Source organism: Aquila chrysaetos, chromosome 3, assembly GCF_900496995.4.
Source record: "Aquila chrysaetos chrysaetos chromosome 3, bAquChr1.4, whole genome shotgun sequence".
Taxonomy (NCBI): Eukaryota; Metazoa; Chordata; class Aves; order Accipitriformes; family Accipitridae; genus Aquila; species Aquila chrysaetos.
The window spans coordinates 9,579,026-10,054,479 of NC_044006.1; the positions used below are offsets into that span (position 1 = coordinate 9,579,026).

At 44.2% G+C, this 475,454-nt stretch overlaps 9 protein-coding genes, 3 long non-coding RNA genes and 3 other non-coding genes across 32 annotated transcripts; 4 read left to right on the forward strand and 11 right to left on the reverse strand.

Annotated features, from left to right (window-relative positions):
* Positions 1–1,404: 1,404 nt before the first annotated feature.
* Positions 1,405–33,979, reverse strand: SLC9A8 (solute carrier family 9 member A8). 4 transcript variants are annotated; one of them, XM_030009777.1, is made up of 16 exons: positions 33,848–33,979; positions 32,911–33,089; positions 28,352–28,432; positions 23,265–23,323; positions 19,671–19,754; positions 18,614–18,715; positions 17,882–17,916; positions 16,685–16,828; positions 14,649–14,787; positions 12,673–12,778; positions 9,656–9,772; positions 8,031–8,113; positions 6,150–6,261; positions 5,508–5,728; positions 4,270–4,416; positions 1,405–2,987 (listed from the first exon to the last, which is right to left on the reverse strand). In XM_030009777.1, the coding sequence occupies exons 1-16, from the start codon at positions 33,853–33,855 to the stop codon at positions 2,880–2,882; spliced, it is 1,725 nt and encodes a 574-aa protein (XP_029865637.1). In that variant the 5' UTR covers positions 33,856–33,979; the 3' UTR covers positions 1,405–2,879. The 4 variants fall into 4 exon arrangements, with proteins under 4 accessions (XP_029865637.1, XP_029865636.1, XP_040978095.1 ...); XM_030009776.1 differs by having other exon boundaries at positions 12,673–12,784; XM_041122161.1 differs by lacking the exons at positions 23,265–23,323; positions 33,848–33,979 and having other exon boundaries at positions 12,673–12,784; positions 32,911–32,977.
* A 20,693-nt stretch (positions 33,980–54,672) lies between these two features.
* B4GALT5 (beta-1,4-galactosyltransferase 5) lies at positions 54,673–94,380 on the forward strand. Of its 2 annotated transcripts, none has more exons than XM_030010108.2 (9): positions 54,673–54,835; positions 80,359–80,493; positions 84,936–85,049; positions 85,859–85,983; positions 86,688–86,804; positions 87,627–87,814; positions 88,043–88,165; positions 88,681–88,782; positions 91,362–94,380. In XM_030010108.2, exons 1-9 carry the CDS (start codon positions 54,709–54,711, stop codon positions 91,507–91,509), a joined length of 1,179 nt encoding a protein of 392 aa, XP_029865968.1. In that variant the 5' UTR covers positions 54,673–54,708; the 3' UTR covers positions 91,510–94,380. The 2 variants fall into 2 exon arrangements, with proteins under 2 accessions (XP_029865968.1, XP_029865970.1); XM_030010110.2 differs by lacking the exon at positions 54,673–54,835 and adding an exon at positions 65,871–65,895.
* Positions 94,381–120,811: 26,431 nt separating this feature from the next.
* On the reverse strand, positions 120,812–124,954 carry LOC115339339. Its single transcript, XR_003922688.1, has 2 exons — positions 124,869–124,954; positions 120,812–122,120 (listed from the first exon to the last, which is right to left on the reverse strand). It is a non-coding gene; the product is annotated as an uncharacterized LOC115339339 (long non-coding RNA).
* Positions 123,863–261,328, forward strand: KCNB1 (potassium voltage-gated channel subfamily B member 1). Of its 2 annotated transcripts, none has more exons than XM_030009180.2 (3): positions 123,863–124,731; positions 125,932–126,597; positions 250,682–261,328. In XM_030009180.2, exons 2-3 carry the CDS (start codon positions 126,031–126,033, stop codon positions 252,701–252,703), a joined length of 2,589 nt encoding a protein of 862 aa, XP_029865040.1. In that variant the 5' UTR covers positions 123,863–124,731; positions 125,932–126,030; the 3' UTR covers positions 252,704–261,328. The 2 variants fall into 2 exon arrangements, with proteins under 2 accessions (XP_029865040.1, XP_029865041.1); XM_030009181.2 differs by lacking the exon at positions 123,863–124,731 and adding an exon at positions 124,769–124,969.
* Positions 261,329–283,258: 21,930 nt separating this feature from the next.
* LOC115339888 (somatomedin-B and thrombospondin type-1 domain-containing protein-like) lies at positions 283,259–322,775 on the reverse strand. Of its 4 annotated transcripts, none has more exons than XM_041122796.1 (6): positions 322,765–322,775; positions 320,513–320,650; positions 292,016–292,210; positions 290,990–291,068; positions 288,996–289,172; positions 283,259–284,221 (listed from the first exon to the last, which is right to left on the reverse strand). In XM_041122796.1, exons 2-6 carry the CDS (start codon positions 320,580–320,582, stop codon positions 284,104–284,106), a joined length of 639 nt encoding a protein of 212 aa, XP_040978730.1. In that variant the 5' UTR covers positions 320,583–320,650; positions 322,765–322,775; the 3' UTR covers positions 283,259–284,103. The 4 variants fall into 4 exon arrangements, with proteins under 4 accessions (XP_040978730.1, XP_040978729.1, XP_040978731.1 ...); XM_041122795.1 differs by lacking the exon at positions 322,765–322,775 and adding an exon at positions 321,721–321,757; XM_041122797.1 differs by lacking the exon at positions 322,765–322,775 and adding an exon at positions 321,719–321,751 and having other exon boundaries at positions 320,513–320,647.
* LOC115340013 lies at positions 320,122–320,215 on the reverse strand. The gene has a single exon (XR_003922894.1). It is a non-coding gene; the product is annotated as a small nucleolar SNORD12/SNORD106 (small nucleolar RNA).
* LOC115340012 lies at positions 320,722–320,813 on the reverse strand. Its single transcript, XR_003922893.1, has one exon. It is a non-coding gene; the product is annotated as a small nucleolar SNORD12/SNORD106 (small nucleolar RNA).
* Positions 322,770–325,487, reverse strand: LOC115338901. Its single transcript, XM_041122798.1, has 2 exons — positions 324,778–325,487; positions 322,770–323,814 (listed from the first exon to the last, which is right to left on the reverse strand). The coding sequence occupies exons 1-2, from the start codon at positions 325,208–325,210 to the stop codon at positions 323,639–323,641; spliced, it is 609 nt and encodes a 202-aa protein (XP_040978732.1). The 5' UTR covers positions 325,211–325,487; the 3' UTR covers positions 322,770–323,638.
* A 3,760-nt stretch (positions 325,488–329,247) lies between these two features.
* LOC121233219 lies at positions 329,248–331,108 on the reverse strand. The gene is made up of 2 exons (XR_005932142.1): positions 330,992–331,108; positions 329,248–330,467 (listed from the first exon to the last, which is right to left on the reverse strand). It is a non-coding gene; the product is annotated as an uncharacterized LOC121233219 (long non-coding RNA).
* LOC115340011 lies at positions 330,539–330,627 on the reverse strand. Its single transcript, XR_003922892.1, has one exon. It is a non-coding gene; the product is annotated as a small nucleolar SNORD12/SNORD106 (small nucleolar RNA).
* Positions 331,109–331,342: 234 nt separating the features above from the next.
* On the forward strand, positions 331,343–337,229 carry LOC115338903. Its single transcript, XR_003922562.1, has 3 exons — positions 331,343–331,458; positions 334,841–334,939; positions 337,002–337,229. It is a non-coding gene; the product is annotated as an uncharacterized LOC115338903 (long non-coding RNA).
* A 3,743-nt stretch (positions 337,230–340,972) lies between these two features.
* On the reverse strand, positions 340,973–375,530 carry STAU1 (staufen double-stranded RNA binding protein 1). 5 transcript variants are annotated; one of them, XR_003922560.2, is made up of 16 exons: positions 375,353–375,530; positions 369,372–369,438; positions 364,400–364,676; positions 363,437–363,561; positions 361,258–361,414; positions 359,474–359,612; positions 358,577–358,742; positions 352,869–352,967; positions 351,301–351,531; positions 350,587–350,730; positions 349,601–349,747; positions 348,713–348,785; positions 346,280–346,599; positions 345,409–345,531; positions 343,638–343,870; positions 340,973–341,968 (listed from the first exon to the last, which is right to left on the reverse strand). XR_003922560.2 is itself a non-coding variant. In XM_030007943.2 (16 exons), exons 3-16 carry the CDS (start codon positions 364,590–364,592, stop codon positions 341,881–341,883), a joined length of 2,091 nt encoding a protein of 696 aa, XP_029863803.1. In that variant the 5' UTR covers positions 364,593–364,676; positions 369,372–369,438; positions 375,353–375,530; the 3' UTR covers positions 340,973–341,880. The 5 variants fall into 5 exon arrangements, 4 of the variants coding, with proteins under 4 accessions (XP_029863803.1, XP_029863805.1, XP_029863804.1 ...); XM_030007943.2 differs by having other exon boundaries at positions 343,785–343,870; XM_030007945.2 differs by having other exon boundaries at positions 343,785–343,870; positions 351,301–351,513; positions 375,353–375,529.
* Positions 369,011–378,174, forward strand: LOC115338832 (translation initiation factor IF-2-like). Its single transcript, XM_041122145.1, has 3 exons — positions 369,011–369,073; positions 375,623–376,373; positions 378,086–378,174. The coding sequence occupies exons 1-3, from the start codon at positions 369,011–369,013 to the stop codon at positions 378,172–378,174; spliced, it is 903 nt and encodes a 300-aa protein (XP_040978079.1).
* Positions 377,384–408,519, reverse strand: CSE1L (chromosome segregation 1 like). Of its 5 annotated transcripts, none has more exons than XM_030009184.2 (25): positions 408,371–408,519; positions 405,353–405,448; positions 404,688–404,830; positions 401,032–401,133; positions 400,441–400,586; positions 400,039–400,129; positions 399,652–399,759; positions 398,637–398,729; positions 397,119–397,286; positions 396,893–397,022; positions 396,128–396,193; positions 393,993–394,195; positions 392,534–392,618; positions 391,710–391,771; positions 390,802–390,938; positions 390,535–390,638; positions 389,846–389,943; positions 388,797–388,947; positions 388,081–388,289; positions 387,237–387,334; positions 386,942–387,027; positions 385,736–385,817; positions 385,120–385,266; positions 384,046–384,277; positions 377,384–383,353 (listed from the first exon to the last, which is right to left on the reverse strand). In XM_030009184.2, exons 2-25 carry the CDS (start codon positions 405,435–405,437, stop codon positions 383,264–383,266), a joined length of 2,916 nt encoding a protein of 971 aa, XP_029865044.1. In that variant the 5' UTR covers positions 405,438–405,448; positions 408,371–408,519; the 3' UTR covers positions 377,384–383,263. The 5 variants fall into 5 exon arrangements, with proteins under 5 accessions (XP_029865044.1, XP_040978391.1, XP_029865047.1 ...); XM_041122457.1 differs by lacking the exon at positions 408,371–408,519 and adding an exon at positions 407,919–408,057; XM_030009187.2 differs by lacking the exon at positions 408,371–408,519 and adding an exon at positions 407,818–407,839.
* Positions 408,520–411,870: 3,351 nt separating this feature from the next.
* Positions 411,871–447,762, reverse strand: ARFGEF2 (ADP ribosylation factor guanine nucleotide exchange factor 2). 2 transcript variants are annotated; one of them, XM_030008877.2, is made up of 39 exons: positions 447,434–447,760; positions 441,241–441,271; positions 440,332–440,455; positions 439,477–439,623; positions 438,449–438,628; positions 437,793–438,012; positions 437,040–437,111; positions 436,603–436,751; positions 436,063–436,193; positions 435,294–435,528; positions 434,934–435,033; positions 434,568–434,707; positions 433,362–433,470; positions 432,647–432,848; positions 431,777–431,888; positions 430,978–431,183; positions 429,967–430,051; positions 429,707–429,878; positions 428,419–428,570; positions 428,106–428,234; positions 427,572–427,730; positions 426,222–426,369; positions 425,176–425,275; positions 423,790–423,830; positions 423,536–423,705; positions 422,736–422,887; positions 422,403–422,575; positions 421,127–421,287; positions 420,162–420,292; positions 419,936–420,065; positions 419,310–419,445; positions 418,390–418,528; positions 418,240–418,294; positions 417,865–417,979; positions 417,460–417,590; positions 416,191–416,359; positions 415,663–415,801; positions 414,405–414,522; positions 411,871–412,800 (listed from the first exon to the last, which is right to left on the reverse strand). In XM_030008877.2, the coding sequence occupies exons 1-39, from the start codon at positions 447,570–447,572 to the stop codon at positions 412,624–412,626; spliced, it is 5,379 nt and encodes a 1,792-aa protein (XP_029864737.1). In that variant the 5' UTR covers positions 447,573–447,760; the 3' UTR covers positions 411,871–412,623. The 2 variants fall into 2 exon arrangements, with proteins under 2 accessions (XP_029864737.1, XP_040978364.1); XM_041122430.1 differs by lacking the exons at positions 411,871–412,800; positions 414,405–414,522; positions 415,663–415,801; positions 416,191–416,359 and adding an exon at positions 416,366–416,743 and having other exon boundaries at positions 447,434–447,762.
* Positions 447,763–475,454: the final 27,692 nt, after the last annotated feature.

The window sequence follows — 475,454 nt, forward strand, 5'->3', positions numbered from 1 at the left end:
TCTGGGTGCCGTTGTTGTCTCCCCACTGTGGATGATGCGTTTTGCCATCAGCAGCCAAGGCACCTTGTCATGAGCTAACACAGGGCTGCGGGACGGGCTGGAAGAGGGAAAAATGACTTCTGGGAGTCTCTGAGTTGCCAAAAGCTGTGCTCTGGGTTCCCCCTGCCTCTCCTTTGCGTGGCTCCTTAGTCATCAAGAGAAACAGCCACTGGGATTGCAGCCTGGCAGAACTTCGGGGCCTCTGCAATTAGTAACATTTGCATTGTACTTCCCGGCGGTTCCGAATTTAAGAGAGCAGAAAAAAATCAACTTTACACTTGCACAAATTCGCAGATGACACCAAGTTAGGATGGGGTTGCTAGTACTTGTGGAAAGAGAATTAGTTTAATATTGGCCTGATAAAATAGGAAATGACCTAAAGTAACTGCAAGGCAAGTCAATAAGGAGACAGATAAAGTAATATGCTTAGAAAAGAAAAATTAAGTGAAGAAATCCAAACTGTGAAATGACTGTCACAGAGAAGTCAGTGTATTGATAAATGAACATGAAACTTGGTCACTGAAATAATGGTAAAAACTTCTTCTATTGGTTCTGAAATAAGGAAGTTAGTGTGTATTTTGAGAGAGAACAAAGTTGTCTTAATTCCAAGTTTTGACAAATGTAGTATTTTCTTAAGTTTTAGAATGGTTGCTTTTAAATTAAACCATCCAAATTTTCTTCACTTTAATTGCTTCAAAGTGATTTCATTAGCTTTAGCTATATCAGTTAATTGCTTCAATTTAATGTGTAAAATTATTCCCAGCAAATGGCTCTCATTAGATGTCAGAGCACTATCACCAATTGCCAGCAGAGGGCACGAAACGATCAATTTGTCTTGATGGAAGTTATCGAAGGGCGGTACATACCTCTCTTTATTTTGCAGGTGACCTATTTCACTGGAGTAACAATAGAAATTAGAGGCTATTTTATATTTCAGCATGACTAAGGCATAAAACTAAGCCCCGTGTAATAGCATCTAGATCAATGTACACCTTCCAGTGACAGGAGAAGCTCCCAGAGACCTTCCAGCCAGCTCCTGGGCTTAAATGTTGAAGTTGAGAAACCTAGTAAGGCTGATGGGTAACTAAAATGTAATTGCCTACTGTTGTCTAGAAGGGTGAAGAAAAAAAGAAAAGTCTAGAAAGACTGATTTTTACACAGATCCTCTCCTAAGGATAAAGCAAGCAGCACTGATTGCCTTCTGGTCAAGAACAGAAGCTGAGTTCATGCCCCATTCAGACTCCCACCAGTGCATGTTTCAGATCTGGGATTAGCAGAGTTCTTTGAACTAATGGGGCAGGGAAAGGGGAGAGGGAGTCCTCTAGCAAGACGTTTGAGCAGTTTTTAAAAATAACACAACACAGGTTTAGGATTCCAAATACATTCTTTAACTTTTATTCTTCCCAGCATGTAAGCAGTTGATTAAAAACCTTAGTAGCAAAACCAGACCAAAAATATAAGTCTCACACTTTCAGAAACAAACATGTGCACTTGCAGGTCCGATTTACGTGCAGAACTACAATTCACAGTTCAACAGTGAATATGCAAATGACTAATGAGGAATTTGGGTTGGCAGCGAGAACAAAATGCTGCATGTGTAACCATGGCAAATGTGCAACAAACACTGCGTTGTCTGTTTAGGTGTATGCAATTTTGAGCAAATGGACTAGGCCATGTAGAAAAAGTGAAGTGATACTGCTGATTTTGAAACAAGGTAAGCAGAAGAGAAAAATCCTATTAACAAATAGGACAGCTTAATGAAAGCTGTTTGGCACTTCCCAAATGAGGCTGCTTCAGCAACGTGCAATGTTAACCTTTCTGTACCTGCATTAGATTTTGTAGACTCTTCTCCCTTGTGTGCACACTGCTTTTCCACTAGTGAATTCTGGAGAGTTAGGGACACTTCATGAATTAGGCAAAACAAAAGCTGCTGTTTTCTAAGATCTGAAGCCAAAGTGCCAGCAAGGAGCAGCTGCCAATTACAGAAACCCAACTGCAACTGGCTTTAGCCAAAGAAAAAAATACATTAAAACTACAATTTTAAATGCAGTTCTGTACTGTGTCATACAATGCCCCGCTCCCCCAAACCATGCTATAATCAGTACTGTGGATTGGATACCTCAGTATATATATATAAAAAAAAAAAAACAAAAAACAAAAAACAAAACAAAACAAAAAACCCAAAAAAAGCATAAAATAGAAATCAAGAATTTCTTAACTGACAAAACCACCAGTTTTCAGAGGTGCTTCCTTGTATGTGCAACATCTGCTTTTTGTCAAAGTATGCATCTTCTCCAGATTCATAATGTGCAAATCCCATAAATTATAGATTTATTCCAGTCAGATTCCCTTACTAGTGCTGAAACAAATTCACAGTATAAACTGTCAAGACTTCCCATGCTGTGAATGAATATATATATATATTACAAAAAAAAAATAAAGTGCAATTCAGTCTGTTTTGCAGAGTCATACAATGGCTCTGTAGTTCAGGATATGTTTACAGCAGATTTCATAATAGGAAGAAGACCCCCCCATTAAACAATGTCATCATTTCATGGCAGATGTTTCTGCTTTTCAATAGGCTGTATGAAATTTGTTATGCTGTTAAGTCTGAACAAAAGGTTCTTCATTCAGTCCAGTGTCTGACACTTAATGGGTTTCCATCACTGACTAGTAATATCAAGCACAGTAGATCTGCAGTTTTATACCTAAACATGTAGCACAAGACATGCCTGAAATCAGAAAGTTCATTCTTAGCTTTCCAGCTTCTGTGCAGTCAGACTCTTGATACTTAAATCCTCTTTCTAATGATAAACTCATTGCACTCCTGCCCCAGTCTGCTATAGCAGCTCTTGCTCATCATCTTCAGATCCTGAGGGTCCTTGTCGTACCTCTTCATACCATTTGTTTGTGAGGGTTTTCATCTGTATGCGCCCGTTATGCAAGTCCTAAGGCAAAAGCAAACCAGAACAGTTTGTTACTTAGCTACAACACTACTTGTGTTACAGCAAAAGAGAAAGGCTAGTTTAACACGTTCCTTAGGAAATAATCCATTCCTGGTCTCTAAAGCATGCAAAGCAATTCTGTTTTCTACCAGAAAATATTTATCAAGTGTTCAGTCAGTAATTATTTCCAAGGATGGTATTTTTGATGACAGGTATCTTTACCTGTGTCTTCTAGGCAGTCCTGCTCTGTGGGTTTCAAAAATTCTAATACCGTCTGGATGGCCTGGCTTTGAATCTGACTCTTCTCTGTATGTTCCCAGGGACAGTGGGAAGCTTGTGGCCTGCTTTGGTGATTCATGTACTTATTTTTCTAGCCTTTGGCTGAAATCTGAATGGCAGCCTTTGCTTTTGGCTACCAACTACAAATCAGATGCTTACTCTGGTTTCTTGATTCCTTTTGGTTTTGCAAAAAATGCCTTCAGCTTTTGTGGGAAAGTGCTGAAAACATTCTTTTGAAAAGGAACGTACAAAACAAGAGGAAAAATAGTATGTTTGAGCAGGCTAGGAAGATGGAATGTGCACACTTTACACAAAATTATCAGCTCCACAGCAAAAATGCTTAATTCTATGGCAAATTGGAAAAACAGTGCATTATGTGGCTAAGGAGTCTCAGGTTTCTGAGTCATGGGAGTGAAAATGGCATAGTATTTACACCTCTCAGAGCCACTCAGTGTTAAGTTACATGTTCAATCAGGTGTCATTTTGCATTTACAGCTTCAAAGTCTTGGTCTCCCAGTCAAGAAAGTCTTAAAAGTGAAGGTTGCAATGCTGGTACATATTTCCCACATAAAAAGTGCACTCTGCAGAAAAATCGCAGCTCCAGAATTCACAGGACCATGTACAGTAAGAGGCAGGAACTCTGTGTGATAGCACTTTAAAAACTCTGCATGAGTGGCAGCAGCTTTTCCTAACAACAGTAGTAACTAGTAACTCCTGATACTCCTTGTGGTACTCTGCAAGATTAAAGGCTAGTTCAATAAATCCATACACCTTTTAAAGTTTAATTGTGGTAGCCCTGAGAGATGCTCATTTAATCCAACCTGCAATTTTACAGTCCAGCTTTTCATTACAGCTGCTCTACATATGCACAAGTAATGTATTAGATGGCTCACTGTTCCTAATGTAGAAGTTGCATGGCTACACTATGAGCCTTGAATGGTACAGAGTGAAATGACAACCAACTCTACCACAGTTTCTTTTCTTCAAGAAAACAAGAAAGACTTACTTCTTGTGTGAGTCTTCTGGTGAAGAAAGGATTCAAATACTTGGCATCAAACCACATAAACCCTTTGAGGTCCTGGCGTTTTATGTACTGGGCTTCATATTCTTCCTCTGTGAGCTCTGATAAATGTTCAGATTCTATGGTATTTCCCTAGAAAGATCACAAATATTAGAATAACCTCAGAAACATGGCAGTCATCCCTCCAGCTTGCTTCAGCTCCCTGCTCTGTGCTTCCCCTTCTCACAACCAATTCACATGCTGGAACAATACGGAAATTATCACCCCAGCCTACCAGGGCTTATGGCTGTATGAATCTGTCCAGCTCTTGATTCCCAGAGCCACTTAGCTTCCTTTTTCATGCTGAAATGTAAAAGACCTCAAATGTTCCATATTTTGTATTATTACTTGCTGGGAACAGATTTCTAGTGTGCTGGTTTTCTCTTGTGAGCTGGACAATGATTTTATCCTGCAAGCAATGCTCATATTGTTGCATCACTGGAAATAAGCCCTGTATCAGAACACACCCTATCCCTATGCTCTTCCTATATGCACCTTCCTACGTGGACAGAGTAAGATAATTCCAAAGACTGCAAGCTTTTTGAAACCTCAGGCCAAGAGAAGCTGTTCTTCAGATCCTACAAAACAATACCCTGCATGTGTTGTTCAATGATTTGGTGAAAAACAGGCAAATGCTCTGGGATACTTTATGTACTCCGGCCTTTTGCACATGAGGTTTCAGACTGGCTATTAGTTTTCTTCAGTAGTCTTGCTTAGTGAGAAATTGCTTTAAAATAAAACCCAGTCAGAAGGGTGCTGTTATTACCACCTTCTCATGGCCTTTGCTTTGACTTTTTCAAAATAATTCCCATCTGCCTTTTATGATTAATTCATGACTCACACTGTACTAGCTACTTTCCCTCTGTATATGACTCAATCCTGTATCATCTACTTTATGCTTTTGCAGGGGTTACTTTAATTTGTATGGATCAATTTATAATTAGATTGAGTTCAGAGACTATTTCTCCTCCCTTTCTCTAAGCAGTTATCTTGTGTAAACACTAACCAAGCTCTGTCTGTGGGATATATTAAAATTATATTGCTTGGCTTTTTCCTACCACCTTGGCATTTTCCATTGCTTTCATTTTACCTTTTAGTAAAAAATAATGTACTAGTCTTGGAAAATATAAAAAATTAAGAAAAAAAAAAATCATTGACCTTCTGAATAAAAAACCCAAACAAACCATCTTCTCTGTCTTGCTAAGATTAATGTCCTTCTTGTTCCTCTTGCGTGCTTTGGAGTCCTCAATGTCAATCAGTCTGATGAGGGGCATGGTTCCTCCTCCCAGCAGCAAAATTGTGAACAGTACTATGATGATTGTTGTTGTCCCAATGAGCTGCCGCTTCTCTATTGGTTCCAAGCCCAAATGGAGGCTGAGGGCATAGGGAATTGCACCACGTAAACCTTATCAGAGAGAAGAGTAAATCAACAGCTATATTGGTCCTCAGCATCCTGATAACTCAACAGGAATTCTCCATCTTTAAAAGATTTTTACAATCCTATACCATGTCCATTTATCTATCATTTGGTTACCACCCTAAAATGAATCTGAGCTCTTCAGATACTGTTGTTCAGACTGTGAAGTTGCAAGGCCTAGAAAGAAAATTAGACTCTGCAGAAAAGCTTTAGTGGGGATCACCACTGCATAGTCCTCTAGCACAAAGGGGAAAGAGAACATATTTATTGCACTTGGGTTTGAGAATAGTGCAAATGTTCAGTTGAGTTTTGCTCCACAGATAGAAAATCAGTTCTTCCCAGAGTAGCCCACACAATGAAGAAAATAAAACATTTTTTCCAGTTCTCCATCCTGTGATCTTTAACTTACCACTAAACCACATGATAAACATCATTTTGGGGGTAATTTTATGATCACGGAAAAAGTTGAGCAGGTAGGAAAGTGGGAAAATATTCACTGCTCTACCGAACAGAACAAGTACCTGAAAAACAGAAACAAAAGCAAAAGACCATTTGATGTGTTACTTTCACACAGGCCCCAGTTGCATATGGTTTGTACAGGGCAAGGTGAATATGCTCTTTTCACTCACAAGCCTTGCAAGTAGCTGTGCTGCTAAACTAATGTAAAGAAATCTCTCAGCATAGGTCAATGCAGAATTTAACCTTTTAAACATTTTGCCTGCTTAACTGAAACTAAACCAGTCTTGTCACTGACAGAGACCAGACACTACTTTACTTATAATAAATAAATGAAACCCAAGAGGCATTCCAGGGAGACCAAGAATTACTTTGGGTAAAAGTTTTCCTCAGTTCAGTCAGTTCAGCTCCTTTAATCATTCCCTTGGCGCAGCAGCTAAGAGGCAATAAGATATTTCTATTGTCTCCCCATGGACCAGTTCCTCAGAGAAAAAGGCCAGAAGCCAAATAGCATGTAATCCGGTTCCTCAACACTTCCCTGTATATGGTTATAAAATATACCACACACTGAAGCAAGGTTTTGAGACGGGGGGGGGGGGGAAAAACCCCTATTGATTTAATGGCAGACAATTAACAAATACAGTGAAAACTTTAACTCAGAAAAGCAAAGGTTATCACAATGGCATTGCTTTTAAGTTCTACCACAAACAGACCTTGATAAGGTAAACATCCTAGAATTAGTCAGCAGGATCCTTGAAGGGCTGTGCTGTTTTCCTTTATGAATCACCCCAAAATTATGCAATTTGCATTACACTTTTGAGGGCAATGCTACAGAGAAGGAAGTGTCACACCTTAGATACTTATTAGATAAGGAAGTTGGGTGTAATGCAGCGATAGCAGTTCCCCATGCTGATACCACTATCTGTAAATTATAGAGAACAATTCTTCCCTTGAACCATGGACTAAAACATGCTAGTATACGTTGCTATATGCAACTGGAAATGGATTCACATTTCCCTCTTTTGACTCTGCAAAAGCAAACATACTTTTCATGTCTATATTAAACAATTATAATAGCAACAGAAGTAGGTAACCCCCATGTGAAACATAATTCAAAGTGCCACTACATAAAGCTACACTGAAATACAGAATAAAAGAAAAAGAATTAAAAATGCAGTCAAAGAATGAAGACACATTGGAGAAGGTTTGAGTACGGACTTCCTCTGAAGAAGGTGAGCTCAGAGTGAAGAAGTGATGTCTGGACTAAATTGCTTTATGTAAACAAACTGCAGTGACATATGAGAGAGAAAGACTCAAAAGCTCTAGTCCTGGAGAGATGAAATGGAGCAGAGTTTGATACTAGTTTGCTCTGTAGTTTCTACAAACTGTCTATTCACACAAATCGTTCCTATGAAGCTAAATATATGTAAAAACTCAGGATTGTTTTCTGGTAAAATAACTTCTGGAATAAAGCGGCATGTATAATAATCTCAATATCTTTTGAGATTTCTTTTAATAAATCTAATAGGGTCAAACCAAGCAAGGTTCTTTTCCTTGTTTTTAATAACCTTATACAGAAGGGCTTCAAAATAACAGCAAACTGGAATTCCTTAAAGACGACTGATGTATTTGTACACCAAAGTCCTGAGAACAAGAAGAATAATTTCATGCTCTTAGGGTTAACTTTGTGCAATATATAAAAATATGAAAGTATTTTTGTAAAAACCTACAAAAAATAACAACTATTCTGAAATATTTTAACTGTAAGGTGTTTCCCCCCCTCCCCAATATCAAAAACGCCTCTAAACAAGTATGGAAGAAAGTAAATACCTACTATGCACCAGATGACAAAGGACATTTCAAACTTGTGAGGAAAACTAAAAATTGACAGGCCAAGAAATGCAAAAACACACGTTTCTGAAAAAGAGAAATCACATCTTAAATAAACAATTCTATAAAACCTTTTCTACTCCTATTATAAGTTACTACATACAGTACATAAAATAATATTTCCTGACTTTTGAATGCACCAAATAGGCACAAATGCCATTATGCAAAAGGTCAGATTCTTCCACTCTCGCTGTCAGTGGGCAGCACCTCAGTCTGTGTGTGTAGGCTTTTTTCAGCTGTAAATTACTATTAAGTATGAACAAAGCTAGCAAAACCTTGCTTTAAAGACTGAGGAATTTTTTCCTTGAGGAATACAGAACAAGCTGCAAAACACAAGCTACAGGAGTAACTACTAATGACTTCTGTAGCTTTGAATCAGATTCTATATAAAACTGAAACGCCAAGCACAATCTCATGTATTGCAAGTTGAACACTATTATAAAGTATTCAATTCATTAAATTCTTATAAACGGCAGCAGTTCATGGCTTGCTTTGTAATAAAATACTGCACTGTATGATCTAACAACCTTTGTATATTCTAATAACCTCTAGAAGAGATGTTTGCAAATCTGTAATAGTACCACCACTGCACAATGACTGCAGTAATTCAAACGTATTATTTCCACAGCACCAACCCATTACCATCAGAGAATCGCAGAGTCAAGATGTTTCGTCAGTTCACTGCTTCCTAGCAAGGTAGGTTCCTTATCATAAAGGCAGTTAAAAACAGGACAGTTTTGGACAGACAGTAGCAATACCCGAGTTACTGTAGCATAAGACATTGTTTTGTCATGCTTTGGGTACTGGTTACTTATATTTGCAGGCTCAAGACCTGCTGCAAATGTGTGAAATTGCACAGTATCTTAAATAACACCTTTACAGTGACTTGAATGAATATGTGCTTTTCTAGCATTTGTAATAGATTAAAACCAAACTCTGATGAGCTATGGTGTTCAGGTAATGAGTGGTTAAGTTTAGTCTGCAGCAAGGCCACTCCCTGACCATGTTCCAAATGCATCTTCTTGCAAACAATACAGAACATTCATGTCATCCTCTAAAAAAAACCAGGGATATATTTGTAATACAGAAGCAAGTAGTTTCTTTAAAAGTTTGACTTGTAAAAGGAAATGGAAAGGCTCTGAGCTGCTTCTATCACTTCTTCCCAATTCGTGAAGCCATTGTTTTTGCAAGTAGCTTTGTATATCCAAAACCATTTTAAAAAATACTGCTAAAAATCCATCTCCTAAAACTAAAAATAGACCAGAGGAATACAGGAGTCAGAGATCTATCTCTATTCGGTTATCAATCTTATGGCAAATCTTAGCAGGAGCCTGCAGGATGGGAGAGAGAGAGATTTACTGTATGTTTTATCCAGTATGGCAGAAAAGGTGACTTTTGACTGCCTTCCAGCCTCCACTATTAGGAACTCTTCTCTTAAAGACATGTACCACTGACATACAAATGCCTAGAAGAAAATTCACACCTCTGCTGCTCCCATCAGAATCACCATTTCAGGCAAATAAATTTTTAAACTATTAATATTAGATATGAATAGCAGGTAGCACCTACCACACATAAAAGCAACAGTTCTCAGCGTCTGCTGCATTAAAATCTGTGTAACTGGGGACAAGTTATGGTGTGTATAGTGAGACATCACGATGCCAGAGAAGAGGATTGCCATGATACCTGTAGATAAAAACATGGCAGTCAACAGAAGAAGAATAGCTTGCGCTCTGCAAATATTTGTTTATAATCCTTACTAATGCAAAAGCTTATGAAACAATAAGTGGGGTTTCTATCACCATTGTTACTCATACTGGTCTCATTCCACTGATCATATTAAATAGTAGGAGGTCCAGTACAGGTCACTTGCAAGCTAGAATAAATACCTGTTATGTCAGGTTTTCCCATAAAAGTGAGGGAAATAAAAAGCCAATTCTTGAGTGTTTTTCCTGCTTTTTCACTCTCCTAATAGGTAGAGAGGTGAGATCAAAAGAAGAATAAAAACAATTTGAGAACAGCAGGGCTAGAGAACTGTATGATTCAGTTCTCCCAGGAAGTGTCATTCTTTCCCACCTGCTGATCAGCCAGGCCCAATCACTCCACCAGAATTAGAATGAGACCAACAGGGCATGGATGTGAATCCACTCCAGTATGGTGTACCACATCTAATACCATAAAAAATTAAAAACAAATAGCACATATGGGTGTACCGCCAATTTTCTATCAATCTGAGAATCAGAAAAGCTATTGAGACTTGAGAATTCAGGGCAAAAAATTACCTTTGTAGGAATCATAGAATCATTTATGTTGGAAAAGACCTTTAAGATCATTGAGTCCAACCATAAGGAAGGTACAGCCTGATACGTAGGGGCTGCAAGGAATGCTACTGTGCAAAATGTCCCTTGCCTCCAGCAGAAAGGGTCACTAAACCATCTGCTCTAAATTACTACAGAGATTAATCTCAGCTATCAACTATAGGAAAAAGCCATCAAATTTTCCATTATAGAGTTCAGCTGCCCTAATGACATGCACAGCTTGGACAGCAACTGATATCACAGGCCTGAAAAGCCACCTCAGATTTCAATGTATTTCACAAATCTTTGATTTGTGTTAGGGATTTTTTCCATCTACCTTGCTTCCCAGCTCTTGGTTATTTATGGGAAGAATCTGAATTTCAACCTATTTTGCTAACTGCTCAAGACATATCACAGACACTGTCAGTTGTTCACTGTTACTAAGGAGCTGGGTACCTTAAAGGAAGTTTTAAGCATTTCCACAGCTGCTACATAGACTTACACCTGCAAAGGCTGTTATTTGAAATGATGGTTAGGATTGTGGAAAGATTTAGCAGTCCACGTGAAGAACTACAGCACTCCTTGTGAGGAAATAACTGACCAAAATTGACAATATAACCCAGAAGAAATCAATTGCAATGCAGATCTCGAGAGGACAGGATGACATGCAGGAGTATGCCTGCTTTGCCCAAAACAAGGGAAGTTTAAAAGACTAGACTAAAAGACTAGACTCCTAGCTACGTGCCCAGGAGTGGCCCTGATGAACACAACTGGAAGGATTAGAATAGCTGAGGTACAGTCAAAAGAATCCTTTGTTTGAACACAGAGGTGACCTTTGAATAAGGCCATTCAAAGTTTATATTTCTTGAGAAGTTGTTCTTGAAGGCACTTGAACAAATTAGAGAGGTTGTCTTTGCAAATAAAATGACAAAGAACCTCTATCACCCTGAGAGTAACTAAGTAGCAATTTTACTCTAAATTCTTTTTCACTGTATACCAACACACAGATGTGTTGGTTATATAATGCTATGGCACTGTAATTCTGTAATATTTTATTATAATTTTATATTAGTATGAAATGTACATTAGAAATAGAAAAGGCCACGTGCTGAGACCCTCCAGAATAATCTTCTCACAAGGCAAAACTTGTTTTTGCAGCAATACAAATATTTTAACATTATCAAACTGCTTGCTCAGGTTTCATGTAATTTCATTCCCCTACATATGTGTTGCCCTATACACACATACAGAGTAGTTCTGGATGCAAGTGGGCAGAATGGAATGTTTGCATTAGGATTATACATCTTGATTGTGTAACTACCATGATTATAGGCCACATCTTCATATGTATAAAAAAATACAACTCCACTGACATCAGTGAAGGTATGCTGATATACACTGCTACAGATCCATTCAAAAATACTCACATTAGCTTACATGCACATTTTCAAAAAGTCTGATTTCATACCTGCAACTCACTTACAAGAAATCTAGTCCTGCTTGTAACAGGACTTGTAACAAACTTCTAACATTCTTGTATCGTCCAAGCTGTAGAGCAAATATATCTTTCAGTGCACTCAAAACTTATTTAAAAAAAAAAACCAACAACCCAAGAAAACAGAAAAAAGAAAAAAAGGGACTAAGCAGATTCCCTAGCTATTTGAATTATACTAACTGTTGCATCCCTCCCACTTTCCTTTGAGAAATGAGACAGGAAGCTGATTGCCTTGAATACCCATTTAAATCAGCAAAGCTCAGAGACATTGGGCATCCAGCAGAACTTGACCCTGTCTTTGGACTTGATTCTACAGAATTATGGAAGAAGTTCACCTGTCAGCCTCTTCTCGTGGCCTTCAGCAAAACTTCTACCAAGTATTCAGAGATATATACAACACTCAGTGGTCTCCGCTGATTTCCCCAAAGGCGCTGAAGGACAGGCAGAAAAACGGCTACAGGGTAGTAGGCTGGACATTATCTAAGTTAGCTGATGTGGCTGAGATCGACAGTGTGCAGCTGAAATTTTAATTCTGTGTTAGGCAGAGGTAACTGGGGAGAATACTAGTATTTACGTTGGCTAACTACTGTCTATGAAAACTGCAGTTACCTCTTCTATACTTTTGTAACATAAAGTAGAGAATAAGTGTTCCTTTAAAGTAAGTCAAAGTTAGAAGTAAGAGCACAGGTTAAAGGAAAAAACACATAAAAAAACCAGGGGCCCTCTTAGACACACATAATACCTACTTCCTAAATTTATCAAAGAAACTTGCACATACTCATTTTGCTACTCACCTGAGAGTGAGATACCTTCTGCAAGTCCATAAGGAAGGTAAGCGAAGATAATCATCATCCCAAACTCTAGGGAGGGTGTCTTCCTTAAATCAATGTGCTTTAGCACGTACACATGAAAATGTTATGGAAAAAGTAAATAAAAAAATTTCAAAGAAAAATTTAAAGCTGTGTCATTCCATTACAAAACAATGATTATGCTTAATGTACTTATCTACTGAATAGCTAATAAAGTCTACACATTGGCCTTCGACTCAAGTATGGAAAGATTAATAATTTCTTATAAGGAGTGTTTCTTACAGAAGCTACTGCTGGTAGAAGTCTATCAGAATGGACAGACCAAGAGACAGAAAACATCTGCTACTGAGGTACCTATGTAACACTGAAAACAACAAGCTAAATTGTTTGTTTGGATCTAGAAGGGCCATTTCCCTACACGTTCAGTCTTTGAAATCTCTGCTCTAAAACTACTGCAGAAAATCCACAGAGAATCATTAAATAGTAAAGGCTTTTCTAAAAATAGGGGAGAGCTATGAAACAGAAAATTAAAAGTAAAATAGCTCTCATTTATGTTTTAACAAAAATAATGTCCTTTTGATACTCAAGATACTTAAAACTTACTTTACATTTGTAGTCATAAACATGGACATTTGTCAAGGGCCGCAAGTTCTGCTTTGCATCTCATGCACAGTTCTGCAGCACAGCTGCCAAGTACAAGTAGATTTTGCTTCAGACATTGTTATTTGCCACACTAAGCATGCAAGCAATATCCTCTGTTCAGTCACTAGCCTTCTAGTTCCTTTCAAATGGATATGACAGATCTGCAGTAACATTAACAGTGAGGAATATTCCCTTAATCACATCTTTGCCTTAATGCTTAAAATACTCCACCTACCATCTCTGTTAAAATTCAGAGGATTAGATGCCTGTGACATGGAAGTTCACATTCCTCCTGGGTCATGAACCAGCAACAACCTTCAACTATATTTATCTGCTGGCAACTAGTACGAGATGTCGGTTGCTGCATTGAAATTTTGCATGCTTAGGGTAAATCCAATACTTGGAGGCACAAATAACTGTAATAAGGCAAATAAGCTGCTTTTCGCTTTGTCTTAGTATCATTTAGGTATCAGTGAAAGAAGTGTTGAACATCTGCATTCCTCTTTTGTTGTAATGTATGGAATAATTTAAAAGTTCATGGAATCAGGCTAATGAACCAAGAGAAGAAATATTTCTATATTTAATCAAACACACTGTTCTTGTTATTTACAAAGAAAGTGCTTAACAGGATGGCCCAGATGACATGAATAACTGTTCTACAAGCCTAGCACAAAAGATTACCTACAGTGAAGTCAGTGTTAACATTAAACAAGCTCTGAAAAGTAACAAAGGTGTCTGACTTAGAACAAACACCCTTCCTTATCTCAGCAGAGAAGCTTCTGGGTTGTTTAGCAACCAATTCATGGAAGTGGAAGAGGCAAAATATAACACAACGTAAATCCAAACAGAACAGTATCTGTATTCAGCTGCCTGAATATGATACATAGGGACAAATGAGCTGGTTTGACTCAAAAGCCCTCAGGAAAAGCAGCTTTTTTTTTTTTCTTTTTAATTAACCATTTTATGTATGTAAAAAAGGAGCCATATGCTTGTAAAAATGGATCAGTATTGAAATGGAATTAATATTTTGAATTTACAAAACAATTACCATATTTTTGTAACGCTCCAATGCACATAAGCTACTGTACAACAGTTCAGACCTTAATTATATACATTAAAATTTGATGCAAGTTTAACACACACCCATGCACACTAACATAAAAACAACATGAGCATGAGAATATCCTCAGCTAACAAAATAATGTCTAATAAGAAATATCCCCTAAGAAATGCTGGAGAAGATGGGAAAGAAAAATAGTATTGGAATGTTGAAGTTCACCAATTTATACATGTGTATCACCAAAATTAAAAAAGGATATTAATGCAGAAATAAGACCAGTAAGTGTGCCAAGTGCTGCAGAGCCAAAGAACATCTTAAGAAAGTATCCCAGAGCCTGTAGAAAGGTTTGCCATCCACTTACATCTGACATATTTTCTCTTGTCAAACCTTCTGCTGTGCTAGATATAATTAAAAAATAAATAAAAAGAAACGGTTATAAATTCTAAGCCTGGATCCAAAAATACCAAACATCTTTTGAGAACAACAACAAAAAAGACTTCCATTTCTTTGTTGCTACGTCTCTTAAAAGGCTTTTACTGTGATGTATATAACAAGAGGAATGTCAAAAGATGTTAAATCAAGTCTTAGTGTAATCCCCAAAGGGAAACCCAATTCTGCTAAAAATCTGGAAATCCAGCACTGCTCTTCTGAAGAATCCCCAGAATGGCGTAAACAGGCTATGATAATGCCCAGTATTACAAAACAATTTTCAAACTCTGAAAAGGAAAAGGAAACCCATTTTGCAGTGATAAAAACTCAGGGCATGAAGAAGAAAAGAGATGGATCATGTGATCCTCAAAGAAGAACAAATGAACAGAAGACCTCTCATCAAATATTTAGGTGTGGATTAGAGACAAGGTGGCCACTGAAGAAAAACAAAGAAGCTCTTATGGGGAAAGGGGAGAAATCTCTTTGAATTTCAGGAATGTATTTCATAGAATTCCACGCAAAGACGACATGGATTCTAACTAGTGTTCCTTTTGACTGCTGTTAGCTTTCATGGTCTTCCATAAAAGAACCACGGCTGTATTAAAAGCAATTAGTTCACTGAAAAATGACTCTTAACTTCACTACCTTCTTACTATATCTAGTCCTTCTATACATTCATAGTCACATCTATTGACTTCAGCAATAACATGAAGGTATATCTAAATTTTTTTCACTCTTTCAGCCCCAAAGAATTATCATGGGCAAAGGATAAGGATATTGGATGTTCTTCTTCCCTGTGATAGACCCAACATAAATGTAAAACTATTGCATGGACGTTGATGTATGCCCCCACCCTGCCAACTGAAGTGTGCCTCTGGGAATAAGCTAATGATACAGGAGACACAGCTGCATATTTGGCAAGGCAAATATTTTGTGCAAGCCTGAAAGGACACGTGTTGGTTTTCTGTTGTCAGGACCCTCAGATGGAAAGAGAGCTGGTAAATGTATGGACTTAGAAAGCAATTAATTATCTGCAGTCAATGAGATAAGGCACTGTATTGGGTCTGGCTGAGATGGAGTTAATAGTCCCCATAGCAGCCCTCATAGAACTGTGCTCTGCATTAGTAGCTAGAAAGGTGTTCATAACACACCAGTGTTTTGGCTACTGCTGAGCAGCGCTGGCAGAGCATCAAGGCTGTCTCCCCAACATTTTTGCCCCCTCCCTCAATGGCAGGCTGGGGCAGGGCAAGATCTTGGGAGGGGACATAACCAGGACAGCTGACCTAAACTAACCAAACAGATATTCCATACCATATGACGTCAGCTCAGATATAAAAGCTAAGTAAAGGGAGACGGAAGGGAAGGCATTTTTGTCTTCCGGAGCAACCACCACGCGTACTGAAGCCCTGCTTCCCAGGAAGTGGCCAGACATCGCCTGCTGATGGGAAGTAGAGAATAATATAATTTGTCTTTTCTTTGCTTTCGCGCGCGACCTTTGCTTTCACTTTATTAAACTGTCCTTATCTTGACCCACGAGCCTTTTGTTATATTTTCTCCCCCCTGTCCAGCTAAGAAGGGGGAGTGATAGAGCGGCTTTGGTGGGCACCTGGCACCCAGCCAGGGTCAACCCACCACAGGCACTAAGATAGTGGTACTAAGACATCCATTTACTGTCTTCTGCCTATGCAGTTTATGTTATGGATTGCTTTTAACAAAGACAGATCATACAAAATTCAGCTTTACACCAGAAATACATGATTTGTTCCAAATGGAGATGGAAGAATTACTATATATCTGAATTAACTAATTAACAGAAAATAATGTGGTTGCTGTTTCCATAAACATGTGTAGTTCAAATGCACTTACTTGGTCAAGACAATAGAGACTGCATCATTGAGAATGCTTTCTCCAAAAACCAACATGTTAAGTACGGGATCCACATTGAGGGCATTGAAAATGGCAATAGTAGCCACAGGGTCAACTGCAGATATTAAAGAGCCGAATGCAAAACTGGGAGAACACAAAACAAAAAAGAAAACTAGATGAAAGAAAAATAAGTACCTAGTAAACGTACATGAACTATTAGTAACAAAGATGTTACGTGTTACAGTTTCTACATAGTGAAAAGTTATGCGCTCTTCACATTCATAAGAACTTGACAAAAGAGAAGTTTTTGTTTTTCATTTACTGATATACCAAAGAGAAAAGTTGTCCAGCTGGAAGAGATGTTGGAGAAATACCTATCTCCTAGCTCTCAACAACAGTGTCAATGTCTTACTCCAGCTAAATAAGAAAAAATCAGAGGAATGGGAAATGAAACAATTTTACAGACACAGCCCAAACCATGTATCATGCATGCATAGTGTTACCTGTTCAGGAGTACTAGAGAGGAACATTTAAAGGGAACTGCTAAAACTAGACAATAGAGAGGTAATGGGACTGCTCAGCTGTGTAAAGTCAAACACTGGAACCAAGTAAGGAAGATTTTTGCTGTTCATGCATGGTTTACTTGTTGTTTCCTGCTTGCCACCCAATTTATTTATGGATTTTAACAGAAAACTGCTGCATTGGCTATACAATAAACAAACAAACAAAAATCCCCAAATAAACCAGGAACGAAGTTTATTTAATGGTAGGGCAGTGTACTCCTAAAAAACTGGTTAGATCCCTTGCCAAGCTCTTAAAATATCTACATTATTGATGCTGGAAAACTCATTCTGTCTTTTAAGAGAAGATTTGGACAAGTAAGTTATGCCCTTATCATATATATTAATAATACAAACTAATCAAAGTTTACAGATTTTAACTTTAAAGCTTGGTTAAAAAACCCAGTATCTTTCCTATCTAGAAAAATCACTGAGCACAGAACACTATTTGGAAATAAGGGTGTAATACATAGGGTTTAGAAGTGTTCAATCTGTTTATTAGTTTCATACACCATGTTGAATCTAAGCAATCTAAACAATAACCAGAAGTGCTGGCCAACTACAGTGCATATCCCATATACAGTTATCTTGAAGAATGCTTCATTTCATATACTACACCATTTCCCCAAGAGCTTACCTGTCTGTCATGTTGAGTTTATAAATTACATCAGCCTGAAAGAATAGGTAAAACATAAAAAAAATCACAATCAACTGTGGTTTTCTGCTGTTTTTAAAAATGAAACTATTCATCAAATCCTAAGTTCGTTATAATGAAAAAAATCACAGTAGTGATGTTACCCAATCTACACTGCCCTCCAACAGTGATCTAGTGCTACAATTCTGGTCACTCAACATCAGGGAAGACCAGGTGAAACTGCAACATGTACAGGTGAGTAGAGTAACTAAGGCATTCAAAGGAATGGAAATCTGAGAGGCAAAGAGGAAAGCATGGATTATTTGGCCTTCTAGAAAGAAGTCTGAGAGAAAATATAATTATCTATGTCTATATCTAATCAATGGGGGAACACCAAAGCAGAGAAGCTAAAAAAAATTATTGACAGAAGAACAAGTAAGTTTAATACTGGAAATTAGAAGATGGCTCTAGAGAATACAGGTTTTGGAACGGCCTTCTGATAGGAAGATTGAGTAAGTAAAAAAAAAAAGTAAAACTCAACTCAAGTCTTAATTGCTTTTAACATGGAGCATGCTCTATCTATGGAAGGGGTTATATAACATTGCCCTTGTGACAGCAGAGAACTGGACTTTGTGATCCAGGAATTAATTTTCACTACATTTGTCTGCTCTTAAAAAATGGACTTTCAAAGAGCAAGCCGCATAAACTTAAGTGCTTCAAAGCAGTTATTCTTACCTGGCCCAGGAAATAAATTCCTCCACCTACAATGAAAGCTGATATTGCAGTGCCAAATACTGAAAACAGAGTGATGGAACCGATGTTCTGAAAAAAATTACCCTGGAACACAATAATAAAGTAAGTAAATTAGTGAAAATGATCTCAGGGAAAACTCATGTTTGGGTTTGCATCTAAATTAGATTCTGATACACAACTGGGTTTCTGATAAGAAAGCTTCATTAGTTTGGTTCCAGGTGCCCCAGGACATACATACATCCATACTATCTGCCTAAAGAGCCTGTTCTCTTGAAGACAACAGCCAATCTCTCTGATACCCAGGACAGGATGTCAGTCTGGTACCCTAACAAACCAATCCTCAGATGAACAGCTGGATATTCATCAGCACTTTGACACACTCCTCACCTGACAGAACTGCAGATTAATCCATCTATTGTAGACAGGGCATGTGAAAAAGGCTTGTAAACTTCCCAGTTGCTAGTCCATTTCTTAGGTTGTGATTTTGTATGTAAACATCTTGTTGGTACCAATTCATGATATTACGATCACACGCTGCTCCCTCCTTCCCCTGCAGCACAGCTCAAGTAGAAAGGCAGCACACAGGGAGGACCAGAACCACTTCAGCCAGGACTAGTGCTATTAGAAATATGTCCATGGAAACACAGGCTCCCAGGCAAAGGGTGAAAACCCTTCTAAACATTTTCCTCTCCTTTAGCTATGAAGTGACCCCACCTTTTCCACTTCTGATCCTACTCCTTTCCATTTTGCCTTGTTCACATCAGCCCTTGCACAGCTCTGATGAGGTAAGAAACCTCTCAAACCAAGGAAAACAACTTCTGCGCAGTACCTAACACCCTGCCAACATTCAGTTAACAGTAACAAGCTACACTCCCTGCATTCTGGGTTGGAGAGGTTTGAATTTTGCATTCCCAATTCCCTGATGATTAACATGATGGAATTTAATGCTATTATTCTAAACTTAATGAAGATAACTAAAAGCAGAATGTGTTCCAAACAAAACCCCAACATGTAAAATGAGTGTCTGGCAGGGGCTAACCTTGTGCAATGAATATCCAGATTCAAATATAATAGGTGGAAGCAAAAGCAGAAAAAACATATTTGGACGAAACATTTCTTCTTCCTGCAAAACAAAAATGAAGTATAGTTTCAAGGATACCATAATTATTGAAATAACATCAAATCTTCCAAAAGGGAAATCATTAGAAAAAAAGTTGAAAAATGAAAATGGCATTAATCTTTCTCTCTTCTTATCACAAAATAAAAGACTGAGGAATAGTAAAATACTCCAGGGCTGCTACTTCTATGGGTTTTTTTTAATCCAGTGATAGAAATCTAGGCATTACTTATTTTAAATTACTGTCTCCAAATAAGCTGCACAGAAAACAGGTTATTTATGGCAAAGGAAAAGTGTTTCTGTTTACACAAAAAGTATTCCCATTTTATCGTACAGTCTCAAAATCTGTAAGGACTGTCAAGGAACGGTGACTTCTTGGCCACTGGTTTGAATATAATCTAGGTCAACTGTGACAAGTACGGTTTCACTAGAAAACTCATCACTTGACAAGACGAAATCAGATCATCATCTTAGTACACTTGCAAATGAACAGGCTCAATATATATACCACTGTTAAGAGTCTGAGGCTTGATTCTTCTTGGTAAATGTAACTTATGCCTGTAATTTAATGGCACTATTCTGATGGTTCCTTTCTACCATCGGAGTGATATAAATGAAATCTACTGTGAAGTAAGATGTTATGTTTTGGTGACCTTACTCTTTGTCGCCTATCTCATCACTTGGCTAACACTGCTTTATGGAGTTGTACCGCCAAACAGGCACCCTGGTTTTTTTCTGCTGGCTGACTAAGCCCAGAAGACAAATTAATCATGGCTGAATCTGCCTCTCTCTCTTTACCCACCAGGCTCCCTCCTGGTCCCCACAGTTCTGAATACAGCAGAACTTGTCACCTTTGTAAGTAACAATTAATTTGTTTAAATCCAGGTTAAACAGCTGATTGACTGTTCTGTTAAAACACCAGCTTTCAAAAAAGAAGTACTCATCTCTTTAAAGTCTCATTCCTGTCTGTACCAGCGATAATCATCTTAAAGGATTTGAGGGACTTAGAAAATAAAACTCATCCTTTATACTGAAATGCTCCAGTCCGTTATTCTGCATGCACAATTCCATGCATCGATGGTTAACACTACCTAGTTTCTGTCAATACAGTAACTTCGCTAGAACAAAAAACCCACATACCTGATTAATTACACTGTTTAAAAGCCCCTGAAAGCAGAGCTGGAGAAGGAGGTGAGAAATAATGAAAAGGAAGGACTGCATTTGTGCTGCATTGAAGCAGAGACCAGGAAAGCAAAACATGACAGCTGTAATTATCAGCCATGCTAGCCAGCAAGAATCACCAGCTAGTACAAGGTCCACTGAAGACTTAGTAAGGCATGATTGCAAGAAATTGCATTACAAAATTCTTAAGGCAGGGATATGAACCAAGATTTGCTTTGTACACAGATACAGCCTGCAGTTAAATACTCTATTTTTTTTTCCATATCAGATAAACAAAAATCCTCTAGTAAATTTAAAAACATTTAAAACCATTTTATAAAGTACATAATAATTATTGATTAGAACATTTCACATCTGAAATTATGACAGTCTATGTTAAAACCTAAGCTTTAATACAGTGAAAGTAACTTAAATAAGCAAACAATAATATGGTATCTGTGACCCTTTACCTCAGCTGATAACGTGAGCAACTGGACACATCACCCCCAGTGCGTCCCAAGATTTGACCAATACTTACCAGAAATAAACTACATAATTCACTAACTATGATCAATATTTCCTGTGTTTATAGAATCAGTGCTCAAATCAGAGCATACTTTAAGCTTTCTTTTTTCTTCCTACAGACATGATCTTCTTCAGATTATTTTATTTAACCAGTAAGAAGCTATATTAAAATACTGATTTTGTGGCTGTTTAACTGACTTTCAATTTAAAGTCAAATCCAGCTGACAAATCAGGAGTGAAAAAACACTAACTTGTGCACCACCCACTGTTTCCGATAAGTAAATATGTAAAAATGAAATATCACAACATGACTCTTGAACTATGTAATTGCTTAAATGAATGTACACAGAATTAGTGTAGTTAGTTGACAAAATAGTATAACATGTAATTAAAAAGCTACATCTGATTGAAAATCTATGCGTTTTAATGTATTTCAACTAAGGAGAAAAAAAAAAATTCTTCCTTTAGTGAAATAACTGCCAAGAAATATTACAGTGTAATCTAGGATTAAAATCCACTACTCAGACCAAGATATATAAATCCTGTTTAAAACTGGCAATTCAAATCACTGTGATTTCAATCAGTTCACTGATCTAATCCTAATAAACTGTTTGATCCTATGAAACAAAATCACAATTTAAATACTGCAAGATTTTAAATTAAAGCAGCAATAGTGAAGAGTTCATTGCTTTGATAATGTAGATAAACTGTAGGAGGCAAAATCCTTGCTTCACTGTAGACTTCACCCCTTGGAGACACTTCTGCCAGGATTCTCCCTCCCTCGGCAAGCCTCTGTAACTCCACACATGCACAGGTAAGACCTCATAGCATCACACACTAATTCAGGTTGGAGGGGACCTCTGGAGCTGTCTGATTCAAGCCCCTGCTTAAAGCAGGGCCAACTCAGAGCAACTTCAGCTGCTCAAGGCTTTATTCAGCCAAGTTTTGAATATCTTTGTGGATGGAGATTCCCACAATCTCTCTGGTCACATGTTCCTGTGTTCGGCTGGCATCACTGTTAACATTTTCTTCCTAGTACCTCAGTCTGTAAAGCACTGGGCACCAGGACAAGGACAACCTTCTGCACAGAAGCCTTGCCTGTATTTTCTGCTGGAAATAAAGCTCAAATCATGTTTCCATTGTCTCAGCCAGCATGAAAAATGCTGCTGCTTCAGGCACACCGGTTTCAGTAGTCTTTCCACAAGAAGCAATGGAGTACCCAAGAAATGTGCCATGCTGAATGGATTACTTTGTGAACTGTCTATTCTTAGCACCACAATTTGTTACAGTTTTAAGTATAACTAAATAAAATAAGTAAATAACATGACTTTTAGCACAGCTATTCTGAAGAAGTGCTCCTTTTTACCTCTGTGAAATCTATGCTAACATCTTCAGATAAAACATGTGACTTTACAACCTATCAAAACACTTTTTTTTTTTTTTATGAAAACACCTACAAAATTAACTCCAAAAGGAGGAAGAGGATGAAATACAGTCAAAAAGTATGCAAGACAAATAACTGAATTGCTATTTTTTTTACTGTAACTGATCCCAAAGATGTCCAGTACCACCTTCTACCATGTATCTAATAGGAATAGATTTGGTACCATAAAAAGGATTACTCAGGGGAAAAAATATCGTGTAGAAAATATCCAGCAGGATCAGGACCTCAAATTGGTTTTATTAGTATCAACCCTCCCCCCCAACTTTGGCATCAAGTATAATGTACATAAGTTTTTGGAAATTACATCTAAATAAACTAGTATTACAAACAGTCTTATTTTAAACACTTAAGGATTGTTCTACAATTAAAAATTGCTTCAAATATACCTTCCAGTTGGCCAGCTTTTGAGCCTCTATGATTTTTATAAAAGCTCCCATAAGGATACCTAGGAAAGAATGAGATAACATTCTGAAATATTCACAAAAAGCATCACTGTTTCCATTAACTGTTTATTGACTCTCAGTCAACAAAGTTTTAAAAGTGAAAACAAGGCAAAACATAAAGCAGGAAGTCTTTCATTCCCAAATCACAAAAACACAAAGTGGTTTTGGGTCCAACAGATGATGGTTTCCAATATGTTACATAATTACATAGCTTCCCTGCACAAAAGATTGTCACTTGGGATATCCAAATACCGAACACGCATATTGAGAGTGCTGTCTTCATTGGTTCATAAAGGTAACAGGTTTAACTACTCAAAAACGCTTCTCATCTAAGCTGCATTCAAATAAAATTCCACCTTTCTTGCTAAAGAATCAGAAAGTTATGAGTTAGAGATCTGTGTGATAGCATGAAACCTTCACGTCACTTCAATGCTATTTGCAATGTTAACACAGCTTAAGTGAAATCAGTCTTCTCCGCAGAAGTGAATTTTGTCTCAATGAAATCATAGCACTTACTGGCAATGAAGTAGGCAACAAATTCTGATCAGGGTGGAGACACTGTCAGAACTATTTCCCAAATGAATTACACATCTTTTAAGTCATGTAGAAATACTAATTTGAGTATAAAAGAATCTTATCAAGGTTGCTGCAAAATCAATGATTAAAGGTTTTTGTGCTCTTTTCTCCTGTACATCTCCAAACAGATAAGACAGAAAACTCCAAACTAATAAGGTTTCTTCTGGAAGTCATGAAGATAATTCATGAACTGTCATTAATTGCTTTCAAGGAGTTATAAGGAATTTGTCTTTAGTCATAGATTCCAGATCTGTGTTTCTGCATAGTTGTGTTTTATTATTTACAGAATGGAGACTTCATAGTCAAACACTGGGATGTAGCAGTGAAATACGCTGAATGAAAGGTAAAAAGTGGCTGAGAAGCTTAAAGTATGGTTTCCTGTAACTCATGTGTTTTTATCCTCTCACGCTGTAGCTATCAAAAGAGTCTTACAAATAGCATCACATGGATTACTCCTGATAAATGTGTCATACACACAAAACCATGAGGCTTAAGCCTTCTTTCATACAAAAATATGTGAAGGCATTGGTCCCAGAGGGTAGAAATAGTTGTTCCATGAAATGGTTTATATGGAAAGGAAGAGAAAAACATTAATGAAGGAACATCAAGGTCTGCTGTTCTTTGAAGGAGAACAGAATGCATAGCCACTCACATACCATATAAACACAGGTCTCTACTAACAGTCAGGCTTTCCATTCTGGGAAGGAGGCAGTGTCAGAAGCCAAGGACTAGAACATTTCTAATTTTTGCAGAGCAGCAACATTGTCTTTAACTGGTACAGGCGGTACTTGCATCACTTAACAAGAAGTTTATGTGGGGAAAAAACAAACCACAACAACCAGAGTCTATACATCTGAAGGCAGAGACTTCAGGAACTGTACTTCCTGAACAAACTTTCAGTATTTTATGAATTAGTATATTGAGAGCCCTCACATAAAACTATGTTTAGAGGGGATCTAAAAGAAAAGAGAATCCCTTCTCACTTCTGCTGAAGTGGAAGGGCTCCAGTGCAACTTTGTGAAATTGGACCCCTGTGAGCAGGCCAACTGTGGCCTGTGGGCTACAAGCTGGACATCCCTATCCTATGAGCTCAAGAGGCTTAAGTAAAAGGCCAGCCTCAATCTCTTTTTTAGAGGAAGAGCTAATCACAAACTGACCCTAACAACAGTGCCACAGACAGACAAGGTCCTTTCATGATATCAAAAGTTAAATGAGTAACGATATAAATGTAAGGCAACAGCAGAGTTTAACGGAAAAGGATGAGTCTGAATCATACAACTTACACCTTTATATAGCACAAGTTACTTCTAGCTGCATATTATCCACAATACTACTAAACTAAGATTACACTAAGCAAAGTAATGAAAAAGAGCTGCACAAAATAATGCATCACCAAGAGGGTTTAACAGCAGCAGAATCAAACTTTGATGCTGGTTTTTAAAACCTGTCCCACACATCTTTACAAACTACTCTTCTTTTACTACTATATTAATGAATGCAGTTTTTGTTCAGCTGGTTCCAACTATTAAGTCAGGTAGATCCATTTTGTCAAGGGGCTAATTGGAAAGCTAAGTCTGTAAAAGTTAACCTAAGTCTCATTCTTTTGAAAATGTTATAGGAATTTTCTTATTACAACCAACCTTTATTTTTCCTGAGAACATGTTAAAACTCAGTAACAAATCAAAGAGAAAAACTCTTCTGGCAACTATTTTTATGAACACAATTCCACTAACTTTTAAGGACAAAGATCAAAATCCATCCTTAGAGAATCCACTCCAGCCCTGTCCACCAGGAGAGTAACATGCCCTAGAAATTGTAAAACAGAAGCTTTTGAGCAGCTTAGCCAATGGGAGGAAAAACAGCTGTGAAAAATCATACTTACCTTCTCTGCTGCCATTTTTATTAGCCTTCAATAATTTCCTCAGAACATCTGCTTAATTTACAAGTCAAAATAGGACACATCTCACTTCTGGCACTGCTAGCAAAACTGGATACTTGAAACTCAAGCTGTGCTCTTGCAGCTGTGTAGATCATTACCGGTAACAGAGGTTCACTGACCAGCAATTAGCTGGCAATTCCAATGATTATACAGATGCCGCGTCCTGTCAACAGAGCTGACAGTAGTTTAAACACGACTGAGTCAATAAACTAAATAAATAAGGCTTAAGTGACACAGGACATCTGTTAGCTGGGTTGCTACTGGGTATAACACTCTCTTGACTTAGCGGAATTGCATTTGCTGGTATCATCTTGTCTGGTTTGGGAAGTAGACTACAGCTAAGCTGTGGTTCACACTCAAAACCGAACTGTTCAAGTTTCCTACATGCCCTCTGCTCCTTCTTACCCATCTTGAGTGGCAGTGACAGCACCAGCAAAAAAACTTACCAGTTTCATGAACAAGCTTTTGTTGGGATTGACAGGAGCACAAAACATACCAGCACAGCTAAAATTCTTGCCCTGCTGCTGAGATGCCAAGAACAAGAAACAGAAAGAAAAGAATGTCTGTGCCTCTGCTGCTCTTCGCAAAGCTCAGCAGGAGCAGTGATGCAAGCTTGCCTAACACCTCAGCTCAGCACTGCCCAGTAGTTGGCTTGGGGCAGAATATAAGAAATGATAGTAAAGAAAATCCAAAAGTAGGCCAGCAAGAGCCAATATACTGCTGCATTTTAAATTGGGGATTATGCTTAAATTTAGATTAGCTATTTAATAACAATGGTAACTAACCTGATTAGAAGCCAAATTAACACTTTTCACCTGGATTTTTGTGTACAAAAAGGAAGGATATTGAAGGGATAGTAATATCCTTTTGGAACCTTTCAAGACAGTGGAAGATATACCACACAAGACATCTCACCTGTCCACAGCAATAATGTAAGAAGGGATAGTAATATCCTTTTGGAACCTTTCAAGACAGTGGAAGATATACCACACAAGACATCTCACCTGTCCACAGCAATAATGTAAGAAGGGAAGGAAAGAGAAGTGTGTCAATAGTGAAACAAACACTGCATGGTTTCTGTGGGGATGACAAAGCAAGTCAGGATGATCTGCAGCAGCTCTGATCTTTCTATGTCATACTATGATAGACAGAAGCATGAACACACAAAAGTCTCATGGATGCTGCTCCTACAAAGATAAGGTGTGCATGCAACACCCAGGAAATCCATACCAGCACTATGACAGATTTCTTACAGGTATGTTTGTTTTTCAGCTGCACAGAAACATCAAAACTCAAATATGACTTTGCAAGTGAATGTCTCTTTAAGCTTCAACACCTTCTACTATGCTAGTAATGTGATGTGCTCTGCACCAGACAGAGTTATCTAAAAATTCAGGGAGTCACGCCTGTAGGAAAATATGTTTTTCTTTCTGCTAAGTAACAGCTCTAAGATATTCTCAATCTAGCACCCAAGATGCAAGAAGATTCCTGTTTTCCAGAAAGCATAAGGTACTGACAAGCACCAGAAAGCTTATTTCCTCCCACTGCAAAATTGTGTGAAAATACAGTTAAGGGATGAGAGAAGGTACCAGAAAGTACAGTGGGCAAAGCCCAGGAGAAAGACAAAAATCTACCTGCTCAACAAGTATTACACTCCTCCACACTACGTTAGTATTACAGCTAAGCATCCTTCTCTTTAAGTTGTATTTTTAGAATTGCTGTCAGTGAAATTATCACTAGTAATAGAAGCAAAAATACCACAGATTCTCATAAGCAAGTTACAGAGACAACTGAAAAACTGTTGCTGGGATTAGTTAGACCAGGTTCTTTAAACATTGTCTTAGACAGTATGTACAGAAAATAATAAATGTATTTGGCCTGATTTCCTCCCCATTTACACATTTATAAATCAGGAGCAACAGCATACAAATAAATGAAATTACCCTAACATAAAACTACAGGCTTAGGAATACTCCAAATTTAATTGAAATTAAGTAAGCACTTGATCTTCATTAAGGGTGGCATTCTTATGTCATAGGAAGAGCTCTTGTCATGGTACTACAGGGATAGTTAAGTATCTAGCAGTAAAGGCAAGTTTTCAGGATACAATTACAGTCCCCAGCTAGATTAAAATCACATACAGACAGAATTTTACCGAAAGTAATACAAACATGTTTACCACTACAAAGGGAAGGCCAGGGTCTTGCTGCCAGGGAGTGCTGCAGTATCTTGTACTACAGTGCAGATGCAAAAATAGAGAAAGCTGGCAAAGTACTTATGTAGTGACAACCCTATAGTGCCTGTATGTGTCATTTTACTGGGCCAGCCTCTGCACATATGCTCCATGCTTCTTCCATGAATTTAATTCTATGAATTGGTTGTTTTCTGCACTGCATCCAGTTTGCTGCATCTTTCTAGTCATGGTTAACACACAACAGAGCATTATTTCAAGTACAGACTACTTAGAGTCCCTGAATTAACACAAATTCAATATAAAAACATCATGGTTACTCACCTAAAGAAACAACAGCCACACTCTCTGGTAAAAAGTGAAGTCGGTATTTTATCAGTAAATGCACCAATATGATGCAGATAGCTGTGAAGGAAAAAAAATAAATTGCAGATTTAGAACTGTTAGAAGAGAATAAAATATACTTTTAAGTAGTATTTCTAAAATACACACAGCAAAACTTCACCTAATGATTTAGTAGAAATCCACCAATGCAAGCAACCAAATCTTAGTTCAAACTTAATTCTCACTGAAGTACGTAAATGGATCTACAAATGACAGAAAATAACTAAGGCAAATTTTAGGACTTAAAATTATCTTCTAAAAATACCAGTATTAGTACTTCTAGAGCCTGAGTCAGCTTACAAGAAAACCCTATTTGAGCAGTAGCTATAAAAAATGTCAGTTATACAGAATAGACTGTTTTAATAAAAGTTTTTGGTAAATATTTTGTAATTTTGAAATAAAACATACATGTACACATGGCCTTAATTAAAATTTCAAAGCTACACACTTTCACATCTGAGTCCCTCTGAGCAGATGGGCTTTACCCAAATGGATAATCTCAGAATCAGTAAAATTACATTGGAAGGGATCTCTTGAGGTCATCTAGTTCAACCTCCTGCTCAAAGCAGGGCTAACTTCAAAGTCAAAGAAGGTTGCCCAGGGCCTTGTCCAGTCAAGTCTGAAAATCTCTGAAGATAAAGAAGTCAAAAGCTCTCTCAACCCCAGTTCCAGTGCTTAAGTCTCATGATGAAGAATTTTCCTCTTCTCTCCAATCCACATTTCCCTTGTTGCAAGTTGTGACTGGTGCTTCTTGTTCTTTTGTGCACCTCAGAAGAGTCTGGCTTCATACCCTCTGCAACTCCCATTCAGTGGGGCTATGAGGTTGCAGAATGGGTAACCATTTAAATATCCTGGTTCTCATAATAAGCATCAGCCAAATTTGTACCCAAATCAGCAAAAGACATTTACTGCTAAGCATTGCTAAAATTTAAACCAGTAAGGGGAAAGGACCAGTGTGGAAAAAAACAAAACAGATTTGGCTTGAAGTTAAAAAAAATAATTAGAATTTAAATCTGATGCAACATTCACTTACTGTTTTTAAAAACTGAATTTTGTACTGTAGTAATGTATTTCACCCAGTCGGGAGAAAGTCTATATCTCACAACAAAAATGAAGGTTACAGTAATATGAAAATGCCATCACAGCCTCTATGCCAATGGTAAAGGCAAATTACAAAGCATCTATAGCAGATCTGAGTACCACCTGTGGATATGGTTGGAAGATACCACTTGATTCTTTTAGAACTACTGTAGACAGGAAACTTATCTATAAGAATCAGATAATCCTGGATTATTAAATTCCTAACAATTTTGATCTGAATATTCCCAGCATTGAAATTGAAAAGCATTGAAAACCACAACTCTTCTCCCATTTTAATTTAGCTCAACAAAGGGTGAAAGAAACAACATCTGGCCTGCATGTCTGTAATACATGTATTTCGCTCTATTTGCAAACAAATCATTCTGCAGCGGCCTGGCAGTATTACTGCTTGTGCTTTGTCAGAAAGCAACTGAAGCTCAAGCAAAGTCAATAGCATTTTATATACTGGAATCAAATTGTGGCCTGTTAATCGCAGCAGAGACTGTTTTAAACTGTGTATTTGGCAAACCTAGTCATAACTGCAATCGGAATCTTCATTCTCCTTACTCTGTGCCTTGCGTCTGTGACTCTCACCCTATTTCAGTGTGGGCAGCACAGTGCCAAGCCACACTACAACACCACACATTTTGAACTTGGGAATGAACTCACTTCTTGGAACTGCTCTTAGTGATTTGGTTTAACAGCTCCTTCTAGTTAACTAAAAACCAAACAGCCACTCACAGATGGTTCAGAAGAACACTTTCAATTTACAACCTGAAAAGGTGCAAAATGGCCCACAAGTAGTTCTGAGCACTGACATGGTTTGCTGGATCATGCCACCTGTGAACTACTGGGGTCTACAACATGATTTGTATTTACTATACAGTGTCACAAAAACAAGTACAAAACTCATAAAAACAAATACCACTTTTCATTGTCCTGTTCTCCAACACAGTGCTAAGGAATGGGTATCACACTGATGCCTGCATGCTCCCACTTGTTATCTCGTACACCCAGTTCATACACAACATGGTGAGCATTTCACTGATGTGCACATGAATAGATGGTTGGGTTTATGAACTGAGCAAGGACTCATGAAAAACAGTAATATTTGTTCAGTTACTGGCATGTAATTTGTTCAGGGCCAAAGCTGTGGGTTCGGAGTGATGAGCAGGGATGGCTCCATCCATGAAGATTGGCAGGGCTCCCTTCCCTACGTATTTACCCCACTTCCACTCCACCAATCTTTATGATATCCTAAGCAAAGTTTTTATTCACCTGTCAATCAGTATTATTGAGTTTCGTATCAATTTCCTGCCTGTTAAACATGAAAAATATGCATCCAGTAAAGACATCTAGGATTACTGTGTTAAGAGCATTCGATACTGCTCTTTGGGATAGATCCACAAAGCCATCTGGACATTACGGACTTCCAGCAAACTCCAACACAAGCACAAACATGCTTTCTATTTAGCAGATCTAATCACCATCTCCTTCCTACCAGCTTTCGACTACTTTGCTTCGGCAACGAAACAAAAAGCAACCATAGTCTATGAAGTAACTCCCACGACCTTAAGTATTATGGCAGCCTGGTACATTCTTTAGCTGTTGGTCACCCATTCCTTGTATAAGACTGCTCAGTTTGTATCTGGCAGCATATCATCTGCTTCAAGCACTTGCATGTACCAGGAGTGTAACAATTGGGCAAGAGGCTGGAAAAAGCAGTGTTCTGGACAGGCTAAAAGAACATTTGAGTGTCCCCTTAAGGAAGAGCACAGTAAAAGCATGTAACATAACAGAAGGGAATTAATGGATCACATGAACATGGCAGAACAGAGGTATGACTTTGAAAGCGAAGTGGTGTTTGAACAGATAAATGAGCCATAGAAATCTGGGGTCAGAGACTAACTCAGGCTACTTCAGGCACTTTAAATTTGGGGCTTGGCTTTGACACAATGCAGCTCAGAACGGATCTGCTTCTGGGTCTATTCCAGTTTAGAACATTCTAAAGGCCATTTTACAGCTCATGAGATCCAGATTTAAGAGTATGGTATACACATTGATTTTCACCCTTCCTACACTCTTAAATCAGAGATTGTGAATGGGAATAACTATGGACAAGAAGCTTTTATACTGGCTTTACTTTGTTCAGGGAACTCCCCTGTCCTGAGGGTGATGCTTTTAAGAACCATTAAGTTACCAGACTAGCATAAATAGGGCGGAACACAGCCAAAAAAGTCATAGCTCTGTTCTTAAGTCCTAGGAATACAATTTTACCATGAATGGCCCTTTTAAAATCCATGAGACACACATATTCAGAAATTTTATTTTCATCTTAGAAGTCTTCTGATCTACTGCATTTTGCCTGATCTTTCATTTCTGTTCAAATTCTAATATGCCATTGACCTCTGGGAAAACGTTAACCCTCTCTGAAGACAAATAGATACTTTAGAAATAAGCAGAAGCCTTCTACTTTTTGCTGCACTTAATAGTTATTTATAGGAGACTTTTTTTTTCTTAAAGCCCAAATGATTTGCAGAACTTTCTGCATTGCTGCCAACTCCATACCTATTATTTTCTCCGTTTGCTACTGCAAAGAATAACCACATAGAAGACCAGGTGACCCATCTGTCACAGAAAAAGTCTCTCAGTGTAGCTTGCTTTGGAGGAATCAAGCACACAAACACACAAAGGAAAACAGACAAACCCTTAACCCTCCATGAAAGTTTTGTTACTGTTAGTTTTGACTACAGCATTGCTCTCTAAGCAGATGGTGAGAGATAATTATACTCTATTAAAGAAAGGTAACAGCCCAGACTTACAGAAAAGTTGGGCACACATCTGCCATTCAAAATGCCTATGTATGTACAACAATGTTAATTATGGCAATCCGCATGTTATTATCGCACTCTTGCAGGAATGTAAGAAAGTAAGGAGAGCCAGAAAAATAGATACTGAACTTTAGTACTCGTGCATGTAAATCTGCCTGCCTTCTATTGTCTTATGTAACAGAATATCTGAGGGCTGTCCAGAAGTGCTAGAAGTAGTTAAACTGACATCTGTCTAGTACACTGTCCTCAAACACAGCTGCAAGCTCCATGGAGTATTCTGACAGTGTCTTTTTCATACATGAACATATGCCATGTGCTTGATAAAGAAGGCGAAGACAATTAAACAGGTTGTTTGCACTTTGAGACCATGGTGAAAAGGTTTGCAATGGTCCTCAGCTTTCCACAGGTTTGGGAGGTTCAGGCAGTTATATACTCCACTTTCTAAATCCCTGTGCCTGTACAATATTCCACTTCATAGAGAGAAAATCAGAGGAGAAATAAAATGCTATGATTTTGAAAGGTGGCCTATGTCCTCAGATACAGAGCACAATTAACAGAGATTAAAAGACTTTTAAGTTCATCATTCACCTAAAACAAGAAGACTAAAAAAAATCGTCATGCCACTAGATTGCTCCTCTTGCTGTGCTTGGACTCCAGTCTGAACTGGAAGGATAGGTTTAGCAGGTGTAGGTACCACCAGTTTGGTAGTAGCAGCCAGCGTAGTGTGGAGGGTGACATTGATGACTTCATGGGTGGCATTTGCAGACCTGTCAGGATAATATAATACGTGATTATACTGGATGGGAGCAGCACGATAAAGACTTAGCCTACTAAAGACACGCACACATGAAACAACCACCAGATCACACTGAATTTGTGCCAGTGACCAAAACGTTAAGATTGCCTTTTAAAAGTGGACTCTGATTACAGACAAATACTGGAAGCTCAGATTCACGAGGCTGATTATTGCCGAGTTCCTTCATGCACAGCAGACACCAAATATTCTGCGCTACAGCTTGGGATGCAGGTGAAAGCCTGACACAGAGAGAACGAACTAGCCCACTTAACCTACCGAGTGTTAACAAACCCGCAGTGCCAGACCAACGGCACCCGCTGGGACTGCACTTGCCAGCTCCCACAGCCCTCCCCGCCGCGCAAGGCCGCTTCAGGACCGCCCTCCTCCTCCCGTGGGCAGGATGCTCCTGGACCCCCTCCAGAGGCCCGCGCTGCAGCCCTCAGCCCAGGGGTAGGCACAGCCCGTCGGGCTGCTCCCGCTACACGGCGGGCCGCCCCGCAGCCCTCAGCCCCCGGCGCCATGCTGAGCGGAGGGGCCGGCACCGAGGGGCTGGGGACACTGCCCCTCCCCTCCCCCCCGCAAGACCCTGCTGAGGGGAAAGGCACCCCCGTCGGGCACACGGCAGCGAGGCCTTGCCACGGAGGCGACGCTTTCCCGCCAGCAGGGCCCGCGGAAGGGGAGCGGCCCGACCCCTCCTGCCGCCCGCGGCCCCACCGCCACCACACTCACTCCGCCATCTTGCCGGCCGCCGGCTTAAACCTCCCACCGCGCTCCTGCGGAGCCGCCCAGCACGCAGCCACTTCCGGGGCTCCTGGGCGACGCTCTAGCGGGCGCGTCCGCAATCTCTATGATAGGACCGGAGAGGGTCGGGGGGGGGGGGGCGGGCGAGATGCGCATGCGTACACGGCGGCCGCCTGCCGCCGGCGTCCTTCAAGCGGTCGCGTGATCGGAGGGGGGGTGTCACGTGAGAGCGGGGGCGGCTGCGCGCGCGCCGGGCACCGCGGTGCCCTGCCGTTGCGTGCCGACGCGGCGTCGCCATGGGCCGGTGCTGTGGTGTGATGTCACCCTTCCCGCGCTGCCCAGCGGGGCTGGCCTGCCCCCAGGGACACACCCTGCGCCCCGCCCTCCTGGCGGCTCGCGCTGGGGACAGGCCTTTGGCCGCCGTCGCCCGGCGGCTCCGTGTCCCTCAGTCGCCATTGCTGCCGGGCGTCACGGCCCTCAGAACCGCCATCGCCCGGCGGCTCCGTGTCCCTCGGTCGCCATTGCTGCCGGGCGTCGCGTCCCTCAGAACCGCCATCGCCCAGCGGCTCCGTGTCCCTCGGTCGCCATTGCTGCCGGGCATCGCGTCCCTCAGAACCGCCATCGCCCAGCGGCTCCTTGTCCCTCGGTCGCCATTGCTGCCGGGCATCGCGTCCCTCAGAACCGCCATCGCCCAGCGGCTCCGTGTCCCTCGGTCGCCATTGCTGCCGGGCGTCACGGCCCTCAGAACCGCTATCGCCCGGCGGCTCCGTGTCCCTCAGTCGCCATTGCTGCCGGGCGTCACGGCCCTCAGAACCGCCATCGCCCGGCGGCTCCGTGTCCCTCGGTCGCCATTGCTGCCGGGCGTCGCGTCCCTCAGAACCGCCATCGCCCGGCGGCTCCTTGTCCCTCAGTCGCCATTGCTGCCCGGGTGTCACGGCCCTCAGAACCGCCATTGCGCAGCGGCTCCTTGTCCCTCGGTCGCCATTGCTGCCAGGCGTCACAGCCCTCAGAGGTGCCATCGCCCAGCGGCTCCGTGTCCCTCAGTCGCCATTGCTGCCGGGCGTCGCGTCCCTCAGAACCGCCATCGCCCAGCGGCTCCGTGTCCCTCGGTCGCCATTGCTGCCGGGCATCGCGTCCCTCAGAACCGCCATCGCCCAGCGGCTCCTTGTCCCTCGGTCGCCATTGCTGCCGGGCATCGCGTCCCTCAGAACCGCCATCGCCCAGCGGCTCCGTGTCCCTCAGTCGCCATTGCTGCCGGGCGTCACGGCCCTCAGAACCGCTATCGCCCGGCGGCTCCGTGTCCCTCAGTCGCCATTGCTGCTGGGCGTCACGGCCCTCAGAACCGCCATTGCCCAGCGGCTCCTTGTCCCTCAGTCGCCATTGCTGCCGGGCATCGCGTCCCTCAGAACCGCCATCGCCCAGCGGCTCCGTGTCCCTCAGTCGCCATTGCTGCCGGGCGTCACGGCCCTCAGAACCGCTATCGCCCGGCGGCTCCGTGTCCCTCAGTCGCCATTGCTGCTGGGCGTCACGGCCCTCAGAACCGCCATTGCCCAGCGGCTCCTTGTCCCTCAGTCGCCATTGCTGCCCGGGTGTCACGGCCCTCAGAACCGCCATTGCCCAGCGGCTCCTTGTCCCTCGGTCGCCATTGCTGCCAGGCGTCACAGCCCTCAGAACCGCCATCGCCCAGCGGCTCCGTGTCCCTCAGTCGCCATTGCTGCCGGGCATCACGTTCCTCAGAGGCGCCATCGCCCAGCGGCTCCTTGTCCCTCAGTCGTCGTTACCTGGCAGCTCCTTCCCTGACGCTATTGCCTGGCTCCTTTCGCCTCAGCTGCCATCACCCAGCGGCTCCTTGTCCCTCAACTGTCATTGCCTGGTGGCTCCTTGCCCTTCGATTGCCATTACCCAAGCTTGTAAGTGACCCCTCGTGCTTAAATGGAGACTGAGGTCATGGTGGCACAGGGTTATTGTTTCAGAGGGTGTGCTGGAAACCGGGGTATAATGACTGCAGAAGTATGCTGAAGCATCACATCAAAATATTGTGTGGTGGCTAAAAGCAGGAAATGGATCCTGACTTTTTAGATAAGACATGTTCAACCTGCAGCTCCCCTAACCCTTTCCTGCTGGCTGAGCAGACCTGGGTATGTGCACAGCTGATCCATGGTTGGCTTTCACTGCTCAACCACGGACTGAGAGCCTAGCCTTACAGCAAAAAGAAAGTATCAAATTAGCGTTTATCAAGTTACCATCAAGCTGAATCAGTAAGCCACTGCCGCAAAATGAGTGTCAAAATAATCTTGAATTAAAATATCATTGAGTTGTCAGCCTTATCTGGTGTAAGTTTCAAATGCCCTCCTCTGGCACAGGCTGCTGCTGTGACTTGGATCTCTAAGCTCTCCCATGTATCAGTTTTTACCTTGAAAATGGGGCTAATTAGCACCTCCCAGCTTACAAAGCCAGTCATGGACATACATACATCCAGTCTGTGAAAGTTTGAGATGCTGGGATGACAGGCACTACGGAAACAAATAGTATAACAGCATAACATGCATTTCTGTTAATTTCTGGTTTGACTTCCTCAGGGAAAAAAAAAGGGGGTTGTACAAACAGACATATTGGTTTGTATCCCTCAGGTCCTTTTGGAGGCCCATTAGAATATCAGCTGTCCCATTTAATCAAAACGAAAATGTAGATTTATGGCACAGACACACTGACACTCATGTGATCTGTTTACATGAAAGTGAAAGCCATTCAAATAGGTATGAACATGCATGAGTTTTAAAAAACAGTGAGATTTGGGCAGCAGCTGTTTTTCTCTTTGTGTCACAGGTAGGGCAGAGCTGGAGAATGTGTGGTTTCCTGTAGTGAGACTGAACCCACACCTCCTTCTTTGCTCTCATCTTCTGATGTTGTTTTGTGGTGACCTACTTAGTCTTACTACAGTTATAACCAAATTTTTTTTCCACACTGGCTAATTTCCGACAATCTGCAGTTTGCTAAGCCCCATCTGCTTTAACTCATTCTCTCCATCCCAGTAGCATTTGGGACAGTTTAGAGTGCATGACTTCAGCTTAGGCACATGTGATGTGGCGCACTTAAAGCTCACTGGTGCCAGTGAAAAATGAGGATGGCACTTTGCAAGGTGCTCTAAGCTGATTTCCAGAGGTAATGTGCACATCTTACTCCATTTGGAAACTGGGGGGACTGTAGGCCTCCAACACATCAGAAGCTCAGGTGCTTCTGCTCTTTGATCTCAGTTTTCACAATGCTCTGGAGTGGAGATTATGAACAACACTTAATCCATAAATAATGAAGCTTGATCCAGAATGGGTTACACTTCAGCTGATGAAACACAGGAAGTTTCCTTATGAACACTGTCTTCCTTTTTTGTGCAAAAATTAAAATGCAAAGTTTGCCAAGCCTTGACCAGTTTCAGTATTTGTGAACTGCTCTAAATGTGCTGTGTCAAAGCACCAGAGGGATATGGAGGGTCACTTCGGTACGAACTGAGACTGGTGCAGGTCACTCTAGATGGCTGTAAGTAGCTGGTCACTAAAAGGTGAATTGTCAGTGTTTCCCTTGAGAACATTTCTAAAAAGAAATTGGTCTTCTGCAAATTTGCATGTTTTTAGGTCATAATGACTTTGGGGGTTTTTATTTTGCTTTTCTGGGAAGCCCAGTGAAAATGCAAGTAGTGAAATTGAAAGGGTTTGAGGGAGAACAGGTGGGTGGGAATGTGGCAGAGAAGGACAGTGGGGGCCATATGCATCTTGCCTCCGCGCTGTACAGCTTGTGCTTTGGGTGACAGGAAGAAGCTCCCGTGATGTGGAGCCCAGCCCTCCTTGCCCAGTCCTTATCCTGTCCACCTAGAAATCAGAGAAAAAATCATTGAACGACACCTCCGGAGGGCTCCGGTCCAACCGCCTGCTTAAAGTGGGACCAGCTTTAAAGTTAGAGGAGGTTGGTCAGGGCCTTGTCCGGAGAAATACTGAAAATCTCTAAAGGTGGAGAGTCCCCAGCTGCTCTGGGACACCTGTCCCCATGCTGCACCACTCTCAGGGTGAATAACTTTTTCCCTGTTGTGCAGCTGGAAGCCCCCTTGTTGCACTTAATAACTCGTGCCTCTTTTGTTGTGCAGCTCTGACGAAGTCTGCTCCTCCTCCCTGTAGCCCCTTTTCCTCCATATCTTATAGCTGTGCCTATGCTGCTCTGGGTTAAAAGGAGTAGCTGCATCTGCCTGCAAGGGCAAAGTTTCTTAAAAGCAAATCAGCAAATGGTGGAAGATGTAGAGCCATTGCAGCAGTGTCGGTCAGGGAAAAGGGCATGGCTGGAGTCCTGTGTAAATTTCACCTGTTGCAATGGGCTCTTGCAGTTGTCACCAGAGTGGTGTTCAATTCTGTACCAGTCTTGTGTAGAATAAAGAAAATCTTAAAACTATCTTTCCTGGTTACTCAAGTTTTGCTTGGCGTGAAGAGTAGGTCATCTGGCCTAAGAATGAAAGCCAGAAATTTTAGCTGTTTTGCTTTCTCATTGCTTTTTCTTTGCTTTTGTTTGGGGGTTTTTGGGTTTTGGCCTTGGCCTCGTTTTTTCAGTTGTTTTTGTTCCTTAAATCTTTCAACTGGCATAATCAGGAAACTCCACGCTTGTTTTGCTTTACTGGCCTTGTAGCTGTCATGTGCTTTTAATCATGAGAGATTGATGTAGAAAAGGGATGAATGCAGATGTAACTCTTCAGGATGTGAGCTGACCTCCTCCTCTCTGTGGCTGCTGGCCCTGGCCAAGGGGAACCACAGATGGGTGTTGGGGGCCATGGGAAGGGTCCAGGAAGGGACATGGAAGGAAGGAGGATTGAGCCAGGAAAGTAGAGGCCTGGGAACTTAGAGAAACACAAACCCAGGACTGAACCTCACAAATGCCAGGATCTGAAGGGAAAAAAAAAGAAGAAAAAGGGAAAAGGTAGAAGGAGGACAAGGATTCCAGGGACCCCAGTAGGAGGGGGAGCATCAGAGTGGCTGGAGGCATCAAGGGCTGCTGGGTTGAGTGACTAAGTGAGAACAGGAAACCCCCAGTACCGGGAGGTGCAGTTGGTCAGTTACAGCGGGTTGTTATATTTCCGCTGAAGTGGTCATCCCTCAGAGCAGCGCACTACGGGTGAATTAACCACAGGTGATATCAAATTATAACATCTAAAATGTTCCATATGAAGAGATGACAATTTTCATGTCTCATCTCTGACTCATCAGCAGAAAATACCACTGCTTGCTTGACCTGTTGTTGCCACTGAGAAGGGGTAAGTCAGACTTACTACCACTGAGATAACTAGTGAACCAAACACTGGTCTAGCATCACTGTACAGGTGGTTTTCCAAGGACTTCGTTGCAACAGAAAGTAATCATTTTGGCAGGAGGCCTTTCAGCCTGCTTCTCACTTGTGGTTTTCTGATGCACAGCTACTGAGCATCTGTTGATTAATGTGTGCGCTGAATGTTGCTTTTAATAGATCCCAGGAATTTCACAGTCGTTGAAGCTCATCTAATATGATGTGGCTGTAGGTAATATAGTGTTTAGTTTTAATTCTTAAATTATACAGAGCAGCCTAAATAGATAGCTATGTGGAACACTGAGGGCAGGCACAGATGAGTAAGTGACCAGCTGTAACTTTGTGCTGGAAACGTGAGGAAAGGCACTAATTTAAAGGCACAGGACTTTGTTCTCTCTTAGAAGTGGAGGCTGTGGGCTTTTAAGAGCAAGGGCATGCCAGATTTACTCTAGGGACTTGGTTTAGCAGTTATGGCAGTCTTTGGACTTGGAGACATCTGGGTTAGCCTGTTAGATTATCTACAAACACAGTGATCTCAGGGAGGTTGAAGTCACCCTTAATTCAAGTCTTTCTGAAATAGAGAGCACTGAACTTCCTTCTGCAGCATTGTGTAGTTAGACGATGGGAGGATGCTGCCAGATGTTGTAGGGAAGGTGGAAGTGCTTCACCTAGATTTACTCTAGAACTATCCTACAAGTATTTAAATATGCCCATCACCTTCATAGCTTGGCTTTATAGTAAAAATAAAATATTTCCTGGTGTACGGAGAGGGGTTCAGCTCTAAGCTCACCTGAAGCCAGGTTCTGATTCTGGTGTGGAATATGGTATAGGCCAAACAATGAGATGAGCCTGGGGTTTCAAAGATGTAAGACAAAATCAACAGTATCAGCAATACCAAAATCAGCAGTGACCTTAAAATGTCAGTATCTGTAGGCTGCATGTGAGGAAATGCCTATGGCTACGGCACCAAAGTGCCAACAGGGCACTTATTGCTTACAAAAGACCTGCCTTTTGGGGGTTTCATCATCCCCCAGGATCAGTCCCATCACAGCTTCTGAAGATGTTGGCAGGCTGGGATGTGAATGCTGGGGAGCTGCATTGACCTGAAAACAACCTCTGTGCAAAAAGATCATTTCCTCCTACTCCCTTCTCTTGATTTTACTGCAGTCCAGTATGAGACTGAGAGAACTGATGGTACTTTAAAAGGAAGGATGAATGATCTTTGTTATCAACTCAGGACATCTATTTATTATACAGGCAAAGCTTAGGCGTGCTGCTAAGAAGGTAGGGAAAGAGTCAGCCGTGTAATTTGCTTGCTTTATTGCTTTTGGGCAGATGGGAAGGATTCTCTTAGGCTGACTGATGAAATGCTGAAAATTGTTTTAAACCCTTCACTATATAGATTTGGTTTTATATCTTCTAAATGTATCTTAGTATATATAGCATCTTATTCTCTTGTTCTCTAGATATATGCAGTAGGCATATGTGTGTGTGCATACATATACACACACTTATATGTATAAATATAAACAAATATACGTAGAGGCGAATTCCAGGCATGAGTTCTCAGCAGATAATGTCTCTCTTGTTGGTTTGGTATTTGTTGTTTGAAACTATTGGATGCTTGGTTTGTTTGCTTTTCATTTCATGTTTCGTCTGGTTTTGACATGCTAAATCTGGAGTTTATCCAGGAGGAAGCAGTGACAGAGGGAAGCACATCTCATGGCTGTAGTCAGTGCCCAGCAAGATGTGCTGCTGTAGCCAGTCACCAAAGGTTGTGATCGGTCTGAAATGCAAACAAATGGGATCAGCCCTTGGAAACAGGGAGCCAGAGGGCACCCAGAGGAAATGTTCCTGAGGACACTGTCATGTCATCTGCTGGCACTGCTAGTCAACTGGCTGAATACATGGGCTGAGGAGGCTGAACTCCTCTCTTGCCTTGGACATGGGGATGGTGTGAGGAGTACCTTGTTGAGAAGCGATGGCTGACTTCTCCAGCCCTGTTTGCAGCCCTCCCAACCCGAAACTCATTTCCTCATTATTGACACCAGATGCTTGCTCTTACTGGCTTGTGCCCCGCCATGCACCAACGACTGCTCTGCCAGATAGGCAGACACAGAGGACAGTCCCCATCCACAGAGCTCGCCAGCTTCCCAACAGACAGGGTCAGCTGGGTGAATGGTTCAGACACTGTTTAGTGGGGCCAGGAGGTGCTGCCCCAGACATAGGACATAGAAGAATTGTCCTCCCTAGGTTTTGCCTTTAAACAGTGAATTTTTGGGGGGCTGAGAACTCAGGCATTTCATGTGTTTCAGAGCTGGTGCTGTGCTTGTGTGCTGTGACTCATCTGAGTCTACTCTTGCAGCAGTGTGTGATGGCCCTTCTGTCTCAAGACGTGACTCTCCCAGCATGAATGTGTTATGCTTAGTGACAGGCTTCGGCAGGAGACAGTTGCTATTTTACAAGTGCCTAAACTGAGGCACAGAGAGGCTGGAGAAATGGCCCTGAAACGGACAGCAAGTCAACGGGTGAGCTGGGAAGCACATCTCACAGAGTCCCCTACCATCTGCCCTCTGACCAACACTTTATCTCAAGACCCACAAAGACTGGGGAAATCTGCTCCCACTTTTTCACCCTAATCTCCCAGTAAACAGGTTTCTGATTGTTTACCAGCACAGATGGCTCTCACTAACACCACTTACTTATCTGACCTTTCTGGCCACCACAGGCAACCAGACACACGGGCTGACTGCACCACAGGCTGGAGCCCAGCATGATGCAGCTCCACGGTCATGTCTTCTGCCAGGCCCAGGAATGCAGCCGCAGTGCGTCAGACCAGCAGGTCCTGCAGGCCCTGGGTCTTCTTTCTAGCAGTGACCTCTGAACGCTTCTGCACACTTAGAAAATGAGGCGAGAGAAGGCAGTGAAGACAAAGTACCGCCCTTTTCCATTTCTTCCTGAATGTCTTCCTCAAGTCAATCTAGTTTCTTCTTTAAAGGGCTGTTCAATGCTTAATTTCAAACAAGCGTTGCAAGTTCAAGCCTCCCATACCTTGCCACAGGTGTGACTTCTGGAGTGTATCTATATATTTGGTGCATGTGTATCCATCCCAGAATTTGATGGCACTTTGCATGTGTGCATGTGTAGAGGGAATGACAGGAAAAGAAGCCAGCAGTAGAAACCATCATTTGTGAATTAAGAAAAACAAACAAAATAACCGAGAATGGAAAAATCAGTTATGGTCAGGCAAGAATTAGAATTTAAAAAAACAAGACCCCCCCTTCCCCTACAAAAAGCCAGCAGAGGCTGTAAGCAGACATCTTGAGAGACAAAGAACAGGGCAAGCAGATGCAGTCCTGCTCCTGATAGCCTCTCCAGCTACTCTTCACTGTATTGAAATAGTGGAACCTTATAGTATCTGCAGCTTCCTCTGGCAGCCAATCCCCTGTTTGCATCGGGCTGTGAGCAGAGCCACCTCCTTTTCTGTTCTGGACCTGGCTGGCACCAGCTTCCTTGGATGCAGGTCCATGCACTGGGGGCAACCATGAGTGTTGTGTCCGCCTTTGCCCTTGGTGGCCAGGTGGCAGCTACTTCCCAGACAGAAGCCATTCATCACCTGGGAGGTGAAACCCAAATACCAGTTTCAGGAAGCCTGGCCTTGCCTGTCCCCTGCTTTCCTCCCTCCCACAGCAGTCCTTCACACCCTGCCCCTCTGCTGGGCGTTGTTTTTAATGCTGAAGACCTTTTTGTTGAGGGCAATGTTTAGGTATTCTCTAGATTACATTCTTGTTGGCATATAAATTAAAAGTTCTTCCTCCTTCCTTATTACAGACTACCCTGAAAGCCCTTCTGTCAGTGGGAATTAACAAAGCTTTGTGACAACTCTGATAAGCAGAGTGTTTTGTTAGCTGGATTACAGTTACTGGTACCAGCCCCAAATGAGTCCAAGTATCCGTTGTACTGGTGAGAAGCATCTGCTGTGACATGTCTACAAACAAATGGCAATGGGAAAAGAGAACAACTGTACAAAAAACTGCATTTCTTGCTCATGGCGATAGCCTGGAGCTGCTGGGCACTCCCAGGACTTGTCACCTCATGCTCACATGAGCAGCCTGCTCTTGAGCTGCCTCTGAAACCTGCCAGCCCTTGCAGGAAGCAATGCAGGGTCCTTCCAGGAAGGATGCCAGTCTTCTCTGCGCTTTGCCAGTAATGGGATGGCACAGCAAAGGCAGCTGGGACATGGGGAGGCACCTGGGGTGGGCACTCCAAAGTGTGATTTAATGATAGTGTGCACACAGATTTCCCATCAGCTGGGTCTTCCCAGCCTCCAACCTGCTTCTGCTCAGTAGCCTGGATATAGCCAGAAAGACAGAGATCTCTGCCCAGTGCTGTTTAGCAGATCGTTGGGAATCCAAGCTGTAGGACCTAGATGTTTTGGTAGGCTCCGTTACCCTGTCCGTGGTGCCTCTGCTGGAAGAGAGAAGTTTCACAGCTGAAATGATGCAGGTATCCAGTTCAGTATCCAGCAAAGTGATAGCAGAGAGAAAAATAATAATCTGAATGTGCTGACTCCTGCTCTAACTAGTAGACCACACTTTCTCTCATGGCTCCTTTCCATCAGAGGCAGCTGGTGGTGGTTTTTATGGGCATTCCTCTGAAGTGTCTCCCTAGAAGAATGTTCTGCTGCTTCTGTTATCTCTGTAATCCCTCATCAGGACAGCAATTGCTTTGTTGATACAACACAGCTCCTGTTCACACCTACTCCACAAATCACTTTTGACACACAACACGCCGGCTGCATATCATAGAGAGGGGTATCCCTTCCCATGGCCACATGGCCTGTCTTGCCCTGGATAGAGCAACATTTCTCCTGTAGCCTGGAGTAGAGATAAGGGGAGAAGTACAGATTTAAGAGAGGTAAAGTGAAAAAGCAACAATAACAAAGATTTAATGCTGGCAGGAGCGGTAACTATCTCATAGGAAAGAGGGGATATATGACAAAGGAAACAAAAAGGAAGAATGAAGGAAACCAATCTAGCTGTGGTGGGCTGGTAAGCACCCACCCAGTTGCTCGCTCCCCTCCAGTGGGATGGAGGAGAGATTTGGAAGCGCAAAAGTGAGAAAATACTGGTGGGTTGAGATAAAGACAGTTTAATTAGCAAAGCAAAGCTGCACGAGCAAGCAAAGCAAAATAAGGAATTCATTCGCCGCTTCCCATCGGCAGGCAGGTGTTCGGCTGTTCCCAGGGAAGCGCATAGGGGTTACTTGGGAAGACAATCACCATAACCTCAAACATCCCCCTTTCCTCCTCCTATGCCTGAGATTTTATTGCTAAGCACGACATCTTATGGCATGGAATATGCCTTTGGTCACTGGGGGTCAGCTATCCCAGCTGTGTGTTACCCCCATGTTCTCACCCCCCCCCAGCCTCCTCACTGCGGGGATAGAGTGGGAGAAAGAAAAGGTCTTGACGCTGTGCCAGCCCTGCTTAGCAGTAGGTAATACACTGGGGTGTTATCAACACTGGTTTAGTCACAAATCCAAAACACAGCACCCAACCAGTGCCTCTGAAGAAACTCCATGCTTCCCCAGCCAGACCTTGTCCAGCAGTGCTGGAGGAGGAGAGCTGCTGTAAAAAGAGCAAGAGCCGAGGGCAAAGGAATTATTTCTTTCTTTGGCAAGGCCATTCTCCTTGGATCCTCCTCTCTTTCCAAGAAGACATCAGCTCTGACAGCCTCCTTTCACCCCTACAATGACTCTTCTGATAGATCCAGCCGCTCCATCTTTCTTCCACATCCACCCAGCCGTGGCACACGGATTGAAGTGGGTGCCTTGCCCATTGCCATAATGCTGCTGCCCATGTCTCTCCCTGGCTGTAGGGTGAGATGAAGCTGTAAACCAGCAGCTCCCCCTGCTCCGAAATCCAAGGGAAAGCCTGAGGGCCAGGCCTTTGACTGATACTTACTCCAATTAATTTCAGGGACACTGCCAGAAAAATGGTTGCATGGTCTCAGAGTTCTGACTAGGATGTATAACATCTCATACCTCTGTCGCAGCAAAGCGGTACTGGCTCAAAGCGATCAGTGCTATTCTAAACCTAGAAATCTGCAGCGCTAGTGAAAATGTTAACAAAAAGCTGTTTGTTTAGTTTAAAATACCCTTACAAACTAAACAGCTTAAATCCAGGTTGCATACAATGAACTGTACACTGTAAAATTTTTTTTCTTGGTTTATCTGAGAAAAATATGCCCATGGCAAAGCCAAGCCTGGTTTGTTGTTGTAACTAGGCACCATTCTTAGCAAACTCGCCTGCTAGCTGCAGTCAGCTGTTGTGAATAACTAATGGAGCTTGCATAAGATGAGAAACTCTGCGAACCTGGCTGAAACCAGCTGTCATGCTGGTAATGCAAGGAGTACCTCTTTTCCCTGTGAATCATGAAGTGGTGATTGTCTGGGGACACAGAGCAGTTAGGGCCAGCAGACCCAATTAGGTCATTGCAGCTGGCCACCTCTGTATCACAGGCCACGTAGTATCATCTGTAAAACCCTGTAATGAACCCTACAGCTTGTGTTTCAGGAAGGTAGGATGTGTGGCTGACACAAATTCCACAGAATTACACTGCTTTAACTGGGTGACAGCAAGAAATAAAGAAACTACCACTTCCACTTTTGCTCTTACAAAATTCAGCCTGAGTTTCAATTGGAATATTTCTGGCTGTAGCTACCTCATGTAGTCACTTAGGTTGTTCATAACAAGCAAATAGGAGCTCTGGTCTTTTGATTAAATTCCAGTTTAGATGACTGTATTCTGCTTTGCTACAGTTTCCACCATTACTGTACTAGCTGGTGATGCTCCACCTTTCCTGCCCTGCCCTGCATTTCAGGGTCATTCTGCACTGTCAGCTACAGACCCTGGTGTGGGCTTGGGCTGAGATCTTGAGCTTCCCAGAGGATCAAAGCAGGCTCAGCCTGATCGTGGATCGCAGCCCTTGTTCCTGTTGTTCAGATGGATACACAGCACACACAGAGCCACATGTGTAAAACCAAACCAAACCAAACCAAACCAAACCAAACCAAACCAAACCAAAATTTGGCTGGCAGCACAAATGGTGCCATGTTGCAGTATCCACGTTGGCACAAACAACCCCATCACACCAGAAATGTGGTGTCCATCAGGAAATGCTCTGCCTCTTTCAAGGTCCACCCTGACATGACTGCCATTTTTCTTTGCGGGCAAACAGGACCACTGCTGTCCTGTGTGGGGAACCAGGACTGGTGCCTTTCTTTGTGGCTTTCCTGGGCAGATGGTTTGTACACGCTCAGCAAATCTATCGCGCTCGAAAGGTGCTGATCCATCACACACACGTACGCAGCTGCACAGCACCTCCACAACAAATCTGATGCTTCCAGAAGGTGTTGGTCTTGCAGCACATTCACTGTGTGATGGACAGAAAAATGCTGTATTTCTTCTTCCTGATTTGTGCTATGTGTGGCAGCACAGCTGGGGCTGCTGTACAGCCCTGCCAACCAGCCTGCAAATCCCGGACTGCTGTAAATAACTCTTCTCTCCAGGTACAACATTTAGGCTGAAAAAGACCATGTATCTGGGGAAATGCAGGCAGGCAGCAAGCTCGCCTAGGGGGATGGCTGCAGTTCCAAAATAAGTCGCTTCCAGGTGCCTTAGGATCCCTTGCACTGAGGGCATTAAATCAATACCTATTTTCACTCCTTTAGGCAGGGTCCTGCTTATGGCAACAGCTGATGGTTCAAAGCATTAAGTAATTAAAAAAATGAACTGCCCTATAGAGTGAGATATGTGGTGCAGTAAAGATCTGTTTAGACCAGATTGTTGTGACTGATGCTGCGTAAACCTCTGAGGCCACTTGAGAGATACTTTGCCCTTGAATTCTGTGGAGAAAGAAGGATAAAGAATTTGTGTGTGGCACCTCCTGGCCTTGCGTGAAGGTCATCAGAGGGATGACTCTGGTGAGCGTTTTCCAGAATCAGTACTGCAAAGACAGTGTGTGAGTGGTGCTGCGTTGTGCAGGTGTGTGCCCTGCCCTTGGTGGCAGCTCAGCTCTTTGACACTGGCCCTGTACTGTTGAAATTGCTCATTTACTTTCTTTTGCTCAGCAAGTCAAGCCAATACCCTGGGAACAGGCAGTGCCGGGCCCTTGCCCTTGCTTCGCCCTGGACTTCTGCAAGCAGCGTCGGCCATAGAGCCCTGGATGCCAGGGGCCTGGGGCAGTCTGTTTATGGTTTGCAACCCCATATTCAGAGTCCTGCTGTTTTAGCTGTTACAAATAATCCTACATTCAAAACAACTGGCCCTGAGTTTTGCTTTCTGCTCCATGCTGGGGAATTTCTGGTTGTTAATTTTTCAGAGGCACCCTGCGAAGCTGACTAATGCAGGGAAGCAGCCTCAGACTGCCTGAGCGTGGAGGAAGTTACACATTTGGCATTTGAGAAAACGTATGCAAATAGCTTTTCCAAGGCATTCTCATCACCATCCATGTTGAAAGCAATTAAACCTCCCTCAGAGTGACACTTCCATGCAAAAAACATTATACAGCACGTTGCCAAACTCCAGCACAGCCAAATAAATCATTGGAGGCAACGATTCTGGGCTCTGAACTGTTGTTCTCCAGATGAGGTATAAATCAGTTGCAGCAGCAAGAGCAGCAGCTGTTTTTAGAGCTGGTAAAGGTCTCTTTAGCTTGACTTCACCTTTTCTGCTCTCAGTCACGCTCACTCCTGCAAAGACTTCAGAGTCAGATATTTATAGAGTGACAGCAGGAGTCCCACTGCAAACAGGAACAAAATCAAGCATGAAAGAAAATCATTAGGATTTCCTCAGAATAAAATAAATATAGTAAAGGTGCAAATGCTCCTTTAGGGAAAAATAAAAGCATACGGCACAAATGGTGCCAGTGCCAAAAGCAGGCGGTAATTAAGCCTAGAAGACAGGGAACCCGAAAGGCGGCGTTGATGGTTCTAGCAGATTGCTCTCACAGGCTGAGCTGCTTCCTAAGCCTTGATTCAGCACATGCCTAAGCCCTGCTGAAGTCAGTGACTTTTAAGCAGGTATTTGAGTGCTCTGTTGAATTGCAGGTTACAGGGAGGGGAAAGGGTGCATGGCTGAAATGGGTGCCGCTCTCACCCAACGCCGTCACCGATGTGGAGCCCGACACGCAGTGTGTCGATGTTACCCGGCTCATGTCAGCACCACATCAGTGCTCTACACAGGATGAAAATATCCAGAGTATGGTCCTGCCTGGTACCCACCACACCACAGCTGGCAGCTCCCACAGAGCTGTGCAGTGGCCATGACCAGGAGGAGTTCTTCCCGCGGCTACGTTACAGCTCATCACAGCAAACATTTAGCCAGGCAGTTGCTGCTTGGGATTGCTGCAGCTGCTGGCAGCTTGCAGGCAAGCATGGGACAGCAGGGCCAGCTTTCCAGCCCTATGGTTTTCATGGGGACATGGACCTGGAAAACAAATGCCCAAGCTCCTGTTGGCTGTGGAGGGCAAAGCAAGCCTCCTCTCATCAGACCAAGATGAGCAGGAATCACTTTGTGCAATATTCACCACACTGCTTCTGAGCGACAAACCCCCAAACTTGCCTGAACTTGCTATGATTTTAAGAGAAATGAAAGGCTGCACATGTTTTAAGAAAGTCCTACAAGCCCTTTCCTTGTACATCAAAGGGCAATGACTACAGAAGCAATGCCTGGGTGGTCAAGAGGTTCAGTTCTTTGCCTTTCTAATTAAGTATTTATTCCAGTTAATCAAAGTCCAAGCTGGGAAGAAGTTTAAGATGGCTGGAAGCCTTTATACTTTACTCTGGCAAAATACCAAATGTATTCACAGAATTAATTAGGATTCAGCTGTGTGGCTGGAAGTGCAAGGAGGTATCCAGAATGGAGCTTTTTCATAGGGTCACCTGGGTAGCTTGGCACTGGTCAGTGATTGAGTGGAAATGGTTAAAATCCCCTCAGTCGTAGCTATTGAAGGTAATGGGCGTTTTTTGCTGCACAGCAGAAGAATTTACATTCTGTATTTGAAATACCATATTTAATGTAGTTGTGGAAGGTTCTTATTCACCACGCAACTGTCTTCCCCTCTTGGGAATCCAATTAAGCTGTTGGCCTTTGCGAGTTAATTTTGCATTATGTAATTATGAGTTAATAGAAAGCAATTTCCTCTGAAATGTTCTTTTGTTCCTGGTTGTCCTTGTCCCCAGATTTATGGAAGGCAGTCACATTTCTACATGGTGTGAAGTCCTGAAGTCTTTTTTACAGGTGGCTTCAACAGAGGCAGAATTTCACCCCACTTTCTTGCCTCTGCTGTTAGTTTTGAAATCCAGCTGTGTATCTGAATAGTCCAGATGTTTCTTTTCCATCCCCATCACCTGGCAGGAGTTAGGCAGGGTTTCACCTCTGCCTGCACTGCCCTTTCATCTGGTTTTGCCCAACATCCTTGCGATCCCTTGCAGACCAGGGAAGAGCAGCACTCTTCCACACCATCCACAAACAAGGCTGGCCCCAATGGAGAATTTCCTACCATCCCCATCTTGACCTCCTGGTGTGCTGAAAATGGCCTGTTTAATTTCTGACTCCCACACAGTTTTGGCTGTTTGGCAGTATTTCAGCCCAGCCATCGTCACAGCTTTTTGACAGGGACTTTGTTAAATGATATTTTAAAATCTGGATGAATTACAATAAATTACACAATAATTTTATCTCTTGTCTGCTGAAGATTCCTTCCTTGCGAAATTTTGGAAAGTACAGCCTGATGTATTCCCTTGACAGAATATTTAGATCTCAAAGGCACTTTATGAGTCTTTGCGCAAGTCCACTTTGACTGGGATAGATCATCAGCCTTCAGAGGTGGGCTGATGCAAACAGAGGTGACAAAATCAATTGAATCTCTGCAAAGTGCCAGGACAAGCTTAATATTTTAGCCTATTTTTCTGACGACAGCCACCTCCCAAGTGAACATGGAGCTCTGCAAAATAATTCCTGTCGATATTGCCTCCTTTTGGGAGCTATGACACATCTGTTGACTGTGGCAGAATGAGCTATCCTTATGGTTAGGCACGTGTACAGGTGCTATTAAGATCAGAGCCCTAATAGCCTTGTTAGAAAGTGTAGCATAATCTGAGAACTGGTCTACAGTAATCCTGCTTGCAAGGAGCACCTTGCAGTGTTCGGTGGAGTTTTTCCATCTCAATAAACAAATATCTGCCTTTGATTTCCTTTCTGTTATGGCCGACACATCAATGCGAGATAAAATAGCAGCACCTGTGGGTGGCAGTGGTCTAATACCCAGCCGAAAATGCCAGGGCCACTTAGGTGTGCTCTTATTGCCAAATTAAGTACACACCCTGTTGTGTCTTTCTGAAAACCTGCTGCATCAATAATTATGTCTATGATCTGGCACACAGCAAACAATATGCTGAGTGAGTATTTATTGCATATGCTGTGTCTGTGGGTGTACATGTAGAAAATATTTACATTCCTACTATGCATGCATCCTCTGTGTCCTGCTCCTGCTCAAAGCCGGTGATGACACTGTGTTGGCTTTCAATGGAACTGGAGCAAGCCCCATGTTGCAAAGAGACTTTTAGTAAGAAATAGAGGGAGCACATTGCTTTTGCAAAGCTGAGAGCTGGTCAGCACCCAGTCCACCCCAAGTCTCCACGTCTCTCTGAGCAACACAGCTCAGGTTCCCACTTCACTCACAAACCGTCTGGTGGCAGAAACTCCAGGGAAGATCCAAAGCAAACAGCATTGCCAAGCAGCTGGAGGGCTGACACGGTGCAATGCTGACTGTCCTCACATTTATAAATGGAGGCATTTTCATAATCACAGGATGGAGTCTATTCTGGAAAGTCTCTGCCATTGGGGCTGAAGATGCCAGAAGCTTCAGAGACTGTGACAAAGACTGCAAAGTGCTAGCGAGGGCTGTGACATCCTTGCTACAATCTGTCCTTTGCCGAAGTGGCAGAACAAAGATTTTCCTCCCAGATTAGATAGTCCACATCAAGCCTCTGTGTAAAGTGACAGTAAGAGATGTGCAGAGTGGAGCAGCCCTTTAACAACCATTTCAAACCCCAAAACTGAGGATTATGTTCCCCACAGCAGCCCTTTTACCTGGCTGCCTGCTCTGGGGTCAGCTCCTGCATAAGGCTCTGCTGCTAACCCTGCCGGGCAGCGCTCCTCAGCCCTGCCTGCTCCTTGTTGGCCCTCGGGAGCATGTGGCACTGCCTGTCCAAGATCCAAGACTTCAGGGCAACTCCTGGGCAGGGGGGTTTGCTCCTTGCAGGGTGCGAGGCAGCCTCTGGCCACCCTCTCCAGCGCAGCTCCGGTGCTCTCGTGGCTGGGTGCAGGATTTGGCCTGCCAGATGTCTGCTCAGCCTGGTCGTGCCAGCATTCATCAGGAGTGAGCAATGATAGCTGCCACTTTGGTCTCCCATGCACAGCAGTTGAGCAACTGCATTGGTGCCACTGTGAATATGCAGCTCCAGCCTCTCCAGACTGTGTGTGGTGCAATAGTGCCCCTACCCTCCCTCGGAGCACCGTGCTCACGCTGGGGCACCCCCGAGCCATCAAAACAGAGCTCTCCCTCCAGTGATGCAGAATGCCTTTTATGTGGAGACATGCTCTAATGGTGCAGCTACATCTTCTTGTGAGTGTAGGTGCACCGGCAGGACCTGTCCCTCCATTCCTGCTCGTGGCCATGCACCGACAGACCTTACCTTCCCCTTCAGGCTGCCGGCAAAGGTGCTCACACAAGCCCTCCTTAAAGTGTTTTTGGCACCGTCGGTACGTTAAACTGCAGAAAGTGGGACTTTGTTTATCCACCACAGGCTGGGAGGGCTGGAGTAGCTGGTACAGGCTGGAGTACAGCAGGCAGAGGAAGGCGGTGGGGCAGAGTCACCCATGTGCTCCCTGCAACAGCCATGCTTGGAAGTGCTCCCACCCTGAAGTCCTAGCCTGGCCCTGTGGAATGATCTGAGACTTTTAAACCTCTCTTCCTGTTTTATTTTATTTTATTTTATTTTATTTTATTTTATTTGAAGAGGGTGAAAGGAAGGAGAATGGCTTTTGCTGGTGCTTCTAATCCCTTAGCTGGATGCAGCAGAGAGGCAGGGCAGGGAGAAGAGGGGAAGAAAAAAGTAAGCAAAAAAAGGGGGGGAAAGTGAAGTGGGTTGACTGGGGCTGAGCTGAACCCTGGGAGAGAGGGAGAAGGGAGGTGAGTCAGAGCTGGGGCAGCAGGGCAGGCATGCCCCAGCATGGCTCCAGGGCTTCCCTGACTTCACTCCTCCATGACAGTCCCCATTGTGGCAGCCTGGGCCTGGGAGTGAGTTTCTGGGTGGCTCCTCCAGCAATGTCATTGCTAATTAAATATGTTCAAAAGGTTAGATTGATGGTTGCGACGATGTCTCACCTTTGACCATGTCTGCATCAAACCAATCATAAACCAAGCAAGAATCTTCTTGGCTTTCCTTGCCCAAGGCATCCTTTTAGGAGTTGGATAAAAGCTATTTTGCGAACAGCAAATCCAGCCACCACTTGGCCGTGCAGTTCTGCTGGAGTACTGTGGGCTCCCAGAAATTAATAGGGCTCAGGATTTAACTTGTTTCAGTGAAGGTGGTGGTGGAGTGGCATCCCTGGAAAACAAGAACGAGTACCAGTTTTCTTGCTCCTGAAGTTAACACAGCTCATGCAGCCTCTCCAGGGAAAGGCCTGCTTTCCTCCTCAGCCTCCCAGCTCTTGAGGATCCCCTGTCCTCGAGATCCTTCTGTGCCTTGGCACATTAAGAAAAGTAATGCCTTGCCTTTTAAAGAGAGATTTCTAATTTCTGCTAATACCTGCTCTTTTTTACTTCATCTCCTCCCTCCTCTGAGAATCTAGGTATCTAACAGCAGCGTGTTTGTCTCCCATTTGTGGAACGTGGGAAGTGTTTTCTTTATTTGCCCTTACTACATCCAGGCTGGAAGGGGGGCTAATCCTTCCTGGGATAACTGTGATACAGAGCTGTACCTGGAGAATCCTCTGTCCCAGCATCTGGCCCCAGGCTGACATGGGGCTGGTGCTGGGCACCCCCCAGCCCGCAGCCAGGCAGTCCCTGTCTGGCTGGGCAGTCGGAAGTTTGGATTGAGCAATGCCTCGTTCCCTGCCAGGGAGAGGCTCACCCCCGGGATGCGGAGGCAGTCGGGGACACGGCGGGCACGTCCTGGCAGATGGTCTGTCCCCACCTCCCACCCCGCTCGGTCCTGGAGGTGCCGCTGCCTTCGCTGCCCACCCTGGGTGGGGACAGCCGGACCCTGCCTGCGCGCCTGGTCCACAGCCCAGTTTCCCGCCCTGGGCCTGGAGCCCGGGCTTGGTTTTCTCAGCTCTATCTGTTGATGAAATAAGGAATTACCTCTCCCTCCGGCCTCCCCCAAACAAAGTCTGATGTGCACAGATCCTGCAATCATAAATGAAGCGAAAAACGCAGCTCTATGGGCTGGAGTGGGCCCCATCTGCTCTGCAGCTACTTCTCCTGGCTCCCGTGATGGGGATGGTGTTTCTTCTCTCCCATTTTTTCATTTTCAGGCATCTCCGTATCTCCTTCCAACTCCTCCTACACACGACGGAGGAACTGCCCACAAACATGTGCAAAACTACTTAATTACTCTTTAACCGACTGGGCTGCTGGTTGCTGCTAGTGCTGGTTATTGCACTGACTGTGATGACTTCGCCCCCTCTTCACTTCCACCCATCTGTGCCCATCACCTCCTCCCGCGCAATGTCTGGGGGGGCACCCAGCACTCGTCCAAACAGACCCCTGCTGCTTGGTGGGCTGCGGGGGGCGGGGTGTCAGCCCTTGCTTTCTTGGTGCTGGATGTTCCAGGTTCATTACCGGGTGTCCCAGGACCATGGCTGGGTGTTCCCGAGCCATTGCTGGGCACCCTGAGCCATTGCCGGGTGCTCCAGGAACGTGGCCGAGCGTCCCTGGACCATCGCTGGGTGTCTCAGGACCATCGGCGAGTGTCCTGGGACTGTGGCCAGGTGTCCCGAGGCCACTGCCCGGTGTCCCGGGGCCATCAGTGGTACCCCAGGTCCATGGCCGGCTGTCCCGGGGTCACTGCCCGGTGTCCCGGGGCCATCGGTGGTGCCCAGGTCCGCGGCCGGGTGTCCCAGGACCACGAGCTGTGCCGCAGGGCCGCAGCCGGCCGCCCCGGCAGCGGGGCGGGCGGTCTCCGCCGAGGATCCCCGGGTGCTCCTGCTGCTGCAGCTGCGGCGGCGGCGGCGGCGGGAGTTTGCAGCCGGTCCCCGCGGCGCCCCGCCCCGCCCCGCCCCGCCCCTCCCGCTCCTCCCGCCCCGCCCCGCCCCGCCGCGGCGCGGCTCATTCATGCGGCGGCGCTGGGCGCGGGCGGTGGCTGGGAGCGGCGCCGGCGCGGCGCCTTCTGCCGGGCCTCGGCGCATGTGAGCGGCGGCGGCGGTGCGGCGGCAGCGGCAGCAGGGCGGCGGCGCATCGGCCATGCGGTGGCCCCGCGGCCCCCGCGGCGCCTGGCGGCTGCTGCCCCGGCGCTCGCTGCTGGCCGCGCTCTTCCTCTTCTCGCTCTCCTCCTCCTTCCTCTACTTCGTCTATGTGGCGCCGGGCATCGGTAAGCGGTGGGCCGAGGCCCGGGGCGCGGGGTGGGGGCACGCCGGCTCCCGTCGGAAACGCTGAGTAATCCGGGCCGGGCCGGGGGGCCGCGGCATCCCTGGTGGCCCGCTGCCCGGAGAGGGGCGGCCCGGGCCCGGCGGCTCCGCGGTGCCCCCGGGGCTCGGCGCTGGGCAGCGTGTCCTCCCCAGCCGGGGGAGGGAGGCTTTCCCCAGGTGTGTGTGTGTGGGGGTGCCCGCTCGTGTCCCTCGGGGCGAGCACACGCGGGGGTGCCGGTCCCCGCTGCGTGGGGGGGCCGCGGGAGGTGCCGGCCGCGCTCCCCGCGGGGCTTCCCCGGGCTGGCGGGGCCCGAGCGGTGCCGCTGCCAGAGCCGAGCAGGGCGGCAGCGAGCCTGCTGCCTGCCTGCTGCCTGCCTGCCTGCCGGAGAGTTTGTTTGGAAGAAGTGGAGTGTTGTCCAAGTGTTTGTGGTCTAAACTCACTCTCTGGCAGAAATCCTACTCCTTTTGTCAAGTGGGAAGATGAGAAGTGTGTATTTTAGAAGGAGAGCGTACTCGCTCCTATCTTCTTTTTCATAGTGTGCTTCACAGGGGACTGGAGTAGCCGTGTACCAAAATGGCTAGCACCTAGTGCCGGTGCCAGTGGGGCTGTGTGTCCATCTCCCATGAGATACGGGAAGACTTGTGCCTCGGAAGGCAGCTGTTATCTTCATGTGGTGTATCTCATTTCTGCAAGGAGCCAAGGCTTGCGGTTTGGCCTTCCACCGAACTTTGGCAACAATTTATTTCTATAAAAACAACCCTTTTAAAAGAAATCTTGCAAATGGGAATTTCTCCTTGAAATGTCATTGGTATTGCTCATGCCTTTCCCGGGGCTTAAGTAGGGGTTGGCTGGTGTGTGAAGCCCTGCTCGTGTCCTGGGCACAACCTGAGTAAGGACATGCATCCTGGGCCGCCCCGTGGTGGCCTAGGGCTTTGCTGTCCCAATGGGCAGGCCACCGAGCTGCTGGCCACTGTCCTGTGGGCTGCCCTCAGAGCTGCCGACCTGTTCTCTTGCATCCGTTGGAGGACAGTTTCACACTGGTGCTAACCGGTGGCGCAGCCGCTGTCTGCTCCCCCTGTAAACACAGCCTGACTCGTTCTGTTCACGTGCTGCCGTGGGGCCGGCAGTTGTTTTATCAGATGCATCCTGCAGCCCTTTGCGGGGCAGGTGCGGGGGATGTCTTCTCCAAGAGCCACGGCGTGCTGTGGATGGGCTTCCCCAGGCCCAGAGGGAATAGCTGTGTAGTTTAAGGAAACTTCTCTTATAAGGATGGTTTTGTTCCTTTTTTAGAGTTCTGTAATTAATTTTGTGCCACTTCTGCATGGTCACCTGTCCTAGAGGATGGAGATGCTGTAGGGTATAAGATGCTGTTTAAAACCAGCTCTCTGCACAGAGGCCTTTCCCTACGTGACCCCAGATAAGATGGTCAAATCCCACCCTGTGTTCTTGCTATCTGCGATGCTGGAAGAGGAGACAGAGGGATGAAGGTGGTCCCTGTCCCTACCCGCCCGTGGAAGTCAGTGATGTTCTGAGTCATCTCCCCATCAGGTGACAGAAGATCTGCTTTTTTTTTTTTTTTTTTCCCTCCCTCTTTCAGCCAAAAATGTTCCGTCATGAAAACCCAGCCCAGTATTCCTGGGGTGGCTGGACTCATCCTCCTGGCGCTTGGAGAGAGTTTGTTTTCAGGCCAGAGTGGTAAGGAGAAGCTTGGAAGAAGAGTGAGTGAGATAGGACATGAGCAGAGCTGGGGATTTTAATAAATCAGCTGCGTGGCATGTGATGGAGAGATGCTGTCAGCAGGGTGTTCTGCAGGCCTTTGGCCTGCCTGCCGCTGTCTTGGTGCAATGGGGTAGAGTGGGGCTGGTTTTCTCCAGCCACTGAAGGGCCTGGAGAAGCCTCTGCCCTAAATCCATCCCTTGCAGGATGTTTTGGGCAAGCGGCTGAAGAAGGACTTGCAGCCCATCGGCTAAACCATGGGCAGAGGAGTGATTAATGCATTCCTTGATGGTACCTCAATTAAAAAGAAAATATCCAAATAAACGGGACCTGAAGCTTCAAGCGAGCTTGAACCAGCTGGAGCCTGGGTCTGGAAGGGCTTTCATCTGCTCGATGCTGCAGGCTGCTGGGAAGGGTCTACTACAGCAAACGTCCACTCGTGGGGGTCAGCAGCCGGCGGCACCAGGGCTGGAGCCAGCCTGCCCTGCCTGGGCAGTGTTAGCCCCTCTGGGTTGGGAATGGCCCTGCGGTGGGACGGCAGTGAGGATCCGGGCATCCCTGTGGTGGGGTGTGCCGTCACAGTGGTGGAGGGCAGAGCTGTGCCGAGCCTGTCCCCGAGCCCCTGGTTTGAGGGCGAAGAAATCCATTGGTGTTGCTGAGGCTTGTGTTCAAGCAGTTGTGTGCCAGTGCCAGGAGAAAACTGGGACAGTTGCACTTCTGGGTGCTGTCTCAGTGCATTGGTGTGGAGCTGGCATGCTTGCCGGCTGGAAAACTGCTCCTGGTGCCCTTTGGAGATGGGGAAGGGGAGCCCAGCCTGGGCTCTGGGTTGCCTACCCCAGCACTGGCGTGTTGCCCGGCTGGCCGCTGTGTTTGGCTCCTTGCAGCCCAGGTAACTCCAATGTGCCCTCGGTCTGCTTGAGACGGAAATTCAGGAAGAAATTCATGTTTACTGTCAGCAAATAGCCACACTTGGTACCTACAGGGAGCCCAGAGCTTTTGGGGCTTATGTTTGCGTTGTGCCCTGGTTTATGTGGTGCTTGGGGTAGCTCCTCACTTCTGTCCCTCACCAAGGTTTCCTCCTACAGAACTGAAATTTTCTTGTGGCCTCAAGTTTGTGCAGAGCGATCCAATGTAAACAGCCAGCGCTGCCTTCTTCCCAGCGTTTGCATCCAATACCCATGTGTCCTCCCCATGCACCACCCTAACAATTTACATCCTGGCCTCCCAAAGCCACTTTGGAAAGTAAATTGCCAGAGACCCAGCTGATGGCACGAATACAGCAGGCTCCCCTTTTATTTGACGCCGTTCCCCAGCACCCGCTTGCTTTTGTCCCTGCCGTGGCTGGGGTGATTATGTGGGTCTGTCTCATCGTGGCCATTGTGCGCTGGATGAGGCGGCCGATTGTTCTGCTCCGCGGTGAGCTGGGGCCGAGGCGCGGCGGGGCTGGTGGAGATGCAGCGGCTGGAGGCTCCAGGAGATGTTCTCGTATTTGCACGGGTCCCCGCTGCCTGCCAGGGAAGCCCTGCGAGGCAGCAGGTACGAAGCGATGCTTGTACGGGTGGGGAGGTCGTTTTTGCTCACTGCCTTGCTCGGAGGTCTTGCGAGCGGCAGCAGCAGGGTAAAGGGCTGTGAGGCAGACTGTGCTTTAATTATGTACAATTGCACTGGCCTCAGATTTGGAATAAGCAGAGCTTGGCATGGGGCGAACTGTTTTGTCCTGCTCTAGAATCCAGCGTGCACCTCAGCAGGTTTTTTTGCAAGGCTTGTTCCCGGCACTGATGGTCTTGCCCTCCCGGGACGACAGCCCTGCGTGCCCCTTGCTTCTCCAGAGGGGATGTGCAGTAGTGGGCTTGCCAGAGTTATTCTGTCCGTGCTCAGACCCTGGTGTTGGAGCAAGGGTCCTCCAAGGAGCTATGCCACTGTCCCTGAAAATGTCTTGTCTTGCTGGTTTTGTGCTTTTTTAACAGAGCCTGGGAAATCAAGGGAATTCCTTCCTGCAGCTGAAAACAGTAACGCTTTTACAAGCTGCTTGTGCTGCAAGTTAGTGTTTCATCTTGATAACTCTCGCTGCAACAGTAGGAATTTCTCAGACCTTGGACTTGGTCTTTGTGGAGAGGGTGGTTGATGCGTGGCTGGGAGGAGGGAGGTCAGGGGCCTTCCCTGGTGCTCAGGCAGCTGCTACGGCTTTTCCCTTGTTGTCTCTCCAGATGTTGGAACCTTTTTATTTTATTTTTTTAAAACTTAGGTTTGCACAGGAGTCTTACTTGGTGGGATCTGATGTAGGAAAATAATGCAGAGAATTTAAATTAGTGGGTGAGAGATTGTTACCTTTGTGAGAGCTGTAATTCACTTTGGCTTTACTTCGTCAAAACTTAGAGGAATTGCTCCTGACTGGTTGTACAGGGCATGAGGTAGCAGTGTTAGCCCTACGTTACATTTATGGCATAAGAACTTGATTTTGGTAGGCAGGAGTGCTTTGAAACACTCTTCCTTCACGCTGCGTTTTGGTGGACAGCAGAGCAGTACTGTGGACACCAACAGCTTCCTTTGTTCAGCTCATTTGCTGCTTTGGTCCCTTGCAAGAATATTACATGGCTGATCCAGTTCGGTTGTTTAATGCGTCAGCCTGGTGAATCTTAGCACAGAGGAGTTCCAGGGGTGAAAATGGCAAAAGATTTTGCTACTGCCATCTTGCCCCAGATTGAGGGGACAGTGGTACTGTGGGAAGTGGTTGAGTTGCCCTTAGTGGTGAGGAGCAGAGGAAAAGTGGTGGCTGTGGTCCTGTGGAAGGGGGATGGCACTGTGGGGACACGGAGCTGCGACTGGTGAGTCCAGATGCGGGGTGTGGGGAGGTTGTGTGGGGGAGTGGGTAGCTGCTGCTTTTTCCTTCTCTGCACTTCTCGTGGGGATGTCAGCAGAAGGAGCCTGGTTAGACTCAGCGGCTGGCGCGGAGAAGGGCAGAAGGGGGATGTCAGTGCAGAGCCCAGAGCGAGGGGTCCCGCGACGCCGGCCGTGGCAGCGTGCTGGTGCCCAGCTCATCTGAGATGCGCACTGGTGGGCCGTGGTGGCCTTGGCTCAGCTGGGCAGAGGCTGGGTGCAGGTGCCCTTTCGGGTTTGCTGGCAGCTTGCTGGGTGGCTGGGCACTGCCAGAGCAGGGAGGGAAGATGAAGGTGCAGCTCAGAATAATGAAAGGAGGTTTGTGCTGTTGTAGCCCTGGCTTTCATCTTCTAGGCCTTCCCTCTGCAGTGGAAGGGACTGTGGTATCTTGCTATGAAAACACCAGCAGCGCTGCCCTCCTTCACTCTTCTCACCCTGAAAGTTCTGCCAAGCAGCATTTCACAGCCTGAGGAAGGAACAGCCCAGTTCCTCAGCGTATCCCACTGAGGTTTTTGCAGTCATTGGATCCGACAGTGATTGGGGGTAGTAAGAAGTCGTCGAGTGCTCCTTGATACAAGAACTTGAGCTCAGGATCTCCTTTGCTACGTGTGGAAGGAGACTGACGATGGCTGTGGGAAGTAGCTCCTCTGGTAGCACCGCTTTCTTCCAGCACTGTGTCTCCTAAAAGGCATGTGCAGGCAGGAGAGCGGCTGCAGCCCTGCTTGCCCAGAGCTGCTCCTGTGCCGATGCATCCAAGGCACTGGTGGTGCAGAGCATTGGTTGGAGACCACCTTTTGGTCAAGGCTAACAAATTACAAAGTTTCTTTGAGGGCAGGTGAATTACTAGGTTTTCTTTGCCTGTAAGCACCTGTGTTGTCTGTCAGGCGTGTCTGTTTTTTGGTTATTTTGCTGGTGGCTTGCTGGGTGTTGCAACTGCAGAGAGTATGTGAAGAGTTCGCATTTCATCTCTCTGTCTCTGGCAGGCCTGGCTTGTGGAAGCTGATCAGCAGTCACAAAAGCTTCCATGTACTGGTTCATTCCTGTAAATTAAATGCTTCAAAACTTCAATAATCTGCAATGGACCTAACCTTAAAGCCGTTAGTGCTGTCAGCCCACACTTCCAGGAGACACGATCTTCATGGGATTGGGAAACTGTGGAAGGCCAGGACTTCAGCAGGTGCTTGGTCACTTCAGGTGGCTGCTGGCTCTGGTGGAGATAAGGGCTCTGACACTGCTGCTTTGTTTCCTGAACTGATGAGTGTCTGCCTCTTTTCCATGTGGACTCATTAATTGCATTAACTCAGGCAGCATCTGCTCTGCAGGGTACGATGAACACCCCCGGGACCACTGCAGGGAATGGAGATGAGCTATGTGGGGAGCTCTATGTTTGCACTTGTTCCCATTTGAATGCTGTTACTGTTGGTGGATTTTAATATCCAAGCAGTGCATGGAGTCTTTAAGTGCTTAATTTTATTGAAACTTCTGGGGAACCTCTCAAGGGTGGCACCAGTGACCCTTAACCAGTGGTGCTGGTTGGAGCTGGTGTGTTGACTGGGTGAGGCCCTGCAGAGCCCTCTGCTCTCCCTGTGGCAGCACCAAGGGATGAATAGTCTGGAAGAGAAACTGATGTGCAGCTACACAGAGCAAGAAAATCTTTCCCTGAACAGCTTTATTTTTAAAGCATCATTGTTACAATAAAATCTGTGTTTTCTTTGACAAAACCTTTGCTGAGTTTTTTTAGTAAAGTTCATTTTCATACTGGCTCTTCCTTCTCCTTTGCATTTGGACTGTTGTTCTGACCGTAGTTTTGTCTGACAGCATTTTGAACACTGGTGCGTTAGGATGGTTAATGTGCATTTGAAGGTTTTCTAGCAGCTGCTCTGAATACTGTGGGTATTAGTCTTGTTTTGAGAGATGGAGCAGAAAATGTGTAGTGGACTGTGCTGTTGAAATGCAAAAAAAACCCCGAATCAGAAAGTTTGAGAGATGTTTGTGAGTGTGTTTTTTGGAGAACATGAAGCCAGGGCTTTTAGCGTTACACTGGAGCTGCTATTATTTTGAAAGGAAAGGTAGACCAAAAAGCTGAGGGGTGATGTCAGTGCCTGGCAGGAAAACTGCTCTCGGCCATCCTCATCTGCTACTTGGAAGCGTCCCAGGGGTGACGGAGGGACAGCACATGTAACCCCCGTCCCGGTGGGAAGCGTCCTCGTGGGTGCAGCAGTGGTGTGGAGTGTGACGGGCAGGGCGGTGGTGCCCTTTTTGTATTACAAAAGGAATTTTCTGGGGCTTGCTGGTCTTGCTCAAACCTAAAGTGGAGAGGCGGGCTGTTGTGCCTGGGGAGGCAGGCAGGTTTGGGGGATCCCTTGTGCTCTGTAGTGACTGTGGGTGTTCTGTATAAAGCCACAAGCTTTACTGCACCTTATTCGATGCTTTGTTTTTCCAAGGCATGTAAATATTACTTCAGGGGTGCAAGAAGCTCAGTTTGATCTCCTTCCTCACTCCTGGCTACATGGGGGAGGCAAGGGCGGTTAGCATTTGCTTGGGCTGGGCTTTAGGTTGAAAGTGTGCGGCCCCATGTGTGTGACTTCCTAAAGCTCACTTTCCGAGGTTTTTTGTTTTGAGGTGCAAAACCAATGAGCTCTTCCTTTCACAAGCCTGTAGTTTTGTGTGGCGTCCCCAGGCTGGCACGAACCCCTCTGCAGCCCTTGCCCTGTGCAGGTCTTGTCCCTGGGCCCATCCAAAGATGCTGTGGGGTGCTGGTAAGTGCCCCTTGCAGTGGAGAGGACTCTGGCCAGGGCACCTGTCCCTGTCCCCTGGCTCTTGCTGTGGGGGAGAGGCTGCTTCCAGGGGATGTGGGTTCAAATAGCACCATGGATATTTTTCTCCGGGTGTGCCTCAGTTTCCCTGCTTGGTGGGAGCTTGTTGTGTTAGAAAACCGCTGTTTTCCTGCCCTGATGTGTGGGTGTGTGTCCGTGCAATGCTTGCTTGGGCTGTGTGCTCCCAGCCTGGTGCGGGAGGGTTGCCTGTGAGATGGCACTTGCAAAGCTGTTCCCTCCCTGTGTCTTTCTAATCTGAAAGGTAAAGGTTGTGAAATATTTCTGTATGGAGGATGCCACTGCACATGTAATAGAAGAAAGCAAATACAGGCAAAACCCCTGTTGCACAGCTGTGGGGTTGGACTATTGTATAAGCAGTCTTCAGCCAGTGTTTGTTTGCATATCTAGGGAATTTTATGGCAAAATAATTGATCAGTTTTAATTGAATGCCATTGCCATACGAACAATCAAAGGAACCTCTTGAATCCTGGCACTGCATTAGCCACCTCCTTTGCTTTGGAGAGGCTGGGGACCAAGCTGTGCTGAAACTTTAAATATGCTGATACGCTGCCAAAAGGCTCCTGTGCAGGGTTTCGAGGGTTACCCTGCAATGAGGAGGACAAGCTGGCGGAGGTCTGTGTGATGCCTGCAATAGGGGAGCATGTACTCTTTCTTAATTTATGGTGTCTCCCCTCAGCAGCAGGTTGGGAGAGGCTGTGTCTTGAGCAAGGACTTTGCATGGAAAGTGGTGCAGCCAGCTACGTGAATGCTAATGTTTATGAAGTGCCTCTAAAAAAAATGTACAAAGCATACAGAATAAGAGGAAAGCAAACACTGCAGTGCACCAGGTAGTCAAGTGCTAACTGATTTTTTTTTTTTTTTTCCCTCACCTACGTGGCAGAAAAAGGAAAGCATTTCAGTCCAGTTCCTGCCTTTCATGCCCTCTGCGTCAGCGGGCGCGCTGGCAAGAGGCTGCAGGCTGTGGTGCGGGGAGCCTGGGGTATGTTGTGCAACGGCCGCTCTTGCCAAAACACCCGGTAGTGTGGCTGGGGCAGGGCTGGGGGGCTGTGTGGGGCAGGAAGCAAAGCGGGGAAGCTGCTGGGAGTCAGCAAGTGATGCACAGACCACAGGTAAATAAACTGGCTAAAATGGCTGTATTCCCCGGCAGGAAGCCCAGAGCGATCGTAGCTTGAAACTAGTGTGGTCCATGCCCAAAGCATGTTGTGTCTTTTGCACGAGGGCTGCAGCAACCTGCTTCCAGGGAGAAAATAGTGGATATTAAGTTGCTCTCTGCAAAAGCAGGGTTCCCTTGGAGCTGGGGTCCCTGTGGAGTGGTGCAGGGTGGCCCCTGGCCGCAGCAGCACCCGCAGGAGTGTGAAATGCTTCCACACATGCAGCTCGCTCTTATTCTGCAGTCATTTCCCCCCCCCCCCCCAGTGTTTTTCCAACTCATGTCTTGCTGCCAGAGTCCATATTAATAATGCATGACTTTTTTTTTTTTTTTTTTATGGTGCTTCCTTCCCGGCATCCCTTTCAGCTGCTGAGTCAGAGAAGATTGTTATAGCAGCAACCTCTGAAGTGGTGAAATGCCCCTGCAATGCTCAACTGCTGTCGTTCATCATCCTGGCTCCTCTGTGAGCAGCCCTTTCCCTTTCCCGGCTCCCGGTGACGATACCAATGCCAAAAGGCTGATTCCTGCTATGCCAGCTGGTGACTGGTGAGATCTGCTCCGCTGAGGCTTCCTGGCTAGTATTTGATTAAAGCAGATATTGCCTCTGTTGGCTGCTTTTTTTTTTTTTTTTGGTTTTGAAATCCTGTGAATTTTTTTTCCTGATCTGCCTGAGACTGTGCTTTGGGATTGTGCCCAAGACCTTTTTTTTTTTTTTTTTTTTTTTTTTTCCTTCTCACTAATTCTTAAATCAATTCTTTTTTTCTTCCTCCCTGCACTCCCCCTGAGATCTGTGCCTGGGCTTTTTAAGGTAATTGAGATGACAGAAGCCACATAACATGTTAACATGGTTAAATTAACTTTAAGTCCTTCCATTGGCTGTTGAAATGTGCCTGGCTGCTGCGGGAAGCCTCGGAGCTGCTAATGCAGCATGGATCAAGGATTTGCAGGGCTCCTGCCTCTGGATTGGGATCAGCCTCTGGGGGTCACCTCCCTGCAGAGCTGGTCCCCACCTGCTGGGTCTGAAACCTGGAAGGAAATAGGGAGCAATAGTGCTTTTCAGGGAATTTGTCTTCTAGTGACTCAAGTAGTAAATACACTGTAATCTTGGGAGCAGATCTCTCCTGTCCCACATCTTAGTGTGATTTTCTGTTTGGGTGGAAGCGGCTGCAGGGGGAATTGCTGGTGGGGAGCAGGGTCACGCTGCCTCCTGCCCCAGGCTGGGAAGGAGCATCCTTGGGGCTGGGAAACAGCAATCTCATAGCCTTCCCCTGCTTGGTGTTCTGCCTCTGTGCTTTGACAGACTCACCTGTAAATTTATGCAACTATCCCGGAGCCAAGCAGGAGAGGAGAGGGGCTTGCCCAGGGAAGGGGGGTTTCTTTTTGCCAGACTTCCTAAACTGCCTCGTTCCTCTCTGTCCCGCTGTTGGGAAGTGCAGAGGAGTGGAGAGGCGCAGCCTGGGACTGGGGAGGGAAGTGGTGCTGCTTTTCCTTGTCACAGCTGGCAAGAGCTGACCGGAGCAGCCAGGCGGCAATGCCGCCCTTGGGAGCGGGGTGTGTGTGTGAGGCTGACCCTGGCTGCACACCTCCATCTTGCCCAGAGCCAGGCTCTTGCCTGTCTGGCAGCAGCAATAGCGTGCTTCCCGCTCAGCACCCGGGCCTTTCTGCTAAGGGTCTACAAATGCTGTACTACTGATTCATTCCTCCCAAGGAAGGGGAGGCACGGCCGATACGGTGTGGAATTCCCCCAAAGCTGCAGAGCATCCTCCTTCCGCGCTGCAGCCTGGCTCCCTTGCTCAGGGTCAGTGATTTTTTTTCTTGCTGTGGATTTTTTTAGGGCTTTGCTGGCTGTTGGATGCCCACCGCCCTGGCCACAGGGCAAGCCTGGAGGCACCCTCCCTGTGCCCTCCAACGGGGAGGGGGCAAGCTCTTTCCATGGGTGGCTTTTGCCTGTTATGGTGGGAAGCTTTGCAGAAGGATCCCATTAACTTCTGCACCTTGAATCTGTATGGGCTTGCTGTAGCAGCGGTAGCAAGAGGTGTGTTGTCTTGCTGCAGTCGCCAGCTGCCCCAGTGTTTCTGCCTTCCTGGGACATGCCCTTGAGGGGCACCTTCACACTGCAGGCAGCCCTGCTTGCCTGGCAGCAAAATGCAATGCCACCCACAACTAGTGAGACGAGCGACTTGCTTCTCGGCTAACAAGATTTAGGTGGATTATGCTATGTATTTAATCAAGGGCTAAGCTCATTGCCTTATTTGAAATGGATCAAAGCCCTTGAAAATGCCAGCCTGGAGACCAGCTATTGAGGGAGAATATTATTCAGTCGCGTTTCTGTGCGGTGAGGCTTGCTTTCGAAGAAGCTGGGTAGTTCAGCAGGCACGTATCAGACCGCAGCAGCGACCAAATGCAAAACCAGATGGGAAAAGTCTGAAGTGATGGAAGGAGGTAGGAGCATGTGAATGTTGTTAGTCATTCTGCATCCCGGAGGATTTGGGGGAAAAAGGCTTCCTTTTCTAGCTTTCAGTTTGCGACCACGTTTCCAGATATATAAAACTCCGTGCTGGCAGGTAAGGGAAATGCTCTGGCATTTGGCAGTCATGCTTTCACATTCTAGAAGAGCAGCTGTGATTTTTGTGTGAGCTTGTGTGGCTTTGCAGCAGGGACCGGATTCTCCAGTGCTTTCACTGACCACCCCCCCTCGCAGTGCCCATCAGCAGCGCTGGAGCTCGCAAGGGTCTCGTCTCCCCTCGTCCTGGTCCCTACAGCAGCGTTGCCCTGGCACCCTACGGGACTTTGGTTGTGGCAGCAGAGGAGCTCGTGCTGGTTGCGGAGAAATAAAGCGAACGATGCTCCTTGCTGCTTTTTTAGCCTAGAGGAACTCGCTCCTTGCTCTGGCCTTTGCTGTGCTGGAGGCACGCTGCGTGATGGGAGCCCACGTCTTGCAGCAAGAGCGGCTCCCCCCGTTTCCCCGGGCTAGCAGGCTGCTGGCCGCGGGGCTCCTGGTCAGCTTGGTGCGGGCAGGCGCTGCCCGGCCTGCAGCTTGTCCCTGTGCGGGGTTGGGGGGTGCCTGGCCCCCTGCCTGCACCCCGGCAGAGTCAGCGGTGCTTGGGGCGGGAGGGGGCCGGGCGGCAGACGCGGCAGCAGGCCTGCTGCGCAGGGTTTATTTCTGCGTGCGCGCCGAGGTGGGCGGGTGGATGTGTCTGTCAATAAGCAGATATTGAGGCAAGTTTAAAATGACTTTCCAGTGAAGAGCTGTTGCGCTTGCCGGGGCTTGCCTGGAGTGGTAGGGCAAGGGCGTCCGAGGTGCACGGCTATCTCTTTCTTGCAAGACTAGGGTTTTTTGCTGTGGGAGGTGTGTGTATTAGCGCTCGTGGGTGCTCTGTCCCCGTGTCTACAGTCAGTGTGCTGCAAGCACCCCCTGCACCGGCCGCTTCACCTGCATGCGGTGACCTGTCCCAGCCTAGCTGAGCAAGGTGTTGAAAATACGCTGGCTATTCAAATCACCTTTCTTCTTTCTTTAAAAGAAATTTATTCCAGTAACCGCCTTCCGTCTCGCTGCCATTTGACATAAGGAGGGCAGCTGCAGCTCATGGCTCTCCTGCTCCGTGAACGTGACTGTCGGCACTGCCTGCAGGACAGAAAATACCCTAACCAAATGGCTAGTCTGCAGGAGTCTGTGCTGGAGGACAGTAACTGGTAACTTCTGCTTCTCATGCAGCAGCAGGTGCTGGTGCTCCCCGCAGCATCACCACTCCTTCCCCTTCGCTTAAAGCAGTGTCAGGGCTTTGCGAACTTCTCTCTGCTCTGATTTCTCAGACTTCATGTTTTAGCCTCGCTGCGTGCTGCAGCAGAGAAAACCTCGGAGCAAATGCAGGGAGATAAATTCAGCCACATCCTGCCTGTGCCACAGGCATGGGGGTCCCCGGCTGCCCCATCTCTCCTGGATGTCGCCTAAGCCCTCCTACAGGGCTGGCCAAGGGTCTTGTGTGACAGCCAGGTGCCAAGTGTTCCTGTGTTTCATTTATTGTTAATCAAACCTGCAAATGAGGTTTCGCTTCAGTTCTCCTCCAGCCTAAGCCTATTGTGCATCCTCCTGCCCTAACTTGCATTTGTAATTACAGGCAAGGATTGGTCAAGCATCCTTTTGTGTTTCAGAGGCCTCGGCAGGCTTGCTAGCTTGCAATCATCCTGTCAGTGCCGGCTTTCTGTTGTCTTGGGTTGTATCAAATGCTCTTATACTTTCTAGGCTGCAGCAGTGGGGTGTCTGCCAGTACCTGGCCCTGTTAAGCAGCTCCAGTGTTGCTTGTTCTGTGCATTGAGTTGGGAAGGGCTGTAGGGTAGGAGCAGATGGAGGGAGCTGTGCGGGGGGCTGCCCAGCTTCAGGGTGCTCTAGGTTAACCCTGCTTTCACCTAATTAAAAAAAACGCCAGTCAACATAGTAATTGTCTCATTTGCTGCTGCGCTGCAGAAAGCTGATAGCGAAGCAGGGCTCACAGCGGGTGCTGACACCAACCCTTTCCCCCCATGCTGCCCTCCCCCAGCCGCCATCCCCTGCCCTGCCTTGGGCTGTAGCTGCGATGTCCCTAGGCTGTGCTGAGGGCACAAGAAGTTCTGGTCGTGGCCGGGGCTCTTGGTGTCACTTGCATTTGATGGGTACCAAAACTCTGTGGGTGGAAGTTCCCATGCGAAGCTTGTGTCCTTCTTTCCCAGTGAGGCAGTGGGCTCTTGGAGTCAAGGCTGGGGGGCTCCCCTGCCAGCTCGGCTCCCAAGCCTGCAAAAGGGCTAAAACCCAGCATTGTTAGAAGAGGACTCTGCTACAGTCAGGGAAAGGCTGTACTTGTAGAATAGCAACCTGTATTAAATTTCTCGGCTGTTTTCCACCTTTGGACATGGGGTACTGCATCTGCATCTGGCTTGGGAGTGGGTAAAAGATCCCTCAAATTGCAGGATGCTGCCAAAGAGCGTTGTGGCATTTGTAGGGCTGTGTCTGCAAAGCGCTGCCAAGGGCTCAGCCATGTGGAGGATGGGGGAAGCGGAAGCAAACACGACATGGACAAATTGGGTAACTTGAGTGGATAAATTAGTGTAATCTAAAATCTCACTATCCAGTGTGGAGGGAAAGGCTGGTGCCTTGATGATGAGGAGGAGGAGGGTGGGCTGCTGCATCGCTGGAGGTTGGTGCTATGCTCGGTGGGTTGGAGGGGGTGGTGTGGGCAGGGTCTGTGAGATGCCAGCTCTGATCAGCTCCTTCCCTGCAGACCCTTGGGGCTGCCGCGGCCTGGAGGGGTCCTGCCCTCACCACCTGCCCAGCTCCTTCCCTGCCGCCTTTCCAAACCCAGGGGTGTCTGCAATAGCCAACCCTGCCCCTTTGAAGTGGGATGTTTGCAGAGGGAGAGGAAAAGCTTGTTCAGCCCCTGACGAAGCTGTCTTTGCTTCCAGCCATCCTTTGTGAGGTCTGCCAGTGCCTGCCGAGGCAATGCCCCGCTGCCCGGTGCCCGCGCCTGGCCCCAAGACCATGAGGAAGCTGCTGTGGTGCATCTCCATGAGTTGCACATTGAGATACCTGGTGTTCTGGTGCATTTGTTTTGGGGTTTTTGTTTTTGTTTTTTTTTAAGATGCAAAGGAAGTGTGCCATCCCCAACACCTCATAGCACGCTTGATGTACTTGCGAGTTTAACTTCCCACTAGCAATGTGGGGAATGGAGGCCAAAGAGACTCTTAAATGGGAGCTGGGTGCAAGAGGGGACAGAAATCAGAAGCTGGTACCTCTGGACTCTGTGTATGGTCACAGGGAGTTGCTTGGGTAAGGGCAGGGAAGCCCATGCCAGGATCACTGCAGCTTTGGGTAAGCACAGGGATGTCCCTCTCTGTCTGAGACTGAAAGCCCAGGGCAGGGAGATGCCACAGGCACTGGTACTGCCTTGGTGCAGGAGGTGGCCAATGTTTGCTTTTAGTGGTCGTGTTTCCAAGCCATCCCACCCTCCCCATTTGCAGGCTGAGCATCCCCTTGGGCTGTGAGTCTCGCCCTGCCATTCCCCCGGATTTGCTTGTGCAGGAGGGTGCCAGCATGCTCCTGGCTTTCCCAGAGCCCACCCTTGCTCTGTGGTGGCAAAGCACTGAGCTGCTCTCTGGCTCTCACTCTGCCTTGTTCTTGCCTACCCAGGTCCTGTTTGCAGGCTGTGGCAGGGGCTGGAGCAGTCTCTGGGCACTGTGTGCCCATGCCAGCCCCCCATGGATGGGGTCCCAGAGCTGCTGTGTCTAAACCCTGCTACTGAACCCAAAGCGAGTGTGCCCACCTGTTAGAAATGAATTCCCCTCCTCATTTGCCAAGTGCTGCCTCCTTATCCCAAGGAGTTTGTGCAGTAGGGCAGGCTGGGGCAGTGCGGGCAGAGCTGGGCATGGGGGGGTGTGTGCATCCCACGTGGGGCTGAGAGGGCTACTTGACCTGGGGGGTGCTGGCCTCCCGTTCCCAGTGTGTTTATCTTTTCCAAGGTAGCCGAATGTCTGACTCTAACTTGTTTGCAGAGCTTGACTTCTGGGCGCAGGCAGGCTGGAATTGATTAGTGTATGGGTTTTGTTCCCCCCCCCCCCCCCCCCCGCCCTGTTGCTCTTATCAATGACCAAGTGGTCAGATCCCTACGTAAACACGCAACTCTCTTTAAGCTCCTCACGCACAGCAGCAGCTGAAGTTTCTTAAAGGTGTTTCTGTGGGGGACTGGGATGGAGAGAGGGGGTGTTTGTTGTTCTCTGGTGTGCCCCCACGTGTGCTCGTCCCTCTCCAGGGCTGTGAGGAGGGGCGATATGGAAGAACTTCAGCTTGGAAGTCCCCAAGCAATTGCAGGGCCACCACACAGATGAGGGCTGGTGACTCGGAGCAGGAGAAGGCAGCGATGGCTGCCTCCTGCCTGTGGTGGGACAGGCAGGACACCATGTGCCTCGTGCTGCTGGGAGGCTGTGGGCAGCCAGGCTCAGTGCCCAGTGCCGCGTCCCCACAGCCTGCTCACGGGCAACCTGTATCGCTGAACTTGCATTGGGTTTTTCCCCAGCCTGTATAAACCCAACAAACCCTGGTGGGGTGGGCGTCTGAGGGCCACAAGCTCCCAATCCCGCGTGGTCGGTGACGTCCTCATCCCCCTGTGGTGGATCCTGAACCCTGGTTACAGCTTAGGGCTGCGGACGCTTTTATCCCTTGCTGAGCTTGCTCACTTAATAGCCTTGTTTCTGCTTATCTAGGATTAATATGTAACTTAATGGTAGTGTTAGGCACAGTTCTGTGAGTGTGGTGCTTGTGGTAAAGGGTGGTGCAAATCTGGTATCTGGTGCCAGGGCACTTTATTCCCCCCTTCCCATGATAAGGTTTAGGGTTTTCTTATGCCTGATGCCAAGGTGGCAGTGCTGTTTAGTAAATGTTTGCCACGGCCGGGCGGGAGGGACGAGTCAGCAGAGGGAGGGAGAGGAGGGTGATCCTGGGGGGAGGCCATGGGGCATGGCGCTTCCCTGCCCCGCTGTCCCCAGAGAGGGGTTTGGTGTGTCCTGAGCCCTGGGGTCTGGTCCTGAAGTGCATGGCAGAGGTCTGCGGTATGGGGTGGTAGAGAGAAGGGTTTTTACATTTTCCCCTATTCAAGGCATCCCAGACAGACTCTCATGCCATTGCTTTTCTGCTGACACACAGGAAGGCATCAGGCAGGCTGTGGTTTGATGTGTAGTCTCTTAGTTAAGTGCTAAATCAGTTCATAGATAGAAGGGTGCATTATTTCCAATGAAGTCATTCCCTACTCTGATAATGGAATTGGTTAATTTATTTACAGCAGCTGTATTACTAGTTTGCTTGTAAGGCGGAAGAAAACCATATAAAAAATGTTAGGTATTCCAAGGCTACATAGCTCACAACAAAGCTAATAAATGTCTTGGGACATCGGAGTTCTTACAAAATCCCATAGGTAATGGTCTGTGTGTTGGAACTTCAAAGTTGCATCCTCTCTCTGATAGCTTTTTTGTTCTATAAAAACACAGCAGCTGTACTGACTCTTTGCAGTGCAGTCTTTAATTATTGCAGACAAGAGCAACTCTGTAATCTTACTGTGGAGGCCAAGCTGCTGTGGATCTTAATGGCACTGTATGGTGAAAGTACCCTTGGCAGGGAGCTCGAAGCTGCTGCCTTTTAAAATCTCGGACAACAATAATCCCACGTGATTGAAGAATTTCAGCTTGGAGAACTTTTTAGGAGTTGAAAGGGCTGACGGGCTCTCCAGCAGATGAGCCAGGCTGATGCGCACCATGGAGGTGGGGCTGTGGCAGTGCTTCTTCTCTGGCTGCTGAAACGGCTGGTTTCCCAGGACCTGGCAATGTATGGAAAAGAAACCACAACAGGGACGGTCTTGGGGTATTGCTACAGAGGGATCTCTCCTTAGATGCAGTCTCTGTGGTGCAAATTGTGCTTGCTGCAAAGCAGCCTTTATGCTTTCAGGGCTGAAGCATTTGCGGGATACTTTATTTTCACTAGCAGGTACTGACTGCAGTATTGCACTGTGTGCTCCTGCTGGGTCTGGGCTCTTTAGCCCCAGTGAGGATCTGAAATGCCCGACGTCAGGTCAGACGAGAGCCTGTGGCTTCTGGTGGTGGATGTTGCCCTGCTGATCGGAGTAGTCCTCCTGTGATGTGGTGCTTGGGGACTACCAGGGTAAATGCCTTGGTACGGGCTGAGGGTTGCACTCTGCAACCTGCCTTTCCCCCACTGTGGGGTGGTTCGTGGTATGTCCCCACCGGTGTGCCCCCAGTGCTGAGGGGGGAGACACGAAGCAGCCAGTGGTTTGGCATAGGCAAGCCCACCACGGGGATGAGAATCTCTGCCTTGGGTTTCGCCATTCTGATGGCAAGAAGTAGGTCCCCTGGGATGTGTGCATCACGAGCGAACTAGGCAGGGAGCAGGACTTTCCCATGGTAATTTTTTTTTTTGGAGACAAAGAAGATGTAAATAGGAGCTGGACCATGCTTTAGCCATAAATGGCAGTGGAAGATGTGCTGTGGGTCTTGCTGAATTGAGCGAAGAACAAATGCTGTCCTGGATGGTGTAACCACAAATCCTGTGCCTGCATTTAAGCATGACAACTGGGAGGGTGTATTGTTTCATACGTTAACTGGGATGGTCCAGACTGGTATAAGGCGCAAACCACTGACCAGAATCAACATCTCAGACCCCCCTTTGGAACTGCTCAGTTGCAGCAAACATGAGGCTGTACATGTGATAAGCCTTTTTGTTCAGCCATGCTGAACTTGTAAAACATGCTTGAAAAATCAGGTCTTTGTCTGTTTTTGGGGGGGAATAACCTAAACAACAGTCCTGTTCTCTTTTCCTTCATTAAAGTCAGGGTGTTAAATCTTCAGACAGTGCAGTTTGTACTGTGTGAACTGAGTCAGTAAATCCATGACTCTAAGTTGTTTTTATCTTGACAATTTTATACTCTCCAATGGGTATAGTTAATCTCCTAATTTGGAAGACTAACAAATCAGTGATTTCAAAATCTGTTTAAATGGTGTGTGATGTATATAGAAATTTTAAATTCAAATCCAACCTGTCTTCTATTCTCTGCTGTGGTCTGGCTGTATTCTAGATTGCTTCAACTGGTGAAGGACAGCCCTGATGAAGACTCCCTATTGAATGTATTTCCTGGGCAGTACCAATCCACATGTCCCTTTTTTCCTGCATATCCTAAGGCTGCTGCTCGTTTGATGAGTAGGATGCTCAGGTTGGTGGTGGGGGTTGCCTGCAGCAGAGGATTTCCTTTCTGTCCTGCAGCCGTGCTGATTCCCATGACCCTGGAGATGAGGGGTTGTCCTGAGCAGCCCACGTCCTTCCCTGCCCTCCTGCTTCAGGGGCAGTGCTGGGGAGTGTCTGCCTGTTTTTCCTCTCCCTTGCTTGCCCAAGCGTTCGCTTAGTTCTTATTTATTTATTTATTTTTATATTTTTTTTTAAACCAAAGCTTTCCCTCTGTTTCCTTATCCTGATCCTACATGAACATTGGGCTCAGGCATCAGGATTCCTGCCACTTCGAGATGGTGTCTGGGACGCAGGAATTTCCACCACTTTGTCTGCTAATGAACCTAAGGAACAAACGCTGAACTGTAAATGTTTGCTGTCGGTAGCCAGCAGCAGCCTGCCAGTGCTGCCAGCCAGAGAGGTTAGCAACCATTTCACTGTGACTGCTGAAGAGCCTTTTATTGTGCATTTAACTGTGCGGTGCCCACAAGTGCCCAGTGAGTGCTGTGCTTTTATGCTCTGTGTGCGGAGAAGTCTGCTGGCAGCTGATGCTCTTTTTCTCCTTGGAAGGGTTTGTGCTGACCCTGGTGAAGGGAGGCGAGATCGGGAGGGCAGGCTGGCTGTAGATGGGCAGAGCTGCCCATCGCCGGGAAGGAGGAGGGATGGAAAATAAACAGGAGATGCAGACATGTGCAATTGCATCTCCTGAGCTGCAATTAAAGTAGGAGAGTCCGAATCTTGCTAGGAAGGGTAATATTTAACTTGGGCAAATGCTTGTTATGCTCTGTGTTCCAGCCTGCACATGTCGCTACGCCCTTCCTCACAAAGAGGAATTGCAGCGGAGCTCGGGAGTTGAGCTGCTCTTGGGATTTGCAAAGCCCTGTGTGATCTTACAGCCGTCCTTGGCATTACTGCCCTGGTGCACAGGTAAACTGTGTCCTCTGGTTTCCCCATCCACAGCATCGTCTGTGTGGAGCCGGGTACCACAGGAGCTGGGCTGCTCGCTGCCCTGGTGTGTGTGACTGCGCCTGGATGACCTGGGGCTCAATCTGACCGCCAGCCCTGGCTGCTGCTGGGGTGCAGGGCTCCTTCTGTGGGTGCTTCGGTGCTGCAAATGCTCTGTGAGTTCCCTTGGCCTTCTGAGTTTTCCCATGTGTGGAGAGCATGTCGTGCTTCTCTTGCTGGGTGTCCTAAAATCGGCGCAGTGTTCTTCACAGTGAGTTGCACAAACACCTTAGCTCAGCCAGCTGTGGGATTGCAACTGAAAGTTGCCATCTTAAATGGGTACATTAAAAATTTAGGGACTATTAGAATAATCTGAATTTTCTTCCCCCTTGCTGAAGCCTCCCCAGGGTCATTTTTCTCCAAGACAGTTCAGATGCAAATTTCCCATATTCAGGTTTTGGTCAAGCATCACTGCAGTCTCCCATCTTCCCTGCTTGCTCCAAGCACGTGCAGGCTGCAAACTTGGCAGTTTTGGGGAGGGGTGGTTTGTAATTACCAGCTCAGTGCTGCTGCTGCACTGTTAATTCTTAGACCACTTAACATATCAGATTATTCCTTCCTGTGCTATTTATAGGCAAAGGGCTGAGTAACAGTGGTGGCATTAATACTAAATTCCCTAAAACTAATAGGAACCTCTTACTTAATTGTTCTGGCATTCTCTACGTCTGGGGAGTACGGTGCCACTGGAAGGCTAATAGAGACAGAGGTCTCATGGTCTATTAGTGATGGGATGCTGCTATGTTTCCTAGTTAGGTTGTTTACAAGTTCAGACTATCGTAACTGTCTGTCTGTTCCTTGGAGGCTTAGTTTGATTAAACCCCTTTGTATTGCTAATGCTAATGGAGCTGAATTGATGCTGGGATCTGCTGGGAGAGCTTAACAAAAGGCTTAACGTAGACATGACCCTGCTGGTTTCGCTGTCTGTGGGCCCCACGGGAGGTGTTTGCAGGGGGCAGGATCTCCCAGCCCTGGCAGGGTGCTGGGGTTGACCTGAGCATCCATCCCTGCTGCCTGCAGGACCTTCACCGGAGTCTCTGTTGCATCTCACATGTGCAGGCATCATGTGAGCTCCGCTGGGTGCTTCGTACCTGCTCCAAATGTTGGGCAGAGCGGTTTGTTGAGCGGCAGTTTCCCTGGTTGTGTGTTGCTTTATGACTGTGTTGGTTGAGATGTGTGCTCCTGGGACAGGCCAGGGGCTGGATGGGGTCCAGCTGCTCCAGAGCCTCGGGTGCCGGCAGGAGAAGGCTGCACGTTGCAGTGAGACCATGATAAACTCGCAGACAACCCCTCTGTTCTTCTGTAGTGCTGATGGACTAATGAACTGGGAAAAATGCTGAATGTGACAGAAAGCCCTAAATCTAAAAGCAGAGGAAGACCTGCTCCTTCCTCAGGAAAGCCTGGCCGCCATGCCAGGTGCTGATACTGCTGTGGGCGTGCAGGGCTGCCGTGAACCGCCTTGGCCCCTCTTCCTGACCCCAGCCCTGGCGGCTGTCTCTCCCAGCATGGGGCTTGGAGTACCGTGCCATCCCTCATGTCAGGGGATGCTGGAGGAAGGTCCTTTCCGCAGGCGGCGGAAGCGTGTTGGAGTCGGGAGGAAGATGTGTCAGATCTGTCCCCTTCCTTTGTCGGTAGCTGGCATGGATCACGCTCAGACCTCTTCTGAATCAACTCCCGAGCAGCAAATTACCCTGCTGCCTCTTCTAGTACATATCATCATGGTGATATTAATTTTCCATGAGAGAGTCAGCTGTTTCTTGATTAGAAGTGCTCCGAAAATACCAACAGAGAAATGATTACAGGAAGCCTTCAGTGCTCATTTATATAATTGGACTTTACCTCCCTGGTTGAAGTTGTTGCATCCATTCCTGGCTTGGACGAGCACTTGCCCTCTCTGTTGCTTGTGAGCAGGGAGGCTGGGGTGCAGCATCCCCAGGGGTGCGCTGGCCCTGGGGTGCAGCCGTGTGCCTCTGCTCCAGCTGGTGGCAAGCTGTAGGTCTGATATCATGGTTTCCACGTGTTTAAATCCCGGTGGGGTTGACTTGTCTTTAAACAAACTGACAAGAATAATCTTAAGGCAGTCATTTGGGCAAACGGATTCTTAAATTTTTGCTTGTTCTGTGTGGGTAGTGAGGGTTTGCTGGAAATTTGTAGGAAAACAGGCATCTCCCCATCCCTCCCCACCGCCTGCCCCTGACAGCAGCTCAAATCCCTCTCCTGTTCTTGTCCTGCTGCTCAGTGGCTGTTATCACTCCGTGTATGTGGTCTGAAGTGCTGCATGCTCAAATGGAATAAAGGCAGAAGGCTAATGTAATTTCTGAGATCATTCTATGTGATTAGATTAGCAGTATCTTGCGACATGGAGAATTGCTTTATGGCTGAACCCCGGTTCAGGCCGAGCGCATTGCGAGTGTGTGTGTGCACGTTCCTCCCCTGGCAGAGGGCAGCGGCAGGGATGCTCAGCATCTCCTTCCTCTGCTGGTGGTGGTTCTGGCACTATGGCTCTGGGAAATGCTGTCTCTCGGGTACAGGGGCCCTTGGCTCTCTAGGGTCAGCCAGGTGAAGCTCAATAAATTTAACAAGTGGCCAATTTGCTCATCAAAAGCGAAGTAAACCGAGGAGTGAGGTTTGAGTTTGGTACAGCGATTCCCAAATGTTGGTCCAGACCCAGCCCTTGCCACCGCGGCCCCATGGAGCTAATTTAAGCACCATGTGGGTATGGGGAGTGAAATGTTTTCAATAATGTGTTTTAAATCCGATTTTCTAACTGGAATGAATTGCATGTTCTGGATAAGCGTGGGGTTTGTGAAGCTTATCTCATGGTGGTGGGTCATTTTGGGGGCAGGAGAAGGGGTTCTCGTCCCTGGGCTGGGGTCGGTATGGTTGTGGGGGGTTTTTGGTTCTGGGTGTGTGGCATGTTGATGGCCCAGTTCATCTGTGGCCAGGTATCTCCTTAATCCTCTGAGTAAAGGGGTTAATATGTGAAAAGGCAACTGCTGCCTTAAACAAAGCTGGTGTTGTTTGTGCTCGCGCTCCCCTGGGATGGTGGCTGCAGTGACAGTCTGTTCAGGATTCCCACTGCCGCTCCGTGCGAGTCCGACCCAGCAAGCCGTGTCATGTGGCTGTGGCGAGGCCCTGCTCCGTCTGCCCGCTGAGGGAGCGGGGAACAAACGGCGCTTTCACTGCGCCCGACAAACCTCCCGCAAATTAAGCAGGGATTGGATGCTGATTTGTCTCTCCTGCTCTTTCATGCTTCGCCAAACCTGGTTCTGCTTTATCCAGCGCGTAGAAGGCATAATGAAGTAGAAAGCGAAATTACTTGTTCAGCATCACTGAGTTATGCCTTGCCCCTGACTCAAACTCTATGCAAGCTGGAAGGTGTAAGCTTGCTGCCCCTGCTTCCCTTATCAACAGCCTGGTCTTGATAAACATCTCAACTCGAGTGGCTTCAGCTACCCTTTGCTCCGTGCAAAGAGGAGAGGAGCTGTGCCCTGGCTCTTGATTAGCCTTTTCGGTTTTTGGAAAGGGATCTGGGCAGTCTCTAACCCTCACTATTTGCTGATGGCCGAGGTGAGGCTGTGCGGTGCCACTCTCCCTTACGAGTCCACGCTCTGCTGTGCTTGCTTGGCTTTGGAGGATGCTGTTCACGTTGCTGGATGCGTTGGTTTGTGCTGCCTCCTGGTAGAGCCTTGCGGTGCTTCTGCCTGCAGCTTGGGGTGGATGCTGTCATTTGGGCAAGATGTTATAAACATGTCCTTAGGAGCTGTATGCCCCAAGCAGCAACCCTTAGTATGTCGCCTTTGCGGTTGAGACAGAGCTGGGATGTGGGCTGGTGAGCCGAAGGAGAAGTTGCCCAACTTTCTCATCTTGCTGTGGTTATCAGGGAGACCTGTCCTCTGCCGGGCCAGAATGCGCAGGTCGGTCTGGAGCTGCCCTCTGCATCCTGCCCTAGATCGTAAGGCCATGCCAGCCTGATTGCGTCGCTCGCTTATTCACCCCTAACCCCTGAATAGCCCCCACTAATCCCGAATAGCCCATTTCCGCTAACATTTTTTTTCCTCAGGGACACCCATTTCTGTAAGTCCTGGTTGGCAGCTGCCTGGCGAAGCTGGAACTGTGATGGGGAGGGATGCTGGGGCTGGACCACTGGTGCTGGGAGGTGGTGTGGTTTCATGCTGAGCTCTGAGTAGGAGATGCATGCGAGCATATGAAGGTTTTGGGCTGGTTGTGAGGCTTTGCATGGGGAATTTCAGCTACATTTGTTTTTGGCCTGTGGTGCCACATCAAAATGCCAGCTTTTCCTTGAGCCTTATCCCCCTGGGGATCTGTTAGAGCGAATTCCCTGTCTTTCTGAGCAGGAGCAGCCCTTGCTGCCTCTCATTGTCATTGCAACAGGAGTATCTTGCCAAGAAACTGCACCAGAGCACACGTTTATTTTGTAGCTGTCGCTAACCGGCGGTTGCTCTGGGTTGCAGAACTGGCCCTGAAGAGGCGGGTGAGCAAAGAGGGTTTGGGTGCAGCTTTGGCTGAGGCAGCTCCCGCTTGTTGCTGGTGTAACCGCTGGCTTAACGTGCCATTGCTGGCTGCACCACAAAGGGTACACGTATGGGAAGTGAGGGGCTGGAAACAGGCATTTAAAATTGCATTCCAAGCCATTTGGTTGCCAAGCACTTAATGCAGCTGACCTCCATCTTGCTGAAAATCTGATGATTTCCCATGGCTTGGAGACCGGCTGGGCAAAGGCAGCCCCAGGCATGGCATTGGGAGCTCTGGGCATGGTGTGGGGCTCCATTGCGCTTTCAAATATTTACTTAGTTGGGTGAAAACGAAATATGGTTGGGATTGGGAAATGCATCTGGGCAGCCTTTCTGGAGGCTGACTTGATCTGTGAGTGTAAAAGGGGAAAGCAGGGCAGGGAGACCGGTGGTTGGGGGGGGGGGGGGGAACACCCTTGCTTTCCAATAGCAGTGCCACCTCCGGGGTGCCCTATCTAATCTGTGCTCCTGGTCACTGCAGCGATGACTGTACCTTCCTGGCACTGGCAGCCGCTGGTTTCAGGCTATTACAGCTTGTGATATGCTGCTGTAGAAAACAAACTGTTATGGACGTTTCCTGGTGACATTTCATCAGTTACTGCCCCCTTCTATGCAGGGTCTCTGTTGTTTCCTTGGCCCGGTGCCCTCTTCATCCTTCCTGGAGTGTCTTTTGACCTGCTTTTTTTTAAATTACTAGTGCAGAATTGGCCTTCTAGATCTCCCCTCCTCCATATTTTCAAATAAAGATTTTTATTTTTTTTTTCCCCCCCCTTCATTCTTAAGCTTAAAACTTCGCTACAGTGGGGCTGTCCGTGGCTGGCACTGCGATGCAGAGGGGTGCTGTGGCATCCATGGTGGCTGTCCTGCCGTCCCCACGGGTGGCCATCCTGCGGGCACTGCTGGTGACGCAGGGCTGTGCCTGCTGCTTTTTGCTTTGGGGCTCGTCCCTGCCAGCGCCAGGTGTCAGCTTAAACCAAAACCTAAGCAGGCTCAGCCTGAGCAGTGCCAGGGCACGGGGTCAGCGGGAAAGGGGGGGGGGAAGAAACGTGGCTGGGGGGGGGGGCTGGCCCTGAGGACCCAGGGGGCTTGTGCTGCAAAATGCTGCCTGCTCTGGGATGTACAGATTGCCGGTGGGCTCAGAGACTGGCAGTGGGATGTTTTTTGTGGTGCCCACTGAGGTACCTCTGCCAAGCAAGTGTCAACCTTTGGTGCTGCAGTCTAGGAACAAATGCCCTTCTCCAGGTATGCAGCTTAGTTTCCTGTTACAGTGATATTTCCTAATTAAACCTCCCTACTTAAGCAGCAAAAGGTACTGTTGTTTAAGCTGCAATGCTGCATTACAGTCTGCATCGTCAGGTCTAGCTGGGTGCGCTCCCCCCTTATTAACAAGCCAGATTTCCAAACGTGCCTTACGCCTCCGCTTCCCGACTCTGTGCCCTTCCCAGCTCCCGTCGGGCAACTGAGGCACGTGTGACCCAGGGATCCTCCTGGCAGGAGGGAGCTGAAACCAAGCAGAAGGCTGGGAATAGTTCCAAAAGACTCCTATTTCTCTTTCCTACAAAAGCTGGTGCTCATGGAAATATTCCTTTTTTTTTTTTTTTTTCTCCCTTGCAGTGAACACCTACCTCTTCATGATGCAAGCCCAAGGCATCATGATTCGTGAAAACATGCGAACAATAGGAGCTCAGGTGTACGAGCAGGTGGTCCGCAGTGCCTATGCCAAGAGGAACAGCAGTGTGAACGACTCAGGTATTTCTTGAATAATTGTCATTTTGATCAAAGGTTCAATTTCCATTGGAAGTTGAGTTGACATGAACCACTCTCTCTTGAAGGAATTAATTTATGCTGGTAAATGCAGGGTGGGAACTTTGATTAATTGGCTTCTTTCTACTTTTTATATATATAAATAATGTTATATGTAACATAAAATACGTTATTATGTATAGAATTACTGCATATATATGTACACTATATATATCAAATTTATATTCTTTTTTTATATATATAAAAAACTCAAATGCTTCAAACTTGTATAAGGGGTGAAAATCTTGAAAGGTCTCAAATGATGGGATGTTGAGCCAAAAACCGTTTTGCTTTCCAGGAATTCAACTTCTTAGCTTCAACCAGTGTGAGAGTAAATGCTTTCAAATTCAGTGCAAGGATCAGGTTTCATATTTAAAAAAAATAACTTCCCAGGCGCATGTCTGCGCAGAGCCCTGGCTCTGTGCATGTGGAGGAGCCTGTGCTCATAAGCTTCACTCTTCCCATGCAAGGATGAACTGAGATGACTTGGCTGGAGATCTGCCACAAATAATATATTGAACTTTGGGCAGAACGCAGGGAGCAGAGTCGCAGGCTCCCACTCCCAGGCTGTTCATCATCGGTAATATAAAGCTGATAACAGGGTTACAAGTTTTGGTGTAAATATGGTACAGCGAAGCATAAATGCACATGGCTGTGTGTGAGCCAGGATGAGGCATTGCCTTTGGGCTGGTGTGACACCGAGCATGTACCTTCCCTCTTGACATGTCACTGGTGCCTCACGCTGGTGTGGTTGGCCTCGGGCTGCAGCGGTGCTGGGGAGCTCCGCTCGGCTCCTCTGCGAGGGTTCATGAGCGGGGGCTGATAGTTTTACAAGGCAAGATTATTTCCTTATTAATAAAAAATACAAGCTGTGTCCTTGTCTCCGAGCCCGCTGAGGAGCGGGCGGTGCGGCCACCAGTTCGGCTATAGTCTGACCGGGAATGGGCATGGGAGGGGAATTAGCAACTTGCACAAGAGATGGATGCCCCCAGGTCACCTCTTCTCCCCACCAAAGCTGGCCAGGGCTGCCAGCCCAGGATATTTTTAAGACTGGAAACATCGAGTAAAGCAGATGCAGGGTGAGGAAGTAGCTGATCCACCGGGAGGAATGGATCTGCTGCTGCTGCTTGTGGCAATACAAGCCTCTGTCCCACTGCGATCCTTGCTCCCGGGGCTCTGAGCCCTCTGAAAATCTGCTGTGTGCTCCTGCAGGAGACAAGGGAAATGGTTATCACTTTAGCGTCGGCAATACCGGTAGTGCTGCTACCAAAATAACTGGCTTTGCTCGGGCCTCAGGTCCATCCCAGCTCCGCAGGCATGGATTGATACCCCTCCTGCCCAAAGACCTCTGGCCGCAAGGGCGGTTTTAACATATACAAGTGCTGTGCACCGTCCTTGGGCGACCTTCCCTGGCAGGCAGGTCAAAGCAGATGCATGACGGATGGCAGTGACATCTGGAAGGCGTGTGGCGCTGTGGCCGCAAGGATTGTATTAACACTGGGATCAGTATCTTCCCTCCTCGACTCTGTTTTTGCGCACCTTGGGGGGATCTGGGTGGGTGGCACTGCCTGGTTAGTGCATCCTCCCCACGCCGCTGCGTCAGTGTGATGGCCAGGACAGCAAACCCACCTCATGCAGCTGCAGGGAGGGACCCAGCAAAGGCCTTGACTGTCCCCGTTTTGACTCAGAGCTGCTGGAAGCAGCTCCCGGGCTCTCCTGTCCCTGTCCTACCCCGCAGGCAGCAATGGGTGTCCGTCCTGCATCCCCTCCCCTCTTCCCAGGAGAGGCAGGCAGAGCAGGGGCAGGGATGCTGCTGCTGGGGGTGAGCTGGCACAGGTCACAAACCAATTTGGGGTAGTAGAAGACCCTGTGGCCCCTCTCTGGTTGTCCCTGCTCCAGCTGCATGGGAGCACTGGGAAGTAGGAGGCTGCTGATGCTTTCTGAGCTGCAGCCTCTCCCACACATCACGTGCCCCAGCAAGGGGCTGGGAGGGGAGCAGTTCTTTGTGCAGTGCTGTCTTGTGTGTGTGTCCTCCTGGGATCTGGGCAAATTTTTTCTTTAATTTCTGGGCAAATTCCTTAAAAAACGTAGTCTCCCACCCTGAACAGCAAGGTGACCAAGCACAGGGTGGTCTGCTGCAAGCACAGTGTGTTCGTCCCCATCCATCTGCATTTATTCTTTGCCCTTAGCTTTTTTTGTGTTGTATTAAAATGGGGAAGTAATTTATAACTTTTTCAGCATTTGCTAATAGATGCGATAACAGGTTTCCTGTTTGGGGAGCCAAGAAGGGTCCATTCTGTGCTTCCGCAAGCAAAACAGGCAGCCCTTCATGCAAAAAAGGGGAGTTGAGCTTCACCGTGCATTGTCAGCTGGACTAAGTATTAAGTGTGCACTCTGGTGATAGGAGTTTAATGGGAATCTGGTTATCAAAACTTAGAGCAGTATTGAACATCCAAAATAATATCTATCATACTTGAAAAGTCCTTAGGTTCTGTTTACAGGTCCGTCTTGAGTCTGAGATAGTTTGGGTACCACTTATTTGAGCAGGTAAACAGTATTAATAATGTGATGGTAGGTACTAGCACAATAAAGCAAGCTGAAATATCAGGCCACCAATGACTTGTCCCAATTGATTTAAATGAAAGAGTTTGACCTTGCAGGTAAAGGCAACCTTCCCTGCTTTGCTCTGAAAGATTAAATTGTCACTAGATTATTTTTTTCTTGATATATCATTAATGTGGTTATTAGATGCAGCCTTTCTGCTATGCAGAATATACTGTGCCTATGCAATTACTTAAATGTCCCTATCCTTAAATATGACTTAAATTCTTAACTTTTAATCTTGGCAGATTCATTCACTTTGCTACACTGTAATTCTGGGTTTATTAAATTGCTCTTAGGATAAAATGTCTGAAACCTTTTTTGCGATCAATATGTTCTTGCAACTAAATGTATACTTAATTTGAAAGGTTATAGCTGCTGGTTAAAAAAAAATAAGCTGAATTTCATACTGGGTTCAGTAAAATAACTTAAATCTGGCTACTTAGTGTAAATCGACTTTGCTGATGGATCACTTGCAACCCTTGTGTCCAAGGCTTTGCAGAGCTGCTTGGGCAGTTCTTGGGGGGTGGCAGGTGGGACACTAGACCTTCTTTTGTCTCTGGGTGCCTGAACACCAGCTGGTTTGTACTGTGCTCATAAGAAATCAGGGCTGCTCTTGCTTTGAATCAGCATGGTGGATGTCAGCCCCATGGCGTGCTTCTGCAGCAACTGCTGCAGGAATGCCCGTGCATGATAAGGTAATTGGAAAGGATGAGACCTCCTCCTTGTCCTGGTAGGCCCAGGAGCTGCCTGCGATGGGACTGGGTGGCTCAGCCCTAAATGGCCGCTTTCCAGGACCTCTGGGGTGTAAGGTTGGTGCTGGTGCCCTGGGTGCTCTGGGACCGAAAGGCCAACCCTCTGCTAAACATTTGAAGCTCAGAGAAAGTGGAGAGGCAGCATCTTCCTGTAGCAGCTGATGCCTTACTACAGGCAGGGAACTTTTTCTAGTGCCTAAAATAAAGGTCATGCTTGGCTGAAGATGCTTTATGCAAAGCTGGTGACTTTACTGTAGAAAGCAGAAGTGCATGGTTATGTAGGTGTTTTAAGGAGGTTTTTACAGGTGTAGCAGGCTGGAGGGGTTTTACCCAGGAGGTAAAAGGGTGCAGGGCAATAGGGGGGGCTGGAGAAATGACCCGTGGTGGGCACTGCTGTGACTGTTGGGGCATGGGGGCTCCTCTGGTCTTGCATGATGCAAACCAGAGGAAAGGCTGCATGTAACATGATGTTTTTTATTGATCCTTCGAGGAGGACAAGAAGCGGGATTTCCCTGTGCAGGCTGCTGCACTGACAATCCTTGCTGGCATTGGGACTCGCCTGGGGACTTCCCTCTCTGAGCCCGTTAGGAAAGGACTGGCTGGCGGAGCACGTCCCCTCTTGCTGTGCTGCGGTCCTTCAAGAACAAAGTGCTAAGTAGCTTTTCCTTCCAAGCGCCACGTGCTCCTTTGCTTTGAGCTGTTTGTGATACCTAAAGGTGACACTCAAAATTCTTCCTTTGGCCAGAAAACGTGAAGGTTTCTTTGGTGTGGCGTTGTTGAAGGCAGCCAGGGCTTCTGCAGCCACCTGCCCCAGGATAGGGATGAGCACCCAGCTGGGTTGCAAGTCTACGGCTCATGCTGCATGGGGACACCCCCGTCCTGTTTGGGACATCCTCAGCCATGGGTGACTTTGGAGTCTGGTCTCAGTGGCACTGGGAGGTGGCTGGAAACAACAAAGACCTGCAGCTCAAGTGTAAACTTTTCTCTCTCCTTTTTTTTTTTTTTTTTTTTAATTTTTCCTCTATTCCCCAGATTATCCTCTTGATCTAAACCACAATGACACCTTTCTGCAAGCCACAACGTTTCTTCCTGAAGACTTTACCTACTTCCCCAACCACACCTGTCCTGAGAGGCTCCCTTCTATGAGTGAGTAGCATCCCGATGGCCCTGTGCCCCTCTCCTCCTCCCCGTGGCTTTGGAGGGCACATCGTGGCGTTCCCTGGCTCACCGGCATTGCACCTTTCCCCGCCAGCACCTGGGGATGAATGGGAGTGCTGTTCATCGCCTCCTGGGAAATCATTGTTTACCCACTCACACGAATTAATCCCTTCTATGTTGGAGGCATGTCTCCCTGCCGAAGCAGGAGCCCATCGCTTGGCAAACACAAACAAAAGCGGGATTGTGTGCTGGGAGCCGGTGAAAAGGCTCGGCCAGCCCTTTTCCAGGGGAAGGAAGTGGTGGTGGGTCCCAGCCCCGAGCTGTGCCGGGTACAGCTGGGCAGGGGCTGGTGTGGGAGACAGGCTGGACCCCCCCAAGGGAGCTGCAGCTGGGAGAAGTGCTTCCACCAAAGAGACTGCAGTGGAAAATTGGGCTTTGGGGGGTAAATGTTTCCTAAAAGGGGGAAACAGCTCTCTGCTGAGGTGTGGGGTTTTGTGTCTGCTGGAAACCTGTATGGAGTAATAGAGGGGTGCCCCAGATCGTGTGGGTCTCTGATGGAGAGCCACATCCAACAGTGGCCACAAAGGCTGAACTGAGCCCAGCTGCTGAGGAGATGGAGGTGTTACAAGTCATGCCAGCAGCGTTTCTTAATCAGTTTTGTTGGTGTTTGGGGAAAAGAAAGGACTGCCTGTGTGTAGCACTGGGGGCAGCAGGCAGGGATGCAGCAGAGCACTGCCCCGAGCTGCCCCAGGACCACAGCAGTTCCTGACCTGCTCTTCTCCCCGCTGCCTCCGCAGAGGGCCCCATTGATGTAAATATGAGCGAGATTACAATGGAGGATATCCACCAGTTCTTCGCAAAAGACCCTTCCATCAAGCTGGGAGGCCACTGGAAGCCGAGCGACTGCCTGCCTCGCTGGAAGGTAACCGGGGAGCTGGGCAGCCCTGTGTCCTTTGCCGAGTGTGGGGGGACAGAGACTCCCAGGCGGGCGGTGGGAAGACATTAACGGGAACGTTTCTGATGTGCTGCAGCTCCAGAGTAATGAATATAAGGATCTCCGAAGTGTAGGGCTGCAGTGTCTGGGGAAGAAATGCTGAACTCGAGGGCTGCTTTAGTGATGCATGAGTCAGCTCTGAGTTTCTGCAGGGACTGCTAAGGAGTCAGGCAGTGAGCTCTCCTGCCTGCTTCCCCACTGCTGAGCCTCCTACTCGCCCCACAGCCCTGTCTGGGGTAGGATGTGACCCAGAGAGGCAAGGTGGCACTGCTGGGGACTCCTGTCCCCAGAGGGAGGTGGCTTAGGGCAGTGTGGTAGCAGTTGCCTGGCCCCACTCCTGCTGTCCCCAGCGCTGGGCAGAGGCAGGGGGGGCTGGGCTGTGGGTCTCCCTCCTGCTCAAGGTTACGTTGAAATTTCCCCAAAGCAACAATTCCCCAAAAAGTAAATAGGGAATCCACATTGTGGGTGTCAGAAGGGTTTCAGCCCTACGTGGGAGAGCTGAGACACCATGTTTGGTGCTCTTCCTCCTCCTATAATACCATACCAGCCAGTCCTGCTCCCCAGCCTGGGGTCTGGTCGGTAGCAGGAGCCGCTGGTGCAGTGCAGTAAGAGCCATGTCCTCTCCTTGTCAGGTGGCAATCCTGATCCCATTCCGCAATCGATACGAGCATCTTCCTGTCCTCTTCAGACACCTTATTCCCATGCTGCAGCGGCAACGTTTACAGTTCGCCTTTTACGTTGTGGAACAAGTGAGTGAGCCCTAGGGCGGTTGGGGTGGCAGCTGTTGAGGCATGGATGTGCTGCGCTAAAAGTGTCTGCCAAAGCGGCAAGTATAGCTCTGCGCTGTGTCCCAAGGAGTTTACCTGCCAGATGACACCATTTAACCTTTGGCAGGTTTAGGGTTCATGTTGCAGTGTGTAGGTTCCCCTATTCTGCCTAAAAGCGGCACAGTGAAGAGATGTGCTCCAAAATGACTGGTTTTATCTAAAAAATAAAGTAGAGATTCAACGCTTTTTTTTTTTCTTTAAAAATCCTGTACTGGAGGAGATATTTTAAAAAAAGGCCACTTTGAACCAGGTATTGTGATTTAAATAATGCTGCGTTATTTTGTTTATCTCTAGTAGTTCTGGGGAGCGTGCCCTAGGCACAGGAATGGCCTGAGCAGAGTTATGCATTTCTTGTCTGGGCACTATCTGGAAGACTTTAATGAATGTAGAACATAAGACTGTCATTTGATGTGTATGTGAACCTGTCACTTAAGCTATCTGACTTAACCCACCCAGTAAATGTACCTCCATATTTAGCTCTATCTTAAAAAGACTGATGAAAATTGTTTTGTTTAAGTGTCTGAGTAAGACTTTAGCATCCTTATTTTTGCTCCTGCACAGTAAATTGAATATTTAAGTCTTGTCTGATCTTGCTAGTCTGTCTGTTCCAATACATAATTTCCTTTTGTGGCACTGATGTGGGAGCTGGTTGCCCTCCGCAGTTTTCTAGACGAGACTGAGAATGCACATGTGGAGCACGAGCTGCATGGGGCTCCCCTTGAGAAGGAACTTTCTCCCTTCTAGGCTGGAAACCAACCCTTTAACCGTGCCATGCTCTTCAATGTTGGCTTTCGGGAAGCAATGAAGGACTTGGACTGGGACTGTCTCATCTTTCATGATGTGGACCACATACCAGAAAATGACCGTAACTATTATGGGTGCGGACAGATGCCGAGGCACTTTGCAGCCAAGCTGGATAAGTACATGTATCTGTAAGCACTGTTCTTCCTCCCCACTACCATAATAGCTAAGGAGGCAGTGTTAGGTTTTATTTTTTTTAAAAGGCGGAAGATGAATCTCGGTTTGCTTCTCAGGCTTTGTGCAAAGTGAACATGAGAGGGAAATAGAAGAAACCATCCTCACAGCTCAGGCTTTCCCCATTGCAGGTGGGAGAGCTGCAGCGCTGGTGGGCTCTGCCTTAACCCCTTTTCTCCACTTAGGCTCCCTTACAATGAGTTCTTTGGTGGGGTGAGTGGCCTGACTGTCGAGCAGTTTCAGAAGATCAACGGTTTCCCTAATGCCTTCTGGGGCTGGGGTGGCGAAGATGATGATCTCTGGAACAGGTATGGGCTCAGGTCAGCCAGCATCCCTGAACTCTGCTTCTGATGGTGGTTCTGCGAGCCAAGCTTTGCATGTGCTGCGGGGGGGAAGTGTTGTCACCTCTGCAGCCGGTGCTGGGCTTGCTGTGCCCATTTCACCCGGGCTGGGGAAGAGCCAGCCTGGCTGCGGTGGCTCGGTGGAGATGGGGGCCGCTCCAGCCTTTGCTGGCAGTAGGTTGAAAGCAAACGGAGAAATGCTCGTTGGGAGATTATTGGCTCTGTGTGCAATATCGCATGCTGCTGAGCTCAAACTGATCTCGGCTGAGCTGAAGCCTTGAGGTGCCAAATGCCGTGTGATGTGCCCAGAGCCCAGGCTGGAGTGGGGAGGTTTGCATAGCTTATCTGCTGGGTGGAAAGGCAAAGCTGCTGTCGGAGCCCCAAGCGCACTAGCTGGGCAGCCCTGGCAAGTGCTGACGGCACAGCAAATGCGATGATTGAAATTTTTTTTGTTTATTTTATTTCTTCCCTTTCTAATGCAGAGTGCAGTACGCAGGCTACTCAGTGACTCGACCAGAAGGAGACACAGGGAAATACAAATCAATTCCCCACCATCATCGGGGAGAAGTGCAGTTCCTAGGAAGGCAAGTAATTTTTTTTTTTTAAGAATTCCAAAGCTTTTTACAAGTCTGTACGATGTACAAGGCTCTATGCAGCTGTCTGAAGGCAGTAACAGCCTTAACTCATGAAGGAAACTAACTGTGGGGAGATGGAGGCAGAGCACTGCCTGAATTCCTCCATCCCTACGTTTTATACCCCGCATCCCTATGACAAGGGGTCCTTGCTTTGTGGTTGTAGCTGCTTGGATGCCACCCAAAAGAGAGGGTTGTCAGTGCAGCTGGCTGGGGGCCTGTACTGTGTCTGCAGGGGGATGTTCCAAAAGGGGTGGCTAATGCCAGATGTCAGAGAAGCTTCTGTGTTTCTAGAAGAGCCTGATCTAAGTGTTGAAGGAGGCATTGCTCAGCCTGCAAAAGACAGCAGACACTCTCCTGGTGTGTGGCTGCTGAAGCTTCAGGTATCCCTGGGAACACTAACAAAGTCCAGTAGCAACACCCTGGGTTTGCACTACGAATGTAGTTGCTGTTGCAGAAGCAATGTCCCCCTGCAGTGTTGTTCTTTGGTAGTGGACAGTGTTGAGGGGTTTGAGTCAGAGCGCGACACTCACGCTGGTTTCATCCTGTGATGGTATGTGCAAACAAGGAGATGGCAGCAGCTCCAGCACACTTCCACCACAGCGCTGAGATGGAGCAGCTCACCCCTCTCCATTCTTCTGTTCCTGCCTCTTGGTCCCAAACTAGGGTGGGTGTACAGAGCCCCTGAATTCGGGCTTTGCTCTCTTGTGAGACTTTGGAAATCCATCAGGAGCAGTAACTGTCCCCTGTACCTAAGGAGCACAAGTACTGCATGAACATTTTGTCTTTTTTTTTTTTTTTTCCTCAAAAAGCTAAATTCTCCCTGGAGCTTTCCAGGAGGGCTCTGACCCCTTTGTCCAGGAGCCAGGGTCGTTTCGGAGAGTACGAAGGTTGGTTGAATGCTTTTGCCTGGGGACTTTGGCAAAAGGTTTGAGTCCTCTGAAAACTATGCAACAGAAAACCGGAGAAATACCCTTTTCACAAACAACTGCAGGAATTAACACGTATAAGTGATGAGCTGCTGGACAGTGCAAGCTCTGTTCTGCAGAAGGGCTCCTGGCCGCTGCTGGCAGAAAAGGCAGCAAGGAGGGTTTGTGTTGCAGATACCATTTGAGCTATCTGCTGGTCCTCTTTTTACAGAAGACTGATTTTTGGGGGAGTTTCCATTTGAGGTTATGTCATCTTTAGCTCTAGCTTTCATTAACCTGCCAGACAGAATGCAGCCAGTAAGAGAGGCTTCTTTTGTTCCATTCTTGGAAAAAAAAGTTGGTTTTGGCTTAAAAAGCCATATTTAGTTAAATCCTTGAAGTATGGAAGGCTGGCAGTGCAGTGGGATTGAGCTCTTGTTCCTAATGGTTCCCTGGTCTCCTCCCGGCCCCAGCCAGGAGCCCTAGTTCACTGTCAGCAGGAGCTGTGGGTCAGTGCTGCGGGAGGGGGGATCTGCGGTGAAGATGGGCAAGGCAGTGGTTCACCCCAGTGAGGCTGATACCCGTGCTGCTGAGCGCTCCTGCCTCCACTGCTGTGTCTGGAGCCTGACTCCAGCCTAGGCGAGCCTTAGCAATAGATTTGCTCTGTGTCCTTCTGCTCTGCACTTACCCACAGGCAAGTACTAACTGCTGCCATCTGAAAGCCCTGCTGCTTCTCCCAGCCAAGCAGGGAGCAGGGGGACCCAACACTTCTCACTGTGGAGAAGGAAAGTGTTTGTCAAGACACTGAGTGTCCTGCCCATGTTCTGATGCTGTGACCTCTTTGAAACCAGCTTTGGCCCTTTTCTCTTTGCTCTCACCCAGCATCTTCCTCCAGGCATGTCCCTTCCCTGGTGCTTTTTCTGTCCCCAGGTCTCAGCCCAGCTCCCACTCGCCCTGGTGCTGCCAGGCCCCCAGCACTGTCATGCGGAAAGTCAGTGTCCTGTCCTGCTGAGATGTTTCTGCTTATTTCGTTTTTTTTTTCCCCTCCCACCCTTAGATGTTAGATCTCATCATGCTGCCCCTAAATTTGGTTGAGGCTATTTTTATGTACCAGCTGCCATTTCCTTCCCCAAACCATTTTTACAGTTCTACTTCCTTATCCCCCAGCCTTTGGACTAAAACCATTTAGTTCTGCTCTTTTTTGTGGTCTAGTTTCTTAAAAATGGAAAGGACCACATCACCCATCATCTGCTTTTCTCTGGGATGTTTTGGCCGGTGAGGGCTTGGCAGGACCCCCTGAGCTCAGCCCCCTCCTGGGAATGGGTCTCGCAGGCTTCAGGCAGGAGTTACAGGTTGTTTTGACAGCTGAGTGCTTGCTGGTGGCACAGAGAACATTTTGCTCTTCATCAAGTGATGGACTGTAATTTTCTAAAGTTTGGAATATTTACCAATATAGAATATAGAAAATGTGATGGTTATCTTTATTAAGGGTTCAGAAGTTCGTTGTTTTGTAGCTGCTGCTGGGACTCACCATTTTAAGGTGTTTTAGTAGCATTGGGAGGACTTTGCAGAACTCTGTGGGATATGTGGAAGTGACTCTGGCCTCTGGTTCTTATTGCACAGGTATGCCTTGCTGAGGAAGTCGAAAGAAAGGCAAGCCCTGGACGGCCTCAATAACTTGAACTACTTTCCAAACGTCACGTATGACGCCTTGTATAAGAACATCACTGTTAACCTGACACCGGAGCTGGCTCTGGTGACCGAATATTAAGAGGAAAAAATAACTTTGCTCTGCCCTTCACCAAGAAAGCATCACGCTAGACTTTCTTTTCCAAGGGTTATCGAGGACAAGCAACACTTTGTCTAATGAAGGATCACAGTATTTTGGAGAATAAGGCTGAAAGTGCACGCACAAATTGCCCTAGCTGTACCAATCCAGCCCGATACTCGTGCAGTGAGCTCAGCAGTCTCTTTCTTTTTTCTGCCACTTGCTTTCTGGGTTTCAGGACAATGGTTCGACCTGCTGCTCTTGTCTCCACATTCCTCCTCCAGCAATCTCTGGCACTGGGACTCGCCTCGGATGCGCTTTCTCCTCTGGGAAGCAGCTCAGCTGAGGGACTCTGGCTTCTCGACGGCGAACGTCGGGAGCGATTCAGTCGGCAACTGCCCTGGTGGGAGATCAAATGACTTCTGATACTGGTCTTCTATGTCTGTGCAGTTTTTTAAATGACCTGCTTGAAGTATATACAACAGATTCGCTTCTTAAAGAAGTGTAAGTGTAAATATGCTGTGTAAATTGCCCCTTTTTATTTTTCTCCTATGGCTCAAATCCAAGCTAGACGTTTACATACAGTCACTCATTTTAGTCCTGAATTCTGTAAACACTTGTGTGTGCATCACTGTACTTGTGCAAGGTGTTCCCTTTTAAGCCAGTGAGACTGCTTGCATGATTTAAGCTGTGCGTATGCAGAAATGTCTGTGGGACGGGGCCCTGAACTTTCCAATGTAGTGGTTGAGAAATACAGCTGTATCATCGCTCATTCCAGGAACCACAGGGGTGGCTTTTTCCAGGGAGAGTGAGGAAATGGGAATATTTATGAAAAAACTCCCCTTTCTGTCACTTTTGCAACATGATGTGCAAATGAATCCAAAAGCCATATGGAATAAAATCCCTTTCCTGTTGCTCTCTATCCCACTGATGACAAGCGTGAGCTTGGCGGATTGCTCAAGAGCTCGCATCAGTCCTGCCCATGTGCTGCCCTTGGGATGGGGCAGCTGGCCGCACCAAGCCCGCCCTGGACCGGCAGCACCCTGCCGTCACTCCTATAATGTGATGGTACAGTTTGGGAGGTTGTTTTAGTTGTATTTATTGTGTAAATCTAGCAGCACACTGAAGTGTTGTCAGAGCCAGGTAGTGCACTTCGTTATCACCGTTGGCACTTGGCAGCACTTGCACAGGCACAGCTGGTGGGGCAGGTTGTCACAGGTTAGTGAAAGAAATGAAGGACGCATGAATCAAGCTCATGAAAACATGAGGACTGGGAACCAGAGAGCTTGGTCCAACACCCCATCCAAACTGGAGTGCCCCTTCCCCACAGCTGCTGTGGGCAGGCTGGGCTCTGGGCTCTCCTCCCCACTGACACTCAATCCAGTCCTTACGCAGCACCAACACAGTCACTTTTACTGGACCTCTCCGACTTAAAAGTAAATACATTGGGGGTTGCTTTTTAATTTGTATTTATACATAACAATGGTGGGTACTTAACCTCTGAAGTACTTTAACTTTCTTTTTATTGTGTTGTTTGCCTTCAGTTTCCTTAACTTCTCATGGTTTACATTGTTTTCTTGGTTCCGTGGACATATGATCCCCATACACATCTGTTGTGGGTGTGACTGCCCAGGGCATTCCTAACCTGTATCCAGAAAACGTTAGTTTAGAAAACACGAGTTCTTGTGTAGATCTTATCGGCCGGTATGAGAGGACAGCGAGCCTGCCCTTGAAAAGCGCTGATAAGTTTGTAACTTAGGTTTAAAGTCTTTGAACTTACATGTGCTTTAAACTCGCTTCCCAAGGGGATTCAACCGGTTTATTTATAGGCAGAGGTGAGGATTTGCTTTTTATGGCGCATATAGCAATAAAGACTTTTGCTTCTGAATCTCGATCTCTAATTCATGTGGACCCTTTTCAGATGCTGAACCTGTGTTGCCCTGCCCCTCTTTTCTTTCATCTTGAGACCTTGCTAGAAATCTGTCTTTGTTTAATGGTGCTTCAAACAAGGAATGTATTTCAACTAGTCCAAGTTCACTACCCCAGGAATCATGCATGTGTGTGTGAGTAGGTGTTAAACTACCTTAGTCGGGATCCTCAGCCTTCGATGTGTACCTGACACCCATCGCACCTTGTGTTGAACAAAAAGGCGTTACCTCTGTTCAGAAATGCACTCTATGGTTGGCACAAAAGGGTCCACGCCCCCCCCCCCCCCCCCCAGCAGCACCCCTCTTCATAGTTCCTTTGTTCTAATCACGTTGAAATTTTTTTCCCTTTTTAAAATGTGGAATATCTGAAAATGTGCACTGTTAATCTTAGCAGCTATGTCAAATACTGTATAGTAAATGTAACTGTTAAAAACATACTGTCAAGCGCATGTGCTGTTATGGTGTAAAAATTCTCATATTAAGGAGAACTTGTACATATTCTGGCAGCTGAAATTCAACAAGGCCACTTGTTCGCCCCTTCCATGTCAACACCGTTGGTCTGCCCTGCTGGAGGGCAGGTCCTGTTTGATGCTGATTTTTTTTTTTTTTTTAAATGCAAAACTATTTATTGACAGTTAATTATCTGTAAAGCTCTGCTTCTCTAAGGGAGGTACTGTCTGAGCAACAGCCACGTGCTTTGGGTTGCTCACCATCAGAAGTGGCTTTAAACTTTAAAGTAGATTTCCATCATCATGGCTTTTGAGCTTACTGTTATGTTTTTAAGAGGTGCCAGGGGGACATTTTTGCACTGAAGACTAGTGTTTTAAAACACACACACACTTCTCAGCAAAGCAATCCTTTGTGTCATTACATTTATTTACCCATGTGTTTGTACATTTTTGTATTTGTTAATTTATGAATGATTTTTTCAGTAAAAAATACATATTCAAGAACAAAGACTGCAGTGGTTGCTTTTTTTATAGGAGGTTGGCATGTTGTTTTTTTTTTTTTTTTTTTTTTAATAGGAGGTGAGATCTGTAAGCCCAGAGTGGTAAGTGCTTATGAGTGTTAATGAGTGGCGAAGGGTAAGCCCTGGATGCTGAAGGCTGATTAGAAATTTCTCATTAGGGCTGGCCAGAAGTAAATTGAGTGTAGGATAGGGATGTTCCCCGAGCTTTTGCTACTCTGTATATGCTAAAGGCTTTTTTCCAAGCATCTGCTTCAGTGTAGTACTGATGGAGGGGCTGGCTGCTTTGGGGCAGGTGGGTTTAGGAAGATACTTGGCTGAAGCTGGTGCAGGGCTCGGAAATGATGGTGATGAGGGTTAGTAATTAGATTTTTTGATCAACAAACCCAGGCAGACAGACAAGCTTCCTTGCAGCAGCTTTAAAATATCTTTCATGCAGCATACAGGCATGCTAGAATAAATAGCTGGCAGCCCTGGGTTGTTCCAGGCCTTGCCTTTATTTAGCTCTCCATCTTCTGGGAAGCTTCCTCCCACCCACGGTGTTCGGCTGGAGCCTGCAGGGTGGCAGGCTCCTTCCAGCTGCTGCCACCCACCCGGGGATGACGGCCTTGCATCCCCCTGGGCTTGCAGGAGCAAGGGTGGGAGCCTCTTGCTTCTGGCTGTGCTCTAGTGGGAGTCCCTGACCTCAGTTTGGGGGGATCCCTACGGCCGTGTTCCTCCATGGGTAGCCCGGCTGTAAGGGTTTCATTGCCTGCATCACGCCTGCAGTGGCTGGGCTGGGCAGGGGCTGGAGGAGATGGATGCACACGTAGAAATTTGGGGTTGCCCTTACACAGGAAAAATGAGAAGGGCAGGGAAGCCTCCAGCCCGTGTCCCGGGTGTGTGCGTGGGTCCCCCTCACCGGAGCCAGCTGCAAAAAGAAGAGCTGGGAGCAAACCCCCTTTTGCGTGGGCTGTGCCGGCAGGGTGCCAAGAGGAGCCCTGTCAGGGACTGGCATGGCAGTGCAGCTCCAGCACGGCCACTGCTGCAAACCAGTAGCTGCAGAGGGAGGCTTTCCTCTAGAGCAGCCCACGCCTGCGGGGGAGAGCATTCCCTGCTCAGGGTGGAAAATAGCTCAGCCTTCTGTGCTTGCAAAATCCTCGAGCTTTTCTGCAGAGTGCATAAAAAATCCCCAACCATCAAAGCAGGGTGTTTTCTCCCACTTCTTTTCCCCTTTCATTTCCGTGTGGCACAATAAATCTGCCCAGGATGGCCTGGGCTGGCAGCTGGAGCGCATCCTGGGGCACATGCAGCTGTGGGGTATCCCTGCCTGCCCGGAGCAGCCCTGAGACCCTGCCCAGGGGGATGCTCTGCTCAGGAGCTGGTGGAAAGGCTGGACAGGAGATTGGGGCTGTTCATACATGTCCTGTTCACATGTATTTTTTTGGCACTGCCCAGCCCCAGTGGGCTGGGAGGTGTGAGCATGGGCACCGACACGGGCTGGGGAGAGGCAGGGGCACTGGTCCCTGCGCTGCAATGACCACGAGGTGGAAGTGCAAGGCTAATGATGCTTTGGATCTACTCCTTCCCCTTTGGAGCACCTGCTCTGCTTTTTCTGAACATCTGATAAATACCACAAAAAACATAATGACTTTTTCCCCCAAATATTCATGCAGCATAACCTTTTCCTGCCAGATATGGCTCTTTATAGGGACCGGACCAGGGCTGGCTGTGCCCATGTAACTGAAGACAGGAGTATGAAAAAGATGTGGCCCCTCTTGTCAGGCAGGTGGAGATGAGTTACTCCAGCCGTACATGAATGGGGCTGGTGAGTGCTGACAGCATCCACCCTGGCAGGATGGGGCCAGGCTGGCTGCCCAGCAGCCTGTGGCACAACTCTACTGCTGGCATGTGGCATTGGCGTGTCCCCTGGTATTAGCAGGGCTGCTGCATGCGGTGATACGCTTGGTGAAACCTCAGTAGGGCTTCAGAGGCTCCTCCAGCATTAGGTAGCCGTTTTTAGGTTAAAAGTTTCTAGTTGCAGCAATTTCCCCCCCCCTTTAGGGTTACTAATTTCCTCCTGGGAGTGGGTGGGTTGAGAGGCACTCTGCTGTGAGTCACCAGCCATGCCAGAGCTTCTTGCTGACATGCTGTGGCTCTCGGGTTGGCCTCTCTCCCCCTGCAGAGGGAAAGGTGCTGACCCTCCACTGGGCATGGCCAGAGGGTCCCACTGGCCCCTGAGCCTGGGGTTTGCTGCTCCAGGCACAGTCCCCGTGGGAAGGGCAAGGTGTCCCCAGATATTTATTCTTCCCTTGGGCCAGCAGTGTGACAATATTGACTGTTATTTAAGAAGGGCTCTTGGTAGGCAAGAGGCGAGGCGAGTGGCGAGCAGGAATGGTGGGTCGTGGAGGATTAACTGCAGCTCTCAGGCAGCTGCCCTTAGTAAATCCTGCTGGGGAGGACTTCCCAAGAAACCCGTTTCCTCTGAAAGACTCTCCCAGGTACGCAGCCAAGGGCTGCCAGCAGCCCCCACTCCTCTCCCACAATCGGTACCAATAGCTTAGCGCTATGGAGATGTCTGCTGTGCTGCTGCCTGCCCTTAGCATCTCGTCTCCCACTGCCCCGGGTGCTCTCTTCGCCAACTGGCCACCCTGCCTGTGCCCACGCGGCGCCCTGCTGTGCCCCCAGCAGCAGCCACCGGGGCAAGGTCCCTCAGTGACATCCCTCCAGGGATTTTGGGCACCCCCAGGCCTGTGCCAGCCCCATCCTGAGCTCCCCAGGGAGAGAAGAGAGACCCCAGCCCTGGGCACTGCACTTGGGTGCCGGGGGGGAGTCAGGCCAGGGCTCGGTAATGTTCACCTGGGCTTGCAGGCTGCGCTGTCTGGGGAGCGATGAGCAGGGCCACGGGCACTGGTCCATATCATGGCTCTCAGGCTCTCCAGTACTGCTGACAGCACTGTGTGCCTGCCAAATTGCTTTTGGATAAGGAAACAGCAAAAAGGGGAAAAAACAGTAACTCATCTGGTGTCACCTGGGTGAAGTAAGAGCAAACACTCGGCTGTGAGCAGCAGGGACTCGGGCTGGTCCTTTACCCCCATTGACACAGCAGATGCCACCCCCTCCGGCGCTGGTGGGGACACAGGATGAGTGGGTGGGTGGTTGGGCCACAGTGTCTGGGCCAAACAGGCAGAGCTGCTCAGCCAGGGAAAACTATGGGATGCCTGGACATCCAGTTGAGAAACCGGCTCCTTAAGCGCCGTCTCGAGCCACAGGGGTGGCAGGCAGCAGGGCAGTTTCCAAAGGCCATGAGTCCGGTGGCACATTCGGGACTCTCTTGCACAATCACCCACATCACTGGGCCTGCCTGCTCACCGGTGCGGCAGGGTCCCAGTGAACAGGAATGCTCTCCTCCACCAAAAAACTGCGAGTCACCTTGCAATAAGTGCCTTGCTCTGGGGTCAACGTGAGTGGCGGCGGTGCCCCGCGACCTGCCGGCGGGACCAGGCAGATCCTCCCTCCTCCCTTGCTCTGCCCTGGGAGGTGTCAGGGATGGGCAGTGCCTCCCCGGAACATCAGAGTAAAACCGATGGCCTCAGTACAGTTGGTGCGGCCACATCTCGGCCCTGCTGCAATCTACATTTGCTCATGAGACATGCTGGGGACGCGGGATGGGGGGGTGATGCAGCCAACCTTGTGCTGCCTGGGAATCACTCCCAGGCACCCAGGCTCCTGCCTCCCCACTCTCACCCTGGCGCTCCTGCCCCTCTGATTGCATTAAAACAGCTAATCGTGTTATTGGGGCAATGGCCTGGGATCCATCACAGTGCACGTGTATGCTGGGGGCTTTGATACCAATAACTGTCTCCAGCACATGGCTGAGACCTAATCCCTGAGCCTGAGCAGAGACCTTCGTTTGACAAAGCAAATTCATTCATAATTCAGAGCTGCTTCTGTAGCTGGAAACTTTTCGTAGGTGACTGAACAGCCTGGAGATGCCACAGCCCCCGGCAGCCAGCCCCAGGGCAGAGGGGGGACGGAATACGTTGTCTTTAACAGAGCTTATTTCTGTTGGGGTTTGGAGCCCATTTAGAGGGGGGTCAAACGAGACAGGGTCAGGGTTTACAGCAGCTCAATGGCCAGTAGTTCTGTCTGGCACTAGGCACAGGTGGAGCTCGGAGCTCTCTGGCTGGGAGGAGCGTCGGGGGGGTTACTTGAACACGGGTCAGCTTTCTTGCCTGAGTCCCTGCCAAGTTGCTCTCGCCGCTTCCCTGCCAGGGGCGTTCATTACCAGTGAAAGCAACCACGCACTCTGCAGAAGGGGGCTGCACGTCCAGCTATGGAGCACGCACAGGGTGGCGGCATCTGCCGCCCTCCTGGCCAAGCCTCCGTTACTCAGACGATCTGGTACCTTGGGGTGAGGTAAAAAGGAATAGCTGCAGAGATGCAGCTCAGCCTCAAACCAACCCGTGGGGAGGGGGACGAGAGCATCCCCCAAGCCCCCTTGCCCAGCTGCAGCCCCTCCCGGCTGCCAGCGACAGGAGCTTCTTTCAACAGCCTGCAAATGAGGCAGGTGCTCCAGTGCAACCCAAAAGAGGTGCTGAGCACCGATGGGGAGAGCAATTAGTGCTTCCACCTTGATGAGGAGCTGTGCCCACAGGTCCCATCCTGTCCCAGAGGGGAGCTGGGCGATGGGCCGGAGCCCTACCACAGCCTCACCTTGTCCCCTCGCCCCGGGCCAGCCGCTCTGGGGCAGGATCCTGATGGGGCTGAAGGCATCGGGGTGGGCGCAGGCGGGGGGGGGGCCGAGCGCCCAGGCAGGCCCAGAGATGCTCTGTCAGCAGCCGAGCCCCCCGACCCGCTCCGGGGTTAGCAGGACCCCACAGCTGAACTGCCGCCAGGGGGTCGGGCCCCGGGAGGAGGGGAGAGCCCCAGCCCCTCCGCTCCGAGCTGGGAGCACGGCGGGGCCCGTGCCGCCGTGAGGGACGGGGGGACGCCCCGGCGGGGCCGGTGCGGGGCCGGGCGGGGCCGGTGCGGGGCCCGGGCGGGGCCGGTGCGGGGCCCGGGCGTTCGGCGGCTCAGCGCGGTCCCAAAGCCCCACCTGGCGGCGGACGGCGGCAGGGAGCCAGCCCGGCCCCGGGGACAGCCCCAACCCGCGTCCCCTCTCCTCCTTAGGCACGGCTGCGGGGCCGGCGGCTGCTGGGGGCACCCACGCGTGTTTCGCCACCGACGCGCGGCAGAAAAGCCGGGCGGCAGGCCACCCCGTGTCTGGCTTCGCAGGGTCCTTTTCCTTGAAGCCCCAGGAGCAAGGCTGACTTCAGCTTCCCCCCTCTCCCGGTTTATCCACAGGAGCCGTGTCCGGTGCCGTCCCCGCGGGGCTGGGTGCCACGGGGGGCTCGTGTCGAGGCTTTGCCGGTCCCGGCGGCACCGGGCTGGAGCTGCGTGGTGGGAAAGAGTGAGCTTGAACGGAGAAAAGCAGAGAAAGGCCGCGCAGAAAGGCCTTCAGAGGTGTGAGGGGATGGGACGGGGCTCGGGGCAGCCTGGGGAAAGGGAAACGACGGGAAAGGAAGGTGCCGTGGGGTATTTTTCCCGTTCCCAGCAACAAAAGTTTTCAACCCGGCATCCCCAACATTTGCTGATTAGGGCAATGATGCGAAGTGGACAAAATAAAAAATAGCTTAGGGAAAAAACTGGGTCTGTTTCCTGCAAGAGGGGGAGAAATCCCAGGTTTTCAGGGATATTTAAAAATGCAGAGTGAAAGCCAAGTGTGAGTCGCAAAGTGCCCGAGGAAGCTGAGCCGCCGGTGGGTAAGCAGCTGTTGGCTTTTGATTCCTTGGCATGAGATAAAGTCTGGCCCTGAAGATGCTCCTGGACATCCTTGTGATACTTTCCTGATTTCTCTGGGTGAGTTATTCCTGCTCTTGCAGCTGTCACTACCAAGAAGAAATCATTGTAACTGTTTTTCAGTTGCTTAGTTGCTTTCTTACGTGTTGTGCCTAGCCATGGGAATGTCCGGTAAGGATCCCCCTTTCCACTGCCCCTCCACTGAGCAGAGCTGGTGGATCTGCTGTAGATTTTCTTTTCCCGTGACCAAAACCAGGGAAAGTTCTGAGCTGAAGAGAAACATTTGTCCTCAAATTCAGATATGATGTTTCATGTTCATGCTATTTTACCCTTCTGTTTAATCCTTTTCTCTATTAATATTTATCAACATAATATTTTTCTTCTTTTAAACAATGTCAAAGCTTTGCTTTAAAGAAAAAACAGAATTAGAATAATTTTTTTTTAAAGCTTGGATATTTTTCAGCTCCCCCTTTCCTCCTTCTCTGCCTGTTTTGGCTCAAACTGCAGTCTGTTTTTGATGAAATACATTATTCTGTAGAAACATCAGATAAATGCGCCTAGCTCTAATGCTGTCAGCCTCATGAACCAGAGAGCTGTCTTTGTCGTGCCAGGAGATGGACACAGGGAGGTGAAGCCACTTCTCCTTCACAGGGATGGGCTTAGAAACCCAAGTGCTCTCGTGAGCACTTTTGTGCTAAGGCACCTCTCCCAGCATCCCTGCTCTCTCGCTGGGGCTCAGTGGGGCTGGATCCCCCTGCCCTGCTCATCACACCAGCCTTTCGCAGCTGCCTGCCTTTGTGTCCTTTCCTCTGCTGCTGGCATGGGAGTGCTCCGTCCTCTGAGTTTTTGGGGAGTGCAGCATCCTCCTGGGTGCCTCCAGGAATCTCCGTGGCACTCCTGGCCCTCAGCCCTCCCACCAGAGATCTGGCCAAGCCAATGACGGACCCAAAGTTCCCTGTGCTCTGACGCTTTGTTTGGATAAACCATTTGGCTTTTGGAGGGAGAGAGTGGGGAGCTGGGCCCTCCGCAGCCGTATGGGCTCTGCAGAGGGTGTGAGCTGTGTTTGTGACAGTCCGGCTGCCTGTCTGCACAGGATGAGGTTGGGATGTAAGTTGGGACAATTTGGGAAGGTGTTTGGAACAGGAGACAGTGTTTCTGCACATCCCATGAGTCTATCTTGTGAGTTTTTTCCCCTGTGAGAAGTTCTCAAGGAATAAAGTGCCTCTTGGAAAGCCATGGTGCCTTGAAGGCTTAACTTGCGCATCCCTGTCCCCAAGCCCTGTGCAAGCTGGTGGCAGTGGCCGCTCCCCTGGAAGCATCTCCTGCCCTGGCTCCAGGAGCACTGAGTCCCACCAGGTGCAATTTAGGATGCGGTGAATTTTTAAACCCGATGCTGGACTCCTTTCAAGTACTGTCTCCTCTTGAGACACTGCAGTTCATGTTTTTCTTAAGTATACACGAATATCACAAAGTCTGACAGTGGTTTATGTTGGCGGATTCCCGCTGCCCTCGTGTATCTATCTTGTGTAAGTTGGATGATGTAAATCAGTTCTTTGGGTTTTTCATGTTCTTATTTGGTAAACTTAGGTTCATGTTTTGGGAAACACACCCCAGTCCTCTAGCACAGTCTGTGGGTATAAATCTACTTTGAATTAATGCTCATTGCCAACATTTTTCAAACTAGATACTGAATGAGAGAGGTTTTTAGTTAATATAAACCAGAGTAAATTTATGATGACAAAATATTGCTAGATGTGTCAGGGAAAAGACAACCTGCTGAAATGTTTGACTAAAGTAAAGCTGAAAACTGGAATGTTGTTCTTTGGTGGATTCCCAAAGCCCCGCTCCAGCAGGGTGGGGAGGTTGCTCATCACCAGCTGCCTTTGTAAGCTCTTGGTTGTTTTTCAGGAGGAGGGTGGAGATTGATGTTTTCAAACAGCCTTTGGCAATGAGTCATAGGTAGGGCCCTTCTGAAACTCATATGGTCTGTTTTGGTTTGGTTGGGTTTTTGGTTTTGTTTTTTTTTTCTTCTTTAAAATATCTTCAGTGCAAAGTGCAGTTATGGATATTTTGCTTGAGAAGAATCTCAAAGTGCAGGGCCCTAAGCATGATGCTGTACTTAGACTAGAGACTTCCCACACTTTACCAATGCAAACGGTGATAGTTGCAGCTGGGACGGGCTGTGACGACTGCAGGACCAGGCAGGAGCACCTTCAGGGTCTGCAGCGCCCATCAGCGAATGGCTTGGCCTTGTGAGCTGAAGGTTGCTGAACCTTTTCTCTCCCCTAACACATGGTGGTTAAAGTCACTGAGAGGTTTTGCGGCCTGGGAGGCTGGAGACCCAGCTGCTGCTCAGAAACACCTGGGTCCAGACCTCTGCTCCAGAGCACCTGTCCGTGCCCCATCACTGCGTGGCTCGGCCGTTGAGCCCGGGAAGGCAGCTCGTGCTCTACAAAAATGTCTTCTAGTATCAACAACCTGTTTATGCGTGGGTATCAGACTTCCTTGTATTTTCAGTCCCAAATAACTTTGGCTAGGATGGGAACACAGGGAAATGCACAGCAAAGGGTTTCCATGGTCCTTGCTCTCCTCACCCTTGCTTGAGGAGTTACTCTGTGAAAGCTATGGCAGCCTCATTAGCTGACAGCATACGGTGTCTTCCTCTCCCTTTCCCTAGGGCAGAGAGAAGACAACATACCTGCCTGTTTTTTCTCAGTTCTCTGCCCAAGGCAGTTGTGGGGCTGCGTGCGTATGGAGCAGGGAGAGATTTATTTGGTTGGGTAGGATATAACAAGATACCAGTGTTATATGTTGCCCTTCTTGATTGCAAAAGCAGCCTACAGCTGAAGTCATGATGCTGATACTGGTGTGCCAGGATCACTGGCTGCAGGCAGGTCACTCCTCTGTGCCCTCGCTCCCATTTCTGTGCCTTCTGCTGGGGCTGCCAGGGCTCTGTCCCACCATGGGGTCGTCAGCTCTGCTGCAGTGAGCTGAGTTCAGCATCGGCCTCTCGTGGGAGGCTCTGCTCCCTGCCGGGCATGCGTAGGGATGGAGGGTCCAAGACCTGCTGAGAAATGTGCTCAGGGATTAAACAGCAACCTCTGTTCAGGCTGATACAGCCATAGCCATGTGCATGGTTTCAACACAGGATATGAACGGAAAGGAGGAACCTCAAGGAATCAGGTGAAAAACATGCCTCTTGGGAGAAAAAATTATAAATGTATATCAGAATACTTTTTCAAAACTCTCAATGCTTGCACATCAGAGCCAAATGAGAGTTTACTCTGTAAATCAGTGCTGCTCTGAGAGGATCAATAGCACTCGAGCAGGTTCATACTTCCAGGGCTTGAATTTAAACAGTTAAATCCCCTTCCCTACAATGCGAGTTTTCTTCCTTGCTTGCCAGCTGTCAGATCTTGTATTATTCTCTGTATGACATGCACTTACGAAATAAAGACATTAATAAGTAACAGAAACAACAACTCTTCCTTCTTTGCAACGACACTGCTATGAGCATGGAGCAGAGCTCCTCAGAAAGGGCTGTAAGTGCCTGCAGGAGGCTGTACATGCTCTAAGGAGCAGCTCAGAGTTTCCAGTGTCAGGTTTCCATTCAGAATAATCTAACTCATTTCTTATCCAAACATGTACCCAGAAGAGTGATGGCAGAGCTGGACTTTTATATTTATTGTTTTAAGGGGAAGGTGAGCTCCCCCTCAAACCCTTATTCAGGGCAACCACTTTAGAGTGAGGTCCAGCCTTTGCTGCATGTCCCTGTTCAGCATGGCTGCCTCCACTGCTTTTAAGGGATTTCTGCAGTGTATTGAAAGATGGCTGGGATCAAATCGTTGGCAGCTTCTGTTGTAGTTTAGGTATTTGTGTGCTGAATCTCTGCACCAGACTGAAAATGATTCGGATAAGGCAGGATGGCACTGGGGTGAGTTGAGTTCTGTCTCTGACACTGTGACGCTGGTTACTGTCCAAGCCTCTGCGTGAGGTCCTGAGCCAGCTCCCTCTGAGGTTGGTGTGATGCACCGTGATACACTTGGACCATCCCGGGGAGAGAGGTCTGGAGCGAAGGCTGGGGGTTGGCTGCCAAAGCACCGAAGCAGTAGTTGCTGTATAGATCTGGGCACGTCAGTGTCTCAGCTGTGCAGTTAAACTACAGGATGCTGGAGAAGGGCAAAAAGCTGGTATGAGGCTGGCAGGACCGTCCCGGGGAAGGGGAGAGTGTCCTCAAGCTTGTAACAGGCATAACTCAGCTAAGAGTGAGTTACAAACCTGAAAGGCCTGAGTTAGAGGCTTGATTTTTTTTATAATTTTTTTTTTTTCATCCTCCTCAGGCATGGAAGTGCCTTGCCAGGGGCTGAGCAGCCACAGGGTGATGGCTTTGCATGGAGCACGGAGCCAGCTCCCTTCGCTGCGGGATGCTGTGGGGAGTGGGCACCGAGCAGAGGCCACTCACCTGTCTGTGGGTTGGAGTGCTTAGCCTGAGCACCATGGTGTACTGAGTTAACTGGGCTAAACTGTGCTGTACAGCTCTGGAAACCGTCTGCGTAAGCCCTGTGGCTTTGTGTGCCAAGGAGGATGCAAAATTGCTCCCTTGGAGGCTAGTGAGTTGGTGTGAAAAGTTCAGAGGACTGGGTCTGGTCACGCAAGCGGTGTGGGGTTGCTCGTTTCCACGTGGCGCTTCCACCCTGCAGCCTTGTCAGCAGAAATGCTGATCTCTGCCTGGAAAAGGTGTGCTGGGCCAGCCAAACCTTTCAGCAGCACCACAGCCCCCACCACCCCAATCGCCATCAAGTCAAGCCTGTAGTGGCCTCTCCCACCCAGAAATCATTCCTCCTTGAAACTGAAATGTGCAAGTCATTCCCTCGTGGAAACTGAAACACGAATACGCTGCGGGTAGTGGGTTGGGCTGAATTCAGCCTGCCATGATGGCCATGCAACGGCAGATGCCAGTGATGCCATGTGCCAGCGATGCTTATCACTGCTTCTCTGTGGGGGGAGGAGAGACATTTGTTTGAAGTTTGGGGGAAGTTTTTGGTGTGCTGTTTTTTTTTTAACCAGGGGTCCAAAGGCAAGGAGAAGTGAGAGACAAGAGAGCCACTGAATATCAAAATGCTGATGTATCAGATGAAGACATCCATAGAGTCAAGGCTTCACACCCTGCATTTAAAACAACATGAGCATCAATAATGTTGTCACTCTTCATCTCAAACAGAGCTGGGTACCTGGCGCTCTCTGGCAATGATGGAGAAAACTGCAGTGGTGCACCTTCCCAAGCTGAAGACCAGACACATCTCGGAGGAGTTCAGGGAAGTAGAGCAGGTTTTGATGCCATGCCTGGTCCATGCTGACCACAGGTCAGTGCCAGGGCTGGAGTAACCATACAGCTGCTCTCCTGCTCTCCCCCTTGGGCTGGGGCTGCAGGCCGATGGCCCAGCAGGATGCTGGAGATAACAACTCCTAAGTGGCTTTGCCCCTTCCCAGATGGGAGATGTGCACCAGCAAGGTCAGAGCAGAGCTGTGGCCCAGGGATGACGAGGGAACCTCTGACCCCAGGCTCTGATGGGGAACACGGCTCTCGAATATCACTGTTTGTGGGACTAGTGTGGTCTAACACTTGCAGATATTTTAAATGTTAGCAGCTTTTCGAGGGCAGGGCAGCGTGCGGGTGAACTGGGAAGTCTCCCTTATTCCCGCTGGTGGGAATTTGCCTTGTCCCTCTTCTCCCTCTCTGCCCAGAGCTGGCCCTCTGCAGAGGAGCCGAGTGTGGCAATAGATGGCACTGCTGGGACGGGCTGGAGCCTCTGCCCTCTGTGCCAGGACCCGAAGGGCATCGCTCTGCCGGGGGCTGCGCGGGGCTGGGCTCCCGGCGTGCACGGCCACATCAGTCCGGGCTTGGTGGCCCAGCTGCAGATACATAAATTGGGCAAATCTGGTGCAAAGCGGCTGCACCAAGACTTCGCGTTCCTAGTCAAATTTCTGCTGCAGCAAGAGTTTAGGTTCACACCTGAATTTCTGTTTCTGATCCCATGCAGTGGAGAAGGAGGCTGCCAGCATCAAAGGGCACCTCTGGAAACTTCTGTCTGTGAAAAGCCGGAGCAGCAAAGCAGCCGGGAGCTGCCTGGAGGAGCTGGGAGCAGGAGGGGAGCTGCGGGGCAGAGCCACAGCTCTGGGCCGTGCAGCTAGATCTGCTCGGCCGGGCAGAGGTGAATATGAGTCCTCTCTTGATGCTCGGTGCCACCAGGTTCAGCTGCAGCCTCTCCTGGAGCAGCCACTGGTCATCAGCACAGAATCTCATCTGCAAACCCCTCCTGCGCTTTCACCTCCCTGCAGGCTGCAAATTCCCAGCAGAGCCGGTTATGGTCACCAGGCCATTTTAACCTAAATATTCCTTTCTTAATTTTCGTTGAAAAACTGTACTTTATATCACTTGGTGCATACAAAACCCATGGGAGAGATCCTCGGCCGCTGCGAGCTGTTGAAGGGGTTTGGGGCAAGAGCAGCCCCAGATCGGTGCACTGACCCATGCCTCGCAGCAGACCGTGCAAGTAAATGCTAGTTTCATGGTGCCGGGCTCTCAAGACTCAGCAGCTTGGGGTAAAAATCCAGGGATTTCAAAATAATGAGTGTTGGGTGCTTTTGATTTACTTCCTGAGCAGTAGAACTTTATTTTGGGCTGGAGTCTTTTGTGGAAGTTACTGCTCAGACCAGGGCTGAGGCGCTGCCCTTGCCTAGGCCAGATCCAGACCCCACAAACCAGCTGAGAAGTTCCCATTGAGCCAGAGATCCAGAGAAGGAGGGAGAGGGCTGTTGCCTGCAGCGTCATTAGGAAGATAGCAATTAAACCCTTTGAAATCATCTGCACTCTGGTTATCTGCCTTCATAATATCCCTAACTGCTGGGGAGAGCCTGCTTTAAAACAGGCAGCGATGCAGATTGATTCTGCATCGCATTGGCTCTCCGGCACTTTGTTCTTTTTTCAGTTTGACCTCAGCAAATGCATCTTCCCAGATGACTTTGTGCTGCACAGGGGACCAAAACGCACTCTCACCACAAGACAGACTTCCTCGGCTCATTCACAGCCCCGGCAGTTTGCTGGGTGTAATCTACAGAAAGATGAAAGCGGCTTTATTCTTTCTAATGCATGACCAAGTCAGCTAGCTTCAAACATGAATGATTGAAGGCCCACGTGCATTTGTAAATGCCTACATTTTAATTAAAAAGCAACCCCCTCCTTGGAAATTCAGGCAGCTAAAGTGGCATTGTGCTTACCAAAAGAGAATGAATTATTTATATGATATGCTCTGCTCTTTAAATTACTTCGGTTTAATGTACTGCATAGGCACTCTGTATTGATAACAGCGCTATTTTGCTTCCACTTAATCATCACAATTTTATTTATTTATTTATTTATGAACAAGAACAAAAATACCCAATGCTGGCCTATCTGATACTTCTCTGCACCGCTGACAGGCTTGTGTTTCCTCCCAGTCTTATGTTTTTGCTGTAAAGAGGCTGTTTCACAGCCCGCTGTGGTACTTGGTGCCGTGTGTGAACTGGGATGGCGGCGTTTGTCACCACGGTGGTGCTGACACTGATTTGTGTCTTGCTCTCTGTGCTTTATGGGGGCTCTGTTGGTTCCAGTTCACCTACTCACCATTTTAATAACTCTGACTCCTCTCGGGTATTTATTTTTAGGGTAATGTAGGCCCTGCGGTTTTTTGGCTTCTCCTATTTCTCCTAAAGTATCCTGCAGCCATGGCAGCAGTTCAAGGTGAATTAGAAAAAGTAGCTAGAAGCAGAGGACAATCTGCAAAGCTGATATGTGGATGTAGCCAGGGGATGCTGGACGACACGGCTGTTCTGGGCTGGTGCACCTCTTCTGCATATTTTGGTTACCAATATCCCTCAGCTTTTCTTCGCTAGAATTCAATTTACCAGAAAAGAAAACTTTTGGACAACTTAGGAGGCTGTGTTCAAGGGGACTGGGTGCCTCGAACAGAGGTGCTGCCCTGTGCCCGTGATTTGCAGCCATTGCACAGTGTGCACGGTCATGTCGTTGCACACAGAGCTGATGTGGGGTGCAAGGTAAAGAGCTTTGTACTACAGTTTTCAAGGGAAGAAGTTAGAGGTAAGAAACAACTGTGGGAGCATCAGCTCCGTTTTCCCTGCAGCGGCTGCGGAGGTCTCCCTCGGGTGCAGCTTGCCCCTTTCCTGGCTTATCTAAGCCATAAATTGTCCTTTTTGTTTTACAGCTATCTGCCTGCACTTACCGCACAGTGTGAGCGCGTGGTGCTGCCAGGACCGCTCAGCCCTGGTTTCATGGCATCGCTGCACAGATTTAATGAGCATTTTTTGCCAGAGGCTTGTCCGGAGGAGGGCAGCGCTGTGCCCGCTGAGCTGCCATCTCCCCCAGCTGGGTCACAGACCTAGAAGCCCTGGCTGCGTGTTGAGGGCAGTTTGGATCCGATTTTGATATAAAGCAGAAGGTTTTTGATAATGCTGGGTAGAAGCAAACTTTGGGGCTTTGATTTAATTTATTTTTCCTTCCCATTTGGAATTAGACTGCAAAGTTACCAAAGTTTTTTCAGATAAGGTCAGTCACTACTTTCTTGTGATAATTTAAAATATTTCATTTCAATTTTGACACTCCCCCACCCCCTTTCATTTTCTCTCTGTTTCAACTATCAACTGTTGGGGTTTTTTACATTTGCAATTCAAATCAGTTGGGATTCAAGCTGCCCTTTTGCTTGGCAGCCTCCCCGTTGGGATTGCTGTGTCGGTATTAATGTGGTATCACACCCCATTAGTAACTCCATACACCATTCAGGTGCACAGGGATGCTGTGTGCAATCTCCTGACTTCTTTTCCACAGTCTCTGAGTAAGCAAAGGGGTTTTGACTCTTGATAAGATGCAATGAGCTGCTGTTAATTCTGGAACAAGACTGTTTAGCAGAAGCAGCTTAGAGAACCAGGAATTGATGGGCTGCAGGAAAGGTGTTATTGCATTACAGCCATTTCTAAGTGCTGGGTTGTGTTTGATAGATTAATAACAGGTTTTGCTAATTTAAGGTAAAAGGACATCAGCTGGGAGGAAATGGAGCAGAGAGACCTGTGAATGCTGCTGATGGGGACACTGAGCTTCCAGGGTGGTGTGACCATGAAAAGGCAAGCTGAAAATTGCAGAGTGTGCAAAGTGAGGCCGTTCCAGGGGTGACACTGAAAACCTTAGCTGCCTTCTGAAATACCAGACCTAATTCCTGTCACTGCAGTCAGGAAGACTCTGACTGCTGTAAATGGCTGCTGAGGCGTGTGAAAGATCAGTGTGTAATTGCAATGCACGTGTGAGGTTCTCGTAGAAAAATCACAGCTGTGTATGGCAGGAAGGGACATGAAGACGTACCCTAATCCATCCTCCTGTACCAAGCCAAGACCAATATGTCTAGACCATCCCTGACAGATGCTTAAGCACCTTTTTCTTGAAAGTCTTAATAATGTCTCCACCCTCCAGCCTCCTTGGGCAATCTACCCCAGGGCTTTACTGTACTTCTGCTTTGGAAGTTTTTCCCAACAGCCATCCTAATTCTCTCATCCTATTATTTTTTGTCTGATTCCCAGCAGATATGGAAAGCAAGTCATTGCTCTCCTTTATAGGAACCTTTTGTAAATGGAAAACTGTTACCCCATCTCTGCTCTGCCTGCCTTTTTCATGAGTTTGTTGACCCATTTCCCTCTGTCTCTCCTTAGAGACTGTTTTCTACATCTCTGGTCACTCCTATTGCTCTCCTCTGGGCTCTCGCCGGTTGGGGCCTGTCTTTCTTGATGAACAGTGCCCAAACTTGGATGCAGGACTCCAGCTGAGGCTTTAGTAACGGGGAAGGGAAGGTTTACTTCATGTGTCTCACATACAGCTTTTCTGTTTATGAATTCCAGCATGATAGCTGCAAAAAAAAGCAAACAATGTGCTGGTGGCCCTTGAGATTTGGGCACGGTGGAGATGAGGACCATATAAGTACACAGATGGATGCATGGATGAAATGCAGACTCTCACCAGTCAGACAAAAGAAACTGAGCTTGGGGAAGTGGCACTGCAAGGGACAGACTGCTGCTAGCGTATGTGCGAGCCTCAGGTCCGCCCTGGTGACGACCAGCAGTGGGTGTGGAAGGAGGGGTTCATTCCCATCCCACCGGGATGCACCCCGTGTTCACCTTGCCCACATCAGGAGCCATGCGGTGGTTCCCCCTGGGGAGACACCGAGCGGGTTTCATCATGCTGGTGGCTCCCAGCCCCTGTGGGCTCCATGAGCTGAGAGGGTCTGAGCCTTTCTGCTGCTAGACTTGGCTTTCAGTGCTTGTATCTGTAGGCATATTTATTTAAGCTGTTCTTCTCATTTGCTTTCCACTTCTGGAGGAAAAAGCTTTCTGTGAAAAGATGAGTTGCACATTTTTTTTTCCTCCCCTTCAGCCCAAGTGTTAGGCAGGAGGCTGGTGAGTGATGCAAAGTTGGGCTCTGCAGAGGATGGCGGGGAGGCGTTCGGAGGAGCCCGCGGTGGTGGCTGGAATTCCTGTTGCCATAACAACCCGATGCAGGCCTTAAATATAGAACCAGTTTTACCCCATAGCCCCCCTCTGTCCTTTCCTCTGTAACACAAGAGCAAACAGGCTTTGCTTCCTTCTTGCTGCAACCTGTCAAAGTCTGAAAAGTCAGAAATGGGGCCAACTCTACGGCAGCGTAAACCCTGGTAAGTGCGGTGTGTGAGGTCAAGAGACCCACTAATAACGGGTTTGATGGTCCTGCTCCATTCAGCTTCGGTGTGTGGGCTCTAAATACTGGTTTAGCTCAGTGAAAATCCTCAGACAGGTTGGACTGAAAGAAAAAATCCCTTAGCAAGAGTGGTAAACATTTAACTGCTGAAGCAGCTGCTTCGCTGCTGCAGCTTTGGCCGTGGTGGGCGGGAGGGGACCATCGTCGCTTTGGAGCTGGGCAGGGACGGGGACAAACCATGCCAGAACATCACATCAAGATTACTCTGTGTAGGGGCTTGTTGTTTGCCAAAGGAAAGCTTCACTGAAGGAGCTGCCCTGTTTTTGTGAGCTACCCTATTTTTTTTAACTTCACAAATGCTGTCCAAAGAACCGTCCCCTCCAGAATATTCCTTCCTGTGACCCCCTGCTGCTGTCCCATCCCCGTGAGCATCAGGAGACTGCAAAGGATCAGTGGACATGCACCGCATGTCAAGCATGAGCTGGCTGCACCAGGGAAAGATCAAATAGTTGGGATGTGGCATTATTGTCTTTCAGGAACTTAAATACAGCACATTCCTCAATGCAGACAACACCGAGAAAGATTTCTAGAAGGGAGGCTCAGTACTGCAGCGTGCCGTGGGGAGCAGGAGCGAGCAAGTGTGTTGGACAGCCGGCTGCAGTCAGTAGCATCAAGCAGTAAGCGTGCGGCCAGTCTGCAGAGAGCAGCTCGCTGCCCCAGCGTGCTCCTGGTGATGGTGATGCTAAGGAATCCAGCCGAAGTCTCTTAGCTTGGGAGAAAGATCATCACATAGAAAATTCACAGGATGCCTTTGGTATCTCTGGTGTATGATTATAGCGCAAACCTGTCTGTTAAATTTACGTTTATTCCTCAGCAAACTGTATAGATGCTTTTAGAAATTCATACTTATCTTTTTAATTAAATATTGGGTTTTATACCATAGATCAGGAAGAGTGCCAAACTGCGGGAATTATTTACTGGTGCAACATAGTGGGAGAGCTCCCAGGATCCGGACTCCGCTGTAGAGTTGGTTTCATTCTGTTAGTGTAGTTAGTGTAATTTCATTCTCTTAGTTTGTTAGAAGGATACTTGGATTGCAAAATAAAGCAGCTGGTTGATATGAAATGCTACGATTAAGGTTTTCCCATAAAATCTTGTTAATCTACAGAGAGGTGCAACCTGCAAATGCTAGATGAATCCTTTATTTTTTTCCTCTCCAATAACAATCTCATCACTGTTAATGTTGTGTAGTTTTCCCCTGATCTGGTCATTGAAAATAGCTAATTTTCCTGAAATGGCCTTTGATTCCTATTAGAGACCAACAAATGGCATGGAAAAATCCAACCTGAGCAGTTTTAATTTTGGCAAAGTTACAAGTAACTGAATGCAGAATAACTTGGGTGGGTCAGGCAGGTATCGTCCAAATGCAGCAATAGAAGGCAGCTTTTCTGAATTGACTGTTTCATCATTTTAGATGTGTTTTCCTTCTGTTGACCTCTTCTGAATTGGAGCTGAAAGACATCAGGTTACAAATCCCAGGGTTAACAATGAAAGATACTGGGATGTCAGAGCTAGAAAAGGACGTCAAGGTTCAATATAAATTGAAAGTTGAGTAAAACAGCAAGGACTTGCCTTCCATCAGCTGGGCATCTTCTTCCACTTCTCTGTATGTTTGTTGAGAATTGTTACTGTGCTGCTTTTTAACCCAACTAATGTATTGACTAGTCTATTGGGATGGAGAACTGGTAGAAAAAATTGCACTCAAAAAATACCATTGCTGTACAACAGCTTTGTAGCTGTGAGACTGCAGCTTTGATGCTGAGTGTCTGAGGGTGCCTGGGGGGCTCCAGCATGCCATACAGTCATTTTGAGTAACTAAACACTGGATACACTCAAAGAGAACTCCATCCTGGAGGCATATTTCAAGGGAAAACATAACTGTCAGAATCTATAGGATGTAACTTGCAGTTAAGTTTGCACATTCATCCATTTTCTTGCAAATCTTTGGGTAGATGGGAACTAAATATAGCTAATGGACTCATGAGCTCAAGTACACACAACGCTGTGCTTTTATTTCTACAGAGTGAGCCCCAGGGTCCAGGCAGAGGGTTGATGTTCCTTGACGGCAACATAACAAGTGAGAACTGGAGGGAAGACACTCTGGAGTGACTCAGCATCACGACTGCCCATATAAAGTGCATTAGTGCAATATTTAGCCACTGGAAAAAAGTCCTGTTGGAGTTTAGGCTCCCAACCCAAGCAGTGGTGGCCCAGAAGACCTGCACAGAGCACGACTGGGCGGGAGATGTTCAGATGGGTGTTTAGAAGTTTCTGCTGTGTTTGTGTTGATGCCCCCAAGGGTGAGGTGCTGTGCACAACCTGCCTCGCTCAGAGCTGCTGCGGTGCCTTCTCGCAGCACCAGGGGAGCTGCTGCCCCGTGCAGTTTTCCCCTGACAGACCAGTTATGTTTGAAGCAGGGAAGAGGAGGAGAAGGCAGCTGATTTCATTACCCTTTATTCCAAACCTGGGGAGACCTGTTTCTCTCTGAGAGCCAAGCAGGACTTTCCAGTGCCTTTGGTAAGCCCAGTGATACCTAGCACAAAGGCACTGAAGGACTAGGGCTTGTTTTGCCTGTAATTACCAGTGTTTGTATGTGCCCTCCTGCAAGGCACTGGCTGGAAAGTACATCTCCTCCCAGACTGCAGCTTTCCAGCTGCTCAGTGCCGAGACAGCCTCCTGCTCTCTTTTGGGGGTGCTCCTTCAGGGTCTGGAAAGACTGCATTTAAACCTGGAAACTGTGAGCAGGCCAAAGGATTTGCTTGTATCTACAAAGTCACCCCCCTAAAATGTGCTTTAGTCCATATTAGGGCTGGAGCATCACATTTCTCCTGATCAAGCAAATGGTTGGGAGATCTGGTCTCAGATTGCACTGCAAAGACTTGTAAAGCAAACCACTGAAGTTTCTGGGATAGTTCCCCAGACATTGCTGCTTGTTTGTGCTTGTTCCTATCCTAATTAATCTTTTTCCACAGGGAAAGACTTGTTTTAGTCCATTTCTTGCAAAATTGAACTGGTCTTTCTTGCTTTACTAAATTAAAATCCATGAAGATCAATGCTTTAAGAATAGATACTTTGAGACCTGTTTTTCACATTGTTGATTCTGACTTTACAGCAAGACAACTGGTGCACATCCTCTCTGCACACACATTGGTACGAGGTGAACGTTCTTCAGTAGGCAGGAAAGAGACACCAAGGGACAGGGTTTCTGATGTCACATGCTCAGCGGTCTGGGACTGCCGGGGTGAGTTGTTCCTGTGCAACATTACTTCAGGTTTTTGCATGGCTGCAGTAGGACATGCTCCTTAACTTAAAGGACCCATTGATGGGTGTTTCTACAGGGACCCGTCAGTGGCCAATGCCATCTCAGCAGCCATAGAGAAGCGGTGGAGAAGAGCTGCTAGCACCCAGCACAAGGGAAGCAGCACAGCTGAGCTATCCCCAAGTTATTGTTACGGACGCTTCAAGCAAATCTAGTTTTTATTACAGAATAAAATACTTAAATTTATTACCCAGAAGAAACTATGCAAGCTCAAAAATTGTGCTTTTTACAATGTATCTTTATTGAATTCCCTTGTCTGCAGTGTTCCTGGGGGCTATTAGCTGCTTTAACTGGAAAAGCAGTCGCTGGGACCCCGGGCATTTGCTCTCAGAGGCAGCATGTTCCCTGCAGCCCCCAGCCCCTGGGATTCACTCAGCCCACATCAGTCTCCCAACTGCTGCCATCCATCTCCCTTCCTCCTTTCCTTTGAAAGCAGGGTTCAGAAGAGCAAAGACCAGGGCAGGAAGGGTTTGTGCAGCCACATGTGGCACCCCAGAAGTCAATTCACCTTTTACCAGGACTTTTTCCACAGAAAGGAGAAAAACGCCCATGCAGGACAAATAGCTTTGGCCTAGGAATAAATTGTAGCTGCATTATGGAGCTTAAGATCTATTGAAATGATACTTGTGTTGCCCTTGGTAATCAGAAGCGCTGAATTGCTGCTTGGCTTCCTTAAGAGCTCCCTGCACAGCCCTTCCCATATCAAAGGGATTGGTCTGGGCAAGGCAGGCAAAGATCACCTGCACACATGCTGGGCTGGAGGAGGAGGTTTTGATGTGTTGCTGAGCAGAGGTATTTAATTAACCTCCTCTGTTGATTTTGATGGAGAACCAGCTTCACTTTTTATGTGCAAGAGAAAAAGACACTCTCTGAAGAGCAGCTATCTGTAAGATGGCCAAACAAGTGCTGGGATGGGCTCGGTTTGCTCACCTTTGGTTTTCCAGTGCAAGACTGTGGTTGAACCTTTGCAAACAGGCCAGAAAATAGAGACAGGGTGAGGGCGTTGAAGAAAACTGGAGAACATCTCCACATGTCTTATGTTCCCCCAGCACGCAGGGTGATGCAGGAGGTGTGCGAGGGGTGGAGAAACACCTCGTTCCTTCCAACAAGCAAGCAATGGCCTATGAGCAGAGACAGCACGTGCAGAGGACTTGCTCTGCGTTGAGATCGAAGAGGGAAGGTGGATATCCCCTAACATCACCTGCTAGGGCAGAGGATATCAGTGTTTCTAGCTGTGGTGATCCCCAAGGTGGAGGTGTGAGTGGGTCACCCCTCAGCAGCCTTACATAGCCCCCAAGGGCCAGTGGCTGCCCGGGGCTATGGCTGGGTGCTCTGCCGCCTTCTGCATCCCATCAGGAGCGAGGGGGTAGGTTGAAAATGCAGGCTGAGCTTGAACTTGCAAGGCCATCAAAGGATTTTGGAGAACAATTGTGAAATATTGAAATGGCTGCTTGCTCTTCAAACGTGACGGTGGGTGAGAAGTTTGGGAGTTTGCTGGGATTTCCTGATTTACTGGGGCGTAACTGCTTGAACTGAGGGCCTTTTAAATTTTACATTATGCTGGCTGGGTTGTTAATATTTAATGTATGGAAAAAGACAAAGGTAGGTAGCTGACAATTCTCTTAAAATAAAAATCTCCATTATGATAATCCTGAGGAATCTTTGCTATAGGTATTACTTCAGTTAGTGGAACAGCAGAACATAAATGCTAGGAGCAGGGAGAGAAACCTTGCTGTGCCAGGGACTGTGTGAATGGGGTGGGGGGAGTCAGAAGCTTGCAGTTTGAAAGACAGGGAGGACATGCGGACAGGAGTTTGTCCTGAGTTAGTGAAGCCTGTGACCAGGTCAAGCCTTCACATCTCATCACTGCACTTAAACCAGCCCTCCGTGATGTGGCTCGCTGGGCTGGGTGTTCCTGCCCCGTGGGTGTGACATCCTCTGCAGGGCACCTGTGACCGCCATGCCGCTGCACGGAACAGGAAAGCTTCCCAAGTTTGGGGTCACGCTGCTGCTTTTTAACCTGAGGCCTTTTCTCCCTTTCCTTTTGGACCTTTGCCCTTCCCAGCCAGCAGAGATTTGAAGAGCAGGTGGGTGGGAGCACCCAGGACTGCTGCTCCCCAAAGGCACTCACCACCTGCAAAGCTGCAGGAGTTTAGCCAGACCGAGTCTTTTCATCTGCTTAAAACCAGGTGATAATAATTTCTGTCTTCCACATGAGTCCTGCTGAATCCCCCTCCAGAGCTGGCAGGAGCATAGGGAGGGATTTTAAAGGCCTTCCTGCCAGATCCTCTGCCCTTTGCACAGAAGAAGCCTAATGTGCCTTACAGAAAAGCTGCATTGCAACTGCTTTTTGCAGAAAATAAAGCATTCACCAGAACTCTTAATTCTGTGTTATCGTGAGGAATTTGGACAGCAAAATCCCATCTTAAGATGGCTCCATCCTCCAGTCCTCCTCCTGGTCAGCTCCAGATAACTCCTTGCTCCATTGCTGGCTCTTCCCAATCCTGCTCTACCGCTCTGTGCTCCCCATGGGCACTGTGCAATAGCCTGGTGTCAAAATCCAGACCTGCAGCACCCTCCGAGCTGGGCACTGCGGCAACACCCGCTCTGCTCTCAGCATCCTCCGCTCCTGCCGAGATCAAGGAAGCAGAGCTGCATTTTCGGTAGGTTATTGCAGTGTTTTCAGTTTGTACGATTACATCCAATTTGTTCTTTTTGGTTAGCTGGTGCTGGGTATTATTCCCCTGCAGAACTCATGCGTACAGCAAAAAGGGCATGTTTGGAAGAGCTCATTAAAATTCATGGGGAGTAGTGCTGTCCCATGTGAAGAAGTTTAATCCGAGACAGCCTTCAAGAATGGCTTATTGCAGCCTTCTGCATCGCCCACAAACACTTTGGGGAAAAACAGGGAAGGAGAACAGAGTGTTAGATAAGCTGCTTTAAAATGATCTTCATAATCCTGCAAATTAAAAGGTATTTTATTAAAGACAAGTTACAGATGCAAAATAACCCAAGAAAGGCTGGAAGTGACCCTTCCTAGAGACAATTTCTGCTACTCCTGCAGCTGTGGCTGGATGTCACTGAAACCAAAGCTCTCCCCCCTCCAAGGAGCCAGCCCTGTCAGTGGCGCAAGACACCCAGCCTTTTCTCTAGGACCTGCCCCCAGGGGAGCTAGGCGCCCTTAGTACCAGCAATAACATTAAGTAGTTGCTTGAAATTAGATTTGACCCCCTCCATGTCACTTTGCAGCCATTGGCATGAGGCTTCCTGACCCCAAAAGCAGCTTCAGCTTTCACTGAATGTTGTTCAATGTTTGTTGTTGAATGGCACAAAGGAGGGGAGAAGGAAGAGCGTGTTTACTCAAGGCTTAGGGCAATTGAGATCAGGGAATGGCCAAGAAGGGCTGGGTTCATGCAAGTTTTTCAAATCCTGCCTATTTTCTGCCAGTTCCTCATAAAAGATGAGCAACAAAACCCTTAAACTGTTGGGTACCCCCACCAGCCTTATTCTCACCGAGGCGTGCGACTCTTGTAAAAGCTTCTGCCACTGATGGCAGGAGCCTCTGACAAACGTGCTCCCCGTTAGCTGCAATAACAGTGACAAGGCAAACAATCTTGGTAGGAATCACTAAAGGATAGCTCTTAAGATTTAAAGGACGCTTAGCTGCTCATTCATCCCCCACCCCATGCAGCTTTTGACGGGTTGCTTTAATCCTTCTCAGTCTCAATTTCCCTCAGTCTGAAAGAGGATATTATGGTACTTTCCTCCCAGGAACCATCTGAAATTGCTCTCTGACTGCAGAGTCCTTTTAGGATCAGCATATGCAAGAGCAGAGCAATTCTTACTCTCATTATCCTGAGAAAACTTGCCATGCTTCAGGACATTCAAGTGATGGCATTTTTCCAGCATTAGACCCCGAAGTAGATTTTATCTGTTGGCTGAGTTAGGTGTTTGCTTTGCCTCTAAGGCTGAGCCCTCAGCCTGTGTTTAATAAATTGGGGCTGGGCAAAAGATGGGCCGGGGATGGAAATTGGGTGGCTGTGGGGCTGTAGTGAATCCTGGCAGGAACATGTTCAGGACACAGCTACCTTGTTGCCACAAGGAACTATGTCCCCAAGCTCAGGTGGAAGCTGTTTAGGGAGGAGACCTGACTTTTCCTCCTCTGCTGCGAGGACGCTGTGAGCAGCCGCATCCTGGAGTGCCCTTCAGAGCCCTGGCTCCTTTGCAACATTGCTTGTGTTTGCTTCAACCGTGCTGGGAAGATGCTGCCAGGGACTGGAACGGGAGAGCTCCTTAGCAGACCCAACTGCTAACTATGCCGCTTGGAGTCTTGTTGCCAAAAGCCTTTCCTGAAACAGTCGGGCCAGCATATTCTGTATTAGGGGAAGGTGGACTCATTTCCCCCGCTGCTCTTTCTCAGCACTCCTACCCTTCATAGCAGGCAAGGGCTCCCCACCGCCTGTTGCGACACGCTTCAAGCAGGCTGGTTCTCCAAATGCTGGTTAAAGCAGTCAGGCTTCCCCCAAACCAGGGAGAGAAACAGCACCCATCGCCTCTGAATCTGCGAGACTAGTGTGTAAAGGGCAAGGCTGGTGGCAAACATGGCAGGATCAACGGTTCCCGTTACATCCCTACTTATGTCTTCTCTTCAGAGCTGGGGCTTAATTTTGGTGCCTGCATCAGCAGCTGCCCCACCACATCTGCAGCCCCTCGCCTGGCTGTGCAAGGGGTTTTCCCCACAGGGAAGGTCCCCCCATGGCTGGGATCCCTCCAGCAGCTGAGGGGAGCTTAGGGAGGGCAGGCAGGGCCTCCTGCCCATGAATTCCTGGGAATAATACCGTGTCTAGGTCTTGGATCCTGGCTCTCCCAAAAAACTGCCCAGTCTGCCTGCAGTCAGAACGGGGCTGGTGTGCCACAGACCCCGAAGGGTGTGAATGGCTGCAGGGCTGTTTGCAGTCCTCAGCAGCTGGGCGGAAAGCAGCCTGGATGGATGGGCACTTGGTCACCCCTGTGAGAGAGAGGTCACGTCTCCACCACTGCAAAGACTGTCCGACCCCTCTAGCTCTGCTGCCCTCCCTCCTGACTGATGGCGAGGTGACTAACGCGAGATTCCAGCCCTTCAGGGGCTAATAAATCTGCAGTTGCTGAATAATATAGCAAGTCAAATTGCTTTACAGAGCTTGGTGCTTAAAGCTAAATGTTAGATAATGTATTATAGGTGGCTGTTTTTCCCTTGGTGCCAGGCCTGCCTGAACAGCACAAGCTGGGAGGATAAAATGTCCCCCCGGCCCCTCCATGGGGTGCAGGGACTGGCAGAGTGGTGATGCCACCGGTCCCTCCTGGGCAGGAAGGGGACGTGGGGCCCCAAGGATTTGGCCTATGGTATTGACAGATAGGAGAAAATTAATTTCTCTGGTCATTTTGCAAATTCCCTAGCAGATGGGTAATAGGGACAAAGCACACCATTGAGGGCTTTTTATTCCTCAATGAGCAGAAAAGTTTGTGTATTTTTCCTCCTTGAAGTAATAGTATTTGGTCTCAAACCCAATGTGAACAAGACAGACGCAGTCAGGAGGTGATGTTTTACATACCTGGCCACCTTAGGGAATTGGCTGGTGCTTCCACAGCTTTCAGTCAGTGCCCCAGACTCATCCTCATCAAGATAAAAGGAAAGGTGAGTCTGATGGAGGCATCCTTGGAAAGACGAGCTGCGGGGTGTGTGTTTGTGGTCAGTGGGTGCAGAGAGGAGACTTAACAGATGCGTGGGAGGAAGTGCACAGCCTGGCAAAGGCAGAAAGCTGGAGCCAAGGGGGGTGGCTCTGAATGTGCTTTGTGGGAACCTGAACCAGAAACTTCTCTGATGACCAGTTTGCACTGGTGTGTTTCCTGCCCCCTTCCCGAAGGCCAATGGAGCTTAAGGCTGACTAAGCACCAACAGCCATTTGCAGAGCTGTGCCAGGCAAAGGTCAAAGCTGCAGAGGTGATGCAGCTCTGGTCGGCCCCTCCTCGAGGAAGCAGGAGGGAGGGAAGCCTGCCTGCAACGGGGAGGGGGGGATGACTTTGGGCACTCCTGGGAATTCAGAATGCATCTGAAAAGTTTAGGTGAGCTGAAAACTTCAACTCTTTACAGGACAGGGTTCCCATGTGGCTACTGTCCTCCCAAACACAAAAGAGGGCTGCCCTCACCTGCCTTTTCTCTTCCACAGCTGAGACAGTCTTTGGAGACTTTGCCCTCTGCCAAGGGGCATTTGCTCTCTGGTTCCTCGGTCCCCGTGGAGACCTCTCTGCTCTTCCTCCTTCCATCTCCTGCTTTTGCAGATATCCAGTCCAGCAGCTCAGGCCTCCCAGATCCTTTGGAGCTTCTCTGAGGACTCAAAGAGCATGGCAGAGGTCAGGCCCTTCTTTCGGGACCAACGAGCTGTTACGGACTTATACATACGCAGTTTGGGAAAGGCTTTATTTCACCACAGTGAGACGAGGAGCTGGTAGAGGGCAAGAGTGAATGGTGGAGCGTGCTGGGGGTACAGGCCAGGGGCCAGGAAAGCTGTGGCTACCAAGGCTTTCCCCCTGCACACAGAGCCTGCTCCCCTGCAGCAGCGTAGGTTGGCAGCTACAGCTGAACTCCTCTGAACAGGGCTTTCAGCAAGGGAGAATGTGATGATGGAGCCCAGCTGCTGCTGACGTTGCCATCCAAGTTCTGCCTGGGTTTTTCGAGGAGAGCCTTGTCTCTTTAAGGTTCATTTTTGGACTGTATTTTGCTGTCTGCTTCCAGTATTTTTCCCTGGTATTCCAGTATTTCCACGCTCCTGGGCTGTCAGTAGCACATGCCACTTCACACTATGTATCTCAGTTCTTTTTGCACTTTTCAACACTTGTTACAGATCTTTGCCAAGAAACCTGATAATTTTTTTTCCCATTTAAGGGAAAGGATTTTGGACTATAGAAGAAAATCTCCATTGTACCTAAAGTGTTTCTAGGCTGGAAAGAATATCCCTGGAAACTAAGGGAATCCTTACGGCTACATAATAGGAAACACTCTGTAATGGAGACAGCTTATTGTGTATGACTGTCTTTCCCACTCACGAGGACAAGTACAAGGCCCTTGGGCTGCAAGAACAATACGGGTTATTGTTACATCTTATAGCTCATTTTAGAATATGAAACCCAGCATCCCCTCAGCATCAGAAACTAGCCAAAACTCGTGGGCCACCAAAGCTGCTGTGCCCATCTCTGCTGGAAACCCATTGTTCCACATACCATTGCTGTGACAGGGCTGAGCGCTTGTTTACGGGCGAGGAGCCTTCCTTCTCTCACAGTCGTTTGTTTTTCTGTGACCAGTAAAATGATGTAAATCAACCTCCCCTCTTGCTTTGCAGGATGGGCAGGAAGATGCCAGACCATTGTATAGGTGTGGGTGTCTCTGAAGATGTGATACTTTTCCTTATGCAGGCAGAGGAGTCACTGCAGATCAGCAGAGGGATATTTCCACATTTAGGCTCAGCCTATTTCCCTGTCATGTTGTAGCACAACAAACACTGTCTTACAGAGGTTTTCTGCCTGGCAGATGAGATCCAGATATGTATATACCACTGACTGTGAGCCCAGGAGAACATATATTTGCCATACTCTCCACATTTCCTCTAAAGTACTTGAGGTTTAGGGTGTTTCCTTGTCAATAACTGCTGTAATACCTGGAAAGGAACAGGGTTTGCCACGGACTGCGTTCAAACATTTGGCTGGTTCCATGGGCTGTGGAAATAACAAACCATAAATTAAGTTTGCAGAAGCTCAGGGTACAAAAATATCAATTGAAAGGAATATCCAAACCAAGAGTAGGTTAGATAACCTTGGAGAAGAGCGAGCAGGCTGCACATTTCTGCATCCTCAGGCCTGCACTGCCCCTTGCTGACAAACTCTCCATCGTGGGACAAGAAATGCTGCAGGGAACAGATGTCCTGGGGGTGGAAACGTCCTCTCCTCTGCCCAGACTCCTGGATCACCCCCAGGCACAGCCAGCTGGAGGGTCTGCCCTGGGCAGGGCTCCTTCTCGCAGCTTCTACCTGAGACTCCAGTACGATTTTTCAGCACTGGCAGGACTGCGTGGGTGGAAGGGTGGGCACGCAGCAGTGGAGGAGTCTGTACTTCCATAATGCCCCTTCATGTGCCCCCCTCCACAGCTGGTTCTCCAGCCTCTTGGCAGAACACGTGAATGACATTGGCAGGGTAGCAAGAGTGATGCAGGAAGATACAAATGCCCTGCTAATAAACCCGAGTTGCCTCTCTCCCAGTGATTTAACTGCATTGAATCTGATGCATCTCCCTGCATTAGGCTACTTGTCATTTTCCCTCCCAGCATCCTCTTCCCGCAGAAGAGTGGCCTGCATCTGTCACAAGGGGAGATAATGTGCCCTGGATGCCAGTGCTAACAGACAAATAACTTGCTCTCCTACAGCACCTGCCAGCTGGAATTTTCAAAGCACTTGGTAATCATTAACAGATTTAGCTTCCTAGCCCTGATCAGAGGTTTTAATCTCTGTTGCAAGAGGAGTAAACTAGGGTCTGGAGGTGAAAGAATGAGAAAGTAAGAGGAGAACTGAAGTGCTCTGGGTGCCGCTTGTAGGTTTTCATGGGGCAGGGGGAGCTACTTCAGTGGAGGGGCCCTGGGCTGGGATTAAGCTGGTCAACAAGTTTTATTCCCAGTTCTTCCTTCCACCTCCCCTCTGGGTGATGTTGCTTTTCTATATCTTAATTTCCTCATCTGCAAAAGGAAGGTAGTGACCCACTTCTCCTTGTAAGAAATTCTGAAATATACAGATGACATACAGTTGTAGGAGGTACTGGAGAAAAACAAACACTGTTTGGGATTTCAGAAAGCTATCTCTAAGGAAGATGTGGACATTCAAACACCAAATATAATAGCATAATATTGACATTGTGTAGGCTGGGCAATGGGAGCCAGGTGGGGGCTAGGGAGAGAAGAATAGAAAGTGGGGAAAAGCAGCACTGAGAGTCTTTTTCCCTAGTTAATCACATAAAATCAGACACCGGGCTCCTATTTTAGAAACCTTGTAGTAGGAATTGTCACTAGAGTCCAAGAGCCATGGTCAATCAATGCAAGAGGAGAAAGGGCTAACGAGCATTGCTGCACCTCTGATACACCAGCCTAAGCAGATGAACTGCATTAAGTGATGCTAATGTACCCATTAAATGGTGCTAATGGAGCTCCAGGCTCCTGGTGAGGTCCATTTCCCCTGTTGGGAGCGAAGGAGGAAGGCAAGAAGGACAGAGTGGTAGAGGGATGCTTTGAATGCCATGCTGTTGCCTGGAAAGTCACCCTTTTCTGTTTCTGCTGCGTTTTCAGGTTAGTATTATTATTTTTATTATATTTATAATTTTTTAAAAAATATTTATAGTCCTAATCAGCAGGAGAGATCCACTGCTCTTCCTCCTATCTGTATCTGCAAATATATGCAACCCTCCTGAGAACAGGCTCTTTGCTTTGATGGGGGGCTGCTGGGGTGAGGATGAGGGCCCAGTTCACTCCTCGCACACAAGAGTGATGTACAGCCTCGCTGAGCTCAGCTGCTCCCGGCACAGCAAGCAGGGCCTGGGAAGCGATAGGGGCCCTGCTGAGCCGGCTTATCAGCGCTCTCTGCTCATCGCTCTTGTTCTGGCACCAATCCCTGCTCCTATTTTTACGGGTGATACCACCGGGAGCTGGAGGATGGTGGGAATAGCCCCGTCCTCCTAAGGAGGGATGCTGCGGCTCTCCCCCCGGTGCTAGGTCTGTTCCAGGCGCCTCCCCCGCTGTAAATCAGCCCCGGGGCGGCGGGGCCCGGCCAGGAAAGCGTTAACCTTCCCTGCAATGCTGCATCCCAGCTCACGGTGGAGCTGCCTTCCTCTCTTCCACCCCCAACTTCCAATTCACTCCAAACAACTCCGGGACAGAATTGCAGGGAAAAGCTGGAGGTTCAGACTAGACTTGTTGATCTCCGTTTCGAGGCGGCAGAAGGAAGTACCGGAGCTTTCCTTTGTGTCTGCACGGAGAGAGGGCTGGGGGGGGGGGGGGGGGGGGGGGGGCAGATGCGGCTTCGGCGTTGTCTGTAGGCAGGAGTGAGGAGCCGCAGCCGAGGGAAGGCCTTGGAAAGCTTCCTGCCGAGGGATCCGACTTACCTCGTTTCCCTTCCCCTCCCCCCGGGCTCCGTGGACAGCCGGGAGCGCGGCCGCCATCCCTCCGCCTTGAGGCTGCCCGCGGGGGGATGCGAGCGGGGCCGCCCCTGCTGCCCGCCCCGCCGCAGGATGTAGCCGCCCTCGGCCCCGCACAGCCCCGCACCGCCTCGCTGGGAGCCCGCAGGAGGAGGTAGGTGCGGGCCGGGCTCGGGCCGAGGGAGGGGAGCCTTCCCCCGTGTGCGCCGGGGAGCAGACCCGGCGGCGGCTCGGAGGCAGCGGCGGTATTTCGGTTTTGGGGCTGGGGAGGGGGACGGGACACACACACACCTGGATCGGCGGGGAGAGGGGCCGAGCCCCCGGAGCCGTGCCGGCTGGGCATGGAGGAGCCGTTCCTTTCTGCGCCGGGGTTTCTCTTCGTGCCATCTTGTGTAAGCAACAGTGCTCAGGGCTGTCACAAGCCCGCCGGCTTTGCAAGGAAGGCTCGGGTTTTTTCCTTATTCCGGTTTTCGTTGATTTCCCTGTTCTGCAGAGGTCGGCGTGGGGTGTGTGGGGCGGCATTCCTGGGCAGCCCGGAGAGGTAGAGTGCGTCGTCAGAGTGGCTGGAAATACCCCCTTTTCCCTTGCCCAGCTCTTTCCTCGGGGAAATTTGCAAGGCTGGAGTTACAAAAAGCCTCCGTCTCTCCCTGCAGCCTCCACGGCTGGGCAGAGCGGGGGGGCACCGCCGGCTCCGAGGAGGGGGGTTGCCCCGGCCGGGTCGTAGGGACACCCGGCGTCCGCGGTCCGGCAGGGCCCCTCTGCGGGAAGGAGCGGCGGCGGAGCCGGGTGCTCGGGGGACGGCCGTGGCGGGGCCGGTGCGCTCCCGGCCGGCCGCTCCGGGACGGGGGACGACGTGCCAGCCCAGCCTTGACTAGCGGCCCGCCGCCTTTTGGGGCGCATTGCTGAGCGGTGCTCGGGAGAGCTCTGTGCCCTCCCCTATCAGTCAGCAGTTCCCAGCCCTTTGCTAGCAGAGACTCCCGGGGCCGTGCCCAGCCTCCGCAGCTCCCCCGGACGGGGTGTGCAAGCGACCCTGCCGGGCAGAGGCGGGGGTCCGCCGGGGGAGAGGGGTTGGGGGGGGACGGGACACGGGGACACCCGGCTGCCGCCCGGGGGAGCTCGGCGGCGGCAGCGCCCGGGCCGACACGTGGGAGCGGGCGGCCTTCAGCACCGCGGGCGCGGACAGCGCCCGGCCGGCGCAGCGCGGTTCAGCACCGCCCGGGCGGACAGCGCCACCGCCGCCCCCTGAGCAGATTAGCGGGGCCGGTGGCTCCCCCGCGCGTGGATAAGGCCGCGCCGAGGCGGCGGCGGGCGCGGAGGTCAGCGGGCGGGGACCCATGGTCGGCCTCTCTTGCAGCTCTGGGGCATGGAGGGGAAGGAGAGGTGAGGAGAGCCGGCCCCCGCACGCCCTGCCCCGCGCCGCACCTTGGAGCGTCCAGCCTGAGGGGGACCAGCGATGCCTCTGGGGATGAATAAGCATGGATCTCGCTCTACTACCTCTTTGCCTCCGGACCCCACGGAGATCGTCAGGAGCAAGGCCTGCTCCCGAAGGGTCAAGCTCAACGTGGGGGGGCTGGCCCACGAGGTTCTCTGGCGGACCTTGGACAGGTTGCCGCGGACCAGGCTGGGTAAGCTCAGAGACTGCAACACACACGACTCCCTCATGGAGATCTGTGATGACTACAACCTGGAGGAGAATGAGTACTTCTTCGACAGGCATCCCGGGGCATTCACCTCAATCTTGAACTTCTACCGTACTGGCAAGCTGCACATGATGGAGGAGATGTGCGCCTTGTCCTTCAGCCAGGAGCTGGACTACTGGGGGGTGGATGAGATCTACCTGGAGTCCTGCTGCCAGGCCCGCTACCATCAGAAGAAGGAGCAGATGAACGAGGAGCTGAAGAGAGAAGCCGAGACGCTGAGGGAAAGGGAAGGGGAGGAATTTGATAACACTTGCTGTGCTGACAAAAGGAAAAAGCTCTGGGACCTCCTGGAGAAGCCCAACTCCTCTGTAGCGGCCAAGGTAAGATCTCCACGTTTCTTGTCAAGTCTTGCCTGTATTGGCTCATGACTGTGGTGATGCTTATGTGAGGTATTGCCCTGCTACTCTTGCTGTAGCATCTGGGCACTTGTGGCTGGATGGATGCTGTGACTGAAGGGGAGAAAGGCCTCCCAGACGCAAACAAGGTTTATTGTATCTTTTTGGTGTAGTTTGGAAAGGGTCTAGTTTGAGCTTCCCTGGGGCAGCCTAGGCTGCTCAGTGTGGGAGCAGCTCTGCTGACCTGTGGGTCAGCATTCACTGATTGCAGTGGCTGGAGGTTGTAGACTTGTTATCCAGTGGCCTGTCTTAGCGCATTTTGTATTAGAGATTTCTTTGGGCCTAAAACATGCGTGTCTCCTACTGCTTAACCAAACTGGCTTTTAAGAAGAGGAAATCTACTTGAACTCTTAGACCTAGGTCTGGTCAGGAAAGAATGCCTTCCCTTCTAGGGCTTAATTTAAAATTTTGTGATGAAATACATCCCCTAGTTATTTGTATCATGCATTCCTAAGCTGTGGGTCTGCTAAAGCTAGTGTTTGAATTTCATCATTTAACTGATTTAAGTCTCCCTGTGCAGTACTGCTGCAGCTCTGTCTCTGTCAATAGTTGAAGTGCTGCTTACTCTGAAGTTGGTGCTAGTGCAACAGATCTATTTGAAGGCGTATGGAAGATAAGATCCATGTTAGGAGAAACCAATGTCAGAGTTGGCTCTGATAATTCAGCTGTCTCATGTTAGTCACATATTCTTTAGTGAGGAAAATCTCTGTGAACACAATGATTCTGTAACCATGGGGACAAAAGTGAAGGGGGAGAGGTTGAAAACTGTGGGATGAATAACTGAAAAGCATAAGAGACTGAGCAGTAGGGACCAAAACTTGAATTTTCTATGTACCGGTATCCTCACAGTATGGCAAAGAGGTAGAAAGAAGCCCCAGCTACCTCTTTAATGTCTTCTCCCTGTTGTATGTGCATTTGCAAATGTAAACCTTAGTTCCATCCCATTGGAATCTGGCTTTGGTGGGCTACTTATGAACAGACTTATTTCCCTCTCTTTTCTCTTATCAAAATGTTGTACATCATGAACCAAGAGCATGTATGAAAGTTTGGGGAAGGGATTTTAGGAAGTGTGGAGCTAAGTGGCTCATTCTGGCGGGGGAGGGGAGAGGCATGGTCAGCTGCTGAACCGATTATCACTTTTTTAATGACAAACGGAGCCCCAGAATGTCTTTTTCTCTCCAATGGCACAGATGACACTGTGCTGAATGCATTAATCATTTATAAGACTCCTTTGGCACAGTCCTGGAATCCTGAAACACAGGCCCCGGGCTTCGCTGTGTGTGGCACTGACTCAAAATCCATTAGAGACTGTTGATGTTCATGATTTATCGTATATGAGCAGGGGTCATTCTTGCCAAATAAGTGTCTTCTGTGATTTATAAATGAAATACACTCTAGCTTCATTTTCTGAGAAAATTCTCGGAGTAAGTGCATTCGGCATTGCAGCTCTGGATTAATTGAGAGTGAATGGTAAAGCATTATTATCCTTCCCATTTAAAGCTATCATTCTGTGACTTCGTTACTGTAAGGAAAACGGTGATGTATGTTATCAGACCTCAAATATTCCAGCAGTTTCCAATCACAGATTTCTACACATGTTAAGTGTAGCAAGGAAAATGGGCATGCTGAACAATTAGCTTACCAGGCAGGGACAGAAGAGCTGCTAAGCCTATTCTTTATCCGATTTGCTCCCTGCTGGTGGATAGCTTTTCTCTCATGCCAGAGTATGCCCTTTGCTTTGATCACCTTCATGAGAATTCATGCCACATATTGAGTAGGCTGGACCCAGTCTTCTGATGGAAAGATGTGGGGAGAGGGACTTGGCAGCCTGACCCATTATCTGACCTAACCAGCTGTGCCCAGGCTCTGTTTCAGGCTGCATTTTCTAAATCTGAGCCTCTGCCTGATAGCTCCTGGCCAGCTTTCCCCAGCTGTCTGCTCAGTGGAGCACTTTCGCTGAGGCCATGGGCCTCCAGGAGCTTCTGTCACCTTTCCTAAAGCTAGACTCCATCTGCTTTGCCAGGTCTGGGAGCTCAAACCGTTCCTATAGAAAGGGAACAAAGTAAACTATTCTGAGGTTTAATGACTGTCACTGAAGGACCTAAAATCACTGTTGGGAAAATCTGTACTACTCTTGCTTATTCTTTTTCTTCAGACTTGTGCTGCTTAGTGCAAAGGTTTTTCCATTTAAATGTAAGCAATGGTCTCCCTTCACCTTTTCTTTAAGAAGTCTAGAAAACGGCTACAAATGCAGGTTGTCCCCCAAACCTAACGCAATCCCTCTATAAGCCATGCCCTGTTGTCTGACTCCTGCTCCAGCGAGATGGGCTTTTTTGCTGGCTCTCGGCATTTGTTTGTATTTTAACATTTTCTGCACAACACTTAACCCGACTCCTCCATAACAGCTTACTGCAGAACTTCTCATGGTTATACTGGGACAGGTTAAATCCTGAGAGAGTGAGTTGTTTTCTATTTGTGGTTGGTTTTGGTTTTCTTTTTTAAGAAAGGAATTATATGTGATGTACCTCAGGGTGGAAAACAGCATTCAAATAAGAAATGAAGGATCTCACAGACCTTAATTTTTGTTGCTCTTTTATCCACTGAGGATTTACCCATATCTTTTGACTAATCCGTCTTTTGAACTAACCACCTCATGGCAAGCAGTGTCTTACGTGTGATGCTTCACCCTGTATGTGACCGGAAAGAACACTGTTAGCTTTTTATAATACCCACTCTTTGAGAGTCTCCAGATTTCTACAATGAGGCAGCAGACAGCTGTTAAAGCCCCAGGCTCGCTGCCTTGTTACCTCCCAGCACTAGCAGAGGGGTGTTTGCTCCTTTCCTGTAATGCTGCAGTCCCTCTCATCTGTAACCGAAGCTGCACTGTCCTTGTGTGAGGTGCCGTAGAGCCACGGGGCAGCACTCCAGCCTTTCTCCATGGTCTGACTGTGCAACAGGCACCTGAACCATTTCAACCCCCAGTCCATTTAACTTGGAGGCACTTGCTGTGCTGTACTCCCCTGCGCTCACCTTGCCCAGTGGGAAAACCCCTATGCATGAAATTGAGCACTGAGGAACTCTCCCTCTACCAAATGAGAAAATATTTAACAGGCAGTTATTAAATAAAACTCTTCATTTCTCTCTCTCTAGCCTTACAAGATATTTTAAAGGATCAGTTTCTCCTGCTTCTTGTGACTTTATTTGCCTATATATCCCTGAGAAATACTCACTGCAGTCTTTGTGGATGCTTCCACCTCTTCCTGGTTTTGCATATTCCTGTTTATTTTCATCGTTCTCCTGGTCTCCCTTAACAGTTTAGTGGTTGGTTTCTGTTTTGGGGGTTTGTTTGTTTGGTTTTTTTAAAATAGCATTCCTCCTGTACTTTGGTGTACTTGCAACATCCATTTTTAACCATAGAGTCGTCTCTGGTGCTTGCTTCTGTCTGGATTTATCCCAGATGAAGATGAGGTGCAGATATTTTCTGGAATGGCTATTACATTTTGTTGTGTGGCAGTTTTCCTTTCCTCGGGAAAGAAAAGCAGCTCTCCAGAAGCCAAGGAGAACTGCTGCTTTTTCTTGGGACTTAGTGTCCATGTCAGGGCAGTAGTGGCTAGCTGTTTTCCAGCACTCAGGTTTGGGCTTTTAATCATAATTGCCCTTTCACTCAGCGAGGCTAAGCCTGGGCAGCTGGTTTCTGTCACCCACAACCTGGCTAGCAGCCCTGAGTTTCCAAAGCAGAAGCCCCTTCTGTAGCTGTTGTTTTTTACTAACCAAGCTAGTTAGGATCTGTGGGTCCACCTCCTGGTGAGACATTCATGCCCCTTGGGACAGCCAGCCTAGCTGTAAATCCAACTAGACTTCATGGCATCTCAAAAAATCACAGACTGCAGTTGTTCCATGTTTTCCAGTATAAACAAATAACAAATTAGACCAACTCAACATCTGAATTAACTTATATGGTCTTGGAAATCCTCTGATCACCTGGACCTTTCCAGCAACTCTGCAAGAACGTTGCCCTTTTTGACTCTTAGGAGGAAAGGAAATTCTTTCTTCTTTTAGTCCTTACAAATTATTTCCCTGAGCAATATTTGAGTAATTAGTGTTGCACGGAGGGGTGGGGAAAAAAAAGTCTGCTCGTCTTACAGACTCCTCTGCATGTGCTGGTTTCATCTATTTTTCTCTTGCTGTCCTGAAGGCTGAGAAAAACACGATGACATCACCCACTTTGCAAAAAGCTTCTCTGCATATCTGCATGTCAAGTAGGATGTGCACTTCCTCTGCTCCTCGCTGCCTTCACTTCCCACTTGTCCCTGTCCTGTTGGGAGCTCAGCTGCAGCAATCCTTCCATTCTGGCAGGCTATTTCTTATCCTTTCCCCTGTCCCTACTGTGTCTTTGCCAGTGCAATAATATCACATTTATCCTTGAAAACATGCAACTCCAATTCAGTAATCTTATTATGCATGCCCCTACATTTGTTGAACAGCTTTTCTCGAGCTGCCCGCTGCTCTCTGCTGCTAATCTCTGGATGCATTGCTTAGGGATTGGGGAGGTTGCGCTGTAAGCTCTTTTCTTATTATTGTTGATAGTAGTGACAAAATAAGAATGATAAAGCCTCTTGGAGATGCATTTGCTACATCTAGAGCATTCTTCCCCCACATGGGCTTTCTATTCCTGGCCCTTCCTTATGGCGTGCAGTTTTCATTCATCTCTAAACCCGCCTGAATTTAGCATTCAGCAGAGGAAACCCCTCTCCCTAATTGCAGGGGTTACATCTTAGCTGTGTCTTGTCTGTCTCTGAGGCTCCCATCACAGGGCAGATGTTGACTTTGTTAAAGCCGGATTGCCCGTATTGTGTTTGCATCTGTGACTTTCATTTTTCTGATGCAGCTATTGCCTTGGCTTTTCTGCTATATTTAGGAGACTTTTCCCCTTCATCCAAAGTAAACTCCTGTCTTCAGAGATCCTCAAAAGGAGAGCCTCATTCCAAAGCCTTTCCCCTGGGTTCAAGGATTTGCCACTTTGGTCTATAGCTTATTACTGGGTTTCTAGCGCAGCACTGTCCTACAGACACACAAACAATTGCTGTTCTGTATCAGTCTCTTTTCATCCTGCAGCTCCTTTCTGGGTGCTTGTCCTTCCAGTGAACTTCTTAAATCTTTTGTCTGGGGAGCCCTAATTCCTACGTTCAGTTCCCTGCAATGTGTCCTCTGCTGCTATCTCACCAATGACCTTCCCACAATGTATTGCTGTGCTGCCAGTTCCCAGAACTCCTCTGTATTACAGCTTCCCTAAACTCCCAGTTTGGGGGGGGAGGGGTGTGTGTGGAACCCTAGTAATATTGCCAGCCTGGTAATTATGTCATGTGATTCTTTCCTGGCTCTAAAGAATCTTGCTGGGAGCTCCTGTAACATAGGAGACAGCCTGGCCATGACACCACCTTGTAGGTCTTCCACATCCCTAATGCAACATCCCATGCTATTTCCTTCATGATGTGCATCTGCCAACAACAAGCTTGTTCTAAGCTCTCCAGGTGGGATCCTCACCCTTCAAAGGTGATCCTTTCTCCAGACCTGTTACTGCAGCCCTGAGCACCCCTTGGATCCAGGCAGGCAGCTGCCTGGCATTTCCTGCCTGAAAATGGTTTGGGTTCAGCAGTCTACAACACAGGCCTGCAGGTTTGCAGTCTTTAAAGAATTTTATAAAGGGAAAGTTAAAATTGTTATGCCTAGTAGTTCTTTTGATGTACTTGCCATACAGTCCATGAAGTATAGTGTGCATAAACATATATATATATATACACACTCCTGGATTTTTAATTTATCTGTAACTTTCTGCTAGGAGAGCCTGGAGCAAGTCTGTGGTCCTCCTTGAACCTAAGCATCCACATCTGTGTGAGAGTGCCTGCCTGCCTCAGGAGGGAAGTGACAAGCTTATGTGCTTGGGCTGAATTCCTTAGAGAATGTGTGCTATAGAAGTATAGTCGATGCTATTTTTAAAGCACCAGCTCTCATTTGTACCTTTGAAAAATCTCCCTGAGAAATTAATTCCCCTTGCTGCTCAGCGTTCTCCCATCCTGCTCAGCCTGTGAGCAGACATGATTTAAGGTGCCAACATCACCAGTCAAAAATGTAGGAAATCTTGCAAGAACGGAAAATCCCTGCTTTATTCAGCTGTAACTGCAGAGGCTTAGTAATGGGATTCAGAAGAAGAGTGCTGGGACTGATCCACCCAGGAAATGCCGGTGTGGTGTAATGCTCACAAAGTGTGGGTGCAGCTTCGGCTGGTACCTGTGCAAAGCATTTGCATGCGCTGCCAAGTCAAGCATGCTGTGCCCGATGTGTGTGCACTGACTGCAGTGGTGTTCAGTGCTAGCTATGCAGAGGCCCTCTGGAGCTGTGTTCTTAGAAAAAACAAAACAAAACCCACAAAAAAAAAAACAAAACAAAACCAAAAAAAACCCAAACCCACCACAGTTCTTTTCACTTTTTAAATCACGTTCTTCATTTAACTCTTCTTACACAGTGGGAGAAATATCCTTGCCATTGTCTTCCTACTTTTGCCTGTTCCTAGTGATCCCGAAGATCACAATTTCCTTCTCATTTCTCTTGATGTAAAAGCCCCATGGAGAGGCATAATCCAGTGTTACTTTTATAATGAGTGTTGCTTTTTGTCTTTGCTAATGGCAAAATATTTACATCAAAGAAAGTCCACAGCTGATCACTTAGTTCTTATAATAAACACAGTCAATATGATTTACTCCATGGGGATATCTGGCAGCAACAGAAGAGGCACAATGTGGTCAGTGAATGTGAGCAAGACGTTAATACTAGCCTTCTCTGAAGAAGCTATACATGGAAGCTATATGTTGTCACTGCTTCTACTACATTGAGGCAGACAAGGATCAGACCCTTACTGTTATAAGAGTTGCCCAGTTTGTTTCCTCAGTCTAGAGGCTCAGCTCCATCATGGGCTGGGTTGGCTTCCCATGTGTTACACTGAGACTGGGAGCACTGACACCACAGTACAGCGATAGCTGAGCTCAGGCTTGGAGGTCACTGTCCTTACAGGGCAAAACTGCTTCAAGGGCTGAGTGGGTAAATCGGCTCTGTGTTGCTCTGTGCCATGGACCTAGGAGCTGGTAACAGCTCAGGGATCCCTGCCCTGCACCCGTTGCTTAACGGTTGTGCCTGAGCTGCTTTAGCTTTGGCACTCTTTATCCTTAAGATGACCTTGCCCTAAGTTTAGTCCCTGGGGTGATAGCTGCATGTTCACCTCCTGGCATTCTCAATTACTCAGTACAGCAAAAGTAAACCTTGTAGTAAGCTTCCCCCCTAGAGTTTGGCTGGTCTCTGGTTTCTTTCTGCTACCCTAGCTTTTCTCAGCCTCCTTTGTCTCCTTTACAATCTGGCACTAGCTGAACACGTTTACCAGCAGGACTCAGTGAGGTCTCTTTCTGATTTTTTCATGAAAAAATTCTACTCTTTATTCTGGAGCAAGCCTGGAAAAGTGCTGAGCATCCCTGCACAAGCACTGTGCCTTTGTACCTACTATAGCCCCTCCCAAAATACTAGCATTTAAATATCCCAAGTGCATTTATTTTCTAGGTCCCCCATTAACACCAGCAGCCCCAGCCTTGCTTTTGTGGAGGGTAGAACTCCCATTGAATGTAATGGGAACAGATGAGTATTATGATGTCCATACTCATCAAGCAAAGCTCTCAAAGTGCTTTGAAAAGATGGATTACTTAAGGCCAGGACAAACCTGTGATATATATATTATCCCCATCTTAAAGTGAAGAGGTGATCATTGCCCAAGGTCAGTGAGGAAGGCTGGGGCAGAGCTGGTGGGGGGACACCCTGGCTTCCCCCTGTCCCACGTCACCAGTACATTTTCATGGTATACGTGAGATTCCAGTGGCCCTTGCCTCCTGCCTACAGTGTGATATTACAGTGGAAAGTGCTGACAGCCATCTGACAGTTTATCCAAGGGGATGGAGTGAGAAATCAAACCTCACTTTGTTTCAACACAGGTATTCCTATTTAAGTGAGCCCAGCCTGGAAAACTTTGTCATGTTTGAGGAATGGGTGGCTACAGAAAAATGGAAAGGTTTTCTCTGGTAGATCTAAAAGGTCTGTACTGGGGCATTTTCAGCACTCTCTGATGCAATGCTGACTGTAAGGAGGGGATGCTGTCTAACTGTTTTGAATAGCAAGAGACTACATATGTTAGACTATATACGTATAAAAAAGTATTGTGGAATTATATAATTGTAATAATACATATCCAATACAGTATATATTGATATGTATACACACAGAAATATATTTAAAATTGCCCCCCATAATGGGACTGACTTTGTACCAAAATCAACCTGTATAAGAAAGGTATTTATTTTCAGTTAAAAACTCGTAATCCTAGCAACCACCTCCTCTTTGAGCACAGCAAGTGTAATGAACAACTCGCAACCTTATTCAATGGGAGTAGTATCTCCTCAGCCAAAACAATTGCCACCTTTGATAGCACCAGTGCCCGTGTGAACGTGAGGGACAGTAACTGGTCAGAGCATGGGCTTTTGGGTAGTCTGGGAGCTCCCTTCAGTGTATTTTAGGTAGTAGTCAGGAAAGATCCTGTGTGGTTTACAAGAACAGGGGTCTCTGGGGGACCATCCATCTCTTTCCCTACTGAATGTCCCAATCTGCCCCTAATTATCTCTTTCCAACCCAGGGCTCCAGCACCTCTCCAGCTTCATGTGGGTTTTCAAAGAGGAAAGACCCTGTGGTTTGCTTCTCTCTGGGAGTACAAGGTTGCACTATTGTCCTCTCCCTGCTGTATGACTTGTCCCATGCCACCTCCAGGTGAGATGATGGCAGCCAGCCCTTCCCTTGGCATCCAGCTTCTGCCTGGCCTCGAAGATATATTGACATTTTTTAGGAATGTTTGCCTTTTCCCCATTCACAAGTCTCTCCCAGACCTGTCATGATTCCTGTGAGTGTTTGTGCTTAAGTTTGCAGTTATTCTGGTCCAACAATAAGGGCTGTGGATGTTTTGTGACTCTTCCTGAGGTGCTGGCACTGCAGCGTGGGGAAGGGGGCCTTAACTCAGCACTCTGCTGCTTGGTTGTGTGTCTGAAACCTGGGTTTGGACAAGAGAAATCAAGAGCAAAGCAAAAACTGAAGCACTTGTTGATACCTGAATCCCATATTGACAAACCTCACGTGAAAAGCAACATCCATCAGGCATCCATCTAATCTGATAAAAAACTTGTGTCACTAACAAAAGCTGGAAGAACAGTCAAAGCAATGGAAGGAACAATTAATTTTAAAGTTCATTTTTTTTCTGCGGTACATAATCAGTTCCATTATGAGTTCAACTTATTCAATGCTGTTTGGACTAGAATTCATGCAGAGTCTCTAGCCAAAAGCGCAGATTAGCTTTGTTTTATTTTAAGTCCATTTGCTCTTGCTCATTTTTGAACAAAATGGAGCTGTAAATCTCATTTGCAGCACATAAACAGCATAAATGTCAGAAATGCTCTCTGATTGGTACTGAGGGACAAAATGTTTCTAAAACGTGATTATACTTACCAAATTTTATTTTAGGCTTAAGATTCCTTGTGGGTATCTCTTAAAAAATACTCATTTTGCTAAAAGAATAAATTGAAGATGTGAGCAAAGAGGTCTGTCTCAGTCTTACTACTTAAAATCTTTTGTAGTGGGCAGGAGCTCTAGTAAGCACACTTTCCATGACACAAGAAATCTCTTCCACATGCCAGGTATGCTTTGCTTGGCTGCTTGCAGTGGTATCTGATGGTAGTATAAACTGGGAGCAGAAACATGCTGTGGCACAAAGCACCAGGAACAGCTCCTTGGTTCCCTGAGGAGCCTTCTATGTGACTGTGTCCAGTCTTTTCTTATCCTTCTCTGCAGTGATTCAGCGTCTGTCGGTCCCTAGCTTTCTCTACCTTGGCATCTAAGTGTGTCGTAAAGCGTTTGTCCTCCCAGTTGTCTTGTGAAGGAGAGCAGTGCGATTATCCCAGTGTACTTGGAGAGGGTACGGAGGGACTAACTGGCTTCTCAGGGTCTGTGATGGAGCAAGGAACAGAGCTGTAATCCACCCCTAATCCCTGGACCACTTTTTTCTCTGGTGCAGCTGGATCCCAGCCCTAAGCATTCAAGAGGCAGCTGTAATACATAAGAGAGTTTAATGCTTCCATGAAACTGCCTGGGAATCCATCTCGGATTGTTTTTTTTCAGGTTTCTGGGAATTTCATTTTTATCTGGCACATTCTCAGCTCTGAAAAACTTTATTCACAGGGCTGTCATTTTTCTGTTTATTTTAAAATGTTCATCTATCATTCTACACACTTACTTTCTTTTGTATCATATGTTTTTCTTAACTGTAGTGATCATACATTAAATAAACTCTCTTTACTTCTCGTAATTGGCGCATTTGACCACTTCCACTATTAGTATTTCTTCATGTCTGACTATTCTCAAAACTATGAGTTCATCAAGTGTCTGGATAGAAAAGGAGTGTAACTTGCTTTCTGAGGAAATGTTTGCTCTCTGCTATTAGAAGAACCCAGCCTCTGTGGTGGAATAAGGACCTTTCACTCCTTGTTTACTTGTTTGTGAATTTTTGGTAAATCTGTCCTTCATAGCATAAAAGTTAAATCTTTTTAGAAAATAAAAGGGGGAGGCAGGGCAAAAAGTGTTGTTTCCTCTCCTGTCAATGTGCCAGAAGTTTATTAATAATACATAATAATTATACATTATATTTCTTAGCCCCTTTCATCTGAGGATCTTAAAGTGCTTCACAAACATTAGTTAAGTAATCCTCATGACTGCCTGGTGCAGTTGCTATTATTATCTATCTACACTTAAATGTGACAATGCAGAAGAAATAGTAAATAAGAAAATTTCCCAGATACAGGTAAGAGCAAACCAGGTCTAGAAAATTAAAGCAAACTGGAGCAGATATCATCATTTTATAGCTGTATTTTGTGTACAAGAACCCACTAGTCTGCCTGTCAATGTATCAGTGCTGTTACATCTGAAGTTGACTGCTATTGGACACAGGCTGAAGACAGCAGTTGGGGGATTTTTTAGACCAACACACTATTATCTCTGTTGGCAAGAGGAAAGTTGCGATTGGCAGCAGAACTCATGTCCCTGGTTGAAAGCAGCAGAGCTGGTGGCAGAGGGCTTTCTCTGAAGCCGTCTCAGTGATGGGATTTACTGATCCTCACTCCAAGAGAGCTTTGTTATCTTTTGTAGGAGGGTCTCTAAGATGCAGCCCATCAAGTGTATGTAGTGCCCTTTGAAGGGTCTCTTCAATGATCAGCAGACCCAGCTGACCACCAAGGCTGTCACAGCCATGAGGTATCTTCCAGTGCCTACACCAGATGGGTGCAAAGGACCCAAAGCTGTCAGCCCAGCACAGCTGGTTCCACCAAGGGGTCACCGTGTAGAGTTGTGGGGACCTTCACACTTGAGCTTTTCCTCTCTGACTGCTCCTTGGCTCGCTTCCCTTCCACAGGGAGCCACTGCAGAGTGGGTCCCAGGCTGAGTCTGCTTTTGCAGGGGACGGAGCTTCTGGCTCCTTGCCCTTCCATGCACAAAGTTTTAGGAAGTCCTGCGTGGGGTGGACTGCAAAGCTCGCCTTAGTTCTTTCCCCTCAGCCCTTGGACTAAGAGTTGCATGACCATCTACGTCTTATTACCTTGACTGGCATCACTTAGGAATGGGTTTTTTCTCAGAAAGAATAGCTTTTGTAAGGGTAGAACAGAAATGAAAAATAAATAAATACCAATGTTCTGGCAGCAAATGTCCCCTCATCTTACAGCTGTACCTCACACCTATTGCCAGTGAGCTGAATTAAACTTAGGTTAGTCAACGCACGGTTATTCTTAGCCTCTAATCTTCCCCAGGTAAGAGTCTGATTGATCTCAGCAGGTTTTGCAGCCTTTAGCTGAGAAAAGCCATGTCTTTTAAATGTGTTACCTGTTACTACGAGGAAGGCAGGCTCACACAACAGCAGTTTTGGTTTGCAGTGTTAAGCACCTGCCAGTTTTTGCAATGTATTAGGATAGATTATGTCAGTGTTGGGAGGGACTATGAGGTGGTGGTTTAGTCCAGTTTCCCAGGAGTGCTGAAGACCCGCTGGTACCACGAGGGCTCTCAGATATGTCAACCTCTAGTTTTGCCTTCTGGAGGAGATGCCAAATGGTACGACTGGCATTTATTTTTGGTTTATTTTGACGAAGTTGCGGGCTTGGTAGCTGACTCCAAGTACATTGGGTCCCACTTATTGTTATTTTGATCCTTCAAGGTAAATTTGAAGCAGATGAGGTGTAGTGTGTGAAGTCTGATTAATTCCTACTGATCTGGGCCCTACTAGCCCTGCCTTGACTGAAGCAGATCTTATCAAAGGGAGCTTTTCAGGAACAAGAACCTCACACATCCTTCATGCCACCCATGGTACCAACAGACCCAACACTTGCTGTATGTGTTTTGACCCCTTCCTGACTCCAAGTTCCTATATGTGGCTCAGCATAACAGGACAGAGCACTTTTGGGCTGTCCTGGTAAGGAGATATTTCCACCAAACATAAGATGTGCTGCATTCTAGATCATGTCAGGTATCAGTTCATTTTGCTAATTGCCATGTCCGTGGTCTCTCTTGTCTGTGTTTACACGCAGTGTTATTCTGTAGGAGTAACTTTAGACTTCCAGCAATCCCAGGGAATGGTCTCATTTAACATCTGCAGCCCTGGCCAAAGCCAGCTTTAGCATATGCAATTTACCCACTGAAATATGAGACTTTCATCATGCTAGGCAAATACATCGGGTCCCACCGGAGTGATATCTGGTCTCTCTTTCCTCTCTGCTGAACACTGGGGCAGGTATAATTCGATTATTTTTGCACATCCATTAAGCTAAAGAAAAAATTTGCTAAAGTTTCTGGCTATGAATGAACGGCCATGAACGAAACCCACTTGACTTAGTTATTTTTAAAGATGCTTTTAAATGCTTCTTGTAAAGCGGCTGTGAAATAGTTTGCACTATCTTCTGGAAAACTTGCTTCATGGTCCAGATAACTTGGGCATGGCAATGCCACTTCCAGGCGTTATAGGTGTAATTTAATTCATAAACTCTTTGTAGGAAGTTCCATCTTTTTTTTTTTTTTTTTTTGTGTTTATATAGCACTAAGTGGAACACTGGCCTGACTCACAGCTCATGTATGCTACCTAAAACAAGTAATAAATAACCCCATAACCAAACTGGCCTGTTTCTTGAGGAGGAGGAGCAGAAGGATGGAGTGCCTCTGCCTGCTCTTCAGCCGTGTTGCTCTCCTCACCACCACTTGCTCACTTTAACTGGGATCCTCGTTTCCAGTAGGACTCCAGGCTGTGCAAAGCAGCGAGGGATTAAAGGACCTGTTTGGTCGTCCTTCTTTTGCACAGAGGCAGCGATCTCCAAAACGGTGAGCGGGGCATATATGGAGAGAAAGTTATTGCTTTGGCTGTCTCTGCTTAATTCACCTAAGCCGGTTGCATCACAGGTTTTGTTGTTAGAAACTAATCCTAAAGCACTGGGAAGTATTCCCCCAGGCACTCTGTGCCAGTTTCAGTACATGAGTGTGTTAGTGATACTTTCCAGACAGACGTAATCTGTGATCTTGATTTGAGCAGACTTAGGCAGGTATGTGTGTGTGCAAAGGAAGGATGAACAGATAGGTTGTATGCACAGTTGCCATGATTTAGCATGCAAATCAGGTAGCTGCAATACGTAAATGTATCTTGCAGTTTATACAAGCAATTACTTAATCTGTGTGTGGAAAAACAGGATAATTGTGTGCAAATTAGACGTATCATTGCATGCGGTGCAGCTATGTGTTTAAATGGTCAGCAAATCAGATCCTTTCTATCAGTAATTAATGACTTTCTGTCCTAAGGGAATCTAAGTACTAAGACTCTTCCTAATTTTATTCTTTTTTCCTTTTCCACCAGGTCCTTAAACAGTTCAAAACTCTGCTGTCATTTCATCCCTTGTTCCCTGCATTATCACCTACCTGCTGGAACATTTCTTTTCTGTAGCATTTGGGGGGGGAATAAACCATAACGCTGGTAATAGGCTCCCTCTTCCTGTCCACAGAATGATCTTTTACATCAGAAGTACATCGCAACCCCCTCTTTAAAAGCCTGTTTCTTTCAGTAAAAGTCCTTCACCATTGACCTCCTTGCTGCAGTCTTTCCCAAAGTGTTTCTGGTGAGTCCAGTGAGTCAAAATTTAAGTCGATGTTCTTGAACTCAACCCCACGGTGTTGTACAGCTCTGGTTTGTCTTTCCTCCATGCAGGTAGGATGAAACCCCAAGCTGAGATGATGGTCTGTTGGGCAGTGACATGGCTGATATTGGCAGATCAGGGGTCATGGCTTTGCTGTGAGTTTTCTGCACAAACTCCAAAAGGTGATTTTTCTCTCTTCTGCCTCTGACCAACATCTGCAAAAGATGGAAAATCTCTCTTCGCTTTTCCCATGCTTGCCTTGGTAGGACGTAAATCCTTTGGGGACCACTTCTTTGCCCTGTACTTGGTACATCAGAGCCCTAATTCAAGGGGCAAAACAAACACAGTCTGTCTTTTTACAGCCCTGCTGGTACAGCATCATTTCTGCTTGTGTTCTTCAGAAGGAATACAGATAAAGCTTAGTTTGGCCAGCTGTCGCCTTTTTGATTTAGTATCTTAGGTGGTCAACAGCTAATGATTAATCTTAAATGTCACCTCTTTTCCTTTCAGACTGAGTCCTTAAACTGTTGGGATGTTTCAATACATTTTAAGTAAAGCAATGATGCCCTCTGCCAAAGAACAGAGAGCAAGTATGGCAAAGCTCCAGCCTTTGCACCTGTTCTGGTTTGCTTTTTGTGTGAAGTGCTGTATAATTGTCTTCTTCATTAGCAGCCTGCTGAATTCTGGTGTGTGAGGGATTAAAAACTCTAATGAATATGGATTATTTCAAATATTTTCCTTTGAGACCCAGTACAGAATGGAGATTTTTTGAGCTATATGGTCGTACAATAATAAGGACTGGAAGATGCCTTCCCCTGCCCTTTGTCAAAGTTATCTCTTAAGAGTGAGTATCAAACCAGACAGCTGATCCTCCTGCTCTGCCTAGGGCATACATGATGCTCAGATCCAGCTGACCCTCCTGCTGGATCTGGCTAGAGGCAAAATGAAAACCTTGCTAAGAGTGGAAAACTTTAGCACGCACATAACTTTCAGCATGTGAGTAGTCTCCTTGAAGTCAACAAGTCTTAAGCATCTGCTTAACATTTAGCATGTAGCAAAGAGAGAGCGAGTTATGGTGCAATTAAAGGACCCATTTCACTGAGGAGGCCAGGAGCATGTGCTGGCTAAGTTTCTATGAAAATAAGCACATTTTCCTCCTCCAATTAAAATTCTTCAGTGCTTAAGGTTAATGTGTCATCTGCAACATCCAAGAGGCCTGGAGAGATTGTTTCTGTGGAACAGATGCTCAACAATCTGCATTTTATTTTTTTTGTCAGTTTGGACACTTTCTTGCTTCTGCTTGCAGAAATTGGATCCTTCATATCTACAGGGAAGATACGTTCTCTCCCCTGGTCAGCCTCCATAGCGTTCCTCCTGAGGGGATCACAGAGTGCTCTGCAGGAATCTGCTTAAGCCCACTTTGCAGGCAGGGAAACTGAGGCACACTGAGACACTAGCAGCTTTCCCAACTCCCAGGTCAGGTTTGAGCCACAGGCAAGTGTTTCCCACACCAAGTCAGCCCTGCAGGCAGTGCCAAACCACTCGGCCGAACTGGTGCCCATCAGACGTGTGCTGTGCCCCCTTGGCCGGGGCTCAGAGCAGGCACACAAGCGGTTACCTCCCTCAGCTGGCACGCTAGGCTGGTAAGCCACAGTGAAGCACCTCGTGAGCCTGAGCCCTAGCATCCTATGTGACCATTAAGGTCTCGTCTGCTTTTTGTGGCTATAACTGTGACAGTGCTGGGCCCAGGAGCTGTGAAGTATGGCTGAAATGGGGAAGGAAATCTGTATTTGCTCTAATTCAGCCATCGGTCTCCCTCTGCACATTCAGATCAAGTCCTTTCCCCTCCCTGGTGAAAGCAGCACTTGGATGCTCTCTCCTGCCAGCATTGCAGAGCCAGTCTTACCACAAGTGAGCGGGACAAAGCGGGGAGAACCTCTTTTTGACCTCATTTGGAAATATCCTCCCAAACTGCATAGCAAAACCCCTCTCAAAGCAGAAATCCATGTAACAGCAGCTCTGTGATGGGCCAGGTTTCTCACCAGGGTGAAGGAGTAGGATGCCCTTGCAGAAGTTTAGTTAGATCAATAGGCTTGTAGAGGTAGGGCAGCTTAAACCTTTCTGTTATTCTGAAGCTTTTTTTTGCTGGGGAAAATAAAGGGATAAAACATTTACAGGAACTTTTAACCAGCTCCTGAGCGGGGGTCCTGCTGTAGGGGCAGCAGCCAAGCAGTTCTCCCAGGGAAAGCCCCCGGCCCCGGGAGCACAGCAGCCAGCACACGCAGATCTCCTCCGGCCTGCGGAGAACATTGAGGTCTTTCACCAGATAATAAATCTCAGTCCTTAACTGGCTGTGCAGGGATACTATTCCTCTCCAGGTGAAGAATCACATGGCCATAAAATTTTGTAATATAAACAAGGCAAACGTGGTCAGAATCCTATTTGGACAGATTTATAGCTTGACTATGGAGCAGCAACCTTGCCTGGGCTTTATGCCACCGGTAATTAATATGCATCCTGGGCTCTGTTTTCCTTCTGGACAGTGTACTCTTGCATGTTTGTGTTTTAGACTGTAAGCATGAAAGTCTGCTGTCTTCTGAGAAAGAGACTTTCCTGGGGAGACTGTGCTGGAAAGCTATTGCCCTGCAGGTTGCATGGAAGTGAAAGATAGTGAATGTCCAAACTTGGGAGAGCAGCACTTCCCCAGCACGCTTAAAGCCTCCAGGTAGCTGGCGCTGAGTCTTTCTGCAGTGATTATCATAAAGACAGTCAATGTTTGCCATAGTTTCTGCATACACTGAGATGAAGAGGTTGCTGGCGAAACCACATTTTGTCTGTTGACATTGGACAGTGATCTCCAGCGCTCTGCCCTGTCTGTGGGATATCTATGGGAAACAATGGTAGTGTTTAGGTGCAAATACCTACACCAAATCTTTGAATGCAATTTCTCCGCTGCTGATTTATTCCAGTCTAATTCAGCAAAGCATGTACATGTAGGCTTCACTTTCAGCATGTGCTTTCATAACGTGTGGATGTCCCACCGAAGCTGACTAAAGGTGTGCTCGTGCTCTCCTGAAGAGGATCAGTGCCGTGGAAGAGCTGGATGTCTATTGAGGCAATCTGAAGCGCTGTGGTGACACAGAGAGGCAAGGACGTCAAGGAGAGATTTATCACCAGCAAACCCTCCTAGCAACAGGGGTGGCAGCAGGGTCCCATTTGGCCCATGAAAAGGCAGGAGACCAGATAAGGATAGATCATGTTGCCTCACTATTTACCTCCTGTCTTCAAATGCTGGGTGAAGCCACAGTTTTATTTTCTCCTCTTGATGGGTTTTCTTGGAGTGATGTCGGTGTCCTTCGTTGTCCTCCTCTTCCAGGTGTTCACACCCGAGGTGACCGCAGGAGTTACCACCCCTCCAAGCTGCCCAGACTTGCCAGTTTTCATCATTCACTCTCAGGTCATGTCTTAGGCGTTCCTTTGCAACTCTGCACTTCAAAAAGTTTGAAAAATAATGAAGGAATTAAAGAAAAAGGCAGAGAGGGGAGAGAAACTTATCCCATGTTATTCCAGGGGCCATGACCCCAGCACTGGATGTGGACATACATTTTCAACTTGGACAGTTCCCCACGTATGAAATCCCTGCTCAGCATGATCCAGCTCTGTAGTCAGAAACTACTCACAATAATGCAATTCTCCTCCTCACACAACAGCTGTTCCCTCTTCACTACCCTTCTCATTTTCTGTAGGCATTCAGTCACAGTGCTTGTGTACAAAGGAGTTCTGGCATTGTGAGCCCCCTCCCTCTGCTGTTGGTAGGGTACAGTATAAAAGATGTATCTAATTAATGACCAGTGACCTAGTGCCATTCAAAACTATCTGTCATTAAGTAGGAGGCAAGATGCTGAGCACACTAAAATGTGTCACCTTCAGGATTTGAATTTGAAACAAGCACTGTTGCATTTCAGGGTTATTTGTTTTATTGTTAATGAGATTTCTCTGCACTTTTCTATCGATGTACAGTTTGGAAAACACACCTTGGTAGGCCAGCAATCCTAGAAACATAGGCCTTAACAACAAAATCGATATGATTTCATTAGACTTAGCACATGGTGTGCAATTATGTTATTTTCTCAACAGCAAGTGGCTGTATCAGCTCAGGCAGGGAGAAGGTCTTAGCTGGGAGCTTGCTGAGGCTTGCCTGTGTGTGGATGTTGGGCTGCTGGAAGCCAGTGCTTGGGTTTACCATACACCAGCTTTGCACTAACTCCCCACAGTGATGTGTTTGTGTGCGCTATGTGTAAGACAGTTTACTCCTCAATTGTGTATTTGAAGCCATGGAGACTGTGGACAACAAAGGCTACCTTGTGTTTGTCATTGAGTTAGTCACTGAGGGTTGAATAAAAGCGTTCTGCAGCAAATGAAGCAAATGATTCCATCACAGGTGCTCTGTGACCCTACTGCACATTATCCCAAAATAACTTGGTTATGTGGCTGGTTTACAGCACAGGTATGGGCCAAATTACATCTTTTTAAAGAAGTAGATTAGGTAAAAGGACCTGGTTTTCTGAGTAATGACTTAAGTCATATTGATCAAATGACAGTCTGGAAGGCTGGTTGTCATGATCATCTGATACCTCCAAAATAAAAAGAGTTTCTTTGGGTTCAGAGGTCGACAGTAGACCAGCGTTAAGGCTAAGGCATGTGTTTTGGTCTTGTTTGTATTTCCCCTGCCATTTACAGAGATCTCTGGTGGTTTATGAGATTTCATGTGAGACGGTTAAGAGGCAAGTGTGTGTTGGAATGCTCCAGAGTGCTGGGCTGATGAATAGTGTTTCATATGCTGGCAAAGGCCTGAGGAAGCTCTGCGCTGATGGCTGCCTTCATATTTTCATCCCCACAGAGCCCTTTCCCCAGCACTGTCAGTGTTTCTGGCAGCATTTGATCAAAGTCTTTAATTCGAGCTCTGTGTTGCAGGAAAAGCAATGACAGCAAGCTCCCTCCTTCTACCTCTGGCAGAAGGTACGAGCTGCTTCTGTCTGAGCTGAGTCTACAACTAGGTGTCCACGGCAGGATTTTCAAAGCAGTAGAGGTTCATTTTATGGTACCGCACAGGCAACCAGACTGTATGTGTATTTCTAAGCCCTTGGAAAGGTGTACAAAGTGTGGGTGGAATGGCAGGTTATTTGTTATTTGAGGTGAATAACACACTACATTCAAAATGACCTAACCGGTCTAATTATAGAGCTGACAGCTGTGTTATAATTGAGATTTCCAAGGGAATGCTTCCCCCACTGCTGGGGGAAGGGCAAAAAAAGTGCATAAAGTATCAAATTTGCTCCTTTTAAATTTGTTTAATGATACAAGAAGATTTGTATGGAGTAAGATGTCTGTATTAGTAGCACTAAGAATAGCGAAGGTCACAGGTAACCTGGAGATGTTACCTATGGGAACCATCTTTAATGTAGACCAGCAAACTTCTAAATCTCTTCCCGCTGCCCTCGTGTCCCCTTCCCATTATTAACATTCAGGGAAGCTCCAGGGAAAGGAGTATTCTTAAAATTTCATGCTCTTATATAGGTGCAAATCATTTCTGGGACTCGCACCATTAAAGAGATATTTGCAGTCATCAAGATGACAGATGGTAAAGGCTCCTGAGCTTTTCTGAGGAGAGCTAATCATTGACTGCAGAATGAGAGGGTATGGAGAAGGATAAATCCATCATAGGAGTACCAAGATATTATCACTTGGGTTTGTAATATCCCGAAATAGCTCAACCCTGGCAATTTTGCATCATTTATCTACTTTCAGCAGGGTAGTATGGGTTATATGGGTATATACTTTCAGATGGGTAATATGACTTTCTAGAAATGAATTGGATAAACTGAGCTGTTTTAAGAAGGTCTGTCTCTATTATTCATATATTTCTTAGCTTTGCATTCCGGTAGAAATAATAAATTTCACTGGGGCACCATTCATTCATATGTTCAAAACACGGCCCCAAATCAAACACCAATAAAACTCAATGTTTTCTTAATTAACAACCTCAGAAAGCATCGCATCAGGCAAGTAAATACTATCATCGCTTTAGAACAAAGTACACTTGGAACCAGGTGCAGCTATTTACCAAAAGCTTCCAGAAAGCCAGCAGTAAAACTGTTTGTTTTTCCAGCATATGTCATGCACTCACCGCTATTTCTCTTGATGGAGGGAGCGATCTATGAGATGGTAAAAATACACAACTTAGACCGACAGAGCTGTAAAGTGATGCTAAATAAACAGTCAGCCAAGGAAATCTTCCTAGTTTACAGCTGTATTTTCTGTGTGAGGTAGAAAAGGTTGTAGGGCAGGATCTTATTTGAGGGGGTGCATTGGGCAGTGTTGCACAGAGGTCTGGATGCATCTCAGCAGAGAGGACACCAGCTTGCAAGCCAGGTGGGAAACACACTGAGAGAGCTCCTCTTGGAAGCTCTTTGTTGCAGGATGGGAACAATTAAATCTGTCCTTTGAGATGAACTCAGCTTTCATAGAAACCAGCGAGGAGATGCAATTTGTATTTTCCCTTCTGCAGTAATGTGCAGTGCAGAACAGAGAGCTGGAAATAGAGCGAGAGAGAGATGTTTGAGCACAGGAACAGCTCTTTACCTTGGGAAAGCGTTGGTGGCTGATGCCGACAAAAGGCAGGCAGAGGAAGCGCTTGCCTGAAAGCGGGTGACTGGCAGGGGGGGATTAGGTGGAATTAGTTGTCTTCAGGGTAGGCTGCAGAGAGGCTGTGAGGCATAAACCACATTGATTGTGGACCTGGGGAGCCATCTGGACTGGATGGGGAAGGTCTCATGGACTGTCACCTGCAGATTTTTAGATGCAGCGGTGACAGTCTGCCATTATGTAGAAAGCCGCAACTCCAAAGTGGCTTTGAAGAAGCGGTATTCGCTGTTTCAGACCCACGGACAATGGAAAAAAGTTACTTTTCCTAAAATAACAGGCGTGTCAAGACTGAGATTTTATTTATTGACCTTTCCAAAACTCCATAAAAAAATCCTTTTACAGAAGTACCTGCTGCCTCACGCTTGGCTCTGGAGGCTTGGGAAAAGTGTGGGACCCAGCACGGCAGCTGCTGGCGTCACTGGGAGCTGGACATGAGATCTGGGCCCTTGAGCGTGCACTCATACATAATTCATTGGCATGTTTTTTTAAAAAGACATTTGCTCTGTCTCGTGTCAGCTGCACACTTCTGACTCTGTTGAACTGCTTATTCTTTCACTTAAGCTCTGCCCTTGCTCTGACAAAGGATTTCTAGTAGTTTATTTTTGATTACTAACAGCCTGGTAGAAAGTTACAGACGCAGATGTTATTTTCCTGGTAATGCAGAATTCCACTGCGGTGGGGTATTTTTTCAACCTGTCCATCAGACAGATAAAACAGGCTCCTTTTTTCTCCACTGTCAGATTTTTCAAAGGCTCTTTCAAAGCAGGTGCATAAATTATAACAAAACTGAAGTCAGAGGAAAACTCTTAAGTCTGTACCCTACTGAGAACGGATTATGGGGAGTGGAAAGTATGAGTCATGACATGGCTACTTCTTTTAGACAGAGTTAATACCGCTCCAGGCAGGGCAGGGGAGAGTCCTCTGGAGGGGCAGCCTGTTCTCGCCTCTTTAAAACACATTTCCACTTCTGCAAATCCGATCGGAGTTTAAAAAAAAAAAAAAAAAAAACAAACCAAAAAAACCAACAACGAAAAACCAAAAAGGAAACAACTCGGCAAGATGTACTTATCCTTTGATCTTTCCCAAAAGTCCAGTTTCTTGGCTTGATTTCCAAGTATTTCAGTTCTAAGAATGTGGTAGTGTTTAACTCTATTTTGGCAGTTCAGCCACTGTGCCCAGGGATTTATCCTGGCTGCCTTTTATCTCTGCAGACACACTTGTATATGGAGCCTGAATTAAATGCCCAGGGCTAAAACTTTAGCTCTGATTCTCTCATCATCTGTGCTATGTCAGGTGCCCCATTGCAGGTGGGGAGGTGGCTAGTGCCTGGTGTGGAGTAAGATCTGCTCTCCTGGACACCCCCCCCCCCCCCCCGACTTTCTGCTTAATATTCCTTCCCTTGCACAACACTGAACAAATATTGAGCTTTATAAATATTAACTGAGAGGCTAAAGCAGCCGTGAGGCTGGAAGTCAGCTCCCATAAAGCTCCCATAGTACTGAAGTGCGTGTCTGGGGTTGCGTTCGTCTTTCTCAGCCAAGGGAAGTGCAAGGGATGCCTGACACGCTGTGCATGGGCACACCGCCCCCCCCCCCCCCCGAAACAGTGTGCCTAGAACTTGAAATTGAAACATTCGCTGTGAAATTGGCCTCTTTCTGTTCTGCTGCCCTACAATCCTGTTCGTCAGTCTTTGTCACTCAATGGGCTGTTTTCCCACAGGGAACTTGTGGGATCCCGGCATGCGAAGCCTTGGATTTCATAGCTCTGTGTCAGTGGGAAAGGGAGAACGTGACAGTGTTCGCTCAAAACTGAGGGCAGGGGGTTTGCTTTCCTACCAGCTCAGGTTGAGTTTAAACCTGTTTCCTCAGTGGAGAGCAGATTTGGTTCCCTGTATGCACAGACCAGAAGAGACCAACAGACCCAGGACGAATTTGTGTTAGAAAACAGCTGAAATGGACATTTTGGCAAAAGGGTTCACTTCGGGCTGCATCTTTTTTGGATGTTTTAGTTAGAATTGAGCATAATTATGCATAGGACAGCCTTGTTCAGCAGTGTGCTTGCAAGCATGGAGTTTTGGTTTCAGAAGGACTGTCTATAGATTTTCACAGTATCTCATGCTTCCTCATGTGCATTTTGGATTTCATCAGGCTTTGTCTTTAAGGCCTTCAGTTGACACAGGTACATGCAGCATCAGAAAGATGTCAGCAGACTTGCTGACTCTCCGAAGTCCCCTCAAAGTTGGAAGGAGGACCTTAACTCTCCATCCTTCAGCAGCAGTATCAGAGTTGTGGTCGACCTTGGTATTATCCTCACTAAAAAATTCAGGATCTGCAAACCAAGTGCATTGGTCACTGCATGGTAAGTGAGCTTCAGAAGAGGGGGTGCTTGTGGCAGTACCGGCTTGCTGGCATCAGTCTGGACCTTTCATCCCTCCCAAGAGAGGTCTTTGAAGAGGCAGAGAATAAAAAAATCCATGGACAGTCTGTACTTCTGAAAATTTCTAAGGGAGCTAGGGTAACAAGGGCTGTCTCAGCTTTCATAAAGGCAGGTTACATGGAAATGAGAAAACAAAACTTGTAGGGTTTGTATTTTTTTCCCAGGCAAACACAGGAGATGGATTAAACTGAGGAATGGTTTGTTCTTCAGTTTATTCTCAAAACATAACACATATCCAGAGGGATATATTTTTTTCTGTTAAGTTTACGACACTATCTTTGTTAGATTCATTCCTGATGATTCACTTGTCACAATAAGAACCTCAGCCGAGAAACAAACCACCGCGGCTCCTCCGCCACTCTTCGCTCTGCCACTTGCCTGTCTGCCGGCCCTGGGCTGCCCAGCAGAAGTTTCTGTGACGACGGCTGCAATGCTCAGCGTAACGCAGGCAAACGCTCCTGGGGCACGTGGTGAGTGGGTGCCCCTGCCACCCGTGACCCCTGGGCACTTCTCACTGTGAAGGCAATCCACTTTGGATTGCTGTTTGAGCCCCTTTGGATTCCAGCTCTGCAATGAGGAGTGAGACCGATCAGCCTACGGCTGGTTTCCGTCCCCTCCGCCACCTGACTGACTGCATCGCCGCTGGTGACAGCAAGGGGGTAATTGCCTTTAGAAGAGAAACGCACGCCCTCTGTGCAGCAACAACTTTGTTGGCCTGACACAAATAGAAGATTTAAGTGCCAGTTACCCAAAACCCAGGGTGGTTTGAGACGTTAAATTATGTGATAGCGTGTGATGACAGTTACAGTGTCTCCCTTGTATTTGCACTGACAAGTCCTCTGTCCGTGCTCTCTCACCTTTATTTTCCCTTGACTCTCCTCTCCATCCTCCCACACCTGAGCCTCCTTTATTTCAGTCTGGCCAGGCCACTTTCCCACGCCCCCAGCAATGGGGTTTGTGCCAGGCAGGGCTGCTCACTCCCTGCTCACACGTTGGATCCTCTCACTTGACCACATTAACCTGTCTGGTCCCACCTCCTTTTAATAACCCCCCTCACGGGGCTGTTCAAAATGGTGTTGCTAAACTGTGCTCTGTTTCCCCCAATACATGCTCTTAGAACTTCATCTTCCTTTCTCATTGATACATAAATTTCCCATTACTATATATTTCTTTCCTTTCTTTGTTGCTATATAAAATGCAGGTAATGCAAACTTACATAGAGGTTCACTCCCCTCTTCCAGTTGCGAGTCCTTGTAAGGGGGAGTCCTACTGCCTTGTGATGAGCTGCTTGGGGGTTTGGGGGATATTCTTTTGGGGACATAAATATAGCTGGATTGTGTTCAAGGTTGAGGTGGGTCATATATGAGGTGAGAAACATCTGAACAAAATCCTTTGCGCTGTTCAGGCTGCAAGGCAAGACTTGTTTCCTTTTCTTGCTGTGAGTTGAGCTTTCTGTCCTGGTTTCAATTGCTCCCCATTTTTTGCTCCTCTCTCCTCAAAGTCTGAGATGCCCCATCACCAGCCGTGCTGCCCCCATGCTGCCCATCCCTGCGGCACTGGAGGGGAGCCCTGGGGAGAAGGAGCCCAGAGCTGCCTGGCAGCCTCCAGGAATAACAAAATCTGAGCGTGCCTCATACAGGGGTGGTTCTCCCTGTGAAGGACTGTCATTAGGGATACATCTTCCTTTGGTTTTACAAAAGCAAAGAACCAGTGAGATTTCAGTACTTTTGACTTAAAGCAATAAGGATGTAAATTTTAAGGAATATAAAGCCTGTTGTACCAGAGACCGAGGAATATTTCTGATGTTGGCTAGGAGCAGATGTTTTGAGGAAAGCTGCCCTGCAGACATTTACTCCATCCCAAATCCTCGCTCTCTAAGCATGGGAGCAGGATGGAGGGATGTCAGGGTCTGTGAAGAGGCAGGACCCTTGCTTTTCAGATTTATGCTCCCTGAGAGATGCCCCTCGGACAGTGTTCTTACCATATTTTCTGTAACTGAATTCTTCTATCTTTAACCAAGCTCAGGTAGCTGTCAAGGTCATGATGGCAGGGCTTAGGCTTTGATGGACGAAGGGTTTTGGAGAGCTGTGTAGCCAGGCTGGCTGGTGTGCATACAGGGCAGACGCTGCCTCAGGGCTGGCATTACCAGGACAGAGAGAACCGGCCTGGCCAGAGGTGACGATACGGGTGAATGCGGTTCAGGAAGAGATTTGCAGAAAGCAGAGTGGTATGGACATTGACAGGGAGCCAGGGCGGACCTAGCCCAAAAAACCTGGGCAAACCTTTCCCTAGCCCCTCATCTCCACTCAGGCTTTAATATAAAAATGCAGCACAGACCTGCTCCAAGGTGATGGAGCAGGAAAAACTGGTGAGAGATGGTACTTTTGGAGTAGCAAGAGGCTCACATGAGCAGGTGTGATGCCCACCTGGGCTGTCACCCCATCCCTGGTGTGCTTCAGCCCCCTCAGCACACCTCAGGCCGTTGCAGCATCTTCTTTCTGTGCAGCACCCACGGCCCAGGGACCGGTCCTGAGCGTGACAGCCCCCAAACTGCCCAGCAGGTCGGGAGGATGGCCACACATCAGCAGAGCAACTGTCTCTCTAGGTTTAATTTTCCCTTTCTGTAGATTCTTGCCTTACAAATATTTTACTGTTTTCAACAGCCCCACTAATGGGCCTTGCTGACAAATTCACAAACATTGGTGTGATACACTTACAATTAATATTTCCATTGCCTTAGGGATAGCCTTAGAGAGAGGGATTGCAGGCAGCACTGCAGAGGCTCGTTAGGCACGTAGCTGTACGAGCAGAGGCCAGCCTGAGCTGTCATTACGCTCTGCACCCTGAATAACCGTGGTACTGCTGAGACGGGTAGGGGGAACGTGCGAGGGGACCCCACTTGCAGGGTCTGCCTTGTCCACCAGCTCTGCTGCTGCTTGGGGGTCCCTGCCTTACTGCACACGTGGTGGAAGAGACTCGGCTCCCTCAGTGCTTCCTCTGCCCAGTTTGCTGCCTGTGACAATTTGCTCCTATGACGTGGCTCATCCTTTTTGAGCTGATGTCCTCGCCCTGCTCAAACCCCTCCTGGAGAGAGCTGTGGTGCCCACACAGGAGGAGCTCAGCTGCCTTCCTGAGCTGGTAGAAACCATCCCAACTCCCCTCGAGCCAGCCAGGCTGCACCGGCCACCGGTAACTGATTACCTGGGGATCACTGTCTTTACATGGTTATGTTATAGCTATTAACAGCAACATGTAACTCGGTATCCATAATTTTAATCCAAAACTGTAGGCTGGTGGGAAATAAAAAGACTACTTTGTCGCTTATTCTAATTCTGGCCTGCAAGGTGTTAGAGATGTTAACATTTGATCTCTCTTTTCTTTTTTATATTTACCTGTTGTGTAGCTTCTCAGCTGGTGTTAATGGTTCCAGCCCTGTTGCGTGCAGTGAATTCATGCCGATTGATGCCAGCTCAGGATGTGGCACTGCATGCTGACACTTAGGTACCTGGAAAAAAAAATGTTCTTTGGTATCATTTTCAATGAGAAGGTCAAACAGTTCAAGATTATGATGGAAATAATTTTCTGCCAACACTTATATCAGCTATACTGAATTCACACGTTGGAGCAATTGCGATGATTTCCTTCATGCTGACTAATATGATCATGAAGACTGTGGCTGATTCCACCTCTTCAGGGCTTTACTCACCAGATTTGTTCAGAGCATCAGTTGCCAAATTCAAAGTTAGACTTTATGAATCATATTTATTTATATTACGGTAGTGCTTGGGAGGTCTAGTCCTGGGCCGGGAGCCCGCTGCACTAGGTGTTGTGAAGGGACCCTGGCCCAAAGGTGCTATGGCTTTTAAGAGAAAGGAGAAGGGAAGGCAGGGGTCACCCCCTGAAGACTGGGGAACACCGTTTGTCTTCTTGCCAAGTCTTTGTAGGAGATGCTGGGAATGAGAGAAAGAATTTACTTTCCTAGATAGGGGAGGGGACTGGACCCCTGTGCTGCAGAGGAAGTATTTCCTCTCTAGGCTGGTGTTAAAACCAGCTATTAGGATAGGATGAGCACAGGGTTTTGTTTTTTATTGGCTTAGAGTGAAACTTTAATAGCAAAACTTCTTTTCGAGGAAAAGATAAATGCTCCCAGCATTGGCAAATTAGTGCATTATCCCCTAGATTAATTACTGTAAAGTGAAATAAGGTGCTCATTATTTATTCAAAGCTTCACTAGAAATCCTTGGTGGTTACTGAGCTCAGAGCCTGACTTGATACAGAGGAAAAGACAAAGCCATCAAGGTGGCACGTAAATAACCACGTTTGTCTGCATTAGCGAGGAGCTGAAGGGAGAGGGACCCAAGAGGCTTCCCCGCACAAAGAGCAGGTCGGCTGCAGGACGGATCCACACCTGCAGCGTGGGAAGAGCTTGTTCTCACAGGGAATCACCGTGCTTTCCTCTGCTCCCGCTGCTGACACTGTTTTTTACACATGTCATTTCAGTGGCATCTCCATACAGTTCTCTGTGCTGGCAATCAACTTTGATTTTTTTTTTTTTTTTCTTCCCCCCTTAGTAGTAGTGAAAACTCCTTACTTTTTAACCAGTTAACTGGCCAGATCACCACTGACCTGGCAGCTGTGTTACACCAACGTGCTCCAAGGCTGCCTGGCAGTGTGATGCTGGATAACCAACATTTTCACATGAAAAAGTATGTAGAAAAGTCAAAACTCGTCACATGTGTAAAGCCACTGAGTTCAGCAGTGCCATGGCAGGGATGAACTTGGCCTCAGGCAGTTATTTCTGCAGCTCTCCCAGCCTTGTGCAAAAAAATCAGCTGGATAATTGACAGGTTTGGGTGTCTGCTGCCGCCTTGTTTGCTTTTGCCTTCCATGCCTGATTGTGGCTTTGAAATGCTAATTGCAAACTTCATGTGGTCCGTCAAAGGAAGTTTGAGTTATTTTGATGTACTTTTGATGTGCTCTGGAGCTTCACAATCAAACTTTGAGGTTTACTTAGGAAGGTAAGAACCGTTCCCCGTCAAAGATGACAGCCGGAGGCAGAGCAGGAAAGGGACTGAGCGAATTTGCAGTAAGGGCTGAAAGCTGAAGTGTCTGCACGTGGAGCTTCAGGGCTCACCAGGAGGCTCAGGCATCAGCATGTGGAGGCCGGGGAGGTGTCACACCAGAAACCTTCTTCTCTGCTGGTGTTTGCATGGGGGTACCTGGAGTCGGGGTCCTGCGGTTGCACAGGAGGAAACTGGCTTTTATTCCTTCCCCTGCTGCTGCATTAGGGCATTGCCCCTTTTGCCTCCGTACCCCCCTGCACCCTGGTCTATTTAAACCTCAGGCTGCTGTGGGCAGAGCTGGCCCCGTGCACGGTGGGGAGCACAGAGCCAGCCCTCGGGCTCTGGGGAATATTTTAGGCACTGGTGTAAGACAAATGAGAAGTGCCGTTCCTTCAGTGGGCTACAGAAACTGGGTTGTATTGAAAAGAAACGTTATATAAGGGGCTAAAATTAGCAGGATGGAAAAAGAAGTCTGCTAAATACTCCCGTCTCTCTGTTGACACAAGCAGACTTCCACCAGAAGGGGAGGGCTCCTTAATTATACTTTTCTGACGTATTCCGGAAATTAGGGATTGAGCAAGTCCATGAGCTCGGGTCGCCCACCCCAGTGGATCACTCGTGGGGGGATGATCCATGCAGCCCTGGCCCGTAGCCCCTTCCCCATGTAGGGTCTGACTTGCCATGCCACAGCACGATGGGGTGGGAACAGATTCTGCCCCATTCTCTGTGGGAAGGAAACCCTGCCACTGGTATGGTCGGCATCAAACAGGCAAATGGAGCCAGTGTCGATGGAGGTGGATTTTTGCAGGTAGCAAGGTGGGAGACATTAACTGATCCCCGCCCCCCCCCCCCCCCCCCCCCCGACAAGTTGATCATGGGTGAGCATCCCTGCAGGAGGAAACAGTGGCCTGTTTCCCCCAACTAGGTGCCCAAGCAAAGCGATTTTTTTTTTTTTTTTTTTAGGACCTTCCTATTGAATTTGAGCCTGTTGTGCAGTACAGCTGAGGTTTTTTCTCCCTGCTTTTGGCTCTGCCCATTCTGCCAACAGACTGGCTTATTTGCTTTTCGTGATTTATCCCCTAAGCCGTAACCTTAGAGACCTTCCTTGCCCTGTAAATACCAGTTGTCTTTTGCTCTTTATCCAGAGAAATGGTATGGGGATATCGGGTGGGCCCAGGTGGGTGCCAGGGAGACGTTGCTATTTACACTGTGCTTCTCTGGGGCCGGGGAGCCGTGGGCTGCGTACACAGCTATTGCTCTGCCCCTGCCAAAAAGCCTTGCAGGGCACGGCGTGAATTTGGCCGTTTCATTGAGCTGTGAACACAGCTTCAGAATCTCTGGGGGAAGGAGGGGGTAACAGCAGCGAAAGGACGGTGGAAAGCAAATCCTCTCCCAAGGGATGCTCCTATCCGCACGGTAGCACGGGCCGCTGCATCAGCCACGGCTCGTGCCTGCCTTCCCGGCGCTGCCACGCTGCGGGAAGCAGACGCTCACCCCAGTACTGTCATCCCTGACAGAAAACATCCATTTTGCTGACACCCACACGCTCGGCATCACAGGAAATCGGAGGCTTTATATAGAGGTGGGAACCACACTCCCCAGCCGCCCCGACGCGGAGGGGTTGCCTCGCACATGTGCTCACAGAACCTTCTGAGGGAGGAGGAGGAGGAACGCGGGGGTCCTCGCTCTGGCTCACGGAGAGCCCGGCCAAATGGCCCCTTTGCAAGGCTCCTTCCCGGAGCCTAAAGGAGAGCAGGACCTGCGTATGGGAGCTTCCCCACACGGCAAAGGGGCCTTTTGCCTGCGGTCCCCTCCCGCTGGCAGCAGACCAGCTCATCAGCTATTCCAGTGCTGTCCTTTCCCAGGGCCCCTAGAAGCATCGCTGTTATAGCTACAGCTGCTGGAAAAATTTCCAGCAAAGCTGTTTTCTAACTGAAAACTGTATTTCAGCAAAATGAAGGGGTTTTTTTGCTGGGAGTGGGTTGGTTTGGGTTTTTTCCCCTGTAAACCATTTGGATTTTTTTGCCCAAAACCTGAAATGATTTGGAAATGCTTTTGCAGGGATTCATGGGAGTCGTAGTCCAGTGCCTCGCAGCCCTGTTCTTCCCTCCGCTCTGAGCTCCCAGGACAGAATATACTTTCTGTGATGCACCACATAGGTTTATGAAGGGAGGAAACCTCGTAGTAAGGGAAGTTTGTTCAGAAGCTGTGGTCCAGAAATGAAAATTAAATTAAGAGGTATTTGCACCAAACTCAGCAGTAGCTGGGGTTAGATGCCACAGCCTGAGAGAATAACAATCCAAGAGCTAAAGCTATAAGTAATTATAACTTGAACAAAAAATTGTTCATGTTTCTTGAGGGAGTCTATGGTAGAGCCTTGCTTGCTGCATGGGAGGTCCTGCAGCGTTTGCACTGCTTTGTCAGAGCAGAGTTGGATATAATGACAAGGTGTCTAAGTATTCACAAGTATAAGTGTTTACCAGTAGACATTGCCTTCGATTCCTCTTTCACCCATTGATTTGCTGGGATACTCCTAAGAGCAAAGTGGGAGATTCACTGATGAGAATGGGCTGAGCTATTTTTAGCAGAGACTCATAAATCACCTAATATCTAAAGTTTTTAGTTTTAACTTTAAATTCAGACAATGGAAAATAAGGCTCCCAGATCAAATAAACATTCTCTTTTTATTGACAGAAAAATAAACATGAGCTGCTTAAATATCTGTAGAGCGTAATTTATTAATCACATGAGGATGAAAAACACAAACCCACTGTGATCTCAAGAAAAGTATGAGTCTCGGGAGTGCACGAAAGGCTGGGAGAGGTCAAGACTGTTAGAGCTGGAAAATGAAGCAGTTGTGGTTTCCAGGCTAGGATGTGGTACGTACAAGTTTTTAATGTCCCCAGGCAGCACTGGATAGGACAGAGTGGGGATGCAAACCACACCCGTGCCCTCTGCAAGATTTCTAAATTCCCATTCATGCACCAAAATGGACGGTTGTAGCTGAGGCTCTTTTTTCATATCATTGAGCTGTGCTGGCAGCCATGGAGGCAGCCCTGGTCTGAAGCTGCCTGGAGGTGGCAGGACAGGATCCTGGCACAGGCGTGCACTGTATGGCTCCACTAGACCCTGCCACCCTGGGACTCGAGGCTATGAAGCATCACGAATTCAGAAGAAAATGTTCGCACATTCTCTTTTGCGCAATTCTACCATGCTTAAGTTTAGATTTGTTTGAATTTGGGTTGCCTTGGTCATCTTCTAAGCATTTTACAAAGGGGATTGTTTTGAGGTGGTTCTTAATGTAGGAACAAAATAGTGCTTATATATATTTACTGAGCATGCATATATGATACCTGTATTTATAGGCATCACATACTCCTAGCATACGGGCTCTCTTCACCCACTAGATCTACCTGGTAGGTATAGACTGTTCCTACAGTGCATGCATAGAGCTGTTTGGAGCTGCAAGTGCAGATTTATATGGGTATGGATATTTGACCAGTCATAGGTAAAAGCTGGGTCCAAAATTGCAAATGTTTTTTGGCAAGAGAATACAGCACTATTTCCAGTTTGGAGTCATTCAACTTTCTCCTGAAACCATATGCAATACCTCTGAGAGACTGCATTGCTCCATAATTTTTACTTATCACTCCCAATCACCATCCAACGGCTAGGAACCTGTCACGGGATTGTTCTGTTCTGCCTTTGACTGGCATGCTTGGAGTAACCGCCCTGCACTGGGAGGACCGATCGTGTCCTTCGCAATGAAAATCAACACAGGTTGTGCGATGGGAAAAAGCAGAGCCAAAAAGTCTCAAAGCCGATGCTGTATTCTCAGAGGCGGGTCCCCGGGCTCGGCAGGCTGCCGTGGGACCGGGAGGCACTGCGGGCAGCACACGCTGCCTGTGGACGGAGGTGTCCGAGGGGAGTTGGGAATCCCATCTGTTCACTGCATTAGGCTTCTTGGTTTATGCCAGTTTTCAAGACTTTTTCTTTCTGCATCATGGAAAGGCCGAATTAAAAGATATTTTATCTGCAAAGGAGACTCTAAGAGTGACTAAGTCATGGGGCTGTTGAGCACATGATCACGAGCACATAAATCCATGAAGGAAAGAGCTTAGGAAAAATGTAAGTTAACCCTTACAAACCTGACTTTTTCATTTCCCATGGTACTGATTTCAATCAATTTCTGTTGTACTGGGCCACATGAAAAAAAAAACATAATCACACAATCCCTGAGAAAAGAAAAGCAAAATTAAATTCAAAGTACTGTGCTTTTCTTCTCCAGCAAAATCCCTGCAGAGAGAGAGCTTTCTTTTGACTTTGGAGAGAACCAATTTAGAAAATAGTTGGGAGGTGGTTTCTAGTAGCCATAAATCCAAAGAATTTTGACAGTTTTGTCTTTTCAATTACAACATGAGACTTCACTTTGGTTATGCTTACAATCAAGATCTGAATTTCAAAACTCTCTCCAGGCACCTTCTCATTCCAATGCTTCAGGCAGAGTCTCTTCAAACATCAAGGCTCAAACTTTCTTTCTGCCACATGACTTCTCCAATGTTTCTCCCTCCTGCTGTGGAGATGCCAGCTTTGCAGATGTGAGACTTTTACAGACCTTCAAAAGCCTCTTGCATCAAACGGGATCTGGGGCCCTGTTTGGAGCTGTCAGGATAAATGACCTGGCAGAGCAGCGCTCGGTGCCAGCGAGCCAGCCAGGGCAGGCAGGGATGGGGCTGCCTGCGAGGCCTCGGCAGGGACAGGAGGAATGGTCTACATCTTCCACAAGAGCATCAAATTGTGAAAGATTAGTGGAGCAGCTTGTGCAAGGAATCCATCTGGGTAGTTATGTCCCAAATGCAAATGGGCAACACCTTTTTGTTTCGGTCCTGGTCTTATTGAAATAGAATGAGGTTGGGGTGGTTGTTTTTTTCCTTTTATCCAACACTCAGATGCTAGTAACGCGCCCATGACCCAACCAGCCAAGTCTACTGATAGCACGGCTCCTCAGAGACCCCAGGTTCAAGTGCAGGGACTAGAGAAGAATGCACCATGCAGACACATGGTGGCCTTCCCCAGGTTTGGGTCAAACGTGGGCTTGCAAGAACGATGTGTCCCTGGCTGCTCAGAAATTCTTCCAAGGACCGTACTGTGTTCCTGGCTCACCCTGGCCATGCCACAGCCCTGACAGCGATGGCAATGCCCAGCCACCTGCCACTGGAAGGAACCTGGGAAATACGCTGGGGTATTTAGGAAAACCCAGCATTTAAATCCTCACTACTCAAAAGGCAGAGATGGAACTTTTTTTTCCAAAACTAGAAGAAGAGACCATGAAATCCTCTGGCTGCCTCCAAGGTTTGCTCTTGCTGGGAGGGAGGACTGACCTTTCTGTGCTGCCCATATCTGTACTCTTTCACAGAAAGCTTCTGCTTTTCTTCAGACCCCAGCATCTTCCCCAGCCCTCCTTTGCCCTCCCACTATCAGCAGGAGCCACATGCACATACTGTCCTGCTTCATCTTTTGAGCAACTTCAGATGCAGAATTTTGAAGGGGAAAAAAAAAATTAGTTCTCTCAAGCTGGACATCTCTTTGACCTTGAGTTAGTTTAAATAAACAATTGTCTTTTAAAGTCTTACCAACAGTGAAAATTTGTCTTTCTGTCTGCCAGTGTAATTCTTATTACTGCTGGTTTCATTTCCAAAAGTTGACAAGCAGAAAAACAAGCTCCCTCCTCCCCTCCCTCTTTCCCCTCCGTAAGTTCAGGCAGCTGCAGGATGGCTGCATTCCCCCAGCAGCCGCTTCCAGGGCAAGGAGGGAAGAAACAACCTGGGATATTAATTGGAGACCCTGGTTCCAGGGACAGACACCAAGATCCTTGGAGGAGCTGGGAACTGTCCATGTGTGTGCAAGGCAGTGCATGCTGCCCACCCGGACGATACCTGCTCTTGCACAGCTGGCTGTACGTGCTAAGTGGGTCGTTTCTTCACAAAGTCTGTGATTTCCATCCAAACCGGAGCCAAATTTTCTTGAAGGCTTTGTCATGCCCTCATTTTTGAAATGGGAGAATGTAATTCAAAGGGAAGAAGTGACTCGCCCCAGACTGCGTTAGTGGGAGCTGCAGGGTTGGTAGGAGCTGACCCCTTGGTTTGCTGCCTCTAAAATACGCTCCTTTCCTCCTGTACACATCTGCTCGCTGTATCTGGTACAGCCTGAGAAAAGGACCTCCAGGCAGCTGTTTGATGAATTTTCATCAATCTGGGCAAGAAGAGAATAAAGCCTGGAGAAACAGAGTCAGGGAGGGGAAGAAATTAAGAGGGGCATCCTGGGGGGGGGGGTTATCCCAGAAAAGTTTAAAAGGAGCAGTTAGGGGGATTAAATCTTGGCTGACGCATGCCTGGAGCTTTAAGAAAGGACACTTCACTCCTGTTTCTTTTCAGGGAACCAGGGCTGTTCTTTCTGCATATATAAGTAGGATTTCATCAGAGAAATGCCTAAGTCCTTTGTCAATTTTTCCTATTAATTGGGTTATCTAGTGAGGCCCCAAACTTTGATCCAGATCAAACAGGGATAAGTCTGGCTACCAGAGGCAGGAGCCAGTTTCAAAGGAAGCAGCTGTGAGCTGGTATCGCTGCTGAATCTGATGGAGCAAATAACCAAGCCGTGCACAGAGCCCAGGACCTTAGGCCAAAAGACTTTAAATGAAGGCTTAAAACAAGAGGTGGAGATCTTGCAAAAGGAATTAAAGTCGATCTAAGGCAGCTAGAGACTTTGCAAAAGGAATTAAAATAAGATTAGAGCAAATTCTAATAAAGAGCTGTAGGCTTCAAAAAAAGGAGTTAAAGGAGCATCTGGAAGATTCCCAGAGAGGCTGAAAGATGTTTTGCAGGCAGAGATGAGGTTTGTGCCGGGGAGGGGAGCACAAAGCATCCCGGCAGGCGGCCGAGCACAGATGCACTCATGCCAGCCCTCCCCCAGGGCTGGCGAGGCAAGAGACCTTTGGCCCTCGTAGAGCTTGCTATCCAAGAGGAGCTACAGCATGAAGTGAAGGAGCTGAAAAAGCACCTACAAAAGAGAAAGAAAATAGGCAAACAGAAATCAGTCCCTGGCTGAAACTGAGCCCAAAAGAGGTCTAACTTCAGGCCAGGAATTTGTTGCATTTTTCTTTACTGCCAACACACAGAGGCCTTGAGGAGAGGTCAAACTATCTCCATTCAAGCAGTCCTTGAGAGAAAAAAATTCCTGAGGGGGACTTATTTGCTCAGTTCAAGATCACTGAGCACACAGCTGGCTGGAAGGTGAACACCGAGGCTGTTTCCAGCCGCGAGCGACGGTGACCCGGCTCTGCTGGTGCTGCGGAGCTGGAGTGACATCTGATTTAACATGAAGATTTGAAGGTTAGAAAGAGGGGGGGGAAAGCAAGCCCACCTGAATTCCTGACATTTCCAGGTGCCCACAAGTGCTTCCCAAATGACTTGGCACTCGATCAGCCCGGAGGGTGTTTGCTGGGTTTGGGCTGCAAGTTGAGAGGCCAAAGGGACCCAGGAGCACGTGGGATCTTCAGCAGAGCAGGGACCTCCCTCTCCTGACAGTGAGAGGAGCTGAGCCCTGAGCCAGCCTTCAATGCTTCAGCAGCCGTGGGGACGGGGATGGAGGGTACTGCCGCCTGCTCTCTGCTTTGCTTTAGTCCTGCGTACAAAAACCTGCATGGGAAAGGATAGAAAGCTAAGGAAATACATGAACGTGCTCTGCTCTGAAAGGCTGTGGAGAGCTTTTGGGTTGAGTGCCGGCTGCGGGAGGTGGGAGGAAAGAGGCTGCTAATTGCTTTTCTCAGGTACAGGATGGGAAATGTTTCCTTGTAGCTGAGCAGATTTCCAGGACATGCAAACTCAGGCTGTGCCGTGATAGTTAGGTGAAATGCCAGGGAGCACTAGGGCAAAACCTGGGTGCTAAGCCTTGGTTATTCTGTACTGTCAAACGTATCATTCTGTATTTTGATAGAGGTATTAGCAACTTCTTGATTTTTGCTGGTAATTAGATGCCAATCTTATACAAGGTCTCTCTTTCTGTATAGTGAAATTTTGCGTTGTTATCTTGCAACAAGGGACCATCTCTGACTGACAGCACAAGAGCTTTGCAGCAACAAGAACTGGTAAGAGCTTGGCAATTAAAGCCTATAAATGGCACCTCTCTTGAATGCTAGGTAAAGTGATTAAAGACAGATTAGCCAAGTGCAACAAGTGAACAAAGCAATGGATGGCAAGGGTGTACCCCAAGCTGATGCATTACTGCTGCAGGACTCTTGATGGTCAGGGTGAACTGGTGTTTGAACACCAGACTTGAGCCCTCTTGGTGTGATGGGATGAAGGTAAATGGAGAAGGCTGAGGGGCTCTGTGGCCCCATAGTTAAATGCTAAAATCCAGGTTGATCATCTATCCTTAAACAAATGAAATCTGGCCCTCTCCTCTCCCTTCCAGCCCTCTGAGCTTTGCCTGCAATGTACTCTGGCAACACTCATGCGTTGTTTGGTCAAAATAATTTCTAGCTGGCTTGTGAAATCTTCCCTCCTCTCATCAAAGAAGCAGGCAAGTCAAATGACCTGAATACCAAGCAGAAGAAACCTAAAGCTAAGCCGTGCAGTGAATGACTTGTACAGTATTTTTGTAGCCATTGCTCCTTCCCCACCTCTGTCCCTGTTTTTGCTGTCTGGGCATGTCTTGGACATGGCACGCTGTCTTCTGGGAGAGTCCTACAGCTCTGGAGGCCTTGTTCCCAGGGGCTGGTACTGTTCATTAATCTTTAAGCTGTCTGATAACTCTTGTCGCAAGAATTGCATTTAGTTGCTTATCAGTCTGTCAAAATTTCCCTTGATGGCTGTTTCGGTTAACTTCGGATCTAATCTGCTGCTCTTCCTTCATGCCCCTGCGAAACTTATTAAAACAACAAATAAGCTGGGAAATTCAGCGTACAAGTCAGGGTGATTGGTGTGAGAGCATGGCTCTGACAGCAGGGACTCCATCAGGAGGCTCTTCCAGGACTCAAGGGAAGGTTTGGGTGTTTGCATTTCTGCCTCCCTTTCCCACACCTCGAGGGAGCTTTTTTGTGTGCCTAGAGCTGGAGATGGGGAGTCAGGATGGCACCTCTGCTGTGAGCAGCCTCCTGTCAACCTGAGCCCCTGACCCTGGGCCAGATCCTGAAAGGCTTCTGGGTGCCAAAAGATGTGCACTTGATGGTGGCTTTACTTAGGACCTCAGGTAGCTTAAGTATCTGCTGATTTTTCTTAAATAACATTTATGGGCCAGTAGATTTCTAGCTGCATCATTAACACCTTAATTTTCAGCAAGTCTGGGTAGTGCGTGAGGTTTCTGTTGCACTCATGTTTCAGGTTGCTCACCAAACTCTTTCAAGCCCACACTGTCACCAGCACCAAAGAAGCTTTAGGCTTTGAGGGCTCCTGCCTCCCACTGCCTTGGTGCAGCTCAGCACTTTCTGAGCGCAATCTCATGCCTCTGTTTGCCTGTCGGCCTCATTCAGCTGAGCGACCTGTGGCTTATTGACAGTGCTTTGCGATGTCCTAATGAAGGAGAGATGTGGGTAGGAGATGATTTGAATCGTGGTCTACCTGCAAGAGATGAAAATATTTCTTTTTTCCTTGCAAGTCTCATAGCACCAGGAATACCTTTGTGGCAACAAATGTCATTGAAGGAAACTCGTTAGCCTAGGACAAGACTGAAATATAGAGACGTATATCTGGATTTCTTTGAATTTCTGGCTTATGATCCTTTTGTGCCCAGCCTCATTTGCAGTGAATTTGCTCCACAACAGGTTTCCAAACCGTTTATCTTAACGTTGCAGGCACACAGAGGATCCCGCAAGGGATAGCAGGGGTAATTTCAGAGTTTTGTGTCTTGGGGAAGGAACGTTCTTCAGCTGTGTGTTAGGCAACCGCTGTTAGGAAAGGGCATTTGCAAGGTTTCCATGGCAGCTGATTCCCACTGCTGGAGCTGCAAGCTGTGACTGGGGACACTTTAAAAGCACAAGAAGGAAAATTCAGACACCCCCCTCATTTGGAGCCTGCAAAGCCTGCAGGGCAGTTAGTGGACCCCATTTTGTTTGTGGCTATCTGCCAGCTCCAGCTTTCGGAGCTGCCGGCAGGCAGCTGGCGAGGAAGGGCTGGGGACACAGGCATCATGCTGGGTGATGAAGAGCTGTCGCTCCCTTTGGAGAGAAGCTGGGCTGGACCCCACTCGTGGGGGAACCCCAGCCTGCGTGGAGGTGGAAGGGGGCTGCGAGCATCCCTCCCCTCTGGTGTCTCTGAATTATTTCTTGCATGGGCAGCACACATCACGTGTGCTTTGCATGGAAGGCAAAGCAGTTTGTCAGTGCCACTGGCACCCAGCACGAGGAGAGATTAAGATGAAAAAAGGAAGTGCCGAGCATGAAACAGATTTACTGGGGTTGCTGCAGCCTTTTTATCCCCTCATTATTTATTAAACTGGGCCCTCCAGCAAATGTTTTTCCACCCACAGTGGGTAAACTTGAGATTTTTCCCTCTTTGCAGTTTGATGGGCCCTTGACAGCTGGTTGAGGGGAAGCTCAGTGCCTCGGTGGGCAGAGGAGACCTGCAGCTCGCCGCGTGCTGCTGGCTGGGAGGTAGAAAAGCCCTCTTGAGTCCTTTTGCAGAGAATGGGCCACATTTTTATTACTGGAGCAACCTTTCGGGAGCTCCCACCTGTCAATACCCACAGTGCCGTCGGACCAAACAAAGTGAATCCTGCTTTTCCAGCACATCCATGTTCCCTCGTAGTGAGTCGCAGCACCGAGCGCTCGTGTAAGCCCCATGGTGTGCGGGGCTGGCGGCTGGAGTGGGCTGTATTTACAAGCTGGTGTGAGTAGCAGCAAGGGAATGTATTTGGTAGGATTGCATAAGCATGGTATTTGCAGACGCAGGCGAGTTGTTGCACTGATGTCAAAGAGCAAAACTCAGCTGGAGTCAATGCAAATCTCCACCTACTAAAGATCAGCCTGTGGTGCCAAAACTCAGGAGTGTTTTGTTTTCAGGGCACCGGGAGAATATTTCAGCTTTTTCTTTTTTTTTCTTGCAGTTGGAGAGCTGAAGTAAATACTGGCATAAAGCAGCTGTCTTAACACTAAGGACTCTGCCGGAAAGGCTTTTTGTCAGCTAATGAAATCCTGGGGCATTCCAACGGTGCAGGGTATTTCTCAGTATGAGACATGGTCACAGGCCAGTTTTAAAGACCCTGTTCAGATACTCAGGCTGAGATCTTTCCGATGCAACACCAGGTCTAATTCCACTGCACGTTCCTGTAGGCTTTCTAATGGTGAGCACAGCCCTGCTGGGCTGAGGAACCCCAGCAGTGGGGAGAGAACCTCCTGCCAAAGCTGCCCTCTGCCAGGGCTTCCAGGTCCCCCCGTCCTCCCGGCCGGGGAGGCAGAGTGCCTTGTATGTCGTAAACACTTTCCTGATCCCTGCTCGTACATCAGCAGTTTTGCCCAGCCTGCAGTTTTCCTCACTTTTAATGGACCGCCCTGTGCATGATTTTGCTTTGCAGGCATAGAGAAGTAGATGTGGGGATTGAAGCTACCTTGACTCGCTTACACCGGGATCTGTGTAATTGGGAAGGAAATCGCAATGGGCTTTGAGTTTTTCCGTCCTTCTCCCCTACCATAAAAGGTGCTCGTTTGGGCTGTGTGGCTGGTCACAGGCTGGACGCGGAGCAGTTGCCGGTGGATTTGAAATGGGGTGGGAAGAAAGTGCACAGGGCTGTCAGACCTGGTGAGATGACTCTGTCTGCAAGAATCTAGAGAAGTGAGTGAGCAGTGAGCAATGAGGGAGGATTTGACCAAGTTTAAGCTTGGTCCTTAACTGAGCGAGGACCAGCACTGGTCCATTTTCTTATCTGGTGATAGCTCTTCACATCATCTCCTTCCTCACACTGGTGCCCTGATGCACCAAATGGGGCTGTGTCCACTGATGATGAGAACAGGCACCCCGATCTGAAAGCAGGGCTCTTGCTTGCTTTTTTCCTATTTTTGCGATTCCTCTGTTCAGCCTGGATGTGACAGGTCCTGGGTTAAGGATCAGCGCTATGTCAGACCCTGTTGCCTTCCATCTATGCAAGCAGCTGCTCTCATACCAAGGCTGTCTAGCTGGCAAAAGCAGAGATGTCACCATGGATTTTGACAGCAGGCACAGAATGGGAATTTTTCAGAGCATGAATTGGTTTGGGATTCCCGCTGTTGGCCAAGGGCATGTAGGTCCTGGTCAGAGCAAAGTCAGCCCAACTGAGACATGCTGAAGCAAGGCAGAGTCAGATGTATCACCATAAGCTGTTGCCCTAACACTGTTACGAGTTATGAAATGCAGTGCCAGTGCCTAATTACCTTCTTGTGCTGGTACTGTGCTGCTGAGTCAGGATGCTTTGGACTCAGAGCCCTAGGAGTTGGGGTCTTCATCATGTGTTGGCATTTTCTGATGGGCATGGGGAGGTGTAAAGGGCCAAGGAGGACCAAGCTCACAGCTTTTGGAGCTGTTCTAGGGAGGGTGTCAGCAGCCTTGGAAAGGGAGAGCGCATCTTGCAGAAGCTCAGAGCCCGACAGCATTTTTGAATGTCACGCTGAGACTCAGCTGTGCCATAACGTGTATGAGGAATGGTTATTTCCCTAATAAGTGGGTCTCTGCCTGTGATCTTCAGCCTCTTGGCAGGCAGCAGCAGTGGAGAAGCCAAGGACCAAGTGGATGGCAGTATCCAGGTACATAACACATGTTTGATTGGGACAAGAGGAATTCACTCCCTAAGGGCACTTTTCCAGCACACAACCCCTTTGAGCAGCCACAGTGAGATGTGGCAGCCTGGGCAGAGCGCAGAGACAGGCAAACTGGGCAGCTGCTCCTGTCCTGCCCCAGGGGTGCTGCTCTGCTCTGGACCACCCAGTCCATGCCTTCACCTGGCTTTTTCAGTAAGAAATTAACATGTCAGATCATGTATTTTGCACAGATTATTGGCTCTCGGGAAAAGGCTGAGCAGAAGCAGGGACCTTGCTGTCCAGTACCGTACTCTTGGCTGCTCAGGCGCCCGCAGCAGGGAGCGGCCATGGTCCTGGGACCCCTGGCAGGGCTGAGCCTCCCCCTCAACTGCTGCCCCGAGACAGCCACAGGGTATTTCAAGGTCTGGCAGTCTCCATTAAAAACTTCCCCTGCGTGAGCAACAGCGAGGTCCTGCCTCAACTCTCCTCCAAAGGGCAGGGACATGAGGGAGGAGGGCACCATTACCCCAAAACCCAGCCTGGGACTTCAGGGCACGGACTGTCTGCAGTTTGGTGCCCATTGGGTCACCTTCTGCTGTGCTCCCCCGGTGCTCCTTGCAATTATTAGTCTTAAAACCACGTCCTGTCGCAGGGCTGCCACCAGATCTCTGGTCTTCTCTCCTTTCCTTCATCCTTGAAAGGGTGGGTAGTTGACAGCTTTAGGAGAATCCCCCCTGCATTTGGAGGCGAGGGCAGCAGGGTGGTCCGTGCACCCCACAGCCCGGGGATGCCCGTCAGCCCCTGCCTGCCCGCGCCCCAGCCCGCCGAGCACCGCGCCGCTGGCAGGAGCCAGCGCTCTGTCCTCTTGACCAAATTCGAAAAAGGAATTATTTATGTCTCCTGCATATTTCTGGGCTTGACTGCCAAAAATGGCAAGCAGCACTGGGGCACACTGATAGAGCAGCGGCTGGAGGAGCAGCCCCGGCAGGGGACAGGCAAACAGCCACCCACCGGCCGTTCCCCGCGTCGAGTCCCTGCTCATAGTGGGAGGGGGCAGGCAAGGGGAAGGGGCTGGGGGGCGTTGAGCATTTGCAGGGGGCGACTGCTCAGAAATTACTGAAGGATTCAGTGCAGAGTCTCTTTTTCCCTGAAGTACTTCTTAAGAAAAAAAAAAATCATCTTTTTTTAGGTCTCTGTAATGGATAAAAATAGCTAATATGTTATAAGGGAGACAGAGGCGTGCCTGCCCAAAGAATCACTGTCCTGGTTTGTGTCCTGCGATGTTTGATTGCAGCAGCTCTGTCAGATGTCTGCTAAGGGGAGGAAGAGTTGGATTTTAAAAGGAGGGTTTCAAAACACCAAAGTGATTAGTGGTGCCGGTCCCTTGAGAGGAGAGCAGAAAACATTCTAGAGAGAAATTGGATAAAGTTAGCTTAAAAATGGTGGTTTGCTACATGTTTTCAAGTGAGCAGGAGGCTGCGGGGCAGCAAAAGGGGAGCAGGGACCGTGCTCCCACTGGCTGGGAACAGCCCTGGGCTTCAGAGATGTTCAGGTCTTGTCCAGGGTTTTGTTAGGGTAGGACTGTGCCCCAGGAAAAATGGGTTTACTGTTGAAGCCATGTAACATAGCTAAAAACTTTGGTTTTTTTCAGAAATCTGCCAGGAAAACCACAACATTTCAGTCATGTTCAAATTAAGATGCTTTGTGGGCCGTGTTAATTTTGTCTGAATTCCCCACAGGAACAGCCCAAATGAACTGATGGTCTTGTTTTGTTTAATTTTATGTTAAATACAGATATTATATTTAACTATAATTTCCTTATTATAGTTAATATTCATATCATGTGTATCAATGTTGTTAAAGCACAGCATTTCAGTGAGTCAACTTTTTCTTCAACTTCATTCGGTAGGAAACTTCAAGATTCGGGGCTTTTTTTCCTTCCAAAGCAGAAGGATTTTATTATCTAAACCTATAATAATGAAGATTTCCTGCGGCTGGCAATTCTGGTTCCTGCCCACATGGCTCCATCGGTCCCCAGCTGCAGCCGTGCCCCTGTTGCTTTGCCGGGGCTGTTTCGGTGGCCGCGGTGCTGTGCCGGTGCTGCCTGCGCTGCTAATTGGGGTAGAGTGGGGCGGGCAGGACTGAGTCCTGTCATGCTCAGGGAGAAGTGCTCTACCACACACAGACACACACCCTTTTGTGTGGTCAGAGGTATTATCGCTTGTGGCTCGGCAGGTTCGCATCTAATCACACCGAGCTGTGTGCTAGTGTGCTGTGTGGGGGCAGTTATTGCCAGCTATAGGTATATGTGTGGTTCGGTCCCTCACCTCTATACATCCTTCCCCAAACTAGGGACGTACCTGTTGATAAAGTCATGCCATCAGATGCCCGTGAAACCTTGATTCAAGGACCACATGAAAAATGCATGGATGAACACTTCTCTGCCCAGACCACAGGTTGCATTCATGATCGTGAACTTTATCTTTTCCCTTTTCCTATAAATGAGAGTAGAAAATGCCATCCCCTGAAATACTGCTAAGTGTCAGGATGCAGCGCGTGGTACAGCCCTACGAGTGGAATTACTAATAACCTCCTAATGAGGGAAAATGACATTAGGCAGTCTTTGGCTGGTGCTTCTTTTGGATAATATAATCCAAGCGTGCAGGCTGTCAGCCTGCAGTCTAACCCCAGCGCCACAAGCAGAGAGGTTCATCAGATATATTGGCATTTATCTCATAAGAAAATTTGTCAACATCCAGAGTTTCTAAGGGCTCGTGCTGCAGATCCTCCGTGCTGAAACCTGCCATGGCAGGAGCATTAAACCCACAGCAGGGGTGCAAGGCAGGGCACCGATCCTGCACCTGGACAGGGAGCAGTCCTGCCGCGGATGCTTGCTGGCTTTTCTCTGCTTCCATTCAGTCAGAGATAAAAATCCCATTACCTTCCACAGCCCCAGCGTGTGGGCAAAAGTGAGTGCCTCTGAGGTGCAATCTTTGCTGGGCTGACAATAACAATAAAGAAATTATCCGAGGGGGTTAAAAAGCAAGCGCAGCCCCAGGAGACCTTCAGCAGCAGGGGAAAGCAGGGCAAGGTGGCTCCTCCATCCCTGGTCCCTGGCCATCAGCATGGTTACTGCCTGCTGTCCGTGATGGAACTGGTTTATCTGCAGAAATGCCATAATCCCACCTCGGCGGTGGGACTGGGCACCCAGCGACTGCTTTGCCAAGCCCCTGAGGAGTCTGGCAATGCACAGAAGGGCCAGGGGTGCCCTGGGCGCTGGGTCCTCCCCTATGCTTCCTCGGGGATGGTAAAGGAATAATTTTTAAATGCAGAATAGTCTTCCATCTGAAAGCACAGCTTTGTTGGATTTATTTTAGTGAGACATCAGTTAAACTTATTTTTTGCACTTCTCTTTCTTCTCCACATAAGGATGAACCCTTCCCACTGTGTTTTCAGAGGCAAGCAGTGTGAAGGTGAAGCGTGCTTATTCCCTTACCTGCTTCAACACAGTGGAACAAACTGGTTTGGCATTGCTCTAACAAAACCTTTCTGCATTTCTGTTCTGCGGTAAACTTCAAAAACGTAGTTTCCTCCTTTGAATTTGGATCAGAAGTTCTGTTTTTCCTAATCCACCTTGTTGCTCTAATGGCTGACTGCACTCTAATTCCAGGGAGCCCATCAGCATGGCATCTGGGTGTGAGAGACAGAGACCTGTCTTAGATAATAGTGCACAACTGTAATTATTCTCCTTGGCTGGCACAACCGACAGAATGTACTTGCAGTGCTTCAGGACTATTACAAGATCAAAATCTGAATATCAATAAACCTGTTCCCATCTGAAGGCAGCCCAGGGAGATGAGCGGGGCACGGCCGCTTTGCTAGGGCTGAGTCTTCCACACACGAGATCTGAATGGCGAGTCTGGCCTCAAACCAGCCGTCTGCGTTCCCTGGGCTTTTTAGATGTGGAACAGAGAGATTTTCATCTCGAGAAGCAAAGGGAACATCCTATGAGCAGCCTTGTGGCATGGCAAAAATCTGGTCTGCTCTGAGCAGAGGAAAGAGAAGCAATCCTTGTTGCATTTTCTCTGTCCTCTCTGGGAAAAGCAGGGCTTCTCCAAGCAGAGGGCAGCGCTGTCCCTCCTCCTGGGGACACGGCGTGACACCTTCTGTACAGTCCAGGGCTGGGTCTGGGGCTCCCTTAGAGGCTCTTTGCTGCTGGAAGTGTGTGTGACATCCCTGGCAGATCCCTGGGGATATGGTTACTCTGAAGAAAGCAAAAGGTATCTAGTCCATAAATACATGTATGCACACCCGTGCTCTTGCACATGTGAACATGTCTGCACACAGGCTTTCATGCACATGTGAGTGTGCATATACATGCCTACATATACAAACCTGATCCTTCACTTAGCAACTCTTTTCTTAGTTTTGCAAGGCGATTTCTATGTTTATTTTTAAGTCCTATTTTGATAGTAGCGATTTATCTGATGATCAATTTTAGCTTGCAGTCTGTTACTTTGTATTGTGGATTTCTGCCACTTCCATTTATTTGGATTATGTCTCCTGTTACCATGTTATTGTGAACCATCTTTCACTGTCAGGATTCAGTCCTGTAGCTGTTACCTTTAGAAAAAAATTCTGCAGATTTATCCTTCCTTGCTAGAGTGACTGAAAACATCCCCATCTCTGTAAGTGACAGGGGAGTGGTAGAATTTATTTGGAAAGGGGATTTGTTTGTTTAATTCTGGGGAGCACATATTTAACCATTACTTGAACTGATCAATCTGGAACGTCTCCATCCGTGGCTCCTTTTTCTCTGTTCCCGGAGATGCATGCAGTTACGTGGCCAGCATTCACTGGAATGTGCTTGATTCTTTCTTTCTTCTGTAAGCTGTTCAGAACTGTTTTGCTTGAAAAATGAACTATGAATATACCAGTATTTGCTGCTCCCTGATGAGGAGGGAGGTGTAGAATGGCTTTGATGGGATCCTGGTCCTGCAGCCAGGTCAGGAGCAAGTGCCACATGCTCAGGATGGGATCTTTGGTTCTTTGCTGGGGACTTCTGCTCAGAACCGAGGCTGGGCAGCCCCGCAGAAGAACAGAGGGATCCTGCCTGGTGGTGCAAGGGAAAGCATGGCCAGAAGTCACTTCACGTCCCCAGTGCAAGCTGGGCATGACCAGCCAGAGCTGTTCACCAGCCTTTTGCTGGGATACCGGGCAGACGGGACTGGCTGACCTGGGGCACAACTGATTTTCAGGCTGTTTCCACATCAGCTGCAGCTCACAGATACTATCAAATCAGCCTCATGGCTAGCGGGCAAGAAATAATTCAATTTTTTGTGGTCTTGTGCTCTGAAAGCTGAGGCATACCTCTGTGTCAGTAAGACACTTCCTCAGTCACTCCCTGCTGTCCGAGACCAGTTTGGTTAGATACGTCTGTACGTGTCTTCTGCCTCTGTGGTGCCCAGGTGTCCACAGGTACCTGAGTAAAACAAACCAAGGGGTTTAGCATCCTTCTAGGAGATTCCCAAACTTGGGTGTGTCCTGGAGTGCTTACTTTCCCATGCTGTTCTTTCGGCTTGGCCGATCCCTGCTCATTCCCCGCCAGACCAGTAAAGACCAACATGGGGAAATGCTGAGCACCACCATGCTCCTGTTGCTGCTCATGGCCCAGCGGGAAATCGGTCCTGGGTCTCTGCTCAGACAGTTCTGCATGTGCCTTGTAGTGCCGCTGCCTGAGGAAGCTCCATCCAGCAGCTCGCGGAGACCTGAGCCCTTCCCAACACGCGGGCTCGAGAACTGGGCAAACAAGAAGCAGATGTAAATAGGAAAGGCAGACAGAAATCCGATCAAAACATAACCATGACAGACAAGCTAGAAGCAGCAATGAGGCTTTATTTACATGCTAATCAAATCAATCCTGCTTTGTCAGCCACTTTGTCTGGATTGAAAGAGGCTATAAATACATAGGAACAGAAAGAAGCTCCAGAGAAGAACACATCTAATTCTGGTGTGGTTTTGCTGTTAATAGAAGGATACACCCTCTATACAAGACCCAATGAAGAGTTTTTACCTCCGCAGTGCACAAACGGCTATGCCTCCAAACCTCAGTCCAGACATCTGTAAAGTGTCTCATGTTATTTCCTTTCCCCGGCTCTTTGATATAGCACTCTTGTGACAACCTATGTCATCTTATGTCAGATACAACAGCTTGCATTGTGTTGCTGCTTCTTGTTGTATGAGTTTATCGACTGCTGTAACATGGCATGACTCCGCGCAGCAGCCCTAGTGCATGGGAGCACATGGCTGCGTGGAAATGGAAATGCATTTCCCTCCTCTCCCTCCTTCCCCCTTTAGGCATTTCCACCATCGCTCAGAAAAAAACCTCAAACCTACAGTGCTTTAGTGGGAAAAGAGTTTTCTAGAAAACTTTCATTATGAAAAAATGCAAATAGAATTGGAGGCATAGGAGGTAACCAGCTTCAACAATAAAACAGACAGGATTTTTTTTTCAATGGACAGTGCTTGGATAAAATTTTAACTTCTTGGAGAATTTCACTATTTGAAAAAGGGTATTTCCCATCAGGATGTATTTCTTGGCGGAAAATATCTCCTCTCCTATTGTATCAGCTCCTATCACACTGGCAAACTAAGTACAAAGGATGTAATGCCAGTCTTTGAAATGGGAATTTTGCCTTGACTTTAATGGGATTAAGACTGCCACTTTGATTCTGAGGAAAGCCAACTTAAAAAGCAGCAGCGGATGCTGGTGCAGAACAGGGCAATTTTAAGATATTTGGTAAAAGTTCATTTAGATTCTATATTAGTTTGAGTAACAGGAGAAAGGCAGAAAATTGCTGCTTTCTTTGAGAACGTATACTGTGATTCACTGTGTAGATGTCCTTTAGGGACAGAACAGTATGTGGTCGTTTAAGATCATAAAACTTAGAAACATGCATGGATGTCCCTGGAAGATAACTCCAGAACCTATTTCAGATCGCTTCTCTCTGCATAATTTCAGCAGCAAGTAGGTGGGTACTTTACAGCTAAGGAATAATCTATCAAACTATAGCAAAACAAACACATTACACTGTTGTGGCTGTGTACAAATGGACTAAGGACTTCAGTGCAAGTTGTCTGGTCTCTTGGTCACGCTCTTTTTAAAGCCTCCCATGCCAAAACTGGGAGTACATAGTGGTCTCAGCTTCATTTAAAAGAAGAAAAGACAGTCTCAGGTCCTCAGGAATGCAGAAAAAAGCCTAAAGATACAAAATCTAAAGGTTAAAAAAGCAGAAGGCAGATACAAAGCCTGTAAAAACCGTGTTTGTACCAGTCTCATGATCTGAATGTTTAAAGTTAGCAGTATGTCCCTCCGGCTCTGATTCACCTAGATGTTGGCATGTGTGCAGCTGCCTGTAACACCCAGCGCACACGCTGTCCTCTCATCCACCGACCTCCACGGTGGGTACGAAGGGCGCTAGCACTGCTCATCCCCAGCGAGGGGAAACCGAGGCACTGGCTGGAGGGAGACCTGCCCACCACCTCCAGGAAAGCAGCTCTGAAGCTGGGAGATGAGTAGCTCCCAGGCCGGGTCACTGCCCCGGGCACCCTCCTGCACGCTGCGTGTAAGCCACCCCTGGGGAGTCTGGAGACTGGCACGGGTCACAGGCGTCATCAGGTTGTGTGTTTGCTTCACCAACAGCTTGCTGCCTTGTCCAGCCAATGGTTTTCATCATGTTTCCTACCAAGGGGCCAGGCCCTTTCAGAAGTTTTGCGTGCATGGTTTATAGGACTTGCAGACCCATGAAATTGTCCTTTCCCTTGTGGGTCTATGGACCAGAGAACTGGAATCTACCCACTGAAATTTTACCAAATCAAAGCCATGGGTAGAAGGACAACAAAATTTTTCCATGCACATTTTACTCAGGTACTGTTTATGCCCATGTCTGTGAAATTGGATCCTCAGTTACCCATCCTCTTTCTTCTGAGAGTGAAGGCTGTCTCCATCCCCGAGACACGGGCTGACCATCCTTTTCCTTGCATCTCTTCTTCAATAGGCTCAGCTTCCTGTAGCTCTAGTAGACATCCTCCGAGTCCCTCCTCCTCCTCCAGCTCATTTGCAGAGACATTTTCTCTGCTTGCTCTAAATAAAAATAGGTCAGTTGTAAGTAATTTATTATGCGATGATTTCACTATATTTTGCCAGACATAAAAATCATACAGTTGTAGCAAATTCTAGTTTTGGACAAGTAATGGTTCCACTCCAGCTGTTACAGCTCTTCATATAAGTCGCTCTTGAACATTTTTCAGAGATCTCAAATATTGTTCTTCTTGCAATGAATGAGCAAGTCAATGAAGTGTCTCTTTTTCTTTAGAAGAACCGAAAAGACTGAGTATGACAAAAATATTAAATGGTAGAGATTTACATCCTAAAACTGTCTTCCAACTAAAAACCAGTCAAGCTTCCAATTTCCATTTGGATTAGGTGAATGTTAGGGCTACCTTGAATCTTAAGTTTTAAGAGCAGCAGGTTTGAGATATATATATGGCTTAAATACCAGATTTTCTGAGCACTTAGGGGTACAGCTGCACACTGAACTGTGCATTAGCTGTGGCCTGCATTTGGGTTCTTCATCCTCACCCTCCCTGACTCCTCCAGGCAAGGACGCTGGTCCTGCAGTGACAACCTCTGCGGTGGTGCTGGTTGGGGGATCAGACACCAAAGGAGGCTTAGCTTCCTCCCCCTCCACGTGCGTACAGCCATCACAGCCTCTGGCTCTCCAGGACACAATGCCCCGAGCCAGACTGAAAGCTGAAGGATTGCAGTTACCCAGACTGCGAGAAGTCTGACTAAGCCTAGCTTTTGAGTGTGTGGGGAACCTAAGCAGTGCTCTTCTCCACCTTTTTCACATGTACAGAATACAAGTGGAGAGAAAATGGATTGCTGTCTAATTTTTTTCTATCTATTTCCCCTACTAGCCTCTAGATTTATAAAAGTAGCTGATGCAACTTGGAAAATCCCATAGGCTCCATTAGAAATAAGAATCTGAGTACAAGTGCTTGCTCTTTTATCTGATCGTGTGACATGGTAGGACATGTTAGCTGGTGTTTCTGCTGTATCCTTTTGCATGAATTTGAAGCACTGTCATTCCCAGGCTCCATTCTCTGTTCTGAGTATAAGTCGTGCACTCTGTGAATAGGATCAGAGTTTCCTTTCTGGACTGATTAATGAGCATAGGCAGATGAGAGAGACTCAAATCCAGCCCCGGGAACGAAAATGTGTCCATCTTTTCTCTCCTCATTTTTGGTTCACTTGTATGAACCACCTCCGCACCCAGAAACATATTTGCAAAATCTATTTTCAGCCTCACAAGGCAACATGATACATATTGGCTCACATTTGTCAACTGAAAAGATGTTGATTGGTTAAAAATTACAGACCAAACCTTACTGGAAGTAAACTGTGAGAGCTTTATAGCCATTCATTTATACCATCTACAGAGCTGCTGATACTATTTTTACCACTAAATATTAAGATGTTCTTTAATGCATAGACTATGCTAATGTTCCTATGCAATTACTGGGAATGCACAGGCAAAGGCTATTTTGTTCTGCAACTGCAGTAATTAAATGTGCATAAATTAGGTTCATTTTTGTGAAACAGGAGTGTTTGAAATGAAAGTTTTTCACCTCTTTATTAGTAAAAGCTCAGATGGCTTATTAGGGCTGGACAGCTGATGTGAGACAAATCCATTTTTACCGGGGGCCTCAGCGGGGAAAAAGGATTGGTTTTGGTTCTGCAAAATTCTGTTATCTTTCAGTGCTGCTGATTGATGTTATCACTTAGAAACATGATAAGGAACCCCTTACGGCTGTTCTTCTCTCACCCTATGGTCATTACGTACGTGAGAGAGTAGTTTCCACCTGGCCCCACAAGACTCTTGTGGGAAACAGTGTGGAGACTGAGCTCTCCATGGGGCCAGAGGATGTCCTGGGTGGGAAGGGGGAGAATGAAGAGGAGGGGAGCAGCACTCCTGGCGTGCCAGGGGCTTTCTCAGCTGGGTAAGGACAGCGAGTGTGACTGTCTGCAGTTCTGCTGTCCTACATGGCAGCCAGCAGCAGTGCAGAGCTGGTATTTTGCAGAGAATGCATCCCTTTTTACATGGAAAGTGGGTTTTCTGTCCCCTCGGACACTGTACATTCAAGCAGCAGATTGTCAGATTGTTATATCTCATTGTCAGACTGGAATATCTCATTTACGTTGGTCAGTAAAGGTCACTGGCAAAAGAGGTTATGGTCTGTGTTGGTCTAGCAGTAAATTCTTTATTCTGCCTTAAACATTTTGCTGCCTGTGCCTCTCTCTGGAGGACTTGGGTGCCTTCTGGATAGCTGTTTGCTCACTGGAAAACAAAATTGCTCTTTTCATATAGAGGCAATAATGCTTCAGGGTAAAAATTATAGTCAATAAAAACATGGCTGTAAAATATGCATCATGCTCATCCAGAGTCTGAGGAGCGCTGGTGTGTGCTTTAATGTTATGGACAAGATTGCTAAAATTACAGCTGGCTTTTTATCTCTTGCTCTTATCCTGTAACATACACTCTTGTAATATCATCTGATTTTAATGTAACATTTTATGGTCAGTTGTAGTAGACAGTCCCACCAAGTTAAAATCTCTGGAGCACTAAAAATCAGCTTTGTTTTATTTTGTTTTGAATGTTATTTCTTACTTATTCTTAATATAACAGAGTCCTGAGGACAATATAGCCAATACATCTGCCATCACTGAATAGGTTGTGCAGTACAAACCAACAGTCCATCTGCTCACTCACATAAGACAGGCTGGCCAGCTGTTTGGGGATGCAGGCAACCCATCTCTAGCAGAGAGATGTATCAGACACCATTTGGGTGTAATGGGAGGGTAATGGAGCAGGAGAAATTAAAGCTGCAGTGTCAAAGAGCCTTTACTTCGATGTGCTTCATGTCTGTTGGTTTGTGTATGGTGATCAGGTTTGTGCCATCCAACAGTGGCAGCTGTAAAGTCAGAGGGCGCTTGTGTCTCCCCTGGGGACCCCGCTGCTTTTGGCTTTCTGCAGCTCTCGGTTCCCTTGTGCTCTTCTGGCTGTTGGCAGCAATGGAAATAACTCCCGTCTGCCCTCGTTGTTGGATTACCTGTCTGAATATATAGAGGCTTCCTGATGCATCTCACTTGGTTGAATTAGTCTTTTGCCTTGCTCAAAGTTGAGTAAGAAAAGCTGGTGGAGATACTGTGCAAGGAACAGGAAAAGTCAGGGAAGGAGATGTTGTCAGCCAAGGCATTGATCTAAGAGACTTGAGATCAAGGCTTGACTCAACAAACTTCTTATGTAATTCTGCACAAAAGTGGCTATACATTAAAAAAAAAATAAAAATTGCCCTGTACATCAATTCCCTTGTGTAAAACTCGGGTACTGGCACTGTTACGGCCTAACCTGAAAGATTCCCACTCACTCAAACAGAGATTGGACCACATCCATAGATTATGCACAGCAAAAGGATGAGCAGGGAAGTGGCATGTTCCTCTGTGTTTGCCCTTCATTCCTCCCAGACCAGATCACGGTATTTAAAGAAAAACAACCTTAGGATATGCATGTTTTAAAAAGGAAAAGTAGAGCAGTAAAGCTCTTCAGACACAGCAAAGTGTGCTTGGTACACATCGCATTTTGGGAAGGACAACTGAGCTGTGCTCGGGAAGGCCACTGGGCTAGAAGTCAAGTTCAGGAAACTTTGCGGCTATGAAACATTTTAGTTCTTCTTCCCATTTAAAATCCTGATAGGTGTGAATAGGCTCTTCCTCCCAGTTGGACAGGATTGAAAAGCACCACCACACCTTTCCTATGTGCCCAGGCAAGAGCCTGTGGGCCTGTGCCTGCTCAGAAGGGAAGTTGCCCACAGAAATTCCTATTTTTGTTTCCTCAAGGCAACACAGGCAAGTGATAGGGGTAAATTTTTGGAGAGGCTGTTGGGCAGCAGTTACTGTTAGAGGACTTTAAAGAAGCGACAATTCTGGAGGAACGTGAAAGTGACATTCACCTCCAAGAGATTTTGGGCTGCTAATCAGGGTCTCTCTGCCATTCTCTGAATCATTATGATGATAATATAGTAATAAGAGTAATAAACTGTGACCATCTGCAGGGGAACATTAACCATTTAGCCACTATCTTTAATAGTTCTTCTACAAATTCATCATCAGGGCAAGAAAACTAAAAAATATTCTCAGGTCATTAATTTCATGTTGAGATCATCATTCACCAGTGTATTTTCTTTAAGGCCAGAGATTTTTGCCCAAAGTGGTCTTATGTGTGTGCTTTCCCATGAATTTTCAAAGTTGTTAATGCCCAAGGGAAAAGGCGGTGATGTGGAAAACAGCCAGCCCCCATGTGATTTGTTCTCATGATAATGCCACAGGCTTTCTGATTCATTAAGGATGAAACAAAATTTAAGTCCAGTTGCAAAAAGCTCTAAGGTTCCTAATTCCTATGCAAATGCCTAACAGCCCATATCTAGTAGTCCAATTAGGAATTAAGTATCTAAATATTTTGTTGTTTCTTGGTGTATGTATTTGACTGTGGCTCCCTGCAGGGCAGAGCAGAGGATGGTAAGGAGGGACCAGGGCATCTTAATTCTGGGCAGAGACAGGACATTATGCATAACCTTTTCTTTCTATGGAAAACTTCATAATCCTCTGAAAGACTAAAACATACCAGGCAGGATCTAGCTGTCTGACCTCCAGTTATTTCAGCTGCTGCCTCTGAGGATTAACCCCTGCATTTCACTTTGTGCTGAAGCTGCTGTGAAAAGCTGGAGCCTGGCTGAAGTCAGGACTTGTTTGGAAAGAGGATAGTGTTGCTGCAACAGGGCATCCTGAACGCCCTTGAGGTTTCCATCTCCTCTCCCCAGCTTTTCTTCTTCTGCAAGAAAGGAATGAGGTCAGAAGAACCCTGGATATTTTCATTTTTTAGCTGGCCAAGAGGTCATTGCCCTTTCCATGCAAAGAAGGTTATGGGAGTTGCTGGCACAGAGTTATTTTGTAAAGCTTTTGACTAGAAATAGAAAACTCAGATAGACCTGTTCTGACCCTGATCTTAGCATACACACAAAACCACTCAGGTTTCCATTTGTGGCCCAAAAGAAGATGATGGGCCTTTACTTTGTAAAAATGCCTCTAACTCAGAGGCATTTTTCTAGAAACTGTGGAAAACAAAGTCACTCTTCAGAGGTCAAGAAATTTCTGTTTGAGTTGGGCTGGAGGATAGATCCAGGAACTGTCTGCGTCTTCTGAGCAGGTGTTTTTGAAGTCAGGTGAGGGACCATGTAACTCCTTGGAATTAACTGATATTTTTTCCTTTGAGTGTCCTGGTCCTGTCATGGTCTTATTGTCAGTGTCATTGCTTAAAGAACATATAACGGCTCAGAGAAGACATTCTTGTAGCTGGGAAGACTTTGGAGGGAAATTTTAGGGATTAAGTCCCAGTCCTGTTGTTCTCTGTGCAACCTCACAGCAGCTGGCTCACGGGGGCCCTGTGACACTGTGATTACATCACTTAGTGGCCATGATGCGGCTGTGGGTGGAGGGATGCAGCTCTCCCCGGTGCAGCCCGGAGATCCCGATCTTCCAGAACAGACAGAAAGAAAAAAGGCTTTGTTTAATGCAAGACAGAAAAGGAAACTTCCAGTACATAATTGCTGCTCTATTTGTATTGTTTGCTTCAGACATTTAAAGCTTGTGAAACTCCCGGGAGAGGAATGTGATCAGTGACTTTGCCATCTTGTAACACTTTGGCTGTCCCAAGAGCCACAAAACAACTGAACTGCAAGCTAACAATGAGATCCCACTGAGTTTCCAAGCGATTCAATGCCCCCCGTCTGCTGCCACAGCAGAGAGCACACAGAGCTTTGGGAGCAGCACACTGGTATTTTGGTGGCTGCCCGGCTGGTCTGTGTTCCTCTGCCCGTGGCCTGGGTCTGAGCGCAAAAGCTTCCCTGTCTTGTAACTCCCAGGGCTCGTAACCATGTATGGTATAGGTCTACTCTAATTGCATATTTCTGTGGCAGCTTGTATATATGGTTTGTGGCATCTCATGAGCAAAACCGATTGTGGCTAGTCATGAAAGTGGCAGAGGGAAGAAGGAATTTATCTCATCACTCCTCAGGGCACCCTTTGTGTTGAGGGAGAAAAAATATGGGGCAATGCAGAAGGAAAATCTACTGCTTTCATTTTTAGAAGAGCAGGCTAAAGCGACCATATAGTTCCCTGGCTCACAAGCACGAAGATACGAAGAGTGCTCTCCTCGGGGAATCAGGGGCTCCAGACACAGGCACTGCAATGCCTGGAGAGGAAGCTCAGCTCTGCCAAGATGCCATTTTATATGGGCAGAAATGGCAAAGAGCTTCCAGTTCCAGCTCTCCTGGTGTTGGGCCCTGTCATTTTCAGTTCCCATCCCGGAGAACCTCCTGTAGAGCAGGCACGAAGTGGCAAATGGGGCCAGCTGGGTAGCAGCGGGTTTCCCAGCAGCACCAAGGCTGCTGCGCGCTTGCTGGTCCTGCCCGTTGGTAAAGGTGGAGGCTTCCCGAGGGGGAAGGCCTTTGCCCGGGGAGTCTAGAAGTGGCTTCCCACAAAACTGTGCCGGAGCGTCGTGCAGGCGCTGAGCTGCTGTAATGACCCAGCGCAGGGAGCAGCGTGGCTGTGTGGTGACGTGCCTGGCTGTCCTGGAGGCGGCTGTGACCTCTTGGCTGCAGTGTCTTGCTCCGTGGTGGCGGGTGGATCCTGGAGGGCAACGTTCCCCTGAAACAGAGCCCAGCACCAAAACTCCCGGAAAGACTGCTGAACTCCCACTGCTGAACGCGAGCTCAGGGCTAGGTCACCACGGCAGGGAAGTTCTCATGGCATCAGTGGGGCTGCAGGTCCTCATGGAAATGACAGTCTGCTTTTCCTTTAAGAAAAAAAGAGTTTATGACCACGGAAGACTTTGGGATTGATAATCCCAGATCTCCTATTTTAAGATCTGGGAACAATTTGATGCTGTAGAAATGCTGTTTGTGAAGTTTCTGGCGAAATATTTTTGTTAGCAGATGACTGTTGAGGCTGAAGCTGTGTACAGGAAAGTGTCAGTTTTCAGGGCTCCCTTCTTTGAAACAAGTTTAAAACAAGAGTTTAAGAGAAGCTTTGAAATAGGATTTTCTGATGTACGATTCAAAACAGATTTTATAATGAAACTTCAGCTAATTTATGCTAAAAATTAATATTAAAATTAAACAATTTTTTAAATTACAAAATATTTTGAAATTATAAACATAAATAATTTAGATTATCCTGCTTCTATGAACTTTTAATTTTTTTTTTAATTTTATCTTCTAATTTGGACATAAATTTTCCATCACTCTCCAGGTCAAATTTAGGCTAGGAACTGGGTGGGGGTGGAGGAGGGGGCACCCACTTCCCACCAGTGCAGTTCCTTGCTGGCTGTCATCTGCTCCAAAGAAAAAGGGGTCTGAGTCTTCTAAAGCCCCTTCCTCAGTGTGCTGCTTGTAATCTCTCACACGTGTGCCAGAACTCTTGATATGTAGGCAGTTTGGCACTGGGATTTGTGTTTGTTTTGTACTGGGAGCATCAGTAATTGTTACAGCTAAGGACGTGGGTACAACCACTTTGTGTGTCTGCATGTCTGTCGGGTGGACTTCAGAGATGCTAAAAGGCTGTCAAGGCCAAAGGCAGAACATTTTCTCCTCTTGAATACATTGCAGCAAGTCTGAGGGTGTCCTTCGGGAAATGATTCACCCCTGCTTGCAAACACTTTGTCATCCCAAATGCCAGCCCTGGAAATGCCACTGCTGGCCTTCAAGCACTGAGACCAGGGAGACAAAGCGTGACTTCATGTCTCTAAACATCTCATTGTGGCATATTGTGGGATAAAAAGGGTAGGGACTTGCTGAAGAGTAGGACAGGTTTCCTCCTTTCCATGTCGTGTGGGAAAGGCAAGTAAAATCCCATGGCAGCCCCAGGCTACACCCTCCCGGGTATGTGTCCTGCTGCATGTCCATCTGCTCCTGGGGCTTCTAATGGGAGTCATTTCCTCAGGACCTTTGGAGATGAAAGGGGGTTCATGTACCTTGATTAATAATCAACCAAAGCTCTTTGGACCTGTTTCCATGGGGACCGCAGCATGGCTTAGGCTTCTCTTCAATGTAGTTAATGTGGATAATAAAAGCAATGAAGATACTGCAGAGCAGACTTCCAACCTGTGCATCCGTGGGTGGGTGCATCATGTCGGGGCTGTTTCCCTCCCTGCTGCTGTTGCTTATGCGAAGGGCAAGTCTGGAGCTGGAGAGGGATCCCTGGCAGCATGCTCTGAGGCTGTATTTCCAAAACCACAGGAGGGCCAGCACAGTAACAAATGATGGAAGGGTCATCATTTGAAGAATGCAATGAATAGGCAGCAATGGCAAAAGGTCACTGGGGAGTGAAGTTATTCAGCTGCTGATGCTGTGCTGTGATTGCTTTCACAGCTAATCTGAATCAAGAGGCTCCAGGCTCTGTCTTAGAACTCCAGATGCTTCCGAGATACATTAACCTAGGTGTTTCAGGGCTGAAATGGTTAGCCAGCTCGTAAGAAGAATTTATTAAAACAGGAAGATATTCAGGAAGTCTCACTTAAAACCACTGCTAAGACCCTACTTAATGCCTGAAATTGTGTTCTCAGATGAAAAGCTCTGGTATGGTTGGAAAGCCATAAAATGAGCAGAAGAACTTTTTAATGGAGGTGACAAGGAATGAGCACAATTAACAGCCGTTGCTACATATCCTCTTGGTTCTGCTGTTAGATCTGTGTATTCCAGGTGCGGTTTTGTAAGCAGAAGGAAAAATTCCTTTTGTCTACTATCTATACGTTAACTTCCATTCATTTCTAGGAACAATATAGAGTGTCACATCTGGTTTATGATCTTATAGTACCTCTTCTAGTCAGAACACAGGTGAGCTGAGATAGTCAAGCATTAGTCCCCTTGTTTCATTCTCTGCTTGAAGAGATGAGCTGGTGCTACAGAAAAAAATTCCTTTCCTAGTCTGACTGATCTTGCCCCAATATCTTTTGCATGTCCAGCTGATGTAGCATGTGAACAGTGTTGTGTATGTGCCTGGGGGACTACCTCCAGGCATTTTGAAGTGAGACAAGTATTTGAGAAAGCAAAAATTCTTGCATTTCAGGCATATAAATGGTAATCTGTATGATGGACACATGTGGAAAGTGCATTAAGCAGCAGGTGTGAGAGGCTGCTCAAGTTCTGCAAGAGAGCATCACTGCAGCAGAGAAAGAGGCAGGCAGACTCAAAGGATGCCAGCAGTTCCTCTCCCTCTTTTGATAAATTTAATATCTCATCACTCAGTGCAAAAACTGCTGAAGCTCTGTGAGCCTCCCAAACCACAGGTGCTCTGGATGCAGCGGGGGGATGGTGTTGCATGCTGACCAGTCATATGGTGTGGGCAAGTGCCTCCCTAGCCAGAGTCTGGGACACCTTGGTTGGGTTTGCTCAGGCACCACACTCACCTTCCATCCCCGTCCTAGCAGAGCTTTTCATGCCACTCTTCACAACAGTCACAACTGATTGCCCTGACTGGTCATGCTGCCTGCGTGGCATGAACAGATACCACAGTCACTTCTCAGAGAGACAGGCAGCACAGCTTTGCTGTCAGTGACAACCAGTCTGATTGTGTCCTGTCACCCAGCAGCAGGTTCAGTGATGTCCCTCAATAAAAATGAAAATGCCAACAAATAGATATAGGGCCATTCAATAGGTCTCCAAAGCCCACAAGAAACAAAGCCCCCTCTCATGTCTCCTCAGGGTGGAGGCACTCCAGAACTTCCCCTGCATTTCTCCAAAAGTTTTCTCTTCCTCCTACTCTAGGCTGTCTTCTTCTGAGCTCAGAGACTGTTTTCATGCAGCAAGGCTGAAGCTTAGCTCAGCTCACAGCTTCCAGTTTCTAATCCTGTTATCCAGGACCCTGTTGTTTTGTGAACAGTTGTCATGTGCGAAGAGCAGGCAAAGCTTAGCAGATGAAAAAAACTTTGTGGAAAGTTGTTTACATTGTAGAAGTCATGTGTTCTCCACTCTCCACATGTTATTATTTCCACATCTCTTTTGCGAGGTGCACAAAATATTTAGCTGTTGTATACAACATGTATTGCACTGAAGATCTTTGGATAAGACCCAAATCTTCTTCTAAAGAGGTAAATCTCATCGTCTCACCTTCTGTCTTGAGGGTGAGTTGATCATGCCAGCAGCTAACAAGATAATAAAAAGCATCCTATTTCAGACAGCCTGGCTCTTCATCATCTTTTCCATGATCAACTCATTCCTCAAGGTCTGAGTAGCACCATGCAATGCATTCATGCCCCTGGCTTCACAGGAGCTCCCACATAAGCAGCATAAACCAGAGAGAAAAAAAAACAGGCTTGTTTTGAGTCAGGTTGCTACAAGGATTACATGTTGTACAGCTCCCAGCACAACTGAAGCACATATTTGGTTGAGAGGCTAGGGGAGTTATGGAAACAGAGACAACATGACAGCAATAAATTCCTCCTCACATGCCCCAAGCTTACATCTCTACAACTCCACCAGCTTCAGAAGAGCTATGCCTGTTTCCACCAATGTATGAGAGGAGACCCAAAGCTGGAAAAAACAATGTGTTTCCTTTGAAAAGGGATGCTAAACAGCAAGAGCAGCTGGCTTTGGCAGTCAAGATAATAATACGTTTGAGTGGTAGATTATTTACAGCATTTTGGCTCTGAAACAGTGATGAATATAATACGAACACTTAGGCTAGGCTCTGCTGAAGGACTGGCAATGACTGCTGCTTGTTAGGAGAGGAGCATACAATGTGCAACAAGTAAACAAGGAAAATCACTACATGCATAGGATAAAATGTTCTCATCCTACTCCAGGGATCCAAGCAGAATAAGTGTCTTTTTCTGCTTAGGATTAATGGTGTTATTTGGGCTAATTATTCTGGATATTTCCCTCTTCTTTTTTTAGCTTTCTCAAAGAAAGGAAGAGGATCTTCATCTGTGTAAAATGTTTTCATTTGAATCTTGGCTTTTTCAGATACTCATTTTCTACTCCCACACCTCCATAGTTCACATGTCATTAAATGAAATAATGAAGCCAGCATGGGTTGTTATCTAATGATGATTTAAGGGCTGACTCTGACCTCACTCTTACACCCATTTGCTCTACCCTTTTTCTGTTGACTGCAGTATAGCTGGTCCTACTTGGTCTCATGGAAATGATACGAGAATCAATTCAGACCTTATCCCAAGCTGTGCAAGGAATTTGCTTTCAGCTACCTTGAATGATCTGGAGCTAAGCCCTTAATCTGTTCCAGCATCTAACAGTTCCTTTTAGAAAGGTGTCCGATAGATCACCACATTTTTTTGTAAACTTGTCCAAAATGATCTCTTCAGATTGGGAATATGGTTTTTCCCACAAAGTTTCCAGTGTTCCTGTTTTTCAAACATGGTTCTGAAAAGCTTTGAGAACAACATGTATTAACTATGGTGATTCAGCTCAGATCAGCCAGTTCTACAGGACAAAGAGATTTAAAAAATAATGGTTGTCGCCGTTGTCCCACTCCCTCCCCCTTGAACTTTTTCCAAACATCATCACGCTTTTGGTTTAGTTAGAAGGGACTGATTTATTGCCAAATTACGTGATCCATGGACAAGTAATATGGGACAGTGCCAAAGGCCCAAGGATTCAAGCTGTGAAAGTTGGGTTTTTTCCCTGTGTTCTAATTACTGTGTAACTCCTGTGCTACAGGAGGGTAAAATTCTCTGTCAAACTGGGATTTTGCTAGTCCCCTTTCTTTCTGCAGTGTTTTGGGATTAGAAATGAGAAGGGCTAAATAATCACTAGTTATTATAACTAGGAACACTATGGCAGCTTGTGCTTCTAATTCTGATGAATACGTTTGGGGGAGAGGACTGAGGACCCCAAAGTGCTGCATCAGCCAGTGATGTTAGTCCTGCACATGCAGCCTCCAGCGAATCCCATCAGGCTCTCAGACAGGATGGCTATCGACATGTTGTATAGATATGAAAAAATAAAGAATTGAAAAATATGTGTATGGTAAGTTACTCTGGACCCGTGAATAAATTCAAAATGCAAGTCATGCTTTCTGAGATAGGAGAAATCAGAAAAATCACCATTCAGTCAACTTCCTTGGCAGGAAAGCGAGTCTGATGGGAGAAGTCAACACACCGCAAAGGCCCCGGGCATGCCAAACCCCAGCAGTCTCACAAACGCCCGCTGCAAAGTCAAGTCATAAATGTGATGAGTTTCCTTGAGCTGTTCAGCTGAGGGGAGCGCAGCATACACAGGAGGGCAGGTCTGACCCCCAGCTGTAACTGGAGTAAGGGGGACCCAAAAGAGGGCATGGGGAAAGATGGGACCCTCTTCAGGTCCTTCCAAGGGCTATCTTAGAGCCCAGAATAATGCCCTAAGGAAGGGATTAGGTCCAGGTGTATTTTATGTTTGTAGGATCTTTCTGTGAGTGTGTTTCCAGTTGTATAACTCAACCCTTTGCTGTGAGTTTATCCTGCAAAATGTTTGAAGTAAAAACCCAAATGAATCTGTCAGGCACAAAATGCTCTGCTTTCTTCAAAGCAGTAAATCTAGATAAAACTGAGTTGCAACCCATTGAGGTACTTGCAAACCAAGTCAAACCTGAGGATCTCGCAGGCTGAGATGCGTCTCTTGTTACAAAAGCTGGGAGGAGACTGCTAATGTATAGGATTAGGTTTTGGTGGCAGTAAAGAGGGATAAATAGCTATTGCTGAATAGTGAGATTTGGAACCCCCTGGCAAAAATTTGGCAGTGAGGAAACAATCCAAACAAACATGATAAAAATGAGCGCACAGGAGGTACTAAGCTGAAGGTTGTTCCTTTGAGTCTGAACGCTGAACAGATACGTGTCGTAAATATTTGGTACTCTTGGGTCACGTCTCCTTCCCACAGTCTATCAAGTAGTGTTATACGGTGACTGTTGATATATTTTTGTCTTTTACTCAACATTTTTAGTGAACTCAGGTGAATGATGCTTCTGTGCAGAGAAGAATGTATCTGTCCCCTTCTACTCCTTGAACTTTGCTCCTGATGCATCCAGTTTAACATGGGGGTGGCAGATGGGTTGTCTTTTCAGAAGGCTGATAGCGTGTGGGAGAGGCCAATGATGTGCAAAAGTTTCACTTGTACGTAAGAAACTCAATGTGGGTGGTTTGTCTTGTATCCATCCAGCAGCTGAGCCTTTCCATGCACTAACTGTGTTTCCGTGGGAAAACACAATCCCACCTTTCAAAACTTTGCTTGTTTTCATAAAGGTTTTCCATTTTATTTTAAGACATTGTTTTGTCACATCTTTTCATAGCTTCAGGTTAGCATCCATTACAAGCTACAGTTAGCTCCAGAGATCATATTGTCTCACGTGTATCGTCAAACAAACAGCGTTGTAATATTGATGTGTCATTACCATGTCAAGGCAGTACACTGAAAACTCATTTTTTTAGTGAACAGTGGGACAGGTACTTATTTAACCTTATCATGGCTGCTTCTGAGATGTCCAAGGTTTCATTAGACCTCTTTGAAACTGCTGGAACAAGAGGGAAAACCGGGGAGCCTCCTCCCTGCCTCTTCTCCACATCTGCCCCGTGACGCCCATGACATATGAGCAGAGGTCAGACCTATTTGCCTATTCACATCAGGAATGCATTTTTGTACCGAACTTCTCCAAGTTCATTCCTGTCCGGGTGTAACACCCCACCTCAGCACAAACGTGCAGTCCTGCTTCAGGCGGGGGGAGGCTCCTCCAGCCGTGTGGCGTGAGGCACCCAGCACCGCTGGCCTCTCTGCATCAGAGCTGACCACCTTCATTGAGAAGGCACCCAGCGCTTCCCTTCTCACACCATCACAGCCTCACTTCCCATCCTGCTAGAGCTGCTGTCCTTCGCTTCTGACCCTTGCTACGTAAACAAGCTCCCTGGTCTAACAGTTAAGGCCCTGTGGTTTTAGCCTATTTAATTGCTGTACGGTCAGTGAGAAGGAGAGCTCTGATAAACCTGGAAGCTGCCAGCCAAGTTCGCAAAGGCCGCGCGCTCAACTGGGTGACATTTCTGGGTCTGTCTGCTTCTATGTATGGAACCAGATACATTTTTAATGCTGTGTCCTGTCCAGGAGAGGAGGGAGACAGGGAGCTCCTGTCATCTGCGGGGAGGAGAGCGGTGGCCTCCATCGCTCGGCCTCGCCGTGCAGCAAGCAGCTGGCAGGAACGGAAAACGGACCTTGGACCCGGCTGTTTCCCGCCGGGATACAGAGGTTGTCACAGGCTGGCGTTGCGGCGTGCTCCGTCGCTGCTGTTGTCCTCCAACAGCCAAGCATGGGCACAGCTGGACCCTGGGGTGGCTCCAGACAGACGCCTTAGGCCGTGTGAAAGGATCGTGCTTAAATGAATTTTCCTCTCCTGTGGGTGAACTGGCTGGAAGGGACACAGCAAATTACTTTTGGCTGGGCTGTTTCTTTAGCAGCCAGATGGAGAAAGAGCCCCAGAGCAAGAGGGTGATTGTCTCAGGTTGCAAAGGTAGAGAAACAGCTTAATTGAGTCACAGATGATGTCTCTGTTTTGATATTTAAATAATTGGCTGGCTCAGACACTGCTCTGTAAACAGGTGGTAAACACATGTTCCCTGAAGTCAAAACACAAAAATCAGGTTTTAAGATTTCTCCTCCCTAGAATATTAAAGGGCAGACCTAGAAATATCAAGTGTTTTGGAATAAAATCACATACTAATTGACTTTCACAATTAATTCCTCTTTTTATTCCACCTGTACTGGGAAAGCCATGTACTGAAAGGCTTTTAGTATTTTCCACTTTGGACTACGTTATCTTGTTTTCTAATTTTATTAAGATACTTCTCGAGTACTGAATGAATCAGATGGAGTGTGCAGTTCTTATTTCCTTTCTTAAGTCTCTCATAAAAACTCCTGTAGGGTTTTACAAAGGATAATGTTCTTTCTTAAGCCAGAGTATAAGATGATACAGATGAAGTATAATTCTCAGTTGAATCATATAAGTCACTGCATAAATTTCTCCATAAACTTTTTATTAATGCCTGCAGGTTCTTAAGATAATGCCTGTAGCAATGGAACTGATTTCTAGCCATGGTGTCCCTACAAGTATCTAAGAGGCTTTCGCAGAGTGGGAGATGGGGCAGAGCATCAAAGGAACTGAGACACATGAAATGGGGAAGTGCTGAGGCTTGCACTCCTCTTGAGTGGCTGTTCACACCAACAGAAAGAGCGTAGACGTGCACAGAGACATCCTGCTCCTCAGTGGAGCTTGTACGCCTAACACCAGAGCTGTGCAGCCTCCAGCCTCCCAAACCCACGTGCTGACTTCCCGCAGCCGTATTTCAGGTCTGTGGGATTCCCCTCACAGCGCAGGCAACCCCCCCTCCTCCTCTGCAGGGTCTGGGGGCACGAGGGAAGGCTTTGGGAGCCAAAGCACCTCTGGAGGAATGACAGACAGAATCCGTCTACGCGACCTCCAGAATCAGTCCTGGCTGGGAAACCTGAGTCGTTTTGCACTGGTGTAATGGTTTTCCAACGAGCCAGTGCAGAGCTGGCACCCAGGAACGGAGCGGGAGGCGGGAGCTGGTGTGAGAGGGACGGGGAGGCTCTGGCTGTGATGGTGCGGGGCCTCCCCAAATCCTCCTCAAATTAGAAATATTTCACAGAAGCGTGTCAGTACTGACTAAGTGTTTCGTGGGAAATGTCAAATCATTTTGACTTTCTTGTTTAGTTTCAATAACATCAAAGGTGTTTCATTTTGCTAAGGTAAAAATGTTTCCCTTTGATTTGATCATTTCAATTTGTGTCATTTTGGTTTCTGAGTTAGATGAAAATACAAGCTTTAAAATGTGAATGTATAAGAGTATAAGGTACATATGCTGTTTAGTCTTTTATAGTGGGTTATGACTTTGCAGTTTTAGCACAAAACATCATAATTCATCAAACTGAAACAATTCAACATTATCAAAGCGTGTTATCTCATGTTCTCTTTTCTGTTGTTCCAAAGAAAACACAAAAATGACGGGTCTCCAGACTATCACAAGATTCCACAAAACAGATTTTTGTGATTAGCTTTGCCAAAGTAAAGATAAATACAGCATCATACCTGTTCAGTTTGGAGAATTGAAAGCTCTCTGTTGTGCATAAAATCAGGGAATATCAGAGTGGGAAATGTGCAGACTTTCTCCGTTGCTGTTTGTCCCTCTTTTGCCCATCAGAAGCGCCTTTGGGAGGAGTAGTGGTAGGGCTTATCAGCATATACCTGGGTTGTTTTTTTCCTTTACTGTGCATAGAAAAACTGAATTATGTTGGAAATGTATTTTCAACGCTGCCGTTGGCTGGCTCTTGGTTCAAGTTGGACTGATATGTGCCATTATTTCCACTTCTCACGCTCCATGGTTCTCTGCTAATAACTTTCCCCAGCTGCTACCTTCTCTGTACAGCTCCGTTGCTGTTATGCAGGTTCCCAGCTCCCAGCTGGGTTGCTCGGGAACAGCTCGGCTCGCAGGACGAAGGGACCACTCCTGCAATAACTGCTCCATCTGACTTTATATCTGCAGTGAAAGGAGAGGATAACAAACCCAGCACTGCTTCAAAGCAGTTCATATACCGCATTAAAAGGCTGTGACCTTATAACTGTCTCGGCTATTAGAGAAAGAAACAAGCCGGAAAGCCCTGCAATTTGGGAAGAAAAGGGAGTATTCAATTCCATGTCTGTTTTATTGCAGCTGGGAATAGCATAGCACCTGCCGTGCCAGGCTGACTGTGCTCTAGAGGCTTTCCCCACCACCCGCCATCCTCACAGACTCAGTCGCACGTATCTTAGGGAGGGAATAGGGTTTTCTCCATCACGCAAGTACCATGTTGGAAAATGGCAGCAGCTCCTTGGGAGCCCTGCTGCTTCGTCCCTGTAGGAGCTTTCCAACGAAAATCACCATAAGTAAAAAAACCAGTGGTGAGTTTTTGTCTTACGCTATCAGGGTGGGTCTCCAACTGCAGTGAGTTTCCCCCAGTTTATGCCTTTCTGTGAGAGACAGGAGATCTCCAGGGCTTCATCCACAAAAGTGGGGATTCCTGGAGGTTTCTGGCACATACAAACTTGAAGCTAGACCTGGGGGGAACTTTCAAGCCTGAGTGTAAATGGTGCTGAGGGGCTATAGATCTTCAACTCTCAAATGCACAGAGCATTGTTAACGAAGGCAGAGTAAATTTACTTGTTCATACGATTAACAATTAATAATTAAATATCCCTCCCAGTTGCAGCTGTAATGTAATCATGATGTGTGTTTACCACTTGGTTTCAGCTCATTGCAGGCTGATGATTCTCAGGTTAATTCTCCTGTGTGCCAACCTTATCTTCTCTCTGAAGTAAATTATTAATAAATTCTTGTCTATCTTGGGGAAGCCATTCCAGATTTGCATTTTTTTAGAGTGTACGTATCCTTTCATTCTCCCCTCAAGGCCTTTCAGTCTTATCTAAACAAAACAACCTCGTTGTCATACCAACCATGTAAATTTGTGTTCACATATCTCCCTGGTTTCCTACTTACTTTGTTTGTAACTCAACTTGTATCACTTCAGAACATAAATTCCTACAAAATAGGACAATGTTATCCTGCCACCTATCAAAACGATTCATTTCATAAGTTGGTTTTCGAGGAAATGGATAATTCTCTAGCTGTCAGACCTCGAGCAGTAGAAGGGTTTAGAAAAGTTATAAGAGTTTTGACTTTTGGTGACAGTGAGGACCAGGGAGACGACCCCCAGGTTGTGTTCCTCCAGAGCATCCTCAGGCTCTGGTCAGCCATTCCCAACTGGTCCATAGGAGAAACTGGTTGCAAACAATGATTGCAAAAAACATCTTAAAAACCACCCAAGCACATGCTGCTGCATACACAGTCCAGGAAACAAATAAAATCAGAGTGATAAAAAAAAAAGTGAGCATTTGGGATTCAGCCATGACTGTCTTTGCAGTCATCAATGCAGACCACTAAGGCAACACAGTAAAAGGATATTGTCGAGCTTTTCTGTTAAATTACATTACACCTACTCTAATGGGAAGCTGGGGGGGTCATCGGGGCTTGACCAGGCAGCTGAGAGTTGAGAACATGAGGACTCTGCTCTCAGCCAAGGTGGAAATACAGATTTCAGGGTACCTAGAAGGAAGCAGGCAATCAAGAGTAATGGATTCTTTATTAATAGGACCTTGATAAAGTCATTTAACCTCTGGAAGACACAATGTCATCAATGGAACTGGGGCAATGGTCAATTTATCTCTGCCACAGATCCCACTTAGTGATGCAAAATGCAAGCGATGAAAGGTAAGACCTGGACATAGGGTATTAATAGGGTGGCAGCTTCCAGAGGAAAACTCACCTCTTGAAAATAGTGTTATCAGAATGGCATATTCAATTTGCTTATCTGAATAGGATGAAATTCAGTCTCCACTGTTTAGGGCTATGTATTCAGAAAAAGTGGTTTTAACCTCCCCTCTGTGGCTTGCCTGCTTGCATGCTGCAGATTCACCAATGGCATGAATATGAAAAGAACACAGCACTGAAAATAGCATCACAGGTCCCAATCCTGCACCGCAATGTGCTTTGCTGAGACTTCTTAAAATCAGTCAGATCTTATTTTATTGCTGATACCAGCTGTACTAGCCAACCTCATGGCAGACCAAGGCCTCAGAAAATACACATTTGTCTTTGCCTGTAAAAGAAGTCTCTGTTCATTCTGCTGTATGTGGTAGAGATTCATTGATCTTATTCCTGTTATGCACATGCATATTGCCAGCAGTGTGATACTACCTCTGCAGAAAAGGACTGCCACTTTGGGGGGAGGGCAGTGAAGTTTTATTGCTCCATATGAGTTTATGTGTCCAGGCCTGCCTTATCTACCAAGATTTATTTTTTCTTCAAAAAAGTCTGTGAAACGGTTCTTGGCAGATGTGGGTAAGGAAAACGTGTCCTTTTGGACATGACTGCCATTGCATGTTTGCAGGGTGCTAACTACAGGCAGTGCTTTGCAGAGCCTGTTAATTAGAGTGATTTCAGTGTATCTGGTGGTCATTAGCACAACCAAGCCCAGTTGGCAGGCATAGTCCAGCTCAGGCTGCAATGGGTTTGCATAGAGAAAACGTGGACAGAAACCAGGTAGAAATTAACTAGAGAAGGGTGAGACATTTCTTTGTAAGCCAAAATTCTTGAGTCATCTGCCAAAGGGAGTGACCAAGTTTTTATCAATAAAACACAGGCAACAGCAGAGAGATGCTGGTACTCAAGCGTTACTGGGAGGGGGAACAGATGGGAACTGGCAGGCTGCAGCAGTTGGGAGGAAGAGGAGCACACAGCCCTGCCCAGCACAAGGCAGGCAGCACGTGGGAGGGAGCCTCTCTGCAGCCTGCCTAGAGGCTGCAGGTTCCTTGGCCAACATTTGGTGCAGGAGGGTCCAGACATATCAGCTTGGTCCCGTATTGCTGTCCTTGGACACCAAGGTATGGATGGGTCCAGCATGAGGTCTGTATTAAGGTAGAGCCTAAGATGGACAGACAGTCACAGCATGATTTTCTAGGTTGTGTTCTGCTCATTCAATATGAAAGCACAAAGTTCTTACCTGGACAGACGCAGGGACTGTGGGTCTTGGTCATGCTGCTCTATCAGCACTTGTCTTTGGTAGAGGAGACCTCCTGAATGAATGGTTTGGGCCAGAATGGTCTTGTGTGAAGGCAGAATGTTGAGAGTCGGCATATCTGGGCTCTGACCCCAGCACTGCCAATCAATTTAGCTACATCTAGACTATGTCATACATAGAAGGGGCACACACAAAAAAGCCAGAAATCCTGGGTCTGCCATTGTCCAAGCTGAGAGCATGGGGAGCTGAGAGCACCCCACAGCTCCCTTAAGACCTGGGTGATTGAGTTTCCATTCTTTCAAAACTAGAATATACCTGCATACGTGTACCTGCATACGTGTATATAAATGGCTTTCAGCCTTCCTCAAATGTGAGCTTTTGCAACTATCCATATCATGAAGCAATATTAAATATTGCAGTCACCTGGCAGAGTTCTGCCCCAGGTTTTACACACTAACAACCAAACAAGCATCACCCAGGTTAGCCTGAATATTTACATTCTCTCCCTTCTCTAGACAGACACTGCTAGTCCAGGCACTGCTGAAAACTAATGAGGAGCCATTCGGTGGGTGACCTATCATGGGCAGGCAGGTAGTGTGCAACTCCCAGTAAATCTCAGAATACCAGTTTCTGTCATTTCATGTGCTTCAATTACAAGCAGCTTCTCTGTGGTACTGCGGGGTAATTAATCATCTCTGTACTCATGATGCAGCGGCAATGTTAGTGACTGCCCATAGAAAGTTTCATAACTCTGAGTACCTGTACCCATTCAGCCTTCCTGATCCAGCAGGCTCTATCACCTGTGCCGGGCTCAGCACCAGGACTTGTACATAGCTTGCATCCTAGTCAGTGCCAAAGCACCCTGCGAAACAACAAAAAACTCAACTATTGATTTGCAATTAAGGTTGATCCAGCAGAAAATTAGATTTTGCTCACATTTGTTCTCTGAGGCTGTACTGTCTGGTCCTGGCTGAGACCGAGGTAGCACTGCTGACAATGTGGATGGGCTCATGAGCACTGGGGCTGTTCCAAGACACAATTATTTTGGCTGGAAGTTAGTAGGAGGATTAAAGTGATAATGGATACATCCTTAAATTTACTTCCCTGAGCTGGATTTGGTGTTTTTTTGGGATATATCCCAGCATCCTGGAAATTCTCCATGTGGCAGAAGGACTGGTTCTCCTGAGCAATCCTTGTAGCCAACTGGCCTGTGTCTGCTGGGTGGGAGAGGAGGTGGCCTCCAGGACAGGGGCTGGGCATGGCAACTGGGCTGACCTATTGGCATGTGGGATGGTGAAATTTTTCAGAGGTGAAACATGGAGAAATGGATAAATATTTGGTTGTAATTTTTTAGAAGACTGAAAAAACTTAGGTTGGCAGAAGCCAAACTGTTTCTCTTCCTACCCCTCCCTTACCCAATTTTCTCCCTCTCTTTTCTTCCGTCTGCCATTTTTCATCCTTTCCTCCTTTGTTTTCTCCTTATTTTTATGGGGAAATATAAGGGATATGTTCAGTGAAATTAGAAAATATATCAAGTACTGCATGTGCTTTATAGACGTTATCATAAAGACACTATCGTTGCGACAGAGTGCTGGAGAGATGAAAACAAGAGTGCCATTTCAGCATCTTCCATAGCATGAGTCAGAGAGATTGATAGTTATCCTCTTGCAATTAGAATTTTTATTAGCACTGCCGGTGGCCCTTGGCGTGCTGTGAATGGATGCCATTTTCTTGGAGTGTTTAGTCTCTCATAATGCTTTAGAGAAAATAAAGATGGGCTGGAGTCACTCACCACATAATACTGAGAGGAAAATCATGTTTTATGCTGCCTCAGGCTGGGTTTTCAAGCTCCAAACACCAGGCATAAAACCCGTTAGGTATCCGCACGGAGCAAAGCTCAGCAGAGCTCACATGTCCCCAGGGCTCCGGAGCACCAGGAATGGGCTGAGGCTTGGAAGCTGGGCTGAGCACTCTGATGGTCCGGCTCTGCTGCTCTCGCCATTCCTGAGCATTCCTGATCTGAATTCACAAAGGCACCTCCAATGCGGCCCGTTAATGCCCAGCGATCTGCATCAAAACAGCCATTTCACTCCCTACAGAAACTTGCCCTTCTCTACTTTTTCTTTCCTTGAGGCAGACACAGACCCCAGACTGACCCAATGAATGTTAAACAAGCTGTGGCGCTCTTTTGCAGGATGCTATTTTTAAGCAACTTCATGAAAATCCTGCTCTCATACAGAACAATTACATTTTTTGCTGTTCTATAGGATTCATATTACTGAATCAGGGAGACTCTAACACCTGTGCTAGAGCCAAAGAGTAAAGTGGAATATATTCTTCCTTTGAGACTTTCCCCAGTTCTTTATGGTCTTCAAAATTCAGCTCCTGAGTAATCCAAGAGGCTGCTCGGTACAACTTCACATTCTCACAGGGAATTTCTGTGTCTTGCCCTGAAGTTTCTGGGAGGCAGGGGCAGCAGTTTTCCACGAACCACCCTCCTGGAGCTCACACCAGCCTGGGGAACATGACAGGGCATTCTCCAACCCTGCTGAAAAATGTATCCTGGGGATCAAGCCCCCATGGTGATGCAGGCGCTTCCTGCTCTCTTCCCAAATACCGCAGGCTCTGGAGCACCTGCTGGAAACAGGGCTCTGAGCACATCACAAGCATTTCATCTGCTTTAAAATTACTAACAGGCAGAAAAGCTGCACCGATGGTGGGATCTGCATTGCCTTCATCGGTGCCCTCGAGGTGGGCTTAAGATCTGTTTGCCTGCTCGGCTGCCTGTAGCCTTATGACGATCTGCCCCACGGTGCCTACGCCTCTTTTGAGAGTAGGAGGCAGACTGCTAAATCGAGCGCTCACTTCTGAGCGTCACGCCCGGCTTACGCGGCTGTGCTTGTACTTGTGTGCCTCCACGGCCGGCGGGTGCTGCAGGCCTCCAGGTCCAGCCCGTGGCCGCTCGGCCGTGTGCGTGACGAGCGGGGCACTGTGGAGGAAGGAGCCCTCGGGAGTCTGTGCCTGCCCGGCGGGGACGGATGCTGCACGGAGATGATGAATTACCTCCCCGGGTAGTGACACCCGCTGAAGGCCTCACAACATGCCAACCAAACAAGCCTAAGCTGAGCATACAGACAAGCCACTTGCAATTCAAAACAGGCCTGATTTTTCCTTTAAAAATCCATAATATGCCGGTTTATTTTCTGCAACTCTTCCAGGCCGGTTACCCCAACTGTTGGCAAACTGCGAGGATGGGGTTGCCATGGATACGCTCTGCACTGATTCACATGAAATACATCATTGCATTATCCCCAGAGTGGTGAAAGCCTTTCACAGCTGATAATTTTTAAGAGAATGATTCATCGTTAAATATATCATGGCAGCTCTGCATTGTTTGCTCTTCCTTGGAAGCATAATCTGGAAATAGGCAGCTCTTGGGATGCTCCTGAAGTCGAGAGCAAGATCGCGAGCAAGATGCCTGCCGCAGAGCGCGGTGACACTTGGATTTCGTTCAGCCTGTGCTGAGAGCAGGAGAGGGTCCTGCACGGCATGGCTGCCCACTCGCTCAGGGCCAGGTTTTGAGGAAGAAACACCCCACTCTGCATCGTGTCCCACCGAAACCCATAGGAATTGCCTAGATGCTGGCTGGGCTGGTGGGGGGGATCACAGTCCAGCCATGTAGCTGCAAGGACCCTGGGCTATAACAACTGTTATGATTTTTCGCATTCACCTCTTAAGAGACTATCCTGTACAGTTAGGGGAAAAGCAAAATCCGCATTAGAGCCAGGTGTCTGAGAGGGGGCCATGTCTCTCCCCTGGGTGCTATGCTTCATTCATCCCCCCTTACCACTTGGTGCCGGCTAGGAAACCAGAGTGCTGTCCATCAGAAACAGAGCCAGGACGAGCCCGTGGTTGTGCACACCATGGGGAGCTTCCCCCGTCCTCCACCACCCCTCCCGGTTCCGTATCCCCCATCCTCATCACACCGCATTGCTCCGCAGCCCTCCCGGTGCCACCGCTGCGCCCAGCCCTCCCGCCTGCCCTGCCAGGCACCTGCAGGGAGTGGAAGGGACCTCATCTCCTGCCACATTCCCCAGATTATCAATGAACACAACCAACCAGACATGGTTTTGAGGCACCAGCTGTGCTTCGGGGTCCAAGCGGCTCCCTGTTCATGGCTGCAAGGGGAGGGAGGTTTAGACGAGGCAAACTTTTTCCTCCAGGAAAAGCTGGCGTGAACCTAGACGTCACCAAAAGCCCCTTTTTATCACTGTGAGTAACGAGGAGGGAAGCCCAGACCTGGGACACACGGACAGACCTAGCATGAGTGATCTGGGGCAGAGACAGAAGCCCTGAGCCCTTGGCTGTGTATTAGTCCTGCAAGAAGGGACAAGGCCAGCTCTCTCTGAGGGATAGATGTGTCTCCTCGGTCCCCCCGGGAACTGCCATGGCAGCTCAGGCACTGGCCTGGCGGAGGTCCTACTGCCCTCCACGCCGGCCGGCACGGGCACAGGCACAGGCGTGAGCACGGAGAGGGATTAGTGAGCAGTGGGTGGGAGAGATGAGTGCCACAGAGGAAAAGAAAGAGAAGAGGGAGGATGAGGGAGGTGAAGACACATCCATCTGAGCTGGGCGTTGTGCAGATGACCAAAGGGAGAGCTGGAGCAGCCAGCACAGGGCTGGGAGAGCAGGAATGGGGTTGGAGGTCCGGACATTGCCCAGATGAAGGTGGGATCTGCAGCCATGTATTTAGCATTTTTCCTGGTAACTGCTGTATTTCTGAGAGCAGAGGAAGAGCTCCACCGTCGCCTTGCTAGGTGGTGGGTATCTCTGAGGCAGCAGCTCAGAGGCACATCTGATGTCCGCTGGCTGGATGTGTGCAGAGGGCGAGGAGGAAAGTTAGCATCATCAGCATTTTAGCTGTGATCACCGGAAACTGTCGCGTCCCCAGACACCCTGCTCAGCTGAGATCAGACGACGGGTCTGCAAATATATGCAAGTGCTGTGGCAGACTGGCAGGCAGGGCTTGCAGGCTGGTGCAGAGGGCATGCACACGAGCAGAAAATGAGAAACAACATTTCTCTAAGATACTTATGCGATTTGCAACCCTTTTTCAGGCTCCTTAGCCCACTGTTTAAAAATTACTTAGGCGCCTAAGAGTGTTGGAGGATTCATAGTTGGATTTTCAGGTGTAGAGGGGTGGAACATAACTCAGAACGGGGTTACGTGTCCTCTGGAGTCACCCGAGATCCACGAGGCTGCAGCCCTGGAGCTGGGGAAATGTGCATTACACTGCCTGCTCTGGTTTTGAAATGGTGCATTTCAAAGAGAATTTGCCAAGAGCACAATAACTTTCTTTTCTGTAGGAAATGGGCCCTCGTCAAACAGCTGCCTGCACTTAGAAAGTAACCCAAAACCAACTGAAATGAACAAAAACTGGGCTGTGTGTTCTTGACTCCAGGCCAAAATAATTCTTAGTTATTCCCAAGACAAAACTGTTTCCTCTGTCCCTAAAAGCCAAAGACGTACTTTCCATGCATAATTAAAGTGAGATTTTAGTATACATCAGAGCCTAAGGTTGTGTGAGGCACAAATGGGGCTTTCCAAACACAGCTTTTGATTACCAGTCATTTTAAGTGCAGGAAATAATGTCACTTCTGAGTTCCCCAAGCCCTCGGAGAGGAATTTCTGCCTCAACTGATGGTTCCTGGTATATTAGGGCCCCAGCCAGTATAGCAGCTTCCCCCGGATGGATGGAAACACTGAGGGAGACTGGAATTGCTGTTAGACCCTGACCCCAGGGGACGGAGACCTACACAGTGCTCTGCCGTTGCCCTACACTGACCGCTCTCACATAGCCTGCGGCAAACCAACAGGCCCCATGAGTATTTTTGGTAGCTTTAATACCCAGTGAGTTTTCAATCCTTTAATCCCCGTTTCTATGCTTCTTTGAGAGTAGCCGTTAATGGGTGAGGGACGAGGATAACAGTTCCCATTTGTGCCCCACTAACACTGCTGCTAAACCTCTCTTCCTTGGGTCAGACACAGCGTGGCTTTTCCTGGGAGACTTTGAAAGACCTAGCTCTGCTTTTGCTGAGGTCAATAATAACTATAAGTATTGCAGTGGTGGTAGGCAAAAAACTGATTCCATCGTGCTGGGCACAAACCTCGTCCTAGTGTCATCTCCTGACACCCCTGGTATGATGCATCCAGGGCTCAGGGGTGTGTTTGGTCCAGTGTGGCTGGTACCCTGCAGGGTAGCCTGCAAATTTCTCACATCCCCGCTCCCATCCATGCTGAGTTTGTAAGGAAAACACTTTGTCAATGGAGGTGTCTTCCGGGACTCCTGTATTTCATGGGTTCTCCTGCAGAGTAGAGTATACCGTAGTGTCCTCTGGGTTTGCTTTCTTTAGGCAATGGAGGGAGGCCTTCTTTTCATCAAAAAAAGACTGAATTTTCACCTTTTCCCCCAAAACCTTGGAGCCACAAGAACTCAAATACAGGAGGACTAGCAGTGGTGAGAACTGAGGGTCCTGGCGAGGAGGGAAGGAAGGTGTCAGACAGGTGCTACTACATCATATCGTTGTGTTTGGGGTTTGGGCTCATTTGAACCCCTGACCCCACTTGTCCAAGGCAGTATTTGTCATTATTAGCTAAATAAATTATCCAAACTTTTCTACGAGGTTAAGAGACAGCGATTAGTGCTGTCTGTCCAGGCAGATGCCGGCTGGCAGTGGCAGCCTGGCATGGCAGCGTGCATGTGTGTGTGCTCCCCCAGACCGGAGAGCGATGGCCCGTATCAGCACTGCCGAGGGTCAGCCGAGCCCCCCGCTCCACGCGGCTTGCCCCCTTCCCCGGCAGCCCACCTCCTGCCACCAGCTTTTCACTGTATCACAGGTAACCCTCCCTTCTAGCTGGGCTCATCCCAATCCTTATTAAAGGTTTGCTTCAGATAAGAGCATTGAGAAAACATGATCTCCTTTCCCCTTTCTTCCTCCCTCTCAATGACACTGTCCCCTTCCCGGCGAGAACGGGCTGCCTGCAAATCCAAATCCACCGCCTGCGCTGGGCGCTCCCTCCCCAAACCCAGGCAGGGTGCTGACCCCACGCGACCTCTCCTTCCTCCCTGCCTAATCCTCTCTGCCCTCCAGCTATGGCACAGACTGCTCGCCCCCCCCTCCAGACCTCCATCATCCTCAGCACCCTGGGGTGCAGCGAGGCTCGGGAGACACCTCGTGGAGCCAGACACGGGGAGGGGGGGCTTTCACCAGATCAACCTGGAGCTGGGAAAGGGGAACTGCTCCATAAATACATGGTTTTCTTATAGGCCAGATGAAGGCCGGTATCCCTGATTTCACATAGCACTGGAGGCTGAGCAGGCACCCCGGGAGCCAGCCCGGGGAGAGGAGAGACGGGGGGAGCCGGCAGTGCTTGCCTGCTGCCGCAGGGTGAAGGCTGTAAGAGCTGTGGGTCCTGTCGGAGCTGCTTGCTGCAGAGGTGAACCTGGCACCTGTTTCTCAGCCCATGGGTGTCCAAGGATCAATAGAAACAGGTCAGAAGAATCTGAGGCAAATGATGGTGTTTTAAGAGGCAAATGTGCAGAAGGAAGGTGTACACTGCAGCCCCTTCACATCCTTTGGTCTCTTCTGATTAAGAACCAAAGCCATGTGATTTTAGGTGGATGTCCACTTGACATATATCCATACTATTAATGCTCTCACCTCTCTCTAATTCCCATCTCAACTCAGTGAGGTTGCAAAAAGCCAGGGTGGGTTAGGCCTAATCAGCCCTGTATTAATAATTGATTTATGGAAGGAGATGTTGACATACACAATGCTTAGAATAAAAGTCATCCTTGGGGCAGGGGAAGGGTGGAAGAAGGGGAAAAAAAAAAGTTTCCTTCTCCTGCGTGGAGCCATTTAGCATCCTGGATTTCAAAGGCCTTTCAAAAACTTCCATAAGCCGGTAACAAAAAAGTAGGTGTAGTGCTTTAACACAGTTACCATCACCGCTTTGGAGGATCACCTAATCCACGTCCCAGAGGCAGAATCTGCTGATGGACCCAGCTAAGGAGGGCTTTTCTCTGCTGGAAGCTCAGCAGGCAAAGTCAATAGGAAATCAATATCTTAATGGCCAAATAAGACCTGGACTTGACCCGCAGTCCTCTCTCAGGACCATAGTAAAGCATTGGTCTTCTGCAGCTCATGTCGCACGGGGTGTTTTGTCTCCTGTTTGTCAGGAAAATAAAGCATCTTTGGAAGGGCAGCACGGTGTCAGGCTGTGCTGCTGGGAGTCGAGGGAGAGCTGTCCCTCCCCTACTAAATAGCAGAACAAATCTCAATATCCCACCAGCTTGCCCAAAAGCATTTTCCCTGGCTGGCACTTCCTCTACCTTGAAAGCTCGGGTAGCCCAGGGGACAGAGGGATTTCCAGAGCCAACGCCTCCACAGGATTCCCAGGGGCAGGTCAGCACCTTTGTCAAAGACAGCAGGTTAGCATGGGCAGGAGAGGAAGTTTCCTACAGTAATGGTGCTGAAGTCGCTGCCTCTGACAACACTTCGTCTCTTAACATGTTTCTGCATTTCTTTCTCTGGATTTTCATCTTCTCCTTTGGGCATAGCACTGCATGTCTGGTAGCTCGTTCACTGCCTGCTCAGAGCATGGCAAGTGAGAAGCACAAACACAGGGCCCTGAAATGCTCCATCATGCTCCACTCTGTAAAGGAGGGATTTCCCAGCAGGAGAGATTTTGGGTTCCTAAACAGTGGAAATGCCACGTATTGGCAGGACATGGCTCTGGGCTCACCAGCCCAGCCTAAGACAGCACAGGGAAGGGCATTTTTGGAGGCATCTCTGTGGGGCTCCTACCAGATGCCCCCACAAGCTGCACTCCTCATAACCAAAACCCACTGGGTCTTAAGTGCTCAATGCTCCTGGTGCAGCCTTCATGCACCCAGCAAGTGAGAAGCGGAGAGGAAAATTCTCCTTCTCTGCTTCTGGAGATGCAGCTTTGCCCATAGGTATCTGTTTATACATGATCTAGGGTGCATTCTTAACTGGTTACATACTAAATAGGTATCACCTGGCTTGTAAATTAGGCTGTTCATTGAGTGCCTGTATTGGTCTTTACACCTGCACTTGGCTGGATGTGGGTGAGCAGTGGATTTCAGGGGTCAGAATGGGTGTGTAGTGTGGAGCACAGTACTTACGTTCATTATAACCAAAACCAATTCTGTGGTTCTTCTACCTCAGTTAAGGGACCGGAGGGAATCCCTCAATTAGGACAATTGCTGATACAGTTACAACACCCCAGGTTCTCCTTTTGCAACCCATAACTTGACATTTGCAAGTGTTCACAAAATCAGACCACGGGTCAGTTAACTTTGCTTGAGCCCTGAGCTGCATTATCTATTGAATTCTTTAATGTACTGTTATTTCCCTTGGCAAATTCAGTAAATGGCATTTTGACCTGTTTGCTAATGCATCTTACTGCAGACTGGAAACATTACTGGATGGTACAAGCGTAGCTCTGAAGTACTCTTAAACCTGCAGTATAACAACACGCTTGAGGAGCGGAGGTGAAACGCAGTAGTTTTGGGTGAAGGAATTATACAGCTCTGGAAACCAGGGAGGAGGAGAGTGCTTCTTGCCCAAGCCTGCTTCTGCTCCCGTAAACAGCTAACATCAGCCTCTGCCCAGCCCTGCAGATTTCGTGTTAAAAGCAGGGTTCGCACTGTTTTTCTGAAGTCTTGTGGTTCCCTGTTTGGGGATTAGTTTGGGCTGAGGTAGCTCACAAAGAAGCAGGTCTCAGGTCTGTGCTGAGACCGAGCTGAGTCTGAGGCCGTGGAGACGTGGCTTCGCACCCGCTGCCTCTCTGTGCTGGGGCTGCCATCTATCACACCCAGCACAGCAGCTCCCCGGGATCCCCTGCAGTGAGATTACTGGGGGCAAGGTGGGTTTAGTCATACTGACTGCTGCCCACCAGGAAATCAGCAGTTCCCTGTTGGCACCCAAACTCTCAGAGCTGCCCAGGTAGTTTCCACTAAAGCACTTTGCCTCCAGAAGCTTGTCTTTTGTTGAAATTCTTGATTTCTGTGGCATTTTGGCTCTGCAGTCACGGTGTGCTGACTGTGTGCTAGCCCAAATTGAGTTTGGCCAGCTCTGCTGGGAAACAGGGGCTGGCACGCAAGGCCAGCCTGCACTGGGGTCTGCTCCCTGCACGAGCACTAAGTTACCTAGATGGTGAGATGTTTTACCTGCCTGTTCTGGAGTGGGCATATCAGCAGAGATGCATGTTGTGGAAGAAAACAGTAAGGGAGATACTGTGTCTGATGAAGTTGAGATGGTACAACTTTGATTCGGTTTTGGAATGACTTTTCTTTCGAAGATGCATCTTATTTTCTATCATGCAGGTAACAGTATTTTTTAAGGTCATGATTGGAACAAAACTTTTCAGTATTCTCAAAATGTTTTTATTTATCTGAAACATGTCATATTTTCAGAAATGTAGTTAAGTAGTAAATGTCAAGATGTCCTTATTTCTTATGGGAAACAAAAAAATCTGCCTCTTGACAAGCTCTAGTCTTAGTGTGGAATTGCTTGGTTAATGGCAAAGCCCTGAAGCTGCATACTGGAAACCTTCAGCTCATTTCATTGCACACCAGAAAATTATGTGTAATTACCTAGAGCTATTGTATGGAGTGACCCTTAGTCATATTGTCTAAGCTGCTTATCGCAACAGAAATAAGGTGTATATAGTAATCTTCTTATACTTACTGAGAAACCTAAACAAGGCCAGTACTGTGGTGGGGTCACTTATCTCTGGTTATAATAAGGTTACTACACAAGGAGATATTAACGTTGGAAAAAGCATGCTGGAGATTTCACTTTTAAGTCAGTGTAATTATTCCTGTCTTAAATAGGTGAACATAGGTTTCCTTAGTGGTTCATGAGTGAGATAATGCACCCTCCAAAGAGGAAAAGGAATGAGTAGGACATCCCCCTGGGATGTATAAGTCTGAGTGCCTTGTAGAGCCAGGGTGATACTGCTCACTCTGTCTTCTCTAAACAAGTCTTGCAGAACCAATCATTTGCTGTAGCATTAAAAGATCGTGCTGTCTGACAAAGAGGTGTGCATGGAATATGTCTCAGTGTCATTGAAGTAATGGTAAATGCTGATTTTCAGTAAAATTAAATGTGAAGATACAAGCTGGGAATCATGGGTTGACATTACATCTGCATCCCCCTTCCTTTCAAAAAGTGGCCAAAAAGGCTATCAGAGGCTTCAATATGCTCCCGTTCCCTCTACGAGTTCCTTACAGAGGCTCCCTCTTGCACATCGCCCCAGCCTCCTCCGGCACCGAGCCCGCAGGCTGAGCGGGGAGCCCAGGCAGGCAGGGGGAAGGTGGGAGGCACATCCATGTCACCACTCTCGAGGCACGTGGTGACAGCAGTTCTGAATCCAGATGGTTTTTAGCCAAGGGGTAACTTTCTTTCAGTGTCTGGGTTTTTAAGAGACAGTTGAAAAAATAAGAGCCAAGGAAGAGTTAATGGTTTAAAAGAAAGATTTACACCTTGCATTTGAAACTTCAGTAGCGAAGCATTTTTCTGTAAGGAGAAAAAATGTTTTAGCAAAAAAGCCTCTGTTGTTTCCCTGGGGAAAATATATCCTAGTTACGCTAGTAATTCCCAAAGTGGGATCTACAGAGGGTCTGTGGAACATTTTTAGAGTTGTTCCTTGGAGCGCAGAAGTGGTCAGTGAGGGAAATTTTCTCTTACAGTGCTCTGCGTGGAAAAATTGGAGTCATTAGTTCGCATAAGAGGGGTCACTTTCAGGGCTCAGCTTACGTGTAAGCTCCCCTCCAGCGAAGGCTTTTTTGAGACACAGCAGTGCCAGTGAAGAGAGTACAGAAAGGGGTTGGGGTAGATCTGGGGCAGGAATGACCTATTGGCCTCTCTCCTCTATCTGGCACCAGCAGAGATTTGCATTGGCACAAGTGATCGTGCAGTGCAAAATGGTTTTTAAAAATAAATTTGGAAGCAGGCACTGGCCCAGTTCACCAGTGCTGGATGTGATGGTCATGGAAACAGTCACGGGAACAGAGAGCAGGGACGCAGGGAAGGCATGTCACAGAGATCCCGTTAATACAGAAATCATTTTCCAGAAGCGCAAACCTGAGATTGAGCAATACATTTTGGGGATAAAACCAAAGCCATTAATCTTAGTTGTACTGAATACTTGCAGCTCCTATTCAAAAAATGCTTTGGAGAAAAAGTCCCTGAAACAATGCTTAAAAGATGAGGGGGAGCCTCTGGTGTGCTTTCGTCCTTGCTTGCTTGCATGTTATGTATGAGAGAGATTTCTCCCAGTTTTTGGTTGATACCAGGCCTATTGCTGCCGGCGTGGAATAGCAGATCAGCTCTACTGAAGTAATCACCTGGGACATTAAGCTTATTAGGCATGTGTCTGGAGACAGGGGCTGTGTAAGATAGGGAAGGGAAACCTGAGCCCAGAGATGTTTGGGTGTTTGGGTGCTGAATTGTCACCTGAGCCCGCAGAGGACCTCCGTCTGCTGGAAATACCTAATCCAAAACTGTTGCTCATTAGACTTTAAAAACACAGAATCACCAAGGCACAGAAAGCATCCAGACCTCAGGATTCAGCAAGGCTGTGCACCAGGCAGAGCGGTATTTCTGAGCTCTCCTGGTCTGCCTTGATTTTTGGAGGTTTAAGGTTTGATAAAGCACACACATATACACACAAAAGCTAGCCACAGCATCTACCTTGCAATTCCTTCATCTCTCAAAGATGAATATTCTATAAAAGGCCAGTTGTGCCACCACAAATTGTCGGTGACCCCCTGTCTTCTCACAGCACTCCCTTTCTCTCCTTCCATAGGATCTTGAAAAGCAAGAGGCAGCTAACAGCAAACAAAGGGGAGAAATTTAGAGGCCTCATCTGTTTTTGATTGCTTTAAGAGATGATGATGAATTAGACCACTGGGATGATCCATTGTGTAACCCATCTCTGTTGGCGTGGGCCAAACCCGACGCCCCCATATCCGTGCTTACAGTTTGGCTCTCCCTGTGGTGGGTGAGTCACTGTTCACTGTTCATTCATAAAAGTCAAAAATGGCACTTGGGAAATGTGCCAAATCTTTTAGGAATATTAGCTCCTCGATTACTGACCAGTTTTACAGCAGATATGGGGACATGACAGACATACGACATGCACTGCAGTAAGCTGCAGACACTCAAAAAGCTGTGATGGATGACACGGTGCTGCATCTGCTCTGTCACTGGCGTGTGCATCCTGCATGCTCTACAGTGGAGCCTACGCCTCAGAGGTTGGTTTTTTTCCAAAGGCATAGTGATGAAATATCTATTGTGCTCAGAAATCTCTTTAAAAATGAAAACACATCTATCCAGCCCTTTGCCCTTTGACAGATGACTTGAGCTCTTCTTCACCTGGTTAACCCAGGAGATAAATTTTGTGAGCAGGGTGTCAGTTCTCATTTACCTAAAAGCTCCCGATACTCTTAGTGCTTGCAGATGCTGCTGCTGTCATGGCAACAAGGTTATTTATGCATAATAGATGCCTACTTTTCTTTTTTTTTCAATGTTGCTAAGTGGAGATAGGGTCAGAGGGGCCCTAAAATGGAGTGGGAAACTCCCAGCCCCATACACATGTTAATAAGCCCCCCAGACCTCCTTCCTCTTCTCTGGTACCTGGCTGACCTGGTTCAAGTCCCTGCAACTGCCCTCAGTCCAGCCCTTCATCTGGCAGGAACGAGTGACAGCAGAAGGGAGTGCGGAGATATAACCAGAAGATGCCGACATCCCTTTCAACGCAGGCTGAGACATGCTGATCTCCACACAGAGCAGACCCTTTCATGGATCAAAGTGCGGTTTGCCAAGCTGCCTTCATTCACCTGACCCTTTACTTAACTCGATTTGTAATGTATGCTTTATCAATACAGCTGTTCAATTATTTAATAGCCAGGCCACCAAAGAAACAGGCTGACGAACAAGGTTCTAGGGCTACAATTTCAATTTAGTTAAGTTCTCCTTTAAATTCTTTCTGGGTTTCATCTGTCCGTTTTCCATGGCAACCAGCAAGGACCAGAGGTCAGAGAGGGAAAGATAGGGAGTAATTTCATTTAAATTAGATGAAGCTCTGTTAGCCACCAGAGCACTTTGCACGTGAAGGGTTTTCTACAAAATGGGCCCCTTGCTCAAGGACGGATGGAGCGTGTGTCCTGGCAAACCTCCCTCTGCAAAGCTTTGTTGTTTTCCTTCGCTGAGGAGCTTCTTCTCAGGACCTAAATCAATTCTGTTTACATATAATATTGAGCCCAAAGAGTGGAAAAACCCTCCGCAGAAAGAGGAGAGTAAGTGACTGCCCAGAATTCATTGTCAGATAATGATCCAATCTCCAGACAAATAAGAAGCTTCTCTTCACAGGTCACGCACGCTGCCTCACTTGGCCTCGCAGATGCTTGCAGCTGCCTGCCTCCAATAAAGCGTTTGCTTTGCCGGGGTCCGAACATCCCAGATGTTGTAACACTAAGAGTGATGCCGGGCAGTGGTGACGGCAGTTGCACCATCGCCCGCCCGCAAGTCTCCCTGAGCCCAGCACGCACACATTTGCTGGGAACTCTGATGCTGGGCATGTCTCTGAGGGATCTCTGAGCCCCTGCCGAGTGCTGGCTGCCTTTGCTGGCACATCTCTGGGTGCTTTTTGCAGCCCACCCACAGCACCGGGTCCTTGGCACGTGGCTGCGCACCACGACCCTCGGCTGCCACTGCTCCCAGGGGCTGCACAGCCCCCGTCCCTGCCCAGGGCTGGGAGTCACACAACTCCACAAACTCAATTCATTGCCATTTAAAAACCAGCAGTCAGAGCGGCTCAGCATCTGTTGCGTCAAGGTGTCGGAGCGGGGAACCACAGGGAATTTCCCTTTCCCGGGCATCCTGGCGAGAGGGGGCAAAGGCAGGGGGTAAGGGGAGAGCAGCACTCTGAAATCAAGTGAATCCTCCTTCCGTATCAGCATCGGAGGCTGTTCCCGCAGCGCAGATCCCCTCCCTGAGCCCCGCCGAACAGAAGTTAAAATAGCTGCCTACGCCCGCAGTCGCTGAGCAGGCGGGAGCGAGGAGCACTGTCCCGGGGAAAAGGAGGGCACGTGAAGGAATAACAATACTTTCCTCTTATGTAACTCTTGCCTAAAATACTTCAAAGTGGGCTCGTAGATAAATAATTGAAGATAATACAGAATTAGCTGTCATTTTGTATGTCAGAAAGTAAAATTCTCCATTGCTTCTGTGCCAGTTAGGTATCGAAATCACCCCTTTTGTGGGCTGAAATGAGGCCACGTGGCTTCAGAAGCCGACCAAGAAAGCACAAAGTGTGCTCACATACATTGCAGCTACTCAATGTTTAGGGCAAAAATTATTTACTGAGAAAAACTTGCAAGTAATTCTTAATAATGAATAATTGAGAAATTTCTAATTTGCCCACAGGCAGTTTGCAAGGGTGGGGAAGGGGGAGAGGGGAAGCAACATTTGTCAGATAAATTATTTGTGAATTAATCACTCTGATGCTCTCTGAAGTCGATGAGGTACTTGCATAAATAAGACTATTCATGGAGAAGACCAAGTCTTTAATGGTACTCTGAGAATGGTAAATTCATTAGCTGAAAGCACTGATTATGAATCAAAGGGATAGGGAGGGGAGAAAATCAAGTCATAATTAGTCACTTAAATTGTATCAAGTAGCAAGCAACTGATTTTAAACAAGTCCAAACAAAGGAGAAATGATTCGTTCTGATTAAGTCAGTCTCTCTTGCCCTTTTAAAGATTTATGAAGTAATGTCAATAAATTATGGCTCTTGGGACTCAGCCTATAAAAACTGCATAGAAACGCAATATAATACAACATCAGACAAGTGGGTTAGATACAGTGGAACAGAAATTAAATGCATATTTATTAAGGAGGTATATAATGAGTCTCATGTCACCCAAATATTGACCAACTGTCTCTAGCTTAAACTCTCCTCTTCACTCCTGTTTTTACCGATTCTCTCTCTGGCTGCTCTTCTAATGGTGAAGTCAGACCCAATTTGATCACTGATAAGCTTAATTACACTGCTGAAGGCCTTCTTGTAAAACTAAGTGATCTGGATTAATTATGGTGCTGGTGAATGGTGAATTATGTAGCATACACATAAAGACCCATTTGGAGTTTCCCCTCTGTCCCAGTGCAGCATGTGATCTGGATTTCCTGGAATACAGTTTTCCACTGCTGTCAGAATGATGCTGCAGGGACAGGGCAGGTCTGCGGTTTAGGGCTCTCTTTCTCCAAGGCAATGTGTTGAAAGGACAGTATAGGAAAAGCAAACAGTATTTGCTACAAAATGGTAAATTCAGGCATACTGGTTCTGGTGCCGGGGTGGTGGTGGTGGTGTTATTGTTACTATCACAATTATTGTTATTGCTATTAAGGAAGCATCAATAGTGACCTCAGTGCTCTCTCTAACAGACACTTTCATCCAAATTATATCATGGTGGGCTCCTAGCTGGGACAGAAATAAGACACTGTGGTAGACTCAGGGAAGGACAGACTATATTTAAACTAGAAAGTACTGAACCCCTTCTGGGTTTGATCCAGAGCTAGCAGAGCTAATAACTCACAGTAAGACCAACTTTTATCCAGGATTTCCCAGCATTTTGCATTAAGGAAGAAATGTTCTCCTGTGTGTCTGGGTACCGGGAGTGGCTAAGCTCAATTCAGCAAAGCACTTGAACAGATGCTTCAGCTTCGGTCCACACAAGTCCCACTGAAATCTCTGAGACTTAAACACATGCTTGAGCTATTTGTTAGAGACTGATGGGACTGTTCAACACACACCATGTGCGCCGGGGCTCCTTCAGCTGGCAACCTCACATCTGGAAACTATACATTAAAACTGGGAAAGGTTTACAAGCAGTCAGCAGTGTCGTGGCGCTAGCAAACCAGGGAGCAGCCCTTCTGCAGAGTCCTGGCTGCCAGGTCGGTCGAGCTTGCGACTGTGTCTGTTAGCAACTGTGCTGAGATTTGCCAGCTCATTTTTCCTCGACCTATCAGACACGGTTGGAGAGGACCGGCAGGCTGGATCGGCACCTGCCTTTTGGATGCAGAAGGCTCTGCTTCACCAAACTTCTCCAGTCACCCAGCCCTGCCCTGCTCTATTTTTGGTACCAATAAATCTCCTGTAGACATCCCCTTTGTTACAGCCTGTTCCCCAGCCCCTAACTTTGTAGGCTCTTCTCTGTTCCAAATGTAATTGCTCTTCATCCTTTTTTTCCCTTTTTTCCTGCTGTCTGGAACCATAGCTCATCATCCTACACTTCTCATTATCTTAATTAAACCAGGGCAAATCAAGGGCCTGTTTTATAACCTGACATTACCCTGTACAATTTTTTAGCTCAAAAGATGTGAATTAGCCTGAGATGCCTCCTCGGAGAAAATTGGCACCTCGGTTTCCTCAGCTTTCAGTACCATGGTTGTTTGAGGAGGGCTGAGTAACAAACTGAGCTGAGCGCTCCGCTGTGCCCCATCACACCAGGTAAAACGGGTCTTTTCCATAATAGCCCAGTTCTTTCCCACTGTCTCTGGTGCTCCTGTATGGCTGCTTTGGGTAACTGTATTGCAAACAACTAGATCTACCTCCTCTGTTCTGTTCTGTTCTATTCCACTCACTGCTCACTATACTGGCTGGTGGTTGTTTTGTTCGTTTTAACTGTATTCTACATCCCAAGATACTATCTAACAAGGCAACTGCAGCGCCCAGGAGCTAGGTGAGAAAGCTGAGAGCCGTCCCCAGCAAGTGGTGGTAGATGGAGCAGGCTGCTGGGACGGTTCACGGTGGCTTTTACTCCAGCATTTGCAAAAGCAGTGTTTGCGGGCAATGCACTGGGCACAGCTCGTGACCCGCTCCAAGCCTTGGGCGCGGGGAGGTACAAGCTGCTGAGCTGCAGCACAGGAAGGCTTCTCAGTCCCGCTGCAGGTCCCAAGCAATGTCCTTTGAACTGATTAATCCTCCTCTCATCTCCCCTCTGAGCAAAATACTATTTTATGTGATGTGGCATCTGAGGGCCATTACAGGGAACAGGACTGGCATGTTCCTTGTCCACACAGTCTCATGTCTTCAGTACAGATTTGCTGCTGACCTGATAACTTTATTATCTGGATAAAGGGGGTTTAGGTTTTCTGTACTGGAGCTAAATGTTTTCTCACACTAGTCCTTTCCAGAGTCTAGGTTCTGGGAGGATCTGAAGGAAAAAAAGGGGAGAAAATAATTTAAACCAACAATTTTTTTATGCTGTTTAGGGGCTGTTCTTTTATACCACTAAGAGTAAGGGTATTTGGATCTCTTTACTCAGGTGTCTAGTCTTGCCACGTTGGAAGTCCTTGGGTAATGCTTCCAGTTTCAGAATGGGGAAAATGAAATGAAGAGGTTGTAGAGGTGCCTGCGGCCAGGAGAGAGTGCTGGGAGCCAGGTACCATCTCCATCATCCCCAGGGATGGGCACTCATATTGGCACACGCAACCTGGTGTAAATATGGGCCAGTCATTACGTCTCAGATCTGCATGTGTAAATGTTGATGATAATAGTGCTCTTCAGTCTTCCAGGAGAATTATCTGCTGTTTGATTAAGCAATGTTTGTACAATATCTAGAAAGGCTCTGTTGTAAACATATGGTGTGCAGCTCGGAGTGCATCGGTGGGGAAGCTGCCATTTACTTGTACAGCAGTAACTGATCTTATACTCTTCTTCGCCTGTGCACGTCTCGAGATGAACTATGGAAGAAGGGAGGTAGTACCATTAGCACATCTGTTTTTCAGAAAAATCTTTGGATTAACGCAGCCCCACAGAGCCCCTGTGGGCCACCCCAGGAAGGCGGCTTGTGTCTCCTGCCGTTTTAACCTCTGGGTCATTTCTCGGTGTAAGGAACAGGGACATTTTGTGGTATGAGGGTGGCCAAGGGGACTACCTGGGCCTTGAGATAATGGAGGCTCTAGAACGGATTACTCAGAGAGTTTACAGCTTTGCTCTCCTCATGTTGGTGGTTCTTATGCTCCAGTTTCAGGCCTTATTTTGGAGCCACCTGGCTGACCTGCCAGCACAGCTCTGGCTCCGGGCGATGTGGGGTCTGTAGACCGAAAGCAGGGTCTACCTGGGAACTCCAGCCCAGGAGAGGCATTGGGAATTGTACCCGAGGGCTTGGAGAAACATTAACGTGGTATTAGATGTGAGTCACCAAACACCTTTCCTAATGAGCTTCGAAAGTGGAGCACCATCTGGCCTCACCTTCAGCACCTCAATTATACGAACATTCTGCAACTGCGTGTTCAGGTACACCAGGGAGGCTGCCTTGTGTAACAGGCTTAAACCTCCTCCGGTGTGGGGATTGCACGGTCCTTGGGGTCTGCTGCTTTGGTGAGAGCCACTGCAGGAGCAGGAGCATCAATAGCTTCTAGGAGGAATCTGGTGGCTTGGTGGCCGCGAGGAAAGCGTTTACAGACAGACTGTGGTTAAAATGCCTCTACTTGTGTCCCAGCAAAACCAGTAGGAAGCAGGAGGGGAAAAAGTGCTGAATAAAGGGTTTTTCTTGCAATGAAATTACACCTTTAAAATCTCATGTAAAGGGGATGTTAGTTCCAGAAGCAAACAACTGACTGTTCTGATTTTACAGAGAGATTCAGATTGTATTAGACATTATTTCTTTTCAAGATACTGCCAGAAAATTTTCCATTTTTATTCTGAAGTGAAAATACATTTTTAAAACATGCCTTCCCCACTGCTGTCTGGCCACTGCAAGACATTCGGCAATATTAGCAAAGCTGATGGCTGCTAAATGGCCTTCTTTCCAACAGTAATGAGCTGCATTTAATAATGAATTAAACATCATTAACCGGGGAAGTTTTTGGTGAATGCTACTTTAATATCATTGTGCAGCAATTATCACTGGAGTGAATAGCTCAGCTCTGTCCAGCTGCACCATTTGTCATTATTTGGAGGAGCAGTAAAATCACTCTGGTCCAGGAGGGCTAATAACATTAAGTGACACTGAGTAAAGTTTAACAAGTGTTTCGATTCATCATGCAGACCAGAATAACTAAGATGCTCAATCCTGCTCCACCTTGCTTCTGTATCTGGATGACCCAGCTAGCCTGGCTATGTTTCTGCAATCAATGAAAGCCCCTCTCAGTATGATCTAACTCAAAGGCACATGAAGTTTCTTTATTAAAAATTGATACACACAATTAAACGATGATAAAAGATGATAATGGGAGTAATGAAGCTATTTGGTATTTGCAGTCTTTATTATACAGTGCCATTCTGTAGTAATGAGACCTTCCAGACTTATTTATCATGTCTAGTTATAGGGTCACATTCATGAAAACATGTTTGGTACTTTTCCAACAATTCTTCCCCTTAAAATAATGGACTCTGAAAAACAAAAATCAAAATAACTGTTTAGCAGTAATTCTTTGGCATTTCTTTACTGCCATAGCTGAGCGATATATTTTTTAGCAAATCGTGTAGTTGCCAAAATATTCCTTTTCAGGAGGAGAGGGGCATTGCACAGCTTGCAGCCATGGGGGATAGTTCTGTCTGCAGCAACGAGAAGTGTGATTCAGGGATGGCTAAATATTTTATCGGGCCATTGTGAAAGGAAGTGGTTTGTTGTAATGTTTTCTAAATGAAATGGTTCCCCCCTCTTTTTTGAAATAGTGCTAAGATAACTTTTCTGGTTAAAAAAAATTTAAAAGTATCTTAATTTTGGTAACCCAGAGCAAGCTGAACTTCTTTTGAGCAGAAAAAAATATTTTGGGTCAATTCAAAATTTTGTTTTTCAGTTTTTCAGCTCAGTCTCTCAGCTGAATGATCCATTATTCGGCAGCGCTGCTCATTGCATCCCCACGTCCCTGATGGAGTGAGGGCTCCTCTGCTCTACCTAAGGCTTGCGAGAGCTGGACAGCACAGGCAGCAGACAAGACACAGCTCTTGCTCTGACCTAAAAAAGTAGAAATAGCTGTTTGGGTTTTTTTAAATTATGGAATGGTGGAAAAGCAGGGGCTGGAGTGCAGCTGCACCCCTGGGCTGTGTATGTGCCTGTGATTTACGTCTCCTCGCTGCAGGGAAGCTTTCTGTCCCTATTTATCCCGCTGCTTAGGAAAAGAGAAGCACATTTGCAATGAGTAGGCTTGCTCCAGACAATGTGCTGCTAATAACCACAGAGTTGTTACATCAGTTGCAGCTCAGGGGAGGGTACAGCCACGGTGTCGGGACTGGCCACTGACACTGTTTGACACTGGTAGATCCTGCAGTTCCATTTCCCTAATTCCCGAGCTGGCGGGTCTTCCTAAACCTTGTGCTGGACACAGCAGGACCAGAACAAGCAGCTCACTGCACTTCAGCAGAAGGAGCTGTGGGGTGTTTCTCATGCCAGCAGCGCCCGGCTTAGCTTCCCTGGCTGTCTTTTTGCTTTGGAAGGGTGAAATACAAGGAGGAAACTCTAATGGGGAGGTCCCTCACAAGGGCCTTTCCTCTCGTAAGCTCTGCAGTGTCATTGCTATGGGACAAGTAATAATCACAGAGTGATAACACGTATTTGAAACAACAGCAGCTTCTTGGGTTTGTACGTTTGTGTATCATTTAGCAGGGATCACACTGCAACAAATAGCTCCAATCGTAAGGTAGCTATAGCAACAATATTGTGTAGTAAATGCATGTAGGCATCAACGTGTTTATGGAGGTGAATGAGTGCATGTGATTTAATTGATGTATAGACATCCCAGACAACTGCAGCTTCAGGTTGGACACAGCCATGAACAAACTGTATATGTAAAACATCATGAGAGGGTCAAATTATTGCAGGAATCACTTGCCAGACTTTGGCTGGTCTCTAGGAGAGACGGTCACATGTTGCCAATCCCATTCAAGGGACCTGCTGGAAATTAGACGCTGTGGTGGGCCAGGTGGTCTTCCCCAGGGCACTGGGGCTCCTCCATTCCCAGGCTGTGCCGAATGCTCAGTTTAGTGCAAACATTTCCAGGACTGATTGAACTGTTGCTCCAGAGTGTTCCCAGTTGCAATGCAGTTAAAACCCAGGAGGAATTTCTCCATGTGACCATTGGCAGATCCAGCAGCAGCACAGTCTCCGCAGCACGGGGTACCAGCCTGGGCAGAGGGTCACAGGTGCATTACTTACTGCCTTGGCTCCACCAGCCTGAAGATGCTCCTGCCAAGGCTGCAATTGCTGAGCTGCTTGGGGCTCTGTGAAAACACCCATTTACTCCCCGCTGGTATCGGGCATGAGCACAGCCTGATCAGTTCCTTCTTCTTCCTGTTTGATGATCAAAATATTTACGGCTCAGTGAGTGGGGCTGGCAGCAGCCCCAAAACTTTGCTCTTGATAGTAAATGTCACGTTTAATATTGATGATGTGGGCTACTCAAGTCACACTTGGATGAGTTATTAACCATTGGGAATGACATCTATAATAGGAAGCTCCTAAAATGTGAGCTGCCTTATAAGTGCACACAGATTCTTTTTTATTAAAGATATAGAAATTTAAGCAATTCGCTAAAAATATATGGATGCTGTTCATTGTTATATGGCCAGAAGAAGCCATCTGCTGTCCAGGCTGGTTTATTATTCACCTTAGTAGTGCATAAAACTCTGCTTTGCAGGGGAACACAGCAGTTATTTTATCACCCTCAGCAAACAGAGCACAGAGCAACACTACGCCGTGTCACCAGAGACGGGTCCCTTGCTGCTGTCAGATCCCACCAGCTCTGCTCCCTTGCGTGCAGTTCCCACTTCTCCGTTTGGTGAGACAGAGGATGCCAGAGGCTGATGCCTCTCTGCTGCAACAGCATTAGGGCTCTTGGATTTTCTTTTTATTGTGCACTGAAAGTAAAACAAGCGACTTTGCAGGGATTCAGGCCAGCACTAATATACTATGAATGAGTTGGGCTCTGCATTTTCACACCGCTAAGAAATAGCAGGGTAAGTAGTACAGTGAATTTGTCATTAGTGTTCTGCTGGGACTTACCATGAAAGAGACTCTGTAAATTACCAATATTATGGGAGACAAGAAGTGACTATAAAGTTACACAGAATGTCAACATTTATAGCTTGTCATAAAAGAGTTTCTTATTATTGGGAGATAAATTCTCTTCTCAGGTATATTGGTGCAAACACAGAGTATTCATAGAAATTCAGTAATTTGGTCAAACCGTACTATCAACTTCATCAACTGCTGTGTTGATCAAGTCACTGAATTTTATATGAATATTCCACATCCCACTGTGTGATGCTTGTGTTACCGAGATGAGCAGTTACTCTGGGCTGGAGCGCAGTAAAAATGGTTGCTCATGGATCACACAAATCTATTTTAAGTACTGGTTTTCCAAGGCTCTCAAAACCAGACACGAAGGGTCTGTATGGAGCTGTGTTGCTCAGACTGGGGAGGAGTGTTGCATGTTGGGAATGGCAGCTTCAGTAGAAAAGGGATTGAAAATGTGGTCAGACCCAAACTGCTGTATTTGATGGGTTTTGCATCACCCTCAGCCAGCTAGCAAGTTTCCAAGGTGAATACATCTACTGTGCATTATAGCTAGGTTGAAAAAAACCTAAAGGAAGTACAACATTGTGTTATTCTTCCTGCTTGGCTTCCAAAATACCAGTATGGATTTCAAGGTGAAGGGTGGAAATGCAGGTAGTCGTAGGGGAAGCTGCAGCTTTTTATCCACAGTGCAAGAAGTAGCTATTCCTCTCCCTGTGCTTCTAAAGCTGTCAGAACTCACTTCTTCATGGAGCTCTTCTGGTAAACAAAAATGCAAACCCACAGCAGAGGTGACAAAAGCTGCTCCAAACTCACCCCCCTTGCAACCCAGAGACCCCTGGCAGCTCCTCCTGCTCCCGGTGTGGGCAGCTCCTCTGGTCAGCTTTGCACCATTAATACAGCTGTGGTTAACACCTACCTCAGGTAAAAGAAATAGTAATTATTTGTGCTTTTTACCTACATAGTGTCTCTTAGCACATCACAGACTTGCTGCGTGCCAAAATCTGCCCTGACTCATACTTTCACCTAAGCCAAGAGAAGCCAACCTTTTTGAGCTGTAGCTATTAACCTTCTTTTACAGATGAGGAAACTGTGCACAAAGAGAATAAATTATTTACCCAAGGTCACAGAACAAATCCAAAATGCCATAATTAGGAAAAGGACCCAGATTGCTTAATTCCCTTTCCTGTGCTTTAACAGCAAGCATTATTTTTCCTCCTCGCTGTGACTTACTCTCCCTTGGGCCCTCCGTCATCCACCTCCCCTTTGCCCTGATCCCTTTCTCATTTGGTACCTATCCTACTTCTTCATTTCTGACTCAGCAGTATCACGGTACACCCCGAAGTAGTCAGTCTCAATGTAGCATCGTGTCTGGCAAAGTAAGATTTGCATTTGACTCTTTAGCAGTCTAAATGCAAATTACACGGTTGCGTTGAGGCACCAATTTATACTAATTTGTGCTCTGTTTTGCTTTGGTAAGAGCTACCTGAGAGACTACAGCTTTTTTTAACCTTTAATAATGACAGGGTTTTAGAAGCTTGTTCTGTAAAGTAGTGGAACTGATTGTTCTATCAACCTAAATTGTGGCTGAGATAAGTTCAGTCTATGGACACGCTAAAGTCTTTCGATCTTATGCACTTCCAGTCTCCCAGTCAATGTGGGGATAACTCTGATTATCCCAACAGCCTTGCAAAGGGCCCTTTTGCCTGTAATCAAGTTTGAAAGTGTCAAGAGCAGGTACTGCATCAACATGATCATCAGCAGTATCTGAGTTAATTTTAACTCCTTGATGCATTAACTGGATGAGGCTTGTCACAGGACAAAATGTATGGTGTATTGCCAGAGTTTGCAGGTAAATGTATCACATTCCCTCGAAGCATTATCAATCAAGAAAGAAAATACATTAACAAACCACAAAAAACTCTCTAGCATTTTTCTGCAGAAGCAAATCAGAAATGAATTTAATGTGCAAGGAAGGGAATACCCGAATTACAACCTGGATATCTTGAAGGTCTTATGAGAACCGTAAAGGTCCATCCCCCACCAGATAAAGGAGCAACCACCAAGCTTAGCAGTTAATTTCCTGCAGAGAAAAACAGATGTGGATAAAAATATCACAAAGAGTAACTGTAAGGGGCAATCAGCATGAGCCAGGTATGCTGTGAGATCTGGAAAGTCCCTGTCCAGGTTCAGCCCAAGGGCAAGGGGCTGTATTTCCAGCATTACAGTTAATACCTTTTTATCGGCAATTCAAAAGCTTCTAGTGAGAAGCTTTAAAATGACTAAAAAAAGGTTTTAAAAGTGTTCTTTCTTCCTATCTTTGCATCTTGCATTCAATGAGAGGAGCTTCTTGACCTGCAGACCTCTCATGCTCAGAGGCACAGCAAAATGGGGGCATTTTCCTTTAGCAAACATGACGGAGAGTGCAAGGCACGCTAAACCTCCTGGGAGGGGGCCAAAGTGCCTGGCTGCCATTCCTTGGGCTTCTGAGAGCCATCTCGAGATATGTTGGGAATGACAATGACATCCTGAGAGCTGCCAAAAAATCACAAGGAACAGCTGGTAAAAATGCTCAAACCTCCCAGTGCCCTTAATATACCGTAAACAAATCTGCTTCATTTAAAGCACACACAAGGTGGTTAGGAGACTCACTCCTAGATTTATGGGCTTTAATCATTGTTATTGCCATCCCCAAATGTAAGAAATGTAAAGCACTTTAGGAACAAAAACCGCTGTGAAGAAAATACTTTAAGTCTTCTCAGGTCGTTGCTAGAGCTAGAGCTTTTCTGGAATCCTGTAAAGAAAAAGGTGTCACAAAATGGCTTTTTTTTCTGTTTCTGGCCAGTCAGAGCAGCAAGACAGCATGCCATCAGAGCGTTGTCACACACCGTAGCTGCTGCTCTAGTAGAGGAATGAAATATCCACACCTTTTGGCCAGGGTTTTTATTAAGGTTTCAGATGCCTACCTTCTGCCATCCACTCCATTTAAATAATGATGACCAAAACCCAGCTGATTTCTCAAAGATTAACAGCTTGCTGGGAATATTTAATTGTCTGGAAACAGAACTGAAGGATCCTGCAGCAAGTCCCTTGCTCCCAGGGAAGCCCCTGAGGCCAGGATTGATGCCATCATTTACAGGATTAAAATCCCAGTGTGTCCCAGTGCAGAGGTGGCTGAATTCCAGTGGGGAGAAAGCAGTTCAAAGCCAAGGACACATGGCCTTGACAGCAGGATGGAAACTGTCTGGCTTAAAGCTGCTGTGAAATCATCATGAGTTATTATTATGGAATCCTGACATCCCGCAGCAAAGCAGCACTCAATTATTTTACGCTGCTGTTTTTTTAAGTTCACGAGCACCTATTGCAGGAATGCCAGGGGCATGGGGGTCTCCAAGAAGGTCTAGCCCTTGGCTGGTGGCTTTGCTTGGGCATTGTAGCTCAGTGTACAAGTGTGTGTGTGTGCAGATGTGTTAGGAGAGTGCTTTACTGCAGACAGGGTAATATTTGCTTCTGTACATGTGAAAGACTTTTATACCCACTCTCCTGCTCAAGATCTTCATGCAAATTTGATCTTGTGTTCAGGGCACTAAGGTTAGCAGCAGAAACCTCTTGTATGTGCATCCTTGTCCCTCTCACCCTCACATTTTCGTTCTGTAGTGCCTTAAGTGGTCCCTTAAAAAAAAATAAATAGTTACACAGGCTTTTTCTGAAGAGCCACCCTGCTTCTCGCAGCTTCCCATGCCCCAGTACTAAAGATCAGCAGCACCATCAGATGCTTTCCCTCACTGCAAGGCTTGCTCCAGCCTGGCAGAGCAGGGATTAGTGCCTGGACTGTCTCCTCTAGCCCCAGATATGTGCCCCAGCCCTCAGGGTACAGCAACACCTTCTCTTTCTCCCTTTTTTCCTGTGGCAAAGGACGGCCCTGGTGTAGGTGTCCATCTCCTGAAAGCTCCTGTCTGCCTTTTACGGTGATGTTTAGCTCTGCCCCAGCCCAGGATTTCTTTTGCTCCTTTAGGCTGATCTCTAGTCAGGTCTGTGATCCCATTTCTCAGGCATTTAACTCTTTGCCTATATAATGCAGGAGATGTACAGCCCGGTGCTGAGGTTTCTGCGAGGGCAGCCAGGTAGGACACTGCTGAGCTCAGGGTCCCTGGAGGGGAGTTAGGTCAGATCTGGGAGCTGTTGGCTTCAACCAGAGGTAGGTGCCAAGACAGCCGTTAGAACCCGACTACCTTTGTGGAGCTAGCCCTCCGCTGCTTTTCTGCACCTCTTTAATTCAAGTGGTGACTCACAGCCTGGAACTATTAGGTAGATGGCATACGCAGTTAGTGAGTGTATTTTTCAGTGCTCATTTTACTTATTATATTATATTTTGATTTATAATTATATATACAGTGCATTCCTCTCCTAGGCTCCAGGCATCCTTGCCAAAATTAAAAAGTACAGTTAGCAAAACTAAAGCCAGCAGATGCTCAGAGCTCTCGGTCAAAAATAACCAGCCAGAGTGACTTTTTCCACCAGTTCTTCATATATTTTCTGTTCTCCCTGCACTTCCCTTCCCATGGACCTCAGGATGAGGAGAGCAGCCCCTGGACCAACCTCTTGGCCCCTCAACAGCAATGCAGAGAGCAACGAAACAGCTCCAATTCATTCCTCAAATCAGGAGCAGCATTTGCTGCTATTCCCAAGTCTTCCAAATTCATTTGCTTCATACTCCTGGGAGTTTTTAATGCTGGGAGAAGTGTCTGTGTAATCATTAGGTGGGATTTGCAAGTGCCTGTGAGAGGGGATGCAGTGAAACATCACCTCTCAGTCTCTGGAAGCCTTTCTTGTTCAAGGAAATTCAGTTTGCTGTGAAGAGGATCAGGGGGATTTCTGGAAAGACGGGGAAGAGCAAGTTGTATACAAGGTGTCTTACACTGATGTATTTGTAGAAACAACACGAGTTATACTAACTCCAGAATCGCTGCTCTCTCCTTTCCTGAGGCAATGGCTGGGGTCAGTACTACCATAAGAGCTGAAGGTGGTAACTCACAACCTGTCTTTATAGTCATCTGTAAAAGAGTCAGCTCAAAGGGCTTTGCTGGCAAGGGCTGTGCAGCCAACACCAACAAATCATCCCCTAAAAAGTCCTCTGTGAGATTTTTAGACAAGATGAGGTGATATTTACGGATTTGCCTCTACAAAGTATGACTGACAGCTGGCAAGATGGCATCCAAAGAGCTGGTTGGAGGGTTGTTAAACCTGCCAGCAAAAAAAAAAGCACAATTTCATAATTATTTTAGGCTTCCCTTGGAGATCAAAGAGCAAAGCTGGTACAGGCCTGGTAGGGAATTGTCTCGATTTAGTGCAAGACAAGAAGAGGCTAATGCTGCGATTGCTGCTGGAAGTGACTGATGGGGGAACACCTATGGAGCCAGCAGCTGATTAAGGGGAAAAAAGCTTTGCCTTTTCCTATTACTGAAGTAAAAAGGAGAGACAGGCTGGCCAGGACAGCAGGCTTTCATGGGAATGCTACAGCAGGGAAGAGTGCGGAGCTCTAGCACAAACCCAGCAGGTCTGCCACAGTGTGGTGTCACACATCTGGGTATAAGGCTGACGAGTTTGATGGGGGAGACGCTAATTTGGGTGAAACTCGAAAATTTCATTGAAATTCCTGCATCTTCCTGAAGGCTGCTTGTAGAAATGGAACTTTTCATCACCAAATACAGTAAGAAAAGCTGATACGCACTGGGTGTCATCCCAGGAGCTGCATCTCTAGATAACGTTCATGATTGTGTCTTGTCCGTTTGGGAAGGATATCAAACCACCCAAAGGCAGAGGAGGTCCAAGCAGGAAATGGGCCAGATCTCCTTAAGGCACAGGTGGCAGAGTGGGGACGTGCAGGAAATAGTTTTGTTGTCTGACATTATTTTTAATACTTTGAAAATTATCCCTCCCTAAATTGTGCAACCATTTTTCCCCCCAAATCCTACATTTTGGGTCTCTGAGTATTCAAGATATTTTATTTCAGTAATTTCAGACAAGGATATTTCAAAACATCCTTAATTTATTTAAAACTAATTAACCAAACTAGGGAAAGAAGGCATTTTGAGCTCAAAAGAGAGCTTTTAATTAGATGTTGTTGAAAAGGAACATTCTGAATGTGAAAAAATACGCGTATATTTTTTAAACAGACCATAGGAACCCAAGTCTTGTTCCCAGAATGTTTCTGTTTTGATAAATGATCTTATTGTCACAAATGTTGCTGTAATATTTCTGACCTGGTCAAGTTCAGAGCAATCACACTGGCTGATCAGGCAAAAGGAACTGAGTTTTGTATCGCAGGGAAGGATAGTAGGAATCAGAGTCTTAAAAATTAGACTGGAACTAAAGGTTGAACTGAAAATATGCTATTGTGTAACTGGGTGAAAAATAACACAGGTTTCAGGGCATAATGTGTTCTCAAGTTTAGTCACACTTGATTGTATGCAAATAGCTATTCCCCTCTACCATGTGTCTTGGTGCTCAGAGTCTCTAGGCACAAATTCCTGCCACTGGATGTGCACATCGGGTTCTTCTGGATCTAGGTTTGGGGAATGTCTGAGCAGGGATGAGATGGTGGAGCAGGTACCATCTGCTTGGGGTTGTGTGGTTTCCTAAGTGAAACGCAGAGTGCACTGTGCTGTCCTTGTACTGCTGGGCAGACACTGCTCCTAAAAACAAATTCACACATTGGGGTAAGTAGGGGGGAAGATCTGGCTCCTTTTGCCTCTTCTCTGCTCAACGTCAACGTAAGTAGACCAGTATAATCCCAAGGACTGGCAGCACCTTGCCATGTTAAATGCACTCAGAGAAAGCCCCTGTCTTTCGCTGTTTTTTGTAGTCTGGGAATATTTATACTGAAGCTGGCCGCTTGAGGAATAAGGTCAGTGCATGGACCAGACAACACCCAGCAAAACTGAGTGCAATAGGACTTGTCCCTCTTATTCTAAAGTTTGTGCTTCAGCCATAATTTCTCTTCTTGCCAGTATACTGCTGGTTACTGGGTGGTCAGGCTTGCCATGGGTCCAGGGTAGCATTCATGTGCCTACGGAGAGTTTTGCGTTCTCTGGGACAGATTTAGACTCTTGTTCAATAAGCACAATTAGAGCTGCTGGTTTGGTGTATTGATGAAGCTTCCAGATGGCTACTTGTGTTTCCTGAAGGCAAAGAGAAACTCAGCAGCCGGTAGTATCAAAATCCAACAGAGAACACCACCTCTGGCTCTGAGACCACCTGATTCCTGGAGATCTGCTTTTACTAGCTCACTTGAAAAAATAGATGTTGCTTTTGTTGTGATATAATGGCTTAAGAATTTATCCATCTAACAACTGAGATGAATATAAGAGGATTATAGTAATTTCTCTGGCCCATGTGGGAGGATGTCATTTCTGCTTTGGTTAGTTCACTGATAACTGGACTCTTCAGCAGGCAAGCGATTGCATTCGTGGTGCAGGTTGCTGCAACAGACAGTGATCTATCTGATCCATGTGCTGAAATGAAAAGCCACCCAGCTATGATGGTTAAGGGAATCCGGGGAGGTATTTGTTGCAATGTTGCACTCCCTCGTAGCTCCCAAACTCTTTCCATCCCTTCCCTGAACCCAAGGCAAAGGTAGGTCCGTTGTGCACCAGCAGAGTGTGACCCAAGATCCTTGCCTATCTGGAATGTCTATGCCCCACAGACACACTCAAAGTTTGCTCTGCTGTTCTATGCTGTTTTAAAATTAGTTTTAGGCACCCAGGGAATTAACAGTGTTGCTGCCCAGTAAAGCTGGTTTGTGAAACTGTTTTCTAGTTTTCTTTGTTCAAGGTTTTTTAGAGCAGCCTGGAAAAACAAACTGATACAATTTCTACTGATAAGAAAAAGCATTTCTAAGAATTCTGCTGATAAAAAGCACCCCTCCAGCAGTTACTTAAATGCCACCTTGCTGAGATTTCTATTAACCAGAAATTTGCATTACCTCAGTTCCTATAAAATTAAAACCCAGCATTGGCTTTGTTTACAGGATTGCTCTTGGTCACGGGGGATTTTGGAAGGGGGGCAGAACAAGGGAGCAGGGACACGGCATCTGCTCAAGAAGGTAGTGGCCACCTACCAGGAATGAAACCACCAGGAGATGCACTAGATGACAATCCCAGTGTCTCACAGCAGTAGGCTCTAAGGTGGAGGCAAAGCCCTGGCTCACAGATGTGACTGAGTGCCTGCATGTCGGAGAGCTTCTGGCTGCAGACATCAGTGGAGAGAGGTGTAACTGACCCTGCACTTCATGGCATCTTCTGGACTTTGGCTAAAAATAATAATAATGGTACTCTCCCCAAATGCTGTGTGCTCGGGTTCATGCCAGTCTGACTGCACTCACACCAGTCCCCCTCCGAACACCGACCCACAGCCCACCTCCCTTCACTCCAAACAGGACCTGAAGGGTATTCTCAGATACACACTGACCACTGTGAGAGCCACAGGGACCTACGGAAAGAGGCACTGCTTCATATGGCTGACGCTTCCATAATTACTGAGCTGGAAAGTTAATTAATTCCTTAATTATATTGAAACAGTGATCAGAGTTTTTAAAAATTAACCTCTTCTACCTGATGCCTCAAATCCAGCCCTGGCCATGGCACAGCACTACTAAAGCACAGTGAGATGCTAGGGGAAGACCTGAGCTCACAGGGCAGGACATGGGTGGTGGTGGGTGCCTTGGGGGCTGCAGGCCAGGTTCCCCCTTCCCCAGTATGGGCACACACCACAGCAAGAGCTGGGAATAACAGGGTCTGGGTTCCTTAGTCCCTATATGACAGCAGCACCACGTGAGGAAGTTGGCAGCAACCAGATCCATGGACCAGCCATCAAGTAAAGTTTCAACTTGAACTTTGATGAAGACCTGCCACGTCCACATCTTGAGGCAACACAGATCTCCACCCAGAATACATGAAGCTAGCTTCGGAAGCATGAGAGTTTCCTTTTTAACAATCAGTATTGACCTCTATCCCCGTTGCTTAGCCTTAAGGACACATGCATTTCATGTGTTTGCATCCAGCAGCAGCCAGAATGGTGCTGACAGGGCTCGCCTGAAGCAGGGATCTTTGGAAAATCAGAGTCCTTCCATCCTCTGTTATTTCAACAACACTTACTCTGGTTTTGGGCAATAGAGAAAACCGGTGGACATTGTTAGGCTGTGTTGCTGGCCAAGTCTTTTGCTGGCCCATGTGAACTGGGACGAGCTGCCCCCCTCACCCTGCACTGACCAGACCATTCACTGGGCATTTGCCCCCCTTGGCCCTGTACCTGCCACAGGCCCTTCCTCTTGGTCCTGAGGAGCCAGCCTTCTTTCATCTAGCTATTTTAATGCTAATGTCAACATGAATAAACCATATTCCTTTTAAGCTACCTACAACTTTTGACAGCTACAGTGCTGTAAATAAAGCAGCTAACGCAGATGCTAATATTAATTCACATGACCCAGTTGTGCTTCACTAATAGTATCTGGGTTACCAGCCGGGCAAGAGAAGTACCCAAAATATTTAGCCTGTCTCAGTCTGTCACACCAAAAAAGCAAGTATTTGAAGATAGTAATTTCTAGAGCTAAACCTCAGAGGTGCCCTCCATTAGAAAAAGGCACGAGGAAGGTCTGAAAAGATCACAGGAATTTGTGTTTAGTCATGGTTAGCAGATAAGCCATGCTGGCCGTGCATGGGGTGATACCGGCACCTCTTGCTATGCTGCAAATGTGCTGTGACGTCCTTGGGTCAGGTCTTGTCCTGTGCAGGACTGGGCATGCATTGCACAGGCAGACTGCCATGGCAGTCAGAGATGTACTGTTTGCAGGACTGTAAGTTGAGTTGTGGTTTTTAAAGCAATATTTAAGATATTAGTTAGCAATATTAAAGTTTCAAGATAATTGCCCGTGTAGCCCTTCCCAGCAGCAGCTTGCACGCTCTTGCTCATCCCTTTGGTTTCTGCCCAGGAGCTTCACTGACATTCAGCATTTTCTGGAGCAATTCAAAGACTGTCAAGTGTGAATAGAGTGAAAAAGTGTTAGGGGAGAAACATGAACATCTTACGCAGCTGAAACCAATTGGCTAGGCCATTCAAATCTGCTTCGACACCCATGGCACAGCCTGACACAGCTGTTCAGCTCTCCAGCCTGTGTGGGTGCTCTGGAGTTTCACGCTGATGTTCATCAAAAATGGTCCATAGAGGCACTGGGGCTGTTGCAGCCCAGCTGTTTTTCCCTAGCTGTAGGTGTAATATTGCTTCTTTAGAAACTTGCAAAGCCCCTCCAGAAATGCCAGGCTCAGGGCCTGGCTGATCAATACCCTTTTTATGTATCCTCACAGCTGTGCAATGAAAATACATGTGCATGAGCAACTAGTTTTCAGCCTCAGCACAGCTATTTGCAAGAGCAGAGTTGTTGCCACATGTACATGGTTGTGGATTTGGGCTCTCGGTGATAACGAATTAGTAGGACAACTCTTCCTACAAATAATTTGTCTTCAATTTGCTGCGAACAAGCTGAATGAAGACAGGGAAGCAGCCTTCGGTGTGTGTGTGGTACAGGTGTGCTGTTTGTGCTTTCTGTGATAACACGACCGTGTGGCTGCAGAGAGGCAGAACTGTGCTGCTCGCAGCAGGCTTGGAGGCTTAATTAAGCTTCTAGAGTTCTGTAAAGTTCATTTCACTGTTCGGTGGAGGACAGTTTAGCTAAGCATAATAGGATTACCACTGCTATATACAGCCGCGTAAGCCAGGAAGTCCTCATAATGGGCCTTTACCCAGTAGGAAAATCTTTTCAGAGGATGCTTTTTATAAACTGCGCAGTTACGCACGCTATGAGTGTCTGGGGAAAGGTATCCTTCCTTACGTAGGTTTGCCAGAACCAGCCCAGGTAACCACTTTGGAATAGCACACGTTTTGCCATGCCAGGCGCACTGAGGTTTGCTACTAACGATGCAAGTCATGTATTTGCCATCCCATGGCATGGTTGTTCCTTGTAAATGCTTCCCCTGATACTAATCCTGGGACTAAAGTCCAGGTGCCTTCAGCCAGGCAAGCCCCGGCAAACCTTGCCTGCCGAGGCTCACACGGCACCACTGAGCGCAGCTGCCCAGCGGCTGCTGGAGGCGGATGTCTGCCTTCCTGCGGGAATCAGGAGATTCGGCAAGTCACAAGGCGAGAGCGGGGTTGTGTTTGTGTCTGAATGGCTAATTCATCAACGTGTCTTATTAGGACCAGAGACAAGGCTCCTGGGCTACTGCCTATGAGAGCCAGAGCCCTGCTGGTCCTTCGGGAGCAGAGCCAGGCTGAGTCTGACGCTTTGTCACTAACCAGGAACAGCTACAAACCCTGGTAGCTATCTGTGGCACGCGGAAGAGCAAGTTGCACTGAAAACAAGATGGATTTTTAAAAGCGCCCAGTCCTGACCTCCCAATTGCTCTTAAAAGAACTGCCACCCGGGAAACCCACGTGCTCGGCCGCACAGGCTCGGCAGCTCAGCGACCCCGGCAGCCGCGGCACACGTGCAAGGTGGGCTCTGCAGCCCCACGTCACGGTCCAGCCGCCCGTCCTGCTCAGGAGTTGCTGTGCCCATGGAGCTGCTGCTGCACACAGAGGGGGTTCTGCCCCTGCAGCAAAACACCCCGGCAGCACCAAGCTGAAGGAGATGTGCCAGCAGGCACTCTTAGCTCCCGCTGTAAGCAAGAGGCCTCTTCCCACTGGCTCTAGTCATTACAGCATTTTAACGCTGTATTTTTTTAACACTGTTTTTTTTTAACACAGAGGTGATCAGTGCTTCAATGAGATTTTAGAGGAGGAGGCAGTTGGCAGAAATGTCGGCGACACCTCGATTCCCAGGGGACATCAGCCGGCTGGCCGACAAGCAGCGCGGCAGGGCAGGGAGCGAGGTTGCGGGGCGGCAGCGGCAGCAGGTCTGCGGGGCTGGCGCAGGGGAGCGGGGAGCACTGCGGAAAGGAGCGGGGAGCACTGCGGAAACACAGCCCGGACCCGGGCACGGACCCGGCGTGTCCCGCGAGCACTGACCTGAGAGGCACAGTGCTGAGCATACGGAGAAATGCCAGCTGGTTTAGGGGCGGCAGGTATTTCTCGGGCTCCCTTGGCTCTGGAGAGCAGCACCCCGCTGCGATACTTTCACATCATCCTGAGAAGCAGAGGCAGAGCTCAGCTGTGAGCAAATAATCCCACTAATGCTGTTCCCAGTAAGGCTGATTCAGGCTGGTTTCCTTATCTTTGCCTTTTCTGCACAGCAGCAGGTAATTCATAGATAAAACAATCAGTGCTTATACACACACACAGACGCTTAGGAGCTATTCTTAATCTTTCCAAATCCCTTAATATACCTTATGTATACGTTTGGAACTTGTAGATTTAGCATGATAGATTGATTTCACGCACTATCGCAACGGAAAATGACATTAATAACTAAATTCTCATTTTTTTTTTAGCCCTGGCTAAGCTACTGCAGAGCACCGAACTGTGGTAAATCTGTCCATGGCACAGCAGCAATGCAGTCCGACCAAGTTCTCTGGTTGTGCCTGGTGTTATTGCCTGGATTATATAAAGCCCAAGCTGTGGTACAGCCATAGGAGAATTTGGCCAAATAACTGCAGTTTGAGCATATGCTATAACCACTCAGCTAGAATGATTGTATTTATTTTTCACAACTCCCCCAAAATGGAGAAAATGGATGAGAATTGAGTGGGTCATGCAGATTGACAGGGGAAGCTGCTATGAGAGTTTGAAACAGATGACTCAGGTTTTTTGCTTCATGGTTTTCTGCATGTACCACCAGGAATTTCCAAGAGGTTTCTCCAGTAAGAGCAGGCAGGCAAAAATACAGACTTTCCTCATTACCCATCCCATAGTGAAACTGGGCACACGTGCTCATGTCCCTGAGCTGTCCTCTCCTCCCCAACACTTGTGCTCTCACCTTGAGCAGCTGGTGTTTTTAAGAAGCATGTACAGCGCTCACACGTGGAGCACGCCATATGTTTGGCAGTCCCAGGAGCTGTGTCACTTGGCTCTCGCCGAGCGGCGCCTGGCCTGGCTCAGGAAGCAGATGTCTCATCCCAGCCTCGGGACTGGCGTGGTACCACTGTGCCCGTAGGCATCGCCGAGCGCCCGCTTCTTCGTGCTACCCAAACTCCACCATGGTGTGAACTGGGAGCTTGTCTGCACACAGATGTTACCCCGTGGCAGCCAGAGGTGTGAATTAGGGGCACCCTCCGCTTTGCACAGATGACATGGGGTGGCCTTCAGTTTGCAGAGCAGCCGAGTTTGCTTTCTGAGCTATGTTGCAAGTAGTGGCCAGCAAGAGCAATGCAGACTGGCTTCTGTGCACCAAACCTGCTGCTTTGGTGATGGCACCAGCACTCTCCTGCGCTGAGATGTCTAACAAATTCTCTGGGCTTCTCTTTCCTTGTGGTGACAGCAAGGCTGGCTTCTCTTGCAGAGCCCTGGGAAACTTGTTGCATGAGTGCTCATGAGACAGCCTCACACCACAGCCACAGAGGCCGGGTGTGCTTGGGTGCAGGCGTTTTGCATCTCCAGTCGCGATGCTGTGACTGTACTACCAAGCATAGAGCCTTCTATGCTTCTTGCCTTTGCCTTCAGAGGAGAAAATGTTTCCACTGCGTAAATCAAGCTATGGCCAACCCAGGCTATTGTTTTGTCTATGTTTTTATGTCCCTTTCAATATACGTCAGCTCTGCCACATCCCATCTGTTACAAAATGCCTGGGTTTACACGTTACCTCATTAGTCTTACTGTCTGTCCAGCATTTTTTCCATCGTACAGGCTCCTCACTCCTTTTACATCACTGTGATTAAATCATTTACTTAGGCCATTAGCAACAAGGCTTAGTGTTTTTACACTCCTAGCTCCGTAGGAGATGATGTGGGAGAGGCCTGAGGAGGGGGAATATGTTGACTTTTAAGTTACAAGCTGGGGATGTCGGAGTAGAGCAGCACAAGGAACGTATATTTTATGGTGCCGCTGTCACAAAGCAACACAGTAGAGCAGTGGCTTTATGTCAAGAAACACTGTGCAGAGTAGTTTCTGTGTTTATTTTTTGGAACAGCCTGAACTAGGAAAAGAAAAAGCACAGAAATCTTCCCCAGCAAGTGAATGTTCTTGGTTATTCTGAAGTAATTTCCCTTGAAAACATGGTTCAGGGCTCGTGACCCGCACTGGCAGCACAGCTCCAAAGCAGGATGTGCGCAAGGCACGCAGGATTAACTGGTGGCCTTAAAGCACAGGTTTTCTGAGGCTTGATTGTACTGCTGCCACATCGCCCACTGGGGCTGCCATAATTAAGGCTCTGTCAACTTCCAGCAGCCGCCTTTACATGCTGTGATTTTCATGGGGGTATAATTTAACCCAAAGCTCTTGCTTGGCAGCACGTTATTTTACAGGGTTACTTAAAAATATGTTTAAACCGTTTCAAATTACAGATTGGCCCCAAAAAATGCTTTCTCAAACTAGGGTCACCCTTTTAAATATAGGCATCAAAACTTGGCTGGTAAATTAGCTGGGTACCTGTTGGGTGTGGGGTTTTCAGGGGGCAATTAAGGAGCACTTGGAGGCAAAAGCCTGTAAGAGCACCAGGCTTTACTATACCAGCAGGCAACTAATAAACTCTTAAAAGAAAGCCATCGGGAGGGAGGCGATCTGCCTGGCTCCCTGTCAGGCTATTGCCAGGTGATCTTAAGAACAGCTTGATAAAGCCAGGTCGGTTCATAGCCTGTGCTCGGGATAGTCACATCTGCTGCTGGGGTCTGTTTACACCAAGCACATCTGTGCACGCAGAGCAGCAGTGCCCGGTGCATGTGGAGGCAGGGGAAAGGCTCACTAACACTGCGCACATGCACAGTGATCCTTACGGAGCATTTTAACTTTGGCATTGGGTTTTTTTCGTAAAGTCCAGGTCTCGTGCCACAGACCCTCGTGAAGGCAGGGATGGTGCAGACCAGGTCCAGCTGGGATGTGCACGCAGGCACCCGCTCGTGTGCACCCCTTTCCCTTGGCCCCAGCATCACATCCAGACTGCGCAACCCATTTGGCAGGATTTGGCCACAGGACTGGAGCTCAGCACAGGTGCTTAATGTGGGGATACACCCTGAGAGCCCATAAAAGCCCTGTGCTGCAGAGGGAAATCCCTGTGACATTGCACCTGACTGTAGCAGGAGGAAGGGACCCGTGCATTGAGCCACTGTGCCACCTGGAGTCCGTCCACTCGGTGCTCAGGCAGCCGTTCCTCTGCCAAAAAAAGAACACTAATAGACTTATTTTCTTCAGAATAATAAAACAGAGAAACAGCAACAAAGCCAAGAACATTGAGATGGTGACAGCAAGAGTCTGGCTTAAATTCCCCAAAATAACATCAGCTAGAGCCTGATTTCAAAGCACCAGACACTGCGCTGCAAATGCAGAAAGTTGGTGATTGTTATTTTTTTGTTCAATAGAATTTTCTTTAACGATAATACTTGACATTTTTCTTTGAGTAACTGTATAGTTCCCTCCATATTTCCCATTTCTTTGACGTTTTCCACCATCTTCACATAGAGGGAAATTGGCTGTAATTGTTTTCTGCAAACAGCAACTTTGAGGGGGATACAAGGTCCAACCTGGATTCCTCTGAGCATCCAAACCTGGAGGGAGAAGTCTTGGAAGAGATGGGTGAGCCCTGCAAAAAGCACTCCAGATCCCTCCTTCCAGGCAGACCCCTCCATCCAGGCTGCCTTTCATAGGGACTGAGCACGGTGCCACACTAGTTTCAAGCTCATTTCTTTGAGAATTATTTTTTGGTGCAGAGAGAGGAGGTTTTGCAAAAGATGGAACAAAGAGGTGGCGGTCCATTACATCACATACTACAATCTTTGAAAATCCTCTGTTTAAGCGAGTTTTGCTCAGGCTGCAATAGTAGCACACTCCGTGTATGAGCAAGGCTGATGATCTCCCACGCACGGGAGTGCGACGGCGCAGGGACGGGTCCCGCATCCTGCACCCAGATGTGCACAAAGCCAAACCCTCCCACCGGCGTGGCTGTCAGACGCTGCTGCTGGCAGCATGGGGAGACGCGGCCTTTGCTGTCACTTTGACAAAGGGACCCTGCTGCTATGTTGCTGTTTGTGTTAATAATATTTTAGCAATTTTTTAAGAGTTGCTTTATTTGAGAGATTTGAAAGGTAAACTGTCAGCATTTCAGGGCTCCCCCATGGAGCAGTGAAATAACCCAGGAGCATGGCTTTGCCAGCTAATTTTCTTCCTTTGTATCTTCATTATCTCTCCCTTTGGTAACTAGGGTCTTTGTTAGCTTAGTGGTTTAGCTGGATCTTGGAGTAAAATCTAGAGGTGTAGAAGGGGCTGGATTTGATTAAGATATCTTTAAATAGGAGCCATCCCTTCCCCTCCTGCCCTGCCGACAAAGTATTTGCGATTTTTTATTTGGTTTCCAATAGTGTCATCTCTTACATGCAACTTCGATACAGCCTGAGTAACTCTTCACATTTCCAAGAGTAGGGTTTCAGCCAGAATGTCCCATTTTTGTCTGGTTTGGCATCCAACTTGCCCAAAGCCAGAATTGAAATGGGAAGTTGTCAAGCCTCCCTTTGCAGGGCTGGTGGCAAGATCAGGGCAGTGGGGCATGGCTGGGCAGGCAGCGACCGCCCCACCAGGGTAGCAACTGCAGGACCTAGTGTTTGCATTCTTTTTGGTAAGAAAAAGGCTTCATGCCTCCATCCTGTATTGTGTTTTGGCAAATAGCACGGAAGGAAAGCCCCTTGGTGAAACAGTGCCCTACTGAAGCAAGGGATTTCTGCTGCTGACCTCAGCTGTGTCAGGAGCAGGATCCTGTAACTGCATCTCTGCTCCAGACACATCTCTGTACATGGAGATAAATAGATGATGAGTGGGGACTCACCACATGAACACTGCAAAACACACAGAAGCTGCCTGCCTTATAGAAGGTGTGAAACAAAGCTACTTTTTCATAATTTTCATGTTTCCATTACATTTTCATTTAAAATTTTAATTATTTTTATCAAGACTTTTCCTTTTGACTTCTTTAACCCTGAACTATTGTTATTGTTTGCCTTAAATTGAATATTCAGTAAGTAAGTGAAGAGTTTCAACAGCTTCACAGAAGTAGTTCATAAATGAGAACGATTCTGAAGAAGTCAGCCCTTCCTCAAAACACCATCTCACACAGGCTGTCCCTGGCTGTGTCCCACGGGTGAACAGCCTCTCTCCTTGCTTTAGTTCCTGCTCAGTGTTTTTCCTGAGCTGGCACTTGTAATCTCTGATCCTAAACTGGGGAGGTTGATGTTTAAGTCCAGCTGTCCACAGAGTGCATATCTCACCTCCGCCTTCCATGGAGCCACGGATACAGTCAGCCCAAGCCTGGCTTGTCTGGGGCTCCTGTTAACAGCTTCTGGCTGGGAGCCTGCGCTGGCACATTCACAGCAGCACAGGATGAGACCTGAAGTCCAGAACAGAGCATTATTCCTTCTGCAAAGGTACAAAGCCTTAGAGGAAATGAGTTAACACACCGACAGACCCAAGCCACGCATCTTCAGTCAAGCTTAGCCGCAATAGTAGCAGCTCCATGTCCAGCTTATTCACCCCAGAAATAAGGAGAGCCTGTGCCCATCTCCCTGCCTGCCCAGAGAAAGGGTCTGCTCCTTGCCCTGCTGCTCTATGCTCTAACTAACCATTTCCTAAACAGGTCCACCAACTACTTGATAATCTGATAAAGATGTTTCTGCCCAAAAGATAGTAGAAATCTCACATCAAAGATTTGAATCTCATGAGACCTTGCTAGCAAAACTCTGCAGAGAACAAGCTAATTCTCTGGAATATTGCAGGGACCAATATATAAGGTGTTAAATTAAGAAAATAATTGTTTTCTGTAAGGCATTTTTACCACTGCACCTTCTTCTCCATGGTTACCCAGCTGGGCAGGATGAAGTTGAACAGCACAGTTCAGAAGCTCAGGATTCACCACTTCATTTTTTTCCCTTGTACTTTCAGTGGCCACTCACTGAAGGTTACAGGTTGAGAATTTCCAAACCAGGTGGAAACCCTTCAGGAACAGGCTGTAGTTTCCAGGCAAATTATACAACCGCATCTTGCAACCCATGAATTCGTCCACAGCAAAAGTTGGGACCAGAGCACAATTACTGCTGTTTTACAGAACTGAAGCAAGTTTTTGGTGTGTGCAGGGATGCCGGGGTGCTGCCACAGCCCCCCTAGCTCTGCAGTAAGCAGGAACGCCCCCAGGCACTGATCCCAGAGCCTGGATCTTTAAACCTGGCTGGGAATGTTTTGGTTCCAGCTTATTTCTACCTACCACTGAAATAATCAAATCTGTTGCCACTGGATTTTTTTTTTTAAAAGTGTGTGTCTGAAATGGATCAAAGGGGCTTTTCATGTGCTGGGGTGAGCAAAGGAAGCTCTCAAGGTCAAACCCAAGATGGCCTAATGACTCTGGGACTCCGATCTGACCTCCAGTAGCAGCAATGAGCCAGGAGAAGATGAGCAGTTCAGGAACAAGAAAATGAAGCTTTTGAAGCCAATAATACCCTCTGGCAGTGAGCAATCAATTGACAGAGAAATGAGAGAGAGAGGAAAAAAAAAAAGACAGACCATTCAGCCAGGCTGCAGGAAGGGCAGCACCATAAAGCAGGACCATCTCATAAATAGAGCGGCACCTTTTTTCCTTCCTCTGTCTTTCCCAGGGGACAGTGGCCATGGGAACAGACACGCTTTGTGCCCTCTGAAGGGGATGCAGGAGAGAGCAGATTGACCCTACCTGCAGCAGGTTAATTGGGACACACAGCTCCAGTATTACTACCCTTAGGATGCTTTTTCCTCTCTAAGAAATAAAGGAAAAAAATAAGCCAGTATCAGCTCCTCTGATGAGCCTGGCCATTCAGGACTGCCTTGGGAATTGCCAGCTCACTCCACGTAACACACAGAGAGCCCTCAGCTGCCAGGGACTCTCATTCACATCTGTGCCAGATGTCAACCATTGAAAGGTTATTCCTAGATCCCTTGGTAATTCCTATAAACTTATTTCCCTGGCATGCTGAGGGTTTTTTTCCCCTTTAGTATTTCGCCTTCTTTAAACAACTCCCAATTTAGACTGGATTCGTTTTTCCTGCTCAGCAGTGGGTTTCTACCTGTGCCGGGCTTCCTCTGTCTCTCATTTCCAAATGTACTGAGCAACTTCTCGCCAGACTGGGTCCAGCAGCTCACATCAGGCAGGAGATGATTGTCACAAGTGTTGTCAATGGGAGATGCTGTATATTGCATGCATTAAAAAGCTGTATTTTAATACCTAGAGAGGAGCCGGGATCTTTTGCAAATCTTGCTCTGTTGGGGATTTTGGGCGCTTTGTGCTGCATTCATGATGAGGACAAATGGCAGCACAGAAATAGGTGTCCATTTCTGCAGACCTGTGGAGCACCGAGAGACCCCGGGATCGCCTTTTCCAGCAGAGAGGCTGTGGGGTAAATCCCCCAGTTCAGCAATCGGTATTTTGCAGTCGCGTGAGCAATTTGCATGCCTTGTTCAGGACCCAGTTAATATCTGGGCTTTCCTGTGGGCAAGCAAGCGTACATGGAAAGGGTTAAGCGCTGCCCTCGGGAAGGTGGATCTTACCAGTTTGTCTTGATGGAAGAGCAGAGAGCTGAAGGTCTGCCAGAGCTCGTTAGCAATAATGCAACCTGATCAGAGACAGAGCTTTATCCAGTGGCTAAAGGAACCCGCAGGGTGGCTTTCATCTGACCTTGCACTGGATTGCACGGCCTGTCGCCGGGGCACGGCCTCTGCAGACCCGCTCTCTCTTTCTGAAGAAAGTTATTGCAGGTGGAAGGGACAGAAGCCGCTGCTGCAAGGACCGTGGCACTCGGGAGTTAGATGTGTCACAGCCCATGTGTGTTTAGAGGGAGAGGTTATTTTCTGCTGGCCAAGCAGAGCCTTAATCGAAACGTCCGAACAATGCCAGAGCTGCTTCCCTGCAGTGAGTTGGAAGCCACAGCAGGATGAGTCAAGCAGAGCCACGCTCCGAGAGGAAAACATTGGGCACAGACGAGGGCCGTGCAGCTGAACTGCAATGAAATTTCAGAACAGAGACACAAAAAAGAAGTGACCTGGCCCCAGTCCACACACACGGTATGTGTTTTGCAAACCCCAAAGCTGTCGTGCTCACAGTCTGCTCGATGTGCAAGATAACGGATAACGAGACCACATGCCTGATAGAAAATCCTGAGTTTCCCAGGACATCAAAACCGTGTGTTTCCCTGGAATGACAAGTTCTATCTTTGGCAAACAAAACTCAGGCTCTTTAATATGCTTCTCCCCCAACGTGTCATGTTAGCGTGTCTTTGTTTAGCAAACAGTTACTAGGAGGCCCCAGTAGGATAAAAAAAAGTGATACTGGGTATTATTATTCATGGATGGAGGTGGGGAGGAGACAGAAAAACAGTGCTAATGTAGCCAACAAGTTCAAGTAAGGTTCAACTTTGCTATTCCAAAATCTGCTGCTATGATAATGAGACAGTCAAATCAGCTCAAATTAAGAGCTCAGGAAGGCTCAGCCTTTCAAAGAAGTACATTCGTGACAAGATTAATTTCTGCCAGCCAGTATATAGCGCGGTATCATCCTATATTAACACAGAAACCCCAAATAAAAAAAAAAGGCAACTGAAAAATGTGCTAAAACCCAGTAAAGTGTATCATTTCCCTTAATCTTCAGAGCCAGTCTTTGCTATTCTGCATGTGGATTAAAATATGATGTACCGCTATTCAGCTACCACTTACAGGAAACCTTGCCCCTTGCCCCTTGCCCTCCTCTCCTCTCCTCTTCTCTCTCTTCAATAAACATTCACTAAAAGGCAGCACACCTGCATTTTCCAAACAGTTTCAGGTGACTTTTATTAAGGTAAAGGACAAAAACCCAGTAAAACAGCCAGTAAAAAAACCAAACCACCCCAAGAAACAGTACAAAAACCAGCTCTGCTCCCTATCAAAATGGTCAGAGTGGCTTTATTTTTATTTTTCTTTTTTTTTTTCCCCTTTTTTTTTCCTTTTCTTTTTTTTCTTCTTTCTGTTTGGCTCAGGTTTTCTGCAGTCCCCTGAGCATTGCAGAAGGCATGGTAAAGAAAAAGTAAGTTCTTGCTGTAAAAGTACTTTTCGGGTACTGTGGTAGCATAAATGAGTGTCTGCTGCTTATGACCACCCCAGGAGGATGATAGTAGTGGAGTGATCTCAGAGGTCTGTGTTGAGGAGAGGATGAGAGAAGGAAGGGACTGCAATGTGTGATGTGTGTCTCATTGCTGGCCTGCCTGTGCAGTGTCTGTTGGGAGCATGCTGGGGTGCAGTAACAGGAATGGCTATCATAAGAGATTTCAAAGCTATCAGAAAGCCAAGGGCTATCCGGAGTAGGTGTTTATTTCTTGTGGCTTGGAAAGGCTTACTGTTGTGTCAATGTCTAGAAGTCAGTAAGCATGGGAGTGAGTGTTCCCAGATTGCCTGCTGACACTTCAGAGAGTTTGAGCTTTTTCTGAGCTCAATAGAGTTTAAAAAAAAAAAAAAACAAAACAAAACCCAGACAAAACACAACAACAACAAAAAAACCAAACCCTAACAAAGAACCAAGTACACATCTCCACGCTTCCATTTCATCCTCTATATTTATAGCTAGAACGCATCAAAACTGTCTTACTAAGATGAGATCAAACTCTCTTGTTGAAATGCTGATGTATAGCTGCCTTTTCTTTTGTGTTCAAACAGATTCACTATCCACTGTCTCTACTTACCACTTGCTATGGCCTCATACTCATATGAATGATTAATTGCCAAGGATTAGCTTTTAGCTGCTTTTGCACACAGTTTGTATACAGTTGTTGCTATTTATTAAATATGTGATATCTAATCCAGTGTTTAGTGCTTACAAAGGGAAGAACCATCTGTGCTTGAGATTAAAACACTTCATTCACGTTGTGCCAAAGCCCTCACTAAGGGCTCTGTGCTCTGCTGTAGTTAAAGAAAAGCCTTGGGAACCCAGGCTTGGGAAGGGTGGGCCCACGTGTGGACGTGTCCCTGCATCAGAGTCCTTCTGGCTGATACAAGGTCTGCCTGCTGAACACAAAGGTAACTGTGGGCGTAATGGAGAGCAGAGAAGCTGGTCAGGAAAACAAGAGGTTTTAGCAGAATAAAGGACTAAGAACTAGGAAGGTGCTGAGAGCTTGGAGGGATCCTGCAGAGATGTTTCCCACCACCTGTGGGCATCACATGTCTCTTTTGCAAAAAGAGGGGTGCTAACATTCAATTTCTTTGTAGGCTTCTTGCAAGGAATAAGCAATTAACAGCTGTAATCCCTTGTGTGAGCCCAAGGCTTTCTCATCAGTGCAAGATACGCCACCAAACTCCTCTTGCGTCAGGCTGTAAGTGTATGGGCAGACTCTGGGGCTGTGCAGCCCGGGCAAAGGCTGCACCCACAGTTCAGGAGGACTTGTCTCCCTAAAGGAGTATGTGTCCCCCAGTTTGTGAGGCATAAAAGTGCCTCAGCATAAATTTTGTGACCTTGTTCCAAGTGTGAATGGAAAAAAAACCCTCTGAAACCCACCGGAGAAACCTTCTGTGGCCTGCAGAAGGAGCCCAAGAGCAGCGGTCCCAATAAGTTAAAGTCAGCCCTTAGGAACAGCCTCCTGAAATGCTCTGTCACTCAGGTGACAGGGCCATGCTAGCATCAAACATATTAAACAGGTAGAGAATACTGCCACTGCCTTTCTATCTATAAGGATTTACTGTTCCTGCAGGCTTCCCTGCCTCTTCATAATGTCACTAGTGTGGCTGATGCTGGTAACCAGATTTGCTGCTTCTCCTAAAGCATTTCTGGAAAAAATATTAAACAGGTCACCGTTTTTGCAGACAAAACATCACTTGAGCACTGTTCTAATTTCCTTGCTATGTGGCAACCCAGTATGGTATCAATGACTAGGTAAATCTCCCTGCAGCAAAACTAATTATACCTTTTGGTGAGAAAGGGGCAGTGGAACTGGTTTAATCTTCAAAAAAATTCCACACTATAATATGCAGGACTAATGTGCCTCAGATTTGAAAAGAATTAATATCAATTATTCTCATGCATATTCATGACTAGTTTAGCAATCAAGCTAATAGTTTTTGCTTAATTACATTTCGGTGATTTCATGCTATCTTGGCACATTCCTGATTGAATTTAACCATTAAAAAAAAACCCTTCCACAACTACTCCAGCAAACACCAACACTTTAAGCTTAGCATCCCCTGTAAATAGTGTCTGAGGCTGAGTAGGCTGCTTGGGACAGTGGGAGTTGATCACGAGCATTTTCTCTCCCTGGTGCAGGGTAAAATCACAAAGGCATCTGGAAGAGCAGTTCCCAGGCGTTCACCAGTGCTGAGGGTTAAGGCACTCATTTTTTTTATTATTTTTCATTTTTCTGAATCCAAACCATTGCCTACTTGAATGCAAGATAGATAGCAGGGGTGGGAGATGTACCTGAAAGGGAAGCACCAAGCTGGAGGGAAGCTTTTGTCCGGGTAGGTGGTCTGGAGCCTGGCCCTGATAACAGCTATGACTTGCTGTGGTCAGAGGGTTGAAAAGCAGGTGGCATGTTGTGCGTGGGGGGGGTTCACCATTAGGGTCTGTCTCTTTAGTCGTCTTCCAGAGAAAGACCAGGCTGTGCAATACTGCACTGCCGTTCCCACTTCTGTGCTCCAAGACCAGCATTTTGCACGGCACAAAGGGTGGGAATGTGCGAGCAAGATGAAGACGTAATGGGTCAGGCAAGAGGGCTGGCAAGGATCACGGTAGGAGCGCTCGTGAGGGAGATGCCTGGGTCAGGCTGGCGGGGAGCTGGGGAGAGCAGGCGCTGGCATGGCTGGAGCCTTCCTTGGGAGCATGTATCACTTTCTGACACGCGAGGCCTGAGCAGAGCATGCTGCCGTGGCTTGAGGATGGCAGTAAGGTTTGTCTGCGTGGATGTGCAGGGAGGACATGCAAACAGTTTGGGTCTGTCTGTGCTGTTGGGGCTGGATATCTTGCAGTAGTGCTGCTCGCTGGGGTTGCAAGTCTTCCTGGGCAGAAGGCAAGGCCAGGAGAAAAAATGGGAAACTTGAGCTTCCATGTGCCATGCATTTGTTTTCTTCTTTGATTTTCCCCACGCTAGCAGCAGCAGAAATAGGACAGATGCTCCCCTCTCATCCTCTCTTGAGCACTATCACTGCACTGATGTCTAAAGGCAGTGTATACCTTTGAAGTTTGCCTTTTCAGTATTTTCATTCATTTATCATTTTCTTCTCCAACACACCATTTGCATCTGGGCTTTGCTCAGAAGGAAGACTGACACCATTTATCATTTAATGGGGCTTGATAGCTCTCTGACAACTAAACATTTTCTTAACAGCATTAAGGAATTTACAGGCAGCCATGCCTGAAGGCTACTTTTCTGCCCACTTTAGCTTAGTCAGCAGCAGTTGTAGCTGCAGCTTTCTGGGTGCCTGTAGGCAAACGAAGCATTGACATATAATCAGCAGAAGTATTGTATCCCCTTTTAAACCAAATAGACTTTCTCAACAGATAAAATTATTACAGCTATAGCTGAAATCAAATAATTAACCATTATTCAATCTGGGCTTTTCCAGGCAATGTCAAAATGAAGATCTCGTATATTTCTAAAGCAAAACATAAACAGTATTATCTTGATTTTGTTTTTATGGATTTCATACTATGCAGTAACACTTACAGAAGAGCATAGGAGTTTACATTCTCACAGACTGAGGATTCAGTCACTGGGGGCACTGGAGGGATGTAAGTGAACTGGTGTGTGCAGGGTCCTACCTCTCCAGAGCACAGATCTCCTGGTGCAAACGTGTCTCAAGGACCCCCCTGGGGCAGGATGCAGAAGTGGCATGTAAAGTGCCAGACCAGGGAAAACTCTTAAGCATGAGTTTATGTTCCACAGGAATCAGTGGGACTTAAGGATTTTGGAGATTCAAGGTCTTACGTTGCCTCTTAACATCCTTCCACATGTAAATGCGGATTAAAAGTTCTCTATATTTCACTTGCAACCCTATCCCCAGGTTTGGCCTCAGCTTCTTGTCATGATCCAAGAAGCAAGGGTTACCTTTTGTTATGCCCACAGCATTTTCTAGAAAAAACATCCTGCAAGCCCAACGGTCAGAATCATGACATCAGAAGTGACCATGTTCTGTGAGTTCTTTCACTTAATGAATAAATAGGCATTTTTCTAGTGAAGAGATGTTTCCTAAAACAAGTCCCTGTCAATAAATACCATAGACATGTATAGCTGCCATGAGCAGGAGACGTTATTCCCGTGCAGAACGAAGTGGGGAGGAGATTAAGGAACTCTCCATCTGTTTCTGCACTGTGCAGCACGTGGGATATCGCTCAAAATACACTGTGCTCTCTGCTTCTCAGAGCCTGGGGAGACAGAGCCTGGCATAGGCATGGCAGGATGGAGCTGGACAGTCTGACTCAAAGTATATTGTTTGCTTGAGGAAGTAGGGGGGCTGCAGGAAATATCCCTTAGTAAATGGTGCATATGAATGAAACCTGGTCCTGATGCCAAGTTTATTCTTCAGGCCTTGATGAAGCTAAAAAAGCGCATTAGACAAAACCATTATTGAACTTCTTGATTACATAACAATTTCCTCATCGTATTTCCAAGAATATTGAATCTATATTCAAACACCCTCCTATTCTCTCCCACACACCACCCCTTCTCCTTGCTATATCAGCTTCATTACTGAGTATGAAGACAGAAAAAGTATAGGGCATGTTGCCATGAGCAGATAGATCTCAGATGCTTACACTGAGATTTTAGAGCCATCTATGGGATTTGGACAGCCAATTGTCATTAATTTTAAGGGTCTTGAAAGTCTCCGGTCTTATGCCTTGACCTTAGTTAGGGTCTTTAGCAGTGCAAAGAACAGATAATCAAGCAATAAATATCACCAAACCTAAATGTCAGGTTAGTCCCTGCTGCCTAAGAGTTATCCCGCTCTGTCCTGTCTGGGGGGTGGCGTGCATAGTTTTGCTGCCCATATACTGCTGCTACCACAAGCTTGAGAGAGATGGGAAATTTCTGAACAGGCTGGCCCCTTCCTCCCAGGGATGAGCACAGACCTTGCCAACATGAAGGATGAATCCCTGGGGCCACTCTCGCCCAGCAAGCAGGGTCAGGCCCAGCACAGGTGGATATCTCCTGAAAAGCGCGTGATAGAGGTTGTCTACCTAGTTTTGGGGGGCATTTTGGAGGAGGTGGGGATTACTGGCTTGCAAGCATGGCACATCCATCCTGCCTCAGGAAGCAGCAGTTGCACACAAACTAGCTATACTTACTCACATAATCAGCTTGCTTGTCTTATTTGCATGTGTAATAACCAGCATGTATGTACAATCATGCTAATCACTTTGAGGCAACTGCTTTAAATTAATTCAAAACCTTGCCCTGCCTGTCCTTGGGTTATTTAGCTTTCACAAAGGAACCATAGCAGCAATCCAGAGATTCACTCAAGAAAAATCTGTGAAACAGTCAATTTAGTGGAGAAGGAGTTTTTTCTGGAATACTGCCCATACATACTGAGACTTGCACTCCAAGCCAGTGCTGTCATTAGGAGCCCATCCAATACCCTCTGCAAGTCACCTAGAAAAGTACCTGATGGGGAACTTCACAATTTATGGTGTGTTGCTACAGGTGAAATGTAAGAGTAAATACAGAAGCAAAGAGGAAGGGAACTTCACAGCTTCTCTCATGCAGTCAGTTAGCAGAAGTGGTCTGAAAGTTGTGCAGGGAAAAAGTAGTCTTAAACCCTGTCAGCTTTATGAGCAGTTTAAGGAATGTCTGTGATGCTCTGTTGTGGATACCTGCCCAGTAAAACCTGGCCTGTCAGGGCTTCTGTCATTTGCCCCAATGGAGCCAATGTGAGGACGGTGGAGAACAGCCCTCGTGGATGTGGCACCAGAAGTACATGGATTCCCTCACCTGCCTCCGCCACTGATGTGGTCTTTCCTCAGGCCAGTCATTTCAGCCTTTTGTGCCTCCAAATCTTTTTCCTATGCCTCCAAATTTTAGGCTGCAAGCTTTTTGATTGTTTTAGCTATGTGTTTTATAGGATCTACTGCAGACATGGGGCATCCAAGTCAGAAGCTCTAGATGTGCCTGCAGTGATACCGGAGGTGCCTTCCCCAGCCCCCGTAGCAAGTCAACATATTGCAGATAAGCCAGGAGCAAGACCTAGGAGTGGGGTACAGCTAGCTCCATAAGTAGGAATATGCACATTTGAGCAGCACTTACAAAATCTAACAGACCCCCAACGCTTGACTTTCCTGTCCCTGTTCCTTCTGCAAGTCCAAGCTTGCGATCTAGGGACCTTTCTGTGCGTAAGCCTGTTCAACATCAGCTCTTTGATTGCCAGTCCAAAAGTTTTCACCAGCACAAGGCCATGTTGCATGTTTTTTAAGGAATCATAAAAACCAGTGCTACAGGAGGAGGCCCTCTCCCCGTGCTTGCTTCCACTTCAAGCAGCTGTTAGCAGCCGATGCAGAAGCGAGGTTTTGAGTCAGTGCTTTGGAGCAGGGACAATGGGCACTTTTTTCCAGTGACCGCTAGCCTAAGCAGCTGGAGCCTCATTCACTGCAGAGGGATCGTTCCTGCTCAAGTCCAAGTTCGTCCCATTGGCTTTTCTTGTTAAAGAGAAGTGAACCTGGAAGGGGAAAGGAAGGAGGAAAGGCCAGGAATTGAATGAAAAAGCTGCTGTCACACAGAGCATCTCTAGAGGTGTTCTTGGTGGTATAAAGGTCTTTCCTTCAGCTTTCTGTCTCTCATTACTGACAGTGGAAAATACAAAAGCTGCCAAGCTAGAGGTTCAGTATGGCCAAGATAGGAAACCTTATTAGACAGACAGACAGTGATTTCTACAATCTGCCATCCCATACTGTAAATACATTAGGTTAGAACCCTGTGCCAGTGAATGCAGTGCTAATGCCTGACAGCAGCAACTGGATCCAGTTTTCTGTGGACAACTGCTCCTTGGATGGTTTTTGTTGGATGGTGGATGCTACCAGGACAAGGTATGCTTTAGAGAAGGATGCTCTAAACCCCACTGGAGCTATTTCATCTCCCAGGTTTTTGTACTTTACAACTGAAAAGTGCTTTCAATACCTGAGGACATTCCACTCACATTTAGAAGTTTTTCTTAGCCTGACAAGGTTCCCAAAGATGTATGGTTGCAGTAGATCAATAAGGGGAAAAACCTGTATCTTAGGAGCACAGGTGACATCTTGCTGCAACTTGCGGGAGAAATGATAAATGTCTTTCTCTGTTTATTGCTTAGCACCATGGCTAAATCTGCTAAACCAAAAACAAATTTTACCTTCAGATCTCCTAGTTTTCAAATTTATGTTCATCTGGCATTGCCTTGATCTTCAAAGCAGGAAGGTATATCAAAAGAAACGGAAGGTTTGACACCAATTACTGCTGCTGGATGCCATCCACTGAATAAAGACGGAGTGTTAATATTTACACTGAAAGTGAAGGAGATAAAACACACTATGTACATCTAAGTCTACAAATAAGGCCTTCTGTGTATAGTGGGCAGAGATTAAACCAAGCAAAAAAATTGAAATTACCATTGAAAACATCCCAAACACCTTCAGAAATGTTGAGTTGTAAAAAAAGAAATGACAGCAAAAACACTAAAAGAGCCTTCTAGGAAAGCAAATCAGGCTCCCTGCTTCTCAGGAGTATTACCTGGTCTTCAGGAGATGGTCTTTTGAAACAAACAACCACGCAGAAGTAGTTAACATCTTAATTTCTCCCTGCTTCACCATGAGACACTTGACTTACATTTTATTCTCTCGAGTTCGAAGCCATCAGTTCAAGCACTTTTCCCTGCATTCCTCTCTGCTGCTTTTCATCCCATGGTTCTTCCTACTTTTTTGCACACCCCCAAGTCTTTCCCACAGCTTTTTTGGCTCATTGACCTGAGAATTCTCTCAACAAGGCAAACCCCACTTTGCACAAGTTGTTGTGGGGTTGTTCGTATTTCAGCAGCAAATTTAAGGAAGGGGAAGATAGTGAGGAGGAGGCAAAAGGTTCGCTAGCACTGCGAGGGTGCACAGCACAGCATGGCTAACAGCAAACATTCTTTTAGACAACCTGTTTAAAAAGGAAAAGGAATCTTCCCAGCATTTTTCCTGGCAACAATTTAGCAACTGAAAGTGAGGCTATTCTAAAATTCCTGGTGCTAGAGCATTGCACAGGAGGCTATTTACACCGTTCACTTCTTCCATTTAATCCAATTTAGACAATGAAACCAGAATGTTTAATGAAGCTCATCTTTGTTTCTAGTCAAATCTTATTCTTCAGATTAAATTACCAGGTCTGCAGTGTCATGTACAAATCAAAGTTATATAGTACATTTTAGTGAGTTAAAGGGTAAATGATTTTATTACATTGATTTGGAAGGGATTTTCTTAACAGCAAGTGGATTTTAAAACACTTGTTGAAATCAAAATTTCAGAATTTAAACTCTTCCCTTAAATTTGGATTTTTTTGAAGGTATATGGGCTTTTCTCCTAAAGCCATAGCTTAAGCTTGCTATATGAATTTAATTCAAGTGAAGTTTCCAGCCTTTGGATACCATTTCTGCCTTTCAGCTTTGGAGAAGAGGTGAGGCTCTTCTTGAGAAGACCACAGTATTTCTGAACCGTATTGGATCTGCATGTTTCTCCTACAGCAGTAAGGCTTGTTCCACTGTAGTGACTGTCCATTCAGGAATAAATGTTCAGAAGTCTTATATTTCCTGACTTTTAGGATGTCTGTGCTGGGCTCGGCTGAAGAGAAATCCTGCAAGAATTTCTTTCTCCAGTGCCCCAGGTGGTAACTGTGGATATTCTGGTATTGTGAGGCTGGCTGAGAAAGGTCCCTGTGAGGAAACCTAAAATCTAGTTATATGGGCAAGGAAGGAGTGTGTCAGATTTGCAATTCATGATGCAGAAGTTGTCATACGTTTTATAATTCATTGCTTAATATTGTGTATCTAGTCATCATGCACATACGTTGCAACTGAATTCATGCTCCTCTTCTATCAAGCAGGAGAAAAGCGAGCATAAGGGCCTAGCTTACACTTAAATGAATACATAAAACATTAGTCACATATACGTGTGTTTTGAAATCATTACTGTATTTTGACAGTAACCTAAGAAACTAGATACAATCCCACCCAATTAACAAACCAGAGAGAGAACTCACCAGTAGAAAAAAACGCTCCTCAAACTGTCTGTCAGCTCTAAAACCTCCCTAAAATGACTTTGAAAGAAGACGTAATTAGGGAAAACTGGAGTGTATAGCAATAATGTCTATATAAAACAGGTATGGAAGGACAATCTGCCTACACTATCTGAAAGCTGCAAATACGCTAATCTAGCACTTCATGCTTTCTAGCTCAGCATAGGGTCGGTGGCCCAGGATCTGAGCAGGTTTATGTCTGCTCACTGCAGACCCTTCTCCTCTCATTGCACTCTTTAGCCCAAGAGCTGGTTTCTGATAATGGATGAGCTCTCCAGTGGCTGGACCTGCCCTTCCTTGACTGTCTCAGTGTTGTGCAGTTTGGTTTGCCAGGATGAGTTTGCTCTTTCCCCTCGTTGCGATGAGGAGCTAGGATGGCCAGTCGGTTGCATGCAGAGTAGCTCAGAGCTCAAAATGTTTTAGAAAGCTTGGTAAAGTTTTCATGTATTTCACAACCGTCAAGTTTCAAATTAGAGATGAGTCATTAAAAAAGAGTGTATTACTTGTATGCTTGTATGTAATAGAATTGTACACACATTTCTGCAATTAGCCATAGGCACCCAAAATTACAGATGTAACTGTGCACTGAATGGAGGACATCACTCCAATCGAATCTTGCATTCACAATTGCATTCCTTCTTGCTTAGATTTCAGGGCCTGTTGTCCAGATGGGCTTTGCTCGGCACCTGATTAGTAGTTAAACAAAAGCTCCTGCTGTGAACTGCTTCACAGCCCTCCTGGCATCCTAGCTGCTTGGTACACATTCCTTGACTACACAGGGATGAAGGCACAGGAGTTGAAGTAGATGCTTGTCGTGGTTTCAGCCCAGCCGGTAACAAAGGACCACGCAGCCGCTCGCTCACTCCTCCCGCCCCCTCCGGTGGGATAGGGGGGAGACGGAGGAGAGAAAAGAAAAAAACTGGAACCTCGAGGGTTGGGATAAGGGCAGTTTACTGGGACAACGCAAAAAAAGTTACAACAACAACGACGGTACTAATGAAAGGGTATACAGAAAAGAGTGATGCACAGAGCAACTGCTCACCACCCGGGACCCTACGCTCCGCCACTTCCCCCACCGAAAGTCGAGAGCAGGAGCCCCCTCCCCCCGGCCCACTCCCCATTTATATACTGAGCATGATGTCACATGGTATGGAATAGCTCCTTGGCTAGTTCAGGTCAGCTGCCCCGGCTATGCCCCCCCCCACCTCCCAGGTTCCTGTAAAAATTAACTCTATCCCAGCTGAACCCAGGACAATGCTTTATCTTCTTTATGCATCTGACATAACTAAAGCAGCTTCCAAAATAAAATCACCTCAGGATGCATTGGTTATCCAACTTCTGTGTCCTAAGAGCAAAATTAGTCTTGAAATGGGTAAGCGGAAATACAGCCATGCGTTAATGGCAGTGATAGATAGTGTAACATATTCTGAGATGAACTCACTGTTTTCTCTTTCCTTTCCAGATTTTGGCAATCATTTCCATCATGTTTATTGTACTATCTACAATTGCCTTGTCCCTTAACACACTTCCTGAACTACAAGGCATGGATGAATTTGGGCAGACCACAGATAATCCCCAACTTGCCCACGTGGAAGCGGTGTGCATTGCATGGTTTACAATGGAATACCTCTTGCGGTTCCTATCCTCGCCTAAGAAATGGAAGTTTTTCAAAGGCCCGCTGAATGCTATCGATTTGCTAGCTATCTTACCATACTATGTCACTATCTTCCTCACAGAATCCAATAAAAGTGTACTTCAGTTCCAAAATGTACGACGAGTGGTCCAAATATTTCGGATTATGAGGATACTCCGGATTCTAAAGCTCGCCCGGCACTCAACGGGTTTACAGTCCTTGGGGTTTACACTGAGGAGGAGTTACAATGAGCTTGGATTACTCATCTTGTTTTTGGCCATGGGCATTATGATCTTTTCCAGTTTAGTGTTTTTTGCAGAAAAGGATGAGGATGATACAAAATTCAAGAGCATCCCGGCTTCTTTCTGGTGGGCAACAATCACCATGACAACAGTAGGCTACGGTGACATCTACCCCAAAACACTTTTAGGTAAAATAGTAGGAGGACTGTGCTGCATTGCTGGAGTGCTGGTGATTGCTCTTCCCATCCCAATTATTGTCAATAACTTCTCTGAGTTCTACAAAGAGCAGAAGAGGCAGGAGAAAGCCATTAAGCGCAGGGAAGCTCTTGAAAGAGCAAAAAGGAACGGCAGTATCGTTTCCATGAACATGAAGGATGCGTTTGCCCGTAGTATAGAACTCATGGACATTGTGGTTGAAAAGAACGGAGAAAGCATAGCCAAAAAGGATAAAGTTCAGGACAATCATTTATCTCCCAGCAAATGGAAATGGACCAAGAGAACGCTCTCTGAAACTAGCTCTAGTAAATCTTTTGAAACTAAGGAACAAGGATCTCCAGAGAAAGCCAGGTCATCTTCAAGTCCCCAGCACCTCAATGTCCAACAGCTAGAGGACATGTATAACAAAATGGCAAAGACTCAGTCCCAGCCAAACCTTAATACTAAAGAATCGAGTCAACCTGGAAAGCAAAAGGAAGAGCTAGAAATGGAAACCCTTCCCGGCCCTATGGTGCCCTTGCTGACGACTCGCGCTGATGGGATCATTGACATGAGGAGCATGTCCAGCATTGACAGCTTCATAAGTTGCGCGGCTGAATTCCCTGACTCCGGAAGGTTTTCCCACAGCCCGCTCGCTACCCTTCCCTGCAAAGGTGGCATTAATGTGATTCAGGAGCAGAGCAGGCCGGAGGGCAGCGCTGCCAGATTTGTGGAAATGAACCCAAGCTCCGAAGGCAGCCACCGTTCTGCTTTTTTCATAGAAAGTCCAAAAAGCTCCATAAAGGCCAGTAACCCTTTAAAACTAAGATCTCTGAAAGTCAACTTCATGGAAGAGGACACCAGCACATTAGTACCAGCATCAAATGTACTGAGAATATATCCAGACCCTCTCAAGAGCCGGGGAGCTGCTGCTGCTGCCACAGATACTTCCTTACTCTCTGACAGATCTCTCATGAGCCCAGAAACCTCGATCTACACAACCGCGAGTGCGAGAACACCCCCAAAGTCACCAGAGACGCAGACAGCCATAGCTTTCAACTTCCATGATGCTGGTATACACAAATATATAGATGCTGACACTGATGATGAAGGTCAGCTGCTTTATGATTCAAGTCCACCCGGAAATGTGAGTCCCAAGTACAATGTTACAAACAGTGGCTATCTAAAGCAAAAGGACCATGTTTATAGAACAGAGAAGAACCATCTAGAAGCTGCTGCTTTACCCACCTCCCCTAAGCTGATAGGGCAAAATTGCATTTACTCTATGGAAGGTATCACTGGAAGAACCCAGGGCAATCAGGAGACTGTCAGACTAGAAAATCACATTTCCCCAGAAGTCCATGTATTACCAGGCAGCGGAGGACATGCTAACACACATGATCAAAGCATCTGAGACGGGCTCCAAAAGAACTTACTGAAAGTTTAAAGGAATGTCTTTACAGTCAACACAAAAAAAAAGAGCTTCTGCATGGCATGAACTTGGCTGAAACAAGCCACCTGTTTCTAAAAGTCTGGGGGAGGTCCAGTGTGGGTTTGTGAAAATGTCCTTCTCTGAAACAACTCTAAAGACGTTGCCCACATCAGTCAAAAATAAGGATTGCAAATCATGATCACACATTGATCTCCTTTCATGTTGTCCAGTGAAGCCAATGTGACCAAATATCCATCCATTCCCCTTGAACGCTAGAGCTCCTTTTGGAAGTATTAACATCTGATTTGCATTAGTTCCATAAAGGATGCCAAGGCAGCCAGATTTGAACTCTGGAATAAATTGCTGGGGTTGGTATAAAGCTATCAAAAACACAATGCTCACTGCTTCAGGGCAGCTGTTCCCCATCTACAGCTTTCTCTGATGGATATTATGTCTAAAGGTAACAGGGAACACTTGCATTATTGGAAAATCCAAGTGAAAAACCGTTTAAAACAAATAACAGTCTAGGGAAACCAATTATTAAAATGCTCTGTGTGTGTTTAACAATACGATATCCCGTAGGACCTGACGTTTTCTTTTGAAACATCAGCAGGGTGAGTTGCACCACTTGTATCTGATTCCAAACACCCCCTAGGACATAGTGAAACTTGCACTTGCCCTCTGCTAAAAATCGACACCTGCCCCAGGGCCAGCACGTGGCCCTCAGGGGATCCACGGCCCATGCCGGAGAGGCGTGAAGGAGCCATGCAGAAGCAGGACTCTCTGGAGGCATCGCAGCCAGACCCCCTTCCCGGTGCCGGGGAGCGTAGGGCTGGGAGGAGAGCTCGGCTCTCGCCCTACCCTTCCGCGGAAGGGAGACGCTCGCTGCCCTGCCCCGCGGGGACGGCCGGGCGCGGCGGTGGTGCCGACGCCGCGGCCGGCCCCTGCGGCCTGTGCCGGGGGTACCGGGACGGCTCCCCGGGCCTCCGCTTCCCGCCCGCACGCTGACTCCAGGCGTCAGCCCAAGTCTCGCCCTTGGCGTAGGAGAGGAACCGGTCGGTCTGAAGCTTTTTGCGCCCGAGCGGCGCGGTGAAAGATATGCAAGCGTTACATAAATATGCAAAAAGAGGGATTCGTTAGCGACCCGCCCCGGGCCTGGCTGTGCTCTCTCTCGCGAGGAGGTCGGGCAGGAGCGGCTCCCGCAGAGCTGCGGCGCGAAGCAGCTGCGAGAGACAGGAGAATCAGGCCTGATGTTTTAATAACATCCAGTCATTTTTAAACGAAACGAGAAAAAAAAAAAAAAGAAAAAAAAGATCTGACCATTTTAAATGAATAGAACTAGCAGCCACCAGCCTAGGTTTTTAAAATATTATTGTTTCAATAAAGTTATGTCAAATTGTGTAGGAAATAATTTGTCTTTGGTTTTTAATCTCGGGGGGGGGGGGAAAGCACTTTATGTTGACTTTTTGTTGTCGTTGTTGCGATGCTGGAGTAGGATAGCAGAGTGTAACAATCAAGCACTTTAACCAAGCACTATTTTAATTTGTGCCTCCTGTCGTGACCGTGATTTGTTACACGCCTGTAGCAAGTCACAACCTGTCCTGTGATAACTGTGATGGTAATCTTTTATGTTGTTCTCTGTTTCTACTGTAAAACTCAATTGTAAATAACTCTTGTCAACGAGCGTTTCCTGACCTATTTCGGAGTACCTGCCGGGGCATGTAACGATCTGCATGCAGCAGGTCCGGGGACGTGCTGAGACACGGGACGCGGGAGCGGAGGCGCACAGGCGGGAGGAAGACCCTGAGCCGCTCGAGTCCGCTGCGTTTTGTTCCTTCCTATTGTAAAAAAAAAGCCGTTGGTTAGTCCTGAATGTAAATGTCTGTCCGTCCAAGCTGTACAGTACTTCTGTCTGTAATCCGTAATAGCGAATGCAGCATGTACGGACAAAAGCAATAAGCACATATATGTTTTAGGAACTATTATGGGTTACGATGATAGCTTTGTTAGGTCTCTCCTTGGCACAAAACTGTACATGCGTTGGAGTTAACTCTGCTCTGCTCAGCCGACCCCATCCCCGGGCGGTGGGATGCAGCCCAAGGTACCCGCTCAGAAGTCACCCTTGCGTCCCAGCAAGGCAAGACCCTGGGGAAGGCGTGAGTAAGACCTGAGCCACCACCTCACGAATTAGCCCACCGGCAGCGAAAGAGACCTCGTGCCATGCAGAGTGACACGGGGGGTGCTCAAAATCGGTTCAAGGCACCTATGTGTGCGAATGGTACTCTCCAGACTACTTAGGCAGGGCCAATTCCTGAGGTTCGTTAGCTTTTACTCTGCCTTCACTCAGCCAGAACCACCGTTCCTCTGAGTGGGCTCTTTGCCTGGTGAAGGACTTTAGGATTTGGCCATAGTAAATACAAGTGTACTTAGAGGAACCGATGTATTGCTGAGATACTAGTTAAGATTGAGTCATCACAAAAAAGTAAAGTGACTTTCCAGCAGATAAGCTTTAAATAGTGATTTATTCTGTGGCTTTCTGAGGCCATAGAGTGGCAACGAGAAATCTTAAAGAGAACAGTCTTAACATAATCTCTATGTTTCAGTAATCATTCATGTCTGCCATCAGCACAAATGTAAAAAGAAGAAAAATCAGGGAAAATTTTTTTGATAAAGTAAGTAATAGTGATTTCCAAGTTAAATATTTTTAGAGCTGATGCTTTCATGTGGAAAAAAAAGTCATATTTTACATATCACGAAAGTGAACGTATTTAAATATAGCCATATAGTGTAGTATTTACCACACTCTCATCCAAATTGATGTATTTGGTTTATAGATGGCACTGACAAAAATGTATAGATCAACAATTCTACCATTTTTTAACTGATAATCAACTGGTGCAACTCTCCTTGTAACCAAAGGCCCTCTGTCTGCCTTGTGTGATCACTCACGACACACACCTTCTATCATCTATTTAGTCCTACCTTTAAAGTAGCATTTTATTGAGTCACTTTTGAAAGCCAAATTCAAAAGTATCATTAAAAATCTACCTTTTAAGTCTGAATAGCCAAAGTCCTATAGATTTCTTATAGAAAGCAAATAATTTAAAATTAAGCATATAATATGCTTGAAGAGCATTTCTTTCTTATTTGTGTATGAAGATGTAGCTCTCATTCTGTGCCCAGTTAAAAAGGAAGTATGTTTAATTTATTTTAATGAAATAAAGTCTGAATATGAACTATGTATCTATATATGTGTGTGTGTGCATAATACACATATATATAATGTAAGCACTGGGAAATCTACTCTAACATAAAGCTATGGTAGACTAAATCTGTACTCATTACAAAAGGAAAGGCAGTGCTTTGAAAACATAATGCTCACCAAATCCTATAGACACTAGAAAGACAATTTCATTTTATAGTTTGTTTGATACATGTTTCCCAAAGTACACAACCATTGGGGAAAATAGGCAATTTCTCCTGCATTGAGCTAAAGCGTGCAGTTTAATCACTGATATTTGGCATTCAGGTCTGCGAATTTACTGTGTATCATGTATCAAGCAAGCTGACAGAGTTTCACCTGCTGCCGCAGAAGACATCATATCTGAAAGGACTATGTACGTGTGATGTCTACGCTTGCTTGTATCTTATGCCATTGACATCGTTTTTAATACATATATATAAATATATATATATAAAATATATATATATGCGGAATGAATGGGTGCAGTTTTCTTAACCAGGAGGCAAAGATCCTTTGAGTTTTAGCCTTGAACAGAGGAAAACAGCAGTCACATTGCAGTAGATTTCTCAGTGCCTTTTCTTAGAAACTTCACCTAAGCACACTTATGGAAAAAAAAAAAAAACAAAACCCCGAAACAAAACAGTCTCCTGTGAAATCCACATTTTTCTGAAAGGTTTGAGAGTCAATAAAGGTAGAAGAAGGAAAAAAAAAAAAAGAGGAAAAGAAAACCCGTGGAACGCACATTCCCTTCCTGAACATGCCGTGTGTCAAATGCCGGGGAATATCTGTCTGTGCAAGTCACGCAGAAACACATCCGAGGCGGTCGGTTTCTTTGGCAACTATGGCTGTGATAAACTGTAGCCTTTTCTTCCCTTGCAGCTAATAAGATACACATTTCTAAGGAAAACCATATTCTCTTCTGTAAAATTGTAATGTATTGTTAATATTTGTACCTATTGTATATTTATGTCTTGACAGAATTATGACTGGTACAGTTTATAGTAAATAACAAGGGTATTTAAAACTCATCGCAAAGACAAGGTTTCTAAAGCCAAGTTCTCTCTCTATTGGTAAGCTCCACATAACATGATCTCCAATAGTTTTTAACACCTCATTTTGAAGCAAATAGTAGAATTACTGAATAAAGTAGCCAAGCGATGCAGACCGTGTGGCACCGATGCCCTCCTGTGCAGCTCAGTCAGGAGCGAGATGGGGAGGTGGGCTTCCCCTGCGACTCCAAATTAGCTCCAACTTCTTCATGTTTGGTCAGTCACTTCTGCTTACGGTAATCAGACTGAACAAGCGTTACCTTAGGTTGCTTTAGGATCACCCACTCGGGGAGAATATGGCTTTAAATAGTTCTTGAATAAAGTACAGATGTTCTAGTTACCTCTGTACCTCCTGTTTGCCATTGTGTTGGCTTTATAAGTATCTGATGTATGGAAAAGTCATGTGACTTTCATGCATTCCAGAGTAGTCTATTTTTCTGTTCAGATTAAAAAAAATTATATATATATATAAAAATATAAATATATATCTGTATTTTTAGCAAATTTATAATAGGGCAATTAAGTCAGATTTCTTCTTTTTGTATTACAGAATAATATATTAGATGCTTTCTTGGTGTTCATTTACACAGCTGATCCCTAACCTTTTTGTTGTCGTTATTTTCTTTTGTTCTGAAAAACACCTGCAACATCACTCCTGAAGTGTGTCTGCGAAAGGTCACTGAGTCTGTCTGATGTTGTCATGTTTTCGTATTTTCCTGTTTGTGGTACTTAAAAATAACCAGGGACTGGTTATGGAAACTAAGATGATCCTTCTGAGAAACACAGAGTGGGCCAGACTCTGCCCTCGGTTATGGCAGTGCAAATGTCAGCAAATGCCACTGGCTTCAGTGTTAGCCACAGCCTGGGCTTCAGTGTTTTTGCAGATTTACGTCGATTAAACTGAGAGCATAAAGAAGAGATGGATTTGAATCTGACTGTCCTAACAATTACGATGGAGTTGGGATAAGCATCAAACTTCAGGCTCTTATTTTAAGGCAGTGACCTGACTATGCTCAGGCAAAGCTCCCGCCTTCGGGGGAGCTTTTCCTGGGTTAAAACAGAAGGGTCAAGACTTTCATTTCCCACTGGGTTTGGGAATTTCTGTTTTCAGTCCCAGACAAAATCAGGAAATGAGAAAAAATTATAAGGGAATGAAAAAAACTGAATGTACACATTCAGAAAGGGACCGGATTTGGATTTGGTTATGGTAAAGTCAGTCCATGTACCTGCTTACTTAATGATCTTCCTTGCTCCTTTATAGCTCTACCGTCACATAAATTGAATGTGCATCTTGAAGCTATCTCAAGGCCTGTTGAAGTTTAGCACGACAAAGAGCTTCGCACCAGCTCTGTAGCTCTGCACAAACATTTCCTTTTGAATCCGCCCAGCAGTCTGGTCAGTGACCATGTTTTTTTCCAAAGATGGAGTTTTGGTCCCATTTCCTTTTGTTTGCTTGCGTGTTTTTCCTATTATGCCCACCTCACTAGCCAATAAACCCGACACAGAATTAATTTGGGAAAACGTTTCAGAAAGTCCAGGTACCACCCAAATGAACAGAATAACCAGCAGACACAGTTTTGCGTGTCATTATGTATCAGCAAGACCCATTTACACAGGAAGGTATTAAAACTGGGTGGGATTTTTCTTTTTTTGAAAGCAATTCATGCAATAGCCCACCATATCTGTCGTCAACAATCACATAAATCCCTTCAAAAGGCACCTTCCATATCAGTAAGTTTGTTTGAGCATAGTCAACAAAACCACAGAAAGCTTCTAGTGAGACCAGTCTTTAATTCGCCCTTGCAGGTAGCCCTCCTACACCACGACAGAAACAACCCAAATACAAGCCAGCCCTTCAAAGAAGAGATGTTTATTTTCCAGCATGTGTTTCGCACCCCATGCTGATCAGATTTAGGCTCTTGCACTGAAACTTTGTCTTGGCCAGACAAAGGAAAACTGAAAGTCTGCATTCAGGGTGTGTATCCCCTTTGTTGCTGGTGTTACCTAAGCCACAAATAAGTGTCCTTTGACACCAACGGTAGGGTGCCACAAGTGTTCATATCTGTAAATACTACTCAGAATTTTGCTTTGCTTGATTCTGGCTTCATCGCACAAGAAGTTTTCAGTCTAGAGGCTTAGAAGAGAAAGCTTCATTTTTCTTTTTAACTAGAAATAATACTATTGATATTCTGTAGGACTGAACAAGGACTAACCTTCGACATTTTTAAAGGGGTCTTTTCAAGACTATAGCGACACTACCTTCAAAAAATAATCAGGCTGGGCTCAGTACAAAGACCCACCCAAACTAGAGCCTTGTGGAAGCCAGGGAGCCAAATTTGCATGAAATGCCAAATTCTTTGCTGCTGTAAGTAAAAGCCCATTGGGGTCAATGGAGCTGTGCCCCATTTAGCCCAGTAAAGAATTTGGACCCATATCTCTAAAAGCTAATGGAAAACTAAAAGCTCTGTATGACCTCAGGGATGGAGGTGTCTGTCCACAGCACCTGCGAGGAAACCAGTGGGGTGACGGAATGGGAAACGGAGACAGGTCAGTGAAAGCCTGGGCAAGGAGGGAATCCTTCAGGCAAGAGGATGACAATGGTATCATCCCACTCGTGACTGAGCATCACTCCATGTCAGCTCACTCTTTGTGGGCTTGATGTCACAAGTGGCATCCCAAACTCACCGATGGCTGTCCCTACAGCAGGACCACAAGCTCAGCCACACAGTTCAACAGTCTCAGCCCTCGGTCCAGGGACTTGCTGATGCTGGGAGGACACTACCGGCAGATGGGCCATCGGTTACCTTTGATTGTGACAACCTCTGGCCCTATTGGTAATCTACATTTAAGACCATTTTAGGATTCATCAGTTCTTCTCTACTCTCTGTATTTCATTTAGGAGCTCTGCCCTTTTTGCCTCTTCTTCCTGTTATGTTTCACTGCCTCTAAGTACCATTAGCCACACATTGGCTCATGCGACCACTGGGATTTATTTTGTTTATATCAGTTTTGTTGGCTTGTGGCAAAGATACCCCCCCCCTTCTTTCTGGCTTTTTGGTAGTGGGTGCAGAAAATGGCTTTTGCATTGCAACATTCCCCACTGGTGTGTTCGGAGTGGGGGGGGAGCAGCAGCTCTATGTTACTTTGACCTTTGAAGCCATGACACTGCGATCAGAAAGGCCAGCCACAGCTACCAACCAAACTCGTTTTCCAACTAGGTCAGCATTAAAAAAAATATACCCCAACTTAGTGCAGCAGAATCCTGCTTTCTAATCAGGCCAGTGAAGCAGTTCCTGAATGGGGAGAAAACACTTAATGAGGCACTGTTGCAAGTGCTGTTTAATAACGACTCCATGCCCATGGAAGGACACCGGGGCAATCCGTTGCTGTGCTGCACGTCGTGGCTGCTCAGCGTTTCAAAGGGCCGGGGAACAGCCTCAGGTCTTCCTTCTCCAAAAGCACAGGACGGCTGCTGGACCTGCAGAGCTCCGCCAGCCGCTGCGCCTGCACAGCGGCCCAGGAGCCCAGGCAAGGGCTTCCCAGTGCCATCTCCAAAGGGCACGGGTGAGCATCCATCGTCATTGAAGGAGAAGAAAGGTGTGGGGTTCCCTCTGAAAGAAAAATGTGATCTTTAACAACAAATAAAAACTGGAAAAATGTAAGTTTCCTGTGGCTCTGCTAGTACATGTAGATTGAATTGTTTTTGTATCTGGAAATTGAAACTGACTGTGACCCAGCTTGAGAAAGGGCAGAATATGACAGGTTCCTCCATTGCCTTGCACTTCAGTTATTTTTTAACCTGTGCAATGGGGAAGCAATGGGGAATCCAGTTTGGTGTGTCTGTAATGAAGGGCAGTGCTTCATGCCTCTGCCCGACAGCCCAGCAGATCCTGCACGTCTTGCACAATCTCTTCATCGGGTTATATTGGATCGACCCAAGGGGCAATGCTTCAGCAGATGTTTTCTCCCCTTTTAAGCAATGTTTCAATACCCTGGCACTTTGGGGTGATTACAGCAACATTAGCCATATACTAGTGTACTTAGAGTCTTTCTTACATTTTTTTGTTAATTTTGATTTAGTCATTCTTTGTTGAAGTTTATTGACCTCTCCAGTTGTTTCCGTAAACAAATTAATAAAAAAAAAATAAAAATCAGTGTCTTTATATGCATGTAGTAGTATGAAACTGTGATCAATGTGTGACATTCAGAAACTGTACTGTCTTGTAAAATATGTCCAAATGTCTAAGGATTTTAAAGCAATGGTCCCCTACTACAGACTACAGAAATAAATAAAAAGGTATGGATAAAACCAAAGCCTTTATTTGCTCTGTTTCATGGTCATATATACTGGCCAAAAATATAACTACCATCAGCTGGTACTGAGTTTCTGCTTTAGCTCGTTGCAGTTGACAGGAGGTTTAGACATATGTTATTTGCTCACGGATAAGGCCGTGATTCAGGAAAGCAGTGCTGAGCTTGACACCTCCTGTTTTAAGTCTGACGGATTCAGTGCATAAACCTGCAGGCTTCAGTCCTCACCCTACATGGACAAAATCCACCCGCGTGTCCCATAGCCACGGCCGGGCTCAGGGCATCTCCCAGCTTCTCTGTGCACGGACCAGGGATGTGCGGCACACGGGGAGATCCCTGTCACACACACAGCGCCTGGAAATCCGCATCTTGATCGTGCGATTGTGCAGATGCAGAACCAGACGCAGATGGGAGAACAGCCGAGGTTTGGAGACAAAGAGCTTTGGGTGTGAAAACTAGACAAACAGGCTGCTTTTGCTGCTACTTGAGGCAAAAACTTGGGCTTTCTGCTAGAGCCACTGTGGTTTTCTTCTCCATTAGATTAAACAGTGGGTTGGTTAAATTATGCAAGTCATCAGAGCAAAGGTAATTCAAACTGCTCAGGAATATTTTCTTTGAGTTGATTACATCAAAAAATTTTTATACTGGAATGCAGTTTCTATAAGAGTCTTCAGAGCTCTAATCGGAACCCGCTGATTTATGGAGACATTAATTTATGGCCATTTGAAAATATAAAAAGAACACATAAGCACACGTTTCTGCCCAGATCAACTGCTTGTTTCCACGGTTCTGCACTCCATGCACCTTCACAGGTTCCTGCACGCAGAAATAAAATGAAAAAGACTAAGTGCGTGCACCGTTCTACGTCTTATTTTACACAGCCACCACATTTGCAAATGGAAACCAGAAAGTTAAACGCACAAGTGGAGAAATCTCACAGAAGTCCATGCATAGCATTTTAATGGCATGTTTTTGCATTTACTTGTGTTCAGTTTAGTATGATCTTTCTAAGAAAAATCTAAATGATCAGTTGAGTGTTTCCTAACGAGCAGTGACAATGACATCTAATAAGATTAAGGCACTGAACTTGAAGGGAAATTTACAAATGAAGCACTAGAAAGTGGAGAAATTCCTATAACATATGTCTTCCTCTTCCACTTTCTGCTAATGACTTTTCTTGTTATTTGCCTGCCAGCCTGAGCATGCAAGCTCCTGAGTTATAATCCAGTATCTGTAATTATACTGTCCAAGGAGGTTTTCTCTTTATCGTCAATTAAAATAATGTCTATCTCCTGAGGCATTATGGTTCATTATTGTGTGCCAAATCTATGGATACGAAATATTTTTGCCCTAGTTAACATATACTACAGAAACTTTTCTTCACTTTGCCGAGACCCTCCACCCCACATCCCCTCAGCCCAGTAACTCGCATGTGCTTTATGCCAAGCCAATGCACTAACTAGCAGGTTAAAGTAAACCACAAGGCAGAAGCACCATGGGGAGAGCAGGATCCCTCCCAGCCCACATCACCGGTGGCAGCTCAGTGGCCGCAGAGCGGTCACTGCCCGTTCAGCACCAGCCTCAACATTACTTCAGGCACCAGCTGCCAAACATTACCGGGGCCAACATCGGTAGATTTACTTTTCTACCAACAACATAAAGCATTTTCCAGACTTTATATAGATTAATGAAATGCAGCAGCTTTTCCACTTTTCTAGTCTTGTCTCCTTCATCTCCTCCAGCGCAATCTCTCCTCTCTGGCTCCATCAGCGATAACCTCACTATCTGTTCCTTCCTACCTGGACGGATTTTCCTGTGATTATTTAGGCTAAACCAGGCACCTTTTTGTTTCTTTGTTACACACCATCCTCTAAACCACCTACAAAACTACTGTATCTGTTTTCCGAACACCCAGAGCGAGCCGATGTCCACCACACACCGAGCCAGGCGACAGCCAATAATCCCAAAGGTGAATCAAACAAAAACCATCTGGCGAGGGAGCGCACAGCCCGAGTCAGGGCACAAGAGCCCCAGCGACCCCCCCGAGCACTGGTGGGGCTCGTCCAGCTCTTCCCCATCACCCCGTAGGGCAGAGTGAGCCAAGAAGAGCAGCACGGCCGCAGGGGCAGAGCGCACGGAGCACAGGCAGCCCTCGCCGGTGCCTGGGCGCTCCTTGCTGTGTCTGCACCAGCCGCCTCCACGGCCTGATAGCACGGCACTGTGTAGCGCTTTACATCATACAATTAAACACAAATGTTAAATACGTACAGGGAACAATCTAGCAAGTGCATGCCATGCTTTGTTTGGCCATGGGCACTTTATTGTCTTACTTTTAATTCTTTGTGGCATCAAAATCAAGAAGGATGTTTAGGCATTTCAGCACAGATGAAGATGAGGAAAGGTTCAGCTTTTCAATATATTTTGATAATTTCAGAAGAGTCAGTAACAATTTAAATAATTTACAAGGGGTTTTGTAGGAAAATCTCTGCTTATAAAACACAAATTAGATTCTTCCATGCTCTTTCCTTCTACTTACTTATCTTCCTTCCTACTTCCCATAATGAAATTGAGCTACTAAGAGATGTGACATCATTATCATTCAGCAAGCAAGAGCATTTAGAGGTAACTTTGCCCCAGAGTATCATCTGCAACCATCCAGGCAGAAGCTGAGACTAATGTGTCACACCAATGAAAGTTTGCGGTTACTGGTTAGAAACACAAGCACTGAGCATTAACCTTAGCTTTGGAAAATAAGAGCAAATTTGCACAACATTGCATCATACAATTTAATCCCTATATAATTGAACAATGAAGCCACATTGCTAATCCAAAGGTGGGTTTATGTTTTGCTATATATCCACTGCCATTTTTATAATGTTTGCAGACATGTGGTTAAGAATAATTGAAGCTAAAATGAATTGGTCTATGTGCTGAACAGAAAAAATACATAATGTAAAATGCTGTTTTCATGTCTTGATGATAATTAGTCTTAAAACGAACTGCACAGTGATGCAGCTTCTGGCACTCTCCTGAACGGTGGAGAGGCGAACACTAGGGGACAGTGAGATGAAGATTGATCCAGGCATGAAAAAGTATAAATTTAAATTATTTAACAAAAAATAAATCCCACAGATTATTCCTCTTTACAGCCAGATTTCATAGGCAGATGATACAATAAACTGGAGACACTATTTTCTGAATCCTGAGAGACTGGCAAAGCCAAAAAAACCTTAAAAAATTAAGTCCCCAAAGTTCAGGAGTCTGAGACAGAGCTTATCAAATACCTACAATGCTACACAAGCATGTGCTGACCTTCCGAGCCTCTGGTAACGCTTACTGCTTGTATGGCTGTGCAGAAACTGCCGCCTTCCATTGCTGTGACCCCATCACAGCCAACACGGTGTGGATGACAGCAGGCATCTAGCCGAGCCATAGAGGAAGGTAATTGCAGCCGTGCCAAGGAAGAGAATGGACAACAGGGTTTACCACCCCACCCGGGAGCCCAGGGCCCCTGCAGCCCCAGCACGGCACCTCAGGCACCAGTTTGCAGGAAACAAATTCCAAGAGAGTGTGTCGCTCGCAGGGCTTAGTTAAAGCATGGGAAGATCACTTCTTCTCTAATCTTCATGGCTAATGTCCAATCTTGTACAATGGTAACAAGGGGCTGGAAAAGACACGCCACTCCTGCTGTGGTCAGGTCACTCGTTTGCATCGTTATGCAAATGTGCAATCTGCTTGTCATTAGGATCCAAGCGCTACCCTGGGCCATCCACAGGGCCCTGTTCTACCTTCAAGATGACAGTGGCTCTCCAGCCTCAGACCAGCTGTGCGCTGCCCACCTACTAATGGGCAAGTCTGGATGTCCCAGGAGTTCCAAATGGTTTAAACACTCTAAACGGCAACTAAATGGAAAAGAAAATGACAGTACAAGACAAAGAATCAATGAATGAGAAGGTATACAAACCCTTTGGCTAACGGTATGAAGGAAAAATTATTCAGTCTCCTCCACTAATAGAGTCACCCATAAGTTGCCCTGTGTAGCTTTTCTTATACCTCTTCCCCAAACAGCCAGTGATGACCAGCTGGGCTAGGTAAGGGAAAGAACTGATATCTTAGTCTGATATGTTATGGCAACTACATCCAAACTCCTACAGGCAAGCTCCTGACAAACAATGTGACCATAGCTCTAACTGTTTTGTTCTGTTTGTTTTGGGGTCTTTTATGATTAGTCGTTAAAAGCCATGAGGGTGTTGGAAGACAGCTATTAAGTGCTATCTAATAGTATACAAAAAATTTTACACTTTCTGAAGGTCTAATTGACCAGAAGAATCTGTGGGTTTTCTCTATTTATTTGTTTTTCACATCAGCAATATTAGTTTCCACTAACATTTTCTAGCAAACAAATATTTTTGAGGCATTTCAGTATGGAGTAGGATGGCTGCATGGAAAAAGCAGACCACCATTTGCTCCACTGGGAATCCAGCAAAAAGGAACAGTTGATTTCCTATTAATATAAATGAGCTTGTCAGCTGGATTGACTTCAGACTGAGTTCAGCAGTTCAGAGCCTCTATTCTAGGAAATACAGAATAACAAAAATTAAGAGAAAGTGAAGGAAGGATTTTGCAAGTGCCTGTTTACCAACTAAATGCTTTGGTATTCTGGTGTTAGGATGGATGGATGGAAGCTGAGATGGGATACTCTGCTGACTGGACCATACCCAGAGCTGTAGGAAGATTTTTTTATAGACATACTAGGGTACTTAAAGAGGATTTTCAGGATACCAAGCATCCCATACTGTGTTGCAGTTTTCTTAATATATGCCTACATCATGAATAGTTTGTGCAATTGATACTCTCATAGAGTTCCAGAATAAACTTGCTGAACAGCGTTTCTTGGACTTTTTTATGTAAAGAAAAAGCTTCAAGGATGGGCAGTCATTTCCACCAGTGTTGCTATTATGAGCTTCTAGGATGACTTGATGGCTTTAGCATAATGGTGAGGCCTGAGAATGCCTGAGCTCTGGTCCTATATTTAACTTTGACCCTTTGTTCCTTAGCACCCTTCAATGGGGAGAAAACACATATCTATTTCATAAGAGTAATTTATTTAGTTAGTGATTAGACTATTCAGCAAGATAATAAAGAGTGCAGGACCAGGTTGGAATATAGTTTCAAGGAAAAAAAAAATGCTCACAATGAGAAAGAATAAACAAAAATACATCAACTTTGCCATATCTCATGTTATTCAGGAATTATTTTTCTGATTTTATTCCCTACCCCTTTTGTCAGGGAATAAAATCAGAAATCTCTCGCTTTTTCTTGCTCATTCGCTCTTTCTCATCCTGCTCCCAGAACATGTACCCCGTTCCTTAAACAGACACCTTACCCTCCTATAAATAGTATGCTTCAGTACACACTGTGCAGTTCACCTGCAAAGCAACAGCACTACCGACTGCAGAGCTGTATGGGAAGAAAAGATTGCTCTGACAGCAAATCAAGCATGTGAAAGTTAGAAAGCACCAGCACAGCAGTCGTGCCTTCGCCTGCTCTTCTGGCGGCTGGGCATGGCTGGGGCAGGCTGCGGCAGTCGTGCTCCAGCATAATGCACGAGCAAAGCAATGACAATGCAAGAATCGCACAGGAAAACACAGACGGGATATTTTCTGAAATTCAAGGTTTGTATTTGGCAAGTTAAATAACACCCAGATGCACAAATGGCTAGGGGTGGGGGTGGTTCCCCCTCCCCAGACACATAGAGCCATCCGTGAGCCCCTGTTCAGAACAGTTTCCCTTGCACAGTCACTGTCCCAGCTGGTTTTGAGTCGAGCATCCCCCAAGTGCTTGCTGAGAGCATGAAATGTGCTTTCTTTAGCCTTTTCACGGCCTCTGGACTCTGAGAGACTGTGCATTTGCATTGCCACCTCGCAGGGAGGAGCGTTACCCTGCGTGCTAGCAGCACCGTGCGGGCTTCCCACCGCCGGGAGCGAGCGGAGCCCTGCCACGCCAGGCACGCTTGTCACCCCACGCTTGGCTCTCCTCACCCCATCCCAGCCCACCACAGAGGCCGTGAATCACACCACAACAGCCTCCTGGCATACCCACCCCTCCGAGCTGGTGCCCGGTCCCTGTACACGGTGAAAAGTTACAAACTCTGTTTCACAGATGAGGAATTGTACAGCAACTGAGGCCGAGAGGTGCCGGTTGCTCGACTTCAGCTCATGCTAATGCTCACTGCTTCTGAAAATTAACTTCTGAATGGGCAAAACGGGTGCAAGTGACCTCAGAGACACCGGGTGTTTATGCCAGGAGGGGCTGAGGGTATTCCCAGGGGTAGGATTACAGAATTCCAACTCCCAGGCTGCTGTCTTAAATATTAAGCATCCTTCCAGGAGGGGGAACCTAAGAAACCCTATATTGGAATAATGAGCCCACATTCTGGACATATTAAATCCATCTCCCCTATTATATCTCCCTTATTCGCTCTCCCTTCAGATAATAATCTCTCAAAAGCTTTGCAAAAGCTTTTTACAACACCATTCTCTGCCTGAAACAAGAATTTTCTCCACCATGGGTGAAAAAGCTGGGTGCCTCTCTTTTCCTGGCTGTTACTCAAGGTATAAGATCCATATCCCTACCACAAACCATGCTGGGACTTCTAATTGGGTTTTCCTCCCACTGTAACTCCTTCTACCATCTGTTTCTCTTTTTCTATCGGATGACACATCCCTCAGTCACTGAGCAGTGCCACTGGGATGCCAACCCAACCCTGGAGACTCAGCCAGAGCAGCGCCTTCCCTCTTCCCCATGCCCCCGACGGCCACCAGCCTCAGCTCCAGGTGTGAGGTGGGACTTCAAATCACCACCTTCCCATCTGGGATCAGAGGGGAATCAGGGAGGGGATCAGACACCAGTGGATTGCTGTATTCCAGTCCATGTTCCTGGCTGGGTTTTAACTCCAGCTTGGCTGTAGGGTTTCTTTGAAAAGGAGGCAGAAACCCCAGTGTCTCTGAAGTCTGGAGCAAACCTTGCATTGCTCTCAGCAGGGCTGGGGTCCCACCCTGCATTTTTAAAAAGCAGCAAAGCTGTTTAACCTATGACACAACTGATTTTTCTGCTTAGCTTGAAATCACTGCTGTGCTTGCAGCAACCAGAAACTCCCCATGTCCCCAGCACTAATGAAGGGCTCTGGAGCCTCTCTGCTGAGATAATTGGTTGCCCCAGGCTTCAATAGGATCCGGCCACTGTTTTCCACTGCTGCATCTAAGGAGATTACTAAACTGTTGGAAACATGGCTACTTCTTCTGGCCTCTTTCCAGACCCCCAGTCATGTTAGAGTCGAGCTACTGCAAATGAAAATACATCAGAATTTTAAATCAGTACATAAGTGATGCTTGTTCATTGGGAAACTTGAAGTTAATGTTGCCTGCAGCTATTACTACTGTTTTCAGAAATAATTCATTAGCTGCAAAAATCTTCTTTCATGTCTCAGGAGATGAAACAAAAAATTAGCTATTTTACTTTTCTTGTTAATTCTAATTCCTTCCTTTCAGTCTCCTTCAGCACCCTCCCCTTTCCAGGCTGCAAAGTTGAGACACGAAGTCTTAAAGATAGAGACCATGGAGACACATTTCAGATGGGCTCTTGGCCAGGTACCATAAGATGGTACCTTCTACTAGTTCCCCTAGTAATACTTTACTCCTGCATAGGCTTTTCTGAGCAGGGTTTCTTGAACTGTCAGTCCCCACCTAACAGAGGAGCAGTAGATAATTTTCAGTGGTGGCCTCTGGCTGCCAGAGGCGTGCTCACCATAGCTCAGCAGCCGAACACAAAAAGGCTGGTTGGATCAGCCAGTCTGTTCTGCTAAAGCCAAGGTAGAGTCCCCCTGACACATAGCCTAGCACTAAGCCACAGGGGACCGAGGTAGAGGGACTTCTTTTACCTGCAGTAACTCTAACAACTCCATTTTTCATGTGGCGAGGAAGACCCAGGAAGATTATTTTCTCTCTGCACTTCAGCTCCTCTGCTTTTGATCCCAGAAGAAAAGCAACACACGTAAATGAACGATAGAGGGAGAGAGAAGAGTTTTGTAGATTTTCTTTCAAAGAAAATACACCAAGAGTTGAACTCAAGTCCTACTGGTTACTCCACCAAAAATGTTTTGTTCAAACTCATAATGCCTGAGGAATGTGAAACTAATTTTCTTGCAATTTCAGGGCTCTGAAGAATTGAAGTTCTTTCTGAAAGTCCTGAAGAGCACCAAAGAAAGAGCTCTGTGGTGGACTAACTCTGCACCTACCCAGGCTGCTCGCTGCAAGAACCTCCCTCTTCCCGCGCAGAAGGGACACAGCTGTCTGAAGCCATCCCTGTCCAAGCAAGAGAGGGAAACAGCCACACTGAGTCCAACTGAGGGTGCATGTTTTCACCCAGCTGTCTCTCTCATGCACAACTCAGCTTTGCTGACAAATTCAAGGAACAGCCTTTTTCCCAGGACATGGAGCCGCTTTAACATCTAAGCAAAACAAGACAAAGATGAGAGTGATTTGCTTATTGTCCTGGAGAACACCTGGCTGAACTGCTCATCCCCAGCAAACATAAGACACTCGATGCCATCTGCAGACGGCATCATCGTGTGCCACTTTGTGTACCCATCAAACCTCCATCTCAGGGCAAGGCAGCACCAGGGGGAACAGATCTGGCAAAGACGACAGCCTCTGCTCTTCTGTGGGGGGTGCCCACCCGCATGCTCAAGAGCTCCCGCATTTGGGCTGCCTGTCCCACCCCGTCCTGTCCAGCTCTGCGCACTGCTTCACGTTTCTCCCTTCAGACGCGGCGGCTGTGTCAGGTAGCATCTGGAAGGGAACTCCTTTTTTCTCCTTAGCAGTTTGATACTGAAATTAGATTGGGTTCAGTTGCTGGGATATTACCACCTGTGCTAATAGCCAAAATTGCTTTCAAAGATAGACTGCAGTGTTTTGAATTTGAAGAAAGATTGCTGTCCCTTTTAATTACATTTTCTGTCCGTAATGAGACAATTACAAGCATTTCAATAGCTCCCAGCCTTCAGCCTTCCACTGTATGAGAGCGCAGGAGAAAAAGGCAGCCCCACCTCCCCCCTTCTCTTTCCACTCCCACACGCTAATTTCTTTGAGCAATTCACAAGTGTGTCATGTATATTCATCTCCATTCTGGCAGAGATCCTAGCAGCACTTAGATTGCCCAAAGTGTCCTCATGTAGCCATTGCACTACTCCAGCTGTTGCACTTAAGGACCAAATTCCCATCTCAGTGACCTTCAGAGGGCAGCACATGTAAAGAACAGCCGCACCCCACCTACTCACTCCTCTTTTTCATTTGAAGTATATAAATTTACCAATCAGGAGTGTTGAAATCAAAGATTTCATTCATATGTGGAGAGAGAGAGATAATATTGTCTCAGAAGTAAAATACCGCAGGACACAGAAGCTGCCACGCCGGACCGACGCCTGGCTATCGCTCCGGTGGTCTTCTCACAAAGGTCAGTAGCTTCAGCACTAGAAGTGTTATCGGAAAATGAACTGTTAGCTCAGGTTCATGCTATTCGGTATCTGAGCACTGGACGGCTGATTCCTTCCAGCTAGAAATCCTTTCAGCTCTTGAAACCTGAGCCTTTTAATCTTAAGCAGCATCAAATGTTATTATTGTAAGATTGCATAGCACTGCGAATAAATACTGCATTTAACATACCAATGTAATGAAGTACAAAGCTCTGGTCAAGAATGAAAGTTTATGTAAGGCAATATAAAAATATTGCCGTTAATCCAGAGTTCTTGTACCCTACAAACCAGGATGCTGGAGAGCAGCCATTGTAAGCAGGATAAATTTAAAAGCCTCCCCACATGCAGGCTGCCATGATATCTGTTTGCAAAGTCAAAGGACATCTTAAATGAACAATGAAGATAGTCCCACTTCCCACAGGTCTAACTCAACGATCCCAGTTAATCAGGCCCAGCTGACCACTTGGCAGGGGTGGGGAGGGAGGTTTCCATATGTATTCATGAATCCTTTGCAGAAGTTGGAGAAATTCAAAGGAGGAGAGTTTCAGGTGCAAATCTGTAATAAGAAGCATTATTAACCCGGAGAGACATAAGAACCTTAAAGAGCAAGAGCTGATCAGGGTCTTCCCTGTATCAGCCCAAAGGCTGAGCCCCTTTCCTCAGCCCCAGAGTTTCCAAAGGCCAGACAAGCCCTTGAGACATCTTAACATAACCCTGACGCATCCCCAGCTGCCCCCAGGATCTTACAGCACCTCCTTAACGGTAGGGTCGGCAGCCTAAGCATACAAAAGGGAACATAAGTACTTGTTGGCTGGATCCTACCAGCTGTTTTGGAGCTGGAACATATTGAAATACTAAGGACTGCAGCTATCTGGTTACAGCAGATTGAATGGCCCTGCATCAGGCACATGGAGGAAAAGAAACCCTTCTAGGAAAGAAGCTACACTGAGCAGTGGGAACTTCAAAGGACTGCAAGACTGGTTTATGTGTGGTATACATAAATACATATATATGTATACCATGGTATCTACAGCCACATGGCCTGATGCTAGGGGAGCACAGAGCAAGGAAAAGAGGAGGAAGAGTGGAACTAGACCAAGCATTAAGCTTGGGAGTGGGAGCAAACAGTGAGTCAGAAGCTCCCGGGATGCTTGCCCAGCCTTGTGCTGCTCTGCCCTTGGGCCTCTTGCCCCATGCACTGCAGGGGAGATGCACAGTTCATGTAGCCACAAACGTTACCCACACTTGGGATTTCTCTACTGAGATACCCTCAGGATTAGCGTACCTGGCTTTGTGATGCCAAGAGACTGGGGAATAAAGAGCTGGGACTCCTGGAAACGATGAATTTCCAATCAAGCTGGAGGGCTCAACTGATCTTCAAACCAAAATCATCCCCTTTATGTTTCTTTTTTTGTACAGCTTCTAGAAAATAAGTCTGAAAATCTTTGGTAGGGTTCAGAGCTCCCCAGCCACAGCTCTGACACAATGACAAAACCTGCATATTAAATAGTCTCCATGAAAAAACCCAAGCAGTGGGGCCTAGAGAGTTGTGCAAAACTCTTAACAACACCCTGTCCTTGGGGAAACTTCACTGTGAGCCAGCTAGATCTAGGACCTACCATCTAGCCAGTTAAACATGAATCATTGTTGTCTGATTAAAGATGATCTTCCCAGTACTTTTCTGCCTCAACCGTGCTGTTTTGACATACTAGTTCAAGAGCTGTCACTTTAATTATAAGAATGAGTGGTGATGCAGAAAACCAGCAGTAGCAGCAACAACAACAAAAGAATTACAAATCCCCAACTCCTAAAAACAGAGCTTTAATGAGATTAGTGGAGACTGCTGGAGGAGATTGCACACCGTATATATACGCAGAAAACAATGAGCATGCTGCCCGCATCCAGATCATCTCGCTGAGGGCCTCTCAGCCCTTCACAAAAACGCTGAAGTTTATGACCCCCCCGCTTTGACAGCTGAGAAGATGAAATGGAGAAGAGAAGAGCTGTGGTCTTGGGGGCATGCAGGAGGCCAGAGCTGAACTGGGAATCAGGGTCCAGGTCTCTCCACCGTACTGCAGCTGGCAGCACTTGTGAGACATCAAAGTGCTGAGGCTGATATCAAATTATTGACATTTCCAGCTAAAGCAGCAGGTAGAAATAATCAAGATTTGCTACTCAAAATTTTTGGGGGAGTTGTTCTTTTCAAAGGAAATGGCTTCTTATTAGAAATAAACTTTCAATCTCCATTTATCCTTCGAATTTCCTTCAAGTTGTTCATGCGTTTATTTAAGAAAGTCTTCACAGATACAAAAACTACCCAGTTTGTGTAACACCTTTCAAGTTGACCCAAGACTATGCATTCAAGCTGGGGGGAAGCCTTGGTTTTGAGACTTGCATGTAGCAGGAAACGAAAAACATTCATTCTTACCAACCTTTCTCACTTAGAAAAACCTCCTCAATGACTTCTAATCCTACTTCCTAAAAAAAAAGAGGTGAAAAACAGAAGTGCTCTGTCCCCCCCAGCAAAGCTCTGGGTTTTCACCACTCACCTCTCATTAGCCACCACGAGCCACCATTTGTTTTATGATTGCATGATTCCTGCGACTTCAGGCAGAGAGCACCCAACCAGATCAGAGCGCCAGGGACTCTAAAGCTAAACCTGTTACGTAAATGAAAGAGCTGGGGGGGGCTGGGGGAACCAAGAGGGGCCCTCACAGCAATGAGTTTGTGACCCCAGGGCTCAGTGACAGGGGTTTGAAACCCTCCACCACTTTGGGATAAATTCCAAGACAATTTATAATCCAGAGCTCATATTCTCCCAATCCTATTTACTAAAGCAATAAGAAATTGCACTTCCCATGGCACCCTGGGCATATTATTATACTGTGTAATTTCCTTCTGCAAAAACCCAATTAACTGTACATGTCTGTACCCATTCTGCCAACTATATCATTTTATAATTTTGGAACAGCAGCGCAAACTGCCAGGGAGTTATCAGTAAGAACTGTTCTGCAATAATTAATAGATGCAAAGATTAAAAAAAGGAGCAAAATAGGCACACAAATTAACACAGTCAATTATAACGTAGCTATCTACAGGCCCAGGTTCTTGTGCAAAACGAATTTCCTTATTAAGCTTTACCATCTCCCCCACTATGACAGAGGTCAAGGAGGAGATGGAACATGAGCTGATTTGAGAACTGGTTTTGATTTCCTTCCGCTTGTGCTCAAAGGAGACAGATCTGAGACCAAGCAGGTGTGACTGTAGTTTGGGATCTTAAATCATCTCTGACCCCCCTTCCCTCTCACCTTTGATCAATAGGTGATGGAGTCATGCTGACAAAAACCTTCCATATTTGATGTTTCTCTCTTATCCTTGGCACCTAAAGCCTTTTGTGGATCTGGCCATTTTACACACTTCCAGACCCCTTTTGAGTCCAGGGTGGACACTACTGGCCCTACCACGTAGCCACCTGCTGCCCCCTTGGAGACCACTGGCTTCCATTGGGTTCCTGCCCACACAACGCTGGCTGCCCAAAGCACGGAAGGCAGTTCAATGTTTGGCTTTACCTGACTTGCCTCAGAGCCTTTGGACAATCCGCTCCCACCCAGTTTTGTGGAAAGCCTCTGGTCTAAGCAATTGAGATTCTTCTGAGAGTGGTGGGGTTTGCTGTAAGATGGGAACACGAAGCAAAATACAGACTATTAAAGGAGAAATTCAGCCTCACTCTAGAAACCTCTGCAACTAATCAGGAGGTTGAACACCTACTTGCCAACACTGATTCCACATAAGACTTTTTCCCCCCAGTTTCAAGTAAAGGGCTGCTTCTCCTAATCATCTCAAGCTCCTCTTCAAGATCCCAAACACACTGAAGTGATGATAGGGTTTTTAATCAAATCCTGCACACAGCAAGTGAGAAAACAGCTTGAGAGACAAACGAAGGAGGGACCTCTTCACGCGCATTGTCTTTCAGTTTGGCCCAAGGCTGTGCATTTGTGGAGAGGGTTAAAGGATTTGGCTGGTTTTAAAGACACCTCAGCCTGCCACGCACTCTTCCATGAAAGTGAGGTTACTTTCCACACCAAAAAGAGAGAAAACTGCTTTTGCATATTGATGAGCTAGAAGGAAAACTCTGTATTTATGTTACATCTACCCACTTCTTACCAAAGGTGCACACGACTGAATAAATCCATTGCGGGCATACAGGATATATAAAAAAATGGATGATCATAATCCTGGAAAATGCATTTGCTTAATTGCATGGCTTCCACATTTCCTAATAAACGACTTCAATACAGTCATTAAGCCATTTTTACTGAAATGTACTACCATAAAGCAAACATATTTGCCATTGCATTTGCACAATTACAGCTGTTTAATAAACCATTTCCAATATGTAAATGTAGCAACCATTCCAGTGTTGTTGCTTTGGAAGCCATTTCTGGGTGCTTGAAATGCCAGACAGAAGCACATTTGGACATATATAACGCTATAGAGTGCTTCTCTTGCTACCTATTAGCAGAGCAGTTCCTCTCCCTGCTCCTGCCCTTCCCTGACTGCCTGTTCCAGCCGGGCATCCTTCCTCCCCTTCACCCAGCAGGCAGAGGACACTGCCCATCACTCCCTGTGACATTTATGACTTATTGAATGAATTTATTCCCGCGACAACTTGTGACCCGGTGCTGCTCAGGGCTCGTATGTTGTGTGGTGAGGAACCTTTAAACATAGTTGTTGTTTCAGGTTGTCCCAGGCACCAGGCAATCAGCAGATGTGCTGTCCTGCTTCACCCCCGGCTGTGCTTCCTTCTCCTTCGAGGATGCAGGTGACACGCTGCGATTGCACCGCTTTCTTCAAACTCCAAGTCAGGGCAGCTGCAATGCACCCTGCCATGTCAATGTCTTTACATTAGTAACATCAATTACTGATTCCAGTTACGGTAAACACTCCCCTCTCTGTGACACCACTAATCACATCAATTTTATTGTACTTTGGTTTTTAATTGTCATCTCTGTTTCCAGGAAACCTCTGTTAACCACCATTAATGTTGCAATTCCAAATGTAAAAAAAAAAAAAACCAAAACCAACTTAATGGAGCTGAATGAATTCTCAAACCCAAAGCTCCCATCTGCCATCAGTCTGTGTTTTGACACAGAAATTAAGCCACACAGCTGTTATGCTAGAGGAATCTCCACACGTGCCCTGTGAGCCTGCACCCAAGGTTTGACGGTCAGGTGTTCATGATTTTACACAGGTAGGGCCATCGCTCATGAGGAACATTATCAACCCTGGGCATCATTTGCATTTGAAGGAAAAAAAGAAAGAAAAGCCCATCCACATTATAAACAAACCGAGATCACAGCTATTCCTGAAACACTGATATTGTGATAGGAGCCACAAGAGACACAAATGCAGCTGCACAGCCAGGCAGGGACAGGCTCGGGAGATGCCCTATGCCTCCAGCCCATCGCCCAGGCTCACATACAGCTTTTCCTCTCCCACGTTCAGCATCTCAAACAGCATGGTCTATCTGCTGGATACTTCTTCTGTCAAGTTTACTGCTGATTTGCAGGCCAGCTGCTCCATACGTGATATGAGAAGTACACAGTAAATTCTGCCCAGTACTTTATGGATTAAGAGCAATATAAATTTTGAACTACTGCTGGCAAATAGAGACCACTTAAATCGAAAATTGAACTAGCTCAGAGTTAATCACCTCTGGCCCCTCGGGAAGAGCATCTGCCTCCTCCTGTGAGCTGCTACCAGCCAGGGCTGCATGCATGGGAGATACTGCCAAAGACGGACCTATGCTTCTGTTGATACCTGATAGAATGGTTAACTTTACCAGTGTAGGCAGTCCTGTTAAAGTCAAGGAAAGTGCTCTTAAGAACTGCTCTAGAAATTCCCGTTAGGTTCAAGGCCTTAATCATTAAAATTGAGACCTTCAAAAACTAAAACCAGGTAAAGATCTACTGGATTATTAAAACAATGAGACCGGCATAACAAAGCAGGCATGAACATTGCCTTATAGGACACAAAACTCATCTGCCTCTGTGTTCTCCATGTATACAGTATTTTCAAAGAAAACGTGCATATAAGGAAGCAGTGTAAGTAGGTAATGAAGAGGCAGTGACGCACACAGGGGCACTGCTAAGGCTGGCTGGGCTGGCATATATACTTACTTCTTTGTTTTGACGTTTGCTGTTTGATGGCAAAAGCTTAACCAGTTTTTGGAAGCTGAGATGTTTATGTTCACCAGATCCTGCAGTTCGCACTCTACTCTTCTGTGGCAGAAGGTGGAAATTTTGCAGTTTCTTTTCCATTACTTTCTTTATTCCCTGCCTTTTTCTTATTAAACCGCGTCTCACAGGGCGATAGCCTCCCACGGAGGTTTTGTCTGGCGTGCCAATAACACCCTGCCCCTGTTGGGGCAAAAGGGCAGTTTCATGTGTCTCTGCCAGCAGCCAGGCAGCTCTGAAGACGAGAGGAAGAAATTGCATCTTACATCAGAAGTGTTAATATTTCATAGACTGGTGCTGGTAGCAGGCTTGTGGCTATAAAGGGTCATTTTGTGCAGAGAAGACTGCAACTCATTTTGGCAACCTCCCAGCTAATGATAATTTTAGGGGAACCTGTTCCTGCATAAAGCCCTGATATGCCCCCCACTGCCCAGAGTGCTCTCCCTTTCTCACAACACAGCTTCTTTCCCATTTGTTTAGTTGCTAGAGGCAAAAAAGAGGCAGGCTTACACTGCGTTTCTCTCCCCGGCTTACAAGCGTGCCGCCCAGGGTAGTGGCTGTGCTCCAGGGGCTCGTGTGCTTATGTCTTTTGGAGTTGGCTGTCAGTCCTCAGTACATGCTGTAACTAAGACTTTCCAGCCTAGCCAGCATAATAAACAGTGGTGCTTTTTTTGGAAATATTTAAGCTTTTTCCTGCCTTAGAAAGATGAATGACTTATCACTTTGTTCCTACATTGGGCAGATGACATCAATATTCTGAGTGCAGCACGCAGAGGAGCTCAGCACACGAACCCACATACCTGTCAGGACTCACCCCGAACAGACAAACCGAGGGGAAAAGCCAGGTAGAACACAAGCTCCATGGCTGTGGAATTGCATAACTACATGTGATCGGCTCTTTCCACCGGTGATTACAGGCTGCGTTTTCACACTGCTGTGCCCAGATGAGCACAGTCGATGTCCCCAGCAGGGAGCTGAGGGGGAGAGGTGGGTGAGGTAACTCACATTGTGCCTGAGCGTCATTTGTGACCTCATTTATCCCCCTTGAATTGAAATCGAGTCTTAAGCCACCCTCCTTGTTAAAGCATTTCAGGGATCTGCTTCTATATTGCATCCAGCTACTAGACAGCTAAAACAGAGAGAGGAAAAATAACAGCAACCTGTTGACACATTGGAGAAACCCAGTTTCTCCAGCGAGTATCCTTCTAACACAATTGACAACTGTTTCTGGGAGATGCTCTCCTATCCCGCCATTTGCCCCAGCAGCCAGGATGCTGAATTGGGTCACTGGTGCTGCTTCAGGGGAGCCCACCATGGATACAGACACACTCACACTCGGAGGGTGAAGATGTCCAGTTGCACTCTGTGCTCTCAAACAGGAGCTCCGACTGTTCCTAGATCAGCCTTAGCTTCTGGGTGAGGAAAAAGGCACAGGATTAGGCAAGCCAGGGAAGCATCGGCTTTCACCACTGGCAGAATGAGCTGAGCAACTCCCATTTTTCAGACAGCTTCTGCTCCACCTGTTAACGGCTGAAATATGGTGCAAGGAATAAATCGAGAATTGGTTAATTGGTCTGAGGATTGTTATGAAAGTGGAGGAAGGTGAAAGCCCGTTAGCGCTGGCATCACCCTACAACACCCTTCCAGTAATTCAGAAGCACACAATTAGTAGTATGGAAAGGCCACAACAGAGCTCAAGTAAAACAAGCACCGAGCACAGCAAGTAACAGCAAAAAAACAATGCACAGAAACAGAGCGATGCTGACCTTTGCACAGGTCTCAGCACAGGATCAGCTCTTCAGCCCTGAGGATTAGGGAATGGTGATGAAACCTTGCACTTCTTATCCAGCATGGACCAGGGTGTGGAACTCACGGCTTTAGGGGTCACACACTGTGCCTGAACTCATGAAAAAAGGGTAATATTGTGATATTTATCAGCAGACATGGACAAACTGCACCACGGTTCCACCTTTCTCCCTTTTCAATATCAATTTAAGATGTTTACAAGATGCAGCCAAGCACATCCTGTCCTGAATGCGTGTCTAGGTCCCACTACAGTCACAGCGAGTTGTGCACACTCGTTACAGGACAAGAGCAACTGGGGGTACAACAGACCCGCAGCCTGGCGACCCTGCATATCCCTGTGGATTTAAAAAGGTGGTGATTTGTAGAATACACAGAACAGTCTTTATATGGGAATGTATTTCACACAGCTTGAGAACAGGAGAACCAGAGTGTTTAAAAAAGAAAAAAATAAAATCTTGCTAATATTTGGGTTTGTAGTTTTAAGCTGCAGGAGATATATTTACAGAACAGAATAATCTCTGCTGGTTCAGAATTTCCTCTCCTTTCTCACCTCTACTCCTCCACTTGCAGTATCACGACTATCACCAAGCAACTAATGTTATAACTGGAAAGGACTTAAAAAAAACTTCCTCACAAAAAAAAAAAAAAAAAAAAAAAAAACACAAAAAAAAAACCCCAAAACCCAAAACCAGTCAGTGATTTTAATATTCAAAGACTCAAAATACTCAAAATGAAGGATAAAAAAAAAATTAGGTTTGAAAAGCTAAAGATAACAGAATAGTCTCATTTATGGAGAATTATTGCTAACTCCTACCATTCAAGCAGAATATGCTCAACTCCCCTGGCCACTGAGCAAAAGAAAAAAATAGTTTGTCCTTAGAGCAACACGGCTATTTAAGAAAATCGCACTTCTTTGTTGTTCTTTTTCTTTACCTTTGGCTCCTGAGCTTTCTAGGCATATTTTATCTTTTTTTTCCAAATGCACAAGGGCTTTCTCCTTAAGAAAGGAAGCAGATCCTCATACATTCAGATGACTGCAATCCTGCATTTCATGACCATCAGGGACCTGATAGGCCTAATGAAGATCCCATGGTAAAAAATGGTCTTTTACCACCTTCTGTTTCAAATGCAGAAGAAAACTGTTGAATCACAGGCTGGACACTACAGGGTTAGGGTGAAGAAAAGCAGAATTCTCCCATGGCCTCCTTCTCTCTCCATCCCATGACGATGAAAGATTTCTCTACAACAGAGGAAATCACATGGCTTCTTCAGTAGTTTGTAAAACGGCCTGAATTTTTTGCTTGGCTTTTTATCCTTAAATATTGAGATCCTCAGCTGGAGAGCAGAGGGAAGTGTAGGAACATCAGTTGAGCTTAATTTTCCTTTTACATAAATCCAACTCACTGTTGCTTTGGTTTTATTTGCTCTTCCTTTCATCTGGAGCCAGGCTGGTGCCTAGAAGGTGGAGCTGCGTGTGCACAACTGGCAGCTCCTCATTATCAGTGCCCAACAGAATGATTTATGGACGATGAGGACTAAGCTCCTGGCTTCATGTACTTGCCGTGGGAGATGTTCTCCTGTTGATACCCAATGGTGAAAGGTTTTTAGCGTTGTCATAGGAACGGCTGTCATCTTCGGTGAACAGCCTCTCCTCAATGTGAGGCTTCCTTGCTTGTTTACTGTACAAAGCCATTTTTCAGGAATATTTTGCCTTGGATTTCCAATAGTCTTATCTTTCCCAAAACTCAGGCAGTAGAAACTATGGAGATTATGATGATGGATGGTGCTAAAGCCCCTGGAGAGAAATAGGCACATAGGACCCAGTATGTGTCTACACTATGAGCTAATCTTCCAGGGAAAGTGATCTGACAGCTTCATTATCATCTTATACTTAAAAGGCTCACTTTTGCTCACACTAGTGCTCTCTCACACACACACACATGCAACTCTCCTTCCTTCCCCCAGGAATTTACCAACAGGATTTGTTTGTACAGTCACCCAAGGTGTGGAGGTGAAGCCAGCACACTGCACAGCCCTTTTTATGATGTGCTGATGCACTGAGACATTTGCAAAGTTTTGTTTCATCAAGTGACATAGCCTGAGTAGAAATACAGCTACTATGAGGGTCCCTCAGGGGCTAATTCTTTCACACTCCTGCATCCCCAAGCTACAGTGACAGAAGCAAAAGACTGCAAGTCCTACCACACCACCAGCAGCAGCTCTTGTTAGGACCTCATGTCATCAGCTCTCAGGGATGAGGCAACAGCAAAGAAAACCCTGACCAACAAGTCGTTGGCAATAGGGAAAGACTATTTTGTGCTTACTAATTTAGTATCATGGCTGTCTCACAAGCAGGACCCAAAAGAGAACACTACTGATAAATAAATAATTTTGGTCAATTCAAAATGAGGGTTTTTTCCTCCAATATTTTCCTCGAAACAGAAACTTGAAAACAATGAGGGGGTTGAATGAAATATTTTGACTCAGATTGAAACAATCTTGAAATAAAATTCCAAAATCAGAGCTCAAAACACTTCACTTAGGAGGTATAAAAACCACCACTTCTAAATCTCCCTCTTTCCTCTGTCTCCATCTATGAGGACTAATCATCAAATGTGGCGTAAACTCACAAGCAGTTTCAGTCAACCTAAAATGCATTTTACAAACTTACTGTGAGCCTCCAAAAAATATAATCAAGCCCAGATTCTGTAGTGATCTGACCCAGAACACTATTTCTGAGTGGCCTATTCTCGAACTTCTCAACTCTCAACAGCTACCTTCACTCACCGAAGAGACTGATTCTGCAAACTTCCTACACATCAAATTTATATCAAAACTGGCTAGTTTCCTACCATTTCTGCCAGAATAGGATGAAGTATTATCAAAAGAACCTCTCTTAAGGCTCACTTATTCCCAAGACACTGAAGCAGGAGGGTAGTCTTCTACCCTGAAAGGTTCAAAACCAAATGGATTAATGCCAGGACTAAATATTTGACAGCAAGTACTATGACAATTTAATGAAAGTCTTACATGTAAATACAATACAGCTAACACTTAAGTACTCAGTAAATTAAAGAGATTGCAATTAAGGTGCTTTAAGGTGCCACATGGTTTCAGTGATGGCAATAAAGGCTTTTCCACTTGACACTATCATTTATAACTTTGCAATACAGCCTTTTCCTACCTGACTGGCTCTGACATTGTAGGAGTGGGGCACTGGGGTGAACGCAACTTGTGGAAGACTAAGTTTTTTAAGCATTATTAAGCAAAAACTGCATCCTTTATAGCTTCAGTACTCAATTCTGAAAGCATCTAATAAGAGCAGGGTTTCATGTTGTCAAAAGTTTGGGTAGATTTTTAAAATGAAAAATGTTTCCAATAGCTGGCTCCATTCTGCTCCTGAAATGACCGGCTGCCTCTTTACAGTCCTGTGGCCCAATATGGGGCTTCTGCAGGACGAAGAAAACCTTCCAGTGATTAAATGCTACTATGATTACCTCCACCAAGAAAATGAAACTGGCTTAGAGCTTGATAGAAATTCCTTGCTGCAAAAAACAAAATTATGTACTCTAGTTATTTATTCCCAAACCATCTCTCAGAGGGATCGCATCCCTCTGCTCACAAACCAGCAAGTACTGCTGAGCAGGCCCCAAGTTAGTTACAGATTATGTCAGACAGTGAAGCACAAGCCTTTTTTTTTTTTTTCTTCCTTAAAATCTTGCTACTCTGGGATGAGATCACCCCACTGTGAGTCATTAATCCACACAGACAGCTTGTAACATACAAGGAAAAGCAGAGCCTTGCTCTCAAATCCCTACTGTACTGGCCAGGAGGCATCAGGCACTTTTAGACCTCTCATCGCCATACTACACATGCTTCTAAGCATCTCAAGCACATATCCGCAGTGCACTTTAATGTTTCCATGAAAGACCCTCAACATGGTCATTAGATGGGTTTCATGATCCAAATCTAGACTAGAGTTGGACCTGAGCGTTAAAATTCTGGAGCCACCTCCAGCCATACACCTGGGTTTTGACAAATTTAATTACCTAGATGCTCACCGCTGCAGCGCTCTGCCACAAAGAGTAAGTCCTTTCTGTAATTTTGTTTAAGCAAATTCAGAAGTATGTGTATATTAAAAGAAATATCACATCCATTTCTGCATAGTGGTAGGTCATGGTGCTGAACTTCCATCTGTAAATCCTCAGTAGTTCTGGAACTGGACAGCAGCAACTTTTCCTCCAGTCTTACCTGCTGGAGCAGAGGCGTCAGTGGCAAGATTGGCTGGAACAAATTAAGCAGGTTCAGGAGCTAAAGAGATGGCACTACACAGATTAATCAAGTAGATACACACTGGGAGAATGTCTCCAGTTTCCTTTATTTTCATTTATAGAAAAGTATGAATATAAATCAGCAGAATATAAAGAAAATATTTCAAATATTTTCCAGTCAAAAATACAAGGCGATAACTAGCCCTCCTGGTACAGCTGGGATGACTTCCTATTTAGAGCCCCAGGACTGCACTGCATTTTGGGGCAACTAGGAGCTGCTCCTTGAAACCTGAAGTCCAAGGGCCCATTTATCCCTGGTACCTTCTATTCTCACAGATTTGAACAGGCTCATTTCTAAGTTTTGCCATTATCTCAGCAGTGCAAGATCAACCCTCTGTAAGGCTGAGGATCAATATGAAATGATGAGACCGGGGAGGGTGAAAACAAAAGGAAAAGATATATAAGCACAAGCAGGAAGCATCCACAAAGCAGTGCCATCGCCATGGAAAGAAGGCACTTGAGTTAATTTATTTTGCATTGCTGATTCTTCATTGAGACTTTAGAAAAATAATAATTAAACTTGGCTTCATATGGCCTTTTCTTCCCAATTTCTTATTTGGTGAATTCTTGTTCCTGTCAAGAAAGAGGGAATTTGCAAGAAGTCATCAGGTCAGACAGGCCTCTCTCAGGGACAGATGGGCAGCAAGAGATTGGCACTTCACAGCCAGCCTGATTTCTTTGGAAATCGAGGAGTACACATGGACAGAGAGGATTCAGGATGTCCCGGTACAGTCAGCAACCTCTTGAAAGTAAGTGGCATAGCCTCTTACTGACATGGAGTAGTCATTGTTTTGGTTGTGGTTCCTACTGCGGCTGCACGTTAGTGCCAGAGAAGCCATCACAGCACTTGCTTGCTGAGACTGCCAGGAGAAGTTAGATGAACAAGAAGCTGTGAACAGAAGGACAAGAGCAAGTGTCCAGCTGGCGAATTCTCTTCCAGGTTCCCTTGCATTGAGCATTCCCTACCGCCTGCCAGTGCAACAGCTGATTCCTGAAAAACAGTCATAAGAGGGAGAAAGTTAATGTGCTGCACCTGGGCTGCAGGGCAGTCACTTGTACAACGAGGGCTTAAATCACCCAGTAAATCCCATTTAGTTTGCTAACATTCACTTTCACTCCATGGACCCAATTCTGCCTTTCTACCACTGTAAAGAAGCAGCAACCACAGTGACCCCCACAGGATTATAGTAGTGTGAAGTAAAGCCACAGTCAGTCAGGAACACTGGTCTGGAAGAATCCAGAGCAGCACACACTGTAGATGTTAAGTAGATGTTAAGTCCAAAAGGATTCACAGAACCATTCCCTCGAGGTACCCAGCATTGCATGCAACAACTCACAAAGCACACCAGCATCCCCATAACTCCTGTACTGAAACACTTGACAGGTTGCAAAGTGGGCAAAACACCTCTTTCTCCATTCTTCTTTGTAACACCATGCTCCCTCTCAGCAGGCAGAGCTCTACTGCCACCCATAACCATCGAGATGCTGAATAAGTACCTAGCACGCAATACACACCACATGTCTGTGCAAGCAGGTGCAGGGACATGAGCATCTCTGGATAACCACGTTAGTGGAACACTTGCCTAAGCTTTTCTGCCTTGCTAAGAGCTATACACTAACACAGCTTCTGGATGGCAGCTGGCTGGAGGTACCAGACCCACAAGTGTTGGAACAAGGTTACTCACAGGCCTCTTAAGTAGAGGACAAAAAAACCAACCAACCACCTTTTCTCCAAAGCAGTCCATCAATACATTGACCAGAACTGAACAGAGAAATATCCTAGTAAAACAACCAAGCAGATCCACAGGCCATTTTTCACAATCAGTGGCTGCACAAGCAATGCTGGCCTAACGGCCATAGAAATGGAAATTTTGCTATAGCACTGTGACCCTTCCCAGATTTTAGCATTTAGTGGTTGAAGGGAATTCCTCACATCACTGCATCCCAGCCCTGACCATTGGAGAAGCACAAATACCACAACTGGATCAACTCTTGCCCTGTGCAGAGAGCTGCCCACAGAATAGCCCAACAGACCCCTAGCTTCTGCTTGTTTTATAGTTCTGTGGAAACTGGAATTATTGCTCTAGCTCCACAAAAATAACCCTGCCCTTGGTTTAATGAGATGTCATGGTCCAGAGCAGGGTTTTATGCATCACACGTGGTTGGAAAAGGCTCGCTGCATTTTTCTTTTGGCTTAGGGTCATTTCAAAATACCAGAATCTGCACAGGGAGGATTAAGATGCCAGATAAAGCAGGCTGTGCACAGAGCAGTCCCTTACCTACAAAACTGTGGGCTGCAGCTTTACCTTTAAAAGGCTTCACTCCTTAAACACATAAGCTAAACTTGCTTACTCTCATCTTGCTCATGGGGAAGGCAAATACTGACTTTGCTATAAATCAAGTCCATCCATCTTCTCTCTCCCTCTGCCCCATGAGCACAGGCATAAACTGCTGCAGCCTGGACATTTATGTGCTACAACTGCCACATCTTGCTCCAGATGATGAAGAGCAGCTGATCCTCCTAGGCACAGGCTGAGTAACAATTTCACAGATGTCAAGTCTGTGCTTTATTTGTAGATCTTTCAGAAGACGATCCAAAATTAACAGATCAATTTCCCGGCTCGATGCTCTGCCTTGTTTATCTCATAACCTTCTAGAAGAAAGAAGCCAAAGCAAGCTATCCTCACCTGATGGCCACAGATCTGGCCATATATCAAGGACTTTGGGAAATGTCCTGAGCTTGCATAACACGGGTTAAAAAGAACTAGCATCTTCTACAGAGTGGGAGACAGGTGGAAGGCACAGATAACAAGCATCTCTCTTTAACTTGAAGCATTTATAAGCCAGACTCCACTTAGACACAAGAAGATAATTAGGAAATACTCATCAAAATATACCAGCATTGCTGAGTTTATTTTAAACTCTGTCAGATGTTTTCCTTCCTGAGAGTCACTCTTGGAACAATATCTCAGGGAACTAAACGCTGGCACAAGCTGCCGAACTGACAGGGTGAGAAGCAAAGCGCCGGCACGGCGTGGGTGGGACAGCAGCAGCTGTGCATGCTTCCCCGCACAGCCTCAACCAGCAGCCCCAGAGACCGGGGCCAGCGCACGATGGCACAGGTCAGCCAGCATAACCATCGCTCTGAGGTTACCACAAACTGCCCACGTCTCCTGGCAGAATTACAGCGGCAAAAATTCAAAATGAGGGTGAACCGAGTATACAGCCAGAGACTTGTGAGCAGATCTAGGCAAGCTCAACACACACTGCATCCTAGTCTCTGGCATCAGCTTTGGCCTCCCACCATCCTCTTCATCAGGGCAGCAGTTGCTTTCCCATCTTCTTCCACCTTTCTTTACAAGCGTCACATTTATGCCCTCCACATCTGGCCAGCAAATCCTAGCCTGAGGAGCTCACCGTGCAACCCCCTCAGAACACTGCTCCCTTGCAAGCCTGCATGCTCAGATACGGCCACTTCCTCTAACAGAAGGCAGAAGCCTTTTCACAGACATTTCCCTCATCCCACTCAATGGCTGTCCCCACCAACAGTCCAATTTCTTCTCAGAGATCACAGAGGTCAGTTTTTTTCCTCCATGCAACCTGGTAAAAAAAGTATATTATTTCTGGAAACAAATTAGGAGATAGCTCTGTTCGTACAAAGAATACCTATAGTAAATGCTTGCACTTGAGATGTTCATATCAAGAAAATCAAGGAAGATACCCAGCCCTGGACAACAATCTCCTTGACCCACCACTGTAAGGTCAAATAGTGATAAAGAACACCAGACCATGCCCTGGAGGTTAACCGTCTAGGGGATACATGGGAGTTATCTAAAAGATCCATGTGAAATGTAAGGGAGGCTTCACACACACACACAGGATGAGGAAGCTGCAGACCAGAGACATCATTCATGTTCAACCTGCCAGTCACACATCCATCTCTGACAAAGCTGCCCAGCACTGCTGGTTCAGGAAGGCTTAAAGTGCATCTCCGTTGCCTTTTGTAGACAGGAGCTTTGTCCACTGCTCAGGCCAGCCCTGACTGTCTTCCAAGCCTATGTTACTACCCTGGCAATGAACCCAAGTGAACACGCACAGTACGGCTGCTTGGCATACATACAGAGAGCTCATACCTGCCTAGAAAATGCCACAGACATGACTTCATTTGACGTTATAGGCAGTAATGCTGGAGGGGTAAAAGCTCACTGTGTTAAAAGTTGGCTTCCCTGCTAGCTCTCACATGCCTATAATGAAACAGACCCACTAGTTCATCTTACAGACCTCCGACAAGACTCTGGGAACAATTTCTAGGCTCTGCTCAATTGGGATGGATTCAAACCATCTGCTGAGACATGGGCTGAGTCCTGACTTCAGTGAACCAGTCACCGTTCACCCCAACTCCACTATCGCTACCGCTTTCCAGCCTTCAGCTTGCCATCACCCGACAATCAGATCATCATTCCTAAAGGACACAGTCCCATTTTCTTTGTGCTTCCATTCCACATACAGTGTTGTTCACCAGATCAGGTGAAGGAAAATGCCCCCCTCTTTTTGCAGCCTAATGAGGAAATGAATTCCTGAATATGTTTTTTATTTCGCTTAATCTGATGTTCCTGTCTGGCTCCAGGGTTTTAGTAAAATAACATTATTGTAAGCTTTTATAATCATTTACATGTTGAATGCAAGTAAGATCTACTTCTGGCCACACCAGTTAAGATTTTTTGATTGTTTATCTAAAAGCTCTCGGAACCTTTGTACATAACAAGCTGAGGCAGGGAAGGAAAAGACTCTAACATGACTTCCTCTTACTAAAAGCCTGAGAAAAACCCTGCCTAAAACCCCTGCCGTTATTGGCAGTCTTGGTAGTGCAATGCATTGTGTGCTTGAGGCCTGACAATCCTAGTTTAGAGTTTCTCATTCAAATGAATGTGCTTATTTCAACATTTATATAAGTTTTAAAAATACCCCTGCCCGGCACTGATGGGCAATGATTTTTCTCAGGCAGGGCTGTTAACCAGTTTCAGAGGATGCCTTTAACAAACTAACAACGGGGTTAAGAGTATCAGGATAAAAGCAGTGCAGAAGCTGTGCCTCCAGTGACAACAGCAGAGGCTTGGAAGCCAGGACTCCTCCGTTGCTGGCTCTGCCACGGATGCGTTTCACAGCTTCAAGCCATTCCCTTCACCTTTGCTGGAGTCTGCCCAATTTGTACAACCTGGGTGGTCACCATCAATCACCCCAAAGCTTCTTCAGCTTTCCAGGGAAAGGATGCTGAAAGTGCAAAGATTTAACAGTACTTCCATCCAGCCTCAGGTGCCAGCACATACCCCAAGTCCCTAAGCCAGCTGCCACTTGCCAGAAATACCCATGAAGGGTTACTTGTAGAAACAATGTCCACAGTGCTTAAAAATCAGAAAGAGATTTTCTTTTATTTGACATCTGACAAAACTGTTAACCTCAGAAGAATGGCTGGAGTGTCTATAAAACAAAAAACCTCCACAACTGTGCCACGTAAAAGTCAGGGAGACTTAGCAGACTAAGTGCAGGTGCTCCCACACTTCAGTCCTGGCTCTGCCACTGGTTTAATATGTAAGCTTCACCAGGTCATTTCATCTCTGCAAGAAACTCATGATGTGCAACAAAGACCAGTTAATATATGTAGAGTGCTCCAGAGAGCTGTGTGCAGCCCATTATGAAACTGGGACAAGCAGACCAAGGGAGAAGAATGAAAAATTCAACACGAAAACAAAACCTAAAACTCTTACTTTTTGCTTCCACTGCCATCCCCGTAACAATGTAGACTTCTGGAGTCTAAAGCTGGGTGCTGACACTCCACGCAGACAGTGTGGCCCTCCCTGAGATACTGCATCCAGTGAGTGTACGAGTGGTGGCTCTGCAAGCAGCCCGGCGTGATGGCCACAAGCTGGAATTCAACACAGTACCTGCAACCAAAATAACCCAGTAGGTTAGTTCAATAACCAGATTAGAGCCCTCCAAGGGACTGGAAGAGCTAGACTAAACTGGGTGACCATAGACCACTAATTAAGAAAAACAAGAAAACAAACAAACAAAAAAACCCCACACCCAAGGTCATAAAAACCAGAACATATGGCGTACCTGCACTTTGACAAGGTTAAATGGGCAATAAAACTACTTTGCTGCTGTTTTCAACTGACATATCAAAAAATATCAGGTATTACTGGCACCTGTTTTTACAAATAGAGACACATACTGGTCAAGCGTTTGACTAAAGCCAAAAAACCTGAACGGACAGGTCTTCTGATTCCGATTCCAAGCCTGGTATCCACTTGCTGAACCACACTTTCTCTGTCATCTACTCTCAGTTACTTATAACGGGTTTTGTAGAGCAACTTGCAACAGGAGCTAAGATTCGGTCTGTAGAGGTTTTCCCTGTGATGATCTCCCTTCTAAGAGACAGAGCGAGCTTGTCAAATCTCAGTGGGAGGACTACCAGATTGACACAGCACTTCTGCCCTGCCCAGACTTTTCTGTGCTTCTGATTTTAACCAAACCTGAGAGGAAAGCCCAAAAGAACTGGCCTTGTTTGGAGGGGAAAACCAAGGAAATTTAGTAATTGTCTATAGACACAGAAGAGAATTGGGTTCTAGTCTAGTCTGGTTCTGCATCAGTCATCACGGGGATTTCCAAACACCTTCAAGTAGCACACTGAACCACGTGAGCAGTTTGCTTCCTTGTCTTATCTGAGGGAAAGACAGCAAGGATAAATATGCGTGCAATAGACCCATGCTCACATTTTTTAATTTTACAGGAAGACTCAACTAATGAGGAGTCAAAGGGAGGCTCAGGGTGAACAGATGCTCTTTCCTTCAGACACTTAAGTGAGGAAGACGGATGCACCCACGCACTATGGGAATACTTATACGTACAACAGCATGTGGGGAAATAAATCAACAAGTGCATGGCTGCTTCATGCTGCAAGAGCAGCTCTGGGAAGCTCCACACAGTGTTTACAGGAATGGCAGCACTCGACAAGAAACAGGCAAACCACCAGGGACTGCACTAAGAATCCCTGGCGAATAACTATCTTGCGAAGCTGTGTACGAGGGTTTACAGGATGGAAGATAACCTTTCCCATCAGCACTGCGTCGCTGGTAGCGATGACCCCAACCGGGTAAGAAGAGGACTGGGAAGGCTGATGCTAGCTCCCCTGTGTTTGAGGCACCAGCCCAGAGGCAGAGCAGCACACACAGAGATGGCTGTGTCTCAAAAGGTAAAATGCAACAGAGCTTTCCACACAGCCCTGCCTGTACCTGTGCTGTGGAACAGTGCTACAGGGAAAACAGGCAGTATTACAGCCAAGGGGCGCTTAAATGGGAGAGAGATGTGCTTCCCATGCAACAAGATAGCAAACTCTGCCCCCTGAGAATTTACCCCATTTAAGTAAAAAAGTGCAAACTGCACCAGATTCCACATTGGGAAGAGCTGAAGTGAATGGTCTTTGGCTTTTTGATCACACAACCTTAAACAGCAGCGATGCCATGAACAAAGAGCTGAATTTCAGTCTTGTACTGGCCTTGCATCAAGGCAGACCCACAACCTTCAGATGCATGGCAGATACTGCTGTCGCTGAGGGGAGAGCAGCACCCTGCTAGTGAAGTGCCACCCTTCTGCTGGAAAACACCAATTCTGATCAGCAAAAAGCTGGGCCCAAAACTGCAACCGGACAGACACTGAAGGTGGACTATGACTGAGGCCCTGTGCTGAGCCTCCGACTTACCCTGCTCTTTCATTGCCGTCAGCTGCAGCTCTTTTTTTCCTCGCTTTTCCAAACCCTCCTGTTGTTATTAATGCCGGGACTGTGTATATCAAAGAGAAAGAGTACATAGTGTAAGCGGCAATACTGCACTAAGGCTGTTTACATCTGCAAAACAGTACGATAGGCCTTTAATGTCATATAGTTTTATCTTCAGCAGGAGACAAAAACAGTTCAAACTTTGTATTTTCATATTATCCGTGACCATCAACCATTTCACTGAAAAGAGAATCTGTATTGTTGCCAGATTTTTGCCTGAGCAGAGTAAGCCTACTTATCAGGCACACCCAAAAGACAGTGGGGAGGCAATATTCACTTAATACTAACTTCCCATAGGTTTGAAGGAGTCGGTTGTAGCCAACATCCAGACTGGACAGATTTTGACACCAAAATACCAGCAAAAATGACAAGCCATTCTTCTAAAAATCAGTAAAGTTATGTCAGGAAAAGCTGATTTGAACAAAATGAAATCAGGCGTTTTCTCCAGAAACTGGCTGGAGATCTCTGCCTGCACTCTGCTCCAGTGCAAAGAATTCATATCTTGCCTTTGATGAGTGTTGCTCCTTCATGACTTTTTGCAGATGACTCATAAAATTAAAAAAATATATATAAAAAAGAAGAAAAAAAAAAAGCGCTCAACACCCACTTACAGAAGTTTTAAACAGGCATAAATCTACCAACTCTAACAAAATCACCAGAGGTTTACACTTGTATAAGCGAGATCACAACAGGCCTGTAACATTTCACTTTTGAAACACAGCAGATCACAGCAAACAGCAGGCACTACTTTCAAATACTGTCCCGGGAAGGATATCTCTAAGGCCCTGTGTGAAGAGCTCAGTTCTCAATTACACCAGACAGGCCCAGAGCAAACATGCTGGTGTCTGAAAACAACCCTTTGCAAACACAGTAAAGAAAGATCAGCTCTGCTGACCCAAGCAAGAGTCCTCCCTCCGATTACCCAGACACTTACATTTTCAGCGGACTTACTCAGGGACTGTTTGCACTCTGTTCCTTGCTGAGTCCAGTACTCCACGCAGCCAGCCCTCTCCTCAAGAGGAGGGCATGCCTCTCCTCCATTCCTGGGCTCCCGGATGACGTGCCTCCTCCGAACACGATACGTTGTCTTGCAAGGCTCTGCGCAGCCACTCCAGACACTCCACTGAGATACGACACAGGGGATAACTGGAGGAAGAGTAACAAACAGGGATGTGGAAGGTTACAGAAATGATGCCAGTGATGTGCCTTCTCCAGAAAAGACACTTCTTGACATCGCTCAGTACAACCTTCCTTATTTCACACCTGTCCCACAGTTGTGTTGGGCAGTTCCCACTAGCTCTGCTCCCAGGAAATTACCTGCCCAGAAGCTCCAGTTGTCCAGGCTAGCCTATGTGGGGCTACTCACCTCCCTTTCCTACACCACTGCAAGCCTCCCCCTCAAACTGGGACCTGCACTGGATGAACTGAGAAAAGTTTTAAAATTAGACAAGGTCAAGTTGAGTGGTAGGGGAAGAGCAGAATAAAGAGCAGGAGGAAGCGGAGGGTGTAGAGCCTTCATGCAAATAAGGCCCGAAATCTTACTGACGTCTCTTGTGAGATATCACACAGCAAATGATGACCAGCCATGGAGTTTGGACCATCACATGGCAAGCTGGAGTTGAGTTCAAGAATCACAATGAAATACAATGGTTTCTACTTTGTACATGTTGGAACCAACCCCAAAATATTCTGAGGATGTGACTCATGACTTTAAATTTTGGGAACTTGCACTAAGTAATGCTTCAAAAATCTTCACATCATTGAGCATCCCTACTTGTTCTCACACAGTATTCACAGTGCTAAACTCCTAAGTTTTGGCCTCCATGCAGCCAAAGAAATGTCTTCTTTCAGCACTCAACATCCCATTTATTCGGTCTGAAACACACTGGTACCACTCCGTGTCACATATCCCCTTTTGTGATCTCTTCCCCATGACCATGCCCATAATTGAGTTTCATAGGATTGAATCTTTGGAGAGAACTATCAAGAATAACACAGGAATCACTCAAGCACAAGAGCATTCACCTCCTGGTCTCTCTCAAAGGCAACCTAGAACCATAGCCCATGATATACTTGGTCAGTTCTATTTAACCAACACAACCTAACCATCAAGAACAATACCTTTGGAGAAAAACACCTGCAGGTCAGCCTAGACTCTTTTTTTTTTTTTCCCCAAAAAAATTTTCTTAGCTGGCTACAGTCCCTCTCCTTGCATTTCTGTATCTTGTGACTGAGCTGGGCCAGTGTATGACAGTACACCACACCAGCACTTCTAAGGACATCAAACTTCAGTCATACCAGTGAACAGGTGTCTTATCAGGTTTCCTACTTTGCTGGTTTGGCCATTGGGTGCCTCACACACCCAGTGACCAGCTAAAGGCCAGCACGCACCACCTTCCATACACTAAGAGAAGGGCTGCACTTGCAAGATATCTTCCACCAAAATCCCTATGAGTACTCGAGAGGCAAACTACCCAAGGACAGAAACACTGACCCATGACGCTGACCTCAGGCACAAGGAATTCCTTGGTTCTGAGTCCAGCTCCACTACCAACCTATCACTCAATTTAAAGATGCAGATGAGCCCATTCAAATCGATTAAGAGTCACTATGCTCAGCGCCTTACAGTAACAGACATTTGCACTCCAACTTACAAAGGTATTCAAAAGCCTGAGCCCCACTGATTTCATTGGGACATAAGCTGCTCAATGCTGTTGTGAATCCCAGCCTTTCTGAGCAGCTCAAGCTTGATACTTCAATTTATTCTCCCAGGGAACACAGATAACCCCTAATTACTGCATTAACCTCATTTGAAACTGCCCTTGTCTTCAGGAACTTTAGGAAGATCTTTCAAACGCTACTGCTTTTCTTCTTTGTCTAAAGTCACCACAAACAGCTTTTTAAACCTATTCAAAGATTAGGAATTAAATCAATTATCTAAGTAATTGAGAAATTCCATATATGCAGCAATGCACCACAAAAAAAGCCTGTGCATTGGATTGTAGGCTAGCCAACGTTATAATCCGTTTGTGCATCTGATTTATTTGGAATATTCTGCTCTCTTCGGTTTTGTTTGGTGTCAGATATTAATGCCTTTGCCTTAATATTTTGCTTTACAAGTCAGTTTGATAAAGTAGCTAGCTCTTTAGTGGTGGAAGAAAGAAAACTACTGAAAAAAGGCCCGGCTACAAATGCAATACAAGTCAAAGTAGAACTGGGTCCCTTACATGCAGCACAAATGAATCACAAGAAATAATGCAGAAATACCTCACCCTGCACAAAATCAGCTTTCTCGCCTGATCTCCATAAGCAGGATGCTGTTATTCCTCCGGTGAGCCACAGGATGGCACCGGGCTGGCAGCAAGGGGCTGCAGCTGCGACACGGGTACTGCCGCAAAGGTGCCCAGCACAGAAAGGGAGCAGCAACCGCCCTTTGCTCACAATGCGTAACAAGGGCCTGCAAATACGTTTTTCTTATTACTCTTCGGTAATGTGAAGAACAGACACGAGGGGTTCCTGTCTATCCCAGTTATCCCTGATGACTGCGGAGAGCAGCAGGATTCAGACGCAGCAGTACTGAAGGAGGACTGAACAGCCCAGCCGCGTTCAGACATCAAAGGCACTGGGACATCCAGCACCAACATGCCCCTTCCCTGACAGCCCCAACAGCAGGAGAGAGAGCCAAGCTGCGCCCTCCCTGCAGACCTGGGGTGCCCTGCCTCAGGGCAGGGGTGAGGCAGGTTATGGGATCCTGTGGGCAGCACTTTTCTGCTCGCTGGTCTCTGCTGCACTTGGGAGTTGTTGGTCTGCAGACTCGCCAGCCTGTCCGCATTCACAGACATAGCTTGTTTAAATCACGCTGGAACGAACTTATTTCCCACCCATTTTCCAGCTCTCTCTTGAAAGGAAAAAGGCAATTAAATCACGGGAATGTCTGCCCATCTGCCTAGAGCAAAACTCTGCTAAGGCACAGGTATGCAGGTTTAAAAAAAAAAAAAGGCATTATGTGAGCGGGTAAGACTCCTTGAGGATGCTGTTCGTAGGAAGGGAATATGAGATTGCACCACTCACTAAAATAACTTATCCCCTTAATTCATGCCTGCACTTGAGCGGAAGACATTTATGGAGGGAGGGCTGCTGTGCCCCCCGGGAAGGCAGCGCTGCCCGGGGACCCCAGCACGCAGCTGCACGGGCACTGCGGTCGAGGCTCTCGCCAGACCAAACGCTGGAGCTGCAGGCAGGCGCTGCAGCTGTCCGTGCCTTTTTGCGGGGAAGCACAGCCTAACAGGAGCAGCAGATTTGATCCCATCCGTAATAGTTCAATCCGCAAGAGGGAAAGGGATTGGGGGACCCTGACTCAGTCAGGAAGCGTCCCATTTCACGTTTCTGTCCCGTACAAACACGCCGCATCCCATCCTGACGTGCCCTGCCAGCTACCCGCTCCAGGGGAACCCCAGCACCTCCGAGAATCGCAGCCGAGGTGGGAGCGAAGCGTCCGCAGCATCCCTCCTTCGGCCACCCGCACCCCCGCCTGCCCCTTCTTGCTTTCCCCAGGAGCCAAGCGGAGCCCGGCGGCGCTTTTAAATGCGGCCAGCCAGCCGGAGCCCCGCGGGCAGGCAGGTGCCGGTGAGCTCGGGGGCCGGCGGGGACGGCCGGAGGCGGGAGCGGCCGCAGCCCCGCCGGCCACTCACCTGGGCAGGCCTCGGCGTAGTCGTGGCAGCAGTCGAGGGTGCGGGCGCACGCCTGGTCGCAGTAGCAGGGCCCGTGGGAGCCGTCGGGCCGCCAGCCGACGCTGAGGCAGGCCGGGTCGCGGCCCGGGCAGCAGAGCCCGCGGGCGGCGCAGCCGGCGTTGGCGCGGCGGGGCAGGGCCGGCAGGGCCAGCAGCGCCAGCAGGGCGGCCCAGCGGGGACACCCCGCCATGGCGGGGCGGCGCGGCGCGGCGCCTTCACCGACCTTCGCTCCCCGCGGCCCGGCCCGGTCGTCGGCTGAAAGGCGCCGGGAGCGGGCGCCGAGGGGGAGAGGCGCCGGCCCGCCTCCCCCGCGTCCCGGCCCCGCCGCTGAACGGGGGATAGGCGGCGGGGCGGGCCGGGCCCGGGCCGGGCGGAGCCCCGGTGCCGCCAGCCCGGCCCCGGCCCCGCGGCGGAGCGAGCCCCGGGGCCGCTCGGCCTCAGCGGCGGCTCCATCCCGGGCAGAGCGCCCGCTCCTCGCCGCTGTACGGAGGCAGGTGTGGCGGAGCAGCGCCTGGGCTGCTGGCCCCGGGAGCTGTGCGGCGTGCGCAGCTGTAGCCGGGGCCCTAACAACGGGCTTACAGCAACAGTCGCTCGTTACGCGGGTGCCCTGAATTTTCCCGACCATCGCGTTTCTTTGCCTTAACCTTCGTGGCATCTCATGATGCCTGTGCATCCACTAGTTCCGTTTCTGCAGACTTTTAAAACGAAAGGGTATGATTTCTGCACGGACTGCTAGCACTCGCCAGCCGAATTATCAGAAAGATTACCATCAAAAACAAATTATGAAAGAGACCACTCTGTGCCAGATTTGACTCCCGCGTACCTCAGGAGCCGTTAAAAACCTGAAGGTACTTCATTCCCAGTACAGCAGCTTGTAAGAAACACGATCCAGCTGGCTATACTGCCTCCCTCCAGAATTACTCTGAATTTTCTGCTTACTTTCAAATGCAAGAAGCTTAAAGTGATTAGAGCTACTCCTGTGAATTATTTAGCTATTCAGTAGGAAGCTAAAGGCTTTACTGTAACTTTTTATCAAACAGAATTGCTCTAAAATATTGATCACAACAGATGTTATACCTTGCTGAATCGAATCCGAACTGGGATTTCTAAAACCCACCCACTGATTTTTTGGAACTGATTATGCTATTGTGCTAACAGTGGGTATGGGCAGAGTGTTTCCACTTCAGGGAGACTGCAGCAAAGATGCTTCTAGAAAAACAGAAGAATAGTATTAGAGAACAGGCTAACACCTTCATCATGTGCAATGCTGGAGGCATGGGAGCAGAGGAGACCTGGCACTGTAACAGCTCAAGCATAACATGGTAAAATGTTCCAAAAAGATAAGAAATAAACGGAACTTTCGCTTCTTTGTATGTCAACAGATGTCTGTAGCAAAGGATAGATGTCTCATTTTCTTGGCAGTGGTCAGATATTGTCACCTTGGAAATCGCACATCCAGCAAATCCTGCAGTGGGCAAGAGACAAAAAGGCCAGGAGAGGAAAGAGAAGAGCACTAGAAATAAGAGGCCATGGGGTCTAGGAAGCAGGAATCTAACAATACCAGGTGTTAATTCCTGCTTCTGCCAATGAGTCACTCACTATGTGACCACAAGTCATTTAATCAATGTATGTCTCATTCTTGATCTAGAACAGGAAGAACATTCAAAAGGAGATTGCATTACTCAGCTAATTAGTCAACACAAACCAGAGGCCTGCGCAGCTCTTGCGCAATTAACTGAGGATCAGTAACAGAGAACGCTTCCCGGGTGTTTCTGTTTCCAGCACTGATGCTGGCGTGCTCCAAGTCCCCATGCCAAGAATTGTTGAGGTAGGAGGAACACCTTCACATTATTCTGAGACACATAGAACTGACTGACTGAAAATTAGCTTTAGAAAGCAACGCATCCACATAAAGACTGCAATTTTGACTGACCCTGTGCTGTTAGGAAAATTGGATCTGGGTCCAGACATCTCAGTAGGGTTTGTCTTCAATCCACCCCCACCTGAAGCTCTTGGGAGCAAACTTTGTTGCTCATCTCACATTCCCAGTCTGAAAGCAGAAGTTCTCCCTTGTTGTGGTCTGACATAGCCCTAGGGGATTTTTTAGGGTTTGGTTTTTTTTCCCTGACAGGCTCTAAAGATGGTAAAGAAGCCAAGGAAAACATGGCCCAAGCCATGCTGGACCACATCAGCCCAGCAACAGTTTTCTTGCAAGACAATTGCCAAGTCTAAAAGCGGGACTGTTGGCCCTATAAGGAATATCGGAGCTAAGCAAGTATGCTTTACAGAAAAGAAATGTGGCTAAGTCCATCTTATAAGGAGAGGTTCAGGAGCAGAACAGCTTGCAGGGCTGTCCTTGGCAGTGGAGATTGTGTCTTCCAACCTACGGGGAACATCAAGAGGCAGCTCACTAGGGCACAGGGAAATGCAGCTTTATCTGCTTGTTCAAACCCAGCTGCTTTCCCGGCTGGCCACATGGGGTTCCTGCCCTCTCGTTTTCCTTTGCTTAATTAAGCTGCACTGTGCTGGAGCTGCCACTGACCCAGTTCCCAGAGGCCCTCCTGCTCCCTTCGTTAACTCTGAGGGGTGGGAGGATGTCGCAGATGGAAAGTCCCTTCCAAGGGACAAAGGGAAGCTTACTCTCACTTTCACTCTGGATTGTTAATCAGTGTCCCTGCCTTCACCACAGGCTGATCCACCCATCTGTGGAATGGGGAATGCTGTCCAATACCAGCCCCTTCTTAAACTTTATTTTGCCATAACTTTACCACCCCCCCCCCCCCCCCCCCCCCCCAAAAAAAAAAAAAAAAAAAAAAAGATTATGTAGCCTGGATAGGATTTACCCTACTCCCAACTGTTAGCCCCTTTGCCTGTACGCCCCATCACCTGATAATTTATATATACATTGCAAATGCATTAGGATAGCAGTGTTTTCTTTGTTCTGTGTTTGTATAGCCCCTTGCACTTTATGTCCCTTGTGCAGGACTTGGATTCCTGTGCATTCCAGCAATAAGGAAACTAACAGAGCTATCACTATGCAGGACAAAAAAAAAAGTTCTGGTTTGGAGTGTCTGATTTTACTTTCCATTGTCACAGCCAAGTCTGTAAAAACATGGAAGGAAAGTAGCCAACCAAGTGATCCGATTTCTACAGATATGTGAAGGCCACAGGAGAGCTGGCTGCCACCTCATTCAAACCCTTCTCCAAGGCTATCACAAGGGATGCTCTGCTTGTTCATTATGTTTCAGCAAGAAGCACCACCAGTTCACACAAGCTTTCCAGAACATGAGGCAAATCAACAGCAATGGCAACAATACTTGTTCACAAGGCAGCAAAGGTCAGTATTTCTACCTATACTTTTGCTGCTGTGAACAGGTACTAACTTGAAAATCAATTTCTGCAGCAGAGTCTTTTCTGTGGTCTGCTGCCTCTCCTATCTCACGCCTAGAGCATGCAAGGGCACACTTTTCCAGGCTTTGCTGGTGAGAGTTTTAGCACACGTGGTCCTAAACAGACTACGTCCTGCTGGGCATAGAGGAGCACAGGAGGCATTCCAGTTGCATATAGAAACTTTGTTCTCAGCTTTTAAATATCAGCAGGGAAGCAGAAAACCCCTCAGAAACTTTAATGTTTTCAAAGAAAAGCTGGGGCAAATAGTGAAGCTTCCTACAACTAATCAGATAGAAGCAGCAAAACTCCAAAACCAGGAAACCCAGCAAAAGCCTGAGATCTTCTGGGATAGTTGATAATCAGGGGCTTTGCTCTAACCGCAGACAACACTTGTATGAATCAAAACTGAATGCCAACTCTCGTCACCCCTCCACCCTTTGGAAGCTGAGCGCCTAACTTGTAATTATGTAAAAACCTTCCATCCCTTCCTTCCTATCCCATCATCCTGTTTCTGGGGATATCCCCCTTCATGAAATGATGCTTCAGCATCCTCTGAAGCAGGCTGTTTAATTTTCAGCAGTATTTATATTCAGACACAAGCCCTACTTTCCTCTTGCTCCTCTCAGGCTGCTGCTCTGGCTGAGCAGCAGCATTTGCTCTTATGCCCTGCCTGCCTGAACTGGAGACAAAGTGCAACAGAGGAGAGCACCACCAACATAAATCCAAAGTGAGACTGAACTGCCCCATGTTATTCTTAACTAACTCTCCCTTTCAAACTCTCCATTATGCTTGTGGCTGACTGCTCAGGCAGAATAGGGGCAAGCTGGCCTCATGCCAAGACCAAAGCAACTGCTGAGGTTTTGTGTTCATAGCACTTACCTGATTCTGTAGTTTGCTGAATGTTTTCCCATCCCAGATCCTTCCCCCTGTGTGGCAGATAAGAAAAAAAAGCCTCCAGTTCAGGAAAAGCAGGGAACACATGTGAGAAACTCCTGGCTGTCTCCAAGGATTTTCCCTGCCTGGCTATTCCACAGAAGCCATTCACCTGAGGTTTTACTCTTTGTTTCATTAAAGTGTTTAACTACCTTCCCCACGCCCTGGCAGTAGGAAATCTTTGATGCATCTCAGCCCTTCATGCTATCCTAGACCCTGAGGATGCTGCTGTCCTAGCCTTGCCAGCCCCAGCTGTCAACAAATGACCTCAGTGCACACAGCTCTTTCCTAAGACGTGTCAAAGATGTCCTTTCCACAAGCTATTGCAAATTGTCCTTTGACTCCTCAGAGCTGATCTAACTATACCAGAGCAGAGAGCAGAAACTGGGATTTGAGCTCAGACTGCTGCTGATAAAAAGCTGCGCATTTATTCATCGACTAGAAAAGCTGCATTGGGTCAAAACAAAGACCTGTGTCCCCCAGTATCTGTCTTCAATAGTGGCTAATAGTAGATGCCCAGGAGGGAATAGAAGATTGGTCGAATGTATAGTAGTATGCCTCAGTCCGTGTCTTACACAAATTCTCTCCCATCTCATTTTGAGCCCATGTAAACTTTCAGCACCCACAGTCTCTCATGGCAGAATGCCATGCTACACAGGGCATGAAGTTGTTTTGAACCTACCATCAGCTAATTTAATTTGAATCCCTAGTTCCTGTATTGGAAGGGACAGGGAACAATCAATTCTCATTTACTTTCTCAAGGCCACTTGGGATTTTATAGATCTCCATTGAATTGTCCCTTAATCATCTCTCCTGCAGGCTGAAGAACCACCCTGCCAGGAAGGGTTGCCTGGCCGGCGGTTTGAGTTGGGGAGAGGTGCCACCATCCCAGACTCTGCCGCAGCAGCTCCTCTGCTGTGATCTCTCTGCCACAGCTGCATTTCTAACATCCAGTTCCTCACCTGCTCACCTCACAGTCTCTCTCAAGTCCTTCTTTAGGTTAGCTCACCTTTGGCAACAAAAGAAATCGCTGCTGTGGATGTGGTCTTGCTTTCCCATGCACCCCACTCAGAGTATGAATTAATGCACTTAAGGCCAAGATGAAAACAAATTCACACAGGCAGATAACAAGCTCTTAGTGCTGAGAAAAAGAGAAGTCTCATGTGTGAAAATATCCTAATGCAAGAATTAAGGGGTTTTTCTTTCTTTTGAAAAACTCAAAATAATAATAGTAAGCACTAGAGGAGCTGGCTGATTTACTTTCACACCTGCTCCTGCTTTCTTAAAATGCCTGTCTGCCTGCTTACTCCAGGCACCCCGTGCAGAAAGCCATAATTAAAAACATGTTGGGGGGTCAGGAAAGGGAGGAAGACCAAGCACTGAGTCTTAAAAAAGGCTTATTTGAGAAAAGATTGAGGTGGAATTTTCTTTTATCAAGACCAGTAAGCAAAGAATACATCCACAGGGATCCTAATGCCGCTTTAATTGGAGGACTTTCAAACTCTGCACTGCGATTCTCTCCTTCTCAGTGTCCTTTGAGATGTTAGAATAGAACTAAAAAGACCTTTAAACATCATTCCCCTTCTGTACACATCTACTAGTTTTTAGCACACAGAGACATGGGATGAGAGTTGATACCAAGCAAGACTCAGAGATTTACCTGAAGAAAATCTCAAGAAAAATCAGATTATGAGCCCATGTATTTGAGATTCTTCTGTCTTTTGCCAAAGTGGAGAAGAACATTGAACCAAATAGTCCTAAACTCCACCTGCGAACAAAGCCCACCCAGGAACAGTCCTATACTCTGACAAAGGGATAAGATCTCATTAGGACTGAAGGGTGGTTTGGCCAGCACACCTGAACTGGGCTATTGACCCAGGGACCAAAAATCCCTTCTTGTTAGACCTGGACTTTTCTGCATGTGCTCAGGAGGCCAGCAACTGCTGCACACTTCTTCAGATGTGCCTTTGCCACCCTTGTAAAACTCACCCTCAGCAAAGAGAACCACATCAGCTTCCCAGACGGAGTGCACAGAGAGTACTAGAAGAGGGCAGAAGTCTTCTCCAGAGCCCTAATGTACGACCAGTGAGGTCCAAAGCATCTGCTGTTTTTCAGCTCACCAGTTTTGTCCCCAAGACATAGACTCTCGAGGTACTGCCGAGAAAATCCACACCACGGCAAAGCAGTTACCGCTGAGCAAACACCTCCTTGGATTTAAACCCCGAAAGCATTCACCCTTGTTAAAGGCTTCATCTCAACATGGCAAAACTAGTGTCTCCAGCAGACTCCAACACATGGGAAGTGTGATCTGCTTAGTCTGCCTTTTCCTCTCTCATATATAATGCTGCATTATAAGACAATGGGCAAAAGTCAGGCTAGAAGAGAAGTAGGGAAGTCCCGCTCCTCTCATTCAGATGTGGCCATAGGCACAAAGAACACGGGTGTTAGCCTTCTCTCTTCTGCCAAAAGACGCTACACAACCCCATCACATACTGCCTCTTCAGAGAGAACAGGGCTATGACTCACCCCAGGGCATAAAGGAAACAAACTCATTGTCATTAAAAAGCTATTATCTTTAATGAAAGCTGCAGAAGGTTCAAAGTGGCCAGAAGTCTTATTTAGAAAATAGGAAAGACAAATACTTTAATAAAAAGCTTTTAGTGGTTTTCTCTCTGGGTCTTTTGCTTTCCCAAAGAAGAGGAAAGGAAACCAGCCAACTTTTTCTGAACCTGGCACTTTGTTTTCTTTTCCTAAGAGAAAATAAAGGAACATTTTGTGAGACTCTGAGCTATGAGAGAGGACCCTATAAACAAGGTAAGCCATATTCCTTACCCTAAGCAGAAGAAAAGCCGTGAACAGGTTTGCATTCAAGTCAAACCTGGAATTTTCCTCTAGTCTCTGAAAGCCCAGGGTGACACCTGACTCCACAAAGCATTACTAGGAATCTTTTAAATCCAGAATAACCCCATGACAAGGTACACTCTCTAGCAGAAAGAACACAATGCCTAAAAACCTGTATCAATTCCACAAGCTACATGACCCTCTCCCACATTAAATCAAAAGCAGTGCCTCACTTTTCAGATTCCTCCCAAACTAGCTCCATTCTCATGGTTTCACCAGCTGCCTCCACAGACAACTGCCTCCTCGTTCAGCCCTTGCACCTTTGCATCCTCCTGCAGCAACACTTCTCCTGCAGCCCACGCCACACTGTGAGATGGCTCCAGGAGCAGCAGACAGCAGCAGCCTTCCCTCCCTTCACTGACTCGGGCTGCAGCTCAGTGCCTCCTGCCTCTATAGCCCATGCGATTTTTCTGCTGGTGTTCAAGGACGGAAGAGATCAACAGGGACACGTATAATACAGCCAGGGACTTCTCCCAGCAGGTCTTTCCTCACTCCAAAGAACCTGTGGCTCACCTAGAAGACGAAACTTTTTGTCGTCTTTAGCACAGACCATTTTGCTCCCTTCCTATGAGGAATCTCCAAGTGTGCATGAGATGGTACAGAAGAAATAAGAAATGCACGCATATCCCAGAAACAGCAGCCCAGTTCACACCCCACAAAATCAGTCTTCCCAGTCACTGTCAGATCATCCTGTCTCACCTAAGTTGATCACTTTCACTGATGTGTTCTCAACATAAGAGTCTGGGACTCTGGGTCACCATTTCTCCTTCTCTTTAGTCACAAGGCAACAGTTGCAAATTGGCATAGGCCAGAATCCAGACACCTTTATTTTTTCACAAGTGGCTATCGATAAGATTAAGATGAAATAGCTAAAACATCTTCATTTTCTGTAACTGATAAATCTAAAAGAAACATCAAAGATTTTTTTACAATGGTTTTCCTATAAGAGACAACAAAAAATAGATATTGCCCTTCCATGCAGCATAAGAGTCAGGATAAATGAATCCACCCACAGCTAAAGAAAACCCCATTTATTTATTTACCGAATTGTCAAGTCAGTTGAGCTGCTTTATGAGTAAGCAATTGCAAATGGGCCACATGCAAGTTGCAGCATCAGGCTCCAGGGTGACACAGTACCACTTGTCCTCTGGGACCCTGTGGTGGTGAATTTCTTCCCCCTCTCCAGGATGATTTACAAACTTGGGAAGTCTCACTAGGCCTTAGCATAAGTGTAATGAGTAGGGCAGTTAAGCGACCCTTGACTGTGCCCTGAACTCTTACACAGCTGAGACAGGGAGTTATGCTGTGCGGCTCAAGGACTCCTGCTGCCCGGCGGAGGCAGGGGACAGGAGTAGAGATAGCCAGTTCTCTCTCATAACAACCTTGAGACATTACAGTCCTCTCCTGACAATCTTGGAGCATCCCGTATCTATGTTTTAAGTTATTCTCAGCCAGCCTCAGAGCTTTCCTTAACTGCACGTGAAATGGTACCAGCGTAGCTGGGATTCCACCAATTTTTTGATGACAGAAGTCAATCATCTCCCTAAACTATAAACAGCGGTACTAAGTGATGCCCTTTGAGCTCTCCTGGACTGCAGCGGGCTGTGACCAGCATGTCCCTCTGACTGGGATGCCTCTGAGGTCGCAAACTTTCCTGTTTGTGAAAATCTGAGGTATGTCGCCAAAAGCTGACATGACCTGGGCTGATTTTCTCTGTTCCTTGAGGCTCAACCCTTCGCCTGTTGAGAAAGATGCCGAAGCATTTGACCTGAATCTTTTCAGTGACCTCAAGGGGAATTTTTAACAGGTATACCTCTTTTACTCTCTTACATGTATGTCTCTTAGTGTCTTTATGCATGCACGTGTACTAGCCTGCATAGTCTATAGTAAGTATATTATAAGTTATTACTTTCAAATTTATACTTAAATTACTGTTGTGAATCTTATTCAACTAACTGTGAATGAATTTTAGGCTGCTATTATACTCATAAACCCTTTAGATATAAACGATTGACCAAGTCTGGGACTAGGAGTCAATCCAGCCACACCTAGACTCTAACAGAAGTTTAGAAAGCAAGGGGGTCTTCTCTGAACCTCATGACTCAACGGGAGAGTCTCCCCTACTTTTCCACATTCCCGATCTTTGCACAAATCACAAGGAATTAATTCTAACTCAATTTTTCTTTGTAATATTTCTTTTTATCCTATTACATTTTTGGTCTCTATATACATAAGTTTAGTCTGATTCTAACTTAATTTTCCTGAGTGCATTTCATCCACATACTAAGTAATAGGGCAAACCTTGACATCGAATTCTGTGAAGTCACACTTTCATATAAATTTCTATTAAATCAATTTTCTATTGTTAATACAATTGGAGGTGATTCTTTAAGCAATCCAAACCCTTCCTCTCTCTTATTCCCCCCGCAACAGACCCTGTACAACACAGGAACAGTTGGGAATAGTCTTCAGTATGGTTTCTTCAACGCAGTTATCACCCAGGCCATGCATTTTTCACTCTGCTAAATCTCTCCCCAGATGTTAGGCAGAAAAGCAAAGCAAATGGAAAGCAAATCCTAAAGTGCTATAGATGCTGCTTAAACAGGACACTGAGGTGTCTCTCTAAATTGAAGAGCATGCTTAAAATACAGTACTTGAAATACTACACTGCACACAGACATAACTGTTTTGATTAACTAGGCTCTGTAATGAGCTATACAAGCTGCAAAAGAAAGCAGATACACTTACTATTACTGCTCCTGTTTTTAAGTTGCAAGTTCATTGCACATCCTAAGAAACCTTGGCTTTAAATAAATCTCTGCAATAAACTGAACACATGTTAGTATTTGACTGAGGTGAAATTTGAAAGACAATTGGTTTAGTACTAATGTACATTTCAGAAATTTAAATTGCCCAATTGGAAAATGGTTGAGTCTTGCCAACATTAGCCAAGCTTTTAGCTGACACTGCTAACTACATTAACAGAAAGAGCAACTGATTTCTGATTACACTGTCTGAATCTGTGGTCCAGGTGCTGCCTGTATCACACAGTCACACTGACTTTGTTTTATACGCGTCAAATTGTCAAGAAGCCAAAGAGGCCAGAGCGCAGACCCCAGTTTAATCTCTGCTGTGCAGAGTTCCTGGAGTCCACAAAGGGGAAGACTCCTGGTCTGATCCACACCTCTGCCTGGCAGAGATAATCTGAGTGCATTGCATCTCATGGATGCAATGAGTCAGACACATCTGGTGCAATCTGCCTACCAAGTGGCATGAAAATTACTGTTTCAATGTTGTAAGCAAAGCCTGATCCTGCTGGGTCCTATCTACCAAGTAGGCCTTGTTTGTGCTGGCAGTTTCCCATCGTCACTGGGTCTTCCTTCTCACTTGACCAAGCATTTGTAGGACTAGACCCATAACAAGTAAGTCCTAGTTTCTGGGCCCCTCCTCAGCTTTGGAGCTACACTGCCTCTTGAAATGTACCCATTTCCCCTTGCTTTAACTGGAGAAAGATAGTAAATTCACCCTTGTAAATTAATAAAGTTACAGCTAATCTATAAAGAAGCAGGTGTTTATTTGCAATAGGGTACCACTTAGGTGATGAAACCAGAGGCCTTCTCTACAATGAGTATTTCCACAAGAGATTCAAGGCCACCCATATGCACAAATTCACTCCCTGCAGATGATAGCTGAACACTTCACAGAACATTAAGAAGCAGCACAGAAACTTGATGAAAAATAGAGCTAAAAACCAAAGCATTGACCCAAACTCACAGAAGTAACCTCTCAGCACAGAGGGTCCTTTTTGTGACTGGCATTTCTGAGTGCAACTAGGAAGGAGCATGCAGTAATAGCAGAGATGAAAATAAACAGAACCTATAACACTACCTCACCTATTTAACAGCTTTATTCAATTGATACAATCGACATGACAGAAATGGTCATGTTTATTTTCTTAAATGAGAGCAGAAGCTGTCGTGGGCACAGGAAGACATTGACCAGTCAAGCATTCATGTCCCTTGGGCAAAACCAAGTCACCAGGGCACTCTGTACTTTGCAATTTAGTAAATGCAAAGACGAAAAGATCTTGCTTTATTTTACTTGGAATAAGGTGCACTGGTTTTTTTTCCCCTCTCCTCTAGAAATTAACTTTTTTACTATTTCAACACTATTTCAGCTGTACCCAGGTTTGAATTATAGAACTCCGGAAGAAACTTAATTTACCTCCTCAAAGAACATTCCTCTCTTCAATACCCAGGCTCCTACTCAGATCCATGAAAAATGATGCCATAAATTACAACATGAAGAAAAAATCTTGTAAACAACAAGATAAAGAAATTAAGTGTGTGAGGAAAACATTTCTTTTCCCTTCGCTATTAAAGTGTTTTATATAAACAAGCTGTAAAACTCCACCAAGGTATTTCCAATGGAATTTAGTTTTCATTGCTAAGAAACTTGCTAAATTTTTCTTACAGTAACTGTGGAAAGTAGCTTATTAAAGACCCCCTAGTGCCTTGTGGAAAGATATGGGGTAGAAAAAGTTTGATCCAAAACAATTCAGCAGATGGAGATGTTTCTAGTCAGCATGTTCAGAAGACTGCAGTGTGGGAGTCCTTTATTTCTTATCAGTAAGGATAATTGCATGAAAAGAGGAGTTTCCTGTTATTCTCATATCAGCAGGTGCATTCTTTTGTTGATGAAAATCACCATTAGTCACCATGGAAGTTTTAACAGTGATACAAGCAGAGGATGCTAAGATTTGGGAAGAACGGGTTAACTGCACCTTCTCCTTCTTTTTTTTTTCTGAACTGTTTTTGCCCTGGGACCTCACAACAAGTTTACACAGGCAGACTACCGAGTCCAACTCTTCAGGTCTTCTGGTAGGATCTGCCCTTTACTCTATTGCCTGCAGGATGTGGGCCACGAGTCCCTACGTATTTTCTACAGTGTAGAGATCACTAGCAATTTTTGACAAGTTAGATTAATTGTGCTATGGATGGTAAAGGAATGCATTTTGCTGTATGACTAGAGCTGCCTACAGACCTCACAGCTATTGTTCAGTGGCTGGACCAGGATTTTATCCTAACACATCACAGAGAAACAAGTTAAGAGCTTTTTTGGTTTCTTTTCCCAAAACTGTATTTCCATGGACCTATGTGACCCTGCCAAGTTGCTTTAAAAATTAATAGAAGTGTTGTACATTTCTGTTCCATCTGCAGCATAGCATTGCTATCAACACTGTCTGACTCACAGCCTTAAAGAAAACAGTCAGGAATAGACATCTGGATGACAGAAGAGGTCACTAGACTTTAAATAATGACATTCTGAAGGGAGTTTTAATAACATTCCTAATGAGTCCAAGAAATTGGCATTATAAGCCCAAATCACCTCAATACTATCTCTGAATACTCCTTTTGTATCTCTGCCCATAATGAAAATAATGCTTAACAGTATTCAACATTGCCAAAGGAAAGGGAGCCACAAAAACAGCTCACAAGCACCACAAATCTAAATCTTGAGGAAACTTCCATGTGTGAAATTCAGATTTTAAAAATTATAATCATGTTGATAATCACGTCTTGAACCCATGGTGATACTCAGTGCTTTGGAAAGGGAGATGGATGAAAAATGACCCGCAAAGGCTTTTCCGATGCCTGGCCCCATCCACGCAGCCACTAGACATTGCTTGTATGCCATCCCCTCACTGAAGAGGCTGGGCATGGTGATTTTAATGGATGTGGCCAAGACACTGAGGAATCCGTATTTATGGCAAAAAATCTGACAGTTTCTGCCAGCCATGATGAACTGAACCAGTGACTTCAACTCAGTTCATGGCGAGTGCACAGCTCCTTCCACCCCCATACACCCTTGTGACAGAGAGCCTGATGAAGCTTTAGTCTCCTTGGATGTCAGAAATACATGGACAATCAAAAACCTAATTCACTTGAACTATTACCAGTTTCCACATGTATGTTTGTGTTAAATAACTTGGTTGTCCATGCAACAGCAAACAGACTGGCAACGTATGTTAGATGTACAATAGATGACACCTTTCAGCAGGCAATATTTGGCCTACGTGGTCAGTCTGTTAGACAGGAGTTGTCTGAAGCTCAGTTTTGCTTCCTGCCTTATGTATCATTTCTAGGACTTGCTTCCAGACTACACATTCCCTTTTCCAGTGGACTCACTGCCTTGAACACCAAAAATTGAAAAGAACTGAAAGCATAAGGTGTTACAGTTCAGACTAAGAGCTACAGCTTATTTGTACCCTCAGTGGACTAGGATCAGACAGAAGAGGCCGCCCAGGGATTATATTTGCCCAGTAAAACATGTTATCAACATTCAGCATGAAAGCAACTCCTACCTACAACCACCACCTTGACTTAGGTACAAAAAGCTCAGCTATGGGAAAATTGTGTAACTGCTGTTTATTTAACCACCACCTTGAAGGCAAAAACAAAACAAAAGAAGTTCACCCCATGAGATCTTTCCACCTCCACATGCTCAGTGCTCTGATAATAACAGGTCTCTGAATAAGACGACATGAAGATTATAAGGCTATTGCTAAGGGGCCAGATTCACTATTGTAATAAAGAAAATTTTTCTTAGCTGTCCTCTAATCCAGAGGTTTACACAGCTACTGAGCTTCCTGGAGAGATCGCCTCTTACACCACTACCACTTAGGCTCTAACTCACCATTATACCAGCATAAACCTGCACCACGTTAGTATAAAAACACAGCTGACCCAAGTAGTATCTCTTACCAGGACTACACAGTCCAGTTGTACGCAGTCCTTTGCAACATGGTCCAAAGGGGCCAAAACCCATTTTTGCTTCTACAAGTTAGACTGCCAACTGACCTGCTTTAGACAACTCACAACTAACTTTGACAGCAACTTGGATGAGTTACAGCTGCAGAAGCCAAGAGCTAGAGCACCATGCACATGCATACAGATCTCACAGGACATGGGGACTGTTCCTACTGTTCCAGCTCCTGAGGTCTTTGCTCCCAGTAGGAGGGAAATGAAGATGAATAAACCCTGTGAGATGCTCCTAACACTTCCACCACTACAATTCTCTTTACAGGGCTACTAGCCCCACCAGCTCTCAGGGATCCTATATAGGTTTAAGGATCAGGCAAACCTACAGGAAACCACAACTCACCAACAAGCCTCCTACCCATGGCTGAACCCAGTGATGCATTCCTGAAGGCCTGAGAGATCCTGTCTTCCGTTAGCCTTGCAGACCTCTCATGCAGCTTTATATCTTCATTCTCCCACCTCTTGAGCCACAGTTGAGGGAACAACGATGCTGTGATGGATAGACAGACTCCTGCCATCAGACAGAGGGAATATCTGACAACACCCAGATAAGGGTGAGCTTTCGTCTTCAGTGTGAGGGAAAATCATTAGGCTCATCCATGGATAGGTGCCTTTGTCAGATACCCTGTCAGAATTCAGACAGGGAGAAGGCAGCTCATGGGAGACTGTGACCTTTCCATTTTCTTTAAAGAAAAAATAAAAATAAATTAAAAAAAAAAAAAAAAAAAGAGAAAAACAGCAGGAGGGAGAACCCACCAATGCCACTTCCAGAATCCTGCAACACAGAGTAAGAGAGGCACCCACTTGCCACTTGGAAGGAAAAGGTTGCATCACATCTCTCAGGCAACAGGCTGTGACACCCTTTGTGCCTGTTGCAGCCAGTCCACATAGCATGGTGAACCCTGCACCCAACAGTTATGCCACAAGTCTGGCAGTCACACAGAGCCCTGATTCTGCTTTCTGTCACTGAGAAAATCCATCTGTGCTTCCCCCCTGCTCTGCTCTAGTCCTGCAAGTAGTTTCCTCCAGGGCAGGGGAAAAAAAAAAGGGCAGGAAAAGAACATCAAGGACCAGATTTGTATCTGCTTTATAAACTAACAAGATGACTCAGAAGTTGTCCCCTTCTCACCAAGCCTTCCACTTGCCAAAGGGCTATGCAACAGCAGGTCTACCTGGTCAGCTCTGCTAGAAAAAAAGCCAGGTTTGCATGCAAATACATTCACCAAGTCACTGTAACTCATGCTGAGACCTGATCAGCATCCCTCTCAGCCCCACCAATGTTGCTACTTACCTTTACAGCCAGCAACCTCACTCACAAGGACGTCAACGCCACTTTGGTACCCAGCATATCATCCAGGACCAGAGGAAAGACTGTGTCCTGGTTTTGGCTGGGATAGAGTTAATTATCTTCCTAGTAGCTGGTACAGTGCTGTTTTGAGTTTGGTATGAGAATAATGTTGATAAGACACTGATGTTTTTGTTGTTGCTAAGTAGCGCTTATCCCGAGTTAAGGATTTTTCAGTTTCCCGTGCTCTGCCAGCAAGCAGGTGCACAAGCTGGGAGGGAACATAGCCAGGACAGCTGACCTGAACTAGCCAAAAGGATATTCCATACCATAGAACATCATGTTCAGTATATAAACTGGGGGGACTTGGCTGGGAGGGACGGATCACTGCTCAGGCATTGGTCAGTGCATGGTGAACAATTGTATTGTGCATCACTTGTCTTTTCTTGAGTCTAATTTCCCTCTTTATGTTATATGCCTTTTCATTACAATTACTATTATTGTTATATTATTGTTATTATATTTTAGTTATTAAACTGTTCTTATCTCAACCCATGAGTTTGATTTTTTTTTTTTTTTTTTTTTTTTTTTTTTTTTTTTTTTTTACAATTCTCCTCCCCATCCTTCCATCCTTGTCAGGCATTGGAACAGGCTGAGTCACCATCCCTGGAGGTGTTCAAAAAACACGTAGATGTGGCACTTCAGGACATGGTTTAGTGGGCATGGTGGTGTTGGTTTGACAGTTGGACTCGATGATCTTAAAGGTCTTTTCCAACCTAAACAATTCTATGATTCTATGATCCCACTGGCAGGAAGGAGGAGTGAGCAAGTAGCTGCATGGTGTTTAGTTGCTGGCTGGGGTTAAACCATGACAGACTGGCAGGGATTATGTGTCATAGGTCAGAGAAGTGACAGAGAGGGTTTACAGAAGGAAATCATGACCAGCAGCACAAAATATGTGTCACCCTCATGACACAACAGTAGCTGCTGTGAAGCATGTGCCTGATGTACAGGTTTAGGTTGGTTCCTAGCTTACAAGAGATGCACACTGCTGTTAGCACTTTTGGCAACCACCTTTTTCTCCAGGTGGTTTTCCCAAGCCCTGCTAAGTTTCCACAGCAACGTAAATTGCTGACTAACAAAACTTCTCAGACACTTCCAGTCCTCCTCTGTAGATTTCGAAGAAAATTGCACCTATAAATATCCTGCTATAAAACAGTGACAGTGAATACTCAAAGGAAAAGTCTGCTTTGAACTGCTGGTGTCAAGGGCCTGATCCACACCCACTGAAAAATGGATTCACTCTCAAGACAAACCTTCCTCCATGAGTGCTATATCTCAAGGAAAAAATAAGTTTATATCTCAAGGAAAAAATAAGTTTTTTATCTCCTCTTGGTAGACAAAATTCTTGCAGACATGAATGGAGACTAAGCCAGTGTAACATGTAACAATTACAGCAACACCCTCATGTGCCTGCAGATGGTTTGCAACCATTTGCATGAGATAGCAACCATCTTTCTTCATCAGCAGGCCATTAAATTCTCCAGCTGGATTTGGGAAAATTGGTGAGGGTAAGGCAATGTCTACCATTGGCACAGCTGTGCAGCACAAAGCAAGTATACCTACTTCAAGCTGCTAAACAAGGGCAGAGGTACAACTTACTTAGTATTTCTTCTCACTGAGAAATGGTATCCAGAAATTAGCTGCTGCCTACAGGCTGGGTTCCGTCCTGGACCCATGTGCAAGCATTCCACTATCTGTGGGAGGATCAAAAGCACGAGCCTCACCCTTTCAGTTAAAGAGCTGCCCTGAACCAGAAGCAGTACGGTGTTGAAGACATTGCGGCCACCCACAGCGGGAAATGTAAGCATGTGTGGAGCAGAAAGCACGTGTGCTACTCTGGGCCAGCCCCTGGGTGCTGACATAGTGCCCCACCTTCAGAGAGCAGCTTCCAGGAACAGGCTTCAGGGAATCCATCTGGGCAAGCAGCACCACATGGGGCTGCATCTGCTTACCTACCACCCTCATGCACCAGCTGAGCCTCCTCAGCCCACTGGAAGGACACCTGCCACCCTGTCGGAGATGGGAAATGTGCCTTGCTTCTTCATGCAGTCAATGCTGAGACCACGTCTCCAAAAGTTTTTCTGGCCCTGGACATCCTCGCTGAGAAAGGTTACATGAACCCAAGGGAGTCTATGCAAAGTAGAGAAATGAGGACAGCCCCTGGCTTTAATATTTGCTTTGAGAAAAGACTAGGGAAGTCAAGCTTATTCTCAGCACTAGAGGGAAGACTTCAAGGTGACCCAGCCACAGCATTCAAAACTGAACAGAGCAAGCGACAGCCACAGTGAACTGCAGACTATCCAGTGGACATTTTTCTAAATATAACACTGAAGAAATCAGGCAGATTCTCAGGTAACATAGACAGAAATGGCCCTGAACCTGTTTCCATGAACCCAAATCAACCTTAGGGAATATAATGGAATTGCTGCGATTTACAAACACCATGAATATGGTCTAGCACAATGAATATTTTTACCCATCACCAAGAAAACTCTGTTACTACCTGCAAGCTGCCAGGTGTTTCCCATCCACATCATAAAGGACTTGAGCCCATTTTGGTCACTGGAAGCCCTGTGGCAGGGGCTGCATCCAGTCCTTGCTAGCCTCACATTGGCACTGAGCAGAGAAACAGGTGAAGATAATTTCTTCAGACCCCAGAGTACCTGTTTCTGTAAATGTGAAGAGAACCATCTCCAGCACTTTTCTCTGGAGTTTAATTTACTGTGGAACAATCTTGAAGGCTTTAGCACCAGTCACTGGTAGGTATCATGTTGCAAAGGGGAGATTTTGGTGGTGTGTGCTGGGAACCTTGGCAGAAAGCCAGAGCTCCAGAGAGAGCACCAGGCATCCCTCTACACAGCGAGCTGAACCTGAGCATCAACCAGGTGGTCTGAGCGAGAAAAGTCACAGCAGGGAGCAGAGGGACATAAACTGCAGTTTTCTGCAAGATGAAGGCTGACAGAAGACAGCCAGGGCAGTGCCAAAGGTTATCAGCACTATCTGCACCCTGTGCCCAACACTTGGATGGGAAAGTGCCTGGGAACCCTAGGTGCTATAACTAACCAGCAGTTCCCACAGCACCAGAGACTTGGGCTGCACCAAGACACTTGGCTTCACCCCAACCAATGCAAGGGATCTGGCAAAAAGGGTGGAAGACAAACAGAAGTCTGTAGCTGCAGAACATCTCTTTAAAACACTCCTTCAAAAGAAGTCTTCCCCTTACTGCCTGTGGGGCAATCTGAGTGTCCTGAAACATGGGTCTTCCTACGGCAATCACAAAAACAAGTTTTGCTTCATTGCTGTCCATGATAACATCTAGCCCCTGTCAACACAACTGATGTGTCAGATAACTTAATCTATCACTGAGCAGAGATGGAGGCAGAGGAAATAACGCAAAGAGTAGAAGCAGCAATGACAATGAATAAATGGACCGTGCTATCCCATAAGCTAATGCAGCCACTTAACAGATGGGTCTAAAAGGAATATAATAATCACCATGCAGTCAAAAAGATGCCTGGGTCTTTGGGAATACAGATGTTAAACCTCTCACTGTGTATGAAAACATGCCTATTAAAAGAAACATCAGACAGAGAAATAATCTGTGCTATTTTCCTCTCAAATGCTCATGGCACCAAGAAACAGAGCTGTTAGAGAAAAGTAAACATTTACTTAAACATACCAGCCCCCTGAGTGACTCCAGATTTCAGTTTTAGAAAGTTACACAAGTACATACAGCATCATCTGTTCCTGCTGTAATTGATAGAACTGACAATTCTTGCCTTTGTCCTCACTGTCCTGCTCAGCCACTTCACAGCAGCAGAATATAAGCTCTGGACATACTGTGATTATCCTTAGCCAGCCTCTGAGAGCTAGTAGGGAGCTGTCTGTGCACAGAAAAAGCTCTAAGTCAGCCATTGTCCAAAACATACCTCCTGGCCCTCATCTCCTCATTTAAAACACCCAGCAGACACACTCAGGAGTTGACCAGTGCCTGCAGAAGTCAGGCAAGCAATGGGGCAACAAATGCCAAGGACAGCTCTGAGGAAGAAAGCTGAGCTGCAAATTGCTTTAAATTCAGTGTTAAACCACCCCCCACACACACCTCACCCCATCTTTTATCAAAGGGCTGTATCAAGAGATTTTCAAATGGGGTGATCTTAGTTCCATGCTTGATACAGACAATAAAGTTTGATGGTTTCTCTGTTAACTGGGAGGCATACTTCATTACTTGGCTGTAACACAGTTGTACTAGGAAGTCCATTGCAGCTCAAGTTTTTTAATAGCTCACAGTTACACACAGGAAAATTACCTGAGCTCATAGCATACCACATTGCTGAGAGCCCATAGCTGGCCACAGCCAAGTTCAGCCGGCTCTCCATTACCAAGGGTGTTTGGAGAAGCAGCAGAAGGTAGGATATCCTGTATTACAGAAAAAAAAGATGTTCTACTACTAAAGAACATGACCCCTAGCCTGTGTTTACCAGCTGCACCTACCATTTACCCTCATTTTGCTGAAACTCTGCCCAGACAGAGTTTTGGTAAAGGCAGCCATGATCACATTTTTGAGCATGGTATGTGGGAATTTGGAGCAAAGGTGTGGAAGGAGTGCCAGGGGACAGGATGCTCTCTAGACCCAAACTAGTTCCAGAAAAAACATCAGAGACAGATGTAAAATGAAGCCACACCTAAGGTGCCTGGCTGTTTGCAGGCATATCAGAAACTCCAGCAGATGAAAGCTTTGAAACAAAAGCCTATCAGTACAGAACTCCTCCACCTCTACTCCTCTAAATTAAAGCCTCTGGCAAGTTCAGATGTTACTTTTAGTGTCTGCCTCCACTTTGTCACACTTCTTGTTCTTACAGATAAGCTAATGACCACTGGTCCAGAGGTTTACTACAGCACACCGCTATAGTGACAAGGTGAAAGCATCTTAACTATATACACACAGGGAACAACTCAAACAGTTTGATGCAGAAACTCCATCTGGCCCTTACTAAGCTTTGGGCAACGCATGCACACAGCACCCCCTACAGCTGCCGGGTCAGAGGAGACCTCCAGATTCAGTTCTTCGCACGCAGTTCAGTGCTTCCAACCAGCCTCTGCATCCAGACTAGAGAGCATTTATGGGTTGCCTACAGTAGATCAGTCATCTTCAGACAGTTTTGTCTTCCATCCCTATGCACATGTGCAATAGCAGCAGTGCTTGAATCCTGGCCTGAGCAACTTTTCTTGGAGAGGTAATAAAACATGCAAAGAACATGTTCCAGCTGCATCTGTCCTTACAGCTCCCACTGGACAAGCAGCACTCTCCACTTCCTGAAGTACACTTGCTGGTAAGTATGCTCATTATGAAAGTAATTACCTTAGCAGCAGTTCTGATCCCTCATCAATATATTGTTTCAGGAGATCATGCTCCTTACATTAAGTGAATGAGAAAAATCTCTACCCAGTTTAATGGAAGACTGCTTTGAATGCTGATGAATAGCTAATTTTCCATTGTTGCTGTTTCCTACTAAACATACATGCCAAAGGCCACTATCAGCTCAGATACCAAATCCCCTCCCGTAACCGCTGAAACTGTTATTTATGCTTTTAAGTAGCAGAAATACCCTCTAAACTTGTAACTGCTGTAAATAACTTCCAACCCATTACAGTATTAGTTAGGCTGTTGCTATCGGGCAGTAAAAATAACACAGCAATACTTCAAATGCTGCAGGAAATAATTCCTTAAATGTTTCCTCAGCCTGTTATCCATGCCTCACTTTTGCCCTTCAGCTACTTCAAGCTGCATTGTCACCTCTGGGCTAGCTAGCTCACTGCAGCCCCTGCCTGTGCACCCAGCTGCTTTCAGGTAGCAGCCCCTTGGTTGGCATTTAGCATGGACAACCCATCGGTTACAGGCTTCCACAGGCCCAGAACTAGCATCACAGGAACCTTCAACAGCTGCCAGGTGGCCCTGCTCCTCAGGAACCTAATGAGGCTGCGGGGGGATTAGTTTTTAACCCCATCCCTAATGCACATACCTGCTGTGCTACTTCCCAACAGCAGCACGTGGGGAATAGCTACTTCCATCATTAGGCCTGGGGTTTGAATCTGAACCTGCTGTCTGAGACACTGCAGGTTAGTATGTATCCCAATTCTTCTCATGAGCTTTATCCGAAGGAGCAATTTACTTCATTTGTATCGCCAGTGGGGTGTACAAATGCTACCAGACCAGGACCTGCATGAGACATCTGCCAAGGCCTGTTTGACTACATCACGCAGACACCACTCCTGACTGCCAGGCTAATGGGCACAGCAGATGGAGAATGCTTTCTCCCTCCCTGCAGAACAGACTCGCCACCATTCAACCCCTCTATGTGTGCAGACATTGTGCAGCACAGGTGCATTGACCCAGATTTTTCACCCCTACTGAGGCCAGATGTGTACAGTCAATTGATCTGGGATATGGAAGTCAGAGGTACAGGAAGCAATACATCTTCAGGCTCTTGACTACCTCTCTGGTATTAGGAAATTAGTTATTAGAAAAGCCTTTAGCTTCTTCTCATTTAGTGGTTCCCTACTTCAGCACGTATGTACAATTTATTTCATTCTCCTGTTCTGCAAACCTGGAAGTTTGCCAAAGAGCATCCAGGGGAAGACTGCAGGATCTGAATGAACATCTGTCACCAAGTCTCTCTAGCCAGAAGCAGTCATTCCTGCGAGCTGAACACACTGCACAAGGGAAATGTCCATATCCTCACAGAAGCTGACATCAGCTTCCATTCCTTCCCAGACTGCTGTCACTTTTCTGTAAGACTCATGTACAGAAGAATTTGCAAAGCCAGTGACTTACCTGGGAACATGCTAATCCACACCTTTTACCAAGCCAGCTAAAATCCCAACTGACTCATGTTCTACAGCAGCTGCTCCCCACACAGGATCTAAGGAAGAAGCTGAGGGACAGCCCTTGTCCAAACAGAAACAAAGTGCAGACTACGCCACTCCCTTTGGTCCAGAAGACAGTCCTGTTGTCGAATGTTAGCACCCAGCTGTTCACATACAGAGAACTGTGCCCTAGTGATGCTTCCTGCAGCACAGCAGCAGCCACAAGTCTCAGCTAAGCACTTTTACTTCAGGGTATCCGAAGAAGCTATATTGCCATGAGATCACGCCCCTTTCTCCTAGCATGAGGCAGCAGGCAGCTCCATGTAAGCAATCACTACAAAGAAGCACTGTTGCCTTCCAACTCCCTGAAACAATTACGAGATCCAGAAATTGGCTGTTAAAAGCATGTAAAGAGAATTTCAGTCACCAGCTGAATTCACCCAGTACTCAAAAAATAAGACTCTAAACAGTACAGAAACGCACACTGCACTGCAGCATCCAAGATGCCCCTTCCCACTTTACAGGCTGCCAATGATACATTACTAAAGCTTTCTGGATGACAGGGCAGAGCCAAGACTTGAATCCCCCCTCTCATTACAGAGAAGGCCATCCTCCCATACTTGACAGTCACTCTCTAAGGAGAGGCTTCCTTACTTTTAATGATTATGGTAGGATAACATTAGCTGTCAGGTGGCGAATGCAGCCCTTGCAGACAAAAGCATCCAATTACACTAAAAATGCAGCAAATTCCAGAATCCATTACAGTTAAATGCCTCATACCAAGAAAAATAACACCCTCCATCTGTAAGTTGGCAGGACACCAGTTTATCACTCCTGCTAGCTCTGAGAAAAGACCAGAGCTGTTGCAGGGCGATGTGAATGCTGTAGCTTGGACAAGCGATCACAGGCAGTAGCATGGAGAGGGACATCATTAGCAGAAGACAGCTTTCTGCTAGTGCACTGAAATCACAGCAGATCCCAGGTCAACTTCTGACAAATCTCAACCTGTCAAGAAAACAGCCAACATCGTCAGTCTACTCTACCAGAAACAGCAAGTATATAGCTCTCACCCCCCCCCCCCCCCCCCCCCAAAAAAACTATTAGACAGCGAGGGGTGCTCTGCAAACAACAAAAACTTCCTCACTGCCAGGCACTCCAAATAGATGCACTCATAAAACTGCATGGTGGGAGCTTTTAGAGTAGTACTTCATAAAAGCCTTGGGGAGCTGACTGAGCAGAGAGTGCCAGAGTAACATATCTGGTCAGCTCTACAGCTTCACCATCTGACACAGACCACTCATGCTCCTTTTGAATTCAAGAGGGCCATATAAAAAGGTCATTTATGCTTTTCATAGATACAGGCTACCAAGGAGATTTCAGCCTCCTTGGAGATTCTATAGCTGCACAACAGGCACCTGAACAGCAACAGAAGGCTGTAACTGAATGAAGCCAGTGACAATAACTTTTTATCCCATGAAGTTCTGTTAAGCACATTTTCTAGAGCATTAGTGAAATCCTAATCAAAGAAGATGTCACATCATTGATCTTCTATTAAAAAAAAAAAAGGAAGAAAAAGAACACCAAAAGCAATCCCTCTCTTGCAAATAGACACATTGCTGGAAGTTGACTTTCATCCACACCTCAAGGCATTGAGAACCTCCCATTCAAAGGGAAAAAAAATACCCACCCCCCCAAAAAAAGAAAAAAAATATCAAGAACAAAAGCTCCCTGTTAGAAGCACCTCATTTTAACAGTGCTTAAATGGGGCAAGACAAAAAAAAAAAAAAAAGCTATGCTTATGCTGTTAAAGTTAAATTGAAACCTGTCAGAGCTCTCTGCCATTTACTTGAGATCTTTTGAAAGCAAGAATTCCTTCACTTTTGATCCTCAAGTCTTTCCCGCATGTCAGATAGTGTTATACAACCAGTGTTACTATATGTGCAGACAGCACCCTCCAGTGCTGCCTGCTCTCAAAGCATGCAGCATACATGTAGTTTCCCTGCAACAGAGGTGCAAGCAAGGGCATGTAGCCTCAATATGGAGCCACATGAGGAACTGAAGCACCTTGCATCTGTGGAATCAGTCAATCTGGCTAAAACGGAAGTTTGCATCAGTATTGCCAATCTGGTGGGGAAAAGTCTGAAGTCATCACGACAGATGCTCTTCAGCTGAACATTAAAAGGCAATCAATTACATTTGAAAAATCTTCATGTCCATAACAACTGACAAGGTATTAATCCCTGCAGGAAAGATGGCAAAAGGAAACTTGAGTATTTCAACAAGTGTTAATAATCAGGTACAACACTTAAAAGGGCCCCTGTTGCAATGCTCAAATCTACACATCTGTCAAATCTCCAGGGACACTAACCCATCAGAGCACTACAGAACCAAATCCCTTACAGAAAGGTTTTTCCTTTTTTTATTTAAATCAGTGCACATAGGTGGATCAAAGACTTACCATTCTTACTTGCTAGAGGTTCAGGCAGGGTGGAACAAAGCCAGGCAACTGCCCTCATCACACAATTCATCACTGCCACCTACAGCCATCGCATCTGGTGTCCCAGAGGCTCAACACCCCCACTGCCTTTGCAGCGCCCTGCGAGTAAAGCCAAAGGGAGCAGTTAGCACCAGGCCCCGGCAGCACGTGGGACACAGCAGCACTTCCCTGCTGGTGCATCAGACATGATCCGGCTTGAACAGTGAGAATTCGACACTTGTCGCTCTGGTGGGGAGAAAATTCAGTCATCACTTACACCAGCAAGTCCCCAGGAATTAGGAGGCTGTACACCCACAGCAGCTGTGCCACACTCCCACCTTGCCCGGCGGACCCACAGGCAATAAGTGAATTCACGCAAATCCCTCCCCAAGAAGAGCTGGCTCATTGGCATGCTCAACGAGTACACGTGACAGGGGAAATACTGCAAAAGCCCAGAGAAAAAACACTGATGGGGTTTCTGCAACAGAGCACAAGATGGACAGAAAAAGGGGAGGCAGGCAGAGATAACAGGTTATGCGCTCTTGCAGGCCCAGCCTTGATGGCCATGAGAGGCTTCCGCCTTCCCAACACAAAGGCAGGAGGTCGCACGCGCAGCAGTAAATGCCACGCAATTGCCAGAGCCCAGGCAGAGGGAACAGCTTGGCCACGAACGCTGCGTGGCCCACGCCGTGAATGCTACTGCCCACCTACAGCAAGGGGCAGGGCAGGAAAACTCCAGAACCAGTCTCTCCTCCAAGGGCCCGCCACAGCCAGGCTAGCTCTGCCCCGTGCCAGGCCTGCAGCAGAGCACCAACCATCGTGTCTCCAGCGTGGCCTGGTCCCCAGCCCTCCGGCCACGGGGCACCTGCCAGGGGCTCGGAGCCATCAACCCACCACCCCTCCCAGGCTGCAGATTTCCCGCCCTACTGGACCTGCCACCTTGCACGCAACGGGAGCGAGACAAGGCACAAAGGGCCTGGCGGCAAGGCTTCTGCAGGAGGAAACCCTCTCTGCTGTCAGCTGCACAGTATCTAAGCCAGTGGTCAAACCTACACATCTGTCAAGTCTCCAGGGACACCAACCTGACAAAGCATTGCAGAAGCAACTCAGGAACTCTTTTTCAAAGAAAAAAAATATATATATACATATATTTTTTAAACCAATGAGGAACAGTTACTTTAAGGACCTACCATTCCCACCTGCCAGAGGCTCTGGCATGGCGGTGACGTGCAGAGAATAGACTTCACAGTCTGTGAGATTGTAAAGTAGGTATGTTTATTCAGCACTGGGCAACACGGGGGGTTAGTCCCACCAAAGTCGTGCACACCTCACATGGCAACTTACTTGACTGTATAAATTTGGAGCATTACATATACATAAGGTTTCTCAATACGCCTATACATATGCATGACCTATCCCCGCTTCGCATTAAAATTAGTCCCAAGAAGTCATTTTCATAAATTCCTTCTGACTGCACTTGCGCAGTGCCTCCTTGTGGTGGTCGTCAGGGGTCGTAGAGATGAAGTCAGACGACTCCTCTTCGTCACCGCTAGTAACCTCTTGTTCTTGCGCAGACTCGGTTGTTCCTTGGCTCCTATCCGAACCTCAGGGTCGGTTTTAGCAGGTTCTTAAGGCAAGTCTCTAGTTCTTATCAGAAACCGTCCTTTGTGAGGAACTGCAGGACTTCTTGCCTCAGTTAGTTTATACAATAATTGGCAAAACATTAAACACTGTCTATCAGCTTGATTCTTTGGGCTGCACAGCAATCTAGATAATTATTAAGCAGTGTTTTATCTACTAAGATTCCCTTAACCCCCCTTCTCTCAGTCCCCCCTTTTCTAGAAAAGTAGTAAATTCTTTTACTACACCTACTTCTAACACAATGTTTCCCTATCTAGCATTCTCTCAAAATATTTATTAGACTCAAGTTTCCATCATAATTGGTTCTTCTTTCATTCACTGTAGGATTCTCCTGTGTTCTGAAAACACCATAAATCACATCAAACTGCTATACAAAGTATTATAGACAAAAGGATGATTATTATCACAGTGACAAACAATTGCTTTAACCATGTTAAGTCTGGTAACCAAGAGGTTAGCTTTTCCCACAGCTCAGAAAATCCCCAAGAGGTGTCATCTTGAGTTACTTCATGTAGGATTTTTGCTCGTTTCCTTATCTCCCATAAGTCATCAGTAATTCACCCACTCTGGTCTACATACATGCAACAACTAACATTGATCACTGTGCATACCCCTCCTTGTGAGGCTAATAATAAATCTAGAGCCATATGATTTTGTGATACTATTTTCAATAAACAAATAGTTTCTTCTTGGAGCGCTCCAATAGCTTCTATGGTTTTATTCTCAATTATCTCTATTACAGCTGAGATGTTTACTATAGCCTTTTCTAACTCACTAACCCTCAGAGATGGGATTAGCCATCGCATGAAGCTATGATAGCCTGTCGGCCTTTCTATTAAGGGGTTACTCATCCTTCGGTTTCTGATTGAAGTGGCTCTTCATTTTCTTCTCATGGGATTTTGTGTTGTTTTATCAATAATAGTAATGTTGGGGACCAGGGCACCTAAAGTACATGCTCCCTGCCACCCCAGAGGCAAAGTCTTCCGGGCTGCTGTACCACATAACCAATACCACCCTGTTCCTAACAGAACCGGGAGGCCAGTGTAATTAAGTAACTGAAATGCTGGGTCAATAGTTGTCATGTTCAATGAGATGGATTTATTGCAATTTGAATATTCCCCAACAAACGTACCGTTCCCTGAGCTTACTAGGCAACGGTCTCCTGAGGTATTGGCCGTTATTGTTTTCATTTCCAACCTTTGGCCCCACTTGGCTTGGGGATCTTTCCTGAGAGTAGTATTTTTCCAGAAAGTAACATTTGTCCAAGAGACATTCAATGGCAATGGGACACCTATCAAGGGCACTCCATGACCAGAATGCCTTGGCATTTGGGTACAAACCCAACAATCAGTCTTATTTATAATTTGAGTAATGTTCTGTGTCAATTGTACAGACGAATTCTCTTGCCAAGCAGCTACGCTAATCGCCTGTAGGTTTAGCAGGATTATGCAGATCTTAATCCACATTCTACCTTTGCAGTTTGAGCTTCAGGGGTCCCTGGACTTCAGAGGTCCAAACCTTTCGTGGTGCTTTTTTTACTCTAGTGTGATGTACCCAGGCATTCTGTTCTTTGATCTTGATTGCTGTAAAGGAGGTGAGGAGTACCTGGAACGGGCCTTCCCACTGTGGTTCCAGAGTTTTTTCTGTAAGAGACTTTATATATACATAATCTCCAGGTTGTATATTGTGCACAGATCCATCTAAACCTCTCCCCCAAGTCCCAATCACATGCTTTCTGATTCTATTGAGCTGCTTGCCCAATGCCACCACGTAGGAAGTCATAATTTCATCCCCGGCTTGTACGGACATCCCTCTCTGTATTCCATAGGGTCATCCATACAAGATTTCAAAGGAGCTCAGTCCTTCCTTCACCCTTGGTCTTGTTCATATGTGCAAAGGGACTAAAGGAAGAGACTGAGGCCAGGCCAAGTTTGCTTCTTGTCCCAATTCCACAATTTGCTGTTTAATTAAGTGGTTCATTTTTTCCACTTGGCCACTCAGCTGAGGGCGATATGGGGTATGAAGCTGCCAATCTATGCCCAAATGGCAGCTAATTTGTTGTACCACTTTTGAGACTAAATGTGGTCCTCTGTCAGAGGATATAGTTGCTGGAACTCCAAAACATGGTATTATCTCTTGTACCAATATTTTAGTTACCTCCCGAGCCTTAGCTGTTCTGGTTGGGAATGCTTCTGGCCAACCTGAAAAGGTATCAGTTAATACTAATAAATATTGATACCCCCCTTTTCTTGTAAGTTCTGTAAAATCAATCTGCCATTGTTGTCCAGGCCCATTGCCTTTCCCAATTTGGCCCATTTCTGGCCTGGGGGTATTCTTAGGATTAGTCTGGAGGCAAAGGTCACACTGTTGAGTCACCTGTCTCACCGTGGTGTATAAATTTCTGGCCACAATTTCTCTTATTAAATGTTTATACAAAGCCTCTGTTCCCCAATGCCTTTTCCTATGTTCCTCCCATACTAGATACCATAGTAGGCAAGAGGGAATGATTAGTTTCCCTTGTGGGGTATGAGCCCACCCCTCTTCATTATATGACCCTTCTAGATCTGTAATAAGCTTCTGATCTTCCTTGATATACTCTGGCTTACCTTCTAGAGAGATTCTCCTGTCGGGGACTAGAGCCCCTTCTGTTTTTACCTCTGTTTTAGCTACTTGTTTTGCCTCTCTGTCCGCCAGCTCATTTCCTTTTTCTAAATCTGAGCTCACTTTCTGGTGTGCCTTAATGTGCATGATTGCCACTTTCTCAGGAAGTTGGACAGCCTCCAATAGCTTCAAGATTTCTTCTGCATGTTTGATATTTTTCCCTTGAGAGTTCAATAATCCTCTTTCTTTCTGGATTGCTCCATGTGCATGTACAACCCTGAAGGCATATTTCGAGTCTGTATAAATATTGACAACTTTGCCTTGGGCCAATTCCAGGGCACGGGTCAGGGCAATTATTTCTGCCTTCTGTGCAGAGGTATTCATGGGCAATGGCCCTGACTCTATTACTTCTTGACTGGTGGTAATGGCGTATCCCATATGTTGCCTACCACTCAAGACATAACTGCTTCCGTCTGTGAACAGTTTTCTCCGTTTTCCATAGGGCTGTCCCTCAGGTCCGGACGGCTTGCATATGTTGCTTCGATGGTTTCCAAGCAGTCATGATGCACCGGTTCTCCTGTGTTTCCACTGAGGAAAGAAGCTGGGTTGACAATGTTAGTAACTACGATCTCCATATCGTCCTGTTCTACCAGTATAGCCTGATATCTCAGGAATCTTTGTGGAGAGAGCCAGTGTCCACCCTTTGCTTCCAGTACTGCTGATACTGTATGGGACACCAAAACGGTCATTTTCTGGCCCAGAATGAACTTCCAGGCTTCCTGTATGTTCAGTATCCCAGCTGCAACTGCCCGCAGGCATCCAGGCCAACCCTTTGCAGTCGCGTCTAACTGCTTAGAGAAGTAGGCAACTGCCCATTGATATGGACCCAGATCTTGTGCTAATATTCCCAGGGCAATGCCCTGCTTCTCGTGAGAGAAAAGAAAAAACGGCTTACTCATGTCTGGGAGTCCTAAGGCCGGGGCTGACATCAAAGCCTTTTTCAGTAGCTCAAAGCCTCATTTGGTTTCCTTATTCCACTCAAGGTGTTTCTGCTCAGTGGCTGTTAGTGCATACAGTGGTTTAACAAGCAGTCCATAGTTACAGATCCACAGTCAGCACCACCCAGTCATCCCCAGAAAAGTCTGTAACTCTTTCACCGTCTGAGGTCTCTGGGTTTGGCATATTGCTTCTTTGTGAGCCTGTCCCAAAGTTCTTTGTCCAGCACTAATTTCATAGTCCAAATAATTCATTTTGGGCTGCATCACCTGGGCCGCCTTCTTAGATACCTGGTACCCCTGGAGCCCCAAGAAATTTAGCAGACTCACCGTCCAGGTCATACAGTTGTTTTCTGTTTTGGTGGCGATCAGGATATCATCCACATACTGTAACCGTTTTCCCTCCTCAGATGGGATTTCCCAGGATTCTAAGTCTTTCGCAAGCTGATTGCTGAAAATGGTAGGACTATTCTTAAATCCTTGTGGCAGCACCGTCCAAGTGAGCTGGGTCTTCTGACCACTCTTGGGGTTTTCCTATTCGAATGCAAATAATTTTTGGCTGGCTTCGTGGAGAGGGAGGCAAAAGAAAGCATCCTTCAAGTCTAAAACAGTAAACCAGGTTAGTTTGGGTGTCAACACAGTCAGCAAGGTGTATGGATTTGCCACTACCAGGTAAAGGTCCTCAGTTATCTTATTCACAGCCCATAAGTCCTGGACCACCCGATATGACCCGTTGGGTTTCCAAACGGGTAATATAGGGGTGTTGAAATCAGATTCACACTCTTTTAATAATCCTAATTGCAAAAATTTTTCTACTACCGGCCGGATTCCTTCCCTGTCTTCCTTCTTTAGGGGATATTGTTTAATTCTTACCGGTTGTCAGCCTTCCTTGAGCCTGACTTCAACAGGTGGAGCATTTTTCGCTCTTCCAGGTACATTAGTGGCCCATACCCCAGGGTATACCTATCTAAGATTTCCTCGCTAATTTTTCCTTCTGAGGGGAGACTGGCTAAAGTTAGACTCAATATCTAGATATATTGCTGATCTTTTACCTCCAGAGTAATTTCTCCCTTCTCAAATACAATCTTTGCCCCCAATTGTTCCAACAAATCTCTTCCCAAAAGTGCCTTTGGGGAGTTAGGCATATACAAAAATTTGTGGATGCCCCATTGTTTTCCTAATTTATATTCTAAAGGCTTACAAAAATATGCCTTTTCACTTTGGCCAGTCGCCCCTTTTACCACGACATAATCATCTCCCAGGGGCATCAAGGTTTGATTCAAAACCAAATATGTTGCCCCTGTATCAACCAAAAATTCTACCTCTTGTTGTTTCCTCCCTAGCTTAATTATAACCAGTGGATCCGCTAGGGTAGATTCCCCAGGTCCCCGTCAATCTTCCTTCACATGGGCTACCATTCTTCCTGTCTGATTGCTTCACCCCCTCTCCTTGTTCCTTGGACATTCCTTTTTCCAATGACCGAATTTCTTACACAAAACACATTGATCTTTGCCTAGTCGGGACATGTCTCATCTAGGCCTCTTTTCCTCCTCTTCCTGGATGACTCCCATTAGTTTCCTTTGCCCTTGTCTATATTTTTCCTCTCTATTACTAAATACCCTCCATGCTTCATCCAACAATACTTCCAAATTTCTACTTTCCGTAGGGTGTAACTTCTGGAGTTTGCGCCTTATATCCCCTGTGGATTAACCCCAAAACAGGGAGACTAATTGTTGTATCCCTACCTCTGACCCAGGATCCAGTGCTGTGCTGCAGTGCATTACATCCCTCAGTTGATCCAGCAATTTGGATGAGGACTCTGAAGGACCTTGTTTGACTGCATATAAAGCTGACCAATTTATAGTCTTGGGGATTGCCCCCTCCATTCCCTTTGAGATCCACTCCTGATACTCCTGCAGTTTTTCCATATGTGCAGATCTATTAACATCCCACTTTGGATCTTGGAGAGGGAAATATTCCTTAACGTCCCCTCCTGTAATCCTATAATGATCTTCAGCCAAATTCCCTGCTGTTTTTAAAATCAGTTGTTTCTCTGTCTCAGTCATATATGCTAATAATAGCTATATGTTTTTCCAATCAGGGTTATGCTGTTTTACAATAAACTGAAAATGTTTGGTTACACTTACCAGATCACTCCTGTAATCCTTTGCAGCCCTTTTCCATTCCCCTAAATCAGTGGTGGAAAAGGGTACCTTGATTAGCATCATCCTGCCATCAGGCCCTACCGCCTCTCGGAGAGGCGCTTGTAAGGCTGTTGGGGCAGATTTCTTCCTAGTACGGGAAGATACAGAACTGTCCGGGGGGGTGGAAGTTCTGTCCGAGTCCGCATCCTGTCCCTGTGGTCGAGGGGGAGGCTTAAACAAATCAGCTAGATCTTGTTCTGGTACTTGGTGAATTTTGTTTGCTTTAGTACACCTTTATCCAATACTACATGCCGAGCAACACCACCTCAGTTCACCTCTAAGCTCTTTGTTATTTTCTCGCTCAAGTGCGAGTACCATGGGGTCCTGTGGTGGTACCATCCCACAGTCCCTTTGCCACTCCGGATGATTTTGGAGGGTAAAAAACCATATCTGCATATGAGACTTCATCCCACTTCCCTTCTCTCCTTAAAAACAACATCAATTGCAAAAGAGTATTACAATCAAATGACCCATTGAGTGGCCACTTAGCTTTGCTTTCCAATTTATACAAAGGCCACCATTGGTTACAACATTTAATAAGGGTTTTCTTGCTTTCCATACCTCCAGTCCCGACAATCTTTCCAATGAGAGAGTACACACCCTAAAGGACTCTTCTTCAAAATTCCCCCTTGAGTGTTACCCATTTTATAACTTCTTCTATTGATTCTCACTTTTGCTTTTGCTAGTTCTTTTAGTGAGTTTCCACACAAATCGCTTCTTACACTTCCTTATAGTTTTCTCCCAGTCCTCTTCCCATACATCCCAGATTTCTGGGATCAGATTTTCCTTTCCACACACCAACGTCACTATTTCAGATTCTTGTTGGGTTCTTTCCCAATTATGAAACTGTGGGGTTTGGGGAAAGCACTTAGGGCACTCTGCCTTCCGCCTACTGGATATACAATACCACCTTTTCCCACAAAATTTGCACTTCAACAAAACCCAAGCTTGGTGCCAAATTTCATATAGCCTAAAAACAAGCCCACATGTAAAGCAGGGAATTACCCCCATTTGTCCACCAACACTGGAACTTATAGATATGTCTGAAGGCTGTTCCCAGTCTAAAGCCACTTTCCACCCCGCAGGAGTAATATATGCTCCCTTTAAATAATAGTGGTCGTTTCCCCTTTCTATCCAATGCCCACTTTCATTCAAATACTCCCAAGGTTCAAGTCCAAACCACCGAAGGAGTGATTCCTTTCGCCCTGTTCCTTCATCAACATATAGAGGCATTCACAAATTATCTAAACACAAAGACAAAAACATTAACATAAAATTCCCAGGTATTCAAATTATATTATTTATCATCCAAGTTAATATCCATCCAACAGCTGCAAATATAAAGATATACCAAGTGCAATTGCGAGGAGGTCCGCTTACCCTCCTCCTGCCTCTTATATACCAACCATCGGCAGGTCCATCCTGTCTCCCAGCACTGGGATGCAGCAGTGACCTCGGATTTGCTCAATCTGCTCCCAAGATCGCTAGCGGCGGCCCTATCAGTCAGCAAATCCCCTTGTTAGTATACAGGGTACCCTCCTCCCATACGGAGACTATGCTGCACACCAGGCGTCTCAGCGTGATTTACCAGCTGCCCCGGCCACACATATGACTTACAGGCTTCCCTTATAAAACATACCGTTTAGTCCACGGCTTCAGAAGGTTGTTGTTTGCTCCTGCGGTGAGCGGCTGGCAGCGGAGGCTCCTCCGAGAGAAGTTCTCGGGGCGTGCCTAGGGGCGTCCGCTCCACAGTCGATCCCACAGCCAAGCGGAGAGTCTCCTGCCTGGCTCACCAAACTGACATGCGGAGAACAGACTTCACAATCTATGAGATTGTAAAGTAGGTATGTTTATTCAGCACTGGGCGGCATGGGGGGTTAGTCCCACTAAATTTGTGTGCGCCTAACGCAGCAACTTGCTTCAAACTTATACAGCCAAGTATTACATATAGATAAGGTTTCTCAATTTATCTATACATATGCATGACCTATCCCAGCTTCGCATTAAAATTAGTCCCAAGAAGTCATTTTCATAAATTCCTTCTGACTGCACTTGCGCAGTGCCTCCTTGTGGTGGTCGTCAGGGGTCGTAGAGATGAAGTCAGACGACTCCTCTTCGTCACCACTAGTAACCTCTTGTTCTTGCGCAGACTCGGTTGTTCCTTGGCTCCTATCCGAACCTCAGGGTCGGTTTTAGCTGGTTCTTAAGACAAATCTCTGGACCTGATCAGGAACTGTCCTTTGTGAGGAACTGCAGGACTTCTTGCCTCAGTTAGTTTATACAATAATTGGCAAAACATTAAACACTGTCTATCAGCTTGATTCTTTGGGCTGCACAGCAATCTAGATAATTATTAAGCAGCGTTTTATCTACTAAGATTCCCTTAACCCCCCCTTCTCTCTGCGGAGCAAACCGGGCAAGTGTCCTCACAGCACGCCTGACCCTGCCGCCCATCAGGTCTCCCGCAGGCTCTGCACCCTCCGCCTCGGCAGCGTCCTGCGAGCAAAGCCAAAGGGAACAGTTAGCACCAGGCCCCACAAGTGCGTGGGACACAGCGGGCGCTGCCCTCTGGTGCATCAGACACGATCTGGCTTGAACAGTGAGAAATCAACACTGTCGCTCTGACGGGGAAAAAAATGTCATCATCTCCACCAGCGAGTCCCCGGGTGCCCCACCGCCGCACACCCGCCGCGGCCGCGCCACGCTCCCGCCTTCCCCGGCGGGTCCGGGTGAGCTCGTGTAAGACCTTCCCGGGAAGGGCGGCCGTTCATCGGGAAACAGGGCGGGAGCCCTGAGAAGAGCACTTGGGGACGGGGCCCCCGAGGCGGAGCCGAGAAGAGGCGGCCATGCTGCCGGCCCACACGGCTCCCTCAGCGGGCGGGCGACGAGGCGACGCCGGCGGCCGCCAGAAGCCCGACAAGGCGGGGTGGGGACCCCACCAGGAAAGGGCAGAAGGGGAAAGCCCGGACCCGCCATCCCCCCACACCGCCCCCGGAGCCCAGCCCAGGAACCGCACTCACCTCAGCCACGCCGGAGCAAGAGATCGATGGGCCCCGCGCGAGGGCCTTTATAGGGGCCGCCCGACCCCGCCCCGGCCCCGCCCGCACTGAGGCGGCTGAGGCGGGAGGGCGGGAGCCAGCGCCATGTTGGGCGGTGCTGCTCGGGCAGCCTGCAGGAGTGGTCGTTTGTCTTGCCCTCCCCTCCCCTCCTCTCCCCTCCCCTCCCCTCCTGTCCCCGCGGAGGGGCCCTCGCTCCTAAGGGAGGCGATGGCGTGAGTCGTTCACTGCGCGCTCCGGCGGGCTTGGAGCCGGTAGAGGTGGCGTGAGGTGCGCCCGGTAGCGCGGCCGCCATTTCGCGGTGGAGGGCAGGACGGGGCGCTGGGCGCGCTCGGCCGCGCCGCTGCTCGCTGGCCCCGTTCACCTCGTGGCGGCGAGCGCGGTTAGTGCCTGCAGCCCGCCCCAGGGCCGGTGGTGTGCCGGGGCTTGATGTAAGGAGACGGGTGAAGGCGGGTGGGTAGGTGGGTGGGTGCAGCCGGTTCGCCCGTCCCCGCGCTCGGACGTGGGCCCCACGGCGTGGCCGTGGGCCGGCGGCTGCAGGCCTACCGCCGGGCTGCGGCACCGCGGGGCGGCACTGGGTCCCGGTGTGGGCGTCGGTACACGCGGTATGCCACGCTGCAGGGGAGGTCCGGAGATTGAAACTGGGCAAGTGCTGCCTGTGCCCCAGGCTTGGGGCATGGGTACATCTACCGTGCTTTGCCAGCGTCGGCGAGTATGGCTTTGGAAATTTAATTTTCTCTTCGTTTTCTTGTTACAAAGAAGAAAAAACCCCAACGGGGTCAGAGGTGTTTAGTGACTTGTCCAAAGGCATGTGCAAATGCAGTGGCAACATCAAGCCTGTGATCCAACCTTAATCCAGAGCAGGAGCCCCCAAACCATTAATTCAAGGACTGCCCACTTATACCACTGTATTTCTGCCAGCTCAGGCTCCCTGCTGATGGGTGACTGGGTTTCAGCTCAGGTTTGTGTCACTGGGGGGATGCCTACTGCAGTTTGGGGGACCCATCACATCACAGTAGCAGTTATTTTACTGTTGGGTGGCCCTAGACAGGCAAATCATGTTGTGTTAAGTAGTTTGCCACTGAGTAACACGAGGAATGGAATAGAGGGCAAAGGATGCATCTTGAATGAGAACAGCTTGCCTTGTAATGTGAGCACTGCCATGTACAGTGATTTTGGTAACCCAAGCACTGCCGTGAGCAGTGGTTTTATAGCTATAAATTCACCTTGGAGAGTGACTCCAGTCATCCATATCTAGTGGAGACCTGCCACATGACATCCTTGAATACACACTGAAGGTATTTTCGGTGCCCTACACTCAGAGTGTGTACATCTATTCAGAGAGGTCAGCCAAGCACAGCATTTCATCCCTCACCAGTGGTCGCTGTATAGCAGGGGATGCCACCGTATGATTCAGGAATAAATGTTCTGCAGCCATGACCCCCCCTCCCAGCACCTCCTGGGGAAGGTAGGAACTTTTCACTAGAATAAGACCAACTAAAGAGATGGGGTTGAAACAGAGTCAGAGTGTAAGAGGCAGGGGAAGGCACAAAGCCATACGCAGTTTTACATAGGCAGGGTGGTCTTTTGGGCTAAACACAGGAGTTCAACAACCGTGTGTTCTGCAATAAGCAGCTCTGGGCTAGGCTAGCTCAAAATCGTGTAATTGCTGCACTCTTTGGGGTTTTTCTGTTTGTAAAATACACACTGGTTACACCCAGGCACCAGGCATAGGTGTTCACTTGCTCGCTCTGACTGGTATGAGGTGTTAGCATTGTGTGACTTGTCACATTAGTGCTTCAGCAATCCAGCTGTTACTTTCGTATCAAGCTTTTACTAATTAAACAGGGATTCAGTGACAAGGGGACCAGATCAAGCTGATGGCAAGGTGAAGACGTCCTGTGGGACTAATGGAAGGGGCAGTTCAAGGATAGTGCTTGAAATGTGATGAGAACAAGAAAAGGCACATGGTTGATTTGTCAGCTAGTTTGCAAACATACAGCCAAGGCTCTGCAAATCTGCCTAGAGAAGCCACAGGAGGGATTTCAGACACCCTGAAATGAGTAAGCCTGTCTTGTTTTATTCACCTCCTTGCCTAGTAGTATCTACAGACATACATACTGCAAGTACATATATAGGCCTTATAGTATGTTTGGCATAACACTGCATAATTCAGCTACCATTAAAATGCTTTTTCCAAATTAAATGTGTTTGTAGGCAACTAATTCTTGAAAGCAGCTTATCAAACAGGACTTGTGGAATAAACCTCAATCCCATTAATCCAAGTTCCAGAACACCAAAAGATGAAAAGACAATCAAAGGAAGGACATTTTAAGAGGATTAGAGGGAAAACTAATCTTGTTACACTGCAAACCCATGTCACATGTACAACGCAAAAGGAACTGTAAATGTGATTTGTGTTGCCTAGCTTGGCAAGGAAGGAAAAATGGGAAGGTCTGGGATGTTAAACAGCTGCAGCAGAGCTTAGTATCAAATTTATTTGATTTCCCTGGGTTTTATTCTCTTTGGCAGAACCACATTGAAAATCTCTTTAGCTAGATGAGTTCTTCAGCTCAGTCAGGACTCGTAGCAAGCCTCACTGAACTCTGGAAGTTCCTCAAGAGGTGGTAGAAGTCAGGACATACTCAACTCCCAGTTCTCCTTGTTACTTGCTTGCAGAGGGCCCTCTTCCATGGAGCATTGCTGGCCAGAGCAGCCAGCATGTGAAAGCTTTGCTTCACAGCCTATTAGCAGGACTTTTGGCTGCAGGACAGCTACCTACTTTTCTTGCACAAGGTGGTTATTCACTGCAGCCGCAGGCAACAGCATGCTGGGCTGGGCCTCTCCAGTCTTGTGTCCCTGTGTTTGCTCTTGTATGAGTCATGCAGGAGCAGTTACTCTGTCTAACTTTACAAGAGTGGCCAAAGTGAAGGTAAAAGGTTAAAAGGCAGTTAGTCACACGCATTTTTTTAAAAGTACCACAACTTCTGAAGAATGCTTTTGTATTATATGCCAGCCTTCACAGGCACACATTTTCAGCTTCTTCTAAATGCCAACACTGAGTGCTAGCACAGAATCATTCTTTTCTCTAGGAAGGGGAAACCTGATGAATGAAGAAATGCTTCTGAATTGCTAAACAAGACCTTGTTAATCTCATAGGATGATTAAATATTTTACATGCCAGCATCTAACTGCTACATTGTTATGTTCAGGGTTTTTTTTTAAATCAGAACCGAATATGAAGAAATCTAAACTTTAATTGGGATGTAATCTCTGACTTCCTGACATAATAACCTAAACTAAAAACCCAGCACCAGATGCCTCCAATATTCAGGAAATTTCTAATACAGGTTGTAATTTTCCAGCATAAAATTTTGTAATAGAATTAAAAAAAAAAAAAAAAAAAAAAAAAGGTATGCATCAAGAAAGCCATGAAGAGATCTCTCTGAACTGTTGGGTCAGCAACTTCACCATGGAGCACTATGATAATCAAAATAAAACAGCACACTGACAGGGTATTGAAAAGAATCTTTGTGAGCATCTGTCAAATCATACACACTCGTCTTCTGGAATATGAAAAATGCCAAACACAAAATTCACAGAATGGATTAAAGGGCAGTAAGAAAGAAACTGCCATAGTTTAGTTGTGGAGCCAGAATTTTTCTAGCCTGCAACTAAAACTAGAAACGAAGACTGAATGACCCAGCTGAGTTTCAGGAAAAGAGACCCAGCAGGAACATGTACTCAGATTTACAAGTTTAATAGGTGTTTTTCCACATAAATGATGTTCTCTTTTTTTTTTTCTTCCTACAGACTGTCACGGGTTTCCTTCCAAAAATGATAGAAATGGATCACAGCTACACTGTGACTGTAGCAGGAACTTTGGGCCTATTTACAGCAGCAGGTGTAGAGGTCGGTAGCTATGGATCACCGGGGACACAAAGCACACTTATGGAGAGATCCCAACATTCATTTTCTGGTGAACACAAATCTTCCTTAGGGATGCTGCAGATTTTTAGGGTATTACCATTGCAGTGAGTCTTAGGGTGAGCCAGAGCACTCCACCTTGCAGGACTGGGTCCTTTGCTGCTTTTATGCATCTGTTCAGGTTTAGCCTTAAAATTGATCAAAATGTTTTAGCAGTATTTCCAAGCCCAGATAAACCATTTAAAACGTGGAAACAATAAATGCCTGTTAGATGAGCAACTGCCTTGTTAACAGCTTTGTACTAAGGATACAGCAATTTCTGATGCTGTGTGACACCAGTAAGAGAGTAAGCCTCTTTATGAAGTAAAATCACTAGCAGGAAGGGAGGGGTGAGCATGCCACACAGCTAAAGGCTAAACTAGCTTGCCAGAAGAAAGTGCCAACAAAAAATACCGACAAGAAAATGGGGAGTAATGGGAGCATTCACAGGGAATTTGGAAACATCTGTGTGACGTCTGTGAACCACAGGGTTCATTCCCTCCCTGGGTAGCCCAGAGGACCATGGGCTCAAGCACTTCGAGACGCTGTATGTGCAAGCTTGTGTACATTCACAGTTTGAACGCTTGTCACGTGCTTGTTTGAAGTGGGACTAGCTTTAATGTCCAGCCTAAACAAAACCACGCCATGTTCAGCATGTGGCGAAAGGCCGTTAAAATCACTGAAGTTATATCCAGCTGACTGATGAATGACAAGAGGTCTGCATTTGACCCAGTTTAAGTATCACTTTAATCTAGGTACATCTTCCCTATCTGCATACAATTATGGACCAGGAGAATGGAGAGGGGTTAGACAGTAAAAGCTCTTAAATAACTTTTTTTCTTTTAAATAAAAATCAGCATTGGATTTCTACATCAGCCCTTTAGCACATGGAAATACAAGAAGTTAAAACACCAGTTACCTTTGAAGTACAGTACAAGAGAAAGCACAACAGAGTTATTGCTAAGAATGCTTAGAAGAGACAATTATTTAAATGTATTTAGCCTTTGTGAGTTTGAAGTAGCATATTTTCTTCAAGTTTTTATCCACTTTAGTAATTAAAATAACTTGGTGTCTCAACATTTTAATACATAAGCTCCTCTGTATCTACTTAACAAGCTTTAAAGGAAATTTACAAACTTCTTATGCAAATGCAGTGGCAGTTTGTAGGACAGTTATACCAAATCTTATTTACAACAAACTACCAATGGATTTATTTTTCCAGTGATGCCTTCCTTTCCCAATTGTTTTTTCTAGGCAAGAGCTAAATAGTCGTCTTGGTTAAAACCAAGCTACTGTGTGAAAACAATGAAAGCCATACTTAGCAATCAGACCACAATATATATCCCTACTGTGATGTATTTGCTTGTGGCTTTAAAATGGTAGAAGAGCAATTTGAGAGATTCCACCCATGAAAAAATGGGAAATAGGGATTAGTGTGTCTGTAGAGATGCCCAGTTGTCCCCAAACAGATTTTGCATTTGGACTTTGACATGAAACACATCAGAGGTTTTGTCCCTTAACACAGGGTTGGGATTGCCTTCTTTAGGAGCACTAATCTCCCTTCTGAAGAGAGGGGGAAAAAAAAAAAAAAAAAGGCATTTAAACATAAAAGACTATCTTTTGGTTGGAAATAGTAAAGATAAATGAAAGAGTGGTAGCAGAGGAAGGTACTGAAAGCATACTCCGAAGAATATTTTCTGTATCATTAACATGGGACATTTAAAATCTAAAACATCATCTATTAGCAGGATGTTAAAAAATACTGTGAAATTTGAAGTGGGCTTATGAGTAAAGTTTAAAAGCGCTAGAATTTTTTCATTTCTAAGCAGATACAATTTTGTTGCATTAGGATACTGCCTATACAAAATAATGTTTTGTCAGAGAATAAAATACACTCTTGGATAAGTATTATTCGCCATCTGTATGCTTTTATTTAGTTCTAATCCAGAGATTAAATGAATACCCTAGAGATTTTAATTTGCTCTAACAATTTAATTCTTTTCCCCAGCTTCCTTCCATGGGATGTTCAGGTTCTTGCTCAGAAGCTCCTGAGTATTAATTAAGTGTATGGATCCAATCAGCAGCTAAAGGGAAGCAATACAGCATGTCACAGCCACAGAGGTGAAGCTGAGTATTTTCAGATTTGTAACCACCCCTGCAGCAGCATTTCTTTGAGCTTAAACAGAGGAGTTGTCTAAATAAAATCACTTAAATATAGAAGCCCTTAAGGACAATATTACATTGATTCACGCTTTTTCTGTTGGTTTCTATCTGCAGACTTTCAAAATAAAAGCAGTAAACCATTACATGGTTTCTTTATAACAGAAGATTAGTGAAGCACTATACACACATCCTATCCCTTCCTGCAGTGAGGCACTTTTGGAACCTCCACCATTTGTCTCTATACGTTAGGACAGAATAAAACCATTTTTAACTTTGATCAGTGGGTTAGAACAGAATTTTGGTTTGATCCTTAGGTAACATAATAATTGCAGTGGAACTCCAAGTACAGCTACATTTAACTCTGATGTATGTTACTAAAATTTGGCCAGAGAATTGAGAACAAGAATAACTACCCTGCTGACTCCAGACTCGGCTAGTCCTTTCAGATAGGATTTATCCTAAGGAAATATCAGCTGTCTATATCCTAAAAAAACCCAACAAAAAGTTATGGGAATGTATTTTAATATTATGGAACAAACAGGTATCACAGTGAATCCAGGTTGCTTCTCATTCTGTAGACACATTTTAGCTATCCTATAGGTCAGCATTCCCAAAAATAAATTTTGCTCAAATCCTTCTTTTCTTTACGATCTCCAACCTGTAACCAAGAATGATGGATCATGAAAAGTCATGTTTCTTCCTTTGGGGAGTCAGGACTTCCTACTAACAAATAAAATATTGTGCTTTAAAAAAATTTCCTGACCAATTTCATTATTCCCCTTTAACTTTTATGTGATGCAGTTTTTCTCTCAAGCATAGCAAACTGACCTATTCAAGAAAGCAGATAATATTCCAAAATCCTTGGATGAACACGGACTAACTTCCTTCTTGTACACCACTTAGGAGACTTGAGCAGCAGCCTTTAAGCTTGGTAAACCAGCACTGGCAAAAGCTTCATTTGTCAGGTTTCAGATCCAGCACATCTACAAAGCCACTCTTCAGGTTCTTGCACATTATACAGGGGCATTGCAACGAGACATTTGACTGCACCTCTTCAAAGAACACTGGCACAGTATCATTCTTTTGACAAGAGTCACTATTTAAAGTGTAGCTGTATACTTGTTTGAGTAAGAAAAGGCTTGAAGGAAAGCAATACAAAAGCTACTAGAATTTAGAGGTTGGCTTAAGGCTTTGAAATTTGAGAAAACAGTAATGACTGCTATCTTTCCAATACCAGAAAATAACATGAAGACTGGAGTCTCTCAAAGTCTAGACATGTGAAGGCAGACAGGACATTTTCTTTGGTGAAGGAAAATGTATTACCTGTGCTGTCTGGTCTCTGCTGATCTTATTTACAAGCTGAACGACTGGAAAATGAACATAACTATTTCCAGAATCTGGTTTCCAAATTCTTCAGCTACTTCCTTTAAGCCTGTATGCTCCATGTTTGGAAGCAGGATGGGCAGGCATTAAAAAAAGGTCCAAATGAACAAGACTGAAATGCACTGAAATTCAATGACTCCTCCTGGCACATCACAGCTGCTGTCCCCCAGTGACCTGCCTCCTCGGGAACTGCCCTCAGTTACAAGTTACTAAATCAGGAGTGGAAGCCCCTTAGGATCAGACCTCCTTTCTCTGCCCTTCGAAGCAGTGGCCTAAGGGCAGCCCTACTTGCAGAACACTGGCTATAAAACTTGAGGCTGGGACAATAATGTGGTAAATTCCGAAAAGAAACAAGATCGCTATCTCAGTTGTTAGCACAATAGTTAATGAGCCTGATAGATGGGACTACATGCTTTGTTCCCCTTACTCCCATTTGAAAGTGATTAAAGGGAAGTTCTCTGTAGCTGAACAGAACTCAGTATTTTGAGTGCAAAATTTCACAATTTACTAAATGTACAGCAGATCCCGGAACACTCAGATTAGTACTGCCATCTTGCCAGATACTTTTGGAAACATAGGAAAAAATGCATTCATTTACTAAAATGTTTGTGGCAATTTAAGCAAAGTCAAATAAGATAATGGGGAGAAAAAGGCTTGGTAAAATGTGCTTGTGGGAGAACAACCCTAACCAATTAAGATCTGAATATGAGAAAATAATTTTGGAACAGACCCTCTACTTACAGTTTTCTATAATGGGATCGTTACTGAAATGAAGCCTGGGCTAATGTACACTGATACTCATATTCAGAAGCTCCAGCTCATTCACTTGCCATCAAAAGGTTTCTTAAGATCAAAAACAAAAGTAAAAGGTTCAAAGAAAGAATCCAAAAAGGTGAGGTGTCTTGCAGACAACACTTTGCTAGTACTCAGAAATGTATGCTTTATACCAGTACTAGCCTGCTAGACTACTGCAGTCAGAGAATTTCACCTTCACCTCAGTTTTCTCATATTTGTATTCTTTGTAGAACACTTCAGTATCTGTTGAACAAAAGCATCAGATAAAGCCTTCAGGTGATTACATATAATATGTAATCATTCTTCCTAGCCTTTGCTGCATTAAGCACACAGGAGACAAGAGAAAAAGCAAGCAATTATAGTGTTGTGGGAAAAACACACTTTTATCTAGAACTCACTTCGGCTTACCTAGAATCCACATAGTGACCTGAAGTCTTCCATCACGAGGCTGTGATTACAAGGTCTTTCACAAAAGAACCTTCTCTTACATAGCACCTCCAGGATGATAGATGCATTTAAGAGTATTGAACACAGAGGTATCTATAACAAAGTACCTTAATTCAGGTTCATATGAAACACGGCATTATCAACAAATGAATGCTGCAAAATAGTCAGAAGAATAGGCTCTAGTCCCATCCAGAGAGACAACTCCTAAGCAGCAGCAGATAAAGGTAGGGACACCAATTACACCGCTATCAGTGTGGTATCTGTTTTCCAATATAAATTCTTTGGTAAGTAGTGTCTAAGTTGTAAGAATTTGCAATACAAAGCCTCAGCCTAGCAAGTTTCTTTTAATTTTTAAATGTACAGCATTTTAGTTCTACAAATGTAAAAAAAACCAAAAAAAAACCCCAAAAAAACCAGAAAACCAAAAAACCAAACAAATGAAAAGCACCCCCCCCCCAAAAATTTACAATTGTTTTTCACTTGTAATGATCAAAACCAACTTGATTCAATAAAATTTGGTATGCAGTTAATGTGGCCCAATTGCTTTTGATAATGCAAATGAAATGGCCGAGACATTTAGCTTTGAGACACAGCATATGCAGTAACTGCTTTCTATGACAAGAGTTACTACACGCATTGCAAACAGGTGTTTAGGAAGTGCTGCTACAGATTACCAGTTAAGTACACACTGAACGTAGTTCACATCCAAATAATACACTGTCATGTGTCAGTCTACGGTGCCAGTTTTTGTTTCTAGAGGGAAAGTTTTGTTTTGTTTTGAAAAGTACTACCCCCCAAAAATTACTAAGTGCAAGGCAAGGTTATGACTCAAATTACAAGCAAACAAGGAAACTTAAAAGTAGAGACTTAAACTTTGAAATCATACCAACCTGTTGTGCCAGGTTTCTTGTCATAATCACAACTTCAGTTTAAGCTCCCATTAATACAGTTGCACTAACACACTGTGGCACAAATAACAAAATGTACCCACATTACTTTTGAATTTCCTTGACCTTGCCAGGTTTTCACATCCTCCACATTACTAAATAGTAGTTATTTATATGTAATTGATAACCATTGTACAGTTACTCCATAGCTTTACAATACTGCCCGTACTATATCACAAGCATTACAAATCCTATAAAAAAGCAGCCCCTGTAGTGGCATACAAGAATAAATTAACCAAAAAAATTTAGTATTACCATTTATTGGTGACAAACACTACGTTTTACTTACATTCCATGGGGAGAAAAAATTCCAGCGTAAACAATGAACTGAAGCAGTACTTAACTTGCAAGGCTATCGTGCTTTACCTGGACCATATGCAAAAAACTTTATTGCGCACAGTTCAGTGCGCAATAACACAACATCAAAAGCAACACAGTTTATATATAAACATAGGTAATTTTTTTCAGCCCTACATGGAGATGTAATTAAACAGTATAAAGCACTCAAGGAAAATCAATCTGCGGTTTTATATGCACTACATTGAGATCATATCCTGTAATGTAGTGAGCTGTGTGCCATCTATACACACAATCCTTAAAACATAGATCAGAGATCATTTAAAGTCATGTTGCATTCAGGTTCCCCTACCCCCCACTCAAGAAAACTAGAAATTAACCAAAAATGATCAAACAAAGTTTAAAATTCCTAAAGTGTTTTAATTTATTCAACCGTTGGATAATTAAGCTAGGTTTGTGAAAATATTGGACTTTTTAAAATGGTGGGCACACAATTTGTTTCCAGTGAAACTTTGCTATTTCAATAAAAACAAAATAACCACATACATGGATATGATCTTCCCAAGTTAGTTCACAGATAACATGTCAGTCTCAGAAGACAAAGTTTCTAAACTGTGCTATTGTTCTAGATACAATTAAGAAACTTTTAAATGAAAAATTTATAGTGTCATTTCAATCAAAACAACATAATGAAACTAAAAATTTATCACTGTTTGAAGAAAAAGCAACGGTTATGATTTAGACACTACAGTAGGTTGTAAAGACTGTAGCACTCTAAAACAGTTAGGTTACATTAATAGGAAGCATTTGATTTTCTCTGGTGCTTTCAGGTTTGGGTCCAGTCAAAAGCCTTTTTTAGGCAGTGCTGTCCAGTGTTTGTCCCAAAGTGTTTGAGTTAGCCGGTTTGAGAAGAGGGTCACTTTCCATTTCTTGTTTCACACATCTACAAATGAGAAAACACCTGTCACTTAGGAGATAAAAGACTATTTCCACAAATACAATGCTTCTAAATCAGATACAAAGAATTTGAGGTGCATATAACATTTTGTTTCCATATAACTGACCTCCATTTTTAATCAAATAGCACTTTGTTAATTCTACCATTTTGACAGCTTATTATCTAAATGAGAGGCTAAACTTTTTTTTTTTCCTGCTCAAAGGGAGTAATTTGCAACGCCTCCATGTTTCTGCTGAAAAGAAGCTGTGAAACCTATATGTTGTTTACGTTTTACATACTGTCTTGGTTTTGGCTGGAATAGAGTTGATGTAGCTGGTATAGTGTTATGTTTCGGATTTAAGATGAGAATAATGTTGATAACACACTGATGTTTTCAGTTGTTGCTAAGTAATGTTTATACCAAGTCAAGGATTTTTTCAGCTTCTGATGCCCAGCCACCAAGAAGGCTGGAGGGGCACAAGAAGTTGGGAGGGGACACAGCCAGGAGAGATGACCCAAACCGGCCAACGGCATATTCCATACCATGTGATGTCATGCCCAGTATAGAAACTGGGGGGAGGAGCTGGATCACTGCTCTGGAACTAACTGGGCATTGGCCGGCGAGTGGTGAGCAACTGCATTGTGCATCACTTGTTTTCTATGTTCCAATTCTTTTATTATTATTGTAATTTTATTATTGTTACTATTATCATTATTAGTTTCTTCCTTTCTGTTCTATTAAACTGTTCTTATCTCAACCCACGAGTTTTGGGTTGTTTTTTTCCCCTGATTCTCTCCCCTATCCCACTGAGTGGGGGAAAGCGAGCGAATGGCTGCATGATGCTTAGTTGCTGGCTGGGTGTCCTGGTTTCAGCTGGGATAGAGTTAACTGTCTTCCTAGTAGCTGGTACAGTGCTGTTTTGAGTTTAGAATGAGAAGAATGTTGATAACATTGATGTTTTCAGTTGCTGCTAAGTAGTGTTTAGACTAAAGTCAAGGATTTTTCAGCTTCTCAGGCCCAGCCAGCGAGAAAGCTGGAGGGGCACAAGTAGTTGGCACAGGACACAGCCAGGGCAGCTGACCCAAACTGGCCAACGGGGTATTCCATACCATGTGACGTCCCATCTAGTATAGGAACTGGGGGGAGTGGGGGGTGGGGGGAATCGCCGCTGGGGGACTAACTGGGTGTCGGTGGGTGGGTGGTGAGCAATTGCACTGCGCATCATTTGTACATTCCAATCCTTTCAATATTACTGTTGTCATTTTATTAGTGTTATCATTATTAGTTTCTTCTTTTCTGTTCTATTAAACCATTCTTATCTCAACCCACGAGTTGTACTTCTTTTCCCGATTTTCTCCCCCATCCCACGGGGGGGGGGGGGGGGGGGCGTGAGTGAGCAGCTGCATGGTGCTCAGTTGCTGGCTGGGGTTAAACCACAACACTGGGGTTAAACCACAACACATACAGAAGATTTCTAGGGAGAGAGGAGCAGCTACAACACTTAAACACACTGAAAAGTCACACTATTTGCAAGTATATGTAAAAAAATAGTTTAAGCAGAGGGATCACAGTCAAAATTGCTCTGTATCACAGCCCTTATGTTTTATGCACTTGTTCCTGCTTAGTAATTTGCATTTGACACATGAAAATTACAAGCTTGATCATAAAACCTACCCTCTCATCCTTCTGAAGAAGCCAACAGCCCTTGGCATTTTAACTTTTCTGGCAAAGAAAAAAACCCTCACATTTTATTTGTTTATACAACATCATAGGGTTAGAGGTTTCCATGAATGCAAGGGAAAGTCAATGGGTCACACTCACACAGACATTGGTCCATTTCCTGTTCTTGGCATCTCTGTGGTTTGTTGGTCCAACTCAGACAGCAACTTTAAAATATTCAATGCAGCCTAAAGAAAAGAGAGAGCATTCAGCAATTCAATCTGAGTCCATTTCATTAATTTAGTGAAAGCAAGACTGGGACTCACTTAAAACAAAGTAAATGTTCTAATTTTGGTAATAAACTTTTTATGATGAATAATTATGGTGGAAAAATATGCAATAGTGTAGAATTTCACCTTGCTACATTAAAAAAATAGAATGGTGCTATGGCTAGGGGATTCCCATTGCATTTGTTTTAGCAACGGGGGAAAATTAATTCAGCAGTACTATTAACATCAAGGGAAAAGACATTAAATTAGTAATGGCTCCAACTGTACAGAGCTTAAGACAAAGGATATTAAAGTACACAGAATCAAAAAGTCCTTTGCAGAAAATGAAAACAAGCTGCACAAGAATAAAAAAAATACAACACAGATAGGGCATGTGTGACTGTTTAAAAGAAGAGTCAATGTGACATGGCTAATGCAAAAGTAAGTCACCTCCTTTGAGAACTGACAATTTTTTTTAGCTTTATTCAGATCCATTTCAGGTGCACCTTTTCAGAATATCCCTGATTAGTTATGACACATGCATTAGGGAAAGCTGAATATCTGAACAGAGGAAGGTTCTCACATTGGCCCAGTCGCAATGTTTAAGCTCCGAACTGGCTGTCCTTTTCCCTTCTACCTACTGCACTGACTTGTGTGCTTAGTCTTACAGGAGCTCTTTACAGCAGGATGTAGAGAAATGTCAAAATTAAGCAACAAAGATCAAAGAAATCTGTATCAAATTACAGCTATTAAAAAATTACTGCAAAATTTTTTTAGTATAAAAATCAGTAAAATCAGGTTTTCCTAAGTGTATTTACATATTGCAAACTATTACTTTAGTCTGCAGTCAGTACTCAGGTCACCACTGGATACCAGAAGAACAAAACTCTTCTCAAATTATAGTAGACTGTATACCTATTGTTAGCAATATGTAATGTCTTTTATAGACAAAGTCCCTTACAGTTTACAGTCCAGAAGACTCATTCTTCCACAAAGAAATATTTCAGCTACTGTTAATAAAAGATGTTATTTTTAAAGGGAGCTTAACAGATTTAGAGTGTCTCCTGCTATCTAATGGTGAACTGCATTTCTTCCATTTTGGATTCCATTCCAGCAGAAAGTCTGGTAACGTCAACCCAAGTATTACAGTTCCCATAATGATGAAATATCAGCCCATTCTGTTACAGAAAATAAGCTGATATGCTCTTCTGTTCCTTTTCATATGTTTTTCTTTAATATGTGCTCATGCAAATAATATTAAGATAAAGAAAATGTGGGTTTTGTAGACCAAAATTGTGAGCATATATTAAGCTTTTTAAAGGTTATCTAGATTAGATTCTGGTATTATTAATCAATTATTTCAGCAACCTGTGAAATATTAGAAAAAAATGAGCCAGGGAATTGTACAGCATTTAATTCATTGCTATCCAGCAGTAATATGAAACCTTGGTCTATCCGCTGCATCCCTTAGTTCACTGAAGGCCAAAGAGAAAGCATTTCAACAATATTCATCATACCATATCGTGGCAAGATTCTACATCCTTTCCAATTCCATGGCTGATCAGTGGTGGCTGAGAGGAACAGTTTATAAGAGATACAAACTCATTCTTGTTATTTTTTGGAAAGTCTTTATATTCAACCTGAAGAAAAAAGAAGGATTTAGTTCTTTTCAGTTAACCAAGTACAGGAAATATATCACAATTGCTATAGATTATTTGCCCACGTATGAAGCTGAACCTTACTTTTAATCATTGTCAGCCAGTAGAACCATTTACTTTGAAGTTTGACTTCACTTGCAATGTTTTTTAGTAATCATGAGAGCTCTGCAAGCCTTCTGAATAAAAGTGGCTGCTTAATAAGAATTGTTGCTGGGACCTTTGTTCTGATCATAGCTATCTGCATTTAAAATTTTCCCTATTATACTTTTTAATCCACTGAGCTCCTTTAACATATTAATACAGGAACTTACATGCAATTCTGATTAAAGGGACCAAACACAAGAAAATGTACAGCTTAAAGCAAATGTTAATGTATGAAACATTATTAAAAAAACTGATTTCAGATCAGCCAAGTTCAAGTTCATACGATGTTCCTACATCGTGACAATTTTCAGAAAATGCTACTTTCGATTTTATTCTTCCAAGACTTCAGAGCAGCACTGAATTAAGGCTGAGGATGCAGTACAGAAATGAACATTTGAAAACTAAATAAAAAAGCCGTAAAATTCAGTGCATTTCATAGGTGAAGTAAACATTTACATGAATTTCAGCTTAACAAGCAGCTTCAGAGTAAATACATCAGTCACCAGCAGAACTAAAAAGCTTTAGAACAACAGGTTGGACTAGTTTGGATAGCTTTGGAAGAAATCTTGCAAAGCTGAACATTTACCTGGATTCCTTGAACATTGGAAAGATAGTCCAGCTGCTCAGAGGGCCTAGTAAGTGGTCCGTGGGGTACGTGGCCTGATGAGTTGTTATTCTTTAATATGGTCTCAGCGGTAGGAGAAGTACCACCATACAATAGCTCTCTAGCAATCATTGCTGTTACTGTAGCCTTGGCAGGATTTGGGGCTGCCCTATTGAACTCTTTGGTGTGGTGTCCTTGGTTGGCTCCTACAGCTTGTGCAACCTCAGGGACCATGGGAAGAATTCCAGCAGGAAGCTGCTGATGGCTGAGATAAGGCATCCTAAATTCATCTTCTTTATTACCTGAGAAGAGAGAGGTACATACTAAACAAATGCTAGCTATTTCTATGAGGCCTTCTGCTGGCATGTGAAGGCATATATAGGCATCAAAAGCCACTTTTGGAAAAAAAAAAAAAAAACAACAACAAAAAGAAAAAAACCTGTTTCAAATTACTTTTGAAACACTAACAAACTTAGCAAGCTTGATTCGCCTTTGGTGGGTCAGAGATTCAGCATCATGAAGACAGAGTTTGCTTATTGAATAAGTGACTCAGTGCAACACCTGCTTCTGCCAAAAGGAGCACCTTTACCTCCGGGAGCAGTTTCTCCAGGTTAGTCAAACTTACAGACACCTCAGTTGCAACCACATTCGAGATGAATCTTTTGGTTTCAGAAATTTTTATTTCATCATTTAAGCCGTAGGAGCAAATAATGAAACCATAGAATGGCCAGAGCCACTGTTCACTGTTGTAAAGATAGTGACAGATAGTCCACAAAGTTTAAACTATATGTTGTGAAAACATAAACAGGTAGGTAAGGTTAAATGTAATGTTAGCACAGTATGAAGAAGCAAGAATGACTATTTACTGCAAATATCCAAGCACAGTGAATTGAAAGCAATTCATTGGCATTATGGCATAAGTTAGATTTAAGAGGGATAAGAACAGCTTTTTATGGGGAACTCACATACACAGAACTGTGGAGAAAAATTAGAGGTGTGCTCAAGAAAGGCAGGGAAGACAGTGCCACTGAAATAAACTGAGGAGTCAGTATTATAGCAGAATAGATAAATGAAGTTCAGCAGGACTGAGCTGTTTCAAGTCTAAAGGATGAAAGTCAAAATTTGTAGATGGAAGAAAGCAGGGATAGCAAAGTTGGAATAAGAAGTCAGGAAGTTTACCTAAGATCTTATGGATGCAGTAAAATGTTACTGAAGTCCAAGCCAATCCCAACTATTTATAATTTAAACAACAAAATGATACTGAAACACATAAAGCACCTGAAACATACTATCCAGAACAGAAATATGTTGCGATAGACAAACTTTCCATAATGACTCCTCCCAACAGTTTACATTAGAGAAAGCCAATGCCTGTATACTTGGTGGCCAGGTTTGGTTGTTTTTTTTTTTTTTTTTTGTTCCAGCCAGTCACCTGTGGATCTGACCACTATAACCATCAACTGTCTGAAATAAATGCAGGCACAGTTCCTTGCTCTCAGACATTAGCGACCAAGCACAGACGAAGAGGTTGTTCTGTACTACAGGGCCATTCCTTCTTTCTCCAACTCTGCTTTAGGAAGACCAATTTCAGTTAGTATTGACACCCTTTCTCATCTTCATCCCAGGAACAGTCTTCAACATACTGCAGTTATTCCCTCAACATCTGCAAGGTGATACAGACAAACTTAGCTAACTCTGCCTCAACAAATTCAGCACCACCCCTTGCTACTCTGCCTCAGGCTTAAAGCGACATTTCTGGGGCAATCTTCCAACCTGCGACCATTTTTCCAAATCTAGAAGGCTGTTTCCAGGTGGCAGAAACCCCAACCCTCTTCCCAGGGAATCTGCTGCCATCCTCATTTGGACCTTATACCGGAGAAATGTTCTGCTGAGCCAAAGAGGCTGATCTCTCCTCCTCCTCCTACCTTTTCCCCCACAGAAATTGCCCCCACTTCACTCCTGCTGTTGGTTGAAGGAGCCTGGTCCCTGGATCAGAACCAAGCTCAGTCCTAACATTCATTCTTGTCCTAGAAATCCCTAGACACAGATTAAAGCCTGTCCCAAGATCCCTCAGATTGAGGTAAGACAAGCCCAGACACCACACAGGTAGCAGCAGCTGCACCTCCACTAACTGCTCGACCGACCCATTAGCACACACATGCTTTTAGCTCAGCCATCTACTCCCTTCACCGAGCAGATGGCCAAGCAAGCTGAATACTGTATGATTTGGGAGGAATAAGCTCTTCAGGATCTGAACAAAACCTTCCCAAGGGGTAGACTTAGTTTGCAAGCCAGCAGCTGCACACCTCTGCTCATTACAGTGTGTTAAATGACACTATTGAAGGGACTGAGAAGCATATCTTGCATACACACGCACCCCAACAGGGCCATGCTTCTTTCAGTAAGGGTACTTACTAGTTGAAGTCTCTTCAGAGCCTGGCTCAAAGAAGGTTACTTTTCTTCCATCACCTGGTTTCTTCACTGGTGTCTTCAAAATAGAAGGAAAAAAGCCAAACACACAATATCCCTTTAAAACTTCCCCCCCGCCACGTTTTAAAGTTTTCAAGATGCAGGTGATCTGACCAGTCAAAATTTTACTGAAAAACTTCTTATTCAAAAACTGCAATTATTACAAAGCTACCAAGAAGAGACAAGTTCAGTGATTCTTATTCACTGAATGACTAAAACTATCTACAGACCAGTGAAGTGGTATTAGGAACACAGATATTGAGAACTAGATACCATTATAAAGTCAGTTAAACTAACATTAGTTATTGGTATTGCTGAGGACAACATACTGGACACAAATGAGCATGTACATGAAAAGGAGAAAACTAAAGCCAGACTTGCTATTTTAACTTGCTAGTAACACTTGCTGAATCAACAGGAGAATGCAAGGCTCTTTCCCTGCTAAGGGACCTACCAAAGAAAGAGACCTGTAACAAACTTTTGACTGCAGTTGGTGATAAGGCTATATAAAACTATTGCTACCAGAGTCCTATAACTTACATGTCTGCAAGTTTCTAAGACCAATACATCAATTATCACAGGTTCTGAGCCATTCTATAAAGAAGAAATACATTCATTTAGCCTTCTGATGAGACTTCGATTTACTTGCAAAATTGAACCCTTAATGTATCCAAAAAGCACTATTTTTAGTGAACAGTCACCTCAATACAACTGCTTCCTGGCTAGGGCAGAAGCATCAATTTACTACACTGTTACTGCCTTGCAAAGCTGCTGTTGTTTCAGCTCAACTTTTGCCATAGTATTAAACAGCGGTTGATTCTCAAAGCCTCTTACCTTCTCTTCTGTCTTTAATGCTGGCTTTGGAGGTTGAGGTTGAGGGACTTTGAAACCTAAAAGTTCCAACATATTTTCAGCTGCATTGCGTTTAGCAACTTTTTTGTTCGTGCCCATTCCTTCAGCTGTGTGTACACCAACTTTCACCTGCACAAAAGAGGAAGAAAAACCAAGTCAATTCTTAAACAGTAGTATGAGGATTCACTTACTAGTGATCTGTGTCTCGAGCACACTATGAGTCACAAAATAGTTCAAGTAATCATCATTCTAAGCAAGTTGTCATTTATTATCAATGATCATTGGCTTCCAAGCACAAAAAACCCAAACAGAAGTCACACAAACAACTATATTTCATCATCTCACCTTGTCAACAGCCTAAATGCTCAAAACTGGTACCACAGCAGATATAAATTTTCCAAGCTAAAGTTACAGGTTTAGCAGATTTACTAATGTAATGGAAAGCAAGTAACTTTCCTGTCTTGGCCAGGATAGGAGGGAGGTCTGGAAAATGCACTTAATTATTAGAGGCTAGTAGATACTCAGTATTAAAAATACTACGATGCTATTGGGATTTGCAATGCAGAGTGCATGAAAGTGCTGCACTCTAAAGCAACACATGAAAGCTCAGGGGAAGGAGGAAATGAAGGATACCCAGGTTGGTGTTAATGAATCCTACATTACAAAATATAAGAAGCTCAGTATCTCTTAAGAGAGTATTAATATTCCTGTTAATTAAAACATTAGGCAGTTACAACATAGACTTCTGATGCCCTATGCAATTTGTTTTCAAACATGATTCAGATCACTTTTCTTGAACTTCTATCTTCCTTGAATGTATCCCACTAGATATTTACTTAATAAATTTCATGGAAATTTGGCCGTAATCCTGTTAACTTTGTACATCAACATGACAACCTGATTACCATAAGCCAAAAAAAAAGGGCACCACAGCCATGCAACTAGATTCCTCAAATTAACATACAAACCTGCATAACAAACTCCCTGCGCCTTGGAAGACCACGTTCTGTGATGAGCATGTACTCTGGTTCCTTCTCTTTCTTGGCCTGCTGTATCTGGGCAAGTCTGCTAATGGGATTCATTCCTTGACCATACTCTGGACTTGTTTGCAGCTATGTAGAACAATGTTTAGGAAATAAACCAAAATTTGTGAATATTTGGTTTAATAGACAAAATGCAGCGTGCCACTGAATTAATTAATCTCTAGAATTTAAAAACACTGAAATAAAAAGTTGCTTAATGAACCACTGTCACAGCCAAAGAGAAACACTCAATTTATTTGGCTCTGCTGTCACAGTTGACCACATATAACCTACCACTGGTAACAGTTTTACAAGTTCTAATCCTGCTATATTAGGAGGGACAGGCTTGCAGGAGAATTTGCACAAGCAAAATCATGCAAAACCTGAAGCTGTAAAGTCTAAGGCTTGAAAGTCAGAGCTTGATTTTTATGTGCCGCTCATTCTTTTATAAGGTTTCTCTTTCATGCTGAATTTACTGATAACTGTTGTAAAAGTGGTGTCAGAACCCCATTTAGAGTGGGAGCAAAATGTCATTTCATTTGTAGTACCAAACTGCTGATAAACGTTGAGCAGTTGAAGAGTGTTTATAATTAACTCAGAAACGCCTCTCATCTGATGATTAGTTATAACAGTCAGATTTCCAATGTGTTTGTCTCTTACCTTCACTATTGATTTTGTTTTCTTTTTGATTCGTGGCTTCATTTTCTCAACCGTAGGAAGAGGTGGCAATTTTTTCAGTTCTTCTAGGACTGCTATTGCAGCATTTTTCTTTGAGATCTTCTTGCTCTTTCCTTCACCTTCACCCATGAATTCTCCAACTGACACCTTGGTTACAAAGCTCTTCATATGGGGAGGACCACTTTCCTTGGTCACCTGTTTCAGAGGGAAAAACTGAGTGAAAGCGTGATAAACACTTATTAAAAATGGTAGGGCACATTGTTTATAGCAAACTTCTCTCAAGAACTACGGATAAAGAGATTTTAGATTCTCATACAATCCAGAAAGTAGAGAAGTAAATCATACTCACTCCAGTAACATAATCCCACCCAAATAAACATATACTTTAAAAAGATCTGATGCAGCAAGCAGTAAACTGTATTTACATATAAGTCATTAATCCATCTTATTTAATTTACTGATTTACTCTTTCAATATTAAAATATGACTGTTCTGTTTCATCAGTGTGTACTTCCACACAGTTAACATCACCTCATTAAATACATCATGTTACAGTAATAGAACATTACAGAGAAAGCAATTCTTTAGCATCCAGCATTTTAGTTCAGAAATCAAGAATTCTGGAGACATCTAAGAGATAGCTGCCTACTACAGATTTAGTCTTTTAACTCCATTCATAACACATCATACTTCAAAATATCCATAAAGTCAAAAAGTAAGAATGAATTAAGAACTTCCACCCACAACTGGCTTTGTGTGACAGTATATTTTTACCAGTGATGCTCAGGCTAACCTGCAATAATTGAAAGCTTCATGTAAAATTTCACAGAACGGTTTTAGAAGCAATATAGTTACACACAATTGCATTTTCTTACTATAAGAATTCAGATAGTTGACTTAAATGTTACTCTGCCAGCTCAGGAAAGCAGCATGATAAATTAATATTTTAATGAAACAGAGATGCTCCTATGGAAGCTATTGATTTAAGATAACTAAAATGATCAAGGAGGGGCAAAGAGGCAGCAAGCAGCCAGGCCAAAGGGAAAGGAAAGTAAGATGCACATGAGGTCACCTCATGGCAAGAAAAGAAACCTATTTGTGAGATTCTGCAACTTGCGGGTAGTCCACATCAGTGCTTAATTAAGCAAATACTTCCATAAATGTCTTTCAGAGTGAGCTATACTCTTTTGCCTCGACTCTGCACTTCAATGTTCTAACCATTAACATGGGGTTGTGTTTTGTTTCTTCACTGTAATACTGATTTTTCAAAAAGCTTGGAAAAAAGATTGCACAGACAACCACAGCATAGCTGTTCACTCATGTTATGATTTTAGTGCATGAATTTGTGAACAGGTGGATTTTTCTTTTTTTTTTCACTTCACCATATAAACTCCGAGACAATCAGGGTGACTGTCAAAGGTAAAAGTGTATTCACAACTAACAAGACATGTTAAAAGTCAGTTGTTTGGGTTATCTAGAAGAGACTCAACTTAATGTGTACCCTTAATATTCTAATAAAAACAAATCTAGAGCTTGTAAAATAAACATACCTCAAAATTCACAGGCAAGTTCCTTTTAAGTGCAATCTCAAAAACTTGGCTTATTTCAGATTTATTGAGATTTTCATCATCTGGTTCTTTTCCGTTAACCTAAAAGAAGCATACTCTATTTAAAATAAAGATCCTATTAAATCGAATTTTATCCATCCAACCAGTTTACTGAACTCTCAAAATTTTAAGTAGTCTAGCCTTTACTGCCATTTTACGTGAATGTGTAGAAATGCAGCACACATACTACAGAATGGAAACTTAAGAAGCTCATTTAATGTGTATGTGTAAAAGCTAGCAAACCTTCACATTTTCATGTGCTCGTTACAGGAAAGAACAAATGGGATAAGGGCCAATAGGTTTAAAAATCTATCTATAGAAAAACAAACTGAAGTGTTAAATGAACTGATTTCCAAATGGAAGTACCTTTATGAAATACAATTTTCATATACTGATTGGACATTTGTACCAAAAGCACTAAGACAGTATCAGATAAGAGAAAGGGCAGGAAAAATAAAGATTCTCAGAATGGGACCAATGTGAATAAAGGATGGCTAATTAGACCCTGGCAGAGTCCTGCCTTTTAACATGCTCCCTTGTAAGTGCTTCATCTACAGATTTTTTTCTCATCTGAAGAATATACTATCAGGAACTTGCCTTAAATCAAATGGTGTACATCTCTGAGAACTTACACCTGCTAGGAAGACAGCAGTGCCAGGTGAAGCTTACCTACAGGCACTTCTACGTATCTCCAGGTAAAATTTTGATTGTGATTCCAAAAATGTCTTCACTGATGTTGGGATCAACATGAACTAAGAGGCATGGTAATAGCAACAGAGAAATTTTAAGACTAAGTGTCCAGCAGTGATATTGGAAAGATTATGATAAAGATGAACAGCAACAATTTCACCAATTATATCATGCTACAATACTAGTTATGCAACCAGGTAACAAAAATGATTTAAATATTTTATTGGAGCAGTGGAAATATGCTAGAGAGCTCTCATGGATTAAAACTAGTTTTGATGGTATCAAGCATCCCCAATGTCTGTTACTAACAAGTTAGATTAAACCATGAAGGAAATTTTTTTTCCTGCCACTTAAAGCAGCCTCTTCCCAACTCAGAAAAAAATATTAGTAAAATTAATCTGTAGTTTTCACTCCTCCCACTGTCCCATCAGATTTCACACTGTTCTTATGGGCTGACCTTGTATTTCAGATTTGAGTTGCAAACATTTCAGAAGAGCACATATAGCCCAACATCCTTTTTACAATGCTAACATCTGATACTTCTCATCCCACTACTACATCCAGTCTCCAACCTCTACACAGAGGTGTACATAGAGCAATCTTCAGGTCTGCAAAAACTGAGACCACATGATGGCACCACTCCCACAGGACCGAGATAGATGCCCTGTGCATTAGACTACATAAGAAACGTGGAGGCAGCACCTACACTAGAGGAACCATACTATACCTCAGCAGAAGGCACAACGCAGGTAAAAATTGGCAAAACCAAGATTGAATACAGGAGTCAAAAGTCTTGATCATCATATTCTAAACCTATTTCAAATGCAATTGGTAAGTTCAAAAGGAATAGCATCATATACCCAGAAAAAAAAATATCTGAACTACTAAGGTCTTAGTTTATTACAGTCTAGGTGTTACAGCAAGTTTACTACCAGCACCTCTAGGAATTATCTGTCACTACCCTCACTATCAAAATATTAACACAATCACTTCAACTACAAAAATTCGTCCCCTCCTTGTAATTTCAGATATATTCTAGTTTTTCGAATTCTGACATTTTTCCTTGCGAAGACGACGTCTCTTTATTGGATTAGGTTTTTCCCATTTAATATTGTTTCAAGAGAATACAAATAAATAGTATGGAATTATTTGCCATATTACGGTGTATATTCTTGACATATTCCAAGTCTGTTCACACGGTGTAAAACACAGGTACTTTTCTTCAATACCTTTATCTAAAAAGAGTAAATTAATAGCAAAATAACAATTAACAGTCTATAGCTATTTTAGCAATTATTCTGCCTCTACTTGAGTTCTGGATCAGTTTATTTTATAACTCAGAAATAATCATACACACATGCTCTCCCTCTTTCTCTTTCCCTGCACACCTCAAGGCAGATGATCTATAAAGTCTGCTTTTAAAGTAGTTTGCATGTGTGCATAAACTAAACTCTCCAAGGAACCTATGCCTCTAAATCAGAATGAGACCACGAATATAAGCATTTACCACTCTTAGCTCTCATCAGATTGTTCAAATCCATCTCTAACAAGTGAAAAAAAGTCACAAAAGGAAACAAAAGTGGTAGATTAAAAAAACTCCCAAGCAAATTGTAAAAGTAATAGACTCCTTTAAGAGGGATTCGCTGTTTTCTAGGAACTCTTTCAACACGCACTTCCTCGAAGACTGCTTATAAGCAAATTATGAAAACCAGTCAAGGGGCTGATTAGAACTACATTGATTTCAACATAGGTACCAGTCTATTTTCTTCCATGTTAAGGGTATAAAGAGCAGCTGATATTTACCAAATAAGTTGACAAAAAGCATAGAAACAATCCTGGTTTTAGTACTTTCAGGCAAAAGTTAGAATTTCTGTTTAAGAATTAGGCTAGAAAGCATAGCTTTCTGGGTTTTCTAAGCCTTAAATTGATGCTTTATCATCTCTGTCTTTGAATATGCAAAGTAACCCCATACTGGAACTTTGTCAGCGTGTCTTAACTCCAATCATCTTAATTTAGGTGGAAAGCGTCCTTTGGAGGTCTCCTACCACAGCCTCCCACTGAAAGCAGAGCAGACTTTAAAACTAAATTACGTTGTTCAGGCAAGGCTTTGTCCAGTTGAGAGCTAATATTACGAATTTTTTTTTCCTGCCACTTGCTGCTAGATTTGCAGTCTGAGAAGGTGTGGGAAATGGTCACTCTTACCCTTAAAGTCTAATAATTTTATTCAATTATTTCTTCTTAAGCACTGAATATTTTCTAATTTAAAAATACAAGAGTAAAATCCTGTAAAAACAAAAATCTGTAAAATATAAAAAATTACAAAATTACCCCCCAAAATACAAGAGTTCAAGCTTAAGCATATTTTGTTTACACACACACACAAATGGGATACACAAAAATAACTACATTTAAAAGGAAAATTACTGGCAACATCAAATAACAGGTAGGAAGTATCAGGATTATGTCTGCTTGTGAAATCTTAATTTGCCTCCATTGTATACACACATTATAATAGCACCTCTTATGATCTTACACTACCATATCCTTCAAGGACCTTGCCTCACTGAATGGAAGAATGAACAGTGCTCGCTTAGTCGTAAAATCTTCCTTTTTTTATCTTCATCCTGTCTAGTGCAAAATGCTGTTACAAAAACAGCAATTCCCTCAGACATTCCTAAAGCTACAACATTTGAAAGCCACAAATATTAATGAACTTAGCATTTATCTACCAAACTTTAAATTAAGATCTGATTTATCCGAGTACTTATTATAAAACAGCACACTCTGTTCAAAGGATTGCTCTCCTTAAGCATAGCTGCATTTCTTACTGTTCATTTTCTTACAAGTCAAACAGAAATAGAAAAATAAAATGACAAATGCATGTTTCTCTTGAAAGTTTAAGTGACTTGCCCAGCATATGTATAGCAGGGTCAAGACAGCATTCAGCTCCCAGCCAGCTTGCAACTGTTTTATTCATAAAATAATTCTCCCTTCTTGCAATCTCTTGCATCATTCACAACAGTATTTCCCTTATGTCCTTAAAAAAAAAAAACAAACAAAAACCAAACCACAAAACAAAAAAACAAAAGGAGAGACTCTGTACGCTTACTTCCTTTACCTCTTGATTTACACCCCTTACACCGAATGAGACATCCTATAGAAAAGGATACACGGCCATATAAAGACAACTGCAGTGTTTGTTCTGAAGACCTCACATTACTCAACTCTAAACACAACTCTACAAATATTCAGAAAGTCACTTGTACAGAAGCATTTCTAAAAAAGTGAACAGAACAGAATTCAGTTACATGTGATCCTATTATTTTCTGCAGATTTGAACTCCTTGGGTCCAGTACACAGAACCTTGCTACCTGAGGCAGACAAATGGGTGGTGACAGTAGGTTACCTTTTAGGAGGGTGAGTGCAAAAGGAGGATGTTATACATCACTGACACAGAACAAGAATGCTCAGAATTTGGGGTCCCCCTCCACTGAAGGGGAACATCCCCTTCAGGCTTGACCTCTCCTACATGAAGACCTCCAGCTTGTCCCTGACCACACTCTGCCTATCACCAGTTCTAGATTTCAGTGCAGAACTTATCTCCACTCTTTCAGCTTCTACTCCCAGCATTACTCTCTTCTCCTCAATAGCATTTGTAATCCCTTGACTTTTAGTAGCCTCCATCATTCAATAATCTACATTCCTCCAGGAGAGCTTTCTGCTACCTGAACCACTACCATCAGTGCCTCCTAGGCCTCTTCCCTGAAGCATCAGATCCAGTGGTTTTGCCTAATTATCTGGGCAATGCTCTCCCCCACAAACACACTTGGAAGTTTTAACTCAATGTCCCTTGGCTTCACAACACATTCCTCAAATCTCTTGCTCTGCCATTCCTGGTAGTTCCCAGCTATTTTTTTTCTCCCCAGTCTGAGACCCCTTGTTACCTTCTTGCCCAATTCTTCATTTTCCTTCTTTCTCAGCACATAGCCAGACTCTGTATCCAGCAAGTTCTCATGCTCCCCCAATTCTAAGTTATCAGTCTAACCTCCACATCCTGTTCCTCACCTCTCTGGCAACATCCTAGTCTCTCTTGCTTCTAGGTTTGTATCGCATGGCCTCCTCCTCAACACGATCTAGATGCCAGCGTAGAGTACATCAATAGATGTACTCTTGCTCTTAGTTCTAACATCAAGCCCTCATAACTCAGACAAAATGGTATAATAAGCCCATAAAGGAAGGACTAAATATGCTCTTTCTAGTAGACTTTGGGCAAAGCAGTCAGCCAAAACACAGAGAAGGTGCACACAGTCAACCAGTCCTAGAAGCTACAAGTAACTTGTGTGCACACAATGAGACCTTCTGCCTAATGCAACTTAACAAAAAAGCATGAAGAAAAACCAATAACAGCGTCTTGGAAAGGAAAGTGCTGGGCAGCCGTAAATATATGGAGGGATAAAATTTGCTTCTTATATTCATATCAAAATGTGTGTATGAGTTTACTACTTCCACGAACTTCCTGCTTTTCCAGAACTTCCATGGTTCTTTCCAAAATCATGTAGGAATTTTGCCCAGCAAGCAAACCCATGTCTGATTTCTATGTTGCCCATACAAGAATGCAAGTATCCCATTTACACACTTCTTCAGAAGTTTGTATATGATCTGTACCTGATAAGATATTAGTTCCTATCTATGCTTCCAGTGCTCATATCTGACAGAGGTCTATAGCATTGCTGTGGAAAAATATGACAGCAAAAGAATTAATATAACTTCATTTGGGAAAACTCTAGTTCCATAGAAATCTATGTTTTTAAATCAAAGTGTTGCTATTGACACAAGTAGGTCAACACTACTACACAGAATTAAATTTCACAACTGTCATCTTCCTCTCAATAAGGAAAAAATCTACAACAATATCTCAGTTTATCACAGCAATTTATGCTTACAATAAGATTAATTCCCACCTCTGGTTTCTCAGGCAAGGGCTCATTCTGCAGTACTTTCAGTGCTTTAGCAGCTGCATCATGCTTAGCAGCTTGTCTTGTTCTTCCTTTCCCATGAAACTGCTGCCCTCCAATTGAAAGCTCAACTTGATAAAGTAAGGGCCCAACAGGAAATGGGTAAAAGTACCTGCAAAGAGAGAGATTTAAATAAGCAAATAGTTTGGCCTACAAAGTAAACAGAAACATAAATTATACGTGGATGAATCTCTTGGGTATCAGTAACCATGACTGAGCACTGGAGCACTGGTATTAAAAAGCCAAATTTTGATTTAAAGTCTAAAAGATTTTAGGGGGATGCCTTTGAAACAGAGTATCAACATTTCTTGTTTTACAAGACCAACATATTTCTAACCAACTAGAACACAGAAAGACAATGTAACTTCGTTTTTATAGACCTGGCGGCGAGTAAGTTTTGAATTCTCAATTCCTACGCCCATATAAAATTCTTTAAATGGAAGCTTTAATTTAAATAGCTTTAGAAAAAGCATCAAACTGTTTTCTTCACTTTTGCCTTTACACAGAAAGGAAATGCAAGAAATATTTAACTAATATTTAGCTAGTCACTTCATGAAGCTGGGTATAACCAAATGCCCTCAAAACCACTTCTTCATCCCCTTCCCCTCCCCTCCAAAGGAAAAAAAACCCCAACCCTTAAATAAGACAAATTACAGATATTAATGGGGTGTACTTATCAAAACCTTTTGCCTCATAAGGTGGCTACGTTTCAAGTTGAATATCCCTTTAAGGGACCTTGTATTTTTAGCTAGTTTTCAGAAGATAGCATCAAAGCACTCATATGATGAGAGCGGATGTTCAAAGATAGGAGACTGCAAAACCAAAAAATTAAACAATACATACCGTGGAGGATAAGTACCACCTCTCATAGTATAGTTGTAAGTGGATCTCATCCCTGTATAAGGATCGATAGGTTTGTACATAGGTTTCTTTCCCAGCTTCATGCAAAGTGCATTCAACTCCACTGTGGGGGTTACGCTGTCTAAATAAAAAGGCATATAAAGAGAGTAGTCCAACTGTCACAAGGAACTGAAACAATCTAAACACTTATGCTGTCTCCAAGCAGGGAAAAATGAGCTCAAGTTTTGCCATATGCAGTATCTTAAATGAATGAATTCTGAATAGAAATGCTAATGAACACAAAGAAAGTAAGTCTATATGATGCATATTAAATTAGCAGCCTAGTGGGGTTGTGACAAATCCTGTTACAAAAAAGTGAATTTGCTGGGGGCTTTATTTTTTGTTTTGTTTTGTTTTATTTTGCTTTAAACTTGTGAAGCTACCAATTTATTGATTTTTACAGTGTATCTAATAATGTGGTCTGCAGAACAGAAATTCCTCTTTCCCAAAAAATACTTTTAAATTAACAGACATGCTGCATACCTTCCGTGTCTGTTGTTTACTGAGAATGATCAAACATTTCTCTTTGTACTCAATGACCTAAGAAGGGTTTTTATGACTCTTCACTTTCAAATTTTAACTGGCCTTTTCAAAAGGAAGGTATATTGCTACTGAGGGCTATAAACATTTCTCTCAACGCAGATATCATGTGGGTGAGAACTGACTCCCTGACTATTCTCATTTGAGAAAGAACAGTCATGTAAATGTAAGTTTTTCTATCACAGGCCTCACTGGCTCAAAAATCTGTGTATTTTAGTACAACAGTGTTTTGTTATAGGGCAATTGTCAAAAGAAAATGAAATTATGGAACAGATTCACAGACAAAATAAGTTATTGCTAGCTTCTAACATTTTCACTGTTGACTGTACAAAGTGTTTCTAAAAAAAGAATTTAGGTGATAGCAGAATACAAGTGGCACAAAAAATAAGTTTTAATCTTTGCTGAACACGCTAATGCTATCCCAATAGTTTTGAATTCAAGTGACTAAGAGTAAATGCAAAACAATCACATGTGCAGCTGAGATGTGAAGTTAGTTCTATATTAATTTTATATATTAAATATAACTTAAGAGCAACCTTAGTAAAGTAAGAAGTTCCCTAAACATAGCAAACTACAACTTTTATACAAATCAACATCTATTTCTCTTTAAAGAAGTAAAAATGATGCAAATTCCAAAGTTCTGATCCAATCCCTCAACACAAATTTTAAGTTTTGTTTTTTAAATTAAACATTTCCGAAGGAATCTTTATTGTCAAACTTTTGAATTATCCTATCGGAATTACCAAACACATTCATCTGCCCATGCAAAAGATTATTCTTTGCTGTGAACGAATTCCTCATGTTTCTTTTTTTTTTTTGTGTGTTTGGATTTTTTTTTACTCAGTTTTCTTTTTTTTAAGATTAGGATAAACATCTTTTCCAGGATTTCACCAAGTGTTATAATACTAAACAGTAAGTTAAGCAGTGGGTTCTTCAAGCCTGACTGACTTAATAGAAAAACCCTATACTTTTAACTTGTTAATATGATGATTCTTATCATGTTGCCTACAACAATCAAAGATTAAATCAAGATGATGTTCTCGCAAAACCTGACAATTGCCATTGTTAAATACGCAGAATTACTGTTTTTATTCATCCCTATGCAACTTTAAAATACATACCAAAACCAGAAAGGTGTATTCAATTTTTATTTTTTTTTTTTTTAAATCACTTTGTGTGGCAAATACCTGGATTCTTGCCTTCACTACGAGATGGACGAGCTGTAGGCTTAGGGAATTTTGTCCCTTCTAAAGCTTTGGCAGCTGCCGCATGTTGAGCTTTTTTAATACTAGTTCCTTCAGCTTCCCAGTGCTGGTCCCCAAGAGTCAGTTGCACTGTAAACACCTCAAAAATAGAAAACATGAATTTTATTACAAGCTGCTTCAGAATTCACATCATTTATTAGACCCTCTTACACAAAACAATGAGTCTTTAGTGATGCAGAAGTTGAGAATATCAAAGCCTTCCTCAACTACCATGTCATCTCCAGATTTTTTGAACGCTTGGACATCGATAGGACTTCCCCGATTACTGAACTAAGAATTTCACAATAATTGTAGCTAGCAACTATCCCGCATACTGCATGAGATCATATAGGCTAAAAAACCAAAAGACACAATGTGTATAGAGGTGACAGCTACATGGATAGCTAGTATGCCAACATTACTTGGAATGGCAGCCTTGAAATTCAGACTTTTTATTCCACATAACTCAATTCTTGCTTTAATACTGTGGGGGTTTTTTAATGGTATTTTTCAGCAGTTTAAAGACAGCTAAGTTCACATTGCACCATAAAAGCTCCAACATGTCCACAGGTGAGCAGAAGCCTATTAGATTATAGAGCAAACCTCTGTGGCTCTTCTTTTTAAGTGTGTGGGGTAAGGAAGGGTATATATTGCCCTAAATTTTCACAAATTAATCAGACAACAGCAAGGCAAGGTCTTCCTGGTAATTAAATTAAATTTAGTTTCAATCCGAATGAAAACACACGCAAACAGATGCTCTGAATGTTATTCCAACACTTTGTAAATGCAAACCTTGCCTCCTTTGCACACTGAAGCTGACACTACACATACTTTGGACAAAAGATTTTAGTTCTTAATATTATTCAATTCCAAGGCAATTCGTCTAACATACAACAAGCACTATTCCAGGAAACACCTTAAGGAGATGATGTCAGATTAAATAGACACATCCCAGGCTGATTTTCCTTGTACGCCTTGACCTCCGTTCTCATACAATAGAGATCTTCAATGAGGATTAAAAAGTTTAATAATGCTAAAACTCCCTTCTTCAATGTTCTTTGAAGTAACACAAACTGCTTGTATATTTGCTATATTCCTGAAGAACTATCTCTCTGCATATGAACAGAACATGAAAGGAATTCTGTATTACCAAGATTTTGACGCACTGTAAAAGATATGTCATCATATGGGATGCACACCACATGCTGGTCTACCCTTGGCATTCTTATAAGCCCACTGTGAAGAACTAAAGATTCTTTTGCTAAAGTAAGTGTTCCAGAACAGATGAATGTTTAGTGCTGTTCAATCATACTGTACTTCAGGCATTAGAGAACATGTACCAAGATCCTTGTTTTCCAAATACTGGGCAATTAGGATAGAAAGTTTCATTTTATTTACAACTAAAACAGAACAACAGCAAAGCAACATTCAGTTATGATGTGTATAAGAGAGAAGAACTCTTAATTTTAAGTAGTAAAAACTTATTCCAGGCATATCAACAAATATAGATTAGTACCTTGCCAACTACATAGACACAAAAGCACTACAACTCCTTATGTAGCATTTTTCCTAAAGAAACATAATTGCCATAAATCTTCCTGCATCTCACAGGATAATTTGGACTAAGAAACTATTTTAATCTTTTAAAGTTGGTGAGATTAATTTCAAAATATTAAACTGCACCACAGGAAGAACACAGAAAATTTGCAGAACAGGCAAAACGTAGAACAAAAGCTTAACATCGTACCAGAAAAGTGACTGTATAAAGATCATCCATATTTAACACAAATTTTTTTAGCAAAGAGTGCAAGGGACAAACCTTGCTTTATAAAATGAAAGTCAAAGTCAAGCATCTCATAATGGAGCTAACATAACTAACTCTTCAAAAAAGCTAAGTAGTTTTAGTTAACAGGTAAGTTCAACTTTTACGTACTTTGGGAAACCAATGTTTTAGTACACATGTAACAGCTCCACACTTCCCTACCATCGGTACTTTGGTGAGCTTCCTATTCCTCTCTATTATTCTGTATTATGTTGCACCAAAAACATATACTTTGCCTTTCCACTTATGAAAGTCAAAGAGCATGAACAACAGCAATAAGAAACTTATATGAATATTTACCTTAGAATGAGCTGGACCTTGCTCACTCAAAAGCTTATACTCAGGCTGAATCTTGTTGAAACGGGCTAACTCATTCACAAGACACATTGGGGTTTTCTCTTTGGGGTTTGCCATGTTTGAAGGAGCTGAAAGATTACCATAAAATCAGATAAATGAACAGGTAGCTATGAACTCTACTACAATTTTTAATTAAAAATAAATAATCTCATTGGCTTAGCATTTAGTTGTCTGCAATACACCACTTCTCAGAGAAGATTTGCTGGAATAGACAGCCCTGCTCATTAGCCAAACTGGCAACAATCTACTGAACTTTGGGATTTCCAAGTAATGTGCATGCCTAAAAGACATCATCATTAAATTTAATGTTTTAAGGCAAGCCAGAAGTACGAAGTTAGGAGACTCCCACATTTAGCTTGCATCTTAGGTAGTACATTTCAAAGAGCAAATCTTCTAAGTATTCATCATGGTCACTTGCTTTGAATAATTTCAAAAAGTCAGTTAGTTTCTTTTTCCTCCTTCTATTTTTCCCTATTACCTATTTTTTATTTATTACCTTTTACTCACTCTATTATATTTTATTAGCACAATATATTTATCATTAAACTGGTCATAAAAGAACTAAAGATAATAGAACTAAATAAACTGTTTCAAACAACACATTTTTTATATTTGAAACAAGCTACTTGTAGAAAAGATGGATAGCAATGTTTTAAAAATTCAATGTTATATGATTTTAAATATTCTTTACTATTACAAACATTTCAACTAATTATTAGAACTTCGTGGAAAAGTTTGCTTCTGTCTCAAACAGATTTCATTCAATGGGGAGAAAGCATCACAAGCTACTGCAGCTGGATAAATATCACTTTTGAAGTATTTGTAGGTGCAAGACATCAGGAATATATCATACCAAAGTATAAACACTAAGAATATATACACTTATTAACAGACACTCAATCTTACCTGCAGCTGCATTGGTGGATGTAACTGACGCAGAGGGTAAAGCAGAGTTTTGGATAGGTCTACCTGCATTTTCAGAGGGCAAAGAACTAGTAGTAGAAGGAATACTCAAAGGCTGTGAAAGAGATGGGTTTTTATTCAATATTTGGCTCCCTGCAAGGGCAGCAGAAGGATTCTGAATTTGAACTTGAGACATGTTCACTTCCAACCAGAGCAAATTACTGTAGGTAAACAGCTTTGAATGCAGGCAAACTCAGTGTGATGAAGCCAAATTGCTGACCTAAAATATAAAGATAAAGAAAAGATTATACTAAATATTTAGCATTCTCTAACTAACAATCTATTGAAATTATTTCTCCATCAGCAGAAAGGGGAAAAGGGGAAAAAGCATTCCATCAAGCATCCATTGTTTCCATTTTGTATGCAATAAGTCACTTATGCAACCAGTTTTAACAGCATATTTCAATCTATATGCCCTATCATTTAAGTTTCAAATTTCTTTCATTTATAAAAGAGAAGTAGTATAGAAGCTTTATTTATGCTTGTTCATTCAAGATAACTATCCATCTGTTTTCCCCATCACTGAATCCACTTACAAAGCATATCCAGTTACTTAAACTGATAGCCACTGCTTATATACTAAACAAAGAGGAACTTTCATGAACAGATTACATTTCGTGCATTCTACCATTTGAAGTCTAAGTTTTTAACTTGGAAGGGCAAGTAATAAATGCAGTCTTTACAAAACAACTATTGAGAGCATGCAACCTTTATTATAACCATATACTTTTTCCCTCCCCAGGATCACCAAGAACAATGCCTAGCCATTTATGAGGGGAACACAACTGGTGTCCAGCAGAAAATCCCGAAGTAGCTATGACTGGGAAAAGCGAAGGTGTAAGAGTTCATAAACTTTATAAGCTACATGCATTTTGAAAGTTACTCTATTTAAGCCAGAATGTGTTCAGTCACAGTTCAAGCATCAATTTAGAGCTATTTGGCCTTGCAACACTGTAAACAAGTGTTGAAAGTTCTCATAGGCATCCATGTTCATTTATGAAAAAACGCTTTCAGGTGATGAACTCGCACCAGTCAACATGAAGTATCGTAATAGGTCTTTCTTCCACCAACAAATTAGTATTAGATTTCTCCTACACATGGATGCAACATTATCTTCATGCTCAGACAGTTAAACCTAAATATACACTAACAGGTTGCCAGTTTGAAGGCTATCATTGCTGCCAGAGCTCAGCTGCCCATATCCGCTTACGATCCACATATCAATTTATTTATTAAAAATAAATTTTACAACCAAGTAAATACATTTTGCACAGAAAGGCATGCACGCATACACTGGTCACCTACAGATTTTATTAGGGCAGCAAACAAGGGTTTATTCTTTCACAATTTATAGATGAAAAGAAAAGAAATCACTGCTCTAGATACCACCAGGGAGCTATTAGTAGCAACACAACTCCACTAGTGCTCTGTAAGCTTCAAATTCTGAACCTGTGAATGGACTTCCAAATGTAAGAGGAGCAGCAATGAGTCAGAGTGAAGTTTTTAGCTAGTTACTGACAAAAACACAAGAGGAGAACCCAGGTTAATACATTCATGGGTACAAAGATTTATTTATTTGTTTATTAAATAACAGGAAAGAAGCTACCAGGAAACAACAGATACACCAACAAATCTACCATCTGGAAAATTTTTACTTTGAAAAAACATAAACATGTCAGACTTATCATACTACTGGTTGGGTAACTTTGTTTTTTACTAGAGAGCGAAATTAGTTCAGAAGACCTATATGTAGATTATACTCAAAACAAATCCTGTATTTGACTACTAAATTTGCAGAAGTTACACACTGGGTGCATTCTAACTGTGAAAATGGTATTAGGGAGTCTATCTAAAGGAACTCCAAGAAGTTGCAAGACAAAGATGAAAAGTATGTAGAATAAGACTCCAGGGTAATAATTTTATAATCACTAAGTTTCATTCCCAGGAGCATCACTAGAAACACTGAAAATTTTTAAACATAATACAACAATAATAATTGCCTGGAAAAGACTATAAAGTCTCACAGTGCAATAAAGCAAGCTAATTCTCCTTTCCTGCTGAAGTGCAATGCCCTTCAAAGTAATTGAAGTTAAACAGTTTCTAATCCACACATTTTGAGAAGATGACACCAAAAGTTTTTATTTTGAAGTCAGTAACATCAGGATCTTTCGGATCATGCTGGAAAGGAAGTCTGAAATTCTTTTCAGAAAACTCTGCCTACAAGTACTTTCCTTTTAAAGCAAGGCACTATCCTCCATTTATTTGCCATCACCTGGTTTTAGGGAACATAGAATTTCAGCTCCAAAATACATCTGTTAAAGTGGTTTTCGAGTCATACAATGCAGAGAAGAACAGTATACCAATCCCTAGTAATTTTTTTTCTCCCAAGAAGGGAAGTCCCTGACAAGGGTATTATTAGTTCACTTGCTATATTTACAGCAGAGTACTACAGAACCTCACAGCGGTACAGCTCAGACTGCTCTCCACCCAGCTCTCTCTCCATCAACAGTTACAGCCATCAGTGTTCAGCCTGAAAAAGCTTTTCTTCAAACACCTCTGGTTAGAATAATATTCTAACAGACAATTGAGCCGTTATTCACAAAAATTTGTGGAGACTTGAGGTCACATCCTAGTGCTTGAAACAATAAGGTTTTGGAAACCGATCCAATTTCAAATAGACTTCAGCTGTGCACATTCGACGACCAGACAAAAAAATTGCTGCAGACACATCCATAGCTCATAACCTGCTTATTCTCAGCATAGAGACCAATTGCCCAACTTCTTTGGCAGTCTGGCTGCTCAGTCACATCTAAACGGACTAGTAAGGACCTAGGAAAGTGTTTGAAGCACACCTCGCTGGAATTCACCACACCCTCCCCCAACCTTTCAACAAACTGCAAGAGTTCAGCCCTCATGTACCTTCTGGGAATCCAAAAGGCTTCCAACCTCATAAGAAACCAAGTATTGAGAGCTTAAGCACAGCTCATTTTATGCATCTGCAAGATGGTAACAATCCCACCCACCCTTCTTTGCAAAATGCTTTGCAATTACAAGTGTAGCCATGATTTGATGACCAAAATTACCATACAAATACCTGGCCTCTGGAGCCATTAATTTAGCAAGAAAGAAAAGATGCACTCAACAGGATCGTGTGAGTGCTCCCTTCCATGACTGTTTCTAAAGGTGGAGGAAGGAAAAGCTGCAACGCCTAACCAAAAAGAAATTTTAAGGAGTCAATAAGCTGTATCTTTACTTGAAATAGAAATCTGAAACCTGTAGAACACACTGCTGTTCAAGGTTTATCCCCAAGACATTCAAGTAGCTGAGTATCTGGCCATGCCGCTCTTTTGCCACAGCTGAACAGAAATTTATTATCAGGAAGAGAACTGAATTGCAACGAAAATAAAACTTTTCCAATTAATGTATCATTTTTAACCTAAGTGAATATAATGCTTGTTTCTACATAAATTGCTACAGCATTTCTGCGTAAATTGCTACATCATCATCATGTTTCTCTCTCCTTTGCCAATACACCTATCTCACATGTTTTTATATTCAGATCAAAATCAAATCTACATCCTGTAAGTTATCACCAATTCAGAACTATTTCAGAGTTCATTAGATTGAATCTAGGCAGAACCAAAGCTAAGTAGGCATTAAAAACATCTTGTGAAATGCTGAAATTCCACTTTACAAATTTCTGACAATTTTAGACACTAGGTAGTAACTTGCAAGATTATACTTTACAAGTTCATATATACAAATATATATGATGTTTTCTTTTTAAAAACACTTAGCTCATACTTTGACAAGCAACTTCAAAGAACAGTCTGACAAAACAAACTGGAATTTTGTTTGTATTTTTTCAGCTACCTGTGAAGTTTATGATACTGTAGTTGATTTGTGTGAAGTATTTAACTAGGGTATAAGAACTCACTGTCCATCAGTGCACATTTAATTATAGGTTATTCGGTGATTATAAAAGGGTTTCCAGTGCTTTTACAAAGTAATATGCCCTCTACCCTATAACAGGCTTACAAAATCCTAACTATCTGAGAAAAAGCACCATGATCTAGAAAGCTGAGGCTAAGAACTTACAAAGGCTGTTTCAGTGGGTAGACAAACAGAGATGCCAGTATTTCACATGATTTTTCCATGTAATCAGGGGTTAGCTACTTCAAACTTTTCAAGACAAATACTAGCACAAATAACTGACCCCTATACAATACTCGAGGCATTGCTAGAACTTAAAACCACTCACAAACACCAAAAGATAGATGAATGAATAAATGTTTTACTCATACCATCTTAGCCAGCAGCTAATCACAGAACTTCCTCCTTTCCCACCCTTCCACACTTACTTTCCGCTAACTCAGACATTAATATTTTAAATTTTATTGAGACAGTGTTGCACTAGAATATTATCCTCAGGATGGTAATGGTTGCCATCAAACAGTTCAATGACCTATGGACAATAATGGAGATGGATTTTCAGATGACAGAGCACTGTTCCCCACTCCAGTTTTTAGATTTTTATTTTCTTTTGGCGCACCAATGCCTGGAAAATTCCCCGAAACCTTTGAATACATTAAAATGCAAAGTTCAGAAGTCACGAAGGTAACCAAAAGGCAAACAAAGAAATGCATAAAGATGTGAACATAGTCTCAGTCCACTCAGCCAAAAATAAATTAAAATCTTCCTATATAAAAGAAAGAATGTAGCATTTTCAGATAAAAGTTCTCTTGGGGCTTTTTTGTGTTATAATTCTCAGAGGCATTCAAGATAGAAGCCAGAGGATCAAACAAAAACCCGACACTTCCTGTGGATAATCATGTTTTACCACAACTTGTGGTTTCTTTAATACAATGCAAATAAAAGGTAAGAAACTTTAATGTTTTAAGAAAGTTTCCTGTACCTTTAGGAGATCCAGAAAGTGAAGATTTGGATTTAGTTCTGAATAGGATATTTATGATGGAGAACGCCTAAAAGGAAAAACAGAGAGTTAGCATTCTGCTTCCTAAAGCTACAAAAAGATCTTCTGTAGTAAATGCCTCACCACTACATTGAGTTTGCCTCATCCATCTGGATGACAAGAATTTGTATGACTATTAAATTGTCACTGACAGACTGCTTAATGGAGTTATGTCTTTCCAAGCAGAAATTCCAACCTGATCCAAGAATCTTCTTTCCTTGCTCTTTCCCCAAACCCAAGTGATTTTTCTTACACAAACAGTGGAATCTCACAATAGTGCTCTTTGCAGGGTTATAAGAGTCATTTGCAAATTTTCTTTCTGTAGTAAGGCTTCCAGTTCTGTCGAAGTTAACCTTCGTCCTAACAGCCCTAGAGATCAGCTACTGAAATTAGACCCAGACCTTAATTCACAAAGCCAAACCAAAAGCAAGCCAATAACCTGAGAAACTCTGGCAGCTATTAACTGCAAAAATCTGATATAAATTTAACCATTTGGCTGCATTTCCAGTCTAATGATTTCACTCATAAATAGGCATATAAAAAAAAAAATCAACCTAGCTAAAACCATTTTAGAATAAAATTGTTTCAGTACTGAATATGAAACCTGTCACTGCATGGACTGCTTTAAATGGAAATCAAAACGTATTTTATTCTGCTTACAAATATAGCATGAAGTGTTTAATCCTTCTTTTCCATGACTAAAGCCAACTGCGCGCAGATGCTAGCAACATTACTACCAGCAACAAAATGGGTAAGATCTCAATCTTGATTAGGGTTAGAAGAGCATGTAGATAAACAAGCTCTTGAATTTACTTCAGACAGCCATTTCAAAATCCTACAATGAATCTTAGAACTATAACCAGTTATCTTGGAGGAGCCGTGCAGAACAGATGAGGATACAGAGCCTGGAAAAGGCAGACATCGTGCCTATTTTTTCATCTGGAGAGTGAAGAAGGGAGACAAGAGGATTACAGTCCTATCAGTTCAACTTCTCTTCTAGCAGTTTTTCTGAAGACTTAATTAAGCACCTGGAAAACAAGGAAATGGATAATACTCCCAGACGGGACCAAAACCAAGTTGTGTAAAGACACCTGAATTTTCTCCAGCCATCTCTGGTCGTCTAACCAGGCTCAGAAATGAGTCACTTGATCTCAGCAGGAACAAGCGCAAGGTTCTGGGCAGGCACTTTGCTGATCAAACACAAGACAGAAAAACCACCAACTGACACCAGCAGAGTGGGAGAAGAGTTACAACCAACATAACATCATTACCTAACACAAGCCAATGCTGACAGGCTCTTTTAGAAAAAGCAATCATCATACCAAGATGCAGAAATGGAAGAATAGCCTGAGAGCTATCTGCAGTAGTCCTACTCTGTATTCAGTGTTACTGAGCCCTCAGCTGGAGCACTGCATCCACATATGGGTACCATGCTTAAAGACAGACGTGGACCCAGTTAGCAAAAACAAAGTAGGAAAAGCACAAAACACTCAGGTTTAGAAAAATATAACCTATAAGAAAAACACTAAAGGATTTGGGCTTGTGTATGCTGAAGAGGAGAGGGCTGGCTGGGGCCTGACAACCAGCAGTCTTCAAATACATAAAAGGTTTTTGGAGTGGAAGAGAATAACTTGTTCTTCATGCTTAAAGCGACAGAACTAGAGGCAAGAGGCTTAAAAGTGCATCAAGAAAACGCTTTCCTATAGTAATGGTTGCAATGAACTACACTGCTTTGGGCAACAGAGGTGACTTCACTGTTGGCAAACTTTAAGTAACTGATAAACATCCATTTAGAATGAGGCTGGCATACCTGACACGGCAGAGGGATGGACTACTTCACTCCCTCAAGTCCCTCCTAGCCCAGATTCCCATGACTGCAAACACACTTTTGTGTACTTGACTGTAATAGCACATTTCAGTCTCTGATAAGAGGACGACAATGGCCTTGTTAAACAACAGGTTTAGCAAAAAGGGGGATCTCACATGGGTCTTAACACAGACTTGCTCTGAACTCTGATAAACGACTTGAAAATACGAGAGTAAATCCTCAAAGAAATAGGTTTTATTCATTGTCAGGACCAGAATATGGAAAGGTGTCCTGTTCCTTAGGATGCACACATTCGGAAGGCTGGAAGTTATGACATTCTCATTATGCTACGTGTTACGAACTTGCATGTGTACCCTGTTAAAATTTTCTTTGCATTCATTCATGACCCACCAGCACCAGGCAGGAAGGGCTGTTTACGGAATGATAACAGCGTAGAATGAGAAACAGAACAGATACCAGATAAAACCATCAAGATTCAAATTACAAGGACATCGCCAGCTTCTTGACATCGCCAACTAAAAATCATGTCATAAACAATATTCAACAAAAAGTTCTAGCTATAGGAAATGAGGTTTTAAATTAAGCATTAATTTATTTCTGAAAGGCAGATGCTTCATAACACAGTGCATCTGAACAGTTACTGACCCTTCAGTCACATAGCAGGGAAGATTAATTGTTCCTTATCAACAACAAACCCTGTCCTCAAAGCAAGAAAGTTCATTTATCCCTATTTCACAGATGGGCAACTAGAACACAAAACCCAAGTCCTATCCCTGCAGAAAGATGTAGGTATCCGAGGTGGGGGCTAGGCAGCACTGAAACAACTAAACGAACTGTGGAATGCACAACACTTACTCACTAATCCCTCTGTCACCTGTGTTTTTACATGCCCGTAGCTCTATTGCCACTCAATGTCAACCAACCCGCATTTGGGTAGAAGTGCGGCATTGCAGTAGCGCTTATCTGCCACGCAGGAACAATCTGCTGAGCTGGTCTGACGGAGGAGGCCAATCCCCCACAGCTCAAATCAGAATTTATGGTCACATCAAAGACAGACCCACTGTTCAACAACATTTTCACCTGTTGTTTCTAGACTGGGGAATATGACAGGACATTCCTTACCTAGATAAAATATTGGTTAGAAAGATTCCTCCTCTCCTCCCTTTTTTTAAAGGAGTTTTAAATAACTCAAATGTGGTGGCTGAGGCTCCTTTGTCCCACACTCGACCATTTTGGAGCATGAAGAACAAATTGCCACAAATTCTAGGAGGTTTGTTGAGATGGTTTGTTTCCTAATATACCTTTGAAAAAGCCACATCAGTGGTGGCTTTGTAATATATAGGATAAAATTCTAATGCATTTGACTGCTGCAACAGTGTTCAAGAACAACATCTAACTATTTACAATCAGAAAGTCTAATTAAATATTCACTACCAATCAAGATAAAAAGACTACAAATTTTACAGACTTAAGGCTATTTACACAAAATGTAAAACACTAGCTGAACAATGTTTTCTTCTTAGATAAATCTTTGTCTATAATATTTGGGCAAGACAAGGTACATCTCAAAGGCAACCCTGACTGTAGAAAAAGATGATGCTCTTTTCGAGTACCAGTAAGATGAATTTTCAAAGGCAGAAACACTAAATATTAAGCAAATTAATTCGGGAGCAAAAACATGGATTATTAATAAGAGAACAGGTGATGAAAAGCTAAAATTTGAAAGTAAAATCTGAAGGAAAAGAGGGAACTAACAGATGTACACATAAACCAGACAGTTCCAAACATAATGCAAAATAATAAACCAGAAAGTGATAAGTCAGTCATGAATAAATGCTTAAATGCTTACTTCTATCTGAATTAGTTAGTACTGTGACAAAATATTGAATGAATTTTTTTTTTCCTGCAGTAGAACAGGTCAAAAAAGCCCACTGATACTGATTACAGTTAACATGATAATCAGTGCACAGATCTCCTCTATTGTTCCAGCTGCATCTTCAAGAACTCTTATAAAATAATCAACCCCTCGGCAAGGATCCTAAACAAAGTGATTAAAAAAAATTTTTTTTGAAAGTTCATATGACGTCAGAATAAAGTTGCTGTTCTTCAGTAAGATCTGAAAGGCACAGAGCAGTTTTCAATTTTGCTCTAACTTTGTACAGTTACATCACCCAAAATTTACTTCAACCTATGAATACTTTAATTTTGCTACAAAATATCTAATACTTTGACTGACTGGTATTGACAGTGAAAAAACAATTAATGATAAATGTTATGAAAAGTTTCAAACAAAGAAAGAGCGGCTGCTTAAAATAATAATAAAAGAAGAATTGTATCTTGCATACATCCTTTAAGGAGAGTTTTAAAATGAGATTCTGATCCAACATCAGAAAATAGAAAATATAGTAAAAACTTCCACCCATTGGCTCTTTAAATTTTCATTAAGATGTGACAGACATCCAGCGAATACCTCTGTAAAAGTCTGAACATACAAATTTGTTGCATATACAAGATGATAAATAGACAAATCAGAGATCACTTTATTTCATCACAGTATAGCTACATCATTAAAAAAATCAAGTTTTGATGTTCACTAGTATTTAAAAAAAAATACATTTCTGCCAGTCTGAGCAAGGGAACTATGTAGTACACTTGCATGTTCTAGTCAGAAGAGAAAAGATTTTATAAATATACTATTCCAAAAGCAGACAAAGGACTTCATTCAGGTATTTTATTTCACTGCTATATATATACACCTAGCCTTCATTTACATTCCAAATGATGTTCCTCCCAAGTTTGCCTTAAACCTGCCAGAAAAGCAATGACAAGAATACCCAACAGATGAATAAATCAGAAAAATGGCTGTCAACATATACTAGCTATAGCATCACCTAGATGGGCAACCCAAACGCATCAAACCCTGTATAACCTCTAGGACAGGCAGAAGCAGTGTAAAGATTTAAAAGGAACTTGTTGCCGTTACGTCTCCTGAAACACTAGTGTGGTGATCAAAACACAGTGAAAAGAAAAGTGAGCCTGGTGCGGTGATGGCTGCCAAAGCCAGTGGGCAACGAGGAGAAAGTGTGATGATGCCAGTGTTCAGAAAGAAAGCTAATGCTGCTAATACCAGCTGTCTCAGTGTTTGCACTGTAATCTGTACAGGGAGAAGGCTGGGGGCGTCTCCTGCTGTTGTCACCATATCTCCACCTTTTATCAGAACAGTCAGACAAGTGTAGTTCAGTCTCGGGAGTTTTCCCACCGAGATCGTGTGCCCCTGAGACTTTGCAGAAGTCTGTGACTGTTGTCACCCGCTCCGGGCAACCCGGAGAAGGAGGATGGCTGCAGCCACTTTCCTCCAAGGGGTTCGGAGAGCCTAAACCAGCTGTGCTGCCACCAACCCCTGTGCCGGGGCGGGGGGAGGACCGGAGCCACCACTGTCACCCTCCGAGCCGGGAGCGGGGATTTTGGGCAGAGCGGGATCGCCAGCATCACCTGCCTGGAGCACCTGGGGTGACTGGAGCTGCCGCTCGCCCCGCCGCAAGGCCTCGGGGCAGCCCAGCCCCGCCGCTGTCACTTCCCTCGCTAGGGCCAGCCAAGTCCCCCCCGCCGCCCCCACCTCTCGGCGCCGCGGCCGCTGGGGCAGGGAGGGTGGGCGGGCAGGGGCCCGCGCTGCCCCCGCCAGCGGCCCCACCGAGGCTCGGCGGGGACGGCCCCGAGGCTCGCCCGCCGCGACCTGCCCCGCTCCCCCCTTCCCGCACCCCCCCCCCCCCCCCGCGCCGGGCGCTCTCCCGCGCCGGGCCCCCGCCGGGCGGTGGGGACAGGGCCGGGGGCTGCCCACCCGGCCCGCCGCCGCCCCCGGGAGCCGGGAAAAGCCCCGTGCGGGGGGAGGGGGAGCGGCGGGGGTTGGCGGGGGGGTTGGCGGGGGGGGGGGCAAGGAGCTGGGGGGGGGGGCGGGCCCGCCCGCCGCGGGGGCTGTCCCCTCCCCACAGTCCCGCCGGCACGGCTCGGCGCTGCCCCCGCTAGGCCCCGCCGCCGCCGCCACCCCCCGCCCCGCTGCCTCGGCGCCGGGGGGAGCCCGGGCCGCCTCCCCCCTCACCTGGCTGCCTGGGCTGCGGCTCCCGGGCCGGCTGGTGGTGCGGGCCAGCGGGCGGCTCAGTCCATGGGCCGGGTCCCGGGGGGGGGGGGCCGGGGGGCGACCGCGGCAGCGGAGGGAGGCGGCGGACACAGGGCAAACACTAAAGAGAATGAGCGGGGCCAGCTCCGGCCGGGGAGGAAGTGACGGCACCGCACCGGGAGGCGGGGCAGGCGAGTAGCCAGTCGAGGGCGGCCGAGCCCCCGCGGGTACCGCCCCCCTCCGCTCTCTCAGCCAACGGGCGCGGGGGCCGGCTGGGAGCACCGCCTCCTTCGCGACGACTACAAGTCCCGGCGTGCCCGGCGGCAGAGCCGCGGCCCGCCTCGGGGCGGGGGGGGGAAACTACAGCTCCCGGCGTGCCCCGCGCGCGCCAGGGCCGTCGCCCCCAGCCAAGATGGAGGCGCCGGAGGGAGGCAGCGGGTCGGGCCGCCGCTGCCGGCCGCCTTCCTCCGGGGCCCGGCCCACCTCTCCTCTCCTCCCGCTCCGGGGCCCGGCAACCCCGTTCGCTCAACCGGACGAGGGCGATCCCAGGGTCGTGGCCTCGGCGGTGGCTCGCACGGCCGGGCCGCGGCCGACGGCGCCCGCGGGGGCGAGGCCCCGGGGGGAGCGGAGCGGAGCCCAGCCCGGGGCATGGCCACCCTCCAGCCGCTGGGAAAGCCGCCACGTACGAGGCGGCGGCGGCTGCGGCGCTGCCGGAGGCCGGCGGGGAGGCAGCGGTGCGGGTCGAGCCGCCCGCCGGCACTGCGCGGCTCGGCGCTCCGTCTGCCCCTCCTGGCGCTTGGCCTTCCTTTCGGTTTAGGCGAAGCACAGACGCGTACGTCAAATACCCGTTTTCTACTTCCACCCCTGCGTTTCTGGGAAAGGAATAATGTGACACGAGAGAAAGGCAGAACTCGGTTGCTTCCCCCCGGGAAGCCTGGTCTGCCTTCACGGAGAGAGGAAAGGAGGCCGAAGGCGTACCTGCATTCAACATGGGTGCATTCGGGTGAAACGTCAGTGTAAAGTTACTTTCAAGTAGGGAGTCGATAGCGAATGTCAGCCAACACAACTAGGGAAGAGTATTTAAAAAAAATAAAAATCTCAAATTTCAAAACACAGGCGGGTGGGAGGGAAAAATCATGCTGAACCCAAAAAGAGACACAAGTAAAACCAGTAACTACATACATGCAAAATCCTTTCAACAGAGAGTGCCCAGGAAAAAACTCCACAGCTTGTGTGTACAGCTGTCCCCAACTGACATTATTTAACTCAGCAGCGAACTGAGGTACACTTAAAGTCAAGCTCTACACTTGAATCTAAAGAGTATGTGTAACAGGTACGTAAGGGAAATCTGCTTAGTTCCTATGTACAGCTTTAATTTGCCTTGTTTGCATCTATCCCCCATTTCCCAAAGTCCCCACCCAGCTGCACTACCTTAATCATGGCTCTCAGCAATTTTGTGATTGTTTCTGCTGGACTGTTGAAATTACTACTTGGAGTGAATCCATGTAGATTAGCTAAGTCAAAGCCAAGATATGAATGTATTTATTTTACATTAAGAAAGCAAAAATTCCAGCATGCCACTACTGAAGGCTATAATTTCTAGTGATTTTAGACTTTTCATACAAATTGAGCCTTTAAATACTGTTATGTTGCTTCAGATACCGTAGCTCTTGAAAGAAGAGTGAAAACTACGTTAACAGTAGCATGCAGCTGTCCAGTGAGCTTCTGATGGCAGAAGTTTCCCTTCCTGGGTCACTGTAGCAATCGAAATGCCCTACAAGATTTAAATAAATGCCATCAATTTTTTTGAACTTAAGTATCGTTAAGTATTTTAAAGACAACACTTTTCCTAACCTGTATGATTTCTTAAAGGTTTTTATAAACAACTGCTTTTTATAACAAATCTGCACTAGCAAAGAAGCTAGCAAAAATTACAGTACAATATTAAAGAGTCCCCAGCGGTTTTGCTAGAATAGGTCAATCCCTTCTGTCAGAAAAAGATACTATGAGAACTTTTCGTTTTAGAAATATTTTATCTTTCTTAATAGATAAAAATACATTTTAAGTTACAAGGTTGCATTTAAACCCTATGGCACCATTAAATTGCAAGTCAGTAATTTCTGCCATTGTTCAGCAAAAAAAGTGTCATCCAGCCTACAACATTTACTAACCGAATACATGTAACTTAATTCTACAGTAAATGCAAAAGCCTTCATATTTAGTGGGGAGAATCACAACTACAACATCTAAGCAAAACCAAATTAGAAATAAAAAACAATATACCTAAAGCTCCATATCCATTTCTGTATTTAATACTGATATGGATTCCAAAAATACCATAAAGAAAATACATCATACACTTAAAATCAATTGACAATATAGCATTTAAAAGACATTCTCCAGTATATAAGTATATAGATATATATCCCATATCACATTTAAACACCTATTCATATGTTCTTGTGGTCTGTTGCATAATAATAAGTGCTGTTAGATGCTTTAATTACTCCAAGCCAGCAACAGTTACATTTCAGAAGGAAATGAAATTTCAACTGTTGTGTAATCATTACTGCAAGGCTTAATGTTGTCTATAACAGAAAAAACATTTGTGCAGGTTTTTTGTAGAAAGTTAGGTGGAGACAGGGAATTACAAAATTTTCTTTTTTTCCAGATTGAGTTACATTAAAAATTCAGTTTTGTGTTTTCTTTTTCCAGAAAATCATGAACGTCTGGATAAGTGTAAAATCTGCAGGACTGGGACAAAAAGTAAGCGCAGCCAGATGACGAAGTTGAACATAATTTAAGCAAATACTTATGTAATTCAAAAGTCCGAGGAACACTTGGCACACCACCTCAAATATCCAACACATTTGTCCTTTCATTTGGAGTATATTTACTCCTCTTATTATGTGTATGATTATTAATTATTCAAAAATGTTACAGAAATTTTCCACTCTTATTTATGCAGCAGCTTAAACAAGGACTTATTTCTAGCTAATAGTTTGTAAAATATTTGAAACTTTCATCTTCTTTTATGAAGGAAGCAATAATGTAATTATAGTATTTTCAGATGTTCATGTAGAAATCTGATATGTTATTAATATATTTTCTTTGTTAAATACTTCAAAATACCCCTTATATCAGGCACAAAACCAGTGTGAATTTCTCTTCACAGCTTTTAAAAATGAAAGCTTTTTACTAGGAAGCTAAATATATCAACTAAATGCGCTAAACCCCCTTTATTCTGCTTTTCTGACATGTTACTCATTTGTAACAAATGTCTTACTTTCCATTAAGATTTATTACTTTATTATTAAAGTACTTTCTTCTATTCTCATCTTGAATACAATACAGTAAGTCCAGCATAAGCTTTGACCTCATGTGAATTAGAAGATTATTATTTTGAGAGAAAATTTTTAAGCCTATCGTCACTTTGCAACTAGCTGTCAACAGAAGTCACTGAGCTTTTCATGTGTTAGCTGGTACCTATTATTATAGCCCATATTCCCCAGGAACACCTCAACTTTCCTCTAAATTATATTAAAGGCAATAATGGCTTCATTTAAATAGGTAAGGATAGAAAGCTAAGGGCAAGTAAAGCATTTATCCTACTTCCTGCATAGCTGGGTAGATTTATAGATAGATTTAGATTTTCAGAGAAGTCATGCCTGGAGCATATCTTTGTCAGTTAACAACTGCACAACTTTAAAAGCAAATGCTTGAGAGGAGAAAATGTCTTTGTAATACTTCTGCTGAAGGCTAGAAGAACATGCATGACTTCTCAGCTTTTTTTTTGTTGATGGAATCTGCAAAATAGGTAACAGGTATTGAGAAATACTATTGTTTCTATGAAGAAAGGATTAAGCTGTTTTAAGACAAAAATCAAGGTTTGACACTGAGGAGCTTTGGTACAAGCAAACTGCCCAGCCATTTTGGAGCATGGGGTATAGCTGTATCCATTCTAGCTTTCCATGAACTACTGTGTGCAGTCTGGCAGAGGCAGCTCTGTTTGTCAGGTGAGACAATTTACTCCATCAAATATAGCTGGATGCCTAAATCTCCATACTGCTACAGCCAAGCTGTTTTTATTATCGAAGCTAGTGCAGGTGTATAGATGCTGTGCTGCAAACTTCTTCCAAAGTTTTGTCAAAATGTTTTCGAAGTGATTCACCAGCATTTTAGCAGCATTTTTGACAGCTTGAAACATGCACTCTTGGGCCTGATAAAGGGAAGCTCGCTGAATGGTAACCCTTTTCTGTACAAGAACGAGTGAACTTCAGGGAAGGGTGAAGAACTGTAAACAAATGGATTGCTGTGATCAGCTTTGAGCAGGAATCTCACACAATGCCTTATGGTTAACTCGTGCTGGTGACAGTAGAAAGACATGCTCTGACAGCTTTAATCTGGCCTACCCCTTCTTGACAATACTACAGCTCTCAGGAAGGCTGTTCTTGTGGAAAGGTCATGGAATGAGTACAAAAGTACATGCAACAATCAAAGAAGTGCAGCCTGATGGAAGGCACATTCAAGCAAGCTACTGAAAGCTTAAAGAAAATCAAGTTTTCAGAAAGCAGAAGTCAGCTGAGAGAAAGAATGTGCTCTGGCCTCATCAGAGAATTTTTAGAATTAAATGTCTGCCTTAATGAGAGGATAACTTTTCTTAGCACATACTTATATGAAGAAATAGAGAAACAGAACTTCGCTTTAGTATGTGTTGCCAACATTGCAGGAATGCTGTTAGTATTGTGGCCCATTCACAACCCAAGAAAACAAGAATACATACTGGTCTTGAGGGCAGTGGCATTTTGGTTTTTTTTTTGGTTTGGTTTTTTTTTTTTTTTCTTCAACTAACCATAAGGTATTTCTTCTGCTACAAAAGCCTCAGACCATTTAGAAGCTGACAACCACAAGTCAGTCAGTAGGGTCCAAAAAAGGACAGTAGACAAGAGTAGTAGAGTTTTGTGGTGTCAGAAGATCCCAAAAGAGGTGTCCCTTTGCCCACTTTATACTCAGAAAGGAAGAAGTAATCTTTTTCCCCTTGAATCTGAATAATCTTCTACCTTTATCAGTTGCAAGGGAGAACTGGCTACTTATTTTCAGAAGTGTTTCAGAAGAAGATCTCAGGTGATGTGCAGGAGCTAACTGTCTAACATTAAATTAGATGGTCCCAAGTCCTCAGAAGATCCATTGACACCAGGTGTTTCCAGCCTGAGCTTTCTAGCTGGTAGAAACTGGTATTTGCCTAACTGTTTAACAAGGGTGGCCTAGAGAAGTTCAGCAATCTTGCAAAAAACTGTTACAACATGGCTTGCATCAGTTTCCACTAAAATTAACAGATAAATATAGTTGGAACGTTGTGCTGCCTTCTGAATCTTGGCAACGGGAGGTGTCAGAAGTAGCAATAAGGTCTTCACGTAAATGAAGGTGAGGGCACTGCCAATAACATTTGCCTGTACTCTGAACCAGAGATGCATCTGCTTGCCTGCACTACATTTGAAAAGTTCATTTCCCTGAAAGGGTAAGTGCTCTATATAAACACTTGCATGCCTTATGAAATCTGCAGAATATGTCAGGACTACATAACATGTCACTAACAGTGCCACAGCCACATCTACAAAGTCTAAGTTACTCAACTCTGACTGAACTAAAGGACAAGTATGCCACTAGTATTTGTTGATCTGAAGTCACTTAGGCACTTACTCACCACAGAATGTCTGTCCAACAATGAAAAGTCACACATTGCAGGAAGTGCAAGATAGTGAAAATCAAGATTCACTAATGATTTTCCATTCAGGAGAGCCAATTTTTCTTTGGCTACCTCTCAAAAAGGTTCTGACTTGTTGCTGTAAATCCTGTCCAGTTCCATCTATGTTGGTACTGGTGAGATAAGAAACATCTGTTCACTTACATATCTCAGCAACCTGTCCCCTAAAGAAATCTTGCTTAGAACTGCAAAACTAAGATGGTCTAATATGAGCCCCTTCATATTGCACAGTGCTGAAGAACCCCATTTCAGCACAAGATTATTATGCATGTATGCTAGACAGGCTGTCTACTTGAATAGATGCAAAGGTAGCATATCAGATTACAATTACATGACCACCAGTACCAATTTAATTTTGGTTCTTTGAGGCTGATAGGAAAAAAAGGTCTGCAAGTTCTTTAGAATTGTTCTCCCTATTATCCAAGGAAAAAGACAAAGCTGCAGAGCAGTCAGAGTTCTGAGTATCCTTTTGGCTTGCAGGTTTTGAATGACCACAGCTCAATTAACACTGACATTCGAGGTAGGCATTCAGTTCCTTGCAAATGTCAGACATCTCCCATGTGGTTTCAGCCTGTCTATTGAAATGCATTCTGCAAGGCACTTCGACAAATTTTTAACACACGTCACAGTCTCTCTCATCAGCATTAAGGCAGATGCTTTTCATGATCACCACTGTATTATTTCACTCTTGAGAACTGCTTTCATTTCATACCTATGAACGAAGAGGGTCTGACACTGCATGACAGACCAGATTAAAGAAAACCTGTTGATGCTGACTCTAATACATTTTTAGGCACTTAGTAGTTTAAATCCATTGTCTAACAAGCAACTCATTTCTTTATATATAAAGAGGTATGGCCAGCATGCACTCACACGGCAGCCACAGATACTCAGGAAGAACTGAAAGACAGCTGATTCTGCCCTGTGTTTCACCCTCAGTAAATTCAGTAACTTTCTTGATACAAGGCCCAGCTTCAACAGGCATTCTAACTACAAAAAACCAGTCCTGATTCAAGTCATCTGCAGAATTTCTGTGGACAAGTAACTAAAAAAAAAATCTGTCCTGTATGAAATTGCTTGATATCACAGAAGTCTGAGACTTCACTTCTACTTAGGAGTTTTTCAGTCTCTATAATTAGATTTATTTATATCCCTGCAGTACCAGTGCTCTAAAAGCCTATGGTCTAGTAGTTTGGTGCCCAGGCCATCTGAGAACGCAGGCTCAGGCATTTAACTAGTCACTTAAACAGCCATAACTATAAGCTAAACTGATGCATTTAGAATTCAAGGCTACCAAACCTAATCAGTATATTTATGAGGAGCCAGGGAGAACATCTGAGTTAAACTTAACTCTAAGATCACTGCTTCAGTTTTAATACATCACTAAAAATCCACTTCGAGACCGATACCCGCTCTAAGAGGATATATTACTTGCTTTCACTGCACTATACTGACATGTCTTGTTCAAAGAGAAGGGGTGCACCTGTTGATGAATATCAAGAGTGCTAATAGCTTTGGATCTTCTGCCAAAGTTTCAGATTTGCTCTGTATGATCCTACAATGTATTTAAACTATTACTTAAGATAAAGAAAATCCTCACAGTCCCACTATTTTATATTCTATCCTAGGTTTAAAGCATTACCTTTTTTTGAACCAACTACATTCTTCTAAAACAGTAAGCGCACATTGACAGGCATTTTAAACAAGTACTTCTTATTTATTCACAATTTAGATAAAGTTTAAGGAAAGACAAAAGAAATACAAAGGACAACATCAAAATGAAAAGGAATTTTAGTGACCGAAGTGAGTTTCTACAGCCAGTGCTCTCCATACATTTCAAAATGTTATCCAAACACTGCAGATGCAGATTTCAAATAAATCCCATAACAAACTGCTATAACTATTCCCTTTGAAATTAAACTGGGAATGGAAGTTAGCCACCTTTTATCTATGAGTACACAAACCATCAAATTCTTTCAGTTTCTGCTTAAAGCCACATTTATCTTTTACAAGATGGATTCTGCAATACATTTTCAAGTAGCATTTTTCATTTTGTCTGAGCTCTGCTATAAAAAAAGTCAGTGTCAACCTTCTGCAGCTTTTGATCTTGCTTGTGAAATATATGCAATTCAGAGCAGTGTCACACTTGCAGCTTGGAGGTATCCTTGGAGATACTGCAACGCTTCTGCATTCAGACTAGTACTCAGCATTGATGGAACCTTAAAACATGATAAAGCAGAAGTGTAAATGTGTGTATACATTAAACTAGTGCTATAACCTGTTAATCACTGTGTCAACATATGGTACAAAGTCAAATGACATCCCGAGAGCAGCAGTTTTTCATTGTGAAAGCAGTTGCTGGAATTACAATTCCTGATGCTGACAGTTTTATGTACTACTTATCTGAATCAAATACAAAAGAAGAGTAGAGAAAACCTTCAGTTATTAAAGCAGATATTTGGATGCAGCAGACATCAGATCTCAGGCAATCTTTACTTACCAAAGTCTTGAACAAAACAAAGACCCTACAGGTTAAAATAGTTAACTGTAAATTTAACTTGTTTAATTTAACATGAGTTGCCTGAAATTTCCTGAGTACATACAACTGAGCTGGAGATAAGTACTAGTTATATACCGACAAGTGGATAAATTTTCCTTTAAGAAATGGCATGTTTAAGCTTATTGCTAAAATAAGTAACATGAAAATATGGCCCTTCTAACATTAGTAGGGAAAAAAACCTTACAAAAGCTATATTCATTAAAGAATAAAAGAGAGCAATACCTTGAATTCTGGTTATGACATACTTCATTTTGCTGATTATCAAACATTAGCAAAAGAGACCCATTATCAAAAAAGCATTTCTTCTCTGTAGAATTTAGCATTAGCATGCCATGTATAAAAGTCACCTACCCTGCCTGGGCATGCTGTAGACAGTTTGTGAAGAGACTGTGCCAGATGGATTCTAGGATTGTTCACCATTTGACCTACAGGATCGTGTTCTTTTTTTCCAGCAAAGGCTAGCTGAGAGAATGCAGTCTGATATCCTGGAGTATCTTCTATGTCAATGAAGTGTTCTTCATCAGGGATAGTGTCATCCTCAGGCAGTTCAAAGAGGCCAATGAGGGCCTGCAGCAAAGGAGTCCTATATGTAAAGAGGGGAGGAAAAAAACTGAGTGCTTAAAATATGTTAGGACAGGGTGTATTTTACACAAACGTTCAAATTACTTGGAACCCTTTACAGTTTAGCCCTTGCAGGTACTTGCTTAGCTACTGAAATTCTAAGTGCCCAATCTAAGCTGGACTTGAAGATTTGTGGATCTGTGTATTTTACAGCCATAATGGAGGTGCTCACATTAAAAGCATGAACAATGTATTTATTTTTTATCAGGTCAAATTGTCATGAAACATACCTAAGAAAAGCAATTCTTTTTCCAGATCACACCTTTTCTCTAAGTAAATTAAAAAAAAAAAAAAAAAAAAAAAAGAGTTCTAGTTCAGGCATCCAGTTATTGTCATGAAATTCAGGCTACCTGACATCCTAGACTGGCTTACAATCTTCCCAGGTAGCTTTCCCCAAAGTTCTACTGTCAAGCTGAGAATTTACAGTCTTTCTGTCAGGTTACGAGTATGCTCAGGTCTCCTGACTAGTAGAACAGTTACAATCCAAAACTGGGCCTAGCTTTTCAGAAAGAATACAAGCTAAAAGAAAGTAGTGTATTTTCTTAAATGCAGTCCTAGCTAGCCCAATGAGTGCTACCTCCATCACAAAAATCTCAAACCAGTTCTGGCATCCACTTTGAGAAGAGTTTTATTTGTTGAGAAAAGGAAGTGGTAAGAAAAGCCTGAAACTCAGCCTCATAATAGCAAGCCTGCAGAAATCACAATGGAAATTATCTGAAGAATATATTTTGATGATAGCTCGCATTTTCAAAAAAAAAAATCAAATAGCCTCACTAACAGAACTTGAAGAAGTGTTCTACATACCACAGCTTGGTGTACTCAGTGTCCATCATAGGAGGACATTCTGTTAATATTTTTGTAATGCCAACAGCACAGATTTTCTTTTCAACTTGACCAGACACTTTCTGGATTTCAGGAATTATAATTTTCTCCAAAACCATTCCAAACATCCTGTTATGACATTAAAAGAAAAAGTATTAGAAAGCCTTATCAGCCTTACAGTGACAAAAGAAAACCAGAAACAATATGAATCACTAGGAAAAAGAGAAAACCAGATAATTCACTGTTGCAGTGGATGCCTAGTAGAAATTTGAGCATACAAACTTTTCACAAAGGGAAAGGAATAAAAACATCACTATTTCCTTTTTATGACCTGCTTAGGATATTAATATCTTGAACTATCAGTGAGGAACTGTGGGCAGCAAATCAGAAAAATTGCTAGATGACAAATAAGTCAATCACGTTAGAAGAAACATTTGGCTAGTCAAATTAGTGACAAATGCAGTTTGTGATTTTAGCTGAAGGAGACAACTATTTCCTACTTTTAAATGTAAAAATTACACACCAGTCTTAAATAATAATAATGATGATGATGATGATGATAATAATAATAATAAGCCAATAATATAAACATACTAACTTTGGCTGTATGCTGTCAAATATTTCCTGGAGAGCTAATGCTCCATATTTTATGCAGTACAAGTTAATGAAGACTAGGAAACCTGTAACAAGAAAAAGGTCAAATTAGAACTTGACACAAAACCAAAAGAATAGCTTTAGAGTCAGCAGCAAAATACATTCTAACAAGTTTTTCAAGAGTATAGAAATGGCAGTCTTTATAAATGTTCAGTTTTAGTGAAGTACATTGACTTTCTACCTTGAAGTTTGCCTAAAAACTGCTGATCTTTTCACGTACTGCAATGCACTAAAACATGGCAGTAAGACAACTAAGACAAGATTCAGTCCTTCTCCCTCTTACAGCAGTTATAAAGCATTAGAAAAGCCATCTGCAAATTTTTCAGATCAAGGACCAAAATAACTCTCCAATGCTTTTAGCCAAAAACTTCATGCAATGTAGTTTTTCAGATCAGTTGTGAATCCCTTTGCATGGCCTTTGTACCAAAGCACAGACGCAATGCATTAAAAGCACCACTTAAAGTTTGTTTGTGGAAGACCATTATAAGCAATCCTATCTTTCTTGCTCCTAACAGGTGGCATTAACCAGATTTTATAGGATTAAGTAATAGACACTGGATAATTTGTATAGTAATAGTATCAGTAAAATAATTTAATCAGTGTGACAATAATCTGCCTGTTATAGCAGGAATAACCAGAATATGCGTTTCAATCATTTGTCACAGCTTTGCTAGTTTAACATAAAACCTCATCAATAACTTCAGTCATATTAAGGCAGAATGACACAAATTTATAGAATATTTAACAGTAATAACAACTATATGTAACAAAAGGAAGTGCGATCAGTATTACTGTGTTGTGTGAAAGTGAAAGTTTGCTGCTATTATTTGAAGATTAAATGGAGACACTTTCAGATAATGATATTGCGCAGAATAAGAAAGTAAGAGGAATACACAAGTTTTTTTTTTCCTTATTTTAGTTCTATTCCTTCAGTTTTCATGAAGGAAGTGTCACCTGCTGTAGCAACTGCCCTATATGTCACCCTTGATTACACAAATAATTTGAAGCAAGTCACTGATGTTAAAGAGTCACTACTATCCCTTCATCCGCATAATCACAGGACATGATAGGATACTTATTCAGTACAGCCGCATGTTCTAAACTGTTGCCATCACCAGCACTGAAGCTCTTCACATAGCAAGGAACTTACTTTTAATAAATTTTGTTGTTTTGGAATTTTGAAGTCTTTGGAATAGTAGAATGAAGATCTGCTTCCTGTACTGGTCAACTGATTCACTGGAAATTTAAAAGAATAGTTATTCAATTCATACTAGGATTTTACTAATGTCACTTCAGAGAAAACATGTATAGAATTGTTCAAATCTATTTTACTGATAAACGTGACATTTTTCAGTTGTTAAAACATTAACTATGAAGTGTACAAACATACCAAATATTAAAGTCTACAGAAATTAGTTTTGAACGTAATTTCAACTCATACTCACGGAGGCATATGCTCTATAATACTGTTTAGAAGATAGAATCCTTGATGGTCATTAGCTTTAGAGGCAATCAACTTCTGGAAGACACCTAACAATCCAGGCTGTAAGCAAAGCAGATATAAAACTCTATACAACAGTTCTTCATACATGACCTACCAGAAAGTTGGCCCTTACCATCTAAGCCAACACAAAAGCTTTTATAACCTAAACCAGGATTCTGTTTCTGCAGTTAAGGACAAGGAAGACAGATTTCTGTTGGGACCAAGTGATGTTCCTTTGAGCATTAAGATTAACTTTGATCAAATGAACACCAAAGCCAATTCGAACATGCATGTCTGCTTCATCAATGGCATTGTCTAATCAAGTCTGACTATAGCAGATCATGCAGCAGAAATAACAGAAGTTAAGTATGCAGAATAAATCTCCCACTGAATTCACTAATCCTCACATTTCCCAGCATTTTGGCTCCTTCTCACTCACTCTTCTCAAGACTATTCTGAACAGAAGCTCTGAGAGTTTTCCTGATCCACAGGTGTTCAACATGAGGCAAATGAGACAGGAAAACTGTGGAAACTTACCTACTTGCAAAAACTAAGTGCAGGAATTTTACATCTTAATTGACAAAAGCATGACAGTCTAGGATTTATCTTACCCACATAATGGAAAAGCATCCAAAAAGCCTGCATTCATACTATTTTTTTGTCTTTCTACGTAAGCACCATTAAAAGTATAAGCGCAGATTCTGCACAAATCCAGCTATTCACTGAAGGAGAAAGATCCTCATAATTTTTAATCTTAAATCAACATGTCTAGAGGCATACACTGTGACTAAATCAATCCAACTTACAATTTTGTCAGCAGCAGCACTTGCTATTGTATTGGCACCCCGCTCTAAATAAGCCTGCAGGAGTCGGACCAAAGGAGGAATGTTTCCTGTCCTTTCCCATAATACTGGCTGAAGTAGATGAGGAAACAATGCCATATAGGATGATGGGATTTCATTTTTATGCATTTCTAGAAGTAGGGACATCACTTGAAACACATATGGAATGAACTCTGGAAAAGAATTGATGACATTTACAAATTCAACAAATATGGTCACTGTCAATTCCTAGGAACCACATATCTATTGATTGAACCTACAATTTTATGATATTAACACAAAGATTCCAACAAATAAAACCTTTGAGAAATGTATGGCTTCCCAAATGTAATTATTCAAAAAATTTGCAAGCATTGTATATATGCAATTTCTATTTGTTAATGTTTCAGAACATGGAAAACAAACCACTAGAAACAACACAATATAATTAAGAAAAATAATAGGAGGCTTTAGAGTAGTGATTGTTAGGTATTTTAAAAATATAGTTTGTTTAAAAAAAAATTAATACAGTTGATGTACCCTATGGAACAACTCAGACACTTACTAAAAGTGTTTATTAGGACTGTGAACACGCTGTGTTCTCACTTGGATTTCCTGTGTTACAGAAAAACTGCCATGAGGTAAATCATAGCCACCAATTATAATAGAGAGAGCACAAGCACTTACTGATTTTAATTTACCTTGCACATCATTCTGTAGTATCTCAGTGAACACCATAAACAAAGCCTCTTCAAAGCTTCCAACTGCATCAGGGTTTGCTTTGCACGTTATCCTTATCGACAAGCATATTGATTCAAACATGTAATGGTTAAAGTGAGGTTTGCTTGGATTCTAAAAACAAGTTAAACAGATAAATTAACCCAAACTTGCAGCCAAGTAATTTATTTAGCAACATATATTTTTTTATTTCAACTGAAGTCTAAAGTAGCAATTAGGAATAAGGATAATTATGATTTATTTATTAATATACTAATGAAATTAATTCCATAGACAAAAGCAAGCATAAAAACCTTTAAAGCATAAAGGAGGGGTGACTTTTATGAATATTTTAAAGACAAGAAGTGTTTTTCAGCTCTACATAAACTAGCAAGCAGTTGAAGTATCACAAAACAAAAACTGGAAAAAATTATTTTTCAGTCCTGTAAATGTCTAGTCAATTCTTTACTGAATGCTTCTTATACTCTGCAGCTAAGTTTAAACTACACATAGTAGACATTTTTTGGATAGTTGATGAAGGTATTCTAAAGCATTCCCTACTGTCAATGTTCAAGAATATTAGCCCAGCCTGAACAAAAAACTAAGAGAATTTTACCCACCAAAAGCAGGAGTGTAATTTATTTAATTTATTCCTACATTTCAGTGTGTAAGTTTAGTATTAGCCTCAGAAGCTTCATGGAGAAAGAATAAAGGAGTTGTGAGAAAAACAGATTACCGTCATGATGGCCTCTGCACAAGCAAACCTTTATGCTAGAACAAATTAGTATTACAGAAAGATTTCATACACTGTTTCCAAATTTCAGATGAGAGCAGGGGAGAATGATTTGAAAGAATGTCCTAGAAAGAAAACAGGACTTCACTGGAAGGCTGTTTTAACTTATTTTAGTCAGAAAATATTGAAAAATTTACAGTATTCTAACAGAACACAAACAACAAGGTATACATAAGTCTTTAGAAAGACTATTCTAAAAGGTAAAAGTGAACATTTTGCTCAGATAGCCTGTTTGTTTACCTTACTGACAGCCAGCAGTTTCTGTGTAAGCTGTGTGATGACAGAAGGGATGTATGGAATTATGGATTCCTGTAGCAAAGAAAAACTCCTCATGATGGCTGCAAATAAATTAAAAGTATTATCTTCTGGAGACAAACATACACTTCTGTCATCCATTATATGCCTAAATCCTTTACCTTTGAAAGTAAAATACCTATTAAATCAGAGCCCAAGGAATTAGGTACAGTAAGAAAGAGCATCTGCTGCAAAAGCAATCAATTTATCATCATGACAAAGGATAAAACAAAGCCTCATTATCCCCATTCTATTGGCTGAGCACAGAAGATTAAGCAACTTTGCGAAGACCATCATTTATCCTGGGCAAGTCTCAAATCTTGGCATACTATTAGCTGTAACCCACTCAGATCTCCTACTGACACTGCTCAGGTAGCTGTCCCGACTACAAAGACTACCATTTGAGAAATAATTTGTCACAATACCATTAGGTTTAGTGTTTCTCTTTGGTACCATAAATTTAGTCAAAGATGACTTAATAGAGCCCGGTAAATAACTGCAGGCTGCGCTTACCTCTTTAGGATGTTTGCATAAATTAGACTTTTCAAATAAAAATTTCAGTACCTTCTAACTATAAGCCTTTACCTCAAGTCAACGAAGTTACTCTTATATTGCAGAACTCATAAAGCATTTACCTTTCATAATATATTCATTTTCAGATGAGCCAGGAAGCGTCAGTGCTTTAAAAAGGTTTGTTAATAGCACTTCTACGAATGGTGCCATTTCTGCAGCTGTAATGCTGTTAAGTAAAACACAGCTCTTTAATCATTAAAGATATTCACAAACTTCAAGCATTTTACAATATTGTAATAATAAGAAATAAAAGATCCCCTGCAGTTATTTCTCATCCTTAATGGACAAAACCTATGTAGCAATGAATTTGTTTCTGCTTGAAAACTTACAGGGTAGTATTATTTGTCCCCCTCATGGTAAACAGTCTTTCAAGAGCATGGGCTGCATAGGTATGGACCACAATACTTTCTGCTTGAAGATGATTGATTAAGAGAGGAATAGATACCAACAGTTGTTCTTTAGGTACCTACAAAAATATAGCAACAAATTATACATATGTTACATAAAAATACAGATGGTTCAACACTACAGCATAACCACTCAGCTCATCAGCTACAAACTGAAAGCTTGTCAGAGGAAGAAATCTTAGAAGGCTTCTCCAGTTGCTAAATCACACCTTGACAACCAAGAGATACCCATTTCTGTCATCGCCTGTATACTTCCCCCAAACATCAATGTTACATTTGATTGTCAGTAAGTGCATATATTCCTAATGCATATTTCTTTTTCCATTTTACTTTGTCTTAAGAAAAAGTAAATCAAGTTTATCAAGTAAGTATCAAGCTTTAAAAAAAGTCACAGATATTCCCTAAGAAATGAATAAAGAAAATCTAAAATTTAGAAATAATACACAATGTAATCTCTTACTGCATCTCACAAACCAGAAAAGGTAAAGGACAAAGTTGCTGTACGCTCTTTAACAACTACTGCAATGATACGAGCAATCAAGTATATTTAGACTAACATTCACTTGAAAAAAAGTCTGTGTCACAGAACTAAGCATGCTAAGATGTTCAGTGCTCCCACAGCATATGGATAGCATATAGACTACATGTTAATTGGATATTTATAACAATATCATTCACTTTCAAAACTGAAAATTCAGCATGAAGTGTTATATACGACTATCAAACACCTGTTGAGTTAACATATGGCCAAGTAAGATAAATTAGGCTTGGCAAGTATAAAGTAACAAACTACAATATGTTTTTACCATAAGAGTAAAGGAAAAACTTACTTGGTTTCTAAAAATCATGATATATTTGATACCATCTGCTTTTAGCACAGGGAATTCATTCACTGCAATAGAAAAATATGCGAATTTTGTTGATCCTTTTCATATAAATGCGATTACTGAACATATACTATATATAGAGGTGACATTAAGTCATGATTTTCCCCCTCAAAAATAACACACGCAATGTTTTTCTACATTGCTTAGTTTCTGCATTTCTGTACGGGCACTGTTAGACAGAATCTCAGTTTTAGGCACAAATCACACCCCAGCACCATTAAGTGTAGAGTCCAACTCTTTCACATTAAATTTCTCCTTCTGGCTCTGATTTTAACAGCCTCCAATTACATATTCCAAGACAACCCACTACGTTCCAAATATCATAAGATAATTGCTGAAGCATAAAATAAATTATGTGGCTTAAATCTAGACATCCATAATCTCACCAATATGGGCTGATACAGGCTATGACCTAGCCTTTAGTATTTTAACTTCTCAGGGTTTTGTATAGCACAGAAGTTTGCCATAACATCTCAAATACAGAAATCAAATTACTTTGATTCAACAAGTTTAAGCATGTAGCTGACAGCAACCATGTGTGTACACGCTCTGATCTTGCAGATAGCATGTGGTAATCCACCTTTGTTTAAAAGCTCATTCATTGCTGGCCAAAAAAATTTGAGTAACACCTGACCCACGGGAAGTAAAGTCTTCTGTCTCAGAGATTATGCTGATATACGAGTGCTTGTGCCTTAAGAAACAATGGTCACTGTCAAGATTGTAGATATATCACAAAAAACGCCATATCAAAATTAACATTAACTTACCACTAGCAGACTTTAAGTCAGGTTGAATGTGATTCACAAAGAATTCTGTCAGATTAACAAGTTCATTGGCTTGTGTTATTCCATGCTAGAAAAACAAAAAACAAACCAACTCTGTTTTTAGATGCTGACCTTCAGCTCATTTTCTTACTCATTTTTATGTGCTTTTAATAAAAGGAATCTGAAATGTGCATGCACATGATGAGATTGTTGAAACTGCCTCTTTAGTAGAGAGCTATCCAATTTCTTTTTCTTAATGTTTTTAAGTATCTAGGTTTTAGCTGTAGCACTACTGAGGTTCAAAGTTACCAGCTCTGAGTTGAGGAATAATAATAGCATGTAACACAGTAATAATCAACCACAATTTTAGATAGAAAATATCTTACTAACTTGATACTTTTTTTGTGATAGGCCTTTTAAAAAGGAAAAGTTTAGGAGTCAAACTCCAATTCTGAATTACAGCAGCAAAATAATGACTACTGAGTTTTCTCTTATGAAAAATGCAACTGATATTTAAACCAGGATTTTCAGATGGATATTTATCAATCAAGTGTTCTAAGTGATGTTATCCCATATTTGCCACAAAATAGCACAGAAAAAGAAAGATGTACAACTTAGCAGTTTTCTAATTGCTAGAAGACTCTGGTTCACATTACGCAACACTTACAGGTAATTGCTGTGCAGTAGCATACAACTAGAGTTTCAGGAAAAGACTGAGAACCTTCAGCAAAATTGCATAAAGACGCTGTACAACATGTTTTACTATGTTTGCCTCAAATCTGTCTTGTAAAGCCACTGAAATTTGAACTGTAATAACATTTAAAATATTTATTAGTATATTAAAATCTGTTCTGTAGGACATCTGATACAATGCTAGTTTCCAAATACAGTTTAGCTTAGGTGTGGCTTTTCAATGTACCCAGCCTATTACTTGCTTTCTCCCAAACAAGTAATGAGATCCATTTCCAGCCATCATTAGTATTCACATGCCATTTCCAAATCATAAACACTCAAATAACAGGAAACATTGGGAAATAAAATGACAAGAACTGTAAGAGTCACTTAAATTCCTTCTAGTCTGCTTAACACTTCTGATCTTCTTCTGTAAAGCTAAATTTGGCCTTCCATGGCTTACAAACTCTGGCTCAGTACCATTTAAATGCTCAGAGGTTCTAGAATCAAGCTAATTTTGTTTCTTCATATGGCTGCTTCATACATGCTAATAAGACCTGCCAAACGGTCACACATGGCTGTTGACTTTGCCCAACCTATCTCAAGATCAGATATCACCAAATTACAAACCATGATAGGATTATATAATGGACAACTTTTAATCTTATCAACATTAAACTACTACAAATAGTTAGTCCCAAGCTGAAGCAGCATAAAATTAATTGCAGTCCTCATGTACACTATAATATTTGAATGCATATGGATTAAAACAAATAGAATGTAAAAGTACCTTCTGCGTTTGAGCTTTGGATGCCAAAGACGTAACAAGGTAAATAGCTGCATCTTTGTGCTTCCAGTTAACAGATGGATTCTTTGCATATTCTTGCAGCATAGAATTAACATATCCAGAAAAAATCCCTGTCACAGGTCCTTCAAAAAATTTGCACAAGCCTCTGACTAGATCACAAGCTGCTCTACGCCTGGTGTCAATATCTGCATGAGAACCAAAGATTCTTTGGATATGAGAAAGTATACAGCTTTTCATATTAATAAACATAATAATAAAAATTATAGTAACATACAGCTTCTCAAGTTACAGCCATACCTTATGTTAATTATTGCAATTCTCCACACTGATGCTTAAGAACACATTTAAGTCTTTTACTTACTGTCATAATAGGGACTATTTGTACAACAAAAAGAGGAATGGACACCTACCAATACTGCACGCATATTCACAGGTTTTAGTGCCCTCTAAAGAAAGTTTCAGTAAGAATGCAGGGGGAGGCTTTTTACTATCTCGACAATTATGCACCCGAATGTACTGGGTCTGGTTGGGATGGAGTTAATTTTCTGCATAGCAGCCCATATGGTGCTGTGTTTTGTACTGGTGACTAAAACTGTTGATAACACCCCAGTGTTTTGGCTGTTGCTGAAGAGTGCTTGCACAGTGTCAAGGCTTTCTCTTTTTCCTGCTCTGCCTTCCCAGCAAGTAAACTGGGGGTGGGCAAGAAGCTGGGAGGGGACACAACCTGGATAGCTGATTCAAACTGACCAAAGGGATATTCCATGCCATGTAATGTCATGCTCAGCAATAAAAACTGAGGGGAAAGGGGTTTTGGGGAGGTAGCCATTGCTCAGGCACAGGCTGGGCATCAATCTACTTGTGGGAGGTGGTAAGTCATTGACTTCCCTCCCTCTCCCCACCCCCTTCTCTTTTCTTCCTCTTTCACTTTTTTTCACTTAAACCCTCTTTATCTCTAGCCTTTATCTCTATCACGAGTCTTCTCACTTTTACTCTTCCTATTTTCTTCCCCATCCCATTGCAGCAGGGTGCAGAACGAGCGAGCTGCTGTGTGGTGCTTAGCTGCTGGCCCACCACACCAAATCAGTACATTTTTGTTAAAAAAAAAAAAAAAAAATTCCTCGTTTCAAGAAAGGAAAAAAAACAGTCAGCTGGCCTTTAATACAATATACTAACAGAAGGGACAGAAGGAAAATAAAGCAAGTCAATTTAAATGCAACAGAGGACATTTCTAAAGTAATCTCTGAAGAACACAAATACTTCTTGCCTTAATTCTCTTAAAAGCAGAAATAGCTAACAAAGAAAAGCTTCACAAATACCTAAAATGCAGCCAATCCTGGATAAGAATGGTATAACGTTTGCTTGAAAAAAGTTCAAAATCATTTTCCTCCAATTTTGTCCTCCATTGCACGTGTACAGTAATTTCTTAAATCTATCACGAAGTGTCATTAATCTAAAAGTCTCCATCAGTAAATTGTTAGTGGCACAGAACTGCATACACAGAATTGTCACATAGATCAAGATTTGGTTCCTTTGTGCTCTGACCTGGCTGAAGACCACACAGCTACAATCAGAAAATCAAGTAGCTCTGTTCGCACAGCACTGTGTTTTCAGGACAGTTACTGTATTGGTTTGAACACAGTGCTGGCATACAAGGGCTGGCTGGTGCCCAGCTGGCTTGATCACAGATTTGTATGCAACACCAGTCAGAATTTCAGTTTAAACATGATAGACTACTAAATGCAGGCACAGTCTCTCCATGTTATTTAAAACTCTGCACATAGGAACTAAATACACAACGTGGCTACTATTCAGCATTGACTTACAGGCTATATTTGCTGAAATGAGAATGTGTGCAGTGCAGGAGACATACCAATCCAATTAAGGAAAAAACCCTATAAAAACATTGTTCAAAACAAAAAGACACTGTGATGGGCACATCATGACAGTAGACTTGATCAAAAACTGGATAAGATCTATTGCGGGGGGGGGGGGGGGGGGGGGGGGGGGGAGGAACCTTCCCAATGTCAAAAATAAGTTATAAAAGCTTCAGTAATTGCTTCAGCTCTTTAGAGCTATATTTAAAGACCAAGTATTCTTAGTATAAATCTGTGGATTACCGGATCCTTCCAAATCCCTTCTTATATATTCTTCAGAATTATCTTCAAATGCTTCTTCGTCAGCCGCTGAAAATATAAAATACATAGAAATTTACATACTGAGGTCTCTGGTTTTTATGGTAAAAAGGTGTATTATTATTAACTTCTATTTTTTCCCAAGTACTTTTCTATAACATTAATAGAAATTAATCAGAAATATCTAGCCAGACTAGCCTGTTCAGCTTGCTCCTGCCCCACAATTTAGTCTTTCATATTCATGAGCTGATGTATTCCTGATTTAAAAAAAGAAAGAAAGAAAGAAAGGACATGTTCAACACTAAGTGTATGCAGAGAGGCTTCCAGAGGCATAGACTTAAGAGTGAGAAGCTTCTTATCACTGCATTTTAGATACTAGGATCAATATGAACCCATCAAAACTTGGAGAAATAGACATTACAAATTAGTAGGCCTGATATCCATGCCTATTTAGACTCCCTGAATTATTCTGATACTCACTCTAAACATGAAAAGTTATTGGTGGCACATGACCTAGACTTCCTATACTTTTCAATTTGAGATAACAGTAAGACAGAAAAATTATTAGATATATTCATACAATTCTACAAAGCCCATAGGACAGCAATCTATTGCAGAAACTTCGTTTTGAATCTAGTACTAAAGTATACAAGAGGTAATCCTCAATTCTTAGTCCTGCAAAGCAAAAAATCATTACAATTACAGTTAGATTTTATTGTGTCTTTGAAAACTTAAGTCTCAAAAAGTTACCTCTAAATTCCATATTGGGAACAATAACTTTTTCACAGATGCTTGTCAATGTGTTCTGGTCTTCAAACAGATGCTTGTAATGTGGCCTCTCACAAACTGAGGCCAGAAACTGGATCGCATTACTAACCAGCTAGAACAACACAAACAGAACACATACAGTTTTAGCATGACTGACCAATTTATAATTCATTACCAAACTTGACAAGATCAGTTTATAACAACTTACCAAGTCATATTTCACTTCCTGGCCTGTTGTGACTAACAGATTCCAGATTGCTGTTACAAAACGTGGCAGGTAGGGCTGGAATTCTTCATCGTATTTTTGAGCATATAAAGCAGCATTATCACAAATTTGTGATTTCAAGAGCTCCAGTAATCCAGCTTCCTCTTCATCCTCACATAAAACAAAACTAAGAACTTAAGCATCCAAACTTCAACACTACTAAATATTAAAAGTATCAAACATATTTGAAGGAAATATTTACACTATTATTTTACCATGTTCTAAACAGGTCAAAGAAATCCCTCTCACGTCCCTAGAATTAATGTACTTTGCTGATTTGTACCAGAACTGCACTGCAAGTTAAAAATCATACCTGTATTTCAAATGAAAGTACTATGCGCTTCGAATCATTTAGACCTGATAAAATTTGTCATTAAATTAATTTACAAACGTAATAGGGAAAAAGACAACACAAGGCATTGAAAAAATATGCTTAGAAGACATAGTATCTTGCTAATTTAAATTAGAATAGTTGTAAAAGTAGTTCCCTCTCCTTCCCCATACCAGCACACATGCTTGTAGAACCCCAAAGCAAAGTGAATTGGGAAATTGAGCTGGAATAAAAAACAAAAAACAAAACAAAAAAAACCCAAAAAACAAACCAACCAAAAATCCCCTAAATCCAACCAAACACCACCTCAGTTATGTCTACCCCTCACCCCCTAATCCCCACCTTTCAGTTTTAATGCATATCACTTCCTGACTCAGTTCAGGACACAGCTGCATGAATGTCTGTGCTGGGCAACAGCCCACAGACACATAAGAAAAGAGCAGCAAAGCTTCTTTTAGCAGCAGCATTAGCCTAAAACCATGAAACTATAGCACAGGATACACTTAAGATGCCTCCCTACGTATTGTAAAGAAATTTATAGAGCTGCTTTGGCTCCATCATGTGGCAAACTATTGTACTGTAGCTGGAAGACATCAGCATTTAAAATGCAGAAAGCATGCACAAAATTAATTTGAGCTTTGATGATCTGGTATCATCTTTCACCTGTGAAAGTAGTAATTCTTATAATTAGACAAAGACAGTAAATGCTAAACTAAAGTACTTAAGGATGTCATGCCTTCTATGTTCAACTGTTTCAAGTTCTTTAGGATACCCTGTTTTCTAAAACATAGTGTGTGAACCAGCTGAAAGGTATAGAAAACCTGAGCACTGTGACTAATTTAATGATCAGCTTACTTCAGCAGACATCCTTGAATGAATCTACTCATTGATGAGTACCTGCAATTTGATTTCTGTGCACAGTTGGGTATACCTGTAACTGAGATACAACTTCAAGAACTCAAATCTCTTAGACAACAGGCAACTTCTCTTAAATCCCATTTCCTTATAGTCATTCTACTCCTTTGTTTACCCAACAAAGAAAATATTGCATTGTTCAGAGTTAGACCTAAGTTCTCAGTCAATCCTCTCCACTACACAGAGGCAAACCAGGAGGTTTATGCAGTACTTACATCAGTCTGCAAAAGTTTATTATCTAAAGTTAAAAGACTATGAAAATTTGTCATCCACGTTTCCATGTTATCTTCAAAAAACTCCGGAAGATCCTGTGAAGGAAAAGCATAAATTTACATTTTAATTTCTGATTGCACTGCTTAGATAACATACCTACATTGTAAGTAGTATGTATTGACCTTATAATCTACTGAGGGACAACAAAGTGTGGAAAACAATCTTCAAAATGAAACACTACCCCCTCCCCCCAGATGAAAACCCTCCAGACAGAGGCTTTGGAATACAGTATTTCCAAATAAACTAGTTGCTTACACCCTATACAGCCTACGGTTTTATAAAGAACGAACCTTATTGCCTCTTACTCTCAGAACAAGAAAGCACAAGCCTCCCTTTTAACTCCAGCTTGTTCTTTTGCTCAATATGGAAGAACAGCCCAAGCAATCAAGGCATGATCATCACACTTCACAGACTTAGGTTTGTGTTGAGACACTAAATATGTCACCTCAGCAAAGCAGCTTTTTACCATTTTCATATTGTGCATTTATTTAACAGTGTTAGAAATTTAGATCTCATTTCAAAACAAAAAAGCCCCACACTGCTACCAGAATTACTTGCTACTATAGTGCTACGGAGCTACTAGTTTTAACTGACTTTGATCTACAGGACTGAGTTCATGTCAGTACAGACATATTTATAAAGCAGCACAGTTGAGTACAAACTCAGGCATTTGACTTCTGTCTTTCACAACTCATACTTGGAAAGTTACCCATAGAACACCTCCTTGCTATGACAGGAGCTTAGACTCTCTTGAACTTTTGTTTAGATAGGGCCAAGCTAACATGTTAATGAACCCCATCCTTACTGTGCCTTTACTCCAGCGTTGATGCAGACTGTCAACTTTTATTTTTGCGATAAAGCATGGCCTTAAAGGCTGCCTCAAATGGATCCTATAAATAAGAGCATAACAGCTTTGTGAGATCAAAGCAGAACTATTAGAAGAACAACGAGATTCACCTGAAAATTTAAACTGTAGAACAGCTTCGCAATTAGAATGAGAGAAGAAAAGAGAACCTTCAAAGCACTAGCATCATTTGCATGCGTGCTGCAAAGTTCAATAGTTGCCTAGAAAAAGACATAAGATTCAGTCAAGTAACACACACACACACAAACCACATTGACAAGAAGTATTGAAAAGTGTCATGTAACTTTTTTTTTTTTAAGCTAGAAAATATAGTTCCTTTTCTTGCCCTTATTGATCCTGTCAGGTCTCATTTCATGACTTGAGTTTGAACCTCATAAATAGTTTCAAAGCAACTATTCTTAAGTTTTCATTTTACAGGCATTCACAACAAGCAATTCAGAATGTTAAAATTGGTTTAGAAACGATTCAACAAGAAATACCTTAAAGAGATTTGTCAAGGGCAAAGCAAAAGCATCAAGGACAAGTTTGATCTCTGTCCACAATTCATTTGACTTAAACTCATGGCGGTACCTGACAAGTCAAAGAGAAATACAAGAAAAATAGAATATGTTTTTCACATTTATCATGAAATTAACTTGCATACAATTAATTTTTTGTGCTGAACCTTGAAACAAATACTATCAAGTAAACAAGAACTAAACAACATAGTTCAAGACCATGCAAGGTGTACAATTCGTAAAGTCTTATTAAAAAGTCAATAAGCATAAGTAGAAGCCACAACTGTAGACTTTGTAAATCTACAAAATTGAAGTCAGACAGTAAAAATTTAGAGTTGAACAAAAATTTTACAATCCATATACTAACTCCCTTATTTCCAATACCTTTTAAACAAAGAGTGAGCGGTGCGAAGGACCCCGTTAATGACGTGGAAATCTCCACTTTGAAAGCGATTCACCATTTCTGTCAGTAAGTCTGGCCATTTCTGAGGAAAGTCTTCCCGACCAATAATACTAATAGCATCACTTAACTGGAAAGGAAACATAACCATTGCACGATACAGTAGCAGGCTCCTCATTACAAAAAACACAGCAGTCATGCCAGATGTTGCAAGTATCTGAGAAAATGTTTGTTATTCTTGTCAGATTCAAAAATCATTGGGTTAAATATCTACTACTTTTCACCACAAATAAATAAATCTCACTTTAAATTCAATGAGTACAGAGTCTCACTTTCTAGCATTACTGTATTTAACTGCCTAATGCTAGAACTTAGCTATAAGATTATACAGTAATTGCCTTTTAAAAAAAATAAAAATTAAAGTAGGTGAAAGTAGCTATAACAATATACTCCAAGTTATTTGGATTGGGATGACTTCATTGGTAAGGGAACTGAGCTCTGCCAATAACCAGAGCCTCTAGACATGCTTAAAACATTCCAAAAGTCTCATGGACACAATCAGGAATTGACATTACCTGCTTTTGAATTTGTTCTGGGCTGCTAAGCATCAAGGGCACTATGTTGGCTTTAATGGCTATCCTGTCTGATTCACATATTTTGTTCGGTTCATCCTCAACCTAAAATTAAAACAATAATTAAGTCATGGGCATATCAGTATACTTTAGGCAACAAGCAAATATCAGCATTCCAGAAACCAATTGCTTATACTGAGTTATGTAACTATTACATTGTTAAAGAAACTAAGAAGATCTGTTAAAGACATTGCCTACAATGAATCTGTAACAGTAGTACCTGAAAAAAGCTGAAAGAAATTACATCTTTCTGTAAAACCTTGAACTAGTTTTTTTTCCTTCTCTAACGGTGACTTTTCAAATCATCAATTCAGCAGTAGTAAGGGTGGATGCATATGCCAATAACATACAAAGTTTAACCAATAGTCTGCTCTTCCACCACACGAAGTCACATCTCTGTCCTCACTTCTGCCAACCTCAAAGATTTACTTTGTGCAAGCTGCCTTAAGCCATACTTTCTAGAAACTGTACATGAAGATGGAGGTTACACAATCAAAACCATAACATTAAGAGTTATCCAATCAGTTCAAAATATCAGTCAAAGTCCAGTCAGTCAGTAGTGCCAAGTGGTAGTAAATTACAAAGTTTCTACTAAAGAAATAAAATAAGGAGGCTCGTCACCAAGCAGCGACAGCAGCGATAGTCACATTATCTGTGATGACAGCACCAAAGTTCAGAAACCTAAAAATTATCGACCAATTGAAAGAGGTAAGTGCTTCCAGAGAGTAATTCAATGATCTTAAGATGCCTTAAACCAGATGGCACTACTACCATCCTTCTCACCTCCCTTCCACCATCTTCCCATAAACTTAAAAAAAAAAGTAGCCATTTCAAAATTTCGAGTTATGCTTAGCTGTAACACCAGACACAAGTGGTGCTCCCCAGGGCTCAGTACTGGGGCCAGTTCTGTTTCATATCTTTATCAGTGATTTGGAGGAGGGGATTGAATGCACCCTCAGTAAGTTTGCAGATGACACCAAGTTGGGTGGGAGTGTTGATCTGCTCAAGGGTAGGAAGGCTCTACAGAGGAATCTGGACAGGCTGGACTGATGGGTCGAGGCCAACTGTACAAGGTTCAACAAGGCCAAGTGCCGGGTCCTGCATTTGGGTCACAGCAACCCCATGCAGTGCTACAGGCTTGGGGAAGAGTGATGGAAAACTGCCCAGCAGAAAAGGACCTGGGGGTGCTGGTCAACAGCTGGCTGAATACGAGCCAGCAGTGTGCCCAGGTGGCCAAGAAGGCCAACGGCATCCTGGCCTGTATCAGAAATAGTGTGGCCAGCAGGACTAGGGAAGGGATCATCCTCCTGTACTCAGCACTGGTGAGGCCACACCTCCAATACTGTGTTCAGTTTTGGGTCCGTCACTACAAGAAAGACATTGAGGTGCTGGAGCGTGTCCAAAGAGCAACGAAGCTGGTGCAGGGTCTAGAGCACAAGTCTTAAGAGGAGCGGCTGAGGGAACTGGGGTTGTTTAGTCTGGAGAAGAGGAGGCTCAGGGGAGACCTTATTGCTCTCTACAACCACCTGAAAGGAGATTGTAGTGAGGTGGGTGTCTGTCTCTTCTCCCAAGTAAGAAGTGATAGGATGAGAAGAAATGGCTTTGAGTTGCGCCAGGGGAGGTTTAGATTGGATATTAGGAAAAATTTCTTCAGCAAAAGGGTTGTCAAGCATTGGAACAGGCTGCCCACGGAAGTGGTGGAGTCACCATTCCTGGAGGTATTTAAAGGACGCATAGACAGAATCATCAAATGGGGGTGCATTTAGTGGTGGACTTGGTAGTGCTAGGTTAACGGATGGACTTGATCTAAAAGGTCTTCTCCAACCTAAATGATTCTATGATTCTCTAAACAAGCAGTTATAAAAATAAGACAGAGAACTTGCTTTTCCTCTTCTATCACATTGCACTGAATCAGAAGAATGTACACAATCATTATATATACATTAAAAAAACACAAAAAGATGATAATCTTTAAAACCTAAGCTTTACAAGTTTATATGATGTGAAAGGCAGCAATAACTACCAGGCAAGCTCCAAGTAGGGAGGCAGGACTTACTGCTGTACATTTAGATAGAGGACAAAGGTGGTAGAGAGATCAGCAATAGCAAATCCTACTACGGAGTTAGTTATGAGATTTTTCTAAGAAATTAGACCTTTTTACAAAACATGAGAGGCAGGACATAGATAAGTATTCTGTACATACTTAAAAAATAAATTAAAAAAAGCAAACTCTTCACTCATTCCAGAAGTGCCCTGTACATCTGACTCTCCAGGCTCTACCAAATCGAAGTCCTTGAATAGGCAAAACCCTTTTACTTCCACTAAACTTTGTATCAGTCAAGTTCAAGGCTGCTAAATTAAACCATGTAATCTAGGTAAGCTAGCCTCATGGCTGTATTTTATGCTCATGCAGCTGCTCTTGAAATGAAAGCTCCAATTTTGGACAAAACAATGTGCTTGAAGCCACATAGCAATCATAATAGCCCTCTGGATGCACTTACTGCATAGCATCTCCACCTACTCCAACACAAAATCTCATCCTGAATTACATCAGCAATCCATAAAAAAGAAGCCACTTACAAATTTTCCACAACAGAACATTACTTCTACTTACAATATACTACAGATAAAGATGCAATTTGGGAGAAATGGCTGAGAATACAGTATTACAGAAACAAAGTTCTAGAAATTTCATGCCAGACTGAATGTGCTGATCTGATCAAACATATAACCAGATTTAGGACTCCTATAGCTTCTTAATATTAGTATGAGGGGGAGGGGAGAAATCGCATGCAAATTTGTAAATAGGTACCAGCCAAGGTGTAATGACGGAATACTTACTAGTTTCCCTGCAGTAAAGCAACGTTATACATTTGATATTTTTCAGACACAAACAGTACTTTCAGTGAGACAAAGTATAAATAGTATCAACTAAAACCTCTCATCACTGAAGGAGCTGAGCTCTCAAACGTTAATATTTTCTACCATAAATTAAATTTCATGAATGCTGAAAGCTCTGAATCAAAAATGTTTCTGACCTCTTCAAAGCAAAGGATAAAATGGGATTAAATGGCAATACTTTTATCTGACATCTACAAACACTTCTAAGTGTTAAACTGGCAAGGCCACCAAAATAAACTGTCCCACACTATTCTATGCCCCAGAAGCATTTACATGAAAGAAGCTAGTTTCATCACTTTCAGCTGCAGTGCTGGCTTGAAATGTTTGTAACACCACAACAATAGATCCAGGCCAAATTGGCCAGCTCGTGTATAGACACTTCACAATCACTTCAGTTTAAATAATATTACTGTTAGTTAAATGAGCTTTAAATGTTGTGCTTCTGCAAAATACGCCTATAATATTAGAGAAAATTATTTGTTAATCATTTTACCACCCAGGTCTAGTTTTTTTTAATAGAATGGACCCCAGCGGTCCAGGTTGTAGTCCCTCATCAGTAAATTACACCTTGTGTTTGTTCTCTGAATGATCTACTTTCTTTCACAGAGTACAAACATACACACATTCTTCAAGGTTACTGTAGAATATCTTATTGTAGCTTAAAAGGATTACCAAATCTTACTCACTAGGATACCTACAATTCTCCAGTTCCTTTTAATATAGTTCTTGAAAGTTACAGATGCACAAACTTTGATGACATTTTCCTGTGATTTCTCCAGCAGCGTTAAGAGCAACAATGGATAATTCTGGCTTCCTTCAACTGACTCAAGAAACTTTTCCGCTGTAAGAGAATATACTAAGGTTAGCAAAAGCTGAACTGATTTTTCTAATGGGAGTCCTACGATTCCTCAAGTGTCTTATTTAAAATAATCGATGCATGAACACTTCCCCAGAGTTTCACAAGAACAGAAACACAGAACAAGTCTGACAAAAGGTACTGTAGCTTCTTTACTACTAAGCTGTTTAATGCTTCTGCTATTAACAAAAGCTCTCAATTCAAAGCAGAATGTGGAAATACTGCCTCCTCACCATTTTTAAAAGCCATAACCTGACAGAAGTAAATCCTGGTTTAATGTGAACAGCAGCACTGTTTTAAATAACAACGGTACAAAAAAAAAAAAAAAAAAAAAAATCAGGAACACAGGAAAATAAAATTACAAAAAGCAAACAAAAATTTATATTTACAGCCATCCTTCATTAGTTTTTTGGGGTTTTGTTTTAAAAGGATACTGAGTTTGCTATGCAGAGACAGAAGAGCCAAAAAGAAGCTAAGCTTTTCTGGTCACTCATGAGAATCACTTACCAGGACGCCTTATAGCAGGATCTGGATCTAGTGTTTTCTTCAGATACTCGGTTAAGGTCTGTAAATTGGCATCACTCAGCTCCATTTTGGCAGAACCTAAAACCCACAGGTAGTTTTGTTATAAATACAGACCAAAAAATCTATCATATAAGCTACACATATGCAAAACTAGATTCCACAGAAGACACACATCAGCTCTTTTTGACTATACCTCATAAAGCATGGTCCTATCTTGTACATCTCATCCAATAAAACAACAGCTAGTGTGCACCAAGCACAAACTAGAAAACATTACATTTCTTCAACTACATGTAACTGTTATTGTCTAGTTTAGTGAAACCAAACTCCTTGAACAGGATCACACATCCAGCAAACCACCAGGTACAGCCAAAAGATGATCTCTTGCCCTTTCAGGAAAATAAGAGTTTGGTTTTGCTTTTGAGAACTACTGTCAGCCCCAAAAACCTGTTCCAGGTTGAAAAAGCTGAATAGTTCTGCCCTACATAATTGTAAATAGAACAATTCAAAGTGTATTGGAGAGTCAAGGCTTGTTTAAAATTAAATACTCATTATCAAATAAAACTTTCAACAGAAAATTAATTTTTTATAAAGAGACAAAAGACTGTGCAAAGCCAGAGAGTTTCTCCACCTTGTAAAATTAACTTAGATTAGGGTGGGAGTTAATTTAAACTGCAATACTTGCGCAGAGTTATTCTGTAATAATAAGTCTAAATTACTCCTCTCTAGTAATCCTCCCACATACATTCTCCTACTTACCACAGTGATATATTAACTTCACAGCTTTAATTGGAATAATTAAAATTACAGTAACACTAAAACAGCAGCAAGACATGCTTTAATGGGCATGTTGTTGCTCAGGATATCATCATCAATTCTGCCCATCTTTCTTACCACCAGCAGCATAGTTCACTCACTACAAAAGTAATGAGGAAGCAAAGATTTCCATTTTTTCTCTGGAGTTTCTAATTAATAAGACAGACTGAAATTTGCCTGTCCCACTTTGGATTTGTTTCATGTTGATTATCAGTGCAACAAATACAGTTTCTATTTAAGCGCGCTTGCAAAGGCAATGAGTTTTAGTGACATGATTTTTACTTTAACTACGGCATCGATATCATTAAAAGAGACAACAACAGTATCTTCTTGAATTAGATGAATGTTAATACGTAATTGAGACACCAACATATTTTGCAAAAAGTAAAAATCCACCTAAAGAGTCCTGCCTCCCATGTTTCAATCCCCTTCCTTTCTGGGATTACTTGCCTGTAGTCTTGTTCACCAATTCACATCAACCAACAAAATTCCAATGAAGTACAGCATAAGCAAACAGCACCAATAATAGCTGGCTCATCTGTTCTACAAAATGGCCTGTGCATCATTACTACAATGTTGAAACTAATACTTAAGTCTTTCATAATTAAAAAATAAAAATTATCTGCTCCAGGGAAGTTTGTACAGCTGAGGTGCAAACCAGTGCAGAAATCACTTATTAAGACTAAACTTGACTCAAATGGGAAACCAATCTGAAAAAGGAGACAACAACCCTGAATGGCCTTTTACAAATCCTTCACATACATATGTAATATAGGGACCCATGCAAAAAATAAACACCTCGAGCTGACTGAGAGTTTACTCTGAAGGCCAAACACAAAGATTTGAATGCATTACTCAATCTCTCATGCAAAAGGATAAATATTTTCACCTGCTACCTACTTACTCTTAGTTCCTTCTCTTCCTCTAGCTATTCATCTTGTTTGTTTTCCACTACAAAAAACCTGGTGGTACTTGCTAGAGAGATATGATGCTTTTTGCTATGTTGTGACATATGCCTCCTGAAAAGGCCACAAAAAATGAGAATATTTTCAGACCACCTCTCCAGAAGAAAGCCCATAAAATGTGCTTAATGCACTAACTGCTTTAGTCAAATTAATGACAGACCACCTATGGAAAAAAAAACAACCCCAAAGAAAAACCCAACCAAAAACCTGCTGTCTTCCAAGCCTTACACTGTGAAGAACTTCAAATAGCTCTGTTCCCACATTCACTCACCACAGCACTTACCAAACACCGTCTACATGCCTAAGGATGTTTACGGTCCAGATTTTATGGGAAAGATTATCTTTACACCATACTGAAGACCTTAACGCTCACTTTCCGCTTCACCAAAGCGCAGGGGTCAGGAAACGAGCACCAACCGGCCGCGGGAGCAGGAGCCAGGACCCATCACACCGCCCGCTCGCGCCGCTTCCCTACAGACCAGAAGGCCAGGCCACCCGTGACGCGCCCGGCAGGCCTGCAGCCGGGACGGGGAGAGGAGCCCTCCAGGCCCGCCCACCAGCGGGGCTGCCCCCGCTCCCGCTCCCCCACGGGGGTGGCCCAGCCCCCTCCCGCCGCCTCAGCCCTGCACGCCCCGCCACTTCCCCCGTCCCATCCCCGCCGCCTGCCCGGCCTAAAGCCGCCGGGCGGTTTATCCGAAGGACGGGGCCGCTCCGTCCCGCCCGCCGCCACCGCCGCCAGACTGCGCCTCCCCCGCGGCGGCGCTCACGCTGTCTCATGTGGCGGCGGCCCGGCTCGGCTGCGGCCCCCGCAAGGCGGGCCCAGGGGCAGCTCCGGCTGCCTACCAACCCCCGCCGGGCCGGGCCGGACCAGACCGGGCCGGGCCGGGGGCAGCGCGGGCTGGCGGCCGCGGTGAGGGAGCCCCAACGGCACCAACCGCCCTCAGACTAACTTGCTCCCCTCCCCCTCCCCGCCACCTCCAGACTAGCAGCGGCGGAAGCCAATGAGGAAAGCACACTGCTCAGCCCCAGAGGCCGCGGGCCAATCGCGAGCTGCGGAAGGCGGGTCGAAGCACCCCAGCACGGTGAGCTGCGCCTCTCGCTGCGCCGCGGGCCCAGCGTCCGAGCCCGGCGCGGAGCGAAGCGGCGGCCGGCTGCGGGCCATGCGGGCCGCCGGGCCGCCCTACCGCCAGCATCGCCGGACGGCGCGGCCCAGCCTCACCTGGCGACTCCCCCCCGGCGGTAGCGGTGGCGGCAGCGGCGGCGGCTCCGAGAGCTCCGGCTGCGCTTCACATTCAAACTGCGGTGAGAGGGCGCGGCGGCGACGGCACCGTGACCGCATCACGCAGGGCGGTGACACCGTTCCGCCGCCGGGCCAATCAGCGGCCTCTCCTTCTCCGACGCGCTCCTCTGTGAGCCAATCCTTGCCGCGCTCCCCCACGGGGACGGCCGACCAATGGCCAGGCTCTTCCCACAAGGCCCCGGGGCGCCTCTGGGGCGCCGCGGGAACCGGCCCCCGCCCCGAGGGTCGTGGGGGGCGGGGGGCGAGCGGCTCCTGAGGGACGCGGCAGGCGGAGGCCGGGCCGGGGGTACGGGGAGGCGGCCTAGCGCCCGCAGGGACGGGTCTGGGGGCAGGAGGCGTGGGCCGCGGGGCCGGGGAGGGCAGGGAGCAGGTGCGGCCGGAGGGCAGGAGCCCTTCTGTTGATTAAGGAAAGGGGACAGGGCGACGGAGAGGAAGAGCAGCCAGGACGAGTGAGGAAGGCAGGAGGGAGTGGTGTGTTAAAAAAAAAACCAAAAACAAACCCAAAACAACCAACCAACGCCCCTATACGGGAAAGGCCCCTAATTCTCATCAGTGATCTAGACTCATGGGGAGGAGAGCAGGCTGGAGGCTCACAAACCTTCTAATCAACTACATGACAACAAAACCAAGCAACACTTCTTAAAACTTTATTGATTTACCACTTGATTAAAGCATGGAATATTATAACAGTATTATACATAGTATCTTCATGTAGAAAACTTTACATAGTTTTTCATATTATATAATTTTGGTATTCTCTCAAAAATGTATACATCCATTGGGCAAGGAATGCTCTTCTTTAAATTATTGATATTAAATGCACTTAATACGGAGATCTTCAAAAAACTTAGGCATTTTAAATACATGAAAACATACATTTTACACAGAAATAACATTAAAGGTGCTGAACAAACTGAATTTACATATTAAAGGGAGCTGCACTTTTGACAGAAAAAGCTTAGTTCTACTTCAGACTAAAAGTTACTATTTTTAATCTTTCTCATTTTTAATAGTAAGACTGAGCTAAAATTTGGGGGGTGGTTGCTTGTATTTGTGGACATTGTTTCAGATTGTTCTGTTTACAGATGGGAGACGTGGATAACAAAGCACTGTAAAAATAATATTTTCTTGTACTGTAAAACACAATAGTCAACATGAAAGGGAGTTTTCAGGGTTTTCCTCATTAGCATCCTTCCCCGCCTAACTATTTCCTAGAGGGTTCCAAAATAAGAAGTAATAACAAATATCATGCAGTCTCCATATTTATACCATTACAGGTAAATCAGTTTATAGTTTAACTTGTTGCATAACACTACTTGAAAAGTCTAAGAGGTTACTTTTTGTTACTTCATGTATTGCACAGATGTCTCGATCTCTACCAGGATATGCTGACACAGAACCTTGTTCTCAGTCATAGTTCCATTGAAGCCAGTAAAACCACTACAGGCAGATGAAGTCTATGTCAGCAGAGTCAGGACAAGATCAGAACCAGCAGTGACTACTGCAGGAGTTTTGGCTCAGCATTTTTAGCTTCATTAAGATGTCTATGGGTTATGGTCTTTCTGACTGCATAAGGGAAACCAAACACCTGATGTGAATACAACTGTTTCAGGTATTACACTTAACATACCATTCTTATTGCTTTAACATGTACAATCAATTCCAGAAAATTGACAGGATTAAGGCTGTTACAATCCAATTGCATTCCAGTCCTGCTTCTCTTTCATGCACTACAGAGCCTAGGATATTTTGATGTCACATACCTAATTTCAGCAGTTTATAAATGGTATAAATACAATAAAAGCTTTACTTAAGTAAAAGAACAGTCTCAGAACTAAGGCTGAAGGAGAGGGTTGATTAAATGCCCTTATTCTATATGCAGAGATAGTACAAATGTTGCACGTTACAGTAAAGAAAGCCCACAATGCAACTGTAAAGTAATGTAAGATCTGAAAATTAAGAGACTTGTTTCAAGACATGAGTTGTAAGGCTTTCAAAACTGTACAACACAGAAAAAGCATGCAACTTTAAGAAGTTTGTTGTTTTGATAGGAGATAAGGGTATACATTCAATGAGACAGTGACACATTCAAAATCTGAAGAACAAAGTTTCAAATATTTTCTTTAGGACCATAAGAAAAGGAATAGACTACTCTTACAGATTTAAATAGAATTAAAAGAAATGCTTCATTTTTACTGTAATTGATGAAGTGACATTACCAGGGAATGAGCAACTATACTAAATGCAAGCAAAAGGACATTTCAAATGCAGCAAGTTAAGTATCAGCATTGCTTATTTTTCAGTCTTTTCCTATTGTAAAATATAGCCATATATTCCCTTCTACTAAATATTAGTGTATAGATTTTTATCTAATGGGTGTCTAAAAGTTAAAGAGCCGCAATCACCATTTATTTTTCTTTGGTTAAAAATAAAAAGTAAAAATAAAAATGTGAAAGCATTATCACTACTATTGACTGCAAAACCATTCCCAAACAATGCTTATGTAGAACAAGCCGATTTACTGAAAAGCACCATATGAACCCTTTGGAAATAGCTCATAAAAAAAAAAAAAAAAAAAAAAAAAAAAAAGAAAGAAAGAATCCCAACAGCTCTCAGAGTGGAATATCCCAAGACAACTACAACTAAGGCCACCCTACCAGGAAACTCAATTTAAAAAGCAAAATAACAGGTTAAACACTTAATATCATTCAAGTAGGTTGTTTGGTTGGTTTTTTTTGTTTGGGTTTTTTTCTTTTTTTTTTTTTTTTTTTTTCCTAATACTGTTATATTTTAGGTTTGCTACTATGGATAGCACAGCAGTTAAGATAACACCTTTGTTTACATTATTTTAGAAAGTGGAACCTCTCCTCCCATCCTGCCACACTCTTCCAGTTTAGAGAAGTCTTAAAACTTGAAATTAAAATTATTTCAAAGGACAGACCTCAGTCCTGCAGTACTTCAACTGTAAACTGGTATTCTGTCATGGAAACAGTTGTCACAGGAAACTGATGCATTTCAAAGAAAGAAAAATCTCTAGGGCAAATTAAGCTGCAGTGCTAAGTCACATTTGCATCACAGATACCTTCAAAGCATAGAAGTGTATTGGTAACTCTTACAATACATGAACGAACTTGTGTTAAATTTTGCTAGAGCAGTTTCATGGCAATTCCATTTTTATTTTCTTTTTAGATCACGATAGGAACTAATAGTTGAGAACAAAGATCATTTGCACAAAAAGACAAATCAGAAGTTGCAGATCTGCAGTAAAAAGAGACAGAACCTCATACGTATTAAGGACAGGCCTTCTTGCTAAACAGACTTATTACTACTAAATACATTGTACTCAAGGGTAAAAAAAGGTGGTTTTATTTGTTCTGAACCTTGTTTATAATACTACTGTATATGCTCTGTCCATGATCTGGCAATGTATGAAACTAAATGGAAAGTTTGAAAGTCTTTTTTTTTTTTTTTTTTTTTTAAATATGCCTTTAACTCAAGACTAACAACCTAAATAGAGCAGATGTTACTGTGCTGCTGATGTAAAACCTTCTGTAAAAACAAAAATAAGTCTCAGAAAATGAAGCACTGATATTAAAAAAAAGTTGTAAAAATTACTTGCTAAACAGGAGGAAAACCCTTTCTCCAAATATCCTACAGGCTGTCCACTTCAAAAACTGTAACACACTGCCTGGTCTAGTCATGTACGCACAAAGAAAAACCCAGAATGATCTTAGGTGGTCATTAGCCACTGTGGTATAGTTTATTATGAACACATGTGCTAACATCACAAGGCTATACAACTATATTCATTATTTCCAAGGGGCATAATTTCTATTGAGGAATCCAGCTGATTTATCAGATTTAGCTGGGATGCAAGACTGAACAATTGATAAAGGACTAGAAGAAACAGACTTGATCATAAGAATGACTAGCATTGAAACAAAGAGGCTTTACATCTACTGTATTAACTCTGTAAGCAATAATTTAAATAAAACTGCTGATAGTTTTGTAGGATGGACAGAACAGGATTTTCTTCTTCCTCCCCAGATGCCATTGTGGTAAGAGTAACTTGCTGTGTTGATACACCAGGGTCCCATTTTTTCCCATCCATTTTAATCCATCTCTGGAACATAGCTTTATGTACAAGCTGAAGTAACCAACCCTACTTAGGGCTACCATGAAGGTAAATTCATCCCAGTTGTCCGTATCTGCTCCTCTGTTATGCAGATTTTGAACACAACACCGATACGCAGGAAGAACTTCCGTAGCACAGCTCGAAGCTCAGGAATCAGGTCAAATTGCATGATTTCACACAAGTATGGATAATATGTTGAAGCATGTGCCCTAAACTATCAAAGAAGGTATGAAAAAAGAACATTACTCTCTATTACTATAGGAAAGCACAGAGTTTTTCCACATTCATGGCTACATCAGCTTGTTAAAACATGAGGTCTCACTCAGTCAAAGGCCCTCCTGGATGGCCAAAGGGCCATCAAGCTCAGTGTCTGTTTTCTGCAGCAGCCTTAGCAGATGCCTACAGGAAACCACACACAGAGCATGCATTTGGCATTACTTCCCTAAAATAAGAGTCAGACTATTTTGTGCCTCAGGGGTTTCTCAGGCTAGAGGTAGTATTAGGGACAACTTGTAGAAACACTGCCCTCTGGTGTGAATTTGTCCAGTTGCTTCTCCAGCCTTTTTAAAATACCATTCACAATACATAATGAAGCCTTACACAGCTGAACTGGTGTGTGAAAAAGTATCTCCATTATGTGTGTGTTTGGTTCCCCCCCCTCCCCCGCAGTGACTTGCCATCTCCAAAACTCTCATTCACTGTCTCTTACAGTATAATGATTCAGTCCTTTCCCTCTCTTCATGCTAATGACTTTATGCAGCTCTCATTTTTATTTCTTTTCTGGATAAAAAAATAACTGAGTAGAAGTCTAACCTACATACAGTTCCATGTATGGGAGTCAGTCTATATCCCTTATTCCTGTTACACTCTCCCAACTCTTTTCCAGCTCCATTATACCCCTTTCAATATGGGGGATCAGAACTGCAAACAGGATTCAAGATTCAAATCTGTCATGAATTTACACAACAGGAAGTATGTTTTTTCCTCTATTCCTTTGCTCAGTATCAGTTATAGGGAAAGTTAATGGAACACTTTCTCCACAGAACTTTTACAATAAAAAGATAGTGGGATTGTGTACTAAGGAATGGCCAAGTTGCCATTTTATCTAGAGAGTTAAGACTATTCTCCCAACACACCATAACCACAGGGACATTACTGAATTGCTGCTACATGGAGCAGCCAAGCTACCACTACTACCAATTTCTTAAAATATTGGTAAATTGCAATAAAACATTCCAAACTACGCAACAGTGAAGTGAAATTACACACTTTACAATACAGAAAAAAACCACCAGGAAAACATACGCTTCAGAAAAAGATGAAGTTAAAAAAAAAAAAAAAAAGGTAAGCAACTTCCAGAAGTTTCTCTATATGTCCTAACGTAGTGAATATTTGCATTCACCTTTTCCTCAAGACAGCCAAGATCCTCAAAATTATTTTTTGCCATCACTGTCAAGGAACCAGAATTCCAATTTTGTAGTGGTGAAATTTACCTTTACCATTCTTGTGCAGCTGTAATAACAGCACAAGCCCATCCTTTATTGCACAATATTTGTGCTTTTATGTGAAAGCTCTGCAGTACTTCTACCAATATTTCTATATAGCTGTGAATTTCTTGGACACAGTCTGATTTTTACAATGTAGAATGCTTGCAAAAAAAAATGGAGGTGTAACAATCACTTCAAGGGGAGTACACACTATGTGAGTAAGCAAACTAGCCACCTTGCAATACTGATGATAATAAAGACTAAATTCAACAGAAGCAGAAATGAAAAGATACCTGAATGCAAACAGACATGACTTCCAGCCTGTTCTTACCTTTTCATCACTGATTTTTAGTGTTTTTGTTAAAAGCAACAGCAGGAGATTGGTCCAAGCTTCTCTGTGGCTTTCTGAGTTCACAGTAATAAAATACGCCAGGGCTTCACTGCATACACTAAAGAGATGACACAGTTTGGACAAACCATAAAGAAAACCCATTAAAAGTTTTTATAACAGGCACTGTTTGTCCTCTCAGTGTATTTTGTTTTCAAACAAGATGCATTCCCATGGGAAAGATTTCAATCAAATGCAACAACTTTAATTACACAAACTTGTCTCGATTTTTCTGTTAGAGTAGTTGTTACAGATAACTGAACTGAAATAGTTTTCATGTTGTCAACAAAGAAACATGGAGTCAGAGGCAGAAGAGTCTGATTTTCCTCATAAACATTCTGTGATTAAAGTGTTGTCACCTTCAACCTGCAAACATTATTTCCTGATCCTTACACTGGGACAGCTTAGGCAACAGCAACATGAAAGAGTTCTCCCTCCAAATCCAGACTGCTTTAATGAAGATCTGCAGAGCTCAGCATCACAGATTAAAGAGGGATTACTATTGTATTAATAAATTTTTGGTCCTTGCTGTAGACTGTCAACACAAGGTACAAACTGTACCACTTAATAAGGCTTTTTTTGGGGCACTATTTTAATTAAAGAAGAAATAGAACCTCCCCTTTTGCACACTAAAAAGATTACTATGTCCATAGATGCTGATAAATCAGATTGCTACTGAAATCCGCTGCTTTAGTGCCAACAGCAAGCTTAAGAGTTCTTCACATTTGATTAGAGATTAGTACTCTGAACTTCCACGTACCAACAACTCACTTTTCAAATAAAGGGGACACCACTACCTTTTTATATTCATTTAACATAATTTTCTACATTTACCTAAGTTCCAGGTATACAGCAGCTTATACTGCACTCTATTTAGATTACTGTATCCTATTAAATATCATGTACTCAGATGTGAAAAGTATTCATACACCACCACTTTTGTAAAAAAAGCGCTTATCTCAGGCAAGAAGGTGCTTCATTTATTCCAAGTAGGTTGCTTCCTTATTGCTAAATTAACTTTTTATGAAGAATGGTCATATATATATATATATACACGCATACATACACCCCCCCCCCCCCCCCCCCCCCCGTCTCTCCATATACTTTTCACACTCTGCTCAGCAACTTCAAACATTTGTATCCAGGGATGCACCATACTGGCTGAAAACAGAACACATCAGAACCAGGCTGATACTTTTACCTAAGCAGTCGTTGTTGTATAGCATCCCAGGACTCTCGGCGATTTTCATCCACGTACATTCGAAAGAGTATTCTCAAGCAACAAGCCAAGCTGCTGGTCTCTTGTTTTAAGAGATTGGGTTTTGATTTACCCTTGAACCCTAGAAATCAGTTACACATAGGGAGAGAGGGAACAATCACATTTGTAGTTACTAGCCAAGAAGTAAAGTTTATCAACAATACCTCCACTAGTGAACAATAATGATTTCTTGTCCAGATAGTATCTCCTCCTCCTTGATTTTGATTTGAGACCTCATCTATTTGTAAAGATATTTAACTACAGTAGTACTAACTGTGTAGCTCTACTTTAATCAAAAAAGCAGGTAATTTAGCAAACAATTATTCAAGTCATCAGGAAGGAGACAAGTAATAAAAGCATGCAACACTGTCACATTAACTGCAGATTATTGCAATGGTATACGTTTGTATGTCTACAGCTAAAGCTGTAAGTGGAGCTCAGTATTTTTATAAAACTAAAAAAAAGCCTCACCTGCTCTCCATAACACAGTCCGCTGTTCATAATTTGAATTAAAGGCTTTTGAAAATGAATGAGACTCTTGCAGACAATCTAGTAACTTAAAGAGGTGATGTGAAGACATATATTTATACATTCCTTGGTCTTCTGTGTCAATGTGGATGTCTGCATCCAATGCATCTCGCTAAAGGGGGGGAGCGGAGAGAGAGAACGCGCACATGTGCACGAGAGAGGCACGTCAATAACATTCTTTTTATATAAACTTAAAGAGACTTTGATATTTCACAGACCATATACCACTAACTACAGATTCCATTTTTAGGTACAAGTGAAATATTAGTGCAATACAACACAGCAGAATGGTCCTGTCAAATACCAGGGTTGTACTCCTTTCAGTAGGATATTTTAAAAGAGAGCAGTTATGATCTATCCTAGTTATTGATAAGAAAAAAAAAAATAAATCAAGAGCAACAAGGTAAGAACCTCCCTTATAAAGGCATTAAAAAGTCATAGCAATACAATGTAGAACATTTCCTCTCCTCCAGGAGCTGAGTACGTCTGCTGAATTCTGAAAAACATCAAAATGAACCACAAAAATAGCACAAGTTTAAGTGTTGCATAGTGTAGAAATTCCCCATCTTTGGCTAATGTCACGTTTCATGAAAATTGCTCAGCATTTTTAGCTAATTTCATTAGGAATTTAACTATACCATCCCCAAAACACTACCTGAATGCACTAGTCCAAACTTCTAGCTTAGGGCCTTCACAATATCACCAAGCAAGAGCTACCTTGCACTGTTCCCTAGAATCAGAATTTTCAGGGACAAGGACCTCTATGAGGCAGGTAATGAGTTAAACCTTGACCATTAACCTTACTGAAGTTCAACTTCTGCATCTCCTCCTGCATAAACACCTAGAGGTTGAGCAAAGCCTCAACTGTGGCTAAATGAAGACACTCAGGCTAAACAACAGAAAAGAATGCTCTCCCCCAAACAAACAAAAAACATTCTTGATGACTATGTATACATTATAAAAACAATGGTAATATAATATATTGATAATAAAAATAATGATAATATAATAATCCAACAGGCAGACTGCCAGGAAACACTGGAGGCAGTCAAAAAAAAAAATCGCATCTTAGAGTAATGACACACACATTCAGGGTAGCGCTGAGAGAAAAAGGAAGAGACTGTATGCTCTATTTTGTAAACACACTTCAGACTATTTGATAGTCTTTGTACTTTACTGCCACAACAAGATTATAAATAAGTCTGATGGTACCTGAGCTGCAGCCATGTGTTCAGCATCTTCCTTCTTGCTTGTTGCTGGATAAAACACTATATTATCAATGGTCTGTATCAGTTCCAGCTGTACCACACACTTTATAAGGAGGCCAGCAAATAGTTTCTGGTCTAATGAAATGGAGTAACACAAGTTTCAGAAGCAACTTATGACAATTCACTTACAACAGACTAGCAAAACACTACATTACCATTAGTATTTTTAGTGACATTTAGTGATGCTGTGAATTATCTTACAAAGAGAAAATTTCTCCGCAAGGCATAAACACAAGTTGTAAAGATGTACCCCAAATTTAAGCGCCCAAAAACTTTCTCCACAGAACTACAGAAGTGGACCAAGAGTGGCTATAAAAGGTCATTTAATAAACTTGCATGTTTTCCTTACTTGTATAAGGACCACCTTTCCAGCTCTCATCTGTTGGATTTGAAAACTGACTTTGTCCTCTTTCTGAAGCATTTTTATCCATGCTGCTTAAAGACTGGTGATCTAGGTCTAAATCCTAGAAGAAAATGCAGAACAATTCTAGCAATCCAAAACACTAACTACCAACCAGCTATCAGTTTTCAGATTACTTCACTAATCTTAGATTCAAAGGCTTCCTGCATCCATTCTTTATATCTTATTTTACAATGACACCAAATACAAGCTAATGTCAATTCAGTATTTGTGGTCAAGTGTATTTACTACAATAAATTATTTCAAAAGCTAACTTAACACGAAACCCTTCAAGTTGGTTTGTTGCACTGATTTAACTCTTACCAAGTGTTTTTCAGATGAATCTTCCTCCATTCCCACAGGCCTCCACGTTAGCAAGCTTCACAAAGTAAAAAAAAAAAAAAAAAAAAAAAAAGGTAAGTATTGTTGCTCTGGAATCAGGTATTAGTATGAGAATTAAATTTATTAACTTACACATGAGGAATAGTAGTTTTGAAGATTTCTAGCATACAATTGCATGTTTGGCCCCAGACTTCAGGGCTGAACTTCTGTCCGTTTAATATTACCAGGTTTTCTAGGCAGTTTGTACCTGATCGAGCCAACTGCTCATTATCTGTGAAAGAAATGTTCCATATTTATCAACTTCTACAATATCAATGAAAAAATAAGCATTGTCTATTACTGCTCCACCAAACATTTTTACCAATATTGTGAAACACATGGTATATTAGCTTAAAGCCTACTTATAAAGTATATTACAATAATATCAAGCTTAGGAACCTACTGAATTAAAAATAGTGTTTAAAAATAGACTTGATGAGATTGAAATCCAAACAGTGAAGACAAAGGACAGGAGAGAAGCAGAAAGAAAGCATACAGTGAGACAAAGGAAGGAAAAGCACCAATTAGAAACTTATGATTTCCTGCAAGGTAGTTACCCCACATTTCATGCTAGCAATACACAGGATTTCAGGCATAAGAGTTGGAGCTCAAAAGAAAACACATTCTTTAGAAAGTCATATTTAAAAGTACTAGATGGTTGGCAGGGGGAAGAAAAAAAAAAATCATAACTCATACATGTATATATATCTGCTAATAAATGAGGTTTTTTATTCATGCAGCGAAATGGAGAGAGGTTGTCGGTAGAAGATTAAACACAACTCTTTAAAAGTTTTTGCTCTGTCACAATAGCACCATAAATACATTAACAGAAGAGCTGTCTAACCAATTAAATAGAATGATCCTCCAATATTTAAGATACTGCATCCATCTATTACATAACATATTGTCCTAATGGTAGTTTTTACTCTTCCAAAATTCAGTTAACTTTCCTCTTCTCAAGTAATGAGCATTTAAAAAATACATTAATCAAAAGATACAAGTAAATAAGCTACCTTGTTTTACACACCAGTGTAACTGTGCAAGTATGTCAGGAAGAAGGATCTCATTTAAAGCTTCATAAAATTGCGTAAATACATCACAAATTGCATAAAGTGCATGGTTGCATGTAGTGGTCATCCATTCAGATTTCTATGAGAAAAAATGAAAAGTCCTTATTTTTATGTGGGTTCTTCTATGATAATAGCACTTGGCTTATACATGGCTATTCAACAAAGGACGTAGCCTCCGAGGAGTAGAATTTAGATAAAACTAAAAAGCCTCACTACTGCAGACATCTTGTCAGAAGCATTTAGTTGGCCACATGAATATTGTTCAGAAAACTATACATTTTCACAACAAAGTGTGAATATTTTCCATGAAAATATTCAGACAGAACAGACAGATAAGTCACTGGATACTATGACAAGTTTCATACATACCACAGAATACAGCAGAATACAACGTATGCTTACGTTTGGAGCAGTATGGGGTAGAAATATACTGACAAGACAACACAAACTGCTGCCTTGATTGTCTGAGTTCTTAAAAACAAACTCTAACGCTTGCTTGCTTTTGTTTGTGGTTTTTTTGGGGTTTTTTTTTTGTTTTTTTTTTGTTGTTGTTGTTGTTTTGTTTTTACCTCTGTTTGTTGTTCAGGCAGTTTCATATTATCAAAAATTCGAAACACAATTCTGAACAGATCTTGCCACCAGTGCTTTTCAAAGGTATGGCCATAACTCTTCATTATTTCAAACATCACTGTTAAGCCTCTATAAACAAACCCAAAGAAAAAGAGGAAAAGACGTTAAAATGCGTACCTGTGATCTTTTCACTAACTGAATAAAAAAAAAAAAAAGCTTTATTACCTTGTTCGAACATCTAATTTGCAACGATTGATGATACAAGAAAGTTCAAATAAAATGGGAAACCATCCTCGGACCCATACTCTGTCCCCAGGAGCAACATTCATGTCATCACTCGTGTATTCTCTTAATACCTTGGAGATGGGCAAGGAAAAAAAAAAAAGATTAAAAAAAAAAAAATCTCAAAAATCTTTAATTCTGACAGATTTAGATACTACTAGTGGCACAGATAGACTTAAAAAGTTAGCTTAGTTTCTACTGTAACACTCAAATCTTGTAAAATGTAAATATAAATCTGAGACATTTACTTGTGAAAAGGTTGGGAAGAAAAATATGAAAAATAAGCAGTTAAACCCGTTGTACTTAATTTCTGCTAAAGGCTTTACAAGTTGCAGAGGTCTGAACTTTAGAAAGCAAGTTTAACAGTGGCAGGCAACAATTATATAAATATAGGTAATAAGGAAATCTAAGTTTGGCATAAACCAGTCTACACTTTGCTGGCATATTAGATACAGCATGCACGTCTTGCAGTGGTAACATATGAATGCAATCTAACTCCAGGCTCTTTTCACCAAAGTGATTAGTATATTAAGTCACACAATAGACCAATGTAGAAAAATATGCATGTTTTTAACCAATTTAACTAGATATAATTAGGGTGACAGAACAAGAAGTATTGTTTTCCAGGTCATCCTAACATCATCATAAAAAAAAAAAAAAAAGGACTATTTCATTCAGTTATTTCCAATTCGGACTGATGAGACTTAAAATTTTCTTATTAGTCCTAGTTTACTGCTTACATAATACCAAAATGACTGCTAATTCTGTATAAGCTTTTAACACAAACACCTCCTGCTGGGAGACTGAAGTTTGAGTCTGAAAGCTCTCTCTTAGTTACAAGATTAGTCTCAGTTTAACAGTAGAAGATAGTGTAAGAATACACAAGGGTAAAAATTAAAAGAAAATACCTGTGGCCTTTCTGAAACATATTTAGCACAATACCGAATAAGTCTAATAGCTTCCATGCTGGTGTCCGGAAATGCAACATTACAGGCAAACTCAGAAAGACATTTTACTGCATCCTGAAATGAGTCAATTGCTGCTGGAAAGTGCTGTTGAAAAATATTTGCTGCAAAGAACAAACAAATACACTTCATAAAATTTACTGATATTGAAATCCATAGATAAACTGGCATTGATCTACAGATGTCAGCCATGGTATACCACTACCGAATGGACAAACATGAAAGGACCAGATCTTCTGGATTAAATACTGTTCTCTGCCTTCCCTTGCATTCTTTCCCATCCCACCCCACCACCCAAATTTGTCAGCATCTCATTTTCTCAAGTTGGGTAATTACCAATTTTATAATCTAGGATTATTTTATGGCTTCTTATATGGTTCAGTTTCCTCTCTCAGCACATGCAACCCAAAATTCTTAAAATATGTTGAGAAATAATAGCAGTAAAGCTTGATGTTATCTTCTCTGCTGTGAATGAAGTCACCTAAATTTACCTAAGTTACCTATTCTGTAGCAAGAGAGGAAAAAGTAGTTAGATTTCAGACTTAAGGGCCAGACTAAATACAAAACAAATCCAACATGTACAAGCTTTTGAACAAACTACAACTCCCATGATCTATGCAATTCAAGTTAGCAAAAAGAGTGTTGTCACTATTTGCATGTATTAATACTGTCCATAGCTCTTTTTCCCCCACATTATTTAATGGGAAGAGGGCAGTTTCAGGACATGCAAGAAAGCTACGATACTGAAGGTCTATTTAAAGAATATTTGAGTTAATTGTATTTCTTTGACAGTGGCAGCAGTATGTTGTTCAAATAGACTTTTAGAAAAGATATAGCCTGTACAAACTAAACTCTACAAGCAGCAGTCACAAGGTTTATGTTTCCTACCATATGATACTGAATTGGTATGGAAGTTCGTGAAATGTGTTCCTTAATCCAGAACCACCTACTGTGACAGATGGAGCAACATACAAGTTTACTAAATCTATTCCAAACATCCAAAGTTCTGTAGCAGGATATGTATATCTAGTTTTTCCTGTCCATAGCAAATCAGGAGACTTAACAGGGAAGACCTAGCTGCAGAGTTTGAACAGACTGGGTGCAAGATCTTGCGTTTATTTATCTGGAAATACGAAAGTCTTATTCAGATGGGCCTTTTAAACCAGAAGCACAGCAGCTAAGCTAATTTTGGTACTCTCATCTGTCAAGCATTACTTACTAACTATGTGTGCTGTAGTTTGAAAGGCCAGCTCCACAATATTCCCATCATGGTCTGACGCTGCTTGATGAAAGACTGCAAAGATATTCTTCCAGCCTGAACGAATATTACCAGCTTGAGAGTTCACCATCTGAGCAATACAGCGTATTACCATGTCCCGAATAGTTGGAGATCTTAAAAAAAATGAAAAGTATGAATTTCACAAGTGGCACAATTTTACACTGGCACAAAGTAACTGTGCCGCTTCCATGTACGTGACAATCTAACCCACACCAAGTAATATCTTTAAGTAGGACTAAAGCAAGCTAACACAGTCATTGCAGTGCATCACACCTGTTTTTCTTCATAATATGCTCAAAAGGCCTTAGGAAGTCTTTCTGGAAGCGAAAGTTGGCTAACTCTCCCTTCTCAAGAAATTTCATTGACAGCTGCCTTAATGAGTCTACCGCAAAGATGGCGACATCTTCATTAGGGTTGCATCCAACCTAGAAGAAAAGCATATTTTCAAACACTCTACCGCCTAACATATTACTTATATGAGTAACAAATTCATCATTCAAGTTTCGTGACAGTCCATTAAAAATTGCTAGCATGTTCTAGTTTTCAGATATTTAGAAAATACGGGGTTACTTTCGGAGAGAGCTTTCTCAGGCATTTGATCCAACTAAACAGACCCATGGATTTTGTATGCAACAAATGCAGAACTATAATAGCGAGCTAGATGCTAAGAAAAAAAAAAAAAAAAAAAAAAAAAACAACTTAGGTTAAAAAATCCCCACCTAAACATGGTCCAGTTTCCTAAAGAAAATAACTGTTGTTCCAGGATCACCTGTATATATTTTAGAGGAAAACTAACTTGGCATTTGATCAGAAGGATGAGACAATGACATAAAGAAAAAATACAAGTACAAAATCATATAATGAAGTGATTAAAAATCATTCCCATGAACGGTTCCATTTCTATTTATACACTTTAGGTTTTTAAATAGGTGGTTCCTTTAGATGCCTTTACTGGATTTTTTTTTTTTTTTTTAAAATATCACAACCTACACCACTAAGAACATAAAAGGAAAAAGCTGATTAAAGAAGTCCTGCTATTCATGTATGTTCTGTAACTTGATTTTTAAAAATACCTTATTGAAGTGATCTCCAATCACGTGCCAAATCCTTGACCACTGCAGCCTAATGCGATTCATGTTGTAATATGATATCTCCACTATCTTCTGCAGGCTGAACATGCGTGGATGGTGTGGGGAAGCCAGCTCATCCATGGAAACAGCACACAACCATCGGACAAAATCAACTGAACATTAAAACACACTGCTGTAAGTTCAGGATGTTACATTGCAAGAGTTCCTGTAACCCAGCAAATGGTCAGCATACATACCTATTGCATTTCCATCCAGCCTAGTTGATCCTGTAAATATCCTATGGAACAAATAAATGAGTTGCAGTTTTAGCTGCACATCCACAAGAGTCAATCACATCTTAGTGCTGTAGGCAAGTGCCAGCACATCTCCTGGAGGAGATGTGGGTTTTTTTTTGGTTTTTTTTTACAATCCTCCATGCCATGAACTCTGCAACTGCTTTATTCTTACTCCTTGGCAGCAGTTCATGTCCTTCTCCTAGTCTAAGCATTCTCTTCCCTGCTGCAAGTCACAGTCTACTATGCTCCTGCCCCACTGCAGGAAACACATGCAGGCTCACAATTTTATCCAGGACAAGTAGTGCTGGAGCAGTCATTTGGATGACTGAGTGTGTTCAATTTCATAGGGAGAATAAAAAGACATGAAGAAAGATTTGCTGCTAGACTTTACTGGATGCCAGCCACCTGCTTGATCTTTACATAGTTCAAGAATACTCTTAAGTTGTGGCCATCAAAACAGACAGCAGAAAGACTATGGATGCACCATTTTCCCTTCTTGAGTCTTGAGGGGAGTTCAGACCACTGATCATGGTTCATATAGAACACTGGTAAGCGGAGAATGTTCCCATGTCTTTTAGACTTTGATATGGTAACAGGCATTTATGTTACAATAAACACTACAAGTCTGAATGTATGGTTCTACAGACTTGCCCAATATTTTCAATAACGATACAAAAGTCCCCTTCCAACACATGCTTTATGATAGAAGCATCTCTTCAGACAACATTTTAGAAGGACAGATGAGAAAGATAACGATTTAGACAAGAATGCAGCAACTAACGAATAAAGAGCTGAAGAACAGCAACTAAAGAAATGCCAAAATACTGACGTTTACAAGACCAAAGAAAATTCCATAATTTACTAAAATAAGGGCATTTATTCATTTCAGATACCTGTCCTGTTCAGCCTAAATTTAAAAAAAAAAAAAAACAAAACACCAAAAAAACCCCAAATACACAGAATACATACATGTAAGCTAGAGACAGTTAACAGACAGATTTGTAAAACAAAAATAGCTGAATACTGTAATACCAACCTAATTCTGCTCTTCACTGGCTTACTCCAAAGAAAAGGCATAAAAACACATGAATACACACAGTGCCCTTTCTCACAATACACTACATTAGTTATACTGTTATTTAATGACAGTCTGTTGTTTTGTGACTATTACATGCCTAAAGAGATATACTTATTGGGTCCAGAGAAAGCACCTAAGTATCAGCATCTTTCTCACAACAGAAATAGGCTTCAAGAACAAAAGTCCCTGTCAAGAGTCTGTAAATAAAGTGAAAATGGTCAGTAACTTGAAGTCATGTTTTCCCCAGAAAGAGATTATATTCTCAGTACCTGTCTACTGCTACCACTACGCTCTGCGAACTGGTCTCTCCCACAGACTCTTGAATGCTTGCCATATGCCGTTTATCAGCTCCACTTCCAACGAGGTTACCTGCAATAAAAGCCATTAAAACCCAGTATTTAGCATCATGAAATCGTGACTTATATTAACCCCAACTTTACACAAGTAGACAAAGACAAGTGACTACTGCTTCCAATTATCTTGTAATTTATATGGAGAAGATGCCAGATCTGTGCCAGATTATTACAAAATTAAACATCCAGTAAGAAGTATGGGGTTTTTCCCCTTAGGGCATTGTGTTTCGACCATCACGTTTATTAACAGATGCAATGCTGTTAATAAAAATTGGAAATGATAAACTATGATTTTAAAATATTAACTCTAAGTCAGATACAAGTAGTTAATGCCAGGCACAGTTCTGTTATATTCAGCATCATCACTGTGTATAGCACTAACCCCAGAGTATTTTCAAATTAAAATGTTTCCTTGATGGTTTTCCAAAGATTGCGGCAACTTGCCTCGTCCCTCTAATTTAAAGCTTAAAAACTAAGGTTTGTTTCTTGTACATAATGCAGGAACAATAGAAACTGGAACAGCAAGCCCAACATGCAGAGATAAGAAATTAATTTGGAAAACCAATTATCAATCACTGAAACATCTACTAGTTCCTAAAAATAAATGGCTGATGTTTTTACTATTAAAAACAGAGCATAAAAAAGAAAGAACTGATAATAACGGTAATGAAACCACGACTTAGTAAGTATGGTAAAACAGTTTTGACAACAACATGTTCCAGCAAATAAATCTGGAGGAGTTTTGTTAAATTGCTTAACCCAATTACAAAGTTAGAACATATTTGGTAATTACTAATACATCTTGAAATATATGGTTCCATTTTTTTAAGTTTCATTAATCCAATATAGCTTCCCCTGGAAGCAAGTAAATATATTTTAATATCTTATATCATTGAGCTTTCTTAGCCATCATAGTTCGCTTATATGTGCATCTTTGTGAAGTCCAAGATTATTAATCTCACCTAATCCCAGGCCCATAAACTCTTCCCCTCCAGATGCATAGCCTTTAATGCTTCCTTCCCTTTCACGCCCAGAGCCAGATAAATAACGAGTTTTCACTCCAGTTCCTATAAGTTGTGCTAGTTCCAGCTGGCTAATACATTTCAAGATCTAAAAACAAAAGATATTTAAACATTGTGTTTCCTGACACCATTATATTTTTATTCTTAACTGTTTTATATTTATATTTAATATTTATAACCTTCCCAGGTTCTCTAACCTTTAAAACAACTTTGACAACGGTAACAGTTTTGATGTAACTGAAACATTACCCATACAACTGGAGATAAAGTTGAGTAATTCATTCAAGAGCACCAGCTGCCACCAATCATTCCAATATGAGACAAAATAAACAGTACCCAAAAATCTAACTTGGATCTCTAACTACTAGAGGAAACCTTTTTATTACTTCTTACAGCATCAAACTTCAAAACTATAAACAACTTGGGAGTTGATCTTCTAGAGAGTTCATTGTCCCAGAGAGATGAAAAGACTGAATTTTTGCAGCTGCCAGTTTGAGTAATGATGTTTCAACATAGACAGTGAAAATGCCAAAGTTGTGCCTTGCCATCAGCACAAAATTTACTATCTCTTCTTTCTTACTCCCCCACTGCAACATCCCTTGGACTGGCACAAGCATTTGTGAGGGTATGCTGTAAGCCAGGTCCAAGTAATTTGTCAGCAAGAGAATATTTGGGTCATATTATCATGTAGCCAAAGACTAGTGCCAAAGAACAGAATGCAGTAGGAATGCCCCTTTTAGCAGCAGCACAGATTTAGATCTGATTAAAGAGCTCCTGGAAAATACACTGTAAGAAAATACATATGATCCTGACAGCCTATCCTTACCTATCCCCCACCAAGTTATTTTAGCCCTAGTTTTTCATGTGATCATGGTATAAATGTTGCCAAACACTGCACAGACAAGTCTGGACCTGTGAGCTAGTATATTTTTGCATTCTTGTTCACGTAAACAATAGTTTCTGTGCAGAATTTTCTGAAGTCAAATGAGATTTTAATATGGTTTTAATTCCATATCAAAAGCACCTACAAAAATTACAATATTGGTCACACAGTGTCTATAGGGTCTGCCAGAAAAATGCAATGCATTTTTTTACATATATGTACATACATACACACATATATATAAACCACTAACATAATAATGCACTTGAATCCACATTTTAAACAGTGTTCTGACACATGCTGGGAGCTAATGCAGTTACTAAAGAATGAAAGTAGTAGAAGAACAAAATCCTGCAAGTTTTCAGAGGACAACACAGTTGCACTATTTAAACTAATCAAGTTTTTACCTCATGCCAAGAGTTCCCAAGATAGTTGCCATCTGTGTGAGCAACTGTAATAAGTGTCTTAATGGTATCTATGTTCTTCTGTTTCATTTCTGTAATACTGGAACTGGCAGTCAACAAGGAAAAACGAGCAAGGGCCTGTACATAAGCATCTCGTTCGAGCTACAAGACAGAGAAACAAGCACCATAATCAAGTCCCTGAAGAGCTAGAGAAAGCTACTTGTCCAGCATGCCTACACAATTGCCCTTCTATGTATAGCTGGCACTATTAGAGCACTTTCCAGCTGAAGAGGAGTGGGAGGCAAGTTAGTAAACGCTCTTAATAGAAGACTCAGCAATAAGAGAAAAACAGTTGAAAAGCTTGATGATATCAAGATCTTAAACCAAACTACAACGAGACAGTATTATTTTATTTTACCATTTCAAGACAGTAGACCAGATGCTTCATTTTCTATGTGTAAGTTGTTTGTAATTCTTCATCTCCTTCCCAGAGCCTACACTGCCCTTAGCAAGCCCCACGCTAAGTCTTATACAAACCTGCATTCCAAAGATACAGGCTATTCTAATTGCACATCGTATTCCTTCCAAACAAAGGGATGCAACTTCTGTGTCATCACAGTTCTGCAAGCCAACACTGTAAGCTGCCAGCAATGGAGTCCATACAAGCTAAAGAAAGAAAGAAACTAAGTTCAGAAGTCTATTACAATTTTAACCCAAACACTAGGTACTGAAACCAAATATACCCAAAGAGTGCACCTGTTGCATTACCTAGCTCTTCAGAGTAATTTTCCACTTTTACCCATGCTTAAAACTCTTAGCAATGAAGATACGAGGAGAACTTCACACTCACTTTGAACATGGGTCTGACATGATCCAGATGAGTGGCACTAGTAAAAGGAGCCTTTGCATGGCTTACAGCCTCCATGAGGGCTTTAGCCGTTTTAGCCATTTGTTCCATCTCCAAGTTGTACAACAATCTCCGCTGCTTTTCATTAGCTACACCTAAGGGGAACACCACACAGTGTGCATTAGTTTCTTTTTTGTGAAATCATGTCTTCACATTAGAGCATCACAAAATATTAAAGGTATTACAAATGAAATCTAAAGATAAAAATCTTCCACAATGTTAGAACTGAAGAGGCTGTCATAGGTTGCAAGTAAAGAACTCCAGCGCTAAAACCCACATGCCAGCTTAAGACTTTATTCTATACAAAATAACTAATTCAGCCCTTTATTATATGCCACATGTTATGACCTAATCATTGGAAGTCAGAGAGGCATACTCTATTAAGTCACTCCGCCTGTAAAAATGGATGGAAGATCCTTCATCTTCTTAGCCTGACATCCTCAAAAGAAAACTAGCCCTCACTAACTTGATAAATAAATTAATATCTTAGTGTTTCTTTACCCTTATAGTAATGGTTGCAACTTCCATTTTCAAGCAAAACGATTTCATTGCTATTTTGATCTAGGAAACTTGCAAATAGCATGGAAAACACTGAAAAAACCACTATGCTGAAGACTCAGAAGTTACTGATTTGAATTAAATCAATACCAGTTATTCTGAGCAAAAGCAGAGTAGAGCTGGGGCTCCTGGTTTCTAGTGAACACTACAAACAGAAGTTGTCATTCGGTCTAGATGAGGATAGATGACTACAGACCATGACAAACTCTCTGATCTCTCTCTTTTTCAAACATTATCACAAGGACTGTGGCACTTACCAGCCTCTGAACTATGACATGCTACTGATAGGGAGACAAAAAAACCCAACACAAAACAAAACCCCACCTGTTGTCTAGCACATAAAAACAAGAAGTTAACTTGCAAAGTAACTGCCACCTTCAATTATTCTACCATCTTCCCCCCCACACTTCCGTTTCAAAAAAACCCCAAATCTAGTTTCCAGTGCCTCTCTGCAATGGTGCCAGATGCACTTACACAGCTATGTTTCCATCACAGCATTGTTACTTAACTGAGCCAGTTTCATTCCAAATATCTATACTAGCCATTCCGAAAGTAATTTATGTACTGCACAACACATTTTCAAAAAGGGATGTGAACTCCCACTACACCATCCTGAAAGTTACTGCAATAGTTCAAGAGCACTGTGGTCTTTCGGTTTCTAGTTCCTTCTTACTTGGTTTACTACACTTGGTTGTAATTGCATATTCTTTTGTCTCTTTCATTGCAATTTTCTTTCCTTCTATTTCTTCATAGATTGTGGATAAATACTCTACTGGCAGGTCTTTACTGTCATTGATTCCTCGATTCATTTTAATGTATTGCTCCTTTGTCATTTTATTCTTTACCTGTAAAAAAGAATGGAAGTTGGATATCAGATTTTGAATGCAAGTTTCAGGGAAATTTGAACATCTACAAGTTTGCTTTAATTTCTACCTGTGGACTGTGCAAGTCTGTAGTCAGCATTATAATAGAGTATGCCAAAACATAGGCAGTGTCAGCACTAGCAAATAGTGTTTGCCTAAGGGAGGAAAAAAAAACAAAACAGGTTTTTAGAGCCCTAATTCCTCAATCCATTAACTCTATTTCTACATGCAAGAAAAACACCCAGAAGTGCTATGCATTCAACCAAAGAGCTAACAGAGCCTGAAATTAGTCTTTAGAAACGCATGAAGCCCCAAGTGTTTTAAAATGCAAATAAAAAGGGAAACAATATAAAAGCATCTTCTTCACAATGTTGAAAACTAGCAATGACTGGAATTTTCAAGTACCTTCCCAAAAGATTATACATTACCCTTTTTTGGGTATTCCTACAAAAGGTAAAGAACAGCTTATTTTTCACTCCCAGGGTTTCATAAAGAGCTATACAAAACCAACCCAGTGAGGCACCAACTGGACTGAGGAATAGGAACCAATTAAGCCTGAACACCTAGTTAAACTTCAATGCTAGTTTATTACATTAGAAACAATAGTAACACTGCCTTCTTAATGACAACTAACATATATACATTTTGTTCAACGTCTAACAGGCAAACAAAAACATGTGTAACATCTTATTAGCTATTTATGCCATGTATTTTGAATTTTATCAATTGCTACTTCTTATTACTGTTGTTTACACTTGACTGACGTACATTTCTTTTAAAACAGAACAGCTTATACAGAGACAATTTAACATACTTAGGGCACTCTTGTTCCAATAATTCATTCTAGCAAGTATTTCGGATTTAATGAAATGCCAGCACCAGGATACTTTCTATCCAAAGTTTCCATTTCACCTAGCTGCTGAAGAGGGTCAGCACTAGTATTAGCAACAAGATCTGCTCCTCACACAAGTCTGTAGAAGTTCCTGACCTAGTATGAGTGCGAGCTGCACCTTGCCCCTAACGGCCACAAACAATACAGCCCTTCTTCAGGCACTTTTCCAATACAAATGTTTTGAATTACCGTTGGTTGCATTCAATATATCTAGCAGCAAACTTCTCCATTAATCTATCAATCTTCTGGGCTTCACCTGGCAGACGAAAACCTTCCAGAAATATACGCAGAGCAGAGACAAAGTCTTTTCCACAGAAATCAAGCTGGTCTACATAAGCGTACATCACTTCCTTGTTAAACTTGTTGCTTTCCCCAAGAAATTCCCCTACCTGAGTCTAAAAACACAAGAGACAGTTATTAGTGTGTAATCCAACTGCCAGCTTTGCAAGAAAGTTTATAGTACAAGAATTGCACAGCTGTCAGTTTTGTAAGACTGATACACTTCACTGAGCAAGCAGAGCAACCGTTAGAGGGATGACAAGAAACCAGTGTCATTAGAAATGCCTTTAGTCTGCATATTCTTGCTTCCCTCACTTCCCAAGGCAAGATCTGCATTACTGTAGAGCCAAGGAAAGCTGAACTTGTGCCCAATTTTGCATGCAGAAGAGAATGCTTTGCCACTGCAGTACATGATATTCCTTCGGTGGCAAGATACCACTAATGCAGATATAGATAAAATGCATGTTCCCATTTATGGGGAATCCCTTCAGCACCTTATTGTAAACACAGCTACTTTACTAAAAAGCCTGGGGCAGCAAGTAAATAGAAAGTAGCATTGGTATTAAGTACCTTCATTAGAACCCTTACACTTTCAGTTATCTATTAGTGAAATATGAACTGAAAAGTGAGCGCATACAGACATCGGAAGACAGGGGAGATGATGATAGGGGCAAAAGTATTCATTATCTTATGTTGCATGTCATCTTACAGAACAGAGGCGTTCTTCTTGGTGCAAAAATTGTGCAATGTCCTCTGCTGTAGTGCCAAGCATTCCCTGCTCCTGTAGATACTGTATTCCTCTCTTTGGTTTTTTATTAAACCTATTCAGACAAAAACGTGTGGAAATTGAGACATACAACTGAAAAACATCACAGCCTATAAAATTTTAGTTTTATAGAGCCCTTCTAAACCAAAGATTCTGTGCTATAGCTCTGTATCTCTTTTTTCTAGTTAGAAAAAAGTCAAAGAATAGTTAATACATTTGTTGCACATATCACACCATAGGCTACATCTCATAAGGTACATTCAGTTGCTGATAAGCTTAAAAGTTATTGCTGGAAAACTGACTTAAAAACTGACCTTTTTGAAATATTAAAAATTAGAGAATTTCCATGAAATGTTAAAAATGTTGCTCTTCAAGACCTTCTTATAGCATTTACAGACAAAGATCTTCAAACCAATGAAAAAGTAGTAAGGCATAGCTCGACAATAATCTAATTCTCCAAACTCAACAAAAGACAACAAATGGTGTAAGAGCTGTAAGACAACATTAAGCCTGCCTGCTCAAATCAATTTCTTCCTAGGTATACACACACTTTCCTCTCTTGTGTGGCTGAACCAGCACAAAGGAAAGCTGTGAAACCACCCTCCACTCCACCCAAGATTTTACCGAATTCCTTTTAACTACAGTAGCCTCCAGTGTTAGCTTTTGACAACAGCAGGCAAGAGTCTTCAGCATTAAGATCAATTTGTAAGTGTCCCTACAGGTTTGACTGTGTAAGACCATAAGAAACAATATTGTTGTACACACAGTTTTTTTTATTAGTGAACTTTTATATTCCTGTCATACTGGACTTACAGTTCTATCCCATGTTCAATTATTTCCTTTTGTTGCTTGATGACTTCAAATTGCTCAGGATCATCTGGGACAGCAGTCTGGGTACCAACACTTCCAACTCCTGACGACACAGTGGAGTCCAAGGAACTGACACTACTCCGTCTCCCTCCACTCTCAAGGCATTTACCTTCAGCCATTTCCTGTTCAGATTGTTTATATGAACCTATTTATAAACAGGGCAAGACTTAAGTTATCCTGTTCAGTCAAAAGCTTTTAGTTACAAAACTTTTTAGTAGAAATTTATGAGTCAATATTCTTATTTTATCACGTATACTTTTTGGCAGTCTACACTACATGAAGATGCTATATTGATGCAATTCTAAAATAATCCAATGAAAGGCAGAGAACAGCAGCAGCAGCTGCTATGGAGAAATTGCGCTTCAACTTAGTAACTGCAAGATTTGTTACATGTCTTGTTCTACATAAGCCAACTTTTATAGTGTAGACAATGGCCTGGCTAAAGCTCTTAAACAGAACCTGGTTATTTGAACCAGACAATTGGAGAGTTTGTTACTGCAACAGCATTAACAATTGTTTATAAAATACTTCATTTGTATAAACAAATCATTATGTAAAAACATAGCATCCACACTTCTGGAGTAGCTTCTAAACACTGAATAAACACAAGCACAAACTTATTAAACAAAATAGTCTCTCCATAATGAGACAATCTTACCCAAGCTAGCCTGATGATTGGGGTTCACGTAAAGGTCTTTGCTCCATTCTACCATACATTTTAAAATAGAAACCAAACATTCAAGTCCTTTTTTCCTCAGGCTTAGTTCCTTCAAAAAAAAAAAAAAATTAAAAAAAACAAAAAAAAAATCACCCAAATGAAAAAACAAAACAACAACAAAAACCCTCAAAAAACCCAAAGCGATATATATATATATATGTCCACAAGTTTTTAGAAGGCATTACATCACACCATTCAAACCTTAGAAAGTTCATCAGTTAGGGAGAATCTATCGGTTATAGGAAGTTTCTGCCCCTTGACTATTTAGGTTGTATACATCTGGGCCAAAAGCAACCATAACGAGACTGACACACACATTCCAGCTGCTTAAGCAGATGGTCTATTGACAACTGATGAGCGCAACCAATGAGCAATATACACCAAATCCTACATGGAGCCCCTTTGTTGTATGAATGATTATGACCATCCAGTAAGTCTCTACAGTGTCAGATCTCTCCACAAGCAAGACAAGCGTCTTACTACCTTAGCTGTACAATAAACAGTTCTATCCAAAATCTGAAACAAAGGTCTCCTGGTTTTTACTTCCATTTTCTGGTCAAAGGACCATGGGGGAGGGGGGAGAAGTGTGAGGTGCACTCAGTTCCGAGACCAACACTGGCACTAAGTTCACTTCAGCCCTGAAAGCCATTAGGCTGGGCTAGAAAAACAGTGCTGTAGGACAAGGCCAATACCAGAAATAACTCCTCCTGCTGAAAGCAGTCTATACTCCACCCTGCCTCTAATCACTGGGAAAGTATAATTTTAAAAATAAAACACTTGTGGTGTAGATACAGCACAAAATGTCTGTGCAAAGCAAACACAAGATGAAGCTACTGCTGGTTCATAAACCCCAGAAGGGAAGTCATTTGAGTAAGGCAGAGGAAGGCTCATTTGCTTCTCTCTCCCATGGCAGACCAACAAAAGAGCCCAGAACCAGCCTAGCGTCACAATGCAAATATACATCAAAATCACAAAGTAAATTAATCGTACTGCTTCAGCATCCAATTGCAAAATTGGCTAACTAATAAAGGAAGCAACATCAGTACATTAAGGACAACATGAACCACTGGAAATATCAATAACGATGCAGAGACAGCACCATTTATGGAAAAAAAAGTACCTTACCTTCAAAGGTGTTTTTCTTACCTGTAAAGGCGTCATTCCCAACTCATGCCCACTTCGTCCCTGTGCGATTTTGGACAAATCATTTACAAGGCGTTCAAATATATTAGCAGCGTTTAAATCACAATCATAGTTAACATAAATATCCACTACACACTGGGCATCTTGAAAATAAAAGAAAATGCAAGTATTAGGATTCAGTGTAATAGCATTTTTAAAAGGAATCAGCCGGTTGGAGCAGGCAGTGGGGATGAATCCAGACGTTTAACCCAAGCACTACAGGATCAAATTCAATTTTTCACACTTAAACATTACACGTGGCATTTGCCTTCAATGTAATTTTCATCTGCTGCCAGAGGAAGCGACTGCTTTTCACAACAATGGAAATACCTGCACAAATTCTAGTTAAAGTCTGAATCACCATCCATTTGTGTTCAAAGGAGCTTGAAGAAGTCTCTAGAATATTCAGGAAGATCTCTTTGAAGAACACCTGCAAAATAAATGAGGTAAAGGACTTGATGATCCTAAACTTATTAGAACCATGTCAAATGTAAAAATTCTTTTCTACTCAGTAATTCCTCTTGAAGAGTATCATCTCATGCATATTAGAATTTGAATACAGTAGTAATATACTAGTTTAGTAAGCAAACAAAACTAAGACATTGACTTCTATCTTCCAGCTGGTGTTTTATCATTACAGTATTTTTGAGAACTAGAGCATCATACAAATGCTAGATAAAAGTCTCTCACCTCAATCTGCATTTTCAAATGGGTCTTAAAATTCGAAAGCAGCGTGAGAAAGATGGCAAGAGAGAGCTCAAATACATCAGGAACAGAAGAGACTCCATTTTTAGATAAAGCTACACAAAGATATTGCTTGATTGCATTGATGAACATTTCATGTGTCCTGAAAACTGGACCAGCATTCTGCAGTACCGACAGAAGCAGCTGGAGAGACACTATCTTAGAACGCAATTCATGGGATCTAGAAAAAATTCAAAATCAAATATATTTTTATTACATTTCTGAATACATACTTGTATTCAGCATGACCACTATGGCATTTCTTCCACATCAAGAAGAAATGACTGCTCTTTTAATTCATTTCAAGGCAGGGCACAGGAGGGGTGGAAATCAGCCTGCAAGTGATTTTGGACAACATCTACCATCTTAATTTGGAGATTTTCCGGGAGCATTAACATCTTGGACTAGGATAATAGATGCAACTCAGTGCTACTAAGACGCATTCTCCCACTCCCCCATCAAAAACTCACAAATACTATAGTCAAGGCCACTTCAACTGATAAGATTAATAAGCCTGTTACAAAAAACCCACACAACCCTCATGTATTAAATTTTTAATAATTTGAAGCAAGTTGCAACCCTAGATTCATCAAACTAATTGAAATAAGGGCCTGACAGGTGAATTTTGAATACCTGTTTTACCATACAGCAGCTACTTAACTGTCTCCAAAAGCTACCTGAAAAGGATAATGTGTAATAACTACAGTCTCATTACTTGGGATCTGGTGGTCCATCACCAAGTGGCTTCATTGAGAGCTTGCACAATGACCTGAACACAAGGAAGGCATCCTTTTGTAGAACATGGGAAAATTTGGAAGCAGCTTGATGTCCAGATACATCTGTTTCCTTGAGAGCAAGAAACACATTAGATCGTCAGTGAAAGAAAGGAACAGAGCAATTAAGAAGATTCCACAGCTCCTCTGAGAATTAGCTACAGATTAAGAAAAAACTGTACATTTGCAAAGTTTAAACTAAACCTGAACCTGCAAGTGATCTGGATCTTTTCACACATGTTGACAGACTCTTCCCCTCCGCCCCCACCCTGTATTAAAATACAAATAACATAATCAATTTTGGAACAGTTGTTTTCAATATCGACTTAAATTGCAGTTGCTGCTTCCTTTTTGAAGCTGAGCAGGACACATACATCAAAGCTTCTGTACCTTCCCTCCCCAAAATCCCACTGTATTAGTTGGCATGATAAAAACATATCGCCTTTCCTAAATATACATTAGCATCCAGTGAAGTTATTTACCAGGTTATCAGTGGAGGAAACAGATTGCCTGTCATCTGGAATCCCGTTTGTTTGTACATTTTCATTACTAGAGCCAGAAAGAGCAATATCAGCAGTCTCTAATGCAGGTAGAGCCTTAACTGTTTCTGTTACTTGCTTTTCTTCCGCCACTAAATGGGAAAAAGTAAAACCAATTAAAATCACCCATTGAGCTTTTTTATCCCATGACTTTGTGAAGCTCTACAACCAAGTGGAACAGAAGCAGCACTGGTAAACTAAAGTTTCTTGGCTACCAGCAAAAGAAGAATATTGAAACAATAAAAACCTGTTCTTACTGCCTTAGTATGTGTTCTTGACAAGATACTAAGTAACAACAAGAACTTCCATGCTTTTATAATCACAGGAATAAAAGTTTGGCAATACACATGCAGCTATTTTACTTTAGAAGATTTTGCTACCTTTCATAGCTGACGTGACCACATCTTCCAAGATGCCTTTAACCATTTCATTTCCTCCATCAGTTGTTTCCTCTAATGAAACACACAGAGATAATTTTCAATTTAGTACTTTTGTTTAGGAAGAAGATGGAAAGGAGATACATGACAGAAGCAGAAGGTTTAAAAATTAAACATTTTCTTTAGTAGTTCTCCTCTAAAGCCATTTCCAAGAAGTCATACAAAAACATTCATTGACATTATTTCCATTGTTTATAATAAAACACTGATATTTTTAATACAGTGATTTTGTCATTTGCATTTATCAACTGTTATGAACTTTTAGTTTTGGAATACCCTACATTCCTAATTTGGATACAGTATATGCTTATGATAAGGTCTTCATAATACACATTATTTTTACCACAGGACTTCAATTACCTGAAAGCAATTCTGTCACTTCCCATGTACTGTGATTATTCTCTTCCTTTCCTTCCCCTTTATCAACCTAATCAAGTCAAATGCCATTATAATTCTATATACAAAAACTATATATAGTTGCACTAGAATTCTAGGGAAAACATAAGCCTTTCTTCAATGGTTACAATGCTGTAGACAAGCTAAGGATGGCCTGTATACTCTGAATAACTACTGAGAAAATGCAAGCATGAGTTGAGCCAATATCCCCAGTCAGTTCTCCCCAAAATAGCCTAAAAGAGCATTTTTCAATAGGAACATTGTAACTGAAAGCAACAGACAAAACCTATTCTTGTTCACCTGATGCTGAAAGAGTCAGATCCTGCTCCAACTTCACCTCTCCGTTTTCTGCCCTCTCAGGCTCACCGTTTGTTAATTCCACACTTACAGGAACAGTGGGTTTGCCTTCCTGATAGCCATGCTTTAACTGACCAATCTTCGGAGACTTGGACACCACTTGAATTGCAGGAGACTGGGATTTTTGCTGATTTGTTTTTTCTATTTCTCTGGATTCTTGTATCTTGAAAAACCAATATGAAAAAGTTAATCTAAGGCACAAAACATAAGGGAAAACAGGTATCTCTGATGACTGATGTTAACATGTGAATTCACAAAGGAACAAGAAAGAAACAGTGAAGATATCACTTGACCAGTCAAATTAAAAAGATGCTCTTCATGCTTATTTTAAAAGCATCCCATCACTTGTTTATACAAAGCCATTTGGCAGAAAGTACAATGTGAAACCTTGTTATCAGCAAAAAGCTTCATATTTTATTTTTAATCAGTCAGTATATGCTTCAGTGTGCTTCACTACAGGATTTGACAATTCTTTTAAAGTTACAGATCAATAGATATCCAACTACAATGACAGCCCCATTAAAAATAATTATAAAAAAGTTTTCTGTTCATTTTTCAAGCCTAAACATTTGAGATGAGCAAAAGTAACAGTTACGTACAGCTTGATTTTCCATCCGTGTAAAAATGACATTTAACATCTGCGTAAGGGTAGCTTTGGCAGTTGTCTGATTAATAAGATTTTTACTGGCCAGATAGATGTTGTAACAGGTTCTAACAGTCTGAAGAATTGTTCCTTCATGGATTTCTATATACGGAGATGTTACTGCAGTGAGGAGAGCCTGAAAAAGTCCATAACACAGTAAAAATGAAATCTAAGCAAGTAGGCAGCAATACACTTCATGCAGGTCTTCCATAATAATCACTGGGTTTGTTATGAAACACATGTATCTGTTTATAAGACTTTGTAAGGAACTTCTAGTTCTCTGAAACAAGATTTCAAATCAAAGAAAGTTTAACAGAACTTCCACATAACTCTATTCTCTCCTGAGCTGTTCAAGTGTTTTATCACAACTAGTTTTCCACTAAGGGAGATATTCCACCTCCACATGAAACAGTTATTATATTCTATGGCTTAATTTCTGTGAAAAGGCTAATTGCTCTACACTGCCATCAGATTAGATTACTAGCAGGTTCACCAATTTCCAACCTTGGTTTTGGTAGCCCAAGTAGATTTCAGAACCAGAACACACACCACTGGGACTACTATGCTTCGTTGAGAGCATATACTGCAGATGGGCTAGAGCAGCAGGCCATGATACTGCATCAGAGTTACAGTGCCTCCAGCTGAAGGCTGATAGCAATTCATTGGCCTAATGAATGTGGGCATTACTAGCCTAGAAGATGAACACCCAGCTGTCTGCAAGATAAAGTACCCAGGCCATGGCTCATCCCAGAAAGAAGGACAAACATTTATAAATTATTCCCTTATGTTCTGCTTCACCAAGAGGAAATACATTTCACATACCAAGTCTGACCTGGTGACAGCCTCCCTAAATTCAATGACACATCTAACAGTGTAAGAAATGGAGAAACTGGGCCTTCAGTAGTGCTTCGCATTAAATTTTTTTCAGTTACAAAATCAGAGAAAGCAAATTAACATTGCACCAAACTGAACCAAATAAAATACCTTAATTATCTGCAACTGTACTCCTTCATCTGTTTGAGGACCCTGAAAGCAATTGCAAATGGTTTCAACTATTCGGTCAATCAGTCGTTTTCCAGGAGCTCCACTGTCTGGAGCATTGCCAGTGATATGTCCATATGCAATGAGTTTCTGCGTAGAAAGAATGCAGGTTAGACAACCATATACTGTTAACTAAAATACAGTAAGTACATCATAAAAAGGGGGTTTTAGACAGTATACCTCACTTAACCAGTTTTAACACAAAAATTTAACACCATCAATAGTCTGGCTACCAAATACTTGGACTGTTCACACGTCTAGACAAAACAAATTTAGTAAGTGATACATAAGCTTTTTCCACCCAGACCTATTGTAACCAGACAAAATTTTTTAACATCAAACTTTGTACCTATTAACAACAGAAAGGTTCTGCCCTTAAGGTGAATTTGTTTTTTCTGTAAGAATCTAAGGAGGATCAAGGTAGAAAGACTCCAGAGTCTAACCTCCCATCACATCAGCACTACAAGAAACACCATGGTAAATATCCCTTTTAGAGCACCACAGATGAAACATCTTTACTGAATAATGTAAGCATTCATGAGCTTCAGTAAAGGCTTGGTTCACTATAAAACAACACACACACATTTCTGACTTTGACAAGATGCGCTGTCAGCCCAGTCTGATAATAACCTATTTTGCATGGTTTATGCATCTAGGTAGCCATAGTGGGTATCTTCACCACTGTATGTACTCAGGACAGTATTACTTCTTCACTCTAAGAATGCCAACATCACACAAGATTTTTGTAACCGCATGTTTCTCCATTTCACTCTGTCCAAATTTAAACAGAACAGTTACCTGTAAACAATCCAGTGAAGTACTGACAATGCGTGGAGACTTTGACTGGCAGGCCAGTTCAAACGGGAGGAAATACTTATCTGCTTCAATGAAGTTTGCTTTTGGTGGAGCAGCAGTGCCTTCTCTAGGTCAGATAAGAAGGGTTATTAATTCTTCTAAACATGTATATCACAGCAAACTACGCTTCCTCCTTTTCTAAATTTAAAGCTGAATGGTACATAGCAGCGTACAAATGTAATTCAAGTTTCTCTCACACATACTTTCTTAAAGGAAGTTCAGCTTTCTTTAAAAATCAGTATCACATCTTAACTTTTTCATATATTCTTAAACTTAACTCTTCCCTCACTACACTCCAACACAGTCCCGCTACCTGAAATACTGGGAACTCCTACACAACTTAAATGATAAATCTATCAAAGTTATTCTGAATTAATTAAACAGGGACCATATGAGGATTATTAAGCAAAGAGAAACACATTGGAGGCTCATTTTAAATCACAGCAGAGTGCTGGAAAAGTGTTTTAAAATTTGGATTTAAGTAATATTGAAATTGGTATTCTTGATCTAGGTAGTTAAGAGCATATACTGTCAAACAGAGGACACCTATTGCTCTTTATGATCTCCTATCAGGCTATATTAAGCCCAGTAAAAGGAAGTGAAAAACTAGCATCTTTTAGAAGTTTTGCAATTTTTTCATAGTGAAATTCAGAGGCAGTTATGGCTTGAGTACCCACACCCACAAACATTGTGTAATTGGAGCACACGGGCCATATCATGTTTTCAGCAGAAAGGTGTGTAACTGGGTATTCACAAATTCATTGCCATAATGTATATACACTCTTACATTTCCACTATCAAATTATTCTGCTTGCTGTTTTATGGCATAGTTTACAGCAATTAATAATTTACCTTTGCTTTTCCAGCTCCGTTTTTATTTCATCTGAAAGAAAGAAAAAAATATTCAAAGCATTTAACACCCAACATAAGTTATCGTTATCAATAACACAAATAAGGAAAAATGCAATAAAGCAAAGCTGTTTCAAACCAGAAGTCTTACACTTCAGTATTTGCTATTCCTTTCCTGTAACATCTTCAGCTTCAGAGATCGTGGACAGTTACACCATTTATTGGAAGGCATATCTCTCAACTTCTACATGAAAAGGCTAATTTTTCCAAACATTCTTAACAAGAGATATCTTTAGAAAACAGGTATAGTATGCAATTTTTATTCAAGAGTAAGTCTACATCACAGCGCTCAGGTCTGCAGAAGTCTAAGCCACTGCATAAACCATTAGTTCAATGCATCAGACCTTCCTGTTAACTACAATGCTAGTTAGCCTGCTTTTGTTAAACCTCACAATATGACATCAGCTGAACAAACTCCCAAGAGATAAGAAATCTTAAATGCATGGTGTCATTTTGCCAGCAGAGCTTTTTTTTTTTTTTTTTTTTTTTTTTTTAAATTACACTTTTAAAGGGAGCTTCTCATAAAACCAAATACAGGAAAAGAAAAAAAAAAAAAGTGTTCCTTTCTCATTTCTATTGCATACAGCAGCAAATCCCTAAGATGCTAGTATGGCTTTTTAAGGATTTCTAAAATGTCACCATGGTGCACAATACAGACCAGAACTGCACTACACCAGACATGGCATAAGCGCATACTGTGAAAACTGACAAAAAATATCAAAACCAGCACATGCAGTAAGGCTGCACAGCTACAACCATTTGTAACACCATGTGGAATCCTGTCCATCCCACCCTATCTCATGCATCTGCAAATTATCATGCCTACAAAACTTGTTGCAATTGCAAAGTTATTAGAAACGGATCATTCACTCAATACTTGTTCTCCACAACTCTGGAGAGGCACCATTGTTTGGGATTAGATGTTCAGAGTTCAGATGATTTCAGTGCTGCCTGTGAACATCAATAATTTCTTCTGTCTCAGAAGCATAAATACACAAAACATACTAATGAACAAGGACTGTAACAAACACGTTACAGATTTTTGCACTGTCCTATTGTTCAATGAATGTTGCAAGAATTAATCCTTGCAGAGTATGCCTATTTTGTAACATTACTACCCCTATTTTATAGAGAAAATGGAAGCAAAACGTGGAGGAAACCTGTATAACTGCAAGCTGTGAGTGATAAGCTAAATCCAGGACTGGGACTTGCTATTCTGTCTGCCATAGGCATTAATGAAAGACAACACAGTCAGCAGTCAAGAAAGAAGCAGTATGACATCCGTTAGCAATAAGTAATGTAACAAGAACTGAAGGAACATTATCCACAGTATAGCCAACAAAAGAACAGACAACAGAAATATTGAAGAGTCTTAGCCTTAAGGAGACATGATCGTGCCCATCTTCACTGATAGTTATATTAGATCTTGCATTGGAAAAATATATAAGAATAGCATCCCGTATTAGAACAATGACAATTTCACTCTCAGAAATACTCCATAAACTAATAAATAAATAAATCTAACCAAGGCTTGACCAAGTTACCCACAGTTTTATTTAATAAAGGCTTTTCTAAAGCCATATAAAAATATCTGCACCACAAGAGTATTTTAACAGATAATGCTGGCAGAAATGAATAAATGAAAGGACAAAAGCAAGTTACAGGCATGCTTCTGCTACTGACTGCATCAAAATAGTTTGGAAGTTTCCACATTTTAAGTGCTCATTTGGTGGTCTGACCACTGAAAGTGAGTGAAACAGAAATTGTTGCCTAAATGAAGTCTGTTGCCATGATCAGCTTGCCGAGCCCTGACCAGGCACAGACAGCTTCCAGAAACCTACTGCCACTGTCACTCTCCTTTTCCAGTCATAGGATTAAGGGGCACAGCTGAATTCGCTTCCACAGCTACAGAACACAGTCTGAATTTTGGCCAATGTCTGGTCATCACAGCACAACACTGTCCCTTCACTTGGTGTTTTCAGTACTAGAGCTACCTGCTACTTTCAAGGCCAGAACGTATTGGCATACATCATATCTACTTCAGTCAGAAACATCTTCAACTCTGGGGACTATGTGTGCTGCCCACTCCATGCAAGCCTTTCAGCATTCCTACCAGGCAACACAACTGGAATAACAAGCAAGGCCTTGCAGCAATTTCTTCCAGAGCTTCTGGCCATAATAAAAGCAGGATGAAGCTCATGCTGAAACTAACTGCCTTTCTACATTAGATGGATAGTTTAAGTTTGCTTATATTGAAAACCATATATTAAAATGGAGGAAATAATTGTCTGCCTGCAATTAGATGCATCCTATGTTAATGTGCAATCAAGTTTGTCTCAGTGGAAGCAAACTAGTTCCTGTGCAGAAAATGGCATAGCTTGTGTTCGCACAAGGACACATGCAATGTCTTTCCATAGCGTGTCAGAACACCAGACAGCAGTGCCAATACAAACACATGGAGCAGCAGCAAAAGCTTCCCTTCCCCCAAACCAGTAAAGTCTACTGCATTGCCTAATTCCAGGCTGCCTTAAACTTAAATAAAAAAAAAACCCAACACCCACATTTATTGATTCTATCGATTTATAGAGAACCCTTTAGAAAAGGCTGCCACAATAAAGCAACGCTACCTCCTCTTTGCCCCAGTGTTCTCAAAACATGCTAGCCAAGAGGCTACTAAACTAAGAAACACAAACTTATTTTAGACATCTGTCATTTATACCCAGAGACTTCTTAAACACACAACTAGATTCCTAAGTGAAGGCATGGTTTAAGAGATTATTTTATTAAACTCATTAACAAGCTAACTAAACAAATTCTGTTGTTTACAAAGCTCGAAGATATGTACGTGGCAGTCAAAGAAGGTCACATAACCAGGTTGTCTGCACAGTATGTCATTAAAAGCAGTTCTAACAGGGCAAGAGTAATAGTTTATATGAGAGATCCAGGCACACAATTAGCATTAGACCGATATGAACTGCTGTGATACACACTGTCTGTGCTCCACTGTAAATTTTTCAGAATAGAGATTATTTCAGTAGATTTACTAAGAATCATGTGTGCCTAGAGCTCCATGTGAATGCTTATTAAGCAACTATTTTTATACAATACACTGGTTGTCTGTTGAAAACAAGTTTTCTTAAAAACAGTTTTCTAAAGCAGAGCAGAACAGCTGCTCTGTTTAAAAACCTCAATTTCTCCCAATCTCTCCTGGGGCTTACTGGCACCAAGAATACAGGATACAACCGTTACACCTACTGATGAAGCAAGAGACTGAATGAAGGAATCTATTCAAACTCTGCTTACTCAACATTAACACTGTGTATTTCAAAGGAGGGGGTGGACAGAGCAAAAAAAAAACACAACCCAAAACACCACTGTGAACTGATTTTGTTTGTTTTCTTCAACACTTCTTGTGTTTACATCCCATTTGAGCCTATGTTACTTCTCATTTCTACAAAATCACAAAGATATTTTGCAGTCCAAAACTGCACAGTATTAGTCCAGTGAAAGGTATATTACTGGGAAAGGAAGATAAAAAAGGGTAAGAACAGTTTAAAATTAGAACGATTAAAACAATTAGAACAGATTAAAATTAGAATGAAAGAATACCTATACTTCCTACATAGGAATGACAACAATTTTCAGTAGTAATTTACTTGAGCTCTCAGGAGTTGAACACATTCAAAACAATAAAGAACCCATGTAAAAGAAAACAAGAGCATCATTCCCACAGTTAGAAAGATATTTCTCTGTCTCACCAAACAAAAAATTTAAAGCATATGTAATTAGCAGAAACACTACTGCAGTAACACTACAGCAGAAATTGTAGAAATAGTTGCAGGTTAATTTTTATTAGGTAGTTGTAGAATAGACCAGTTCCTCTCTATTTAGAAAAAAAGATGCATTATAGACTTTCCTAGTACCAAGAGCACGTATCATTTACACATGACCCGTGCCTGTGTTGACTAGTTTATAAATGGTACAATACCTCAACACTCCATTAAAAGGACCATTGTATAATAAGACAGCACAGCAAATGGAATTTAGTGAGAAGCAGAAAGAGATTATTCGAAGTATGACATGGAAAAAAGAAAAAAAGAAGACAACAGCTGACACAATTACCAGTTTCATAAAGTTAACTTCGCATTTCTCTCAAACTGAATTAATTTTACTCAGAGTTAACTGGACTTTTTTATTACTCAAAACATGGAAGCTTCTTTCATCCATAACAGTCTGTGTAGATTACAAAGTCTGGCCTGAATTCCTCAGGCTGCAAGTAATGTTCTTCCCACATTTCCTAGCATATTTACTATTGCGCAGGGCTTGATAATTAGAGCTAACACTTTTGAAACTGAAGTCATAGTCTTAGTTAATATAAAGTATAAGCTTAATTAAGCTTAAGTATATGTAAGTAAAACTGATTTTTTCATTTGAGTAAAAAAGAGCTTAACCTAAACAGAATGAAGTTTGGGGGGAAAAAAAAAAAATCACACATAAATAAAAGACACCACATTCATGTTGACAACTTAAAATGATACAACATTCACCAAATACAACAGAGATCCTTTAGTACAGTAACCAAGGCCCTGCTACGGCAGGACGGTTGGGCAACAGGTTATCTATTCATGCTGACCTCTGCTTTAGTCCAGGAAAGCACACGGACTTCTTTTTTCTGAGCAAGATTAGCAAAAAATGTCCATCATCACAAGCATTAAACTACCCTCAAATGTACTGTACCTTAAAATATGCAGACATAGAATAGTTATAATCCAATATGCAAATGCTAATAGGTGGCTATTGCACAATACCCCTCTCCCAAAATCATAATCTTTGATGTGTTAGCAAAGAAAGACCTTCACTAGTCATCTTTCAAGAAAGTTCCCTTTCTCACCCTTTAAATATATTTACATAGCAACAAAACAGGTTCGCAGTCCCGTAACTGGGTTGGGTGCATGTTGGGGGAGAAATCAGGAAAAGGAAGTAAGTAGGAAAAGTAGTCTCTAACTGCTGGGGCACACATGTTACAGTACTGCTCACAATGTCAACTTTTAATAATAACAAAAAAAACCCTTTTATCTGGTTAGCTTTCTCTGGATATACTATCACTACAATTAGCTCCTAAAAATTTCTTGAAGGTAAGGATTGTGGGAAGGAAGGTAAAAATAACAGCTATTTTTCAAGCTTGCTTTCGCAGTGCATTGGACAGAACTTGCATCTGCCTAGTTTCCTTACATACTCAGCCTGCCTTTTCTTCTGTTCTGGATACAGTAAACGTTCCCAAGTTAAAGGAAAAATATTGGTGCAAAGCAACTAAAACTGCAACCGGTATGTCACTTTTGCAAATTCAGAAAGGCCACAGAAAACTCCAACTGTAAGAGCTATACTTTAGCTTTACCCAGTTTATTTTTTTCCCCTTCAGGATATACCGTATGTTCCCAGAACTTTAACACAGAGACCTATATCATCAATTTGTATTTGCAGGGGTTTTCAGGACCAGTCCACCGACTTCACAAAAAGTATTTTCAGTTCTGCAAGACACCACAGGCATTATATGTATTTGGCTACACTGCTAACAGTTTTTAGCCAGTCCAACCACGAGCTGGAGATAAGATGTCAGAAGATTGCTAGTCCTGGAAGATCTGAGACTCCGCAAGTCGAGGGCCTTAAACAGCCAGTCTCCTAGTTTAAAAGTTTACAATTAATTTTCTGAAAATTGGTTCTAAAGTGACAAACCCCACCCCCTTTTGCTTCATACCGAGACCAGAACTTAATAGAAAGAGATATCTGGGGGTTTTCCCCTCGAACTTGCTCGTCAGGTATTAGAGAGAGAACTTTCCCCCCACTCCAAAGTCCCGAGCTCAGCCGGGGCCGCGGCCGGCAACCTCCCAGCTGGGGGACCGGGACTCGCTCGCTCCCCGCCGGGGATCCGACGTGGCGGAGGACACCAGCCGGAGCGGGGAGGGGTAACACCGCCTCCCGCCCCCGCCGCACCGGGCGAGCAAGGATTCCTTCCACCCCGCCGCCAGCGGGACCCTCTGTCATCCCCCCCCCCAGGCCGGGGAGGGGTGGCGGCTCCCCAGCCCGGCGGAGGAGTCCCGCGGGCCGGACCGGGCCGCGCCGCGCCGGGCGGACTCACCCAGCGCCACCTGACAGGCTCTCCGCAGCTGTCCGTGCGGGGGCCGCTTCGCCTCCTTCTCCGCCAGGATCTTCTCCAGGGCCCGCGACACAAACATGCTCTTGGTGCGGGCGTCCTGCTCGCGGGCCGGGGGCTGCATGGCGGGGCGGGGCGGCCCCGCCGCGGGGCAGGGAGCGGGTCGCCGGGGCCGGCGCTCAGAGCCTGCGGCCGCGCCGCAACCCCACCATCCGGAAGAGACGCACCTCCCTCAGCGGCTGCCACCCCGCCGCCGCCACGGCGCCGCCATATTGGCACCGTCACGTGACTCGGGCTACCACCCCGCCTTCCCGCGACGACCTCCGACCCCTTCCGCGGTGCCCACGGCGACGGGCGGCCAGGGGTGGGCGGGGCTCGAGAGGGGGCGGGGTCCCAGGCGGCCTGCGGGGGGCCGGGGCAGGGCCGTGGCGGGAGCCGCCGTGCGAGCGGGGCCACCGCGCCTCGCTGCTGAAAGACGAACCGCTGCCTGTAACTAAATAAAATTAACGCCACCTCCCCGCAGCTCCGGGCTTCTGGCGAACTGCTGAGCTAGTTATGGGCCATCAGTGTGCGTCGGAAACGCTGCTGTGTGCGGGTGTCTGCGGGCGGGGCCTGCCCCGCGTCACCCGCTTCCCCGGGAAGCGCGCTGTGCTCCTCCCGGCGTTTTAAAAAAATTGCCCCCTTTTCTTTTCCCTGCATTTTCTGGGGGCAAAACCCGGCTAAATTCCTTGCTGTAATGCCAAATGCTTAAGTGGCAATCGGTCAGTTGCATCTTGGGTACGAATTTCAGTATTGGTAAGAATTGAAAGTCAGTTACTGCTGCAATTATCTGTGTTGATTAAGTTATAATTACCAAAAGGGAAGTCACGTTAATATAATACTCATTTTTATAATGCTTCTAATCTAAGCATCTCAACGTTTGCATTATCACTGTTAACTTTCACGGAATGGGTCCTATAAAGAGGCACTAAGAAAGTACACGTGTAAAAGACCCAAAGTCATACGTTAAGAATCACTAAAAATTGAATTTCGCGTCCCAGAAATTGAGTCTCCTTTAATAACCTTATGCCCAATTGCATCTTCTCCCTTCACCCTTTGGCCTATGTGGTAGGGTACCTTACACCCAAAATAAAATTCTGGACTCTTTGAAAGCCAGTATAATCTTTGGAAATAATCTGTAGAGGTAATTTACTCCATTGACACCCTCCACCATAATCTGGCAACCATCGCTGGGACGCAGCCATCTCTTCTATGTTGTTCCACAATGCACTTCATCAAATTAAGATGACCACATCTAACTGAGAATACAGGGGCACATTAGATTGTAATTTTATTTCCTTATTCTCCAAGCAGCTGGAGTCTAATTCTTTAAAATGTCATTAATGAATCCTTAGTGTCGAGTTGTCAAGAGCTGCAATTTTTGTCCTAGAAACCACTAACAAATGCTCCAAACCCAAACACCTGTGCAAAGCATTAGTTTAGTATTATTTCACAGGGAAAATGGACAGGTGCTTTGTGATCACCTCTACTGCCCAGAGGTTTATGTGGACTGGTTCATACAGAGCTGAAGACTCCACTTGTATGGAAAAATATGAGTTAGAGGATGGGAAATCAGAAATTACAAGAAGGCCAGATAAGAAGCAAGGAAGGGCCTGTGTCTGGAAACAATTTTTAAGGTTTGTTAGTACCTGAAGACTTTGGTTTTCCTTGGAGATCAGTAGTTCAAGTATGGGTGTGATATGAGTGTGATTTCATGGCTCGCCATTAAATCACAACTTATCAGGGTGTAACTGCCTCAAAAATCTGCTAGTTATATCTGTTCTCTTGACAGTATGTTCTGCATTTTCTGCTACCACAAAATGTACCACGTAATAAAGGTGAGAGACTGTTGGAAGGTTCAAAGTCCTTCTGAGTGTCAGCTGAAGCTGTCATCAGGCAACTGATTTGAACTTTCCTCTACATTAAGTGAATAATGTACGTTCAGAATGAATCGCTATTTCAAGTCAGAATCACAGAAATATGAGGCTGGGAAGCACTTCAATAGATCATTTAGTCCATCTCCAAGCAAAAAGGCAGAATGTTGCCTCTTCATGAAAAGCTCTAATACAGGAGATTGAACAGCTTTTCAGTTAGTTGCCCCCACTGTTTCACTAACTATCCAATTAGGAAATTCTTCCTAATATCTGGTCTGGATGTGTCATGGATTAACCCCAGCCAGCAACTAAGCACCACACAGCCGCTCACTCACCCCCCCCCCCCCCCAAGTGGGATGGGGGAGAAAATCAGGAAAAGAAGTAAAACTTGTGGGTTGAGATAAGAACGGTTTAATAGAACAGAAAAGAAGAAACTAATAATGATAATGATAACACTAATAAAATGACAACAGCAATAATAAAAGGATTGGAATGTACAAATGATGCGCAGTGCAATTGCTCACCACCCACCAATCGACACCCCGCTAGTCCCCCAAGAGGCAATCCCCCGCCCCCACTTCCCAGTTCCTATACTAGATGGGACGTCACATGGTGTGGAATACCCCGTTGGCCAGTTTGGGTCAGGTGCCCTGGCTGTGTCCTGTGACAACTTCTTGTGCCCCTCCAGCTTTCTCGCTGGCTGGGCATGAGAAGCTGAAAAATCCTTGACTTTAGTCTAAACACTACTTAGCAACAACTGAAAACATCAGCGTTATCAATATTCTTCGCATACTGAACTCAAAACATAGCACCGTACCAGCTATTAGGAAGACAATTAACTCTATCCCAGCTGAAACCAGGACAGGATGTTAACTGCTATCCATTAGCAGATGGAAGGACTCTATTATCATGGTGATGGGAATATCAGAAAAATAGAGACAAATAATGTAGAAATCAGGTTATTAAATGTTTTGGGTTTGTTTTTTAATTAAGACATTTCCAGATCGTGACTATAGTTTCATTTTTGTTTTCTACTGAAAGTGTCTTACAGTCTGGTTTTTCCTGTATTTTGTTTGAATTTCTAGTCTCCTACACAAAAGAAATTCATTCCTGTCAACATATAGATGTCTGACTTCACTCTTCTTGTAGCCTCAGTGACATAACTGTTTTTACACTAAGAGTAGATTTCATCCTCAAGCTTTGTGCTGATACTTTGTGTATTAATTTCATTGCACAATATAGTGAAACCATGTAATGTATGCTTCTTTAGTAGCAACTAACTCCATTAAATATTTAGAAAAATGCAGCTGATTTCAGAATGCTGAAGTAGCCCATATTTTTTCCTGGTGTTTTCCTGTCAGGATTCAGTATGCTACTATTTTTAAATAGTATCAGCTGTGTAATCATTTTATATATTTGCTGTTCATTTTTAAAGAATGTTACACATCTAAAAGTGTTGGGTCTAGTATTTTGTGGGGGATATCCAGTTCCATGAGATATTTCATAATATCCTTTGGGCTTGTGAATATCTTAAGGTTTTAAACCCTATTTGTATATCTTTGTATGCCTGTGATCACTTAAGCGTGCCATTTCTGAGTAAACCACTTTGGGTATCAGGGGGTTGAGAGATGGTTTACATGCCAGGTGGTTAAATTCATTTGCATTAAAGACTAAAATACAGATAGTCTTATGGGGTTTAATTGTAGTTTTCAAAACCTTGTTCCCAAAAGGCAAAGTCTGAAAAATAGGCTTTTCAGGTTAACGCTGATTCTGTGTGTCTCTGGGAGGGAATTAGGAAGGTGGCTTGCTGTGCATCTCATGACTCAGCTGCCTCCTTTAATTCCTACTCCCAGCTCCACTGTAGCTCTGCTATACCGCAGGCTCTTGAATCCTCTCCACAGAGTATCTCACTTACTGTCTTACTGAGTAGGCAACATCTAATTTAATTTGCTCTGTTCTGAAGGACAAGAAATTCAGTATAAACCTTAAGAGCCTCATTACTGACCAAAAAAGTGACAAAAAGGAACAATATCAAATTTCTTCTGGCAAGTTTAATTTAGCACATCCAACATAAGAAAAGGTTTAGTATGTCTCTCTAATAATGCCTGTCTATTAGAAAGGGAGAGATGGAGAAAGAGTACACAGAAAAGAGAGAACAGGATCACCTGTCACAGAGTCAAGTACTGACATTGAGAGCTCAGAAGTCAAAAGACAAACTGATTGTGCTTGGACTCAAGACTCATTTCATTTCAGTGCTGAAATCTATAGTCTAGGTATAGGTAAGAATATGCCTTGGAGAACACGATGGCCAAGTTAGAAGGGAAGATTTGGCTGATAAAGGTTAACCACTAGGCAGACATGAGTGCAAAATAGTTGTGTTGGGAAGGTGAGAGAAGGTTATTGCTTCCACTAAGTTTTTATTCTAAGTAGCAGTGTTAAGGAAATAAGACCTATCTCTTGAAAAGCTATGAGTTCAGCCATAACAAGATAAAATGTGTGGTTATTAGAATAAGAAAAGGAGCAGAAAGCCCAAGAATTAAGGGATGCTTATTCAAAAAGGGGGAGGGGAGGCTTTCATTTTCATTTACACTAAGGGCTATTATCATTATTTACATTCTCACAGGCAGGTCCTTTTTATACTCTGAAGCTCCCAAAGAACCTCATCCTTTATTGTTACAGGCAATGTTCAGGTAAGTCTCTGCAGACCTTTGTTAGCATCTAGGATGGGCTTGCCTTGCCTGCCTTTTATTATTATAGGATAAATGAGGTAAAAGAAAGCAGATTCCTGACACAGACTGATTGTGCACAGACCAAAGTGTGCAACAGTTGCCACAGTTGACCACACTTGTTTCAAACATATGAGTTTATTCAGCACAGCCCGAGAAACGCATATATGCAAGATATGTTGTCAGAGCTAACTGGGTATAGACTGCTCCTTGATCCACTAGTACTAGCTTCTGAAGAAGCTGTCCAAGGAACAGCCTCCTCCCTTCCTCGTCAACTCTGGGTCCCAGGCACAGTGGCAGATTGTTCCAATTGCTCACCCTTTTTTGCAGAAATGTACTTTTTCCCTTGATTAGGCTTAATGCCTGTCTTTGATTTTTGTATGATCATGTGTAATCCACATGCAGCGAACAGATAGCTTGTCATCTACGCTACACTGTCTCCTTGCCAACACTGAGGATCTCACACTGCCCAGGAGGTCTGGGATATGGATAGAATCTTTCTTCTCCTTCCCTAAATGCTGGTGAGAGACCTTTGCACGTCCTTGAAACGTAATGATGCACTGCAGTTTTTGGACAGGTTGAGGGGCAGGACACAGCAATACTCTGCTCCATTTGGGTGAGCAGGCAGAAAGGACACCAGTAAATGTACAAAATCTATGAAGAAAAAGAGAGTGGAATACCTTGCCTGTGGCATCTGTCTTGTTACATGAGACAGGAGTTGGAAACGAATCATGATCCTTCTTTCTTGTAGGTGCAGCCCACTCAGAAATATCCGGATATCCCCAAACCAATGGAGTCTTGGAAGATGACACAGCATGTAATATCCGTGAGAAAACAAAACAAGAAAACCCCCCAAACCCATCTTTCTCAGAGAAGAGAAAACAAGAAAACCCAAGCCCTATTAAGATGTTTTCTGTGAATCATGCTAAGGTGCAGATGGGCCTTGAGAATGACAGAGAAAAATATGTCCATGGTAGTCCATAGAAACTGAAATAAGGGCTTTTAATGCTTTTTTAGTTTTCAGTTTTCCAGGCTGGTCCAGTGGCTTGAGGAATTGCCAGCAGCTCAATGCATCTGTGTTTAATGCCTCTAGTCAAGGACTTTTACCAGAAGGTCAAAATACACTTTGATCACAATAACTTGAGATGCTGCAGCATGTTCAGCTCACTCCAAGTGCAATGATACCAATTCTTGCCTATCAATTGGCAGTAAATGGCACTGACGGGCAAGACTTCATGTAAGGATGGAAAGGTTATTATGAGAAGCAGTGAATGTCAGGACAGTTTATTTCCAGGCCAGCAGCATTAAACTGATATCCTGGAGTTCAAATTTCTGTGGTGGGGCTTCACATACCACACTGATCTGTTTCTCTTGGCTGAAGTAATCAGCTGTTATCATCAAAATGTGAACTTCTAATCATGTTGGAACTGCCTGTTCACTGGTGTTGCATACGTGATAGCAATATTTCTAATATATTTTTCCAGCAAAATAGTTAACCCATCAACAATTGATTGGATGCTGTGTAGCCTAAGACTAGATTGTATGAGAATTAACAGATAAGAGACCTTTCTGAAATGTGCCAGTGCAAGTAGCCAGATCATTCTCAGGACACCTCCTCAAAAAACCTTTTGTTTCCCTTTTCATTTACCCCCAGAATTAGTGCTCTGGGATGTAAACTGACCAGGTTCTCCCACCCACACACAGTTTTACTCAGATGCTACTTCTGTCTCAACAAAACCAATCCAGTTCTGCTAAGGAAGCTTTCTCTCTATGTGCAGACAGTGGAAATATAGGAGTAAGAAATTAATTTTGGACTCTATCTCCTTTAAAATGCTCGTGGTTGGAGCCTTTGTTATCAGAGTTCAGATTTATCTTACTTAAATGCAGGAGCTTAGTGACTGAAGCCCCTAAATCCAACTCCTAGTTCAAAATAGTATAGGTTCCTCATTTAGGCACATCAATTAAGTGCTTAGTGATAGGTGGGATGAAGTGAGGTACTCCTGGGTGAAGTACAGGTTTGGGTTCTTATTTTATTTTCTAGGTTTTATCATATGTAATGGGCATGGAAATGATCCTATAACATTTCAAAACTTATTTTAATTTAATGAATAAATAAATAAATAAATAAATTTTAAACTCATTTTAAAAATCTAATGATGAGGAAAGAATGGAGTAATCTAAATTTTCTCATTCAGTACTTGAAACTCAAGCAGCACATCATTACATTGCAAAACAATGAAATGTACCAAAATGGATGTAAATAGTAATAAGCAACATGACAAGGGAAAGAAAATTAATAGGTTGGAAAGATAATTTAAGGCATTATAACTACATAACATAATTTGTTATAATTCTTTTTTGTTAGTTTTGGCCACAAACTTTTAGTCTCTGCTGGAATGATTTAACTGAAATATCAAATCTAAGACAAGTTAATAAACAGACTTTTTAAGTGAGTAGAATTTAGCAAACCTACCTCCTAGCTGTTGGAATTCAGATGGTACTTGGCTGAGCACAGGGCCAAGTCTATACACGAAGTGCTTTGGCAGTATAAACATATCAGGATACTATGGGGGTAATTCTAGCAGTGATGTTAATGGCGAAGGTCTGAAGCAATGAATCTGCTAAGTTTGCCCAACCAGCTTAGAGACACAGCTCCATGACATGAGGTATCTATTATCCCCCTCCTTGATAAATTCACATGCGTGTGGTACCAGCAAAGCATTCCTAGGACGAACCATTAGAACTGCTTTGCTGGCAATTCATTCTAGCTAACAGCAAAGTATGGTTTTGTCTTTATAATGTTAACCACAAAAAGAAATTTTGCCAGCATAGCTATATTAATCACAGATTGTACCTCATCGCAATTCTTGTTAAGCATAGACCTGAACTATTTAACAATAAGACTGCTGTATAACATTTTCACTGACCTACCCATTGTAAATTATAAATGTAAATTGAATTTAGTGGACTTTGTGTTTACAGCAATATGAAATAGAGTCAAATTTAGCCCAAGGGGATCCATTTTGAGCTTTCTTATAATTGATGTATCTGCCAAAAGGTTTAAGTAGTTGATTCCCCTCCAGTTCTCAAACTGTTTTCTAGAATTCATTCATCTGTATATTTAATTGAATGTACTTTAATTTTATTTTATTTTATTTTGTTTTGTTTCGTTTTGTTTTAAAGGAACTGGGACAGATCATCAGCTGAGGTAAACTTAGATATATATAGTTTGGTGTCCCTTGTACAAATTTGTTTGTTCGTTCACCTCCAATATCTGCAGTAAAGAGCAAGCGTATTCCTCTGGAATTTAGTTGCTGACTGTTAGAAAGACAAGTTCTGAAGCCAGCTGAGTAGTTTCTACAGGATTCTGCTTAATGCTATATAGGCATCCAGTGTTTGTTTTATTGTACTGATACATTACACCTCCACATGCTTGTATTTTTAGATGCATATTTTTCAAATATGCTCACAATCAGAAATGTGACTGCAAAAACAATCCCCCAAGAACTTCCTGCATTTGCTATTGCTGTCTATACATCTGATTCTTCTTTCACTTACATTAGTGTAAATCAAGGGTAATTCTACTGCTATCAGTGAAATTACAGTGATGCAGAAGTGACATAACTAAAAGGCAAATAAGGCCCTGAATCTTTTTTGAGGGATGCTGACTTAGTTAATGACACAAAAAAAGCTGTAATTACTGTCAGCAGCTTGCAGAACTAATTAAGCAGCAGAAGCTCTTCGTGTATTGTCAGCCAAATTATCAGTTCTGATTTTAGGATTTTTATTGTGGAACAGGATTAGTGTTCATGGGAGAAGCAAAACGGATACAGGCTAGTTTTTAGGAAATTGATTGAACAGACAGTTTTACAGAGATATTTTAACTTGTATATCAAGCAGAAAACTTGTCTTTCTAATCACATAGTAGTATCTGAATTCCTAGGTGTAGAGTTACAACTGATGTTATGGTTTGGACTTAACAAGAGTCAATACTAGGCTTCAGTTACAATGAGCTCTTTGACTGTTAGTGGCATGTGAAGAACATGAAGTTGGTGAATGGCAGGCTCTCCTATTTAAAGTTTGTTTTATAGGTAGGCTTGAGTTTGAAACTTACTGAGGTTAAAGAACAGTTATCTATGGACTTTCACTGAGTAATAAATGCTCATACTGGGAGATGGAGTCTCTAGTTTTCAGACTACTTTCACCTCCCCTTGTGATTTGCAACAGAATCATTACTGTGATTAGGATTAGGGTTGTGGAGCTAAAGTTAGATCTGGAGAAGAAGGCACTCTTGAGTATAGTGCCTTGTATTAATAATAAGTTGAGGTTCAGAGTTACGGAAAGGGTTAGGCCCTTGTAAGAGAGAAAAGCTCATGTTAGACCTGGTCTCCAAGCATCTGTTTGGCTAAATTTAAGGCAGGAAATGTCAATAGGTACTGAAGTATATTTAGTTTTGAACTTTGTCAAGACTTGAGTTTTGGTCAGGATTCTCGTTAGGACTGAAACTCACTGGGTTTTTTGGTAGGCCTATTTTACAAGGACAAATTTACATTAATTGAGGGCTGGTATCATCAGTGGCTACAGACATATGTTTGTCAGGCTGAAAGCAGTTGCTTTCTTCAAGTTAACAAGAAAATCGAGAATAGGTTTAGGATTACGATGCAGGTTAAGCTTTGGGTTCTGACTCCTTACGGGAGGTTAGGCTAGAGTTTATAATGGGTCTCTGGGTTCACAGTAGTACTCATACCACCAAGGCTTGCCAGTTACATTCATCTTTGGAGGTGATAAAGGTCTTTTCTTAGCATTAGAATTATGGTCAAGGTAGAATTAGGATTAGGGTTCAGGCTCATTGAGGGAAGTGAATTAAGCTTAGAGTTATCAACAAGGAGGATGGAGCTTAGTTTAAATATCAGTAAGGTCATCTCTTAAATGTTCAGGAAACTGCATTTAGTGCATGAGCTGGAAGATGAAGAGGGTCTTAAACTTTTTCACATAGTTAGAGTCAGAGCTTACAAGGGACAGTTGAGTTTAGTCCTAAATTTAGGTTGTTAACTGTTACAAGTCCGCAAAACATTAGTTTGGTGACTCACATCTGTTTAGGAATTCCTATTATGCAAGGCACCAACATCATCATTATTTTAAACCAAAAGAGACAGTCAGTCATCCATGCCAAATGGAACATGTTGCAGGAAACAGTTTTGCACATGCAGTATAATCTGAAAAAAAAAATACATGCCACTCCTCACTGGATGTCATGTGCTGGAAATATCACTATATAGAAATTTTAGGCATCTGAAACAGATTTGCAAATTTCTTTTCTAGAAAGAGGCATAAAAAATATTAGGCTTTCTTTTGCCCCTAGCAAATTCTTTGGATTTGCCCCAGGAGAGTACAATGGATCCTGTATGTTGCATACAGTTTGTTTATGGGACCTGTTCTTTCTGCTTGACTTCTCTTCAGTCTGTTCCATTTTCTCACTAGTTTGCTTCCCTATTATTTTTAATGGCCTAAAAAAACTTACTGCGCTGTTTACTCACCAAAGCAGCACACCTGGTAAGAATCTATAGCTTATTCTCACAAATATAATAAAATAGGAAATTTGAGGAACTGAAATGTGATCTGCAGCAGTACTCAAAGGTAGATTAAACCCTTTCGGCAATACCATAGTTTACAAAACCTAGGGGACAAGATAGGTCTCCAGCAGAGGGCTTTCCTCAGCCACAATAAAAGTAACTCAGAAATACCAGTATTTATGCCATAACAAGGCACTCACCCCCATAATGATATTCTGCCTAGGTTGGGGTCCATGACAAAGAACAGCAGGTCTGTTATTTATATGCTTTCCTATTTTATTGTTGACCTGTCTCTCACTTGTTTGGGCTCCCACAGGTCTGCTACTGTATGTGACAGGGATCACATGCTAGGAACTCCCATCCACAACCCAGAACCACTCTCATTTCTGTTTTCTTGAAATAGATCCCTCTTCCTCTTTGTTTCTTTCTCTCTTTTCCTCTTTCCTAGAAATTTGAGTATTTTTAAAAATACAAGCACATTCCTTGATAAGTCAGCTAAAGAGGAGTTAGCATGCAATTGGATATAGAGGCCAAGGATACTTGAATCATTTGTACCAAACTAATGAGTTCACCAGATCAAAGACTGCTTGAGGATTCAAGAAAGAAAATGTGGAAGAGGTGGAGAATACTTCTTTTAAAAATCTGTAATTCAAAAGGAAGTGCAACCCCATGAATGCAGCCTTTATGAGAGATTATGACCTTTTTCCATTATTCACAAGCAAAAAAGGTTAGACTAGGTATTAATCTGAGGTGTTCCCTGAGGTGATGTCTTCTCTCACTGGGTAATATTCTGGGCACACATAACTGGAGACAATTAATTCCCACCAAGCATTTTCCATGCTCACTTAATATAAGGACAAGAGCTGTAGAAAGACGGGTCAGTTCTGGGTGGGACCTTGTCAGAGTGTTGGAAATTTAAGACAATGAGCTCACACAGCCAGACTGCTCCTGAATAAAAAATGGTGTCTGCATGCAACATTGGCCTTTCAAAAGGCTCACATCTTTCTTCTCATCCCTGCTTGTTTGAAGTATCACTTATTGCTAAAGAAACTAGTTCTTGCTCACATATTTACACAGTTTTACTTTGCCCAGCTGGAATGCATGGGTGTCTCTAGTTTGTATCTTATGGGGCACTTCATGTCTTCTTTCAAAAAAACAGTTCATACTGCAGCAAGTCAGCAGGATTGATCCAAAAGTCATCTGGAGGGTATGGTGCAGGTTACAGCTACCCAGGCACACTGAGTGGTTTAATATGTCCTTAAACAATCTATGATCAGGTGTTGTGAGACTGCCATGTAAATGGAAGGCCACAGCCAGTCTTGTGGCTGCTATTCAGAGGTGACACAGATTAAACCATTTAGTTTTATTTGCACAAAACACTCAGAACTCCTTTTCAGTATTCATACTGGGAGTAGTATGCATTTTATTGGAGAAAGCATTGCTTGACACAGCTAGAAAGTCTCCCTACAGCTTCTTCACTAGAATGCTTCAACAGAGGCAGTTCAGTGGTACAGGGAGGGATCTGCCTGCACCTTTGCAAGTAACGCTACAAAAATGCAATGAACCAAAGGATATGAAATGAGAATAAATTCCATTCAACGTTGTGACATGCCAACAATCCACAGCATGGCCTGATTCTCTAGGGTCTGCAGGGATTGCACAGTGCAGAAAGGAAAAGCTTTCACATTTTCTAAAACACTTTACATCCTTTTTATTTGCTACTCGTGCCTGAACTGCCCTTATAGGTTTTCAAACCACTTCTGCTGAGTGCAATCTATTCATCCAGCTAGGGAATAGAAACATTTCCATGCCATTTACATAACCAGCTAACATGATCAGCTTGAATTTCAGACATCAATTGTCAGATGGAGACAATGACAGAAAGTGATAGATAGAAAATGATCTATTGACAGAATATATATATTTTTTCCCCTCACAAGTGTATCATCATGAAAACCATGCTTCATTTATAAATCCCACTTCTTCAGGCACCATAGAGAAAAAAAACCCACATTATGGAATCAATACATCGAGTGAAAACCAAGCCCTCAAACCTGCAGAAAACAAATAGAAGAATTTGAAAGACTGCCTAAAATCACATCTACTTGGGAGCATTCTATGGGAAGAAAAAACAGGCACCACCCATGAGCAAAGCATTCCCTCTGACTTACTTGCTAACCTTTGCTCATAGCTCCTACTGATGTCAGTGTAAGCTTACCACTAACTGGCTCTTTGAAAATCAAGCCTGTTTAGGTGGTCTTAAATGCTATTTGAATTTATCCTAATAGTTAGATGTCATAGCTTTTGAAGTACTGCTGCATTCAAAGTATTGTTAGTAGCTGGGAGCACATCTGCAGCGGGCTTACTAATTTGAAAAAGCCAAGAGAGCTAGACGCCCATGCTGAGTAAGATGCACTGTTTCCGATTATACCATTGTTCTTCGGAATTGTGTGCTTAGGTTGGTTCATGCTTTTTACAATTTTAGCAATTGTTTAAACCAGTTTTCTTCACTTGAGGGCGCTAAAGGCCTAGCTCCGGAAAAGTTGCTTGAGTTCGCAAGCAGTACTGCTCAGAAGTATCACAAGACCAAAAAAAAAAAAAGGGGGGGGGGGGGGGGAGGATTACTACAGTGTAAATAATTATTTTTAGTTACATATACTAACATGATGAAATCTTGGGTGCTAGAGATGGAAAGAAACTATTGTCATAGAGATCATAACAGATGGCCACGTGCTGCTGTCTGCCTGGGATCAGAAGATGACCAGAAGCAGCTCATCCAGGAGTGTCCTATCTGCTTCTCTGTGATCAATACCTCTTCCACACAGGTGAGCCGATAGATACAAGCCAGAGTCAGCCCAGTAAGCTAAACAGGGACCTGAAGATTTTGTTTGTATTTGCCTCAATCAGATGTGTTCCTCTTCCCTCCCAATTCATGTATGTCCTAATTCATAGCTACCGTTCAGCTCGTTTTAGTTCCAGGAGTTAATATTTAATTCAGCAGCAGATCTGGTCCTTTCACACACTTAAAGAGTTCACTTCTTTCAGATTATCTTTCTCTTCCCTCTGGCTTCTCCTTTTCAAAAAGCTTTTTATGGCATTAATCTACACAGTAGTCTTTTTTTTTTTTTTTAAAGATCTATAAGCAGAGCATCTACTTTCTGTCACTTCTTCACAATTGAATTGTCATTCAAGCTGTGAAGTACTAGCTAAACTCAAGAGGTAACAAAAGCAATATTCCATTGATGTCATAAGCAAAGCCACTTTTCATAGCTAAATCACATATGACTAATATATTGGTCATGCTGATGTGCTGCGTTGTAGTTTAAATGTTTCTAATGACGTTCTGTAACTATTTATACAACTACTGCTTAAGAATAATCTGGCAGCTCATTTGAAACATTTACAGTCTGTTTGAGCTAGAAAACTACTTCCTGCCATGGGTTCAGATATTTTAAACCCCTCTGTCCTCCTGGAATTTTTCAGCTGTAGCTTGATTTGGTTTGCAATACTATATAAATGACAATGCAACAAGACAGGATGTGTTAATTATTACGCGTGCAAAATCAGAGCCTGAATGAAGGGCTGCCATAAACTGTGGGTCCTTTCAGTTGATTTCATTGCTAACATTCTTCTGCTACTGATCATAGCACTTTAGCCCCCCTTCCTGAGCTAAAGGCAGGCATATGTCCCAGATGACCCTCCTTCTACTAATCTATGCTATTAAAAACTAGATGGCTCAAGTCCCCATGTAGTCAAGCACAAACAGTGAGGTGAGCATCTCAAAGAGTAAGTCTCGTTCCTTCATTGTGGGGCTTACTGAGTTGCCCATCCTACTGACTGTCTATAGAAAAGCAATTTGTCTTATAGAAGCTAGTTTCCCACCCACTAGCTATGAAATAATGAGCTCTGTGTGGTCACCTGAATTCCCAGGTTTCACTGAAGTGGACGTGGAAAGCTGGCAGGAGATTATGAGCACAAAAACGGTTAAAACTGAGAAGCATGAAGGCCCCTCCTAAACATGCTTATATGCCCTTTGACAGGTGGGAGGTTTGTCTGCATTTTTTACTAAGCAAAGCATTTCCAGAATGTCTGTGATTATGGACAATGAAGAAAAAAAACTGTAAGGGAAAGTGGCAAGAAAGGGAATGAGCTAAATCATCTGAAGATTCTGAACTGTCTTGGGTCTCCTGGGAAGAGAAAAGTGAGATACTCAATGAACATGTCCTCCTGTACTGCACACAGGGAAATTAGGACAGCACTGTCAACAGTGGCTGTGTCTGCGATACTGATCACAGTGGGGAACATAAGCAAAAGCACAACCTTGCCCCTGTTACATGACACAGAAACCACACTGCAATAAAGGAGGCCAGAGAGACAGCTACATTCCCTTAAACCTGCAATATACTGGACCCTGTCTACTGTGGGTTCATCTAATCAACATTCCTTTTAACTCCAGTATTGATCAGTGACTTTTATTTACCCAGTAATTTTAAACCAACTGAGCTGTTTTCATTGTCACTTATGTGAGCACATATGAAAAAAGACAAGATTTTCAGAAGAGTGTATATCTGATTTGCATACATGGTTATGGAGGCAGCACATATAAATCATCAAAATTTACCATCACTGGCTGCTTGTAACACATTTGCTAACCAAATGGCATGGGAATGCCAAACCTGAACCAAATGCCTATTAGGTATCTTGCTTGGGGGAGAGAAGACAGACTTGGAAAAAATAAAAATGTTGCAACTGTGTACCCAAATTACACTGTGCTCCATGCCAGGCACTATAGAAATACACAACAAAACACAGATTCTGCTTCCAATTACAGATGTGTGTAACAAAAATTGTGATCCCTTATCAGTGTAATATGGCTGCTTTCTTACAGTAAAATGCATAAACTCCTGCACGATAAAGCACTGCCTTGTTCTTAGTATATAATATATCTTTCTGTTTCTAAAAGTTTTAACAGTTCCCAGATAAACAGATATTTGATCTCATAATAACAGACAGACACTTAACTTTTGGTGCTATCCTGTCCCTGCATCTTTCAGACCACTATGTATCTATGATGTTTGATGTGTTATCTTTACGGAATATATCAAATGCTTGCAATGGCTTCGTATGCTTGTCATATTAAAATGCAGCACTGGGAATTTAGAAATCCATGTAGTACAGGCACATGGATAAGTAATATTTTACTATAAATAATAAAAAAGCAGAAGGAGTAAGAGATTTAAAAAAAAAAAAAAATAGAAGAATTGCTTCCTTTCTGCACCAGCTAATTCAAACAAGGCCAAAACATAACCAACACATTTGGAGACAAACAATTTCATTGCATTATGCCTTTCAGTATGGTCAATCAGATGGCAAAGACCTTGAGTAACCTCATTTTCACATGCTCAGAAAGCATGGAGCATTGCCACTGCTCTGTGAAGAGGCCACAAGCCAGGTCACAGTGTTAATCACTCAGAGAGAGAGCTGTGAGGTCTGAGCATAGAGATCCACGGTCACAAGAAAATAATGTGCACACTGGTTTCATAAGCAGTGAAATCCCCTGTAATTTTGTTGCATGCATTCAGAAGCTGAGAAAGCGGAAGTCTGGGGATCTCACTAGCATTCCCCCAAATCTGCTTTGTCTCCTACACCCCCCAAATCTGCTTTGTCTCCTACACCAATTGCAAGACCTAACATTTTGCTAGCAATCCAGCTAGCCAAAGAGAACTACAACGAACAGGACAGCTGGTTGTGAGTTAATAAGGACCCACTGCCATGTAATGTGAGTTTGCCTCAGCCCAATACAACCATTTCTAGACCCTGCCAGCATACAGCACGCACTGTAGTTCTGTTCAACCATGGAGGGAGCTTGAAGTGAGGCAGAATGGGAGAATGGTTTATGCCAAAGAATTTGTTGGCCAGGGCTGGTTTAGATCTGGCTTATATTTTGGCTGAAACCTCAAAATTTGTTGATAACATGGCTTGGATGACTTTGATTATGGCTTATCCTTATATGTCAATGCCCAGCCTGTAAGATATCTGTTTCAGCCCTTAGTGGCTTGGGTGTGTTTTCCATATGCCACAACCTTACACTGATATGTCAGTCTACAAACTATTTTACTCCAAATTAAGGAGGGAAACAGAGAACAAATACAGGTCTCTTGCGTGACCTCTTCTCTAACACATACCTGTAATTTATGTGTAGAACAACCTCCAGCTTCTGTCAGCAGATGGCAAGTTGAGGTTCATTTAGAATCATAGAATCATTTAGGTTGGAAAAGATCTTTAAGATCATCAAGTCCAACCGTCAACCACCATGGCCACTAAACCATGTCCTGAAGTGCCTCGTCTACACATTTTTTGAACACCTCCAGGGATGGTGACTCAACCACTTCCCTGGGCAGCCTGTTCCAATGCATGACAACCCTTTTAGTAAAGAAATTTTTTCTAATATCCAATCTAAACCTCTCCTGGCGCAACTTGAGGCCATTTCCTCTTGTCCTGTCACTACTTACTTGATAGAAGAGACCAGTACCCACCTCACTACAACCTCCTTTCAGGTAGTTGTAGAGAGCGATAAGGTCTCCCCTCAGCCTCCTTTTCTCCAGGCTAAACAACCCCAGTCCCCTCAGGCACTCCTCGTAAGACTTGTGCTCCAGGCCCTTCACCAGCTTTGTTGCCCTTCTCTGGACACGCTCCAGCAACTCAATGTCTTAAAGATACAGAAAGGAGAAAATAGGATCAGAATCTGTTTCCTGTTCTCACATTGTAACACGTATGAAAGTTTAGCACAATATACAAAGACAAATATTAAATATGTCCCAGACTTTTGCTTTCTGTACCAATGTGAGATTGAGTCAACATGTTCTGGTAAGATTACTGTGGTAGCTGAAGAAGGTACTTTTCTACAGTGAGAACCTGGCAGCCTTGTTCACTGGTTAGCTTTTTCTACAGTGCTAAATCCAAGCATTTGTGAAGCAGGAACACAACTTCCCATACTATCAGATTGCCTTAAAAGGCATGAGATTTTACAGAATTTAAAAATGGTATGTTAGCCTTCTGATTGTGAGGATACATGTTTTTAAGATTTTCTCTCCAGTCTCAAAAGCTATGCATTCACTTGAAAATGAAAGAAATGCTCTCACAAATCATGGCTACTTTCCTAAAGCAGTAGTGGCATATCCTCAATGACAGGATATGTGAAGCCAAGCCTAGAAATTGCTTGTTTCTAACCAGAACATCACTCAAAATAGCTCTGACTAGGGAGACTGAATTAGAATGATTTCATCCAGAGATCTCATAAAAAAGTGATCACATACTCTTTTTCCTCCACTATTCTAACATCTCTGTACTTTGATGAGAAAATAGGAAATACATTTATTTTTTAAATGACCAGGACAGATAGGACAACATCATGATTCCCAGAGTTAACCTCTATGGAACTTCAGAACAAGCAGGACAGGGAAGTAACACATCAATCTTCTTTGCAAAAACCATTTATGATCCCCAAAAAGGGAAGAAATAATACACAGACTTCAAACTTAGTGGCTACCAACCAGGTAATCAAACTGCTAGGAACAGCACGGTCAATATGGTAGATACACATACATTTGCACATGGATGTAGTATGTCTATTTTACAGTCTTCTAAAGTAAAAGCAAAAATGTAAAAACAGGGCCATGAAGTTGGCCTGTCGAAGAAAGAATAGCCATCAACATGATAACAGTGGAAGAGACTAAGAGCTCTGCCCTTTACATGTTTAGGTGTGCTTTTGGTTGATGGTTTGACATTATATTAGTGGAGCCCCTTTGCCCTTCTGATAAGTCTATACCTGCTCGATGTATCATAAAAAAAAAGTTTCAGTCTACATTACATTCAAACAGTGCCTCACTGAGGGCTTCTTTCACCTGAGCACCAAATGCACCTGGGCTTTCCAGCATATGGCATAATGTCTTAATGTCTTCCAACCCACATAATGTCTTAATCTCCCAAGACACACAGTTCTAATGTCAAATTAGGCACACTCAGCAAACAGTGCTCTCATCACACTGAAATGAGATTTTGCAACTAATTGCAGTGAAAGAATAATGGGTTTGATATTATTCTCAGAACTATTTTCAAATTTTTTAAATTATTTTCCTCAAATATTTTAAGATCACATTAGCTGATCTTCTGAGGGGAGAATGTGAGTTATTTGGCTTATTCAAAAGCAACATAGACTAGCTCAACATTACTACTGAATATAGCACTGTGCTGCACACAGAGTTTAATTGCATGATGTGCATTCATGGTTGGAGGCATACAAGGAAAGAAAGCCTTTCAAATAGAACAGAAGGCAGATAAACAGGGAAAGAATACATGTATCTGCATGTATGTGTTTGCAAGTAAATTCAGTGCCAATTACAAGGATTACTATTAAACTGATGTAAAGAGCTACTTGTAGCAAATATGTCTGTAGTGCAAGACATAAATCAAGAGCATACAATGCCTAACAGGTGGACACAGTTCACAGTTTGTATAAGCTACTTCCTTGGCAAGAAGCTTCTCTGGATTTCTGCCCAGGGGCCAGGTGCTCCTCACTGATTGACAGGGCTAACCTCACCGCACTTCCCCCACTGGCATATTGCTACGTATTTTGCATTAGGAAGGAAACCTCACTCTAAAAAAAGATGTAGAATGGACAGGAAAATTCTTGGGAAAACAGCACTGGTCTGTACAGTAACTCAGTTCCCAGTCCAGCATTAGCAGAAATTCCTTGTAGATCTTCTTTCCCTTCTGCTGCCCATTTTTAATCATCTCCATAGGGACTGATTCTATTTATTCTGCTTGGCTTCTAGCTGTTTTCTCTGCTGTCCAGTAATGTACTTACTGGTGGATTTCCCAGGGGACTCCACATTTGATTCACTGTCTCAGCTCTCTAAATTTTTTCCAGTTCAACACTGCATGCCCTAAAATCAATAAATCCAGATGGTAAAGAGTTCTCCCATTGCTAACAGTATAATTGAGGTAACTGAAGGATTACTAAAACAGATTATTAAGTGGTTATTCATACAAGTATTTGGGTGGTATTAGCAAGACATTTCATCATGAGGTTTATATACAATTCTCTCTCTTTCATTGCCACTGTTTTCTTCAAATCCAGATCTCAGACCTTCCATATCTTTCTGACCATCTTACTGTCAGCAGCCTCACACTGAACTTGCATTCCTACACAGGAAAGCTCTGTAATTTGAGAAAAGGACACTGACAATATATCTAAACAGCACCAGGCAATGTCAAGATACTAAAAAAAAAACCCATTTGACGGGAGGGGCAATATAGCTGTATTTACACAGTGCTGTGCCAGACAAATTAGACGAGCTGTTTCTGTAATTAGTCCACATACAGCACTCCACTAATGCAACAATACTCTTCTACCTCCACAGTCAGGCCTCTGAAACTAATGTTACTATTTCTGCACAGTGCTGATATTTTACCTTTTACCACAATATTTTACCTTGAAGTAATTTACAAAGGATAATAGCTATGTATGGAATATGTGACATTTACACAATTCTAAGTCAATAAAAATTAAATTCTTCTCTCCTTATAAAGCCAACAGGACCGATCAGATTTTCATCTCTCTCTCTCACAAGACAACTTGGATTTTCTTATAAAAAAATCTGAAAAACTAATACTTTGGCTAAAAGCAAAATCTGCAGTTTTCATATTTTTCGCATTTCAAAGGATCAGCAACATGTCCAAAGAAAGCAGACACTTCTCCCACAGAATAATTTTGTTAAAATCCCACATTTCAATCAAAAACAAATTAGAGATATTTTTTTAGTAGTCCTGGCAGAAGGCGCTCCTTACTGAAATCAGTAGTAGTCTGGTACCTGTTAGGTAGAATACAAGACTCACATGACTTAGTACTGTAAACCACATCTCAGATGTGCTGTACAGAAGCAGATAAGACACTTCGATCCTAAACTGCAGTTTCTGTTCACTGTCATAATAACAAATAAAATGTAACAATAATAGGATCCGTTAGGAACATAACAGTGTTTAGACAACCAGAGATGCAATAGAATCTGAAGATCAGATTTTAAATCAAAGTGTTCACATATCCAAATATTATTATCTTCTTGGCCTATTTTACTGAACTATTTTACTGCCACTGACTGACATCAGTGTGTGCTTCTGGTGGGTAGCAGCCCTAAAAACAGTCATTTTAAGAAGTTTAACATACATACTCAGGATTGAAAATTTGAGACTATTCTCCTTTTATAGTCTTTAGAACCATATCTAGGCTAGAAAAGCCTACAATTACCTAAATATATAGAAACATTAAAAACAACTTGTCTTTAAGAAAAAAAGTGTATTTATTTTTTAAAAATAGCAGCCAGAGTGAGAGAGCAGATGGGAGAAATATTGTTGCCGATCACTGCTTTTGACTGCAGAGTGAGAAGTCTAATTGAGTGGAAAGATGCAAATGAAATTGAGTAGCTCCCACACCCTGAAGTGTCTGAGAGGTGGAAGACCCAGGGCTGGATAATCACTCACTTCCAATTTTTCCTGTCTGAGAGGTGATAATGAGACTTTATTTGCCAGCAACAACAAGCAAGTGCTAGTTAGAGTTGCATGTATCTGAATGCCACAGGACTGACTTGATACACATTCTATCTTGTGCACAGAAAAGCCTGTTTTGCATTGTATTTTGCTTTTCACATAGGTAATAGTGTAACTATTCAGATTTTGTTGACAGAAACCTTGTATTCAATAAAAATAAAGAAAACAGAATACTAAGCTACTGAAGATCCTGGTTTATGATATAACAAAATCTTGTCAGAATCTCTTAAACCGAAAGGAGTTGAAGAACGTTTGCAGATTTATAGGGTTTTAGCAATTGTTCTCCACCTCTGACACACACGCCTGTTCATCAGCCCTGATTGTGCTTACTAGTGGGATGACTTCAGTCACAAGGAGAGCTGTTAGTAGCACCAGGAATTAAATTGATAAATGACCTTCTCTCAGACCTTTCATCTGATCTTTGTATCTCATCATTTCTTGTAAGAAACTCAGAGAGTCATCAAGAAATGTCCCTGGGTTTTACCATACAGTACAGATTTTATTCATGCATGTGCAGAACTCTTCATGTTTTTCACAAAGCCAGTTCAAGACAGTTCCTTGGCTCCTTGATTCAGATTTAAGAAGACTTGTTTCCTTTCCTCTCAGCAGGAGAGGCTTCCTCTCTCTGCTCATTACTGTATTCATTTATTCTCGATTTGCTGTTAGGTATTCTTTAGAGGAATCTTCATTTAGACAAAAGGAGCTTTGTTCTGTTTTGCCTCTTGTATCTTCTGCCTACCGGGCCAGAATTAACATGTGTAACCCAACAGGTCTAGTGAGCTCTCCAGTCACCATTATTTTATTTAAGCTCCATTTTCTTTATCCTTTCAGTGTTTCCCAAATACTTTATGAGGCTCAATATTACTGGAACAAAAGAAACATATTAACAAAACTGAAGTGTGTGTGTAGAAATTGGGGGTACGGGACTGATTCTTCCTCTCTCCCTCCAGACTGGTTCAATTTATAAAGTGCAAAATGATTTTTCTATGCTGTTGTCACTGGAAACTTTTCCACAACCTTCTTGAATGTCTCCATCTCATCATTATGTTGGCTCTTTTGGCCTTCTTTTTAAAACCAGTATTTTAGTGCTCTAGTCTCTCCCTATACCACTGTACTTAGTTACTTAAATCCCAGCTACCATTTTAAGGAAACTTCCTATACAAAAATTTAGTTGCAATATGTTGTACTGACATAGAAGGAAGAAGCTGTTAACCGTCCTCGTTTGGTGTTATTAGGAAGCATGCTTAATCTGAAACCGAAATGTTCTGTAATTTGTTCAGCCAGTAGAGTGGAAAAATAATTTCCATATCAGAGGTCATTCAAATGAAATGTGGAGACTCAGATTTACTGAACCCACCCCCCTCCACCCTTATGCACATGGGTATTGTCAATGACTTCAGCTGGCCTATTTGTATGATTACCTTGCACAAGCTTTGTTTGTTGCTGTGACCTGGGGCGTACCAAACAGAAATTTAGCCAAAGACCAAACTTCACATACAAAACACTGACTTATACCCCTCTAGAGAAGCACAGGAAAGATGGGGCTCTGCAGGGATTTTGGTGCTTGAACAATGGAAATACAGCTCTAGTGCAAGCCATGTCCAAAGCATCAGCCATTCAAAGAGAAGGCTTTGTCTGCCTGCTTCTAAAGAGGTGTTCCCTCTCCTTATGCTTGGGAAAAAGCAAATGTAAAAGGCATTTTGTCTTCTTCCCCAGGGACTGGCAGAGCTCAGGGCTGCTGTCTGAAGTCTGCAAGGACTTCCAGAAAAGTCTGAATTGTGGAGGTCCATTTCAAGGCTTGGGACTATTTATGTAATAAATCGTCATGGAGATCAGCAATGGGTGTAAAGCTGTAAAATCATCTGCACAATCTAGTTCAAGTCAGCATCCTCAGAAAGGGAAAGAAAATCCTGATTAGCATTTTACACTTTATAGTCACTTAACACTAGGGTGCACCTATGAGCTACAAAATCCAAACCTCATGTATGCTGAAGACAAACACCTCAGACTTTGGTAAGTACATTTTGTTTAAACAGAGCATTCAGTAGCACGTTAGCTACATTCAGTTCAAATGAACTTTTTTTTTTTTTCCTGAAAAGCAGTTCCAGCATAGCATTTAGTCTACATGGTGATGTTTTTCTTCAGTTTTAAAAAGGAAAGGGTATTTTTTCACTTCTACTCCAGTCAAGCATTCTGAACAAAACTTCAAATTTTTTTACTTCTGGACTTAAACTAGAAAGTTTTGTCCAAAATGAGGATTTCTTAAAAGTATTGAGCTTCTGAAAGCAAAGGGGCTATAACTGACATGTTTGCTGTTGTTAAAGCAACTTAGCTGTTAAGAAAAGCTGCAAAAAAACCCAGATCTGCTGCGTTTCCTTCCATCCTCAGTCTAAGACCTTCTGCATGCTGTGTTTTGGGCCATTAGTGTTGACACCAAGTTCTATCTTCTGTGGCAAAGCATGTAGGCCTCCTCCCAACTTTAATCTGCTATCACTGGCTTCCTGTTATGACTTGTACGGCATTTACACTGTAATTCAAACGAAAGTGTTTTGTGATTTCATGAGCGATACTGTCAGTTTAACAGCATTTTTATTGCTACACCTACTTTTAATGTTTCTGCACAAAATCAGCAAGAGAAAAAAAAGCTCCCCTTTGAAAATATCAATAAGGCCAAAAAAAGTCTGATTCCCATTCTCTAGTGGGACTGCTGTAGTCAATTAGTATTCTGTTAGAGCTGGGTGATGATTTCCCAGAATGTCTTTCTACTCCTACACTGTAAGCTCACAGTCCATACACTGACCTTGTGTAAGTGGTTGTAATTCCATGGACTGCATCCAGCATTGATGCGTGCAGCAGTGTAAGGCTACAGTTTCACAAATGGCTTTAAACTGATCTGCACATGAGTTACTGCCAAAGGAGGCAGTCCCATCCTTCTCCCAGCCCTGCCCTAACCACAAGACCTTACTCCTCCTCTCATACCAGCTGTAGCTCTCGGGGGTTGCACACTGAGCCAGTCAGGGAGCAAATCTGACTAAAAAAGGATCTTTTGTTTGTTTGCCTTCCGGTTAATTTTCAGCTGGATCAGCTGATCGGTTCCTGATCCTGTTCACTGCAGTGTCACAAAGGAGGTGGTGAAAACATGCAGCAATGTAGAAAGGGGAAAAAGGGTAGCTCACACTTAGATTGACTCAAGTCCAACCATAAAACCCCAGTCTAAGCTACACACAGGACTAAATTTTTCCCAATTACACGAATTCAGCCCTATGGATATAAAATACATGCACTACAATAACCACACAGAGAGTTTTATCCTGAATACAAGATGCCCAGGGAGACTGTAAATGGCAAAGTTATGTGTTACGACAAAGCTATCTATTTTGTGCTAATGTGAAATCTAACTGGTTCAGCCCATCCTTAGTAAAAGATCTTTAGTTTATCAAATGCAAACCTCCCTTACTCTTAGTATTTAGTGGAGAAGAGTTCACATATCATCTCACAAATGCATATTAGGTTACTCATGTCCCCCAGTATTAAAAAAAAAAGATACTTTCTCTCTGACCAAAATTGCAGGTGCGGACAATAAAAACCAGAAATTACATTTCTGTTCAAATACATTTGGAACACTCTGTGTCAAAGAAGCAGCTGATACAGCATCACATTATATGATGTCTTGCTCCTTTCCCTTACACCAGCACAGCGAGTAGGCCCCAAATGAGTTGATCACGTAAGCATGATCTGAACTTAAGCATGTGAATGATCCATCAAACCTCTTAAGCACATGTTGTAGTTGAAAGCCAGCAGACAACAGATTGCTGAGCTATTGGCAATCCTTAGACCCCCAAATCAAGATCTACATCTTCAAAACCACCGAGGCGCATGGGAGAAACCAGAGAATAGAACTGGAGAAAAGAAGAGTGGATGGATGGATGCCTGCTGGATAGCATGTATTTCATAAAACATTCTTTCTCTGATCTTCTATTCTCTGTTCCATGAGGGAGACTCTTTTTCCAGCTCTCGTTATGAAAACCACACGAGTTTAGAAGTGGCTACATACTTCTAGTCTCCACCTCTTCATTACTTTTTTATACACATTGGTTGTGCTGACACAAAGGTAGGTGGCTTTTCCTGTAAGATGTACTGATGGTTGAAAATAATACACATGCAGTTAGGAAGTAGTAATCTATAAACAAAACCAAGCACCATCATTCTTGTTATTTTTTCTCATGTACTTATAGTGAAAAAAAATTTAAGAAGTGACTTTTGCTTGGTTGCATTAGCTCAGGGCAAATACTTGCAAAACAATCTGCAAAACTTCCAACAGCCTCTCTTAGTACTCCCCCAAAACAATAAATTTCATAAGAAAGTTAATTTGTCAGCAAAAAATGTAAGGAATTGCAAACTTGTAAATGGTTTCATATGGGGAAAAAAAAAAATCACTTGGAATAACCCCAGTTTAACTGACTATTTCATCAAAATCTGACAAACTTCCAATTTGCAAAATAAAAAAAAAATTTGCAAAATAATTTAAAAAAAAATCCTACTTCAAGCATAGTGAAGTTTGGTGCATCTTCTTTTCCCCACCCCTAGTTCTGGTGCTTTAGATAAAAGTATCTAAGCCTGCTGTCAAGACAATGGTTCTCTCTTGTTGACTTTAGAGGGTAGAGAGGATACCACATAACATTATATGTCAGGAATAATACAAATGCTTTCTGCACATTACTTAAAAACAAAACTGCTTAAAAATACCCTGAATTGAGCAAGACCTTTTGATTAATTAAACCAAAAATCTTCTCTCTGTTCAAGAGCCCAATGAGAACCCTTAATTACATAATCAAAAATTATATCAGGAAAGAGCATCGTGAAAATCTAATTATGCACTTTTTAGTACGTGATTAGTTTTAAGTAGGTAGGTATGATTGAGGAAGAGCAAAAGAGGCAAAATATGATAAAAGAGGAGAATCAGGCAGTGGAAAGAAAAGAGGTATCAGAGAAGCGAGTAATAAATACAACCTCCTCCCAGAGTGTCTTCAAAAATTGGATGTCTTGACTTGATTATAGAATGTATGAAATAAGACATATTTCTTCCTCAATTATATGCATTTAGGATTTGATGCAAAGCTCGCTGAAGTCTATGGAAAGGAAATAGGCTGCATTTCCAATTCATTAGGGAGTTCAATACCAGGAATATGTTAAAAAAGTTTTGTCCATCTCACCTGACCTTATCATGGAAACAACTGTCCATTCACATTGTGCTGTCCCTCTGCTAAGTGAAACTGTGATACAACATCTTACAAAATGTTGTGTGCAGGTACCATGATATAGTTTATAGTATCTCTCTCTTTATTCTCAAATCCTGAATTCTTTTTGTCATGAAGTTGTGTTAACCTTTAGTTTTCTCTGGGATGTTAGGGTTATCAAATAAGTAGGTACATGGGGATGCCATGAAGAAGCACAAGCTTCAGGCACTGCTGTCTCATCACACTCCCTGATGGCCTGAACAACTCTGTGGTTAAAATCCGAGCTGCTGACTGGAAACTTGTGTGACATCGGGGGGGCCCCTTTGAGTGGGCTCTGTAAGTCAAAGCTGGGGACTGTGAATTCCCGAATTCCAGTTTTGCACATATTGACACTGTGTTCTTGGGCAGCCACTTCAGCTGTCTATATCTCAGTTTCCCCATTTTTAAATGGACATAATACTACTTACCTCCTTCTGCCACACACTGTGAGTCTAATTAAGTGCTTTCAGAGTTTAACTGAATGTGTGTACAATATTATCCTCTAATCAAAGTGAATTCCACCCAACCCTGCCTAGCAATTCTGTTTCTTTGTTCTCCATGCTCACCCTCAGACTCTCTCTGTTTGTTCCAAGTCACTCTGTAGTCAAGTTACCTGAGCGTTTTTATTCTAAAATTATTTTTATGCTGATGTTAAAAAAGGAAATGCAAATGCTCCACTGGCAGTCTACATTCCTAGAGAGTTGAGAACCTGAGAAATTATTTCTGTAAAGCTCACTGCAAATTACCTCTATATATCTTGCTTGAAGATAAATCATTTCTAGAAATCAAAGGGATTAATTCTTAGCTAGAATAAATCACCAGTGGCTTTAGTGAAATCAGTAAGCTGCAATGAATTATATAGGGGTAGGTGAAAGGTGATTCATGTCCACTACACACAGACCAGAATCTGATTTGAATTACACTGATGGAAATCTCTATCAACTACATTATTTTGACTGAAGTTTCTAGAATTACTCTGCATATCTACAGATACAATGATGGGTTTTAAATTAGCTACTGCCATTCAATAAACAGTTCCTGGACTTGGGGTTTGTTCTCTGCTCAGCAGCAGCCGTAAAAGCAAGCAGCATTTTAGAACCTATATGGAAACAGCACACAGAACATCATGGTACCGGAACAAATCCCTGACACACATACATCTCTAATGCATTGCAGAAAGGCATTACTGCCATCTCTAAAAGGATATAGCAGAACTGCTATAGGTACAGAGAAGGGCAATAAAGATGGTCAACCATGTAAAACGGCTTCAATATGAGGAGAGTCTAACAGATTAAGGCATTTTAACTTGATGTGGAGACTACTGAGGGGAAATATACTAAAGGTCTGCAAAATCTTAAAAGGTGAGTAAAGCACGGACAGTGATTAATCTCTAGATCTTGGAATACTAAAGTTAAGGTGCAACCAAGGAAATTATCAGGTCTGAAGCAAAAGGAAATATGTTTTTTCATACAGTACATCATTAAATGTAGAACCAACTGCTAAAGGATCCTGGAAAACCCAAAAGTTTAAATGTGTGCAAAAGGCTTTAGGAGCATTCATTGGGAAATAGGCCCACTGGTGACTATTAAAAACAATGGTCCAGATACAACCTTCATCTCAGGAAATCCTTAAACTACCTTGAGCTAGGTACGTCATACACAGGGCTTGAGTGCCAAAACTGTTCTGGGGAACCACATTTCAACGAACCTATTGATTTCCCACGAGTCCTTGGGTATTTCTATGCTGCTCAGTAAAATGGGCTGTGCATTAGTAAATGCTGAACTGGTATGGTAAATTTAGTGCCCCATGGACCTCATGTACCAGATCTGGAAACAGTGTAACTGTGATCATGTGAGCAATAGCTTTGTGGTGGCCTCCCTTTCTGCAGCACTTGCTAGCTCATATACAGCTCC

Excerpts from the sequence above, each read along its gene's own strand:
- SLC9A8 (XM_030009776.1), bottom strand. Across the intron at positions 16,829-17,881 it reads AAACTCAACATGACAGACAG|TTTTGCATTCGGCTCTTTAA; the intron begins GTAAGCTCTTGG and ends GTGTTCTCCCAG. Across the intron at positions 4,417-5,507 it reads TTAGCAAGACAGAGAAGATG|GGAAATACCATAGAATCTGA; the intron begins GTTTGTTTGGGT and ends TGATCTTTCTAG.
- B4GALT5 (XM_030010108.2), top strand. The coding sequence starts at position 54,709 with ATGCGGTGGCCCCGCGGCCCCCGCGGCGCCTGGCGGCTGCTGCCCCGG. Across the intron at positions 80,494-84,935 it reads CAGCAGTGTGAACGACTCAG|ATTATCCTCTTGATCTAAAC; the intron begins GTATTTCTTGAA and ends TCTATTCCCCAG. Across the intron at positions 85,984-86,687 it reads ACTGCCTGCCTCGCTGGAAG|GTGGCAATCCTGATCCCATT; the intron begins GTAACCGGGGAG and ends TCTCCTTGTCAG.
- KCNB1 (XM_030009180.2), top strand. The coding sequence starts at position 126,031 with ATGCCTCTGGGGATGAATAAGCATGGATCTCGCTCTACTACCTCTTTG. Across the intron at positions 126,598-250,681 it reads ACTCCTCTGTAGCGGCCAAG|ATTTTGGCAATCATTTCCAT; the intron begins GTAAGATCTCCA and ends TTTCCTTTCCAG.
- LOC115339888 (XM_030010481.2), bottom strand. The coding sequence starts at position 295,984 with ATGGCGGGGTGTCCCCGCTGGGCCGCCCTGCTGGCGCTGCTGGCCCTG. Across the intron at positions 291,069-292,015 it reads AGAGTGCAAACAGTCCCTGA|TCCCGGCATTAATAACAACA; the intron begins GTAAGTCCGCTG and ends TGATATACACAG. Across the intron at positions 284,222-288,995 it reads GATGGCAGTGGAAGCAAAAA|GAATCAGCTGTTGCACTGGC; the intron begins GTAAGAGTTTTA and ends ACTGTTTTTCAG.
- LOC115338901 (XM_041122798.1), bottom strand. The coding sequence starts at position 325,210 with ATGGGATACGCCATTACCACCAGTCAAGAAGTAATAGAGTCAGGGCCA. Across the intron at positions 323,815-324,777 it reads CAGGAGAATCTCTCTAGAAG|AAAAAACTCTGGAACCACAG; the intron begins GTAAGCCAGAGT and ends AGTCTCTTACAG.
- STAU1 (XM_030007944.2), bottom strand. The coding sequence starts at position 364,592 with ATGTCTCAAGTTCAAATTCAGAATCCTTCTGCTGCCCTTGCAGGGAGC. Across the intron at positions 361,415-363,436 it reads AAGGTCCAGCTCATTCTAAG|GTGTTTACAGTGCAACTGAC; the intron begins GTAAATATTCAT and ends TCTATTTTTGAG. Across the intron at positions 341,969-343,784 it reads GGAAATGGACCAATGTCTGT|ATGTGTGAAACAAGAAATGG; the intron begins GTGAGTGTGACC and ends TCTCATTTGTAG.
- LOC115338832 (XM_041122145.1), top strand. The coding sequence starts at position 369,011 with ATGCCTGGAAAATTCCCCGAAACCTTTGAATACATTAAAATGCAAAGT. Across the intron at positions 369,074-375,622 it reads AAAGTTCAGAAGTCACGAAG|CCAACGGGCGCGGGGGCCGG; the intron begins GTAACCAAAAGG and ends CCGCTCTCTCAG. Across the intron at positions 376,374-378,085 it reads TTCAACATGGGTGCATTCGG|AAAATCATGAACGTCTGGAT; the intron begins GTGAAACGTCAG and ends TTCTTTTTCCAG.
- CSE1L (XM_041122457.1), bottom strand. Across the intron at positions 394,196-396,127 it reads AAGGGATTTGGAAGGATCCG|ATATTGACACCAGGCGTAGA; the intron begins GTAATCCACAGA and ends GTTCTCATGCAG. Across the intron at positions 390,639-390,801 it reads GGGACAAATAATACTACCCT|CATTACAGCTGCAGAAATGG; the intron begins GTAAGTTTTCAA and ends TTTACTTAACAG.
- ARFGEF2 (XM_030008877.2), bottom strand. The coding sequence starts at position 447,572 with ATGCAGCCCCCGGCCCGCGAGCAGGACGCCCGCACCAAGAGCATGTTT. Across the intron at positions 437,112-437,792 it reads TCTGACTCTTTCAGCATCAG|AGGAAACAACTGATGGAGGA; the intron begins GTGAACAAGAAT and ends GTGTTTCATTAG. Across the intron at positions 428,235-428,418 it reads ATGTCAGACCCATGTTCAAA|CTTGTATGGACTCCATTGCT; the intron begins GTGAGTGTGAAG and ends TTCTTTCTTTAG.